This window comes from Copidosoma floridanum, unplaced genomic scaffold, assembly GCF_036245765.1.
Source record: "Copidosoma floridanum isolate Cflo_tuat_1 unplaced genomic scaffold, Cflo_Japanese_pri ptg000010l, whole genome shotgun sequence".
In the NCBI taxonomy this organism is placed as follows: domain Eukaryota; kingdom Metazoa; phylum Arthropoda; class Insecta; order Hymenoptera; family Encyrtidae; genus Copidosoma; species Copidosoma floridanum.
Window position 1 is genome coordinate 56867 of NW_028321887.1, and position 446990 is coordinate 503856.

Below are 446990 nucleotides of genomic sequence, written 5' to 3' on the forward strand. Positions count from 1 at the left end.
TAGTACACAGTCATCTACGGTATGTTCGCTTGATTGACATAGGTTGCAATGGAGAGTATACCGTTTTTTTTTCTATACGTGGCTCCTGTTTTACTCCTTGATTGCGTAAAGCTCGTTGTACTTCAAGTATTTTCTCAGCTCGGATGGCTCTTGTTAGTACGTCATTTATTTCCTCGTTGGCAATAGTGCTTAGCTTAGTTTCAATTTCGGGTTTAAGTCCATTTCTAAAGCACTCTACAGTACTTTGCTGAAGAGCTGCAGTAAATGCTGCAGGTGGGGCAGCTCCGTCCTTTAACCTTTTAGCCTCTAAAATTCGTTTTTGTATATCTCTGATTCTATTAGCGTAGGTTATCACAGACTCATCATCCCTTTGGAATTCATTGCCCATTTCTCCTTGTAATTGGTGTATGGTTTTTGCTGACGCATAAATAGTTTTTACGTGATTTTTGAGGGCGTCGATATTTTCGAAGACTACTCCATGTATAGCTGAACGTGCTTCTCCAACTAGCTTACTTCTCAATAGCTTTGTCAAATTGGCTTCATCTGCGGCGCTTACTATCTCCTTTGCTTCGTCGCAGCCTTCGAGAAATACACTCAATGGTATATTTTCTCCGTCGAATTCGGGTACCACCTTTAAGGCGTCCTTCAATGTGACAGTTTGAGCTGCCATATTTTTTACTAATGGGTTTACAGGTCTAGGTACAGGGGGCTCGACCGGTGGGGGTGAGACACTTTCTTCCTTTACTTCGATAGCAGTATTATTGAAAGTGTCTTCACTGTCTTCTCTTGCAGTAGAGTGAAAAATATTCACTTCTCGTATTGTTTCGTCTAACTCACTGTTATCAATATCCAATGATTGGATGCTTGAACTTCGATCAAAGAGTAAGTTCGAATCATCTAACGATTCGCTTTCATTGGTATTTAAATTCAAGTAACGAGGCTGAAATTGTGCGAATTTATCGACTTCGCCTTGAAGTGTTTTACTTTGCAAAGCTTGTTGCCGTGTAATGCGTTTACCGCTCATTACTATACATGATAGTAAGAGTGCGTTAAATGTGACGTATTTCTAGCCTTAATTTTTCTTCCCAAGATGTTATAAGTCTTACCATACGAATGTCGACTTCCTTAAATGTAGGAGCTTCATCGATAGCGAACGTATGGCAATCCCAAAGTAGTCTGGCGTATTCTTGCAACGAATTGTTGTTCAAAAAGTAAAAGGGGTTCCTATATAGCGTTTCCGGTCTACTTGCTACAAAATCTAAAATGACCCAAGTGGAAATGAAATAGCCAGAACATACATCGAGCCAAAGATAATCATTATCGCATAATAGTGATGCAGCAGTTTTCAAGTTATATTCGATATTTATGGGCAAATCGCAGAAAGTGACCGGAATAATACCGGTCGCGTCAATTTCGTAATACTTTATAATGCGTCCCTTGTATGGAATGGTTTTCAAAATTCCAAATCTACATCCGTTCTTGTGATAAAAATATACTCTTACTTCGCGCCTTGAGATGTAGAACGCTTCCGTTAAATTGATAGCTGCTGAATAGTGCAAATTGAAAACGGCCTTCTCAAATGCCGTGAGGCTCGTGTTTACACGTGACATAATCCAAACGCTGAGTGTTATTTACTCTATATGCATTTGTGCGAATAAATCACTCAGTTTGTCGAAATCCGTATCCCTTTTATCACTTAGATTTTTTTCCAAGACTCGGTGTAAGGTTTTGATGTACGTTTGCAGGGCTTTTACTTGATCGCACAGGTAGGCGACAGTAGCCCAGCGGTCTTTGTCAAAAGTGTCTAAAATATCTAATTTTTCCTCGAATTCGACAAGTTTGTCAGCGTGCATAAAAATTAACGATGAATTTTTGCGAGTTTTTCGCTCTACCCTTTCAATTTCGATCTCTAATTCGATGATATCGTCAATTTCGAGCATAACTATGTGAGAATTTTCCGCGGTCAACGTATTTGTACGTATAGAGGCCTATTGTCAAGACGAGAGCTCTCGTATGTTTCCTCGCTCTTATTTCCTTTAAAAGCCCTTGACTTCTTGTCTGGCCGTAACGGTCCCTGACCTTGAGATAATATTTTAGAATCTCTGTTCGGTCGTTGCTGACAGTTATTTCTCTTTTTCTTCTCTCTAGCTCTTATACAAGGCTTGCCTTTATCTCTTTACTACTTTAGTTATACAGGTGCGAGCTTAGTGGCCCTTTATCCTTACAAGAGTTAGTATGCTTAAAATACCGAATGTTTTATGCTTCTAATTTATTAGTAATATTTATACTATTTTAATAATTCCTAGTTGAAATCTTTTATTCGAGTTCGATAATACCTAGAACATGTATGGGCATGCGTTGTATCGCGCGTAATTGAGCAACTTGGTCGAGCGGTGGTAGATTCGGGTTAGGCAATGGTGCTACTACGGCTACGGGTATGGGCCCTTGGTGGCGAGGCTGCAATATTTTGTAGTCGCCTTTATTAATTGATATGTTTTTATCAGTTTGAGTTGAGGCGGTGCTCTGGACCGTCCTCTGATTTGAAACTGACCCGTTTATTAGCCGTGCCTTTTCTAAAAATCGCCTCCTGTGTTTTCCTGCCCTTCGACTCTTCATTAAACAGAATTGAAAAAAAAAAGAAAAAAAAGGAAAAGAAAAAAAAAACAATAATTACTTATAAAAAAAAAAAAAAAAAAATATAGTATTCAGTGTATTATAGAGATGAGGTGTTATTTGGAGCGTACAAGCTTCCAATTTGAACTCCTAAGGGAGGCGTTGCGTAGAGACGGCCAGCCCGTGCAATTGAATGCACAGGGACTTAGCTTACTCGATACGCCTCTGCGCAAATGAATGCACTAGAGTCGCGTCACTTCAAAGTCAAATCTAGTAGCCCGCCTGCACCACAAATAAAAAGAACAACCAAAGCTGTATTTTTGTATCTTTGTAAAACTCGTTATTATTTAAAGCAAATTAATCTAGGGTTTTTTTTTTTTTTTTTTTTTTTTCTTTTTTTTTTTAACACAAGAAATGCGCTTATTTACTGTATTTATTTCTAAATGTTTCCCTTTTTTAAGGACATTTCACTTATTATTATTTTAAAACTACACTCAAATCACTTTAGTTTTTCTGTGTGTGTTCCCCCCTTTTTTTTTTTTTTTTTTTTTTTCTTATTGTTGCACACTCTCACTCGCACTCGCACCTGCACTTGTATTCCCGCTCACATACCATTTGCCCGGCGTCACTGGGCGTTCCGGTTGTTTACGAGCAGGTTCCGGATCGTATATCAGCTGCTGCAGACGGTCGGGCAAGGGCGTTTGCTGTTGTGAGATCGCTTCTATTTTGCGATCAGCAACTGTGACTATCTCCGGATAGTCAGGATCATAAGCGTTTGGATCGTGTGACGTCCTTCTTAGTGCTGGTGGATATATTGCCTTTATGTGCGATGTCGTAGGTAAAATAACGTCGCTGATAATTTTAGGCCGGGAAGATCGCTTTCTGCGATGACTTGATTTCACCGCAACACTCTCTTCTTTTGGCCACAGCGGTACTGGTAAGTCCGGATTTCTCTTGGATGGTTCCCGGGACTCTCCTCTCTTTTGATAGGCCCCAAGTAATTTTCTGTTTCGTTTGTTCAGGGTCCACCTCTGTTGTTTCTTTATATATCGTATAATTTTTCTCTTATCTGCTTCTGACGGCGCCTGTTCTATCCGTCTTTTAGCAGCTTCGGTGAGTTGAAGGCTCACTTAATTAAGAAAAAAAAAAAAAACTTGAATTCACACACATACAAATAAAAATAAAAGGGGGTCAACTAATTGATTTTCTTCGCCCTAATCCTTTTATAGAAAAAAAAAAAAAAATTCCTTTTGGAAATTTTAACTTCCTCTGTTGCACAAGTGCTCTACGTCGTCGCTACGGCGACCCTAACACTATCTATCCCTCCGGAGCCTCCAAAAATTATTCTCTGTTACGTCGAAGACGGCGTAATAGTAAATTCTGTATTTAGGCCTAAGCTTTCGCTCAATAGCCTGGGGACACGACAGCAAGGGTTGAAGACGAGGCACTAGGGTAGGAACAGGGTAGATGATTAGAGAAGGGTTAGCTAGCTACTTGGCCATCGGTATTTGTACCCACGGCACGTAACTTAGCGTTGCTTGATTTTTAATTGGAGGCTAGTTGTTTGGCCATCGGCATTTGCACCAACCGGCACACAACTTAGCGTTGCTTGATTGATTTTTTTTTTTAAATGGAGGCTAGTTGTTTGGCCATCGGCATTTGCACCAACCGGCACACAACTTAGCGTTGCTTGATTTTTAATTGGAGGCTAGTTGTTTGGCCATCGGCATTTGCACCAACCGGCACACAACTTAGCGTTGCTTGATTTTTTAAATTAAAATTTTTTTTGAATTAAAAATTTTTCCACCACCTGCTTGGCCATTAATATCCGGATTGAACGGCACGCAAAGTGGGTTTTACGAAGAGAAAAAAAAAACTATTAGGGGATATATGAGAATTAAGTTTAAATAGTATTGTTACTTACTTTTATTAAAAAGAAACAAAGGGGGAATGTAAGTGGCTCTCGAGGCAAGATCCGGGTGGCCGGATATAATTTAAATTGAAATTGTGGACCGGATTCTCCAGGTCACGAATAGGCTTCGACCGGATTCTCCAGGTCGTGTATTCCTGTCTGGCTACTACTCTCGGTGGCTTACCAAGCTGGCCTGACCATTGAATGCATCGACCGGGTTCTCCAGGTCGTATGCATTTAGTCTGGCTACTGCTCTAGGTATACACCCAGGCTGGCCTGACCATTGAACGAATTTTTTTGAGACTGAGCTGCTCGTGCAGGAGGCCATGGGCTTATATAGCCGAAGATCTTGCCTCCTTATCACTGCCACTACGGCCAGAGACGACGAGACGCACATAGGTTCTCAGAATTAGTTTGCATAATCTCATGGCAGGGAGAGGGAAAGATTTCCTATATGCTTTCCGTCTTCCTTTACATATGTTGTTTTGGTTTTGGGGTGACGCTTACTTGCTAAAGAATATAATATAGTAACGATACTGGTCCCAGTGCTTGCTTATCGGGATTAGGTCGTATTATAGTTCGCGTTATTTTTCGGCTTGGCGTCTCTGGATATGTGAGTGTTAGAGAAAGAAGGTGGTCGGAGTATAGCATGCTGTTGTCAAGTCGCGTTGCATGAACGCTGGCCGATGTGTAGATCAACATCCCGGCTCGCGCGTCGGGTTATTTACGAATGGTTAGGACACAGAAGAGGGAAAGGATAGAAAATTATTAAATTTCATCAGGCGATGTCGACGTATAAGGAGGGAGGGAGATGTAGACTAGTTTTTCTTTGTCTTGCTCGGTTTCTCCTTATTTGTGTGTCACGAAGCCTTAGTTTCGGTACTTGGTGTATGTATGCGTGTATGTCATTTAGCTTGCTACGAAAACGCGGCTTTACGAGGAGGATAAGGAGAGGAGGAGGATAGAAAAAAAAAGGTACGTCGAGCGCAGCCTCGATGTAACAGTACAAAGGCAAATTGCTGAAGGATTTGTCGAAACAAGAATGGGAATCCTTCGTGCAAGAGTTCGTCAAAGAAAAAAATGAACTGAAAGATGAAAAAGCCATGATGGAACAAGAAAAACTACGATTACTAGAGAAGCAAAAGAAGTTGGCGGATGCATCGCTGTTAATGGAAGTAGGACAGCAAATTCAAGACGGTGAAAATCAACAGGCAATATCGGGTCAAACAATCGTTAGAGGAACGTACGGCAGTTTGAGTGAGTTTTCGCTTGAAGATGAGTGGAGTGAGTGGCATGAACGTTTTGACCAATATGTCGTAGTGAATGAAGTGCCTGAGAAAAAAATTGTGCCGCTATTTCTAACAATGTTAGGTAAGGAGGCGTACAGTCTCTTGAAAAATTTGTGCACGCCACTGACTCCTGCAACCTTGCCGATGACGGATTTAGTCAAGCATTTGAAAAAACATCTGAAACCGACTCCTTGTGTGATCGCGGAGCGATATAAGTTCAAAGAATGCAAACAGCAAGACATTGAAGAAGTAAAACAATTTTTAGCCAAGCTAAAAAAGTTAACAGTGCATTGCGAGTTCGGGCAAAATCTCGAAACGAGTCTCAGAGATCAATTGGTGTGGGGTCTCGCAGATGACAACATCAGGAAAAGGCTGCTGGGAGAAAGAGACCTAACCTATGACAAGGCGGTGTCAACAGCGATGTTGCTGGAAGCGGCGAGAAGAGATGCAGCTGGCATGAATTCCGGGAACGGTGAGGCAGTCAACTTGGTCAAGAAAATCAAAAAGGTAACGACGAAAAATAGCGCAGCGAGCGGAAAAATTAAATGTTTTTGTTGCGGAAAAATTGGACATAAATCGATAGAGTGTAAATTTAAAAAGTGCGATTGTAATTCATGTGGAAAAAAAGGACATCTAAAGGCGGTATGTAAAAGTTCGAAAAAAGAATGTGCCGAAAAGAAAAACAAAAATAGTAGTTACAATTTCGTGGAAGAGGAGAGCGATTCCGGGGAGGAATTCGAGCGGTTGTGTATCGTGAGGCCGGTACGGAAAATAACGTCCGAAAAACCGTTGAAGGTTAATTTGAAATTAGAAAGCGTGTCGTGGGATTTTGAGGTTGATACAGGATCACCGATTTCCGCGATATCGTATAAATTGTTTGCGAACGCTAAGGAACTTAAAAATGTGAAAATGTACAGAACGTCGAGACAATTCAAGGCTTACGTGGGCAAAATAATTATTCTGGAGGGATATGTGAAAGTAAATGTTGAGTATAAAGAAAAAAAAGCGTGCCTTGAATTATTCGTTTTTCCGGGCTCTAGTCCACCGATTATTGGAAGAAATTGGATGATCGCGTTAGATATGATCAAAGTAAATAATAACAATGCTTTGTTAATTGGCTCAATTTCACGTGTTTCAAGTAATACTCCTAGTGTGAAGGAATTTTATGGAGTTTTTTCAAGTAAATTAGGGTGCTATAGTAAACGGAAAGTAGGGTTAAAGTTACTGGAAGGAGTAACACCGGTGTTTGTAAAACCAAGGCCCGTGCCTTACGCGATGCGCGAAAAGATTGAAGCAGAAATTGAGAGATTAGTAAAAGAGAAAATATTAGAACCGGTAAAAAGTAGTCCGTGTGCGACACCGGTAGTCCCAGTATTAAAATCAAACGGAGAGATTCGCTTGTGTGGTGATTTTAAGGTTACCATAAATCCGTGTTTAGTAGTTGACAAGCACCCGATTCCGAGAATCACAGATTTGAGTACGAAACTGGCGGGAGGAAAAATGTTTAGTAAATTAGACATGACGCAAGCGTACCAACAGATGTTGTTGGATGACGAATCGAAACAGTTGCTGACGTTATCGACTCATAAAGGTTTGTTCGCGTGTAATCGCTTAATGTATGGAGTGGCGTCAGCACCGGGAATATTTCAAAGAGAAATGGAAGAGTTATTTGCAGATTTAAAAGGAGTTGTCTCCTATTTTGATGATATTTTTATATCAGGTAAAACAAAAGAAGAGCACGATAAAAGATTACGCGAAGTGCTAACAAGATTAGAAATGGCCAATTTGACACTTAAAAAAGAAAAATGTAAATTTGAAAAAAATAAAGTAAGTTTCTTAGGGTTAGAATTAGATGCAAACGGGATTCGTACTTGTAAAAAAAAAAACGGAAGCGATAGCACAAATGAAAAAGCCAGGGAATGAAAACGAACTAAAATCATTTTTAGGTATGTTGAATTTTTATTCTAAATTTATTAAGAATTTTGCAAATATAGTTGCACCCTTGTACGAATTATTGCGAAAAGATGTTGAGTGGGTATGGACGAGCGAAAGAAAAAAAGCGTTCGAATTGGCGAAAGCGGCGATAGCATCGCCTGAAGTCCTTACGCACTACAGCACTGAAATCCCAATAAATGTTACGTGCGACGCGTCTCCGAGAGGAGTGGGAGCAGTGCTGACGCATGTGTTTGACAATGGGGAGGAGAGACCCGTAGCGTTTGTATCAAAAGTATTGTCTAAAGCGGAAGCGAATTATTCGCAGCTGGATCGAGAGGCGCTGGCGTTGGTGTTTGGTGTCAAGGCTTTTCATCAATTTATCTATGGACGTAAATTTATTCTTGAGACAGATCACAAGCCGTTGACTTTTATTTTTGGTTAAAAAAAAGGTCTGCCACAAATGGCAGCATCGCGAGTTCAAAGATGGGCCGTATTTTTATCGGGTTACGATTTTAAAATTAATCACATAAAAGGTGCAAATAATGGCCCAGCGGACAGCCTCTCTCGAGTCCAAGTAGAAAATGCTATTAAGAATGAACATACAAATACTATAAATAAGAACAAGGCTGATGATTATACTTATCTAAACGATGTTATTGATAACAGTAATGATTTAATTAGTGCCGAAATTATTCGCGTAGAAACGGCCAAAGATAAAACTTTAAATCAAGTTCGCGAATATGTAAAAATCGGTTGGCCAGCAGAGGTTAGTGACAACTTGAAAACGTTCAAAACGAGGCAGCTCGAATTATTGGTGGAGGAAGATTGTATCCTCTGGGGTCATCGCGTAATTATTCCCTTGAGTCTTCGCGAAAACTTGTTGCAACAACTGCATGAGAGTCACTGGGGCGTAGTAAAAATGAAAGCGCTAGCTCGCTCATATTTTTTGTGGCCGGGGATCGATGCGGACATTGAAAAATTAGCAAAATCATGCATGCTGTGTGCGCGAAATGCCGATAATCCGAGACGAGCTGAGTTACACGTATATGAGTGGCCATCGGGGCCGAACGAGCGTGTTCACATTGACTTCTGTGGACCAATAGATGGTCGAATGTATCTCATTATAACCGATGCGTACTCTAAATGGGTAGATGTAATCGAGATGTTGAGTATCACGGCGTCAAAAACGATTCCTGTTTTTAGAGCGTACTTTGCGACTTGGGGTATTCCGTTGACGGTGGTGTCGGATAATGGCCCCACGTTTACCTCCGAGGAATTCAGGACTTTCCTCGAGAAAAACCATGTCAATCATGTGCGCATGGCACCTTACCATCCTGCGTCCAACGGAGCGGCCGAAAACGCGGTCCGTAGCTTCAAGAAAAAGTTTAAAACCTTGCTCGAGTCAAAAATGTCGTGACAGGATGCGTTATGTAAGTATCTTATGTATTACCGCTCCACACCTCATTGTACCACGGGCATAACGCCAGCCGAATTGCAATTAAACCGAAAAATGCGTACGCGCTTGGACGCGATTAAACCAACCATCCGAACGAGAGTCGAACGGAGCCAAGCTCGCCAAAAATATAATTTTAAAGGAGACCGCAAAGAATTCTTCAAAGAAAACGATGTTGTTATGACGAAAACCTTTAGTAAAAATTCGTGGGAACCTGCTACAGTTCAAGCTAGACTTGGCCCCGTTACTTACTCCATCCGGACAAGCGCGAATAACAATGCGAAGCGACACCTTGATTAGCTACGTCCAATTATAATAAAACAAACTGATCCACGTGACACGGAACAGTTCGTGGCAACCAACTGTGTTAATGTGCCAATTGAAAATAGCGAGCCTAGGAACGCGAAACGTCGAGATATAAGCTTCCACGAATCTATTGAAAGCGCACCCGATATTGCAGCGCCCAGGCCGAGCCTCACGCCTAGCAAAAAATATGCGCCCCTATAGACGAGTCCAGCACTCGCCCTGCGTCGTTCGAATCGTGTGCGAAAAGCTCCTGAAAAGCTTAATTTGTAATTTGAAGCACAACACTAAGGGGGAGGACTGTGATGTCTGCGTGAGCATGCGTGTATGCTGTGACAGTATGTGTGTCCGCCACGCCGCGACGCGTGTGTGCCTCGATGTCGAGCAAGCCAGAGTCAAGCCGTCGGGTTGACTAGACATGTATCCGCTACTATTGAATATAAATGAGTTATAATTACGTGTGCATAGTTATTGGCTTCACCTCCTTATTCCTTTCCTACTAATATTCATAGGGGATAATTAGTCAAAGACATAATAACCAGTAAGCGCCCTGGGTTGTGTTGTGATTGGTGCTTGCATTATTATTTTTTGCTGTATTGAGAAATAAAGTGACCAGTAAGTTCCTCCAGATGTGTGGTGATGGGCGCTTGCGTTAATACTTAATTCATTATAAATACTTAAAGCACCCTGGGTTGTGTGGGTATTGGTGTTTGCGTTACCATTTTATTAATCATAAATAAATAAAGCAACCAGTAAGCGCCCCTGGTTACGTGGGGATTGGCGCTTGCATTGTTATTTTATTTATCATAAATAAGTAAATTAGCTAGTTAACGCTGAAGGTTTGCACTTGCGTTATCATTTTATGCTGTATTAAAAAACGAAGTGTACAGTTAGTCCCCTGGGTTGTGTTTTAATTGGTGCTTGTTTTTTTATTTTTTTATTAAAATTTAGTTAGTGGCTAGAAAGCTCCCCAGGTTGTACGGTGATTGGCGCTTGCACTATTATTTAATTTATTTTTAATGATGAAAGCGACCAATCAGCGCCCTGGGTTGTGTTGTGATTGATGCTTGCAATATTATTTTATGCTGTTTTGAGAAATAAAGTGACCAGATAGCGCCCTGGTTTGTGTGGTGATGGACGCTTGCATTATTACTTTATTTATGATAAATACTTAAAGCAACCAGTAAGTGCTGCAAGGGGGTTGTGTTGTGATTGGCATTTCTGTTATTATATTATTTAATATAAGTATTCAAAGCAACCAGGAAGGGTTCCGGGCTGTGTGGTGATTGGTGCTTGCGGTATTATTCTATGCGGTATTCAGAAATCAAGGGACCAGTAGGCTCCTTGGGTTGGGTGGTGGTTGGCGCTTGTGTTTTCATTTTATTTATTAAAATTAAGTAAGTGGCTAAGAATTGCCTCGGGTTGTCTGTGATTACACTTGCGTCATTATTTTATTTATTGTAAATAATTAAAGTAACTAGCAAGTATTTCATGTTTGTATAGTGATTGGTGCTTGCGTTATTATATTATCTTTAATAAATATTTAAAGTGACTGGAAAGCGCCTCAGATGGTGTCGTGATTGGGGCTAGCGTTATTATTTTATATTTAAATATTAAACAAAGCGACCAGTGAGCGTCCGGGCTATTGTCGTGATTGGCGCTCGTGTTATTATTTTATTTATTATGAATAATTAATGTGACCAGTAATTGACACACTGATTCCTGTTTCCTACACCATATACTATGCCTAAAGTAAGGACCTTTGTATCTTAAAAATTAAGACAAGCCATCCTATAGTACTGCTATCTTCAATAGCATAGTAGTACATGCCATTGAATGTTTCTTCAGGACGTTGGTAGCACATAGAGTTTTTTTACAAATATTATTCAAAGATCAAACATATATACGAAATAGCATAAAAAAAATTAAAAAAAAATTGCAGATCGTTTAACTGTACCCTTCTTTACATGTTTAGTTTAGAAAATTTGCAATTTAACATCAAATCTTATGGAAAAATCACTTAAAATTGCATTTGTAAGATCTGCATACACCTTTCAATTTTCGTTTGTTAGAAAGATTACTTTTAGATAAACCTGTTTTATTTCCAAATAGATCTACTTTTTTTTTCTCATAACACACGAAAGAAGGGGTCAAGTACGCGTTAAAGCGTGTATGGAAGTACATCTATATGAGAAAAATAATTTCCAGCGTTGTTGCAGGTTTTTTCGCTCCTCCCACCTCTCTGAATTTTGACCTAAACTTTTCCCTTACTAACTATGTGATAAACGGCTTTAAGTCAAAAAATCACCTCCAGCTCCAATTTTAAAATCATAAAAAGCTTTTAAATAAGCTTGAGATTTTTTGTGCTCGCTTAAGCGATTATGGACGTTTTTCTAATCAGAGAAGCCTTCTTGCTTAAATTGCGGTTTTAATGAACTGAAAACTTTACATCAAAAATAGTAAAATTTTCCGGTGATTGGAGAAAAACTCACCCACAATCACTTGACAGACTCACCGTTTTTAATTGTTCGTTCAAACAATAACAAATTGAATTTTCGAATTTTTTTGTTGTCTCGTTGAATAAATGACTTTGAATCTATTACCTTGGGATTACAGTTTTAAATTCCTAAGCTTTCTTTTTTTAACCCAATAATCAATACTTTCTTTGTTTTTTAATAATTAAGAGATATATTAGATAATTATTTCAATGTCATTTGTATGAATAGTCATATTTTCAGTGTTTTGAATACTTATCTCATCATTTGGCCCATCATCAACGATAAGATCGATGGGATTTTCCTTGTCTTGTGACTGCAGTGCGTCAGTGTCATCAATGATATTATTTTCTACATTGTTTGTCATTATCATATTATTACTCTTCTGAATTGCTTTCAGCCATTGATGCATCAACCTTAAAATTGTGATAAAAGGTTGTTGAGGGAAAAAGAAATTTATTGCATTCTACAGTTGAGATTTTATTTTTGTAAAACAGCGTTGAAGATAACTTATTACCCTGGTAGCACAATCTTACGCACTGGCAGTGTGTAAGTCTGCACCTGGTCTGCTTTCGGGATCTTGAGTAATTCTGATGCAAAGCGAGTGCATAAGATGCTTTGCGGCAGATTTGCATGCAGGCGAGTGCGCAAGACTCTTGCGTAAGAAGTGCATAAATCTGACGGCCAATCGAGTGCATGATTATTTTTATTCGATGCACTCCTCCTTGTTGCAGAATTTTTCAGAATTCTTGGAAGACATTAATTAACACAAGCTGTTTTGATCATGGTATTAACTTATTTTTCTTGTAATGACATATTTCTTACCATTTTGCTGGTGTAGAAATTGTAAAGAAATTTTTCAAGTGAGATTTTAACATCAGAAATTTCTTGAGATTTCTTAATATGGTTGTAAGAGACATTTCTGTTTGTGCATTGACATTTTTTTATGTACAATCGGCACCTCAAGATTACAAATTACCTTTACATAAAAAAATTTTAGGAAAATATTATAAATACACTTGTTCGGGTTAAAGAAGGAAGAGCAGGCAACAAAGCGAATAGGTAGGAGGGGCTAGGTAGGACTAAAAAGAGAGAGGGAGGAGAGAGAGAGAGAGAGAGAAGGGAGAATGCGTGAGGGACGGGCAGTAGCGACTCGAAGTTCGAGCAAGAAGGAGCTGTAGCCGTGTAACAGAGCACCTCAAGATCGACGCGAACGAAACGTTTCACGCGCGATCGAACTTTCCTGCCATTTTGTGCCCTCGGATACAAAGAGCTGAACTCTTTACCGTTGATCGGGAGCTGTCCTTCCAAAGAGCTGCTTACGGGGGCTGTCCCTCCTCGCAGGCCACGGAAGCTGTCCTTTCGTGTGACACTACATGTGCTGCATAGACGACGCCTGAGACGCTGTTCTTATTGTGTCTAAAGTTTCCAGGCCACGCGGTGGCCATCCGCCATATTACCACACTCTCGAGCCCGAGTGGATTGACGAGCAACGTCCATCTGTCTCTTGGCCAAGCAGAGCTCTCAAGCCAACCCTAGCAGTGGTCGTCATCATCATCCACGCACAAGACCTTCGTATACAAGGTACAGGCCGACGCCATATTTCCCGCCGCATCGCCACAGCGCGTGCCTAGGTATGCGTTCCCTTGTCTCGCGCGATTCGCCGCCATTTGGCCAACGTACAAGATACGCGCAGCGATAGCTACGTCCCAAGCGTTTGCGTGGTACAGACTATATACATGCACATATTGCACCTTTTAATTTATTATTGTATTTCGCCTTGCGCTCCGTGGGTGTGCTTTGTGACTGGTGCTTATTTTACTACTTGATTGATTTTGTTTGTGTGCAGCTGGTATGTTGCGTTTGAATGCGCTGCGTTACTTTTTCAATTTAATTGTGCCTAATTTTGTTTGCCCGCTATATAGTGTTTTTTACGTCAGCGCTAATAATAACTGTTGTCACTATTAACCCGATAAGCGTGCGATCATCTTACTTCACGATGAAATATCAGTAAAATAAATGTTATGAATTTGATGTAAATTTAAGTATGCTTAACTCATTCGACCTATCTGCTCTGACCAGTCCTTTCCTTCTTTCCTTTAAACGAACATTATAAACAACAGTCAAGTACCGCACTAGCGTATCCTAACGCACTTAATGGTTGCTCCAATGTTTCTGCTCGTCAACCGCACTATTTACAGTTCAGTTTCTTTTTTTTGCCTTGTTTATGACCATTACATAGAACGGCAGCTAGCCCAGGCGGTTTTAGGGTGTAATTCGCAATCATCACCAGCAGTTACATATGTGAGACGTGTTAACGTTGTGTAACTGCTGGTGGTGATTGCGGATTACACCCTCTTATGTTTACGCAGCCCACCTGAAAAAAAATGTCGGAATTCTATGTAGAATTACTTCTGTAAAACTTTCAGGAAAGCCATATGGCATTACACATGGTCTTACATATGGCATTACTTAAAGGATTTTAGCTTGGTGATGCCATATGTAATTCCATGCGGAAAAAACTGCAAATAACTTATTATGGTATTTTGCAGTTATTTCTAGATGATAGAAATTTTGTCTTTTTCCAATTAGTAATTCCATGTGTTTTTCCATATCTAGAAATAACTGCAAAATACCATAATAAGTTATTTGCAGTTAAAAATTTATCTTACCATCAGGATGATAACTCCAAAACAAGGGGGTTCAGCTGATTTTACTTCTATAGAAAAAAATTTTATTTTTTTTATCTTTTTTTTTATTCCTGAAATGTAACTTGAATCCTCTTGTTTTCGAGTTATCATCCAGATGGTAACACTTACTGCTCACAGTAAATGACACATTACAGTATTCTGCAGTTATTTCTAGATGACAAAATTTTTCTCCTTTTTCCAATTTGTCATTATATGTGTTTTTTTAAATGGAATTACATATGTCATTACCAAGCTAAAACCCTTTATGTAATGCCATACGCAAAACCATATATAATGCCACATGGCTTTCTTGAAGGTATTACAGAAGTAATCACACATGGAATTCCGTTTTTCTTTTTCAGGTGGGAGCACATTACAGTAAATCGGATAGTTACATATAATTGGTAGTTAGCGATCCAGGCAACAACAAGATAAAAAATACATACTTAAAATCAGTAATAATACAATTTTTTAAAGGAAAAAATCACTCGCGTGGCTCGATCTCTTACAGTTACGGTTTGCTACGTTTTCTTACATTAATTTTTTCCGTTGGAGACTTTATAAACAATTATGATGAGAAAAAAGAATAAATTAATGGTTATAGCTGAACGGGCATCCTTAAAAAAATAGCTGAATAGTTTCTCAAAATAATACTGGATTTCAAAATAAGTATTAAAGTACGGGAAAAAAAATATTTTTAAATCAAAAGTCTACACATAATATAATAATAAGCATTTAGTTTTACAATTTAATCAAATAAGATTGATAGATAACATGGAAACAAGAGTGAAAACAGAGAATATAGAAACACGTCCCTTCATGTATAGAAGGATTAGAAGGTCAGGCTATAGGCCTTGACGTGTTTTTACTTTTAACGTTAGTACTGCACTCATGAGGAAGATGGCGTTAGGGTTGACTGTCTTGAAAAAAATTTATTAATTTTTATTGGCAAATGTTGTGGGGACATTTTTTGCCACGACACAAAGTACATAGTGGCCTTTTTTATATACAAGTACGTATACTATAGCTAAAGTATTACATAGGACATTTGTTATGTAGAGCACATATTATTTTATCATACGGATCATATAATGTTTGTATTCTCAAAGTCTTTTTTGGTACGCATAAAACGCATTTTTTGCAAGCATAGATTCTTTTTCCGACGAGAACTTACAGAAAAAAATCCGAGTGTCCTCACTAGGAACCGAACCTGTGAACCTTATTTATACCGTGTTGTTTTCAAAGCTACCTCGCTAACACGGTGTAAGATAAGACAGGTGGTACGAAGTACCACCTCTATGCTTTGTGCTGTCTGTTGCAATTTTGTAGCAGTACCAAAGTTGACTACAAAGAGGATCGGTGTCGAAAAGGCAGTAGCAGGCGATAAAACAATTGTAACGTAAAAGGTGCACCAAAGTGTAAATACAAACTCTAACATTTCTCACAACATTTTTCACGATAAGTTGTATTACTTATTACGTCACTGGCTTTATTTGTCGAAAACTACGAAAAAAATTTGAAAAAAGCACCACATGTCAAATTACTTTAAATAGTAATCCCGGAAACTCTGTTAAACCAGAAGCATTATTCATTAACTTAAAAAATAGGGGAGGACTCATCCATGCAAATACTCTTTTTTACAAACTCCTTGATAAAACAGAAAAATATTTTAGGGAAGCCATAAATAATCAGCTTATCAATGTTAACGAATATGTTGTTGAAAATCTTTTGCGCAATAAGTTTCAGTTCCAATGTAAACTACATAAAGAGGATGCAATATCCAAATCTATCTATTATTATACACTAGCATGAGAATGAGACAGTACGTTAACATACAAAATAAGGATGTTTTAAAAGAAAGAAGAGAGAAAAAAAAATTATTTAAGTTGGTTTTAACCTAATTTTTAATTCATTAATTCATTGCCTCCATTGTATCTTATTATACGTATTAGTAGTAGATTGTAAAATTTGTAAATAAATAGAGTTACGATAATATCATATAGTTTTTATATCTATAATCTGTGCCTTTGTAGGGACGTGATGTCTTGAGGATAGGCGGATTATGACCTGGGGCAAAAGAAATAGCGGTTAATTAAGTGTGGACCTTTTATTGCTCATATATTTTTTTGCTCATAGTCTGACCGGCTTGGTCAGAGACTACAATAGTACTGACTGTATGGAGCTTAAGCTCGGCGTCTACTCTCTCTCCGCCCACGGCTATCTATATATACATAAAGGGGGAAAATCCCTACATTACTCCCCCCAAGTTTTGACGCAGTTAGAACTTACAACGATTAATCATCCGCGGTCTTTGTAATTACATATTTCCATTTAAATATTTACAGATATGTACATCATATCAATATTTACAACGTTTTAAACGCTCATCTTTAAATTAAAATAATTGCTAGAGAGAGAGAGTGCGCGCACAATATGTTTTGGTAAACCGATGAGTGTTCTTAAAAGTCTTAACTGACTTTTTTACTGTTGACGTTTAACGTCTGATCACATTTAGATAACAATTGTTTACAAATGTTCACAAGATTTCGAGATTGTTGACTCACTTGCCTGTTTACAACATGAACAACGGTAGCTCTCTGTCAAGTCTCCAAGAATTAATAGTCAGCTTTGAAATTCACTGGCACAGTTTATGATAAGATTCAAGCAATTTTGATCTTTGACAGAAGGCTTTTACATCAAAGGTTACAATGAATTTGTCTTTGTATAAAACGCACGCAGTAAAAAAAAAAACATAAGGCGTATACTAGAATCATTGCTCTTTAAAAATTACTTTTTTGGCGCCTGCTGCAGGTTTCGTTGCCGTGTGCGTCTTGAGTATAGGGCGCACCACGGGTGGCAAGTTTGGCACGTTAATTTCGTCTGGCAAAGGCGGCCACTGCAAATTTCTGGGTGTAAAATGAGCTGGTTTGAGCAACTCTGTACTTACGACCTTTGGTGCGCCGTATACTTCAATCTTAAAGTTCGTGTCAGAAATACGCTCTAACACTTTATGCGGACCCGAGTAGGGCCTTTCTAACGCTTTTTTGTTCGGACTTGATCGCATAAACACATAGTCACAAACGTGCAAATCCTTATGATAAAATGCCCGATTTTTGTACTTCTGTGCTACCGGGATTGGTCTCACCTCGCGCATTTGTTCGCGGAACTCTTCCAAAAAGTATTTTGGATTGGGGGCAAAATCGTCGTGCAGGCAAAATTCGCTGGGCATGCGCAACACCGTTCCGTAAAGGTACTCCGCCGGTGAGCCTCTCGTGTCTCGTCTAACAGCCGTGCGAAGCCCCAACAATACTATGGGCAATTTACGCAACCAATTTTTGTCATTATGGCACATTAACGCTTTTTTCAAATCCCTATGCCATCTTTCTATCATCCCGTTCGCGGCTGGATGATAAGCTGCGGTCCTAATTTGCTGCATACCCAACGTGTCCAACAAGGCTCTAAACAATTGCGACTCAAACTGTGATCCCTGATCGCTCGTTAATATTTGAGGGGTGCCGAAACGCGAAACCCAGTTTTTCATGAACGCACGAGAAAACGCCGCGGCCGATATTTTCTTCAACGCAATGGCTTCGGGCCAAAACGAGAACCTATCAATCATGGTCAAAAGGTACGAGAAACCGTCGCAGCTCGGCAGGGGTCCAACGATGTCTATGTGGACATGCGCAAAGCGCGAATTAGGTGCGACGATCCTTCGCGGCATGTTTTTAACATGTCACGCCATTTTCGATGCTTGACAGTCCTCACAGCCTCTGCACCAGTTTTTAATATCAGTGTGCATGCTGGGACACACGTATCTTTGTTGAATAATCGTGTCGGTGACGCGTGCCGAAGGATGAGCAGGTGAATGAAAGAGCTCAAAAACGCGTCTACGTAGTAAATCAGGGATGTAGGGGCGTAATACATTCCCGGTGAAATCGCAATGAACCTTCAGGTGCTCCTGACCCCACTCGATGCCTTTCAACGTTAAAGAGTGCCCCTCCGGTTCCGCTAGCAACTTCGCTAGTTCGGGGTCGTTTCTCTGTAACTTTGCTAACTCTAAAAGGTTGAATTCGACCGGCAATCGGATGAGGTCAATGCGCGAAAGAGCATCCGCGACATGATTGTCGGCCCCTGCTATGTGTCTGAATGTTGTTGTAAATTGGGAAATGAAGGACAATTGTCTGCTCTGCCTGGGTGAGGCTTTGTCAAGTTTTTGCTTAAACGCGTAGATCAAAGGTTTTTGATCAGTCAATACATAAAAATCTCTACCCTCGAGCACATGCCTAAAATATTTAATTGACTCGTGAATGGCCGTTAGTTCGCGATCGTATGTGCTATAGCGCAATTGCGATGGGGAAAATTTACGCGAAAAAAAACCTAGAGGTTTCCATTCCCCGTCAAAAAACTGCTCTATGACCGCGCCCATCACGAAGTCAGAAGCGTCGGTTAGGAGTCGCATTTCGGCATCGCCGGAGGGATGTGCCAGTGCCACCAAATTCGCAAGGTCATTCTTGGTTTTCTCAAAAGCTAAGTTTGCTTCTTCGTTCCAGTCAATTTCCTGTTTTTCATTTTTTATTGATTTTTCACAAATGAACCTGTTCAAGGGTGCACAAGTCTTGGCAACGAGTGGAATACTACGTCTGTACGTGTTCAATAGTCCTAGATACCGGCGCATCTGGGTCACTGTTTTAGGTTTAGGGAAGTTAAGTACTGCCGATACGCTATCAGCTGATGGTTCGGCTCCCTGATTATTAATCGTGTACCCAAAAAAGACCACCTCCGCCCTGGAGAACTTGCACTTATCAATGTTCAACTTCAGACCGGAAAGCCTCAGACGCTCCAGGACTGTTTCTATGTGCTTTAGGTGTTCCTTAATATTTTTTGAAAAAATTAAAATGTCATCCAAGTAAAAATAAACAAAGTCCAGTCCCGCTAAAGCCCGGTTAATGTACCTCTGGAACGTCTGGCAAGCGTTTCTTAGTCCGAAGGGGGTGCCAACAAATTCAAAAAGCCCAAAAGGCGTGGTTATGGCCGTTTTGGAAATGACCTCCGGTGCGACCAGAATCTGATGGTACGCTCGACACAAATCTAGTGTGGTAAATACTCTACAATCATGCAATGCCATAGAGAAATCGTGAAGGTGAGGTAACGGGTACTCGTCCGGCTCTGTAACACTGTTTAATTTTTCGGTAATCACCGCACAAACACCATGACCCGTTCTTCTTTTTTCTGAGAAGCAACGGGCTGGCCCAGGGACTGCTCGAATGGCGACAATACCCGTCCCTAACCAATTTCTCGACCTCTGTTTTGGCTGCTTTGTATTTTTCAGTGTTAAGACGGCGCGGGCGCGTGCGTTCGGAGATCGGCGGCCCGTTTGTAACGATATGGTGAAAAACCAATTGATTCTCGAACAGCTGACTTCTCTAGCGAAACCGTACAGGCACTTCTGCGTGGTGGATTAAATGATTTTACGGTTTTTGATGTCTATCACAAGTTCAAAATGGTTCAAAAAATCTGCTCCTGTAATGGGGTAGGGCACGTCAGCCACGCAGAATTTCCATTTACATTTTTTTTAAAACCGAAATCTACGACCAACTCGGCCTCTCCGTGTGATTTTATTGGTGTGTTATTCGCAGCGATTAGGTTAATTTCCGAATGGCTTGATGTCTTTACTATATTTTTTGGTAAGAGAGAGATCTCAGCACCCATGTCGATCAAGAACACGAGACTGGATGCGCGATCCTTCACATGGAGCCTTCGCGACATTCGGACCTCCCCTACGGCTCCTTCGAGGGTGAGACTTTCGAGTTTTCCGACGTCGAAATCCAGGCGCAAGGTTCGACGCAGCCGTGCGAGCGTGGCTTGAATTTACGGTGGTAATAACAAATCGACTGATCGCCGCGATCGCGTGATGATCTGCTTCCGCTGTTCGATCGGCTTCTGATACTGTAATAGTCGAGAGAATCCCTGCGTGATAGATGTTTTGATTTGTTTTGGCCGGTTCTGCTTCTATCCCTACTGCGATCACGCATGCGGGACAAGCTTGCTTGAAGATCGGCAACCCGTTTCGTTAATGTCTCAGCTTGGTGGACCAGGTTTTCCAGCAGGTTCGCGCTCGCGGAGACAAAATTCACTGAGCACACAGCGGGGTCTTATGCCTCCATATATTTATCCGCCATGAGAGCTAACGTGTCGATGTTTTGCTCGTTAGCAATAGAGAGCACCGCGCGGCAGCTCGGCGTCAATTGTTCAAAAAATATGGCTTTTCGGAATTTCGGTGCTACAGTTAACGCCTAGTGCCCGAAGCGAGGCAAGGATGACGGACGGCTTGCCCCCGGTGTGTACTGGACGATGTATAAATCTGCGCAGGCTTTCTTCGGTCGAAATGCCGTACATAGCAATTAGTCTTTTATTAACGCGTTCATATATATCAGGGGTGGGGGATCTATTAGAAAAATGTCGTGCACGGCCTGTAACGCTTCCATATCAAGCTTTTCGGCGAAAAAATCGGCCTTAGTAGCTTGATTGACTATGCCCGCGTTTCTAAGTGTGACTTCCACCTAGAAAAACCATGTTTGAGGGCTTTCGCGCGACAACCCCGGTATTTTAGATTGTTTGTACACAGTGGCGACATTTTGTGCGCCTCTAGCGTCACCATTTGTATTGCCTGTTTGCAATTGTTCCGCAATTTGTTTGATTTGTTCTTCCAGTTGGTTCAATTTTTCTGTGTTACTCATCGTTACGAAAGAATTATTAACAGTAAAACGAAAACTAACAGAGCAAGTGAGCGTAAAAATAATAAAGAACTTTTTTTTTTTTTTTTTCTTTTTTGCTCATAGTCTGACCGGCTTGGTCAGAGACTACAATAGTACTGACTGTATTCGCTCCAAGCATGACACGCAGCGCCGCCCTCGGTGTCAGAATCGCGCAATACCGTACCCCCGTATGATTAAATCGTAACACTGTCGCTTATAGGAGAAAGTATTATTTATTGAATAAGACGTATATTAGGCTCGACCTTAGAGAATATATACCTAAGGGCTCGACGTCTACTCTCTCTCCGCCCACGGCTATCTACATACATAGAGGAGGAAAATCCCTACATTTTTCTTACTCATACGCCATCTGACGAGTGTGATCGGTACTGCTACAAAACTGCAACCTGTTGGAGGTGGTACTTCGTACCACCTGTCTTATATTACACCGTGCTCGCCAGCGTTGGGTTAGGCGAATTTAATATTGGAACTTTTTTACTGGATTGTATATACGATCTATGGAGAATTTTCCACCGAGCAGATAGCAGTGAAGGGGCATTGCCAAAGACGGTACCCCCAACGCGCAAAAATTAAAATTTCAAATATTAATAACACAAGTGCCTATTACCCAATAACCCGGGGCGCTTACTGGCCTATCCATTGAATAATCGAATATTAATTAATAGCACAAGCGCCTATCACCCGATAACCTGGGGCGCTCACTGGCCTTTCTATTAAATAATAAAATGTTAAATAATAACATAAGGGCCTATTACCCGATGATCCGGGACGCTAACTGGCCTCTCTATGAAATACTAAAATGTTAAATAATAACACAAGGGCCTATCACCCGATGACCTGGAGCGCTTACTGGCCACCCTATTGAGTAAAAAAAAGCTGAATAATAACGCAAATGCCAATTGCCTGATAACCCAGGGTGCTGCTTGTGTTTGATTTGCATTTTATTATTTAATAGAGCGGCCAGTAAGCGCCCCGGGTCATCAGGTGATGGGCGCTTGTTCTATTAATTATTATTTTATTATTTAATAGAGTGGCCAGTAAGCACCTCGGGTCATCGGGTAATAGGCGCTTGTGCTATTAATTAATATTTTATTATTTAATAGAGAGGCCAGTAAGCGCCCTGGGTCAGTAGCTGATAGGTGATTGTGCTATTAATTAATATTGTATTACTTAATAGATAGGCCAGTAAGCGCCCCGGGTCTCTAGGTGATAGGCGCTTGTGTCAATAACTAATATTTTATCATTTAATAGAGTGGCTCTTAAGCGTCCAGGTCATTGGGTGATAGGCACTTGTGTTATTAATATTTTAATTTTTAATTATCGCGCGTTGTGGGTACCATCTTTGGCAATGCTCCTTAACTATACTGTCTGCTCGGCGGAACATTCTTCCTAGATCGTATAGCTACATTTACGATCTAGGGAAAAAGTTCCGATATTGAATCCGCCTAACCCAACGCTGGTGCTCGCTAACTACTGAGCCAACGCCGCTTTTTGACTGTTTTAAGTATACGTACGGCCCTAATGCCACCTCCCTCATGGATACAGTACTGTGACGTCTAGTAACGTCTAGTTATGTCTACCCACTGCCGGTAACAAATACCATACCCCGATTGGAAATTTTATTGGGCTGCCCAAGTTAGACGTGTGGCCTAACACAGGCAGCATAGCTTGGGCTCAGGTTGGCTTGTAATGGGGCCCAGACTTGGGCACATGCTACTCCCCAGCCACCACCTGATTTCGTCTGCACAGCTATGTACGATGGTATACATGTATGTAAGACTTGCACGAGCGTTGTGTGCGTGTATGCGTATAATTGGTGTGAGCACACACACCATCTAATGTTTCATGCTATATATAAAATTGTAATAGGGAAAACTCGGTGAATTATCAAATCAGAGAGTTCTATATGCATCAATACGAGATGAATTCCTTAGAGTACTATAAAATGATAATTAATCATTTTTTTATTCGTTGAATAACCTTTCTTCTTGTCAAGATTCTACCAAAAATATTTAAAAATGACTAATTATGCAGGACATGTGCTTTAATTTTTTCCAAAGCTGTTCTTAAGGCTTAGTAAATAAATAAAGAAGTTGCTTAAAATATATTTTAATATATTTGTCATTAAGATTCCCTGAGGTTTACAAGAGACCTAGACATCGCACACGATAGCCCAGATGTAAAAAAAGCTTTACTTCCTGGGCAGTACCTCCCTCCTAGACACCGTCTGTGGTGTGTCCACATACGTAGACATCGCACTCGATAGCCCAGATCATCTGATGTGAAAAAAACGCTGACTTTGTCGGGCATGCTTTTTAGATGCAGCCGTGCCATCTGCAGTTCGTGCGCGCAGGTTGAAATTACCTATTTTTAATACGATTCAAGTTTTGCCAGCTTTAGTTGGCAATATTGGGTACGCTTTTTTTGTTCGGCACAATGTCCGAGTTTCTGCCGTTTCCGGCTGAACGACGAGTGAACGTTCGATTCGGCTCATTGTCCTAGGTTCCGAGTGCACATGCAGCGATGTCTGAGCGAAAATACTCAATTCAGCGAGTGCTCATAAAAAGCTATATGGATCGTAACGATTTCTTACCAACTTTGATCGACATCCGACAATCCACCCTCGTGCTGATGAATCACCTCTTATCAAAAAAATGCTGTCTTCCCCCTTCAATCCTCCTCTGCCCGTCCAGTGCCACCCTTCGATTCAGCCACCTGATTCCTACTGCCCTCGCTTGTTTTCCCACCAACCACCTCGTCTTTTACTTACGTATGCACACACTCCTCATGTACGCACCTACCTTGACCCGAGTTCGTCCGCTTTTCTTATTTGCGACGCAACACCCCCTCTATTTATAATATCTTTATGGGCTGTGGGCTCAGCTGTATAGCTATAGTCATAGACATAAGAAATATAGCACATTTTTTTGCACATTACCAAAGGTGGGAATGTGCCAGAGAGACAGATACCCACGTGTTCCAACGTTCGATGTTGTATCTCCGTCTACTTGTGCTTCAACGCCATAGACATGTAAGAAATAGACTGCTCGTTCTCGTGTACAGCGCTGAAGCACAAGTAGAAAGAGACACAGCATTGAACGTGTGGATATGTCTCTCTTGCTTGTTGCCAAAGGTGGAGGTCAGTACGTCAGTTAACTAAGTATAGGCATTATGCCTCTATCACATGACCTCAGTATATATATGACTAATGTAGAGGGAAAATAACACAGGTCTTATCGGAGGAATCTTGTTTTTATTTTTTTTCGCACTTAAAAAGATATTGAGCTTAAAAAGGTTGTTAATTCCATGTTACTGACATAATGAGAGTTACGTAGTTAATTTTTTTCTTTGGTGAATTCGTTTATGAAGGTTGAAATAGCGTTTTGAACGTATACGGAGTGCCGTTTAACCCTACTGCTGCTGATGCTCATAGATAAACAAACAGCTCAAAGTAGGGTTCACGGCACTCCGTATACGTTCAAAACGCTGTTTCAACCTTCATATACGAATTCACCAAAGGAAAAAAATAACTACGTAACTCTCATTATGTCAGTAACATGGAATTAACAACCTTTTTAAGCTCAATATCTTTTTAAAAGTGTAAAAAAATAAAAATAAGATTCCTTTCATCAGACCTGTGTTATTTTCCCTCTACATGAGTCATATATATACTGAGGTCACGTGGTAGAGGCATAATGCCAATAGCTGATGCAACCTCCCCACCGGGGCCGTACCATATAACTTCTTTTTGCTTCACAGGCCTATGTTATAACATAGGCTGATGTACAGAAAAATAGTTATTTGGTACGGACCCCGTTGGCAACGTGCAAGAGAGACAAATATCCACGTTCTATGTTGTGTCTCCTTCTATTTGTGCTTTAGCGCCGTACATAAGAACGAGCAGTCTATATTTCTAATATGTCTATGGTGTTGCTGATTCCGTACTTTCTATGTGACCGCACCCTTAGTCGGCTTAGCTGCTCGGCTTATCGGCTGATTCGGTATTTGGGTTTTGCTGGCATGGCATCGTTGTTTTATAAAACTCATACGATAGTTCCCGCATTTTAAAAGAAGCAATATATTTTTCTTTGCACCTGCTTACAATCGGTAAGCAGTTAATTTCACAGCGAAGGTAAGTCATGTTTTTCCTGAAATTAATGATTTCAGTGTATGACAAGCTTATTAGTTTAATTGAAGTTCTAATTAGTGAATTTGCATATTTGCTCTTTGCAGTGGCATAAGAGCTTAAAAATACACAGACACGCCATCGGTGTAGCGAAGGTTTACAAGTTGTGAGTAAATAAATTAGTAGGGTGTTTTTCAACGATCATCGTGCCATGGCTGAAGAGGAACCTCTAGATTACGAAGAGGACAATTACCTAGAGGAAGATGAGAAAATTGGTAAATCTGCTGCAGTAGCACAGCAACCTTTTAAAGGAACCTACGTTTCCATTCACAGCAGTGGATTCCGAGACTTCTTGTTAAAACCTGAATTGGCTCGCGCTATCACGGACTGTGGCTTTGAGCATCCCTCAGAAGTTCAGCACGAGTGTCTGCCGCAAGCTATTTTGGGGATGGATGTTCTCTGCCAAGCTAAGTCTGGTATGGGTAAAACAGCGGTGTTTGTTCTAGCTACCTTGCAACTTCTGGATTTATCAAGAAACGTGGTCCGTGTGCTAGTAATGTGTCACACAAGAGAATTAGCCTTTCAAATAAGCAGAGAATATGCTCGCTTTTCTAAATATATGCCTCAAGTTAAAGTGGCAGTGTTTTTTGGAGGTCTTCCCATAAAGAATGATATTGAAGTATTGGAAAGCACATGTCCTCACATCGTTGTTGGAACCCCAGGGCGTACTGTAGCTCTTGTCAGAAACAGGAAATTGGACTTGAAATATTTAAAGCACTTTATTGTTGATGAGTGTGATAAAATGCTTGCTGAATTGGATATGCGTAGAGATGTACAAGAAGTATTTAAGAATACTAACATTGATAAGCAGGTAATGATGTTTAGTGCAACTTTGCCAAAGGAAATACGACCAATGTGTAAGAAATTCATGAATGATCCAATGGAAGTTTATGTAGATGATGAAGCTAAGCTGACACTCCATGGGTTACAGCAGTATTACTTAAAAGTTGAAGAACGTGAGAAAAATAAAAAACTATTCGACCTTATGGATAAACTTGAATTCAACCAAATTGTTATATTTGTTAAATCAATTCAAAGATGTATGGCCTTGACACGTCTATTGTTGGAACAAAGCTTTCCTGTTATATGCATTCATGGAGGAATGGCCCAAGAGGATAGGTTGAATCGCTATCAAGCATTTAAAGAGTTTCGAAAACGAATTTTGGTTGCCACAAATTTGTTTGGTCGTGGAATCGACATTGAAAGGGTTAATATAGTTTTAAACTACGATATGCCAGAAGATTCCAACACCTATCTACATCGTGTTGCAAGAGCTGGACGTTTTGGAACAAAAGGACTTGGAATCTCTTTTGTAAGCAACGAGACTGATGCGCAAATCCTCAACGAAGTTCAGGAACGTTTCATAGTTAATATAACAGAACTTCCTGATGAAATTGACGAGGAGTCTTATATTGAAGGACGGTAATAAACTACGAAATTAAAAATGTTAAATCAAAGTTACGTGAAAGTTGTTAACTTACAGTTCTAATGGTCCACTTCATAAAGTTTTAAATAATAATTTGTTGTTTGAGGATCAAAATTAAAAAACTCTTTAGTAGTTCAAGAATTGATAAAAAAAAAAAAATTAACCAATTTCAGTGACAACGGCAATTAGTCATTGAAGACTATACCTTTTGTTCCTTGTACTAGTGAATGTATAGTAATTCTCAATTTTTAGATGACTAATGTAATATTTGGGCAGTTTTATTTTTTGTATGACACTTTGTGTATCACATTTTTTGACTTCTTATTTACTAGTTTTTTAAAATAACTTTCATGCTGTTTATGGTATAAAAGATACACTAGTGGTGAGTGTAGAATTGTAAGATTTTAATGTCTAAAAAAATTTTGTAATTTCAATTATTTCAAAAAATCGAATACATGTATAGTAAATAAAATTGACACACCTTACTCAAATTTTGTTTTTTACTGAGTACTTCAATATTAAAAAAGCGGATATTAGGGTGGCTTGGGTAATTTTTATCGGTTTGATCAAAACCTCTGAAATTCTGGAATTATGTAAAGTATACCAAATTTATTTGCGATATTAAAATACTGAGGTCAACAACTTCATTTTTTCGCAAATTCACCAATTCAACACCTATAACTCTTATGGACAGTGGTTACAAAATCGACTATATCTTTCAAAATCTATGATTAACCTAAAAAATTTTAAATGGTTCTTGTGTATTTTTTTTACAGAGTATCTATTAAATTCTTATAAATATAAAGTTAACTACTTAACTTAAGAGAGAAAATCAGAAGAAAAGTATGAAATATTAATCTGGCTTGCCTCGCAACATACATGTCTCCCAATTTTTACAATTATAATTTCACGGTTTAAGGTAAAAGCACCAGTACGTGAACACTTTTTCCAGAAAGTCTTTGTTTTCTCATTTTTATTGAATTTCTGATTTGCATAACAACAAAACAGTCATTGCGCCAGTAAGTTTATATTTTTTCCTTTAAAAAAAAAACAAAAAAGTTTTTCTAGGTCATGTGTACAATTAATAAATTAATTTTAAAGTTTTTTTACCAATGACCCAGTAGATGAACAGCGTGTTCAGGTATTGGTACCGATACGTATTTTTGACCGAGTACTTGAACATCCCATGTTAATTAAATGGGAGAGAGGTTATGTTAGCTGCCTTCTACTGATTTCTATTTTTATTATGTATTGCAAATAACCAAATCGAAAAATTTCTTTCTAATTTCATTGGTGACATATTATGAAAACTATAACGACTGGCTTGACATACTATTATTATTGATTAACAGTGATTTCAATCATTTTTATGTGTTCGAGTACTGGGTATAGGTACCTAATGGTACCAGTACCTGAACAGTCTGTCAAGCCACCTCATACAAGTTGCACAAATAAATAATTTTTTTCTCGTTGAGTATAAAGACTTACTGAAATATAAATTTTGTTTTATCTAAAGAACGATCAAAGGATATCAGAAACATTTTTTTTTTTTATCCACTTAAATTGAAAATAGTTTATTCAAGCTGTTCAATCTACTGGTGCAATTTTAGGAAGTGTTCACGTACTGGTGCTTTTACCTTATTGGTTAGATGCATGTAACTAAAGTGTTATAAAAATTGTAGATGGTGCATGACAATCCCTCATTGAGTTACTTTTTGTCTTAAACCTTAAACTATCTTTCGTAGAAATATTTTTACATTTCATCACAAAAAGAATTGGGAAAATAATTGTAGGTGAACAAGCACCAGCAATGTGTAGCCCAACAGTTTATTTTTATTTTGTATAATAATTAAATTAATTCTTAAGCAAGCAAACGCCGGTGATGACTAACCGAACTATTTTACTAATTTACATGATAAATAAATTAATTTTAATCCAAGTAAGTAAAAAGCTATATTGATCACAAATGTTTGAGTTTTGTACAATGATTGCAACATTGCATTATATAACTCTTGTTGGGCAAAGAAGTGCTTGTAATAAGTAGCATGGCTGTTTTTTTCTATCATAATGAAATTAATTTTTAGGTGACTAAGCGTGAAGGAGTACTTGCATGAGTAGCCCAACTGCTCCTCCGTACTTTTGTATGATGATTGAATTAATTTTTTGGCCAATAAGTACTAAAGATAAGTAGCCCAACCTTTTTTTACTCTTATACGATCGATGATTTTAAATTAATTCGTAGGTTGGCAAGCGTTGGTGGTGAGAATTCAGACTGTTTTTTTTTTTTTGTACATTAATAAATTAAAATAGTTTGTGAGCGTGCAAGTACTTGCGATGAGGAATCAAATAAACGGTTGATTTAATTTTTCATGGTAATGAAATCAATCCATAGGTAAGTAATCGCCAGTGGTAATTAGTCTTACTGTTACTCGTATCTAAAGAATAATAATCAAATCAATATTTAGGTGAGTAAATAAGCGTTAGCGATGAGTATTCCAACTGTTTTTTTAATCATGTGTGTTATAATTGATTTAATTTTTGGGTGAGTAACTGGAAAAGATGAGTAGCTTAAGTGTTTTTTATTTTTATATCAGTTAAATTAATTTTTGGGTAAGTAAGCGTTGTCAATATTTAGCCTTACTTTTTTTTTAAATTAAATAATCATTCAATTAATACTCGAGGCAGCTATTGTACCAGCGATAAGAAAGTGTACAGGTTTTTTAATTATAAACGATAAATCAATCAATCCATATATAAACAAGTGAGCACTGGCCATAAATAGCTCAAGTGTTTTTCATGTTTGCATGTTAAATAATTAAATTTGTTTTTAGGCAAGTGAGTGCCAAATATAAGTTTCCCTGGTAGCAAAGTTAATGCAATTCTTATGCAATTCTTACGCAAAGTTTCGTTTAGTAAATAAATTATATAAGACGATGGTCGGTCTGCTTCCGCTGATTTACGTCAATCTGCTGCAAGATTCGGGCGCAAGATGCTTGTTCAAGAAGTACTTACACAAGACTTGCATAAAGTAACTTGCATTAATTTTGTCACTTTAACGCACTCGCAAGTGCATCAGACGTGCACAAGAAGTGCACAGAGGCACGTTGGCACAACGCTTGCGCAAGAAGTGCGTCAGACTTGCATAAAGTTGCTTGCATTAATTTTTTTATTTTAGTGCACAATAATATACAAACGTCAACTATTAGGCTTTAAAATTTTTGGTTAGTATTTTTTGGCAAATAATCTTAACCGAGTATGCATGAAATGAATTAAATCTTGGAATTGTAACAATTTAAAGGTTATTTTGTATTTTGACTATATGCTAAGTAAACTATTCGGTTATAAAAATAATCATTTACAGGACTAACAAATTTTTATTTTTTTGGGTTTGATAGAGTTTTGGAAATCTGTTCTTTGAAAAGGTTATCTTCAGCCTACAAAATATATTTCTTGTATTTGGCACGCAAAGCCACAATTATCGCAGATATAAGTAGAATATTATTTTCCTGTCTACAAAAAGTTCTATTCGTTTAAAAAAAAGTAAAAATATTTCATTTGAACAGCAGGTTTGACTTTTAAGTGCACCAAAATGGAAAAATTAATGCAAGTAACTTTTTGCAAGTCTGACACACTTCTTGCATAAGTGTCGTGCGTACGCACCCCTTTGCACTTCTTGTGCACGTTTGATGCACTTGTGAGTGCGTTCAAGTAAAAAAATTATTGTAAGTAACTTTATGCACGTCTTGTGCACTTCTTGTGCAAGCATCATGCACATGCGTCTGTGTGCACTTCTTGTGCACGTCTGATGCACTTGCGAGTGTATTTAAGTAACGTAAATTAATGCAAGTAACTTAATGCAAACCTTGTGCACTTCTTGGGCAAGTGTCTTGCACCTGTAAGTACCTCGCAGCAGATTCATGTAATTTTGCGGAAGCAGACCGAGCATCATGCACTTTATTTACTAAACGCAACTTTGCGTAAGAGTTGCATAAGAATTGCATTAACTGTACTATCAGGGTGAATATCGTTCATTGCAAGTACTTACTTGAGCAAACAATATATACACATATATATTTATATATGATGAAAATAATTGCTAAACATAATATTATACGAATATAGATGTGTAATTTTTGAGAATAAATATATGCACTACTGTAGAAACGTATTATGAGCTCAATAGCTTATGATACAGCTGCAACTTATAAACCATCGTCGAGAAAAAGTCTTTTACTATTCTAGCTTAAAAAAATTATTTAATACTATGGTTGACAACAAATATTTAATAATTACTTTGTTGTTCATAAAAAATTCTACGTAAGAATATATAGATGTCAAACTTTCCAGTTGATAATTACTTAACATAGCTAATTATTACGAGTACCAACATAAGTATTTGTTTAGTGTGCTTCATGTTACGCTAGAACGTTTATTAAGTATCTTTAATAAGTAACTTAAAACTTAACTGCACTTAATACTTAAAAAAAAAGAACTATTGAATATGTTAACAAACCAATATATATTGATAAATAAATTACTAGACTACAATTGAGTTTTCCATTGTTTGATTAATTCAATTTTTACCTACACATGACTGAATTATACAACATAAGTTGATCGCTATTCAGTTCTAATTAATGTTATCTTAATTGTGAAGTTTACACATTATTCTTTGTTTTTTACGTTAAAAAAAATAATTAAAAATGTTACTATGCCAAACACCAAAAGAAAACAACCTAATTTGCTCGCGTGGATTTGTATATCTGCATATCCATTAATAGCTAATAAAATACACTGGAAAAAAACACCTAATAAAATTCGTCAATGTAATAGCCAATTACATAACTATTCAAAGCAGCTAAAAAAGTAGTATCTTCACCTGTAGCAATATCTATTAATACAGCTATAAAAACAGCTGTTCCGTTACCTGTAAATAACAGCTAACGTAATTGCTAATATAAGTACCTATTTTGATACCAATCATAGACATCTTGCGTAATAGCTATGAATATAATAAAAAAAATAGCTAAAAAAATCATACAAAAATAGCTAATAAAACACATGAGATATCTATTATTTTAGCTATTTTATTTGCTATTATTTTTAGTTGTATTATTACCTGAAAATTTTTTACTGGGTAGAGTTGTTCTGCGCTTGCACGGCTAGCTGGGAGCACCCAAGAAAAGTCTTGGGTCCCTAGCATCACTGATTGTAACCCATATAATTTTAAATTTTTTCTGCTTAAAAGCTGTTAGAAACGCTAATATAAGTAGTAAAAAAAAATCATCTCTTTGCTCCAGTTAGGGGATTTAAATCTGGTCTGGAGAACTCGTAGTCGAGTGTTCTACCCACTTGGCTAGAGTGGATTTGACACTCGCAAAAGAATTTACGTCCTTATGAGGTCCCTATAAAAAATATCAGCGCTGAAATCAGTCGTTAACTACATCGTTGATTCTGGGTTTATTCCATGTTGAATAAATGCTGATTCAGCATTGAATCAGCGTTTGTTGAAAACAATAATATAATTAACTTCAAAACAGTGCATGTTTCATGTTAACATTGCAGTTTGCAATTAAAATAAATTATTTTGAAGCTTACAACCTGTTACAACAACATGTTCTCCAGTTTATAATAAGTCAACGTTCATTCAACGCTGAATCAGCATTGCATGATTCAACATAGAATAAACGCAGAAACATCCGAAACTTATGTTTATTATTTCATCATTTCGTGAATAATATTTACCACCTTGGTTACCTAATTGATAATTAACATCTTATAAATGTATATTTTATATTGCTTCATGTCTCTTAACACGTTCGTCAACAATAAATCTAGTATATGATTTTACAACTACTTTTCGTTCTCGGATTTTACTTATACTTTACATATACTTTTCATTCCAAGGGAAAATTAGTCGATATTTAAAAGTGGATGTAATAAATTTATTGTAATTGTCACAACAAAGTTGTAGATTACCTTTTCCTCTTTAATACTATAATCTGGGTATCGAATACTAGCAGGAAAAACAATTTTTCATTTATTTATACAGTACTCAGATAAATTATATCAATTCTTACAACATAAGATTACACGTGAGACCTTCTCCCCGTCCTTCAACTTAAGCCCCGCCCACTTCCTACAACTTAAATACATTCTTCGATTCCCCTGTAACATAGCTGACGATGGTTGAGTGGACTATGTCTTTTGCTCTCACTTCGAATCTGTTCAAAGACAATTCGATTCCGAACCAATGTATTTTTGTTTTGTTTTTTTAATTGTAAAATTAATTGATACTGTTTCCACACTACCTAGTGATAAGTATCCCGGCGCTTTTTTTTTAAAGAAAAAATTGAGGAATAATATAATTTTTCTACGAGTTAAAAATAAGCCAGAATGAAATTACTTCGAAGTTTTGAAAGAGAAGAAAAAATTTAGGAAATTAGAGAATTAAAAAAGTATATAAATTATTCCTGCAATTTTTTCCTCTAGTGGTATCCCCAGTAGGCCTATTCCACTAATAAAATGTTGGAATCAATTTTTAAAAAAGTAAACAAAGCGAACAGAAGAATTCTTATTAGAACGAAGTTTTATTGTACGTATGTAGGAGATTTTTTTCAATTGATGTATTTTAATTGATGAAGATATGTCAATGCTCAGTTTGAATTAGTCGAAATATAGGTCTGCCTAATCATAAAAGTTTATCATCCGATTGAAGTTGAGACCATACAACAAAAAGTTGAAGTGAAACTCACACGATTTGGAAAATAATTTACGTACGGTATAATAATAATTTTATTTTCGCGCTCAAAAAATAAGCACATGCTGAAACGACGGTGGCGCAGAAGCAACAAACTCACGCGCCCGAAAATAAGACACGTGTTGCTGGTGTTTGTTTTGATTCTACAGCTAGCTATGGTATTAATTATACCTATACTGTACTTTTGCGAAGACGCAGACGACAGTGTCAAACTGTCAACTGTTTTTCTGTGCGTGCCTTCGGAGGAAACAGGTCGGTGTAAAGTAAGTTAGCGTACTTTTATCGTAGATATGACAGTTAAATAATAAAATTAGTGCAGTTTTAAGTTTACTTTTGATGTTGCAAGTGTACTTATAATTTGTCGCATGCTTAGGACGCAGGTAATTAACTGCTCACTTCAAACATAGTATAAGCACTTGCGTATGTTCGTACGGAAGTTGGCTTAACTATTGATACAAATCAGTATTGTTTATGTTCGAGCTTCTTTTTTAAATATTATAGCCATACAACTTTTATCATGTCGTCTAATACCGCTTCCGAACGGAAATCAAAAATGAGCAATGATATCAGCCCACCGAAAAAAGCAAGTAGAGTTTGTATTTTTGTTTTGGCTTGGTTGCTGGATCCATTATTTCAAGATTGGCTTTTGCACGATACATTGAACGATGAAAAACTAGCTCGTTGTTTTTTTTTCTGCGTTAATATCACGTGCTACAACAGGCAAGACTTGGTAAAGCATGGTGTGTCTGTAAAACATTAAAGTAACGTAAATGCCGCAAAAGAAAATAACTTTCTGCCTGTTCTTCCACCAGTGGAAGATATTGATACTCAAGTTAAAGAGTTTGAATTAAAAACTTGACTTTTTGTAGCAGAACATAACTTGCCTATCCAATTCGTGAATCACTTGATCCCTTTTATACAAGAGCTCTGTAAAAAACCAAAGGTTGTTGAGAGAATGGGCATGAAAAGGGAAAAGTGCGCCTGTTTAATTAAAAATGTTTTGAGCGTTTGCGAGTTTCAAAAAGTTCTCACCATTTTTAAAAATCAACGCTTCTCAATTTTACTAGATGAGTCGACGGATATATCTCTAAGAAAATACTGTGCATTGCCGTTGAATATTTAAATCCGTTAACCGGTAAAGTCGTAGCTCACCTATTAAGTTTATTAGAATCAAACGCAAAACAGTGTGGCGCTAAAGAACTTTTTGAAGCTTTCGAAAATTTTTTTACTAAAAATGGAATTCCTTTCGACAACATTACAAGTTTGGCATGCGATAATGCTAGCATTATGACTGGCTCAAAAAATTCTTTTTTTACTTATTTACAAAAAAAAGTTCCTCATGTTATTTTACTTTCATGCATTTGTCACTCATCGGCTTTGGTAGCGAAAAAAAGTTGCGCGAATATACCTTCAGAGTGCCAAACTTTACTGCAGTCGATTGCGAAATATTTTTGTTATAGTTCCAAGAGATCCGAGAATTTTAAAGATTTTTAAATTTTTTACGACGTTTCGACAAAAAAAATTCTAAAGTAAGCTAATACAAGGTGGCTTCACTTTTTAACTGTATTGATCGCGTTTTAGATGCCTTCTCGCTTTAATTTAAATGACTTTAACATTTCTGACTTAGAATTAGATGTTTTTTGGAAAAAAATTATTGATTCGCGCTTAAAAAACGGAGATTTAGAGTTCCCAAATTAAAAAAATTTAAATTGAAGCTGTACTATCATTGACATACTCTAATACAGAACCGCAAAGAGTTTTTTCAATTGTCACGGATACAAAACCAAAAAAGCGGAACAAAATGGAGATAGGTTTGCTAAACGCGATTTATTTTATTCGCAGTTGTTTTCCAGTTTGCAACATTAATGCGTTAAATTTTAAAATTTCTGACGAACATCTTCAACTATTTAACTCTAAGATGTACAAATCTGATGCTGCCATAAGTTCAAAAATCAAAATGTAAGGCAAATTATTCAAAATCACAGTTGATTCAAATTTTCATTGTTTAAGTAAAACTATAATTTAAAAAATTTTTTTTATTAAATTAAAGTCAAAATAAGATTTGTGATATCAAGAAGACTGCTTACATTTGTATTTAAATAGTTGATAATAAAGTGTAGAAGTAAAAAAGCTTTAAATTATAATAACAACTCTAACGTACAAATTAGACTAATTGAACTGTGTGTACTAAATATTTGAATTAATAATTAACGTTGCTTTAATAAAAATTTTAATGTAAATATCATAGTTTTACTATATTAAGTATTAAAAAAAAGATATTTCGTTATTTGTTTCAATGTTTTATTACTGTTGTATTAAATATTACTTCGGATAGTTTTTGTTAAAATATCTAATAAAATAATTTTCCATAAGATAATTTGACTCTAATTTATAAATTGAAATTATGTTTATATTTTTGATATAAACATATAAATGTTGAATTTTAAAAATTACACTGACACAAAAAATGTAAATGTTTAATTTTAAAAATTACACTGAAACTGCATGGAATAAAATGACTGAATCAACAATTCTCGCTTTATAAATTAAAACACGTCAATTGAAAAAAATCTCCTACATGCGTACAATAAAACTTCGTTCTAATAAAAAATCTTCTGTTCGCTAAGTTGACTTTTTTAAAAATTAATTCCAACATTTTATTAGTGGAATAAGCCTACTGGGAATACCACTAGAGGAAAAAATTGCAGGAATAATTTACATACTTTTTTAATTCTTTAATTTCGTAAATTTTTTCTTCTCTTTCAAAACTTCGAAGTAATTTCATTCTGGCTTATTTTTAACTCGTAGAAAAATTATATTATTCCTCAATTTTTTCTTTAAAAAAAAAAGCGCTGAGATACTTACCGCTAGGTGGTGTGAAAACAGTATCAATTAATTTTACAATTAAAAAAAACAAAACAAAAATACATTGGCTCGGAATCGAATTGTCTTTGAACAGATTCGAAGCGAGAGCAAAAGACAGTCCACTAAACCATCGTCAGCTATGTTACAGGGGAATCGAAGAATGTATTTAAGTTGTAGGAAGTGGGCGGGGCTTAAGTTGAAGGACGGGGAGAAGGTCTCCCTTACCCCTGCCTACCTGCTTGGAGAGAGAGTAGACTCAAGTAGAGTAGAGTTGTTCTGCGCTTGCGCGGCTAGCTGGGAGCACCCAAGAAAAGTCTTGGGTCTCTGGCATCACTGGTTACAATTTATACTTTTTTATTTTTAAGGTGGCTCCAGTGGCCTCAATGTTAAAATTATAAATAATCCAACCGAGGTTAACAAAATTGAATTATATTCTTTGAATTCCCATCTTTCTATTCGTATAAAAAAAAATTAAGGTTGACGATGAAAATTGTAAGAAATCATGCTTACAAAATCATAGTTTTAAGACGGGTGAAATAGGAAATGCAAGCTTACACGATATAAAACCTACTTCTGCACCTATATAAATAACCTGTAAGGTGTAAAAAATATACTACCTTGTATATATTATTACGCAGTTTTCGATGATATGAGAAAAGTGTCTTGTTATCGAAAAAAATCTTTAAATAATCGGAGACTAAGTATACAGTTGCGAGTGCAAGTCAGCTCTCAGCTGTCTGCATTCTGCAGAGTACATATATATAGGTATAACTACTCTTGAACTTAGGAGCGTACCGTAACAGTTCATCAATTAGGGCACCATAAAACTTTTTTGTTTTTTTATATTAACTCACTAAAGTAACAGATAAAATGTAGAATATGGCTTACAACAGTCTCTACGATAATTTTATACCATATTTTTAAAGAAAATAATGATTAATTCTTAGTCTCCCCATGTTAATATGGCACTAGGCGTTGGAGCCACCTTAAGTTGCCGAAAATCTTGCTTAATATCGTGTAGAATATCATGTAGACTATAGTGCAAGAAGTCTTACACGATATCCTACTTGTAAGATTTTGTGTAGGATATCTTGTAAAATATGGTGTGGGATATCTTGCACGATGTCGCACAGAAATTTCGTTATGGGCTTACGTTACTCCCGCTTTTATCCATTATTCAGACAGACCGACAGACGGTATAAGGTAAATAAAAGCGCAACAATATTTTTTACAATAAAAATTGCATGGATTCATACACTTTTTTCGAATTCTCAAAATTGTCAAAATAGTGTTTTTCCAAATTTAAAAGGTTTTCCACTCGAAAACTAAAAAGATTTAAAAGAGGGAAACGTTATTTAACATTTTCTTTATATTTTAAGATGTTTTATGCGAAAAAAAATTTTTTGAAGCGTTTGGGTCAATTTCTTCAATTTGTTTATAAAAAATTAGTTTAAACAATTTCTGACCTGAATACCAACCTGCAACCAACACTTGTACATTTAGGAGTGTATTGAATGTGGGATGCTAGAAAAAAACGAATCGAGAATTTTTTCCACTCAATGACGGATCAACATATATCATAATATATCTATATATTAAGAGCTATAAGAGGACAGTCTTATAAAATGAGATATCCGTTAATCTTGACTATTGCTCAAAAATAATGATTGGTAAAATTGAAATATACTTAAAAAGCGTAGACGTTCAAAAGTTACATCAAAATGTGTACGATTAGTTTGGTTAACATTAAAAGGTAAGATTGAAATTGTAACATGGCATTTTTTAAAAAGATTATACCTTTCGACCCAAAAGTACGAGTTCTTAATTTTTCCTACCTCGAGCATTTTTGAAAGGCTGGTGTGCCCTCGGTACGAAAAATAGGATTCGCCACATAAGCGCCATCGTTCCGCGGCTACCTTACGTCCCTCGGGCCCTGCTTCGCAGGCCCCTCGTAACGCAAAATAGCCCTGGAGACGACAGCACTTATCCGACAAAATAGTTGTTTTCTCAGGAGCTGAGATAATTTTTTTTTTTTAGTTTCAATGTATCCCTTTAAAAATAAATATTTTTCTTTGAAATATTTACAGTGTACACATCGATTGCTTATCTTCCGCTCTACAAAGGCCCGCAGATATCTTTTAGTCCGCTTCAAAAACGAACCAGCCGTAAAAAATAGCATTATCTCGGGAACCATAGGTCGTAGAGCGACATTTTTTTTAAATTTCGGGTAGCTCGTAAAAATAATGACATTCACCACAATTTCAACTTTCGAAAAATTAGTGCAAAATATTTATTTAGCAATTAATGTTTTTGAATGAACGCAGACATCGTGTTTCTCGCTTGAAACTGATCTAACTATTACAATTATTTAAAAAATTACATTTTTTGTTACATATAATACCATACATTATCATTACAATACGGAGCATAAAAAATTTAGTGTACTGTAAAAGTAATTTTTATAAAATGTTACGTAGGGCATACAAAATATGTACATGTATATAATTTTATTCTCATTAAGTGATATATACATTCTTTGGTAGCACAGTCTTTACAATCCTTACTATACTTCTTGCACAAGATTCAAATTGACAGCAAAATTGTGTAAGTCTGCACCTAGTCTGCTTCCAAGATCTTACGTAATTCTGATGCACGACGGGTGAGCAAGACTTTTGCGTAAGAAGTGCACAAATCTGACGATCAGTCGAGTGCATTATTTGTCTTGACTCGACGCACTCCTGATTGCGGCAGATTTGCGTGCAGGGGAGTGGGCAAGATCCTTACGTAAAAAGTGCACAAATAGTGGGTTTGTACTTGTTTCCTATAAAAAATATGTAACAGTATTTTTCGAATTCCCGTTCTTTTTTAGCACTTTGTAGCTTAACATTTATTTGCACTGTCATTATAAAAAATATAATCTACAGGTATAACTTTTATTGATAACAATTTTTCTTATATAAATCATAAAAAATTGTTAGCGAAAAACATACTGTTAGTGTTTCGTTAAAAATGTACTGTTTGTGTTGGTACATTATTTAAAATCCTTAAGCTCTGGTAACTGTCGTTGTGTACACGTATATCTGTTTCTCTATTTAATGGTACAGTTTTCTTGGCTGGTTATTTCAACCCCCCTTTGTCACGATATTTTGGCCTTTCTAACCACACTGCCGAGTTAGGAACAGTTCGCTTGTTTTTTCCAATATGTTTATAGGGTGTATTTGTTGTGAGAAGCACTTACACCCCCATCCCAAATATTAATATTTGCACCTCACACTCCTGCCATGATACCCACTGAATATTTTATTTTGCAATACATTTGGATCAATTTTTTAACTAGTGACTCCAATCTTGCATATATTTTATTTATGTTTACAATCTAATACATCTATTTTTTTGCGCCACTTTATTATTTCAATCCTTTTGATCCAAATTTTATCAGAGGAAAGTGTAAATAGGGTTTTTTGTTATCTATAGTTGCTTTCCTGTCACATCAACAAATCTTGAAATTTTAGTATTGCACACATTCAAAGTAATAAAAAAACTTTTCGAAGAGATTGAAAATACAAAAAAGTGTTGATTCTATACTCAGTAAATCAAAATAATTTTAAAATAAAAAAAAAAAATGTTCTTAAAAACCGTGTTAAAAATCGAAAATGAACTGCATCAACCTTAATAAGGTACAAAACTAAAATTTCTTCTTCGAGCCGGTATAAGTATGCAAAAACGACAAGTTTCAACCCGAAATTATTAAAATCGGACCACAGGGCTCTGAGACATGAACGATCACATACATACACACATACACATATACGCACACATGTACATACATTTTTTAATAATGAACTATTTTTATTTCTAATACTATAAAATACCTTGGTAACTGATTTCCAGAAAAAAATTTTTTTGTCGATACAATAAAAATTCCTTAATGAGTTAGCTAAACTAGTGTTGTTTATAATGTTCGTTTAAAGGGAAGAAGGAAAGGACAGGTCGAATGAGTTAAGCATAATTAAGTTTACATCAAATTCATAACATTTATTTTACTGATATTTCATCGTAAAGTAAGATGATCGCACGCTTATCGGGTTAATAGTGACAACAGTTATTATTAGCGCTGACGTAAAAAACACTATATAGCGGGCAAACAAAATTAGGCACAATTAAATTGAAAAAGTAACGCAGCGCATTCAAACGCAACATACCAGCTGCACACAAACAAAATCAATCAAATAGTAAAATAATCACCAGTCACAAAGCACACCCACGGAGCGCAAGGCGAAATACAATAATAAATTAAAAGGTGCAATATATGCATATACATAGTCTGTACCACGCAAACGCTTGGGACGTAGCTATCGCTGCGCGTATCTTGTACGTTGGCCAAATGGCGGCGAATCGCGCGAGACAAGGGAACGCATACCTAGGCACGCGCAGTGGCGATGCGGCGGGAAATATGGCGTCGGCCTGTACCTTGTATACGAAGGTCTTGTGCGTGGATGATGATGACGACCACTGCTCGGGTTGGCTTTTAAGAGCTCTGCTTGGCCAAGAGACAGATGGATGTTGCTCGTCAATTCACTCGGGCTCAAGAATGTGGTAATATGGCGGATGGCCACCGCGTGGCCTGGAAACTTTAGACACAAGAAGAACAGCGTCTCAGGCGTCGTCTATGCAGCACATGTAGTGTCACACGAAAGGACAGCTTCCGTGGCCTGCGAGGAGGGACAGCCCCCGTAAGCAGCTCTTTGGAAGGACAGCTCCCGATCAACGGTAAAGAGTTCAGCTCTTTGTTTCCGAGGGCACAAATGGCAGGAAAGTTCGATCGCGCGTGAAAACGTTTCGTTCGCGTCAACCTCAAGGTGCTCTGTTACACGGCAACAGCTCCTGCTTGCTCGAACTTTGAGTCCCTACTGCCCGTCCCCCACGCATTCTCCCTTCTCTCTCTCTCTCTCTCTCCTCCCTCTCTCTTTTTAGTCCTACCTAGCCCCTCCTACCTATTCGCTTTGTTGCCTGCTCTCCTTTCTCTTACCCGAACAACTGTTGTGATTGGATCCGTCGGGGTGATCGAGGCATAAGAAATCGTGGCATTCAGGCCAAAAATTGTCATTATGGACCTCGAAGGGCGCAGTATCCCGTTGTTATAAAGGTCACACAGCATGCACAGGTAAAATATCCTGGGGCCGTTCAGGCTACAATCATCTCGACGATGTTAGCTTTGTTTGAATTCTCCCAGTTTGCGAGATGACTGACTTGCTTAGCGAACAGACGCTCCACTCTTCCTTCCGACTATTGAAAGTCGACAGGTTGCGAGGCTGCTCAAAGTGCGTTGTGTATGTGCACATGTTTGTGCGAGACGGTGAGGGAAAGGGGCAGAGAGAAGGAGAGGGAGCGAGAGGCGAACTGTGACGGGGCAGAGTGGAGAGTTAGCGTGGCAGCGAGTCAGCTAGCCAAGACAGAGATTAGTAGGGAGATTGCTGACTGCCATGCTACAGAGTGTGCCCAGTTTTTTCCAGTGGTTTGAGCGCCTCACCGCGGCCAAGTGGCCGAACTGGGTGCACATTTTTTTTTAATTTGAGAAGCACGGTAGGGGTATGAGAAGAGCGAATTCGCGTAAACATGTCCATGTAGGCGCACATCTTGGAGACGCGTGGAAGGGGTATACCGAATGTGCGCCTACGAGGAGAGGAGTAGAGATGTCGGCTATATAGTTGTATATATAGCTGAGCGCACAGCCAAAGCAAGCGACGACACGAGTTTTTCTCTTTTGAGTCTTTTGACTCTGCAACCGAGTATATGCTATGTATATTTAAATGACTTGCTCTCGCTCTGGCTTTATTGTTATTTATAAATCTTATTTAATTAAATCGTGGAACTAAATACTCATTAATTATATGCGCAGACTTTTAATTTCAATACATTATTTTTTATCCCTCCCGTACTCTTAACATTCCCAAATCCATTTATGTTTTTAAAAAGTATGAAGCTTCAACTATTTTTTAAGGTTTTTAGTACAGCTTTAACCACTAATTTATTAATTTTACACATCTTAACTGCTGTGAACTGTAGAACAAACTCTGGAGGATATCCTTAAAAATATGTGACTTCGAAAAAGGATTCACGTGTTCTTCGGATAGCTAAGATGGACAAGGCTTATGCCACTTCGTGAATTGTTTTGCACTGAAAGGTTCAAATCCTTTTCATGGTAGATTTTTTTTTTTTTATTATTATTCAATTTATCATTTTGTCTTCATTTCTTTTATTTATGTTTCTATGTTTCGTTAAAAAGAAAAAATATATATATACAATATCTATATGTCGTCAACATTTTTTTTCCGATACATCAAAATAAATATTGTTACTTTAATACTTCTTGTTAGCAAGGCAATTCCATAATTTTATAATACTAAAATAACTTTTGAGGATTTTAACATAATTTGTGCATTTTAAAACTCTTAAGAAATTATGAACATCCTATTGACGACAAAAAAAATCCAATTATACGTGAATATTTATCTACGTACATATACTATATTTTTTAGCTTATATTTACATTTCTTATCAATACTTTGTGGTTATTACGTTGACAAAATTCGTACTACATAATATATGTACAAACATGAAAGCAGATTCTTTAGTCTTTATAAATAGTGCGTATTTCAGATTAAAGAGCCTTACAGAGACTGAACAAAGCTTTTTTTATTCAAGACATATTAGTTTCAACCACTTGTAACTCGAAGTATGGATTTAAAAAAGAAAGTCGTATTGTGTATGAACAATTCATCTTTTTACCTACAATAAATTGTTATTGTAATTTTTCAGAAATAGTTACCAAAATTTTTTGACAGTGCGTAAATCATATACAGTTAACAAAAATTTTTTTATCTCTTTTTTGAAGGTGACACTATATATATATTTTATAGATTAATAACTTAACAAAATTTTAAAGTTTCACAATTTAAATTGCACTTTTAATTATCGCAATCGGTCAATTAATTTTACATTTTATGCAACACACAATGATTTGCATAAATTTATTCGATTGTTTGTAGTTGATAAGACCATCAAAAAACACCTCTAGCCATACAACGCAAGGTAGCTGATTTTTTTTTTTTTTTTTTGTAGTTATAGTAACAGTCGTATTATCGGTATCTTCAACTATGTGAGACAGGTTGCTTTTATGAAAAAGCTCGCTGAACTCTCGCGACGAGTAGCTTAACTTTAAAATCTTCAAAATGCCTTTTTTATAGTTCTACACATTAATTTTCGAGAATCATAGCTGAATTAATTTATCATAAGGAAATATGCACTTAAATACAGGAAACAATAGTTTGAATACTTCACGATTTTAAGAAAAAAATGGAAAACTAAAATAAAGAATTGGTCGATTTTTTCAGAAAACTGTAGATTTTTTAAAGATTTTGCACTACAACTGTATATGGTTTGTTAGTATACATATATATATCAGTGTCCTCCGGTGAATTTGGAAATTCAAAGTGATCAGTAATCCGTTGAGGGGCGAAATGTGAAAAAATAAATAAATACAAGTAAAGTGTATTTAAATTTTCTTGCGTTGATTTATTAATGCGCAACGTTTCGCTGACAATATGCGTCAGCCTCATCAGGCTACAAAATTAAAATTAAAAACATACAAAGAGTGATCTGGAAGGCTCAAACACAAAATACAATAAATTTTGATGTAAATTGTTACCGCAGGTACGCGAGAATTCGTAAGTTTGGTTGACTTACTCGTCACCTGTCGTGCTATCGACTGACAATAAATTACAACAACAAGCCAGCGCTTATATAGGCGGAGCCGCAAAGGTAGACGGTAAAGGGCGATGAACTCGATCGGGACATTTAAACTTTCGTAGTAAAGGAAGGTATGCTCTATTAAAGGAAAGCACATCCTCCGTTCTATTGATGTTGTGTTTGTCGAGTTTTATATAAAGCATTTCGGAAATAATTCTTTTTTTGTAATTGAATTCTTTGTCAAGGATTTTAAAGTTATCCCAATCGAATTCGTGGTCAAAATTGATTTGGTGTGCACAAACAACGGAATCAGAGTTTTTACTTTTCATATGTTCACTAATGTGGACCTCCGCCGCTCGCTTTGTTTCACCCACATATGACGCAGGACAATTTTTACAATAAAACATATACTACATTTGTCTGTTTATGTTTATTCGTTGTATCTTTTCCTAAGTGGACGATATGCTGCAGTTTATTGTTAATAAGAGGGTAAGTGTGAATATTGTAGGGTTTTAACATGGTTGAAATTTTTTCAAAATTATCGTCAATGTATGGTATGCTAATTTTGCAGAGAGGGTAGGTGTTTGTAGTGCTTCTGTTATGATTACTGTATTTGTGTCTTTTTAATCTGACCTTTATGTTTTTATTAATAAAGTTAAAAGGGTAATTGTTTTTTATCAACAGGTTTTTCACCCTAGCAATATTCACACCGTGAAAACGTGTACTGGCAAGTAAGATCGCCCTATCAACTAAATTAAAAACAAAATTTCTCTTATAGCTAACTGGATGACCAGAAAAATAATTTAAGATTCGTCCGAAAGAAGTAGGTTTTTCAAACCAGTCAAAATTAAAATAATTAGAATTTCTTATTATCGTCAAGTCTAAAAAGTTGAGTCTCTTGTTAATCTCCATTTCATATGTAAATTGTAGTTTGGGATGATATGAATTAAAAATGTTTAAAATTTGGTCAATATGGTCAACATTAATAAAAAGTAATACATCATCTACGTAACGAAAATAAAAAGATGGAATAATGTTATAGTTATTTTTTAAGATGGAGAGACAATCATTTTCCAGGTCGTCCATTACAAGGTCAGCAAACAAAGGTGAAATAGGAGAACCCATTGGCGTGCCGAAAATTTGTTGATAAAAAATGTTGTCAAAAGTAAAAAAACTATTATTGAACAAAAATTCTGTACATGGTCGAATTTCATCAACCGGGATTCAACATTTATTCATTATGGTCGCAATACGTCGATCGATGCTCCGTAGTAATAACTCTAGACTGCAGCATATCGTCCACTTAGGAAAAGATACAACGAATAAACATAAACAGACAAATGTAGTATATAAGTTTTATTGTAAAAATTGTCCTGCGTCATATGTGGGTGAAACAAAGCGAGCGGCGGAGGTCCACATTAGTGAACATATGAAAAGTAAAAACTCTGATTCCGTTGTTTGTGCACACCAAATCAATTTTGACCACGAATTCGATTGGGATAACTTTAAAATCCTTGACAAAGAATTCAATTACAAAAAAAGAATTATTTCCGAAATGCTTTATATAAAACTCGACAAACACAACATCAATAGAACGGAGGATGTGCTTTCCTTTAATAGAGCATACCTTCCTTTACTACGAAAGTTTAAATGTCCCGATCGAGTTCATCGCCCTTTACCGTCTACCTTTGCGGCTCCGCCTATATAAGCGCTGGCTTGTTGTTGTAATTTATTGTCAGTCGATAGCACGACAGGTGACGAGTAAGTCAACCAAACTTACGAATTCTCGCGTACCTGCGGTAACAATTTACATCAAAATTTATTGTATTTTGTGTTTGAGCCTTCCAGATCACTCTTTGTATGTTTTTAATTTTAATTTTGTAGCCTGATGAGGCTGACGCATATTGTCAGCGAAACGTTGCGCATTAATAAATCAACGCAAGAAAATTTAAATACACTTTACTTGTATTTATTTATTTTTTCACATTTCGCCCCTCAACGGATTACTGATCACTTTGAATTTACAACTGTATATGTTGATACTGTTTTAAGGGGGTTGTCGTGGTGCAGTCAATTTCAAAATTGAATTTTCGTATTAAAAATGTCTTTGTTGTAATTATTCTTAACAAAATAGGTAAATTATTTGAAAATTAGATGTATAAAACAGAAAAATGCCCAGGAAAGTAAACACAAACGTTAAAACAACAAATTAACCTAATTTTTGTCTCGGACTATACCACAACATAGGTATTCTAGTAAGGTTGTAACTGGACTTTAAACTGTTATATTTTAAAAACGGTGAAGCTAGGCTTCCGCAATTTTAGTATACTTATTTCAACTATAATAAACCCTAACATATTGGTTTTTTAAAAGATTCTTAAGAAAATTTCAAGAGTTATGAGTAAAAACGTGCATTTTCCGACAAGTTCTTCTGAAGAGCATGTGTATAAGTGGCCAACTTCGGGATTTTATTTCTCAAAAACGGTGAATCTAGGCTCTTTGAAATTTTAACAAGTTATTTATAATACTGAACCATACCTATACAAATTTTTTCCGAAATTTTTTAAAAGAATGAAATATCACAACATCCCCCTTAACTCTTTATCGAAGTTTTTGCTAGCAGAAATAGACCCAGACTCAGTTTTTATTAACATATAAATTAGTAGTTAGAAAATTTTTTTAGTTCTCACAATTTCTGACTCTAAATAATTTGTCAGGTTATCATAATAAAGAGTCTTTCCAGAGTATTAGGCGCAAAAGAGCTTTTTGAAACTGAATATAGGAAAGAGCCTTTAATTTTTATTTCTCCGATTTTAAGATGGTACTACATTTATGTGTGTATGTATATAATTGATCTGTAAAAATATATACATTACTACCTTAAAAGAGAAGTAAACAAATTAGTTAAAAAGGCATTTATGTCTTTTTGTTGAACTTCTGGTTTTACTCTCCAGTATAGAATAAATGTATGGATTCGTACAGAGGTACATGACCAACCGAGATCTAGGTGAGGAGAAAATAAGAACTCAAAAATTTCGAAGAATAATCTTGAGCGACGTTTCGTTGGGCTTAATTATACCAATCGACGCCGGCTTAATACACTTCAGTGCGAGTGTACCTCTGTATAAAAAGGCTTTTTCTTGTAGTTTAAGAAGACTTTCTTCAGCCCGAAAATTTAAAAAGGCTCTTTCTTGACTTTTACTCTTAAAAGACTCTTTATTGCACTCACCCGATGGTATCATTGTTAAAAGTATTACGATGCTTTTTCTGAATTTAATATGAATGATTAAACTTCCTTAATAATCTACAGCGTAAAAATATCTTTATTTTAATCATCACCCTTATCGGTAATTCATTTTTTTTTTTTTTTAACAATATAAGTACTGCGGTATTATAAAAAATATTTTGTCTCAGAATCTTGTCGAATAATTTTTATAACTTATTTATCGAACTGTTACATTCATTATTATTCTTCTGGCTGTCTAAAAATAAATAAAAGTAGCACACCTTATTAAAGATTTACAAACAATTTTAAAATTTTTACAAAACTATTTTCTATTGTGTTCATCAAATTTATTTACTGATAAAAATTTCAACATTAAGTAAATATTTAGCATTAGACGGGCAGCTTTTTTTTGTCGTAAATAGGATTTTCATAATTTCTTAGGAGTTTTAAAAATGCACAAATTATGTTAAAATCCTTAAAAGTTATTTTAGTATTATAAAATTATGGAATTGCCTTGCTAACAAGAAGTATTAAAGTAACAATATTTATTTTGATGTATCCGAAAAAAAATGTTGACGACATATAGATATAGTATATATATATTTTATCTTTTTAACGAAACATAGAAACATAAATAAAAGAAATGAAGACAAAATGATAAATTGAATAATAATAAAAAAAAAAAAATCTACCATGAAGTGGATTTGAACCTTTCAGTGCAAAACAATTCACGAAGTGGCATAAACCTTGTCCATCTTAGCTATCTGAAGAACACGTGAATCCTTTTTCGAAGTCACATATTTTTAAGGATATCCTCCAGAGCTTGTCCTTCAGTTCACAGCAGTTAAGATGTGTAAAATTATTAAATTAGTGGTTAAAACTGTACTAAAAACCTTAAAAAATAGTTGAAGCTACATATTTTTTAAAAACATAAATGGATTTAGGAATGTTAAGAGTACGGGAGAGATAAAAAATAATGTATTGAAATCAAAAGTCTGCGCATATAATTAATGAGCATTTAGTTCCACGATTTAATTAAATAAGATTTATAGATAACGTTGAAGCTAGAGCGAGAGCAAGTCATTTAAATATACATAGCATATACTCGGTTGCAGAGTCAAAAGACTCAAAAGAGAAAAACTCGTGTCATCGCTTGCTTTGGCTGTGCGCTCAGCTATATATACAACTATATAGCCGACATCTCCACTCCTCTCCTCGTAGGCGCACATTCGGTATACCCCTTCCACGCGTCTCCAAGATGTGCGCCTATATGGACATTTTCACGCGAACCCGCTCCTCTCATACCCCTACCGTGCTTCTCAAATAAAAAAAAAATGTGCGCCTGGTTCGGCCGCTTGGCCGCGGTGGGGCGCTCGAACCACTGGAAAAAAGTGGGCACACTCCGTAGCATGGTAGTCAGCAATCTCCCTACTAATCTCTGGCCCAGAGTATTGAGCGAGTAAGGTGTGTATAACCATAATAATTTGTTTTTTAATAAACTAATCTAAAAATGCGATAAATCAACTTTGTCTGGTTTTTTGTATGTCTCATGTTCTCCCTTTCACACTCCGATGTCTACAGTAACTTTCTGTGATGTAATGTAAAGTTTGGGTGGATTTCGGACCACAGTTACAGTTTGTTACGTTTTGTTATGTTTGATTATATTCTACTAAAACCCTACACATTATCTTACGACTTGTTACATTTTATTATAATTCTAAAAAGATATTTGAATCCCGTGAAAAAGCAACTGAAGTAAACTCTAATAAACTGTAAGGAAGTGTGGTCATCTGTAATATTTTATAACAGCTTACAGTTTTTTGCAGTTTATCAAACTTTTTTATATTTTGATATAATTAATAACTTTTGGACACATTTCCTTACATTTTTGAATAAAATTTGCCTTAAGGAGGCTCAACACACCTATCAAAGTAATTGTGAAATGGAAGACATTGAAATCCACGGTCAATGAGTATGTTTTTTACCTCTGTGCAAAATTTTAGCTTACGTTGCTCCAGAAAATTTTTAGTAAAACGCGTTTTAAGTTAGCGTCTTATACATAGCCTCTTATGGGGGCGGCACTTTTTTACTGAAAATCTCATCATAACTCTCAAATTACTTGCTACATGAACAAAAATCTAGAGACATATAAATTATAATTATCACAATGTTACGGGGTGCTGCCGATACGGAGTAATGAGGCGGAATTTGCAACCTCGACCAGGCCTGTGTTGCCCAGGTACCCTTAGCGACACCTCCATTAATCTTTATACGCGGGTCTCGCTCTCCGAGACCCCGCTGTGGCCAAGTATCGCGGCTTCAGGGGTCGTCACTTCTTGCGACGACTTTAACACGGCACAAAGGGGATCGGGTACACCTGGAAATAATCACTCGCGAGGAATATTTAGAATAGGAAATATATTTAAAATAAATATAAGAAAATACAAATATTACTCGCAGGTGTAGGTGTATGAGCGTGTGTATGTTCTCGCACGTCGAGCGCGAATACTGGATGAGCTCGCAGCGCAAACTCGCGAACCGGGCAGACAACGAGGGCTATTCGAGGGCCGCTGCCCTTTACAATCAGTTGCATGCTGGCAAGTACTTACGGCGATGCGGGGTCGCTCCTTAACGATGCCTCTCTCAGGCCAAGTCTACTCGCGAGCAGTGGAGCGGCTACGCTGAGGTCAGTAGGCGTCCTTACTGGCAGCGTTAGAAGGCCGAGATCAACGGTATGGGCCTTGGTGACCTTGAGTCCGGCATCGCCTGCTATCCCAACAGGATCCGGACACTCAGCACCAAGCACTGCACCGGGGACAGCTCAAGCACAGCCGCCACGACACAATCGCAGGAACAGGAAAAACCGGAGGACGCTTCTCACGTCCACCGAAACGAAATGCTTCTCGCGGGGAAATCGCCTTGGGGAAATTGCTTCTCGCAAACCCCAACAAAAACTCGTTTCACGTGCGTTCGCTGGCCCAAGCTAATCTAATCCCTTTTCGGCTTTTTTTTCCTTTTCCCTCTTCTCCTAACTGTTCTCTACGTTTTTACTCTTTTCCTTCTTTTCCTATCGGTCCTAGCCTACCGATGATGGCTCGACGGTATCTCACCCTCACACACTCTTTCAATTAAACATAAGAAATTTGAAAAAAACCATAATGGTTAACCACATAAGAAAACCATATATAAAAACGATAAAGAATCATATGGTTTTTCTTCTCCGTTTTCATGTGGTTTTTTGTCTCAAATCACCATATGATTTAATAATGAAAACCATATGGTTTTTAGATGCTTATCTTAAAATAAAAAACTATTTCTACTTAACTTTAAGTATTTTGGGATCTTAAAAACGCATCAACAATGATTATAAAAATAAAACAAAAGAAAAAAAAAATTCCTTCAAGGTGGATTGAACCTTGACTAACAAACTCTTAGACAAGTATCTTATCCATTGGCCTAGAGTAGACTTGATCCTAGCTTCTAATTTTTAGTCCTTATAGGTATGGAAGGCGTAGTATTCTATTATTTGTATTTGTGCATAACTGATTCTTTATATATAAGCTACAGTAGAATCATGTGTATTATTTAAATGCTATAAATTTAATATTGTTATTTGTATGTGTTAAGAAATTCGTCTTCGAGATAAAATTTCTACGGAAAATGAAACTTAAATTTAATCCGCTGATTATATGCCAATATGATTATGTACCAATATAATACCCTCTTCAGTCATGCATTATCTAGTTATTATATCGATATTTAATGAATAACTAATTAAAACAACAATTATTTTTTGCCATTTAATTGTAAATAAAAAAAATTACTTAAATATAATCATACTATTGCTATATTATAAATAATAATTCTTGAAATTAATAGAAGTGTGTACAAATACCAATAACATAATATTATACCTTCTGTAGCTCATAAAGACGAAAAATTCCTATGCCAGCATCAAGTCTACTCTGGTCAATTTTATCTTGGAACCAAATATCTTAACACATATTAATACCAATATTAAATTTATTGCATGTAAATAATACACACGATTCTACTGTAGCTTATATATAAAGAACCAATTATGCACAAATACGAGTAATAGAATCCCAGAAGGCAAAAACCATTCAAAAAGAATTCATTATGTCGTCAGATCAATTTTATAAGTTCTTTAAGACCTTAAAATCCGAATCATATGAGTTCATTATAAGTTCATAATTTGATCAAGAAACGTAAGTTGAGCAATTGAATGCCTTAGAGATTCCTAAAGGGTTCATGAAACTTGAAGGTTAAGTTTCCCCGATGAGGTGACAACCAGTACATAATGGCACAATAAAAAAAGAATTTATTTTGAATACAAATAGAACTTGTCAGTCCACATTATGTAGTTCCAAATGCATTCATTCTTAGCTTTTTTAATATTTGTTTTTTTATAGTTATGTAGTTCTAAATGAATTTATTTTCAACTTATTTAGTATTATTTTTGGTATGGAAAATCGTACTTTAATTTTTAACTGGTCTGGATTACTATAAATTATTAAATTAAATGAAACAGTTGGATAATTAGTATATTTTTTAAACACATTCTTTATTGAACTTTGTACATGAATTCTAAAAGCGCTACTTTGCAAATAACAAATGATATGGTCCCTTTAGTGTTTCATTGAACTTTCACATAATGCTTGACTATCGTGAGTATGAACAAAAACTTAGTAGTTTTCTTTTACTACAAGTTACTTAATGTTAGTTATCTTACATGCCTTGCTCAGTACACAGCGATTAAGTATGATACTGAGTTAACGCTGTAATGAAGCAAGTGAGTAGACCATTGCTAACGAGTTGAAAGTGGACAGTGAGGAAAATAGAAGGATTTTCCCAAAAAAATTAAACGTTCAGAATCCTTTAATTTTCGACAATGATATAAATTTAATTTCTCTGAATACCGAACGAATAAATTACAATGTGATGTAATATTTTACTTATATGCAAAAGGTGTGTTGTAACTTTTTTGCTGACATTTTTTACGTCGTTTGCAATGATCTTTACATTCGTTGCTAGCCACACTTTACAAGGCTAATACTGAACAATGTTAATCTTAATTGCTATCATTAGATTTGTGACAAGAATTTTTGTCAGTCTTTGATTACATTTTATTATATTATAATCAACAGCGTACAATAATACAACACATAAACAACGAAATTGTCTAATCAACGTCTGACAGCAAAATCTAAATATGTATACGCATGAATCTTACGGTCATTAATATTTGCATTAATCAAGGTACGAATTAACAAATCATAAAATAAAATTTGTACCATCGACATATCACAGGTATTAATTATTGCGATTGAATATTTTTTCAATGCATTTATGAAAATAATAATAAAAGTACATAAATTGTTAAAAAAAAATTTACGAACACTGTCCATTAAAGTATCTGTTATTTACTTAGCTTAATTTTTTAGTCATATACCCCCTGAGATCTTTTCATTACAATCCAAAATTAAATTTCGTACCATGAGAGTATTATTGGTATCGTAAAAAAATATTTGTTAGTGGCACATGCTAATATTAGTATTTGTAACTTTCTGGACATCTAATATACGGACGCCTTCTGCAAAAACTACAATTATAGGACTGGTGTACACTTGATTACAGTATTGTTGTTCCATATTTTTATAAGTACAAGAATACATACACTCGAAGATATACTTCTTTTTTAGTGTTATAACACTATTGAACTTAGAAAAAATGTATGAATTGTATGTACATGTATGCACACATCTGTGGATTGATTATATATCTTTAAAGCTAGTAAACATTAATGAGCATCTATTAATTTTTGTTTAGAATCACAATAGAAACAGTAAAATAATTAAACCACGTTATTTGCCTAATACGCAAGCATCCTTGAGTGTCTTGTATTAATTAATGTATGCTACTAAATTTCAAAAGTTAAAGTATGATTTAACAGGTTTTTTTTTAATGTTGTGGAGTGATATACTACAAACAAAACTAAGTTGTTTTCCATATGTATGTTTGCTTGGACTCATACAAAAATATTGCAGTAATACTGTTAACAAGTGTAAGTAAGAACTGAAGTTGATAAGGTAGGCTTCTTTACGTAACAAGTCTGTTAAGCTGGAAATACTTTTATTAGCTTTTGCCACTCGTTTGTATGTATATTTAGTAAATACCACTAATAATAGGCACGACGTTTAATAAAAAAATAGAAGTATCAAAATTTTTCAAATTTTCAATGTACACTAATCAGCAACAAACATTGTCGAAGCGTATTTACACACTCTTACTTTACATAATGTTGAGCATGCTGATGTGATTTTCAAATAGAGTGGAATAATTTTTTACGTAGTTTAAGAAAGTCAAAGAAATTGGATAATAAACTACGTTTTTCTTAGGATGCTTTACAATCCAGTAATTACACATCAACCCTGAGATAGACACTAGGTATTGATAGGTTACATCTCTTTGCAGTGATACACACATCTTCTTTGATAATTTTTTTATGTCTTGAAAGCAGATGGGGAAACTAACGAATGTCTATTCTGTGGAGCAACATGAACTGTTTAATAATGCACATGAGCTTTCTTTGAGCAATATGATGGGGACAAGCATGAAAATTTTCATTATGTGCTACCAGATTAAAAAAAAAAAAAAAACAAGTAGAAGCATATATTACAAAAAGTATACGTATTGCATACAAGCGTTAGATTATCAATTGTAATGAAAGTTATGAAATATCAGTAACACTTTTGAAAACTTCTCATTAAAAATATAACAAGACATACCTTAGAACTGAGGAAAGAGACAGCTTTTTTATAGATGTATGTCGTCGTCAAGTAACAGTAGAGATACTAGAGATGTTCCTGGAACCGCTAATGATTCGTCTATCTTTTTTGTGTTCGGACTTTTCACAATTACTTTTCCTTAACCTGTAAACATGTGCATTTTATAGTAGAAAAGATAGTTACAAAATTATAATGTAACGTATTAAAATACAGTACTAAATATACTTACCGAAGCAAGTTCTTGCTCGTACCAAAGCATAAACTACCGCTTAATAAATTATAAAATAAAATGTTCAGATTACGTAATCGACATCATAAAAGACTTATCTAAGGTAGCAAGAAATTAGAAGCAACGGCCAATGGCAACGCAACCTGAACTATATAGAGTATAGAGTTGACAAAGACATGCAAATGAGGGATGTACGGACACGGTAAAAGTTTCGCTCAGAGGGCGCCAGCGCCACTGGATCCTGATTTATATGTATGTATTTCCATAGATATGTCTATGTGCATTTCTGCATCCACCTGACAAGAAATAATAATTTTCTGTATACCCCCACCAAAAGTGCTTCATATCTGCCCTGCTCCAAAACAGATAATCAGCTCTTTCGACGAGGGTATGCAGAAAAATAGTATACGCACCACGTTCGGAGGTTAAGAAATGCCCTAGATTTCACGTTATCCACCCTCGGCTCCGCCTCCGCCTTGGGCGTATATTTACGTGAAATCAGCGACATTCTTAACCTCGCTCACTAGGTGCGTAATATACTATACCCGGCCGTTGCTTGATACTAGGATCTGGCCAGTATTGTGATAAGTTTATCAAAAAGGCATAGCCAGCTCCTGATGCTGGAAGACATATATAGATATGTAATCTTCGAGACGCGATGTATATAGGCACATACGCATGCTTCCACTAATTTTTATTTTATTTATTCTTATTTATTTGTTTCTTTGTATGAGCATTAAATGAATAATGGTCGAGAAAGTTAAACGACTGATAAGAAAAAATCCAGTCAGGGCCTGATCATAGCCAAGTGTTGAGCTCATTACACTACGTGATAACCTCTACATTGAGGCCTGCACAGAGAGTTCGTTTCCTGTAAGTATACAGTGAACGAAATTCGTACACCTACAGATGGCGTGCCGTCCTCACGAAATAGAGTGAATGTCCAGCGTACACTAAGATTTCTCGTGCATGCGCCCTACTACTGCGCGCTCGTCTGTGTTCACTGAGATTCCTCATGCATGCACCCTACTACTGCGCCCTCGTCTATGTTCACTTGGATTTTTCGTGCCAACGACTGTGTTCACTGAGATTTCTCGTAAACGCTGTGAAATACTGTTGGCACGTATCATCGTTTTTTGTAAATCTTACGTATCTCGTATTTTCAGTCGTTTGCACTATAAAATATAAAAAAATTATGGGCTATAGTTACGAATAAAATTCATAAAAATGCAATCACAAAAATTAATTTAAAAATACAAAATTATACGTTAACTTGAACATATACTTCAACAAAAACATTCATGTATAATCTTTCTGTTTTATGATCGACTAAACTCATGAATAACTATTCGGACTCACTACTTCACTGACTACGTCATTGTGTGTACGAGAAATCTCAGTGAACACAGTCGTTGGCACGAAAAATCCGAGTGAACACAGAAGAGAGCCCAGTAGTAGGGTGCATGCATGAGGAATCTCAGTGAACACAGACGAGCGCGCAGTAGTAGGGCGCATGTACGAGAAATCTCAGTGTACGCTGGACATTCACTCTATTTCGTGAGGACGGCACGCCATCTGTAGGTGTACGAATTTCGTTCACTGTATACTTACAGGAAACCAACTCTCTGTGTGCTGGCCAGGCCGTAGCATCGATGTAAGACTCGCATATAGACCGATAGAAAATCCCCTGAAATAAAAAGTTGATGCTTGAAGGGTCGTTTTTGATATTATACGTGATTCAATGCGTAGGTTACGATAAAAACACTTAGAACATTGAAAACTCTCTTGGGAGCCGTAAAAACAGCGTTTAAAACTTATTTTGCTAATATCTCGTAAACGGTAGAAGATCGAATGAAAACAAAAATACCAGCGTATAGAGCGGAAAATTTCCTACCGATTTGGTATTTTACTTTTGTACGGTCTCGCTGAAAATTTCGAGGTGAAAATTATTGAAGGTATTTTTTCCTCAATGCTATAGGAGAAAGTGAGACAGGAGATACACTATATGTCGAAGCCGATCAGCCGGAGAGTCGTGGAGAAGGGGGAGAGGATCAGAGCTATATAGCTATAGCTATATATGTATGCTTGAGGCGTTTTTAGATCGACTGACGGCCGAAATTTGATTTTTGGCTTTTCAGTCAGAAAATTTATAAGTCCTACGATTGCATTGATAACGTAAAAAAAATTGTTCCCTCCAAATTTTTTTTTTACGTTTTCAACAATTCTGTATCAAAGGAACATAATCAATTTTTTTTTTTTTTTTTTTTTTAAATTATATTTGCTTATAGCTATGAATTAATTATTTAAAAAATTACCCTGAAAATGTTGCATGCACGTGTACTATAGCTTATAAAACTGTTATAAAAGAAATAGTATGTAAAACTGTTTTATTTATTATCAAATTAATTTGTATACAAAATATATGTAACATTGATACACTATATTAATTGGACTTTATTTTATTCAAACGTTACCGTCTAACGAGATTAAAAGTATATATAACGACTCCGACTATATTCATCAGCGTATATATCTATATACATGCGAGGAGCAGCCGACGATCGTTGGATGGAGCACACAACTATTCACTTATTCCCGCGCTCTCTGTCTCACTTTCTCCAATAGCATTGAGGAAAAAATACCTTCAATAATTTTTACCTCGAAATTTTCAGCGAGACCGAACGAAAGTAAAATACCAAATCGGTAGGAAATTTTCCGCTCTACACGCTGGTATTGATATTTTGAGACAGAGAGCGCGGGAATAAGTGTATAGTTGTGTGCTCCAACGATCGTCGGCTGCTCCTCGCATGTATATAGATATATACGCTGATGAATATAGTCGGAGTCGTTATATATACTTTTAATCTCGTTAGACGGTAACGTTTAAATAAAATAAAGTCCAATTAATATAGTGTATCAATGTTACATATATTTTTGATACAAATTAATTTGTTAATAAATAAAACGGTTTTACATACTATTTCTTTTATTACAGTTTTGTAAGCTATAGTACACGTGCACGCAACATTTTCAGGGTAATTTTTTAAATAATTAATTCATAGCTATAAGCAAATATAATTAAAAAAAAAAAAAAAAAAAAAAAAATTGATTATGTTCCTTCGATACAGAATTGTTGAAAACGTAAAAAAAAAAAATTTGGGGGGAACAATTTTTTTTCCGTTATCAATGCAATCGTAGGACTTAAAAATTTTCTGACTGAAAAGCCAAAAATCAAATTTCGGCCGTCAGTCGATCTAAAAACGCCTTAAGCATACATATATAGCTAGTCGCTCCGTGCATGACACGCAGCGCCGCCCTCGGTGTCAGAATCGTGCAATACCGTACCCCCGTGTGATTAAATCGTAACACTGTCGCTTATAGAAGAAAGTATTATTTACTGAATAAGACGTACACCCAAGTTACTTTATATTTGTCAGAACGATGAAAAATTACCTGTTAAGTGACAGTATGTCTTTGTTATATTATAGGTTATAGGACATCATTAACCGTATGTAGACCAATCGTTCCGACAGATATAAAGTGCCTTGAGTGTACATACTGCTATCGTGTAAACATCAGCACCCTCAAAAATGGATATGATTATCCAAACAGGCTTTAAAAGTATAAGTTGCAACATAGTTTTTAATAATGAAACGCTGAAAAGAGCTAAAAAATTAGTAGAGAGTGGGCACGTTGCCTACGTACAGGGATATGTAAATAAAGAAGTCGGTCATCTGATCAATTGCTATGTTGTGAGACAAACATCTGTCAGCTTAAATCCATACAAAGAAGAATTATCCGTAAGTACATTATTGCCTATGCTTGACAAATGTAGTTTATGGTAACATGTACATAAATGTGTAATTTATTTATCAGATTAATGAAGACCGCTGTAGGTTAGGTACGAACTTTTGTCTCCTAACTGCCCTAATCCACAGCACCTTCTATTTTGTTTCATGGGGTCTACTTGGGGATTTATACAGCACCACCCCCTGCTTTTCTTTCTTGTTGCAATTAACAACACAGCATTGTCTCGTACGCATTTCGTTACTTTGTAAACGTAAACACTGATTCAGATTATACAGCTAGCAGCAGCCTATGTCGACTGCTTGGAGTTCTTGCTCTCACGTATACAACATTACCGATAAGTATGTGTGTTGTGTAATATATCACAGATGATATTTAATAACTCATTATTTAAAATTTCGGGCGATTTGAAGTGCCTAGCAAAATTATTTATCCGTATTATAGACCCGGTTTGGCTAAATAACATTGTTTTTCCGCCTTCGATTTCTCAACTAATTACTTTAAATGAAATAATATCTTTTCTCATATAAGACAACCCTTACTGTACAATTCATGGGGGTACGGGTTCGCCAACTTTGCTTACCTACAGCACTGCAGTCGTTTTTTTATCCCCTCCAACCTGATGCACGGAGCGAATAGCTATATAGCTCTGATCCTCTCCCCCTTCTCCACACAGAGAGTTGGTTTCCTGTAAGTATACAGTGAACGAAATTCGTACACCTACAGATGGCGTGCCGTCCTCACGAAATAGAGTGAATGTCCAGCGTACACTGAGATTTCTCGTGCATGCGCCCTACTACTGCGCGCTCGTCTGTGTTCACTGAGATTCCTCATGCATGCACCCTACTACTGGGCTCTCTTCTGTGTTCACTCGGATTTTTCGTGCCAACGACTGTGTTCACTGAGATTTCTCTTACACACAATGACGTAGTCAGTGAAGTAGTGAGTCCGAATAGTTATTCATGAGTTTAGTCGATCATAAAACAGAAAGATTATATATGAATGTTTTTGTTCAAGTATATGTTCAAGTTATTGTATAATTTTGTATTTTTAAATTAATTTTTGTGATTGCATTTTTATGAATTTTATTCGTAACTATAGCCCATAATTTTTTTATATTTTATAGTGCAAACGAATGAAAATACGAGATACGTAAGATTTACAAAAAACGATGATACGTGCCAACAGTATTTCACAGCGTTTACGAGAAATCTCAGTGAACACAGTCGTTGGCACGAAAAATCCAAGTGAACATAGACGAGCGCGCAGTAGTAGGGCGCATGCACGAGAAATCTTAGTGTACGCTGGACATTCACTCTATTTCGTGAGGACGGCACGCCATCTGTAGGTGTACAAATTTCGTTCACTGTATACTTACAGGAAACGAACTCTCTGTGCACGACTCTCCGCCCTCTCCGGCTGATCGGCTTCGACATACAGTGTATCTCCTGTCTCACTTTCTCCTATAGAATTGAGGAAAAAATACCTTCAATAATTTTTACCTCGAAATTTTCAGCGAGACCGTACAAAAGTAAAATACCAAATCGGTAGGAAATTTTCCGCTCTACACGCTGGTATTTTTATTTTCGTTCGATCTTCTACCGTTTATGAGATATTAGCAAAATAAGTTTAAAACGCTGTTTTCACGGCTCCCAAGAGAGTTTTCAATGTTCTAAGTGTTTTTATCGTAATCTACGCATTGAATTACGTATAATATCAAAAACGACCCTTCGAGCATCAACTTTTTATTTCAGGGGATTTTCTATCGGTCTACATAGCCAAGCCCTGGTCTTACAGTGTGTTCCAGTACTTCCAGTATCGTTTTCCGACAACTTACCGGCAATTTTATCTTGTCTTCTGACATCGTATGTCACCTTCAAGTTGCCGGAAAGTTATTGGAAAACGATACTGAAACACACGGCCTCAGCGCCTGAGCCAACACCTATCGAAATACAGAGGACTCCGAGACACCTATTCAACGTCCCGGTAGTCATCACGGAGACATACTCCAAGGGCCGGGGGCCTACATAAAACATACAATGCAACAAAGCGATGAAAAAAAAAAAATGAAAAAAAAATTACTTTAGAAATATTGAATAACAAATAATATTCGTATGACAATAATATTATAATGCTAATAATAACAATAGAATAAGAATAGTATTGCAATAATAATATAAACGCTACGGTAATAGTAATATTCTAAGAATAATAACAATGTAAATAGTGATAAGGATGAGAAATAAAAAAGGATGAGCACCAGGAGACGCTCGACTATATCGGAGGGCGCAGTCCGTAGGACGTAGATAAGAAAGAATTTTTTGTTCCTTTAATACTTGTAATGGGAAATTTATAAGAATTTTTTTTTTTATTTAAAATAAATGACAGTTAATACATGTAGTTAAAATTATAAAGTAAACAGTTCACGTGAAATGACAATGTACATTAAATGTAAAGTAGTTTGAAGCAAATTCCCAATTAGCGGTAACTTCATATATAATTAAAATATAAGGCAAATAAGCGCGCACACAACCAATATTGTTACACACTCGGCACACAAGAAAGGAAGACTGAATTAAAAAAAAAAAAAAAAAGAAAAGCAAAATATTAATGTAAAGAGTACAGCGGTTCTCTACAATCGAATGGAAGGATGAGTGTGGAATGCTACATACTTAAACAACACAGACAACAGAATACACAGCACAACACACACACACGCACGATGGCAATCAAGCCAACAGGCTCAACACGGCATAAACTGAAGTCAGCGTCGTCGAGGGCGACGACGTCGTGGCCTCGGACGTGTTACGTACGATATGCAGGGCATATGATACTGACCCCCCTTGACAACAGCGAGGCGATCTCAGCAAGAGACCATCGACAGGAGGAGGACGAGGCTATATAAGGCCCGGTGAGCCTCTAATCATGCAGGGCTCATCTCTAGTCGGTTCTCTAGTCGGGCTCATCTCTAGTTGGTTCTCTAGTCGGGCTCTCTACGGATTCGGCAGTCGGGCAGTCAGGCGAGTTCAAGGGGGTCAGGCGAACAAAGGAGATCGGACAGACCAAGCACACGCGCTACTTTACCTTTGATTTCGGTATCTTTAATAAAGCTCTTGATATTACAATTGTTGGTCATTCTCGCGACGCACCTCCTCACCGATAATATTCCCACGTAACAGCTCTGTGATTTTTTCACTATTGTTGAGCATAAGTAATGATCCCTTTAAAATATTATCTAATAGTAGAGTTAAATTTTTATTAATTTTTAAATTTTTATTTATTTTTGTTATTGCATTGCGGGCTGTTTATATTGTTATAACTGGATGAGAACAATCACAATCAACCAAAATTCATTCATTAATTTAAAAAAAATTATGATATACTTATTGATGATTTTTTTACCATAAATACGTACATGACTTACTTCAAATAATTTCGTTCTTAAATCCGGCAATAATTAATTTTTATTGTCTCATCACTATTCGAAATAACTGTTAAATGATGTTTTCTCGTTTTCAGCAACAATTTTTAAGCATCACTTTTAACATTTTAATGTAAGCTAAAACCTTTTTGAAACTATTGACAATCACATATTTTTGAAATACCGCTACATACGGATTGGCTCAAAAATCCCAAAATCGACGATGTGCGGATGAGGCACGCTATTGGAGAAACTCGGACTCATCGGAAAGTTGCGCCATCACACACCTTATCTACCTACTTACATCATGTTAGTAACTTACTACTCTATGATGCATAGTCATCTATCAACGAAAATCACACGTTGTTCAAGTTGGTGAACTTATTTCAATCTGTTAATTATGTAAGATTCAATTCAAACAAAAGAATAAAGGCTAGTGCTACTTCAAACGAAAACGTTCTTGTCGTCCGCAAGGACAAGCGAGCAGCATGTCGGTGCTGATGTCGCTTGCCTCGGTTGTCTTCTCGATTCTTCTGACACCCTTCATCATGTTTTTGCTGTCGATCATCTTCCTTGCTTCAATGGGCAAGTCCTTGGGCGTACGCCGACTTTACATTAAGCTTCTACTCGCGTTATTTGAGGTTGGTATGTTTTCTATTACCTATACAAATGTGAAGATCTATTCATGCACTTGTGCATTCATGTATTTATTCTCATTTACTTGGAGTTAATCATAACAAAAGATGTATCAGTGTATTTACTCACTTTTTTGTACCGCTATAGCCCAGCAGAATGCCTAGTGTTCACCACTCTCTATTTCTATCCCCATTTTTACTTATAACTTATTTCTTATTAAATACTTCAGTTAACGTTTTCAGTGATTTGATGTCATCATAGGTACATGCGACCATTATATTAGTAATCTGCACCATAAGTGACCTCAAAATTTTTGCTTACCTGCAATGAGGAAGAAGTTGATTGCGCATATTTGGTCAGTGATTCGTACCAAAGCTCATTATTGAGTTCCATTCTGATCTCATCGTTAGACCGATTCACGTGTGTGATACCTTATGTCAATGGGATAGCAAAGGCAACTAGATACAGATATTTAGTTTTGAACCGATTGGTCCAAAAAACGAACTTTTTACAGTTATCACAAATATACATAAAATAAATAAAATTACATAAACGCACAAAACATTATCAGTTTTGCTTAGGCAACTTACAAATTTCCCTAATGATATTTGAATGCAACCAATAATTTTTTATGTTAACTTCTAGATTAAATACAACACAACAGACTAACACAAGCAGAAAAAAAACTTGACCGATTATACTACTACCAGTCATATTACAGCATACTTAAATATATTTTTTCGCACCTATACCATTATCAGCACACTTTTCTGCACACTATCATTCAGAATAAGTTTATCTATAGGGACATTATTTTTGACAAATTAATTTTTTCAAGATTTTTCAAATTACTCTTTATACTGCAGATCTCAGACATTCCCTGTGCATTTCACATATTTCATGCACACTCTTTGATCACATGGTCCATAACTAACGATTTCAAATTTAGGAAAAAAATACACGTTCTCTCTTCTTTTTTTACTCATCATTTAATATAATTCTCAAAATTTTTAGATCTTGCTCTCGTCGTGATACTGATATTCAGACCTCTTTATTAAGATATTTAGCTCTTTCATCGCAAGTGTCTCTATATTGTACAATATATCCCGACTGATTAAGGTGGTTCATGCACGACTTCCGAGTCAAATGTGTAACTGAAAAGATAATTTCTATTGAAGCTGTCAATATTCATAAATATGCTATTAAAAATTCTTCATTGAATGAAATAAAGCATCCATGTCACATTATAGATCACAATATCCAACATTAATAGACCAAGAGCTGAGGCCCAAGGGTGGTAAAAATTTTAACCAGCCGCCACTCGCACTAGAATAGAGAAACCTTATGATTAGTGGAGATCCAAAATATTTCGGTCATATTTCATTCTGGTAATGAGTTATGTGGTAATTATAGTAGTGCCATATGGTCTTTTCTAGTAACCAGCCGCAACTTACACCAATAGATATAAAATAAAATAGTTGTCACTTGAAAGTGCCATTTGCGGCAAGATTAGAATGCATTGTGTACTCGAAAGTCGACCTCCAAAAACATAGAAATTGTATTCTTATCTATAATGTTGTCTACAATGTCTCATCTATTATTTTAGATAAATATTATTGATACGATCGGATAGGGAGTCTATTTTTCGAAGATTGATTTCCAGGTACAAGATGCATTTTAATCTTGCCGCAAATGGCACTTGCACAGACAACTTTTTATTTTCTATCTATTGATTTAACATGCGGCTGGTTTATAAAAAAACCATGTGGTACTCCTTAAATATCAACGAAACTCTCCACCAGAATGAAATACGACAATAATATTTCGGATCTCCACGAATGATAAGGGTCCTCAATTCTGGTGAAAGTGGCGGCTGGTTAAAATTTTGACTACCCTTCGGCCTCAGCTCTTGGTCTATAAGGTTTCTAAAATCTATTTTATGTAACTTCGATTAATCTCAAAAAATTATCAGTCGACTCTCGCCTATGCTTTTAACACAGTAAATGGCAATGCATGATTGCGTATCAATCGATATCTTTTAATTTTGTCCTACAAGGTAAAATTTTCAACGAACCATTACAAATGGGATGACTACTAGTTTATTACTCTAGCTTTTGATCATCCTGGCCCAGTTCTACAAAAAATAATCGCATGACATACGGTGACAAAATTTTGTACGTCCATAAAAGCCCGTGTTATCCCAGTGCTCAACGACGAGTTTCAAACATCTCGTTTTCGTGATTTTATGCTATAAGCCTATCTGAAATTTTGCAGAGAGGTATATGTAACCTTACTTCGTTACTCTATGTTCTGTTTGTCGATATCCTGATTACTTAAACGATGGGTCCAGTATTTTTTCTCTATCCTATCTCGAGTTCTGACGTCATTTGTGACATCGCAAAATATATCATTCATGACGTCATAAATCACATCACATTGACGTCAAAATGACGTCATTAACGACGTCTCTAAAGACGTCATTTACATAGGTTGTTGTTAACCAAAGGGCTGTTAGAAAGCATTTAATGGCCTCATGGGTGCTACCATCAGGATGGTAACACCAAAACAGGAAAATTCGAAAAGTTTTTGAATTTAGAAATTTTTTTCCCTGTTTGACAAAAAAAACAACTTTTTTTCATGACAATAAAAAATACTTGAACCCCCCGGTTTAGGTGTTAACATCCCGATCGTAGCACCTTCAGAGCCAACTGTAACAGAGCCTGTCTTGATAAAAATACTTTTCCATAAATATCCCAATATGTACTTAATTCTTTGTTTGTCTAAGCTTGGTAAGGGTTTTTTTGTACTAGATCCATTTAAAACTTATATTCAAATACTTAGGATGGTAAACTGTAAAGTATTCTACGATCAGGTTAGGTTATTTTAAAAGGTACGGTGTTTTTTACTTTTCAAGCATACACAGTGGTGGCAGAATCAAGTGGCTAACCGCTCATATGGCTACATATATGTATATTACTAACATTATTTTGATTTCTCATACTTTTATTTTTAAAGTGTATTTCAAAAGTGTGTTTTTTATTAACCGGAGTTGGAATGCAAAACCTATAAAGTCGGTTAGGGAAGACCTAGATAATTTTACCAAGTCTCATAATAAGCCGTAACAGTCAATAGCGCGAAGAATTTTTCAAACTTACATTTTCAAGTAGAGAAAAAAATGGTCACTCCTAAGCAGAATTTCCCCAGGAATACGAAAAAATTAGTCTTGTTCCAATCGATAGTTGGCTTCATTTATTTATTTAACAATTTACGGAAAAATGCCAATATTTTACTTAGTTTTTTTGCTTATATCTCCTAGCTTTGGTCTATAGTTCCAGCCAAAATAAGGAATTCTTTACGACCCAACCTGTCCGACGTAAGAAATCACTAGACCCGAAACTTTCCCCAAAAGTAGTACCGAACGTAAAGCGCGAAATTCAAATAAGGTCCAATAAAACAAGCGCCTATCACCCGATAATAAATTGTTAATTAATATTACAAGCGCCAATCACCCGGAAAACTAGAGCGCTTATTCGTCACTCTATTCAATAATATATTATTAATTAATAACTCAAGCAGCTATCACCCAATAACCAAAGGCGCTTATCAGCCACACTATTAAATGAAAAATTATTGATAAAAAACACATGTACTTATGACTTGATGACCCGGGATGCTTATAAACTACTTTATTAAATGATAAATAGATAAGTCTAAAGGTTCGAGCGCTCGCCCAGACCATTGTTGAAAATATAAAAACAGCTAATGAAGTACCATAAATACGTTATAAGCAGTATATAATTGCTTAAAAATCCCTAAACGATACAAAATATTTATCAAACAGTGATAAAAATAAAAAATTTAAATTTTTCTAACGATGCGATTAAATTTTCAAGGATTACCACATGTACAACATCTATTAAACTTAGCCTAGCAAAACGGTAAATAAAAACAACTATAAACGCAGCAATAAATTATTTGATAACAACAGACTACAATAATAATAATGTTATTCTACCTTTGGGCTCTAGAAACATTCTTGAACAAATTAAAAATACAGTTTTTCCACTTAAACAAGGTAATGACTATAAACTTTTTAATACAACCGCAAAAATATTTTCTGCCACAACCAAACTGTACCTACACGGAGAGGAAATTCACACGTTAAACGCATGGAGGTTAGCTGGCTTTCAGCGCATGCGGCTTCCCTTGCGTTGAAAGCACGAAGTTGTAGCACTGAAAGCATCGAGTATACCTGAGCGGTAAACGCAAGGAGCGTGATGGGTTTGACGCTCGGAATCTGTTGCGTTATATTGGTGCTAAGCTGACGGTTATGTATATATATACCAGCTGAGCACCAATCAAACGCAACAGATTCCGAGCGTCAAACCCATCACGCCCCTTGCGTTTACCGCTCAGGTATACTCGATGCTTTCAGTGCTACAACTTCGTGCTTTCAACGAAAGGAAATTCGCATGCCTGGAAGCCAGCTAACCTCCATGCGTTCAACGTGTAAATTCCCTCTCCGTGTAGCATAAAAATTTTATATAATACACACAATTACAAAGTTTCAGGATGTTCAGAGGTAAGGAATAATTTCTATAATAAAAAAACTAGTAAATATTCCGATTGTTAGATGTATATTTGGCGCTCGTAACTGAATTCTAACGCATGCGCAATAGCAAGAAGACGAGACGCCGTGACGCTGCACTTCAGCGTCTAATACCTATAGTTTACTCACTCTCGCGCGGTCAGTCAGTCAGTCGATACGCACTCCCTGCTTTTCGTATTTTCCTTTTGATTTTATCTTGCTTTATTTCAGTTCAGCTTGCGATTGTATCCTTGATTGTAAAGACTAAAGATAGCATTCACTGAAGATAGTGAGAATAAACGTGTCCGTGTTTTATAATAAAAACGACAGTGTTGTACATTTTATTGCCTGATCACATACCCACACATCCATACTTCGAACAGGTTATGAGCCTTAAAAGTGTAGTGTGGTTGTGTATTCAACACCTCCGCTAGCCGCCATTTTTTTCTTTGTGATCGAGCTCATCTCGCGTATGCTCGCACTTTTTTTGCCCTCCTCGTTTTCTTGCGTCCCTTTTCTTACAGGCCATCAACGAGGCGGCGTAGAGATTGACATCAGCCACTGGTGAGACCGAGCAGATCAGGGAGGTGACAGCTGGCGGGGTGAGAGGGATTGTGAGGGATTTACGAAAGAAAGAAAGTAAGTAGCTGATAATGATGCTTATGATGTCTTTGTCGGTCATTATGTTGACATAATGTGTTTTATTTTTCGATGGTTCGAAACCGAAATTGCATAAGAGTGGTAATAATATATGTTATAGATATGATGGGTATGACAGTGGATGGGATTTGTGAAGCGTTTTATAAAGCTAGTACTCTGTAATTCTCAAGGGTCAAGAGTCGGCACGTGTTTTTCCTCGCGTGAGGCAGGCTTGCATTGGGGTACGAGGATTTTCGTTTGGCTGCTACAGCTATAGCTACCGCTGAGGGGGACGCCTCAAAGCAGGGAGAGGAACTTTCGTTTCGGCCATGACTTGCGTTCGGTCAGACCGGGCGTATATGTTCCTTTCAGTAGGCTTGGTAGCTGATGGCGCGCGTGGAGCGGCCATCTTAGATGGACTTGTTTACTTTTCCAAGTCCCCGTACAGTGCGGCCTCGATCCTCTCCGTGGATTTTCACGCTCAGACTAGAGGTAAATGCCGACTCAAACCAAAATGCAGAAATTTAAATTTTCCTATTTTGGTGTTATACGCGTCAGCACATCGTAAAAACAGGCATACGATTGTGCTCGATCGCATTAGAATTGTGCTGCTATTGTGTATGACTATAGACATGTTACGTTTGCATGTTTAAGTCATCTGATGTATCTCGTCCCATGAGTAGTGCGCATGCATTGAGCTCGTGTGTGCGTGCTTGCTCATGTTTCCCGGTGACACAAATGGGTTTAAAATGGTCACTGGGAAGTAATATATAACTTGATCTGAGTTATTATAGGAAAAATAAGTGACGATTACGATACAGGAGATCAGTTTAACCTAATGGAAAAACGTGGAGGTATAATTTACACTATTCCTTAACACAAGCAGCACATTTCAGTTAAAGGTTCTTGATATTGATTAAAGATAGAAGATTTGAATACAATAAGTCACGTGCAAACAAAATTTAAGATAGACATAAACAAAAGGAACCTTTAACAAGATAGCAAACTAAAGATTTGAGAGATAGAAAAATAAATTTGATTGATGCCTCATCTAAAGACAAGAATAAAGATTTGAGAGATAGAAAAATAAATTTGATTAATACCTCATCTAAAGACAAGAATAAAGATTTGAGCGATAGAAGAATAAATTTGATTGATACCTGATCTAAAGACAAGAATAAAGATTTGAGAGATAGAGAAATAAATTTGATTGATACCTCATCTAAAGACAAGAATGAAGATTTGAGGGATAGAAAAATAAATTTGATCCATACCTTATCAAGATAGCAAATTAATAATATAAAAATGGAAAGATAGTTTTGATGATACCTCAACTAAAAATAGCAAAGATTTGAAAATAGAAAGATAGACTTGATTGATACAAGATTATTTTAACAGGAAAGCAAATTGAAGCTTTGAAAAATAGAAAGATAGACTTGATTGATACAAGATAATTTCATCAAGAAAGCATATTAAAGCTTTGCAAAATAGAAAGATAGATTTAATTAATACAAGATTATTCTAACAAGATAGCACATAAAATATTTGAAAAAAAAAAAAAAAAAAGATAGATTTGATTTTAATTAATAAGCCTGAATAAGTGATAGAAAATAATAAAAAAATTGAAAAAAAAAAATTGATTAATACATAAACTATAGATAGCATGTTAAAGATCTGAACTATAGAAAAGATAATTTAAAGAAACAGATAGATAATTTGCACTAAAAAATGGCAGGCAGAAATAATGATCTTAAGATAGAATTGACTAAAGGAGCCAGGAGCCCACAAGAAAGATATTTAGGGGATTCAAAAGTTGACTAAAGATAGAGAGCATACTTTAAATTTAGCACTAGATAGATTATCCTTAGATTATTAAAACAGAGTATTTTTTTTAATTATCCTATAGTAATAGTGCAAAAATTAATGATATGAAAAGAAGTGATATACAGATGAAGGCGTATCAAATATACGAGTACAACAAAATTTACACTGTTAGATTTGATCCCGCAAAGCAAAGTGATATTAAATTTTGCGAATTCCTCGATAGATTAAGATAGATTTTGAATGGATTTTGATAGATTTCAAACTTGTTAGTGAAACTCAGAGTTTTCTTGAAGATGAGAAAAGAGATGACTTTTACCATAAGATTGTCAATAAAGTACCAGATGTGAAAATTGCAGATTCTAATAGACTGTTTAAAAGCGAGAATGGCTTGTCCTATAAATATTTAAGTGAAGTGTAAAGAAGGTTAAAGTAATATAGAATTGCTTAGATCTAATGCATCGAGTAGTATGTTTGTTGTTGGACCCGAAACTTTGCTCTCGACGCGCACGGAGGAAACCAAAAATTTATGAAAGAAAATTGGTTAAATGCGCGAATAAAAATTCCTCCGTGAACTTGAGAGCGGAGGGAGAAAGGTGGGTTTCGGGTAGTTATAACAAAAACAAAATGGTCCTAGATATAGTGATATGCGCCAATATGCTCGCTGGAAACTTGCTGTCGCTTCGTCAGCTTGTTAATAGGTGCATATGTATCTATTTAGATGACCTTAAGATAGATATATTTGACCCACGCTCTAACGAGACGTTAATTTCCGATGCCTACAGAGTCTTCATTGGATAGTGAAACTAGTGCAAGATGGTCAGAGTACAAGCAACAACAAGAAGTGTAAAGAAATTATAGATTGCTTAATGATAGAATGTGCCTCTGCGGCAATGGCTGAGAAGATTCAGGAAGTCAGTACCAATTATAGTGAGAGCTGACCTTTAATCCCAAACAATGGATCTGAAAACGATTGTTTGGATACCGCTCAACAAAATGAGTCTGAGAAAACCATTAAAGAAAAAAAAATTAATGATAGTAAAGAACTAATGATCGGTGAGATTTCAGAGGCTTAAAGTCCCTTTATATAAAGGTATAAAATACTTAAAAGAAATAGCAGAGCCATGCTCTAAAACGCAAGATTCAGGCATTTATTGTTGAAATATCTTAAGGATTGCAGAGAAAGTTTTTGGACAATAAAGATTTGAATAAGTCTGTGTTCGATCACTTCATTGCATTATGCAAGGTGTGTCATATTGCTAAAATTTAAAGAATGCCTTTGAACACTAGAAGAGAGAGGGCATCAAAACAACTCATCCTAAAAGATACAGACGACTACTTAATATTGACAATGGCATACCCTGTGAAATTGAAAAGTAAAGCAAGAAATTGTATGGACAAATTTGCGACCAGTGCACGAAATCTACTGGACTTTAATGCAAAGATGTGCTATCACAGAACTGACCAAGGCACAGAGTTTGCAAGAGGTCGAACGGTGGAAATTCTCTAGAGATTGGGAGCTGAGTCTCAACTGGTTTCTCCAGACAACCTTCAATACAATGGCGTTTCAGAACGAATCAATCGCACACCACACCTGTCCAACAAAATAACAGCTCTCTTAGGAAATTTTATCCCCAATCTAAAGATAAAAATAGATCAAATAAGATTTGGTCGTGTGGCCTTTATTAAGATACACAGGAACACTGGAACCAAATACAGCCTACAAGGTATACGAGTAGTACTGGTTGGCTATACTACTACCGGCTACATTTTTCTTATACCAGAGGATGCAAATTTTATGAGGTTCCGGTTGTAAGATTTCATGAAAGACTTGTATTTAGAAATGTCTGGAGAAGTGATAAAATAGCAAACTGAAATAATCATAAGACAGACATTAAATAAGATGAATGGTTCATTAAGTTTGGTAAATATAGTCTTGAAGTATTATTAGAAACGGAAGGAGAACAATGAGGACAACCGAAGAAGAATAAAGAGCTTGTTCAAGAAAACTTCAAAGCAATTTACGAAGAATTGGAGTCGATGCATAAAATCAAGTATGGAAAATTGTAGATAGACCAACTATGAATGTTAAAGGAAGCAAGCCAAACATCATAGATTCCAGACGAGTCCTAAAGAATAAGATAGACGAAGATTGGAACCACGACATTTAAAGTAAGGTTGGTGATTCGTGGGTTTTAAGATAGGAATAAGTACGACTTTCAAGAGACTTATGCCCCTGTATCTGGGTTGGCTCTTGTGAGATCGGTAATATCAACTTCTGATAAATTTAATCTAGAAACTTGTCTGCTAGATGTCAAGACAGCATTCATGAATGCTTCAATCAAGAAAGAAATAAATATAGTGTTTCTTGAAGGTCTGCTTGACGAAGATTAACTTAAGAAAAACAAAGTATGTAATCTAGAAAAAGCCCTTTATAGACTCAAGATCAGCTTGAAGAAATGGATCGAGTGTTTTCGTGTAGCTGCACTGAAACTAGTATCACAAACGCACACCAGTGAAACTTGCCTTCACGCATGGAAGGAAAAAGTTAGCCTTTTAATCTTGATTCCATATGAAGATGATATCATGATAGCAAGAAATTGGTAAGTAAACCAAAAGAAATTAAGATTGGTCTGCAGTCTGACTTTAAGATATCAGATCTTGGCGAGGTTGGCACTTTCCTAATTATCACAGTAACAAGAGATAGAAAACATAATTCAATTTCACTTACGCAAACACCATACTTCGACAAAGGTTTGGATTTACCGACTCAAAACCACAAAGAACACCAATGGTGACAAATGAAGCCCTGAATCGGCAAAGAAAAGACAGATAAGAATCGAAAGAAACTGGAGAACTGAACAAAACTAAAACTGAAGAAAATGTACCTCACAGAAAAGCAGTTGGAAGCCTGCTGTATCTGGCTAACACAGTCAGACCAGACATCTCGCACTCTGTGAATGCATTAAGCAGACACCAAATCTGCCCAACTGATGACTAGAGAATGGTAAAACGAGTCCTTCGATATCTTTAACACACCAGAACTCTGGGATTAACCTACAGAGGCCGGAAAAATAAGCTGGAAGTCTTTTCAGATGCGAGTTTGGCAGACTGTAAAGGCTCAATTACGACAGGTGGATACCTCACAAGATTGTATTGCGATACAGTTGCTTGGAAGACGAGAAAACCGAGTTACGTTGCAATCTCAACCTGCGAGGCAGAATACGTGGCGATGTGTGATGCAAGGCAGGAGCTGATAGGATTGGAACACTCAATCAGCTTAATACTATCATACATTCTGTGGACCTTTGGTGTGACAACAAAGCCGCCGGAGCAAGTGCTAATATAGATGGTGGCAAAAGACTGAGACACATGACCGAGATCAAGGCTCACTACGTTAAGGAATGTGTATCCAGAGGAAAAATAATCGTTAAATGGATTCTATTCAAGGAACAACTAGCAGACGTTTTTACAAAACCCCTGCCGTTTGAACTGTATGAAAGACTAATAAAAGAAATTTTGAATTTTAATCAGTGTAAATTGCATGATAATTAAACTTGAACTTGAGATAGTAAAATTAATAAATTGATAATAGATAGATAATGATAGTAGACATGCCGATTAATGTATCTCTCTGTGTATGTTTTAGCTCGTTACAACCAACCCCAATGAGTGATCAAGAAGCCGACGTGTTCCACATCTTCAGCTGATTACTTATTCATTTAAATATGATTACTCAGTGTTAATATTCCAATATGTCTTTCCTTTTTTCATTTTATATTGTTTTGTTAAATTCAGATACGAACGGGAGGGAGTGTTAGATGTATATTTGGCGCTCGTAACTGAATTCTAACGCATGCGCAATAGCAAGAAGACAAGACGCCGTGACGCTGCACTTCAGCGTCTAATACCTATAGTTTACTCACTCTCGCGTGGTCAGTCAGTCAGTCGATACGCACTCCCTTCTTTTCGTATTTTCCTTTTGATTTTATCTTGCTTTATTTCAGTTCAGCTTACGATTGTATCCTTGATTGTAAAGACTAAAGATAGCATTTACTGAAGATAGTGAGAATAAACGTATCCGTGTTTTATAATATAAACGACAGTGTTGTACATTTTATTGCCCGATCACATACCCACACATCCATACTGATAACACCGATTAATGCAGTATTTGTCATAAACTCTTTACTAAATTAGTAAAAAAATAGAATCTACCCCAGCCATAATGCATATCCCTACTAAAAATATTCAGGTGACTTGTCATGTTACTTGTCAGGGTGACATGTCAGGTCAAAAGCCGCGCCAATTTACCATAGAGAAGTGTCATGTACAATTGTCATGTGAAAGTGTCATGTGAATTTTTATAAGCTAGATTTTCGGCGATTCAAAAATGAGAAAGTGAAACTTGTACTTCTAACTGCTTAAAAGCTGTGAGAATAGCTTATATAAATAGTAGAAAAAAAAGCATCCAGTAAAGGGATTTGAACCTGGTCCGGATCATTGGTAGCCGAGTGTCTTTACCACTTGGCCAGAATGGATTAGACACTTGGGACAGAATTTACGTCCTTATCAGGTACATCTAAGACTAACGTTTATTTTATGATTTCGTGAATAACATTTACTGCCTAAGTTATCTAATTGATGATTAACTTATTGTAAATGTACATTTTAAATTGTTTCGTGTCTCTTAATACGTTCATCAACAGTAAATTTAGTAATTGATCTTACAACTACTTTCCGTTTACGGATTTTACTTAAACTTTACATATACTTTTGATTCTAAAGGAAAATAGTCTATTTATAAAAGTGTAATAAATTTGTTGTAATTGCTACAACAAAAATGTGGATTATCTATTCCTTTTTAATACTTTAATGTGCGTATCGAATACAAGCAAAAAAATAATTTTTCACTCATTTGTACAGTACTTAGATAAATTATACAAATTCCTGCAACGTAAGCGTATACATAAAAAAAAGTTTTTTCGAAAACTATTAGATTCAAACAAAAATTTGGAAATTGTTATCTTAACTAGAATTGGAAATTGTAAAAAGCATTATCTTAAATACATTTCTGTTGGTATTCGATACGCACATTAAAGTATTAAAGAGGAAAATGTAATGCACAACTTTGTTGTAGCAGTTATAAAAAATTTATAACATTTTTAAAAATAGACTTTTTCCCTTAGAAAGTGAAGTATCTGGAAAGTTTAAGTAAAATCTGTGAACAAAAAGAAGTTGTTAAATCAATTACTAGATTACTGTTTGACAAACGTATTAAGAGACACGAAACTATGTAAAATGTACATTTACAAAAAGTCAATTATCAAATAGGTAACTAAGGCGGTAAATGTTATTCACGGAATCATAAAATAAACATTAGTTTTAGATGTACCTCATAAGGACGTAGATTCTGTCCCAAGTGTCTAATCCATTCTGTCCCAGTGGTAAAGACATTCGACTACCAATGATCCAGATCAAGTTCAAATCCCTTTACTGGATGCTTTTTTTTTTTTTACTATTAATATGAACTATTGTCACAGCTTTTAAGCAGTTAAAAGTACAAGTTTTACTTTTTCACTTTTGAATCGCCGAAAATCTAGCTTATAAAAATCCACATGACAATTCTACATGACACTTCTATATGGTAAATTGCCACGGCTTTTGACTTGATATGTCACCTGAAAAATAACATGACAAGTCACCTAAATATTTTCAGTAGGGATGTCCTTAGAAGTCAGCGTAAAGAACATAGTTACAAAGTTCAAAATAATTCCGACTTAGGGAAAAATTTTCCAAACAATAAAACTAAGGTTTTTCCAAAAATACAGTCGATTCTCGAAATGAATTGATCCTGAATTGCCAACAGTAGCTTCTAACCTGCTTTGATTTGAATGACAGTTCGGTTATCAATAGATACACCTCATTAAAACAGTTTAAGAACGTTATAAAATAAAATAAAATTTTGGTAATGATAAAAAGTTGTTTTTCATTTAAAATTCATCATTTTTCGAAAACTCCATGTAATGTCTGAAGCAACATGATCTACTTTAACTACATTGCACTTGTCATTATAAATTTGTGTGAGAAATATAGAAAAAAAATTTTAAACTGATTAAAGAAGAACTAAAATTACTGGGATTTAGAAAATATAAAATTTTTCTGATTAATCCGAGAATTTATGGTAAATTTTTCACTTAATCGGTTAAAATATATCTTACCCCACTCATATTGTACGTGTTGTAAACATCAAATATATTAAATGTAATTAATAAGTTTCAAGACATTTAGAAATAAGGAAAATTTTTTAGTAATAAACAAACGTACCATTTTTTCGGATGAATCGAAAATTTACAGTGAATTCCTAACTAAATCAGTAAAAACATTTTCTACCTCCGCCATACTGAATGTGTCTTTGAAACTCGATGCAATATACAAAATGCTTAAGTTTCAAGGACTTACAGCTTACGGAAAAATTTTTCAAACCAACAACTCAAGGTTTTTTCGAAAATTCGGTTAATTCTCGAAAATAATTGATCTTGAAACGCAAACAGTAGCTTCTCCCCTACTTAATTTTAAATTACTGTTCATTTATCGAAAGGCAAATCTTATCTAAAAGTGTGAAAATGTTTAAAGGTAAGGAGAATTTTGGTTAATTATAAAACCAGTTATTTTTCTGGAAATATATACTACTATCTAAAAAGTTCTATTTCACGTCTACAGCAACATGATCTTTTCTACCTACATTATACTTGTTGTTATGAGTTTGTACAAAAAAAAGTAACAACAAAAGTTTTAACTGATTAAAAATGAACGAAAATTATTGGGAATCAGAAAATATGAAATTTTTCTGATTAATCCGAGAATTTATGGTAAATTTGTCACTTAACAGTAGAAATATATCTCGCCCCACTTATATTGTATCTGTCGTTATTATAACATATAACAAATGTAATAAATAAGTTTCGAGACATTCAGAGATAAGGAAAATTTTTTAGTTACTAACTAACTTACTATTATTTTGGATGAGTCGAATGTTTACAGTGAATTTCTAACTAAATCAGCAAAAACTTATTTTACCGTTGCCATACCGTACATGTTCCTAAAACTCGATATAATATACGTAATGTTAAAGTTTTTAGGACTCAAAGGTTACGGAAAAATTTCCTTAACATACAATCTCAAGCGTTTTCCGAAAATTTGGTTCATTCTCGAAAATAATTGATCCTTAATTGTCAACATAAGCTTTTACCCTGTTTTCATTTGAGTAACAGCTCATTCGTTCAAAGATACACTTTATTAAAAAAGTTTAAGTATGTTAAAAATAAGGAAAATATTTGGTAATCGTAAAAATTTTTTATTTATATAAAATTTATCATTTTTCGAAAACTCCAATTAATGTTTAAAGCAACAAGATCCACTCTACCTACATTGCACTTGTTATAAATTTGTATAAGAAATATGAAATCAAAATTTTTAAACTGATTAAAGAAGAACAAAAATTATTTGTAGTTAGAAAATATGAAATTGTTCCGATTTATTCGAGAATTTAAGGTAAATTTAACACTTAATCATTAACAATATATTTTACCCTATTTATATTGTGCCCGTTGTTAGTATTACTCGTAATAAATATTATTCTGTTTTAAGACGTTCAAAGACAAGGAAAATGTTTAGTTAAGAACGATTGTTTGTTTTTGAAGGAAGAATCGAAGATTGATAGTGGATTTCTATCTGAATCTGAAAAAATATATTCTACTCTAGTCATGTTGTACATTTTTTTACTGTGCAACATAATACACCTAAAATTTAAGTTGTTAAGACTTGAGACTTGAGAAAAAATTTTTTTAACATTTGAACTGAAGGTTTTTTAGAAAATACTGTCGATTTCTGAAAATAATTTATTTTGATACGCCAACGGTGGCTTTTATCCCACCTATTTTTTAATTATTGTCCGAAAACCTCATGAGTAAATTAAATAAACAAGTTTAAGATCGTTCTTGGGTAAGAGCAGGTAGTGAGAAGCGAGCACAGTGAATTACTGGGAATAAGCTGCTTGGATTTAAGCGATGATAGGACGTTATTTAAATACCGTTAACTTTATTCGGTAAATTCAGATTATTTTCCTGGGATTATTTACAACTTCTATTTTATACTAAACAGCATTAAAAAAACGTAAGCGCACTGGGTTATCGAGGATTAGGTATCGGGATTTGATATGCTTTTGGGCTCTGTGCTCTGTGTCTTTGAGCTTCGAACATTCAAACGAGCTGGCTGAGCACAAGCATGCGCGAGTTCTTAGCACGATCTCGGGACACTGCACTACCAACTACTGACGTGTATATGCTCGAGAGTACACGATGCAACAGCGCATTGTGTATTAAAACCGTTGGCAGCGCCCTTTTATTTGACTTATTGGCACCTCCGTCCACGCTCGTCCTCGTCTAGTAAACAAGTAAAGACTAGCGCTCGCACGCACTTTGTTTTCTTCTACGCAAGCCAAAAGAGACTGCGTGGTCGAAGGAGAATGACTATGCTCTCACTTGCGCTTGCGCGGATGATGAATTGCCCATGGAGAGGTAAACTGCACTGTTGGAGGGGAAATTTAGCTTGACTGCTTATCATTATTTACTCGTTCATTTTTCTGGTTATACTAAGTAATTGTCTTGCGTTGCAATATGTTTGATTTTGCCAAAAAACCGTCTTCAAATGATAATGAAGATTATGTGTATTTTTTGTTGATAAGTGTTCGTTTTAACAAATTTTTTTAACACAATGAAGTCGATAAAAAAAGCATCCCGTAAAAAGCGACTGACAGATGCTGCAAAGCGAAAGCGCTTGGGAAAAAAATACGCAACGATAGCTGCTCAATTCGTAGATACACTAGAAAATACTGATGTGACAAAATATTCTACAGGATCTTTCATCAAAAAGGTAAATATTATTTGTAATTGAAAAGGAGCACCAATAATGCACGGCGTGATGTATTAATGCAAGGTGTAGTTTTTAGGTAGTGAATATGATTACCCATAGACCCCCATAGCATATTGTTAAGTTGCAGTATTCAAGTATAGAATATTCATATTTCATATATTCTACTTTGGTGCTGAAAGCAAGGATACAATACATCATATACTTCTTACTTTCGTTAGACCGCAATGTAATTCGCAATTTATGGTTTGTTTATGATATAAACGCTGTAGATTAAGAGTTACACAGAGTCTGTAATACTGAACTGCCATTTACGGAGTTTAAAGATGCGTTTGATTCACATAACACTTTCGTGTACTATGTGATCCTTCGGTTTTCTTTTTTTTTTTTTTTTTACGTATGGCCACAGTATAGCCTTAGAGCAGTTATAGGCGTTACATCCTTCTCAATGAGTAAATAAGAGTGATTCTACCGTCAGATGGCGATAGCGTGCCCATGTTAGAAATCCACAGAACATTACCTAAATATTGAATCCATATATAGTTACAGTTCTGTGGAAATCTTACATGGGCACACTATCACCATCTGACGGTAGAATCACCCTCATTCCACATTTGTATTTTTTAAAAATAATTAATGACTTAATCAAAAGTTAGTTGAAAGACAACCCAAAGATTGGAAGTTACATAAAATGCTCAAGTAATGTTAAAAATTACAAAATTTATAATGTTGAAAAGAATGAAATGACATTATTAAATGTATTTTAATGTTTTTTGAATATTTGCAACAAAATATTAATTTTTGCCTGAACACCTAACCTAACTAAATTAAAGATCCCTCTAAACCCTATTACTTTAATTATTAACAAATTAAAAATACCTTTACCAACTATATAGTTGAAAAATGACCGTCATTTTACGGTCCGTCAGAATGTCGTGACCGTTTAAAATACGACCGTCATTTTAGAAAAATTGAAAAAAGATTTTCCGACGGACATTTTTGGTCATTTTCCGTCATTTTTTTGTGACCTGGCCAAAAAATTAAAATGAACATTTTGCATCACTAGGCCCACGATATTTTGACAAGCGCAGACATCATTTTCGGGTGAGCGCGGGTCGTACCAACGAGTACGCACGTTTGTAGTTGATGTTTATGCACAGTATTACAATTTGCATTCCAAGAATCCTTACCATTAATCGTTATAAGTGACAGATCGCAAATTTAAACTCTATACATGGCAGAGTCGTTTCATGGGCTGTGTATGGGTTGTACGTATCTGCAATCGGACTTAGACAATTTAACGTCATGTGCGTAGGGTACCTCATTTAAATAAGATAAGACGATATTTTACAACGATATCGAGGTGCATCTAGATTTACCAGACTTACAAACTAATTTTTACAAATTTTTCAAATCGATTCTTCAATTAAAGAGTATTTCTCTGCCATCGAGGAAATATGTAATTATAGTGAACGCAAGCGCTGTAAATAATAATAAGATGTACGATATTGAAAAAAATTTATTTTCGAAAAATTGCATATGATTATGATTTCTTAAGAGTGCAAAATTAAGAAATCACTGGTTTATCAGTATTGATTTATAATTTATTTTTATGTCAAACTTTCGTGCTACCACAAAAAGCGCAAGTCGGTATACGAAATAGAAAACAAGGGGAAGGAGCTTTGTTAAGTCTCTTTATCATTGTGTTCAGGAAAGTTTTAAAGATTTCAGCGAAAAAAATTGTGAGAATTGGTAGCTTATCAGTATTGTTGGTTTTTTCTTTGTTTTTTATTATTATTACTGACATAGTAATAATAGTGGCTTCGATGCTTAACAAAATATTTTACCTGCATCACTTGCTTATAGCAACAAGTATTAGCGTAGTTCTTACATAATTATTATTGACAGAAAATTTTTTAATGACTCTAGCATGTAGTATGTTGGCTGGGTCTGTTAATTACCTTCAGCTATCAGTGTAAGACACGTAACCTGGATCCTACATTGTTTCTATCACGGTGAAAACTCGGTATCGTGTGTTTTTGGGGTCACTGATCACGAAAAAAAATAGTAAAAAAGTTTTCCAACTCCGGCTTGAAAGCTACAATCGTGTTTTTTTTGCTAAGTTTTTATAAAAACGCTTACATATCGGATTGACAAACGGCTTACGCCATTCGAAAGAGGAGTCAAAAATACGTTAAAAACAATTGTTAACTCGATTTTGACCAACATAAAATCTAGAGTAAAACGGCCGTGAATAAGTTAATGCAAAATTGCAAGCGATGAAGGATGTATATACATATAGTAAAAATATTACAGGTCCAACAATATTTTTATAACGGGAAAAAAAATGTCTGTGGGAACAGTAATTTATCGCGTTATCGATGATTCTCTGTCGATTGCACATGGTTCCAAATGAGACTTTTTTCGAATAAAAAAAATTGTTTTCGAGAAATACTGATACAATTCATAAATTTCATTAATGTTAATTGACTACGTTGTATTTCAAACCAGCTTATTTAAAAATTTCTTTTTCTTTATTGCCATATTAGAGAAATTAGACTTATTTCTTTACTTATTTATTTAATTGTTAATAACAAAATGAAACAAAGTAATACGGGTGAAAAGGGACTTATATTATTTCTAATATTACTTGCTACAAATTGAGAAGTGAGAATTTGAGAATTCGAGTAATGCCATACCTCTGCAGTCGTTCGTATTGACACAGTAGACTGTCTAGAAAATGATTTAAGTTAATAAAATAATTTTTCAGGCGTTGGCTAGGGCCCAGTATACGCAAATAAAGAAAAAAAAATTCACATTTTTCAATGATTTAAAATAGTAGTTGATTTCGCGATATGTACATTATTTACGGAGATACAATCGTTTAAATATAATCATTCAATTATAAGTGTCGAAACTTTCGAATTTTGAGTTATGCCATTGCTTTTCAGTTGTTCGTAGTGACACAGTCGGCTGCCTAGAGAGTAATGTAAGTTAATAAAATAATTTTTGAATTGTTGACTAGAGTCTAGCATACAAGATTGAAAAAATAATTGTTATACATTTTTATAATTCTGAATTGTAGCTTATTGTGTGATATCTCCAATTCTCTATTATTCATTAAGGTACGAGCATCGAAAGTGTGGGCTATTTTGACTGCCACAATTTGAGATTGGGCCTAGTTTACGCGACTAAAAAAAATGTCACTACCAATTTCGAAGATCTACAATTATGGATTATTTCGCGATATCTTGATAATCCACGGAGATTGAGTTTCGATAAGAAATAATTGTTATGGATGTTTACTCGTTCGTAGTGTAACGGTGCCCCACCGTTAGGCCACATTAGTAGGCTAGGGCAGGTAGGGAAGCAGGGAAAGGGGGAAAGAGTGTTAAAGGGCCTAAGTGGGAAAGCGGGAAGACAGTAGGGGAACGGGAGAAAGGGCCGAGAGAGCGACAGATTAGCTTGGGCGAGCGAACGCGCGTGAGGTATTTTTCTGCCGTCTCCCCTTGTTTCCGTTTGTTTTGGTACGTCAAGTTTGTGTTGGAGTGATTGGGTGATCCGGCGATAACGTTGGGGATCATTCGACGGCGCGGTACAGTGTTGGTGCCGTGACCCGGCTCCTGAACCCGTTGACAAGGTCGAACCAAGGCCAGGCCTGACGACCTTGACCTCCGCACGCAGCCAGTAGGGACGCCTCCTGGCCTCTGCGTAATCACTCCAACAACGGCTAGTTTCCGCCTATTCAAGGCACCTACGAGGAGCGACCCCTCGCATCGCTGTAAGTACCTGCCAACAGGCAGTCTATTGTAAAAGGCAGCGGCCCTAGATTAGCCCGCGTAGGTCTGCCCGGTTTGCGTTTTCGCGCCGCGAGCACGTCGAGCAATCGCGCTCGACGTGCGAGGAGACACACCTACAACCGCTAGTACTGTTTGTATTTATATATTTTTTGTTCTTGAACATATTTTATTACCTCACATTCCTCGCGAGTGATTATTCTGTGCGTACCCGATCCCCTTGTATCGTGCTAAAGCCGTCGCGAGAGGCGACGACGCCCAAGGTCGCCGCGATACTTGTCACCTGCGGTGTCTCGGAGAGCGAGACCCGCGTATAAAGTTTTATTTGAGGTGTAGCCGAGGGTACCCGGGCAACACAGGCCCGGTCGAGGTTGCGAATTCCGCCTCGCTACTCCACATCGGCTGCACCCCGTAACAGTAGTAATATAGTGAACTGTCTAGAAAGTTATTTGAGTTGGTAAAATAATTTTTTAGTGTTGGATAGGGCCATATATACACAAATCAAAAGCAAATTTTTTTTTTTTTATAAACATTAATGATTCAAAATTACAGCTTCTTTTGCGGTATCCTCATTATTCAAGGAAATAGGGATGTTTTTAAATGCGGCGAATTTATCAGTCAAAAATTTTGAATTTTGATGAATGCTATAAATTTTTAATCGTGCGTAGTGATATGCTAAGCGGTCTGAAAAATTATTTTAGTTGCTAAAATGGTTTTTTAAGTTGTGGCTCGTATTAGTGAATAAAATATTTTGCACGTTTGACCAGCGACCTCAAAAATATAATTTAATAAGTTTTCACCGTGATAGAAATAATATAGGCTCCAGGCTACGTCTCAGGACTATTTATATCCTGATAGTGCACTTAAAGCCCTTGGATAGAAAAATGTCTACTATACGCACTTACCGTATAAATAATCATTTTGTTTATAATTTCAATAGTAATAAATTCAACTAAATTTTTCACAGCTTGCAGATTCCTGTAAGAAGAAATGTGACAGAAGTTTAAGAAATTAAGTACTGTATATTTGGAAAGAAAAAGATTCGTATATGAAAAAGGAACTTCAAATATTATTTAAGGCTAAATGTAGTGAAAAGAAACAAAATAATAAGGCATGTAGTAATCAAAGCAATTTAAATAACGAGAAAATTTCTTCAGAGGAAAAAAATGATTTGATATTATTAAATAAAACAACAGTATCAAGAACTGATTCAAATGAACACCATATCTCTGAAGCTATTAAATTACAACAAAAAAATATTTTTGAAAATGAACCAAACAGTACACAACCTCATTTGAAGGAAAAACCTACCCTCGAATACATTGATAAAAAAAATGTAAAATACATCGAAGTAGATGAAAAGTATTTTCTGATAGTGGATATTGAAAAAGATGGAATTTGGCTTTTTAGATGTCTGTCACATTACTTACATGGTAATCAAAATTATTATTCTGAGATTCGAAATTTCGAAATGATATTGTAAGCTATGCAGTAAAAAATTGGGATGAACTATTAGATACACGTCGTTCAACGACCAGTAGAGATATATACAACAATAAAGTTACAAACAAAAATATAATGAGTCGTAATAAAGAATAATAAACAACATTTGAACTAACAATTTTCATTATATTGCATAAAACATCTGTAAATATATATAGAAAAGTAAGTGGTAAGTGGTCCAGATATCCGATTAAAAGTAATAAGTCAACCGCAATACTTAATTTATTATTTACTGGCAACGAGGTCAGTGGTCATTGGGAATTCTTGAGGATAATTACCAAGACTACAAACAAAGATAATAATAACTGCTTAGATAAGCATAATTTTGATGATACAAGTGTTGATTTTGATCATTTTAATGCAATTAATAAATTTAGTCCTTTTGACAGTGTTGATGATGATGCAGAATCTGAAAGAATAGGTAATTTTAACCATCAAAATATTTGTGGTGGAGGTGATAAAAATGATTACTCTAGTGATAATGGAGATAAAAACTGTGATGATAATTTTGACGCTAGTAGTTTGATCGGTAGTAGTGTAAATATAAAAGATAATGATATTGAGGAAAAAAGGTCTGACAATGAATTTATTCATGAAGGTATAAAAAGTAATGTGGCACAGTTCTCAGAAGAGGAACCTACGAAAAAAAATATCAAATATAAATTTGATATTGCTCGAATTAAATGTCTATCATCGTATTTCAAATTTCTGGAGAGAGATTGCGCACCGTACACAGTTAAATTTGCCGTAAAGAAAATAATGTGTTTATCGTTGATGTGCACTTGCACTTTGGCATTTAGAGGCAAAGTTCGTTACAACGAAGAAGATATTGTGTGCTATGCTGAATGTAGGTCCGCCGAACAAAGTCAGTGGTTTCGATTTCAGATTTATGATCTCACTGCTAACACTGCCACGATGCTAATTGCAAGTGATACAGAAGGTTTAAAGTACGTTCATGATACGACTGATGTTAATCTAGTCTATGAGCAAGTCCGTCAACATCGAAGAGAAACTTTGGCCGAAAAATTAAGATATGGCACTACTGCATCTGTTTGAGCCGATATTGAAAAAGACGTTGTCGAGCTTGTTCAATATGGTCATTTACAAGAGCTTGTTAGATAAGATACATTCCACAAAATTAAATGTGAGGACGCGAAAAAAAATTGTTTGACATTGAAATCAATTGATTTGGCTGATTTGGTTCATTTGTACTCGAATCAACAATCAATGGCTGACCCATTCCTCAGATATATAAGTTCACCTATGTGTGTGCTCATGTACATACAAGAAGATCTTCAGCTTATCAGTCAGGAAAGCAGAGTTATTCTCTACATGGGCGCAACTGGTTCTGTTGTTCGAATGTTCCAAGGATTACAAGATAAACAATTATTTTATTACACAATTCTCTGTAAGTATAAGTATGAGATATTAGAACTCGTTCGATGGTTTACGTGTGACTATACAGTGTGTAGTGTAAAAATGGTATTGAACATGTACAAAGCTTTTGTTGTAAAAACAATAAGTAAGTGGCCAATAGTATCAGCTGTAACGATCGATTGGTCGTGGCCGTCAATACATGGTATACTAAGCGAGTGGAATGATGTAGATATCAATCAATATTTACAGATATTATACGATTATTGTGAAGATCCGATCCGGAAACCACCAAAAAACCTTATATTTCTCAAACTTTGTTACTCACATTTAATGCATATTGTCGCAAGAGCCATTGACAGCACGTTTCCAGAACTCAAAGGAGTAAAATCATTTTTGTTAGAGTGCACTTCGATAATTTGTTTCAATCGCAACTTCAATTCACTACGAGAGATATTTAAGCACTTGTGTGCAGTATTATTAACTACAGATGCTGAAGCGGCTAATGACAGTATATCTGTGATTACAAATAATATTGTAAAAAGTCGTCAACACATGTCTGACTATTTCATGAAGAAGAGAGTAGTGCTATTTATAAAAAATCTTTTTATAAAATCTGTAATAAAATCGCTGTATGTATTCAGGCTAAAATTGACGATACAAACAAACAAAATAAAAGTAGTCAGATAAATACGACAAATAAATTTTACTCACGAGAATTTTTGAAACATTTATTGACTTACTGGATGCCTTACGTACCTTTGTGGAGTGGTGTAGATCTGGATTTAGTTGATTCAAATATTAGCTGAGTAAGCAATGCTTTTGTAGAAGCTAAGCATAGAGTTAATAAAGAGCAAGTCTTTGTTGGCAACATAAATTATTCCCTAGCTGACAGAGTCCGACAACTGGAAAATAATCGAAAAGAAACAATTTCTAAATTAGAATTAAAAATGAATTTAAATGGCAGTAAAAAACAAGAAACATCTTATCCCGAGGCAGATCCCAATTCTTATACCGAAGATAAATGGAGTAAAGGTAGACGAAGTTACAAAAAAAGTAAAGAGCATGACATATTGACACAAATTTTAAAGATAATTAGTGAAATTGATAAGGATCAGGATATCAACTCTACGTGCGAGGAGGAGGAGGAAATACATAGAACAAATGCTGCTGTAAATGAAATAGTTACCAGTGAAAATATCGAAGTAAATGAAACTGTTGCCAACAAATATAAAAAACGAGCTCCTACAAGTGGACTGAACGTTAATGCTAATAGTAAAAAAAAATGTAAGAACTGTCAGACAAAGGCGAATACAAATGTACCAGAAGATGAAAATTCCCGCAATAAAATCGATCAGTATTTTAATGGAGTAATTAAAAACCATGAGTATTATTGGCTATCAAAGTCGAAATCGCTTGCTGTAGGGTTTTATGTTTTCGAAAAGTCCTTGGGTAACGAAAAATTTTGTTTAACAGCACGTGAATTTATCAGTTTAAAAAATCCAAGATGGATCGACGGGCAAATTATTGATGCTTTTATAAGCTCTTGTATTGAAGAGTAGGACGAGTTAACGTTTATACCTACTGACGATACGTGAACCTTATTTGGTGGTTTTTCCGTAAAGCGAGTGAGAATTACAGAAATTATATCAGTTTTAGGTATGCAGAAAAATGTAAAAAAAAAAAAGTTTTAATACCGTATTTATACCTCTCTCATTGGTATCTTTTACTAGCAAACTTCGAAAATATGACGTTGTCATTACTTGATCCTTACGGGCATAACAATGATAAAAACATAGTAAAAAATGCTTTTAAAACTTTTCCAAAAAAAACTAAAGAAACATCTAGTTTAAATAAATACCGTAAACATCCTTGGAAAATAGAGCATACATATCGTAAAAGACCCTGTCAAGCTGTAGGCAACACCCACAATTGCGGAGTGTATGTTATGTATTATGCACGTTGCCTAGGCTCAAATGTTCTTTTTGATAAGGACTTCGATCCAGCTGAATTTCGTCATAATATCGCTAAAAATTTATTGTTAAGATCTTTAAATCTAGAAGATAACTGTTTTTATTGTTTTCGATCCGTGAAAGACGCTGAAGTAAAGTGCATGTATTGCAACAGAATCAGTCATGAATTTTCTACGCGAAAAAGTGACGAAGATAGTAAAGTTGAATTTTGTGAAGATGGTAACGACAAAGACGAAAAAATTGATCGGTTTATTTGTAAATTACGTAAAAAAAATTAGGTGTAACTTATTCGTAATTAATAATGTTATATTAAAAATTTTATACGTTGTTGCATGACAGTTATAAATGTACGTTAAAAAAAAAATTTTTTTTAATGTTACAGTTAAGTAACAGAAAGTTTTTAAAGATATTTTATTACTTTTAAACTTTATTTTGATATGTATTGTTAGGATTGATTTATCACAATTTCTGTGATAATGATGAATGCACAATAATACAGGTATGATAAAATAAGCTACAGATACAAAATTAATAATTGTCACTATAAGTGTTCATGATGTGTAACTTAAGTTTTTTATTAAAAGCCTTTATGCCAAATTACCCACTTTTTTAAAATTGCAAGTATATCAGAGATTGAAACAACTTGAGAGTTATATTTAATTTACATAAAATGTAATGAAACTTGAGTACGTTTTAAAGTAACACATACATTTACGGCAGTATTTATGTATACTAAGAAAAAATTGTTTATAATAAAACTTATCATATTGTATCAGAATGCTGAATATCCAATTGTTTAAAACTCATTAATAATCTTAAGGTAAGTTTCTTACAAAAAAACTGAAAAATTTAATGAAATAAGCAGTATTATAGAATACTTGCCGATTTTGTAGCAACCATTTGCTAAATTATAATTTTCAATTTGACAAACAGCTAGTTCTGTAGTATAAAACATTTTTTTTTTAAATTTAGATCATTACAATTTTCGTACGTATGCTTGTCAAGTTAGAAACTAAGTTATTGTAATGAAAATTGCCAAAATAAAAAAAATAAAAAATAGATACGAAATCTAAACCATAGGATGGAAGTTGAACTTTTGTTTGGATTTTCGAAAATTCTTAAAAATTACGAAGCATCTGTTTTATTCACATAACTTAATAATTTATGTTATTTCGTTAAACTACGGTCTTTTAAATCATATAGTTATGATTATTAGCTAAAATATTAAAACAAAATGCAATATGATTTAGGAAAAAAATAGTTTAACTTATTATATAGTTGGAAATTTACGATGAAGACTAGTAAATGAGGACTATTCTGCCACCAGAGGCGTTCGCCATCACATGGGGTACATTAACATAGCTTTTCATACACCAGCAATTTTTTCGTGCGAGCGCATGCGAAAACCCTACATATACTGCTGGTATACGAAAAGCAGTGTAATGTACCCCATGTGATAGCGAGCAACTCTGGTGGCAGAATAGCCTTCAGTATGTTTTGTACTGACTAAAAATTTCCCTTACCTCTTCAAGTTTCTTAAAACTTAGTATTCATATTAACTAAAACCAATTCTAACAACGGGTAACATATAACTTGAGTAGGATATACTTTTCCAGAATAAGTATTAAATATACCATCAATTATAAATGTTTAAAGAAGTATTGCCAATTTTCTGAGTACCCAAAATTCGCTTGACCTATATGGGACGTTCTTTTACATACCGAACAGATTTGGACAAAAATTGACCGACACATTTTAGATTTAACTGAAACTTTTTTTACGGGTTCTATATCGAAAAAAAAAGAGATACGTGTAAGAAAATTTTTTTGAATTTTCGATATTTTGAAAAATAAACAAGATGGAAAATTTTTGAATTTGATGATTTATCGATAATAGCCTATTTTTCAAAAATTCATAACTCCGGTTCTATTTAAGCTAAAAAATTCATAATTTTTTTATTTTGAAGGTTAAAAGACAATCTTTAAGAAAAAAGTACTTACAAAACAAATTGTCAAAAAATTCAAATTGTTATTAACAATTTAAATGTTTAAATTGGATTTTAGCAGTGGCGCCACCCATTAATCAACTTTTTACTATTTTTATCGTATTCTTTGTCAAATTTTCTATCGAAAACGCTTTTAAAAACGATAGAGAAGTTATTTTTACTGTGAGAAAAAAATTAATTAATTTAGCTCGGTACGTCACATCGACACGTGGGTCACATTTTATGGCTCATATTCTTGTTGTACACCGTTTATCTCTTGGATACAAATAACTGTATCATTTTTTAAATTACAAAAAACATATCTTATTAGCTAAGAAAATGAAAAAAAAATAGAAAAAATACATAAATAAAAATAAATAAATGAATAACGACCAAATATTTTGAATCAAATAGTATAAAATTTTAATGTTGAATATTAATTCGAGCAATGAAAATGTTATCTTATATTCCTTAAAGATTTTGAATTTCCCACGCGTTTGGTAAATACTGTTGGTAGCTATGGCAGCACTGACAGGGATTCAATTTTAAGGAGTAGGGACAGTAGGAGGGAGAAGCAGTAGACTATTATTATGTGAATCAGCTGTGCAGTGACCGTTTGCCGCTTACGCATTCAGTGCTCCACGTGCTTTTTAATAGCTTCTTTCTAACATTTTGAATTTTACTGCTTTCAACAGTTTGCACCATCTTGTTCTTTCTCCATTAGTGAAAGTGGCCTTTCGCTGTTTGAGTACAGCAAGAAATTAAAGGGAAATTGTAGATGAAAACACACAACAATGCCTAAAACAGTGTTAAATAAATCATCATCTATAAATGTTCGTACTGATGTATGTTTTAATCCATTTAAAGAAATTAGTCATCCAAAAAATAGTGTGTCGATATTGCGAAAAGTAAACGGAGGCCAGCTTCGAACCTTAAATTTATCAATTATTGTTGAGACACTGCAACAAAGGATTTGCGATTCGTGCCGTCTACGTATCAAAAGTATCAAAGAAAAAAAAATGACGACATTAGAAATTATCAAGTAGAAATGGTATGTATCTGTGTATTAATGTTGAATGTATATGTATTATAATATTAAAAATTGTTACTGGAATCTAATTTTTACTTACAGCATTCAACAGTGTAGTATGCCCTTAATTTTTTTAGGCCATTAACTTCTTCAAGTCGATCAAATCAATTTCTTGGAAAATTATTATGTTTTAAATTAAATATTAAAATTAAATTACTAAAATTCATTTTATTGTATTTTAATTTAATGGAAATTATCATACTTCCGCTATTTTAAATAATATAAATAATAAGTTTTTACATTATTTATAGCAGGAAAACAAGGAAGCATTAAGCAGTCAAGAATCTGACAATACAAGTGGAAGTGGTTCTACCTCTGGGGTGACTGGAAAAAATACAGCGTTACTTAACGATCGTATTCAATACTTAAATAAAGGATTAACTGCCATAGGATCCTCACCGATTTAAAAAAAAAATTGACGCAAAAAAGGTACTCCGAAGAAAAAATTTTAAAAATTACAGAAGTAGTTAAGAAAAAGTGTTTAACGTGACAGACGATGCACTATGGGTCAAATGGTTTTTTTATTGTTTAAAACCTAATAACTTGAGAAGGAAAAAAGATTAATCAAAAATTTTTTTTGGAGCTTCAAGCTGAGATAATAGAGAATAGAGGAAAACTATAGAGAATGTCTCGTCGTTGAAACCTAACCTCAAAATTAATGAGAAAACTCGAAAAAACAGTATTTTTAGCCGAAAAATCACTCAAATCACTTTATAACAACACTGTCACTTTTATTCTTCAAACAATTCTAACTTTTATCACTAGAGTTTGAGTTTTATACTTCCAACATAACCTTAAAATTCGAGATTGCAGGTAACAGTGTCAGAAACCTGATATTATGTTAAGAATAAGGAATACTTCGAAAATTCTATTTAGAGCTTTTAAATAAAGTAATAGAGAATAGAGAAGTAGTATGAAAAAATATCATATTGTTAAACCCTAACCTCTTATTTGATTAAAATACAAGAAAAAAATATTCTGAGCCAAAAAATCTTAAAAATGACTTAATTTTAACTTTATAACATTATTATTTTGAATGATCGTAACAACTATCATGAGATTTTAATTTTTGTACTTTTAATATAACTTTAATATTGCAGATTACAGGCTTGTAGTGTCAGAAATCTGACGTTATGAGGAGGAAAAAGAATAATTGGAGAATTATTTTTTGAGCTCCGAGATGAGACGATAAAGAATAGAGAAGAAATATTGAGAATCTCAGATCGTCAAGTACTAACCTTAAAAAAAAATCTAAATAACGTTCTTACACGGAGAGAACTCTGACACTACGATAGTATAGAACTCTGTGTACTACGTGAGTATGCAGCAGCGCGCACTGTAGTAGACTCGTACTGTACTACTGTAGCATCTTGCCGTGCTGCGTTTGCTCGGGAGTCATACCAATTTGGTATGACTCCCGAGCAAACATAGCACGGCAAGATGCAACATGAGTACAGTATGAGCCTACTACAGTATGCGCTGCTGTATACAAACGCGGTACGCAGAGTCCTATACTAACGTAGTGTCAGAGTTCTCTCCGTGTACTAAAAAATTTTCAGAATGACTTGATCAACTCTTTTTTTTGTTTTTCAAACATTAATAGCTATTTCCACGGAATGTTCAATGGAATTCCCCTAACATTATCTTATATTATAAGATTTTGGGTTTGATGTTTCAGAAACCTAATATCTTAAGAAGGAAAAGAAATAATTCCAAAATACGTAAAAAGTATTAAGCTAAGATGATGGAAAATAGAGGAAAACTGTGTCGAAAATACAATTTGGAAATCTTACTCTCAGACTGAATGAAGAAGGTTGAAAGAAAACAAAAATTAATAAATAAACATTGTTATTATTATTTAAACAAGGCATTGACCCGGGGGGGATAAAATAAGGAACACAAATAATATTTAAAAAAAAAATCGTATAAAATTTCACTGAAAACTAAGAATGAATCAAATAAGCTTTTTTAATAGTCTATGGTTCAACTTCGTTTGTTTTACTTCTGTTAAACAACAAATAAATACTTAGCAAACCACGTCATGATTGCCTATGGCTTTGTTGTGCAATAAATTATGAGCTTATATAGATATATTTACATTTACATAATGTTTATTACAAGTAACTGATGTCTCTGAATTTACGTTATTGAAATAACTTATAGTGAGTGTGTTTAATACTAAAACTTAATGAAAATGTTTGAAAAGCAGGATAAACATTTTATAGGTACACCAACGTAATCACAGATGACTCTTGTTCGATAATTTAATGAAAAATGGTTGAATTTTTCTGAACATTTATTTTGCCACTATTCTTCATCACTACCATCAATTTCAGTTTTTGTTAACTCTCTGAAAGTATATACCATAATTTTAATTGTTGAATCACACATAAATTGAAAAAACTAATGCCCTTTTCTAACCTGGACTTTAAAAAGTGTTTAATTTCTGGAGCAATTTCTCTTTTTTTGTGCATCGCCATTCTTCTATCGAAATAAACAGTTGACAGTACTGGATCTGACAGATAGACCGCTCTATTGAAAGTATCTAGAATAGTGTTTTCACGACTGTTCCTCCTTGAATGCTCTCTAACAGTCTCTCTGTGAATTTTGTGCATGCTTTCTAGAGCATCTTCAGCATAGTAAGCGTTAGGAAGGGGGAATTGTCGTACAATAGCAGGACCGTGCTTCAAAAGCTTGTGCATTGAAGGATTCATACGTACCCATGGGTACTTTTGATAACGAAGCTTGTACGTTTTTTCACTAAACTGCTCAAGTTCGTCTAATTGAAGCTGTAATCCGGATCTGTAAACTTTCAAAATAGTTGCGAGACTGATAACTAAATTTTCATCAATTCCTAAGGCCCTCGCAAACGTCTCAGGTTCCTGAAGACATTTCCGAGCAAGATTACCAGTATTAGATGTTCCTTTTTTCTGAATAACTTAATCTGGTCTTACTTTAAACGTTTCATATATTCGATTTTGTACGTGCTTGGTGTGTAAATCAACTGATTCTGAAATTTGTAATACGGATATTAGTACTTAAGGTACATAGTTTTATACCTCCATAACCTGAAACCTCAGTAAACAAAGGACTAAATAACCTTCTAGCTGAATAAGTTAACACTTCAAACAGTAGCCAAACAGTCCAAATAAATAGTAGCCAAATATGTTCATTTTATAATAAATATACGAAATAAGAGAAAAAAAGTAATGAATATAGAGAGATACCTTTTATATCTTTAGTTACATCCCATCTTCTTTCATCAATTTTGTAACCTATATGTAGTAAATGATCAAATGTTTTTATCTCGCAGTGTAAGAGACCCACTCCATGAGATAACGAGCCTTCGATAGGAGTGAAGCTTAAGTTTTTGTTGTTAAAATTGTGGGCTGTTACTAAACATACAGGGCACCTTTGGGTTGCTCTGTTGCCTAAAATAGCATTAACACTTTTTCCGTCAAAAAGAGTTTTTGCAACTGAAAATTTGGCGCTGACCTCATTTCCATTGTGCATGGTGAAGTTAAACGACTTGAGATTATTTATCTCGGCACTCAAGCGGTTGTATTCTCTAAGAGAAACTTCTTCATCCTCTTTTTCATGTGAAATCCTCAGAGGTCTAAAATATCTATAACTCTGAGGCAATGGATTATTCCAAAAATATCTAGGATCAGACTGACTCAAAAGTTGTATAATTAGGGCACCAGATACAAAGAGTGATTGTTGTGGTCTTCGATCATCATTATCATCGTTGTCAAATTTTTGTTGAGGGTTAGCGTAACCAGAGGCACCATCAAATCCAGTGGTAACGGACAACAAAACTTTACTTAAAGCATTTTTAGGCCAATCAGAAGCAACTGCTTCGCATAACCGTTCAGCAGTTTTTTCTAACATCTGTTGCAGTGGAACGGATACATCAACCTGATGATAAAATCATGAATATGTGAAATTGAACGAAAAGTTTGTATGACAGTCACAAAAATAAAAATTTATCAAATGTGCTGAAGCTGCATTCGAAGTCAAAATCGTTGTTCTCTCTCAGATTTTTTTAAAATTAAGGAAGAAAAAAACTTATTCCTAGCATTTTATTTTATTTATGTTGAATGCTATTGATCATATAACATTTAATATAAATAAATAAAATAACAGTGTTATTATATAAATCAATATGTGTTTACCTCAGAGACGTTGTACTTCTTCGGTCTGCATTCTTCTTTTGCTTTTCCAACAGAATTCCAAGAAACAAAAATTGGACAACCTCGATTTTTCATATCTTTCACTAATTCAATGTAGGAGTTTTTTGATAATTTAAGTTCCAAGATCAGAGCTAAAGCCGATTCATTACTATGCTTTTTAAGTGGCTCTGAACTATGATCTTCAGTGACCTGCACACTGAATTCGTCAACATCCTTAGATTCATTTTCATAAGTGCCGGTCTTCAGTTTGTTCTTCAGAATTTTCATAGCGATCTCCAAAACTTTTATATTATCGTAGCGTTCATTATTTAATAATTCTATAGCTCGCTTTCTTATAGTAGAAATAGATGCTTCGCTAATCGGGGCAGGTTTTCTACCAGAATTGATTCTGATTCTCGGTACTTTTCGGGGGTGCCCATTTTTGTTTTTCTTTTGGTTTTGTGTTTTGCCCATTATTAGCTCATGTAGCTCATACAATTAAATATTCAATGGACTTAGTTCATTAGTTTATTCTCTCTGGTCCAGCTTCAGTAAATAAAAATATTTATATTTTACGTAAAAAAAAATTAGTCATACGAAAGAGTTGAAATACATGAATAAAGTAAATTAATGGCTCATGAATAAATGACGCGGTCTTAAAAAATAATTTTTTTAAAGTTTTCTTTGATTGCTAGTGATGTATCATTTTCATTTTAATTAAATGCAGTTTAGGAAAGACAAGAGCAAAATGGATATCTGAAGGAAAAGTTAGCAAAATATTGCATACTATATTACACGATGTACCAGAAAAATGTAATATTTATAGCTATAGTTTATATTTAAAATATAGTCACCAGTTTTATCCAGAATGTCCGTCTTACCTGGGTAGAGGTCTCCTTGTGACTAATACTCAAATGTTACAATACGTACTTTTATTTCACGATTTTTATACCACAGAAAGAATATTAGTAAGCTTTAACATTACTAAATAAATTAAATTGAATAACAATAACTCTTGTTGACAGTTGCTTAAATTTTTATGAAGTGGAAGGCTTTCTCAACTGAAAGATCAGCTCGAGCTATGTATGCAACATCATTATATGGATTGGTGATTTAATACTATACTACTAGCGTGGTGTCAGTTTTTGTACATGGTTGAAAAGTTTATTCTAACTTTTCTTTTTATGAACTTGTCTTATTTATTTACTGAATACATTTAATATTGTATTTGTGAGTATTGACAAAAAAAATTTTCCTTTTTCCAATATTTATTACATTTGCAGTTACACTTAAACACTAGCCAGCAAATTTTCAAATTCTCTTCAAGGTTGAGCATAGATGTAGGTCTTTAAACGAATATAATCATTAAACTTCAAAATCTACATTAGTGCTCGGATAAATATGTAATAAGACATTTATAAATTGATCAAACTCAAAAATTGACTGGAAAACTGTGGAATTGTGTATTTTTTTAGGTTAGATATTGAACAAAATGTAGTCGAAAAAAGAAAAATAAATAATCTTGACCTGTCCTTCTTACGAAAGTTAGATACATGCGTCTAAATTGGTTAAATTTTTGTCAGACTGAAAAATGGCTATTTTTGTTGTTTTTTTGAGGTTAAGAATGCAAACTTATAATAAAACCATACAATATTGGGACGAGAACTTACAAAACTATAGGAAATCTGACACGATAATCGACATTATTTACGTTTACAGGACAGTGTATTTCACATCCATTAATTTATACTTATTTTTTGGGTTAGAAAAAAAATGTGACATGATGGAGCAATTTGGACATCAGATTTATGTTCAGCGACCCCAAAAACACATGGTACATGATATGGCGTCTTTGTGTGTCAAAACTTTTTTTTGTGGTCCTGTGCATGAAACGTAATTATGCATGAAACGTAATCCAATAAAAATAATAGATGGATGTTATTAATCGAGGACAGATTGTATGACATACTAACATAATTGACATCGTTTATTCGTGAAAAACATATTTTTATTGCTCTCTTTAAATTTATCACAACTGCGACATACGTAATGCATCAAATATTATTCTTCAACTTTTACGGCGTAGTTTTTATAAAGTAAACTGTTATATTTAAATGACAAACCGTAATCTCTATCATTTGAGATTACATATACCAAGCGGACACTTTTGAGAAAAACAACTACAATAATTACTCTGTCTTATGCATGTAATATACAGAGATATGGTATTTATATAATACATTCGTTATGTACATTTTTTGCCGTTAAGGTAGGTATATATGCTATTGTATCAAAACTAACAAGCCATGTCGAGCTGCACAGTACTATGTATATGTATATACTACTGTTGAATGTTAAGTGCAGTAGAATAGTCTCGTGTAGTTGAATCCTTTTTTATGAGCAATAACAGTTTACTTCAACAAGAGGAAAAATTTCTTGAAAACTAACAATATTAAACTTCATTTTAGTAATAGTTACACGATATAATGTTCAGTATGAGTGTAATGTTTCATTACAGCAAGGTAGTTAAACATACAAGTTAATTATTGTTGACTTCAAAGATGCACAACATTAATCTATATCAACCCTAAATCTTATAAGATAAGGTTAGGAAAATTTAATTAAAGATTCCGTGGATATAGTTATTACCTTTTGACAAAAAAAAAAAAGTTGATCAAGTCATTTTACAAATTTTTTAGTGAGAACGCTATTTTGATTTTTTTTTAAGTAAGTGCTTAACGATCAAAGATTCTTAATATTTTTTCTCTTTTCTTTATCATCTCATCTTTGAGCTCAAAAAATAATTCTCCCATTACTCCTTTTCCTTCTCATTACATCAGATTTCTGACACTACACGCCTATAATCTCCAATTTTAAAGTTACGTTAGAAGTACAAAAATTGAATTCTAGTGATAGTAGTTAGGATCACGTGATATAGAAATGTTATAGAGTGAAAATGAAGTCATTTCAATGTTTTTTGGCTCAGAAAATTTTTTTTATGTTTTCTAATGAATTCAGTGGTTAGGGTTTAACAATTTGATATTTTTTATACTATCCCTCTATTCTCTATTACTTTAGTTTGAAGCTCTAAATGGGGTTCTCGAATTATTCCTAATTCTTATTATAATATTAAGTTTCTTACACTGTAAACTGTAATCTCGACTTTTGAGGTTATGTTAGGAGTACAAAAATATAATTCTAGTAATAGTATTTACTATCCAAGAAAGTAATAATGTTATGAAGTAAAAATTAAGTCATTTTTAAGATTTTTTGGCTCAGAATATTTTTTTCTTGTATATTAATCAAATAAGAGGTTAGGGTTTAACAATATGATATTTTTTCATACTACTTCTCTATTCTCTATTACTTTATTTAAAAGCTCTAAATAGAATTTTCGAAGTATTCCTTATTCTTAACATAATATCAGGTTTCTGACACTGTTACCTGCAATCTCGAATTTTAAGGTTATGTTGGAAGTATAAAACTCAAACTCTAGTGATGAAAGTTAGAATTGTTTGAAGAATAAAAGTGACAGTGTTGTTATAAAGTGATTTGAGTGATTTTTCGGCTAAAAATACTGTTTTTTCGAGTTTTCTCATTAATTTTGAGGTTAGGTTTCAACGACGAGACATTCTCTATAGTTTTCCTCTATTCTCTATTATCTCAGCTTGAAGCTCCAAAAAAAAGTTTTGATTGATCTTTTTTCCTTCTTAAGTTATTAGGTTTTAAACAAAAAAAAAACCCATTTGACCAATAGTGCGATGGTGTTACGTCGAAGACGGCGTGAGAGTAAATTTTGTATTTAGGCCTAAGCTTTCGCTCAATAGCCTGGAGACACGACAGCAAGGGTTGAGGACGGAGCACTAGGGTAAGAACAGGGTAGATGATTAAAGAAGAGTTAGCTAGCTACTTGGCCATCGGTATTTGTACCCACGGCACGTAACTGGCCATTTACTTGGAGTTGGTAAGTTGGTTCCTTTTTAGGGGTCTATAGTCGTTGGTTGCCAGTATTTTACTAGCGACGCACGACGTATAGTTTAAAAATTGGGTTGGCTAACCAAGGGGTGGCTGTTTAGCCATCGGCATTTACACCAACTGGCACACAACTTAGCAGAACTTGATTTTTTTTTAAACGGAGGCTAGTTGCTTGGCCATCGGCATTTTCACTAACCGGCACACAACTTAGCAGTACTCGATTTTTATTATTTATTAATTAAAAATTTTCTTTCACCACCTGCTTGACCATTAATATCTGGATTGAACGGCACGCAATAGTGGGTTTTACGCGAAGAGAAAAACTATTGGGGGGTATACAATAATTAAGTTTTAAGGAAATATTATTACTTACTTTCATTAAAAGAAAAAAAAGGGGGTACAAGTGGCTCTCGAAGCAAGATCCGGGTGGCCGGATATAATTTAAATCGAAATTGCGGACCGGATTCTCCAGGTCACGAATAGACTTCGACCGGGTTCTCCAGGTCGTATGCCTTTAGTCTGGCTACTGCTCTAGGTATACACCCAAGCTGGCCTGACCATTGAACGAATTTTTTTGAGACTGAGCTGCTCGTGCAGGAGGCCATGGGCTTATATAGCTGAAGATCTTGCCTTCTTATCACTGCCACTACGGCCAGAGACGACGAGACGCACATAGGTTCTTAGAATTAGTCTGCATCATCTCATGGCAGGGAGAGGGAAAGATTTCCTATATGCTTTCCGTCTTCCTTTACATATGTTGTTTTGGTTTTGGGGTGACGCTTACTTGCTAAAGAATATAGTATAGTAACGATACTGGTCCCAGTGCTTGCTTATCAAGATTAGGTCAAATTATAGTTCGCGTTATTTTATAATCATCAGCTAAGGGTTAACAACCCTATCCGAACATTAAAAGAGTTATTTGACTGGGCAACAGAGCATTGCCGAATATAATGTGTTGTTATTCGACAGTTAATAAATACAAATTAAAAAAAAAACAATTTACCAAACGTTTCCAAAAAGCTTTAACAATTAAAGGAACTTTAAAATATCATTGTATTAATCCGATTTCTTTACAGCAATTGAAAGCAAAACGGTTTTCATCTTGCGAAAAAAAGGATATTGTAAAAATTTTTAAACAGAAAATGTAAACATTGTCTTACTTTTAAATATTTTACTTACAATTATATTCCGAATATTGTTCTTATTAACTTATGCACTATCGAAATCTTAATAAAAAAATTCCATTTTTAAAAACGTTTTTTATTTATTTTTATTTATGTATTTTTTCTATTTTTTTCCATTTTCTTGGCTAATAAAATATGTTTTTTAATTTAGAAAATAATACAATTATTTGTATTTAAGAGATAAACGGTGTAAAACAAGAATATGAGCCGTAAAATGTGACCCACGTGTCGATGTGACGTACCGCGCTAAATAAATTAATTTTTTTCTCACAGTAAAAATAACTTCTCTATTGTTTTTAAAAGCGTTTTCGATAGAAAATTTGACAAAGAATACGATAAAAATAGTAAAAAGTTGATTAATGGGTGGCGCCACTGCTAAAATCCAATTTAAACATTTGAATTGTTAATAACAATTTGAATTTTTTGACAATTTGTTTTGTAAGTACTTTTTTCTTAAAGCTTGTCTTTTAACCTTCAAAATAAAAAAATTATGAATTTTTTAGCTTAAATAGAACATGAGTTATGAATTTTTGAAAAATAGGCTATTATCGATAAATCATCAAATTCAAAAATTTTCGATCTTGTTTATTTTTTAAAATATCGAAAATTCAAAAAAATTCTCTTACACGTATCTCTTTTTTTTTCGATATAGAACCCGTAAAAAAAGTTTCAGTTAAATCTAAAATGTGTCGGTCAGAAAGGTGTTCGGTTTGTAAAAGAACGTCCCATATACTTTCAAAAACTGTATTTATATTATATTTAATCTAACGTCAAGTCTAATACAGGTAAGATATAATACGTTGTAATTAATTGGGATCAACGCAAATTCACTGTGTAGTCGTGAAAATTGCTGATTTACAGACTACCGAAAATTTTCCTTACCTCTACACTCTTTCAAACTATTGTGACGTCAATTATATGATATTTTAATGACAATTACATGATAGGTAGGGTAAATAGTGTGTTAACTGATGCACTACGTAAAACACAATTATAACACTATTGAATCAAAAAAATGATTTGTTTTTCGTAAGAAAATACAATATTTAAACAATAATTAAATGATAAAGGTTGAAGTAGCAACAATCAACACTTTAAAATCACTTATTTCCGAACAATTTGTAAAAAAACCTTCAGTATTTATGTTTCGAAAATTTTTCCGTAAACCTCATGTGCTTAAAACTTCGAAATTATGTAAAACACATTACGTTTCAAGGACATGTTTAATATGGCAGGAGTAAACAATGATTTTACTGATTTAGTTTGGAATTCACCGTAAATGTTCGATTCATCCGAAAAAGTGGTACGTTTGTTCATTACTAAATAATTTTCCTTATTTCTAAATGTCTTGAAACTTATTAATTACATTTAATGTATTTGATAATTACAACACGTACAATATGAGTGGGGTAAGATGTATTTTAACCGATTAAGTGACAAATTTACCATAAATTCTCGGATTAATCAGAAAAATTTTAAATTTTCTAAATCCTAGTAATTTTAGTTCTTCTTTAATCAGTTTAAAATTTTGTTTTTATATTTCTCACACAAATTTATAATGCCAAGTGCAATGTAGTTAAAGTAGATCATGTTGCTTCAGACATTACATGGAGTTTTCGAAAAATGATGAATTTTAAATAAAAAACAACTTTTTATCATTACCAAAATTTTATTTTATTTTATAACGTTCTTAAACTGTTTTAATGAGGTGTATCTACTGATAACCGAACTGTTATTCAAATCAAAGCAGGTTAGAAGCTACTGTTGGCAATTCAGGATCAATTTATTTCGAGAATCGACTGTATTTTTGGAAAAACCTTAGTTTTATTGTTTGGAAAATTTTTCCCCAAGTCGGAATTATTTTGAACTTTGTAACTATGTTCTTTACGCTGACTTCTAAGGACATATGCATTATGGCTGGGGTGGATTCTATTTTTTTACTAATTTAGTGAAGAGCTTATGACAAATACTTCATGTAATTGGAAAATTTACCAGTTTTCTGATTATAGAAATTTTTCCTTACCTCTGAACATCCTGAAACCTTCTTATTGTATCTATTATATTAAATTTTTATGCTAGGTACAGTTTAGTTGGGGCAGAAAATATTTTTGCTGTCGTATTAAGAAGTTTATAGTCATTACCTTGTTTAAGTGGAAAAACTGTATTTTAAATTTATTACAAGAATTTTTTTAGAGCCCTAAGGTAGAATAACATTATTATTATTATAGTCTGTTGTTATCAAACGATTTATTGCTGTGTTCATAGTTGTTTTCATTTACCGTTTTGCTAGGCTAAGTTTAATAGATGTTGTACATGTGGTAATCCTCGAAAATTTAATTGCATCGTTAGAAAAATTTAAATTTTCCATTTTTATCACTGTTTGATAAATATTTTGTATCGTTTAAGGGTTTCTAAACCATTATATACTTTTCATTACGTATTTATGCCACTTTATTAGCTGTTCTTATATTTTTAACAATGGTCTGGGCGAGCGCTCCAAACTTCAGACTCATACAAATAGTAACTAAATAACACAAGCAGCTATTACCCGATGAACCGGGGCGCTTACGCCGCTTACCGGTAACACTTTAAAATATTAAGTATTGATTCAACAACACAAGCGCCGATCACCCGTTACCTGGAGTGCGTATTGGCCACGCTATTAAATGTGCATAGTGAACTAATAACATAAGTGTCTATCATCTGATGACCACGGGCGCTTATAGGCTACTCTATAAATAAATTATCAACTAATAACGGCTATCGCCTGATATTCTGGAGCACTTACGGGCCACGATATTAATTAAAAAATTATTAATTAATAACACAAGCACCTACTACTTTATGACCTATGGTGCTTATAGCCCTCTTTATTAAAACATGAATTATTAACTCAATAACACAAGCGCCCATTACCCGTAACCCGAGGTGCATATTGGCTACTTTATTAAATAAAAAACAGTTAATTAAAAAAATTCGTGGCTATTACCCGATTTCCTGGGTGCTAACTGGCCACACTATTAAAAATAAATTAATAATTAATAACACAAGGGTCTATCACCTGAAATCTGGGGCGCTTATTGGCCACTACATTAAATAATAAATTATTAATTAATAACTCATGCACCTATAACTTTAAGACCTACGGTACTTATTAGCTACCATATAAAATAATAAATCATTAATTAATAACGCAAGGGCCTATCGTTAAATGACCAAGGGCGCTTATTGGCCGCTTGATTAAATAATACATTATTAGTTAATAACACCTCCGGCTATGACCTTTTGCCTAAAGGCGCTTACTAGTCACACTTTTAAATATGAAATATTTAATCATAACGCAAGTGCCTATAATGCGATGACCCAGGGTGCTTATTTGTCACTATTTAAATACTAAAGTGTTAAATAATAACACAAGCAGCTATCACTCGATGACCCGTGGCGCTTATTGGCCACTACATTGAATAATATATTATTAATTTTTAACACGAGCGTCTATGACTTGAAAACCTGAAGTGCTTATTAGCCACTTCAAAAAATAATAAATTATCAATCAATAACTGAAGTACCTATGACTTTATAACCCAGAGCGCTTATTAGATTTTATATTAAATCATTAGTTATTAATTGACTAGTGGCCCCCCCGTCTGGGCTTCGCCTAAGACTCACTAAATGAAACACTGTAGTATGTTGACATGTAAAGTGAAACGTTTTCACTTAAAAATTTTACATCTATTTCTGACACTTCTCAGAACAAAAATTTATTTATTAACAACATATTTGTTCGGAATACATATAGTTTATTTGGTCAAATAATAAGGTGTAAAAATTCAAAAAAATAATTATGCTGAAAAGTACCGTGCGTTCTTTATGCCAAAAAATAATCGATGGCTATAAGAAGTTGTTGATTTACAGTTTCTTCTGTGTAATTCACAAAAAGGGCTATTTTTTAAAGCTGTTAAGATTTTAAACCCCCAAAAAATTTATATTAAAAAAAAATTGTTTTTTCTCATATCTCACAATTTTATTACCAGAGCAACAAAGTCCTGGACCTTGAACCCTACATTTTTTATTGCCACAAAAATACAAATATATTTTCTTCTTATTTAAAAATCTGAATTTAGATCTTTAAAGATTTAAGAGATTACTGTGAGGGTAACATGAAAAGCTGATCACTCACGTAATGCATTCTTTATTTATCGATTTTGAGGCTGCTGTTCCAATCTCGATAAATTTTCTGCGTCAGTTTCTTGACGCCTCAAATTGTATTTATTAGATACATTTAAAGTTTTCTTTCCAATATACCCTTTTGCGACTACTGGCATGCTTACGACTTTTATGACCTCTAAAGGCTATTTTCAGTCAACTTTGTTAATTTTCATATATTTGTTGGCTAGGTAGTTCGACGTCCGATGACCCTGAAAAGGACCGGTAAGTTTCTTAAGTAAACTCTTTCTCGACTGAAGTTAACAGCAATTGTGACTGCCTGGATACCTCAGAGTGATCTTCTTTGGCCTGCTGTTAAAGCCCCAGACTAATCGGGAAAAAAATTACAAAGTCCGAAGCTTTGGAGCTAGTTGTAAAGATCTTTCCCAATGTCTCCTGGTATAACGTCGAAGACGTTGGTGTCTAAAGCACCTTTTTCATTTGCAGATTCAGTTGTTTTGGTGATCTAAGATAGGGAGATTGGTTCGTGATACTTGTCGCTTGGAGATTGTCCCGTTGGCTCACGTTTATTATTTTTTCTTTATAGCTGTTACGTTCTCCCAGCGCAGACCTTGGAGAGGATCGATGATTCTTAGTTAAATGCTTAAAATCGAGAGGATAGCATAGGGTCGTTGGTCACCGGGGTTTCCAGCCTTGCGACGAATAACTCTGCTCGTGACGTCTGCCAGTAAATGACTGACTTGGTTTAATGGTGGCCGACTTTACATAGTCTTTTAGTTGACGAATCCTCTCCGAAAATTGTAGTAAAAATGTACATGTTGGCAAGGTAATTTAAACTTAGGTGGTCCTTAAAAGAACCGATGAGACATATGGTTCAGTAAGGAACGTAAATACTTATAATGGCCCTGAAAAGGGCCAGTGGCGATCCTTGCAGATATTCCTTATTATTATTCTTGATGATGGAGAGCTAGCTGTGGCTAGTTTGACTCTTATTCTTTGAGTCTCTGTGTACGGAGACCGTACAGGAGAGCGGTACGACGCTCACCACAGAATATCTCGTCTTCAGCTCGTTCCCCCGTTGTAGTTAGGAAAGTGGGCCTGGAGAATAACTTCTCTGTAGGTATGTCATTGGGACGACCACTAAGAAGGATGCCGATGTGGCTGCCGGTACTCTGCAGGGCTGTCTTCCCTGACTTGCATTTGAAGTAGAAAATTCTCTGACAGCACCAGGTCAAATGGTTGAACGGCCTCAAAACGGCCAAAGTGTTGGAGCAGGTTGTGCTCTGGCTACATACGTCTTCTGGTATTCCACCAGAGACGATGACGTTCCAATCGCCCATTTTACCGTGGCAGTCGATTATTTTGGTGATCCGAGGTTAAACCCGATTTATTTCGCTTGCCCATGAAAGAAGAGTGTCATCAGTAGCCGGAATGCTCAGCTGCACGACGGACTACTCTGTTCTTGGTGTAGTGCCGATGATCGACTACGATAATCGTTGACTCGATGGGGCATATTATAACCACTCTTTACTTTCTTTGATTGCGGGTGGCTTAAATTTTACCTTGACGACCTAGCAGATCCTACTGAACTAAAGCACAAAGCTAGCTTATTTTAGCAAAACTTTGAGCCTAATTATCGCTATTGTCATTAACTTTTTTAAGAAAAAAACTATACGAAAACCATCTCGGAATTATCAAGAATCATTATGCAAAATTTCAGCAAAATCGGTTCAGTAGTTTTTGCGGTTAGCGATTACAACGGTTTTAGCGACTTTGCTTTATACGAGGTGTGTTCAAAAAATAACAAGAATTTTCGTTTTATGAAAAAAAATATTTATTTATTTATTAATATCTATTTAGTCCCCTTCAAATTAATCTCCCTCGGATATAATACACTTGTGCCAACGCTTTTTCCAATCCTCAAAACACTTTTGAAACTCGATCTTTGTTATAGCTTTTAGTTCTTTCAGTGGTTCGCTTTTAATGTCATCTATGCTTGTAAAACGACGGCCTTTTAATGTTCTCTTTATTTTTGGAACTAGAAAAGAGTCACAAGGAGCCATATCTGGCGAATATGGAGGCTGAGGCATCGTTACAGTTTTGTTGTTGGCAAAAAATTCACGAACAAGCAATGAAGTGTGAGCAGGTGCATTATCATGGTGCAAAAGCCATGAATTATTTTGCCACAAATCCGGGCGTTTTTTTCGGATTGCTTCACGCAAACGGCGTTGAACTTGTAGGTAGTACTACTTATTGATTGTTTGACCTTGTGGGAAGAATTCACGATGCACTGTGACACTTTTTTCACGTTTTCATCGGTTGTTGATGTGCTTGGGCCTCTGGGTGGTTCGTCATCTTCAACGTTTTCCCGGCCATCTTGGAAACGCTTATACCACTCGTAAATCCTTGCTTTACTCATAGCAGACTTATCATGTGCCTTTTTTAACATTTTACAAACTTCACTACACTTTATTTCATTTTTTACGCAAAATTGAATACAAATTCTTTGATCCATTTTTTTTTACAAACAAAAATCGCCAAGCTCGAAAAACACGTCTAACGTTAGCGGCTGCCACTTAAAAAGTAAGCAATGAATATTGCTAAAAATTTTATCGTACTTCAGGGGCATGTGTACCAACATAATGAAAAAAAATTTCATACAGACGTACTCTCCAAACCCGCATAATTTAAAAATTCTCGTTACTTTTTGAACACACCTCGTATATTAGTAAGATTACACAAGCGGCATTTACCAGATATCCTGGGGCGCTTACTAGCCGCACTGTTAAATATGAATGATTAATTTAATAACACAAGCACCCACCACCTGTAACCCAGGGTTCGTATTGGCCTAACTATTAAGTGATGGATAGTACATAAATAACACAAGCAGCTTTCACCAGTTGACCAAGAGCTCTTAGAGTGCACTCTATTAAATAAGAAATTATTTCCTCTTAACACAGTGGCTGTCACATAAAAACCCGGGGCGCTTACTGTCCACTACATCAAATAACAAATTATTATTCAATAACTCGAGCGCCTATCACCCGATGTCCCGGGGGGCTTAGTAGCCCCGCTATTTTATACAAATATCTGATTAATAACAAAAGTGCCTATCACCTGTAATCTGGGGGGCTTATAAGCCACTGTATTGAACAAAAAATTATTAATCAAAAACACAAGCACCTATGACTTGATGACTCAAGGCGCTTATTAGCTACGTTATTATATGATGAATAGTGAATTAATAATACAAGCGGCTGTCACTTGATGACCCAGGGCGCTTAATAGCCACTATCAGATAATAAATTGTTAATTAATAACACAATCGATAATTACCCGATAAACCAGAGCGATTATTTGTCACTCTATTAAATATTATGATATTAATTAATAACTCAAGCAGCTATTACTCGATAACCAATGGCGCTTACCAGCCACACTATTAAATGAAAAATTATTAATAAACAACACATGTACTTATGACTTGATGAACAGGAGCGCTTATCGGCCAGACTATGGAGTATAAAGTATTGATTCAACAACACAAGCGCCCATCACCCATTAACTAGGGTCATACTGGCCATGCTATTGCATGTAAATGGTGAATTAGTAACATAAGTGCGTATCATCTGATGACCATGGGCGCTTATAGGCAACTCTATCAAGAATAAATTGTTATCTAATTACACAAGCGGCTAACAGCTGATATTCTAGGGCACTTACAGGCCACTCTATTAATGAAAAAATTGTTAGTTGATAACACAAGCACTCATAACTTCATGACCTAGGGCGCTTTTAGCCCTCTTTATTAAAACATAAATTATTGACGCATAACACAAGCACCTACAACTTGACGACCCAGGGAGCTTATTTGCCATTCTATTAAATAATAAGTTATTAATTAATAACACAAGCGGCTATCACCCAATGTTTTGAGGCGCTTACTGGCCACTCTATTTAATAATAAATAGTTAATCAAAAACACAAGCGGCTATCACCCGATGTCTCGTGGTACTTAACGGTCACTCAATTTATTAAAAAATTATTAATTGATAACACAAGCACCTATGACTTCATGATCTAGGGCGCTTACAGCCCTCTTTATTAAAATATGAATTAATAATCCAATAACAAAGATATAACATCCAATAAAAAACAGTTAATTGAAAAAATTCGCGGCTATCACCCGATTTCTCGGGTGCTAACTGCCCACACTGTAAAATATAAATTAATAATTAATACTGCAAGTGTCTATCATCTGAAACCTCGGGCGATTATGTGTAACTCTATTAAATCAGAAATTATTAACTAATAATACAAGCACTTATCACCCGATGATACGTGGCACTTATTGGCGACTTCATAAAATAAAAAATTATCAATCAATAACTCTAGATCCTATCACCAGTGACCTGAGGTGATTATTAGCTATTATTTAATAATAAATTATCAATTAGTAACACACGCACCTGTCACCCGATGACCCAGAGTACTTACTGACCACTCCAATAAATATAAATTACTGATTTAATAACACAAGCGCCCATCATCCGTTACCTTGGGCGCGTATTGGCTACGCTATTAAATGATGAATTGTGAATTAATAGCACAAGCCCCTATCATCTTACGACCAAAGGCACTTACAGGCCACTCTATCAAATGATAAATTATTAACTCATAACGCAAGTGGCTGTCACCCAATGTTCCGGGCCACTTACAGGCTACTCTATTAATTAATTATTAAATAATAACACAAGCACGCACCACCTGATGACCCAGGGCACTTACTTGCTACTATTGAATAATACATTGTTAATTAATAAGACAAGTTTCTATCCCTAATGACCTGAGGCGCTTACTGGTCACTATTTAATAACAAATTAGTAATAAATAAGACATGCGCCTATCACTCTATACCTAGGGTGCTCATCGGCTGCTCTATTTAATAATAAATAGTAAATCAAAAATACAAGTGGCTATCACATGATGTCTCAGGGCACTTACAGGCCACTCTATTATTGAAAAAATTATTAATTAATAACACAAGCACCTATCACTTCATGATCTAGGGCGCTTACAGCCCTGTTTATTAAATTATGAATTACTAATCCAATTACACAAGCGCCCATTACCTGTAACTCAAGGCGTATATTGGCTATTTAATTAAATAAAAAACAGTTAATTAAAAAAATTTGCGGCTATCACCCGATGTCCTGGGTGCTAACTGGCCACACTATTAAATATAAATTAATAATTAATAACACAAGGGTCTATCACCTGAAATCTGGGGCGATTATGGGTTACTCTATTTAATTCTAAAATTATTAACTAATAACACAATTACTTATCACCCGACGATACGAGGCATTTATTGGCCACTACTTAAAATAAAAAATTATTATTCAATAACTCTAGATTCTATCACCCAATGTCCCAAAGCAATTAGTAGCTATTATTGAATAATAAATTATTAATTAATAACGCACGCGCTTGTCACCCGATTACACAGGGAGCTTATATTTCACTCTATTAAATAATAAATTATACATTCATTACAAAAGCACCTTAGACATGGTGTACTGGAGCGCTTATTAGCCACTTTAATAATTAATAAATGATTAATAAATAACACTTGCGCCTATCATCCAATGACCTAGAGCGCTTATTGGCCACTAGATTAAATAATAAATTATTAATCAATAACTCAAGCACTCATAACTTGAAGATTTGGGACGCTCATTAGTTATCCTATAAAATAATTTATTATTAATTTATAACGCAAGTGCCTTTCATTAGATGACCAGGGGCGCGTATTGGTCGCGCGATGAAATAATACATTGTTATTTAATATTATCTGTGGCTATTACCTGATGTCCTGGGGAGCATATTGTCCACTATATGTAATCATAAATTATTAATTAATAATTTAAGTTTCTATGCCCTCATGTTTCAAGGCGCTTACTAGCCACACTATTAAATACAAATTATTTAATAATAACGCAAGTGCCTATAATTTGATTGCCGGGGGCGTTTATTAGAAACTGTTTCAAACAATATATCATTATTTAACAATACAAAAGGCTTTTACCCTATGACCTGGAGTGCCTACTCGTCGCACTAGTAAATAAAAAATAAATAAATAATAACACTATCGCCTATCTGCCGATAACTCAGGGCGCTTATTGGCCACTACAATATATAATAAATCATTAATCAATAACTCAAACATCTATGAGTTAACGATTGGGGCGTGTATTAGCCACTTTATTAAATGATGAATTATTAATTAATAACACATATGCATATTATTTGATGACCAGGAGTGCTTACTAGCCACTCTAACAAATAAATAACTATTATTTAATAAAACATGCGGCTATCACCTGATGTCCTGTGGCACTCACTGGCAACGCTATTAAATAAAAAATTATTTATTAAGAACTTAAGCGCCTACCACCTGACGTCCCAGGTGCTAACTGGCTACATTATCAAGTATAAATTATTTATAAATAACACACGTGCCTATCACCTGATGACCTTAGGCAATTATTGACCACTATCAAAAATAAATTATAATTAATAACACAAGCAGCTATCACCTGATGACCTCAGGTGGTTATTGCTTCTATTAAATAATAAATTGTTAATTAATAACACCAGCAGCCATCTCGTAATAAGCGGGGGTGTTCAATAATTACTCTATTAAATTATGAAAAGTTAATTCATATCAGAAGCAGCTATCACTTGATGACCTGGGGCACTTATTGGCCACTATTAAATAATAAATTATTAATTAATAACACAAGCACCTTTGATTGATGACTCGGGGCGCTTAATAGCCACACTATTAAAAAATAAATTGTGGATTAATAACACAATCGACTATTACCCGATGGCCCAGGGCGCTTATTGGCCACTACATTATTTATTAATTATTAATTAATATTTCAAGCACCTATGACTTGATGACCTCGGGCGCTTATTGGCCACTACATGAAATAACAATTTATTAATCAATATCTCTAGTGCCTAACACCCGATTACCCGGGGCGATTATTACCAACTATTGAATAATAATTTATTAATCAATAACACAAGTGCTTTTTACCTGATGATCTAAAGTGCTTCTTGGCCACTATTAATTAATATATAATTAATTTATCATATCAGTGGCTATCACCAGATATCCTGTGGCGCTTACTTGCCACACTATTAAATATAAATTATTATTTCAATAACACAAGCCCCCATCACCTGTAACCCGAGGTGCTTATTAATAAAAAATTATTAATTAATAACTTAAGCACCTATCACTCTATGTCCTAGGGCGTTTATCGGCCTCACTATATACATAAATTCTTAATTTATAACACTAGTGCCTATTACCCATAACTTAGGGCGCTTTATGGTAACTTTATTGAATCATAAATTATTAATGAATAACACAAGCACCTATAACCCGATCACCCAAGGCGATTATTGGCCACTAATAAATAATAAATTTGTAATTAATAGCACAAGTGCCTATTATCCGATGACCTGGGCCGCTTATTGGCTTCTCAATTAAATAACAAATAGTTAATTAATAACATAATTAGCTATCACCTGATGACCCAAGGCGCTTACTGGCCACAATATTAAATGAAAAATTTTTAATCAATAACACAAGCACCTATCACTTAATCACTCAGGTCACTAATTGGCCTCTTAATTTAATAATAAATTATTAATTACTAACACAATCAGCTATCACTTGATTTTCTGGGGCGCTTACTGGCCACACTATTAATCAAAAAGTTATACATTAATAACGCAAGCTTCCATCACTTAATGACTCTGGGCGCTTATTGGCCACTTCATAAAATAATAAATTATTAATGAATAACACAAGCACCTTTTACCTGATGACCCGGGGCGCTTATTGGCCACAATATTAAATAATAAATTATCAATCAATAACTCATGTGCCTATGACCCTACGTTTCAGGGTGCCTACTGGCCACACTGTTCAAAATAAATGATTTAATAATAATGCTAGCGCCTATAATTCAATGACCAACGGTGCTGATTGGCCACTGTTTCATATAATATATTATTAATTTATAACACAAGCGGCTTTTACTCGATGACCTATAGTGCTTACTGGCTACACTATTAAATAAAAAATTATTAATTAATAACACAAGCGCCTATCTGCCGATGACTCAAGGTGCTTTCTGGCCACACTATCGAATATGAATTATTGATTACTTACACAATCGCCTATTACTCGTTGTTCGGGGTGCTTGTTGGCCACTCTAATAATTAATAAATAGTCCATTGATAACACAAGAGTCTATCTGCTGATAACCCGAGGCACTTACTTGCCACACTATTAAATAATATTGTTCAGTTTTGTACCTGAATATTTGCCGACAAACCTTTTCTAAATTCACATTGCGTCACGTTCGTTATTTTTATATTAAAGTTGAAGTAATTTTCCGATCATACGCCTTTATCATCGCGTACATTTGCAATGCCCAAGAGACCGTTTTACCTTTACTCTTGTACCTTTATTTATCAATGTACTAGAATTTCTACTTTAACTTTTGTCTCTATAAATATTGCTCTGCGAGCATAGTATGTTAGTTAGCGCGCCGCGGCGGCAGAGAAAGCTTCTCTCCGCTTGCCTTCACTTGAGCACATTTTCCTAATTTAAGCACTGTAAATATATTGTATAAATTTTTATTGCACATTTGCGTTACATTTATTTTGCCGTAAACCACTTCCACCTCCACACGACTGAACTGGATTGGGAGCAGCATAAAACCCCTTCCCTCGTGAACAAATATAATAGTAATTTATAACACATGTCAGTAATTTAATAACTTGAATCATTGTCTAATACGACAAAGATCTGCTCTAATTGGTGCTCTTGTAATTGATGAGTATTTTATTATTCAATAAAGCGGACAATAAGCGCTCTGGGTCATCGAGAAATAGGCGCTTATGTTATGATTAATTTATTATTTAATAGAGTGGCCAGTGAGCTATCAAGGTTATCGGGTGATAGCTGCTTGTGTTATTGATTAACAATTTATCATTTAATAGTGGCTAGTAAGCGCCCCGGGTCGTTAGAGGATAGTCGCTTGTGTTATTAATAAATAATTTATTATTTAATATAGTTACCAATAAGCGCCTAGGGTTATTGGGTGGTAGCCCCTTGTGTTATTGAATAATAATTTATTATTTATTAGTAGCCCGTAAGCGCCCTGGATCATCAGGTGATAGGCGCTTGTGTTATTGATTATTATTTTATTATTCATTAAGGGTCTGTTAACGCCCTGGGTCATCGGGTAATAGGTGCTTGTCTTATTAGACCTTGATTGAATTTCGCGCTTTACGTTCGGTACTACTTTTGGGAAAAGTTTCGAGTCTGGTGATTTCTTACATCAGACAGGATGGGTCCTAGAGACTTCTCAAGTCTGTCTGGACCTATGTTACATTGCTGATATCTCCGCTTCTATCGCTCTTAGAGTCATTTTACGATCGTCAATCTTTTTGTTATAAAATTCTCTATAAAATTGATACTTTTCTAAATCCATTATGCATTATTTATAACACATCGATTGCGAGAAAGTGCGAAAAAAAAAATTTCTCTACCGAAACACTTTTAATCAATGTAGAAAAATCATGTTTATTTGATTGTAACCGTAAAAAAACATAGATATTAAGTTGCAAAATAAATAGCTACTCGTAAAATTTTAAAGTAATTATTAGTTTGTCTGTTAATTAATATTTTAAAGTGAATCTTTGAAATGGTACCACAGTTTTTACGCTCGGTTTATCGACATTTTGCTTTTGTTAGAACATTGTATTTAATGTTAGTAATAATAACAAATGAAAAAAATTGATTTTTTTTAGTTCTGTCGTGATGCCTCCAAAAATTTTATTTTGCAACTTGAACAATTGCGAATATCTCAGTCAATTTTTCATACTTTTTTACCCAACAAACGTCATTACATTTGTCATAAAAAACAATTGTTTCGGAGAAAAAAAAGGAATGCTTTAACTCTCTTCGAAGCTAATCTACAAGAAATTGATGTTTTTTGCAATAACGGACTGGTATTTAAATTTTTTATTACGAAAAAATTTGTGTTTTATACTCATGTATTTCTGCATCACACTGCCAAATCACTTTATCAGTTTTATTGAAAGGAAAGCTAACAAAAAATCAAGAAATTCACATTGTAACAGCCGGGCCTGCTAAGCGCTTCTATCTGTACCTCTCTTTTGCGACTAGGTTACCAACCGGTAGCAGTGCGCATGGGTCAAAACACGGGGTACGGATGGTGTTTGAATTTAAATAAGTTGTGTATAATTATTCTGTTACAAACATAGTATTAAACATTGAGTATGCTTTATTGACAAATTAAATACAAAAAGTAATTGTAATAAGATATATATATTTATTTAAATTTTTGTGCACATTGAATTTTACTTTTTTTTAATACATTAAAATTTTGCTTTTTTTATGATCTTCTTTCGCAACAACTGTCGTCTGTTAACATGCTTTTGCATTAAATTGGTATCAGTTTCGTCGTACATTCTGTCTGGTATTTTGTCCAGGGTTAAAGGTATTTCCGATAAATCATTGTGTATACAGTCTTCTTGATCAATTGTAACTTTAACTTCTTTTATTATTTATTGACTACTTTTTTAAAGATTCGATTCAGTTTATCAATAAGATATAAAAATCAATTTTTTTCTTTTATTTACTAAATAGTAGTTATTTCTACCTATTTAAATAAAAAATAAAACAAGAAGTTAAAAAAAAATTAAAAAGAAAAAAATTATAAAGGAAATTAAAACAACTAACCAGGGGGTATTAATGGGTCATGGGACCCATGGTAAGAACGAAGTTCTTTAAACATAAGATGAGTATAGACACAATTTCTCAGGTAACAAGGGGGTCGCCAGACCCACAGGAAGAACGAAGCTCTGTAAACTTTAGTACTGTATTCATGTTGTTTACTAAAACAAAAACTTGAAAAACGAATAAAAAAAAAAAAAAAAATATTTTACTACTCACGATGGTTGAACTTCGTGAGAACATCGTGCATAAATACAGTACTCACGAAGTTCAACCATCGTAAGTAGTAAACCAATTTTTTTTTTTTATTCGTTTTTCAAGTTTTTGTTTTAGTAAACAACATGAATACAGTACTAAAGTTTACAGAGCTTCGTTCTTCCTGTGGGTCTGGCGACCCCCTTGTTACCTGAGAAATTGTGTCTATACTCATCTTATGTTTAAAGAACTTCGTTCTTACCGTGGGTCCCATGACCCATTAATACCCCCTGGTTAGTTGTTTTAATTTCTTTTATAATTTTTTCCTTTTTTATTTTTTTTTAATTTCTTGTTTTATTTTTTTCTTTGTTTCTTGTTTTGTTTATTTTTTTTTCATTTCTTGTTTTTTTTTTTTCATATTTCATTTTATTACGTTTTTTTTCATTTTTTTGTATTTCCTTTATTTAATTTCTTTTTTAATTTTTATATTTAATCTTTTTTTTTTCATTCCCTTTTTTATTTCATCTTTTTTCATTCCATTTTATTTATTCATGTCTTTTGTAATTTTTTTTCATTTTATTTTCATATTTCATTTCATTACTTTTTTTTGAAATTTTTTTTTCACTTATTTTTTTGCGATTTTATAGCTTATTAATGCAATTTTTATTTTATTTTCATATAATTACTCAATGACATTGTGTCATTATTTGTTTATCAAATTCAAAATAAGTACTCTTAAAAACCATTAAAATGATATGAAACTCGAATTATATTTATATAATGATCTTACGTAATTCATATATAATTGATTTACTTTGAATTACTTTAGTTATATAATTATGTGATAACGTAACATAATTTGTTTGTCGAATCCGAAATAAGCGCCTTTTAAAACCATTGATACATTCTTCAACTCTATTTCACATGTTTTTTTTGTTTTTTTTTTTTTGTTTGTTTGTTCTAAGTATTTAGAAAACAAATACAAATATAATTTATTATGAATCGAATGTATTATTAGTGAATGCATGTAAAAATGGAATGTTATAGTAACGAAGCACACCATAAGTACAAGAAATCGAATTTCTATAGACGACAGCGCTCGTAGCAGAGTGGCTAAGGTACTGGACTTACATGCAGGAGGTCAAGGGTTCTAAACTCTTTATTGGAAATTTTTTTTTTTTTTTTTTTTTTTTTTTTTTTTTTTTTTTTTTTTTTTTTTTTTTTTTTTTTTTTTTTTTTTAGAATTGTAAAAGAAAAAAATTCAAAGTGAAATAAAAATTATTGTGAGAAAATAAAATTAGGAGTGTGAGGGAGAATGGTGGGCATAGGTGTGCAGTAGAGTAACACGGCACGGTTGGCCGATATACATATATAGTGGGGAGAGGGGAAGTGTATAGAGAATAGTCGGTGAGGGAGAGGGGGTAAGGGGGGAAACTTGAGAGGAAAAGTAAACCACTTTTGTTTCAAAAAAAAAAAAATCTGTCGGTTTTAAAATTCCAGCCCCCCGAGTAACGCGACATAAAAAACTTCGTTCTAAAAATCTTTACAATTTTTAAATTTATTTAAATGTTATGCATTCCATGTCAGCATTAAATACATTCACTATTTTTTAGTACCAACCTTTTTTTTAAGGTTTTATAAAAATGTGGGATACAATGGAGCAGTTCAAATGCAAGGTTCAGCCTTAACAACCTTGTTTTTTTTTGTAAGAAATGCTTATCAATTATATTTGCTAATTTAGAATAACATCCTTGGTTCACCTAGTAAAAAACACCTATCAATGGCACAAAAATAATTTTAAGAAAATTACTGCAATTTGTACTATATATATCTTGATGTTAAGTAAGAACAATAAAAATATCCTCCCCGAGTGCGGATGAAACGCACAACCTCCTATTTACGAATTTACTATACAGTTGCTCTACCACTTGAGCTACCGAAGAGCCGTACATTTCCTCGCACCGTAGGTTGAATAAGTTCTTGCTCCTAATTTAAGCTGTTTTTACCTCCAGCTCGATTTTTAATGGTTGTATTGGAAAATGATTCTAATACTTCTAGATAAGTAAGAAACTTAAAATGATACATCTATCATCGTATCGGCACATGTGTAGATAGTGGCACTTTTATATGAGCACTCTTAAACCACCCATGTCCTCTTTTATCATGGATCGTTTTAAGAATGCTCATATAAAAGTGCAGCCATCTACGTAGGTGCCGATGCGATGATAGATGTATAATATTAAATTTCTTACTTATCTAGAAGTATTAGAATCATTTTCTAATACATCTATTAAAAATCAAGCTGGAAGTAAAAACAGCTCATATTAAGAGCGAGAACTTATCCAAACCTACGGTGCGAGTGAACGTACGGCTCTTCGGTAGCAGAGATGAGTAGAGAGATTGCTAACGCCAATGCTACGGTGCGAGACAACTTTCCGGCACTCATCGGGGCGATTCGCTGTGGCCAGCCGTTGAACCGGGCGCACATTTTTCAAGAGTGCGAGACTTGTATCGAACAGCGTGTGCCAACGAGAAGAGGAGTGGAGTGGAAATGAGCATACTTGGAATATGCCTGTACCACGTGACATGGCGATATATATATCACACTAAGAGGAAAAGTAGTACAGGCCTTATGGGAGACATTAAATTTTTACTTTTTTTCGTGGAAGAAACAGTGTTCAACGTATAAAGTTATTCGAACTTATATTTTTAACATTATTAGAGGTAAGTTGATATTTTTTTCATGAAAGAAAATCGTTTATTAAGATCAAAAACACCTTTTTATAGATTCGAAGTACAGTTTAACCTAATATCGAGCTGCTTTTTTACCTCTGAGCAGGCGCAACAGCAATAGCAGCAGCAGCAGAAACGAGTAGCTCAATGTAGGGTTAACTGTACTTTGTACCTTTAAAACGCTGTTTACGGCCTTAATAAACGATTTCGTCGTATGAAAAAAATAACAACTTAACTCTCATAATGTTTAAAATATGTCATGCAATAACTTTTTGTATTCAATACTTTTTCCACCACGAAAAAACAGTAAAAACTTTATGTCTCCCGTAAGGCCTGTATTACTTTTCCTCTCAGTGTGATATATACATCGACATGACAGACATATGCCCAATAGGCGCACATTTTGGAGACACGTGGAAGGGGTATACTGAGTGTGCGCCTTCGAGAAGAGGAGTAAAAATGTCGACTATAGCTATATAGCTAAGCGCACAGCCAAAGCAAGCGACCACACGAGTTTTTCTCTTTCAACTGTAACCGAGTATATGCTACATACATTTAACTGACTCTCGCTCTTGCTCTTGCTTCAATGTTATCTACCAATCTTATTTAATTAAATCGTGGGACTAAATCCTTATAACCATAAACACAGACTTTTAATTTGAAAACATTTCTTATTTATTTTTTTCGTACATTTAATACTTTTGAAATCCAGTATTATTTTGAAAAATATTCAGCTTTTTTTTGAGGATAGTAGTTAAGCTATCCACTAATTTATTATTTTTTCTCATTCATAATTGCTATGAACTGTAGAACAAGCTCTAGAGATTATCAATGAACATATGTGACTTCAAGGTCCCTCTGAACCGAAGTTTTGATGGCTAAGATGGTTCAGGTTTATGCCGCTGCTCGTAATGTTTTGCTATCTTGGGGTCGATTTCAACTGTCAGCAGATTTTTTTCTTTCAATGCAACTCATCATTCTGGTTTAATTACTTTATTTTATCTTTTATTTCAGTTTATAAAAAATTTTGCAAACATTTTTTTTCTGATACGTTGAAAGAAATATATTTATAACGCTAATTTTATTAAATAATTTAGTAAGCTGATACTTCTCGTTGGCAAGGCCATTTCGCAATTTCATAATAATAATAAAAAATTTCTTAGGATTCATTGATTACAATACAACATCTTCTTAATTGTAAGCCTTATATAGTATTTTAAAAATACGTAAAGAGCAATTTTATTTGGCTGTTTTTATTCTACGGAATTAATTCTCCATGATTTTTTAATGTGAATGTACCACCTCGTTAAATTTTTTTCATTATTGTTTGTAAAATTGTAAAATTTGTTAATAACAAAAAGTTGACCATTAGGATCGTGACTCACCATGAAAAATCGCGTTCAGCAAGTAAAAATATATTTAAAAAAAAACCTTGATGGGTCTTTCCTGATTAAAAAAGCCACAGGACCCAACCTGGCGCCTACACTATTTGTGCTAATGGTACAAAAACTACTACTTCAGTTCAGTCGCACATTTTAAACCCTTTAATTGCATTTTTTTTAGTACTTATAATATTATACTTAGTATACTCGTTATGAACAGAATGTAAGGTAAAAACACTATAAAAGGAACTTTGTTCCTACCAGTTATCCACAGATACCTTTTCGCTTAGTTTATTTTTAAGAATAATGTACGCTTACCAATAAAAAGATTTTCTTTTGCAGTATGGCCGGCAAAACATCGAACATGTAAAGAAGCGCAACGGCAACTGGACAGTAAAAGGCGAAGACAGCGAAGACGATGCCAGCACCAACCGTGTAGGAGTAGCGACAAGTTCTCAGATTAATGTAGCTGGTGAGAAGAAACTACAGAATGGCTTAATTGGCAATTCCAATCTAATTGCCCGCTCCAAGGACTTGATTCTTATACCTCAACCTGAAATGCAGAACCACACGTTGGACAATCTTAAAGCCGATGACCGGGCTAGCATAGCCACAAAACCTGATGGTTTTCTCAGCGTCAAAGAGGTTTCTAACAATTCTACTACTATTGTTCTATCATTAATATTATTGTTTCGTATCATTTTTAACGTATATCATGAGACATGAATACAGTAAAATTGGGTATTGTGATTTACGTACATTAATTTCTACAATAATAATAATGATGATAATAATAATAAACTAATAATAATAATAATAAATTAATAATAATAATCATAATCACAACCATAATCATAATAATCATAATAATAACAAAAACACAGGTCAGGAGTGGCGTTGGCTCAGTGGTAAGCGTGCTTGTTACTGATACAACGCAGTTCTAGGGGTCGTGGGTTCGATTCCTGGTGAATGCAGATTTTTTCAAAAACTGTTTTCATCGGGAAAAGTTCCTATGTAACCCTGGCTGTTTTGGGGCGGGTTTTTCCGTGGAATTTTCCTTCAGAGTAATTCCAGGGTTTTTTCCTTGCCCCACAGGTTTTCGGGCCTGGGTGAATGCGAAACAGTGTTAGGGCTATAGGTAGGGATTAGCGGACCCGATGCCAGGCGTTGGGTAGGGATCACCGATCTTGCCGGCGAGGAGTGGCCCCTGAAACATGGGGCTTCTCCGGGGATGCTAATTAGCCTGGATCCGATGCCTCGGCGGAGAGCGCTGGCTTAACCGGCGAGGAGTGGACGTCCTGGAATAATGGAGTCTTCTCCGGGGAAAGGCTACACAGTGGTGAGTGGACCCGATGCACCATCGGTGCAGAGAGTGTCAGCTTAACTGGCAAGGTGTTCCACCGAAGATACTCACACTGTGCCCATGGATTCAGGTAGGATGCGAGGAAAAAGGTTTAGAGATAGGTGTGGCAATACACCCCCACACATAGGTGGTGAGTGGGTGGCCCCCGTGACTAGGCCAAATAGGCTGTCGTGGTAACCCGGTATAAAAAAAAAAAAAAAAAAACAGGTCTACAAAAAAAGTTGTCTATGCTAAGGGTTTGACAATTTTTATCTTTCGTATTTTTTTCTGCTATACACGAATCTGATATACAAAAAAAGGTTTTTAAGTTAATTTAAAAAATACTCAGGAAATTCCTTAAAATTCTCATTTTAACCAGATGCTCTGCCGAAGAACCTTATTTTCGCTTGCGCTAGAGTCTGACTATACTTATCTTTCGTATTTTCTTCTGCTAAACACGAATCTGACATGAAGAGTAAAAGTTTTCCAAATGGTTTATATTGAAATAAAGTTGCCTAAAAGGGATCCAGCTTACCTGATAACTAGTGCTTTTAATATTAACTAATGCTTCATTAGGTAAAAAAGTGTCCAGTCAGTGCCCAGAGTTACCTAGTGATTAGCGATTACATTATTTATTGTTTTTATTTAAATTTATTAAGTTTCCTGCAAGCGCTCTTTAATGATTAGCGCTTATATTACGAAGTAATAACTTATTAACTATTAAAGTGTCCAGTAAGCGCTTAGAGTTACCTGGTGATTTGCACTTGTGTTGTCTAATCGTATTTTATCAATTAATAAAGTGTCCAGTAGGCGCCCTGGGTTATATGGTGACTAGCAGCCCCCCCGTCTCGGCTTCGCCCGAGACTTACTAAATAAAACACCGTAGTGTGTTGACATGTGATGTGAAACATTTTTAGTTAGAAAATTTTACACATACTCCCGATACATCTCAGAACAAAAATCTTCTTATTAAAAACATATTTTTTCGGAATCCATATAGTTTATTTGGTCAAATAATGAGGTGTGAAAATTCAAAAAAATAATTATGCTGAAAATTTATGCCATAAAATAATCGATGGCTATAAGAAGTTGTTGATTTAGTTTCTTCTGTGTAATTCACGAAAAGGGCTATTTTTTAAAGCTGTTAAGATTTTAAACCCCCAAAAAATTTATATTAAAAAAAAATTGTTTTTTCTCATATCTCACTATTTTATTACCAGAGCAACAAAGTCCTGGACCTTAAACCCAACATTTTTATTGCCATAAAAACAGAAATACATTTTCTACTCATTAAAAAATCTGAAGTAGGATCTTTAAAGATTTCAGAGATTGCTGTGAGGGTACAATGAAAAGCTGATCTCTCACGTAATGGACTCTTTAGTTGACGATTTTGACGCTGCTGTTTCAATCTCGAAAAATTTTCTGCGTCAGTTTCTTGACGCCTCAAATTGTATTCATTAGATACATTTGAGGTTTTCTTTCCAATATACCCTTTTGCGACTATTGGTATGCTTACGACTTTTATGACCCCTAAAGGCTATTTTCAGTCAACTTTGTTAATTTTAATACATTTGTTGGCAAGGTAGTTCGACGTCCGATGGCCCTAAAAAAGACCGGTGAGCTTCTTAAGTTAACTCTTTCTTGACTGCAGTTAACAGAAATTGTGACCTGGATACCTCAGGGTGATCTTCTCTGGCTTACTGTTGAAGACCCAGACTGATTGGGAGAAAAATTACAAAGTCCGAAGCTTTGGGGCTAGTTGTAGTGCTCTTTCCCAACGTCTCCCGGTATAACGTCGAAGACGTTGGTGTCTAAAGCACCTTTTTTATTTTCAGATTCAGTTGTTTTGGTGATCTTAGATGGGGAGATTGGTTAGTGATACTTGTCCAGTGGAGGCTGTCCCGTTGGCTCAAGTTTTTTTTCCTTTATAGCTGTTATAGGTTTGCCCAGCGCAGACCTTGGAGAGGATCAGTGATTCCTGGTTGAATGCTTAGAGTCGAGAGGGTAATATAGAGTCGTCGGTCACCGGGTTTTCCAGCCTTGCGAAGAACAACTCCGCAGGTGACGTCTGCCAGTGAATAGCTGACTTGGTTTAATAGTGCCCGTCTTTAGTTAATATAGTCTTTTAGTCGACGAATCGCTTCCGGAAATGGTAATAAAAATGTATTTGTTGGCAAGGTAGTTTACACTTAGGTGGCCCCTAAAAAGAACCGATGAAATTGATGGTTAAGTAGGGAACGTAAATACTTATAATGGCCCTAAAAAGCGCCAGTGGTGAAACTTCCAGGCTATTCTTCATTATTATTCCTGATGATGAAGAGCTGGCTACGGGTTGCTTGATTCTTACCCTGGGAGTCTCGATGTACAGAGACTGTGATGGAGGGAGATACGCCGCTGACCAAAGAATATCTCGTCTTGGGTCGTTCCCCGGATAACCAACTGCTCAATTGCTCATCTTTAGACGGGAACATATGGGTAAGCGCGTTGGGGACGCGACGACCAAGAAGAAAGCCGTTGTGGTTCCCGTGACCCTCAGAGCTGTTTTTCCTTGCTTACATTTGTAGCCACAAATTCTCTAACTACAACAGGTGGGATGGTGGGACTGCCACACAACTCTGAAGAGTTGGTGCAGATTGTGCTCTGGCTAAATATGTCTCCTGGTATTCTGGCAGAGACGGCATCGGTTGGAAGTAATTTATTATTCTTTGATCACACTCGTCGAGATTCAGGGTGAAGGAACACTTAGGTCCCTTCCCCCTTGGAGAAGAGTGTCGTCCGTAACCGGGATACCCAGCTGCAGGACTATCACCAGCATCCTCTAAACAGCTTGATGAGCTGCCGAAGCTCGACTGTACAGCTATCGATACGCTCCGGCCTATTATAACCACACTTATTTAATTATGTTGCAGGTAGCTTCGATTTTATGTCGACGCCACCTAGCGGATTTTACTGAACTAAAGTGAAAAGCTGGCGTATTTTTGCAAAACTTTGAGCTCATTTATTGCTATTGTTATTAAATTTTTTAAGATAAAAACTATACTAAAACCATCTAGGAAGTATCATGAATCAGTGTGCAAAATTTCAGCAAAATCGGTTCAGTAGTTTTCGCGGTTAGCGATTACAACGGTTTTAGCGACTTTGCTTTATATATTAGTAAGATTGGTGCTTGCGTTAAAAAATAATAATTTTCTAACTCATAAAGTGGACAGTAAGTGCTCAGAATTATCTGGTGATTTGTGCTCGTAATAATAATTTTTGATTAATGCATGTATGATTATTTATGGCACCACGTAATGGGGTTGAATTATTCATGATAAATTGGGTTATGTGGTTATAGGCTTTGAGATTTCTAGGCTAAGGGGTTAAAGACTTCAGGGTGACCCGTTTATTGGATTAAAGAGCTTGGGTTAAGGTTTTTTAATTTTTCCGGTATTCTGGAATCACTTTTTGAATTTTATCCTTATCGTACTTAACTGTGCTGTTTACTATGGATAGCGCCAAATCAGTTCGATTGGGACATCAAGAATAATTTGCTATGCAGCTCTGGCGGGGGGGGGGGCTGTGGGATCGGTGGAGGGTTTGAACTAAAATCGTGATCTATTGATAATAAAATTGATTATATTTGCTTAGCTTGTGATATTGGGATAGCAATATTTTGATCATTAGCTGTGTACTCCAGTACAGCTATACTTAAGTTCCAAGCACCTTCAAACATGACCTCAATTATTTGCAAGGCATTTTACATCTAAAAGATATTTAACTTAACATTTTCCGAGATAGTTTTTCATTAGCTGGTGCTAAAATTATTTAAAAAAAACATCATACCTTTCGACCACAGAAATAACTATATTATAAGTATTAATGTCCGCAATCATAACCTCTATCAGCTATAGACACTTAGATTCCCAGAACATTGAAAAAATAGTACTTTTTCGGCAATAGTTTTCTATTCACTGGTGATAAAATTAAAAAAAAAATTTATTATACTTTTCGAATACTAATACAACTAAACTGTTAGTATAAATTCTCGCAATCATAACCTCTATTAGTTTTGTACTCTTAGATTCCCAGGAAGTTGAACAAATAGCCCTTTTTCGGCAATAGTTTTCTATTCGCCGGTGCTAAAATAAGAAAAAAAAATTGTTATACTTTTCGAACACAAATACAACTAAACTGTGAGTGTAAATGCCGGCAATCATACCCTAAATTAGTTAACAGGCATTTTACGCCTTAAAAATGTTTCAAATCAAGAATTTTCCCCAATAACAAAGCATTAGCTAGTTATTAAATGTAAAATGACATGCGTTATCGAGTTACGGTACAATTATGATACCAAAAGAAGTTTCGACTCCCGCAAACCTAACCTCACCTCGCCGCACATGATAAAAATACCAAAATAGGCAAAAATTTGACTATTATAGGCTATATTTCTTTATTAGCAGAAAGTAAAAATATAAAAAAAAACAATGGACAGTGGGTGCTTGGATACCCAAGTATGAAGTTATACTTCTATAAAATTATATGGCAAACAATACAATTTTGAGTATAACAATACCTTCTATGAAACAATATTGTGTACAAAGGTGGTGCAATTATCGTGGGAATGAGTATACCTACGTTGATTAGGTGTGGTTTGAACTAATATGTAATGAGTTAATGATTATAAACGATATATTATGGCACAATACAATAAAAATAACATATAGGCTGACCAGTCCAAGACTGTGCACTTTCATCGAATCTGCCGGTGATTTATGAACAATATTCTACTGCCTACGCTGATTACATCTGTACCGTCACGCTCACATCTATCACGTACGATCCTACACTTATTTCTCGTCCATATTTAATACCCAAAATATAATTGTACATAGAAAATTGAAAAAAATCATCCTACAATATAGTTTTCTTCAATAGGGTAGTATTACATGCCAGTGCATGTCTCTTCAAGACGTTCATCAGACATAGGTTTTTTGGACAGATATTATTCAAACTTTAAACGTATATTGAAATAGCATAAAAAATACCCACGAACATTGCAGCTCGTTTGACTGTACTTGTATATGATTTGTAGGAATCTACTAATTTTTTGGGCACAAAAGATTACTTTTAGAAAAACCTATCGAATTTTTAAATAGACCCACAAATTGAATTTTAAATAAATTTAGAAAGAGGGGATAAGGTGTGCGTAAAAGCATGTATATGAGTAAATCCATGTCAGAAAAAGAATTGCTAGCTTTACTCTACACATTAGCGTTCCTGTCATTTCTCTGAACTTTCCCCCACAAACTATGTGAAGAACGTCCTTAAATCAAAAAACCACTTGAAGCACGAATGAAAATTTTTTAAAAGAATAAAATATAATAAAAATTAATCATTGTATTCGTACAGTGCAAAAAATTTTTTTATAATTTTTTATAATTTTGAAAAAATATGAATGAATTGTATAAAAAACTCTTTATTTATTCTAAAAGTAACACATTGAATACGTGGGAATAAATATTTATTAATGAATTGGAAGGGTGCTCTGCTAAAATATACTAATTGCCTAGTTTTTAAAAAAACATGAAAAAAAAATTATTTTATTAAGTAAATTGTTTATTTATTCAATTTATACTTAAAACAAATCAATTAATCTACATTAGATAAAAATTTCTGTGAAGAATAAGTTACAAACTGTAAAATAAGATGAAGTAATTGATTTACCTATATTGGGCCTGTAGCCAGAAAGTAAGAGATGGGGGGCTCAAATCTCTTTGGAAACTTTTTTTTTTTTTTTTTTGAATTGGTTAAAAGAAAAAGTAATAAAATTCATAAAATTTAAAATGTGTGGCATGGTGATGCGGTGTGGCATCATGTAGTGTAGAGGAAACCGGAAGTACGTCATGAGGGGTGGGGCCAAGGGGGAGAATCAAGCAAAATCCACTTCCGTCACACTTTTTCTCAAGGTCAAAATCTGAAATCGTTGATTTACCCCCGTGCATAACGCGCCTACATAAGTATAACTTCAAAAATTTATGTTTCTTGTAAACTAAAACAACTACTCGATTAGTTAAGATTCATTTTACGCCTTAAAAACGTTTTTAATCCAAAATCCTTGTGAATAATAAAGAATCAGCAAGTAGTTGTAATATTAAATGACACACGTTACCGAGTAGCGGTATAGTTACATTTCCAGAATAAGTTTCGATTCCTGCAAACCTAAGCTCACCTCACTGCACACGATAAAAATACCAAAATGTGCAAACAATTGATTTTTTTAGGCTATACTCCTTTATTAGCAGAATTTAAATATACAAAATACATATCTTTATAGTACTTGTACACTATAGCATAGCTTATCTTAATGTATTAGCACCCTCAGTCAGTGCTCCCAAAGACGATACCGGCAACGTGCGAAAATTTAAATCTCTTAAATTCATAAGTGCCTATCACCTAATAGCCCAGGGTGCCTAATGGTCACTCTCGTAAATAATAAAATCTTAAATAATAACGCAAGCGCCTATCACCCGATGACACGGGGCGCTTACTGGCCACTCTAGTAAATAATAAACTCTTGAATAATAACACGAGTGCATATCACCTGATAACCTAGAGCGCTTACTGGCCACTCTAATTAACAACAAAATGTTTATTAACAGCACAAGCACTCCCAAAGACGGTACCTACTATGCATGAAAATTCAAATTTGGTCATGACCAGTACAATAAAAAAGTGATTAAAAAATGTCATATCACGCTTTATACTATTATACAATATTCTAAAATATATTATTTATGATCATACTATCATTATTTATGGTCTTTAAGCATTATTATTATAGTTTAAATTAATTATATGATTTTTTTTTCTTTGCATACAGATAAAAAAAGGTAAGTAAACAAAATATAGTTTGACATTTATTTAGTACATGAATATAATACTAATAGGTGCAGAACAATATGTTTGGTGCAAAATAATACGTCTCATCATGGCGATAGTAATGGAATTTAAGTGGGGCACTTTGGTCACGGGGCAATTTAGTCTTGGGGAAGCTTTGTGTCCGTCGATTCATTTATTGCTAATCACGATTAATGAGCTGCTTACTGCATTTTAAACTAGCTTTTGTACAGCACCTCATTCTTCTTTCATATGTTAACCCATTCCAATGAAAAATTGTAAATGAACGTGCAAGTAGGATTACACATTCAAGCATTATTTACAACTTAGATATATTAATGTATTCTCTAATACTTTACGTAAATTACTGTCAATAATCAAATGTGGTCATAAACGAAGTACGTTTGTTACTTTGCAGTGCTACTGTAGTATATGTGATGGGTAAGGTTAGAAATTTGCTTTTTAAATTAATTTTTTACCATTCTTATCTTTTAATATATATTTGTAAATAATTCGTAATACCAAACTATAGTTATTTAAATAAGAGCTCTGTAAACTACACAAATCTGTTGTCAAAAACTGTACGATGTAATTTACGCCTTGGATTATCAATACTTTATAATCTTGGAATTGTTAAAACAAACAAAAAGTTGTTTAAACAAAACAGTTGTTTATCTCACTTTGTATCTCTACTCCTAGGTAAATAATATTATATTTATCATAAATTTCATAATCAATAAATAAAAGCTTATAAAAAGATTAAGACTAAATTTTTAAACAAATTATTATGTAACATTTTAATTATTTACCGGAGTGCCCAGTAAGTGCCCCAGCTCATAGGGTAATAGGCGTTTGCATTATTATTTTAGATTTTATTATTTATTAGAGTGGCCAGTAAGCGCCTGGTTGTGATTGCAGTAATATATACTTACAGTTTAGTTGTTTCAGCGTCCAAAAAGTGTAATAAATTTTTTTTCGTAATTTTAGCACTGGTGAATGAAAAACTATAGCCGAAAGAGTGCTATTTTTTAATTTTCTGGGAATGTAAGTGTCCATAACTAATAGAGGTTATGATCGCGGAAATTCATACTTACAGTTCAGTTGTGTTAGTGTTTAGAAATTATAATAAATTTTTTTTTGTAATTTTATCACCAGCGAATGGAAAACTATCCCCGGAAAATGTCGATTTATAATATCTTTTAGATGTAAAATTCCTTGCAAATAATTGATGTTATGTTTCACAGTTGTTTTTTTGTTGTAAAGCTTTTTTTGGCAGTTTTTATCATTATTTATTATATTATATGTGCGTATAATGTTTTTTTGTAAGTTATTTTAGTTATATAAGTTTATTTCGTTGATCTTCTGGGGCAAATGGAAACACGTAGTTTAAGCGACGTTTCGTCGACTGTTGTGTCGACCTCTTCAGGCTTTATTAACAATAATAAATTATTACAATGACTAATATAGACAACAGATACATATAATGTAGAACTGACAAATAAATTACCTTAATTTAAACCATGAAAGACAATTTATTTAACGTATCGAGCAAATGGCTCACACGCAAATCAAACTGGCAAAGGCCCCAACACCGCAATGTACCTCGCTTTTACAATACAAAATTGACAAAAGACTATTACATCAATTTTTCATAAGTGTCGACAAAAAATGTTTTAAAATAAAAAATCATGTCAAATTTTCACTTAAAAATAAGTTTGCGCGTTTGTATTCAAAAATAGAAACCCACACGCCAATATTTGAAAACAGGCAAAATAAATTTATTAATTTAACACAAACTATTATACCTGAAGATGTTGCCCAAATAGTATCACTTGGACCAGGTTTCAATAAAACAACATCAATTTGAAAAAGGGAGACGCTATTGATATATTAATAAATTTAGAATATGGTTTAAAAAAGATGAAAATAAATGTAAGCTTAAAAGAAACAGTAAGACAAACTGTTTGTTCAATAGTTAACTTTAGCATAAAAAATAAAACACATCAAAATCATAAATATTTAGTCTATAATGAAAAAATCAATCAAACACAATTTTTAAAAGAGAATCAACATTTAATTTTTCTAAAATCCGATAAGGGCAATACCTCGGTATGCATGAATAGACACGATTACATCGACAAGATGACGATGCTTCTGGCTGACACTGACACATACGAAGAAATAAAGAATAATCCAACAAAAGTTTTACAAAAAAAGGTACAAGAACAATTGAAATATCTTAATGACAATGAATTTTCAAAATGTAAGTTTCATAATACACAAATTACACAAACGGATACACAGTTAGCCAAGGCATATGGACTTCCGAAAATACATAAAAAAGATATTCCTCTTAGACCAATTATTTTATTAACTAATAGTCCAACTTACTTACTTTCAAAGATATTATATAACGACTTGAAAGTATGTATGCCAAAATCAAAATTCCATATCGACAATAGTCAAGATCTTATACACGAAATTAAATCTTTCAAGATACCAGACGATTATGTATTGGTGTCCCTAGACGTTACTTCATTGTTCACTAATGTATCGTGTGATTTGGTTTTGAAAAGCCTTGAGAGACGTGTAGATTATATTCGTCGTGCGTCAAGAATCCCGTTTATTGATATTATATATTTAACGAAGTTTCTATTTGAAAATACATATTTTACCTTCAATAAAAAGTTTTATCGACAGATATTTGGTACCCCGATGGGGTCACCAATTTCTTTTTTTTTTGCGGACTTAGTTCTTGAAGACTGTGTAAATGAATGTTGGAATATTTTTTAAAAATAAACATAGTGTTGAGCCGCTCTTCTATTTTTCATACGTTGACGATTCAATCACTTGTATAAAAGAAAATCATATTGACCTTGTTACTAAAATCTTTAATAGTTGTAACAAAAATTTAAAATTTACATATGAGATTGAAAAAAAGAACCAAATTAATTTCTTAGATGTGACTTTAATAAAGCGATGCAACAAAATTATCACAAATTGGTACCAAAAAGAATCATCTACAAATAGACTCTTACATTTTGAATCTTATCATAGTGGGCAACAAAAGAAGAATATAATTTATAATTTAATAGACAGGGCCATAAGACTCTCTGACAGTTCATTCCATAATGAAAACGTGAAAATTGTAAGACAGATGCTGCTTGAGAATGGCTATTCTAAGCATTTTATTAATAAACATATTAAGAAAAGACTTTGTAAGATCAATAATGATGTTACAGAGAAAATTCCAGAGCAATTACCTTTAAATACAACCATTATAAGCTTACCATTTTTTCCAAATAATTTTGATAAGATACAACGTTTTTAAAAAAAATTCAATATACAAGTAATTCCTAGAATAAACAAAAAATTGAATCATATAGTACAGTTGGGAAAAGATACTACTTATACTTTGGGTAATACTAATGTCGTATATGAGATCTCATGCAGTGACTGTTCAGCAAAATATACAGGTGAAACGAAGAGAGCTTTAAAAGAGAGAAAACGAGAACACCAAAACAACTACAAACCGGAATCGGTAGTTACTTTACACCAAATTTCTAATAACCATAATTTTGAGTGGGACAATATAAAAATATTAGACAAAAAGCCGAATTATGGTAAACGTTTGATCTCTGAAATGTTACACATTACCTCCAACATTCATAATATAAATAAGAAAGAAGATGTTTATAATTTAAGTCGCACTTATCGAAGTTTCATTAATTCTGTACGTTTTTAAGGACTATGTACGTTCTTAGAATTGTATACTGATAATGTGATGTGTGAACTGAGGGCTTGGGTCATCGCACTGCGAAACTTGTATATGTTTGGGTGTGTGTGTGTGTTTGTTATAAAAGCGGGGTACATTGCGGTGTGGGGGCCTTTGCCAGTTTGACTTGCGTGTGAGCCATTTGATCGATACGTTAAATAAATTGTCTTTCACGGTTTAAATTAAGGTAATTTATTTGTCAGTTCTACATTATATGTATCTTTTGTCTATATTAGTCATTGTAATAATTTGTTATTGTTAATAAAGCCTGAAGAGGTCGACACACCAGTCGACGAAACGTCGCTTAAACTAAGTGTTTTCATTTGCCCCAGAAGATCAACGAAATAAACTTATATATATATATATATATATATATATATATATATGGAGGGCGAGAAAGACTCAAATATTAGTTATTTTAGTTGCTAAAACCAAATAAAATCATTTCGGATTTTTGTTTCATTCTAACGTTTGAAACTTCAGATATATTAATATGTATAAAAATAATAAGAAACTTAATTTAGTTTTACCATCATTTTTCATACATCTTTGATTTATAACACTTGTACGTCGAAGGATCAGGTAACATATAAAACATTTGTGGCGAGTTTTTGAATAAGCTATTGAATTATATAGAAAAAACAGTTAATTAAGTAAACAATTTATCAATTGATATAATGTATAATCGAACTTTATTAATTTATAAACAGTAAATTAATATTAAAATTAGGGATAAGTTATAAACCACACTAGAACAAGGAGAAAGAGGTTAATGTATAATAGGGGACGCTCGTAGCAGAGTGAATAGGCTACTCAACTAGAGCGCTGATGATCGCTGGTTAGATTTTCAAGGAAACTATTTAGAATTAGGTGCAAAATAGAGATCAAAATTACAAAATATTCTTTCTTCGTATAAGTATGCGCTTTGATAGTGTCCTATAGCACGGTGGAGTCAGCGAAATAAAATAAAAAATTCACTTCAGTTACACATTTTCTTCAAGTCATTAATCTAAAACCGTCAGTTTTGAGCATCTTAAATTCCAATTTTATATACATTTCCATTTCATGTATTAAATGAAAAGACTTTTTGTTCAAGTTGGAGTAGTGGCGGGTTGACACGCGCAGTGGGGGTGGGGCCCCACTGGCGTATGCGTGCGCGTGTGTGTGTGTGCTCGCGTGCATTAGCTTTGAGGAGCATCTTTTACGTGCACATTCGCTCATGTATCCATGACTTATATATGTCATAGTCGTATATATAAGTATAACAACGTGTCTACTGGAAGTATAAAGTTGTGTCATATTATACTGACTTATAATTCGGTCAGGCTCATTGTTAGAATGCATGTGTGTATTGAAATCGTATGTTTGAAATTGTGTTATTTGTATGAATTAATAGATTATTTCCGCGTTGATCGTTGAATTCTAATAATTTTTACCACTTTTAAAATAGTAACAAATTGTTTTATCATATGAAAAATTGATAGTGAAAATTTTGATATTATTAATTACGAAATTTTTAAACTTATAAGTCACATTTGAACTTGTATTTGGTATTTTTTTATTACTGATGCAAGATTGCATCATAACTGATTAAAAAACTTCAATTTCACTTATCAGAAAGATGCGATTTATACTGTTGTATTGTTATTTCCTAATGCATAAAATCGCAACATAAAGCATCATTGTTTCAACCTTCTGTTTTTCTGTCAACGCAGTTTTGCAAGAACATCGCTCATTGGTTGACCTCATTTAACCAAAATCCTCTTTTACTCGCTCGGACACTATAAAAACGCTACATTAAAAAGAAAAATTTGTCTTTTTACGTGTATCATCTGTACACTCAAGTTTCAGTCAACTTTTGACTCCCGCTTCCTGCGAGTACATTATATACGTAAGACATAACATGAAGCTGAAACTAGCAGACAAATTCTGCTCAAATTATAATGTAGTAGCTGAGGCAACTCGAGTATACTTTAAAGACATCAGTAGTGTTGGACTACGCTAAGGAGCGAGGAATAGTGAAAGAGGCCCACTGGAAGTGGTTCCGGCGATAGCAGAGAAGTAGAAACCATAACATGTTCTTTTCTGGTTACGAACTCATCCGTGTAGTTTTAGAGACCGCTAAAAAATACTGCAGGAAGCACTAGGAAACTCTAAAGCAGCAGTATCGATCGACAGTGCTAGATCTAAGTTAGCTATTAGTAATATAATTAATAGTAAACCTTGTTGGTGTGATCTGATAAATTGTGTTTTAAAGAATAAATTAATTTGAATGGTTTAAATAAAAGAACATAATAATTAACTTCATCCGTATCTTTTAAATTAAGACTTTCCATCCAAATAAAAAGAGAAAAAATAAAGCCCACGTATAAATACTAGGAGACCCACAAATGACACTAAAATACAACGGTTAAGACCATACTCTAAACAAGTCCAGACATAACGTTTACACACCCTTTAGCTCTTTATTCTTTTATTATTTTAATCCTACATGGAACCCAAGGCAGCATATCTGTAGTGTTTGATGAAAGATAGCATTCATCTCGTAAACTAAAAGCAATTTTATTGTACCTTTTAGTGTCGAGCTCATGACAACGTGATCTACCTTAATTTGTTCTTGATTAATGTTTATAATTTGGTCACATAAGCACTCAATGTAGTCGTTGAAACTGATAGCTTCTTTTACAACATTACCAACATTACTTTCAACACCCTTTGCTTCCTAATTACATTTTTATTTTTACTGAGAATACTATACCTCTTACTTCTGAACTCAAAAAATTTGAACGTCATATTTCTATTGCACTAATATTTTATGAGCTCAATGATTTTCTTATTCTTTAATGGTATCAGAAAGGACCCCGCACAAACCCTTAGGATATTCTCTCTCGGTTAAATTGGCTGAAAATTTTATTTATTACAGATTAAGTTATCCTGAATAAGATGCAACTATTTTTTCCCAAACAAATGGCTAGTTTTTTAGAAAAAAATTGTTGAGGATGGCGATTTGTCATGAGGTTAGTTTGACAGGCGCCATGAACCATTACAACCTTATAATGTATTAATCACACATATATATGTATATTTATTGTTTTTGACTCTTGATCGCCGTTTGCACCTGCTGGAGAAGAGCGCGTGATAAATTCTTAATGAAGCAAGAGTCGACAGAGGGGTTAGGCTAAGAGAGGAGTGAATAATCCCATAGCCTTAACGAAGTGGTTTAAACGGTCGGATAGGCATAATTAACTGTGCAATAGACGTTTGTTATGTATGTGCTCATCTTCAATTGAAAATGCTTGTTAAAACCATTTATAATATGTTACAATTTCTCACTGTCTTATTCATCATGAAAACTCTATTATTATTTTTTTTTAAATTTAACTTTGATATGTAATTCAATTATTCTTACATGTGATATTTTTCCTATTTCATTTAAGGCACTAATAAAGTTCCTTTCTGTTTCTGCTCTTTTACTGTAGTCTAAAGGTCTAATACAAGCCCAGAACATATTTTTTATTTAATAAGAGTCTCCGAGTACTAAGTGCCCATTTTATTGTTCTCAATTGATTTAAAAATGTATTATTAATAATCCCCTTCTCTGATGAATTTCTATATATTACTCTTAAATAATTATCATAGTAAGTACACTATACTTTTACTTTGTATTATTAGATGAACCAGCACCCCCTCCCACTCCCAACCTCGTAGCTGTCTCTGATGAGAAGCCGTCACCACTGATCCGACCTATTTATTAACAACTGCAGTGTCATGAGCGGTCGTGCTCTTCCTTTTACCTGGGTGGCCGTTACTACAATACCGCCGCTCTAATGCTATTCACCGTTGGTCCGATCCAAGCCCTAAACTTAGAAGCGGTTGATGTCCTTGAGTTGCAATCCTTCCTATTAACACTCAGATAAGTTCAATAAATTATTAATGTATAAATAATCGTAATAGTAACGCGTTACTTTGTTTCAATATTTTTATTAGATACACCAGTACCAACTCCTATTCCTTGCCTTGCAGCTGGCTTTGATGAGAAGCCGTCACCTCTAATCCAACCTATTTGCTAACAACTGCAGGGCTGTTAACGATCGTGCTCTGCCTCTTGTTTAAGTGAAGAACTAGAATAATACTTTCTTTGATACCCTAATACTTTCTTCTAAACAATTACTTTTGTGACGAATATTAGGATCCAATTAGCATTGAGAACTGTTTGGACTCTAGTTTTTCGAAACAAGTTGAAAGACGAGTATTGAGATCTATTCAAATATCTGTTGCTTCACTGATCTTAGTACCTTCATAATTACCAGATTTAATGCATACCTTGTAATATATGTGACCAATTTGAGACGTACGTTAAGTTAAACCTTGAGATTTATTAAAAAATACGTTATAGGGCGTAATATAAGACCAGATTTGAGATAAAGTGTTTGACTCTCTTTGAAACCGTTTACATGACCAGTTCCAAAAAAATTTTTGAGACGTATCATGAAACCAACTTGAAGGCAAACCATAAGAAAAACATTAAAATCCATTTTCAGATCAATATTTTTATGATATTTAAAAATTATCTAACTACCAGATTTAAGACAAGATATAAGACCTAATATCCGACCAGTTTTTAAAGTAACTAAAATAATTTTTCAAGAACTATTTGAATACTGCTGTCACAAAATGTTTAATACATATAACTTGTTTCAATACATTGTAATATCAATAATAAGAATGTTTTCTAGATGTATTTGTAACCAGCTCAGAGACATGAATCAAGATCTTTTTGAAAACGCTATTTGTTTTGGGTCCCAATGAAATTATGAGCTTTTTTGTAGATTCGTAGTTTGTAATTACTGAACAAATGTTGACATATGTTCAAGTCTTTTTAATAGAATTTTAAATATTTATCCAGACATAAGACAAAAATCAAAGCCACACTTTTAGCCAGACTTCAAGCCATACTTTCTGCCAGACATTCAACAAGACTTGGAGCCAGACTTCCAACCAAACATTCAGCCAGACTTTCTGACAGACTTTAAGCCAGACTTCCAGCCAGACTTTCTGCCAGACTTTTAGCCAGACTTCCAGCCAGACATCCAGCCAGATTTTCTGCCAGACTTTCAGCCGGACATACAGCCAGACTTACAGTCAGACATTAAGCCAGACTTCCAGACATACATTCAGTCATTCTATCTGCCAGACTTTCTGCCAGACTTTTAGCCAGACTTCCAGCCAGACATTCAGCCACATTTTCTTCCAGACTTTCAGCCAGACATACAGCCAGACTTTCAGCCAGACATACAGCCAGACTTTCTGCCATACTTTCAGCCAGATATACAGCTAGACTTTGACCCAGACTTTCAGCCAGACATACAGCCAGACATTAGGCCAGTTTTTGAGCCAGACTTCCAGCCAGACTTACAGCTAGACTTCCTGCCAGACATTAAACCAGACTTTAAGCCAGACTCACTGTTAGACATTTAGCCAGTTTTTCTGCCAGACTTCCAGCTGGACTTTCTGTCAGACTTCCAGCCAGACATTGAGCCAGACTTGCAGCCAGACATACAGCTAGACCTTTAGCCAGACTTCCAGCCAGACATACAGCTAGACTTTCAGTCAGATATTTAGCAAGTTTTTCTGCCAGGCATTGAGCCAAACTTCCAGCCAGACTTAGAGCCAGACTTCCAGCCAGACTTTCGGCCAGACATACAGCCAAACTTTCAGCTAGACATACAGCCAAACTTTTAGCCAGACTTCCAGCCAGACATTCAGCCCCATTTTCTGCCAGACATTAAGCCAGATATATTTGGTCATTCTATCTGCCAGACATTGATCAAAACATCAAGTCAGGTATCCAGCCATACTTACTGCCAGATATTAGGCCAAACTTCCAGTCACACATTCAGCATGTTTTTAGCCAGACTTCCAGCCAGACTTCCAGCCAGAGATTGAGCCAGTTTTTCTGCCAGACTTTCATAATTTTTTACATATCCCCATTTGATTTTTTCAAGAGATATTTTTTTTTAAATAGCAAAGATACAGCATGCAGTTATCACTAGTAGTACACTATTTATTCACGTCACTGACAAATTATAACTTTAAAAAATAATTTACGTGTTCTTAATAATGAAAACGGTAACAATGTTGGATACGAGAATTTTTTGTATACTGTAGAAAAAAGGTTAGCGTCGTTGTGAAAATGGTATGACTGTGACGTGTTATCCGGACTTCGGACTTCACACTTTGTCAATTGTTTTTTTTCCATTTTCACGTCTACTTGATCGTTGGTTCACCGGCAAACTTTGTAACTTGATGCAGTACTGTAAGATTTCAATCGCACAACTAAAACTTACAAAATAATAAGTATCAAACTATTGTTATAAAAACAATATGAAGATAATGACTGTAAACATTTTTTGGTTAGTTTTTTTTCGACTTAAATGAGGGAGAAAATGTATTTTCAAATTTACAAAAGATATCACTGAAGAATTGAGCAGAATAATAAAAAACAATTTTAGCAATACAACATAGCAAAAATAAAGCATTAGACATTATTTTCAATTTTATTTCGATAAACGGCAGTGAAAAATTTCAATCATACGAAATGAATTATTTTCTATAAGTTTAGAAGGATTTTGATTTTGTAAAACTATACAATAAATAATTTCAGCATCATTTTAAATGCTTACATCAAATTCACATGTTTATTAATTCTGCTATTTACAAAATTCAACCACAAAAACTTAAAATAATAGAGAAAGTGAAATAGTAGCTTACATCAAAAAATATGCATGTCTCCGAGTTGGTCCATGAACCCGTGGGCTCTTACCTTCGGTGGGAGAGGGGGTACTGTGTGGCCGACCACGTTTGAGCTGCAGGGCGTGCCATTGCTCACGCTCGACATCACCTATGCCTACAACCATTTGGGTATATACCCACAGGGTACCAGGTCCGACAAACTCCGGTGTCAACAAGATCGGCAACTCTTTGCTCGCCCCTTGGCTGAAGTTTGATGCGGTGGGCACGTTCCTGCTGCCACGCCTTGACTTCGTCATGCAGGGGGCGAGCATCGAGAAGGAATGCTTTACAGCGGCGGACAAGGAGGTCCAAGGGTTCGCCAAGAGCTGGTTGAGCCTCCCTCAGCAGGTGAGCACGGAGTTGGTACACGTACCACCGAAACAGGGCTTCAGTGGGCTGCTCTAGCTCACAGATTTATAGGACTTGCTCACGGTGGTTCATAGTTACATAATCCTGTACGCCAGAAATTCCGCCGTGAGCAAGTTGGTCATGGAACTGTTAAAGTGTGGATGGAAGTCTGGCTCAAAGTCTGGCAGATAGAATGACCGAATGTATGTCTGGAAGTCTGGCTTAATGTCTGGCTGTATGTCTGGCTGAAAGTCTGGCAGATAAAATGACCAAATGTATGTCTGGAAGTCTGGCTTAATGCCTGGCAGAAAGTCTGGCTGGAAGTCTGGTTCAAAGTCTGTCAGAAAGTCTGGCTGGAAGTCTGGCTCTAAGTCTTGTTCAATGTCTGGCAGAAAGTATGGCTTGAAGTCTGGCTAAATGTCTTTTACGAAGTCTGACTAAAAGTGTGGCTTTGATTTTTGTCTTATGTCTGGATGAAACTCTAAAATTTTATTAAAAAGACTTGAACATAATGTCAACATTTGTTTAGTAAATAGAAACTACAAATCTACAAAAAAGACCATGATTTCATTGGGGTTATTCACTCCTCTCTTAGCCTAACCCCTCTGTCGACTCTTGCTTCATTAAGAATTTATCACGCGCTCTTCTCCAGCAGGTGCAAACGGCGATCAAGAGTCAAAAACAATAAATATACATATATATGTGTGAATTAATACATTACAAGGTTGTAATGGTTCATGGCGCCTGTCAAACTAACCTCATGACAAATCGCCATCCTTAACAATTTTTTTCTTAAAAACTAGCCATTTGTTTGGAAAAAAAATAGTTGCATCTTATTCAGGATAACTTAATCTGTAACAAATAAAATTTTCAGCCAATTTAACCTAGAGAGAATATCCTAAGGGTTTGTGCGGGGTCCTTTTATGTTTAAATAAATATTTCTGAATGACCTGATGTGTCAAATTCTTTAATATTCAATTTCATTATTTTTGGAATATAATGATTCATTATCTCTTACATCAGACTGTCTGTATCCGTGCATAAGAGCTTACAATCATTTTTGAGTTTAGAGAGCACATAATCGTAGTGAAAACGATACGCAATTGTCTTAAATAATTCTAAGACACTAAGCTTCATGTATATTGGCTTTTTGCTGCACCATAGTGTTCGTTTCAACGATTAAGACGTTCAAAATATTTTATAGATGGTTTATAGGATTTATAGATTCATAAGAAATGATTAGGAGGAATTTAAAATAGAAAGGGAGCTTTCTTAGTGTTCGCAGTACGAGTGCTCTCTGTGTCGATGTTATCTACATATACTGTAGGAGACAGCCGTATTCTGCTTAGGGGAGAATCAGTAGATAGAAGTATGGACTGAGAGACCTAGTTTAGGGTACAAACCTAAAATCTTTCCTTGCAACATGTATTCCATTATGAAAAGATAACAAACAATTAATGCGCTCTGTAATTAGAAATCAAGTTTACACTCATTTTATTTATTTAATTACTAAGTTGTACTGGAGTTTCCTTAGACAAAATAGTTAAAGTTTTCATTATGTATTACGAAGTATTTCATCGATTTTGGCAGAGTCATAGAAAAAGAACGGTAAGAGTTGAGATAAGAGCCTAACTACTCACTATCAGCTGTCTGCTGAGATTGCTGTGCGCTGCCGACCCTTGCTTACTTTTTTACTTTGGTCTTTTGAGCCGCGTAATCTGTTCAAATAACTTGATATCAAATAACGCGTGTGACTAATTATATGTATCTACAATAATTGTTCGTGTATATGTTTAGTGAAATGTTCTAGTATAATACAAACAAAAATTCTGCCACAATATATTTCTGCTTGTAGTTTAATGTTATCAATAATTGAAGATGCTTTGATCCTGGAGCTCAAATGTGTTCAGAACTCAGATGGAAAATCTTCATGAGAATCATGGAGCGTCTCCGAGTACTCACAATCTACTTCTAAAATATATCCGTAAGCACTTTTGTTGTCAATAATATTAAAATCATGAAGTTGCTGCTCAACATTTTCGATACACTGAAATCCGACGTAATGAAGTTTTTGAGTTATTGTCCAGCCACACAGATTATTTACATTAAAATATGCCACATATCTTTCAGTTTCATCTTTTTTATAATTTTCCATATAGTGGTTATTAAAATCTGCATATCTGTTACACGACTGGCTTATTCCACTTCAAATGCCTTTTTCAATGAACATAAACATATTAATATCAGTTATGAGTTCGAGTAGAATCTAAAAAAAATTCTCGATTAATAACTAAAGCACACTTAACGTTATATTCTTACTCATGAAACTTACTTTCGGTTTTTTCTAACATGGCATCCCAAAGGCTTCAGCGTTCTCGGTGTTCACTTTCTGGAACGCCGGTCACATCCTCTCGGAGACCGCGCGTTGATGCAAAACCTTTCACTGGCAGTTAAGCACCGTAGGTTACGTTACTTTCCCTGATTATGGCTTATGCACGAACCACCCGTACTTGGGCTTACTCTTTTACCTCACCTTCTACAATTACCTTGACACTTAGCCAAACTGCTTCGTGGTGCATTGGTGTGAACGGCTTACTGTCACTGGACAATACACCGGTATGCTTGGGGTGATTCTTCTCTACCTCAAGATTGTGACCTTGTCTCCGGGCTCTGTTGCGGCTTCTTCTCCTCGACTTGGTGGCCTTGGCTTCTCTCTCTATCTTTCTCTTATTTTTGTGTACTCGATGAGTCTTGTAGATACCTTCGGCTAGCGGAGGCGATGTGAATACCTTTTATCTTAGGACGGCGACTCAGGCGTAACTACTGCTATAATTGTACGGTGACTTACGCACTTATAAAATAAACATTTTTTCCCCAGACTTGACCACTACCCTACAAAGGAGCTAGGAGATAATGCACAACCCCCATAATTTACGTACTCAACGGGTAAAGCAAGAATGGTTAAAGCTCAGTTGGTTGGAAGCCAATCTGAGATGCAGTTGCTCTAGTAGGAACGAGGGTTCAATTCCCGGTCAATTCAATTTTTCAAAATTAATCTGTCTGGGATATATTCTCGAGTCTCGTGGTTGTCTCTAAGCTCAGGGTGACTAGGGGTGAATTCTGTGGGCGCTCGTGGTGTGAGAAAGGAGTTGGATGGTCTAATCGTTCCAGCGGTTTCCTCGCTAGTAGAAAACTGTGCCGGTTCCAGGTCAGCCCCCAAGCTCCCTCCTAGGGTAGTGAGAGGGAGATAAGTCGATCGGGTAATGGGAAAGAAAGAGGTGGTAGATTGTGGTAAGGGGAAAGGCTCAAGCTATAACACAATCGAGTGGTGGGTTGGGGAGAGGCGGTGATGGGAGGATTGGGCCACTCAGCGGTAGGGGAGGTCTTACGGTGAGTGGAGAGGCTGGAACAGTGTGTAATGAGGGCTACTTGGGCGGTAAAGTCAGGGGGCCTTGGGTTTCGAATGCTACGACGTCGGATGGTACCGAGAGACGGCTTCCTTACTTTTCCACTGCGAATCGTCAGATCTGACGTCAGGATGGCCCGAAAGTTGTAAGCTACTAACTAGCTACAGAGATAAGTAGGGAGATTTCCAGTGCCTATGTTCAAGAGTGTGCCGATGTTCCGGCGCTGATTAGAGCGCCAATCCATCGTGGCCAGCAGAGGAACCATGCACACGTTTTCTATTGGCTGGCGGCTTGTAGGCTCGGCTCGCGGGGAGAGGTAAGGGAAGATGAGTGAGGAAGACATGAGAATCCAAATGTGTGCATCGGTGATAGAGAGAGGAGAAGCTAAACCTATATATATATATGCATACAACGGGCTGTATATCTATAGCCATAGTTGTACACTGCTCATACGAAAAAGAACGTCGTCCCTGAAAGAAAGATAAGCTTTTTAAATGCAGTTGATCATTCGTTCAACTATAACAAACAAAAACATAACTGTTAGGTTATTAGCAATTTTTTTTTTCATTTTTCAAAAAATGACAAGCTCAACGCAATTAAAATATTATTTTGCTTTATTAATAAACGAGCGCCTTGATCCCAATAATCCAGTGCGCTTAATTGTTCTTTACTTTAGTAATAAGTGAAATTATTAAATGATGAATGAAGGCATTTACCACAACGACTCAGTACGCTCCAATATTTTTTTGTACTTAGTAATATTATTTATTAACGTACTGAATGCCTTCACCCAAACGCCCCATTGCGCTGATATCTTTATTATTTAATTTATTTATTCTTTTTCACCATTAGTACATAGCTTAACGGCAGTAATGCGATAAAGCTTAAATTAAATCTTAAGATTCGAAACTTTACGATAAACATATGTAACTTTTAGTCTTCTCCTGCCATATGCTTTGATAGCTCAGATGGCTAGAACATGAGCGAAGACTTTAGTTTTGAGGCTCTGGGTTCTTATCTCACGTGGAAAAATTTTCTTTTTTTTATCATTATTACATCACTATAAATGTTTAACACTTCTTTTTTATGATTACTTACGTATTTTGTTTTACCAGTGACCAGAAACATTTTTCTAAATTACTTTTCACGAAAAAGTAGTTATAAAAAAAGAAAGTCATTACAGCTTTGTTTGCGGTAATACCTGTCATATATTATTATGAAAAAATGCACGCTCTCTCTATAGTTTTTCCGGGCTTGAGACCGGCACACTAAATGTGGCCACATTACGCGCGCGTTATTTTTTTTTTTTTTTTATTGTTTGTTGAGTGCTCGACGAATTTATTGAAAATACTACTCTAAGACAAATTGAATAAGGAAAACTACTGATTAAGTGATACAACGAATTAATAAAAGCTGCGAATTTTTGTAACTCTTATAATTTGAGGTACTGATTTGTAAGTTAAATTGTTTTTCGAAAGCACTATAATTATTTTATTAAGTGATTATTTTACGACTTGAATTGAAAAATATAATACAATTTTCAGTGACGCAAACATTATGTACATAATTATAAAAATAATTATAAATATCGTGTAGTGAACAAAATTTTTACAGAAATTTAAATTCATGACTCCTATCACACACAGCAGTGCATCCTATCTCGTTTGTCTCCTATTTAGAGCGAGAAATTATTTACATTTATTACAGCTAATGATAATTATAGTAATAATACTGTCTACTATATGTTATGTACAACACAAAAACAGTCTACATTCTTTGGCACTAAAACAAGAAACTTTTTCTACATGACTTTCTAAGACACACTAATCAATGATTTTTAATGTACAAAAGATAAAAAAAGAAGTATTTTGTTTATAATTTTTATAAAAAGTTTAAAATTTTTTTTTGAAATACTTTCGAGCAATTCAAGAATTCGTTAATGTCATTAAGTGTAATGCAAACTAAAATATGAAATTTTGCTGTACGATTCTTCTACGATAAAATACAGTACGCTTACTTTATTTAGCACTAGTAATAGAATTTAACATATGTAACTTAACAAAATTATTTAATATTATAACCATATCTACTAAAAACGTCACCCAAAGGTTACCTTGCAGCATTGAACGAATAACCAAATTATCAATGTTTTTAAACTTAAAACCGACATTGAACCTCAAATATTTTGTTATAAATTATTTAAAAAATAAGATGCCAGAATGATCACTTGTCTTCCGATAAATTTTGACTAATAACAGCTTTTCTAACGCAAACAATCTGTGGTTGTAACATTTGTTGGTTTTATCAAACTATTCAGAAAATTTCTCATTCGTGTATTTTACGACAATTTCTTTTAAAGTTAAAAGCAATTTTCTTTGATACCAAACACTCACGTGGTGATCGTTAAAAGCATGCAACTGGCAACTTATTATTTTAACAAAGTAATCACTCGCTCTAGTTAAATAAGTGATGCTGGGCAAATTTGGATCTGAATGAGGATGTTCCCTTTTTTCTAAATATATTTTGCTGTCATCTGATTGCTCTGTCAAAGGCTTACACATAATTTTTTCACAATCAGAACACCTATTTTTTATTAGCAACGCTTTACATACATAGCCACTGAGAAATGTAATCGAGTTTTGTTCGAACAAGTGTTCTTCTTCGAAATCTGGCACTGTACTAGAATCGATGGGTGCAAATGATTGCATTATTTCAGCAACATTTAAAAGTTCATGAATTTCGTCAACTTTAGCAGAGTTATATTCAGGTAACATAACACTTTCTTCTATATGTGGATTAAAATTTAGATCAAAATTTGATTGTTCACTGTTTTCAGTTGTACCCAAAGATGTTGTTTCATTAGTAATTTACAGGTTTTGCACTCAGTGAAACCGATGAGTGAGTTTTATTTAAAATAACATTACCTTGCTTACTGGTACCAATATCATCAGTTGATAAGACGCGTCTAAAACGTAAACAATACATTCTGCAGGTAGGATTAAAATTAAAACCGCATCTTCCTCGAAATTTAGAATGAGCATGTTCAACGCTATCTTGGTTGCAAAGACCTGTCGCGAGTGCAAAGTTGGGAAAATCTGAATTTAAATCTTGATAAAGTAAAGTTAAAGCTCTTACTGTTTGTGATAAACCAGTAAAACAAGGTGGTCTCGAGCGTCTTATACAAGTTTTACCTGTAGAACTTTTAGTTACAACCACAGTATACCATTTTTCAGACCAATCAATAAATGAATTTAAGCGTTACAGGATCTCTGGATTGTCATTGGATAAAGAGCGTTTCTGTTCATCAACTGTGCCCAAAGAATAACTATTGCAAGCATCTATTACTGCATCTAACGTCTCGATAAATTGTACAGATTTTGCCGCAGTATCAGATGCCAACCCATGAAGATCCTGAGAAGCAGTATAAACAGCAGCAGCCATTCGACGGCTCAACAGTTGCATAGCTTATTTAACATTCATAACTTCAAAATTGTTTGGTGTGAAATAGCTGTGATTTAAATATCCTAATACGTTTGATGTACAATTATTTGAGTCAAGCTTCCACGTCTCAAGTATATCTCTAAAGTTTATGACAATTTCATCATTTACATATATATACCTATGAGATCTCAATTGAACAAGTAATCTTTTAATAAGGTGAGGCCAATCAAAAATTACATAAATTTTACGATCATCAAGATGAAAAAAAGGTTCTTTAACAGATGAATTTAGCAATTTCCAGGCAAGTTTTTGATTATTAGAACCCTGATCGCAAACAATGACCTTAACATTCGCTGCTATCTTAAATAAAGCCCTTAATGTTTCCAACAAAATATCGTATAATTCTTCGCACAATACGCCATGTTCATTAAATCCATAAGACAATAATTGGCGCCAAGGATTTTTCGCATTTATACTATCCAAACAGAATAATAACGCGTGATTTGCTAATTTCGATCCCCTTCGATTCTCACCCATATCAACAAACCCTTCAATTAAATCTTGAGCTTTCGAATACTCTTCACCGGATTTTAGAGACATTTCATCGAATTTCAAAGCGCACACACGTTCTTCAGGAGGTAACGACGTAAGCATATTATCAAGCATTTGCAATACTACATTGTTTGATCCCGGGAAAACATAGTATTCAGTGACCCACCCTCTAACCGTTGATTCTCCGGCCAATCGCACTTTAAGGTCCCGCAACCGACTGTAACACTCTGCTGAATGATAATAAATAATTTTACAAAGGTTTCTTTCTTCTTCATTATACTCGGTTTTGTCTCGTTTTAATTGCATTTTAATTAAAGTAGTTGCAGCTTCAGAAAGACCTTTGCCTTCTAAAATGTCGTCGATGGTACGAATTTCTGTGTTCATTAAATTTTGGATGGAGTGTTCCTTACGTTTACCTTGGTGTTTTAAATTTTTAATTAATCTTTGGTACTTGGCTTTGTCGTCTTCTAAATCTGCAACTCTTTTTCGGAGTCTAAGAATCATCTGCCGATCTTTGAGTAAAGTAGATTTTGATTTGATCTTTGAAGAAGTTGTATCAGTTATATTTGAAGAAGAATTAGTTGTATCAGACACTTTAAAATCTGTCGTTGGAAAATTACAAACGTTAGAAACATTGTTGATGCGACTATCAAATTTTTCAGTCTTATTCTCTTGACTGTCCCTCTCATAACTTAAGTATTTTTCATTACTCTCAACATCTTCAAAATCAAAAAATAATCTTTTTCGGATGGATACGTAACATCCCTTGGTCTTTTTCTGAGAACCGAAATTTCCTCTACTACGTCATTTACGTCCAAAGTTTGTTCACTATTTACAGCAAAACTTTGTTCGATATGGAAATCAACTGATAATTCTTCTATATGATTAATTTGAACGCCTTGACATATATTTAGCGATTCTGATGCCCCATCAGTATAATCTTACGAGACATCAGCATTACTAAATGATGCTGAAGACGCATTGTCAACTGAAGCCGTTGTTTCTGTAAGTACCGTATTCTTTACTTTGGATCGCTGCTGTGTGTGTGCTACGTGATATTTTTGCACATAATTTTCATAAACATTTTTTGCTTCAGGAGCCTGCCAATGAATAGGAGTACTGTTCCGTTTTAAACCTTTTATTTTACCGGTATTGTCTTTCACTAAATCAGCATCATTAAAATGTTCGTCACAAATTCTCGCAGATCGCTTGGAAGACGGTGCCCAGAATTTCATTGTAGTGTTACCTGTTAGAAAAAATATTTCTGGCTGGTACAATTAGTTTCGATATCAAAATTATTCTTGATTGATTGAATGGCGTCTACCATTGACTTAAATGATAGCCAAAAATGTAAAAGTATTATCTGAATATTTCAAGTATTTTTTATTCTAAACGGAAAAATCCTACACTTGAAATTATTGTGGAGTATATATCTACCCCATCCATGCCGTTCTTAAGCACAAGTCTGCTTTTGAAAATTTATGATGTACTATTAGGATTGTTACGTTCAACTAACATTCAAATTTTTCTGGGAAAGATATTCATTAGTTTTAAGAAATTCCGTTTTTGAAGTTATACTTCTGTATGCGCGTTATGCGTGAGAGTAAATCAACGATTTCAGATTGGCGACCTTGAGAAAATATGTAACGGAAGTGGATTTTGCATGTTACTCCCCCTTCACCCCACCCCCTTTGACGTACTTCCGGTTCCATTCGCACCATACAGCACCTTAGCAAATAGTTTCCAAAAAGATTTGAATCTCTGACCTCCTGCACACTAGCCGAGGCCCTCGCCCATTCTGCTATGAGCGCTCCCGATATTGCAAATTCAATTACTTATACTTATGGTGTGGTTCGTAACTTATTCTTAGTGTATTTTTGATTTTGTTAAAGTTTTGATTACTGTTTAGTAATTATTATTGTTTGTTTATAAATTTTTTTAATAAATAATTAATTTATTTAATGAACTAAATTTTTTGTAAAATGTTTTCGAAAACTTAAAAATTAGTATATTTTAGCAGAGTAGCTTTCTTGTATGTAAAAAAATTATTATTAATTTATTATTAATTTATGACTTGCAATACATATAATTGCTTATACGATTTTTACATATTTTTTCAACATTTTTAAGAATTTAAAAAAAAATTTTTGTATACTATAAATACAACAATTGATTTTTATTGCGTTTTATTCTTTCACAATTTTTACTTTGAGATTGAGGTGATTTTGTGACTTAAGGACGTACATCACATAGTTAGCGGGAGAAAAGTTCTGAAAGATGAGAGGAGCGCAAATATATGCAGCAACACTGGCAGTAATTTTTCTCATATGGAACACGAATTAAGCCGTGGCGAGTGTACATAACAACTAATAACGTACAGAAATACCGTACCACCAAACTACTTGATATTAATTTATACAAGCACACATTTACATCTGTAATTAAGAAATACATGAATTCGTAATCTAAATAGTTTGTCTGCAGGGAATCGACGCAACGTATGTCCATTGTGAGGGCCGTTGTGTCAGAGACAATTTTGGCACCTTGCATAAACGCTGTTGTTCTCCATTTTTCTGTTTTACTCACTTCAACTATAACAACAAGTATATACAACGGCAGAAAAATGCTACATAGTAGTAAAGCACAGCAAGAAAATAGCAGGTATACTGAAAAATAGCATGCATTGTGAAAAAAAAAAAAAAAATAAATGTCAGAAAGTAAACGTAATTAACACTCTTCCTGCTAAGATAAATCTCCCATGATAAAGTATAAATGTCTTGAGGTGATCGTTGCCAAAAACTGCACAACACTGAATACTAATTACTAACAATTAGTGTCACGGTAATATATGATTAATGCTAGAAAACTCTCTAAGCAAGACTGATTCGCGCCATCGACAGCTCCGTCAATCAGTATGATAAAAACAAAACAGACGCGGTTGAGAACAAAACAACAGCGCTGCGGGTAGTAACGCGCTAATATAGTTATATATATATATATATATATATATATATATATATATATATATATATATGGATGGGCGTACTGTATTATAATGCGCGCATCACGGTGCGCACCGAGTAGATATGAAATGTTTTTTGTATGCTTTTTTATAATTGGCAAGAAATAACTGATAATGTTAATTTATTTTCTAGAAACTTAAATTATATACAGAATTAAAAAGTGTTGAATAGTACAATATAATTTTAAATGTTACTAATTTTAATAACTTGTCAATTATGTTTTTATTTTCATAGTTGAGTGAAGGATCAACTGCACTTAGAAAGCTTTTACTAGATGCGTCAAATGATTTTTTTAGCCGTGAATGAAAAAAAAATTTTATTGGATCGTACACCCATAATGAAAAAAATAAAAAAATAATTTTAGTCACTGGTAAAACAAAATACGTAAGTGATCATAAAAAAGAAGTGTTAAACATTTAAAGTAATGTTGTAATAATAAAAAAAAAAATTGCTCCGCGTGAGATTAGAACCTGGAGCCTCAAAACTAAAGTCTTCGCTCATGCTCTAGCCATCTGAGCTATCAAAGCATATGGCAGGAGAAGACTAAAAGTTACATATGTTTATCGTAAAGTTTCGAAGCTTAAGATTTAATTTAAGCTTTATCGCATTACTGCCGTTAAGCTATGTATTTATTAATGGTGAAAAAGAATAAATAAATTTAATAAAAAAGATATCAGCGCAATGGGGCGGTTGGGTGAATGCGTTCAGTACATTAATAAATAATATTACTTAGTAAAAAAAAATATTGGAGCGTACTGTGTCGTTGTGGTGAACGCCTTCATTTATTATTCAATAATTTCACTTATCATTAAAGTAAAGAACAATTAAGCGTACTGGATTATTGGGATAAAGGCGCTCGTTTATTAATAAAGCAAAATAATATACTTATTGCGTTGAGCTTGTCATTTTTTGAAAAATGAAAAAAAAAATTGCTAATAACCTGACAATTATGTTTTTGTTTATTATAGTTGAACGAATGATTAACTGCATTTAAAAAGCTTTCTTTCAGGAAGGAAAAGCGAGAAAAGTAATACGCGCAGCTCTTTTCCGTATGAGCAGTGTACAACTATAGCTATAGATATATAGCCCGTTGTATGCATATACATATAGGTTTAGCTTTTCCTCTCTCTATCACCGATGCACACATTTGGATTCTCATGTCTCCCTCACTTATCTCCCCTTACCTCTTCCCGCGAGCCGAGCCTACAAGCCGCCAGCCAATAGAAAACGTGTGCATGGTTCCTCTGCTGGCCACGATGGATTGGCGCTCAAATCAGCGCCGAAAGATCGTCACACTTTTTAACATAGGCACTGGCAATCTTCCTACTTATCTCTGCTAGCTCATTGTATAGTGAGAGGAAGCTGATCACCCATGATGAAGAGTTTCTTATTAGTGGATGTTTTTTTCTTCCGCTTATCAGTTGGCCTTGCGCCGTAATTTTTTTTTTCTTTTCGAGTGCAGACGTATCGAGTTGTTGGAGAGAAAACTTATGCTATTCCAGTACGAAAATCGGATCGTACATCCCCTTCAACTGACCAATGCTGGCTTACTCAGCGCAGTACCTTGCCAAGGAATACAGTCAGATAATAAGTGCAAGTATGAGATCGTTAGGATAGTACCTATGGAAATATGTTGTAATAATAACAAAAGATTGAAATTAATACTTTTATTTGTTGTAGTATAAAAAAAATACAAAGAATTTTCATGGTCCTGAGAGGGACTGATTCACAGGACCACAAAAAAAAATAAGTGGAAGGGTCCCTTTCAGCAACAATGCATCTCTTATGTATTTTGAGGCGCTGACTTCATTCCCAGTGTCGAAATTGCTCTATCACATCACAATTTTTCACACTTGTTAACATGGGGACTACTTTAATTACTGAAATAAAAGCACTGCCTCTTATGGACACGTTTTTCGTTAATATAAAGAATTGTGATGTGATACAGCAATTTAGACATTTCAAGAAATGCATTGTTGCTGAAAGGGACCCTTCCACTCATTTTTATTGTGGTCCTGTGATTTAATTGTTTTTTAATATATCATATCCATCTTTCTTTGGATGAAAGCAAATATTCTCAGAATATTAATTTCTCTTTAGTTTTGGTTGAGATGCCTCAACAGGCTTTTCTACAAGAGGTTTTCGGCTATTTTCGTCCTTCTCCTTACTGGGGCTCGAGTATTTTAGTTTGCTCTAGTACGGACCCATGTTTTTAATGTTGACTGATCAATTGTGTCAGAATAAATATAGCTATACGCAAATTTTCATCAGCTTACATACTCTTTTTTCCACTAATTATCGTCGTTTCTACCCACATCCATAGGTAAGTCAGAAAAGTTTCAAGGGAGCCACACAATCCAATGACTAATCGCTGGTATTATAAGAGACGCAACAGCCACTTTTAGTAAAAACTGTTGAGAAGAGTCGAAAAAACCTTCAATAGCTATAATATAATCTGTGTGTACATCCATTTCTTATTTTGAAGCTCGTAAATGTCGTACTAACTATGACATACACGCGAATCCGTCACGTTTGATGCTGTGTCACAAACTAAATCTCACTCTGTGATGAAATTTTTTAATATACGTCCTACACTGTGCAAGTATATGTGTGTTTTATCATAACTAACCATTGGTTCTTACTGTTTCAATCTTAAGCTAGCTTTAAGGAAAAGGCTACATAAATAATAACAATCACATAACCCAATACATTTATTGATGACATAATTTCAAAAAACACAGTTTCAAGAAGTTTTTTCATCATACAGAATCTTTTTCAAAATCAGTGACATCGTCCCATTCCACATAAAAATAAAATTTTTTCACTTGTTTGACATTGTGGGTGGTACACATAGATATATACGCACCGTTATGGCGTGGACATGTGGTAGCTAATGTTGGGAGTTCAAACTCTGGATAATCAACCATATCATTAACTTGAAAATTAAACCTTTTAAGACAACTTTTTCTCAATGCTCCAATTACGAAAATCTTCTTAGCATCTTTGAGATTTTCCCAAAGAAAATTATCAATTCTGTGCAGATAATATCACCTGATTGACAATCTAATCCATGATAGGATAGCTCAAGCCATAAGTTTTTACATTTGTATTTATTATTTTGTTTGTGGCAAGGAAATGGTGGATTGGAAAGAAATACTTGAAGCTCATTATCTTTACAGAATGAAAAAATCGACAACTCTTTGAGCACATAATCGTTACCAGGCTTCTTTAAGCCCTGCATATCCACCATGTACTCAATCATGATATAAACTGTCTTCACAGCTGATATTTTTTTTTTTAATTTCATATATGCACTTAAACAAGTTTTCTCAAGTCACCACTGATAGGATTGTACTCTACGATGCGATCATGTAGAATGAAACATTAAGCAGATACACATTCTGAAAAATTCTCTCGTGCTTTGAAATCCAAGCGTACACTTGACGGACATTGATTCGTTACGCGCGAAATTTAAAATCAACCAGTCGGGGGAGGTTATGTTATGGAACCAGCCAATAGTAATTACATTTTTAAATTCCGCGCGTAACGAATCAATGTCCGGTGAGTGTACATTGACTAGCGCGCTTTTTAAAGCTTTATTTTGCTTAGAGCAGCTACTTATCAGTGAGAGGCATGTGTGTGATAAAATTTGTTTTGTCCAACATGGGTTCTGGTTTTTTCCCGTCATAGGCTGCTTAAAAATTCTTGTACATATCGTTTAATACTGAAAACTGATTTTTATTAGTTAAAGATTTCCATAAAGATAGTACTGTGAGTTTAAGAAAAGCTTAACATTGTTGATATTACAATGATTGAAGAGACTGGCATTAGAAGCAGATTTATTTATTCGCTTTTCTGGAAGCCCAAAATAACAAAATGAGGCATTTCTAACTGTTTGGAAGTTTTGACTGTCCACACATGCCTAGAAGTTTTTGGCGGTAAAGGATACTCATACAACTCCCAATTGCAGAAACTCTAAAAAATAGGTTTGTCTTTAGCAATAAGATCGAGCTTTTGAAAATTTTGATTGTTAGCCACTTGTAAAACGGCGTTAACATCATCTTTTGATCTTGTAAGAATCAATTTATGTTTTGCATTAACCACAACTTTGCGATAGTCCTCAGTGAAACCAAATATCATACTTAAGTATCCATTCAATACTTTAAAGGTATTGAAACTTCAAAATCAGAATAATCATTGATAATAGATTTTTTTTTTTCAGTGTCTATCCAACCAGCATTTTCAAGCATTAAACTCTCACTAGAAAAGCAAGATATTTATCCTTTTATTAAAGTTGTTAACCTCATATTTTTACACTTGTCAATTCCCATACCATTTAGTTCATATCGTATTACTTCAAACAGATGGCAGATGGCGTAGTGAGCTAGTTTTGTTCTCTCAAGTGAACCATCATCTTCAGTTGTTATACGTCCAGAAATACGTAGGAAACTTAAAGAAGGTAAGAGACACAAATCTTGATAGTAAATTAAGATGCCATCACTGCTATTAAATGCCGATTGTCCCGTCGAAGCTTGGAACACAGCCTCAGTAGTAAAGATAGAGAGAGGGAAAGAGAGAGAGCGAGCGAGAGAGAGAGAGTGTAAAGTAGAGTGTAGAGTAGCTTAATTGCACATGTAACAACATACAGAATAATATATAATTTCAATACTTAAGTCTAAAATCTTCACTAATGACATATTTAAATAATCTGTTTTTAAACAATGCTGGAGTTTAGATGGATCGTAGGTTAGCGAGCAATGCATTCCATTCAATAGCAGCTCCAATGGTGAACGAATGTCTATAAGCATCTAGATTAACACGCGTTACTAGTAACTCTACAGAGAGAGAGAATACATCGAGTTTGATTGGTTAGTTTCGGTCTTTTCATCAATTCCTTTCACTATGACTTTTTCTTTCTCTCTCCCTCTCCCTCTCTTTCCATTTATTGAACGCGTGGTAGGATTTTTTTTAAATCGGAATACGCAACTCGGTAGCAGCAGATTATTAACGCGCTCTTATTGGCTTTCTCATCTCATAGAATCGACAGCAAGGATGAAGGAGCGGAGGCGCATCTTGTAAGGGTCAATGGTGGTATTCGTCAGTACAGCCATTCATCTCGTCGCATTAGCTTCGTGATTAGTTAGCCAGTATATTATCTCTTGCATACGAATTTTTCTCTCGCTCCTCTTGTCTCCGCTTTATCTTGTGGCCGAGATTCTGCAGCCACGAATTTCACAATTTCCATAGCTTCTAACCCAGCACCGATAGAATGTTGCTCCGGTATCTATCCACCTACTCTGGCTAGCTCGGCTCATCTTTACACGTGCGGACTGCAGCCGCACGCGCTGACGCCAGCATCGTTCAATTCCCGAGACGTTTTTTCTACACACAGTCACTCGCACACTTATATACGCGTTCCCTTTTTTATATTGTTATTTCGCGATTATTGTTTTTTTTTTTTTTTTTTTTTTTTTACTGGGTTACCGTAACAGCCTACTGGCCTAGTCGTCAGAGCCACCCACTAACCACCTATGTATGGGGGTGTACTACCGCACCCATTTCTAATCCTTTTACTGATGTTATACCTAATCCATAGGCAGAGTACGAGTATCTCCGGTGAAACACCTTGCCGTGCCAGTTAAGCTGACACTCTCTGCACCGGTGGTGCATCGGGTCCACTCGCCACTGTGTAGCTTTTCCCCGGAGAGGACTTTGTATTTCAGGACGTCCACGCTGGTTAAGCCGGTGCTCTCTGCCGAAGCATCAGATCCAGGCTAATTAGCATTCCCGTAGAAGCCCCATGTTTCAGGGACCAATCCTCGCTGGAAAGGCTGGCGATCCCTGCCTGGCGCATCGGATTCGCTGACCCCTACCTATAGCCCTAACACTGTTTCGCATTCACCCAAGGCCGAAGACCTGTGGGGTAAGGAAAAAACCCTGGAATTACTCTAAAGGAAAATTTCACGGAAAAACCCGCCCTGAAACAGCCGGGGTTACATACGAACTTTTGCCGATGAAAACAGTTTTTGAAAAAATCTGCATTTACCGGTATTCGAACCCACGACCCCTAGTACAACGTTGTATCAGTAACAAGCATGCTCAACATTGAGCCAACACTGCTCTTTGATTATTGTATTTAATTCAAATATCAAATATCTTTTTTATATTCGTCTTTTTTGTTTGTAATTAATTAATGAAACGGGTTTTTATGCCACGGTTATTGGTTATTGAGTTATTCGTGGTGGTCTCAGTATCCAGTAAGATGGGTCACCGAATCGTCTGAAGGCTCTCATGAAAGACTCGTATACTTGGGGAAATAGAATAGTCAACACAAGCTCTGGGATACCGTCAGTCATTCTCTGGCAGACGTCACGAGCGGAGTGCTCCGCTGCGAGGCTGGATACTCCGACTACTGACAACCCTGAATTACTCTGTCTACTTTAAGTATTTAACTGAGAATCCTCCCGATTAGTCTGGTGTGTTATAACAGGCCAGAGAAGATCACACTGGGATATAGAGGCTGCCACGTTTGCTGGAAACCTGCGTCAAAAAAGAGTTTACTCAAGAAGCTCACCGGTCTTGTTTAGGGCCATTAGACGTCGAACTACCTTGTCAACAAATATATTAAAACTTAGCAAAGTTGACAAAAAAGCAGCCTATAGGGCTCACAAAAGTTTTAACCAAGCCAATAGTCGCAACATGGTGGATAAGAAGGAGAATTTCAAATACTTCTGATGTATACTATCTTAAGCGTCAAGAAACTGACGCAAAACATTTATTAAGATTGAAACATCAGCGTCATAATTGACGAATAAAAAATTTATCGAATAAGAGATCAGCTTTCCATTGTAACCTTAACAGTAGTCATTTTAATCTCCTAGATTTTCAAATAGGTATAATAGTATGTATTTGTGTTCATTGTGGAGTAAAAATTAAAAGATTAAGCTTCAAGACCTAGTAAAGTTTTGTAACTAAAATACAAAATTTTTAAATGTATAATTTTTATCAGATTTGAATCCTTATAACTTTACAAATAGCTTTCTTCATATGTAATAACGAGAGAAAGTGCAAATCAACAGCTATTTTTAGGGCCAAAAATTATTTTATGGCGTAAGAAAGGCACGGTCCTTTCATTATCATATTTTTTTTACTTCTTTCAGATTATTCTTTGACTAAATAAACTATATAGTTTCAAAACTAAAATTGTTTTATTTAGTAGTTTTTTTATTCCGAGAAGTGTCGAGAACAGACGCAAAATTCTTACCTGAAAACATTTTACACTTCTTTTTAACACATAAGATGTTTCATTCAGTGAGACACGTTTAAGTGTTCCATTCAGTGAATCTTGGGCGAAGCCCTGACGGGGGGGGGGGGCTGCTAGTTTAATATTTTGAGCTTCAATATTAATTTTACTTCAGTATCGAAATGAGCATCAACGTATTCGGACGTGGATCAGATAAGTTGGAAGGTAGTAGTCGAGATCCTTGAGAAATCAAAAGTTTCTATTGAGCAATTTAAGTAGTGTATTCTCAGGAACAATACTTAATTTGCAGCGTGAAGTAAATAGAGTTAAGAAGATTGTAGTACAAATATCTAATATAACTCCAGAAGACAGTTAGGAGAGATAAAAGCAGTAATGGAAAAGCTTTAGAAGCCTGCGAAATGCAACTACCTCTACCGAAAATTTGATGTTCAGGGCTTAGATGAAACATGGCAAGTTGATCTTGTGGAGATGATACCTTATGCTTCTAAAAATAAAGGTTATAGATATTTACTTACAGACGTAGATGTATTATCTCAGTATGCAAATGGGCTGTGCTCGTAAAAAATAAAACTAGTATAGATCTGACTAGCTATGAAGTTGATATCAACAGAGTGAAAAGTTCCAACTAATTTGCTAACAGATCGTGGTAAAGAATTTTATAATGAAAATTTTCAAAGTCTCATGCAAAAGAACAAAACTGATTTGTACTCCACGTACATTAACCTTAAATCGTATATATATCAGCGATTCAATCGCACACTAAAGCATGATATGTGACAAAAGTTAGCTTACGTGGTAGCTATAACTTATATGTAGCTTGTATGACATCTTACGTGAGTTACTGATGGCCTGTAATAATCGAAAACATTGGACGACAGCTATAAAACCAAATGATGTATCAGTTGCTAATGAAAATAAAATTTTATTAAAATTCTCATCCAGAAAACTAAGGATAAGAAACAACTGAAATTTGAAGTAGAAGATAAAGTGCGAATAAGTAATGCTAAGCAAGTATTTAAAAAGGGATACACACCTAACTGGTCGGCTGACGTATTCACTACAGTAAGAGTGGCTCTAACCTATCTATCAACTTACCATTTGAAAGATTACCAAAATCAGCCAATTTCTGGAGGCTTCTACGAGCAGGAACTGAAGAAAACCAAGTATCCTGATGCTTATGTTGTTGAGATAATTGTTCGTCGACGAAGAAATCAAATATTCAAGTGGTTAGGCTTTAATAATACCCATAAAAGTTGGATTGATAATAACAAAGAAACAAAATATTGTGTACTTCAAAAATTGTTATAATTCAAAAGATGTAAAAATTGTTATAAAAAAACTTAGTATTTTCTTTTAATGTTAATAACCATGCGTGCAAATGAAATTTTTTCCCTAAACGTGTAAGTGTTGTATCTTACATAAGATTAATTGAAATAAATAAAACTCTAAATATGTAATGGATTGTATCATTTATTTTCCTCACACAAAACTAGTTTCAGAAAAATAACTTATTCTTGTATTGGTATTCTTAAACATTCATGGGTTAAAAAATTCATTACTATCAACATTATAGCAAGCTGATAGCTTCTTTTTATCGATGGATTCCAACGAACTATTCAATAATAGTTCATCACACACAAGATACTCAGATACTTAAGTAAGTAAAAATATCCGATAGTGGTAGTCTAGTTCAGCGATAGCTTTCGTGCCGAATTTAGTGTTAGTTTTTATCAGCTCCGTCACCACAGAACTTTGCTCCTTGACCATTTCATTAATTTTCTTCGTTGAAAAGAAACTTCCACAGTCCAGTGGATTAAGTGCTTCTAAATCAGCCGTCTAATACATGAGAAAATTATGAGTTTTAAAAATTGTAAAAATATGTATGAACAAGAAAACACATTTCAAAATTTTATATCTGAGCTATGTTGTTCCAAACAGATCTGATTATTTCTGTAAAAATTTTCCAACTCCAAACGTATTCTTTTAAGAGCTTGCTATTGATCTGAGCTGCTTCAGTTGGATGATAAAGTATTCGATACTTTCAGCTGCTCACTACAGCTCTGACTAAGGTCTGCTGGTTGAGGCTACTGATGATATAGAAACTCTTCCACTACTGGAGAACTTTCCGACTCTATATTGGCTGCTGGTCTGCTATGATTTTCTACACTCTCTTTAGCTCTTTATTCTTCTATTCTTTCAATCGTATAATGCTCCCCAGGCAGCGTATCTGTAGTGTTTGATAAAATATAACGTTTATCATTTTGAGAACTAAGAGCAATTTTATTTTGCTTCTCAGTATAAAACTTATGACAAGGTGATTTTATACTAATTTGCTCTCTATTCATACTTATAGTTTGGTCACGTAGGCACTCAGTATAGTCATTGAAATCGATAGTTGCTTCTACGACGTTACTCTTAACACCCTTTGCTTTTTAAATCACTTTTCCATTTTCAAGAAGAATACTATACATCTTACTTCTGAGCCCAACAAATTTCAATACAATATTTCCATTGCACTCATCTTTCATGAGCCCAACGATTTTCTTATTCTTTAATGGTATCAGAAATTTTATGTTTAAATACATTTCTGAATGACCTGATGTGTCAAATTCTTAAATATTCAATTTCATCATTATATGAATATAATGATTCGTTATCTCTTATATCAGACTGTCTGTATCCGTGCATAAGAGTTTACAATCATTTTTGAGTTTAGAGAGCATAATATAATCATAGTGAAAATGATACGCAAGTGTCTTAGATAATTCTAAGACACTAAGCCCAATGTATATTGGCTTTTTCATCATCATTTCTGTACATTGTAGCTGTATGGTTACAAAATTCTCATCAAAATTATTACAGCTGGGAAAGTTTGGCTTTGCAATGTACGCTACTGCACCATAGCGTCTATCCCAATGATTAAGAAGTTTTACATCGATACGCTGTCTCTTCTTTTCCATTGTTAGAAAAAAAAAAAAAAAAAAAACTATAGGTCGCGGGACCCATAGAAGAAGCGAAGCCTAATGGAGGTTTTTTTATAAACAAACTCGTTCTATTACATAACTTTTTGGTAATTGCTTATTAACATTATTTTACTTAAACAATAAAAAATTTATTAATGCTCATTCATGATTACATTCTGTTATTGACACTGAAAATTCATTTTGGCCTTCAACAGTTGTAACTATGGGCTTGTGGTCCGAAAAATACGGTCTTTGCACAAGGCATTTACATTGACAAATTTCTCCTATTAAACTTGTTTACTTAACTGAATATTGTGAGAAAAGGCTGTCGTGATCGGCGTAACGCGCCTTTTAATATTGGCGTGGAGAGATGGGAGTCTGGGGTAGCAGGGACACGCACACTTGGCAGTTGACTCGAATAATTCGAAATATACTTACTCCAGCAAGTGTGGATGCTCCCTCTCCTACTATCCATCTTCAAGCGCTGAGTCTCATTGCTGGCGAGCTCGTACGCTCGTTTCGGCTCTTTCTTCTTGCTCGCGGGCTTTTAAAGTTAAAGGATGCTCCCGCGTAGTCTCTCCTGATTTTCAAAGTCGATCCAACCAAATCTCGTGTTAAAGTTGCAACTTATTACGTCATGTTCAGGACAGTCTCATCATCGCCACTGAATTTTCATCAGTAACTTTTAGCGAGGCTCGCTTCGAGTCGAGGCGATTTTAGTTACTAAAGAAATTTTACTTGGTTTGCTTTATTTTTCAAGGTCAGCTCGAACGACTCGCTTCGTCGTCGTCTCGAGCTTAGTCCTTTTACCTTTAATTCTGGGAGTCGTGTTTTCTCGTAGCAAATTCTTGGTCTAATATCCTTGTTACACTTATCTTGTTGAATATAATTTATTTATTATTAAAATTCAAGTCTTGTTTCAATCTTCTGTCACTACCATGCTAGTAAACCTAAGAAATTTCTCGGAACTAGAGCACGATGATCGAGCGACAAAATTATAAATTTTTCTTCAAATTTTCGAGCATTAAGACATTTCTACTCATTTCGTGACCCTCGCAATTTCAGCCCACGAGAGCAAGAACGGTTTAAAAACAAAAACACATAACTCTTATTAACATTAGCTCTTATTACATTTGAAACGCGTCAATTTTCTAGCTGTTCAAATTTTCGGAACGTTTGGTAACGCGTCACACGGTTACATATATTTTTTTGATATTTTATCTTGAAAACTTCTACTTGACCAGTTTTATTTTTAAGTTTCTTGAGTCTTATTTCACTTTTAAATTTTCTTGCCCGTTCAGTAACGTCACTCGATTTATAATAATTTCCCGATTGGAAATTAAAATCAGGGAGTGGTCAAGCCCAAGCTTGGCTGCCAAGATCTCAATATTAGTCCAAGCTTGGCAGTGAATTGGCGCGCTGTTCATGGTATGTTGGCTTGACGTGGTTTGACTGCTCCCAAATCACTGCCGGAAGTCGTTTGCATATGTATATGATATGTATAGGTACATACAAATTTTCGACATTCTCGTACTGCATACCTATACATATTATAAACATGCATGGATGAAAATTGACAGTGGCTTGGGAGCAGTCAAGCCAAGTCAGGCCAAGTCGTGTCCTAACCAACGTGCCGTATCACAGCCAAGCTTGGACCAATATTGGGCCCAGCGATTAAGCTTGGCAGCTTGATTTATGTTTTATGTCAATCACGTATTATTTTTATCTACTAATAACTAAGAAACGATGATATTGGTTACCCCAAGAAAAAAAGTTTGGTATATCATCCGGGATTCAAATCTTGGACCTCCACGTGTCAATGAGATGCCTTGTCCACTGTGCCACAGCGCTACTCCGTTTTTGTTGCATAAATACAGTACATACATCAACTGACCCTTCACATATGTATAGTTGACTGAAAGAGAGAAAACGTGCGTGCACCACTGTATGCATGTATTATACGCTGTACTATACTACTCGCTGTCGAGAGAGCATGTGGTGGTGAGGAAACGAACAGGAACAAAGAGAGAAAAAAAACTGTGACCCTTTCCTTTACTTTCGTCTAACGAGGACCCTACATAAGAAGTTTCGCTTCAAAAAATAGCTAATTGAATAGTTTAAAAAGTATTTTCTCAAACTCATTCTTAGCTTTTTTTCTCATTGCTATTGAGCTCAATATATTCTTTAAGCCGTAAACTTTGCCAGAATTTTAAGGCTCGATAAATTTCTGTTAGCTGTCATCCATGATGTATGGCTTGCTTGAGGGTTTCATAATGAAGTTCATCTTTATGCTTGCCATTTAATGTTTGCATTAATTTAGGCTGCTTCGAACCTGGAGCTGGAATGTGTTCAGAAAAAAATGGCAAATCTTGATAAAAATCGTGGAGCTCCTCTGGATACTCCAAATCCACTCCTAAAATATAGCACTTCCGATGCCGATTTATAAAAATCACAAAACTGTTTAACATTTCCTACCCACTAAAATCACCATCAGGAAGTTTTTGAGTCATTGCCCAGCCATATAAATCATTTACGTTAAAATATATCCTTCAATTTCATCTTTTTTATAATTTTTAATATAGTGGTTATTAGCTTCTGCATATCTGTTACAGTACTGGTTTATTCCACCTCGTACGTCTTTTTCAATCAACATAAGCATATCTATTTCAGTAATGAGTTCTAGTGAAATCTGAAAAAAAATTCTCGATTGATAAATAAAGTACACTCGATATTATATTCTTATTCAAAAACCTTACTTTCGTTTTTTTAACATGGCATCCCAAGTGAAGCCAAAAGTAGTAAAATAGTGAGCAGGATCTAATTTATAAATCTTGAGACAATTATTACTAAAGTTTTCAAATACTTCTGTAGACGGAAGCTCGTCAGTTTTGAGGAAAGATCTTCATACAGTCCAAGAGTTATAATATGAAAAGTTTTCCATACTGTTTTAGCATGAGTATAATCATTTACTACTTCTATGTATACCACGTAATTTACTGTAAAAATCATCTTTAGATGGAAGCGTGGTTCTACAAGTTTTTTGAGCGTTGCTACATAATTGTGTGAAAATAAACCCTTCCTCTTTAGCATATTGATTTGCTCAAAAGAGTATCGTCTTGACTAAAAACCTTTTCTAGAGTATCATACTGCTCTGAGTAAGATCCCACCTTATCAGACGACAGTGGCATAAATCTACGAGTCAATAAAGCACAAGTTTATACTTGTCCCTTTAACATATTTAGTGAAAGGAAAATATTTTTTTAAATCTTTTTTTAGAACGAAGTTCTTTATGTCGCGTTACTCGGGGGGCTGGAATTTTAAAACCGACAGTTTTTTTTTTTTTTGGAAACGAAAGTGGTTTCACCCAAAGTCTCTTCCTTTCAAGTTTCCCCCCTTACCCCGTTCCCCTCACCTACTGTTCTCCATACACTTCCCCTCTCCCCACTATATATGTATATCTGCCAACCGTGCCGTGTTACTCTTCTGCACACCTTTACCCACCATTCCCTTTTCACACTCCCAAGCAATTAATTTTCAAACCAATTACAATTTTATTTTCCCACAATAACTTTTATTTCACTTTGAATTTTTTTCTTTTACAATTCTAAAAAAAAAAAAAAAAAAAAAAAAAAAAAAAAAAAAAAAAAAAAAACATTTTCCAATAAAGAGATTTGAACCCTCGATCCGTTGCATGTGAGTCCAGTACCTTACCCACTCTGCTACGAGCGCTGCCGACTATGGAAAACAACCACTTGAAAAACGAATAAAAAAAAAAGAAAAAAAATTTTACTACTCACGATGGTTGAACTTCGTGAGACCGTCGTGCATAAATACAGTACTCACGAAGTTCAACCATCGTGAGTAGTAAAATATTTTTTATTTTTTTTTTTTATTCGTTTTTTAAGTTTTTGTTTTAGTAAACAACATGAATGCAGTACTAACGTTTACAGAGCTTCGTTCTTCCTGTGGGTCGGGCGACCCCCTTGTTACCTAAGAAATTGTGTCCATACTCATCTCATGTTTAAAGAACTTCGTTCTTACCGTGGGTCCTATGACCCATTTATCCCCCCTGGTTTGTTTTTTTTTTTTTCTTTTTTTTTTTTTTTTTTCTTTCTTTCTTAATTAATTTTTTTATATTTCTTGTTTTTTTTTCATATTTTATTTTATTACATTTTTTTTCATTTTTTTCTTTATTTCTTGTTTTATTTTTTTTCATATTTCATTTAATTACATTTTTTTTCATTTTTTTGTATCTCCGTTTGAGGTATAACTTTTACTCTTACGGGAAAGCAAGTCACAATTTCTTGTATAAATAAGTGGGTGTCATAATTGCTGAGATTATGAGAAACTATTGGTACTCCTCTTGATATTTAAGATTTCATTCATTGTGAGTTTGGCCTCGATATCTGAGGAAAAAAAGCGAACTTCAGTGTACAGAGAAACATTTTTTTCATTAGAACTAATAAATGTTTTACTTACTTTCCAGTAAAATGGCAGGGATCGTGAACTTTTTCATCATTTTTAATAGACTTCTGACATAATCGACGTGTGCGTAGAAGACTATCACAGGGTGAAGTCACACCATGTTATTTTAAATGAAGTGACGTCACGATGTGATAGTCTTCCACGCACACGTCGATATATGACATACATCACTATCAAAAAAATCAAAGTCCTCTTCTTCAGTTACTGATCTCATTGGCACTAGATTGTTGTACATATAAGGTTTTGTTAATCTAAAACGAGATCTTGCATTTCTTTCACAAACCAGGTAGCTGGATTCCCACTGCTTTAAGCTTCCTTTCTGTAGCTAACGTATCATGATTTTGCGTTATTAAAACTGCTTTTTGCGTAATATCCAACACTTCATGGTGTTCTATGGCTCGCTCGTTATTACTTACAGATTATATACGAAGTCTGCGTCTATTATAAATAGTACACGATGTTTGTTTATGTGATTTTTAAATTTTTTAATTTTATTATCATGCTCTGGCAAGCTTGTTTCACACTTATTCACTTAAGCACACTCCACTGTCTGTGTTTTTAACAATTTATTAGTTGTAAAGTAATGAAGACCCCATAAAAATAGCTATTAACAAAACTAAAAGTTTAGGTAAACTTGATGTGTTGAATTAATATTTTGTAAGGAATTTCTGAAGCCTTTATGCACTCACAATAAATAGTATTCTTGATGAATCTGTAGTTTTGAAAAGTTCTAAAATCAAAGTATAAAAACGGTAAAGTTTTGTTCAACATACATTTTATATGACACTCGTATTATAATACTGCTTAGTACTCGTACTTAAACAAAATCAAACTGAGTAATATTGACTTTTGATTGGTACTTCATGCAAACCTCACATCAAATACATTCATCCCTTGCTATTTTGAAAGTTTTTAAAAATGATGGGGCAGAAGTTAATATTATTTAGTTTGATTTTGTTAAAGTACGAGTTCTAAGCAATATTATAATACGAGTGTCATACAAAATATATGTTGCGCAAAAAAAGTACCGTTTTCATATTTTGATTTCAGAACTTTTCAAGGCTACAGATTCATTAAAAAGAATACTGTTCACTGTCAGTGTATAAAGGCTGCAGAAATTCCTTACAAAATATTAATTCAACACATCAAATTTACCTAAAAATTTTGTTTTGTTAAAAGCTATTTTTATAGGGATATTATAACTTTTCAGGAAAATACCATTTATGAACGTTTATTTAAAAAAACTTAATAACATTAGATATCATAGATATTGATGTTATTAATCGATGGGTAAGTATTATGTCACATTATTATATATTGACCTCCTCCATCTAAATTGCGCTATCTATATTTTTTTGCTTTATAGAAATGTCGTGCATATATTTATGTATGGTTATTTAATAACGCAATAAAAAATAAGTTATACTTATAGTGAAAATCGCTGGAGTGCGAAAAACTTTGTCAATTAAAATTACAAAGTACGACATTTCTATGAAGTAAAAAAATTTAGATAGCGCAATTTAGATGGAGGAGGTCAATATATAATAATTTGACAACATTAGATATCGCTCATATTAGAAAGTACTGAATAGAAACGAAGTCCTTATAACATAGCTACGGTGATCTACAATGGTCCCATTAAATTTGGACTTAAAGTTGTTCATATAAAGATGTTTTGAATATATGAATGTATGCAGAGGTTAATTTGTATGATAGTTCATAAATTTATGCAACAAAAAAATTTTCTTAAAAATACAGTGTCAGGATTTTTATCTTTGATAATTTTATTTTTTTCTTTAAGCTAATTAGATAAATTACATTACTCTTTTTAACATGGAAAAATTTTTGTGGGGTTGATCCATCATGCTGACAGCTCGCGTTAACGTACTAAAACGAATGGTACGCTGCTTAAACTTTTCTTTTATGCTGATTTTCCTCTGCGAAAGCAATACTTATGATAACTAGCTTTGACTAGCAGTCTTACTCTTACTAACATATAAATCAAAGTCGCTAAAACCGTTTTAATCACTAACTGTGAAAACTACTCAACCAATCTTGCTGAAATTTTGCATACTGATTCTTTTGACACTTGCTAGATGATTTTAGTATGGTTTCTGTCTTGAAAAAATTAATAACAATAGGACTCAATAAGCTCAAAGTTTTGTAACAATACACTAGCTTTTCAGTTTGGTAGGATCCGCTAGGTGGCGTAGAAGTAAAATCAAAGCTACCGGCAATATAATAAAGTAAGTCTGGTTATTATATCCCCGAGCAAAGTACCGAATCCCACTGTCGATCATCGGCAAAGTATGAAGCATAGAGCTGAGAGTCGTGCAACTGGTTATCCCGGCTACCAACAATACTGTTCTCTACTGGACAAGCGACTCACGTCGAACTCCTTCCCAAACCACCAAGATTGATTAGTGCCATCAATAAAGAGGTGTTCTAAATGCTAACGTCTCCGGTGAAATACCAGGACACGTGTCTAGGTAGAGTACAACATGTTATAGCATTTTGGGGTTTCATGGCCATTCTTCCAACCAACCTAATGCTGCCACCAGAGCAGATTATATTACAATAGCCAACCAGGGAGAACAAAATTAAGTTTGGGCAGTCACAACAGCCTTCTCAGTCGATTGTAGCAACGGTATGTCCACAGAGAAGGTATTCTCCAGGCCCACTTTCCATGCTAATTATGAGCGGTTGGTTATCCGAGGAACTAAAGACGAGATATTCTTTGGGTCAGTAGCGTACTTTCCTCCAGCACAGTCTCCGTACTCAGAGATTCCGAGAGTAAGAGTCATAGCTGAAAGTTTCAACACCGATCCTTTTCAGGGCCGTTATACGTATTTATGTTCCATACTTAACCATCAATCTCATCGATTTTTTTTAAGGGCTACCTGAGGTTAAACTAACTTGCCAACAAATACATTTTACTACCATTTTCGGAAACAATTTGTCGACTAAAAGACTACATAAAACCGATTAATATTAAACCAAGTCAGTCATTTACTGGTAGACGTCACGAGCGGAGTTGTTCCTCGCAAAGCTAGGAACCCCAGTGACTGACAATCCTATATTACCCCCTCAACTCTAAGCATTCAACCAGGAATCACCGATTCTCTCCGAGGTCCGCGCTGGGCGAATTTAACAGCTATGAAGGAAAAACAAACTTTAGCAAACGGGCAAGTATCACGAACCAATCTCCTCACCTTGGATCAATAAAACGACTTAGCTTTACAAAAAAAAGTCAGTGCTTTAGATACAAACGTCTACGGCGTAATACCAGGAGATACTGAAAAAAATCTCTACAACTAGCTACAACGCTTCAGACGTTGTAGTTTTCCTCACGATCAGTCTGGTGCTACAACAGCAGGCTAGAGAAGATCACCCTGAGAAATCCAGGCAGTCACGTTTGCTGGAAACTTCAGTCAAGAAAGAGTTTAGCTACCGGTCCTTTTTAGAACCATCAGACGTCGAACTAACTTGCCAACAAATATATTACAACCTAACAAAGTTGACAAAAACAGCTTTTAGGGTTCACAAAAGTCTTTACCAAGCCAAAAGTCGCAAGAAAGCAAATTGGAAGGAAAACTTTAAATGCATTTAATGTATACAATTTTAGTCATTAAGAAACTGACGCAGAACATTTATCGAGATTAAAGCAGCAGCATCAAAATCGACAAGTTGAGAATTTATTAAGTGAGAGATGAGCTTTTTATCATAACCTTCACAGTAATTTCTTAAATCTTCCAGATTTTTAAATAAGTAGAATATGTATTTGTATTTTTAAGGCAATAAAAAATGTATAGATTAAGCTCTAGGACTTTGTTGTTCTGTTAATAAAGTTGTGAGATAAGAGAAAAAAAATTTTTTATCATGTATTTTTGGTGGTTTGAATCTTAGCAGCTTTAAAAAATAGCCCTTTTTCGTAGATTGTAGGGAAAAAACTACAAATCCTCTGATGGTATTTCTGATGTTATACTTTTCAGCCTAAATATATTTTTTTTATTTTTTACAGCTTATTATTTGACCAAATAAACTGTATAAATTTCGAATAAAAATGTTTTTTATAAGAAGATTTTTGTCCTGATATGTGTCAGAAATAGATGTAATTTTTTTAAATGAAAACGTTTCGCATTGCATGTCAACCTACTACAGTATTTTATTTAGTGCTTATCGAGCGAAGTTGTGATGGGGGGAGGGGTGCTAGTTGTATATAAAGAGATCAAGAATCGATAGAGGAGCTAGTTAACTAAAAATTGTCTCAACGTTAAAATGATGAAGTTCGTGGTTGATTTTTAGGGCTTCAAGACCATGCATGACGAATTTATTTAAGAAAATGCCACATTTCTGACGTCAGAGTTGACGATTCGCAGTTAGAAAGGAAGGGAGCCGTCTCTCGGTACCATCCGATGTCGCAGTATCTGGAACACAAGGCCCCTCCTGGTGTTACCGCCCAAGTAGTCCTTATCATCCACTGTCCCAGCCTTTCCACCCATCGGACAAGCACTCCTACCGCTGAGTGGCGCAATACCCCTTCATGGCCTCACTCCCACCCACCGCCCGATTGTGCTATAGCTTGAATTTTTCCCACACTACCCCCACGGCCTTTCCCTCACCCACCACCTGATAAGCCTCTCCCTCATCACTACCCTAGGGGAAACTGAGGGGATAACCCAGAAGCGACACAGTTTATCTACTCTCGCTAATTGCAGAAAAAAACATATTTTAATTATTTTTAAAAAAATTTATAACTCATGATCTAATTTATATTAAAAGCTAAGAATTTTTTATAGTTTAGGTTTTTGAAGCGAAGCTTTTTAAGGGGCGTTCGGTATCTTTGCTTGCGGAGGGACTCTCTAAAAACTGACAGAATAAGGTGGCCTCTATAATATATATATATATCTATCTATATATATATATATATATATATATATATATATATATATATATATATATATGTATATATATATTACACTTACATACATAATTCATCCGATGTGTGCATACGTGTATACGTATGCATGCAGCAACAGCTACTTCAGCTCTTGCTTACTCTTACTGGTAACAAGCCCATACCTACACGGAGATAAATCCGTAGCAGAAATACTGAAATAAAATATTCTGATGTGTCGTTTAATGCGTGCATCCACGGACAATCTCATGTAAATTTATCCATATCATAGTACCATAATAGTACTATGTCTTGTCGTACAGCGTCTGCTTGGCTGCGCGTAAGCTGACAGAGCTTGGCTCAGCTATACCACTATATATACACACAGCGGTTGCTCCTTACTTCACATAAGGTAAATGTCTCTATTCGTGAAATGTGTCCCTATCTATGGAACATGAAAATTCATGTTATTGTTGTGCAAGATATTGGATAAAAAGAATGTGGTAGTTGTATATTGTATTTATCTTTATGAATTCACGAGAAAAGTTTCACTATTCATACGATAAATGCCCAATTCTAAAGATCATTCCATAAAAAGGAACAAAGTCGAACATAACCTATCTTTATAAATGTATATTATGATATCTAACTTCAACGAGTATTTAATACAATTCTAATAAATAAATAAACGTTAAAATTATTTCTGTTAAATATAATAGTGTTATACAAGTAAACAAACTTTCATTATCTTGAGTTGGTAATACATTTGATATAGATATGCAAACCGCCTTTAACGTATTATGTATATTATTGACTCAATGTGATTCTCGATTGATGAACTTAGAGGTGAAATGTATAGGTAGTTGAAAAAAAAACCTATGTCAACACAACAGTGTCAACTGCAATAAATAACTATATACATTGTCATAGACTTTTTTTATTAAAATCCTTTTTAACAATACTTGGTATGACAGATAAAATTATACAGCCAAGCAGCAGTAGCCTATATCACATATTTGTCCTGAAAAGACACTATTAATTTTTCATGTATAATACTAAACAATTAGTTTTGTTAAATATTTAAAATGTTATTATAAAAATGAAGGTATTAATCTGGGATTAATCTTTTTTGTATAAGATTATTAAGATCTTTTTTTTTTATCATCGTCTAAGGGTAATTTATTTTCGTAACATGCAGATAAAATACCACTACTTAAATCTATGTTCGCTTCCATCTTGTTTTCTTTTTGATTGCTATAAATATATTAAATAGTTTTGTTGGGATAAAATTGAATGTCACTTATACTGGATATTTTTATTTTTCTCCAAGAACTTTTTTTTAACAACTTTTCAAAATCAAGAATATCTTTTGCATTTATTTGGTTGACTATATATTTGGGTGTTTGGCGTTTAGCTTCCATCATTATTTGACACCATTGGTCCTGCGTAAAAAGAGATTGATGTCTAGCAGATATTTCTATTGTAGAGTGCATGAAGTCGCCTTCTGTTTGGGTATGACCCTTGACTTAGTAACTGGAATAAAATATATCATTAAGATAAAGTCATCGTTTTTAAATGAAAGTCAACAAAAAATTTTTTTTTGATTCAGTAGATTAAATTTTAATCAGATGTTGGTTATGAATAATAATAAAAAGGGAACTTCTCAAAAAAATATTTAATAAATTCTATAATAAACTTAGTATATTATATCTCACCGATGTTTAATTGTCACTTTAAAGTCGACTGCTACTTTGGAAAACATACTAAAAATAAAATTATTCTTATTTTAGCCTGCACAGTTGTCAGAATAAAAATGAAAACGGCGCACCCCAGATTCTACTTCAGCTCTTATGAACTGCCAAATTATAGTGCTGATTTCATTTGCTCCTTGTTTACCATCAGTTTTATTCCACACATGGCAAAAACCATGATTTTTAACCATGTCAAAAATTATTAGATTGTATATAGCTATTTTTCTACTATAGTACATTACAGATATGTCCAAATGGGGAACACTTAGAACCTTATGCAAATCTAAAGAAGCCACGCAAGTTGAATCATTTTTGTATTTTTCTGTGTCCTCATTCATGTGGTGACGAGCATAATTTTTGTTGTCGATGTGGATATCATACTCTTCTTTTAATGTTACTTTTTGATCGTAAAGCAGGTAATTATACGACGCGCATGTATCGCACTGATCTTTTTTTGGCTTGTGGAAATGAAGATTGTGTTGAGTTGTAAATATGTGTCTGTACGTGTGTTCAGTCGCATCAGCTGAATATTGCTTGGAATCGATACTTTTTTTGTAATCATCATACATTTTTTATGTTTTAAGTATGATCTAAGTACTCTCTTTGAGAGCTCTTCCTACAATAGTGGGATTCAATGCGTTCCAACAACATAATGTGTTCATTCACAGTTTGAGTTTAAGATTTATTAGTCCGAGGCACTTTAGTAATTAATACTAAGTTTATCAATCAAGAAGCACATTGATATCAAATGTATTACCAACTTAAAATCAAGTTGAAAAAGTTTTTTTTTGTAAAGGTTCTTTCTTGCCCCAAAAATTTAAAAGGCTTTCACTTGCTCAAAAATTTGAAAAGGCTCTTTCTTGCCAATAAGTTTGAAAAGGCTCTCTCTTGCCTTTGCCTCGGAAAAGGCTCTTTCTTGCGCTGACCCGACGAGATACTTTCGGAGGAGGTTATATTGTACGTCAACATTGAGTTGGTGGTGAAATCTCCGTAAAAAATGTCTGAACGTTTTCGTTTACCAAATAGGAGACTTGTCAAAAAAAGTGTCAAAGAGAAAAAAATGAAGGCTATCGCAGCTATGATTGATGGTCGAAAAATTAAGCAGCAATGAGAAAGACGTTACTTCAAGAGCCATACAGTACAAATATACAATACATAGATTTTCGACTTGTAAATGTCATTGATTTGGCAAGGAATTTAATGTGCAAAAAATTAAAAGTCATCATGTACTGGATTTTGAAAAATTATAGTCTGAAAGAAGAGAAGGTTTTTATTCAAGTTTTCAAATTCCTTCTGGCTCTTGTGTTTCAATCAATGACTTAGAAACAAGCAGGAAGAGAGAAGGGCCTACCTAGTCTGTTGCGGTATCCTTTTATAAATACTCACCTTTATTTCTAGTCAATTTTAGTACTTATTTCTACCTCGAAAAGCTTCTCTTTACGAAGATAGAAGCCGTACTAGGCCGTGTCACGACCGGTCGATTAAGGGCCATACCGGGGACACCTATTCCCTCTCACCGGGCGCATGTAAGGCGCTCGATAAAAGAGGGGGACCACGGGGTGGGAAAGCAAGCGGTTTTTTTCACGGACGTTTGGCCGATAGGCAGTTTTTTGAGGAGAAAATATCATCGTCTTAGCAACGATAGTTAATATTGATTTTCTATTTTGTCCAAATATGTTACTATGGGTGAGCGTACTTTGTTTTTGTTTGTTTGGTTACGAGCCAAAGGGGAATCAGATAAATGTCTCCACTTCCTGAACTAGCAGCAGCTTGCGCTCAAGAGCCACATCGATCAGCAACAGTGACACTTCGTAATAGAACAACACGTCGTCATCCTAACCTCGTAGCAGAGGACGCCGAGATGGAAGTCCAACACCTAGTGGTAGCAGCAGCTTGCAATCGAATCCGTCAACGACATCATCTCGCAATGGAGATAGCAGAACAAGATTTTTTTGAAACGAATTTTAATTCGCCTTTAAGTGAAAATAACGTGGATAATTTTGAAAACGAATATTCAGAAATCTCGGATTATGATGAAACTGATACGCGCGAATGTTTCAATGAGCGTCAATTGAACAATCAATGGCACAGTACAGACAACCCCTCTCAGTCAAGCGGTGAAATGGAAGAAAGATTGGCCAGAGCTATAAAAAATACACTTATGACAATTAAAGATGCTAGTTTACTTTCAAATAACCCTACTATGGTTAACAGAATGACAGTAAAGCCGTTACCAGTCTTCTCCGGAGATCCGCTTGATTGGGTGAAATTCAAACAAGCGTATAACCTCAAGGGTGCAAAACGATTTTTCCGATGCAGAGAATGTACTCAGGCTTTCCGAGGCTTTAAAGGGTGAAGCTAGACATGCAACTAAATCACTTTTTGTGGCAGGAGGAAAAGCAGAAGAAATTTTAAAAACTTTGGAAATGAGATTCGGTAATTCGAGATTAATTTTAGAAAAAATAAAAAACGATCTAAAAGAACTACCAAAAATTGATTCACGCAAGCAAAATTTGATTGAGGTCGCAAATCATATGAGAAATTTCGTATCAGCGATAAAATCTTTGGGAAAGATGGGATTTTTGCATAGTTCTGAATTATCAAACGAAATAATAAAGAAATTGCGGACTCAATGATAAGTGGATATATTCGTTATACCGCCTTCAAAGACCAAGAAAAGCCTGAGCTAGAAAGACTATCAAACTATATTTTTAAAGAAACTGAGATTGTTTTAGCAGCAGGAGTTTTTATGTCTTGCGAATCAAACGCAAAAGCATCGAAATGCACACATCGAAATAGTTGTTATGAAAAAAGTATTTTTTTAATTTCTGAGAACGAATTAAAGTTAAAAGATAACAAAGAAAAAAAAGTATGCTCATACTGTAAAAGGACATACCATACATTAGACAATTGTAAAGAATTTAAAAAAGTTTCTTTAATTGAAGGTTGGAAATTGGTCAAAACAAAAAGTTTACGTTTTAACTGTTTTAAACGAGACCACACTCGTCGAGAATGTAAAGAAAAAAATTGTAAGAAGTGTAGCAGAAATCGTTATGAACTTTTACATCGAGATCATGATAAAACGGGTAAAGAAGTTCCACAAAAGTTTACAAGCTCAAACCTGCAGTCTTCGTCAAGTACTGAAAAAGTTATTTGACAAAGTTTGGGCAATTCAACGAATAAATCAAAATCACAATAAAATTCGAAAATTTTCGCCAGAATAGTCACTTTAATAGTAAAAGGAAAAAAAGTTTCCGAAAAAATTAGTGTTTACTTTGACGAAGGCTCCACAGCAACAATAATACGAGCCGATGTAATAAAACAAATTGGAGCAAAAAGCTCAACTTTCAATATAGCTTTAAAAAGTTTAGGGGGACTAACTGTAGCAAATAAAATAACAAAAATTACCTTTATAAATGATAAGAATGAATTTTTGTTAAAAAATGTTTTAGTTGTTAAAGAACTTTCGCTCGCATCTCAAGATATTAATGAAGAAATTTCTCATCTATGCTTAACAAAGTCGGGAATTTACATACGCCAATATAATTCGATTCCAGAAATGTTGATAGGACAAGATAACATAAATTTAATAATTCCACATGAAATACGTGGAATAGGAGTACATGAAAATCGTTTTGATTGTAGCGATAATAAACAAGCTGAATTAATTTTAGAACAAACAAGTCGGTTCGTGGGAAATTGTTGGGAAATAGGACTCCTTTGGAAAACAAGTAACGAACTTTTTTCGGGTGGTCGATCAACTGCACTCCGTAAGTTATCTTTGCTTGAAAAGAAATTAGACAGAGATCCCCAATACGCACGATTATACTGTAATGAGATGGCGCGGTTATTTAACAACGGATTTGCAATAAAAGCCGATAAAAATTCTTTGAACCAAAAAATTCGGTACTTACCGCATTTCGGGGTTCACAATATAAATAAACCAGGAAAATTAAGACTAGTTTTTGACGCCACGGCAAAGTCTGATTCTAAAAGCTTTAACAACCTATTACTTTCCGAACCTGATTTGTTAAAATCCCTTCCGGGAATTACAATGCATTTTTGACAATTTGCTTTCGCAATAAAATCAGACATGCAGGACATGTTTTTGAAGATAAAAATGAGGAAAGAGGATCGCGATGCGCAGCGTTTTCTTTGGAGGGGAGAAGATAAGCAAAATCCACCACAAGAATTTTTAATGAGTTGAATGTTGTTCGGGGCTAAATCCTCTCCTTGCTCCGCGCTTTTCATAAAAAATATAAATGCTGAGCTATATACACACATATATCCCGCAAGCGCGAAAAGCGTAATTAAAAATGTTTGTATGGACGACTTCCTTGCGAGTTGCGAGTCACAAAGCGAAGTTTATACTCGCATTCGTAAAGTTATAAAAATTAATTCGCACGCTGATTGGGAGATGCATAGTTGGTCCAGCAATGACGCGTCAATTTTGATCGGTGTTAAAGAAAAAAATGATTCCGCTTCATTAATACATTCAAATTCTTATGAGTACGAAGGTGAAAAGGTATTAAGACTAAGATGAAATAACGATTCAGACAAACTCGGTTTTAATGTTAATTTACAAAAAATAAACAGTAATTTACTTGAGGCATGGGAAAAACCGACAAAAAGAGAATTTCTTGCAATAATCATGTTGATTTTTGATTCACTCGGTTTTTTGACCCCTCTCACGATACATTCTCGAGTTTTAATGCAGGATGTGCGGGTGAGCAAAATTGACTGGGATGATATAATTCAGGATAAAGATTTTGCAAAATGGCAAAAATGGCTAGATGATTTAGATTCCGCGAAAAATTGTCATATCGATCGGTGTTATCAAATAAAAAACTTACAAAAACGGGAAGCAGAATTACATTTGTTTCGGGGAAGACACTTTTCACACTTCGATTACTGCAGCTAAAAGTTGGGTAGCCCCGATAAAAGGTTCAACAATTCTTAGATTAGAACTACAGGCTGCGCTTTTAGCTACTCGTTTGGCAAAACTAGTTGAAAGCAAGCATGATTTTAAAATTACGAAACGCTGTTTTTGGTCAGACTCGGCTACTGTTTTATGTTGGATTAATCGTGATCCGAAAGATTTTAAAATGTTTGTCGCAAATCGATTGAGTGAAATCTGAGAAAATTTTAAAGAGAACGAGTGGCGGTGGGTACCCTCGAGAGAGAATCCAGCAGAGGACGGTACACGATTCACGTCGGGAAGTTTAAGTTCGGGAAGTCGATAGTTAAGGGGCCCAAATTTTCTAATGGAAACTGAAACAGGTTAGCCAGAGCAAAGAATTTTGAATTTCAAAAATAATAAAGAAGGAACTGGTGAAGAAAAAATAGTATTTTTTAACATTCAAGTTGAAAAACCTTTAATCGATTTTTCTCGTTTTTCTTCGTGGGTACGGCTTATTTTAACAACACGTCGGATTCTTTATTACGTCATAAAGTTAAAAAATATATATAATACAAAGAAAAGATTAGTAGTAATAGAAATTTCGTTGACAGACTTACAAATGAAAGCAATCGATTTATGTGTTAAAATTTCGCCAAAAACATCCGTCTCAGAAGAATTAAGCACGCTAACAAAAAATGATAAAATTTCGAAAACTAGTAAGTTATACAATTTAGACCCATTTTTTGACGGTAGAGGAATTTTGAGAGTAAGTGGAAGATTGACAAATTTTGAAATATCAAATGAAAAATTAGTGTACAAACCGATCGTTTTAAATACGAACTCGCAAAACTGTTGATTGTATATTACCATGAGAAATATTTTCATGGAAGTCATGACACAGTCGTAAACGAAATTAAGCAAAAATTTTGGATTCTCGGTCTTCGTCAAGCCCTTCGAAGCGTCATTTTTAAATGTTTGATATGTAAAAAGCTGCGTGGAAAACCAGCGGATCCAAAAATGGCTGCGTTGCCATACGCAAGATTAGCATATAAAGAGAGACCGTTTTCTCATTGTGGGTTAGATTTTTTTGGTCCTTTGTTTGTTAAGGTTGGTCGAAAGCGCGAAAAAAGATGGGGGGCTCTGTTCACTTGCATGACAACACGAGCCATTCATTTGGAACTATTACACAGTTCAAACTCTGACTCGGCCATTTTGGCTTTTAAAAGATTTATTGTACGTCGAGGAGTTCCCATTGTTATTTATTCAGATAATGGAACGAATTTCAAGGGCATGTGTAATGAATTAAAAGATTCAATTATAGTATTACATAAGTCAAAGAAAAATTTTGAAGAATTTTCAGCACGTCAGGGATTTTACAGGAAAGTTAATCCTCCCTCGCTCTTCATATGGGGAGAGCATGGGAGAGATTAATTAGGGCTGTAAAGATTGGTATTCACGCGTCATTAAGAGAGCAATCTCGAAAGGAGGAAACGATTCTCGCAATTTTTTCTGAAGTCGAACATACAGTAAATTCCCGTCCATTAACTCATGTATCATTAGATCCGCGAGACAAAAAGGTTCTAACGCTGAATCATTTTTTGTTGGGTTGCTCATACGGAAAAATACAATTTTGTAAAAACGATAGCCAGACACTTTTTTCAGGAAAGCAATGGAAGATTTGCGAGTTCGTGACCGATCTTTTCTGGAAAAGATGGCTCCATGAATATCTGCCTTCCTTGTTACCGAGAATTAAGAAAGATGATCACATAAAAGAGGGAAACGTCGTCTTAATTGCCGATAAAAACATCGAAAAGAATCAGTGGGAAAAGGGTCTGATTATGCAGGTTTTTCCTAACTCTGACAAACAAGTTGGAGTAGTGGAGATTAAAACTGCTACAGGAATTTTTAAGCGACCAAGAAGAAAGTTAATTCGTTTTGTTAATGTACAAAATTAAATTTTTACGAGAAGAGAATATTGCGGTATCCTTTTATAAACACCTGCCTATATTGCTAGTCAATTTTAGTATTTATTTCTACCTCGAAAAGCTTCTCTTTATGGAGATAGAAACCGTACTAGGCCGTGTCGCGACCGGTCGATTAAGGGCCGAACCGGGGACACCTATTCCCTCTCATCGGGCGCATTTCAGGCGCTCGATAAAAGAGGGGGACCATAGGGTGGGAAAGCAAGCGGTTCTCTCACGGACGTTTGTCTGATAGGCAGTTTTTTGAGGAGAAAATATCATCGTCTTAGCAACGATAGTCAATATTGATTTTCTATTTTATCCAAATATGTTACTATGGGCGAGCGTACTTTGTTTTTTGTTTGTTTGGTTACGAGCCAAAGGGGAATCAGATAAATGTCAGATCGCTGCGTATTTGAAGAGCGAGAACATCGTCTTGTAAAAGAAATAGTGAAATAAATATATTTAATTCTGAGAAGTGATATCTTTTTATTTTAATATTCGTACAGAATACAGTCAATCTCTGCTGCAGTCGTCTTACATGACAAAATGTATGTGGTGAAGAAAAATTTAGTATTGATGTAAATCCTAGTCAAAGAAATTCCCTTCATGCAACAAAAGCCAATGGTTTGTCTGAATTAGGCGGAGAATTGTACTTTTTGGGGAACATAGTAGTAACGTCAACTTTATATGAAGCTTTATTGGCTTTATCTTTTTTTTTACGTAGAAATTCTAATTCATGCATATAAGTAGCTCATAACGCTCGTTTCGATGTACCGATATTGATAAGGGTGATAGAAAATACGGAATTGAATGATAACTTTAAAATGATACAGGAATTTTCAGACAGTTTAGCGATGTTTAGACAGATTTATCCAGAAAAAAAGGAGCTGGAGTATTTAAACTAACAAATTTAGCGAATGATTTATTAGGAACTCAAAATGCTGATCTTTTCCACAAGGATTTTTTTGACATTACAGTCTTGCAAAGCATGGTTCATAAAGCAGATAGAAAAGAATTTTTGTTTTCTTTATCAATAAAATATTAAGAAGCAGTATCACGTTACAGAAACAACAATAAAATCAATAGTGGTATCACTAAATTAGGCAATGTGAACGTTATTGTTTCTAAAAGTATTTTACAAAAACTTCCGTTTGCAGACATTGATTTAGAACAGTTAAGAGATATTTATGAAAAAGATAAGGCAGAAGGAATAATAAATATCCTCTCCTCCAAGTCATTTAACAGTAAGAAACCTCTAGTGACGAAAAATAAAAAAGTATTAACAAAGATGATAAAGTTTAGTCAAGACAACTATTTAATGTAATTTAGAATATTTTTATAGTGGTCTGAATGTAAAAATTTAAATAAATATTTATTTATTTTATGAATATTACATATTTATTCGATTTATGTTTTTAAAAAAGTTTCACTGATAAGAACATAATTTTGAAACAGTAGGTTCAATGTTTCATAATTATGTACATTTTGGTCTAATAATCTTTCTATTAACAAAGTAATTCAACAATTGGGAACCATAGTTAAAAATTGGAATAAAAACGGTAAATTTATGGTGCACCAATAAAAATTAAAATTTTTACCACTAAAGCTTACAATTACGAACAAAAATTAAATAAACAAGTGTGATACAATTTGCAGTTATAATAGGGACATTTACCATACTGAACGTCTGCTATACACGTTTTTCTCCGTGTACCTCCTATCAGCTGTAAATGTTTTTTTTATATTATCATTATTTTTAGTTTTTTTTATCAAATAATTTATACTTACATATTTTTCAGCAAATTGTTGAATTTTTTTTTTTTCCAAATAAATATCTACTAACATAGTGCATTTATTTTTAGGCTTTATTGCTAACGAGTACATATAGCCTTGTTTCAGTAAGGACCATTGTTACATTATAAGCTACGTATTATATTATTGGTTACATTTTAACATTATTGGATATAGTTTGTAAGTCGTTGGTGCGGTGATGATGTCACATTCGTATGGTAGATTTAGTTTTTTGGCCCAGAAAATTCTGACTAGCTCGAAAAAAAATTGGGTAGTAGTTTTAATCTATTCTTACAGAATTTATCAATTAGAAATGTCAGCAATAGCCCCAAAAACTACTACTCTTTTTTTTCGAGCTAGTCACAATTTTCGGGATATTGTTATGATTTTTAGCTAATTCTACCACACTATATTGACCACCTCGAGATCGACGGATCTAAGTGATAGGCCACTTCGCTGCGAGAAGGTTGCCCATCTCCTTCATGAGAAGCATTGCGTGGTGAAAAAACACATGTGAAAATTCAGAGAGAGGTACTTGCTCGAAACAGTCGCACTGGCCGGGAATCAAACCGTGATCTCCCGCATGCCCCGACCCGTAACCTAGCTGACCGAGCCGCTGTGCGTTCAATATAGTGTAGGTATTATAGTCCTCAAAATACTTACCAAATTTCAGCAAGATCGATTCTCAACTTTTTTGAAACTTCTAAGAAAAGTAAAAAAGGGACCTGCCAAAAATGGCCATCAAGAAAGTGTTGCTAAATGTAGTCTAAATATTTAAAAGCTCTTTCTTTCATAACGAGTTAATCCATCACATACGAAAATGCTGTTCTATTTATCTACAGACAAGTATGTTAAACATTATTTTTTTTAAATGCTGACTCTTACAGTCTGTATGGTTGCCATTCGTGTACTTAAACTTGTAGACTATATTGTAGCGATATAGGTGTCAGATAATGTAGGACGTTATATAAATCAATGTTTTTTGTATTTCTAAAAAGTTAACAGTAGATGTTAAAGCTTTCAGACGTTAATGTAATGTATAATTTAGAATACCTTGTGCTAAATCGTTTGACTGTAAAATGATCCATTGATTTTCATTCAGTAAATGATCTATGTTCAGGTATACAACGACAATGATCAATTGCAGTTATAAAATTAATTAGGTGTGAAATTTTACATAAAGACAAATTAAATATTTTTCAGACTGACATATCCAGAAAAAAATCATTTGAAACGTTAAAAAGAGAATTCGAGCCTGCGATATGCTTGGATTACATTCGAGCTGGGATAGAAGCAATAATTGAGGATGACGTGACTTCTAGATTTGAAGCTGAGGAACTTAAGGTTTATACAAAAAAATAGTCTGAAATAGATTTAAATAATGTTATTACCTGTATAATCATTACAAAAATTAATTATGGCAAAATATCGTTTATAGAACTGGAACCTTCTAACGCGGACAAATAGACGGTACGAGTTCATTTCATGGAAGTTAACGGTCATTTGGATGTGTGGCTTCTTCACAAGATATTGTTTTCTTCTTCCATTGCGGATTCTTATTTGCTTCATTGGTGTAAGTATCTCCGAATTTTACTTATCTATTTAACAATTTTTCATTAGGCAGATAAAAATGAAGCAAGAAGATGATATTTTTTAAGTGTACAAAGCTCATTAAATGTCGATGTTGATAAAAACTTCTATTATTTATTCAAGTAATAAGTTAACAAAAATTATTTATTTTAGTAATCAGTAGGATCAGCAGCTCAGTAGATAAATGACGACCAGTATATGAATGATTCATTGATAAAATTAATAACTAATATTTAAAATCTCTTTAAAACCAGGTGTGGATCTCGGGACCCCCGGCAGAAGTGACACTTTCAACTTGAATGTTATTAAACTTGGTATAATAGAAACTGAGAAAATTAGAGTACACCTAATTTCAATAGATCTATAAGAATACGATAGTAAAATAGTGAAAATTTTAATATTACGTATTCAAGCACGCACGTGCATAGAATACGTACAATCTAATATACTACTTATGTTACACGTGATTCGCGCATTTTAAGTACTTCCATGTTTGCTATGATATATGCATCAATACATGTACGAATTTTCAGTTATGTAATGCAGAACCAAACAAAAATTTTCACCATACAGCCCCAAAAAGTCTTTTGATCCGTTAAGCGTGACAAAAATTTCTTTTATTTAAAATTACTATTCGTGCATTTGATATGGATTCATATATGTACAATCAATTCTTGTTGGAATCGTTGTATCCGACAAGTTAAAATTTTTTTTAATTTTGGCTACCATAAAAGTAAAATAATTCACTCTATCTGATTGAGGAAAACAATAGACATAGCCGTATTAAAAAACCCATTTTCTATTGTAAATTTGTAATTTTTAATTTAATTTTTTTTTTTATAATTATTTATAATTATATATCAAATTTAACCCATGCTATATTAGTTTCAACTAATCTCAAAATTAATAATAAGATTATAGGTTTTGGTTCCGTGACAATTATTCTTATATTACGTGATAGAAAATAGAAAAGAAATCAATTTATAGACAGGATATGTAGGATGTAGCTTTGCCTTTGAAATATGACTTTTTAGAACTATTACGATTGTTTGTATGAATCCGTGCAACATACATTTTTGTACCTCAATACTTTTTTTATATACGTGGAATTATTTTTGGCCTATCTGGATTCCCTTTTGAGATACTACTGTTTTTCTAATTTTGAGAGGTTATTTTGTAACAAAAATTTTTCGAAGATTTTGTCAACATTTGTATTAATGTTCCAAACATGCCATACTAAACAAATTTTTTTGACTTGTTCTTTTCTAGATGCAGTCAAAAAACGAGAAAATTGAGGTAATGTTTAAGCATAGTCCAACCCCTTTCTATTTGTGTGCCGGTTATGAAGTTCCCCTTAAGAAAACCCTTAAAAATTGTTATTTTGTGTCTATCTAGCTTTCTTTTCGATATATGACTGTTTTCCGCATTTTGAGAGGTTATGTTGTGACAAAGATTTTTCGAAGATTTTGTAAATATCCATATTAATTTTTCAAACACGTCGTAGGAAAGAAAATTTTTTTTATTTGTTCTTTTTAAGACACAGTCAAGAAAAAAAAAGTTGAGGTTGTGTTTAAACATTGTCCAACCCCTCTATATTTGTGCACCTTGATCATGTAGTTCCCCTGTAGGGAACCCGCAAAAATTGTTATTTTTAGCCAATTTTACTTTCCTATTGACGTCTTTTTATGTACGTGCATACATATAAAAGGATAAATAGCAAAGGAGAACGATTTTTACTATGTTTTTTTTGAAGATTTTAAAGAAATCAAGCAACGTTTTGTGTCAGACATTATTTACCTGATAGTTGTAAACGAGGGTATGATTGCGGTTGCTCCAATTATTGCGGTACTCTCAAATAATGCGTATATTTTAATTGAACTGATGAGTTATGGTGAGTAAACACTTTAAATTATTAAATCAAGTTATAAAGTATCTACTTCATTAAACTCCAGTTCTAAAAAAGCCTCAAAAACTTAATATTTGCATAATAAAAAATCACGTCCACAATAACTGGTACACACGTAACCTCTTTCACCATGATGGTATTATTGCGGATACCTCGTTGAATGAGCATTGAAATTGATCACAAGAATACGTGCACAATAATATAGACAAGCCCGCAATAATACCATCACTGGCAACTGAACTTAAAAGCCTCTTTTGAAATCTACATTCATGAGTTTATACATTTATAAAAAAAGAATTTAGTAGTTTTTGAGCCCAACATTATGAAAAAAAAAATTATAACGATTTGACAATCTAAATTTCTTAGACAAACGTTTAAAGCTAACCACAAAAAAAACCCCTCAATAATACCCTCGTTTCCCCCTAGTACCTTAGCTGTATCAGAGGCCTAGCTTAACCCGTATTACAGCTATGTTACGATTTTCATTATGCAGCAGTAGGTACAGAGTACTACAGGGATGAAAGGCTATAATATATATCTTCCTATATTACATAGTTATCTCGGTAGGGCATTCCACACAGCCCCCATTCACCCCCACCGCCCCCCCACAAAATAAGGTAAAAACCCGTCATTTTTTCCCTTATTTTGACATATCGAAGTTTTTTCCGAAACCCCCCACAGCCCCCTTCCCCGCGCATTTTTCGTGACCCCCCCACCGTCTGCCACACTTCTTTTGGAGACCGTGGATCACATCGTATTTATCGTATTTCTTGAACCTTGATGTGTATACAGACGTGTACGTGTCGTATATGGATTAGTCTATTATTTTTAATCTGCTTCAATGGTAAATTACTTCATGACAAAACTGTCTTATTGCCACGATTTATTTCATCGTCATAATTGAGTTATAGGGGTCATTGCGCAAAGCATCATTATTATTATATATTGAATTATAAAGTTAACTGTTATATTATATAGTTAACTGTGTGGGGAATTGCAAGCAACGTTCCACCATATGAAACCATTTATATTGGGAGTTTTAAGATTATTTAGTCATTCATGTTTTACTCAGAGTCTTTTAAAAAAAAATGTAATTTAATATATCATAAAATAATATGTCATATATATTTTTGTACCGTAAAAATGTTTATTTGTGAAGAATGTTAACTAATAAGAACATGTTTTATTTCTTACAATATATTTTGTTTTCATCTATTTGTCCACACCACCCAGGAGGTAAATAGATGGACTTTATACATACGAATAATTCATAACCATTTCATTTATGAAACTCAATACGACCAAAAATCAATTTATATCAATTGTATTTCCATTTATTTGTAAGTATAAAGTTCTTGGTGCGTTAAGCTTTTTTTTGTTAGCATTTATGATAAACTATATGTAAAATTTTTATGTGTATGTATTATATTATTTTATATACGAATGATTAATACCAATACATACAAAAATTTAAATAACATTTAGTTTATCATTAATACAAACCGTGGAAGTTTCGCATTAAGATGACTTATTTTATGTGTCAACTTATAAAGCCCTATCAAACCACGAAGACTTAGGTCTATTCCTATTCTATTTTAAATCAATGTTAAAATTGGTACAATTGGTACAATTGGTACAACATAATATGGATTTATGGGATGTATTATTAAGTAATAAATTTTGTCCATACGTATAGGAATATCAAAATCATGTTGTTATTATTAGATACATTATTACTTATAATCAAAAACTTCTTTACAAACTATATTTTCAATATCTAAAATGTTTTCTCTATGGATTTGAATGAAAATTCCATTTTTATTTTTGCATCTCGATAAAGCCACGTATAATTGACCATGAGAAAATAGAGGTTTTTTCAAGTATAATCCTACATTATCAAAACTTTGACCTTGAGACTTGTTTATAGTCATAGCAAATGCTACAACTAATGGAAATTGTTTTCTATATAAAATAAAGGGTAACCATAAAGTATTTCCAGTATTTAATGTAATTTTACGAATAAAAACTTTATTACCAATTTTTTTTCCCGTAACTATTTCGCCTTCTAGGTTATACTTCAACAATTTACTGATTCGCAATCGTGTACCGTTACATAATCCGTCTGATATACTCAAATTTCGAATTAACATTACCGTTGTACCTATTTTTAATTTAAGTTCATGAGGTGGCAAGCCTTCACGAATATTGTTTAACATTTCTACGGGAAAATATATTTCTATACAGGAATCACAAATTAAGGCTAAAACAAAATTTGACGTGATGATGTAATTTTCCAACAATTATTTACTGTATAACGGAAAAAGTTAAAAATAAATAACAATAAAATTGTAAATACAAAAATTACAATACATCAAGTTGGTTTAAGCTTTGTATCATAAAACAACTATGTTTTTAAACTATAATCGTGCAATACAAAAATAACATTGAATTATTATCGTTTACATTATAAACTTTACTATTGTAATATCACAACATCCCACTATAATAGTAATTATATTTTATTAGTAATGTTCACTCTACAAAGAAACTAAATAATATTATAAGACTAAGACTGATGTATTGAATACAGTAATACTTCCATCTATGGCTCCAAAACGTTTTGATAATCGGGTTCCAAGACAAAGCTGTTAGTGGAAAATTTTTTTTTTTCCAAACCTTAAAGTTAAAGAAATTTGAGGTACAGATTTTAATTATAAGTTTATACATAATAAAGTTTTTGTTGACAATGTTTACTTACCTTTAGTCTTAGGTAGATCTCTATACACCTCTCAAGTCTAATATCAATTGCAGCTTGATGATATAAAAATATTTACATTATAATAATGTTTATAAGAGTACCCTGTAAACTGTGAATTTTAGGCTACGGTTATATACATCGGAAGTAGCCAGAACCACAGGAGAAAAAGAAAAAAATCCCTTCACCTTGATTTTAATAAAATACAAGTTCATGCTGACGACCGTTACCAAGTGGAAAAGTAGTGTTGAGTAGTGTTGAGGTGTAATCTACAACACTGGTTGTGTAAGTGATAGATGTCACAATAAAATCTGACGAGGTTTTTTACTATGCCAATGACAATAGCATATACCTTCATAGTAACACAGCAATGCAGAGCCGTTATACGTACCGTTCGTCAGAATGGTTGTAAGATAAAAAAAAATTTCTTTATTTTCATTTTGTTTTCACCAAGTTAGATAGCTTTAGCCATCCTTAGCCACTTTCCGCTAGTCCTAAGCTCCACGATATGATTTATTTATAAAAGGAAATTATTTAACCGATTTAAAAGTTGGGGGGAGGGGGTGGCGCGCGGAGCGCGCAGGAGGGCGTCAGCCCCACTAGTATATATATAAAGTAACTGTGGTGCACCATTGTGCGAATCTGAGAAGGAGAGAAAACCAGAAAGACAGACAACCTGATCCTCTGCGCTGCAGTCATGGCTGGCAGTCAGGGCTCTAGATATAAAACGTCTGAATGCTGCGATGAAGGTTGGAGAGGAATAATCAGAGACCAATTCTAAGTGGATAGATTTAACTGTGAGACACACGAAGACACAGATATAACATTGCTGAGATCGAACGCCACGACCGCCCGCCGTTCGTACTTAAAGGGGTCCAGCATAGTCAAGGCCACAAGATGAAATTGCACGGAAAGATGGAGTTACCCTGAACTTTGGTGGATCAGCTATTAACTTAGATGACAATTTGGCGCGTATTTGTGTAAACGGAAGACACTTAAATATGACAGACTTAATTTGTGATCTAGGATTAATCAACCAAATAGTTTGCCGAAGAGTACTGAGGATAAGTTTCATGCCGCCATGTAGGCACCGCCTGTGAATATAACGAACAATGGATGAAACCAAGAGATGAGCGTGAAGAATGACAGGATGCCTCACTTTATAAGGTAGTGCAGAACGGTCCAAACGTCTACCAGCACACAAAACTACTGTGGCCTGGTCTATGAATGGATTCAGCTACGACAGCTTACTGTGGGAGGAAACACTCAAACCCTTTTGTAATGCTTACAATTTGGTAGGAAACATTTGTCTTTGCAAAAATACATACAGTAAACTTTGTGCTTCATCCAGTTTCTGCGGTGAGAGAGTGCAAAACCGGACAAAGACTTTAGCAGCGATTGCAGATTTGATGTGACAAGATTTTGCCTTCAAGATGTTTCATAACGGAGTAGATATGCAGTGACTCGGACGACCTTTATCCAAGACGAAAACGTATTCACTATTATGTACAATGGATCATTAGAATCATCAACTGCATGAAGTACTTTGACCTTCATTTCCATGGTATTTTCTGGTGGAGAATCAAAAAACATACTTGGCCATTGTGATGGTTGCATTAACCAGTTCGGCTCAGCCCACCAAAAAAATTGCTTGCCAAGTCATTTGGAGTGCATCCTCTAGACGCTAGATCAGCAAGGTTAGACACAGTTGGTACGTGTCTTCATTGATGATCTGGGAGCAAATCATGTATGGCTGCCACGCTATTAGAAACAAATAGTTTCCATGTGGAGACATGCCTCTTCAACCAGGCTAATGTTATGCTGGAGTCAGTCCAACGTTGGAGCGGAACATGTGAAAATGCCCGTGCCCCACGCACTTCTGTACAAAGTTGATCAAATAATAATGTAGCCTGAAGTTCCAGTCGATAGATTGACACTTGTTCAATTGGAGCAACTTTGATTTTACTGATTAGAAGAGACACACTCACTTCTCTTGACTCATTAATGGTTCTAAGATATAGAACTGCACCATGCGCCTTTTTTGATGCGTCACAAAATCCATGAATAATGAACCACAGTCGAGAAACTGAATAACTCATTACCTTATCCCAAGGTATTTGCAGTAACCAGAGTTGTTGCATGAGGATTTTGCCATTCACAATAACTGGTGAAACCCAACCAAGAGGATCCAACAACTGTGACAAAATTGAGAGAGCTTGTCTTTTAGACAAGGTGGAAGGCAGATCTAAGTCGAGAGAGAATGTAAATGTGTTAGTGGAGGGATGCCACCGCAATCCAAGCACCTTTACCGTTCTGTTGTCATGAGAGAAAGAGAGAGTTCCATTCTAATCTATGTAGGGTGAATGTCCGAAACCAAACGTGAATCATTGCTTGTCCATTTATGTAATTCCAGTTTAACCTTTCCAAGCAACGCAATGATTTGATCGCGAACCTTAAAGGCATCTTCATGATTATACGCTTCAAAAAGAATATCATCAACAAAGGTATGGTGATTCAAAACTAAAGTGGCAAGTGGGTATTGGAGTCCTTCATCCACAACTAATTGTTTAAGTACACGAAGAGCAAGATATAGAGCTGACCTTGTCCCGTATGTGACTGTATTTAATTAATAATCTACAGGAGGGCTCTCAGGGATTGGACGACACAGTATGCGCTGGTAATCATGATCAAGAGGGTGAATTAAAATTTGGCTATACATCTATGTTATGTCAGCCACGAGAACCAACGGATACGAGCGCCACTACATTAATATAAGAAAGAGTTCAGATTGCAGTTTGGGACCGGTGAGCAGACAGTCATTGAGCGATGTACGATTGAATGTTTTGCATGATGCATTGAACACTACTTTTAGCTTTGTTGTTGGATTTTGCTCACGAATAATGGGGTGATGGGGTATATAGATTACCGAAGATTTATTCGACGGACAACTGTCCGTGCGAGTCATGTGACCAAGAAACTCATAATCATTCATAAACTCAGAATAAAGTGACTGATGTGCCGGATTAGAACTTAGACATGATTCAACTTTCTTGAGTAAACGTTCTGAAATTGATCGTGGTTATCTTACTGGTGGAACCGTATTCGATTTGAATGGCATACGAACTACATAGCATCCGTCATTGGTTTGCGAATGGGTTTTGAGAAAGTGGATTTCACACTCTTTATCTTCGGGAGAGATGATGGGTTATTGAGGAAAACTTTCAACTTCCTAAAATCTCTGAAGCAACTGATCAATACCGTTCACTGCTACTAAATGATGCTCTGGGACAGCTACTTCTATTGTGGGATTCACATTTGAGCAGGGACCAAATAACACCCATCCGAACACTGTTAGTTGTGCAACCGGTTCGTTGATCCTTTCTTTGCGTATTTGATTAAGGAAAATAGAACCGTATAGGTCACCCCGATAAGTAGTTGGATTTCATCAGTGGTTGACAGATCATCAGCAAAATTTCAAACTTTGAGGTGAGTCCAATTGATCAATGGACCAGGTGTATGAGCAGAATAGGAGGTGATTGTGGGAAGGACTAAGGCCTGAGTTTGACACACAAGCTGGTGAGTTTGATTAAGCAATTTACTGTTGATAGCATGTGATGTATGATAGCTGGTGTGCCATCTAGTCCTGTCATTGATGCAGCTATACTGATCAAAGGAGATCCCAATGCAACCGCTACGTTATGAGATAAGAATGACCAAGTCAACCCTTGATTAAGTAATGCGCGAACTTGAATTTTTCAACCAGTATGAGATGAAATCCAAACCATGGCGGTGGCTAACAGTACCTTTTGAGATTGAAGGGGTCTTTGAATAGAAATATGAGTTTGGATGGGATTGTCAGCAATCGCATGCGTTTGACCCTTGGCAGGTGGATTTTGATTACTCGAGTTATTTTGGTTTGATATTTCTCTATGAAGCATAGTATGATGCTTTTTTTTTACATTACCGACAGCTTCCTGAGCTCTGACAGTCTATGGATTTATGACCTTTACCTAAACAGTTTATACATAAATTCAACCAACGCACTTGATCAAAGCTGTCAGTCACAGACATGCCGGCAAACTTTAAACAACTATGGATTTTATGATCACTGTCACAGACTGGGCACGACCCAGGTTGAGTTACAATATACGAAGTTACTTCCAAATATTTAGATTTATCATAACGGTTCTGTGACTGATTGCATACTTGTCTTTGAGTTAAATGATCATTTCGTTTCTGAGACTCAACCTGACCGAGAGATTCTAAAACCCGAATTCGTTCAAGTAAAAATTGATCAAAGGTGTCATTTTGAGGCAAAGTAGTAGCAGAAGCAATACTAACCTCCCAGTCACGCTGAGTTTGCTTATCAAGTTTTTCCGTAAGAATATGAATAACAATTGTGCCATAATGTTGAGTGAGACACCCATGATTCTGTAAAGCCGCGAGGTTACGTTGAACAGTATTGTGTAAATTCAACAATCTGGACGACGATTCTTTTTTAATGGGTTCTATTTTTAAAATTTTCGAGAAGTCTGCACTTGTGGCAATTTGCTTATTTTCATACCGAGCTTCGAGTAAAGCCCGTACCGTATTAAAATTTCCGTGAGCAAGTTGCACATTACAAATTACTTCACTCGCTTCACCTTTCACATAATGCGATTTTTCGATATCACTTAATGACGCGTTAGATCTCACAAGCGCTGTGAATGAGTCACAGAACGGCATCCATTCCGTCAGTTGACCGGAAAAAGAGGGTATGCTTAACCTGGGTAGATTGACGTTGACTTCCGCACCAACAAGTCGATCCGTTATTTGCCGAGTTGGTGGATTGGCTGCATGATTCCAGATGGCCAATTGGTCCTTGGCACTGATGCACTTTACCTCGTCATTTTGAAATTGTTTTTTCGTGAAGTAACTTCCTTGAATCGTGCCGGCTTGAGTAGCATGTGAGCAGATGCTTCGGTGTAGTTCATCGCATCGAGTCCAACATTGCTCGAGGTGATCCGATCGACTTTTCAGAATTGGCAAAATTCGATGCTCAGCCTGAAGTGTTTTTACGTAGTCGGTTGCACGTTTGAGCGTCTCTATTGCCGTTGCCTAATCAAGGTACAACTGATCAAGCATTTCAAATACTTCTGTCATTTCTTCGTTAGGCATGATGCCGCCTTGTTTGGTTGGTTAGTCTTGCTGAATTTCGTGGAAAGGCTGTCTTTTCTACCACGCACACCGAACGACGCACGTAACACAAGAGTCGCAAGACTTAAAATGACCGTCGTTGATGCTTCACGATGCTATCGATGGATGCTTCATGCTTGATCATACGCCTCTTAGTGCAGGGCGTGCTTACTTTATTCGTGGCGTAGTGTTGCTTGTTGATTTTCTCTTGATTGTACGCCTCTTGGTACAGGGCGCACTTGCATTTTGTTGTGTGGTAACTGCATGGCTCTTGGTACAGAGCGAGCAGGCTTATTCTTTTTCCCTCGATACCACTATCCTGGCAAGATCGCCATTTGTTGCGTAAGGACCGTGAAGAGAAGCGTAGGTTAGTCGCCGAAACTTCAGCGGATGGTATAAAGGATAGTGGTAATGAATGTACACATAGTTGGTACATAGCACAATCACAGTTTATTTAACTTCACAACAATTCAAGCACACAGTTACAATACCACAGATTCGCCACAAGGTAACGACGCGCTCACGCATCTCCGACTGCCAGAACATCCGAGCAATATCTGCCTCACTCAAGCAGAAGTTTGCACGCGCACTTATTTCTCCTCTTTACACGATATATACGCATATACCTATATGTACGTGCAGCACAGTAATAGGCAGCGCTTGCCTTACGCACGCATACAAATGCTGTCTGCTGTGTACTAGTAATATACAAGGTTATGGAGAGTAGCAAAATTATACAACACACACCCACTAACTAACAAAACTAACAGCTTAATTTTTTTGAAACATTGTTCAGTAAATTCGTACAGTGGAAAAAATTGTTTTTTTTTGAAATAGCATTAAAAATATATACCGTACGCAAAATTGCTCCACATGTAAAATGTAGCTCTTTAAAAGATTACTAGAAGGAGGGGGAGAAAGATGTGGCATGCAGCACAGAAATAACATACTACAGAGATATATAAATATCTAATGAATGTGTGTATATATATGTGTATATATATACATATATATTCATTAGATATTTTTTACTCATTGATAAAAATTTTATATAAAGTTCAATGTTAATAAATGAGGTAAATGCAAAAGAAGCTCATAAAAAGACGACAACCTATAAGCTTACTTGTAAAAATTAGCTGAATATAAATGTTAATTACTCGGCTCCTAGGAGCCCTCATGCCTTTAAATTTTGACAGATCCATTTTCATGACTTTATTCATTTGTAGATAATTTTCAATTTTCCATTGTTGATTTTGTAATCGATAGAACCCTCTTCGAAATGTAATAATATTCTATATTGATATAATGTGTATAGATTTCACTATTTTGCAGTTATGGTAATTGGTATTAAAAGTTCTTGTAAGTTCCAAAATGAATAACTTTATATAAATTAGTTGTAAATAATGTCGACATAAAAATGAAAAAAAGTAGTCGAACAAGTGAATTTAATTTTGTTATGATTAGTATATATATTTTCCTACATTATATAGTTGTATTGACGAAAGTGAGTCTTAGCCCCCCCGCTCCCCCTCAGCTCCCCTCGATTTACGTAGTTATTTGCTTGTTTTAACGTCATTTTTGATCAAATTATATTTGAGTGAGCTCCCTCCCGTTCCTTCTCAACTCCCCCTTCACCTCCTCCCCAAAAAATACTTATTTATAGAATGTTTTACGATCATAAATGTTAAAAAATATACGTAATTCAGTACCCAAGTCATAACCTCGTTTTTAAGGTTTTTTAAGTCACTGATCATAGGTCTCCCTCTGTCTATTTGCTGCACCTTACTCACTGTATGTCTCTGAAGTAACATTATTTGTTTAACTTGATTGAACTTTTACATTTCAAATCTCTTTCTGGTCCATGTTTACTTTACCCAAATATAAAATTCTTAATTACCTGAGGACTTTATTAACAAAAAGACAGAATTTAGGAGAAAGTATAATTAAATAGACAAACACAATTGCTGTTGAAACAATAATTCATTCTGCTAGCTTAATGTTGTGACATTTCATGTGTCGTTTTAACCTATCTGTTCTTTTAAAACCCTTTCCACATTTTTCACATATTTGTTTTTCATGGTTTTTATGAAGTAGCGTACGTCTGTTAAATGTGACGATCTTCAAAGTTACTTATTTTTGAATTACTGAAAAATTTATTGCTTAACAATATTTTCAGTTTCTGATTTATTCTCAGATTGAATTTGAATAAAAATTCTTTTTGGATTCTTACACCTTAATAAATCAACGTATAATTGTCCGTAAGAGAATAAAGGTTTTTCAATATACAATCCTACTATTACGATACTACTATCTAGGAATATAAACTTTGCTTTTTTTCTCCCGTTATTATTTCTGCTTCTATATTATACTTGAATAATTTTGTTATTTTTAATCTTGTGCCGTCTGTCTCATACCTATTCCTTCGACGTATGCGTGTGATATATAAATAATTAGTGTTGTATGTTAATTTTGTACATCAATAAATCAAAATTTAATTTTATAACTGCAATTTAAAATATAAATAATAATAAAATTAACCAAATTTTTTTAAAATAGCTATAACAATTTTTTATGACACGTATACTAAGCTGTTATATTATAATAAATTTTGTTGAAAATATTAAAGATTTTTATATTCTAAAAAATTCAAAATTAAATGTTTTTAACAAAAAAGTATCATTACAAAAAAAAAAAAATACATCATATTAGGTATACTTGTTAAATGGTGAGATTTTCATAAATATAACAACTTTTAACCGATTGCCATAAATATTTCCGATTTATCCATTGAAATGATTAAGTAAAGGCAATTATTTATGTAACTATCTTCTTTCAAATAATATTCTCTATTTCTGTGTAAAAAATAATCATAAAATTTCCTCTTTTTACTTGAATAAATGAATTATTCTTATTTTTGCATCTTGATAAAGCCACATATAATTGACCATGAGAAAATAAGGGTCTTCTTAAATACAAACCTACATTATCGAATCTTTGACCTTGAGGTTTGTTTATTGTCACAGCAAATGCCACAACGATTAAAAATTGTTTACGATACAAAATAAAAGATAATGTTAAGGTATTTTCTGTGACTAAAGTTATTCTTGGAATGATAACTCTATTTCCAAATTTTTCTCCAGTTATTATTTCTCCTTCTATATTATACTGTAATAATTTCGTGATTTGTAAGCGCGTTTTGGTGCACAGTCCATCTGATATACTTGAATTTTTAAGTAACATCTTAATTGTACTCCTTGACGAATATTGCTCAATATTTCCACCGTAAAATTTAAACAAATATTATTGTCACGTGGAAATCGTGAAGCTTGGGGGTGTAAGCGGATAGAATACACGTGAAAGAAAGTTATATATCCGTTTATTCGTGGATCAAAGCGAGAGCAGTCGCGTGCGAGGTGTTAGGTTCGGAGGCTGATCGGAGAGAGCGGGCGGAAGAGCTGATAACGCTCAGGCCCGCCGCTGAAAGGTGTTCATCATATTCTGTGTCCACTGCTCATGCGCCGCGAGAGGTGAGTCTTGGGCGCGAATTTATAAAGGCTCTAGATACTGTACGTCATACGTCTGAGGCCACGCGGTCATCGTCCTCGATGGCCATACAAGTTTGTGTGTGCGAGTATATTTGTGTTATGTTGTCTGTGAATTCTAAGTTATTTGTGTATACATAATTGTTTTTTTTGCACTGCTCTCTTTACATTATTATTGTATGACTATATTCTTTGTATAGTTATTATTTATTCATTTATTCTTTTTATTTTCATTTTTATTTATTTTTTTTTTTTATTTTATCTTTTTTTTTCTAAATCTGTACACATCTCATGTATGACCCTTTTTATTACATCGTCGACCTAATGATCATCGTGGATTAGTTTTTAACTGAGACGGTTGTCTTCTGCCTTCTGATCCTACCCACTCACCTAGTAGCACTTGTACCTCTCGTGCGTTAACCATGGCCCTCTGGGTTGACAAGTCTTGTAGTACCGAGTTGGTGTTTCCGCGGTTCCTCTCCCGTCCGCCTGTAATCATTCTCAAACCTTTAAGTATTACTGGACCCCCCCATTTTTAAAATCCAAAAGATCCGGCTGCCACTCCTAGTGCTATTTCCGTTGCCATCAATGCGTATTCCGTCCAATTTCAGAATTCCTCCTTTGTTTGTACTAACTCGTGTGCCCGTTGGAGTACATCCGCTAGCTTTTTACCTGTTTTTATCCTATCGTCAAGTCCGTGCTCCTGGTTATTGAGCTCCTGTAGTCCGTCTCTTTTTATCACTGCTTCTATTGATTCTAATAACATACCTCCATCAGTCCCTTTCACCTTTTGTATTATATCCTTTAAGTTTAGGTTTGCGCTTTCAAGCTTCATTATGCGATTTTCACCTTCCTCTTGTCCTGGATCCAGTCTTGTATCCGATGCTTGCGCTATACAGTCTCTTGCTAAGCTGACTTCCCCAGAATCCACCACCTTCAGTGTCTTATGTTCGGTGTGTTCACACTGTATGTAGACTTTGTCCTTTCTCGTGGTGATAAGGACGTGTAGGTTTTTAGCATGGAGACGTGTCCAAAATGTGCCCTCTAACTTGGCTAATATTATCGGACATTCATCTGGTGTCCTTCCTTGTCTTTTGCATAGTTTTATCACCTCTTGCGATGTTGGCGTAAATCTTCTCTCACTAACACTGCTCGCTATGTATTCGTATGTTGGCTGCAAGTATGCCACTAAATCCGTAGTATTTAAACCTTTTTGTTCCACTGGCAATGATGATATTCTAAGAAGGTCCAAATTTTCTTTCGTAACCAGTAGTATCCGAATGTAATATATTATTCTGCCGTTGAATGCCATGGTCACTATTTCTGAGATTTCTCCAATTTTCTCTTCTGTGGTTGTATTTTCCCTAACTAGGAACTATAGATCTGGTCTTAGCTGCTCTACAAAAATTTTTGCTTCCAAAATCGCTGTCAATGCCGCATCTGGTATATGTGTCGTTCCCCGACTCGCCAAGTATATTATGTCCACCGTTGTTCCAAATTTTGTTATAAGTTTCTCGGCTAAGTGTTCAAATTCGCCCACCGTTTCTGTAACTCTGTCATAATCGCTGAAGTATTCAGCAAACACTTTTAAACCTTGCTCCGTTATTATCCCAGCTTTATCTTTAAACGTTTTTATATCCTGAAGGTATCGTTCACGGTTTCCATATGTTATGACTCTAATTTGTTCCGTTAAGTACTTAGTTGTTTCCATTGTGTTAGTCGGGATCGCCTCTACTAGCTTCTGTATTTTCTCTTTTTTCGCGTTAGTCACACCCTCCTGCAGCGCTTGCACCGCCTTGATTTGATCACCGATCTTTTGGCCTACAACTGTTCTATATACCTCTTCTACCCTATCCAAGGCTCTTAGAACTTTTTCTGTTGTGTACTCTACTTGTTCTATACATTCGTGTTCCTTTTTCATCGTCACCCTGCATTTCCATTTTGCTTGCCTTTTCGCGTCTAAAAACGAATTAACCTCCTCGACAACGTCATTCCAATATACATACCATATCATTTTCCAAGTTGATGCGACTGCTTGGACTGGGCCCAAGCTCTCCACCAATATTCCAGAGTTTCTTTCAATTTCCTCTATATCTCCAAGTTGCTGTGTCATCGGCGTAGTTCCAGCCCTGAAACACAAGATTTGTATTCTTTTTTTTGTTTATACAGTTGAATGGCTGCTGATCTTGGAAGTCGTCCGAAGGCCACACTTACGAGAGAAGTACACTATTTTGGTCTTGTTGCCTCTGATATCTCGCTTATTATTTGCTACTTACTCTTACGCGATTTGTTTTTGTTATCCTGCTTTGTTCCTCGAGTTTCCTATTATCTAACAATTGGATTTTTATAACGCATGCTTTCTTGATTTTATCCGCGTGTGTAATTCTTGTTTCATTGCCACGTTTCAGTTTTATATTGTGGTTCTTGTAATTTATTCCTACGATTTCGTATGGTCCTTCGTAGTGATCCTCGTATTTCTTTCTCGGCTCTTTAAGAACATAGACCATTTTCCCTTCCATGAAAAATCTTGTGTTCAATTTTTTGTCGTAATAGTATTTGGACCTGTACTTCGCCTGAACTTGATTCATGGCTGCTATTGTCCTTAGCCGCGTCAGTGTTTTTATTACGTCCTCTACATGTTCATCATACGTTTGTTCATTCATGGTTTTCTTGAAGCTAGATGGGATTCTGGCTGGATAGCCCAGCAATACTTCTTAAGGCGCTATCCCTGTTACTGAGTGTTTTGTCGAATTGTAAGTGCACATGCACATGCCCAAATGATCGTCCCAAAAGTCGTCTTCATTTACGTATGCCTTAAAATATTCCATTAATGTATGATCCATTCGTTTTATTGCGCCGTTACTCTGTGGATAGAAGGCTGTTGTTCCCATTTCGTTTATTTTAAATACTCTTGCGAACTCTTCTAACAGTTTGTTTTGGAGATGTGCACCTCTGTCTGACAGCATTTTTTCTGGCGCACCAAAGTATGCAATTACTCTGTTCAAAAGTGCTTTTGCTGTCTTTAAAGCCGTCGCTCTTTTTACTGGTACAAGAATTATATATTTCATGAGCCAGTCCTGAATTGACAATATGTGACTATTGCCATGTGCCGATGGTTTGTTTATCGGGCCATAAAAATCAATTCATATTTTTTCAAGTGGCCTACCTAGTGTATCTGTTACAACAAGAGCCTGTTTTGTTTTGACTCTAACAAGTTTCTTAAATTGTCATGATTCACAACCTAACACGAACTGACGTACGTCCGGTCGCATATTTTGACAGTAACAATCTTTCGCAATTTTGTTGTAAGTCTGGTTCATACCTGTGTGGCCTCCTACCGATGACTCGTAATATTCTTTGGGTAAATCGTTGAACCACTGGTGGTACTACTAAATTGTTCAAGTACAACACCGCCGATATTTTTGTGTTTTCGAAGGTGTTTTCAAATTGCTCTCCGAAGTAGTCCCACTGTGGTGTGCTTAGTATTGCTAGATCTTGTATAATACCTACTGACGTCAACTTGTTAAACAACATAAGCTGTTTTAAAGACGATATGCATTTCTTAATATTCGATTTTAATCCCACACTGTCAAAGTGCTCTTTCACGTATGATTGCGTTATTGATACTTTCCTTGCTCTCGATAGAAAGACCTCTCCAACCCTTCTATTTTCTTTATTCATGGCTGTTGGATTTATATAACCTCTCTCGTGAAGCGCGTCTATGGCTTCTGTGTCCGGTATGTTTTATGTTATTGTACAGAAGGCTAAGTTGTCAATGTATCTAAATGGGTGTTCGTTTATTTTCTTAAACCTTTGGAATGGTGGTATATCATTATCTTCTTCTGGTTCCCAGGGTGGTTTTTTTACTGGTAGTCGTGTCCTGCAAGCTCTATACCCATCTAAACCTAGTATACTTATATTGATTTTGCCATCATCCGTGCTTTCGGCATTACCATCTGCCCCCATATTCTCATTAAGTAACTCTTTTCCATTTTCATTCTCACTACTTTCTTTTTCGCGGCTTTCATTGTTTACGTCGTCATCTGATATTTTTTGTGTTTCTTGTTCCGCTATTGGACTTGGCTCATCCGGTGGTTCCGGTGAGGGTGGTGGTGGATCGCGCTTCTTTGGTATTCGTTTTTCTTTTGATTCAAAATCTGACTCATCACTCGTCTCGTGATCTGTTTTGTTGTCTTCCTTTGTCTTCTTTTTAACTCTACCCTTGATTTTCTATCTCGTATATGGGAACTTGTTTTCTTTCCTTTTCCTCAATGTTGCTTGTCTCGCCCCTCTTACTATCTTACTGTCTTTATCACTTGAATTTTTGTATAATTCATCAATCGATTTATAGCGTTTTTGTCCTTTTTCGCAGAGCGCCTGATAGTTTTCCGGCTCTTACCGCATGGGCTCGTATTTATCTTCTTTTATTCCTGTGTAGTGATGACATTTTTGAGGTCCATCTCCATTTACGTAGTGCACACATATGTTCTTTTCGAACTCCTGAGAAAAGACAAAAATGCACTCTCCGTCCCCAAACTCGTAATCTTTCCTCAAAATTCTCTAAGTGTTTTCCGGGTTGACGCAGTTTTTAATATGTTCAAAATGCAGTAAGATTTTTCTTAGCTGCTTTGCTGTCAAGTCCAGATCGAACAGTACAATAAGACAATAAAACTGGCAATTACCATCGCCTTTTACATCTACTAAATCCCACTCTTTCCATGGCTCTGCACAATTTCCGTCTGATTCGTGTTTTTGCTCATTAAGTGCATCGTTTGAAATCAATTGGTTCTTTTTGCTTGATTCTTCATCATTTAAATTATCGAACGCCCCAGACGTTTCACCATGATTTAAGGATAGCCTTTCTCCCTGATTATCCCACGAAAGATTTGCTGGTCTTGCCTTCAATTTTCTCTTCCTCCATTTCATCTTCCGTTCTTGTTGTTCCCTCTTTTTCTTTGTTTCGATCACCTTTTTTTCTTAAATTACTACTACTATCTTCTATTTTCCATACATCTATTCTGACTCCTGGTTTTCCCTCTACCTCTCTTTTTCCTATGTCGACAAAAACTTTTTTTTTTAGTCTATCTGTCTTTTCTTGTAACATGCTAGTAAGGTCGTTAAGCTTTTTTGGATCCTTTTCTGCAAAATAGTTGGACTCTTTTTGCCTTTCTTGTCGTGGATTTTCTGATTTGGTCTCTTCCTCGGACATTCGATCTTCCGAACTACTACGACTTTTTGAGCTTCTCTCTCTTTCCCATGCTCTGATCCGTTTAAGCATATTTTAATTTCCTCCGAATTATTGTGTTTAACTTCTGGTCTTTTTTTCCAATTCACTATTATATTTTCTTCAGTCTGTGTGTTTTTTACAGGAGTGACAGAAAAATTCTGTATAATTCTGTTTAGAGTGTCGAGCTGCCTTTGTCTTTTCTTTCTTTGCTTTTGCCTTGTTTGGTGGTCTATGATGACATATGGTGTGCTCGTTTTTTGTACCCCTTTTATCCAGCCCTTTTCTTTCTTCATGTGCTCCAATTTATTCTTTAGTGGCCTCTGTGATAAGATTTTCTCTTCAGTTTGTTGTTTTTCCTCAGCTACTTCTTCCGAACACAATTCCACTTCGGTCTTTTTCTTCCTGGGTTCTTATGTGATGAATCTGAATCTGATTTCACTACTACCTTCTTTAGCTTACCGTCGATCCGTATTTTTGATTTTGCCCTAATTTTGAATATACGCGCTGGTGGGCCATCACTTACAACACTCTCCTCCTTCTCTTGTTCATCTGCCATTTGATATAGTTTTACTCCCGGTAGTTCTGGGTTCTTTTCGCCCTCTTTTACGACTGGGTTTCTTGAAAGAGCATGTGGTGCGTTGTTTAAAAAACCTGGGCGATAAATTATGTCGAAATCATAACCACGCAACTGTGCCTTTAATCCGTTAAACCGAATGTCGGGTTTTTGGAACGTGTTAAAATGTTTCAACGGCTCGTGATCCGTAACTACCGTGAACTTCCTGCCATACAGATAAGGTCCAAACTGTTCCTTTGCAAAAACTACTGCTAGCAACTCTTTATCATACGTTGGATATCTAAGTTCACTACCCTTGAAGCACCGTGTCGCATATTCACACGGTCTATCCTTACCTATCTCTCCCTGACTAAGGATTGCCCCGATGGCAGAATCCGACGCGTCTGTTGTTACAATGAAAGGTTTACTTAAATCCGGTGCTGTTAATACAGGTTCCGAACATAGCACATTCACTAATTATTTGAAGACCTCTGCCTATTTTTCGCCCCATTTAAACGCCGTATTCTTCTTTGTCATTGTAGAGAGTAGTCGCGCCATCTTTGCATAATTTTTTTATGAATTTTCTGTAATATTCTGCGAATCCAAGAAACTGCTTAATTTTCCTTGTATTGGTCGGTCTTGGATATTCTTTTGCGGCTTCGATCTTCTTCGGGTCCGTCTTTATCTTACCATTTCCAACCACGTGACCAAGGACTTTTGCTTCTTTCTCCAAAAATTGACATTTTTTTGGCTCTATGGTCATGTTTGCTTTTGCCAGTCTTTCTATCAATTATTGAAGCGTTTCTCGGGTTCTTCGAGAGTTGCTGCGAACACCATGATGTCGTCCATGTATACTTCAATTTTTCGCCCTTGCAGGTCGGCTAGAGCTAACGTTATCGCCCTCAAAAATGTATTTGGTGACTCTGAGCACCCCATTGGCATACGTTTATATTGATAATGCCCGTTGGGTCCCGAGAATGCAGTTTTATGCGCTTCCCCTTCTTGAATTTTAATCTGGTGAAATAAACTCTTCAAATCAACTACTGTGATGTACTTAGCGGCTGCTAAGTGCTCCAATATGTCACTTTGAAAGGGTAGTGGGTAACAGCTTCCAACTGTTATTTTGTTCAGCTGTTTGAAATCCGTGACTAGTCGCCACCTCTTCTCGCCGTTTTGTCCTGTTTTGTCCATATATTTGAGTTATATGGGGACGTTGACGGTTCTAGTATGTCCAAATCCATCAATTTTTGAATTTCTCTCCTGATGTTTTCTTTTACCGCGGGTGGGTATCTATATCTTCTGACCACGACTGGCTTATTTGTTGTAGTCTTGATTTTGTGTTAAATTAAATGAGTTGTTTTTAACGGTTCCCCGTCCAACCCAAACACAAACGGATTCATCGATAATAATTTTCTTACGTGCTGTAACTCTTCTTCATTACAGCCCTCAGTGTCGATCAGTGTCATAATTTTTTCAATTATTTCTTCAACACTTTTTATATCGCAGTCTTTTTCCGCGTACGTGTCTATTTCTTTATCTCCATCTACGCTCTTATATCTCAGCCTGTATTTTTTTTCTACTTTTTTTTCTTCCAATTTGTCTTCCTCGAGCAAGCCCACAAATGCAGTTTTTTATTCTCTGTTGCCGTTCCCCACGTTACCAGTTATTTCCCTTTTCTTCACTTCTTCGCACTCTATTAGATCCACTTCCGGTACTGTAATTCTCTTTTTTTTTGTTTGAAAAATTCACACATTCCGCATATATTTTACCCTTATTATTAGTGCCGTAAAAGTCTCCAAAATGCACATGTTATCCCACATCTTGAAGTGGCACAAATCCAACTTGAATCTTTCTGAATTCTTCCTTGACTCTTGCATATATAACCTGTCTGGATCTCGCTGCTATCTCGAAATATTCTGCCGTCTTCAGTGGGATTTCCACACCACCTAGGCTAAGTGTATTTGTTCTTACGCTCACCTCGCCATTGTATTTTTTAAACATATCCCATCCAAGGATTCCGAATTTTCTTTTATACAATCTTCTTTTAGTATCGAGATCTCAGCACCCGTGTTGGCATATAAATCTGATCTTTTATTTCGGAAATCCTCACCCTCCAGCGTTACTGTAGGTGGTCTGCGTCCTCCTGCTGCATAATTAATAAGTACCGTCGTGACTTCTTTCTTTTCCTTCTTTCCCATCGATATATTTTTATCTTTTAGATTTTTTTTTTACATTTGGCTCGATTTGTTGACGAGTATTAATTTTGTTTTTGTTTATCTTCTTTCCCCACATCTCCGAATGTATAGGTTTTTCTTCTTTCTCTTCAATTTTTCCATCATTTACTTTTCGTCCTTTACAATATGTAGCCACTTTTTCCCGATGCTGGATGTTGGGGGAGTACTCCGAGCATCGTTCTAAAAATTCGACTTCTGTTTACTAGAGATATCACCCCATCTGGGTTCAGCCTCCCTCGCGTCCTGCGTCCCGTTTGTATGTCTAGGCTCATAACGCTCGTTATTTTTCCAGCCATAATTATTTCGGCTATCATCCCTACCACTGTCTCTTCGGCCGTAATTTCTGCCATTTAGCTCATAATATTTATTATTACTATTATTATTATTATTATTATTTTCGCGATAAGCATACCCTTTTTCGAAATCTCTTCCATATCTGCCGTAGTTAGTATTTATTTTCTGCCTGAGCCATATTATTATATCTGTAATCTCTGGGTCTTTTTCCACTATCATTATACGATCTTCCACCTCTTCTTTCTTTACTCCTATCCTGGTACCTTGTATAGTACAGTGCTTTGGTCTCCCCACCGCGACCTTTCTTCACTAGCAGCCCCTTTTCTATGTCGTGCCACAATGAATGATACTCTTCTGCTGTGTGCCCAATTCGACCACAATAGTTACACTTATTTACTTCGTTTCCCTTTTTGTTAAATTCTTTTTCCCATCTCTCATTTTTATTGCTGCCCACTCGAGGTCACTTCATAGCCATCATATCCTCGACTTTCAATGCCAATGTAATGGCCTTTGTTAGCGTTATGGGCCTATGCATTGAAACTTCGTGGTTGTGTGGGGGATTAAGGCCCAATATGTATTGGGTCACTACCTCTCTTTAAATATTTTTCTTAAATTCCTGTCTTAACATTTCAGAAACTTAAAGGTTTGCTTCTTGAAGTCCCATGGCCCTGTTGAACAATTTTTGCATACGATCTGAGTATTCTTCCACAGATTCCCTATCCCTTTGCCGTTCCGACCTAATTTGCGCCATAACTGTCTCTGTGCTACTAATGGCTCCGTACCTTTCGATAACCTCCTCGAGAAATTCTTCTATGGACTCAAACTGCGTAATTTTATTGTTAAAATGTGCCGCCGCTCGACCTTTTAGCCTGCTGGACAGCGTTGCCAAAAAATATAGGACGTCTCTGTCGTCCACCTGCCGGCCTATTGCTCTTACTACCCTTGTGAATGCTTTTAGATTTATTAGGTCCCCTGTAAATATTGGTATTGTGGGGATTATTGTACTCAATTCTTTAATTGAGTAATTTATATTCCTCTCATACTCCCGGTGATGAGGCGATCTGTGTGTAGGTCCATCTGTCGTTCGCTCCCACCTTTCCTGGTTATTTTTAAAATTTTCGAACACCAGCATCGGTCTAGCTTTCCTTCTATCTCTGTTGTGAAATTCTCTTTCATTTTCTCCCCCCTCCCTTTCTGACCATTTCCGGAGCAACTCTGTCTTCTTTCTCCAATTGCCAAGCTGATTCCTAGCGGGCCCCCTATCTGACTCATTTCCTTCCTCTCCACTATCATCACTACGCAGGGGCTCTATATATGATTCTGAGGCTTCGTTTCCTCCAATTATTTGCTTAGGGCCCTCTTTTTTCTTATCTTTTAGCACGACCGTTTTCATGCCCTTAAAAATTTTTCCAATTAAGTTTTTTGTTTTTTTGTTCGACTTTTATGATTCTTTGACCGCCTCGGGATCGTGGCAAAATTGCAACCATAAACTGTCATCTGTTACGACCTCCGCGTCTGCTAAGCAGTCTACCACCCCACCTACAACGTTATCAATTTTTCCCGACTGCATTTTGTTTTTTTTATTTGTTTGTTTTTTTTTTTTGCTTGTTTGCTTGTATTTGTTTGTTATGGGCCTATCTGATAAAACTTATCACCCAGCAGTAATATTATTTACCGTTTATATAAATTTTATCTACCTGGACAGTATTGTAAGTAGTACGATCCAAAGCATTTCTGTGTCCGTATACAAAATGTCCAAAGAAAAATAATGCTACCAGAACGTGCGTGGTGTTGTGTAGTTTCGTGTTTTGGCTCTCCCTTGTCTTATTTTCTGACGGTGCGGGCCTCCTGGATGGCTGCTGTGCGCCCACGCTGGTATTTGACACCCGCTCGTTTCCCACGTGTCTCGCCACTTGTGTCTTCTTAACACTGTATTTTTCTTTTCTTGTTATTATTCACTGTTTTTTTTTTTTTTTTTTTTTTTTTTTAAATTTCACTTTTCTTTTCACGATAATTCTTTTTATTTCTACTTACACTGCACTATGGGTGCTTTCCCACGACGAAAGAAAACAAAAAAAAAATTTCCTATCACTTTGTGGTACACAACTCGCCACACGTCGAGCGCCAAAAATTGGGGGTTGGGTTATCTACAACCTCCTGTTACGAGGGAATCGTGGAGCTTGGGGGTGTAAGAGGATAGAATACACGTGAAAGAAAGTTATATATCCGTTTATTCGTGGATCAAAGCGAGAGCAGTCGCGTGCGAGGTGTTAGGTTCGGAGGCTGATCGGAGAGAGCGGGTGGGAGAGCTGATAACGCTCGAGCCCGCCGTCGAAAGGTGTTTATCACACTCTGTGTCTACTGCTCATGCGTTGCGAGAGGTGAGTCTTGGGCGCTAACTTATAAAGGCTCTAGATACTGTACGTCACATTATCATCCGATTTATCAACTCCTTTATAAGTTGCGTTATCTATACTATAGTAAGTTTTAATTTCTCCTGTTAGTTTTTTGAGAATTCTATTATTTAAATAATGGGTGTACTCGTTACGTAATGTTAGTACAACACTATTTATCAAACAATTATAGATATTAGAAAATTTTTGAAGACGTACATTATTTGATATCCAATTTTTAGGAATGTTAAAAGTTTTCATTTTCCCTCCCCCAATTTTCAATCAAAATTTTAAAAATTCTTTACCGTTAAAACGAATATTGTTATTCGTACTCCCAAATAAGCTCTTACTGATCGTGAGCTTAGGCACTGACCCTCAAGTCATCATGAAAACGAATATTGATTTCTAGTTATAAAATTTAAAATGAGTTCCATTAAAACGAAGATTCAATAGTTTGTTCAATTATAATTGTTCTATTACCATTTTTTGTTACTTAGAGAATCTGACTAAAATTACCTTCTAAAATAATTTACTTATTTCCAAAATATTTTTCAGTATTACATGATTCTTTTAACGTTTTGTCAACTCTTTCCAACAACTTTTCAACTAATACTTTTTTGGAAATCATTGAAGCTTCATCCCAAATAATTGAATCAAATTCTTTTAATTTTTTTCATCTGACTTAAATTTTCGAAAAGCACTCTCTATATTATTAAGATTTATAGGAAGTCTTAAAGTTCTGTGATTTGTCATCCTCTTCATAGCAAAATTGATGCTATGCCAGTCCATGCATTTGAAATAATTTTTTATTTTGAGAAATAAAAAAATTAATTAACGTTTTGTATAAATAAGGTTTTTCCAACCCTCCGGGATCATCCATAAGGAAAACATTTTTTTTTCGCAAATAGTATAATAGTAGTTTTCTTACCTGGTGGCGCATGTCTCCAGGGCAAGCATCAGGCCCGAGGGACTCCTTATGCTTGCCCTGGTTGGATGCGCACCTGGTGCGAACCCTACTTTTCCTACTAAGGGCACACTACACCCTCAAAAACGCCCGAAGTAGGAAAAATATTTTTTTCTGGTTATTATTTAAACTTTTATACATCGAGTTAAACATTTATTTACTGAAACGTATTTCCTTGTCTATATCTTCTTTTTTGTTTTCAAATTTTTTTTGGTGTAGATAAATTAAAGCATTTACATGATTTATCTTCTGATTTTAAAATTTGTTGAATATGTAAAAGAGCTAAATTATCTTTTTTACCAGGCAAATCTTCCGTAAAAAATTCTATGTATTTATTCCATATTTTATCACCTTGAACGCTTTCTGAGATTAAAAACCAAGCAAAAAATTGTCTTAATTGATATGGAAACATAATAGCAAAGACTTATTTAAAAATGTCATCTGCTTTTTCATCATTGTCTATTAAACCCATTGCAATTGCAGTATCTTTAAAAGTTTCATATGTTCTAATATCTTTGAACGATGTTGAACCAGTTACTTTATTTCATACAAGTTACAAAAAAATCTTTCATGATCTTTTGGAGATACAATGTTAAATCTACCTATTGCAGTATTTTTTATTACATTTTTTCTTTGCCAAATTTTTAATGTATTATTAAAATTATAGTATTCTGGAATGTTCACATACTTTATAGATTTTGCAAAATCATCACGTTTATCTAATTTGAACCAAGCTGTTCACTGTGTTTCGTAGTTTTCTATACCAGTTTCAATATTATTTTCTTTGAATACAAGTTTTTATTTGTTTTCAAGGTGAACAGCTAAAGTTACAACTGTGTGACTTCTACCACAAATTGGAAATTTTCGCAACCTCCAAGCTGCTTCCATTGGACCTACATGTCTAGCATAAACGTAACTATTAATTTCATAAAATATTTTTTCGTCTCGGTCTTTCAATTTTTTAATTTTTAAGAATGCTCTGTCACTACCTTTATTTATATGCTCATAAATATATTTTATGCTTTAAATAGATGCACAGAATTGGACGTTGATTTGACATTTATATTTCATTAACAAAAATGTATTATACAGTAATACCATTGAATTATCTACTAAAATTACATCTTTTCTCTAAAGTTCACTAACATGTTGTTCGAAAGTATTATTTTTTCTTCTATATTCAGGGTAACCATTCGTTTGTACTTAAGTTACGTTTGTAAAAGATTTTGAAAAATTTTTTGTACATTTTTTATTAATCATACGAAGACTTTGTTCTGGATGAGGTCCATAAAGCATGTATTTAATCACTGATTTTGTAAGTTTTGTATTACCAAAAGGAATTTCATTGGATTTCAAGGATTTGTTCAGGTGTAATAATTTTTTTATCAGGATGCAAAGTTATTAAAATTTGTGCATGATGAGGACCACATTTTTAGAATTTGATGGTATAAGCGCATGCTAATACTTTACCGAATGTATTGTTTTTAATGATGTCATTTAAAACTGACATAAATTTCATGTGAAATAATCTTACAGTTATGTTTGGAATATTATTTGGTGTCGTATTTTTAGGAAATTTAGATAAAATTAACTTCAATTCTTTTCATTTAGGGTTACGTGTTACTGTTCTAATCTGGTCTACCACATTTTCTCTTCAGGGACATTGCTTCTTGATAAATTTTCTGCATACATCTGGACTTCCAATGTATGTAGATGGAAGTATAAAAAGATTTCCAATTTTTTCCTTTGTCTCGAAATTTTTAGTAATGTTAGATACACTATTAACAAATGCGCCTAATAAACCTTGACAACATGCAATTCTTAATTTTTTTTATTGTATCTCAAATAATTCAAACGGTTATATTCAATCATGATGTAAGAATTAATGAAAAATTGTTGTGTCAGCCGTCCCCAATATAATAATGGATTAAAATGTATTTCGTTTGGTCTGTAAGACAGTTTGTAGGAATAATATATTAGTTAGTTTTTCACTCTTACCAAAGTAATTTTTAAAATAACCAGTACTCTATCCTATATCTCCTAAAAGAAAAAATTATAGGTATTAAATATACGTATTTATGTATTAATAAGAACGTATATTAAGTAAAGAGTTTAAAAAGTTGCTATAATTTATTATCATACGAACTTGAAGCAAATAAAAATATTCTTCCACGTTTACAACAATTGAATTTTGCCTTTCAAAAATCTTTGCTAAAATTTTGCATAACCAAATTTGCTATGTTAATATTCTAGAGTACTACTGTTTCAATGAAAACTATTATTAAATATTGGAGATGAAAAAATTGAATCATTGCAAGTCTCAAATAAATAAAAGATAACTGATGTTAGTTCCGATATTCTTAGTACATATATTAACTTTTCAATAAATAATGTTATACTTACTTCTCATGACAAATGTACTTACTTTTCAAATAATAAAATTCTAAATCGTGTAAAAGGAGAAATGGTAATATATTACAGCAGAGATCATGCTACTTACAAAGGTAATAATAAATCTGATAGTGATATTTATATAAATTTCCAATTAAATTTTTAAACAGTATATGTGAAGGCTTAACTCTGCATGACCTTCATTAAAAAATTGGAACAATTGTTATGTTGATATGAAGCATTACAATTAACAAACTTATTAAGAGTTAAAGATAAAACAAACCAGCGTGCCATAGCACTAGATCAAAGGTGTGTGGAAATGTGTTAAAAAATTATGCAGATAAAATAATTTCTAAGGGAGTGGTTGAAAATGTCTAAAGAGGGCTAGAACAAATATTAGAGCGTCGTTTAGTTGAAGTGTTTAGAAATTGTAAACAGGCTGACGTAGGATTCTTGAAAAGTGTAAAAAAAAATTGAGATAGGGGTGCAAAAAGTTGTTTAACTGAAAATAACAAGATCAGTTAGATAATTTAACCTCAATTAGAGATGTTGCTGAAAGGTGGCTGCAAGGACTTCTTTAAAACAGTGCGGGAAGCTTATCGGGTTCTCCGGTTATAGGGTCATCTAATAGTGAGGGGGGTGGAGAGGGGACCAAACAAAAATTTAACTCAATAACGATAAGGTAATATTTGATAGAAATTTACCTTATTTAGAGGGGAGCTGAGGGAGCCGGAGAGAGGTGGCAGGGTGGTCAAAATGTAAATGACCCTCCAAAATCACTATATAATATAGGAAGACATATATTATAAATACGTTATGTGGACCTCATGTGTTTAGATATAAATGTAGATATAATTAGATAACACAATCTATGTTAATTAAAATTTATATGTTCATGTATAGGTATATTATCTAGTATATAATGTATAGTATTATATTAACTTTAAATATACGTATATAAATACCAATATCGGGACGTGTATATGAATATATAAATTTCTGTCTTTCCGTTTATTTTGAAACACACATACGTATGTCTATTTTTTATTATAGTTAACTGACTCTAAGGTAGGTTCACCTAATACACACAGTCATAAATAAAAGTAAATATATTTATTTGTCAAAGTATGTACCAATATGCATATATTAAATAAATGTGTGTGTTTGTGCGCACGCGTTTACATACGTATATATGTTGTGTGTGTGGGCACGCATGTGTGTTTAATTATCACATATGTCAACGTACAAATTTATGTATATGTATGATATATTACTTCTTTTTTTATTCATCTGCCTGTGCTTGGCCAAAAATTCGTTTTTTTTTTTTTTTTTTTTTTTTGATTTAACATTTTTATCATGGCAAAGAAGCATAGCTTCTATTGACAGCTCCGCTAGTAGTCATCTGGTTTATCTTATTTTATTTTGACAAATTATTTTTTTTGGTATTTAAGAAGTGCCATGTGGTCGATATTATATACCAGCCACAACCTAAACTAATGGATGGAAAAAAAGTTGTCTTCAGACAGTGCTGTTTTGTGGCAAGACACGAATTTATTCAGTACCCTAAAATGGACCTACAAAAAAATGGATACTCCCACATTAAAATAATACCTGCCGCAACTTTGCCAATCATTTTGTACAACAACTTGTATCAGAAACTGAAGTTGCAGTAGTTATCAGATTCAATGAGGAGGGGGGGGGGACTTTTTTCTGTCAGAATCTAAAAACCGCATTGGTTATCTAACGCTTATATTATTTATAAATTAGTAAGTATCTTTGTGAATTCTTACACATGCTTTTTTACTGCATGCAGTACTTCTTGTTAAGGGTGTTACGTCGAAGACGGCGTAATAGTAAATTTTGTATTTAGGCCTAAGCTTTCGATCAATAGCCTGGGGACACGACAGCAAGGCTTGAGGACGAGGCACTAGGATAGAAACAGGGTAGATGATTAAAGAAGGGTTAGCTAGCCACTTGGCCATCGGTATTTGTACCCACGGCACGTAACTTAGCGTTGCTTGAATTTTTTAAATGAAGGCTAGTTGTTTGGCTATCGGCATTTGCACCAACCGGCACACAACTTAGCGTTGCTTGATTTTTTTTTAATGGAGGCTAGTTGTTTGGCCATCGGCATTTGCACCAACCGGCACACAACTTAGCGTTGCTTGATTTTTTTTAAATTGAAGGCTAGTTGTTTGGCCATCGGCATTTGCACCAACTGGCACACAACTTAGCGTTGCTTGATTTTTTTTAAATTGGAGGCTAGTTGTTTGGCCATCGGCATTTGCACCAACTGGCACACAACTTAGCGTTGCTTGATTTTTAAATAGAGGCTAGTTGTTTGGCCATCGGCATTTGCACCAACTGGCACAAAACTTAGCGTTGCTTGATTTTTAAATAGAGGCTAGTTGTTTAGCCATCGGCATTTGCACCAACTGGCACACAACTTAGCGTTGCTTCCTTTAAATTATTTTTTTTTTTATTTACGATTTTTTCCCACCATCTGCTTGGCCATTGATATCCGGATTGAACGACACGCAAAAGTGGGTTTTACGAAGAAAAGAAAACTATTAGGGGATATATAAGAATTGAGTTTAAAAAGTATTGTTACTTACTTTTATTAAAAAGAAAAAAAAGGGGCAATATAAGTGGCTCTCGTGGCAAGATCCGGGTGGCCGGATATAATTTAAATCGAAATTGTGGATCAGATTCTCCAGGTCACGAATAGACTTCCACCGGATTCTCCAGGTCGTGTATTCCAGTCTGGCTACTGCTCTCGGTAGTTTACCAAGCTGGCCTGACCATTGAATGCATCGACCGGGTTCTCCAGGTCGTATGCCTTTAGTCTGGCTACTGCTCGAGGTATACACCCAAGCTGGCCTGACCATTGAACGAATTTTTTTTGAGACTGAGCTGCTCGTGCAGGAGGCCATGGGCTTATATAGCTGAAGATCTTGCCTCCTTATCACTGCCACTACGGCCGGAGACGACGAGACGCACATAGGTTCCTAGAATTAGTCTGAATAATCTCATGGCAGGGAGAGGGAAAGATTTCCTATATGCTTTCCGTCTTCCTTTACATATGTTGTTTTGGTTTTGGGGTGACGCTTACTTGCTAAAGAATATAGTATCGTAACGATACTCGTCCCAATGCTTACTTATCGGGATTAGGTCGTATTATAGTTCGCGTTATTTTTCGGCTTGGCGTCTCTGGGTATATAAGTGTTAGAGAAAGAAGGTGGTAGGAGTATAGCATGCTGTTGTCAAGTCGCGTTGCATGAACGCTGGCCGATGTGTAGATCAACATCCCGGCTCGCGCGTCGGCTTATTTACGAATGGTTAAGACACAGAAGAGGGAAAGGATAGAAAATTATTAAATTTCATCAGGCGATGTCGACGTATAAGGAGGGAGGGAGATGTAGACTAGTTCTTCTTTGTCTTACTCGGTTTCTCTTTATATGTGTGTCACAAAGCCTTAGTTTCGGTACTTGGTGTATGTGTGCGTGTATGTCATTTAGCTTGCTACGAAAACGCGGCTTTACGAGGAGGATAAAGAGAGGAGGAGGAAAAAAAAAGGTACGTCGAGTGCAGCCTCGTTGTAACACCCCCCTCCTAAGACTGTTGCTAAGACTTCGAGCGAAGAACTGGGATTAGTTCGCTGTGTGAAAATATATATTCATTAAATCTTATCGCACTAGGTCTTACTAACTATTACATAATAGTTTTTGCAAAAACTTATTACTACTTTTATACGGTAAGGTTAGTTGTTTAATTCTAATGTTAATTTTATTGGTTATATGGTTGTGATATTTTAATGGTAACTAGCAAGAATTTACATCCAAAAAAAAATGGTATTTTTTAATAATTTTTAGTTGAATTCTCTCCTATAACCCCCCTTCTAAAACTGGTACTAGGGCTTCCAATGATGACCTGGGAACAGTCCGCTGAGTACATTTCTTTAGGAGAAGGACGGTACATAATGGTATATAATTTATAATGTAGTGTTGGTAAAGATTATAATTTTCTTTACAAACTAAGTGTCAGTTAGGTTATTGATGAATAATAGGTTTAAAATATTTTTTTTAAAACACGTATAACCTATGGTAATGCGCAGACATGTGCTTATAATTTCGTAGAGTACAACTTATTGTTTACTCAATCATTTATTAAATTTTAGAAGCCTCTTCGAACAAGAATAGTTACAAAAAATTTTAAGGAGTAAAGTCTAACGTTGTACATGTAAATTGGTGAGGTATTTTAATTACTGAACAGCGGAGAATTGGTTCTTGTTTTGTTTGTTAATAATTGGAATAGCTTGGACGGTTGGGGCACTTGGAATCGTAGCTTGTGTAATGGTTGAAGAAGGTGGGGTATTTACTTGGTTTGATAACATGGGAGTGAATATAATTTGTGGGTAGTATGGGATCTTTTCTTGCATTGTTGACCTTTCTTGTTGAATTGATGTTGGATTCTGATGAGGAATTTGCGGAGGTTGGGGTTCTACATCTAGTTGATGAAATTGAGTTTCATTTCTAGGCCTGTGATGATTATTATTATTTCTTTCGCCAAGAAAAAGTAGCAAATTTGCTAGACTGTTCCATAAAGCTCCAAGCATTCGTACAGACCATCCATAAGTTTGATGTAGTAGTTAACTATTTATCATTGCTTCTGCTAGCGTTTTTATAAATTGAAATAGGATATATAATGCTACGAAACCGGCACTTGCAGTTCCGTAATTGGTTAGTCCGTCCCAGATTCTCTTCCACGTTGAATTGGCTAGCTTTTTAAGAGATTCTTCGTTCAGTAGTTTAAATATAGAGCTTTTTTCGTGGCCGGATGATTGGCCATGCATATCACGGGCTAGATCGTTGAGGAGTGAATTTTGCTCAATCGGGAACATTATGCGATCTCTTAATTTTTCCAAGTCACTAGCTGTATAAATGCCGCTGGTTGCTAAATTAGATGGCTTGATATAATGCCATGTGGCCTGTGTCATGGGTTTTAAGGCCTTGGGCGGTTTGACTTCTACCGGAGTACCTGATACTTGATACCATTTATCGTTTATCTTATATAGTTGTGGAAAAATATGGTCACAGGTAATTTTCGTACCATATCTTTTTAGTATGCGTGTTTTAGGTGTTACGAACATTGTAGTTCCGTTGTTGTTTACTGGAAGTTCGGCGTAGCATTCTTCAGTCCTTGTTAACGCTACTTCTATTGAAATACACTTGATCATACGTATGGCTTCGCCAGTAATTGTGGCCATACATCCGGGTCCCTTCATAACATTGTAAGCAAATTGATCTGGAGATATCAGCTAGTTCAAAAGCGTTTTGCAGCGCAATGCGCTCTACTTTGCAACGCTGAGTCAAGATGTCCTTGTATAAGGATTTGACTTGTGATCGAAGATTTTTTTCTACGTAGATGAACATGGAGTTTATGTATGCAAATAAATCCATATTATCGGGGTTTTTTACACTATTAGTGGCGAAAGATTGACCTCTTTCTGTTTTGAAGATTAGAAGTTTTGGGTGTTCTGTTCTGACTATGTTGTACCCGCAAATATTATCTCTTTCTTTTACTGTCAAAGCGAACAATACGTCGTCCGACTTGAACGGATATATAATTTCCCCTGTAGGTTTTTATATATCTACTAGTCAGTCAGCAATACCTTCAAATAAAACATTATATAATTTGAAGTTGCAAGAAGATCTAGGTAGTACATCCCAATAGGTGTTGCTACTGTTCAGGTCTATACAGTGGCCAGCGTTAAAACGGCACCTAACTCCAGAAGGTAGTATTATTTTATCTTCAAGCAAATTTATACGAGCGTAAAACTCTTGTAATTTTACTTGGAGGGTACCAACTACGGTGACGTCACCCCATGACCCATAGCGATCTGCGTAGTATGCCCCGCTGCATTTTCCTTCAGAGTTTACCGAACCTACAAAGGTCACAGCGGCACTAGTTAATCTGTTTACCACAACACTATTAATGGTCAGTAGGTCACGCTGATATATGCCAGTATTGTATATTTTCATACATTCATCACGATTAATATTATCTATGAAATTGGCTACATCTTTATGCACTATAGAGCTGTGTGAGTGCATGACACAATAATTGATGGTTCTTTGGATCGTTATTTTGCATTGCACAACGTGTGTTATAGCGAAATTATGTAGTTGTAACAATTGTATGTAGCGTTTGGTTATATTAATGGTATCGAAAGGAATATCGCAAGGCTCGACTTCTAGTAGCTGCAGGGTTGTTACGTTCACGCTTTAAGCTCTGCAATCGAATCCCACTATAGCGTAAGCTATATGGGCTGTTATCAGGAGTGATAAGCCAAGGATCATCATTTTGAAGGTCTGAAATCATACGTATTGGATAAGTGAGAAATGAGAAGAAAGAAGGACAGAGAAAAGAAAGGTATCGGTGGGAGGGTGGGTAGTATTTGTATGTACAAAATTAGCCCTTACTCGGTGATTTATTCATTGCTTGACTCGCTAGAGTCCGTATTAATTTTCTTTCTGTTGGGAGGAAGCATCTTAGATACTCTTAACCTATTTGCATGAACTATTTTGTGTTCATTTCCTATCTGTATTTTAACATTATATTTATTTTACACTTCTATAATTTTATGAGGTTCAGTGAAATAATCTCCGAATTTACCCTTTTTAACCCCTTTTAATAAGTAAACGTATTCGCCTACTCTGAAGAATTTTTCGTTTATATTCTTATCATAATATTCTTTAGACTTAATTTTTGTTTTAACTAAGTTATCATACGCTAATTTTCTAATATTATTAAGCTTAGATACTAAATTAATAATATAATCTTGATACGTAGGCAGATGATCCTCGTTTGTTGATGGTGCAGATGATGGTAACCTCGCAAGTTTTCCAAACACAACTTCGTAGGGCGTATGTTTGGTGCTTTCTTGTATGCAAGTATTATAGTTGAGGATAGCCAGCTCCACCCATTCGTCCCAGTCGTTTTCACTATCAGCTTATTGCTTGAGATATTCGCCCAATGCATGGTGCGATCTCTCTAGTGATCCGTTTGATTGGGGGTGGAAAGCTGTTCTTTTTACTTTCTTAATCTTGAAGCGTTTCGCAACATTTTCCATTAGGTTGCTTAGAAAATTTCTCCCTTGATCTGTCAAAATCACCTTAGCTGCTCCAAAAATGCAGATGAAACGTCGTATAAATGCATCGGCTATCGTGGAAGATGTTGCATCCTTTAATGGTACTGCAATGCAAAATTTCGACAGCTGATCTTGCATCGTTAAAATATACTCATTTCCTTCTCTAGTTTTAGGTAGGCGTCCGACAATATCTAGTGCAACCTTCTCAAATGCGGTGCCAGGCGTGTCTGTTATTAGCATTGGCTGCTTAGTTTTTAATCTTACTAATTTTTTTAATTGACATTATAGACATTGCTGAATACGTCGTTGTATATCATCTTTTAGTCCTTCCCAGTAGTACTCTTGGCGTGTGCGACCGAAAGTTTTGGAGACACCTCTGTGTCCTCCAACGAGTGATTTATGGAGTTCGTAAAAAATTTTATCTCTATCCTTATCTTCTACATATTTAATGGAATTTTTACATACTATGACCTTGATATTACTGTCATTAAATGTACCTTTAAGCATACTATATATTTCTGCCCAATCTAAATTACATATGTTTATAATTTTAGATATGCTTATGGTAGTTAAATTTTTCTCTGTCAAAACAAGTCGCAATTTTTTGAAAGAATCTTGCATCTGGGTTTTTATGATAATTTTGCGATACTTGCTCTTTATCTGTGATGCAGAGAGCTAATTGATATCTTTTATTCATTAACTTCTTAGTTTTAATGCTTCCTAACTCTAATTTTTGGTTAGCTGGTATTTTATTAGCCTTAAATAATCTACGCGCACCCTCGTCGAGCGGGGTGCCCGTCGTTTTGACAAAATATATTACGTTATCTAATCTATGCTCCAATAAGTCCTTTGTTTCGATGATATTGCTAACACCATGTTGAGTGTTGCTGATTTCATCACCAGTTGTAATAGAGTCCTTCCTAGGTAGTGGTTCATCATTGTTAAGGTTAAGATCTTCAGCTTCGCTTTCTTGATCGATGTTATCGTCTGATGATTCCGGGTCTATGGGATTGTTTAATTTTTTCTTGACCTTTCCTTGCTCTAAGCGTTGTTGATCAGTGATTTCTTCCTTATTTTTATCACTGGTTTTTGTTTTTCTTGTTCGGTCTTGTTTTTTCTTTTTGATTCTTACTTGTAAAATTTTTTGTTTAGTATTATCTGGTAAATTTGGTGTGACACTCGTCAAGCCCTTTTTGAGATGTTTTTGCTGCCTCATAGCGCATGGCTTAGGTTCTAGCACGTCCTTAGTACCTTCGCTTTCCTCTAAGGGTTTTTCTTCGAGATTTTGTAGAGCTTTTTGTCTTCTGGGTAACACATTTACCTGTTCTGTTACTATCGGATTACGTAATAGTGCATCTGCAGGCAAATTCAGTCTACCTTGGCGGTAGATTATTTCATAATCATATTCGGATTATTTGAATCGCCATTTCTGTATTCGTGTATTGAGGTCTGCAGTTTAAAACCATATAAGTGGTTGATGATCCGTGACTATGGTAAACCTTCGGCAGTAAATGTACGGGCGAAAAGTTTGCACAGAGTGTAAAATCGCTAGAGCTTCCTTCTCATACGTGTCATATCTCATTTCGGGTCCTCTCAATACGCGAGAAGTATTTGCGATAGGTAAATCATTTCCGATTTTTCCTTGTGACAGAATACCCCCTATAGCGTAGCCTGCGGCATCTGTTGTTATAATAAACGGCTGACTCATGTCGGGAAATTGTAAGAGCGGTGCCGTATACAATGCTTCTTTTAGCTCCTGAAAGGCCGTTTCTTGATCGTTTGTCCAATGAAAATTTTCATTGTTCTAGAGCAATTTGCTTAAGGGCTTGGCCTTTTTAGCAAATTCTTTAATGAAACGCCGGTAATATCCTGCGAATCCTAAAAATTGCCTAACAGTTTTTATGTTTTTAGGACGAGGGTATAACTTTACTGCTTCAATTTTTTTAGGATCAGGATTTAACCCTTTTTCGGTTATTATATGCCCCAAGTAATGTACTTCTCGTTGCATTAGTTTCCCTTTCACCAAGGCTACAAAATTCGTTGATTATAGCTCCGTTACTGAAAAGGTCTTCAATATCATCGTCTTCTAATTCTGAGAGCGATTCTGCTTGTGATTCGCACGCATCAATCTCATCACCCGTTGACTCATTCGAATCGCTATATCTAAGTTCGGATTCTTTTTGGTTTTCTAATTCTACATGTGCGTCTCTTACTGAAAGGGGAATTTTTTCTTTATTTACAACCATGATTTTATTTGAAAAATTGAGTCTAGTCTTAAATTTAGTGAGAAAATCTGAGCCGAGAATCCCTTCGAATGGTAGGTTAGAGTCGTCATTGATTACTTGAAAGTCTACATTAATACCTCCTAGATTAATAGTAGTTAAACCGAGAGTTTTCTTGTGAATTTGTCCGATTCCCATTATAAGTCTAGTGTTACTTTTGTCTATTTTGCAATTTTTTGAAACTAGTCATTTTTTTATTATTCTGATTTCCGATCCAGTGTCTACTAATAGTTGTTTTTTCGGTCTATATATGTTAAAGTATAAAAATTCTCCACGAGTCTCATTAATATTCAAGTGACATGTAGGTGTTGGATTACACCCAAAAATTTGTTTAAACCCTATAACTCGTCCTGGGAGTTTCAAGAGCTTGTGCTCAAAATTCAGTTTACACTTAGTATCTTGTAAAAATTTTATCCCCAAAATTCCATCATGATGTATGGCAAATGACTGTTCAACTACATAAAATGATACCCCCATCCCAAATGATTTCAAGATAATTTTTCTAATGGAAGGAATAGTTTCATTTATTATTCCATGAAATTCTACTGCGTCGTGATAGTTTATGTCAATCCCATTAGGATAACTTCCAAATTTGATTATATTTTCATGAGATCCAGAATCTATCATGAGGCTTATCGGATTCCCGCCTAAGTGAAAATTTACGTAAGGTATGCATTCATTTTTATATATTATACCAAGGGTATTAACTCGTCGAGTAAGTGGTTCAGATCTGCTGAGCGCGTCGGGTTGTTCGGCGTCCCTAAAGTTGCGCTCATAACCTGAGGGGCCAAATCGTTTCCCTGGTTTTCTTGTCTTTTATGCTCATTACATTGTTTTTTCCTATATTCTTGTGTCGTGTGACCTGTGTTTTTGCAGTACGCGCACACCTTACAGGTAGCGGCAGTATGACCATTTTTAATGCACAGTTGACACTGCAGCGAATTCTTGGCTTGCGTTTGAAGTTGTGTGCAATTTCTAGCAGTGTGGCCTGACGTGTCACATATTTGACAAACTATTTTAGCAAGATAGCAGTTGTCTCTGTTATGCCCTTGCTTATTGCAACTATTGCAAAATAATGGCGTTCTAGCTACATTGGTGCAATTTGTGGCAGTGTGATTTACGGCATTACATAATTGGCATACAATTTGAGTATTCTGATTGTTGGCTCTGAAACAATCTCTTGCCGTATGGCCTACCTTTCTGCATATTTGACAACTTAATTGTTTGAATCTACACTGTTCTTCAGTGTGGTTATTTCGTCGACAAATTCTGCATTTTTCAGTGGTATCTTGGTTTATCGATTTACATTTGTCTGAAGTATGGCCTCTCTTTTTACACAGTTGGCAAATTGTTTTTAGTACACAGTCATCTACGGTATGTTCGCTTGATTGACATAGGTTGCAATGGAGAGTATATTGTTTTTTTTCTATACGCGGCTCCTGTTTTACTCCTTGATTGCGTATAGCTCGTTGTACTTCAAGTATTTTCTCAGCTCGGATGGCTCTTGTTAGTACGTTATTTATTTCCTCGTTGGCAATAGTGCTTAGCTTAGTTTCAATTTAGGGTTTAAGTCCATTTCTAAAGCACTCTACAGTACTTTGCTAAAGAGCTGCAGTAAATGCTGCAGGTGGGGCAGCTCCGTCCTTTAACCTTTTAGCCTCTAAAATTCGTTTTTGTATATCTCTGATTCTATCAGCGTAGGTTATTACAGACTCATCATCCCTTTGGAATTCATTGCCCATTTCTCCTTGTAATTGGTGAATGGTTTTTTCTGACGCATAAATAGTTTTTACGTGATTTTTGAGGGCGTCGATATTTTCGAAGACTACTCCATTTATAGCTGAACGTGCTTTTCCAACTAGCTTGCTTCTCAATAGCTTAGTCAGATTGGCTTCGTCTGCGGCGCTTACTTTCTCCTTTGCTTCGTCGCAGCCTTCGAGAAATACACTCAATGGTATATTTTCTCCGTCGAATTGGGGTACCACCTTTAAGGCGTCCTTCAATGTGACAGTTTGAGCTGCCATATTTTTTACTAATGGGTTTACAGGTCTAGGTACAGGGGGCTCGACCGGTGGGGGTGAGACACTTTCTTCCTTTACTTCGATAGCAGTATTATTGAAAGTGTTTTCACTGTCTTCTCTTGCGGTAGAGTGAAAAATATTAACTTCTCGTATTGTTTCGTCTAATTCGCTGTTATCAATATCCAATGATTAGATGCTTGAACTTCGATCAAAGAGTAAGTTCGAATCATCTAACGATTCGCTTTCACTGGTATTTAAATTCGGGTAACGAGGCTGAAATTGTGCGAATTTATCGACTTCGCCTTGAAGTGTTTTACTTTGCAAAAGTTTGTTGCCGTGTAATGCGTTTACCGCTCATTACTATACATGATAGTAAGAGTGCGTTAAGTGTGACGTATTTCTAGCCTTAATTTTTCTTCCCAAGATGTTACAAGTCTTTCCATACGAATGTCGACTTCCTTAAGTGTAGGAGCTTCATTGATAGCGAACGTATGGCAATCCTAAAGTAGTCTGGTGTATTCTTGCAACGAATTGTTGTTCAAAAAGTAAAAGGGGTTCCTATATAGCGTTTCCGGTCTACTTGCTACAAAATCTTAAATGACCCAAGTGGAAATGAAATAGCCAGAACATGCATCGAGCCAAAGATAATCATTATCGCATAATAGTGATGCAGCAGTTTTCAAATTATATTCGATATTTATGGGAAAATCGCAGAAAGTGACCGGAATCATACCGGTCGCGTCAATTTCGTAATACTTTATAATGCGTCCCTTGTATGGAATGGTATTCAAAATTTCTGATCTACATCCGTTCTTGTGATAAAAATATACTCTTACTTCGCACTTTGAGATGTAGAACGCTTCCGTTAAATTGATGGCTGCTAAATAGTGCAAATTGAAAGTGGCCTCCTCAAATGCCGTAAGGCTCGTGTTTACTCGTGACATAATTCAAACGCTGAGTGTTATTTACTCTATATGCAGTTGTACGAATAAATCACTCAGTTCGTCGAAATCCGTATCCCTTTTATCACTTAGATTTTTTTCCAAGACTCGGTGTAAGGTTTTGATGTACGTTTGCAGGGCTTTTACTTGATCGCACAAGGAGGCGACAGTAGCCCAGCGGTCTTTGTCAAAAGTGTCCAAAATATCTAATTTTTCCTTGAATTCGACAAGTTTGTCAGCGTGCACATAAATTAACGATGAATTTTTGCCAGTTTTTTGCTCTACCTTTTCAATTTCGATCTCTAATTTGATGATATCGTCAATTTCGAGCATAACTATGTGACCGAGAATTTTCCGCGGTCAACGTATTTGTACGTATAGAGGCCTATTGTCAAGTCAAGAGCTCTCGTATGTTTTCTCGCTCTTATTTCTTTTAAAAGCCCTTGACTTCTTGTCTGGCCGTAACGGTCCTTGACCTTGAGATAATACTTTAGAATCTCTGTTCGGTCGTTGCTGACAGTTATTTCTCTTTTTCTTCTCTTAAGCTCTAATACAAGGCTTGCCTTTATCCCTTTACTACTTTAGTTATACAGGTGCGGGCTTAGTTGCCCTTTATCCTTACAAGAGTTAGTATGCCTAAAATACCCAATGTTTCATGCTTCTAATTTATTAGTAATATTTATACTATTTTAATAATTCCTAGTTGAAATCGCCTATTCGAGTTTGATAGTATCTAGAACATGTATGGGCATGCGATGTATCGCGCATAATTGAGCAACTTGGTCGGGCGCTGGTAGATTCGGGTTAGACAATGGTGCTACTACGGCTACGGGTATGGGCCCTTGGTGGCGAGGCTGCAATATTTCGTAGTCGCTTTTATTAATTGATATGTTTTTATCAGTTTGAGTTGAGGTGGTGCTCTGGACCGTCCTCTGATTTGAAACTGACCCGTTTATTAGCCGTACCTTTTCTAAAAATCGCCTCCTGTGTTTTCCTGCCCTTCGACTCTTCATTAAACAAAATTGAAAAAAAAGAAAAAAAACAATAATTACTGATAAAAAAAAAATATAGTATTCAGTGTATTATAGAGATGAGGTGTTATTTGGAGCGTACAAGCTTCCAATTTGAACTCCTAAGGAAGGCGTTGCGTAGAGACGGCCAGCCCGTGCAATTAAATGCACAGGGACTTAGCTTACTCGATACGCCTCTGCGCAAATAAATGCACTAGAGTCGCGTCACTTCAGAGTCAAATCTAGTAGCCCGCCTGCACCACAAATAAAAAGAACAACCGAAGCTGTATTTTTGTATTTTTGTCAAACTCGTTATTATTAGAAGCAAATTATTCTAGGGGTTTTTTTTTTTTTTAATACAAGAAATGCGCTTATTAACTGTATTTATTTCTAAATGTTCCCTTTTTTAAGGACCTTTCGATTATTATTATTTCAAAACTACACTCAAATCACTTTAGTTTTTGTGTGTGTGTGTTCCCTTTTTTTTTTATTGAACACTCACTCGCACTCGCACTTGCACTTGTATTCCCGCTCACATACCATTTGCCCGGCGTCACTGGGCGTTCTGGTTGTTTACGAGCACGTTCCGGATCGTATATCAGCTGCTGCAGACGGTCGGGTAAGGGCGTTTGCTGCTGTGAGATCGCTTCTATTTCGCGATCAGCAGCTGTGACTATCTCCGGATAGTCAGGATCATAAGCGTTTGGATCGTGTGACGTCCTTCTTAGCGCTGGCGGATGTATTGCCTTTATATGCGATGTTGTAGGTAAAATAATGTCGCTGATATTTTTGGGCCGGGAAGATCGTTTTCTGTGATGACTTGATTTTATCGCAACACTCTCTTCTTTTGGCCACAGCGGGACTGGTTAGTACGGATTACTCTTGGATGGTTCCCGGGACTCTCCTTTCTTTTGGTAGGCCTCAAGTAATTTTCTGTTTCGTTTGTTCAGGGTCCACCTCTGTTGTTTCTTTATACATCGTGTTATTTTTCTCTTATCTGCTTCTGACGGCGCTTGTTCGATCCGTCTTTTAGCAGCTTCGGTAAGTTGAAGGCTCACTTAATTAAGAAAAGAAAGGAAAACTTGAATTCACACACATACAAATAAAAATAAAAGGGGGTCAACTAACTGATTTTCTTCACCCTATTCCTTTTATAGATGAATAAAAAAAAAAAAAATTCCTTTTTAAAATTTCAACTTCCTCTGTTGCACAAGTGCTCTACATCGTCGCTACCGTGACCCTAACACTATCTATCCCTCCGGAGCCTCCAAAAATTATTCTCTGTTACGTCGAAGACGGCGTAATAGTGAATTTTGTATTTAGGCCTAAGCTTTCGCTCAATAGCCTGGGGACACGACAGCAAGGGTTGAGGACGAGGCACTAGGAAAGGAACAGGGTAGATGATTAAAGAAGGGTTAGCAAGCTACTTGGCCATCGGTATTTGTACCCACGGCACGTAACTTAGCGTTGCTTGAATTTTTTAAATTGGAGGCTAGTTGTTTGGCCATCGGCATTTGCACCAACTGGCACACAACTTAGCGTTGCTTGATTTTTAAATAGAGGCTAGTTGTTTGGCCATCGGCATTTGCACCAACTGGCAGACAACTTAGCGTTGCTTGATTTTTAATTCGAGGCTAGTTGTTTGGCCATCGGCATTTGCACCAACTGGCACACAACTTAGCGTTGCTTCCTTTAAATTATTTTTTTTTTCTTAATTACAATTTTTTCCCACCACCTGCTTGGCCATTAATATCCGGATTGAACGGCACGCAAAAGTGGGTTTTACGAAGAAAAGAAAACTATTAGGGGATATATAAGAATTAAGTTAAAAAAGTATTGTTACTTACTTTTATTAAAAAGAAAAAAAAGGGGGAATATAAGTGGCTCCCGAGGCAAGATCCGGGTGGCCGGATATAATTTAAATCGAAATTGTGGATCGGATTCTCCAGGTCACGATTAGACTTCCACCGGATTCTCCAGGTCGTGTATTCCAGTCTGGCTACTGCTCTCGGTGGTTTACCAAGCTGGCCTGACCATTGAATGCATCGACCGGGTTCTCCAGGTCGTATGCCTTTAGTCTGGCTACTGCTCGAGGTATACACCCAAGCTGGCCTGACCATTGAACGAAATTTTTTTGAGACTGAGCTGCTCGTGCAGGAGGCCATGGGCTTATATAGCCGAAGATCTTGCCTCCTTATCACTGCCACTACCGCCAGAGACGACGAGACGCACATAGGTTCCTAGAATTAGTCTGCATAATCTCATGGCAGGGAGAGGGAAAGATTTCCTATATGCTTTCCGTCTTCCTTTACATATGTTGTTTTGATTTTGGGGTGACGCTTACTTGCTAAAGAATATAGTATCGTAACGATACTGGTCCCAATGCTTACTTATCGGGATTAGGTCGTATTATAGTTCGCGTTATTTTTCGGCTTGGCCTCTCTGGGTATATAAGTGTTAGAGAAAGAAGGTGGTAGGAGTATAGCATGCTGTTGTCAAGTCGCGTTGCATGAACGCTGGCCGATGTGTAGATCAACATCCCGGCTCGCGCGTTGGCTTATTTACAAATGGTTAAGACACAGAAGAGGGAAAGGATAGAAAATTATTAAATTTTATCAGGCGATGTCGACGTATAAGGAGGGAGGGAGATGTAGACTAGTTCTTCTTTGTCTTTCTCGGTTTTTCTTTATATGTGTGTCACAAAGCCTTAGTTTCGGTACTTGGTGTATGTGTGCGTGTATGTCATTTGGCTTGCTTCGAAAACGCGGCTTTACAAAGAGGATAAAGAGAGGAGGAGGAAAAAAAAAAGGTACGTCGAGTGCAGCCTCGATGTAACAAGGGGAAAAGCGATCGTCTAGCAACGAAATTGCCCATTTTTCCCCTATCCCTTATATGTAATAGAAAGCCACCCATCTCTTTTCCTTGTTCCTTTCCAAAGTGTTGAGTGTCCTGAGCAGTGGACCTTGTGTGCCTGGACGTATGGCACTATTACATTTTAAAAAATCTATCAATGCCTTATCTATAACCAAAGATAAGAAATTATTCATAAGATTAGTGTTGAATGCTGACGGAAGAAAGGTCATTATCCCCCTTAATTGAATCTGAAAATTGCTGCAACTTTGGTTTCATTTACTAATAAAGCCCTTTACCAGAACAAAATATGACAAAAAAACTTCAGATCTGAACAAATTATGAGATTTTTAAGTTCTTGTGAGAATTGCGGGTGGTATTATTTTTTGACTACCCTCGGGCCTCAGCTCATGGTCTACATTAATTCTTTCTCTTCTAACAGCTTTATCACAAAATATAGCTACAAAGTGAGGATCACTAGTAAAAAGTATATAATATCTCAATAGCTAAATCTCGATAAAATCAAAAAATGTATCTAAAAAGTTTATCTAGTTAGTTTTCTTGTGACCAAAATTAAGTACGAGGTTAATAATCTACTCAAAAATGTAAGCTGAGAATGAATCTGATATCGTAGCTAAGATTTGATGAGATTAAAAATCATTGAAAAAAACATTTACTAACGGGTGTTTTTTGATGTATTTTGTATTGTATATTTTATTTGGCTGTCAATTTCAATTTTTAACAGGTTATTTTCATTCATTACTTGACTTAGGTATTTTAGGTCTGTATGTTAACAACTCAAGTAAAATAAAAATTTTAACCAAAAAGTTGTGTTCTCATAAAAAACTACCTTTTAATAAAAGTAAAAAGTGCTAGTTCAAGGTTATGTCACGTACAATAGCATATCGCTATGCATCCGTGCGCCCCTCCTAGTTGATGCCCTAAAGTATATAAGAACAGAAAAGATATTAGGAAAGGGCTGAGACTTAGGGGCAGTCGGGGAGTACCAAACGAGACAGTCAGCTGATAGCAAGTAGAAAGGCCTTGGCTTCAAACGGGTAAGCACAACGCTCCTATTCTTTCGTTTTTGACATTATAGTCCGTGAGCCAGATAGTATTTTTTGTCAGTTATTTCCTCTCAAGCGATAACTCGTGAAATGCTTCAGAGAGCTATGTTAGACAGCATGGTGAACGTCAGCTGCCACTCCGTAGGTGGGTGGACCAGTGGCAGACTCTCAATGATGTGAAAAAAGTGGTTTTCAATCATTTTTTCCCAACTCAAAACTCGTGGAATGATTGTTAACATAATTATTTGAAGGTTAAAGAAAGTCAGCTGGCCGTACCATGGTGGATTGTACGTCAGCTGGCCACACAAACATGCGGAAAAAAATTTCGCGTTCAGTGATATCCTCTCACTTGAAAATGTGTCAGATGATACTTTACATGCTATTTTTAAGAAATAAAAACGTCAGCTGGCTCTATCTTGGTGGAAAGGTCGTCAGCTGATGCAGTCAAAGATGGAGTACGAAAGCGGACGTGCGTACCGATCGCTTTTTTATGTACGTCAGCTGACGGGTTTTCCACCAACATATAGTCAGCTGACGTAATTATTTTTTTGAAATGGCATGTTAACTATCATGTGACACATTTTTAAGTTAAAGGAAATGACATAACTACAGTAATTCAACATTAAACTGTATGCACTTACAGAAATAGGTAATTTTTAACGTTGTATTGTAATTAAAATAATGAAAATAATATTCTTTATATATTTTTAACTATTGTAACATACGGATATATTTCTATACAATTAATATTCAAATTAATTGTATCATTGAAAAAATATATCTAACGCGTGTGTATTTGCGTATGTATTATATTATATTACATCCAACGCAGTTTATGAAAACTAGCCCTGCTTGTACATTCTCCCTATATCTATACTAACATAATGTAATGAACCCCACCTTTCAATTTTGGAACAGGTAGAAAGCAGTTGAGCCCCAACCTTTACTGTACGTTAGACTTCTTTGCAAAGAGTACGTGAGCCATTCGATTCGTTTGAAAAGTAGCACAGTGTCGGATGAATTTTCATACGCAGAAACGTCCAACGTAACTCTTTTTTGCGTTTTTTGTCGAAAAAAAACCTCAAAATTAAAAGAATTCTCAGAAGAAAGTTTAAATAAATGTATCGAAGTGTTTGATATTCGGAAAAAGAATAGTTTAGTGGGCAAAAAATATAAAGACACAGTGCTTCCTACGCAGCATAATAAATTTCAGCTGTACCATAGCGAATGCTACCGGCGGTTTACAGCTTTGCCGCCGAAGTACAGAAAATCAAAATGTACATCATCAACAGAAGCAGCGCCATAGTAAAAGTGAAGCTAATAAATCATTCATTAGTATTGCAAAAAAAAAGAATAAATATAACGATTTTCAAATAAAAACTATTATATACATTTCACTTTAAAAAAATTAAATAATTGCATTGATTAATTAAAAAACTTCATGTATTTATTGATATACTTACTAATTTTTATAAATTAAACACCGTTATGTCATTTCCTCTCACTTAAAAATGTGTCACATGATAGATTACATGCCATTTCAAAAAAATAATCACGTCAGCTGACTTTATGATAGTGGAAAATCCGTCAGCTGACGTATATAAAAAAGCGATCGGTACTCACGTCCGCTCCCGTACTCCACCTTTGACTGCATCAGCTGACAATCTTTCCACCAACTTAGAGCCAGCTGACGTTTTTATTTCTTAAAAATATCATGTAAAGTATCATCTGACACATTTTCAAGTGAGAGGATATCACTGAACGCGAAATTTTTTTCCGCATGTTCGTGTGGCCAGCTGACGTACAATCCACCATGGTACGGCCAGCTGACTTTCTTTAACCTTCAAATAATTATGTTAACAATCATTCCACGAGTTTTGAGTTGGGAGAAAATGATTGAAAACCACTTTTTTCACATCATTGAGAGTCTGCCACTGGTCCACCCACCTACGGAGTGGCAGCTGACGTTCACCATGCTGTCTAACACAGCTCTCTGAAGCATTTCACGAGTTATTGCTTGAGAGGAAATTGGTCAAGAAAATCTGTTGGTGGCTCACGGACTATTATGAACTGTTTGATCTAAGCTTCTTGTAGTTATTTTGTGAGCACCCCAAGGCCATACAATTTTACGTAACAGTTATATACGCAACAAATATTTTCTTGTACAATCATGCTTCCATAACTATTTCTTACAACTGGATGAATCTGTCTAAAATCTCCTTCTAAAATAATTAGGTTCTAATCTTAATCTTTTTTTTTTTAGATTCAATTTCTAAAAATAAACTTTCTGTATTGCTTAAGTCTAATTAGTCCAGGTACTATAGATTTTTATGTGGTTTTGGCGTGATGTAACGGATTTTGTTGGTGGAATCGGTGGGGAACGGCACCCTCAACAATATCTAGGGGGTGTGCAAGCATGAAATCAACAGGAAAATTTACGGGAGCTCGGAAACTGCAAAATTCGGTAAAAATGACCTGTTTTTTGCCTTTTCTTGATAAATATCTCCTAATGAGAGCTTCTAGGCGAAAAGTTTGCTGCACATGATTTGTTCGTTATTTAATTTGCTAAAAGATGACACGATTTTAATTTTTTTAATTTGCATTTTTGCATTGCAAAATGGCCAAAAACTGCGAAAAAACGTATAGTCACTTTAATCCTTCGCCAAGATAAGAAAATACCCATATTTTTTTATGAAATTCGGGAATTTAGTAGTTTGAGGTATGTATAACTTATATTCAAAACCTCATCACTGTCGGTCAAATAGTTTTTGCATAATGTATTTTGCAATTAAGCGAATTCAAAAAATTAAATTTGTTGCAGCGCCCAAAAAAAAAATCTCATGTTGCTCCTGATTTTAGTACATAGGCTCTGAGACGCACTTTACAATATGTGATCATAAAATTGTTTGTTTAAAAATTTTTTATATGGTTTTTGATTTTTTTAAAAAAACGCCTTACATGCAAAATAGCATAACTCCGCGATTTTTCAAAATAAATTTATAAAACTTGGTGAGCTTATAGGAGGCATCTTACTGAACAATTAGAGCTTTGGAAATCTTTGCTAGCTGCATTAGAACTAAAGTTATAAACGTTCAAAGTTAATAAACTTTTATCACACATACGACAATGTTATAGCGGAATAAAAAATATGTTAGTATTTGTTGATACCCACTGTAGCCAAGAACGTTAAGTGTTGCGTTGCATGGTCAGGAAACAGTTTTTTAAAAAATTAAGAACGTACCGAATAATCGTGCGAAATCGGTCGAAAGGTCGGAGTGGGGATGAGAGAACACCGGCGCCAGAAATGCCTCGGCGCGTTTCAAATTCGCTCGAGCCGAAAAAATTGCATTTTCTCAGCTTCTGTTGCACCAATTCAGCTGTTTTTTTTTTTAAATTGGGGAAGCAAATCGAGAAAAGCTTAACTATCACAGAGAGAAATGTGGTAAAACATTGTTAATAACAATTTTTTAAACAAATTTAAATAATTACTCATTTTCGTTGGAAAAAAATTTGTATTTTTTTTTTTTGCCTTTTTTATAATACAACTGTCTTCTTCACTGTTACAAAATAAGTTAAAATGGATAGTACATTATTTATTTTAAAAAAATTTAAATTTAAATTTCATCAACACGCCTACGCTTAAGGTTAATCATATTATTAACTTCATTTTCGTTTGTCTCCTCACTTTCTTCTTCCTCCTCCTTATCCTCCTCCTGTTCTATCTCTTCTTCATAATTTTCAATAAAGTTAATATCATCTTGTTCAACCATTATATCTTGATCATCATTATCATCATCATCAATTATTTTTTCTACGACTTCTTCCGTTTCTATTTTTTTATACTCAAAGTTGTTGCAAGTTTGTCCAGCACAATTTGTACAATATTCTGAGCAACGCAAACCGTGTTTGACACAGGTACAAGATTTCAAACAGTTCTTCTGGCATCTGCATTTGATGTCTTTTAATATCTCATCGGGTACAAGAGGTCCATTAACGAATATCGGTAATAATTTACTTTCTTTAAGTTCCCAGCCCCAGTCTAATGGATTAAGTTTATTTCCTAGCCATTCTTGGACTTAATGGTACGTTCGTAGAGCGTGAAGATCAGTAGCAGATTCTGTCGGTGGTAATGCTTCTAATTTGAATGTACTTTTACGAGAGTTCTTTTTAAACAATAAGTAGCGTTACTCGTTTAAAAAGGTGCTGGATTTTTTGTCATTATATAGAGCATTCATAATTTGTAGCCCAACTTCTAGAATTTTTTCGCGGTCTGCTGATGAACAGTTAAATATAGCAGCGTCTCGTCTCAAATCATCATTGGATGCTAATACCTTTAGTATTTTGCCTTTACCTTGATTGTATATCGCTGATGTCGTGTCACACCCTGTGTATGCGTGCATTATAGATATTAAATGTTTTATGGTCTCGTATGTGAATGACCTGGTACTATACAGTTTTTGTACTGTTTTGTCCTTTGCTGGTTTTAGAAAATATATATTTTCATTGTCTGAAACCAGCTGAGTGAAAATAACCAGTACATCTATATCTTCGGCAACTATGACCACAGGCCGGTTGCAGTTTACGGCATTTTTAGCAGTTTGTACAATCAACGTATCTGCGTCACTCGTAGCTACTTCAGTCCGATAACCAGCGTCCTCTAATTTTGTGCGCAAAAATGTTATGAAACGCATTTTATTTTTCTCATTCGATAAAAAAATTTCTTGCTTTGTTGTAGCTCGCATAGATAAATCAAAAAAGATCTCTTGTGATATTTGTGCGGCATATCTACGCTGGCGCTCAGCAGATTTAGTGCATAACACACTACTATCGTATCCATCGAATACAATTATGCTATTTTTAGAAAAATGTTTATTCGAGTAATTTACATATTTTTGTAAAATATCGTTAAAACATTCTTTTGTATGCCACACAACTTTATGCAACAACATGCCACCGTCAACGATATGAAGAATATTTGTTAAAGTTTTATCTTCCTCTTTAAAAAATGTATACAAAGATGATTTAGTGTTTTTTCTCATGCAAGAATTATTAAATAGAGATAAAGGAAAAGGAGCCAATTCATATGAAAAAAAACTTTGTAATTCGCTTTTGCCTTCCATTGCTATTGCTATACGTTGGAAAACTAGCATAGGATTTATGGCAACTTTTTGATTTTTGATTTTGACTGTGTTCAGGGCTTCTAGAGGCTTTACTCTGTTTTTTCTTTGAAATTTCACCGTAGCAAAGTCACTTCCTTCTATATTTTGCATGCTTTTAATACCAACATCGTATGCATTGTGACAATTGATTGTTTCGTCACCTTTAACACCAGAACTGATAGAAATCACTGCTTCGGAAGAAATAAATGGCTCATGCTCGGAAGAAAAAGATAAAATTTTCTTTAAATCACTAACATCTCTGTTAATTCTGGATGGCCTAGAATCTACGTGTTGCTCCGACGAGGAGACAAAAACATGACAAAAATTATGAATGGCCTCTATTATCTCGATAAGGGCGGGTGTAGATAATACCCACTTCGTTAGTGTGCTATCAGTGATACTTCGTCCTCGAGTGAGGCCTCCCCTAGTCTTCATTAAGCGCATAAGAACTTGCTCAATAGTCATATCTGACCAAATACCAGCCCAAAAACGATCAGATCGGCGAATGGTAAAATATCCTTTAGAGCAAAATTTTTCATATTCCGACGGATCCATTATTTTTTCAAACTCATACATATCTTGGAGGTATAAGTGTGCAGACTTGGCATACAGAAAATGACCTGTTGCATGAAAGAATGGTATCATTTGTTGCACACACTGTAAATGTAATTTCCAATTTCCCGACCTCTCAGCTTCTATAAATTGTCGAACAAGTATTACCATTTTGAAGTATTGCAACCATAATTTTGCCGTAGGCCCGCGACATTCAATTTTTTTCACGTGCGCCGAAAATTTTTTTACAATAGCTTGATATTCTTCGTTTTGTATGCGATCGATTGTTTCCTCCCCAATGTCGTTTAACAATTCCTCAAGGAGTGTATTTTGATCATCTGTCAGATCGAAAGAGGATATTAAAATGTCTCCCAGAGCCAAATGAACCAAAATATGGCCTCGTACAGCCCGTGAATAAGCGTGCCCACTCAAAATTTTTTCGACAGAATTTTCCGCGAAAATTTCACAAAAAACTTCCTTTAAACCGGAACCGGCCATCGTAAAACCGATTGCTCCCAAAAATGACATTAATAGATGAAATCCGCCGAGTCGTACGTGTACCGAAGATAAATCATCTTTGCAGCATTCCAATATCTCTCTTGCCTTTAGATATAGCGGTTGATCAAATGTAACCATACAATCTTTTTGCCCGGTAGCTTTACATCGTCGATCTGCCTCCAATAGAACACTGTAAATTGTACTCCATGCACTCGGAGGACTATTTAGAAATGGTAAAATAATTACTTTACTTTTTGCGAAGGGCTTATGATTTGTTATATCTTGCATGAAACCGTTCCAGCCATCGAAATAATTATTTTTGTTCTTCCCAAACAGCCACAGAAAATCGGTAGACGACATAGTTATATCTGATGAAACAGGGCACAAATCATTCAATTTTTTTACAGTTACTTCTCGTAAACCAAAGGACCTCTTTTCAAATTTTTCAAAATTTATCTTTCCAAACTCGCCAATCACATCGGCGTTTGGAAGTGTTTTTAAACGCGGAATACTGTCAGAACCAGATACAGAATTATGTGGGGTAACAACCTCGATGCCGCCCATCGCATGGAAGGTGTCGCGACCGTCTATAGTATTTGTGTTATGATCAGCATTATCAAATATGTATTGCACGTACGAGTTATCATAAGTGATATTTTGAGGGCTCATTAACAGAGATGCTTCAAATAGCAAGGTCTCCTTGTACGATGCACTAAAACCTAATGAATTTATTATTTGTAAGAGTTCTTTCGAACCGTACATCTTATTTAAAGCGGTAGCCAATCCAACTTGAAGCGAAGATAAAAACGATCGTGGACGAGTGGCCGAAATAATTGCATGCGCAATACTAATTATTTTTACCTCAAATTTATCGCAGGAGCGTTTATCTTTTGATATGATTTCATCGAGTAATATCTTTAAAGTATCTGGAACGACATCTTTAATACTATTAAGAAAATCGTCTGGAGCAGTATAATAATCTGTGTCATATAATTGTGCCCGAATATCCTCCTGGATGATTTTTGCAGCACTGCGAACTATTCGTCTACGCTCCTCTTTCGCATCTGATTTTCGACTTTTATACCAGAGATCCGACAATACTTTTTTTCCAGTACTAAGTAACGAAAGAACAGGTCCATCTCTTGTATTGTGTATTATAATTGCATTGCCAAAAATTTTATTCAACTCGGCTTTTAAATAACGTATATGAGGCACCGCATCACACGGAAATTGGGAAAGAATTGAACTTATTAAAAACTGGCACTCATCTTTGTTGGAGATGACGTACTTGGCAATGAATTTTGCAGCAGAATAACTCAAGCTATCAGACGGTTCAGACATATTTCTAAACTTATTGTACAACAATTTTTGACAATAATCGTGGTACCGTCCTCCGGCACGGACTAAATCCGGAACACTCAGAAGCCTTTGATAAATTACTATGCCAGTTGCTTCACTAGAATTTTGTAATTTTTGTATTAATGTGTATCTAGTATTATTATTTGTTACTAAGCGTATCTCTTTTTTTTTTTTTCACTCGCATTCATGTGCAATACCTTCTGCATGGACTCATCTGAGGCTTCTTCTCCGCAGATAAAACATAACGACGCAAAATCAAAATCAAGAACATTACCTTGTGCCCTCGTTGAAACGTCCGTTACAGTAGGTTGTAACTTATTCAACGCGCTTCGAATGTGTGCAGCTGAAGTGTATGATTTTGCGCAGGAAGTATGAATGTTCATGTTCTCATATTTCCTGAATTCCAAGTGTTTATTGTCCTGTCGCTGAATACTAGCCTTTATAAAAGTTTGTATAGCGTCCGAGGTCACCTTTCGAATTTCACCTGTATATAGACTCTTATTACAAATCAAACAGAGCTCCTCTGGATCATCCATTTTTAAGATGCTGAATGTATGTCCCTAGAAAAATTGAATACGATGATCGTTAATATTTTGGTATATTAATAACATTACATTAACATGTTTACGCAAAATTTTTTAGTTCTTTTTTTCAAAACATGTATTGTCATATTAATAGAATAGTTAATAATGTCACTGAAATTATGGTATGGATAAAAATAACTGTTTTATAGTGAAATGGGCCATATACACACGTGTACATTACATACGCACCAAGATAAGATGTTTTTGAAGAATCATAATAGTATATTCAGACGTCTATAAATAGATGAGATAGACGAGCGGTCGTAAACACTTATTTTGAAATGTATAAAGCGCGTATATATAATGGAACTTTCAACAGTGCGGCACGGTACATTACCGTTGGTTTGTAATGGAATGGACCATGTATACAGGCACACATATACACGCACCATATAGGTGTACTTCTACAGAATTATAATAAGTATACTCATATTTACAAATAAGATAAACGAGCGATCGTTAATGCTCATTTTAAAACACATAAAGTGCGTATGATAATATAACTTTTTCAATAAAAGTACACGATTAATTGGTAAGAAGTAGAAAAATTACAATAAAATTAGTCGTACCTTGATATTATTTAGAGTTGTAAAATTATATCTCAGCTACAAATACGTTCCAACGGTAGATTCATAAAAACAAAACCATGAAGATGTTTATGGAAATTCTATACGCTCCCACGCGACTCGTAAACCACTGCAAAAAGAAATTAAATACGTCTGAGCTTAGTTTATGTCCCCCTTATATTTGCAGACGTATGCAATAATTTAGTACTTACTACAGTGAATTACAAATATTTTTTTTAGATCTAAAGTAAAGACTTTCTTCAAAAACAGTTTATGACTACTGTACGAATACCGCGCTCTAAGCAACTGCTCGTCCTCGACTGGTTTATATCCCGCCAAAAAGTATCCAACGTTCGGTGTAAGAAACGACTGTAAGGATCAAGTTAGGTCACATACATCTGGGCTAGTTTAGCATACAAAACTTGTCCATGTCCAGTTGTTCATGAAAATAAAGCTTTCAAATTTTAAATTGTGGTAAGTTCGGCATAATATATTATACTGTAAATTGAAAGTAAATCTACGTATGCGTAAGATAAAAAAATATATCAATAAAGTATTAGTACATGAAACACCTTCAAAAGCTACGACTATAGATACATTTTATCATTTTATCATTTTATGTATTCTGTAGATAGTGTAAAAATGTAATTGTTTTATAAAACAAAAAAACAAAAAAAATTACAAATTTTTTTCCAACGAAAATGAGTAATTTTTTAAATTTGTTTAAAAAATTGTTATTAACAATGTTTTACCACATTTCTCTCTGTGATAGTTGAGTTTTTCTCCATTTGCTACCCCAACTTGAAAAAAAAAACAGCTGAATTGGTGCAACAGAAGCTGAGAAAATGCAATTTTTTCGGCTCGAGCGAATTTGAAACGCGCCGAGGCATTTCTGGCGCCGGTGTTCTCTCATCCCCACTCCGACCTTTCGACCGATTTCACACGATTATTCGGTACGTTCTTAATTTTTCAAAAAACTGTTTCCTGACCATGCAACGCAACACTTAACGTTCTTGGCTATAGTGGGTATCAACAAATACTAACAAATTTTTTATTCCGCTATAACATTGTCGTATGTGTGATAAAAGTTTATTAACTTTGAACGTTTATAACTTTAGTTCTAATGCAGCTAGCAAAGATTTCCAAAGCTCTAATTGTTCAGTAAGATGCCTCCTATAAGCTCACCAAGTTTTATAAATTTATTTTGAAAAATCGCGGAGTTATGCTATTTTGCATGTAAGGCGTTTTTTTAAAAAAATCAAAAACCATATAAAAAATTTTTAAACAAACAATTTTATGATCACATATTGTAAAGTGCGTCTCAGAGCCTATGTACTAAAATCAGGAGCAACATGAGATTTTTTTTTTGGGCGCTGCAACAAATTTAATTTTTTGAATTCGCTTAATTGCAAAATACATTATGCAAAAACTATTTGACCGACAGTGATGAGGTTTTGAATATAAGTTATACATACCTCAAACTACTAAATTCCCGAATTTCATAAAAAAATATGGGTATTTTCTTATCTTGGCGAAGGATTAAAGTGACTATACGTTTTTTCGCAGTTTTTGGCCATTTTGCAATGCAAAAATGCAAATTAAAAAAATTAAAATCGTGTCATCTTTTAGCAAATTAAATAACGAACAAATCATATGCAGCAAACTTTTCGCCTAGAAGCTCTTATTAGGAGATATTTATCAAGAAAAGGCAAAAAACAGGTCATTTTTACCGAATTTTGCAGTTTCCGAGCTCCCGTAAATTTTCCTGTTGATTTCATGCTTGCGCACCCCCTAGATATTGTTGAGGGTGCCGTTCCCCACCGATTCCACCAACAAAATCCGTTACATCACACCAAAACCGAAATCTGTATGTCTAACTGCTCCAGTAACTGGTCTAAGGGGTTAGGATGCTCGTTCGCGTATTGAAGGGAAAAGCAGTTTGTGGGATTTTGTTCTTAAACACACATCACAAATCTTAATCACATCATCAAATACGGCTTCTTTCAGACATTTCACTTCCGGATAGTTTTTCTGCAGTTCCCTTAGATACCCCAAAGAAGCATGGCCCAGTCTGACATGCCACAGCATAGCCCCGTTGTTATCTTTAAATTTTTTTACAATTTTCGCTAAACGGACTTTGAATATCTTATTTTTTCGGTCAGGACTTTTCCGACTTCGTGAAGTTTTCTGTCATTTATTAAAAATATATCTTCAAAACTGTCATTATTTAACTTACCGACCAAGCTCTCTGAATTTTCCGACTTATTATTTAATTTTATATCTGCAGTTGAATTTTCAGGAATAGTGTGTGCTTTTGACTCAGCCGTCAAGACTTTCATTCTTTTGTTGTCCGACTTAACAAATTCAACCATCCTATAGGATTTTTTATATATTCCCGATATTCATACATTTTCAATTTTAGGATCGAAAATACTAATCTCCTTGTCATCTAAATAGATCGACAAGCCCATATCAGAAAATTTCCGTAGCAACCATAAATTTCCGATCAAGTCGCGAGCACACACCACTGCCTTCAACTCAACGTCGTTAATGAATTATTTATCCAACCTACAGAGTTTGAAAACAGAGTATTGGGGGGCTCGATCAACGTCAGAGACTCACCTTTATTTGACCCTGAAGCATTTTGTTTTTTCTTCGTCTCCCGGCCCAGGTCGAAAACTTTCTGCCTTTTGGGATCTTTTTCGTCCCTAACGTTGCTAGAGTTCCTTCTCTGCCCAAAGTTTCGGGAATTGGAGCGGTTTCGGCTACTGCCACGGCCACCGCCACGGCCACATCGATTCCCTCGACTTCCACGGCCCTGCCTTTTAAAATCCCATGAATCAGACTTATTTTGCTCACCACATCTCGGGCTGCATCTCTTGTAAGCTGGGATGTCATGCACGAACGTGCCACACGTGTAGCACTTCCTGAGTCTGGTGACTGCCTTCAGACACTTGTCAGCCATATGGTCTCACTCATAAAAGTTGAAGCAGCGGAGGCGGTCCTGGGGCCAAAATGCAGTCAAAGCTGCTCTCGTGGGGCAACCTCCAGTGGCTTCTGCTAGGCCTTCTGACTCATCCTTTAACATGTACGACATAAGGTTTTCATATGTCATACCCTTTCCATCTCTGCTTTGCATTTTAAGCGTGAAGTCTGTCACCTGCACGCTAGGTACCGCTCCGATTACGGCAGTATAAAAGGCATCTCGCTTTTCTTCTTCAGAAAAGGGACCAGACGTACTTACAGTCTCATAATTTCTTACCAGTTCCTCTAATTTTTCTATGAATTTGGCAACCGATTCTTTCCCTTTGTAAAATTAAATTTTATGCAATTTTTTACGAATTGCAGCCGTTGTAAGGGGCGTCTTTTCCTTCTTAAGTTTTTTCAGACTTTCCAATATTGCAACTGGATCTTGCAAACAAAAAGTTCTTAAATGATATTTTTCCGTTACTCTACTTAACAAAATATCTCTGACTTTTAATTTGTCTTCTTTGATCATGTCTTCGTTAATAAATTCCGTATTTTTAATCGAAGGATCAATGACATATCGTAATCCATTAGACCAGAGTTCAGACTTAAATTTATCGAGGAAAACTTCGAACTTTATATCTTTAGGCAGATGATAATTGTATTTGTGTTAAGTATCACGGCCGAATTTATGTATTTGATTGATGGTTGTCGCGAGAAGTTCCGCGCTGCCTTTAGATAAATTCTCATTTTTTGTGTCATTCATGAACGTTTTCAATTTGTCTTGTAGACTCACCCGTGTTCTGTTGTTGCGAGGAGTTGATGACTGCAGGGGTGCCCCGGTTGACGATTGGGCCTCGGAAGACTCGACCCTGTTCACCCGCTCGCCCAACCGGGACAACCTCTGGTCAAAATTGCGCATGACCAGAATTATCTCCTCCCTTGTTCTCTCAACCTCCTGCCTTTCTTTCTCTGCCTTCCTTGCCTCCTCGTTTGCTTTCTCCTGCCTTTCGATCATCTGACTAATCGCGGCCATCATCGAGTCGAACCTAGCCAGCATGATGTTTTCTGAAAAATTTTCATTTTTCTGTTTATCTGCCATATGCAACTTCGTTTTGCTGACGTTTATCTATTTAAATTGTTTTCAATGGTTTGCACTTTCTTGACTTTAAGTTGGGTATTTTCCGGTGTGCGTGACGGGGAAGAGGGGGCTGCTTCGTGTACAGACTCATTTTCGCCTAATTTTTGCCAAAGATTTTCACTGTCTACATTTATCTTATCAAAGTTTCGGACTTCTGACAATTTGGACTTTTTCTCATCTGACATTTTAAACACATCGACCGACTTTTCAAATAACCCGGGTTTATCACGAGCAGGTTCCTCGCTTTACCCGTCTTCCCTGAATAGATTTTCTGGCAACGTCACTTTGCCTCCCTTTTTACAAAGAAATTTAACGATGTATTTGTAATCGTCACCGATCAGGTAATCTAAAACAAAAGACGAACATTGTTTTCAGGGAGTCAACTAGAAATCGATCGAACGCAAGCCGAATCTAGTCAACGTGGTCCAAAGCGTGTTCTTGTGCTCGAACACAAAGCATGATTGCACGCTGGGCACTCACACAGCCGCGCGCGACTGAACACAAGTCTAACGTGACTGTGCGAGTCACACGGAAAATAATTTCGTCTACACACCTTTGGCAGGAATATCCCTTTGCCCGACACATGCCAATATTCCCCATTTATCCACCAACAGGATGGCATCTTGTTGTCGCCCCTCTGACTTGACTTGGGATGAAATTCCCCGACATATTCTTGACAGAGCATCGATAGTTTGCTCGTCCAAAAGAAAAAGTAAATATTTCAAAATATCAGCCTTTTCTGACTAAATCTGAAAACCGCCTTGATTATTTATTGCCTAGAGTTCAATTAATTAAAAGCACCGGGAAAGGACATATATAATTTTCTGCTGACACACGTTCGAACTTTCCCAGTTCAGACATTTATATTGTATTGCGCACGCAACAGTCGAGGCGACAAGAACAAGAGACGCGAGAAAACACGAAAACAAAACATAAACGGCCTCGTAATAAATTTTCAGTCAAAAAGCCTCGCGTCAACACGAGAGGGAGAGAGAGAGACCGAATTCTTTCCTCAGCCGCAATTTGTTGTCCCCCTCTCGATCCGCCCCACTCTTGCATGTGCGTGTCGCGCTACCGACGCCACGTGTTTCTTAGAATCCCGCGCATTTCTTGAAATGCACAAGAATTCCCCTTTGTTACCTGACGTCGTAGCGTCCAACCTAAGCATTACTCGAAAGGACAAAGTGTTGACCTACCGCTGATCTCGGTTCTGGCGTCCAGAGTTGCTCCCCTATCCTCGACCGGCGTCGACAACGCCTGGTCGACAACGGACTCGGCTTGGTCACCAGGGGTCACGCTCTCAGACGCTTCCTCGATCGGACTCTCTTGTCCATCCTTTGCTGTCTCAGCCCTTTCCGCCATCCTCCCTTTTGTCATACTCACCCACACAAAAAAATAAAGAAGAGATCACGCGCAGTAATGCGAGTCTGGGGCCCGTAACCTAAAGAGGTGTGATTAAAGGGGCCGCGCGAAATAAAAACGAGTATTTTATAGAAAGACAAACCGTTTATTTAATTTAACTGCCGACCAACGTAAAATACAACTGACTTGATACAGTTTACAGACTTACTACTGACAAAACTGACAAAGATAATAAAGAAAGCTGACGAGAGGTGTAGAAGGCACGGTAACTTACACTGTACTGACTCTAGGGCCCGAAAGTATCACCTTGCCTGTGGCGCTGTCTTACACACTATATATACTGCCTATCGAAAAGTCGTTTATGTCAACAGTAATAATAGAGACATTTAAAAAAATTTACATTTTATTTTTAAATACGTATGCTGAAATATATCTTTCGACAACTTTGAAACATCTTTTATCACTTTAAAAATTTTTTTTATTGTTGTTAAAAAATTAATTAGTACTTATGCCATATATTTTTATTATTGATACTTGTAAAATTATAAAATTTGTAGCTGTAATAATCTAAAGATTTTTAAGAATTATATTCATAGAATGCTGAAACAATGATTTTATGACACAATTTATTTAACAAAAGAATGTTTTAAAATCAGCAGTACAGGGAATGAACTACTATATGAAATAACACCATGGACATTGCAGACTAGTGATGTACCCCTGGGTGGATGTAAATCTTTCCAGGCACTCATCCTGAATGACGAAACAGGCATATAGCATTTCCTCTTAGTTGACCAGAAATGGCGTTAAGGTTAATAAGCCTGATTATCCTACAGATCTTATATCATCTTTTGTCTACCAAGAGGAAATACTGTGCTTTGTTTTCATTCAGGGTAAGTATACTTGGAAAAAATCATAAAAACTCATATCCTAAGTGAACTTCACTCTGAAAACCATATTTAAATTTTTTTAAGATTATACACACATCAGTTGTACACTGAAAACACTGATAGACTGGTACTATTCATAAAAGCATAGAAATGGGTATGAAAAGTGTATCTTGTTCCTTCACTCAACTAGCTATAAAATGAACTTTCTTTAAAAGAAAGATAAAAGATTTTAAGATATAGTGTAGTTATACAATTTCAAACTTGGAGCCTTTTATCAAAACGAATAAACTGATGTTTAAAGTGGAAAACTAGACCAGTATCTTTGTCCATATTTGGTGACACACTTAAAACACTGATTAAGTGACTGCTATATAAAACAGAAAGTAAAGATATGCAAAGTTTCACAGGTTAGCAGAGCAAATATTCACTTAAGATGACACACAGCGTTTAGAGAGTATAAACATTATATGCCTCAAATAAAGACAAAGAAAAGGATACTACAAATCTCTGTAAGTTTCAATCTTGAATTTTAAGCATTTCATTATGGAATATAAATTGGTGAATAAAAGTTTTAAAAGAACCTTCTGGTGCACTATGCAATTCACTGACGACTTCAGCATAATTGTTTGTATTGTTACTTTCCTCATTTGAGTTCAAAAATAATGTTGAGGTTGAGCTACTTTTTACGTTCCCATCACTTGCATTATTTGATATAGGCTCTAAATAAGACTTTTCAGAATCTGAATGCATAATGACGCTCTCATTACTACTTACTAGCATCATACCTTTTTCAAAATTGAACTTAGCAAGAAAATCAATTTTGCTCATCAGCTCAAAATCTTTAAAATAATTTAACATATTTAATAAAGTTTCAGTATCAAGTAAATAAAATGCATTGTCATCAACTTCTTTTCCTGTATAGTTGAAAAACAAGATGAAAGAAATAAAAAAATAGTACATGTCGACAAATTAAGTTAACCTACAAACAGTATAAAGAAGATATTGTGAGAAAGCATACAGAATATCCTCAGTATACACACAGTTAGATGAAAATAATGAAAACTTACCTCGTAACTGCAAGTAAAAACTTCCAAAACCTGGATATTTAGTGAAAAATTGATCCATCGGGTTACTTCTATATGGCTTATATAAAACTTGAATTTATATACTGCAGTACATTATGTGAGTATCACACCTAAAAGTGGTGGAGCGGCACGACTAGTCATTTGGAGCCACTATAGCTTGGTTTCGGTGGCTTGGCACTCCCATCTGGTAGCAAATAGCCCCCAGCCCAGCGAGGATTTTGCCCTATGCTACAGACCAGCAGCGCTACTGATTTTCACAGTGCGGCATTCCCGATCAGGAGAGTTTTACCACCAATTCCCTCTCAGTGTAAAAGAATGTTCATTTTCACGTCTCCTGGTGCTGCGACACCCGTCTAAGGTTTTCTCTTCTACGCTTGATCTTACTTTCACTCTTTACTCTATATCTACTCTACTCCACCACTTCTCTGTCCAATATCTAATCTACCCTACTCCTACTTCCACGCCCCTTAATCTCTCGGCTCCGTAATTTCATCTGTACCCTCTCTCTTTCCATCTCCCATACTTTTGACCTGACATGTTAGCGTGGCCTGCCCTAATGTCAGGTTTATCGTGTCGCGCACTCACTTTTCTCCTCTTTTATTCTCCAGCGTCCTCTCGCTCTTGTCGTCGCTGTCCTTTATAAGCCCTCGGAACCTGTACCCGCACACGTGGCAGAACAACCCCTGACAGCACATATGTTTCCCCTTACACTAATTCTCTCCACGATTTACTACTCTAGATGAGCTCAGTATTTCGTTTTTCTGTACAGGATGTTGTCACCAGAGAGACATCGGGCCAGGTAACGGGTGTCTTGCCTCTTGTCCAAGTATCCAGAGTCCCACGTTCTCAAAAAAGCGTTGTAAACTGTGTAGCTTGTCCGCCCGTCAACTGGCTGCTGGTCCTGCTCTGTCAAGATCTCGAATTCTCTCTCTCTCTCTCTGTCTCTCTCTCTGTCACGCTGGAGCAGTACTCCCGAAAATGGCATCCAAAGTAGCGCAAAATTCAAATTAGCTATATGAAGCAACACGTAAAAACCCACATAACTCAACAGAATTTCTAACACAATAAATAAAAAAATTCCAAGCTCTTAAACCCAACAATCCAACGCTATTTAACCCAGCAACGAGTAACGCCTACTGGCCACTTTCAAATTTAATGCTTTAAATAATAACAAAAGTGCCAATCACCACACAACCCAGGGCGCTTACTGGTCGATTCGTTAATGAATATAACACATGAAATAACACAAGCGCCAATCGCCATTTAACCCAGGGCGCTTACTGGTCGCTTTGTTAATTAATATAATAAATAAAATAACACATGTGCCAATCACCATTTACCCAAAGCGCTTACTAGCCGCTTCATTAATTATTGTAGTAAATAACATAACACAAGCGCTAATCACCACACAACCGAAGGTGCTTACTAGCTGCTTTGTTAATTCATTCAATAAATAAAATAACGCAAGCGCCAATCACCATTTAACTCGAAATGCTTACTAACTGCTTAATTAATAAATATAATAAATAAAATGACACAACTGCCAATCACAACAAAACCCGGGGTGCTTACAGGCCGCTTTGTTTATTAATTAACTAAATAAAATAACACAAGCGCCAATCACCACCAGCCCAGAGCGCTTACTGGCCGCTTTGTTGATTAATATAATAAATTTACAGTTAGTAAGCGCTCCGCGTTGTGTGGTGATTAACGCTTGTGTCTTTGAATTTGTTTTACTGATTAACAAAGCAACCAGTAAGCGCTCCAGGTTAAATGGTGATTGGCGCTTGTGTTATATTATTTATTTAATTAATAAACAAAGCGTACAGTAAGCGCCGCAGATTATGTAGTGATTGGCACATGTATTATTATATTTATTTAAATAATAAACCAAACGGCCAGTTAGCGCTCCGGCTTGTGTGGTGATTGGCACATGTGTTATCTTATTTATTTGATTAATAAACCAAATAGCCAATAAGTGCTCTGGGTTGTCTAGTGATTAGCGCTTGTGTTATTTTATTTATTTAATTAATAAATAAAACGGCCAGTAACCGCTCCGCGTTGTGCGGTGATTGAGGCTTGTGTCTTTGAATTTGTGTTATGAATTAACAGAGCAGCCAGTAAGCTCTCCAGGTTAAATGTTGATTGGCGCTTGTGTTATTTCATTTATTTAATTATTAAACAAAGCGGCCAGTAAGCGCCGTGGGTTGTGTAGTGATTGGCACATGTATTATTTTATTTATTTGATTAATAGACTAAACAGCTAGTAAGCGATCCGACTTGTGTAGTAATTGGCACATGTGTTATCTTATTTATTTTATTAATAGACCAAACGGCTAGTATGTGCTCCGGGGTAATGGTGATTGGCACGTGTGTTATTTTATTTACTCAATTAATAAACTAAATGGCCAGTAAGCGCTCCGACCCTATGGCCAGTAAGCGCTCCGCATTGTGTGGTGATTAGCGCTAATGTTATTTTGTTTATTTTATTGAAAAACAAAGCAGCCATTAAGCGCACTGGATAGTGTGGTGATTGCTGTTAGTGTCTTTGAATTTATTTTATTAATGAACAAAGTAGCCAGCAAGCGCTACAGATTTAATGGTGATTAGTGCTTGTGTTATTTTATTTATTATTTTACTTAACAAAGCGACCAGTAAGCGCCCCAGGTTCTGTGGTAATTGGGGCTTGTGTTATTTTTATTATTCAATTATGAAACCAAATCGCCAGTAAGCGTTCCAAGGTAATGGTGATTGGCACATGTGTTACTTTATTTACTCAATTAATAAACCAAACGGCCAGTAAGCGCTCCAGGTTGTGTAGTGATTGGTGCTTGTTATTTTATTGATGTAATTAATAAAGCAAAAGGTGAGTTATAGCTCGGGTTGTGTAGTGATTGGCGCTTGTGTTATTCTATTAATAAAATTAAGTAACAAAGTGACCAGTAAGCGCCCTGGGTTGTTTAGTAAATAGTGCTTGTGTAATTTTATTTATTTATTTGATAAACCAAACGGCTTGTAAGCTTTCTGGGTTGTGTTTTGATTAGCACATGTGTTATTTTACTTATTTAATTAATGACTTAAGCAGCCAGTAAGCGCACCGGTTGGTTTGGTGATTGGCGCTTTTGTCTTTGAATTTGTTTTACTGATTAACAAAGCAACCAGTAAGCGCTCCAGGTTAAATGGTGATTGGCGCTTGTGTTATATTATTTATTTAATTAATAAACAAAGCGTCCAGTAAGCGCCGCAGATTATGTAGTGATTGGCACATGTATTATTATATTTATTTAAATAATAAACCAAACGGCCAGTTAGCGCTCCGGCTTGTGTGGTGATTGACGCTTGTGTTATTTTATTTATCATAATAATTAAACAAAGCCACCAGTAAGCGCCCCGGTTTGTGTAGTGATTAGTGCTTGTGTAATTTTATTTATTCAATTAATAAACAAAGTAACCAGTAAGCGCCCCGGGTTGTGTGGTGATTGACGCTTGTGTTATTTTATTTATTATATTAATAAAAGAAGTGATCAGTAAGCGCCCCGGGTTGTGTAGTGATTGGGGCTTGTGTGATTTTATTTATTTGTTTAATGAACCAAACAGCCAGTAAGCGACGAGAGTTGTGTAGTGATTGGCACATGTGTTATTTTACTTATTTAATTAGGAAACTGAATGGCCAGTGAGCGCTCTGCGTTGTGTAGTAATTAAGGCTTAGGTAATTTTAATTATTAAGTTATGAAACCAAACGGCCAGTAAGCGCTCCGGGTTAAATGGTGATTGGCACATGTGTTATTTTATTTACCTAATTAATAAACCAAACGGCCAGTAGGCGCACCGGGTTGTGTAGTGATGAGCGCTTGCGTTATTTTATTTATTTTATTAATAAACAAAGTGGCCAGTGAGCGCTCCGCGTTGTGTGGTGAGTGGAGCTTGTGTCTACGGATTTATTTGATTAATTAACAAAGCAGCCAGTAAGCGCTCCAGGTTACATGGTTATCAACGCTTGTGTTATTTTATTTATTTAATTAATTAAGAAGGCGGCCAGTAAAACCCTGCGGGTTGTGTAGTAATTTGCACATGTGATATTTTATTTATTTAATTAATAAACCAAACGGCCAGTAAGCGCTCTGGGTTGTGTAGTAATTAGCACATGTGTTACTTTATTTATTTAATTAATAAACCAAATGGCTAGTAAGTGCTCCAGGTTGTGTAGTGATTGGCGCTAGTGTTATTTCATTTATGTAATTAATAAGTTAAACACCTAGTTAACGCTCTAGGTTGTGTAGTGATTGGCGTTTGTGTTATTTAATTTATTTAAATAATAAACAAAGCGGGAGTTCCGTTGTACATGCGAGAGAGTGCGGACGTGTCGAGAGAGCGCTCCGTAGGAAAGAGTAATTAAAAAGTAATTAAAGTGAAAATTAAAAGAAATAAAAGTACGAGGAAGTGTAAAAAGTGAAGAAGCAGCAGAGAAAAAAGTGTAAAGTGAATAATTATGAAAGTTTGAAAGGATGAAGTGAGATTAGTGTGGTAGTGTCTGGGTAAAAAGAACACGTGTAAGGCAAGTGAGGAGTGGGTAGTAAAAATAGGGGATAACAAAGAAAGGTATTAGTGAGCGGAAAAACGAGAGACAAGAGGACAGGAAAACAGTGTTAAAGTGGTGATAGTAAAAGAAAAAGTGCAGTGAAGTTCGAAAGAAAGTGAGATTAGAAAAGATATTACAGGAAGAAAGAAGCGGCAATTGGAGAAAGAGGTCGATAAAAGGGGTAATCTGAGAGGTAGATAAGGAAGGTCCCTGAAAAAAACAATAGTGAGGTCGGTAAGGAAGATCACTACTTTGTCGAGTAAGGCCGGTAAATAGAATTTCTGACATATATAAGTTGTTGTCGGTAAAGCAGAAAACTGCGTTATCGGCAAAATTTAAAATGGCAGGAAAGCCGCCTGCAGCAAGTATGAATACAAGAAATAATACAAGTACAAAATTAAAGGAACAGACTCTATTGAATTTTACAAAAGAAAATCAGGAGAATAAAGAATTAAACGAGAAGATGAGCAGGTTGAAAAGGAAGTTAAACAGCATGATTAGTAGTGTAGAAAGAAGAGAAGAAGATTGGAAAGAGGAAAAACAGATGTGGATAAAAGAAAGGCAACAGTGGATAGAAGAAAAGAAGGCGTTAGAAGAAAGAATAAGCAAGTTGGAATGGGAAACAGAAAAAGCTGAGAGAGAGAAAAGGAGACCGAACATTGTTATAAAAGGAGCAAATATTGAAGGAGAGAATCTGGAGAAGGAGGTCGAAGAGTATATTGAACAAAAGATAAAAATAAAAGTCAAGGTAGAGAAGGCTAAAGTGATAAGTGTAAACGCTGGGCAAAATGTGAGGAAGTTGGTGGTAGTAAGGCTGGTAAGTAAAGAAATGAAAGAAGAAGTAATGAGAAATAAAAAACATCTGGAGAGAGGAGTTTACATAGAAAGCGATTTAACAGAGAGAGAAAGAGAGATCCAAAGATTTATGTTAAACAAGTCAAAAGAGCAGAGGAACAAAGGAAAAAATACAAAAGTTGGATATATGAAGATTTTGATCGATGGTAATTGGCTTAGATTTGATGAAAGGAAAGGAGATTTTACAGAGGAAAGAAGAAGGAGCCAAGAATAAAGAGAACAAAAAGATGTAGAGGAGGAGGGAGTGAGAAGAAGAAATGTTAGTGTTTGTGCGTGGAACATTGCGGGAGTGCTAAATAAGGACAGTGAAGTGTGGAAGTATTTAAGTGAGTTTGATGTGATAATGTTAGTAGAGACATGGTTGGAAAAGGACAAGTGGACTAATGTAGAAAGTGAGTTGCCAAAAAGCTATGAGTGGAAGTGTATAGCAGCGACCAGAGATCATAAAAAAGGTAGAGCGAAAGAAGGAGTAATATTAGGAATAAGCAAAAAATTGGAGAGTAGAAATCATGAAGTATGTTGCGATAATATAGTAATGCAGGAGATTAAACACGGAAATCAGAACTGGAAGATCATAGGAGTATATAGTCAAAATGTGGCAGAGACGATGGGAATTATAAAGGAAAAAGTAAAAATAAAGGAAAGTGGATGCGTACTTATACTAGGAGACTGGAATGCAAGAACTGGGAGAGAAGGAGGTTGGATTAATGAAAGTGATAGTGAGAGTGATAGTGACGACAAGGACGTAAGGTTAAGAAAGTCGAAAGACGAAAAGATCAATGAGGAAGGTAGAAGACTAATAAAAGAAATAACAGAAGAAGGATGGTGTATAGTAAATGGGCAAAAAGGAGAAGAAGGAGAATTCACATGCGTTGGTAGCAGAGGAGAGTCGGTAATAGATTACGCAATAGGATGTCAAGAAGCGTTAGATCAGATTAAGGAAATGAAGATAGGACAAAGAACGGAATCAAATCATATGCCGCTAGAAGTATACCTAGAAAAGAAAGTAGAGGTAGGAATTGTAGAGAAAGAATAGAGAACAAAGGCAAGGAGGGATTGGACTCAAGAATTGATTGATCAGTATGGAGAACGGTGTAAAGACTGGGAGAGAAAGGGAAAAGAGATTGAAGAAAGATTAAGTGAATTAAAAGAAAAAATAGATAGTGCAGTACCTAAGGTGGAAAAACAGTGTAGAGTGTGGAAGATGGGGGATAAAAAATGGCACGATAAAGAATGGAAGGAGAAGAAGAAGTATTTAAGAAGAATAATGAAAAGGTGGAGGAAAAAGAAAATAGAAAGAAGTTATTACATAGATAAAAAAAGAGAGTATAGGAACTGGTGTGAGGCAAAAAGGAAAAGGTTTGAAAGATTAGAAGAAGAAGAGATAAAAAAGGCAACATTGGAAGGCGAAGTGTGGAAATATATAAACAAGTACAGGAAAAAACGAAGGAGAGAAATATCCAAAAAGTTCACAGTAGAAGAGTGGAGAAGGTATTTTATGGAAAAGTTAGATGGGAAGAATGAAGAAGGAATTGTGAGGGAAGAGACAAGAAAGGATGAGGCAAGAACAAATGCAGAGGATCAGGAAGAAATGAGCAAGGAAGAGTTCGAGAGGCAGATAGCCAGATTAAAAGCAGGAAAAGCACCAGGAGAAGATAAGCTGGAAAATGAAGTATGGAAGTACATGCCCGGAGAAGTGGATGCAGCTCTGTGGGAATTGCTGAAAAAAGTATGGGAAAAAGGAGAATTACCAGATCAGTGGAGACAAGGTACGATTTGTTTGATTCACAAAAAAGGTGATAAAGATATGTTAGAAAATTATAGAGGAGTTACATTGACATGTACAGCATATAAGATTTATGCGAGTATGTTAAATGAGATGTTAAAAAAGGAAATCGAAGGTAAATTATCAGAAAGTCAGTTTGGTTTTAGAGAAAAGAGAGGAGTAATAGAAGCTATATATACATTGAAACTCATTGTTGAGGAAAAATTAAGCAAAAAAAAAGGAAAATTATTTACATGTTTTATTGACTTAAAGGAAGCATTTGATCGAGTGGATAGGAAAGTTTTAAAAGAAAGATTAATAGAAATGGAAGTGAGTGAAAAGCTAAGAAATAGGATTATGAATATTTATAAAGAAACGAGAAATGTAGTTAAAGTTAGAGAAGAGGAATCCAAGGAATTTCGGACAGAGAAAGGTGTGAGACAAGGCTGCCCACTGAGCCCGACGCTGTTTAACGTGTACTTAGCGGATCTGGAGCAGGAATTAAAGAAAGGGCAGGTGGGAGGATGCAGAGTTGGTAATGAAAAAGTATGGAGTCTATCTTACGCGGATGATATAGTATTAATAGCAGATAGAGAGAAGAATTGAAAGAGATGTTAAAAAGATTCAAAAAGTACACAAATTAAAAGAAAATGATTTTAAGTGAGGAAAAAACGAAAATTTTAGTGTTCGAAAAAAGAAAGAGGAAGGATAGAAGATGGAAGTGGGGGAGTAAGGAATCAGAAGAAGTAAATGAAATAAGATATTTAGGATATATACTACAGAAAAATGGGAGAAACGATAGGCATATAGAAGAAAGGAAAAGAAAAGCAGTGATAGCTATGAAAAATGCATGGAGCATAGGAGAAAGAATATTTAAGAATAGCTACAAAAGAAGAAGAAAATTATTTACAGCCCTAGTAGAAAGTATAGCGCTATTTGGTGCGGAAGTGTGGGGCTGGGAAGAAGAAGAAAGACTAGAAAGTATACAGAGAAGATATATGAAATGGATATTAGGATTAGACAGCTATACACCAAATTATATAGTGGAGGAGGAGTGTAGATTAGAAAGGATGAGTATAAAAGCGTTAAGGAGAGCGTTAAAGTTTGAAGAGAAAATTAGGGAGTCAGACATAAAATTAGTAAAAGAATGCATAAGAGAAAAGGACAAGGAAAGAGAGAGAATAGGAAAGGATTCAAAAAAGAGAGCTGCATTACTACGGGAAGAGAAAGTAAAAGAAACAAGATTTATAAAAGGAGTAGAATTTAGGGAGGAAGAAAGAGAAAAAATATTAATGAACAAGGAAAGAAAAGAAAAAGAGAAGAGAATGGAAAAGATAGAGAATTCACGGTACAACAGAACATATAAAGGTATAAGACCAGAAGATGAACCAGAATACTTGAAAAAGGATATGCCATTAAAGGATAGAAAGTTAGTAGCAAGGTTTAGATGCGGAAATGAATGCAGAAGTAGAGAATACTGGAAAGGAGAGGAGGATAAGAAATGTAGATTATGCAAGGAGGAGGAAGAAGATCTTAGACACATACTAAAGATTTGCGGAGATACGAGAAATGAAGAAGAAATGGAAAAAATACTAAGCCACGATGCAAAAGAGATAGAAGTGCTAAGAAAAGTAATCAGTAAAAGGAAGGAGTCAGAAAAGATCTAAAAGATAAAAGAAAGTGTGCAGAAAGTTAAGGGAGTAAAGAGAGAAGAAGGATTAGTAGGACAAGAAAGAAGAGAGAAAAGAAATGCAAGGAAGAATGAAGAATACAAAAAATATATGGACAATTTAAAGAAAAGAGTTGTTAATTTTCAAAATTTTTGATAGTTAAGTAGTATTAGAAAATTTGTTTACTGAATTAAATATAGGACATTTTTATAATTTTGATAATGTAAGTTGTAAATTTTTGAATTTTTGATAGGCATGTGTTTAATTTTGAAGTTTGAGAATTGAGTTTTGTAGAATTGGAATTGTAGTGATATTAAATTTGTTTTATTTCAATATGATTATAAAAAAAAAAAAGACAAAGTAGAATATTAAGAACAGATAAAGTAAAAATTAATATATTATATAGCGTAGATTAAGTATATATTAAATGTACAAAATGTTACGGAACCCCTCCAAACCCGTAAGGGACGGAGTATGAAATAAATAAATAAAATAAAAAATAAACAAAGCGACCAGTAAGTGCCCCAGGTTATGTGGTGATCGACGCTTGTGTTATTTTATTTATTAATTAAATCAATAAGCGACCAGTAAGCGCCCTTGGTTGTGTAGTACTTGGGGCTTGTGTTATTTCATTTATTTATTTAATAAATTAAACGGCCAGTAAGAGCTCCGGGTTGTGTAGAGATTGGCCCATGTCACTTTTTATTTATTCAATTAATAAACCAAATGGCCAGTAAGCGTAGTGGTTTGTGTAGAGATTGGCCAATGTATTATTTTATATATTTAATTAATAAACTATACGTCCAGTAAGCGCTCTGGCTTGTGTAGTGATTGGCACATGTGTTAGCTTCTTTATTTAATTAATAGACCAAACGGCTAGTATGTGCTCCGGGTTGTGAGATGACTGGTTTTTTTCTTTATATTTATAATATTAATTAACAAAGCGACCAAAAAGCCCTTTGGGTTGTATGGTGATCGGGGCTTGTGTTATTTTAATTATTGAATTAATAAACTAAACGGCCATTAAGTGCTCCGGGTTGTGTAAAGATTAGCACATGTAGTATTATATTTATGTAATTAATAAACCAACCGGCCAGTAAGCGCTCCGGGTTATGTAGTGATTGGCACATGTATTATTTCATTTATTTGATTAATAAACCAAACGACCAGTAAGCGCTCCGGGTAGAGTAGTGATTGGCACATTTGTTATTTTATTATTTAATTAATCAACCCTATGGCCAGTAAGCGCTCCGCATTGTGTGGTGATTAGCGCTAATGTTCTTTTGTTCATTTAATTAAAAAACAGAGCAGCTATTAAGCGCACTGGTTAGTGTGGTGATTGGTGTTTGTGTCTTTGAATTTATTTTATTTATTAACAAAGTGGCCAGTAAGCGCTACGGATTAAATAGTGATTAGCGCTTCTGTTATTTCATTTAATATATTAATAAACAAAGCAAACAGTAAGCCCCCTAGGTTGTGTGGTTAGAGGGGCTTGTGTTATTTTAATTATTAAATTATGAAACTGGTTAGAGGGGCTTGTGTTATTTTAATTATTAAATTATGAAACCAAACAGCCAGTAAGCGCTCCGGGGTAATGATGATTGGCACATGTGTTATTTTATTTACTCAATTAATAGACCAGAAGGCCAGTAAGCGCTCCGGGTTGTGTAGTGATTGGGGCTTGTGTGATTTTATTTATTTGTTTAATAAACCAAACAGCCAGTAACCGACGCGAGTTGTGTAGTGATTGGCACATGTGATATTTCATTTATTTAATAAGGAAACTAAACGGTCAGTAAGCGCTCCGAGTTAAGTAGTTATTAAGGCTTGGGTTATTTTAATTATCTAGTTATGAAACCAAACGGCCAGTAAGCGCTCTAGGTTGTGTAGTGATTTGCGCTAGTGTTATTTTATCTATTTAATTACTAAATTAAACACCCAGTGAGCGCTCCAGGTTGTACAGTGATTAGCTGTTGTGTTATTTTATTTATTTAAATAATAAACTAAGCGACCTGTTAGCGCCCCAGGTTATGTGGTGATTGACGCTTGTGTTATTTTTTTATCATATTAAATAAAGAAGCGACCAGTAAGCTTCCGGGGTTGTGTAGTACTTTGGGCTTGTGTTATTTGATATATTTATTCAATATACCAAACGGCCAGTAAGAGCTATAAGTTGTGTAGAGATTGGCCCATGTGTAATTTTGTTTATTTAATTAATAAACTAAATGGCCAGTAAGTGCTCCGGGTTGAGTAGTAATGGGCACATAGGTTGTTTTATTTTTTGAATTAATAAACCAAACGACCAAAAGCGCTTTGGGTAGTGTAGTGATATGCACATTTGTTATTTTATTTACTTAATTAAGAAAGCAAACAACCGAAAAGCGGATCGTATTTTTTGGTGATTGGCACGTGTGTTATTTTATTCATTTAATTAATAAACTAAACGTTTGGTAAGCGCTCCAGGTTGTGTAGTGATTGGCTCTTATGTTATTTTATTTATCAAAATAATTAACAAAGCGACTTATAAGTGCCCCGGGATGTGTGGTAATTGAGGCTTGAGTTTTTTTATTTATTTGATTATTTCCCTAAATGGCCAGTAAGCGCTTCGGGTTAAATGGTGATTGGCACATGAGTTATTTTACTTACTTAATTATTAAACCAAACGGCCAGTAAGGTCACCGTGTTTTGTGGTTATTGGCACATGTGTTATTTTATTTATTATATAAATTAACAAAAGGGCCAGTAAGTGCTCTGGGTTAAATGGTAATTGGCTCTTGTGTTATTTTATTTATTATTTTAACAAACAAAGTGACTGGTGAGCGCCCCTGGTTCTTTGGTGATTGGGGCTTGCGTTATTTCATTTATTCAATTATCAAACCAAACGGCTAGTAAGCGCTCTGCGTTATGTAGTGATTGGTACATGTGTTATTTTATTTATTTAATTATTTAAGAAAGTGACTAATAAGCGCCCCGAGATGTGTGGTCATTGGGGCTTGGCAGGTTTAATTTATTTAATTATTAAACGAAATGGCCAGTAAACGCTTCGGGTTAAATGGTGATTGTTGCATGTGTTATTTTATTTATTATATTAATTAACGAAGCAGCCAGTAAGCGCCTCGGGTTGTGTGGTGATGTGCGCTCGTTTTATTTTATTCATTAAATTAATAAACCAAACGGCCAGTAAGTGCACCGTGTTGTGTGGTGATCGGCACATTTGTTATTTTATTTATTATATTTATTAACGAAGCAGCCAGTAAGCGCCTTGGGTTTTGTCGTGATGTGCGCTTGTGTTATTTTATTCATTTAATTAATTAACCAAACGGCCAGTAAGCGCACCGTGTTGTGTGGTGATTTGCATATGTGTTAATTTAATTATTATATGAATTAACAAAGTGGCCAGTAAGCGCGCTGGGTTAAATGGTGATTGGCGCATGTGCTATTCCATTTATTATATTAATTAACGAAGCAGCCACTAAGCGCCCCGGGTTGTGTGGTGATTTGCGCTTGTGTTATTTTATTCATAAGATTAATGAACCAAACGGCCAGTAAGTGCACCGTGTTGTGTGGTGATCGGCACATTTGTTATTTTATTTATTATATTAATTAACGAAGCAGCCAGTAAGCGCCTTGGGTTTTGTTGTGATGTGCGCTTGTGTTATTTTATTCATTTAATTAATTAACCAAACGGCCAGTAAGCGCACCGTGTTGTGTGGTGATTGGCACATTTGTTATTGTATTTATTATATTAATTAACGAAGCAGCCAGTAAGCGCTCCGGGTTGTGTGGTGATGTGCGCTTGTGTTATTTTATTTATTAAATTAATGAAATCAAACGGCCAGTACGCGCACCGTGTTGTGTGGTGATCGGCACATTTGTTATTTTATTTATTATATTAATTAACGAAGCAGCCAGTAAGCGCCTTGGGTTTTGTTGTGATGTGCGCTTGTGTTATTTTATTCATTTAATTAATTAACCAAACGGCCAGTAAGCGCACCGTGTTGTGTGGTGATTGGCACATTTGTTATTGTATTTATTATATTAATTAACGAAGCAGCCAGTAAGCGCTCCGGGTTGTGTGGTGATGTGCGCTTGTGTTATTTTATTTATTAAATTAATGAAATCAAACGGCCAGTACGCGCACCGTGTTGTGTTGTGATTGGCACATTTGTTATTTTATTCGTTATATTAATTAACAAAGTGGCCAGTAAGCGCTCCGGGTTAAATGGTGATTGGTTCATGTGTTATTTTATTTATTTAATTAATTAACAAAGTGACCAGTAAGCACTTTGGGTTGTGTGGTGATTGGCGCTTGTGTTATTTTACTTATTATATTGATTAACAAAGCGACTAGTAAGCGTTCCGGTTTGTGTGGTGATTGGTGCTTGTGTTATTTTATTTATTTAATTAGTGAACCAAACGGCCAGTCATTTCTCTGTGTTGTGTGGATATTAGTGGTTTTGTTATTTTATTTATTTAATTAATAAACTATTCGGCCAGTAAGTGCTTCGTGTTGTGTGGTGATTAGCGCTTTCGTTATTATTTAAATCAATTAATTTTTAAGTGGCCAGTAGGCGTTTAGCGTTTCTTGGTTAAATAGCGGTGGTTTATTGGGCTAAATAGCTTGGGGTTTATTTATACATTATGTTAGAAATTCTGTTGAGTTATGTGGGTTTTTGCGTGTTGCTTCATACAGCCAATTCGAATTTCGCGCTACTTGGATGCCACTTTTGGGAGCACTGTGCTGGAGTCGTGGTTGAAGTAATTAAAGAGTCACTGATTGAAATAATTAAAGATCTAACTGTCACAAACTCAAGTTATATAACATGAAATGTTCACGTGTGTGTCATTTGCTTTTGGGTCCATGTTGTATGGTAGGGGCTAAAAATAAAGGCTGCCTCTTATCTAGCAGATTAGAAGTGAAACTAGTATATTGCCTAGTTACGCTACTGTTTGACTATGCCTATCTCGTCCACGTAAGCCTTTACGGGTATCTTGCATTGAAGTTAGATCGACTCTGTAACACGGTTGTACGTTACATCTTTGGCCTCTGGCGCAATGTGGCCATGATGCTATATTATGCTAAGTTGGGTTGGCTGTGCCCCCAGTGAAAAACTCGAATATTTTTTGAGAGTGTTGAGTTGATGAAGTTTTTAGGCTGGACAGAAGTTATACTACAGATTATACTGCAAATTATTTGTTTTACGTTACGATTTATTGTATATCTTATCTTCTTTGTTCAACGTAAATCACAAATGATTATTACTTTTGATAATTTATGAATATTAATGTTTTAAATTATGTTTGCCATACGGGCTACATGTACTCGACATAATTAACTGTGTTTCAAGTCAAGTCTCACTTGTATCTTTAACTTATCCTCACTTTTTTTTCTTATCTGCTACACCTTTTGCTCGGTAGCCTCTTTTACACGCACTGCCTAAATTAAAGAAGATCGCGTATCCCTTTGTTCTTTTTCCTCCCATCGTTTCTGCAGGTCTCTTTTTTGCCGCTGCGTAGGCCAACTTGATAGGTCCCTACCTTATATGCTGATTTCTCTTATTTGTATTTTCTGACGTAGCATTTACAACATTTCTGATTCACTCTTTAGATTCATTCGACCCTTTGGTACGTTGAGTATCATCTTATTTTCTCTCTAGGGGTTGCTACTACAAAAGAGTACAGAAAAAAGGTTACATATTTTCATTAGTATAATCATCTAGCTTCAGAGCAGGAGCATTAACTGTAGCCTGTGGCATGGCAACAAATTTAAGAAGCAAATGTTTTCACGCTACATGATAAAGTAAAAGACGTATTACTGTTATCATACAATTATAAATAAATATTGTAATGATAGATGTTTACTTCAAAGAAAGAAACTAAACATAACTAAGTTGATGTTATGACCTGTTCTCAAAAAAAAAGATAGTAACGAGCAGGGCAAATTTAATAAAAGAAGCATAAATAGATGCAAATATAGAAGATAGATAGAACTTTTTTTTTTTTAGTTCTTATTAATGTTAATTGTTTCATACTATTTATAAAATACTATTCATAAGATTTATAAGTGTATATATTAATAATAGTTATGGCTCAGTATACACAGTGTTATATTAGTGTCAGTTGACCAGTTGACCAGTGAATTTTACTAATTGTAAATTAATTAATGCATGTGCAATAAAGTATCGACGACGGAAAAGTTTTTATGTTGTCAGCAGCTCTAATTACGCCTTTATTACCGAGATAATGATCTCCAATTCTGTATCAGGGGCATATTTTGCATAATGACTTTTTTCCCATGATAATATGTGCAGTAATCTTTGGCATAAACAAGTGAAATTTGAAATTAAAGACACCTAATCCAGTATTTTTTTAATAATTATTGTGATTTTAATTTGCCATTAAACAAACTAGTATCTTTCTATATAATTAGACAGTAACTTTACAAAAAAAAAAAAAATAAAATAAAGAAATCTGATGAAACAAACTCGAAACTTTTGAACTTTAATCACCACAGCAGGGGTCTGATTCAGTACTCCGATGTACGCAATTGAGTTCGAATATTATCGTTACTTAACGTGCGAGATGTAGCGGAGTTATAAATTTTGGTGTACATTGTTTGTAACATGATGAGCAATCTTGAACGGTATTTAGTATATGGAAGCTCTGAATCAGACCCAAGGTGTTCAATCATAATATGCGATGCATCAATATATTGAAGTAACATGGTGTCCACCTAATCTCGACATGGGGGTTTGGCCACCTTTTCAGCTTCCTTTTCAGACACCTGGCCTCGACACTTGTTACTCTGATGCCAAATCGTAAGTCCATTAATTATCCAATAAGACGTAAAACAGTTAAAGAATATGTATGCAATCATCATAAAAAATTAAGTGAATTGCAAAAGATTGAAGCAATAAAGGATTCCATTACATGGGATATATCCTTGGATAAAATTAATATTGAATGTTACACGAAAAGGATTGGTAAATCTGATACTACTTAAATACATTTCTTATTTTTTTTTTTATTTTTTTTTTTTTTTTTTTTTTTTTTTTTTTTCAGGTAATGTGGCTGACTTTTTGCACGGCCATAGTTGGTTACGTGCCCGAGGGCGCGTTCAAGCGCTGGCTAAATCAACGCGTTCTGATAATGTGCTTCGCCTTGCTGTCCAGTGCACTGTCGAGCGTCATTATTTATCACAACTCCGAGAACAGGCCGAAGAGTGGCATCTGTGTGGCCAATCACACCTCGCCTATCGACGTTCTTGTCCTTATGTGTGACAATTGCTATTCACTGGTACGGTTTTAGAGAAAGAGGGAGGGAAAGAGCCATTAAAGTAAACGGCCAAGTTGAACGAACACTTTGATGAAAAACGCATTGAAAAGACGTTTATCGCTGTATTTGTCAGAAAAAAAATAATTAGGGTTTCTATACGTATCAACTATCGAAACTTATTAAAATCATACTCAAATTATAATTTAACCAGTGAGAAAAAATTATTTATACAGTTCATTCCATTTTTCTAAAAACGTCAGCTCTGCTTTGGAAACGACGAGCGTGTGACTTACCAACTTTATGTTTGTAAATAATGTAATGTGATGGATCAAATAGCTAAAAAAAGTATCAAACGAATTATTAGATCATAGAGTATCAATATTCATTCATAAATTAATGAATGTATGAATTATAATTATTAAATCAGTGTGTTTATTAAATTGGTTCATAATTTTCACTTACGTCCCAGTATACAGAACAGTATGTTTTGATGTCCCTTAGCAATCTCAGTCTGGCCCAGTTTAGTGAACGCGTTTGACCAGTACTCGCACAGACGATTTTCGTGTCTTAAATTCAATAGTAATAGTATCACTGCACTTTAATATCGAGTTTTTTGGTAAAAATTGTATACATTTTGGGTACGTTTGCAAATGAAGTGTTATAAGAAATCCTTACCTATAACTTTGCCTGTTTACTCAACAGTCGTAAGCTTGAAACATGAAAGCGCGCGGAAAAAGTGCGAAAAGTATGCATACTTTTACGCATAAATTTGATATTCATGCATAAAGGTATGCATATATTTCCTATATTTTCCGTGATTATTAAAAGAAAAACAACAGCGCCTCAGAAAAAGATTTTAAGTGTCAAAACTAACAACAATCAAAAGAAAAAAATACGGTCATATAATTTAACATCAAATAAAGTTAAATCTGCTGTTGAAGCTTTTAAACAATGGAGACTCTTTTAGACAAGTTTCAAAAACATTTTGTATGAACGTCTGATGCTTAGATGAAAAAGGCTCTGGATGAAAGAGAAAAGAAAAAAACAGCAGCAGAAAATTCTAAAAGGAAAAAACAGCTTATGAATCAAAAGAAGAATCTTGATGCTAAGCAACAACGACTTTTGAAAGAGCATAAGCAATTTTTATCTGCTAAGAAAAAAGAAATTGATGGTGCCATACGTATCTTATCAACTGAAAAAATTATGAGTTTAATAAGTTTTACGATGTTTATGACTCCAACAACAGCGAGCAAGACAAAATTCATCAAATAATAAAACCAATGGCTATTGCTGTTGTATATAATTTTTTATTGACTGTGTGCCCTCGTTGGGTACTGACGTTTTTTGAATCTTCGAACAAAATAATCTTTTTGACTTGAAAAGGCTCCTACCCAAAGAGGAGAGAAACGTCGTCAGGGGATATAATAAAAAATTATATACAACAGCAATAGCCATTGGTTTTATTATTTGATGAATTTAATAAGTTTTGAAAATAAATGATAACAGTTGCCTTTGTATTGTTTTTTCGTGAAACTTTTCACTTATTCTGTGATTTTGTACTTACGATGAATGTATATAAACTTTTTAAAATTATAATTGCATTATTATAATCTGTAATATAATTATAAGTATGTAATTACGTAAAAAACTACTCATAAAAAGGCGTTCGTTAAACTGAGACGTGAGATTGGAACACCTCAAAATCCCAAGTTACTGTTCGTTCAATCGGAACATTCTAACCTTGCCCTCTTTTAAGACAATATTAAAAGTTCTCGGTAATATTTTGACAGTATAAAATTTTATTTTTATCATGGATACATATGAAGAACTAATAAATTTTTTTTTTTTGAATAGTATGCTTTTACTCCTCGTGATAAATTTTAATGTGAAATTTACTCAAAACAGTGTTCGTTAAATTGGGCCGTTTACCTTACCGCTACTTGTACATATTTGTTGTCTTTAAGATTTGTTTGATTAGGAGCATTTGAGAGTCTCAAAAAGATCATCATTTCATGCGTATTGATGTGACTAATTTTTGTAGCTAAAAATTTTTTAGATTGTATGCTCTCCACTTTCAATTTCTTCTTAAAAACTGGATGGTCTAGAGTCTTATTTCAGGGAATAAAATGGCAAAAATTTTAACATTATCATCAATTTATACGTAAAATTTTATTTAAGTCCTTGTGAATAATTAATTTTCCTTAAATACATATTTAAAGTTATGTTCTATGTTATTTTGCATAAAAAAGGAATTTCTAATGAAAACGGTACATTGACAACGTTATCGTCAAGAACACTAAGTTATAAAAGTAAAGTTTTTCTTCTAATCTCTCATAATGTTATCTTCTAAGAACGTTATTGTTGGCTCAGTGCAAAGAACAGTCAAATCCGGAATACTAGCAACAAAGAGCCAAGTTAAATTTTTTTTTCTTCCAATTCTAAGTTAGCTACGGTACTATGCCTAGTACGTGTACTATGCACGACTACTGCAAACTTCGAGGGCAATGCTTCGGTTACTTTCTGTTAGTTGAATTGTCCGAAAATTTGTTAGGATTACTAAAAAAACTACAAGATCGTATTGATTTTGCGATTAATAATACTGTTAGTTAGTGAGCAAACGTCTTTAACTCCATAACGCAAGGTGTTTTAGATTTCCGGTTTTTCAAAAATAAACAATATTAGTTATTTATTATAATACAACCACTTAACGCAGTAAGCTTAATTCTTTTCGTTTTTTACTGATAACATTTTTAATTATTATTTAGTAAGTCTTTGACACATAACGTAAGAAGCTACAAAATTTAATTGTTTGTAAATGGAACTGTTAACTACTTAGCAAATATCATTTCAATTATTAGTTATTCAAGTGAATATTACCTACTAACGCAAAGGGGTTCATAGATTGTTTTGATAAACATTTGTAATTACTTTTATAATTGAAAGCTTCATTTATTAAAAAAACAAAAGGTCTGAACTATCCTGCGTCATAAAGTAAGAAGTGCTTATTTGATAATCGCTAGTATTATTTATAAAAAAACACTTATAAGTGACTCACATCGTACGGTTAAAATGGCTTGCAGTATGAGTGGTATGATTCTTTATACAATTTTGTTACAAGTGAAAGCGACATGACATTGTCGCCTCTCTTGCACTCTTTATAAATCGTCAAGCGATTTCATTAAGTGATTAAGCATCCAGCAAATACTAATCTTAAAGCTTGTAGATGAAACGTAAATAAGTATTCACAGTACGCGGAAACAAGTTTTGAAGGTATCAAATTTCGTGTCGCGAACTTAAAATCAAAAGAAAAACAAGCAGCTAAATTCATACAAAACATTACGTCTTGCATATGTAAGGCACGACAAACTCGTGCATTACCAGAGCAAAATGTATCATTTATATTATACAGTAATTATACAATTAATTTCAAATAAAATTAAAACGTTACTATCTTCATAACAGTTACTCAAACATTGTAAGACGGTTTTCGTTATTTCCTGTGTTAAAACAGCTTTGTAGACAAAAGTAACAAACACAATGAAGTATATTCTACACGACTCGTATTAAGCATTTTATCCACAAGATAAATGCAAAATAGTTATTTGCTATAAAACGACTTTTTGCTATTTAAAATCAATTTTTGTTGTCAATCAATTAATCAAAGTGTTACGTTAACAACATGGATGAAAGTGGTCAACACAAAAAATTGATTTTCGAACAATTTAAAATTTTTGTATGTAATATTTTGTCTACAAATGTTATAAAAAAAAAGTCCTAAATTTTAACTTGGCTCTTTCTTGCTCCTTGGAGTGGTATTGCGTAAAACTATACTCTCTTTTATATATATATAATTTAATTGCCTACATAACTAACTATAGTTTTTTAATTATTTTAATAAAAATTTCAAATAACTCATGCACAACCATTTTCCGTGATTACTGGGACCTTTTTTTGATACGGTACCAATCGCATGAATCGCCTTAATCAAACAAATATTGTATTGTGATGTTTTCTCTTTTTTCTTTCTGTACGTCCTTTTTGAGCTTTATATCTTATCCCTTCCTAAGCTGTAGACGCTAACTACAGTCCTTGTAATGACTTACTAATTTATTCATCCCCTTTTTTGACCAACATATCTCATTTATCAGCTACGTTCATGTTTATATTTTTTCGTTGTAATATATTTTATAATCATTATGTTCACATTAAAGCATAATATATGTATACACCTACACTTGTCAAAACAGTTGAATAATTTGAATTAAAAATTTAACAGATTGGGCAGAGACATGGCGGCTTCTTGGGTATTTTGCAAAGGGCCCTCGCTCGGGCGTCTCCGCATATTTGGTTCGAGCGCTCAGAAGTAAAAGACCGAGAAGCAGTAACAAAAAGGTGATATTTTACTTCATTTAATATTCCCCGTACATAAGTAAAGCTACAGCACATATATAATCTACGTTCACTTACGATGCCAGAAGACTCATATCTGGACGGTCCGTTCAAAGTATGTATTCTGGTGGCTATTCAGTCCATCTAAAGCACTTGTACTAGTCCTAGAAGTGGCTGGAAAAAATACAAAGTATCCATTACAAGGACAAAATCCATCTTGGATGATTATATTTGCACTGCAGCAGAGGTACTGAGAGCCCAATTAGTTTATTACTAATACATATTTCAACCATAAACATGGGTCATTTATTCTTTATTTTACCCTTAAAATTTAGATATATTAATAGATAAAGACCTGTGAAGAGGATACAAAAGCTCATAAAAAAAAATTCATATGGTATATTAATACCTAACATATAAATGAAAACAGTGGACAAACCGTTCTTTTATGATTAAAACATGATTATGTTAACTATCGTCAAATCGGTCTCTCAGAGTAATGATTTGTTACAAGCTCCAAATATACATCAATTTGTAGAGTGTGCCACAATCAATAGTGCAGTGTTAATGGCGTTAAAATATGCCAGGACATTTAATGCTAACACTAAAACCCCATTTTATTACGTATTTACACATGTTATGTAAAAAAACGCTATACAGCCATACTGTTCAGTTCGGGTGCGGAAAAATTTTTAAATAAAACACATAATTGCTCTCAGTTATACCAAGTTTAACCTAGCAAAATATTTTTTACCTTTAATAACACTTAACACTCTACAATTTGCCGTATAGTTGACGTTGGTTTGGTCTGCATAACATATACTTTCTGCTATTATGAGAAATTTACAATAGAAATTTTCTTTCACCCACTTGGCCAAATTAAATCTCGGCGACTATAGCACACGTTGCTCACTAGTTTTAATACCATCACCCAAGACGGGTTTTATCCCACAGATACTCTGCATATTTTGCAGCTACTTATAGAAACATATCTTTCGGCAGTCATTTACTGTACATGCATTGTCCATAAACTACGCGTACAAAAATTTGTATTAGAGGTAGATACTAAAAAAACGAGTAACGTATCCCTCTTTATATTGGACAGAGGGAGAGAGAGAGAAAAAGAGAAAATGTGTGTGTGTGTGTGTTTGTAGCTAATAAAATTTCTTTATATATTAATATTGTTGTAGTGGTTTTCGTAATAGACTCCCTCCTCACCCCCACAGCTACCCCCATCCCTTTCTACGCCTTCCACAGTACCTACACCCTTTTGAATGTCCCATCCCTGTGGTATCTCCTTTATCTCTAACAAAATAAAGCAAAATTAATATAAATAATTATTAAATTAAATAAAATGGGATATTATGTTATTTGAAGCATTACCGAGAAAATCTGCTTTATTAAAATACCGCAGAAACAGTTGAAAACTTTTAAGAATAGCCCAAGATAACTCATTAATTATTACGTCATTTATTAGTGTTAATTTGATGAAATGAGAAAATTTCAGTAGCAATATAATAGTTAAATAGTTCAATGAAACTATTCAATATTAAATCTAAAATGTTTCGAGAAGCAATACTTACAACTAAACAAAGGAAATCTCTTGTGCAACCTCACTGAAGTAAAGAATCGGAATCGATTGTGTAAAGTTCACAACTATATTAATAAAATAAACTGTGTAATGAAAGTTCTGAAAATATAAGCAATCTGTTAAATTCTAAATTAATTTATGTGTCATCCTCTTTTTGACATGAGATCTTTAAGTATCGGAAATAGTTTATGCTCTGTATCAAAGGGTTCAGCCATAAATTTTGGCTAAATTTCTTATCTTTTAATAGTATGATAATTATACTTGTCACAAAAAGGGATTGCAGAGCATTTTTTTTATTTTTTTATTAGTATTATCTACATCTTTTCATCTTCGATATGGATTCAAGTGACCAGAAGAACTATCGAATCCTACACTTACTAGTAACTCTAAGTAACGTTAATTCCTATTTTCGTTACCAAAAACTATAGATTCGCCAAGCCGCTAAGTAGTTTTCTGCAGCTTTGACTGTAACGGTAGCTAGAAGGTAGACACAATTTAATTTTATTCTCAATATCAAAATATGATAGGGTTATTGGGCAGTTTCAGGATTGAAAATCATTAACTAATACAATCCATAAACTCTTACTATAATTATTATTTAAGAAAAAAATCTGGAACTGTTTTTCTGTTATATGGTACGATTTCACAATACGTTATTTCACCTAATTAAATGTTCTCAAAAGTTGCTTTATTTAATTTGGTGGCTAATGTAATAACATTATTATACTTATTTTTCATAATCTCGAGAGATCGACAATAGGTACTTGTTCTTTCTAAATTTAGAAAGATTTTCTTCCGTCCGGCATTGATACTCATCTTTTTTTTTTTTCTGAAGTCGGCCAACATTTTATTTGTTTGATTAGTACGTTTCGACCATCTTTTTTTCATTCTAAATAAATAAACAACCATCTTTCATATCAAAAATATCCTTAAGGTATTAAGTGTAACTTAAAAAACTTTTTCATTTATTAGTTTACAAATTTTTTTCAAATAATTAAGAACATTTTGAGTTTTTTTTAATTTAATTAAATTAATTTAGTTGAATCTTCTACACACACATACATACGCGTGCGTGCGCGTACACACAGACGCGTACACACATATGTATGTATGAATGTATGTATGCATGAAATGTGATGTAAAAAACACCAAATCAAAATTTACCACTGGACTGGAACTTAACATTGTCACAAAAACAAATTAAACAAAATTATAGATGTTAAATTTAAAAAGAGAGTGGATGAGAACAAAGACTACTACTTAACTACTATAAAACTATTTATTATTCTTTTATCCAAACAATTTAATTTCATCAACGACACAGACATGCGCACACAAATTTACACAATTGCACACAATTTTTATAATTTTGATTTAAGAAATGAATTTCTACAAATTTTGAGCATTATAATGTGCGATAAAAATAATAAAAAGTGTTGAACGTTCATCTACTTGAATTTTTTATTTTAGCTCAGTACAGTCGTTAAAAACATTGACCTATTAAAAAATTTTATTTAACAACAACATTGTTTCATTTATGCCTATTTTGACTGAACTATTTATAGTATTTACTTAAACCATTTTTATAAACAAATTTAAGATTGTATACTATAAACATGACAACTACAAACTTATGATTGTTAAAAAAAAGTTAAAAGCTTAAATGTACAACCTGAAAAGCAGTTCCAAATCTATGTATAATATTTGACTTCAAAAAATATTTTTAAAATTTGTACGATGAATACTGCATTCAACCTTATTTATTTTAATTTTAAGGGAAACGTCAATAAATATGCGCAGTTTAAAAACCAACGATTGTAAAATTCAACTAGAATTATTGCAATGTACGTCAACGATGGCGCTTATGTGGCGAATCCTATTTTTTCTACTGAGGGCACACCAGCCTCTCAAAAACGCCCGAGGTAGGAAAATAAAATTTTTTTATAATAACCAAGTAGATGACCACAGTTGAGATTACAAGATACGTAGATGTAATAGTACATTACATCATTTTATATAAATTTTACATCTGTTTCTGAAAACAATGCCGAATAGGCTCTGCATTGCTGTATTACTCTGCATGTATATGCTATCGTCATTGGCATATTAAAATCCGCTCAGATTATATTATGATATCAATACTTCCACAGCAACGGAAACCTAATTCAACGTGGCTTCCAAACCATCGGACCACTGTTTAAAATATACATATGAGCCAGTACATAGTTTTTACACCATATAAGTTTTATGAACTAAAACACTGCTAGGGTAGTATCAGTTTTGGTATGTGGTTAATAATTTAGTTTTAATTTTTTTAAATAGCTCTTTTTATATTTTATTACAGTGAAAACCTTTAATGTTATTTAAATCACATAAACATTTGAGTAATAAATCTTTTAACAACTATATCTTTATTGGGTAGTAACAATTTTTATGCTTAAGTACGCTTATTTTACCTTGATTTCGTATGTTATGTACATTTTCAGTTCCTTTTTGTACTAACAAAGATGTTTGCTTATTATTTTTTTAAAGATTTTCGCTGATGTCATACGTTGCATACAAAATCAAGCTAAGAGGAAGAAGGAAACATATGTGAAAGTACATATATTTAGTATGCAATCTATTAAGTTCAATAACTATTTATGGTTTTATATAGCTTTTTAAAACATCAACGTTACACAAAGTAAATATGCTGCAATATCATATTTCTTACATCCTTGAAAATTTTTCATTTAAAACTCATGTTTTTTAATTATTTAGAAAAAAAATTTCAAGAATTTTTTATAATTAGACATCCACATAAAGCAAATATTAAGGTAGTCGTTTCCCAATATATAGGTCAATCTTATATTACTTTTTTTTTTTTTTTTGTGGAGATAGGGAAAATGCATTGAGGCACACCGCAGGGGCAGCGGTAGTGTGGGACTCAGTGGATTTTTTTTATTAGACCACCCATACCCGAAAGGGTTAAAACCAGGGCAGCAGCCCTCTCTGTTACCAGAGAGAACTGCTACTTGCTCGGAACGGCCGGAAGTCGCCACTCTCCCTCAGTCCCACCCGCGGAGACTGCCCTGACATTGAGTGACAAGTCTAAAAATGGTGTTCATGAGTAATGTATGTATATTTTGGTACACTACAGTCATCTCAGCGAGACGAGCAGCAATGTATAGTCCCACGGCCGCGCAGACAACCCAACAAAACGAGCTGGCGTAAGGCACTTAGGTGCCGCCATATACCCTCCTCAGTGGTAGTAAGCCTAGATTAGTCGGCCCACCACGTCTTTTTTGTTTATGAGGCGTACAGCCATATCAGATGTGGTTACCCAGACTTACCTGGGCCTCATCGTCCGGCTTCACCCGCCGCCAGGCGCCCGGGAAAGGACGCACCACTCGCAACTCGGAACAATCCGTCAGTATCCCTGTGTTTGTTTAGTGAGAGTGTGATGCATGTATCTGAGAAGAATGTTATAACTGCCGCTTACTTCTATACATGACGAGTGCTAGTTTTTGTTGGCCCGCATCAAGCATCGGAGCGCCACCCACGGCGGCAGCAGAAAGCGAAAAACAAGGAGCGCCTGGTATGGAGAAACCAGCAAAAACCCCACTTAGAAGTAGTAGTAGTAGTAGCAGTGGCAGCAGCAGCAGCAGCAGCAGCACCACCACCACCGCCACCACCACCACCACCACCACCCAGTGTTAGCCGATTGACCGGACCTGGTTAAGAATCCGGCCTCCCGTCTTGCAGTCAGCAGGAGCCAAAGACAGCTCGGGTCACTTCGGCACGCAGCCTAGGTATCGCCTTACTGCCCAGGATCTCCCTTTGACCGCTCACGGGTCGCACCGCACGGCAAACACGGCGAGCCTTCTACCCTCGGCTAGGGACTATTTTTTAGGAGTTCCCAGAAATAGCAAACTAGGTGACAAGGTATTGTGAGAGTGTAGGGTGTGGTTCTCCTGCTTCATGCCAGCTCTGGCCCACGATTCGAGGCGAATGCAACCACCACATCGTTTACACCGGCCGAGCGAAAGAGTACCAGCTGGTATGCACTAATAGTGCCCTCCATATAGTCCGTCAATGGCCAGATTCCTTAGTTAAAAAGATCGCCACATCTTTTTTGTTTTCGGACGTCCGACTTTATCAGCGGTAGAGATACCCGGGCCTCCCCAGTCACCGCATCGAGTCTCACCACCCACTCCCGCCCGACACAGTGCCACAGGCGGCAGCAAGCCTCCGCACGCAAACCAAAGCGTCCATGCTGCAAGAGTATGTCAGTGTCGATAAATGTTAGTGTTTAAAGGATTTTGTGAGAGGATGGAGGAGTTAAGATGTGTGTAAGAGAGGAGGTATGCCGTTAGTTTAAAGCCCCCTCACCCGACCAAGGCTGCAAGAAGCACGGTCTTCGACAAGGTAACGCATACCATAGTAGTAGTAGTAGTAGTAGTAGTAGTAGTTTTTTTTTTTTTTTTTTTTGTGGAGGGAGGGGAAATGCATTGAGGCACACCGCAGAGACAGCGGTAGTGTGGGACTCGGTGGATTTTTTTTATTAGACCACCCATACCCACTAAAACCCCCCCCCATGCCGCGTGGCTTTTGATCCACCCTGGAACCGCGTTAGAATTACTTCAGGGTGGAGCCACCAAGGAGACCATCACGTCTCGCAGCATTAGCGAGCAAGCTCGCCACCGGTTGCTAGAGGTGCCAATCCTCTCGAGTCCTGAAAAGGACTCGGGGTCCCTGAAGACCGGCACCCGTTTTCTAGCGCTTACTTAATGCTTTCCCTCGCCGATCAGTATAGATACACAGCTTGGGTCCACATTTACCTACTCAGGGGGCCCCCGCTTCCTGCACGGCGGCCCTCTCCTCTTCTTTTTTCTGCCGGAGGACAGACCCAACGAAGCCATCCACCGCCGACCACCCCTCTTCGCTGCTGAGCATCTTGGAGATGATGTTTTCGGGGGCGGGTGCCACGCCGATCTTGTCCACCAGCCGCTGGCGTTCACGGTGCCATCTCTCACACACGAAAAACGTATGTTCGACGGTATCATCCAACGCAGGGCAGTAAGAACATCTAGGAGATGCCTTCACCGCCATGCGGTGGAGATAGGCATCGAACTGACCATGCCCGGAGAGGAACTGGGTGAGGTGGTAGTTTACCTCTCCATGCCCTCTCTCCACCCATGGCCGCAGGTCCGGAATCAGGCGGTGCGTCCATCTACCCACCACAGCCCGATCCCACTCCTGTTGCCACGTCGTCAACGTTTCCTCCCGCCTGTCGCTATCGCTTTCGTCGCCGGAGCCCAGGAATTTCCTTCGCCGCTCCCGCGCAAGCAACACGACGGGTATCGTTCGTGCTATCACCATAGCGGCAGCGGAGGAGACCGTGCGGTAGGCACACGCGATTCTTAAGGATCCGATGCGCTGCACCGAAGTTAGGCGCTCTCGGAGATCCTTCCTCGCGAGTGCGTCCGCCCACACCTCCGCACCGTACAGCAGGATCGAGTTGGAGACCGACGCAAGGAGCCGTCTTTTGGCTTCCCGCGGGCCCCCAACGTTCGGCATTAACCGCGAAAGCGCCCCAGAGACCCCAGCGGCTTTATCGGCTGCTCTTCTGATGTGCTCCCCGAAGGTGAGTCGTGAATCGATCCACACTCCGAGGTAGCGCACCACCGGGCTCGCGCAGATTACCTCACCCGCAACGCTCAGGCGAAAGTCACCCCCGAACCACCTCTGCCTGGTGAGGACGATCATCTCTGTTTTTCCTACAGCTAGTTCAAAACCGTGATCCCGGAGCCACTCCGACACTATCGCGACCGCCCACCGTATTTTGCGCTCGGCCTCCTCTCGCGATCTCGCTGTGACGTGCAATGCTATGTCGTCAGCAAAGCCCGTCAGCTTGATCCCCGGAGGCATTTCAAGGCGCAAAAGTTCGTCGTAGACCAGGTTCCAGAGATCAGGGCCAAGGGCAGACCCCTGAGCGACTCCCGACGTCAGACGCCTCTCTTTTGGTCCATCCTTCGTGTCGTACCGGAGTACTCGATCCTGGAGGTAACTGTCCAGGATCTTTCTCAGGTAGTCCGGTACATTCTGGCGCTTCAGGGCCCTCATTATGTCGGACCATTTCGCTGAGTTAAAGGCATTCTTCACGTCAAGAGTCGCCAGGACACAGACGCTCCTCGTCTTATGAGAGGGTTTCCATGCCTCCTCGACCGACCCGAGGACCTCGGCCACAGCCATAACCGTCGATCGCCCCTTACGGAACCCATACTGATTTTTTGAGAGGTTGACTTCTCCTCTCAGGCGAGTTCTGATCAGCCTCTCTAGCATTTTTCCAGCATTGTTTAACATACCTAAGGGTCGGAATGACGACGGGACCAGGGGAGGTGGTTTTCCCTTGTCCAGAAGAACGAGCCTTTGGATCTTCCAACGCCTGCTGAACAGTCCAACGCGCAGGCACGCATTGAACATGTCCAACAAAACGTGTGGCTTTTCCGCAGCTATTATCTTGAGGACTCCGGACGGCTACCCGTCCTTTCGCCCCGGCGTCTCCGATGCCACCGACCTCAATTCCTCGAGAGTAAAGAGAGGTACCTGTCCTACACTTATGTCCTCCCCCCTCCTAGCGGGATGCTCCGAAAAGAGGCAAGAGACCACTCTCTCCAAGAAGGAAGGTTTCATCGGCGGCGCCGAGTCCGAACCGCGAAGTCTTTTTAACGCGATCCGGTAGCCCAGGCCCCACGTGTCCTTATCCACCTCGGCGATGAGCTCGCGCCAGCATCGGTTCTTGCTCACCTTGATCGCCCTCACCAGCGCTTTTTTTGCTTCCGTTTACGCGGCAGCAGCTGCCCCGGCGCCTTCGCGAGTTCTGTGTCGCTGTGCAAGACGCCGTAGATGCTGCGCCTCTCTGCGCAAGTCAGCAATGTCCTCTGTTCACCAGTAGCACGAACGTCGACCCCTCCCGGCAGACCTTTTGGGCATACACGCGTCGCACCATTCTTTGACCCGTCTCGTAGTGCCACTCACGAGTGCCTCAGCCTCCGCTTGATTATTGATCTTGTTTAAATCGGCTGGGGGTGGCGCGCCAACCATGGCTTTCAGTAGCAGATCTCGGTTGAGTTTTGCAACGTTCCACCCGTTAACGCGCCTTCGGCTTACATCTCGCGAAGTTGCACCACGATCCTCGTGTATCACGAAGCTGACGTACTGGTGATAACTGGCCGTGTAGTCCTCCAGGACTTCCCAGTCGGAGACCCGTGCCGCCATTTCTGACGACACCAGCGTGAGATCGATGATCGTTCCCCGGTTGCCAGGTCGCCTGAACGTTGCTGAACCACCAGAGTTCATGACGATGAGATCCAGCCTTGCAGCCATCTCTAACACCACCCGTCCTCTGGGGTCGGTTCTCGGCTCCCCCCAAGCGATGGCCTTGGAGTTAAAGTCGCTGGCCAGGACTACATCACCACTTTCCCTGCACACTCGAACGGTATCCTCGAGTTCGGCAAGCCGATCTCTAAAGACACCAATCAAAATGTTAGGGGATATGTAGCAACTCACATAGAAAGCACTCCCACACCTGATCCACACGAACCCGTCTCCACCTCCAGTGTCGGATACGGAGAACTTCTTGCTGCGAATCAGGATGGCTGCGCATTTTGTCCTGTCGCAGTACCAGCCCCGGCCCGGTAGCGTGCGGGATGGCTCACTTATGAAGAGCATATCCACACCCCGGGCACGGGAAAACTGGTCCAGCAAATCGTGCGCGAGCACGGTCCTATCAAGATTCACCTGCAGGATCAGCGCCATTTCCTCGAAGCTATTCCTACAGCCGCCCGTAGGGCTCCACACCTGGCAGACCCAGCGACATGTCTGGTATCCGGCCTCGGGTTCACGTTCTCGCACAGGTAGCAGCTCGCTTCTTTTTGCGAGCAGCTCCTTGCCACGTGGCCCTTTTTGCCACACCTAGAGCATGCCCCGGCTCTGTCAGGCCCGCCACAATGGTGAGAGATGTGGCCGAACCCAAGGCACCTGTAGCAACGCTCGGCCCTAGTGCTGGGCCGAATCCTGCAGTTGACCCAGCCAAGCCGCAGGTGGTCCATTTTGTCGAGGACCGCTGCTGCAGACGCAGGGGCCTCAATATAGGCGACCCTGTTTCCTCTGGTCGTTCTCGACGAAAGCCGCACGACCATCTCTGGTAGAGCAGCCCCGTAGAGACGACCCTTCATCGCCGCCGTAACCTCCTCTTCGGTCACCGTCGGGTCCACATCTCGGATTTCCCAGATGAGACGCGGGACGAGGGTGCGAACGCCGCCAGCATCCGCCACAGCGCTTTTTAACGCTGCCGCGAACGCATCGCGACGCTCAGCGTTGGCCTTTCGCAGTTCGACGAGGACTCCACCCGTCCTCGTCTCTCTGACCGATGCCACCCTCACCCCGAGCTCGTCCAGGCTCACCTTTTTCATCTGGGCCAGGACCTCGGCGTACTTTTTACCCTCAGCTGGCTTGATGAGAATTGCCTCTGGCCTGGCCCTCCGATGCGGCTTCCCAGCGTTGCCAGGAGGCAGGCACCCCTCCGAAATTTTTTTCGGATTAGCGCCCTCCTCTTTCTCCATCTCCTTCTTTTTTTTCTTTCTTTTTTTGGAGACGGTCTTCCACTCCTTTTGATCAGAAGGATCACCGTCTCCATTTCCTTCCTTTGCAGGCGGGGTCCGTTCCTTCTCATCTGGACTGGACTCCAACCGCCGCGTCTTTTTTTTTGGCGGTCGCGCCGGAAAAGTGAGACTCGGAGAGCTCCCCACATCCTTCCTCTTTTTCTCCCCTGAAGGAGTCGAAAAGAGAGATGGGGACCCCGACCCCCCCCCTCCCCAGCCGCTACATTAGCCAAATTTCTTTGGAGGCTCTGAGCCGCGAACAGGGCATCCTCTACTCCAATTCTTATGTCCTTCTGGGTGGTCCCGTATTTTTTAACAAGACCACCCAGCTTGACCAAAACCTGCAGCAAGTTGTTGAAGATAGCCTCTTCCTGGTACTCCTCTCCCACTGCGTTGCCGTGGCCTTCACCACCCTCACGTATCGAACCCTTCCCCAAAACCCTTAAAATATTCACCTTTATTTTGTTCTCACGAGTAGCTAGGGAAATAAAAGTCCGTCGACACAGAGCCCCGCGTGTGCCGGTAAGGCTAAGTACTCGTGGAGGTCGCCAGGTATCCACGAGGCACCGTTTGAGACCGCCAGTACCCCGGCGGCCAACTAACCTTTCGGCACGGTACGCATGACACCTTCGGCTTAGGGATAGTAGTAGTCTGAGAATGGTGTTTGTGTGTAATGTATGTATTTGTTGGTACACAACGGTCATCCCAGCGAGACGAGCGGCAGGTGTACAGTCCCGAGACCGCGCAGACAACCCAACAAACAAAACGGGCTGGCGTAAGGCACTTAGGTGCCGCCATATAGCCTCCTCAGTAGTAGTAAGCCTAGATTAGTCGGCCCACCACGTCTTTTTTGTTCATGAGGCGAACAGCCATATCAGATGTGGTTACCCAGACTTACCCGAGCCTCATCATCCGGCTTCACCCGTGGCCAGGCCCCCAACGCAAGCCCGGAAAAGGACCCGCCACACGCAACCCAGAACAATCCGTAAGTGTCCCTGTGTTTGTTTAGTAAAAGTGTGTGATGCATGTATCTGAGAAGAATGTTTTAACCGCCGCTTACTTCTATACACGACGGGTGCTAGTTTTTGTTGGCCCGCATCAAGCAATAGAGTGCCACCCACGGAAGCAGCAAAAAGCGAAGAACAAGGAGCACAAGCAGAGCCGGCCCATACATCCACACCGATGGAGGCATGGGGCACTGGTCCCCCGTCCACATCGCCGCAGATACACACGCCAGCGCCACACACGCCCCCCGATCCACGCCCCCGACCACCACCATAGAGAGCCACCTCAGCTGCCCATCGTCACCTCTTATTTCAAGAGGATGCCCCTATCCGCCACCCGGGGAAGCGCCCGGTATGGAGAAACTAGCGAAAACCCCACCCGGGAGTAGTAGTAGTAGTAGTAGTAGTAGTAGTAGTAGTAGTAGTAGTAGTAGTAGTAGTAGTAGTAGTAGTAGTAGTAGCAGTAGCAGTAGCAGTAGCAGTAGCAGTAGCAGTAGCAGTAGCAGTAGCAGTAGCAGTAGCAGTAGCAGTAGCAGTAGCAGTAGCAGTAGCAGTAGCAGTAGCAGTAGCAGTAGCAGTAGCAGTAGCAGTAGCAGTAGCAGTAGCAGTAGCAGTAGCAGTAGCAGTAGCAGTAGCAGTAGCAGTAGCAGTAGCAGTAGCAGTAGCAGTAGCAGTAGCAGTAGCAGTAGCAGTAGCAGTAGCAGTAGCAGTAGCAGTAGCAGTAGCAGTAGCAGTAGCAGTAGCAGTAGTAGTAGTAGTAGGATTGCAACGTATACCTATTTCAGGGTTTCTACGTATCTTATGTCCCAGTACCTTCCTAGTTTTCTAAAAGGAAGAAATCCACTAATTGTTTTTAAACCGATCTATCTGTCAATTTCCGTTCCCGAGTTCTACGACTTTAAAATGAAAAAACCTGTTTTTGCTCACTATGCGCCGGGTGCGACTCATTTGCACGCCGAATTTATGTGTAGACTTGTACTCGTACAGCCCCAGACACAGTATTGCTATTTGTACTGTGAGGTAATGGAGGGGTACACCGCTAGTGATTGTGTACCGTAATATCCTCTATGTAAGGGGGTAAAAGCCCTACTAGTGTGTATCTGTATACTTATTGTTTAAATATAGCTTTCTTTTATGTTGATAGGTGAATTTTATTTTATAAGAAAGTCTTATTAACATTACAAAAAAAAGTAGGTATCTTGATATTATTTAGAATTGGTCTGATCTATTTAAATAATAATTACGAATTATATCATTTATACTTTGTGAATTAATAGTATATAGATCATTTATCCCTTCTACTTCAGCGTTTTCTTTAGTCTTCTACATACTTTGATTTATCCTTTATGCCAACTACATGTTATACCTGATAATAACACCCAATGCTTTTTTTACTACCTTATTATCTTTAGCATTAATTTTCTCACCATAAAATACGTTGTCATGTTTGTTCCTAAAAAATCAACATTTATTAATACACATACTATTAGTCAGTAACTTAACTACTTAGATTTTATTAAACAATAGACCCTGTGATAATAAATTATTTGCAATACTATTGTTCTAAGAAGTATTAATGAGAAACTATAATTATAACCACAATAGTTACGCATTCGATTCCAAATAGTGTAATATCTATTCATAAATTTAATGTAAATAAAATATAACTTTAATAGAACTTTTTTGTTTTTAAGCTTTGAGTTTTGGAAGTTTTTAGATTATAAAATATTTATCTTTAATTGGAAATTAAGATTTTTGTACTTGAATACAATGTTTAAAAATAACATTACCCCATAAGTATGTAGCTATGTGAGCATCTATTACAGCTAATATAGGACGTATAGCTTGCCTGCTGCCTACCTTCAAAATCCCCGGCCAGTTTATGGACAATGAATAAATAGTGCATGACTATCTATAGATACACAGATGAACCACAGTGTGTGAACTACAGTAGATATTAGTAGAGAGATTACTGACTGCAATGCTACGAAATGTACCCATTTTTTTTTTAATGGTTCGAGCGTCCTGTTTCGGCCAAGTGGTCGAACCAAACACACATTTTTTTTTTAATTTAAGAAGTATGGTAGAGGTATGCGCCTCTGAGGAGAGGAGTAATTTCGCGTGGAAATGTGCATATAGGAGCACATTTTGGAGCCGCATAAAAGAGGTATTCGCTATGCGCCTGTGTCAGGTGGCGTCGTCGAGTGAGAGAAATTGTCCCTTGCTAAGATCGCCAGAATGCATGGAGCTTTATAGAAAATTTTTTAAATAAATTTAAAAAAAGGTTATTAAGAGTGGATTGACCAAATAAATCAGTGATTTAAGTGCGTATTATGTCAGTATACAGTAATAAATTTAGTTTGGTGTCGTCATGTGTACTACAAAATTGGAAACAATAAAAACATGAATTGCGACTGTGATAACACAGTATGTATGAGTGCATATATATGCTTGCACTTGTGTGGAGCTTGATAAACACAAGTACTGCTTACGTGCCTACATTTATCTATTTCTTACAACACAGTGTTCAATAAAAGTAAGTACTAATGACAGGTTAGGTTATGTAGATAAGAATGTAGATGCATTCAAATATGCTGTGTTATCACAGTCGCAATCTATGTTTTTATTGTTTCCAATCTTGTAGTACACGTAACAACACCTAACAAAATTTATTACTGTACACTAACATAACACACACTCAAATCACTAATTCATTTGGTCAATTCACTCTTAATAACCTTTTTTTAAATTCATTAAAACATTTTTCTGTAAGGCTCCATGCATTCTGGCGATCTTAGCGAGGGACAATTTCTCTCACTCGACAGCGCCACCTGACAGGCGCATAGCGAATACCGAATGTGCAGTTTGAGGAGAGGAGTGGAAATGTTGGCTATAGTTATAATGCTGAGCGTATAGTGAAAGCCAGCGATGACTACGACAAATCTTTTTCGCTATACTTCAACTATAGAAGTAAAAGTATATTTTGCTTTTCAACTGACTTGCTTTTATCTTATAATTCAACATTTTAAAAGTTAAAGGGCACAAATAGTGAATAAAAAGTTTCGGCAGTTATTCATAAAAAATCATATTCTTTAAGGTGGTTCTTTCATGAAATGATTATGAACAGAATGGCATGAAATCTTAAGGAATCATTTATTAAGTTACAATACACTACCCCTCAAAATTTCAGAGTAGGCTGACGAATATAAACGCAAGAAAATGATAAATGAAAATTAAATTCTAAGCATGTGCTCTTATGTCAACTAAGCATTTTTTACTGAAAGTTGTAGCCTAGTTATTTATTTACTGAACGTAATTAAGTAAAAAACTGATACAATTTAGCTTGTGCAATTCCAAATATACTGCTATCTCGAAATATATGTGTTCACGGATTTAATAAAAAGATATTAAAAGAAACACAGGCATACATTTTTGTTTCCTATGTTGAAAGCATAGGTAAGCATCCACTGCTAGTATTTTAAGGTTAAACGCGAATTTTAGACAATCATTCCTACGAACTTCTATATCGTATATTACGATCTAAAATTTTGAATCAGTACTTGATTTGCCTCAATAAACAATTTTAACAAATGATCGTTTAAAATTTAAGCGGCATTAATAAAGATCAACTTGACAGTCGCACCTTTGACTTAAGAATCATAAAAGAACCGCCTTAACTTCAAAATTGTTAAGAATACTGAAAATTTAAGAGAGGCTAATCACACGATTTTCTAAAAATTAAATCTTGAAACTAAATGCTTATAATTATATACAAAGGCTTTTGGTACCAAGACATTCCTTTTTCATATTTTCCGTACTTTTCAGATTCTAAAATCCAGTTATATTTTGAAAAAATATTAAGTTTTAACTATTTTTTAAAGTTGACAGTACAGCTATAACCACCAATTTATTACTTTTACCCATCGTAACTGCTAGGAGTAAATTGCGCACTGAAATTTTTGACTGTGCTACATTTCTCATTTCTCGACTTTTTTTAATGTAAATTTAACCAGTTTAACTTTATCTTTATCTGCAGCATCTTATGCGGTTAAAACGACAAACGTTTTTCTGTTATGTTACTTACTATTTTTTTAAATAATTGTTATAGTGCTGATACCACTTGCTGGTATTACTGCGCACGGTTATAAAACCAGCACCATCCGCTGCACCCCAATTACTGCGCGGTTACCTCTCATAAGGTTTTCATACTGAAGCCCCAAATCCTATTGCTGCGCACCAATTACTACGTACGACTACCAAGTTTTGTAGGTTAGATTCGTTTAGTCACTCAGTTAAACAATTCTAAATGACATGATGTAAAGTATGATTCTGGATTGAGCGTTATTAATGTCTGTACGTCTAACAATATCCAAGCACCCGAATTTTCTAGTCTGTTTTTCTTATTTTCTATTACCGTCGAGTACGCAGTAATTGGGTTTCTTGCCCCTGTAAACTGCAGGACAAGCCGCGGAGGTTGTCAATGAACATAAAGGACTTCGAATTGTATACTGTGAGTTGTTTCGATAGCTCAGACGGCTAAGGCTTATGCCGGTGATCAATTAGTATTAAAATCTTAGGTTTGATTCCAATCGCCATCAGAATTTTTTTTTGGTACAATTTATTATTATGTTTTAATTTTTTATCATAACTTTCATTTAAATTTATATATATTGTCAACATTTATTTTTCAGATACGTCAAAATAAATATTAACTACCCATTCTATGAAATAGCTTGTTACTTTGATACTTCTTGTTAGTAAGGCTATTTTCTAATTTTATAATTCCAAAATAATGTTTAAGTGTATAAATATAATTCATACTGTTAAAAACTCCCAAGAAATTATGAACATCTAGTTAACGAGAGAAAAAGCTGGAGGCACAAGAAACACTTGATAAATTGATAAATTAATAAAACATAATATCTAAGCTAACCATTAATTTGTTAAAGAGGTTCGGTAGTGATAATTTTTTATGATGAAAATTTTTGAAATTTCGATATGTTGTTTGGGATAATAGTTTCAAATTACAGCTAAATTTTTGAAGGGTTTAACCACACCGTTTTCAAGATATATTGACCTGAAAAAACAATATTTTAACATGTAGGCTTATGGAGAAATCACTTAAATTTCACATTACAAAAAAACGGCTAAATGAACTTGCTTTTTTTTTTTTTTTTAAATGAAAGAATATTGTCAAAATAATATTTTGTCAAAGTTTGAGAGAGCCCTACCACAAATTTCTATTAAAAAACAGCAAAAAATGTGCTCGCAGCAGACGACTTGGCAACGCTGCTTTTGTCGCGCGCTTTGAAATGTAATGAATAGTAAAAACTCCTTTTATAATTGAAAATTTAATGATAAAAAATTCAACCGAATAAATAAGTACACTGTCATCAGTAGACGACGACAACAGCAGTAGACGACAACAACAGTAGACGACGTGCCAGCAGCCGAAAAAATTCACAACGTTGCCAGACGCTCTCCCTCCCCTTGCCTCTCTAAGATTTCTCCCCGCTAACACTACCGAACCTCCTTAAACATATTTCCTCTGCATACAATATACATGCTGTAAAAAGATTTTGGTCACCATGTCTATAAAATTACATTGACAATATATTGTAAATTACAAGGTTCGCTGTTTACGTAACAATTTTTTTTTTTTTTTAATTTATGCTCCGAGTTATAAGAAGTTAAAACTACTGTGTGTCGAATAAAAAAAAACTTATTTTTTCTCTGTAAGAATCTTTATCCTAGAATATCCACTGTTCATAAAAACTACAGAAGCTGCAATAATTTTTGTATAAGTATGTAGTATGTTGTCAATGTAATAACCACAAAGTATCAGTTAGAAATGTAGATACAAGCCAAAAAATATAATACATGTATTTTATATATATATATATATATATATATATATATATATAAATGTAATATATACAAATATTCATGAATAGTTAGATGTACGTTGTACTTTGCTGGTAATAATCATACTGGAAATTATTGTAATAAAGGTAGGTTTTCCTGTGCCTTTGACTTTTATCTTTCGTCTATTGGATACTTATGATTTCTTGGTAGTTTTAAAACGTGTGAATTGTATTTATACACTTAATAATTATTTTAGTACTATAAAATTAGGGCATAGCCTTACTAACAAAAAGTATCAAAGTAACAAGTTATTTCATAGAATCAGTAGTTAACATTTATTTGGACGTATCTAAAAAATAAATGTTGACAACATGTATAAATTTAAATGAAAGTTATAATAAAAAATTGAAACATAGTAATAAATTGTACCAAAAAAAATTCTGATGGCGATTCGAATCAAACCCAAGATTTTAATACTATCCGATCACTGGCGTAAACCTTAGCCGTCTGAGCTATCGAAGCAACTAATAGTATACAATTCGAAGTCCTTTATGTTTATTGATAATCTCCACGGCTTGTTCTGCAGTTTATAGCAGTTACGATGGGTAAAAGTAATAAATTGGTGGTTATACCCGTACTATCAACCTTAAAAAAATAGTTAAAGCTGTATATTTTTTCAAAATATTACTAGATTTTAGAATGTAAAAAGTACGAAAAATATAAAAAACAAATGTTTTAATATTAAAAACCTATGCATACAATTATAAGCATTTAGTTTCGAAATTTGATTTTTTTTAAATCGTGTGGCTAGTCCCTCTTAAATTTTAATATGTTATATGTTCTAAACAATTTTGAAAGTCAAAATATGATTTTTTTTTATGTGAAACATTTTATGGTGGGCAGTAAACAGCAGCGTGAAGGGAAATGCACAACGAAAAGTCTAGTCCGCTCGTCCATTGCGGTTCAACTCACCCCAGAGCTCTCCTTTTTTCTATATAATTATAAACACGTGGTATATACACGTGATGGAACTTGTGTATGTATATATCTTCTTATATTATATAGTCGTAAGAGTAAGAGCGAGGTTTTGCTCTCTCCACCTCTCCCCACTCCCCCGCCGCGCCGCTCCCTCCCAAATAAGGTAGTTTTTCTTTCATTTTCTTGCATTTTTTGAGTAATCCTACTTTTTTGCTAGCTTCCCCCACCTCCCCTCCGCTACCCTCCAGCTCCCCCCCAGCTCCCCCATGCACAATGTGAATAAATTTGTAAAGCCTTATATATTAACTGTTACAAATGGTCTAATTTCCACATTTAATTTTATTTGACCATAATAAAAAATTTTGTTACAATTAACTTACTTACGATGTTAATTTTGATTACATACTTTGAAATGTCTCTTACACACCCTTTTCCACAATTTTGACAAACATTTTTTTTGACGTTTTTTTCATGACTTTTCAAATTTCTCTGTAAGTGATTATTTCATTTGGAACATTTCCCGCATTCCATACACTTAAAATTTTTCTCAATGTTTTGGCATTCCTTTGTGTGACGCAAATAGTTTTTCTTCTCTAATATTATAATGCTACATAGATCAGTTACAAAAAAATTTTTTTTTTTGTGAATTTTTTCGTGCGATGATAGACACTCTTAATTTGAAAATTTTGAGTTACATTTGTCACACTGATAAAATTTTGCATCCATGATGGTGTATCTGAAAACATATTACATGAAATGAATTGTTTATGATTTAATAAATCTGGGTACTAGACGGTACTGAAATTTGCTTTTTTGATGAAAGAAAAAATTTGCAAGAAAGTATAAAAATAGTAATGAATTATGGAATAGTTTTTTGTTACTCTAAAGTTTTAATCCAAACAATATTTTCAATTTCAAATTTGTTTTCTGATTCAATTTAGATAAAAATTTTTTTTGGGTTTCTACATCTAGACAATTCAACATATGATTGCCCATGAGAAAATAATGTTTTTCTAAGGTATGATCCTAAGGCATCAAAACTTTGAACTTGAGATTTATTGATAGTCATAGAAAAAGCTAAGGTAAATGGAAATAGTCTTCTATACAATGTAAATGGTAGCGAAGAAGAAATGTTTGTATTTAGTGTTATTTTTGGAATAAAGACTTTATTTCCTTTTTTTTCACCTGTGATTATTTCAGCTTCGGTGTTGTATTTTAATAATTTTGTAATTCGTAATCTTGTACGATTGCAAAGTCCTTCAGATATGTTTAAGTTTCGTATTAACATAACAATAGCGTCAATTTTCAAATTTAATTCGTGTGGAAGAAGACCTTCTTTAATACTATTTAAATATTCTGTAGGGAAATTAATATAAATATGATCATCTGAATTATCTACTCCTTTGTGAGTTGCTTTATCAGTACTATAATACGTTACTAACGTTCCTACCATATTATTTTAAATTTTTTTGTTCAAAAAATGTGTGTATTCATTGTGAGATGTTAATATAGCTTTACTTATAAAAGAATCTTCATCATTATTAAAAAATTTTAGAACATATATCATTTGTTTTCCATATCTGAGGAATTCTAAAAGTTTTAATTTTTCCTTCTCCTATATCCAGTAGCAATGAAGAAAATTTTTTATCAATCGAACGTATATTATTTTTTAAATAAAAATTATTAAACAGAGGCCAAAAATTGGAAAATTTTATGGTTTCTTGAACAATAGTAATTTTGTTTCCGTTTTTACTACTCAGAGAATTTGACGAAAGTCTCCACCTAAAATTATTATTTCATTTCTAAAAGGTTTATTACTACTAGATAAATCTTTTAAAGTCCTATCAACGATTTCTAACGCTTTTTTCGGTATCATAGAAGCTTCATCCCAAATAATTACTTCTACATTACGTTATTTTTGTTTATTTGGCTCAAACTGGAAGAACGCACTTTCTATAGTACTTAAGTCTAAAGGAAGTCTGAAAGTTCTGTGAGTGGACATTCCCTTTGGAAGCAGAATAGGAGCAATACCTGTCCAAGCCATTGTAAGAAAGTTTTCTGTAGATGTATATGGAAGAACTTTTTTTTCGTTGCAATTTTGAAGTCTAATTCACTGTCATATTTTTGTTTAGACATTTTGTAACTTTTTGAAACGAATTTAACGAAGTAAAAGTAAACGAAAAAATAAGTACAAATCGGCCAAAATTTTAGTAATAAAAAATTTAAAGAAAAAAACCAATCAACTAACGATACTGTTAAAACGAAATCAATTTGTAATTCTGACAATATCGTAATTTTTTAATTTTTGACGATATTTAAAATCTTTCAATACGTTGTCGTTTTAAATATATAAAAATCAGGCATTAGTCAGGGAAAATAAAAAATGATTGTTAAAAATTCATGTAATTAATTATGATCAATATACATTTATCACATATATCAATTTTAAGTAACAATTAATATAATTCGTGTTTTTTCCCATACTTCGTAAATCTATATTTGCAGTTACGGGGGTTGGTGCGCAGAGCGTGCAGGGGGCAGATATAGTTATAATAGTTTAGAACAAGGTTTTAGAAATATCTATTGACACATACAGGATAGACAGCTCATTTAAAAAAGGGGACCACTAGAAAGAATAATAAAGCCCACCAAAAAAAGTCAAGGGCACATCTCTCTTTCTGTATAAACTTAACCACTTTTATTTAAAATTAGCAGCTTGTTCTTCATATTTCCTTAAAAGCAGCCTAGTAATCATTCCCCAGCGTAGAACATGTATTCCCGAGTATTTTCGAAAAATGCCGTAGTCTTTCGAATTCTGTCAAATATACTTTAAGATATTTTGTTTCATACAAACAATGAATTTTATCATTTTTCAAGGCTTCATAAGATATTAATGCAAAGCTTATTTAAAAAAAAATTAGACTTTTAACACAGCAAGGGGGGGTTGGCGTGCGGAGCAAGCAGGGGGGCGGAGTATGTATATATATGTATTTATATACATACGCTTACATGGCATACTATACTATTATGAATATATAGATTTTGTTTGCACTAATAAAGTTTATAGACGTGTATATATATATATATATATATATATATATATATATATATATATATGTAGCAATATATGTACATTCAATTAAATAACATACATTTTATATGTGGCATATATACAAGAATATAAGTGAACATATATTATATAAATACATATACCAACTGAGAAATTTCTAAATTGGAAAATCGATCGATAATTAGGCATTTTTTTATATTATATGTAATTCAGCTCGCTGATTGTGAATAAAATAGTTATATTTATTTTTAAGTGGTCGAGTAATATAAAAATCGTGTCTTAAAGATTGTTTTGTTTATATCTTACAACGATTTCGACAAGCGCAAAATCTTGAGAAAAAAATGAAAAAGGTATTTTGGCAGTACCTGTTAGAGCAAAAGAGATAGAGAGAGCCGTTGATTGTCTGCTGTCTGTCACGTTCGCTCTCTCTATTGCACACATATAGGTAGGCCTTTTTCATTACTTTTTCCGATATTTTGCGCTTGTAGGAAATGATGAATTAATATCAGAATCAGTATTATTTTTTTTATCATTTTTTAAAAATTCTTTCCTTGTGAACATGATTATTTTAAAATATAAAAATTTGACCATAATTCAAAACTTTCCCAGGTTCTTCTTATTATGTTTACTCAAATTCTATATTAACCTGCTTTTACTGAAGAGCCCACGAAGCTCGCGTACGTGCGCAACTACGTACAGATATCTGAAAAAAGACAGATCTGACAGAAAGACAGAGAAAGTATACACTCGAACGTACTGTTAAACATAAGTATGTACCTATGTGTAGAGAGGTAGTATATAGATACTCTTTACCGTGTATTGTCCTTTCTCGTTCTCGTTGTTTACATATTAATGAGAAAAAAAAATACAAAAATAATTTAATATTTGCTAATTTGTAACATATCATATTCACTGACAAAAATACATATTTGTAAATAAGTTGTCTTTTTAATATAAAAATATGAAATGAAGATTATTTAGGGTGAAAAAAATTATACTTTTTTTATCATAGACGATCAAATACCACCGAGTTAAATAACGTATTCCTTAATGTTTCACATCTGTCGGGGGTTCCGAGACCCACACCTGGTTTTTTCTTTTAAAAATCTACTGAAAGTTTTCATCCGCTATTTGTCCTCCTTAATTTCTAAAATGTTGACTTATAAGAATAAAGCAAATCAGTTAAATAAAATAATATAATTTAACTTATATAGTTAAAGTATAGCGAAGAAGACTCTCACATATTTATAGTCATTACAGACTAAAATTTTACAAAAGCATCTTATGAATAATACATCGCGCTTTTCCAATAAGCTTAGTCGCCCAACACTTACATTAAACTCCCTCTTATACTAATATCTAAAGCTTTGGTAGCTCTTACATTGCTTGTCGTCAAGATACTCGCATGACTTTACATCCTTATCATTCATGCTAACTTATTTCTAAATTGCTTACATTACAATTATACGGCATATATAATACATTTTTGTTCGCCGCTTCAGACTATTTACATAGTTTTCTTTATTTTTTTCTTTCCTTTCCTTTTTCCTCTCCACCCGTTTTTTCTAAATTAATTGCTCTATCTATTGTTTTTAAAATTTTGTACGCCACGTTATTTACATTTTCATTTTATAGCCATGCAGTTTTCCCTTGTAGATTCAGTCTATTGGGTACCTCGTCTAAATTTAAATTTTAGCATTTTTTAAACAAGTGTTCCATATTTTTCTCACCTTATTGTAATTGGAAGCATAAATTTTACAATTAATATTTTGTATTTCTATGTCCTTTTGTCTTTGTAACAGGAGCCTGTTAACATTCTCCCCATTATTTCTTAGTATTTCTAACTCTAATCCACTATATCCCCGACTGTTCAAAAACTACTCTCTTTCGACACTGATTTTTAAGTTTGAACCCTCTTTTAGCCACTCTACCAGGCTCCACTTTGTGAGTCTGTCCTCCTTTTGGTTGAGAATCTTTTCTTCGTATCTTAAAGCTCACATGCTCCACTTTATACCTAATTAATTAAGGCCAGATTCCCTCATTATTATCTACCTTGGAGTGCAGAAATCTCATTTCAGAAACCATCTGAAATAATCCATCTGTACTTTTTCTAACTCTTTTGCCCCTTTCCACCCAAAAATTTTTGCCCCGTAACCCATAGTGCTCTTTACTAAGTATTCATAAAGCATTACCTTTCTCCTGAAATTCTCCTTGCACTTTCTTTCCCCCAGATTCCATATTTTCTTTGCAGCCACCATTTCTTTTCTTTTCAGCTCACTTATATGATCTTTGTAGCTTCCTTCTCTATTACAGGTAAAACCCAGGTATTTAAACTTTTTTAATTATTCCAGCTCCCCCTTGTCCCATTTCCATTCTTCTTTTTTACTGTTATTAGCTTTATTAAAAACCGAAAGTTTTTATTTTTCTTCGCTTACAATCAGTTTCCTTTTTTTTTACAAACCTTTTTAATGTACCCATCATATCAATCATAGCTTCTCTATTTGTTGCAAGTGGTACCTTGTCATCTGCATAAGCCAATGACCATATTATACTCCTACCAATCGCAACCATCCCACGTTCCTGTCCCTCAAATTATCTTCCAGATCCGCTATGTATGTACAAAATAAAATAGGGCTCAGTAAACACCCTTGTCTTAACCCTTTCGTTACCCAAAATTCGACTGCTTTACAATCCACGAACAAAGCATATACTTGTTCTTAACCCTCTTTTGATTTTTTTAACACATAATTTAAAATGAATATATTGTCTGTAGTCGATCTCCTTTTTCTAAGCCCTACCTGTCCTTCAGGTAAAATCCCTTTTTCATTTATTTCCACCTCCAACCTTCTCCTCAGCACCTCAATGTATGTTATATATGCAGTCGGCAAAAGCGCAATTCTTCTGTAATTTCCCGGTTTGTTTTTATCTCCTTTCTTAAACAAGGGTATATTTATTGCTGCCTTCCAATCTTTCGGGATTTCGTCCCTCTCCCATACTTAAACTAAAACTTTACAAAAAGCATCCCTCACATTTTTACCCGCGTATATACCCAAGCTTCATTTGGAATTTTGTCTATTCCCGCAGTCTTCTTTTTTTTAAGCTTCCCTATTGCTTTACTTATTTCCATTTCATTAATACTCACTACCTCATTGTCTTCGTCCATTAAATTGTCTTTAACCCCCACTATTTTTTTTTCTTCTTCCTCCAACAGGTCTCTAAAGTGACTTTTCCATGCTTCCAAACCTATGTTATTTTCTACGACTTCCCTTTTATTTCTGAATTTATTTAGGTACTTCCATACTTCACTTTCATTTTTAATGGTCCTCAGAGCTACTTCTTCCTGTTTTCTCTTTGCTTTTTCTTTTTCTATACAAACATTTCTCCATTCCCTTCTTTTATTTAAATAATTTACTTTATTATTTTTCCCCCTCTTCCACGCAATCAGGGCCTTTTAACCACTCTTTTCCTTTTTCCACATTCTCTATCCCACCAATGTTTCTCTTCTAATCTCTTAGTTTTTATCTTAATTTATGTTTCAATCATAGCGTCGCACACCTTGGCTTTCATTACTTCCCAAATTTCTTTAGCCTTTAAATCTGACCCTATAACATTTCCTAGCTTTTTCGTATTCTCTTTATATTCCGATATACTTTCTTTATTCCACAAATAAATGTTTTTCCTTACTTCTCCTCGTCTGTGTATCTTCATTGACTCTGTACCCTTAACCCCGAGATTCAACCTAAGAGGCAGGTGATCAGACTCTACTCTGTTATCTGTCCAGAATTTTTCTGTTTCCTCAACCCAACAACACCCAACAAACACGTAGTTAATGACAGAGCTGCCTCTTGCTCCTACGTATGTATACTCTCCCTCTTCGTCCCCCTCCCTTTTCCCGTTCAACATGTACCATCCCTTATTATTTATTAATTATATTAACTTATGCCCTTCACTGCATATTACTTTATCCTTGCTTTTCCTGCCTATGTCGGTTATTTCTTCCTCCCCCCCTGCCTCCGCATCTTAGTTGCCTATTCTTATGTTACAATCACCCCCAATTATTAAGTTTTCATCTAAAAAAATCCATGCTTTCAAGTGCCTCGATGAGCTCAGTCAAATTACTTGAATTTTAAACTGAGTAGATATTTATATTTTTACTCCCATTTATTATTTCAGATTTCACTAGCCCTTTTTTTACCCTCTCCACAATTTTGTTTCCAAGACCTAAACACCTCTTTCTGACCCCAATTATAAAACCACCTCTAGCCCTTCCCTTTTTTATCTCTCTGATAGCATGAACAGCTTTTCACGTAAAATCTGTGGAGAGCCTGTGTTTTACCGTTTCTCAATTTCTTTTTCTCCTGCCAGGTTTAGGATAGACTCACAAAATCAGCGCTTTCTATGTAATCCCAAAAGTCTCTATCTTTATCATGGAAAACTGCCATATTCCATAAAACCACCGTTTTTAAATCATTACAGTCTCTTCCCCTTCACGATTCCAATCTCTACTTCCCCCTTTCTGCCTTACTCTAAAAAATTTACATTTGGATTTACATTTACATTTTTATTGCAAGAATTAGAGACTCGTTGTTCACTATCATTAAATCTATTACTATCCCAACTTGTTTTACTACTGCTTTTGTCACTTTGACCTGTGGGTCCCTTATTTACCGAGGTGTAAGTACCGTCTTTCTCTTTGTCTTCTGAACGTACATCTTCCTATTTTTTCCACACTCCTTCTATCTGTACCCTTCCCTGACTTATTTTTACTTCCCAACCTTTTTCTTTTCTATCTTTAGCCCATTTCACAATTAATTCTTGTTTTTTTCCGTCTTTATAAGACATATCATTTTCACTATAAACATTTCAACCTCTTAATCTCGTTTTATTTTTTGATGATGCTCATTTTCTCTTCGACGCTAACTAATTTAACAATAATTACTTGACCACTCATACGTACACTCATGACCTTACACACAATATCTCCTGTGACTGTCTTTAATAAGCATTTCACTCAGCCTTTTAAATCATCACCCACACCGACAGCGCCCTTAATTACAATATTACATTTCCTATCTACTCTTTCACTTTCACTTAATAATCTATTCATTTTCAATACCTCTCTCCGTCAAGCTTGTCTTGCTTACGCCCGTTGCCAGACTCCATATCGAGCACCCTGTGCTACTACCCCTTGATGCAGGCACGCCGCCTCTTCCCTCCTCTCCCAGGTTTCTATCTTCTTCTCGAATTATTCCAGCCGCTTATTTATCTTCATTTCCTGCTCCTTTAAATCAAGCATTGCTCTCTCTATCTTAATCCATTCCTATTAGATTCTGCTTAACTCTTCCTTGCAGCTATCTCTTACTTTTTCCCATTCCATTCTTACGGCTTGGCATTATTTTATTTCCTCTTTTCATTCTTACTTGAATTCAACACTTTCCGATTTTTTATCCCTCACTTTGACTTGGTCGTTAAGGGTGGACTGTTTCAGCACTCCTTTTATTTCTTTTCTTACCATGAGCCCAAAGTGCAACTGCCGCTTTGTGCCCTTGTAATTACTTTGGGCCCGGAGGGCAAAGTGATTTACTGAGCGCAAAATTGTACCTTGCGCCCTCGGTGAGAAAAACATTATACGTGACTCGGGCACCAACATACAACAATCGCGCCCTTCGGGCGCTTATGTTTGTACTTTGTGCCCTACTGACGTAATGTACCATTTTTACCATCCGCGAAGTCCTTCAACACACCTTTTGCGTCTTTTTTTTCCTGTTGATTGGGGAGCACCTCTTTACTTCTTGTATACTGGGTGTCCCTTGGGTCGTCTTTTTTTTGACCACTCATTATGCACTGTTGTGTACCTACGCCTCGTGTCCCAATCTAACCTCAAAAGCCATTGCAACCTGTTCACTACTTTTCCCACGATTTAACAGCTTCTCACACACAAAGCACAACTCAAATTGCTTCAAAACAGATGCTTTTTCACTTACAATCTTTTGATTATGCCTTATAAAATGCCTCCGCCGCCCACCTTAGCACGGACACTATTGACAGGACGTCCGTACGCTAAGGCGTCTACCATGCAAGTCCGTATACCGAAAAAGACTCGTTGCAGTCATCGCTTGTTTTCACTATACGATCAGCTATATAGCTATAGCCGACATTTCTACTCCTCTCTTCAAAGGCACACATTCAGAATATGCCTTTTACGTGTCTTCAAAATTTGCGCCGATATGCCAAATTCCACGCGAATCTACTCTTCTTCTTGTAGGTTCCTACCTCTACTGTTCTTCTTAAATAAAAAAAAAAAAAAAAAAAGCGCGCCTGGTTTGGCAATCCCTGACTATATTATAGGTGCTTATGATCGCCATAGTCACCTGAGCACACACGTACCAGGAACGGACTTTATGTTAGTCTCTGATACTCCATTGAAAATTTCTCTTCTGGTAATATCACTCTATCTCGGATGTTTTAGCATGTTATAATAATTTACAATTTTTCAAAATCTGAAAGAAGCATCATTACTATTTTAATATGTTTTAGATTAAAGATGCACATCTCAGATCCTGCAAACCCTCCTATACTGATTTTTCCGGAAGGCACGTGTATCAACAATACTTCAGTTATGCAATTTAAAAAGGGCAGCTTTGAAGTTGGTGGGGTGATTTATCCTGTTGCTATTAAGGTAAGATAGATTTACATTGTCTCTCGTATGAGAAAGGAAACGATTAAAATTTTTTGAAAATGACATTTTTTGTGTGATTCTCTTACAAGTGCTTGTACATCCACTATATTTTTTACGTGCGTAATGTATATTACCTTTACATAGTGGAAAAATCGTGAAATACGATATCCTCCGTTTGGTAACAATTCTTAGTAACTGTGCACAAAATTAAAAAAGAACATCAAATCTATATAATTTTATCTCTTAGAATACTATTCATAAACCAAGTTGAAGGTTCATAACTTTTGACATAAAGACTCAGTAAAATGAGCGATCCCTCCTCCTTTAGTTTCCTTTCTGTCGAATCCAATACAATCAGAAATATTTTCAGATTTTAACCATAGTTTGATAAATACTATTTTATCATAGTCTTTAAAAGTTTGTTTATTTCATATTTATTATTAATTGAAGTACTTACATAAGCTATGATGGCCCAAACATAGTTGTGCTAAAACCATCAGATGATTTATGCACCTCATCGCTCAAATGTCAAAATTACCGTATCACATCATCATTTCTCAGCTAAAATAGGCCCCATACCTACTAATCACACTTGAATATTATTTAAATTAACTAACGAAGTTCCAAACCATGTTGCTAGGCAATTTTTTCGAAACAAATCACTTGAAAATTTATGCTTAGCGTGGTCTCCCCGTTCAATCTTGATAATATTCGATACAATATCTTCAAAACTGTACTTGAAATCTTATTGTGAAACTAGGTACTGAAGAAATAAATCATGAGCTTTTCAGTAATATCAAGAAAATGTAGGTTCACCATGCAATATTGTATAATATTTTATCAATTAGGTGATAGTTTATGAAAAGGTGTAGGTTACTTAAACTGTGGTAACTTCATCACTTGATGTTTGTAGGAGTAATAAGTTTAATGTCACGTAAATATGTAGTACAGGTGTAATAAGCCATCTTAATAGCTCTCTATAGTCCACCAATCGAGTTGTTTCATCCACATGATACATCAAAAAATGTGTTATCTAACTGTATACAATACTTATTTTTATAATCAAAAACTAAAGAAAAAAAAAGTCGTTAATGACATATTACTCGATATACCAGCTGATTAATTAGTTATTACGTCATCATAAATTTATTTATCGCACAGTTATTATGAATTTACCACTATTTAGCTTTGATAGTTATGATTTTCGAGGTATTGTACAGACGGTAAAATTGGTTATTTAGGACTCTATGTAAAGTGCTAAAAACTAAAAAATTAAAATTTTTTTATCAATGTCAACGTTTCGTGGTAAGTTATACACGAAATATTGGCATGACACATCAGCTGAAATCTTTGCACAGGAAGTTTTCAAAATTGAATTACTCAGTATTACTATCCACTAGAGAGTAATTTTCGTAAATAAATGATAACTAATAATAAAAATTTATTACTATTAAGACTTATAATAAATTTTAATAAGTATTAATACTTGTTATTATAAGTTATTTCTTTTTTTATCATGTATAATTACGATAGTAGACATAAATTTATAAGTAATGATAAATATTAAAAATTTTTTCTATTTAAAACTTCGTGTTAATAACACTTTTAATGGGTTATTAAATGCCGAATAGTTATGAAATTATTGCATACTCATAAATTTGTGAGTTAAAACTGATTGTTACTAAAAATTATTGGCTTTTACTTTATAATAAAACAAAACCATATATTTCGCAAAAGAAAAGAATGTCACTAATATATGAAGCAAAGCCCCAAAAACTGTTGTAATCGCTAAACAAGAAAACTACTTAACCGATTTTAACGAAATTTTGCATACTGATTCTTAATACTTTCTAAATGGCTTTTGCATGGTTTTTTTTCTCGAAAAAATTAATAATAATGAATACCAATGAGCTCAAAGTTTTACAATAAAAACGGTAGCTTTGCGCTTTAGTTCAGTAGGATCCGCTATAGGTAGCGTCAAAGTAAACTTCAAGCCACCTGCAGTTGAAGCCAGTGAGTCTGGTTATAATAATCCCAAACAATATGACAAATAGCATTGTCCTTCTTTGGCAGTACGTAAGTCAAGATCATTTCTTTTAGTCGTGCAGCTGGGTATCCCGGCTACCGGTGACGGAAATCAGTATAGGGAGAGTACCAGTGCCTCTGCGGTAAAAAGTGTGTTGCTTTTTTCCACTGTTTTAAGCGCCCCGTTACGGCAAATTAACCGAACCATCCGCAAGTTTTCAGCAGTGAAGAGAAAGATCAAAATGTGCTCACGATAGATATCTAGTAGAGGGGGAAGAAATGTGTGCGTATTCATGGGTGTATCTATATATGTTTTGTAGATAAACTGACTGCCTCCTTCTTGAGCTTTTGGCTTTTGGCTCTCACACCTCGCAGCTCTTGTATGAATGTATACATATATCTGTTCCTGATGAGATGCTCCCTCAAAAACGGTTTTAAACGTTGGACAGTTATTGTATGCCTGGTCATGTATTACTCAATAAATGAGTAGTAAATATTTGGACAGCTAAAGACTGAGTTTTCCTCTTATAAAATGAAAAACTGAGTAATAAACACGTAAAGCCACCATATTTAATGTAAATTCTTAGAATTTGATCCCTGTGAAATAATCATTTTTACAACAATAATAACTTATGTTCTTACAGCTATGCAAAAAAATTAACGTGATTAATTAATATGTACTGGTACGTTTAAAAATATGGATCAATTCATAAATATCTTACGCATTAAAAATATCCTAATAACATTCTCACACTTCATTTTTATTCTAACGTTTATTCAATGGAGTGACTTTTCTAGAATTTAAATATTATTCTTCAACACATGTAAATTTTCTAAAAAAAAAAAGTGATTGCAAAAATATTTAAAGAAAATAATAACTCTACTTGTCAGTCAGTTGAACTTTCACACAACTACCAGTATAAAAAAAAAGAACTAATACTTCACTATAAACATGTCACTTTGAGTACTGTAGGAGACAGTACGTCAGTAGTCGAGGTCACCAAGTATCGCATCGTTCACTTTTTCTTTGAGGAATCCCGGGTTAAAATCTCGCCCGTGAAACAATTTTTTTTTTTGTATACGTTTGATATCTTTTTTTTTATCTAATAGTAGTGCAAAATTTTTTAGTAATAGTATTTAATTTTTATGTATACGTTGCGTAACGACTACTCATTGTAAATTTATTTGTTATGTGATGTTAAAAATGAATATTTTTTTATACCAATATAATATTGATAGTAGAGAAAATGTTTATTAACATTTTATTTCTGTTAAGAAGGCTATAAAACAATTATCAATACAGTTAAAAATTATTCATAAATGTTTTAATAGGTTTTAATAAATTTTTAAAACATTTTTTACAAAATCTTTTTATTAACAAAATATTGATAAAGTCGGGTATCAGATGTTACGTCGGCGCGACGTATTATTCGAGTCTAAGCTTGTGCTTAATAACTCGGGTTTCGCACTGGGCGCGTAGGTGGGACGTGGGGTTAAAAGGTAGCTAAATTCCTTGACCAGGCGTTCAGAAGGGGGGGAGCCCGACTGTTCTGATCGAATTGAAGCGGTTGTCGAGCAGTAGTGCAAGGCACTCGTTCGCGGCGGACTTCTGATTTGTCAAAAGTACCTGGCACGATGTGTCAAAATAGTATCCCGTCCGCGATCTAGAGGTTACCGATACCGTAACGAAAAAATGTAGTTACGCTCTAGAGGTTACGCAAAGGGCAAATGGTTAAAATTCGCGACCGATCTAGGAGCCACCAATACCACCCCGAGTAAATGTGATTGTTCTAGAGCTTACATAAAACACAACTTGACTATTTATTTCCTTTGCCTAGAGTTTAGCAAATACCGTATTTAGTAAATGATGTTAACTCTAAGAGAACGTTTGCGACGGAAAGAGGAGAAAAGAAAAGACAAAGTTAAACACTTGGTTACTTTTGTATAACTTACTTTTTATTTTTAAACACTTTACTTTTACTTTTAACAGAATTTTACACGCAAGGAACCAGCGCGAGGTGTTTGATGTAGAAAGTTAAACCGCACTCGTGGAGGACCGTATGGTAGCAGATGCGGACTATAACTACCCAGTCGACCGTTTGAGGGCAAAATTTGAACTGTACTGTGCCTCGCTTCGCAGTAGACTGGGTTGTAGCAGAGGCAGACTCTTACTACTCAGTCTACCTTGAAGGGTTATCGTCGAGTGTTTTTTCTCTGGGTTTCTGGGCCTTTTTATAAGGAGTAGCGGACCTCTGCGACGCGCTGGTTCGAGACGACGCAGGAAAATTTTCCGGAAAAATCTTGAAGGCGAAGGACAATAGCCAAAGATCTAATTGGCTAGAGATGCTCTAGTTTAGCCACTCAAAAATTGGCATATCCCACATCCGGCTCATTCTCCTCCGTGCGTCAAGAGAAGGGAAGGTGATTCACTTACTCATGCCCTTCCTTTCTCTTTACATCCAAATTTTACAAAAACTTTAATTTAACTTAATATTACTGTTAAGATAGAATATCGTTAATATTGACCAATGTTGGACACTGTTTGTTTATTCAACTAAACTTGTTGCAGAAAGAACGGAGAGAATCGCTTAATATTTAAATTAATGCTTGGGTGAATAAACGACCGGTGTGCTACGGTACATCAACTAATACTTAAACAGAAATAACGTTGGCCGTTGTTATAACAATTTATAATAATATCATTAGTTTAATAGTATGATAATAATAATAGTAATTATAGTAATAGTAGTTATAATTATGAAAGTAAGGGTAATGGTACCAATAGAAGTACCTTGCCTTTCGCGAGTTCACATGATTAAACTTACGGGTAGTTTTGACTGATTACAATATTGCAAAGATAATTCCGAATTTCGGTAAAATTTTAGTTAATATGTTTTTCGCTTCTAGTCATTGGAGAGGAAGTCGGCGCGTGGTGCTCTGGGGATTTAAAATTCCGTTACTTATATTGGAGCAGCCGCATGGACTCATTCCCGACACATATGAGTCAAGGAAAGGGGAAAGGGCTATTGTTAATGATCAGCTCGGTTTTCCCGTTTTCTCTTACATTTTAAACAAGTTCAAAAATTTAGGCTGTTGCCGATGGTATATGAAAAAAATTCGGAAATGTAATAGAAAATAGGGTAGCTCGTGAGTTATGCATTTATAAAAACCAAATGAAAAGTTGATGTTGTTTTGGTAAGAGTGTAGTATGTATTATGATTTGTCCATACGTATTAACTCTACGTTATTCTAATTTTTAACATCGTATCAAGTTGTGCCAACATTTAGTATTGCACCCCAGTTCAGCTATTCCCAGTTGGACTTTTTGCCTCTATTAGTTTCTAAAGTTGTTTTGTTTCTCTGCATTGAAAAGTATTTTATTATCTTATTTGCTTTTCGTTTCCAGTCAGCATAGGCCAACGTGCGTTGGCATGAATCATAGTTGGTCGATGTGCTGCAGCTACGAATAGAGTTTGCAGGTGATTCATCTCTTTTCAGGTGCACGTTGGTTCCTGCTCGAAAGTACTTTCAAGTCAACACGGAAAATTCCGAAGAAACGAGCGGGGAAAAAAATTATTAGTAATTTTAGTTTACCGACGTTACACAGAACACAAGCTCTCATGAAGAGCAGCGGTGTTTTTCTATGTTTTATTTTGAGGAACAATACTTTAATAAGACTATCATGTAAACGAAGAAAAATATTTGCGACATTTGTTTTTGTTTTTAGCAGATTTGCATTACAAAAATTGTTAACTCCCGTGAGGAACGACAAATCCTATTGAATCGTATTATAAATTTTTAGTTATATTGTTAATGTTTCTTTGTTGCATAGGTTGATGGTAGGCAAATAAATTTTATCGAACTGACTTTTTGTTTAAATCTTTATTCATGTTATCGTTAAGACAAAATAAAAGTTGACGGGAACGTACAACAGAGCAGATGCGCGTGTCAGTACAGACAAGCTTGGAGTGAGTCTATATCCTACTTTCGAGCAGTGAGAGTACCCGATCAAGGCGCGCATAGGTATAGTCTCGCCATACGAACCTAACTATGTATGTTAGACCGGGCCAACGTGCTTCGACGCACTCTCGAATGTATCTATATATACGCATACGTTAACACTCCCTCTCGTTGAAGCACGGTACAATTGATGGACTGAGTAGCAGACGAAATCGTTAATAATGTTTATCAGAGAATCAAATGTAAAAGAAGTGGACAGCTTTATGAGCCTCTTGAACTTCAGCCTCGGACTTTCTCGAACTCGATCCCACGTCTGGAAGGAACTGGTCGATCAGTTTCCTAAACAAAAGGAATAGAAATGTTAGTTTTTATTATGGATTACTTCAGTGATTATTCATAATGGAGTTCGCCAATGATTTATGGAGTTCGAACGACAAGAGTTTTGTAAAGATGTTTGCAAGCTGCAGCCTCGACTTAACCCAATCAATATTAACTAACGAACGATCTATGCACTCTTTAACATAGTGCTCTCGAACCTCAGTCATGTGGCGTAATTTGTTTCCCCCTCCATTCTTAGTGGCTGATATAGCTGCTTGATTGTCACACCAGAGAGCCATAGAAGCCAGCGATCTGTTCAAAATTAAACTGATTAAATTATTTAATCCAAGAAGCTCCTGACAAGCCTCGCTCATAGCTACGTACTCAGTCTGACAGGTCGAAAGGGCAACGTAAGTTTGTTTGTGTGTTCGCCACGCAATTGGGTTTCCAAACAAACGAACAACATAACCACTGGTGGTCAACAATCCTTTGAAGTCGGCAAAGCTAGAGTCAGAGAAAGCTTTGAGCACGTCTGAGTTTAGTTTGAATGTGAGTGACACGTTTTTAGTGCCCTTCAAGTAGTGAAAGATTCTTTTGACCGTGCGCCAATCATCACTAGTAGGATTAATTTGATGTTGGCTCAAGACATTCACTGCCTAGGTGATGTCCAGACTAACAGTATTAGCGATATATAACAAACTTCCTATGGCTTCTTTGTACGAGGCGTCTAGCTTAGATACAGGCCAACTTATTTTTGAATCATCAGCTGATTCCTTACGATCCTTTAAAGGACCCCGCACCAACGCAATGGGATTTGGGGTCCCAATGAAACTTGAAGAAATTTTGATATGTTGTAGCTTATGATTTTCTGAATCAAAGTTTCCACAGGCGCAAGTCTTTTTAATGGACAGATTTTGAGTAAATAATGATTTAAGTCGTCTATTTCGGTAAGGTTTAGTTTGACATGCGACGCTGTTCAGTCAACACACGCGCCGCATTCGATATACAGTCAGATGAGAAGTAAGGGTTAAGTCACACACGTGCACTGCACACGGTACGATGTAGATTACAATAAGAAGGCATTAATAATTTCAGTAATAATATAAGTATAATATATACATCGTTAGATATATCCGTAGCTATAGGTAACTTCGTTTTGTTCACATATTGTATTTTCAGATTGTTTAGAATCTGTAAAGAGTTATTCTGTTGCAAAAGAATTTTACTCATTACAGACGATGTTTTATGAACGGCTTCCCAGCTGATTTATCCAATAAGCTCGACCTGATCAAAAGTACAAGTTATTCGCGCGGGAATCTTCGATAAAGTGTTTCTTTGCGATAAACACGGCCAATGACTGTTCTTGTGGCTTTTTTACCGGCGCCTGCGTTGACACTGCCGACAAGCTCGACTTACGGTCAAAAGTCAAAGTTTCCCGCGTAGGAATCTTCGATAAAGTGTTTCTTTGCAATAAACACGATCAATGACTGTTCTTGCAGTTTTTTTATCGGCACCCGAGCTGACACCGCCGCCAAGCTCGACATCTTGATTTATATATATATCTGTAGCTATTGGTTACTTCGTTTTTTTTGCGTATTGTATTTTAAGATTATTTAGAATCTGTAAAGAGTTACTCTGTCGCAAGACTAACTTTGAAATGACCATTGAAATGATTTTTAAATATTTATCACTTCTATTAACTTTTTTTTTGTAATGTGTTTTTCCCACAGTATGATTGAGCATCCTCTTCAATTGCAGGTACACAAATGCTCCTCGATGTCTTATTTATGTGCCTGCCGTTCCAAATCCGAGTCCTTTTATCATGTTCATTCCTAAATTATTCGATACACACAGCAAGATATTTTCAGATAAGTGTAAAACAATTTTTTCTCTTTCAATAAATCATACAGATAATCATCATTGCGAGGTACTTTGTGATTATATTTTGCATTAGGAGATGCTGGTCGGCGGAGAAGTATGAGTCAGATCACTGAAAAATCAAGAGTATGGGCAATTGATGACGAATCTTCATAACTCAATAACATCGTAACTTGGAAAAGTTCTTCTCAATGACAAAGAGCAGCTCCCAAGAGAATAGTATTTCTAATCATAATTCTAATCCTGATAAAGTAAGTGACAGTAATTAACTCTGTATCGCTATGTCCCTCAGAAAATCAATGATAAACAGTCGGAGGCTCTGTATCGTGCTTCCCTTTAAGACTTTTTTAGATTTGTTTTGAGACTTATTGAGATTTGTTTTGAGACTTTTTGAGACCTGCTTTGAGACTTTTTGAGATTTGCTTTGAGACTTAATGGGATTTGCTTTGAGACTTATTGAGATTTGTTTTGAGACTTTTTGAGATTTGTTTTGAGACTTTTTGAGATTTGCTTTGAGACTTTTTAAGACCTGTTTTCAGACTTTTTGAGATTTGTTTAATGAGACTTTTTGGGTTTTTTTTTGAGACTTTTTAAGACTTGTTTTCATACTTTTTGAGACCTGTTTTAAGACTTTTTGAGATTTGTTTTGAGACTTTTTGAGATCTACTTGGAGACTTATTGAGATTTGTTTTGGGACTTAATGGGATTTATTTTGAGACTTTTTGAGATTTGCTTTGAGACTTATTGAGATTTTTTTAAAGACTTTTTGAGATTTGTTTTAAGACTTTTTGAGATTCGTTTTGAGACTTTTTGAGATTTGTTTCAAGACCTATTGAGATTTGTTTTGAGACTTTTTGAGACTTTTTGAGATTTGCTTTGAGACTTAATGGGATTTGCTTTGAGACACTTGATTTGTCATCATAGGCGATCTTTGTGGGCTCAGGTTCGCAAAGCCAAACCTATCGAAAATTCTATCAATGTATTCGGTTTGTGAGACAATCATGGTTCCTTTTGTTCTATTTCTTTTAATGTTAATACCCAAAAAACTTCTCTAAAGTCTGTCATTTCGAACTCGTTTGTCAGTTTAGTTTTAACTTCTTTGAGCTTCAAACGATCGTTACTAGCTATTATCGTGTCATCAACATAAAGCAAAAGAACTAAGAATCTCTCATTGATACGCCAGGTAAACAAGCAAAGTTCCGACAAGTGTGATGTCTGTCCGATCTTCAGAGCTGCTTCTGTAAATCGCTCATTCCATTTCTTTGGACTGATTTTCAAACCGTAATGCGATCTGATTAATTTGCAAACATTACCTTTCTTGAATTCATTTGAATAATCAGTACCGTCCGGTATTTCCATGTATATATCATCAGTAATGTTTCCGTTCAAAAACGCAGTCTTCACATCGAGCTGACATGTTTCTAAATCGTACTGATTTATTATTACAAGTACCGCACGAACTAAAGCCAATCGCGACACTGGTGCATAAGTTTCGATCAGGTCATACACGTTTCTGTCCTTGAATCCCCTTATTACTAACCGAGCTTTAAATTTAATTTTCCCCTTCTTGATTAACCTTACGTTTAAGAATCCACCGCAAATCAATGACGTTCGGTCTTTGACCTTTTTCCGAGCTTAGTGGTCTTTTGACTATGGTCCAAACATTATTTTTGTCCATAGAATTCAGTTCCTGCCGAACGGCCTCATACCATCGATCTTAATCTCCAGAAGTCATAAATTCTTTGTATGATGTGGGCTCACAGCTTATTTGTGCCAAGAGAGCATAATAATTTTCACAATTTGATTCAAGTTCGATATTTACAAAATTCGAGTCACCCACTTCTGCTACAGGATTTTTCTCGGTCTACCTCGTATCGGGTTTACTCCCTCCGTTTTGAACAATTCTGTTTTATCCGGAGTTTATTTTTCAAATTCGATCAACCATTTATTTTTGTTTACGGGATTAAAAGAATCATCCCAGTTAGCGATCCCCGACTTTGTGTATACATCTCGATAAACCAAACGATATTAAAGCGAATATCGCGACTCTCGTAATATTTCCCTTCTTTTGGTTTTAGAAAAATATAACCCGTTCTTGTATATCCTATCAAAACTACTCTTCTCCCAATACATCCGAACTTAGGTCCTGTTTTCCTTTGAACTTGAATGTATGCGATCGAACCGAATCTCTTAATTTGATTCATATCGAAACTATAACCCGGAGCAAAAATTTCTAGAGGAGCGATCATATTGTTTGATGCATGGGAGGTTCTACTGTATGCATATACAGCTGTGCTCAGTGCAAGATCCCACATATTTTCTGGTAAACCAGAATCAAACATGAATGATCGAGTTTTGTCTTGGACAGTTTGATTAAATCGCTCTGATCCCCCATTAAGCTCAGGGGTATCAGGAGCTGCCAACTGTAATTCGGCTCCCAAGATATCTAAGACTTCTTACGTATGTTCACCGTTAAATTCTGTACCTTGGTCCGAACGTAGATACTAAACCTTGGCATCATAACCTAAAATATTACGAGCGGATTTCACAAACATTTCTAGATACTTGCCGGTTTCACTTTTAGATTTCATCGGGTATGCCATAGCTAGTCGCGAGAAGTTGTCGATAAAAACTGAGATAAATCTGTATCCTTTAGGATACGATTTTGGATTTATTACTCCCATTAAGTCCGAATGCATAATCTGTAATGGATTTGTGGCACGAGTTCGGACCGATCTAAAAGGTAGCGTAGTCATTTTCGAGATGTCACAAATTTCACAATCAAGTATCGAACTATCGACCATAGCATTCGCCAGACTTTTATTTTCAGGAAAACGTTTTTGAAAAGCTATCAAGTAAGAGAAAGAGGCCTGACATAATCTATAGTGCCAGAGCGGAGCTGCATTTGGTTTGGGGCTATTTTCCTACAGGAGTTCAGGACGAAAGAGGGTGCCTGAAATTTCTAATTCCTCATTTTGACTGATTTTGCGATCACATACAGTAGACTCACAATTTGGAATATCAGATTTCTCGCGATCACAGCTAACTGCAACGTTTGGACTATTTGAGCTTTCATTTAAAGTTTCGGGACTTATCTGTGTATTCAGATCCAGGCTTGCTGCGACCCGACGGGTCAAGTATCTCTGGTTCGAACCTTAGGCAGTCGATGTCAGACAACATAGTACTTCTTTCGTTAAAATCGGACTTATATCTCGCGATCTTGTATTTTTATTCATTTCTAAGTCGATTAACTAAAATGGCCGTTTGTATACCCCGGGTGATAATTGACTCGTTCGAGCCGGGTTCTAAAATATCTATTTTTTTATGATCCAAATAAACAGCAAAGCATTCATCAACAAATTTCCGAACGGATAATAAATTTTCAGCCAAATCTTTCGAACATATAACGTTTTGAAATCCTAACATTTTTTCGTTATTTGTGCCAACGATGTTCCCAACGCCAACGGTTGTCAAATTTGCGGTGGAGTCATTATTTGCACAATGGATCTCACCAAAGCAGTTATCATCGAACGTTTTGAACAGAATTTTCGATCTTGTTAGGTGCTCAGTGGCTCCTGTGTCGGCAATAAAACGAGCTACAGATCCATTAGATTTATAATTTTACGAACTTGTATTTACATAATCAGAGGATAAATAGGCAGACAAAGAGGATATGTCAGAATTTTTCTCACCTGAATTTTTTATGTTGTTTGATTGATTTGATTTCGACTGATCATTCTGTTTTTGTATTTTAGTGGGCTGATTTGATTTGTCGTTCGAACTCTCATTTTTACGTTTACGCGAACCCGCGAACGCGAACGCGGGCTTATTAAGGTTATTACTGTAGTTTTGACCTGAGCCTCGCCCTCGGCCAAAACCGCGACCTCTGCCTCGTCCATCTCTCGAACTGTTCTCCTCCGGTGTTTTCGGGTTGGACAATTTCGACCAATATAGGTAACGAACTTCTTACAGCCGAAGCAGAACTTGATTTTAGTGCCCTTGTAAGGGCAGGCCGTGATGTCACGGAAATGGCCGCCACATCCAGAGCAGCTATCGAAGCGTTGGTGTAAGCTTGCAATATTGGCTTGTGCCATGGGATTTGACGATCTTTTTTGAGCTTCCTGTTCAATGATAGATTCCTTGAGATTATCACAAGATAGACCCTTTCCGTGGGTGCTTCTGCATAAAAAATCTAGGAATTAAACTTGAGGAACCGCGAGCATAATTGATTCATAAAACATGTCTCTTTTTTCGTTCTTACCGAAAGGTTAACGATTTTCAATACAATCATACTGTCAAACCAGCTCTTCGAACCGATCCCAATAATTCGATGCAGTTTCAAAAATCCAACAATAGCCAATAACCCAGTAATACGAGGCATGTTACGCTCTACACGGTTTGAGTAAGTTTTATCAACCTCCGAGCGAAAAAGACTCTTATCGATCAACGAACGTTTTTTTTTTCTACAATCTGCCCGGGCGAGGCTTGATTTACCGAACCGGACATGTTAATCTCATCAACCGCTTTGTTGAAAACAACAGGTAATTTTCGGTTTGCATTTTCAATGATGCCGGAAACTACTCAAAATTCATCCGCTGTCATTCCTGATTCTAATCCTGAAAATGGAAAGTAATTCATAAGGAAGAAAGCAGAAAAAGAAAAAAGTTTTGGTTGGCCAAGGATATATCTGTATAGGTTTTTTTTTTTTTTTTTCTTATCTTTCCGAGAAACCGACGCGTGCGGACAGGCACGAACGCAATGCATGCCCACACACACAGGCAGCACGCGTCTCCTCAATGCATGAACACAATACAGACAGAATACGCTTGTGTTATCTACAAATTTTACATTGAAATTTCGAAGTGGTTGACCACAAAATAAAATTTACGGAAACACAAACAATACAACGAACCTAGTTTGTTAATCGCTCCGCACTGTGTCTGCAGAACGATTTTATCATTCTCTTCGGAAATGTTTACGACTTCGTCCTTATTTACTTCACTCATGTTGAACGTTGTGTCGACGTATTTGATGAATATGTCGAATGTACAATTGTCTGAAGGAGAGAAAAGTATGTCAACAACGTTCAACAGGTAATTCACAGGCGCCTGCACCAGAGATGAGTAGAGAGATTGCTAACGCCAATGCTACGATGCGAGACGACTTTTTGACACTGATCGGAGCGCCCCGCCGCGGCCAGCCGTCGAACCGGGCGCACATCTCAGTACTCTTATCGGACAGCGTGCGCCTACGAGAAGAGGAGTGGATTCGCGTGGAAATGGTCATATAGGCGCACATTTTGGAGAGACGTGGAAGGGGTATATCGAATGTGTGTCTACGAGAAGAGGAGTGGAAATGTTGACTATAGCTACACATCTGAACGCACAGCCAAAGCAAGCGATGACACGAGTTTTTCTCTTTTGACTGCAACCGAGTAGATCGTATATATATATATATTAAACTGATTTTTGCTCTCGCTCTTTTTTCTTTTTCCCCTACTTTTAATACTTATTTTGAAATTCAGTATTATTTTGAAAAAATGTTCAGCTATTTTTCTAAGGATGGCAGTTCAGTTATAATCCCTAATTTATTATTTTTCCTAATAATTGTTATGAACTGTAGGACAAGCTCCGAAGGTTATTAATGAATATAAGTGGCTTTTAGATTTTGAAGGACCGAAGTTTCGGTAGCTAAGTTGCTTGATGCTTATACCACCGCTCGAATTATTTTGCTATCACGGGATCGATTCCAACTTTCTGTAGATTTTTTTTTTTTAAATGCAGTTCATCGTTCAGGTTAAATTTCTTTTATTTACGTTTTAATTAAATTTATAAAAAATGTTGTCAAATGTTTTTTTTTTTTTTTTTTTTGATACGTTGAAATAAATATATTTTTTATACTAAATCTATTCAATAATTAAATAAGTTGATACTTCTCGTTGTCAAGGCCATTTCGCAATTTCATAATAATACAATAAATTTTTTAAGTTGTAAGTATAATTTATACATCTTAAAACTCACAAGAAATTATAAACATCTGATATATTAAGAGAGAGAAAATCCGAAGGCACAAGAAAACTTATACAAAACTGCCTAAACATTTTGATTTGCGTCTTTTGTTGTAAAATGTAAAAAATCACATCAGCGCCCATCTACTGCAATTACTGCAGGTTGAAATTTTAATCGGTAAAAACATGCAATTAACAAATAAGAAAACAAATCCGACGGCACAAGAAAACTTCCTTTTATTACAATGGCATCAAATTTGATTATTACCAGCGAAATTCTTACGTTCCTCACAATTTATACGTTATGGTAACAACTACTTGTTATTTAATTAAATAATTTATAGTGAGTGTGTGTGTGTTTTTTTTAAGGAAATATAGAAGCTGCTCTGATCAACAATTTTTTATACGATGATTAATTATCCATGAAAATCATTTAAAATACGTAATAACCAAAAAACACCGCTCTTAACGCTTTAATTTAAAAAATAAAATCTTTATTATTCTGCATCACCCTGATAAGTTACAGTTTCTTTTTTTATTAACAACTTAATAATATATTTTGAGAAATTCGTTATGCCTTAGAAACATGCCAAATTTTTTTTTTAAATTATTGTTTATTAACTCTTACATTAGATGTTAATAATTTCTTGTGAGTTTTAAGATGTAAAAATTATACTTACATCTTAAGAAATTTATTTTATTATTATGAAATTACGAAATGGCCTTGCCAACGAGAAGTATCAACTTATTTAATTATTGAATAGATTTAGTATAAAAAATATATTTATTTCAACGTATCAAAAAAAAAAAAAAAAAAAACATTTGACAACATTTTTTATAAATTTAATTAAAACGTAAATAAAAGAAATTTAACCTGAACGATGAACTGCATTTAAAAAAAAAAAATCTACAGAAAGTTGGAATCGATCCCGTGATAGCAAAATAATTCGAGCGGTGGTATAAGCATCAAGCAACTTAGCTACCGAAACTTCGGTCCTTCAAAATCTAAAAGCCACTTATATTCATTAATAACCTTCGGAGCTTGTCCTACAGTTCATAACAATTATTAGGAAAAATAATAAATTAGGGATTATAACTGAACTGCCATCCTTAGAAAAATAGCTGAACATTTTTTCAAAATAATACTGAATTTCAAAATAAGTATTAAAAGTAGGGGAAAAAGAAAAAAGAGCGAGAGCAAAAATCAGTTTAATATATATATATACGATCTACTCGGTTGCAGTCAAAAGAGAAAAACTCGTGTCATCGCTTGCTTTGGCTGTGCGTTCAGATGTGTAGCTATAGTCAACATTTCCACTCCTCTTCTCGTAGACACACATTCGATATACCCCTTCCACGTCTCTCCAAAATGTGCGCCTATATGACCATTTCCACGCGAATCCACTCCTCTTCTCGTAGGCGCACGCTGTCCGATAAGAGTACTGAGATGTGCGCCCGGTTCGACGGCTGGCCGCGGCGGGGCGCTCCGATCAGTGTCAAAAAGTCGTCTCGCATCGTAGCATTGGCGTTAGCAATCTCTCTACTCATCTCTGCCTGCACATGCTCACACACGTGCGTATGTATCTGTTACTCGAAAAAATTTCGAAGTAGTATTTTGTGTGATACACGCACGCAGGAGTGCACGAGAGGGGAAAAAAATGCGTCACCGTACTCAAGCACACGCGGAAAAATTCTTGTTCGCCGCACTCATGCATGTTCAACTTGGGCGCGAGCTCCCATTTGCAGTAAAAAAAAGTGAAAACCACGTCACCGTACTCAAGCGCACGCGGAAAACTCCCATTAGACTTATACACTCTGTGTAACGAGAGAGAGAGACATGCCTCGGACGAATGCTGCGTCGTGCACGTGTGTGGCGCGAGCGCCCGGCGAAATTTCTGAGAAGAGGCCTGGACGAAAATAAGTAAGTAGGCAAATGAACAACGAACGAAGCCTTGTAATCTTGCCGGAAATGAATCGCAGCAGACTTACCTCGATCATTTGTGGCCCTTTCGGCCAGTTCTGCTGTCTGTGCCTCCTGGTGCTTGCGGATAGGCCCGTCATTGACCTCTTCCTCGGTCGGCTGGTTGGCAGTAGCCGACGCCTCCTCATTCTCGTTTAGAAACTTTATCTTGATGGTCGCTTCCTGCTGCTGCTCCTCAGTCATTTTTGTTCACATTCACGGACAAGAAAACAATGAACAACCGAACGAGCAAGCACACACGAGATAATAAAAAAAACAACCAAAAGTCCTGCCACCGAAGAAAAACGCGCAGCGGAAGCGTTACTGCAGGCACACAACCTGTTAATGTTTCTTTGTTGCATAGGTTGATGGTAGGCAAATAAATTTTATCGAACTGACTTTTTGTTTTAATGTTTATTCACGTTATAGTTAAGACAAAATAAAAGTTGACGGGAACTTACAACAGAGTAGATGCGCGTGTTTGTATAGACAAGCTTGGAGTGAGTGTATATCGTACTTTAGAGCAGCGAGAGTACCAGATCAAGGTACACATAGGTATAGTCTCGCCATACGAACCTAACTACATATGTCAGACCGGGCCAATGTGCTTCGACGCACTCTCGAATGTGTCTATGTATACGCCTACGTTAACGTATATAAATTCATTTTAAGGTTTATTCACGCTATTTTGGGTTAGAAACAAGTTATTTATGTTAGGAAATGAGAATTTTTTGTACTGCAGGATTTTGATTGTTTGAAGTATCCATTCCAGACTCAAAGTACTTTCTGAAAGTACGAAATTATGAATGCATACGCAAAGCAGCATTTTGCGCTCTCGGCATAAAAAGCGTTGTATGCAACGTAGTACATATGTACAACAAACGTGAACTTTCAACATCCATATCATAAAAACTTATATTTTGATTCCTGGGAATAATAATAAAAAAAAAAAATTCAAGTGGTATTACTGTAAAATTATTTTCAAAAATTAATCTATTTCTGAAATTAATCGTAGTAGGTAGTTCTTAAAAAAAAAAATCTCCACCAATTAGTTGACTTAGTTGTTCACTCATACTTTTAATTTCTTTTTCTTTTTTTTTTCATGTAGTATTATAATAATTATACAAATATTTATTGAATTCAATTATAATCATTGTCACTATAAAAATATGCTCTAGTCCTGAAAAAGACATCGAAAAAGTTCAGCAATTTGAGGTACCTGATGAGAAACAACTAAGTTATTTATGTTGGGGAACGAGAATTAGTTTTATTGCAAAATTTGATTGTATTTAACTACTGTTAGGGTTACAAATTTTTCTTTAGGTAAACAGTATTTTTTTTTTTTTTTAATTTTCGACAAACAAAACATTTTGAAAGTCAACCTCAGTTTTTTATTAAAATTTTACAAGTAGTTTTTAGTGCCATTTTAAATTAAATACGAGTTCATTGATTAAAAGCTTAGTCAAATGGAGAGTGAAGTATGGCCTCGCTTAACAGAAAGGAAACTGTTCCCAACTAAATCAATGAACTGTAAAATAAATGAAAACTTGCGTAGAGTAGATTGTTCGAGCTCGGTGATTAGTAAAGAAGGTATTGTTTTAGGCCGATTGTCTCCCGTCCATGCAAAAATTGAGGAGAACTTACGGGGTGAGAGGTGAGTGATTTTCTCTCTAACAGATGGAAATCGTGAGACGCTCAGATGTTTTTTGGATTAAAATGCTTTGCCATGCCACTATTTACTTTTTATTACAGTTTTCTTTCAATAAAACCAGATAAAGAAAAAGCAAGCTCAATTTCGCTATTGTACTTCGAAGCTACAATTTCTTTTATCTAGTTTATTTACGTTTAATAGTGCAATTATTTTAATTTAATAAATCTTCAAATTCAATCTTAAATTTTTGAAGTTTCTTTTTGTGCGTTTTAACAGAAACCATGAAAAAATTAGGGAAACAAAAGACAAGGTATTAGATATTAAGGGCTTCAGAAATTTTTACTTAATTAAGAAGTAAATTTTTCCTATCATATAGATAAAACTGTTTTTTTTTGTTTCAGTTTGTCAGAAATTTTTTTTGTAGTCTTTAAGCTGAACATACATTATTCAGAAATATGTCTCTAGAGTGGCTGTACTTGTGCGTGAGTGATCACTCATATTATACAAATTCTTAGACTTATTTTAATAATTTAGATCAAAAAATTGTTTTTAAATCCATACGGCAGTTAACAACAAAATTTTATACTTGATGAAAGTTTGCCAAGGAGTGCTTAATAATTTTTTCAGAGCCATAATTGTGACCATTTATAAATCGTCTATATTTTACGTAAAACATTTTAAACCTATAATAAGAGGGTAGTCTGAGTATTTCCCATGGTGTATGCGTGTCATTTAATGTATGTAAAAAAAATTATCCCAAAAAATCCGGATTTTTATTGACTCAGAGCATTGCACTAAAAATGCTGTCAAAATTTTACGCTTTGATCAAACTTGTCTAAATTTAAACCATCAGCCGAGACATCCGACCCAAAGCTATTAACACAATTTTAGCTCAATTGGATCATAACTACTTAAGTTAGTCCGCGATCACAGATAGAGTTGTATATCACGACAGAATACAATTTTGTACTGTATGTTTTTCTACAGATCGCAATTAATGCAGACGCTCTATAATGCGAAATAGATATAAAAGAGTTAAAAAAAAGTTTTTCATCTGTTACGGAAATAAATTCAAATTCTACAACAAAGTATTAAATACAAATTTTGTAGAACTTATATAAATGAAACTTTTTGAAGTAATTTTGATTTTTAAATGCCTTCCGAACGATTCAATCGACAAAAATCGTTTTTAAATGGTTAAAAAATTGTTTTACACTATGTAGTTTTTGTGAATCACATTTGTAGACAGAACGTTTAATACAAAAATGATATGTATTGAAATATACTTTTTTATACTGATCAATTTCATTCATACTGTTTTTATAATAAAACAAGTAACCAAAAATGTCTTAAAACAGCTTAAAATTTTTGTAGCATGTAACATACAAAGATATTTGTTTTTAATATTACGGGTTCTTATGCATACTAATCCAATCTCCTTAAAAAGTGACCCTTTAAAAGCTTAAAATCTCATTAATTTTTTTTTTTTTTTTTTCCAAGTATACTTTTATGTTCGTATTGGTTTTGAAAACAATTTATGAAAAAAAAATCACATTTTTTGTGTAAAAAAGTTGTGTATTTTAGCCTAAATCCTACTTTCTAGAGAATAAAAATACTTTTTTTTCTTTATTTAAAATATTCGATTGCGTTATTTCATTATTTTTATAAATCAAAGAAAATTTTTTCTCAATTATTCGTAAATATCTTAGGGTTTCGTTGTCTGATAAGATTTTAGTGATCCAGGGCTAACAATGTTCATTTTTTACATGATTATTTATTACAGCTACGTTTTATTAATGTAGTTTAAAATATTTTCAATTCAAAAAGCATGAATACTATTTAATTTTTTATTCTCAATTTTTCCAACATATTATTTTTGCTTTTTGCTTTCTTGTACAATAAGCTTTATAGTGGACTAAAAAATTGTTTGTCGAAGAAAACTGTCGTAAACACTATTTTTTAATTTAATACTTGATTTACCTTTATCTCACAAATATGCCCACCAATGGGTGGATATAATAAGTATATGTTTGTGTATGTGCATACATTAATATGTTATCAGTCACTATTTATAATTTTTTAAACCAATTTTAATAAGCTTTGAATTTTTTATCTATAAACACCTACTAGTATCGAGGAACAAAATTTTAATTTTGTAAATACATTTTTTTTTTTTTTAATTTCAATGTAAGTGTGTAAGTACGTGCCTTTATAATTTGTTGTACCTATAATAACAATTCTCATAACTAGTTCTGATAAACCTTAGCTTATAATTTTTGGTTTTGGTATACATTAAAAAACTAAAAAAAACCACTCTGATCAATCAATTAGTTTTTTTATCAAAACATATGGACCTCTTTAAAGTATTAATGTAAAAATTAAAAAAAAACATTCTTCTTTTTGTTTTAATTATTTTTTTAGCGATATATTTTATGATGAAAATTATAAAGGAATATTGAGTTTTTCATTAATAGTATGAAAAAAAAAAAATTTAATATAGGTGAATGCAGGCGTACGTGTGCATCAATACTGATTTCTCTACGTTCCTTTGAGAATATTCAGTAAGCCAAGTTGTTTATAATCCGGTACCTCAAATTACTGAACTTTTTTCAATGTTTTTGATGGAAAAGTTATTTAGGCAGGGTGACAATAAAAGTTGTAGAGCGAGGTTTTATTTAGGTTATACAGTATTTTATTCGTGCGTTCAATACAAAGGACGGTTAGACGCTAGTTGCCTCAGCCACGAAGCTGATGCAACAGTAGAAAACCAAGTAACGCCACCTACAACGACGAACGGGGCGAGCGTGTAATTCAAATAACTATTACTCCAACATTCCCTCCCGCGCTCGAAACGTTGTACACGTATTTAGTTAAGAACAAATTAGTTATGTATGTATATATGTAAGAAGTGGTCGCGGTGGCGCAACGGTAGAGTTGCAGTTTCGTCGATCTTCGAGGTTAAGCTGCATTTGGCACGGTTAGTACTTGGATGGGTGATCGTCTAGTCACTATTCAGGTCTCGCCCTTTCGCCTGTGCTCTTGATTCTCGAAGGTCGATGAACTGTTTCTCTGACACGTCGTCTATGTGATCATAGGTGTGACTGAGTTGGTCCAGATGTTTATATATGTATATAAGCATCTGATTATAACTTAGGTGCACCGATGGCTAATTAACACTATGCTTGTGTAAAAGAATGCCATGTCTGAGCCTACGGGCGATGATGAATAAAAAAAAAAAAAAAGTATTTATGTAAGAAAATTTTCATTCACAGCTGTTTCGATAAAAACAGGTAGCTTTAATTGTCGCGTTTTCCTGTAACATACAAAATAAATAAAATGAAAAATTAGATAAACAATTTATTTATCATTGTTCAATATCAGTCTTGTCAGTCTCTCGTGAAGTTCAATCGAAAAAGGTTTGGTGAAAATGTCAGCAAGTTGATCTTTGGATGGAACCCATTTGATTTTTACCATCTTCATAAGGACCTTTTCTTTGACGTAATCCTGCTTCACTATAGGCATGTGTCTCAATTTTTCACCTCCTGAGGTATTCGCGTTTACTTCAGCTGCGACATTGTCACACCACAGCGTCATTGGAGAGAAGCTTATGTCCACAATCAAACTACGTGAATTACTCAATGCTATCATGTCCTGACAAGCTTCACTTAGAGCTACGTATTCGGCCTCACTTATCGACAAGGCAACATATGTTTGTTTATGTGTACACCAAGCCACAGGGTCTCCATACAGTCTCACCAAGTAACCGGATGTCGTCAAAGAACCCTTGCAATCAGCAAAGCTCGCGTCTGAAAAGGCTTCCAGGTCGTTCTGTTTTCCACTGAAAGTCAGTCCCTTGTTTCTGGTCCCGGATAAATATCGAAAAATTCTTTTGATTCTCAGCCAGTCTTCCTCGGTTGGCTTAATCTGATGTCTGCTAGTAATGTTCACTGCGTAGGATATATCTGATATATCTGGTCTCACCGTGTTGGCTAAGTAGAGTAAACTACCCACGGCTTCTCGGTATGGTACGTTCTTAAGATTTGAGATCTCAGTTAAAATTTTGTTGTTATCAGTCTCCTCCCTGTCTCTTCTAGATTTATTTGAAACATGATTTGTGACTATCGGTGTTTTACAAGGCTTAGATTCATCAAATTCAAACCGCTTCAAGATCTTTTCAGTGTATATTTTCTGTGTCAACGTGATTACTTTATTCTTACTGTCCCTATTTATTTCAGTACCCAAAAAAATTTCGATCTCGCCCAGATCTGTCATTTCAAAATCCTTTTGGAGTCCCCTTTTTATTTCTTCAATTTTTAGCCGATTATTGGTTGCCATTAGTATGTCGTCTACATATAAGACAAGAAGTAGGAATTTATTTGCACTTCTCGAGGTGAATAGACAAGGTTCACTTGGGTGAGCAGTTAAGCCAATTTTTGTAGCAATCTCAGTGAACCGCTCATTCCAAAGTTTAGTACTAACTTTTAACCCACAAAGGGCTCGTGTTAATTTGCACACTTTCATTTTTCTATCTGTCTCTGAACATTTTACTCCCTCCAGAATTTCCATGAATATTTCATCTTGTATGATTCCGTTTAGGAAAGCTGTTTTGACGTCTAGTTGACATATATCCAGGTTGTACTTGTTTAATACGGCTAAAACTACTCTAATTAGGGCTAGTCTCGATACAGGTGCGTACGTTTCTTGTAAATCGTAAGAGTTTTTGTCTTTATATCCTCTGATTACCAGTCTCGCTTTGTATTTTACGGTCCCTTTACCGTTACATTTTCTTTTAAATACTCAACGGGAGCCGATTGTATTAGGTTTTTGTCCTTTTCTGTCTCGATTGGGTCTATTTACTAGTTCCCATACGTTGTTTTTGTACATAGATCCAAGTTCCTCTTCAATAGCCAATTTCCATTTAGCCTTGTCATCCGTGTTCATGGCTTCGCTGAAGTTAGATGGGTCCATGTGGATCTTTGCCAGCAGAGCATGGAGTAGTTTATCCTGAACTCTGATGGTTTCGCAACAGTGTGCCGTCACACTTTTCTCAAGATCCTCATGACTGAAAGCAATCTGCTTATTTAGTTCTGTTACAATTTGCATTCCAGAAAAGCTTGAATCAAGTATCGGTAAATCAATTTTTGCACTTTCTTTGTTTGAAGCGGTCTCAGTTGTTCCTTTATTCTTCTGGGGTCTTCCTCTTCCTCTTTTTATTTGCTTTTCTTCCTCCGTTTTCTTGGACTCTTCTGTCTCAGCTTCAGTAAATTCTATCAGCCATTTATCATGGTCAATAGATTTAGAAACTTCTTGCCAGTCTTTAATGCTGTTTACCTTTACACGTCTTTGTATACCAGTCTTTCGTTAAATCTTATGTCTCTGCCTTCATAGAATTTACCGGTCTCAGGTTTTAGAACTATATACCCTGTGAGCGTGTATCCCACGAGTATGGCTGTCGTCCTATGAATCCGAATTTCGGTCCCATCCTTCTCTGCACTGTTACATAGGCCAAGTAGCCAAATCTTTTTAATTGTTGCATGTGAAATTTTTGATTTAGAGCGAACTTTAAACGTGGGATTGCCATGTAAATTGATTTATGTGGTGTTCTGTTGTATGCATGAACTGCAGCTGCTAAGGCAAGGTCCTACATGTTTTCTGGTAAGCCAGAGTCATACATAAAAGTTATTATCTTCTTTTAGATGGTTTGATTCAGTCGCTCAGATTTCCCATTCAGCTTACTTCTTGACTTTTATTAATTTTAGAATTGTCATTAACATAAATGTTTTTCTATGCTGTTGCACTGCGTGTCTGATATTTTAATCTTTTATTATTATTATTATTATCCGTTGCCAAGTATGCCAGTCTCCTTTTGTTACTGTCATTATGATTTTTAGTCTCAATATTGTTCACATTAAGTTTTAACTCTGTAGTCCAATAAGGTTTTTTGTATACTTTGCTCAAAAATATTTCATTGGATTTGGGGTCGTATACATCGATTTTTTCATTATCTTAATATATGGTTAAGCCAGCCTCAACATATTTTCTTAGGGATAAGAGATTTTCAGCAAGCACTTCAACACAGATAACATTGTTCAGTCTCTCAACATTGTTATCATTTATATCTACAATCAAACCTTCATCAATTGTTTTTAAGTCTGCCGCTGGGTCTCCATTTGCACATTTAATAGTAGTAAAATCAGTCTCTTTGAATTTATTTAAATGTAGTTTGGAATTGACTAAGTGATCAGTTGCTCTAGAATCAGCAATAAAATTTACCAAAATTTTTGAATCAGAGGTTGAAACTCGATCACCATTGGATGTACTAGAAAACAAGGATGAAACGGTCACATCTTCAGATTTCAACTCACCTTTATTATTGCCGGATTTTTTATTGGGGGATTTATTCTTAGAATTATCACTGCCCTTATTATCAGTTTTTAGTTTCTTGGGCTCATTGCAATAACTAGAGTCATTTTTACGCTTGTTATTTGGATTTCTGAAGTTGTGAGTGTATCTTTTATCTTTTCCATTACTTCGTTTAAAATCCCAGCTTTTTTTGTTATTGTTTCTTTTGTCGTTTGAATTACCTCTGCATCCAGCTTTATGCTCCATCACTTTCAGGAAGAAGAGCTTGCACCTGTGACATTGTTTCCTACCATCCGTCCTATAGCAGTCCCAAGATATGTGGCCGTGGGCATCACACTTGTAGCATCGGTCCCCATCCTGATTGCGATCGGTCTCAGCTCTGTTTGCAGTCACCGGTCTCTGGAGTGGTCTCTAGGTTGCTCGGCGGTTTTTAGCCTTTAGAAAATACTTTTTAAGATCGTAATAATTTAGTAGTCCTTGATTGTTACTTTCTTTTAAAAAATTAAGTATTTGCAGGTCTCGAACGAAGCCAACAACGCCATTAAAGAAAGCGTCACACTTCTCGTCCTCAGGCAATGTTTTGTACTGTGCATTGTTATTAAACTGTCTCACCAAGTCTTCAAAACGGTTATAAAACTGGGATGCAGTCTCTTTTGTGGGGTTATATTGAATTGTGTATAATTAGACTCGCTACGTTTGATTTCTTTGATTCTCGTTTAGAGTTGTATCGGGTCCTGAATATTAATAGTTTTAACATGATAGCCTTCGCTAATTCTATTTATTAGGATGTTGCGCATGAGAATTTTATGTTTTTCTGTCACTTCTTCTGTTACATAGGGTGGTGATTTTATTGATTTGTCAATGATGTAAGCTATGTCTTTAGCTAGTAACTCAAACATGAGTTTGTCGAGGAATAATTCTAGTCGAGTGTTTTCGTCCAATTTATAGTCGTATTTAATAGATGTATCTTTTATAGTATTCTTAAGTTGCAGTCTCTCACGAGCTGAGTCACTAAGAAAATCAGTCGCATTTATACTATGTCTTTTGTTTCGTTCAGTATTTATTGAATACAATTATAATTATATTCACTCTAAAAATGTGCGTTAGACCTGTATTTTTTGTTGGACAATATTTGATATTTGTCAAATAAAACATTTACACAACATCATGTGATTCTTAATTTGAAAATAATAAAAACTGTTGGAGTAATAGTTACTTGAATTACGCGCTCGCCCCGTTCGTACTTATTGTAGGTGGCGTTACTTGATTGTCTAATGTTGCATCAGCTAAGTGGCTGTGGCAACTAGTGTCTAACCGTCCTTTCTATTGAACGCATGAATAAAATACTGTTTAACCTAAATAAAACCACGCTCTACGACTTTCATTGTCACCCTGCCTAAATAACTTTTTCATCAGGTTACGGGCCTAGCTAAGCATCCACTGCGCGAACAATAATTTGTAGTGTTTTTTTTTTATTTTGTGCCTGTGACGGTGCTGGTGCGTTATTGCTGAGACTGCTCGTAAAGAGAAAAGACTAAGATCATGAGTGAGAAAGCCGGTGACAAGGAGAAGCTGAGGGACCTGGTGGTCGATGTCATGACTTTCCAGGCTGGAGGTGTACAGAATGGCGAGGACGTCGAGGGGGACGTGGCGCCATTGAACCTATCGTCTGAGGGACAGGTGCCAGAAGTAGAGACTGGTGAAAAAGCCAAAGGTGAGTCTTCATTATTTTTGCTTTCCTCTCTATCTTGAAAACACGTGTTGTGTTCGAGGAATTTGCCGAAACTTGGCAGAAACAATTGATGGCACGGTCGTGAGGGGAGAGGGCAGGGGGAGGGATCTTGCTCGTGTTTGGCGCGCTGGCTGCGGATGTTGCGGGGCAGGTATGTGTGGGATGGGAGACGTCCTGCTTTATCGCATGCACTCGGCCGGCACGGCTCGTGGCTCGGATTTTCATCGCGTGCCAGGACTGTTTCCTTCTCTCTCTCTCTCTCTCTTCCGGTCTCTATCTGTCTGTCTCCAAGACTCCACCGTGCATGTGTGTGCGCTGCTTGATATCTGTGTTCGGCTAGATACGCGCGGGCACGTGCATGGCGTTGTTTTCTGAGACATGTGGATGTATGCGTGAAATGGTGTGATTTTATTACATTGTGACTGTATACCAAAATTTTAGGTGACAAACACCTAGACGAACAAGACTTCGATATCATGTCGAAATTGTATGCGAAAGCGATCGAAGTGGGCAGTAAGCATGCAAAAGGCGAAGTCACGGCCAAACTTCAATGCGAGTTCGTTCTGTTCGAGAATTAACCCGACATCCTCGCGATATTGGGTGGGTTATTCACTACATGTGTGGCCGTCGCGTCGTGTCTGATCAACACTATAGGTGGGGCAGGAGTTTCGTGAAACTTGTGTACGGTTTCGCAGGCTTTTTCCTCACTCTGCTTCTTTTGACTTGTGTTTGGTTGAACCGATCAGAGGCTGACTATATATACTATAAAATTTGTAATTCCTTTCAAAGAAAAATACATTCGAGATTCAGGAATTCAGTAAGGTGGTGAAAATCTTTTCGAGACTGAGCAGAATCAAGTTCACCTCTAAAGTTCTTAAGGTTGACAATAAAAGCTTGATCGAGACCGGATCTCTGAAATCTTATGTATTTTCAGGAAATTTCATGAAATCTACTAAAGATAATGGAAATGTTGAAGCAACTGCTGAGACGATTGCTGGGACCGTTAGCGCGACTGTTAAAAAAACGATTTTTGGATCCGTCGGTGAGTCTGTTGGAGAGACCGCTAATGAGATGTTTGCTGAGACCGTCGGAGCGACTGCTGCTGTGTGAGCACGGTGGAGTCTTAGAGACGGACAGATAGAGACCGGAAGAGAGAGAGAGAGAGAGAAGGAAACAGTCCTGGCACGAGATGAAAATCCGAGCCACGAGCCGTGCCGGCCGAGTGCATGCGATAAAGCAGGACGTCTCCCATCCCACACATACCTGCCCCGCAACATCCGCAGCCAGCGCGCCAAACACGAGCAAGATCCCTCCCCCTGCCCTCTCCCCTCACGACCGTGCCATCAATTGTTTCTGCCAAGTTTCGGCAAATTCCTCGAACACAACACGTGTTTTCAAGATAGAGAGGAAAGCAAAAATAATGAAGACTCACCTTTGGCTTTTTCACCAGTCTCTACTTCTGGCACCTGTCCCTCAGACGATAGGTTCAATGGCGCCACGTCCCCCTCGACGTCCTCACCATTCTGTACACCTCCAGCCTGGAAAGTCATGACATCGACCACCAGGTCCCTCAGCTTCTCCTTGTCACCGGCTTTCTCACTCATGATCTTAGTCTTTTCTCTTTATGAGCAGTCTCAGCAATAACGCACCAGCACCGTCACAGGCACAAAATAAAAAAAAAACACTACAAATTATTGTTCGCGCAGTGGATGCTTAGCTAGGCCCGTAACCTGATGAAAAAGTTATTTAGGCAGGGTGACAATGAAAGTCGTAGAGCGTGGTTTTATTTAGGTTAAACAGTATTTTATTCATGCGTTCAATAGAAAGGACGGTTAGACACTAGTTGCCACAGCCACTTAGCTGATGCAACATTAGACAATCAAGTAACGCCACCTACAATAAGTACGAACGGGGCGAGCGCGTAATTCAAGTAACTATTACTCCAACAGTTTTTATTATTTTCAAATTAAGAATCACATGATGTTGTGTAAATGTTTTATTTGACAAATATCAAATATTGTCCAACAAAAAATACAGGTCTAACGCACATTTTTAGAGTGAATATAATTATAATTGTATTCAATAAATATTAGTTGTAACGGGGTTCATGGGGAAAAATGATGCTGAGAACAGGACGTGTCCTTACGTCCCGTCTAACAGTCTTTCGACCGGGCGTTTTGAGCCTGGGAACCCTTGACGACACTCCTCATCATATACACAGGCCAGCCTACCTGCGATTTTGGCTCCGTCGTTGTAGTTAATACTATGTGCCTCGGGATGCAAGATTTTATCCCGCCAGGGCGCGTATACACTAGACGTAAGGAATATCTAAAGATTTAACAACATGTATAGGATTGAGGCCACGGAATTTTCGGATTAGGCAACACACGTATAAATGGGCATCGAAAACTGAGGATTCTAATACTTGTAGTTAAACTAAACAAGTATATATTGTAATGAAAGAAAATACGTAATTGTGTACGCAGATGTTTGTTAATACCGGAATAAATGCAAGCGCAGAGATAATTGCTAGTCGAGACCGCTATTTCTATCACGCCTTTGTACCCTACGTGACGAGCAGACCTCGCGTTATAAAACGATAATTAAGACTAAAGATGATCTCGCCAATTAACTTGTTCGAGAGCAAATACGAGGCGTGATGACAGACTCGATAGAGACCTCGGATCGGTGAAGGAACTGGTCGGCGTCCCCACTAGCCAAACTTCTCGGTCAAGATCTAGAGTACAAGCCCTAAATCCTCTGGATACTTATTCAGCGTCAATCTTGACCAATTCTCATGCTTCTCCATGATTCGCTGGTGCTCCGCACCTTTTCACGTCTCTACCTACTCTACAAATCTCTCGCTACCTAACCATCTCGCAGGGACTCCCAAGCTCGTCTAACTCGGACCGCTCCGCTTTTCTCCTCCTTTCCAGTCTCCACTTCCCAGCCCCGCAAACTTATAGCGGCTGCACCGTGACACAGTATAATTAATATAATGCAACATAAAAATAAGTAAGAAATTGAAAGTATGAGTGAAAAGATAAGACTTAATTAATTGGTAGAGATTATTTTTTTAAAGAAACACCTACTACAATTTATTTGATAAATCGATAGTTTTCTTTTTCTTATTATTTTTTAAAATTATCTTTCCCAGGAATCAAAATAGTAGCTTTTATAATATGGATATTTGAAGTTCACGTTTGTTGTACATTTGTGCTACGTTGCATACAACGCTTTTTATGCCGAGAGCGCAAAATGCTGCTTTGCGTATGCATTCATAATTTCGTACTTTCAGAAAGTACTTTGAGTCTGGAATGGATACTTCAAACAATCAAATTCGGCAGTACAACAAATTCTCATTTCCTAACATTAATAACTTGTTTCTAACCCAAAAATGCGTGAATAAACCTTTACATGAATTTATACAACTAAAAATTTATAATACGATTTAATAGGATTTGTCATTCCTCACGGGAGTTAATAATTTTTATAATGCAAACCTCCTAAAAACAGATACAAATGTCGCAAATATTTTTCTTTATTTATGTGGTAGTCTTATTAACTTAATGTTTCTCAAAAATAAACACAGAAAAACACCACTGCTCTTCATGAGAGCTTGTGTTCTGATACCCGACTTTATATAAATTTGTTGTTAATCAAAATATTTTGTAAAAAATGTTTTAAAAAACTATCTTAACACTTATGAATAATTTTCAACTGTATAAATAACTGTAAAAAAATTCTTCCACGGCCGACATTTGAACCCGGGATTGCTCAAAGAAAAAGTGAATGATGCGATACGTGGTTACCTCGACTACTGACGTACTGTCTCCTACAGTACTCAAAGTGACATATTTATGGTGAAGCTCCATAAGTATTAGTTCTTTTTTTTTATACTGGTAGTTGTGTGAAAGTTCAACTGACTGACAAGTAGAGTTATTATTTTTTTTAATATTTTCGCAATCACTTTTTCATATTAAAAAATTTACATGTGTTAAAGAGTGACATTTTGTTGAAATAAGAGCAATTTTTTAGGCATTTTTTTTTTTTTTTGTTGAAATAATATGGTGTAACGTACGATAGTATAGGTGAGACTCTACGCTCCCTCTCCTTAAACCTCATAACGAGGGGCCCTAGGGCCAAGGGAAAGAAAGTGCGAGCAAGGAGAGGGTCTATTCGGGGAGTACATGACGAGCTTTTGAAGGGAACACACGCGCTATCTTGCCTATGATTACAGTATCTTGAATAAAGGTCCTTGAAGTAATAAGTGTTGATCATTCTCGCGAAGCACCTCCTTACCAATATCTTCCCTACGTGATAGTTTTAGTGCTAAGTGTGGGGTCTGGTGAGAGAAAAAAATTTTGCGAGAGATAAAGATGAGCTAGGGAAACTGAAATGGGTGGATAGAATAATGCAACTCGTAGACACAGCCGGTTGCAACGATAAAGAAATAGAGCATGTGAGGGGACTGATCGAGTTGAACCCTTACGTATTCGGCTTTGACGGAGAACCTCTGAAAGCAACGCATCTTGTCAAACACCGAATAAAAACGACAACAGATAAACCAATAGTTGCGAAGAGGTATAGATACCCACCGTCGATCAGAGACCTAATGAAGACAGAACTAGAGAAAATGCTAGAGCAGGGGATAGTGGAATCATCTACCTCCCTGTACAGCTCAAACACTTGGATAGTAGCAAAACAACTGGGGCCAAACAACGAAAAAAGAGTAAGGATCGTCACAGATTTTCGTCTGCTTAACGGAGTCACGGTGGGATCGTACTACCCCTTACCATTAAGTGATATTTTAGAAAACCTAGCATCTGCGCGCTACATTACAGTAGTCGATCTCAAGTCAGGATTTTTTTAAATTGAAGTGCACGAAGATGACGCGCACAAAACAGCATTTTCGGGGCTGGCTTACCAATACAAAAGAATGCCCATGGGGTGTAAAGATTCGCCGAACACATTTTTAAGGGCAATTGCGCTAGCACTCGCAGTCTTGCAAGTTCATGAGGTTGAAGTGTATCTTGATGACATAATAGTTTTTGCAACCAATCTTGAAGAGCATGCGGAGCGATTTACTAAATTATTGAAACAATTAGCAGACGCAAACCTGACAATCGAACCCAAGAAATGCCAATTTTTGAAGAGGGAAGCAAAGGTGTTGGGCCATATCGTAGGTAATGGACAAATAAAGACCGATCCTAAGAAGATCGAAGCAGACAAAAAATACCCACGTCCGACAAACGCAAAAAAGGTAAAACAATTTTTGGGATCTTCCGTATATTATAAGCGATTCATAAAAGGCTATGCGAAGATCGCCCGACCCCTATCTATGCTATTAAAGAAGGGCACAAAATTTACGTGGAGTGACAACGAAGAAAACGCATTCAAAACTCTTATCGAAATACTGTGTAGCGGACCAGTGCTCGTTGCCCCAAACTTGGAAAAACTCTTTATTGTCACGACAGACGCGTCAGATTACGCGATTGGAGCGATCCTTAGTCAGGGAGAGATCGGAAAAGATAGACCGTGTGAGTACGCGTCTCGCTGCCTTAAAGGGAGTGAATTTCGCTACCCGCTATACGACAAAGAGTTATTGGCGATCGTATTTGCAAAATAGCAATTCAGACCATATTTATACGGGCGCAAATTTATGGTGATTACAGACCACGAGCCGCTGAAGCACTTTCACTCATCTAAAAAACCAGACATTCGTTTTAACAGGCCTAAAGCGGAACTGAGAGGATATTATTTCAAAGTTATATACCGCCCGGGCGTAAACAACGAACCACCAGACGCATTATCGCGAAAACCAATACTAAAAGAGAGGGAAGTGAATCCCGAACGGTCACACCAAGAGCTATACCAGCTAGCAGACGAACAAGAGAATAAAGAACCAGCTGATAGCGACGGACCACCGGCGCGCATATTTAAAGTATGGGCAACTCGTAAGAAAAGAATTCAAGACAACCCGAAGAAAATAAAAATCCATGGCACTGACTCAGAAAACTTGAACGGTATAACACGAAAAAAAAACACCATATCATGGCGAGAATAGCGAGAAAGGTTCAGATATGAGTACAGAAGGTCAAGAAAACGGCGATGTGGATTCTGAATCAGAGGAGCCTAACGAAAACAATTCGCCGCTGCAGCAAGCACTAAGGAATCAAAACGAGGGAGAAGTACGAGAGGTTGCAGAAAAAGGAGAATTAATTTTGCAGGGGACAGCAGACGGAAAATTGGGCAACATCAAGAAAGAGCCAAGCTTTCGAGAGGAAATAACTGCTACAAGTACGCCAGCAATACTAGCACGAAGAGAAAAATTACGAAAGGCACGCAAACGACAACTTGACACTTTGCATAGACAGAAACCGCGCTTTTCAACTACACAACTGACGACGAATCCGTCGAGAGAAATAATAATAGCTAATTGTGATACACCTTTACATAACGTTACTAGCAAAGATTAGGAAGTAAGTACAGAGGAACAGGAAACTACTACAGAAGTAAACGAAGAAATCATAAAACAAGCGAAGGAACTTTCAACAAATGAACAAGAAGAGCCGAACATACACGATTTATTAGAGGGAAGGTCCGACAAACTACGGGCTCTAGTAATGATAGACATTAAAAAGCGAGACATAGAAGGCAGACCGGGAATGAGGATAGATATGTGGGAACCTAGTGAGATAATAACAACAGAGAAAGTAGCGTTACACACGTCAGCAGACGAAAACAGAAACACCCATAACGGGGTAAACATGGTCCAGTCGGAGGAAAGTGAGAACGCGGTATGAGACGAACGCAATGACCACTCAGAAGTCGCACCCCCAGATAAATGGCTAGATTATTTGAAGGACAAAACGTGAAGAGAAACCTGTGAATGCGCACAACCTGGTAGCACCCTCACAAAAATATCGGAAATACCATACGACCCACCCGGAAACTGCTTATTCCACAGCCTTATATGGTTATACAAACTTGACATCTCAACTGCCGAGTAACGAACAATTTTGTGCAACTCTAATTTGTTACAAAAATGCAGAGAACCTGAAGAAACAAAAAAAATTTTGGAGTCACAAACAATGTACGGGAACAGCGATTGTACTTACTTGTTCTCCCAAGAATTCAAGAGAAATATCTGTGTGCGTTTCGCGTTAACCAATGGAAGCTATATTTACACTCATTACATTGCTACGACAGACGGCGAATTTGGCCATTTACATCTAAAAGGTGTAGGTGAGAATGCACATTACACGCATCTCATACAGGCCTCCAGCGCGATAAATGCGGAACATGAGTCAGGGACAGAGCTACAAAAAGACCGTAGCAGTAGTGAAAGAAGCGAGGAGCGTAAGCATGGGTCCGAACTAGACAAGAGAGTAGACAGAGGCAAGCGAGGGAAGGAGGACAAAAGTCATCTAGAAAAGGAGCAAGACACTTCCGAAAGTGTAGCGGATACAAGTAAGCACACGGAAAAACGGAGACAGAACAAACAGCAAACAAGCAGCGGCGATGACAGCAATGAAAGTACAGCAGAGGAAGAAAGAGAGCAAGTCAACGAGTTAAATGACGCGCTATGCGAAACAGAGGGCGAGAACGAAGCCGACACAGTCATACACTCACCATTGATAGAAAAATTTAGAGTGTACAGAACACGCCTACCAACGGCAAGGCTACCATGGGCACCAAAAGAGTGAGAAGATCCCCCCCTATTACAAAACCTCAACAGGATCGAGGGCCACCCATTTAAGAACTTAGACAATCTAGCGTTTATGACGATAACAGAGGCAGTACCCAACTCAGAGGTTATGGATGCGCTGCACGACAGGGGATACATTAATCCAACACGCATGAATAACGGTGAAAAAAGCGTAGGAGAAACTAAAATAACAAATACAAGGAGAATAAAAATTATGCATATGTATGTGAAGCAACATTTTAAAGAAACGGCGCTTAAATCAAACATTAAAAAGTGTATTAAGGCCCTTAAAGAGGTTGTAGTAGCAAACGAAATAAAAACGATTGGTATCGTTAGAGATCTAGCAATTCTCAATTTAACCCAGTGGGGACACTTTGTCGATACCTTTGAGGAAATATCCAAAGATATTAGACTAGCAGCAGTACTCTACACGAACACTCTGATAATCCCACCAGCAGATCAAAGATTTAAAATCATTAGAGAATACCACGAAGCAGCAATAGGTGGACATAGGGGAATTAATAAGACGTATAACAGGATCGCCAAAGACTACTACTGGAGAAACATGCGCCCAGACGTAAGACAAGTCATCCTGGGATGTACATCATGCCAGACGAAAAAACTCGTCCGAATTAAAACGAAGCAAGCCATGCTCATCACCGACACACCGAGTAGACCGTTCGAAAAAATCTCTATAGACTTCTACGGGCCCATCAGCAAACCATCAGCAAATCAGTACACACACATACTATCGATGCAAGACTGGCTGACGAAATTTATCGTCCTCGCACGCGTGAAAAGAGCGACAGCCGAAGAAACGGTATGAGCGATAACAAATAAGTTTATAGCGTATTTTGGGCCGCCAGAACATTTATTATCAGATCGAGACACGCATTTTATGAACAAGAGCATGGACGAACTCGCAAGGTTGTTTAAAATAGACAAAATGGGCAGCACAGCATTTCACCCTCAAACAAACGGCGCTATCTAACGCATTCATCATACTCTCATAGAGTACATCAAGGCCTACGTGGAACAAAATGACCACTAGGACGAACATTTACCGATGTGCATGCATTCATAGAACACAACTGACCATCAAAGTACGGGATACTCACCGCACGAACTCGTTTTCGGACAAAGAGCAAGAACACCATCCAGCATCAAACTGCCATCTAAGGGCCAAACTTCGAGTGAGTATTTCAAAGAGCTAGTTGAAACTCTGACGCAAATGAGAACAATCGCAGCAATGAACCAAGTTCAAGCTAAGAACCGATTGAAATACTACTATGATCGCAAACTAAATACAAGGTATTACCTGGAGGCAGATATGGTCTACGTGCTGAAAGAGCCATCGAAGAATAAATATGACTCACAATACGAGGGCCCGTACGAAATAACAGGCATTGGCTATATGAACAACAACGTCAAATTGCAGAGGGGCGACGAAATAAGAGTGTCGCACGTAGATAAGATCAAAAAAACATGTATGGTAAAGGCACCACCAGAGAATGCTTACAGGGTGAAGCACACGAAAGAACCTCCTCAAACATCTGATTGTACGAAAAATTTTCGCGGCCCCCGGACGTAGCGCGAAAATATGACAAGAAGAGAGGGATTAATTAGGTTTATGATATAACCTTTTTTCGCGGCCCTCAGACGCGCCACGAACTAGATATTCACATACGTTAGACTTAAATTTGCAAGCAAAAAAAAAACAACTATAATAGGGAGGTACGTATGAACAAAGTATTAATAAAATTAATCAATTGCATTTTGATATAACGTGAATGGAGAAAAAGCAAAGCGAATGAGGGGCGCGTGTGGCACTCTCTAGTGAGTAGCCGCATCGATAGGTGTAGAATTAACTTACAGGCCAAATGTACAAATTATGGATGGTAAAGACAAATCAAAAGGAAAAAACATATGTATAGGCTGACATATACTTGTAAATTAAAATAATTTTATTCTTGAATACCCGATTGACTTTATCATTGTAAAAAAAAAAAAATTTAGCAATCATTGTTAAGTAGAGAGAAGCATGGAGGAATGATGAAAAATAAATAAAGCAATTTCAGGAAAAATAAAATTATTTTTTAAAAAGGCCCACAAGCCCACGTCGAGTATGAGAGATTAAACCTTTTCTTCCTTCTTCCTTCTGTCGTTCTCTATCAGAACAATCCCACTCCTACTATCATGATATGCTGATAACCACAACACCTGAAACGTCACACATAATTGTTACGAGATATAGAATGGACTGCCATGCGTAAAATAACGAACAGCCCATTTGTCAGACCATCCACCTCAAAAGGAATAATCAACCCCACCCAGTATGTGGCAGTGTTTTCTCAGGACTTGGCCGTCGAAGGACAGCTGGAAAGCCCTCGTGAAATCCTGGAACACCTCCTGGACAACATTACCACGTTACCAGCTCACCCTTGTTTAAACAGTGGCGTCGATACTGGAAAGAAGGCATAGAGATCTACAGCAACCAAAAGAAAAAAGGCAAGAATGCTTGTAATCATTAAAGCCACTACCTACACAACGACATTGTGCATTAGTGCACATGGGCTGCTCCTGCAGAATTGCGTCCATGAGGACAGCACACAGAGATTCTCGTGGTGCGAAAAATCATGTTGTCACATAATCAGTGTCAAAGCTTAGCTTCGGAAACTCAGACAATGGCGCGAACACCTTAAAAAGCGTACTTTCTCCAGAGACCAGAAGATTAAAAAAAATAGAAGTGTTGTTTTTGAAGGGAATAACAGCGAAAGAGCAATGAACGAAATCAGCAAATGCGTCTACGGCGGCGGCGTGGCGTTAAGAGTAAAAGCAAACGAGAAATGTTCACACAATCCCTATCCTAAACCTCACCACGTTAGAAATAAGAGAGGGGAAGTAGCAGAAAAACTAAGCATCAGAAAATGTAAGGATAAAAAACACTAGAAAAATGTACGACACAGGTCTAAACATAAATGCGGAAGGCACGGTCGTAAATTAATTCATTTAATTCATACCTCCAAGCTCGTCGCTACCAAAATACAAGTCAAATGTAAGATAACCGATCGTCAAATTATCTGACTATACAGTCTTCTCGAATATGTTATATGACTCCGTAGGCAAGATGGGGCGCACAATATTATAACCGACTACTCACATACTCAGTAACCGACTCATACGCACACGTAGAGCCGATGTGAATTAAGTAATGACAAAAAAAACATATTTGCGATAGAAAAGTTTGAAACGTACAAAAAGTACTTATATAAATAAAAGTAATAAATAGGCAATAATATTTGTACAAGAAGGAAAGAAAGATAATTAAATGATACGTTCATTGTTATATACTTTATATGTGAGGAGAGAGCCACATTCGCAGCTCAACGCTAACCGAATAAAGGGGAGATACAAGAGAAAGGGTAAGGTACATACGGTAATACATTTAAATAAATAGCTATCGATGGGATATGAATTGTGTTAGGACAAGTATTTACCACAGGTCTAAAGCGCAGGCCTGTAGTCAGGAACCAGGGTTGGCAACTAATAGCTAACAGCTTTATATATTTCAGGGTTAATAAATTCGGCATAGGGCTTCTTTTTCTTATGTATAAATGCCTTCTCCATCGGGGGGCCCCATTACTTATATGTTATAGAATGTTCACAGGTATACAAAGAGCTCAAGAGGAAGCACAAGAATTATTAGTGATCCAAACCGCGCCGACAGTAGAATTTGGAGCAGAAAGGTGACTGCAACCCTGTATACGAATACTAGAATTGCCGGTGACTGTGATACAAAATTAAAATTCGTGAGCCTTGAGGATGAGCGCCAGGAGTCGCTCGACTGTATCGGGGGGTGTAGTCCGAAGGACGAAACTAAGAAAGAATTTTTTTTTTTTTTTTCAAAATATGTAGTATCGAAAAAGTCATTTTAAGTCTAAGTAAAAAAAAAAAAAAAAAAAAAAAAAAAAAAAAAAAAAAAAAAAAAATTGGTAGTTGTAGCTGTAATAATAATAATAATAATAATTATAAGAATGATAGTAATAATAAGCGAACGGGAATGAGCGCCGGGAGTCGCTCGAGTATATCGGAGGGCGCAGTCCGTAGGACGACACTAAGAAAGAATTTTTCTTTTTTCAAAATATGTGACATCGGGAAATTAGTTTTAAGTCTATAAAAGAAAAAGAAAACACATATATGATGATTGTAGCTATAACTATAATAATAATAAGGATGGTAATAACAATTATGATGGTAATAAGGAAAAGAGGATGAGCGCCGGAAGTCGCTCGACTGTTTCGGGGGGCGCAGTCCGTAGCACGATACTTAGAAAGAATTTTTATTCTCTTCCCAAAATATGTAACAGCGAGCGAGTTATGCTAAGGTCTATTAAAAAAAAAAAAATTAAATAAAATAAAGTGAAACAAAAAAAAGGGTATTGTAGCTATAAAATTGATAATAATAATGATTAGAATGTGGACGAAAGTGAGCGCCGGGAGTCGCTCGACTGTATTGGGGGGGCGCAGTCCGTCGGACGAGATCCAAAAAGATTTTTTTTTGTTTACTTAAATACTATCATAAGAAGTTTGTACGGAATTTTTTTTTGTAATCAAACACATGCGGAAGTTAAAATGGAAACTATATTGTAAAACAAGATTTAATGTAAAGTAGTATTAAGCAAATGCCCACCTCCCGGCAATTTTGTACATGATTGTAATACAAGGCAAAGCGCATACACAAACAATATTGTCTTACACTCGACACACGATGAGAAGAAATTGAATAATTGAAAGAGCAAAAATATTAATATAAAAAGAACAGCGGTTCGTTACAGTTGAATGGAAGGATGAGTGCGAAAGACTAAGCTACATAAACAACACAGACAACAAAATACAACACACACACATACAGTCACAAACAGGTATCTCAACACTATATAAATTAAAAAGTCAGCGTCGTTGAGGACAACGATGTCACGGCCTCGGACGTGTAACATACGATAATATAGGTGAGACTCTACGCTTCCTCTCCTCAAATCTCATAACGAGGGGCCCTAGGGCCAAGGGAAGGGAAGTACGAGCAACGAGAGAGTCTATTCGCGGAGTACACGACGAGCCTTTGAAGGGAACACACGTGCTATCTTGCCTATGATTACTGTACCTTGAATAAAGGTCCTTGAAGTAATAAGCGTTGATCATTCTCGCCAAGCACCACCTTACCAATATCTTCCCTACGTAACAATGGTTTATTGGCTCCACAAACAAATGTACATGGCCATACGGCAAGATTTATAGGGACTTTTTACAAAATTGTATGGTTCTATGTGATTGACTTCGCATTTTTATATCATTTTACAGCCTCCATAACCGTTTATATATATATAGTACTATTAATCTTGTGTGAAAGGTCAGATTGTCATCTTAGCTTATTTATCTTGTTTGAGATCAATTGTGCGTATACATACTATTTTATATTTTTATTTCTGACGTACCAATGAATTCGCAAACCACTTTAACCACATTAATATTTAAATTAGTGAGAAACTACTTCACGTTAAACGGATAGGAGATGTTCGTCTCTCTTAATTTTTCCAGTGAGAAAATTTGTATGAGATGCATAAATAGTGACATCTGTTATGCGGCATGGGCACTGTGAGTGCGAGATGATGTGTGTGTGTGTGTGTGTGTGTGTGTGCGTGTGCTTTGTAGTTCATACAGTGATGTAGTTGGGAGAGACAGAACATGGCCGTTGCCGCGCTCGCACGCTCTCGTAGAGTCTCTCGGTATTATGAGAGGAGAACTTGTAATCTTGTTTAATCTGTATTTCTATTGTAAAACAAATTGATTTAAGTGTTAACAAGTGTTATATTATTGATCCACTACCTCATATTATATTTACTTATCATGGCAACCGAGTCCGTGGCAAGTATTTCTTTTTTTTAATTTTAACGTTTCGCTTCGACGGCTCGTGATAACCAACTACTAAGGGTTCAAGTGAAAGTGTCAATCCAACACTTACGAAATTAGAAGATAGTGTCAATCCAACACTAATTAAGAATTTAAGAGAAAGTTTTGTGAAAATAACAAAAAAAAAACTTCTAGAAGATTCGGACACAGAAGAAGAAACTAAAATGGTGGATGAAGGAAAAATTCCAGTGTTTGATGGAAAAGATTATAATTGTTGGAAAAAGAGAATGACGATAATTCTAAAACTAAAAAAATATGACGTATGGATAAAGAAGAAGAGTGTATCGAAAAGGCCTTGAAAGCGATCAACTTAATATATAACTACTTCTGAAAAATGAAATAAGAAAGTCGTAAAAATTTTTCTCGTCCAAATCCAGCAAGGCATAAAAAACTTGAGCTCATTTTGATCATGGACAATACAAAAAAAATGTTTTAACAATTAAAAATCCATTTTAATTGTTTGTCTATTGCGGCCCTTAAAATAGGCCGGTTTTCGTAGAATGACCCACATACCTGCTATAACAGCTATATTCATTCAGATGTATTAACGAGAACATACTGTTTGAAGATGAAGTACAAAAAAAGGGTTTTAGTATGTAGATTTCCGTATTCCCCGGTCTATGGGCGCTGTTTTCACAAGTGCGTATAACTTAACCCATTATCATTATATTCTTGTTTATCTAATTATAATCATAGATGGAACCAAATCAATATGTGAACATTAGTTTTATAGATTTTCCACAGATACTGAAGCTCGGGATAAGTGGCTAACAATTCTGCAGTTGCCGTCATCTCTTAAGGGGGTTATCGTGATATTTCATTTTCTATAGAATTAAAAAAAAAAATTATGAGACACTTTTTTTATCACTACACATAACATTTAAATTTTAGAGAAACTAGCTTTGTAGTTTTTGAGAAAAAAGATCTCAAGTTTTGCTGTTATACACGGGCTCTTATAGAGAGGTCATCTCGAGCTCGCTGCCAAAGATACGTATTCTAATAGAACTCGTTTGATTTCCTATAGATTTTCGTAAAAAACTAATAAGTTGAAGCTGACTATATTAAGAAGCATTGTCTCGAATTTCAGAAGGCCTAGCTTTACAGATTAGGAGATGTTGTAATGTTAAACAGCACATTTTGCTAAAAATTTGATGAAAACGAAGTAAACAGATGGCTAGACTCGAACTTCGCATGCACAAGTACATTTACTCATAAAAATTCATCGTTACGGAAAGAGAAGGGTGTACAAATAGCTTGGATCTTGATACACTAAATTTTTAACGCGTATTGTACCACGATAACCCCCTTAATTTCAACGCCAGTTATATTTGCAGTTATCATTCCAAAAGTACCAGCTTTTATGATTATGGTGATTGAAGGAAAAATCCAAAACTACTTCCTGATGCTTTACTTTTGATTATATCTAAATAATTGTAATTCAGATAGTATCAAACAATCAGAAAGTGAGTGCAAAGATACTGGACAGTGCAGCAACCAAATCTTGTCATTAAAAACTTCAAAAGTCCCGTTATTTGATTCATTCTTTTAACGGCCTTAAAAAATCTATGTTTTGCGAAGACTTACTGCTATACTTGTATGAGAACTATATTCAAGTTGTCAATGTAACGTTTGATGGAGGTAATGCTCACAAAAAAGCATGCGAGTATTTAGGAGCAAATTTCAAATTCGTAGGGCGTTCCAATTTCAAGCCATACATTAATCATTCTACTACTTTTGAAGCTGTTTATATTTTTTATAATCTGTGTCATTACTTCAATTTTTGCCAGAATTACTCTGCTCAAAAAAGACCCATATTTCATAATACAACTGATACTATTGGTTGGAAGTACATTGTACAATTAAATGAAAAAAAAAATAAAAGAGAAATCGTATTGAGCGAATAAATTAAAAACGGGCACTTCTACTTTCTCAATGAGAAAATAAAATTATTTTAGATGCATAGGTTTTAAGTCGTAGCACCATGATTTCACTCAAAGTTTAATGTTGAAGCTATGCATGAAACTGATAATGCAATCGAGCCAGTACTAGTAAGCAAAGAAGTTAGAGTAGGGTTTACTGGTTTATTGTATGTTTAAATAATGTATATAACTTAGCAGTTCATTAGTTTGAAAAACAGTATTTCGATTATCTACTAATGTATTAACTAAGTCAAGATCATGTTGAGCTTTTTTTTACTCATCAAAAGTTTAACAGAAGTTTAAACAGTCACAATAATAATCCGACAACAACATAATACATATCAGCATATAAAAAGCTTGTTCCATATAAAATGACCCGCATCACATGGGTCTCTGCTAATTGTACACTACTTGATAAAACTTTTTTGTTTCATAAAGATACTACAATCGACGAAATACGATAAATCAATGAGATTTCGTTGTCCACTCAAGAAAGGAAACCGGTTAAATCTTTAACAGTTACACAAAAATTCCGAAAAATACCACTTATTTAAGTGCAGGAAAAGTTACTTTTGGATAATCATGACTATTGTACATTGTTTGATTCGTTGAATCGCAGTGAGTTTACAAATGAAATCATTTAATATATAGCTAGCTCAATAGTGCACAGTTTAAAAAATAAAATTGCTAGCACATTTTTCGTCAAATCATTGCACGGATCATCCGAAAAATCTAACAGTTTAATTAATTTAAGAAACGGAGGTAGATCATACGTTGCGCCCGATAGCGTTGTCATTGTTTGCAAGTATGTTGAAAACGTAAGTAAGCGAAACCAAAATTTTTTTGTTAAAAATGTTTATGCAAAAATTTTATGTGAAAATGTGTCAATGATACCAAGACACGTTTTTAAGGAGGGTTCAAAATGTAGAATCGTGCCAAAAAAAATGTATGCTATATTTGAGCATATCAGGAGTGAACATAAATTTTTCAGTTTTTCACTAGGGAAATTGTCGAAAAAAAAATTATTAAATATGGACAGTTTAACACTGTCTCTTATGAAAAAACTAGGTTAGGTTGCCTTTTAATTAAAAATGAGGGTACATTATAAATCTGTTAGATTAAAAAAAAACGTTTTTATAGATACCTTAGTACAAAAAAAAGATGATCAACAACAAAAATTTTGACTCGCCCGGCATTTTTCAAAAATACAATCATTTATAGTCGTACAGATTTAAGTTTATCGAGTGCAAGAGAAGGTGTGCGATAAACGGAGTACATATTTTTATATTATAGTGCTTTACGTCCGGCTCCTGTAAAGAACACTACGCTAGGCACTTAGCACTTGCGTGGGAGGGGGTAGTGGAAAATTAGGCAATTTTTCTGCGAGAAGATCGTCTACTAACCCTCCTCGAGGAGCATTGCGTGGTGAAAAAGCACATATGAAATTCACAGAAGTACTTTTGCCCGAAAAAAGTCGCACTGGCCAGGAATTGAACCGCGGTCTCCCGCGTGCCGACCCACGACCTAGCCGACTGAGCCACCGCGCGCTTACAAGATATGCGCGCGCGTGTGTGTGTGTGTTTGCATAAAGCCTCACAATGGCTCTGTTGGTAGCGTACCTGCCTACAGATCTTGATGGCCGGGGTTCAGATCCCACTCTGGACAAAAATTTTCATAAAAAAATGTTTTTTTCTGGATGGGACTTAATCTTCAAAAAATCTACTGATTTATCTTCTACTGTTTGACCTATTGATATCTAACCAATATACGGCTAAATACACGATATGCTGTCAAAATAGCTATGTCTGAGGGGTGGTGATGAATAATACATATATATAGTTGTAAGATCGAATTCAGTCACCAACACCCTCTCGTCCCCCCTCAAATTAAAAAAATTTTTGCTTAAGCCCCTCTCAAAATGAGGAAATAAACCCAAAACTACAAGTCAAGTAATTTAAAGTTAAAACTTTTTTCCTAGTAATAATGACAGCGGGTATTATGACTCATAGCATCATAATAATGTCAGAATTAAGAAAAAACTACAGAAAACTACTTATAATTTTAAAAAAGTTGCAAGATATAAACATTACAATCTCTAAAAAAAACCAACAATTTTTTGTGTCACACATAGTAAAACGAGATCAAAAAATAGTAGTTCTGAAAAAAAACGTGTTAAAAAACGAAACAGATACAAATAAATATGATAGACACAAAGAATAAAAACTTACATAAACAAGCTACTCTGGCGAAATGAATATTGAATGCGAATTTTGTTCAGAAAAATTTTGGCAAACTGAAAGACAAAAATTTAATTGTCGTAAGCGTGGAAGAATATTTTTACTTGCTTGAAGTCTGCATGATAATAAATGAATGCAGTTGTTGCTAACGGTGATGATTTTATAAATTTTATTCGATATTGCGATAATCTTTTCTCTTTTGTATTATTTAGTGCAAATCTTATGAGTGAAAAAAAAGCTATTAATGATTTAAAAAGTCAAGGTCAAGTTTGTCACATGACACCTAAATTCATTGTAAACAATTCTGATAATTATTCTTACAGTCTACTATAAATATAATGATGACTTCAATTCTGTAGACAAACGTTAAAAATTAAACCAAATGTTATCCAAGCAACATATTAAAATATTAACACAAGTAATGAAACAAAATCTATATGCAAAACAATAGAAACATTTAAATCAAGTTGCAAATATAGAACGTCTTGAAAACTAGAAAATTAACTTCTTAAGAAAACATAACAATAAAAATCATCAGTACAATAAACCTGTGACATGAGAATGTGGAGCTATAATCTTTTCAAAATCAGAAAATATCGGAGATTATGACTTATAAGTGTATCCAAATCATTTATTTAATGGTGTACTAAGTCACTCATATATTTAGATTAATCATCACAGGATATTGATCCAATGGTTTTTTCTTTACTTTTCTCATCAGGAGATGTCGAATAAAGCACTTGCTATAGGCAAAAAAATAGTATAGAAGCACAAAATCTCACGTTGTTTGCATATTATTTGTACAGAACTTTTTATCGATTAAACAGTAAGATTTTCAGTCCTATACTTTATGCTGAAAGATTAACGCAACATTTTTTTTGCATGCATGCATTATGATGGAAAGCAAAAGAATAATCTTTTTTCATAATAACAGAAAAATGTTAAGGATTAAGTGCAGCCAAGGTCCAATAGATCATATAATGCGTAGTGCAATAAATCATTTAAAACTTTTGAAAATAATAAAGTTGGAAACATTTTCATTTTACCTTCAACATTCATTGGTGATGCAAGGTACATGCAAAAACGTTACTCAGATGCAATGGCAATAATGCGAGCATTCAGAAAACCTGATTTATTCATTACTGTTACTGATAACCCAAAATAAAAAGAAAGGAAGACAGTTTAAAAAAATTTTCGTAAAGGTACCACTCCTGATGATACACCGAATGTTACTTTCAGATTAAGTCATACAAAACGAAAATTCAAATAAGATGATACAAGCAAGCAAAATATTTTCGGAAAAGTCATTTCGTACGTTAACACAATTAAATTTAAACAAAGAGGCCTACCAGGCTCACATTATTATTACCTGACATCCTAAAGACATAATATTCACTACTGCAGAAATTGACAACTATATTTCAGCAGAAATTTCACTTGATTCATATATGAACATTTATACAAGAGTATCCATCACAAATAATACTTTTGTATGGAATATGTCATTATTTATAAAAATAGTAAATAAATTATTAAAACCAACGTAAATTTCTAGAAATAACACAAATGTATCATGTTAGTAAAATAATCACCAAAATGATAATTTTATTGTGTATCGTTGGATATTTTTAGCATGTAGTCAAAAATTATCATTAATAATTTCATTTTAACAAGTACCATGGAAAGTATTGGAGGGGGAGACCGCTTAAAATATTAGGAGGTGGCGAGGGGGGGGCGGTTTATTACATTTTTCTTAGATTTAAGAATAGTTAGACGTAAATAGACATAATTTATTTTCCATATGGTGATATGATGATTTAAGACAAAAAATCACAAAAAAATAGAGTAGTAAAAGCACATGTTTTTATTTGGTTTTACTCAGTGATTTTTCGATATGGTTTTTTTTTTAAACAAAAGGGATAGAGAGACAAATAGGAAAGAGCCTTCTTACAACGTTCTTTGCACCGTGACACGCGCAGAAAACAAAATTGTAGTACATCATTAGAGCACCTATGCGGTAAGCCCATACGACCTGCGCATGCGTTAGTTCTATAACTTTATGCATTTAGGACATCGCTGCTCATGTGTTTGTAGCATCATGAGTCTATGTACTGAAAAAGCATACGAAATATGGATTAAGTACATATCTTACTAATAGATAAAGCAAAGTCGCTAAAACTGTAATCGCCAGGCGCGAAAACTACTGAATCAATTTTGCCTACTGATTTTCGATGATTCCGAAATGGTTTTCGCATGATTTTTTTCTTGAAAAATTTAATAACAATAGCGATAAATAAGCTCAAAATTTTGCTAAAATTAGCTAGCTCTGCGCTTTAATTCAGTAGGATCCGCTAGGTGGCATCAAGGTAAAATTGAAGCCACCTGCGACCAAAGATAGTAAAAAGTGGTTATAAGACGCCCTATTGCGTTGTCGATTATCGTAGTCATTTATTGGCAGTACACCAAGAACAAAGTTCTTGGTCGTGCAGCGGGGCATCCTGGCTACCGATGACACTCTTCTTTCATGGAAAAGCGAAATAAATTGGTTTTTACCGCGGATCGCCCAGATAACCGAGTGCCACGGAAAAATAGGCGTTCGGAAAGGCAACGTCTCCGGTGAAATACAAGGAGACGTGTCCAGCCAGAGCTCAACCTCCTCAAAGACTTGAAAGTTTTGTGGCTCTTCAAACAGTCGCCCTGGTACCATCAGAGAATTTTCTACTTCAAATACAAGCCAAGGAAGACAGCCCTGAAGAGTACGAGCAGCCTCAACGGCCTCTTTCTTAGTGATCGTCCCAATGACGTACCTACAGAGAAGGTATTCTCCAGGCCCACTTTCCTGACTACAACGGGGGAACGAGCTAAAGACGAGATATTCTGTGGTGAGCGTCGTACTGCTCTCCTGTACGGTCTCCGTACACAGAGACTCAAAGAATAAGAGTCAAGCTACCCGCAGCTGGCTCTCCATCATCAAGAATAATAATAAGGAATATCTGCAAGGATCGCCACTGGCCCTTTTCAGGGCCATTATAAGTATTTACGTTCCCTACTGAACCATATGTCTCATCGGTTCTTTTAAGGACCACCTAAGTTTAAATTACCTTGCCAACAAATACATTTTTACTACCATTTCTGGACATGTTATGCTAAAAGACTATGTAACGCCGGCCACTATTAAACTAAGTCAGTCATTCACTGGCAGATGTCACGAGCGGAGTTGTTCATTGGAAGGCTGGGAGCCCTGGTGACCGTCGACCCTACATTACCCTCTCGACTCTGAGCATTTAACTAGGAATCACTGATCCTCACCAAGGTCTGCGCTGGAAGAATCTAACAGCTATAGAGGAAAGATGAACTTGAACCAACGGGACAGTCTTCAACGGGCAAGCGTCACGAACCAATCTTTCCACCTTAGATCACCAAAACAACTGAGTCTGCATAAAAAGAAGGTCCTTTAGACACCAACGTCTTCGACGTTATATCAGAAGACGTTGGGAAAGAGCTCTACAACTATCTCCAAAGCTTCAAACGTTGTAGTTTTCCTCCTGATCAGTGTGGTGCTACAATAATAGGCCAGAAAAGATCACCCTTAGGTACAGAGGCAATTACGTTTTGCTGGAAACTTCAGTCAAGAAAGAGTTTACTTAAGAAGCTCACCGGTCCTTTTTAGGGCTATCGGTCGTCCAACTACCTTTTTAACAAATATATATTACAACCTAATAAAGTTTAAAAAAATAGCTTTTAGGGCTCACTGAAGTCTTAACTATGCCAAAAGTCGCAAGAAGTCAAATTGGAAGAAAAACTTCAAATGAAAATAATGAATACAATTTTAGGCGTCAAGAAACTGATGCTGAATATTCATCAAGATTAAAACAGCATCAAAATCGATAAATAAAGAATTTATTAAGTGAGAGATAAGCTTTTCACTATAACCCTCATAGTAATCTCTTGAATCTTCCAGATTTTTAAATATGTAGAATATGTATTTGTATTTTTGTGGCGATAAAAAAATGTAGAGATTAAGCTCCAGAACTTTGTTGCTGTGGTAATAAAGTTGTGAGATAAGAAAAAAAAATTTTTTCAGTGACATACTTTTTGTGAGTTTTGAATTTTTACCGCTTTAAAAAATAGCCCTATTCATAGATTATACGGGAGGATCTGCAAATCAACAGCCTTGTAGGGCCAATAATTATTTTATGGCATGAGGAATGCAGGGTACTTTTCAGCATAATTATATTTTTTTTACTTATTACAGCTTTTTACTTAATCAAATAAATTGTATGGATTCCGAACAAATATATTTTTAACAAGAAGATTTTTGTTCTGAGAAATGTCAGAAATGGATGTAAAACTTTTAACTAAAAACGTGGGGGGGAGGCGCTAGTATTATATACTCGCAGCGCAGTGACTCGATGCCTCGATCGCATTGGCTATCTACGTGGGACAATCGTACAGCGCTGATGGAGTTTTCTTCGGTGCTGCCTTGCATTTACAAGAGCGTTGCGCGCGCGCGTGTGTTATCTACACTTCTGTGTATCATACCTGCTGTATCCTGTATGCACTATATACGTATATATAGGTATATGTATAATATACAGGTATTGTATATGTTTATTAATAAGTAATTTTAAAACAAATAAAATTTTCTCTATTAACGTTCTCCACTTAAGGTAATAAGCAGTCTTCAAAATCAGCTTTTAAATATTTTGTATCTATAATAGTTTTATTATTTGTAATGTGTTTTGAGGGGTATTCAGGCGATAAAAATTTTTTTTCACTTGATAAAACGCAGAACAAAATTTTTGTTGAATCTATTTTTTTACTTAATCATAATGCACTTAGATTAGTTAGTACAATCATTTGTAATCGATGTAAAAAAAATTTGTAAGATTATTATCAAAATATATTTTGACTTGAATCTGTAAACATTATCTTTATCATGTTCAATATAATTGTACCCTTTAACATCACTATACTAATACATTCTTCTGATATTAGTATTTTTTTTAATGTTTAAAAAGCTTAAAGTATCACAAGACTTTTTTAGTAATTATTTACGTTTGAGATGTATCGAACAAGATCATTTAATGAAACAATATTGTCCTAAACATCATTCATAAAATAGTATTTTCGTCATAAATGTTTGTTTGTAAATTTTTAATACACTAATTGACAAACTTAGGGCAGACGCCGTCAGTCACGATGCCCAAAAGCGGAATCCCAGTACCTATATATACATATATGCTGTATACAGGATACAGCAGGTATGATACACATAAGTGTAAATAACACACGCGCACGCGCGCGACGCTCGTGTAAACGCAAGGCAGCACCGAAGAAGACACCATTAGCGCTATGCGTTTGTCCCATGTATATAGTCGATGCGATCAAGGTATCGAGTCGCTGCGTTGCGAGTATAGAATATATGTAGTCAATTCATAGTTCGTTTGCTTCTCCAGCACATAGACTCGTGATGCTATAAAAACATGAAAATAGCTAACGCATGCGCAGGTCGTATGGGCTCACCGTATAGGTGCTTCAATGCTATAATACCTTTTTTTCTCTGCGTGCACACAAAAGGTGGGTGTCTGCCTCTCTATCCTTATATCTCTATAGTCAGTTCATCAGATAAGCCATGTGTATATGTACATGTAGATACAGCTCATGTGTGCTGTTTACCTGATGAGCTCCGTTACTCTTGTTTTTTTCGTTCTTCTGCCCATTTGTTTACTCTCAAATAATTTGTTTTCATAAATAAATCTTGCGCTAGGGTTCTTTCCATCGGCAAAAAAAAAATAACTAGCTAAAAAGAAGGATAAAGTCTTATATGTGGTTTTGCTAAAAATGAGGAGTTCCTCGGAAATGTGCACACGCACAGGAGAAAAAGTAAAGTAAAAAAATAGTTTAAAGCAAGAGAACTAAAAGCGAAGTAAAATTATTAAGAAGATAAGTAACTTGAAGAAAAATAACTAATACTTAGAGTGCATCATACGAATAGAAAAATTGTAAAAAATATGCAGTTTGAGGTTAGAGTGTAGAAGACAGTACAAGACAGCTATATGAGCATGAGAAGCAAAATGAACATGACACTTGAAAGCTATGGCCCTAAGTCTAAAAAGGTAAGACTTATCTATAAAAGCAAATTGCAAAGCTAAAATACGAAGTAAGAAAAGAGATAAAAAAACAAAAACCAAAAAGCAAAAAAAAGAGCTACGAAAAGTATGGGGAAGGGAGCAAGAAAAGGAGATGGATTGCCGAGTGAACTAAGGAAAAGAATAGATGCAGGAAAGTTTCAGATTAAATAAGAGAAAAGAAAAACTGGATAACGAGTTCGAAAAAAGAAAGAAAGAGCAAATCTTAAGAAAGCATAATACAGTTAATAAAGGTAAAAAGTTTAGTGAGAAAAATTTAGTAAATAAAGTGCAGCAGTTTTTAACCGAGCGGTTGAAAAAGTCAGTTACGATTAAGAAAGCATATGTGGTCTAGGAAAAGGAGGGACAAACATTGCAACATTACGGTAAAAACGCTACAAAGTAATACAAAAAGGGAAATCATGAAAAAAAAGTGTGCCACCGCATGGTGTTTTTATAGACAACGATATGACTATAAAAGAGAAAAATGCAAAGAGGATCAGTAAGAATAATGAAGAAAGAGAAAAACAAGGATAAACTGACTCGAATAGAGTACGAAAAGTTTCAGGTAGATGAGGTATAGTGAAAGTAGAACAAAAAACGGGGGAAATTTGAAGAGCAAAAGCAACGCTCAATGGCAGAAAGAGGTAGCAAGACAGAGTAAAAACAGAGATATGATAAATATAAAGACAATTTATTATGGCTAAGGACTCATGGTATATTATAGCCAATAACTTAACATAGCCTACGTAAGAGGCGAGACAAGTGACAAAGAATATACACTAACAAAAAGCTTTACCTGATCACGGTTGCATAGGGTACAATACTATGTAATAATACAAATAATAATATACTATAAAGTGAGTAAAATAAAGTAAATGAAAGAAAAGAAGAAAAAAAATAAAAGTATGAACACCAGCACAAATGCAGATCACTTGAGAATTATAAAACACAGTATAAAAGTCAGTAAACAAAAAAAGTCATTCAAGACGAGAATCCTTGGATTCAAGATGCAGTAGAAGGCAGCTCCTGAAGCTCGGTGACTCAAAAGTAGCCCAAAGGCTCAGTGGCAAACCATTCCAAAACCAGGTAGCTCTGGCCGCGAAGCTGAACCTAAAGAGTTCGGTTCTAGCACTTGGGACAAGATCACTCGACTTGGAAGCACAACCAAAACCGGCAGGTTTAAATGTTACCGACTCACTTAGATATAAAGACTTTGAAGTATACAAAACTGACACCAGCAGACAGATGGTTGCATAACAGAGTCGACTGTCAAAGCCAAGGTTTAGATGTTTCCTGTAGGCTGGCGTTTTGTGCTCGCACTTACGAGTGCCCTCAACGAAACGCAGGGTGATATTCGTTCTAGCTTTGTTCTCGGAGAGGAGATATTGAACCACTGGAAAGGATGGAAAGACTCAAAACGGAATTGAAGAACATTAAAAACAAGCTGGACGAGATGGAAGAGAGAGACAATAGTAGGAGATAAAATACAATAGGCCAACCAAAAAACTTCTAAATTAGAAATTTATTAGAGAAGAAAGAGTTTTTGATATTTTATGTAATTTTATCCGGTTAAAGAACCTTGAAAGGGGCCGATGCATTTGCGCTCGGTTACCCCTTCTATCGTGCAGATGCACTTACACAAAAACTTCCTCCCTTCACCTAAGCCGGAGCCAAGTAGATATAAGGGGACGCCTTTGCGCACAGGCGGCACGTTCATCATCGTTTCGTGAACGAGCTACCCTGCGTCCATCAATCACGCAAGTAGCGCTAGACACCAATCGACCCTTCTAGGGCCTCGTTTCCTCTTCAAACAATCCGGACAAACCAGGAAAAGTGCTGGATCCGAAGAACTCGTCCCCCAACACCGCGTCCTGTCCGAGCCGCTCTTCCTTGTTAGCAGCCGTGAAAGCTCCTAATGTCGACGGCTCCAAAGCCAGAAAAATCAACAATTTGAGATTATTACCTTGCGTCAGCTCAGGTATGAGCAAAAACGTTGGGTAGAAGCCCTGATAGTGACCATAAACGTAAACAACTTCGAATCTTTCATGGACGAAAGCTCATCGCAATCGTCTAGACTTTTACCAAGACAGCACAACAGCCTCCACTCACTAAAGCAGTCAGCCAAGCTCATAACATCTTAAACCGCCGTAAACAAGGACCAAGCTACGCCCAAGCAACCAAGGGTACAGGCGCTCATCGCTCTTTGGTCCAGTTCCTAACAGCACGCTACACACGGCCATCTAATCACGCAGTGTGCGCAACAAATCCCTTGAACTGGAACAACTCCTCGACACTCAAGAAGTAGACATCGCCTGCGTTACGGAGACGCACTTCAAACCAAAGTACACGCAAAAAGGTTCACACTGTGTAGGATAGTGCAGTCAATACCTTAATACCTCGTGCGTATTTGCCTCGTAAGATGGCGTGTAATGCACGGTATTTTTACGTGTAGGCACGTCTACCTTTCGTGTATACCACACATCTGTAGAGCTGCACTCACACGCTCTTTTGACCTACGTGCACGGCATATTCGGGTGTAAAGAGAAGTAGTCGTCCTTGCGTTGAGCATATATACGTATAATAAATACGATGACTTTCAAATCAGTGTATGGTAATTAAGTAACTCAGTACTGTTATTGATGATTGTTTTATTAAATACAAATGAAAAGTAAAAAATATTATTGATAATAAATATACAATCAGTAGGAAAATCACAATACGTGTCTACTTATAACATATAAACCATCATCTTAAAGACTGTTAGGATTCGAATGCAACTTAGTTTAAAGTTGCAGCCTTTTGAAAAGTATAATACAATGCGTGTATTCGAAGGCTCAGCTGTAACTGGTTCTGAAGTAAATATTTCGTTTCCTTTAGCGAGTAACAGGACTAAATTAAGTAAAATTACTAATAATAAATGTGATAATATAAAAAGTACGTGCAAAGTTGCAAAAATTGTCGAAAATGATGGTATACAATACAACAAGAGTAGATTACGACACTAGGCCGGAAAGTTGGCTGAGGTGAAGCCGAGGCCGTCATAAGTCGCATGCCATCGACTCAAACTGTCCGGCCGAGTATCGTATCGTACTTTTCTTGCTCCCCTAGCTGAAAGTACGTTTTTAATTAATAATACCTGTACATACAGCATACGCTGATGGGTATGTATAGGTATTAAGGATGTATGCGCAACCAGTGTGAGCTTACGAGCTGACAGCTTGTTGCTCGATTATGCTTGCTACTGTGCTGCCGTGCATGTGTGTGTTGACGCCCGCCGACCCTGCGACGGCTGAGCCGAAGGCGAGGCCTTGAAGGTCGGGGGCGGGCGTCAAAAAGCACATGCACAAGTTAACAAAATGAAAAATGAAGTCATAGGAATAGACACAAAGTCACAAAGAAAATAAAATATAACCATTTAAATTTTATTAAACTACGAAGACAAGTTTTTATTTTTTTATTATGTAACATAAATAATGATTTATTATTTATTAATTACGGAGGATCGCTGTTGTATTTTTTTGTTCCTTTTTTTGATTTTGTCACTGTACGGTATCCTCAACTATCTCGTAATTCGTAAACACACAACTCTATAAAATACTGCTGCGACTTTAAACTTAGGTTAATTTATTGGTCTCGGCTCGAAACGAAAAAAGTCGACTGTAAACAAAAGAGACTCTTTCTTGACAAGCAGACCGACCAGGAGATACGTACTTTCAGCTAGGAGAGGGAGAAAAAAAATAAATACATATGTGGTGGACAAGAAAATTATTGTTAGGTACATTCCAATAAAACAAATTGGATTTAATTAGCATTTTTTAGCATATTCTGTTTATGTCGAAAAAGAAAAGTGCGAGTACACACATTACGATTCTTTAATTACTCTTACTCCATCCCTTATTTTTTCAAAAAATGATGGTTCAAATGTTATAAGTAGACACGTATTGTGATTTTTTTACTGATTGTATATTTATTATCAATAATGTTTTTTACTTTTCATTTGCATATCTTAAGGGTATTATTTAAATTATTGTTTTCTAAAAGATTACAATCTTTTAATAATCTAAAGAATTAATTTTATTCAATTGAAACTGGTATGTAAAAGATGTCGAGTGATGGTAGTTAGTAACACAGTCAAAAGCTATATAGAAAACCTTTAAAAAAAATTTTAGAAAAAAATAAAGTCATCATGTATATCTAAAGCAGCGGGGGAAGGAGAGAAGCAGACAAATCGAATATTATACATACACACATACACACACTAGATAGTTGTGTGATTTGAAGGTTTAACTAGCTCTCCCTAGGAGAATAATTTTTCTTCTTTCTACCCGTGAAATTTAACGCGATAAAAATTGGGTTCATTAACCCCTGCATGAATAAGTGATAATACAGCACCTCTAACTAACTCTAACTAAGCAACTCACTGCTGGTGCTATATTGAAATGCAATAATTCACTGTGTAGTATACACAGAAGGTAGACGTGCCTACATGTAAAAATATCGTTCAGTACACGCCATCTTACGAGGCAAATGCGCACGAGATATTAAGGTGTCAACTGCACTGTCTTACACAGTGCGAACCTTTTTGTGTGTACTCCTTCTTCCTACCGAACAACATCATCTATAGACAAGACAGGCCAAACGAAAAGTCCGGCGGCAGTGCATCTATCCTTGTGCACGACGGCATCTGGCATATGGCTGTAACTAGCGGCCCCCCCCCCCGTCTCAGCTTCGCCCGAGACTCAATGTGAAACGTTTTCAGTTAAAAATTTAACATCTATTCCTGACATTTCTCAGAACAAAAACCTTCTTGAAAACAAATTAGTTTCAAAACCATACAGTTCATTTAATGAAATAATAAGCTGTTAAAAGTGAAAAAAAATATAACTATGCTGAAAAGTACTATGCGTTGAAAAGTATTATGGCACGTTCTTTGTGCCATAATAGTTGGCCCTGAAGGGCCGTTGATTTGCAGTTTCTCTCGTATAATCAAAATTATTGGTCGATTTTCATGCTGCTGCTTCAATCTCGATGAATGTTCTGCGTCAGTTTCTTGACGCCGAAAATTTTAAATATTTGAAGCATTTGTAGATTTCTTTCCAATTCGCTCTGTTGTGACTATAGGCATCGTTAAAACTTTTGTGAGCTCTAAAGGCTGTTTTTGGTCAACTTTGCTAGGTTGTAATGTATTTGTTGGCAAGGTAGTTCGACGTCCGATAGCCCTAAAAAGGACCGGTGAGTTAAACTTTTTCTTGACTGAAATTTCTAGCAAACGTGACTGCCTGGATTCCTCAGGGTAATCTTCTCTGGCCTGCTGTTGTAGCACCAGACTGATCGTGAGGAAAACTTTAACGTCTGAAGCGTTGTAGCTAGTTGTAAAGTGCTTGAGATCTTTACCAACGTCTCCTGGTGTTACGCCGGAGATGTTGGTGTCTAAAGTACCTTCTTTATTTGCAAAGAGCAGTCGTTTTGGCGATCTAAGGTGGGGAGATTGGTTCGTGATGCTTGCTCGTTGGAGACTGTCCCATTTGCTAAAGCTTGTTTTTCTTTCATAGCTGTTAAGTTCGCCCAGCGTAGATTTCGGACAGCATTGGTGATTTACGGTTGAATGCTAATAGAGTCGCTCAGTCGCCAGGGTTTCCAGCCTTGCGACGAACAACTTTGCTCGTGACGGTTGCCAGTGAATAAGTTACTCGGTGTAATAGTGACCGCCTTTACATAGTTTTTTAGTTAACGAATCGTTGCTGGGAATGGTAGTAAACATGTATTTGTTGGCAAGGTAGTTTAACGTTAGGTGGCCCTAAAAAGAACCGATGAGATTGATGGTTAATTAGGAAACGTTAATACTTATAATGGCCCTGAAAAAGGGCAGGGGTGATACTTCTAGCCCTTTCTTAATATTATTCTTGATGATGGAGAGCAGACTTCGGGTAGCTTGACTCTTACCCTCAGAGTCTCTGCGTACGCAGATCATGCTGGAGGGAGGTACGCCACTGGCCAAAGAATATCTCGTCTTCGGGTGGTTCCCTACATAACCAACCGCTAATTGGTAGTCAGGAAAGTGGAACTGGAGAATACCTTCTCTGTGGACATGCCGTTCCTACGAACCACTGAAGAGGCTGTTGTTGCCGCCCGAACTCCTCAGGGTTATTTTGCCTGGCTTGCTGTTATAGTATAATCTGCTGTAGTAGCCCCAGGGCAGTTAAAAGAATGGCCTCGAACCCCCACAATGCTAAAGCAAGTTGTGCTCTGCCTAGACACATCTTCTGGTATTTTGCCGGCGATGTTTGTATTTAAACCACTTTTTTGTCGTTGGCATTCGTCAATCTTAGTGTTTCTGGATGGAGTTCGACGTAAGTCGCTATAAGCACTGACAGTGAACGACTATATAATTGTTACGTTGCTTGGGCCTATTATAACCACTCTTATTTAACTCAGTTGTAGGTTGTTTTGATTTTACTTCGATGTTACTTAGCGAATTCAACTGAACTAAAGCGCAAAGCTAGCGTATTTGTGCAAAACTTGAAGCTTATTTATTGCTGTTGTTATTAATTTTTTAAGATAAAAACCATACTAAAACCATCTAAGAAGTGTTAAGAATCGGTATGCAAAATTTTATCAAGATCGGTTGAGTAGTTTTCGCGGTTAGCGATTACAGTGGTTTTATCGACTTTACTTTTTACATTAGTAATAAGAAAACAGACTTTGCATCAAGTGTGAATTTTAGAGTAGAAGTCCTCGCATCGCCTTCCCCACTAGGGTGTTTTCTTAGTACTTACCACCACAGGACACAAATCTCACTTACCTACCAGGCTTTTGATGTGAAACATCTATTGGCGCGCTTGGGGGTTCCACCGACGCGATGAAACGGCCGTGCGATGGCACGATATCCGGTTTAACTCGGCTCGGCTTGGCTCTATGTCTCCTTCTCCATGCACATACTGCCGCCCCTCTCTCGTTTGTAAAGTGTACCATCCATATTCATGTATAGCTATATAGAAAAGTATATAATAATTAAATATCATGTACGTATTGTACGTATAGCATGTACTTACGTACCCATATATAATATATGTTAAAAGTTATATATGTGTAAAAAATATTTTCAAATTTGACTGACTCCGAGAATCGAATCCTATCTTTTGAATGGGTAGTCGAGGACCTAATCGATTGTACTGCAGCAAGCCGATGCAATCTTTGTTCTTATTATTTATAGATACCAACCGAGAAACTTCTGAATTAAAAAATTGATATATAATTGGGCGTTTTTTGTATAGTATATAATGGAGCGCGCTGATTTCAAAAGAAATAGTTATGATTATTTTTGAGTGGTATAATAATGTCAAAATTGTGTAAAATTGTGTTTTAAAGTTCGTTTTACTTGTGTCTTACAACGGTTTAATAAACAGAAAAGAAAAAAAAAAAAAACCAGCGTGCAGAACAAAAAATTTTCTATCAATAAGCACTTTTAGTTTTGTTTTGACTAACGCGAAATGTTAAGAAAAAAATGAAAAAGGCATTTTGGCCGTACCTGTAAAAGTAACTGAGATAAAGAGAGCCATTCATCGTCTGCTGTTGCGCTCTCTCTCTCTCTCCCTCTCTCTCTAGGTGAGTTACTGTGCAGTCGTGTACTTTTCTTGCTCTTGAGTTATTAACATTTAGTGACGGTAATACTACTCGTGGTGCACTTTTTTTGCTGCAGGAGAGTGGGGTTCCTGCTGGCTCAGGCGTAAGAGTGTTAGCAGCGGGCTTGACGTATTATTCGAGCCAGGGAATTCCATTTCCTCCTGCTGTCCTGGATGGTTGGCTAACTTCCATCGTAGCGGCCATCTTGTTAAACTTCAACAGCTTCTTCCTGAATTACCACGCCTCCTCGCTGCGCATGATGGCATGAGCGCATGAGCACAAAATCTTCTGCTACAGCTGTACTTGCTTTCGGCCACGACACACTCCTATTTACGCAGCCTACAGTACCCGTCTGCTGGAGTGTTTAAAAACCGCCAACTGTGGGTTCCACGGGAGAAAACACATGCTTGCTTTGCTGTTACTGCTTTACACTAATTTCTTGTTGGCTTTCTTTATTTATTTGCTTACATATTACTACACTGTACACACTGGTGAGGTCTTTTAGTATTTTGCATCAACTAAGTTAATTGTCTTATGGTTCACTGCTATTGCTTGCTTTCTTTTTTCTTTTTTTTAGGCTGTGCAGCTGCCCACCTGGTAACACATCTAGATATTAATGTCCAAGTTTAACGCCTCCTTGAATACATTCGAATCCTTCTTTGTCCAAGCCTCACAAACTACTCCTCCACCATCGTCCAACAAAAGGCAGATCTCCCCCTCGACTCCTGACTCGCCCTCACAGACGCAGCCCAGTAAAAAGGATCGGTTTTCCCCAGGTCGCGATTCTTCTTTTCTTGACGAAATGGTAGGCACTTCAAAAAGTGACGTAGCTCCCGCTTGGTTTTCAGCATATGAGGCCAGAGTCCTGGCTAGGGAAGAAGCTTTTAGGGCTGAGCTCTTAAAGAATTTGACTGGACATGATGATAGGATTGCAGCTTTAGAAACCACTGTTCATAGGCTCAACATCGCTTCGAGTGATTTGCATGAGGTCTTACTGTTGGGCATACCCACTCAAGTCGAGCTAACAGACCTTGAGGCTGCCGATAAAGTTTTTACAGCCATGGGTCTCGTAAATTACAGTAGATTTGTTCTTCGTACACGCCCATGGACCACATCTGATCGTACCGGGTCCTCTCGGCCTGCGGCTGCTGTCGCATCAAAAGGCATGGTTGTTGAGCTGAGTTCAGCTTCAGCTCGTGATGTGGCCGTGCAGCATTCAATGAAGTTGAAAGACCTTTCTGCTCAGAGTATCTTCGGTGTGGGTGGGCTCACCAAATTGTACTGCCGTGCTCTCTGGCCTAAAGAAATTCATCAACTGCTTTCACGTGCAAGAGCTGAGCAACACGCCCTCAAACTGCGGCCACCATATGTTAAGAACTACACAGTTTATCTTAGACCAACTCAGGGTGCTGCGCCGGTACCTGTCCGCTCTCTTCAAGAGCTGGCAGCTTTGAACCGGGACACTGCGCCTCTATAGGAAATCTCACCCCATTTGGCGTGCTATCGGGCTTGCCCCTCCTCCTCTATTGCCCCCCCTGTCTCCGCTGGCACTTCCAACCTTGTTATTCTTCATTCCAACGTCGAACGCCTCAAAACTCACTTTCATCTGGTAGAAGCCCTCGCAATGGATGAAGATGTTGATGTGCTTGCGGTGACTGAGACATTCCTTCTACCTACCGATGCTGACTCCATTATCGCAATACAAGGCTATAAATTCATCAGGTTGGACCGCATCAAAGAGGGTGGCGGTGGGGGTGGGGTCGGTGCTTATATTAAAAAACAATACATGTTTACATTGGTTGCACAGTCCGATCCTCTCTTTGATAATACTCCGGAATTCATTTTGCTCTCGCTTCAGATACAGAATTACTCAATACTTCTTGCTCTGGTCTACCGGAGACCCGCGGCCTCCTTTCCGCTGCTTTTTTTTGACACCCTCGCTGAGCATGCCCCTTCTTTTGACCAAGTGATCATAACCGGGGACTTCAATATTGATTTCTGTACTGTTACCGACGCGTCCAAATTCTTTCGTGACAGATTATCCGAGCTTGCATTGTGCCTGGTACCTTCGGAGCCTACTCATCATGTACTATGGAGAGACCCACCGTCCCACACATGGCTTGACGTATTCGTGGTTGCTGATTCTTCGCACATAGTCTCCTATAACAAGTCAGTTTCGCCATTTATTACGGGACACGACTGGATAAAATTGGTGCTCAAGGTTGGCGGTAGGCGGGCTACGAAGACCATTAGAATTAGGGACCTGCGGCGTATCAATCCAACCGTGCTGTGTAGCGCTCTTGAACGTTCGCTTAGCGTCCTTTGTCCCGTGGATGGCAGTGCTTGTCAGGCAGACGATATTGACACTTTTGCGTCGCGGCTCTCCTCGCAAATACTCTGTGCCTTCGATGAGATCTCACCGCTCACTGAGTTACATCTCTCCACTAAAAGGAAACCTTGGATGACGAGTGAAATAAGACGCTTGTTCCGTGATCGTGACCGGGCTTATAGAAGGGCCCGCCGGATGGGACGCCCTGAGGATGTGGCGGAATTTAGGAGGTTGCGGGCACGTGCTTCCAATGCAATCTGCACAGCCAAGAATAGGCACATTGCGCTGATGATTGATCGTGCACCGGACGCGAGTGCAAAGTGGCGTGCATTTAGAGGACTTGGTCTTTCATCTCAGCAGTTGCCGTCCCCGCTCGACCTTTTCAACCCCGATGAGCTCAATGATGCCTACGCTGCCCGCACCAGAGCGATCATCACCCCCGCGTCTGATAGGCCCATCACACCGGTACCTTTTCTTCCGCTGCCCCAACCTCCAGGGAGTAGATTCTCATTTAGTCACACGACGGCTTTTGAGGTGCGTACTGCACTCTTACGCTCTTCTTCTTCTGCTCTTGATCTCTATGGTTTGTCGCCCAGGATGGTTAAACTTGCTGCTCCCGTGCTTTCTGTTACCCTTGCTAGGTTCTTCAATGCATGTATCGATGCTTGCCATTTTCCGTTGCCTTGGAGACGTGCTCTACTTTCTCCGTTGGCCAAGATTAGAGCTCCTCTTTCGCCGGCGGACACCAGACCGATTGCCCTTCTTCCAGCGCTGTCAAAGGTTTTCGAACGGATCCTCCACCAGCAGATTGTCGGGCACTTGCACAGACATGGTCTTTTGGACCCACGACAAGCTGGGTTTAGAAGCGGACACAGTACACAGACTGCTTTGCTTAGGGTCACGGACGATATAAGGATAGCCATTGATCAACGTAAAGTGACCCTGTTAGTCCTGTTTGACTTCTCGAGGGCCTTCGAACTTGTGCCTCATGACAAATTGCTGCAAAAACTTCACAGATTGGGCTTTGATGATCTTGCAATTGCGCTTATTAGGTCCTATCTGTCAGGCCGGGTTCAGGCGGTCGGTGCCGAGGGTCGTGCTTTATCTGAATTTAGACCGGTTGAGGCTGGTGCTCCGCAAGGGAGTGTGTTGGGACCTTTGTTGTTTGCGCTTTTTATTAATGATCTGCCACGTGTGCTCAAACACTGCTCCCACATGATCTACGCGGACGACATCCAAATCTATCTACACTGTTTTCCGGCTGACCTGGAGGGGGGTGTTGCACTGTCGTCGGAGGATGGGTCTGCGGTTGTTAACTGGTCGAAGGAGAATGGCCTTGTCCTTAATACTAGGAAGACCAAAGTGATGCTGCTGGGTAGCCAGATATATACGTCGCGGTTTGATCTGGCTGACCTTCCACGGGTTAGAATTGGCCCTGCACTTGTCCCGTTTTCTGAAAGTGTCAAAAACCTTGGGATACTTATCTCTCCCACTTTGAACTGGACAGCACATGTTAATGGAGTTGTACAGCGCGTTCACTTTGCCCTTAGGTCCCTCAAATTCTATAGGCATGCATTGACCCCTCCCGTTCGTAAGCTGTTGGTTGAAAGCCTGGTGTTTCCTCACCTTGATTATGCCTGCGCGGTGTATACAGTTCTAGACGCAACAAGGAACTTAAAGCTCCAGAGAGCGCTCAATGCCTGTGTGCGCTTTGTTGTTGGTGGTCTCCCTAGAAGAGCGCACGTTACCCCGCATAGGCTCAAACTTCAATGGCTATCGGTGGCTAGAAGGCGACAACTTTTTATGGGCCTACTTGCGTTCAAAACCATCAAACATCAATGCCCTGACTACCTGTTCTCGCTTTTTTCGCTAACTGAGTATCGTCCGTTAACCCGAGTGCCTACCCGTCGAGCTTTGCCCCCCTTGCAAATACCGAACCAGCGCACACAGGCACTCAGAGATTCATTTCATGTACAGGCATCATACCTGCTGAATTCGCTTGCGCCCTTTTCCTTTGATTTGTCGCTCACTGCTTTCAGGACTTTGCTTTTTGATGGGCTGTTGGAGTTTGATATACACGACTGGGAGGTCCGAGTCGTAGAGGAGGGTCTGCCTACTGCTTAATAGTTATTATGTTTTTCTCTTCCCTCACAATATACCCTTTCCCGTGGCAAACTTGATATGATTATGATAATATTTACCCGCCTCTCAAACCTGACTTAGCCTTAGCACCGCTGTTACCGTGTGGGTACCTGTAAGCTGCTTATACGATATCTTGTGAACTTAGTATTACTTTATTTCTTGTTTATTTTTACAGTTTAGTCTATATTACCCGCTTTTTTGACCTTACCTTTGTTTGATTTGCTGAACTTGTATTTATATATTTGTTAATTTTCACCTATAGTGACTGCATCATATGTTACGAGAGCGATTTTTTACTGCATCATGCTTTTCGTTAACTTTTGTACAATCCTGATAGGCCAGATGGGGTTTTACCCTAAGGTCATAAATAAAAACCTTCAACCTTCAACCTTCTCTCTCTCTCTTTCTCTTATATCTCTGACCGCTCAATCGCTGTACTGGGGCTCGACCGTGAACTCACTGAGGCATGCCCTGTTGCCGCGGGGGTTCCCCAGGGATCATCTCAGGGTCCTATTCTATTTCTGATATTCATCAATTCTATTCTTTCTGTCCTGAACCACAGTAAAGCAATGCTGTTTGCGGACGACTTGCAACTGTACATTCAATGTAAGCCGTCGGACCTGGGGGACACTATACATCTTTTTTTTTTTTTTTATATTATAGTGCTCTACGTCCGGCTCCTTTATAATAAGGGCACTACTATGGGTACTTAGCACTTTGGAGAAGGAAGGGAAGAGGGATGGGAGGCCTCCCATTGCTGGGAGGGGGTAGGGGGAAATTAGGCAATTATGCTGCGAGGAGGTCGCCTAAACCCTCCTCGAGGAGCATTGCGTGGTGAAAAAGCACATGTGAAAAATCACAGAGGTACTTGCCCGACAATGTCGCACTGGCCGGGAATCGAACCACGGTCTCCCGCATGCCAATCCACGACCTAGCCGACCGAGCCACTGCGCGCTCACACTATACATCTATTCAATGCTGATATTGAGGCGGTGGTCGGGTGGACGGGCGACTGGGGACTTACGCTTAATGACAGGAAAATTTACGCGTTGCTATATGCCTCAGTGTAGCATCATATGCGCATCGACAAAGCCGGTCTGCCACCAATATTGCTGAGAGGCCATCCTGTTGCCTTGACCGACTCAGTAGTAAATCTGGGGGTTGTCCTTAGTGAGGACTTGTCTTGGAACCAACATGTGTCGAGGGTGTGCTCTAGGTTTCATGGCGTGCTCCACCGTCTTCGCCGCGGTGGTGAGGCCCTTTCGGTGAGGTTCCGGGGGATGCTGGCGGGCGCGTTGGTTATCCCTCACCTTGATTATTGCTGCCTTGTTTTTGCTGATTTGTCTGGTTACCTTGAACTGAAGCTCCAGCGATTGCAGAACACTGTCGTGCGTTACGTGTTCCGGCTGAGACGTGATGCTGAATTGAGGCCTTATTTTTAACGTTTAGGCTGGCTTACACTGACCCTGCGTCGACGATATTTCCTTGGGGTGGTAATGCATCGCACGCTAACGACCGGCCGCCCGGATTACATTAGGGATATTTTTCCTGAGGTGGTCGACGTGCGGAGATCCGAGAGAATCGGGGCATCCGCGTTACTTAGGCCAGTGGCTCGTACGGTCACTTACCAGCGTTCCTTTGCGCTCATGGCGTTACAGGTATAGGAGGAGCTGCCTATTGGCATCAAAACGATTGAGTTACCGTCCTTATTTAAGGAGGCATTATACAGATATTTGCTTGACTTAGTGTAGCCCTACCCTGCAAACCATCCAGCGGCTTTTGTAATACTATTGTAAATATTGTAATGATTTAGGGTAACTAGCTATTTATTTATATATTACTGGTTCTGTTTAGTGACGCCTTGCTTGCGTGGCCTTATGATTCGCCGTATGTAAAGCTAATGCTGATATGTATACATTTATTTTTTATATTGTAAATTTTTATTATTGTATGATATGTATACCCTTGCCATTCGGGTCTCGAATCCTTGGCATAATAAACTTTGTTATCAATCAATCAATCTCTCTCTCTCTCTCTCTCTCTCTCTCTCTCTCTCTCTCTATTGTTACTATACAGGACTACAGGTAGACCTTTTTTTATTGTTTTTCTAAATATTTTGTGCTTATAGAATATGACTAACAAATATTAGAATCAGTATCTTTTTTTCATAATTAAAAAAAAATTTTTTCTCGGTAAACAAGATTATTTTAAAATTCAATATTTGAGCATAATGCAAAATATTCCTGGGTTTTTCCAATTGTGTTTATTCAAACTTCATCTTAACCCGTCTTTAGTTAAGAGCGAACCCAACGAAATTCACGCACGTCTGTAACTACGCACAGTAAACAGGTATCCGAATCCAAAAAGAGACAGAGAAAGTAATACACACGAACATTTGTTCAACTAATGTATGTATCTATGTGTAGGTAGGTAGTATAGATACTTTTTGCCGTGTATTTTTGTTCTTTCTCATTCTTGTTGTTTATATGTTAATAAACAAAAATAATATAATAATAATAAGCTTTTTCCTAATCTATAGTATTCACTGATAAATAATATTCGTAAATAAACTGTCTTTTGAATATAAAAATATAAAATGAAAATTATTGAGAGTCAAAAAAATAAATACTTTTCTTACCTCACGCGTTTTTGAGAGGCTGGTTTGCGCTTGGTAGAAAAAATAGGATTCGCCACCCAAGCGACATTGTTCCGTGGCTGCCTTACGTCCCTCGGGCCGCAAAATAGCCCTGGAGACAATGGCATTTAGCTGACGAAAACTACTATTTTCATCATAGACAATCAAATACTATCGAGTTCAATATCATGTTCTTTAATGTTTCACATCTGTCGTGGGTCCCGAGACCCACACCTAGTTTTTTTCAAGACAATACTATCACATTAGTGGCAGGCGACCTCAACGCCTAACACATCTCTTGGAGCTGCACAAAAACGAACGCCCAAGATCATAACCCTAAAAGTACTTATCAGGCACCAACTAACCTCAGAAGTGCCTTTGGAACCTACGCACTATCCCGACAACTCGGACAATGAGCTGGGCATACTTGACATCGGAATATCTGACAGAATCACTCTGATTAAGGATCCTAGCGTTCTAAGCAAACTCTTCTCGAATCACCTTCCGGTTCTGTTTGAAGTTCTTTTCACCCTTCATGTCTTACCAGCTGAAACACCCAGGTTAGTCTGGCTGCACTTGAGGTACTGCCTAGAAAACACTTCATTCAAATGTAGGAAATTTACCAATATCGCTGAGCTAGGCTCAGCAGTAGACACCTTAACCACGGATATCCAAACTGCCGTGAAAAACGCCACCTCGATACGTCCACAAGAAATGACCTGCCTCAAACTACCAGCTGAGATTTAAGACCTTATCTCAAAAAAAAAAGTCGGAAGACTCTAGTGTGTCTCCGTACAACTCTCAAGTCTCTCTTCAACTACTTCAACGCGAAGTGCAATCGCAGCTAACCGAGTATCGAAGCCAGAAATTCAACCTTTTCATTGAAGAGGCTGAATCTTACCCTAACAGCGCCTGGAAGTTGATAAAAAAGCTCGGAAACAGAAAAAACAGCAATACCCTGTATTAAATCAGGAAAAACTACTCTAACGGTTGATTCCAAAAATGCTGAAGCCTTTGCTAAATCTCTCCAAAAACAGTGATCTCCATTCCTTAGCCTAGAAGACCTGGCCAAGACACACCAAGATATATCTAACGAGGCTAATGACTTCACCCTACTTCGGCCGAATTTCATCACTGCACACCGGCTGAAGTCAGCTCGGTCATCCGCAACCTCAAGAACGAAGAAGCCCGAGGCAACGAAGGCATCCAAAACAAAACGCTAAAAATTCTTCCTAGGAAACACCTAGTTGCCCTCACAAATATCATCAATGCCACCATGTGACTCCAGCACTTTCCACAAGCTTGAAAAGAAGCCATAGTTATCTTCCTCCCGAAGCAAGGCAAATCACTAACAGTTACTGAAAGCTACCTGCCAATCAGCCTTTTTCCAGTTCCTGGCAGTCGCCGAAACTATCCTGCAGACTCCAAAACTTTACATTCTCGAACATTATACCTGACATTCAGTTTGGCTTCAGGAGAAACCATGGAACAGGCCATTAACTACTAAGAGTAACTGAGTTTGTCACTGACAAACTCAACAAACGACGCCACACTGACATGGAATTTCTGAACATCCGCCAGGCTTTCGATCACGTCTGGCACGACGCCGACGCTGATCAGCGACGGCTTAATCTACAAGCTGATCCGGCTCGAGTACCCACACTACCTAATTGGCGTCATTCGCTCTTACCTCTCGAAAGATCCTTCCAATCTAGGATCAGCAGCTTTCTCTCTCTCTCTCTCTCTCTCTTTTTGAGGTGTGTATCTGCTAAGACGTGTGTTTTGGAGCTCTAGCATTTTCTCTACCTGGCTTTTTACTTATACCTCCGCTGGAGTTTTCTTTTATCAGGTTCATCCCTTCTCGGATCCAGGGTGGGCCTTTACCTTGCTTTTGGTGTCCAAGGTCTCCTGGTGCTTGAAGAAGTATTCTTTTTGCCCTGCTGTGGTGCCATAACCTCAATCTGCTATCTGCTGTTGGTGTGCTCTCTGGGTGACCTGGTGTACTGCTGGAGCTCTGGTGGGGGTGGCTGAGGCTGCGGTGCGGCTAGGTGAGTGTGATTGCGTCGTTTTGTGATTCTATTGGTGGCCTTGAGTCCTGGACGCTACATCATCTCCTTGAAGATCAGCTTCACTTGCTGGTAGCGCCATCCGGTGGCTGTTGCTTTTACGATCTTCTTACTATTGCTGTCATCAGTTTGGTGCTCCCTGTTTTGCCTGCTGCTGCTTGTTGGGACTCCTTGACTTGGCTGTGTTGAGCGTATTAGTGTTGGTGTGTTTATTTACTGTGATGGTGTTATGCTAAGGTATGTCTATCATTAGCGAGACTAGCGAGGGAGATTTCTCTGATTGTGAGTCTACTGCGAGTGACCAACAAGATATTCCCTTTGCGCTAACGAGTGATGATGTCAATAAGCTTTTGGTAGATGTTAATGAATACCGTGCTACCTTAATTGCTGCTTATGGTAATGAGAAGGTTTCTCCCAGGAGACAAGCCATTTCCGATGCTGCTGTTGCCTTCTCCAAGGCTATTACGCGGATATCTAATGCATACATTTCGAGACTTGCGGCAGACGACGCTTCAACGTCATGTAAGTCTGCTCTCAATCGTGCATACCGATCGGTTTCCCGTGCCACAAAGGCGATTGTGAAGCCGTCATGTAGCATTACTAATGTATCACCTGCCCGCACTTATGCGAGTGCAGTATCGCGTGGTACTGCACTCGGTTCGTCAAATGTACCATTTAACAGCGTATTACTTCCGCGTACTAAGCCAATAAAAATTTTACCAAGGCAGCGTATTGTAGTTGGTCCGACGGATGATGCGAAGGACAGGTTTAAGCGTCCTGAAGATGCTAGAGGGGCAGTAATGGGTGTGGTTGACCCGGTTCAACTCGGTCTCAATGCGCGTGTCTATTCGGGCCCTGCGGGTACTGTTATTCTTGAGGGTTCTGCGATGAAGTCTTCTTTTATTGACAAATGCCCTGCGCTCGTTGAAGCAGGTTTTGAGTTAAAGCCGGATGTTAAGCTTGCGCCTCGTCTGATTATTCACGATATTCCCGTGGAGCTCGAAAAAGACGAAATTGTAAAATGTGTTCGTGAGCAGAACTTGCAGGGTGAATCTGATGCTGCAGTTAAAGCAATTTTTCTATACCCCAGGGGTACTAAAAAGCATTGATCTTGCGTTGTGGAGGTCACTCCTGTCAGTCGTGTTTGTCTACTTGAACTTGGTCGTGTGACGATTAGGTGGAGCCGCTGTCGTGTTCAGGATCCGTATGGATTCCTCAATGCTTTAAATGTTGGGGATTGGGGCACATTGCCGTAAATTGCACGGGTCGGTTATCTTGTGAGCGTTGTAGTGGGCAGCATCCTGGTCGTAAATGCACGGTCGCTGGTAAACAGAAATATCGTTGCGTAAATTGTGTGACTTCGAAGCTGAAATCTGTCGTTCATGCTGCTTCGGATATGGCAGCCTGCCCGCTGTTATTGAGATTGATCGATCGTAAAATTTCTTCGACAAACTATGTCACGTAATTTCAATTTACTAAAAGTGGCACATTGTAACGCGCAATTTATTGAACCGCATTTTCAGGAAATTAGATCAATCATTCTTGACAATGGTTTGCATGTTCTTGCTATCAGTGAATCGTGACTAAAGCCGACTAAATATTTTGGCCAATTTGATATTCCGGGTTATACCCTCGTTCGTCATGATAGGCTCTGTAAGGGTGGTGGTGGCGTTGCAGCTTACATTCATGATTCTATTAAATTTCGTGATGTTTCTCGTTCGGCTCGTACTGATGCCTACTCTCTTTGACCTGAGTTTTTATTACTCGAATTATCAATATTGCAACTCAAGTTTCTCTGCACTATTGTGTATAATCCACCTAAGTGTGGTTATTGGTCGGACGTTGAGGACGCTGTCATGAATTGTTTTACTGCTTTCGATTGTTCATTGCTTTTGGGTGATCTCAATATTTATTGGACAGTCAACACTACTCCTTGCAGAATACTTCGTGAGTCATTTGCAGTTTTGGGCCTCTCGGCTACGGTATTTGATCCGACATATCACACTACCACCTCGGATAGTACCATAGATTACATCTGCATTAGTGACCCGAGCTTGGTTGAGAGGAGTGTCCAATTCAGCGCTCCTGGTATCTCGATGCATGATGTTGTATTATTAGAGATCCGTTGTCCTCTTCCGGCCTTTGAATCTCAGCCCATTGTATCCCATTCATTCAGGGGCTTTGTTCTGGATGATTTTAAGCGTGACCTTACATCGGTTGACTGGCATTCTATTGTTCGTATGTGTCATGTTGACGAGAAAGTTGAATTTTTTACGACTGCTCTTACAAACCTCTTTAACATCCATGCTCCTTTCCGTGCTTTCATTCCTCGGAGCCGCCCTTGCCCATGGATGACGGATGAGATTCATTCTCTCATTTGAGAGCGTAATAGGGAGTGGAGGTTGTATAAGAGAACCAGGCGTGATATACATGGGGTAGCTTTTCGCCGTCTGCGTAACAGGGTGCAAGTGCTTTCCAGAAATGCGCTTTACGCTTATAATAGAGATAGGCTTTTGTCCTGTAGGCGTCCTGCGGATATGTGGAAATGTCTTCGTGATATTGGAGCATCGTCGAGTGCAAGTGCATCACTTGCTATCGCATTCGATGGTGACGCCCTTAATCGACATTTTATGGGTGCTCCGTTGGTGACTGGCTCCTTTGCTGGCCGATCATGTGATATGCCATTTAAGGATGGATTTTTTTTCGGCCATATTAATGAGTTGAGTTTGCTTGAGGCTTTTAGTGGATCAAAGACCAATGCCTGTGGAGTAGATGGGATCACGTTGCAGATGTTTAAGCTCGCCATGCCTTTCATTACGCCCATCCTTTTAAACATATTTGATTGTTCCCTTCAGTCGGGTATATTCCCGACTGTTTGGAAGAAAGCACTTGCGACCCCTCTACCTAAGGTGAAGCAACCCTCTGAGTTGAATCATTTTCGACCCATTAGCGTGACATGCGCGCCATCGAAGCTTCTCGAGGCGGTGGCACTCAGGCAGATGTAAACTTTCGTGGAGTCTAACAGACTGCTGTGCCCTCAATATTGATGTGCTAGTAATAAAGCTCCTTTTTCTTGGTTTTTCCGATTTTGCTTGCGGCTGGATCAAGTCTTTTATTTCTGGGCGTTCACAGGTGGTTAAGATGCGGGGTGGTTTGACCTCTGGTTAGCTTGATCGTTGTTCGGGTGTTCCTCAGGGTACTCTATGTGGACCGCTATTATTTTCTTTATATATTAATGATTTGCCCTTAGCTCTTACGTCTTGCTCGTGCCATCTCTACGCTGACGACTTCGTCCTAAAATTCTCTGGCCCAGTTGGCCAGATTCGCCGTATTGTTGCGGTCGTAAATGATGATCTGGATCATGTTTTGGGTTGGGGTAATGACAATTGTCTTTTTCCTAACTGGCGCAAATCTTTTGCCATATGGTTTGCTCCTAGAAGAAATTTGTCCACCATTCTCAGTGAGGCTAACCATGCCCCTACCCTTGACGGCCAACTGCTCCAGATCAGCGATACAATTAGGCTGCTTGGTGTCACTCTTGACTCTACCCTTTCTTGGAGCCCTTTTGCTACTGAAACCTCTCGAAAGAGTTATGCTGCGCTCGCTCGTCTTCGGAGATGCCGTGATGCCTTGCCTCGTTCAATTCGCCTGAATATAGTTAGTGCCCTCGTATTTCCCTATTTTGATTTCTGTTCCGGCATTGCGTTGGACCTATTAGGTGTTTTGGTCACTAAGTTGTCTCGTTGCAGAAATGCTGCTTTAAGATTTGTCACCGATGTTGGTCGTTCCGAACACATCACCCCTGTTTACAGAGCACTTTGTATACTGCCTTTTACTGAGCGACGAGTGTACCTCTCGTTATGCCTCTTGGTCTCAGTCTTGCGGAATGGTCTACCTTAGTACCTTGCTAATCAACTCCAGTTTAGGCCTCTTGGAGATGGTGGCTCTCTTCGTCGCTCCCAATTTGATTTGGTGATCCCATGTGCTAGCACCTCTTACTATCAAAATTCGTTACGCGTAGCTCGTCCGCGACTATGGAATACTCTTCCGCATGATCTACGCCGATGCTATGATCGGCCCTGTTTCAGGGTGCTCCTTTACAGTTACTTTATTGATAAGACGTTTGGTCGCCTATAGTTTGCAAGTGTTCTGCTCAAACGCGTTACTATATACTAAATTGTTATGTTTTCATATTTGATTTTTTTTGCTTCCTTTTCTTATATATACATAAATTTTTTTTTCTTTTTGGATATATATATATATATATATATATATATATATATATATATATATATATATATATATATATATATATATATATATATGTGTGTGTGTGTGTGTGTGCATATGTATGTATGTGCGTACGTATATATATATATATATATATATATATATATATATATATATATATATATATATCTATATATATATATATATATATATATATATATATATATATATATATATATATATATATATATATATATATATATGTATATTTTCTTCCTTTCTCCATCGATTTGATCTACTTAGAGTGTTTAGACAAGCATAAAATTTTGAGAAAAAATTGTAAAATTTTGATCTAATAAGATCGAAAAGAGTCGAATTCAGTGTGAGTTTGTGTTGGTGTCAACCTAAACACCATATACATACATATATGCCAAGCATCAGAGCTTCGCAACAAACTTCGTAAGAAGAGATGGAGGAAGATAACGACGCAACAGCTGGTATACCTCTCCTTCTTTCCTTACGCGTTAATAATTTTATCCCAATACTTATCATCCAGTGAAACTAAATGGTCCTTTTCTATCGTTTTTTTTCTTGTCTAAGCTATTTTTTTCTAAAATGACATAATTAAATAAGTGGACGCGCAAGCCTGGATGTTTTTGTTCACACATTTGATCAAGGTTTGCTTAATAAAATACGACAATGGCATGTTGCATTTGTATCTTTTTTTTTAGCACTTTTACAATATTAAAGGCCGTCAAACCCAAAAATTGCAAGAACTATACCCTAGTGTCACTTATTTTTGATTACATTCATATCATAGACAAGCGAATTCTGGGGCCAATATTGCTGCCATATGATATTCCTTAGCAAGTAAGCATATGTCCCAAAGAATAACAACAACATATGTGAAGAAACTAAAGGAAGACGGGAAAAATACGGATAATTATTCCTTCTTCCTCCCACGAGATAGAACAGATACGTTCTAAGAACTTATGTACACTCGCTGTACCTTAATTCGAAAACCGCAAAATTCAAATACTAATAACTGTTTATAAGATTTAATCGCAAGTAATAGCTATACCATTAAAGTAAGAATATAGAACAGTAAAAACTACGACACAAATAATTACTGAACACAGTTATTGCCATTTGTTATGTTCATGATCCTTATTTATTATTAAATACTTAAAACTCTTATTGTCTCTAGCCATTGTGGTGACGATAAGTAAGCAAGATTTTTGGTTATATAAGCCCATGGTTTTCTTCACAAGCAATTCATTTGATGATCAGGCCAGCTTGGGTGTTAAAGATAGAACCAAGAAAAGTCACAGAATGAACGTGAGAAAAACTAAAAAGGGATTATCTAATATCATAAGGTTTTATTCAGTATTAAATTATAAAAGGAGCTGATTCCAACACCTACCTATCTATACTGCTGTCAGTAAGCAACTGCCCGTTTCGCTCGTACACCACACCGGCGCGGCGGCGTGACACTATACTCTCTGTCTCTTCCCTTTCTTTCCTCCTACCTCACTCATACATACTCTACTATCTGTCAGCGCCAGCATACTTAAGCATATATGTAGATGTACATTTTACATTATTATACGAAAAATTGACTGGGGCCGCGTACCTGTGTACATTACGTTATGCTGAAGCAGAGTACCTGTCACCTGAACGGCATAGGTTGTCCATGACATTTCTATCCTTCGTGGCTTGACAGCAAGCAGAGACTTTACTCTCCCCTGATAGTCGACACACCGCCTCAGTGCTTAACTGAATTTTCTCTCTTCTACTTTATTCCGGTATCTAGTCAACCACTCGCGAACCGCTTAAATTCTATAGAAGTAATAATAATCAAACAGACTTTCTTCCACGGACCGTCGGGTATAGCTACGTCCTCACACATCCCATCCCTAGCTATTGTGACGTGACAAATCAACGTCACGGTAATCATACTTGCTTATCAGACAAAAGAAGAGGTGGCACGATGCTACCTAGCCCTACCATATCCTATTCCTGTGTACACACATCCTTCCCGGTCCAAAAAAAACATTAAGTAGTTGTGGCATGAATACCATCTATACACCAACGGTATGAAAGAAGTCATGCGTAAAACGCTTCGATTCACATAGCTACTTCAGGTAAAATGGTATAAGATGTGCTAAAACGAATGTAGCATGGTCTGCTACCTTATACACTGTGACACGCAGAAGTAGCGCGTGGAGTCCATGCAAAAAGTGTTTCGTTTTTTACTCACGCTGATTTTGAGTAAAAGCTATGCATGGTATGCACAGGCAACTCAGGTAATATATATACATTCCTTTCACTAAGTTGGTGGTTTTCACTGTACTTATTGTAAGATATACATTATCTACTAATCTTACTAATATATAAAGCAAAGTCGCTAAAACCGTTGTAATCGCTAACTGCAGAAACTACTAAACCGATTTTGCTGATATTTTGCGAACTGATTCATGATAATTCCGAGATGGTTTTCGCATAGTTTTTTTCTTGAAAAAGTTGATAACAATAGCGATATATAAGCTCAAAGTTTTGCTAAAATTATCTAGCTTTGCGCTTCATTTCAGTAGGATCTGCTAGGTGGCATCGAGGTAAAATTGAAGCCACCCGCAATCAAAGATAGTGGAAAGTGGTTATAAGATACCCCATTACATTGTCGATTATTGCAGTCGTTTATCGGCACTATACTGAAAACAGAGTTGATAGTCATGCAGCTGGGCATTCCAGCTACCGATGACACTCTTCTTTCATGGGACAGCGAAATAAATCGGTTTTTACCGCGGATCGCCCAAATAACTGAGTGCCACGGAAGAATAGGCGTTCGGAAAGGCAACGTCTCCGGTGAAATACAAGGAGACGTGTCCAGCCAGAGCTCAACCTCCTCAAAGACTTGAAAGTTTTGTGGCTCTTCAAACAGTCGCCCTGGTACCATCAGAGAATTTTCTACTTCAAATACAAGTCAAGGAAGACAGCCCTGAAGAGTACGGACAGCCACAACGGCCACCTTCTTAGTGATCGTCCCAACGGCATACCTACAGAGAAGAAATTCGCCAAGCCTACTTTCCCGACTAACGATAAGCGGTTGGTGATCCGGAAAACGACCTGAAGACGAGATATGCTTTGGTCAGCGGCGTACCTCCCTCCAGTACGATCTCCGAACACAGAGACTTCAAGGATAAGAGTCAAGCTACCCGCAGCTGGCTCTCCATCATCAAGAATAATAATAAGGAATATCTGCAAGGATCGCCACTGGCCCTTTTCAGGGCCATTATAAGTATTTACGTTCCCTACTGAACCATATGTCTCATCGGTTCTTTTAAGGACCACCTAAGTTTAAATTACCTTGCCAACAAATACATTTTTACTACCATTTCTGGACATGTTATGCTAAAAGACTATGTAACGCCGGCCACTATTAAACTAAGTCAGTCATTCACTGGCAGATGTCACGAGCGGAGTTGTTCATTGGAAGGCTGGGAGCCCTGGTGACCGTCGACCCTACATTACCCTCTCGACTCTGAGCATTTAACTAGGAATCACTGATCCTCACCAAGGTCTGCGCTGGAAGAATCTAACAGCTATAGAGGAAAGATGAACTTGAACCAACGGGACAGTCTTCAACGGGCAAGCGTCACGAACCAATCTTTCCACCTTAGATCACCAAAACAACTGAGTCTGCATAAAAAGAAGGTCCTTTAGACACCAACGTCTTCGACGTTATATCAGGAGACGTTGGGAAAGAGCTCTACAACTATCTCCAAAGCTTCAAACGTTGTAGTTTTCCTCCTGATCAGTGTGGTGCTACAATAATAGGCCAGAAAAGATCACCCTTAGGTACAGAGGCAATTACGTTTTGCTGGAAACTTCAGTCAAGAAAGAGTTTACTTAAGAAGCTCACCGGTCCTTTTTAGGGCTATCGGTCGTCCAACTACCTTTTTAACAAATATATATTACAACCTAACAAAGTTTAAAAAAATAGCTTTTAGGGCTCACTGAAGTCTTAACTATGCCAAAAGTCGCAAGAAGTCAAATTGGAAGAAAAACTTCAAATGAAAATAATGAATACAATTTTAGGCGTCAAGAAACTGATGCTGAATATTCATCAAGATTAAAACAGCATCAAAATTGATAAATAAAGAATTTATTAAGTGAGAGATAAGCTTTTCACTATAACCCTCATAGTAATCTCTTGAATCTTCCAGATTTTTAAATATGTAGAATATGTATTTGTATTTTTGTGGCGATAAAAAAATGTAGAGATTAAGCTCCAGAACTTTGTTGCTGTGGTAATAAAGTTGTGAGATAAGAAAAAAAAATTTTTTCAGTGACATACTTTTTGTGAGTTTTGAATTTTTACCGCTTTAAAAAATAGCCCTATTCATAGATTATACGGGAGGATCTGCAAATCAACAGCCTTGTAGGGCCAATAATTATTTTGTGGCATAAGGAATGCATGTTGTTTTTCAGCATAATTGTATTTTTTTTTACTTTTTACAGCTTTTTACTTGATCAAATAAGCTGTATGGATTCCGAACGAATATGTTTTTAATAAGAAGATTTTTGTTTTAAAAATTGTCACAAATAGATGTAAAATTTTCAACTAAAAACGTTTTACATTACATGTCAACGCACTACAGTGTTCGATTTAGTGAGTCTCGAGCGAAGCCGAGACGGGGGGGGGGGCGCTAGTATTACATATTCTCGTGAATTTAAAAGCTATAATAAAGTAAGCTCAAAAATAATTTGCTTACATCAACATGGCAACATAACCTTAATAATTGAAAATAATTTAGACTCATCTATAGACAATTTATTAGATATTGATGCATAGTTCTACTTCCAACTTCTATTTATCGATGTGATGATCAGCATAGTACAATATTTTTTTTATCTATCGTTTAACATATGGTGATAAAAAGTATGCTTTTTTCATTTAACTAAAGCAGTTTTCAAAAAGTCTTATAAAAATTGTCCATTACGAATATTTTCGTGGGCTTTTACAATTTTTTGTTAACTGAAGTTATAAAAATTTTTAATGTGTTAATATCATATTTTTTAATTTGTACAAATCATTCGTTAACAATTAGTCACAGAAAATAAAGACGATCACCATGATTTATCATTTTCAGGAGGAAAACACATCGAATAGAAAAAAAAATTCCGTGGACTCGAATCTTTTACAGGCTTTTATCAGCAAAACCTAACTAATCTACACATCGCATCAGCTGTAGTGCAAAATACATGTATGTCAAATGAACTTTGTACTGGGATCTGATCAACACTGACAGTACCAACAGCTCATGTAAATTTACATAAAGTGGCGGTTTTTCTAATCCTTCATACGAGGCTAGCCAGTCTATGCTTTGCCTCACTCCCACCCTGACCGTTGTTCGGTTCCCAATAGCTTTTACTCAAATTCAGCATAAGTACACATGAAACCGTGGGCTCCACGCGCTATTTCCGTGTGTGTCACAGTGTAAAAACTATAGTAGACTATATTCGTCTCAGTGCATCTTATGCAATATACACTTGAAATCCAAGCGTTGCATACGTGACTCGAGAGTCATACTAACGCAGTGTAGGTTCTTATGCTTGAACTGCTTAATTTTTTTTTCCGGGCGCTTTTGAAAGTATACTGTGTGCAGCAGCTAGTATGTGTGCATATTAACGTCAGAGCTGCGTAGCAAATTATACTCAATGTCACAACCGAACTTAATTGGCGCTATCGATAGTAAGCAGCCCAGTGAAGTACGATTCGGACAAAATTCAAAAGTGATTCCAGAATCCCGAGAAAGTCAAAAAATTCAAAAACCCAAGTTCTTTAATCCAATAACCCGGTCATCCTAAAGTCTTTAACCCCTAGCTCAGAAATCTCGAAACCTTTAACCACATAACTCAATTTATCATGAATCTGTTGCCATAAACAGTCATACATGCATGAATTAAAAATTAATACGAGCGTAAATCACCAGGTAACCAGGAGAACTTACCGTCCACTTTATGTGTTAAGAAATCGTTATTTTTTAACACAATCACCAATCACTACAAAACCCAGGGCATCTACTGGCCATTTCATTAACGCATAAAGTATGATGAACATTTTTTTTTTCAAATATTCAAAAAAATATACACTAATTATTTTTTCAGTGAAAACTAACCAATTTATTTTAAAAATTTGTTATTAACACAACAATTGACAAATATTACATTTGTAGCAAAACTCTTGTATTACCAAAAAGAGCAATGAATACAAAAATCATTTTTTAAGCGGTTGCAATTAAAGATGCCATACAACCCTTATGGATTGAAACAAAAAATGTATAGAAAACGTTTCCAACTGTGCATTGAACAATTTCTGCTGGCAAAATTAGACCACTTTGTGGTACTATCCTATAGTGTAAGGTTTGAAGGAGTTGGGAGTTCACTTAACGATGAAAACGTTAAAAAAAAAAATATGTTGTAAAGAAACATTGTATGGATGTTGTCACCAAATCTGAACACAATTGCGTCTACAGATTTCGAGAAAAAAATTCATGAAGTTTCCCTTTTTCGACGTTTTTAACATATCAAATGTAAGTTGTCAAAAAAGTTGTAGAAAAATACTTATTACGCATGACATAGCGATAAGAATGTTTTAAAAAACTGATATGTTATTTATGATAACTTTATCAATACACTTGCAAAGTTTCAACAAAATCACGTCCGCAGTAATGGATATATTTGCACAAACGTCAACAAATTTATTTCCAGCTTGTATGCTACATTCGTGCGAGAGACAAGGACGCACTGAGTACACTGTCTGCCGTCAGCTCGATTTCTTACATGGCACGATCGTGGGATCGAATTAGCTGAAATGTCGGTGATTTTTCATGAAATTCAGACTAGCTCGAAAAAATATGTTATAGAGAATTAAACAATGTCAATCGATTGTAATAAAATCAAACAAAAAATCTTTTCCGCTCAGGCTTCAAAAAAATGGCAAAAATGGTAAAACACGGTTTTTAGCGTCGGAAATGAACAATAAGCCTTAAAATAAAAAATAAAAAATGCGTATGCATGGCAAAAAGACGAACAAAATAAGCTTCGGTCGATCTCAATTGGTCCAGTGGTTTCCCCGCAAAATGCAAAAAACCTCGTTTTCTGAGCCAATATTAAAAAATTCATAACTCTCTTTCGCATGAACAGTAAGAGCTAAATTTTGGCAAAGTTGTAGCTTTAGTAGTCTTCTACAACCACACTTGGATCGATAGTTTTTGCAAATCGCAGCTAAATGCAAAAAAGACACTTTGGCAAAAGGGCCCAAAAAAAGTTGTTTACAACATTAGATGCAATTTTTTTCCGGGACCGTATTCTTTAATACTTACTCTACAACTTACCAAAGTGTCCAATTTTTTTACAGTGTGAAAGTTGGTTATTCGTTCCTAAAATATCGTTATTTTTAAGAGCACTTGCAGTTTGACCGTACTCGGTCGATAACACCGGAGTCGAGCTTTAAAAAGTGGACGTGGTTTATGCATCGGCGGTTACGGCGGCTCATTGCCCCTCACGCGCCGTACCGCCGTGCGCCAAAAATACCCAGTAGGTTTATCATTTTTTTAAGCAAGTTCTCGTAGGAACAAAATTTGATACTTTGGTAAATTGTAGATTAAGTATTTAACAATACGGTCCCGTGAAAAAATTGCATCTAACGTTGTAAACAACTTTTTTTGGGCCCTTTTGCCAAAGTATCTTTTTTTTGCATTTAGCTGCGGTTTGCAATAACCATCAATCCAATCTTACTGAAATTTGGTGTGATTGTTGAAGACTACTAAAGCTACAACTTTGCTAAATTTCAGCTCCTAATGTTTATGCGAAAGAGAGTTATTAATTTTTTAATATTGGCTCACAAAACGAGGTTTTTTCCATTTTGCTGGGAAACCACTGGATCAATTGGGATTGACTGGAGCTTATTTTGTTCGTCTTTTTGACATGCATACGCCTATATTTTTTATTTTTTATTTTAAGGCTTACTGTTCATTTACGATGCTTAAAACCGTGTTTTACCATTTTGAAGCCTTGGCGGAAAATATTTTTTATTCGATTTCATTACAATCGATTGGCATTGTTTAATTCTCTACAACATAGTTTTTTTGAGCTGGTCTGAATTTCCATTGCCGAAAACTTAATTCGATCCCTCTATGATGGCTTTTCGCAAAATCACTTCTAGAAGCTGTTCTATTAAAAGTGATGATCTAAAACTTGGTATAGGCCTTATTGAGACTTTGTACTTTAATGCTATATCATTAAAATCTTTAGTTTCGAAAATTCACAGCACACTTTTATCAAAAGATCAGATTAACTATACCGTTTACTCCTTATTTTGTATCTCCCATACAAAAAATATTTAGGCTATTTGGTTAACACCATAAAAAACTAGATACCTTGAAAAACATTCTATAATTTTGTTAAAGTAAATTATTTAAACATTAACGAGTACTGGCACGTTGAACACAAAAGCATTTTCCGTAATCGAGAGAGCGGACGTTTTTGGGCTAGGTTAGTTCAGCAGACTTTGTCACGGCGTCTTATACACATACACGTGCTCCCCTTCACCTTCCCACGGGAGCAATCCAACTTCCTCAAAGAAAACAATAATCTTTAAAAAATTAAAAAATATTGTTTTGTTTACAAGTTGTTAATATTAAAAAATGCAGTACATAAACATTTTTTCAGCCTTAAAAAATTAACAACTTTATATGCTTTTATTTTTTACACATAACACATACGAATTTTTTCTTGTTTATAGCCACATTTTACGGAAAAAATTTCTAGATCGAATGTTTCGAATATTTATTGAAATATAGAACCGTTCCCATAACACTTGATGCTTTCATGATATCTTATTTTCTATGTTAAAACTTATAGAGTAAAATAGTTGGAGCGGCCACCATCAACAAAAGTTTTTTACATCATCATTAAAATATGCGTATAAGTGGCAAGTAGCACCAAATGACAGGCGCATATCAGATACCCAAATCTGTCTAACCTTGCTCAACTTCACATAAGGTCCAAATCACCAGTTGGGCAATGTTTGTTAGAGGTAGGCAAAGTAAAATGAAGTTAGGCATGTGTTTAACAGAAGTAATTTTTTTCTCGGAGACCTTTAGATCGCCTTTCTTTCATTAAAGATTAAAGACGATTAAAGACTCATTTTTACCCTAGAGGAAATTAGTCTTATTGTCACTTTTTTTCGCTCTATCATGATTTATGAGGTAAAAACTAAGAGAAAAAAATAGTGGCACCTCCTACATACGTAAGCATCTTTGAATACGTATAAATTTCAGATTTTTAGTGGTTATGAAATAACACGCTTTTTCAGAATTAAGATAATTTTGATGTTTTTCAGAATTTTCTTCAAGTTTACTACGCTACTTTTTTACTTTTTCTCCATTTTTGGCTAATTTTATATCTTTTTCTGTAAAACTTTTTTTTAAATTTATTCTATTAATTAAATTCTTCACTTTTTTATTTTTGCTTTTATTTCTCTATTAACTTCGAAATTTTTTAATTTTACGGAACTTTTTGTATTTTTTCTCAAAACGGAGGCATTCTAAATCCTTAAATTTGTTACTTACGCGAAAAAATTTTTATGTTTGAATAATTAACAGTAAAATTTTTTTTTTTGGGTTAGGGTAACGACAAATCGTCTTAAAAATGAATTTCTATACTAATAATTATTTAAAAAGGTTTTCCTCGCATTGATAATTAGACTTATTATCTAATTCGATTTCTCATCACTTAAAATATGTACATACACCTTGACGACAAGATACAGCTGGTTACGGTAATGACCAATTTCATTATTTTTTTAAGTGCACGAAAAAAAAGATTGTCGCAAAAAAGAGTTTTTCAATTTTTCAATCGCCTTGCAGGTTCATAAACATAGTCCATATAAATAAAGGTAAACAATGTCAGTGGCGACACCACTGGAATTGAAAAAGCAATTGTACTGCAAGAATTTGTGCTCGAAGTTTGAAATTAACAAAATCGAGAGACAAAATGTACGACAGAAAATTGTTTAAGAATTGTTTTTCGCATACAGTTAAGTAGGTATTTGACTTGAAGATATTTCGATATGAAAAGTTAAAAGAATCGAAATTTTTTTTTTTAATTTAGGTAGACAATGTAAAATTCTGACCGGAGACAGGTTACGGCAATGACATTTTAACATTATATTCTTTGTTCAAGCTTGCAAATCATACCTGATTCGAGATTTTTCGTATGAATACAAAAAAACACAATTACTTTTTATAAAATTTTCGTATATAAATATTATTTTAACAATTAACTGTTTGTAAAGAGCAAGGACCTGAATAGCCCAAGTTTTTTTACAATGACCCATATGTACAATAGTTCTTGAGTGAAAATATACTTAATAATGTTTCAAATGAACACTTGCAGTACGATCCTCGTTTTGGCGATGCATTTTGGAACAGCAGTCGATTTTCTATGGTCCAGTATTTATACATGATGATGTCAAGCTGGGCAATCGTATGTGATGTTTGGTACCTTCCTCCAATGTACCGGAAAGGAGACGAGAGTGCCATAGATTTCGCAAATAGAGTGAAATCTGTTATCGCGAGGCAAGGAGGACTCGTTGATCTTCAGTGGTAATCACATGTTTTATTTTTCGATCGATTTTGAAGAATATCTTATATAATTGTAGAAAACGATAGTAATAGTATAATACGTCATGAAGCAGGGAAGTAGTACATTCCCGTCCGCGTGTAAATTGCCACCCGAGGCGAAGCCAAGGGTGGCCAATACACGGGCGGTGATGTGTTATTTCCATGCCGAATGGTTTATATGATTTTTCTTCACACCCGGCGGGACATTTGCGACCCAAAATAAGTTATTTGTTGCTTAATTTTATATAAAATCAGCACGCAGTCGTTATAACGTTCATTGTGAATGCTCATGCGTTTTTTGATTCAGGGAAATAAAGAGCAAGAGAGATAGAAAATAATATATAGCGATTTCGGTACTGTATGTATCAGCCACGCTCGTATAGAAGTCGTTCAATTATATATAAAATTCAATTACTCACAAAATTTATGTTCAAATCTTCTATACCGACATTATGGTAATTATATTAGTATATGTTATACTTCTGTGACGGTCGTTTATTTATGTATAAAATCTACTTTGAAACAAAACAGACATACAGGTATGCCACCAAATATATAAGCTTTAAGATTCATGTACCCACAGAATCGCTTCGAGTACTCAGACGTATAGAGACTGAGTACTTGATTATTTTTCATTGTTGAGTATATCACTGCAACCTGAATATCTGCACTGCATAAGTATTGAGGTTATGATCCGAGTGTTTTGGTTTCCGTCAGCTGAGTAAAGTACATTGTCGACTATATCTTATATACACATGAGTAGCTGACGACCGACATGAGAAAATAACTACGAGAGAGCTGCGCAGTACGTTATTGCGTAACAAAAAGATTCCCAGCTTGAAATCAGAAATTCCCGTCAGGATGTGATGAAAATTTTTTTCGCTCACCCTATTGAAAAAAAAACTTTTTGTATATTTTTACTAAAAAATAATTGGTTTTCGATGCAAGAGCACGAATCATAGTTAATCGCATCTTCTTTCAGGGATGGCCAACTCAAAAGAATGAAGCCAAAAAAAGAATGGCGAGAAAAGCAGCAAGAAGAGTTTAGCAAAAGATTGAAAGTTGAATGACTTAATGATAGTGTTCTCGTTGCTTATGTCATCAATAATTACTGCTGTGGTACGTTTTTTAGCCCTTTGAAATTGACTGCTTGATGAAGCAGTTTGTTTCAGTGGACGTTGGATCGAGAACTTTAAGCCTTGTAAATTATTGAAAGCAAACTTCGAAAACTGTAAGAATATTTGTACATCTACTTTGTTGAGCTGTTGAGAGACTGACTATCCAGAGCACTCTTATTTTTTGACTGATGCAATAAGTGTTTTTCAAGGATTGAGATGTGTTGACTATTTTTTTATGCCTGTTATAATAATTAATAATTATAAAAAAAAAAAAAATAGTAACATCAATAAACTATTCGTAAAATACTTTTATTTTTACAAATTGTGTATGCATGAATTTCTTTAAACATTTGGAACGATTTTTAAAGTGTTAGATATTAATATATTGTACTACTTATTGAGAAAATGAAAATCTATGCTTATTATACTTACGTATCATGAGCTTTTTAGTGTTACCACTTCAACCAAAAATTTATGTGATTTAAGGGGGCTCCAGCGAGCACTGTTACCAACCCAAAAATAATTGTGTCAGTTGGTATCTCAGCTGCAAGTATATGTGCGAGCACCACCATGTATGTATACCTATGCATAACTATAAAAACTGTATGCTCATACAAGCAGAACACAACGACTTGAATACTTAACGGATTATCTCGAATTTTTTCAGGGTTACCTATATTTTGCGATGTACCATCTGAAAGCTGAGATTTTTTTTATAAAACAGTTATTATTCTGATATGTAACTCCGACATTATGGTTAGAAAATTAAGATATTTTTATGTTGCTCCATAAGAGGTTGTGTATAATTTGTGAGCTTTGAGAGCAAGTATCTCGAAATTTTCCACGGTTAGAGAGATAAATAAAGACACCGTTGAATTCAGTGGGTTCTTATCTATCAACTAAACTACCTATGACCTCTTAACTCCTCCCGCTGGAGCACCCTTAAGTACTGCTATGTTGAATAAAGCATATAATGGACTTCGTTCGCGATGTATGGAATAAGTTTGTTTACTAAAATTATGAAATTGTAGGTGACATGTTTTAGTCAATATTTTTGATTACATTTAAGAAAAAAAAAAAAAAAAAAAAAAATTTCTCACTTGAACATAGCATTATTTATTTATTTTGTAATAATGAAATCACTGAAACATTTTTATCGTACTTACTACTAGTACTGAATAAAATACAAATTCTAAGACACTAGTTTTGGTGTTGCTACGTAGCAATTACTACGTACTTCTCCCATATACTAGTCGGTCTTTTTGATCCATGTATTCTGTTCATTATTTACCAACAAATGTTTTATTAAAAAAGAAGAAAGAAAAAAAAAAAATAAATAATACTTAAACTAATAGCTCAAACATTATTATATTAAAAAACTGTCTCAGTGAGATAAAGGTACAAAAAAAAATGTACAATTAAAGTCAGCTTTAATATCGTTTTGTACTAACAGGCAAATATAAAATAAAGAGACTGTTAATTTTAATGTATATTTTATTAAGAATCCCTAAAAATACATTTAAAACAAAGGGAAACAGTTTAATTTTGAGCTGTTTGTTTGGGTAGTTTTTTTGCTGTTTTATCATTGAGCTGCTGTTCTATAAACAATTTAACAATTTCTTCCGAAGCTGTTTCGCCTGTTTTGTTACACGTTCTAAATTCATCCTGCAAATTGAAAAAAAAAAAAATTTGATTACAAGTAAAAATTACTTTTTAAATGCAGCATAATTGAACTTACAGACGAGATTTCAGTAATATTCAATTTTGGATTCCTGAAGGTAAATGGTGTCCATGGTCCTTGGATAGATGGAAACTCTGTATGCCAGAACTTGCGCAATCTTATGTCAGAACCATTTTTCGATTGAGTCTTCACAAGTTCCATGTATTTGATTATATTTTCATGTGAAAATCCTTGGCAAGGGATCCAGTGAACATCTCCACCAACTATTGAAACATTACCCCTTCATCAAAATTATCCTTTTTAATAATACTCTGGCTATAAACTGTTTTATATTGTTTACATAGCATTTTAGGCAACATTAAAAAAAAAAATGATAAAAATAATAAGCAAATAGCTAAATTTACTACAAAGACTACGCATTTACATAAAAGCTACGACCAATACGTTTGAAGTACAATTTAGGGTTAGCAAACTAGATGAAAACTACCTCTACTTGATGAAAATCCAGACCGAGCCAAAAAAAATTACTTTCTATAGATCTCGAGCCCAACAACAAACGTAGCCACCTTTCGGACAAAAAAAATCTCAGTAATAGAGCCAAAAAAATGGTAAAAATTGCCAAAACAGGTTTTTCGATTCTACCAAAAAAGCTGTAAATCGAACATAAAAACCTTCTGCATGAAAAAGATGCGCAATTTTAAGACAAACAAAATAAGCCCTGGTGGACCTAAATCGGCCTTGCCATTGTCCCGCAAATTGCCAAAAAGTTTCAATTTCGCCCTATTTTTCAGTAGTTCGCAACTGGCGTTCTAATTACCATTTTAAAAGAACATGGATTTTGTGATTCCTAACAACCCTACAAAATTTTAAGATGATCAGATGCAAACTTTTTGCAATCCGTCAAATAAACTAAAAAAAAGGTCCTTCCGATAAATGGCTCTATGTGATCTAACAACTTTTTTAGAGCCATTTATGGTCCACCAGGGCTCATTTTGTTCGTCTTAAAATTGCGCATCTTTTTCATGCAGAAGGTTTTTATGTTCGATTTACAGCTTTTCTGGTAGAAGCGAAAAACCTGTTTTGGCCATTTTTACCATTTTTTTGGCCCTTTACTGACAGTTTTTTTGTCTAAAAGGTGGCTACGTTTGTTGTTGGGCTCGAGATCTATACAAAGTAATTTTTTTTGGCCAAGTCTGGATTTCTCTGTCGAAAATCTAGTTTGCTTACACTAACTAGAGTATTGGCAGTTTCCAGCACAGGTACCGCCGTCTCGTGAATTAAGGCATAAACTGAACTATGTATAAAACTATGATGAAAACAGTATAAAAATGTGTAAATAAGGCTTAATATAATTACTAAGCATATGTATTGCTTTTAATTTAGAAAAAAGCCAAGTTATAGTCTGAAATTAACACATAACTAAAAATCAAAAGCGGTCTTGCAACTATAACGTATGGAAGTATAGGTGAGACTCCACGCTCTTTCTCCTTAACTCTCGTAACGAGGGGCTCTAGGACCAAGAGAAGGGAAGCGCGAGCAAGGAGAGAGTCTATCGAGGGAGTACACGACTAGCCTTCGAGGGAAACACACGCGCTACTTTGACTATGATTACGCTTGAATAAAGGTCTTTGAAATAACAAGTGTTGGTCATTCTCGCGACGCACCTCTTTACCAATATCTTCCATACGTAACAGTTTTGGTGCTAAGTGTGGGGTCTGGTAAGAGTCGGAATTTTTTTTTCTTTCATTGTACTCGTTTCAAAAAAAAATTCCGCCGAGAATCACACAGTGCAGTGCCACGAGAATACGACGATTGATAAGCGGGAAGCCGAGGAGCCGATCAAAGACGACAGTTCCGGTCATATTCGACAAGCAGCGGTGACAACAGCCTGGAAGCCATCAGGACCAGGATACCAATTTCAGATAATCCCAGGATCAAGGAAACAAGCGGCGAGCGCTGAAGGGAAATGGTTGCCAAAACTTGATTCTTATTGGCGTGCATATTTAAGGTGGCTCCAGTGGCCTCAATGTTAAAATTATAAATAACCCAACCGAGGTTAATAAAATTGAATTATATTTTTTTAATTCCCATCTTTCTATTCGTATAAAAAAAAATTAGGGTTGACGATGAAAATTATAAGAAATCATGCTTACAAAATCGTAGTTTTAAGACGGGTTGGATAGGAAATGCAAGCTTACGCGATATACAACCTACTGCTGCACTTATATAAATAACCCGTAAGGTGTAAAAAATATACTATCTTGTATATATTATTACGCAGTTTTCGATGACATGATAAAAGTGTCTTGTTATCCAATAAAATCTTTAAATAATCGGAGACTAAGTATACAGTTGCGAGTACAAGTCAGCTCTCAACTGTCTGCATTCTGCAGAGTACATATATATAGGTATAACTACTCTTGAACTTAGGAGCGTACCGTAACAGTTCATCAATTAGGGCACCATAAAACTTTTTTGTTTTTTTATATTAACTCACTAAAGTAACAGATAAAATGTAGAATATGGCTTACAACAGTCTCTACGATAATTTTATACCATATTTTAAAGAAAATAATGATTAATTTTTAGTCTCCCCATTTTGATACGGCACTAGGCGCTGGAGCCACCTTAAGAGCACACAAGTACATTTATAATAAAATTAATTTACTCCCAAGGCAAAATAGGAGAGGCACTTATTAGGTGAATATAAGGTTGTTGCATTTATTTAGTTTTGACACACAGACGCGCGCGCGCGCGCACACACACATACACACAGATCTGTTATTATGTTCGCTCCCACTTATAGTGTTTTTTTTCTTTAAACGCAAATAAATCACGCGAAATAACAGACTTGGACGCATTCGACTGGTAAAATTTTCTGTTGGAAAAACGATTTACTTGGTAAAGAATTCTAGAACCCGGGGAAATATAGGTGAGTCATAACGCAAAGATTCAACGAGTCGGTCGAACACAGGAAACAGCAGAGAACAAAGGGGAGAGGGAACAGAGTTTTAAGAGACTGAATAAGTGTCATAAATCAGATCAAGCACTGAAAGCAGGGAAACTCTCTCGCCCGTTTGTTCTCTCTTAAACTCTGCAGCTAGGTGAAAGTGAAAGGGACCAAATATTAGGACCCAGGCATAACATATAACGTAGCGGGAGCTGGTAAGAGGGATCCTCAGCATTATCTTTTCCGGTATAACAAACCCACGCGTTCACACTATACTATATGTATATATACTGACTCAAGGCGAGCTGAGCTTTTCAAATAGGGCCCGAGTGTGTCGTGTGAGTAAATAGAGGCATTTAGGAAAACCCAAGCTACATATACAGCAAACATGCCACTCTCCGGAGGTACTAACTACAACGTTGTGAATAACAGGGAAGAAATAAACGACGACAGAACTGAAATAGAAAATATAGTTAACAGGAGAACAAACAAATACAAGACAACAAATGCTGGAACTAGAAATAGAAGTGGAAGGGTGTAAGATACTGGACTCCCTAGACGAAAATACTGAAGCGAAAGTAATGGGCCTGTTCTCGACGATGAAAGCTAGGCTAAAACATGCTCAGAGAGCGGACACGTCACGTAACGTTGCTACAGGAATCATTTGAGATTCGCCGCTGATAAGCACAGAGCCTAACTGCTACGAATATAAAGAGCCAGGAACCCTCAGGATAAGCGACTCACATAATTAACAGCTACTGGACAAAATAAAAGATATAAGCGATGAACTTAAAAGAATGAAGGAAGCCGCATTTATAGCAACAGTACCACCGCCAAATAATAATTATGCAAATCGAGTCGATTCTGAGGTGAGTAGAGATAGAACATGGAGCGATACAGCACCTACCAGGGCCCAACACGCAGAATACATACAGGCTACAAACAACCATAATCACCTACGCAGACCGTAGAACGCGCAACCAAATATTCTGTCCACGCTCAGTCATATGACAAGCAACATTTCGTTCTTTGATGGAGACCCAATCAACCTACCACTATTCAAAAGGATGGTAAGGATGGCTGCGGAAAGGGTGGGCCCAGAAAATGAATTATTTTTTTCTCGGTACTCTTGCGAGCAGACTAAAGGGAAAAGCGGCTGAACATTTCGCGCCCAGACTGGCTCAATTTGAGACAGTTCAGGAATATCTTCGGGACTTTCGAGGAGATATGGGAGCATAAATAATTTGGACACGCTGATGGCACAGCTAAAGATAATTAGACAACAAAACCAGGAATCAATAAATGACAACGGCGGAAGAGTACAAGGATTGTATAACAGGCTGACGATGCTGCATGATACGAATCCAAGCCTACTCCCTATTCAGGAGCAGGTTCTGAAAGAAAGCGCAGGGGCAGAGGCAGTAAAGCAATTTACATAAGGCTTGCACCCAACATACCGATGAAAAAAAAATTATGTGCTAAAGCCCGAAGACCCTCTGCGAAGCAATTATAGAAGTGCTGGAAATAGAGAGCGACCTTAGCTTACGGCATGCAATACCAGTAAGTGCAGTGCCACACAATAAAGTAACAACCGAGTGGGGGCAACTAGTAAACCTGGCAAATATAGGAAAAAGAACAACAGAAATCACCAATGTGGCACAAGGAGCAATAGCAACAAACGTAAAACGCTGTGTATACTGCGACGGCCGAACCGGGCATTTAGTCGAGGAATGGCGAAAACTGCTAGCGGTGATAAACGACAGAAAAAAGCCAAGTAATAACGAGAGGGAACCAAAGGGAAACTGCAATTATTATCAGAGACCGGGACACTATACGAGAGACTGCCGCTCACGTAAACAAGATAGGAAGAAAGAGAAAAGACAGCGAAACGAGGGGCATAACCAACCCGTAGATAACACCAATACCAACAGAAATGCCTATAATTACGGGAACGGAAATGATAATCCTCACAACTATAATGATAATAATTATAACAGAGGCTATAACAATAGCCCAAGGAATCCTTATAACAGGAATAATAACAACTACAACAGAAAAAACATTTACAATAATGGAAATAACAATTACAATAACGGAAATAACAATTTAAATAGTGGAAATAACAATTGCAATAATGAAAATAACAATTACAATAATAGAAACAACAATAACAATAACAGGTATAATAACTACAACCCCACAGGCAGTAATTATTACACCAACCGCGGCTACGATGACCCGTATAATAACAACAACGGGGAAACATTCAATCGTTATGGAAACAACTATGAAAAGCAAGACAGCAGCAACGGCTGTAATAGGGGTCTAGTTAGAAAGAGGCCACCACAGGATAGAGGCCCACAGCAGCGAGAAAACGGCGCATGCGGCCGGGCCCTGACAACAGGAGAGACGCACCCGCAGCTTTAAACTCGCAAGATGTTCGGCGTGGTCCCCAAACGTCGAACATGAACTAGAGAAGAAGGCGGAGAAAAGCGTGTCCGGCAAAGGAGAATGTGCGAGAGAGAGGCCACAGAAGGCGGAGCTAGAAATAGTGGGGATGGAAACGCACTACAACAGCCCGAGTACTGACTTAGGGCAGGGAAGAGTAAAACATAATAAAGTAGAGTGCGAAGATACTCCTACACAGCGGAAAGGAAAATGCGCAAAAAAGGTAGAAGGGCCCGCCAAAAAAGTAATCGAATAAAGGCGCCGGACATGCATAAGGAGAATGACGAACCCAAGCTTTCAGAGAGTGACGAAGTAAAAGATCAGCTTCCCAAAATAACTATAAAACTCGCGAGAACGAGGCACACGCCACCATCGGTCCAACTAGGAGGACCACAGTTAAAAAACAGAAAGGCGACTTTTTATATGGATACAGGCGCAGAGATTCCGATCATAAAGGAAAATTTCCTTAGCACAGATATGCTAATAGACAGTAGGTATTGAGTAGCTATTATCGGCGTGACTCACAGAGCACGAAAAATATTGGGCACAGTATAGGCCCGGTTGCACGGATTGTAGTGCACATTACATGTAGTCCCCCATAACTTCCCAATTGACGTGGAAGGAATCATAGGGTTGGATACTTGGGGCCAGATAAGCGCCGCCGAGAAAATGATTTAATTAAATGACGTAGAGATACCATTGTTGAAGCCGGAGTGTTTTAGAATACCTGCAAGATTGAAACTAATTATTTATGCGCGAGTAAGAAAGAGTGAAAATAATGCAGAAAATGGCTGGAAACCCCCCCCCCCTTCCCAAGGTATGGAAAAAGGAATATTATTTGGAAACTTTATAGCCAGAAATATCAACGGAAAAATAGTTGCAGAATGAAATAATAAGAGTGACGAGATAAAATGCGTGCCTGCACAGGAAAAAAGTTGATCGCCCTGCCCCACCGAATACAGTCACGCCGTGTACTCACTTTCTTGGTCGCGCCGCATGCCTGTTTTAGGCGCGCGGCGCACCCAAAGTACCTGGCGCGCGGGACAACTAAAATTTAGATGTGCAGCAGCACCAGCTACACGTTCGGCAGTACGCCCAATTTTTAGGACTGCTGTCTGCCTGTTTTATGAATATATAATGCTATTAGCTTGTGTAGTTTAGCATTGTGAAAAATCACTTACGTGATTAGTAATAATGTTAATAAAATTAATTTCTAGCATTAAGCACTTTTTCAATTCGTACAGTAAATTATTAAACAATTTTTTCATTGTTAGTCAGACGTATTTTTAATTATGTAATACGGTTTTGTATTACAATAATCATATAATGATTGCAGTTTGCTCGCTATTTAAAATGTGTTTTTAATGTTTCATTAATTACAAATGACGTAACGTATAGTTAGTTAAGTAAAATTTCTTCTCTGGACTAGGTATGGTTCGATGAAATGAGAAATTTACTTTAAATAATAAGTGTAAAGTAAGTAGAGTATTAGTAATATTCTTTAGTTATGTACATTACAATCATATAAATTGAATTATAATCTAACGTAATTACAAACAATATGGAGCGACAACTAACAAGTCTCAGTTAGATCTAGTATTTCAAGTACAAGGCGACATGTAAGGTATCTCTGACTGTTTAATTAATCGATATTTCTTTTTTTGTAAATTAAAAAAGCGCGTATACGTGAGGTACACTGGTATATTACCTGGGAGATATACACGTACACTTACAACAAAAACACTGCCACTAATTTTTACAACTACATTAAATTATAAACAAAAGTTAACTGCACAGCGTTTAAGCCACATCACCTCTTTTAAAACAAAACAGGCAGACAGCAGTCCTAAACATATATTGGGCGTACTGCCGAACGTGTAGCTGGTGCTGCCGCGCATCTAAATTTTAGTTGTCCCGCGCGCCAGGTACTTTGTGTGCGCCGCGCGCCCAAAACAGAAATGCGGCGCGACCAAGGAAGTGAGTACACGGCGTGACTGTATTCGGTGGCGCAGGGCGACCAACTTTTTTCCAGTGTGTGCTGAAAGAAGAGCTGCTAGATTACGAAGAAATTTATCGGAAGCACTCAGAAGACGTTGTAGGGGATAATGTCGAAATCTTGGGGGAAGCGGGAATAAGGTTATTTAATAAAGAACTAGGTGATGATGAAAAAAAAAAACAGAAAATTTTACAGAAGACGAAGAAGAGTTAGAGAAACAAAAACGGGTAGATAAGATAATGCAACTCGTAGACACAGCCAGTTGCAACCATGAAGAAAAGGAACATGTGAGAAATTTGATTGAGTCAAACCCTTATGTATTTGGCCTCGACGGTGAGCCTCTCAAGGCAATACACCCGATAAAGCACCGAATTATAACGTCGTCGAATAAACCCATCGTGGCGAAAAGATTCAGATATCCTCCAGCAGTAAGAGATCGAATGAAAATCGAAATAAAGAAAATGCTTAAACAAGGGATAATTGAGAACCCTCCACCTTCCCGTATAGCTCAAATACCTGGATAGTGGCAAAACAACGAAAAAAGAGTGAGAGTAGTCACAGATTTTCGACTACTAAACGAGGTGACAGTGGGTTCATGTTACCCGCTACTATTTCAGAGCGACATATTAGAGAATCTAGCGTCAGCACGGTACATCACAGTAGTGGAAATCAAATCAGGATTCTTTCAGGTAGAAAAACACGAAGATGATGCACATAAAACGGCATTTTCAGGCCCAGATGGGTGCTACCAATTTAAAAGCATGCCAATGGGGTGCAAAGACTCGCCCAACACATTTCCAAGGGCTATCGCACTAGCACTCGCGTTTGAAGTTATATACCGCCCAGTAGTACTACAAGAGGGGGAAGTGAATCCCGATCGGCCACGCCAAGAGCTATATCAGCTTGCGGACGAACAAGAGAATGAAGAACCGGCCGATAGCGACGGACCATCGGTGCGCATACTTAAAGTACGGGCAACTCGTAAGAAGAGAGTTCAAGGTAATCCGAAAAAATTAAAATCCATGGCACCGACTCAGAAAACTCGAACGGTATAATACGAAAAAAAGCATGATATTGCGGTGAGAATAGTGAAGAAAGTTCAGATATGAGTACAGAAGATCAAGGAAACGGCGATGCGGACTCTGATTCAGAGGAACCTTACGAAAAGAATTCGCTACCGCTACGAGTACTGAAAGGTCAAAACGAGTGGAAAGTACGAGAAGTTGCAGAGAAAGGAGAATTGATTTTACAGGGGACAGCAGACGGAAAATCAGGCTTCATTAAGATAGAGCCAGACTTTCAAAAGGGGATAACTATGACAAGCACGCCAGCAATAATAGAACAAAAAGAAAAAGTACGAACGGCACGCAAACGACAACTTGATACTTTGCATGAACAGAAACCACCTTTTTCAGCTACGCAACTGACAACAAATCCGTCGAAGAAAATAATAATAGCTAATTGCGACACACCATTACATAGCACTACAAGTAAAAATCAAGATTTCAACAACGAAGAAAGAAGCGTAGGAGACACTAAAATGATAAATGCAAGAAGAATAAAAATCATGCACATGTATGTTAAGCAGCATTTTGAAAAAACCGCACTCAAATAAAACATTAAAAAGTGTATTAAAGCACTTTAAGAGGTAAGCGTAGCTAATGAAATAAAAACGATTAAAATTGTTAGGGACCTAGCGATCCTCAATCTAACTCAGTGGGGATACTTTGTCGATACCTTTGAGGAAATATTGAAAGATATTAGACTAGCAGCAGTACTCTACACGAACACTCTGGTAATCTCACCGACAGACCAAAGGTTTAAAATAAGTTTATGCGAGAAGTACACAAAGAAAAGTTAATGTGAAATTAGCAAACGAAAAAGAAAATGAACAAATAACAATTTTTTTAGTACTCCATTGACTTCATTATTGAAAATTCTCTTCTTCCTCCCTTCTGTCGTCCTCCATCAGAAACTATCCCACTCCTACCATCATAATATGCTGATAATCACAACACCTGAAACGACACACATAATCGTCACGAGATATAGAATCGACTTCCATGTTTAGAACGAACAGCCCGTTCGTCGGACCATCCACCTCAAAGTAAGTATAATTTTGCAAAAACTATATAAACCAGTACTTAATCGTTATTATAAGGAAAATTAATAATAACGCACCCGGATCACCGGTTAACTATCAAGAGGAATAATTGATCCCACAAAGTGTGTGGCAGTGTTTTCTCAGGGCTGGGCCATCGAAAGACAGCCAGAAAGCCCTCGTGGGATCCTCGAACACCTCCGGGACAACAATACCACGTTACCAGCCCACCCTCGTTCAAACAGAGGCGTCGATACTGGAAAGAAGGCATAGAGATCTACATCAACTAGTAGGCTTAAAAAAAAAAGGAAGGGTGCTTGTAATCACATAAGCCACTACTTACACAACGACATTATGCAGCAGTGCACGTGGACTGCTCCTGCAGATTTGCGTACATGAGGACAGACACAGAAATTCTCCTGGAGCGAGAAATCATGTTGTCACGTGAGCAGCATCGAAGCTTAGCTTCGAAAACTCAGACAACGGCGAGAACACCTTAGAAAGCGCACTTTCTCCAGACACCAGAAGAAAAAAAAATAGAAGTTTTGTTGTTGAAGAGAAAAACAGCGAAAGAGCAGCAAACGAAATCAGCAAATGGGTCTACAACGTTGAGAGTAAAAGCAAACGAGAAATATTCATATAATCCCTATCCTCAACATAACCACGTTAGAATTGAGAGAGGGGGAGTAGCAGAAAAACTTAGTATCAGAAAATGTAAGGATGAAAAACACTAGAAAAATGCACTACACAGGTCTAAATGAAAATGAGGAATGCACCGCCGTAAAATGACTCCTTTTTACTCGTACCTCCAAGCTCGTCTCTACCAAAACACAAGTCAAATGTAAGATAACCGATCTTAAAACTATCTGACTATACAGTCTTCTCAAATATGTTTTATGACTCCACAGGCAAGATGGGCGCATAATATTATAAATAAAAAAAAAATTTGAGATAGAAAATTGTGAAACATACAAAAAGTACTTGCATAAATAAAAATTTTAATAAAGAATATACGTCAATTATTGTATACTTTATATGTAAGGAGATAGCCACACTCGCAGCTTAACGCTGATCGAATAAAGGAGAAATATAAGAGAAAGGGTATGGTACATACTGTAACATACTTAAACAGATAACTATCGATAGAGTATACATAGCGTCTGGGCAAATATTTAGTACGCGGACTACAACGCGTGCTTGTAGGCAGGGACCAGGGTTGGCAACTAATAGCTAACAGCTTTATATATTACAAAGTCAATAAATTCGGAATAGGATTTCTTTTTCTTATGTATAAGTGCCTTCTCCATCGGGGGATCCTACTACTAATATGTTATAGAATGTTCACAGGAAAACAAAGAACTCAAGAATTGGTAGTAGTTCAAACTGCGCCGACAGTAGAACTCGGAGCAGTAAGGCGACTGCAACCCTCTAGACGAGTAATAGAGTTGCCGTTGGCCGTGACACAAGATTAAGATTCGTGAGACAACGAGTAAGAGCGCCGGGAGTCGCTCGACTGTATCGGGGAGCGCAGTCCGTAGGACGAGACTTAGAAAGAAATTTCTTTTTTTTTTTGAATACTAATAACAAGAAATTTTTACTAATTTTTTTTTGGTAAAGCGAAAGTTAAAATGGAAACTACATTGTTAAGTAACCCTAAATGTAAAGTAGTCTTAAGCAGATGCCCACCTCGCGGCAATTTCGCGTATAATTGTAATACAAGGCAAACCGCATACACAAACAATATTTTTATACACTCGACACACGATGAGAGGAAACTGAATGATTGGAAGAGCAAAAATATTAATGTAAAGAGAACAGCAGTTCTCTACAATTAAATGGAAGTATAAGTGTGGAAGACACAACAACACAGACAACAGACACACACAAAATTGCAAACAGGTCAGACTCAACGCTACATAAATTGAAAATCAGCGTCGTCGAGGACGATGACGTCGCGGCCTTGGGCGTGTAACTTATGGAAGTATAGGCGAGACTCCACGCTCCCTCTCCTTAAATCTCGTAACGAGGGACCCTAGGGCCATGAGAAGGGAAGCGCGAGCAAGGAGAGAGTCTATCGGGGGAGTACATAACTAGCCTTCGAGGGAAACACACGCGCTACTTTGCCTATGATTACGCTATCTTGAATAAAGGTCTTTGAAATAATAAGTGTTGGTCATTCTCGCGATGGACCTCCTCACCAATATCTTCCCTACGTAACTCAACTCAAACACAATCATTTTATCATTTGTGAGTTATAGAATTCAATTTGGTTTCTTTAAATATTTCGAGCAAAACATGTGCTTAGTATTATTTGTTGTGCTGGAAATTGCAATTTGCAAAATAAAATTGTAATTTCTTGTACATCTTTAAATTTTGTGTAGAGAACTTTGCCCATTATTTCAACTTAACCATAATACTAGTGCTTTTAAACAGTTATTAAAATAGAAAGTAATTTTAGACCTCGTTTCATGTAAATCGGCTGCAATAATCCTAAGATGTTAATGACTATATGCACACACCTATTTGTACACCAAACCACTTCCCCAAACTTAACTATTGTTAATTTTATTTAATTGTATTTATCATGACTAGTTGCGCATGTCTTCAGAGCAAGCATCAGGCCGAAAGGACAACTCGCTCTTGCCCTGGTAGGTTGCGCACCAGGTAAGAACTCTATTTTTCCTACTGAGTGCGCACTAACTGTCCAAATCTTTAAAAAAATGCCTAAAGTAGGAAATAGTAGTTTTCATTGTCGATGAAATCTGTTGGCATATACGACTTTCAATAGGCAGCATAAATAGTGTGTAAGACAGCGCCACAGGCAAGGTGATACTTGCGGGCCCTATAGTCAGTACAGTGTAAGCTACCGTGCCTTCTACACCTTTCATCAGCTTTCTTTATTGTCTTTGTCAGTTTTGTCAGTAGTAAGTCTGTAAACTGTATCAAGTCAGTTGTATTTTACGTCGGTCGGCAGTTAAATTAAATAAACGGTTTGTCTTTCTATAAAATACTCGTTTTTATTTCGCGCGGCCCCTTTACTCACACCTTTTTAGGTTACGGGCCCCAGACTCGCATTACTGCGCGTGATCTCTTCTTTATTTTTTTGTGTGGGTGAGTATGACAAAAGGGAGGATGGCGGAAAGGGCTGAGACAGCAAAAGATGGACAAAAGAGTCCGATCGAGGAAGCGGCCGAGAGCGTGACCCCTGGTGACCAGGCCGAGTCCGTTGTCGACCAGGCGTTGTCGACGCCGGTCGAGGATAGGGGAGCAACTCTGGACGCCGGAACCGAGATCAGCGGTAGGTCAACACTTTGTCCTTTCGAGTGATGCCTAGGTTGGACGCTACGACGTCAGGTAACAAAGGGGAATTCTTGTGCATTTCGAGAAATGCGCGGGATTCTAAGAAACACGTGGCGTCGGTAGCGCGACACGCACATGCAAGAGCGGGGCGGATCGAGAGGGGGACAACAAATTGCGGCTGAGGAAAGAATTCGGTCTCTCTCTCTCCCTCTCGTGTTGACGCGAGGCTTTTTGACTGAAAATTTATTACGAGGCCGTTTATGTTTTGTTTTCGTGTTTTCTCGCGTCTCTTGTTCTTGTCGCCTCGACTGTTGCGTGCGCGTTACAATATAAATGTCTAAACTGGGAAAGTTCGAACGTGTGTCGGCAGAAAATTATATATGTCCTTTCCCGGTGCTTTTAATTAATTGAACTCTAGGCAACAAATATTCAAGGCGGTTTTTAGATTTAGTCAGAAAAGGCTGATATTTTAAAAGCTTACATTTTCTTTTAGACGAGCAAACTATCGATGTTCTGTCAAGAATATGTCAGTGAATTTCATCCCAAGTCAAGTCAGAGGAGCGACAACAAGCTGCCATCTTGTTGGTGGATAAAAGGGGAATAATGGCATGTGTCGGGCAAAAGGATATTCCCGCCAAAGGTGTGTAGACAAAATTATTTTCCATGTGACTCGCACAGTCACGTTAGACTTGTGTTCGGTCGCGCGCGGCTGTGTGAGTGCCTAGCGTGCAATCGTGCTTTGTGTTCGAGCACAAGAACACGCTTCGAGCCACGTTGACTACACGGAAGATTGTTGTTACCAGAATAAGCTATACCAAAAGTGATGAGCATAGAAAAATAATGTACAGGTCTTGAGATTTCTGCAACCAGTCTCACATTTTTAAATACTTATCTTGATTGGTACAGGATTTTTCTGTACCATGGATAGTCTATTAAATTTGTATACTGCGCATGGCTTTCTACTGTACCGTCTACCGCGCATAGTACGTGCGCTTATAATATACAGTGGAGATATGTATGTATATATATATGTGCATACTTGCATACATGTATGGGATTGTCATTGTTATTTTGGTTCAATATGTAAATTGTTCTTTGCGAGTTAAAACCAATTAGTATACGCAACAGGTAAGTGACTACAAGTGCCTACTGCACTTATCATTATATCTTGTTAGATTCGTATCAATGTATTGAACTTTATATTTTGTTGTGGTGGATATACTGAAATCCTAACCCCTTTAACTTTTACAGCTACGTATGTATATATATACTGACATTCTGAATGCTCCCACTGGCCGACTAACTTTCTGTACTGGTACAGTAAAAACCCGTACCACGTATCGGATTTTGACGTACTAAGCATAAAATTTAGCTATACTCAATAAGGTACTTTAAAGTATACTACCGTACCAAATATACCTGTACCAGTACACATTTTTCTTGTACAGAGTATCGAAAATACTTGTACTAACATGTAGTACCTGTTTTTCTGATAACAACAATCTTCCGTGTAGATTCGGCTTGCGTTCTGTCTATTTCGGGTTGACTCCCTGAAAACAATGTTCGTCTTTTGTTTTAGATTACCTGATCGGTGACGATTACAAATACATCGTTGAATTTCTTTGTAAAAAGGGAGGAAAAATGACGTTGCCAGAAAATCTATTCAGGGAAGACGGGGAAAGCAAAGAACCTGCTCGTGATAAACCCGGGTTATTTGAAAAGTCGGTCGATGTGTTTAAAATGTCAAATGAGAAAAAGTCCAAATTGTCAGTAGTCCGAAACTTTGATAAGATAAATGTAGACAGTAAAAATCTTTGGCAAAAATTAGGCGAAAATGAGTCTGTACACGAAGCAGCCCCCTCTTCCCCGTCACGCACACCGGAAAATACCCAACTTAAAGTCAAGAAAGTGCAAACCATTGAAAACAAATATAAATGGATAAACGTCAGCAAAACGAAGTTGCATATGGCAGATAAACAGAAAAATGAAAATTTTTCAGAAAACATCATGCTGGCTAGGTTCGACTCGATGATGGCCGCGATTAGTCAGATGATCGAAAGGCAGGAGAAAGCAAACGAGGAGGCAAGGAAGGCAGAGGAAGAAAGGCAGGAGGTTGAGAGAACAAGGGAGGAGATAATTCTGGTCATGCGCAATTTTGACCAGAGGTTGTCCCGGTTGGGCGAGCGGGTGAACAGGGTCGAGTCATCCGAGGCCCAATCGTCAACCGGGGCACCCCTGCAGTCATCAACTCCTCGCAACGACAGAACACGGGTGAGTCTACAAGACAGATTGAAAACGTTCTTGAATGACACAAGAAATGAAAATTTATCTAAAGGCAGCGCGGAACTTCTCGCGACAACCATCAATCAAATACATAAATTCGGCCGTGATACTTAACACAAATACAATTATCATCTGTCTAAAGATATGAAGTTCGAAGTTTTCCTCGATAAATTTAAGTCTGAACTCCGGTCTAAAGGATTACTATATGTCATTGATCCTTCGATTAAAAATACGGAATTTATTAACGAAGACATGATCAAAGAAGACAAATTAAAAGTCAGAGATATTTTGTTAAGTAGAGTAACGAAAAAATATCATTTAAGAACTTTTCGTCTGCAAGAACCGGTTGCAATTTTGGAAAGTCTGAAAGAACTTAAGAAGGGGGAGACGCCCCTTACAACGGCCGCAATTCGTAAAAAATTGCACGAAATTAAATTTTAAAAAAGGAAAGAATCGGTTGCCTAGTTCATAGAAAAATTTGAGGAACTGGTCAGAAATTATGAGACTATAAGTACGTCTGGTCCCTTTTCTGAAGAAGAAAAGCGAGATGCCTTTTATACTGCCGTAATCGGAGCGGTACCTAGCGTGCAGGTGACAGACTTCACGCTTAAAATGCAAAGCAGAGATAGAAAGGGTATGACATAATAAAGCCTCATGTCGTACATGTTAAAGGTTGAGTCAGAAGGCCTAGCAGAAGCCACTGGAGGTGGCCCCACGAAGGCAGGTTGACTGCATCTTAGCCCCAGGACCGCCTCCGCTGCTTCAACTGTGATGACTGGGACCATATGGCTGACAAGTGTCCGAAGGCAGGTACCGGACTCAGGAAGTGCTACACGTGTGGCACGTTCGTGCATGACATCTCAGCTCACAAGAGATGCAGCCTGAGATGTGGTGAGATAAATAAGTTTGATTCATGAAATTTTGAAAGGCAGGGCCGTGGAAGTCGAGGGAATCGAGGTGGCCACGGAAGTGGCCGTGGCAGTGGCCGAGGCCGCTCTAATTTCCGAAACTTTGGGCAGAAAAGGGACTCTAGCAACGTCAGGGACGGAAAAGATTCCAAAAGGCAGAAAGTTTCTGACCAGGGCCGGGAGACGAAGAAAAAACAAAATGCTTTAGGGTCAAATAAAGGTGAGTCTCTGACGTTGATCAAGCCCCCCAATACTCTGTTTTCAAACTCTGTAGGTTGGGTAAATAATTCAGAATCGGATGGAGAAAATAAGATTGAATTTGTCGCTGATTCGGGAGCGACTGATCACTTTGCAAAGTCAGAAAAATTCTTTACAAATATTGACAGAAACAAAATTGGTAAAATAAAATGTGCAAACTCAGACTTATCCGCAGACTTGAAAACGAAGGGAGTGGGAAATTTGCTGCTGAAAAATTGCAATAAAGACGTCGAGTTGAAGGGAGTGGTGTGTGCTCGCAACTTGATCGGGAATTTATTGTCGCTACGGAAATTTGCTGATATGGGCTTGTCGATCTATTTAGATGACAAGGAGATTAGTATTTTCGATCCTAATACTGAAAATGTATGGATATCGGGAATATATAAAAAATCCTATAGGATAGTTGAATTTGTTTAGTCGGACAACAAAAAAATGAAAGTCTTGACGGCTGAGTCAAAAGCACACACTATTCCTGAAAATTCAACTGCAGATATAAAATTAAATAATAAGCCGGAAAATTCAGAGAGCTCGGTCGGTAAGTTAAATAATGACTGTTTTGAAGATGTATTTTTAACAAATGACAGAAAATTTTGTGAAGTCGGAAAAGTCCTGACCGAAGAAATAAAAGACATTTAAAAACCGTTTAGCAAAAATTATAAAAAATTTAAAGATAACAACGGGGCTATGCTGTGGCATGTCAGACTGGGCCATGCTTCGTTGGGGTATTTAAGGGAACTGCAGAAAAACTATCCGAAAGTAAAAAGTCTGAAAGAAGCCGTATTTGATGATGTGATTAAGGCTTGTGATGTGTGTTTAAGAACAAAATCCCAAAAACTGCCTTTTCCTTTGGTACGCGATCGAGCATCCTAACCCCTGCAAATAATTTATTCAGATACATTGGGAATTATTATTCCGCCCTCTTACCCAAAAAGATACAGATTTATTTTGGTATTTATTGATGATTATTCCAAGTTTGCAATCGCTTACCCTATGAAAAACAAAAGTGATACGGGTGAATGTTTAGATAATTTTGTAAAAGGCTGTAGAAATCTTCTCGGGTTTGAAGCTTAAGTGTGTTATCTGAGGTTTGATCAGGGTACCGAGTACACGGGAGGCTCCGTGCGAAAAGTATTAAATGACCTTGGAGCTGAACTCCAACTAAGTTGTCCGCATACCCCTGAACATAATGGTACGTCAGAAAGGCTGAACAAAACAATTCAAATGAAAGTCTGAGCTCTGATATGTGATTCAGGACTCCCGGAAAACATGTGGGACTTGGCACTAAACGCAGCTGTATTTGCGTACAATCGTACTCCGCATCGCTCAAATAACATGGAAATCCCTTTAATGAAGCTGGCTCCGAATAAAAAAACAGACCTAAGTCAGATGAAAAGATTCGGCTGCATCGCGTATTCGAGAGTTCAGAGAAACACCGAAACTAAATTCCAAGCAAAAGGGAAACGAGCAGTTATGGTAGGATACACGCAGACAGGGTATCGTCTGCTTTGTCTGGACGAAGGAAAGTTTTATGAAAGTCGGGACGTCAAATTTAACGAGCATTTTGTGTATAGAGACGTTTTTGGTAAAAATTCAATTAAAAACTGGGAAAATGTGACTGTAGATATTTAATTAGACGAGTGGTTTTTAAAATTCGAAAAGGAAAGAGAAGAGACAGTATCATCGGAGGAAGCGCCCCTGGTGGTACAACGAAAAAGAGGAAGGCCGAAAAGACTGATAGAAACAATGGAGGCCAACTTGGTCCAAGAAAGTCGTGTAAAAGACGTCAGCTTTGCGGGCTCAGTTCTCGGGGAAGAAGTAACAAAAGACCTAATTTTTAAGAACGGTGATACTGAAACGTCAGGAGATAATACCATTTATGCGGAAGATCTAGTTTACCACTCTTTGCTAGCAGAAATAAATAAAGATCCAGCTTCATATAAAGAAGCAATGAAGGCTGTGGATAAAGAAGGCTGGAATCAAGCCATCCAAGAAGAGCTTGACTGAATGGCAAAGAATCAAGTCTGGAAGTTGGTAAACAGACCTGCAGGACTGGTAAATGGTAAACGTCCGAATATCATCGATTCCCGATGGGTTCTTAAGAAAAAGGTTGATGCTTAAGGATGTGAGAAACACAAAGCACGGCTGGTAATACGGGGTTTTAAAGATAAAAATGAGTATGATCTTACGGAGACTTACGCCCCGGTGTCAAGACTGACTTTAATAAGAACTGCTTTGGCTATAATCAATAAATTTAATTTGGATACATGTCAGCTTGACGTTAAAACGGCATTTTTAAATGGTACTCTTGACGACGAGATATATATGGAGTTACCAGAAGGTTTGGTCTGTTCGGATCTGGAAAAACAGAGCAAGGTGTGCAAGCTTCAAAGAGCCGTCTACCGCTTAAAAGTCAGTCCGAAAAAATGGCATGAAAGATTCTCGGAGGCTGCAACGAAAATAGGTCCAAGATCTCACATCTTGGAACCTTGCCTGTTTACTTGGCATGAGGCAGATAAAATTTTGATGTTGGTTCTTTATGTTGATGACATGCTTATAGCAAGTAATTATACTGGCAAATTGAAGTCTGTGAAGGAAAGACTGCAAAGTGAGTTTGAAATAACTGACCTAGAAGAGGTTAAATCGTTTTTAGGCATTGAAGTCAGAAGAGACAGAGAAAACCAAGTTCTAACTTTAACTCAGACCAATTACATAAATAAGATACTTAAAAAGTTTGGGTTTGATGATTCTAAGCCAGTGAAAACTCCTATGGTCACAGGTCACGTGTTAAATCAACAAAGAAAACAAAGAGAGCAATCAGAAAGGCAGATTGACTTGAATAAGTCCAGATTGACTGAAAGCGTTCCCTACCGGGAGGCTGTTGGGAGCTTATTATATGCTGCCAATACTGTACGTCCGGATATAAGCTATGCAGTGAATGTGCTGAGCAGGCATCAAATAAGTCCGACTAACAAAGACTGGAATATAATTAAAAGAGTGTTTCGGTATCTTGCAGGGACCAAATCTTATGGTCTAAGATATTGTGGAAGGCAGCAAGGGCTGAAAGCATTCTCCGATGCCTGTTTTGGCGACTGTAAAGGGTCTCTAACCACAAGTGGTTACGTGATTAAAATCTTTGGAGACTCAGTGGCATGGATAACTCAAAAACAAACGTATGTGTCTTCGTCAACATGTCAGGCAGAGTATGTGTCACTGAGTGAAGCATGTAGAGAACTGATGGCAGTTGATAATTCGATTAAAACCATACTGAATAATACTTTGTGTCCGGCAGATCTATGGTGCGACAATAAGGCAGCTGAGCAAAATGCTAAAATTATAGGCAGTGGTAAATTAAGACATATGACAGAAATTCATGAGCATTATGTTAAAGAATGTGTAAATTATGGTAGAGTAAACGTCAGATGGCTGAATACTAAAGAACAGATGGCCGATATATTCACAAAACCTCTACCGATCGAGCTCCATGAAAAATTAGCTAGCAGAATCGCGAACAGCTTCTGCAACTGGTAACTAATAAATTGTCTCTGTTCCAGATAAGCGATAAAGGAGCCATGGACCGACTCATGGACTACTAGGGTGCATTCCCAGAGCCGTGGAGCCGAGTCAAGAACATACATTTATTTATCTATTTTATGAAAAAAAAAAAAAAAAAAAAAAAAAAAAAACATTTGTTCTTTGTATCTATTTTGAATTATAATTTTTGTTTACTATACTTAGCTATCTTAAGTCGAGAGAAAGTGTTGGCATGTACGACTTTTCGATAGGCAGTATATATAGTGTGTAAGACAGCGCCACAGGCAAGGTGATACTTGCGGGCCCTATAGTCAGTACAGTGTAAGCTACCGTGCCTTCTACACCTTTCGTCAGCTCTCTTTATTGTCTTTGTCAGTTTTGTCAGTAGTAAGTCTGTAAACTGTATCAAGTCAGTTTTATTTTACGTCGGTCGACAGTTAAATTAAATAAACGTTTTGTCTTTCTATAAAATACTCGTTTTTATTTCGCGCATCCCCTACCCCCTTTACTTACACCTTTTCAAAATCAAAAAAAAAGTTAATTAGGTTCCACGCTTCAGGTTTTAGGTGAAAGATTTCAAAAAATAAATGAAAACAACGCAAAATAATAAATAAATAAACGCGGAATAAAATAGAAAACTTGCATGTTCTCCGATTTAATTTTTTTTCAATAGCTAAAAATGCCCTGAGTAAACTTTTCAGACAGTTTTTTAAGGCTTTTAAATGTATACGATGATTTATTGAAATTTAAATCGATGTCATGTAATCATGACGTAGGAACTTCTGAATTATGTGGGTTCGTTCGTCATGTAATGATGATCTTTGAAATCGAATAAACTAATATAGAAAGCAGATACTAGCTGTGTCGTCTGCTTGTTAATCTGGATGATTTAATACAAGATCTAAATAAGGTTATACGTACAACTGTCAACTAACAAATGATTGGAAAATGAACGAAAAAGAAGTTAATTCTAATTCCAACTGGTACAAGTACTGTTTTTTGCCAGGATGTACAAATACTACAGCGAAGAATCAATCAAAGATTTTTTTAGTCTTCTTAACCAACCCGTTAAAAAGTAAACTTTGGTGCGATGCTGTTAATTATCGAGAAAAAAAATTGAGAAAAATTAGTCACTGTTGTGAGGATCACTGCGTATGCAACCACAAGTATTTTGAAAGAATTTTTTGATAGTCTGATTATCCGTAATTACAGTAAAATTCATGATATCTTTAGTACTGATATGTCAAGTGTCAACAACTCTCTCAGTAAACAAAAACAGTCTGCTATCTTAAAGAAAAACCTGACGTCATTAATCGCAAGTCGATTTAACCTTAAAAATTCAGAAGTTCTTACGTTACTGTCACGTGATATTGATTTGAATGAGAGCTTGAATAACGTGCTCGAAAAATATTTAATTTCTTGATCAATGTACTATTTATTGGTGATATTATAACTCATACATGTTCAATTGACATAATGCTAGCATTATAAAGTATTAGTTGACTGAATCCTGCTGCATGCAAGTTCTCTATTCATCAAAATCTATCAATTTTATTCTAATTCTATTAATTTGCCTTCGATTATCCACGTACATGTACATGCCTAATTTCTATCTATTATTTATAAATACGCTTTTCTGTAGAAAATTTTGTGATTTTTATAATTTCCTACGATTATACATTCTGAAAAATTATAAAATTCTAAAAAGTTGAATTTTTGAAACAGTTGATTAAACAAAATCTATGTAATTACTATAATAATGTTCTTAATTTGGAGCCATTGCTGTGACTACTTATAAAAAGAAAATTGTGTTTCATCGAGATCTAAAACTTTTTTATAGCAGAACTTGTGTAAAACGTTGATTTGTAAAGTTACAGGGCAAAAACAATTTTATTTTAAACTTTCATAACAAATAGGTTTTAAAGTTTTTCTTTTATTAAAACTTCTAATGTCCCAAAACATAGCATTTCTTTTAGCTGAATGAATCTACTTTAACTTATTTAATTTAAGCAAAATTGGGTAGACATTTCTCAAGTTACAAAACTTGTGCACAGCAGTGAAATCACGTTTCTTATTCAAGAGTAAAAATTGTAGTAAGTTTATGATACTACTCACGATATTCAGCTTTGATAATAGGAGCTCTGTGTCTTCTCGGCTTAACATAAACTGCAACTCCTGGATTTTCTTTGGCATAGTTGATTACATCATGTTCTATAAAATCACTGTAAATGAATTTAGAATGTATGTTTATTCATTACTCTGTATAAAAAGGAAAAAGTAAATTATTAAATAAACGAATGATGAAATAACAGTAAAGGTGTAGGATATTACAAAGTTTAGGGATGGAATTAAAAAGGCAGTGACTGAGGGCCCGATACTGTGGGCCGTGTACAGTACACCGTGCACGGTACACGGTGTTAATTATACTCCTGGTACTTTGGGTGGGCGCAGTACCATGCACCGTGCACCGTGTATTCGTGTACCGTACACGGATATGTTAATATCGTCAAGTGCAATTACTGCAAGTACCGTGCACGGTACACTGTTTTCACTGTAAACCGTGTACAGTACATAATGTGCACGGCATACGGGTTTTAATCCGTGTATAGGTACTGTGCTGAAAAATGGGAACTGGTACTTAAAAATTGTGCGTAATGACGATAAAAAAACTTATAGCATGATAGCAACAAATAATAAAACACACATGTTGGCCTGTATGTACTACATGCGTTAACGTATGTACGTATGGGCACAGTATGGGTAAAGTAAGAGAAAGAAAGTACATATGTACCCTATGCGTCGTCTGCTACTTATATTGTCATGTCGCTCGTTACTTGATGTTATAAATTTACGTACACACACTTGTGTAAGATCGTAAATAAATTTTTTGGTCTAGAAATTGTCATATTAATTTTAAAGCTAGCGAATCTAATAACCGCATCCAGCATAATTAATTGGCTAATAAAGTTTCTTTTAAAATAATATTGTGATCTTTCCAATTAAATGTGGACACTCAGAGAAATTTTTTATAAATTTTGTTGTAAATGGCCATAAAAAGTACCGTGTGGAACGGTAAACGTGGGACTAAGTCGTCACTCCGAACTTTTTACCTAACCTTAACAATTTTTACCGTTACGCCCAGTAAAAATCATCGGGCGCCTAACAAAAATTCCTTTCATAACTCCCCAGATAGCATCAGAACGGCACTGTGACCGCAGCGTGGAGCACGGCGTGTAGCACGCGCGGCAGCACCGTGACGTCCAGCTGTCGTAATTTCTGAGCGCACACTGCAAGCATGGTGTGGAAAGAGCACGTCATGCTGTCAGACTGCTTGCATTGTGCGTACACCAGGGCTGCAGTGTGCGCTCACGCGAGGTGGTATGCATGCCGTGTGTAGCCGACATAACCTCTTTTTATTAGTAAATAATTACTTGGGTATTGTAAATAAAAAAAAAGTTGTTACATATAAAATAATTTATATTTTTAAGTACAGCAACGTTGCACTGTATTTTACAAGACAATCAAAACCGTATGTCTATGCGATAATTAAAATTATAATTTCACAAATTTTTGTTCACAGTATGATACATAAGTAAAGTTGAGTTAAAAAACTGAAACTTAAATTAAAGTGCACTGCCACAATGAAGTATAAAGTTAACTCCAATCTCGCTTTCAGGATTTATAGAAGTTTGAGCTTACTTAACCCCTGTAATAATTTATTTCATGAGAAAAACCATGTCACAATCATTAAAAGAAAACTTATTAAAATTGATTTTATTAATTAAACTTACTTTTTTTTTTTATGGAGAAGGTTGATCAAAAGCATCAAAAGTATTTGTGTTGTGCAAAAACTGTGGCTCTGCTTTTGTCCCTCCTCGTTTTGTTGAAATTAATCGTGACATCATTTGGTGATTGGCCCTGAAATGTTTAGATGTATATATATTTTATAAGCTACAATGCTATTATTGTAACTGATTGCTTCTATATGGATACTTACTCAACTTTTAATTCGAGACGTTCTAATCTTTGGCTCATTTCTTCACAAATAAAATTTTTAATGCAGACAAGTCCTGTGGGTGAGGAAGCCGCTCAGAAAAAATCCATGCAGAACGACCCGGTGTATTGTCTGAAGCCTAACAAAGTACATGAAAAATAGGGTTGCCTCCAGCACATCTTCCGGTCACGACGACGAGATAAAAAGAAATACTTACAGCTATCCCATTCACGAAGGTTAACAACGACAAAAAATGACTCTGCAGCCGTGACACTGTCTCGGTTTGAGTATACATTTATAAACTCTTGTCTGGCATGTTGATTAAAATTCAGCTTTTGCGAGAGAGATCATAACCTCTTCTAGCATTAAATCCGTGTAAAACTTTCATAAGCCATGTGTTGAGAATAAAAACACTTACTTTTCTTTTGCGTGTGCTTCGTTACTACGTTCCGATGACCTGCAAATGTTTGCCAATAGTCCTGACGATCAATAAATTATAATTTGCGGAAGTTTTTTCGTACTCCTCGATCGTTTCTCCTCTGCTTCTCCGCGCGATATACGGCTGAAGGGCCTGAAGGTACGATCTGCAACTTATCTGGAGCACGAAATGCTTTGGCGTGCGCGCACAGGCTACTGCACATCGTACGGAGTACCTGCTGCAGATTGACGGCACGGCATGCTTTTAACACGCTATGACGGCACCATGACCACAGACTGACAGCACAGCATGCGGTCACACAAGCGCACCCCCTGCTCTCCACGTGATGCTATCTGGGATCACAAGCCAAAGTTCACTGTAGGTAAAACAGAGATCACAATTAACGTATTTGTTGTCAGTACAAAATGCGACAAAAAATGTTTTTTTTAAACTACTTGTTAAATGTTAAATGTTTTTTTTAAACTATTAATGTAACTGGTTGGACATTGTACCATTTTAAATAAATATTTCTGTACAATAATTGAAACGTATCAACTAAATTTAACTAAACACTTGTAACCAAAGCTGATTTGACATTGCAAGCGGACTGTCCGATATACATAAGATTTTTAAAGAATGTATATACTATAATAAAGAATGTATAATACTATAATAATTTTATTGCTTCAAATACAATGCAATTCAACTACGGTCTCTGTTTAACCAACAGTGAACGTCCACTCGTGAGTCGTGAGGGGAACTTTTATTGGGCGCCCGATGATTTTTACAGGGTGTAACGGTAAAAATTGTTACGGTTAGGTAAAAAGTCCGGAGTGGCGACCTAGTCCCACGTTTACCGTTCCGCACGGTAATTTTTATGGGCTATTCCAATAAAATTTATAAAAAATTTCTTTTAGTGGATGGGGACTGATTTACTAAGTTCAGATAAGTTGAATTTATTATTTGATTGGGTTATAACACCTTTAATTTTTTTAGGGCGATTTTTTTGTGGTTTTTTTTTTTTTTTTACTATATAAGATTTTATTGACATCATTCGAATTAAGGATACATCAACAAGTGGATTGACTATACGTCAACCATTTCCAATATGTACACTAATGTACTCTGATTAGTAAAACAAGACCAAATTTTTACTGTAATCTACAACTGGCAATGTATTGTAAAAATCAGATATATTTGAAAAACAATTACTGATATGTTGACTTTTAATGGAAAATTCAAATATTTAATCCAAGTAGCAAAAATGATCAATAGTGATAAAACATTTTTTTCCTAAAATAGTGAGAAATATGAACAAATGTCAGTCCTAAAACAATGCATTGGATAAATAATTTGTTCTTTGTTATCAAAAGAACTAAAAAGCTAGCGCTGAATGACTTAGCCACTCATCGATGCCATTCAATGGAATTATATACAAGCCTCAAATTTGAAATGAGCAAGCATTCCTGGCATTAAGTCAAACAGTTTGGTGACTCAAAATATATTTTTTGCTAGTTATAATGTATTAAACACATGTACTTACACAAATTGTATGAACTGACATTAGAGTCAAAAAGGTTACTTGGACTTTACTATTTTATAATGAATAGGAGTAAAGGCACATAAACAATAGTTCAGAAAGATACATAAAAATAATAATCCTACCGACAAAATCAATATTATGCGACAGTAGTGTGAAATGCCTAGCTAGTGAACACACAATCAAGTTAATAGAAGACTCGTTGGAGAAAGGCAATACGAAGCCATCACAAGTTTGGTGAGATGGTGTTTATGTAAAAATTTACTCTTATTTAGAAACTGTTGATAGAAAATAAAAATTTACTTTTTTTTGAACTTCAAATACACTTTGATGCCTACTTTAGAATGCGATTTGTTCTAAAGAAAGATTAACCTTAACTTGCATACTAATAGTAATTTCTATTTTTACTAAAAATAAGTTTACATTTGGGACAGAATCAGTCATTGCTATTAGCATGACTGACTTTCACACATAAAAAATCATACCAAAGCATACAGCTATAGCACATTATCGAATTTCCCTTCAATCCTTTTAGGCAAGTACCGCAAAGGTATTGCTGCTTTTTAATTGGTTCATTTACCTATTTTTGTTAAGTAAATTTAGGGCATGTTTTGCATATAATTTGTTAAAATATCCAAATCAACGAAATCCTCTAAAAAATGCTGAATATTATTGTGCAAATTTTTTATATGATCAATTGTAATCAGGTATTCTCCATCCAGAGTGTTTTTTTTTGCTCCGTTTTTTTAGCATGGAATCAACCTTATCGTAAACTGAACATTTCCGAAATCCTTTTGGAATTAACTTTTTTTTTAAACCTATGACAGTTTTTTCGCTTCCTTTTGGACTTCTAACTTGTGGTACTTCTTTAAGTAGTTTTAATTTCGTTATAATTTTTCTGTCTACAGTTTCAAATTTCGTTTTTTATAACTGAATCGTTTCATTACTAATAGCTACGACCTTTACCAATGGAAGATTAGCAGACAGCAAAATTTTTCTGAAGTCATGAATCAATACATTGACTTGCTATTAACAATATGATTAAGTTTCTTAAGCATTCTAATTTGCAAATTCTTTTGATTTGAGTATGTGTATACCTGTTTGATCTTTTCGTCTTTGTTATCTTTTTTAATGGGACATTTTTTTGCTCTCCATTAAGATACTTCTGCATAATAAATTAATTTCAAAAAATATCAGAAAATAATTTTAAAAGCTTACATGCATAGTACGTCTAGTTAAAGTAAGAGCTATAGCATTAAGAATGGCATCAAGGAGGCCCACGGTCATTGTGCAGTTAATAAAAAGATACTGATCGTGAACATGAAAGACTGATATGACAAAGTGATGCATATTGATAAAAGAATATATAAATGCACACTAAGAAGCACACTTCCAATCGACATCACGTTAGGAAGAAAAATAACTAAGATGCAAAAGCTGAAGAGCTGAACCAAAGATCTTAGCGCTGAGTTGCGAAGTATGATGCAGGCAACGCTGGAGATCATATATAACTACCAATAAAAGTACAGTCTGAAAGTTTTCATGGGCATCCACCAGTTTGAGTCTTTGTCATACGATTGAGGGCTTTCATGGACGTCGAGTTGGGAAAGTTTGGCTCTGCTGCAGATAAGTGCAAAGGTGTAGTGATTGATTTCGAAGGCACCCTGAATGAAAAGAAATAGTAGCTTCAAATGTAATTCATTAGAGAAGTTTTAAACTCACCTGTTGTGCGTTTTTGTTATCTTCTTTGTCCTCCTCTGTACTTTCTTCTTTGAAATCATTAACTTCATCAGGCCTGACAGTCTCATAAATCTTATTGCTGTCCACGAAGTCTTGCAAAAATTGTTTAGACTAATAATTCGAAAAAACATTATTTATAAAAAATACTTAGTCCCTAGAGCATATGAATAATCATCTTATGCTTGTTTTTATATGTATAATATTTGTAAAGTTACTCTGATAAAATAACTGAGACAAAATGTCTGGGATTCTAATACTGTTTTTTTTATTTTAAGAATGATATTGACTTCGCCTGAAGTTGTACTTTTTGATTCAGATCTAATCCAAAGTAAATTATTTATTATAGTAAAAGTAACTTTCTTATCATCTTGCTAACAATATACATACATAATGAGCAACATGCAAACGATTAGGAGGATATTTCATGTTTTACCTGATTTGTAAAATACTGATGTATTATGTTACTAATTAAGCGACTTCACATACTGTGAGATTGTTGAAGCTCGTTTTTTACGTTGATAGTCGAAATTGGCCTCACCGAAATCCAAGTCCAAAACTAATTTGTTGAAATTCTTATGCGACCGTTGAATGCTCTTGAAACGGGATCAATCCTGTCGGCTCCTGCGTGCTCTTGGACTTATACGAAAGTAACATACGGAATAAAGGCTGATCTGTGGCAGCACTGTCCAGCGCGCCTTCGACACCTTGCGCCCAAACAGGCCGCTCGCACAGGAAGTCAGGAAGCAACAGCTAGCCCCGAGAACCATCTTCTGCATCGGCGCAAGCTAGCTGTCTCTCACTCGCGCCCACAGCTGCAGCGCCTATACTACTACTACTTTTGCAGTGTTACATATTACATCGGCTACAAGCCTTCTTCTTGTACTCTTATACAGTTAGTTCATTTTGTATAGTCTTAAACTGCAACACGTGCCTACAGCCCTGTGTGCCGTGTCTCCTTTGCAATTAATCTGTTCTACAATAAAGGCATTTCTATGCAATCTGTATTTGCTTTGAGTTTCTTTACTCGAGCCCGGAATCCTATAGACTATACCCCAAAGATCTATATCCGTAATTGAGCGCGCGGTGGCTCAGTCGGCTAGCTCGTGGATTGGCACGCGGGAGACCGTGGTTCGATTCCCGGCCAGTACGACTTTTAGGGCAAGTACCTCTGTGTATTTTCACATGTGCTTTTTCACCACGCAATGCTCCTCGAAGAGAGTTTAGGCGACCTCCTCGCAGCATAATTGCCTAATTTCCCCCTACCCCCCTCCCAGTAATGGGAGGCCTCCCATCCCTCTTCCCTTTCTTCTCCCAAGTGCTAAGTGCCCTCAGTAGTGCCCTTTATAGGAGCCGGACGTAAAGTACTATAATATAAAAAAAAAAAAAATCTATATCCGTACTAATTTATTTTTCTACCACTAGAGTTCGTTGTTTCTTTTTACTTTACATCCTTCGGAGCTCAGAGGACTCGTAACGCTTCGACTGCTCCGAGGTGGACAAATGATAGATGTACCTATTTTTCGCGGAAGACGACTATTCGGTTATCCATTGTACGATGAGAGTTTGTGTGATCCCAGATGAACCAAAAAATGTATCAAAACAAACCATCAAATTTTTAACAGCACAACATTAAAAGGTGAAAATGTAATGAAATCAAAAACTGTAATGGATGAATCTAAAAAACCAGATGAGTAAAAAACAATGACCGTCTTTCCAATCACTGTTTCGACAAAAAAGTAAAAAAAAACTAAATCAAACTGTACATGACCAGCGTCGCTTTTTAGCTCCAATCATCAATGAACTGAAAACAATTGCTAGTACAAGTTGTGGAAAAAATTTCGAAAGAAAAGTCCAAGTAATAAACAAGCTTTGTAACTACTGGAAAGACAATATCGAAGTAGATATAGCTCCCATAACAAATTATCTCAATGGAACTGTTGAAGAAATTAAAAAAAGCATTCAAAATTTGGATATAAGTAAAGAAAGGGAATTAAAAATAGTTAAAATGCCATAAAGAAATAAAGTTAAAAAAGGCCATCAGAATTTTTAAAGGCTACACCTACAAGTAAAAAAAAAAGAAGTAAAGTTTAATCTTTCATAAATAGTTTTCAAACAGGAGTGACAAAAACATTAAACTTTTTAAAAGTGTTAATAGCTTTTATATCATGTTTTGAATGCATTATATATAAATTTGAAAATAAACACCAACTCACTACACTTGTGATGGCTTTATATTGCCTTCCTCCAATGAGTCATTTATTAACTTAATTGTGTGTTCACTAGCTAGGTATTTCACAATACTGTCGCATAATATTGATTATGTTAATAAGATTATTATTTTTATGTATCTTTGTGAGCTATTGTTTATGTGCCTTTACTCCTATTCATTATAAAATAGTAAAGTCCAAGTAAACTTTTTATCTCTAATGTCGGTTTATATAACTTGTGGGAGTACATGTGTTTAATACATTATAACTAGCAAAAAATATATATTTTGAGTCACAAACCTGTTTGCCTTAATGCCAGGAATGCTTGCTCATCTCAAATTTGAGGCTTGTATATAATCCAATTGAATGGCATTGATGAAAGTAGCTAAGTCATTCAGCACTAGCTACTTAGTTCTTTTATTGATAAAGAACAAATTATTTATCCAATGCATTTAGTTGTTTATGTAATTGGAGTACATTAGTGTACATGTTGGAAATGGTTGACGTAAAGTCAATCCACTTGTTGATGTATCCTTAATTCGAATGATGTCAATAAAATCTAAAATGATAAAAAAGAAACCACTAAGTAATCGCCCTAAAAAAATTGAAGATGTTATAACCCAATCAAATAATAAATCCAACTTAGCTGAACTAAGTAAATCAGTCCTCATCCACATTTAATTGGAAAGATCACAATATTATTTCAAAAAAAATTTTATTAGCCAATTAATTATGCTGGATGCGGTTATTAGATTAGCTAGCTTTAAAATTAATATGACAATTTCTAGACCAAAAAATTTATTTACGATCTTACACAAGTGTGTGTACGTAAATTTATAACATCAAGTAACGAGCGACATGACAATATAAGTAGCAGACGACGCATAGGGTACATATGTACTTTCTTTCTCTTACTTTACCCATACTGTGCCCATACGTACATACGTTAACGCATGTAGTACATACAGGCCAACATGTGTGTTTTATTATTTGTTGCTATCATGCTATAAGTTTTTTTATCGTCATTACGCACAATTTTTAAGTACCAGTTCCCATTTTTCAGCACAGTACCTATACACGGATTAAAACCCGTATGCCGTGCACATTATGTACTGTACACGGTTTACAGTGAAAACAGTGTACCGTGCACGGTACTTGCAGTAATTGCACTTGACGATATTAACTTATCCGTGTACGGTACACGAATACACGGTGCACGGTGCATGGTACTGCGCCCACCCAAAGTACCAGGAGTATAATTAACACCGTGTACCGTGCACGGTGTACTGTACACGGCCCACAGTATCGGGCCCTCAGTCGGTGCCAATTAAAAACCTAAGAAAATCAATCTCTCGAAATTGTCTGGCAAATACGAAAAAATTATTACTTGGGACCACGTACTATGATTCAACAGTAATAAAATTTCTCCAAATAACAATAAAACAATTAATGATGAAGAGTACCAATGGTTTCCATGGTGCTACGATTTAAGTATTGATTCTTACGACCACCCGTGCAATAAATACGAAAAAAAATCTTTTAAAATTTTTACTAGTGTATTTTCTCGAAATGTTTAGTTTAAAAATCGGAAATTTTAATGTTATAATTTGATAGTTCCCTAAGGAGGATATTTGTTAGGTACATTAGTATTGAGATTGTAGCACCACAAACATGATAGAAACTAGTGTCTGTAAATGTAAATTTACATTGTCTCAAGGACACCGAAGTGGACGCGATAGTATAGGCTAAAGTGTTAAGAAAGCTGGACGTCAGAAACAATTTTTTTATCTAATTTACCGTACGCCCCGACTGGAGCCGTGATTCTTGCAGAATTTTATGGTAACCCGCTGCAGCTGACCTATGTAGCGACCAATGCCGTTACAAATATTAGCCCGGACAAAACCAGACTTCATACCCAGCTGACTATAAGACATTTTTGGGCACTTGAACTGACCTTTTAATGTTATGCTAGCTAATCTTTGTACTGAGCTGGTCTGCTAATGTTTCATTATAGAGATATCTCTATGTGTTTGACCAAACAGTAGGCAACGATGTTTAGGCCATATACATAAAAGAAACATAGACTGCTCGTTTGTAGGTACGGCATCTAAAGCACGAGTAGAAAGAGACACAGCACCAAGAGTGAAAATCTGTCTCTCTTGCGCATTGCCAACGGTGAGGGTTGGTAAACCAAGAACGTTATATAGGATAGACCGGGCCAGTGCTCCCGAAAGTGGCATCCAAAGTAGCACGAAATTCAAATTGGCTATAAAGAGTAAAACGCAAAAACCCACATAAAACAACAGAATTTTTAAAATGATAAATAAATAAACCCCAAGCTATTAAACCCAATAACCCAATACTGTTTAAACCAGCAACCCGGAACGCCTACTGGCCACTTTAAAATATAATGCTTTAAATAATAACAAAAGCACCTACCACCACACAACCCAGGGCGCTTACTGGCCGCTTTGTTTATTAATAAAAAAAAAAAAAAAATTACCACAAGCGCCAATAACCACACAACCCGGGGAGCTTACTGGCCGCTTTAATTATTTATAATAAATAGAATAATCCAAGCGCCCCAGAACGTGTGAGGATTTATGCTTGCGTTACTATTTTATTAATCATAAATAATCAAGGCGACCAGTAAGTGCCCTGGGTTGTGTAGGGATAGGTGCTTGCGTTATTATATTGGTTTTATTAATAATCTAAGCAGCCAGTAAGCGCCCCAGGTTATGTGGAGATAGGCGCTTGCGTTATTATTTTATTCATCATAAATAATTAAAGCTGCCAGTAGGCACCCCTGATTGTGTGGAGGTAGGCGCTTGCGTTATTATTCACAGGAGAAATAAGTCTTCCCCTACACTCCTGCTGTAGCTCTGCTCTGATTGGCTTCGGAACTTTTCCAACGGAAAGAGTCGTACACATAGCTATATCAGAAAAATAGACTGCTCGTTCTTATGAACGGCGCTGAAGCACAAGTAGAAGACAGAACATCGAACGTGAGTATCTCTCTCTTTCTCTCTCGCTCACTCCCACATTTGGCAATGTGAGGGAGAGACAGATATCCACGTTCGATGTTATGTCTCCGTCTACTTGTGCTTCAGCGCCGTACATAAGAACGAGCAATCTATTTTTCTTATATGTCTATGCGTAGACTGTTCACTAACAATTGCATGATTAACCAGGCTTGTATTGATCAAAGTGACTGATGTCTCTTTACGGAATGTGTAGGCTGAGTGCCTTAGTTGCGTAGACTGTTGTCCACTAACAACTGCGTAATTGGCCCTGATGGGCTTGAAATAAAGTAAGGGAGTGTTGTCCTTTCACCAGTTATTTCTAATTACAAAAAAAATGTATTAGCTTGATGCATAATCGAATATTGAACAAGTGTATTAGTTCATGCCTGGATAAATTATCTCGTGTTTAAAAAGAAAGTCAACGAAGGTGATCGCACGACAACGCATTCCGATGCACGCGCACTTGTTTTAACAAAAGCGTTCGTGGAATTATTTGTGCTTCTGCGTTCGGTAAACAAGAAGGACTCGTGTGTTCTAATCTACAGTTATATATAACGCCGTTGCAGCACACACCACGTTGACGAATAAAACGTTTTTCGATGAATCTGATTAAATTAAATCTAACGTTATTGCACGATTCAATTTCCAATCGCGGACCGTAGAGCACATTGCACTATAGTTAATTGCTGCGCAAAATTAACATTATTCATACGTTTACAATCACAAACGGCTCTTGCACTTGAAATGAAGTTTTAACGCACTAATGATAATAGCTTTAGTTTCGCACGATTTACTTATGAAATGTGTCTTGATCAAGAACTTCAAAGAGACACCGAAATTCTTGTAATTGCATACAATGAATGTTCTTCAAACTTACTGAATCGAGTGTAACACGCGATGCACTAATATTTGAACACAAACATATAATGCTCACAAATCAGTACTTACAATGAAATTAACGCACAAATCCGAAGATAAGCTAGTGAATTCCAGTATACAGTTGAACAAAAATGTACACGGCACACTAAACAAATGAAAATCAACAAGGATCAGATTGGCATACTCGCTCACTTCTTTTGCGTGTTAGCTGGTCGCGGCGTCGCGCTCGCTTGCCAGAATAAATAAAAAACGTGGCGTCCCTACAGCTCTATTCTCTCTTTCTGTATACCCTACCTATACGTGATAGCACCTGCACCGACTTCCCGATCGGAAATATCCCGAGTAGAAATTGAAAGTGGGCGAAAACTGGGCCCAAGCTTATATATATTTATACATGTGTGTCTGCGCGCGCGCATATTATACTATATTTATATACTTATATATAGTCGTCTCTGTATTATACTGATCTGCAGACATTAGTGGGCGAAAGTCAGGCCAAGCTGCGCCTTATTACGAGCCCATCCTGTGGCCAGGCTTGGTTTCTTGATTTCGACCATGCGTTTAACCAGATCGGTAAGCTTATAGCGGGGGCATAGCTTGTGCCTACCTAGGCAGCCTAGCTTGCCTCGCTAGGTCCTAGCGAGGCAAAAGTATAGAGGCAGATGGCGTGATGTAACGCGGCTTAGCTTGGCCCTATCTACACTGAAAAAAAAAGAACTGCTAGTACTAGTACGACCGCGGACGAATGCTAAAACAGCAGTGGCGCCACATGCAGGTAGGTGCACAGCTATTATCACTGTAGTCCACAGCTAGGCAGCTAGCACAACTGCAGACGACCCATGCTGTTTCTGCATTGCTCGCCAACAGTCATTTGTACTGTTGTGCCCGGTAGAGCTAGTATATTAATTGTGTAACAATGACTAGTCCAAAATAAACGAAGCAAAATCATTGAAATTTTTATTTTTATTATTTCTATTATATAAACCAAAAGAGTGTAAAAGTGGAGAGACAATACATTAAAATAGATGTAATAGTACAATGATTATGCATACATTTTTTTTTATATTTGAGGTTCTTACCTCATCAGAGGTAAATATGCATACATTTGAAAAAATTTCAAATTACATTGCAATATGTATCTTGGAACAACAAAAAATGATCCTTTTTTTTCAAATAATGTACATTCGTGCATTAGCGGAATATCACTGCCGTTTTTTAATTCAATTGAATCTATCTTTTTCACTTCATAAGCAAAGTAGTGCTCGTAAAAAGGCGTATTCAGTAACAGTTTGAGTGCTAAAAATACATTATTGTCGTAAACATAGATCTTATCAACATTTCCAAAAATAATTTTTTCGTTACCATTATTTTCAACTAAAAGTACCATATCTACCTTATAATTTAATCCATTATATTGCAATTCATTAACATAATACACTTTTTCCGCCTTCTAACCTCAAAATAGCACCTTCGCCGCTTGATTTTGGGTTCTCAGGCGGAAAAATAGTATACGAAACTCGTTCGAAAAGGCTTCTTTACGAACCTCGTTACGGCCCTCACTTTAGGCTCGTGCTGTAAACCTCTCAGTTCGTAAGCTTTTGCAAACTCGTACGTAATATACTATTTTGTCTTGTATGTTAGAAAACAATTTTTTTGTTTCATAAATGTCGATTTCCACTGCTTTCTCGAAAAATAGACCATCACATCAGGAGAAATGGTTTTTATTCCGTCCAGAGACGGAATCACAGCGGAACTTCATCTTAACTTCTAAAACGAACACACTTCTTTTTCTCTGGAGCCTTTCGCGCGCTCGCACCCGCCGCTGATTGGCTCTCAGCTTGTCAGCGCGGCAGTGGGAGGGGTGGGGCTTAAGGACTCGATTTTTTTCCTTGCACGCTCACTCTCTCTTGCCTGATACGCTGAATTGGAAGCATCGTAATTACCTCTCGCGTAGTGCTTGCAGTTTTGCCGCTTACAGGTTGTGTCATCTGCAGGAGATCTTCGCCGCCGTCTTCGAGCCCAGGACTTAGGACATCGTCATCGAGACGCTAAGTCTTTTATATTTAATCGTATCTCACCTTCATACGTATTCATATTTCGTCAATCTTCATCATCGTAGCTCTATATAATCATTTTACTAATTAATCTTTACATTCCCACATCTCTCATTAGTTGCATCTCGCATTCGTGTTGTGTTCCTGCATCTCTAATTCTCATTCTTTAATTCATCACTCATCCAGCAATCTCTTGCTCGTCCTCACCGTCATCCTAACCCTTTCACCTCTCGTTCGTGCTACTCTTCCTTTCTCTACCCAACCCTTCTATACTCGAAATCACCTTTACAATCGTTCTCGGCTTATCTTTTTCACCTTCTGCACGTCAACGCTTATCACATCTGCATCATCTGCGCCCTACACAATATACGTCTCGCTAATTTTTTCACCTCACGTCAACGAACAGCTTATCATCCATACGTCACTCATCCTACAACCTCTATCATCATCCGCCCAGTATCTCTGTCTATATACATCAACCATCATTTTAGGTTGAATTTTATCCACGCATCCGCATTCAACCACGTCACTACATATCATACATATCATACGTCTATTACACCTACTTGGTGCATCTCGTCATCCCGTCGTCTTCAATACAGTTCGCCCGCTCCATTTCATCTCTCGTTCCGGAATCAGGGTCCTCACCCGAATACGCCACTCACAACAACTATCATTACTGAGCTGCCGCAGGCCGCAGGTAGTAGCTAATTTCGACTTTCGGGCGTCGGCCCGCTTTCACCAGCCTTGCGCTGACTCGTGCACGGCTGAGGGACTCATTGTCGTAGTTCCGCCTCTCTCTGTGTCACCTCTGCGTTGTCTACCTGCGAACATTCTAGAAAGTTTTAGAATTAAGGGGCCCCCCATTTTAAGAACCCGAACGACCCTGTTGCCATGCCCAGCGTTATCTCTGCTGCTACCTATGCATATTCTTTTCAATCGGACAATTCCCCTTATGTTTACAAGAGTTCGCGCACGCGTTGGACTATATCCATTAGCTTTGTGCCTGTCTCTGAGTTTCCTTCAGTCCCGTGCTCATCATTGCCGCGTTCCTGTAATCCGTCTCTTTTTATTATTATACCCATAAGCTCCCGTAACTTGTCCCCTTTTATTCCTTTTATGCTCTGTATTATCTTTTCTAAATTCAAGTTGGAGTCCTTAAGTTTGGCTATTTTGCTCTTGCCCTCCTCTGATCCCGGACTCAATCTGGTCTCTGCCACTTGAGCCGTGCAATCCTCTGAAAAATTTATTACTCCTGCGTCTGCCACTTAAAATGTTTTATGCTCTGTGTGCCCACACTGCACGTATATTTTCTCCTCCCCCGTAGTGCTGAAAGCATGCTGGTTTCTTGCATGTAGGTGCGTCCAGTAAGTGCCTTTTAGTTTGGCTAGTATTATCTGGCATTCCTCTGGATTTTTTATTGTGTAGCCTAGGATTAATTTTATTCCACAAGGATGGTCTTCCTCTACTTCCTGTGCTGATTCCATCAGTGTGCAAATGCGCTTTCGTCCCATTCTTTTGCATCCTTTAACCGTTTCTTGCGATATTGGTGCAAAACTCTTCGCACTAGTGCTTATTGCCACATATTCGTATGTTGGCTGTAGGTAGGCCACAATGTCTGTATCGTTGAACTCTTTTTGTTCCATCGGTAGCGGCGATATTCTTAGAAGATCGAAATCGTCCTTTGTTACCAAGGGTATCTCTACATAATATATGATGTTACCATTAAATGCTACAGTCGTTATCTCTGAAGTTTCCCCGATTTCTTCTTCTGTTGTACTTTCCTCTCCTGCGAATTTGAGGTCCGATCTTAGTTGTCCTGCTAAGATTTTGGCTTCCGATACAGCTGTTAATGCTTCCTCTGGTAGGTGAGTCACGCCTCGACTGGCTAAATATATTATATCGGTTGCTTTTCTAAATTTTGTTGCGAGCTCTTTGGCTAATTGCTCGAATTCTCTTATCATGCCTGACACCTCGTCCTTCCCTGTTATTAAGTCGACGAATATTTTTAACCCTTCTTCTGTTATTTTTCCTGCTTTTGCTTCAAAATTTTTTCATATTTTGTATTTCTTTTTCTTGATTCCCGAACGTTGTGATTGTTACTTGTTCCGTTAAATCTTTGTTTGTGTCGATTGTGGTAGTCGGCTTTAAAACTATTAATTCCTGTTCTTCCCTTTTCTGCCGCCGTTAATTGTCCTTGGATCACTTGCACGGCTGCGGTTTGGCTATGAATTCCCTGTCCCACTACTGCTCTATATGCCTCTTGCACATTTCCTTCTGCTTGTAAAACTTCGATTGTGGCCTGATCTGTTTGTTCCATACATTCCTGCTTTTTCCTCAGTGTTACTGAGCATTTCCAGCTAGCCTGCCTCTGTGCCTGTAAAAACTGCGTTGACTCTTGCATTAGTTGATTCCAATCTATATACCATATAACTCTCCACGTTGATGTGGCTGACTGGATCGGGTCCAAGTCCTCTACCATTATCCCCGGATTTTACTCAATTAACTCTATCTCCCCTATTTGCTTTTTCCCTTGTGCGGCTTCCACCTTAAAACGAAAAAAAATGGGTACCTTTTTTTATTCTTTTTGTGTTTGCCCTCTTTGCAAATTACTACTTTTTCCCCTTTTCTTATCTCGTACGGAGGGAAAAAAAAAAAAAAAAATTTTACTGTGAGCATAACCCGTGCGCGGTTTCAGTTACCCCCCTGAATCGTGACATTTCGTACGGGCAATGACAAACGTCGAAACAATAATTTTACAATGCGAGAAGGCTGTACACTGCAAATCAAGCTGGGAGTATGGCTCTACCCTTACATAACGTGGTGCTTGTGCGCTGCTTAAAACTATATACGATATGCTGAGATGTTTATCGCATTATTATATGTTTGAAACCAGAGGACACCTAAGCACTTGTGATTTCAAGTCCTACGACGCTGTTTACATTTACCATTTTTACGACAATTTTCACGAACGAAAAAAAAATTCCCCCTCTTTTTCCCCTTTTTTTTTGGCACAACTGCTTCTTTCTGTTAAATGGGTACAGTTCGTTGTAAATACATATGTAAGGAACGGGATTCAGGGTGATTAACTCAGCGAGATGCTCAAGGGGTATTTTAATTAAAAGTATTTATTAAATATTAGATGACAATGAGTTGTGGGCACAGACAACGTCTCGCACTTACACGCGCTCTCATACGCTCGCTCGCAGGCCACACGGCACGTCTTGCCACCTTCGCGTCTCGAGGTATTTCTCCTCTTATCCCGCTTCTCCACGCGAACACATCAGTAACGCGGAGCTGCAAGCGCCCGTGCGCCTTTCTCTTCCCTAGAATCCCTAGACCACGCATCACACAACACACACACACGCATACACACGCTGACTATTGCCGCCCTTTTTTGGATTATAATTCTTTGATTTTAAATGCGTATAACACATAAAAAACTAGACTCGTTGTTTCTTTGTGTGAACGGTACAACGTCAGTATAAGAAATGTTCGAAGGATGTGTCTGCGTGTCCTGCCTTTTATGGTTATCATGAACAGATTGCTGTGTTCCCTTTCCTCTAGACATGTGTTCGACGCTGTGTGTTGTTTATAACAGGAAGGCGCATATAGTGTCGCGAATTTTGTGGCTGACCTGCCCTTTTTCCCTCTCCCTTTTTTTTGGTCACCTTATTGCTTCCTACACTAGCCCTCTCTTTTACATTTTTCAAGGGAGGTGGAATGTAAGGATCGTTGGATATTTTGATTTTTACTTTTCTTCGTCACTGCTTACCCTAACTTTGTTGTGCTCAGTTCGTCTCAGTGCTCCCTGCATTCCTTTGCCAGTGTTTGTTAGTTTTCGGTGTCTGCTCTGCTTTTATTTAGTGCGTTAACCGTACTCTCTTCTTTTGACAGTCAACCATTTCTTTTATTTCTTCTTTCGTTTTATTCATTTTTTGATTCCTCTTTTTTTTTTGTTCCTTTTTTTTGTTATTATGGCAACGTTCGCGAGTGCGTCTGAGTTTGTACGCCTGCTGCGGAGTTTCGTGAGCTTGTCTCACGATGGTACCCGCAGCCCGGGATTTACTGCTGTTGATGGCAGCATTTGTGCCCTGCTAGACGGGGCCTTCGTGGAGAAGGCGTTGGTGTGCCGGGAGTGTGCCCACGTAAATATTTTTTTCCTTGTCTTCTCTCTATCTTCATCCCTTAATTCCCGTACATAGTGATATGTATATATATATATATATATATATATATATATATATATATATATATATATGTATAAATATATATATCTTCCTATATTATGTAGTTAACTCAGTGGGGAATTCCACACAAACCCCCCACCGCCCCCCATTTTCCCCCCACCAACTCCCCACAAAATAAGGTAAAAATCCGTTATTTTCTTGCTTATTTTGACATATCGTAGTTTTTCTCAAAACCCCCCACAGCCCCCCACCGACCTCCCGCACAATTTTTCATGGCCCCGCACCGACCCCCACAAAATATTATATGAATAGTATAAAAGTATGGTATAAGTCTTTATTCAAGCCAGGGGGCTCAACCACGTATGGCTCGATGGGATAATAACAATGTATGTTTGAATATTTAATTAAATAGTTACAGATTACTACACAATACTATAGTCAGCTAAACTAAAATACAATCAATTGTATTTCGATTTACTAGATCCCTTGGTTTCTTTGTAAGCATAAAGTTTTTGGTGGGCTGCCTTTTTTTATTAGCATTTTGTAACGTTGCATTGTGCCAGCCCTGTCAATGTGTTAAAGTCTATTACCACATTCCTACCAAATCACATAGAAATATTGTATAGTATTTTTTCTCAAAACATCCCACGTTCCCCCACCTACCCCCTATGGCCCTCCCACTGACCCCCACAAATTTTTTCATGGCCCCTACCGCCTCCCTACACCACTTTTTTGGAACCTGACCGTGATCATACCGTCTTTACCTATCTTTAGACAAAACTGTCTTATTGCCATGATTAATTTAATCCTCAAGAAGAAATTAAAAGTCATAAATTGATTCATAGGAAGTTGTTGCGCAAAACATCATTATTTATACAACTAAGTACGTTTAAAAACCAATTTATATGGAGTTAACACTATTTTGAAACCAAATCATATATACACATACATTGGTGCGCATAATTATTATATCATCATCACTTATATAGTCCTTTATTACACAAGTCTTCTTTTTACGTACATAAACTTAAGTTAAATTTAGACTATCATTAATATAAACAATGAAAGTTTCGCATCACTTTATGAGTCATTTCATAAAGCCTAATGAAACCACGAAGACTTACGTTCATTTCTATTTGGTTTTAAATTAATGCTGAAATTGGTACAATAGATGAACACGATATACATTTATTATATGTATTATTAATTAATAAATTTTATCTATACATAAAAAAATTATAATTAAATCATGTTATATATATTAGATACAATATTATATTCAAAAATTTCTTTCCAAACTATATTTTCAATCTCTAAACTGTTTTCTCTATCGACTTGAACAAAAATTCCATTTTTATTTTTGCATCTTGATAAAGCCACGTATAATTGACCATAAGAAAATAAAGGTTTTTTTAAGTATAATCCCGAATTATCGAAACTTTGACCTTGAGACTTATTTATAGTCATAGCAAATGCTACAACTAATGGGAATTGTTTTCTACATAAAATAAAAGGTAATGATAAAGTATTTCCAGTATTTAATGTAATTCTTGGAATGAAAACTTTATTACCAATTTTTTCTCCCGTTACTATTTCGCCTTCTACGATATACTTCAGTAATTTAGTAATTCGCAATCGTGTACCGTTACACAATCCGTCTTATATACTCAAATTTCGAATTAACATTACTATTGTACCTATTTTTAATTTAAGTTCATGAGGTGGCAAGCCTTCACGAATGTTGTTTAACATTTCTACGGGAAAATTTATATAAATATTATCATCTGATTTATTAACACCTTTATATGTTGCAGTATCGATGTTGTAATAAGTTTTAGTTTCCCCATGTAATTTACTTAAAATCCTATTGTTTAAAAAAAAAGTATATTCATTATGTGAAGTTATAGTCACGTTATTGTCTAAACAGTTGCTGTAATCACCAAATATTTTGGTACAGACATCATCTGTTATCCAAGATTTAGGAATGTTACTCTATTGAAAATAACCACGTGGTTTTGCTACGTGGTAAACCACATAGTTTTACCACGTGGTTTACCACGTAGTTTTTGTCTCAAAATGCCACATGGTTTTTAAAACCAGGTGGTTTTGTAATACCACGTGGTTTTTTCACCAAGAAGTTCAATAGTTTTCACAAATATTACCTTCTTCTTCCTAGTTCTATTGATAAATTTTTTTCTTGTCTTGTTATATACTATCGTAATAAATACTTTCACAAACAATTTTCTAAGCGATTTCTGTTCCTCTATTAAAAAAAATCACATGGTTTCACCACGTGGAAAAACTATGTGGTAAGCCACGTGGTCTTAAATCATAAATCACGTGGTTTTGTTTCAAATTAACACAGGGTTCTGAAAACCACGTGGTTTTACTAAACCTATGGGGTTTTTTAAAAACCATGTGGTGTTTTTAGACAAAACCACCTGGTTTATGATATAAAACTACGTGGTTTACCACATGGTTTTTCTACGTGGTATAACCACGTGTTTTTTTCTATAGAATCCTTAACTTAAGATTCCACTCAAAAGGCATCAAGGAATGCTATTAGTTTAGATAATGACCTTTATATTTTTTCTGTACATTAATTGACTAAACTAAACTAAACGTACTAGAAAGCTATATATACTTCCTTATTATAGACTCCGATTATTGCGCAAGGATACGTTTTTTTAATCTACGTAATAGAAATATCAAGCGATTCCCTGTTAAATGGTTCCGGTACAACATGATAAAACCTGACATAAATTTCTTTTAGTATACCGGACATAACATTGCGAGGTATAATATTTTATCAGTAAATTTTTTGTCTTCCCAATGTATCGGTGTATATGATGTAAAAATATTTACCATGATTCAGAACGAAATATACCTATATGTGGATAACAAGTACATATGATAATTTAAAAAATAGTTGTACATATTATTTTAAATAGGTTATTTTCTTATGGTTGCGTATGGCGAACCTTGATGTTTATTTACAATTTTTCGACTTGTTTCAACTATTACCCGTCCAGAATTAAATATCCCTATTTAATGACGCAAACTTTATGACATATGTTTTTCTCGATACACTTCTGATAAGTTTGTATAAGAAAATTCTTTATACATTTGTATCGTGTCTTACAAGCAAATAACTATGCATAAACTATATAGGATCATATACATTTAACTTCATGTATATAATTTTTTTCTTAGTATTTTGATGTATTCTCGGTGTATAAGGTCTTATAAAATATGTCAGGTGTAAATACACACATATATTCTTATAATTTTAGTCTTGATTTTAGTCTTATAATTTCTTATGATTTTCGTCTAATTTCTACTGGCTTGGTATCCAATGTGGATATGACTGACAATGTCAACATGAAACTTCTTGTCTTAGGGCCCACGGAGCTGAGCTTGCCAAAATATTGTGTAAATATTAAACGAACAACTACAATTGTAATATACACGTTCTGACGTGTGCTTCAATGTAACGGATTCACAAGATATCGATGGATTCCCGCGTGACGTAGGTACATTTATATCAGTTAAACGATTTATATCAGTTTTTCATAATTCAAATCCAAAGTTGCCATAGCTCAGCGGTAACACATCGGATTCAAATACCTGTGGACTCCGGTTCGATTCAAACTTATGGTAAAATTTTTCAAATTCAATTTTTAGGGTAGTAATTAATATAAAGTTATGTAAGTACGTGATAAATAATAATAATTGTCAGACTAACATTTATAAACTATATTACATTAAATAAATACTTAGTAATTGAGATATGATCTATACTGAGGCTCCTAAGTACGTAAAAACACATAAGATATGTAAAGATAGTCTCGTCAAAGGCAAGCCGCGAAAAAAGGCCCGTTTAATACGTTTTTTATTTTTACAAATGATTATTTTAAATTTCAATGAAGTATTTTTATTTGACTGAAAATATGTTTGAGTTTTAAAATAGTGTATTAACCGAATTTCCCAAAAGATTTGAGTTTTAGTCAGACATCTAAACTCATTTTTTTTTAAAATATTAAATTTTCAGTCACGTATATTAATTAGCTGACCGTATAATTACAGGTAAAATATTTGAGTATGATCATGTGTGAAACATAATAAGCACGTTATAACATCGTATCACACGTATCGTAAAATAATTTAGTGGATCCTGATAAATAATTTGGTAATGTAATTAATCTTATATGACATGATACAATTTTGTGTCAGCTCTTTACTCTCCCTAAAAAAACCTATAAACAATTGTAAGTCGTTTGTTTGAATCGGAAAAAATTTATACATTTTACAATACTGTTTAAAACTTGTATGATCCTATAAAGTTGATATAAAATTATCCTGGGATATTCATACGAAAACACTGATCAATATATCATGTTTTGGTGCAAAGACACACATCTATCCTGATATAATTTTTTTTTATCGTGTTTTATCGGAACCATTCAACAGGGTTGTTTACGAAATGTTTGAGTACCAACTCTTCACATTTTTTAATATCCGTCATTGTATGATCCACTAGAGGGTCTCTTTAGTTATACAACTTGATTTTATGGATCCTGTTCTCGCAATTTTATAATAGATGGTAAGGCATAAGAGTCTACACGACTGTTGAGACATACTATTTATGTATGATTTATACTTTAATACGTATGTATAATAAAGGATAGAAAGAATAGTATACAGTAAAAAATTCTGGATGGCAAAAAACATCAAAAGTATTATTTATTACATAAAACATAATTATGTCTTATCAATTACATTTTACAACCACTATACCTTGGAGATCATGATAATTATTATTTTAACAGTAATAATAAACACTAATAAATAATAATAATGTCTTAAGTGAGAGAGTAAGCTTTTCAACTAACGTATGCCCAGGAAAAAATAATTTATAAGAACTTATATAAGATCTTAAGTAAGATCTTATGTCAATTCTTAGATACAAACTTATATGAGCTTTTCTTTGTTATTAATAAAATGAAAAACAAATAAACACTTGGAAGAAATTAATGCCTTTTTACCAAAATCTTTAAAAGCAGAAGAAAAAGCCAGTTTATTAAAAGAATAACTGACTTAGACTGCCAAAAAAAACAATATAATTTAGTACATTTAATTAGTTAAAGCACCCTCCACTGTCATATGATATAGGAGTAGAGATAAGTGATCCGTTGGGGGTGAGGCGGGAAAATGACATATACGAAAGTATTTAAAATTTTCCATGATAAAACTCTATATGTAGAGCTCCTTTTGATGCATACGTCCAATAGGGGTAAGTGTACCTATCTCCGTGGCACGTACTGAAAATTCCAACTTAAATGCACCATAAAAAATGGTATACTAAAATTTTTTGGAATATTTTTTTTTTAAATCTTACATAATCTCTTACGGAATATTTAAAAAAATTTTATGAATCTAAAAACTGCAGTAGAATATTTTTAAAACGAATAAAAACGGTATGCTGGTATTACCGTGGTTATGTACCTATTACCGTGTACGTATTACCGCGGATGTCCCAATCACCGTGTCCGTATTACCGTGGGTGAAGAAAGTTGTATTTGCGGAATATAAAAAAAAAATGCAAATTTCACCTACACTTTCTACATGACTTATTTATTGTTTTAAAAATACATTACTTTTTTTTGTACTTGCTCATTCATTTAGTAGGAATCTTATAGATTTTTGAGCACTCAGCAATAGATTTTCCAGAATAGATACTTTTCAAAGCTAATTTTAATGTCTCTGGAGAGTAACACTTTTTGTTTTTCTTTATTTCGATCGATTTCTTGCCTTTCTTCCCTTTTTTAGTTTTCTTCATCTTGGTTACGTTAGATCGACGTGCTTACCTACTAATTGATTACGCGTTAACTGTCGTGCGTTCTGTAAGTATAGGGTTATGTTTACGTACGCTCACCGCGGAAATGCGTACACAATCAGTTAATGAGCGTGTTGTACCGAATACCGTGGAAAATAATTATTTACTCAAAATATACACAAATATTTCTGTTTGAATTGCATCTACATTAACGTCATTATAGATTATTAAAATTGAAAAATTATTTTATATGAAACATTTCTTATTTTAAGCAAGTAATCATCAGTTTTTCAAAATCCACGGTAATAGGGCAGAGCACGCAGATAGGTACACTTACCCCTAGTTGCATTAGCCCAGTACACTGAGAAAGAACTCGCGCGTCTGCTGCTCCACAAGTACAGCCGTTGTGCGAATTAACCAAGCAGCCCTTGACTACATCAGTGGCGCATCAACTGCACCACTTGGGCCGACTGAGCGTCCAGTGTGGATCGTCATTGCGTACTGTACATAGCGCAGCTACCAAATGTATCTATAGTCCGTCAGCCAGTCAAACATACGGTACAGCACTTGGTATATGGTACAGCAACCCGTATATAAATACTTACTCTTTTTATAACTATTTCATGTAACGTATAGTGCTTCAGTATTTACTGCGGATGTACGTTAAATGAAAGATGGACCACTTCTTTTAAAGGTATACAGCATATTCCGATGACTTTATGAAGTGGTGTCATGATAAATGACCTTTTTTTTAACTCACATAACCTTATTTTTATTAGACAGTACATTTATATTAATATAATGTAAGTGATAATCTTCTCTTGCCTTTATTTAAATGAAATAACGGAAATAAGTTTAATTTAAAAAAATTAACAACTTTTACCTATATTAACTATATTCATAAATCGTTTAGTATGTATTGCCGGGTTGACAGGGGATTTAAGATATAATGAAGTTTGTTTGAACAGTATACTGGCTACAATAATAAGGAAAACATTTTATTTTTGTTATCAGTCACCTAATGCTGGAATATTTGTTTTTTCATGATAAAAGTGGTAGTATTTGTAAAAAATATTTTATTTCAAATTTTTGATGAAAATGAACAAGTTTTTCATAACGGAAAATGAAACAAAGTGGCTTTCTGAGTCATAATGCGTTCAAACTTATCGCATTTTGATCGACGAATAAATACAGATACGATTTTATTCTCATGCTTAACGTATGGTACACTGTATGATGCAGTACTTGCGCTAGCCTAACAGCTCAACGCTCAAGCCAGTCTAGTGGTGCAGCTGACGCGCTAGTCTGGTGTCCCGTGCGTTCCAAACAAGCGGCAGCTCAACCGCGCCACCTTAAGGACGGATCACGCGCTAGGTTTCTCTCAGTGTATACACAGCAAGGTTGGGTATAAGAGGAAAAAAGGAAAGGATTTGAACACGTTTCGTCCTATGCATCAAAAGGAGCTCTGCATATAGAGTTTTATTATGGAAAATGTTAAATACTTTCGTATACGTCATTTTCCCGCCTCACCCCCAACAGATCACTTATCTCTACTCCTATATCATATGACAGTGGAGGGTGCTTTAACTAATTGAATATAGTAATATTTGAGTCTTGGATCAGAGTTAGACTCGCGACGTATAATAATGTTGCACAACATCCTGCACTGTTTGTCCAGCACTTCTGCTCCATCATACATACGCCCGTGGTATGTGAATGCATATCATACGCAAAAATTCCATCCTGCGACACCAGCGTCTATGGTTAAGATCGTTGGCACAGCCACACTGATGAGTCCCGCCAACGATCTAGGACGAAACGTGTTCAAATCCTTTTCTTTTTTCCTCTTATACCCAACCTTGCTGTGTATACTGGGCCAATGCAACTATTGGACGTATGCATCAAAAAGAGCTCTGCCTATAGAGTTTTATCATGGAAAATGTTAAATACTTTCGTATAGTCATTTTCCCGCTTCACTCCCAACAGATCACTTATCTATACTCTTATATAATATATAATTTAGTGATTGTAATAGTAATTGATTGCTACAATTTGTTCAATCATTCTTAATCTGTTCATATCTGTATATTTATCTTTTACAGCTTGAAGAACAAGAAGTGTTTTGTATAAATGATCATAATTTTGGAGATTATTATATTCAATACTAATCATTTATCAAAGATTAAAATAATATTGTCTTATATAATATATTGTAAACAAAATGTAGCTATTTGGCACGATTTCCGTACATTTCTTTGCTGTTTATGCTCGAAATTTATAGTATTATGATTATTTTTTAAAAAGTATTATTATATTTTTCTTGATGTGTACACCGTTGAAAATTTTTCGGCAAAACTTTATAAAATGTCATTAATTTGTATTATTGTATCATTAAACTTTTTATTAATTCTGTAGATTAAGTATACCTATACATCGTAAGAGTTTATAAAATTTAATAAAATTCTTATTAAATTTAATAACTTTTTCAACAGCGTACCTTTAATTCGTATAGCAGTATAAGTATTTATATCAATAATATACGTTTCATTTGGTGCATCCTAATATTTTTGTTCTCCTGTAAGCACCACGTTTACAATACCTTTTCTAGATTATTTATTCATTTAATTATATACTTAAGGGACCGTAGGTGGACCTAATTACAGATCAAATAACAAAAGTTTGTTGCCAAGCGCAGCACGTACAACAGTGTCTACAATAAAGATGCATGCTTCAGTTAATTATAGATAAACTATGTATATATAATATGTATAGTATAAATAAAGATGTATATATAATAGTCTGTAACAATCATAACGTAAGTAAATGTTTGGAAGTGTATAAATAATTTATAGTTAAAAGCTCTGTGAAAATAATAAAATCAGTTGACTATCAATTATATAATGTAGCTTTAGTCCTATTTTTTAATTTATTTTGCTTTCCCTTCAAGATACGACGTGATTATTTTTAAACTAAGTTTTGAAAAGTGTAAAAATTTTAAGCGATTCGTACATGAATGTTTCAAACATCTTTGACTAAAATTTTTCATTGTTTTACTATTGCATCTTATGACTTCAGCGTCTTAGTCCACACATCTCCAATAGTTAATAATTAAGCATTAGCGTTGTTCGCATACGAGGCAAACTTTTTTTCAAAGTATAATATCCTACTTACAAAAATCACGTGAATTGTCACGTAAGAAATCACGTGATTTATACTGTGATTAATCACACAATGCATCACATGATATTTTCGAGCAAAATGTTACGCTACACATCATGAAAAAGTCACGTGATAAAACACGTTATTTTCGTTAAATTTACGCAATAAAAAATATCATATTGTAATAAGTATTACAATTATCAAAATTATGATAATAATGAAGATAGAGATGATTACACTGGTGGTTATAGTTTTTATAAGGATTGTTATGATAATAATGAAAATTGGGTGATGTTTATGGTCGTGACGATTACATAACGAGTATGATAATTGAGATGACTGTAATAACAATTAAGATGGTAGTGATTACGATCAGGATGAATTATTTAGGCTATTGATGTGATTATGATAATAATTAAGAAAACAAATGCAATGACTGTCATATTAATAGCGATAATGATTGTTGTGATAAAGATGATGTTAACTATGACGATAATTACGCCCAATAAAGAAAACTGTATGGATTGATATGGATTTTTAGTATCGGGCGATGATTATCATGGCGATTAGAACAATAATACTATTGATAATTTCTATAATTATAATTACAATCATCGCAATCATAAACATTATCATAGTCATTGTACGCCCGCGCGTGTATGTGTGTGCATTTCAGTCTTAATAAATATTGTAATAGACATAACATTTATTTCAATCATAAACACAATCATCATTATCATTGTGATTCGTTCAATTGCATTCATCTCATTCATTAGAATAACTATTATTACTATAAAAAAATCATAGTAATTAGTATCTTCATAATTTTATAATTATCATAATCGTTGTTATCATTATCATACTCATTTTAATCATAAAAAGAATAAGCATGTTCATCATCATCATAACTTTTGTTACCACCGTCGTAACTGTAGAAATTATTATAATTATTATTATTATTACTATTATTATTTTGTTTTTATTATAAATATTACTATCATCACAATAATTAAAAAATCAGAATAATCATAATTATCACATAATTATTTTAATAATGATTATAGTCTCAATTACGTACATGTATCTTAATAATCCTGGTTTTGAACGATAATAATTGTAATTACAAGTAAAATCGTACTTATCTTAGTCATGATAATCATTATCATAATTTTGATAATTGTAATACTTATTACAATATAATATTTTTCTTACGTTAATTTAAATAAAATATCATGCTATGCATCGTGTGATTGATCACAGTTTAAATCACGAGATTTTTACGTGACAATTCACGTGATTCTCGTACCATATTAATTAATTATATAATTATGCATAAAATAATGTAAGACGCTGTAATATATTATTTTTAAATATTATATATGAAATTTAATTAACTTAAACTAATTATAACTTAAACTGAAGTGTATGATTATTTTGTACTTTTACATTTGTTATGACACAAAAAACCCAAAAAAGACACTCTGAAATATAGAAACATCATTCTTTAACATGTGTTAACTAGATTTTTAAACTACACACAACATGTAATTCATAGTACATTATATTACAAGGGACAACTTCTCCGCTCCGGCGGTGAAGTTGCCCCTCGAGGCGAAGCCGAGGGGTAAACCGCCGGAACGCATTATTAAATGACGTTCCGTGTAATGTATACTGTTTTTCCTGCAGCTTCGGCTAAAAATTTGTGGTTCATTAACAATCAGAAAATAATTAGCTTCAGTAGTGGTAGGTTATGTTTAGGGCAAAAGTAAAGAGCCTGTATCATCCAATAACATTTACGACCCAAGTGAAGTGAGGGTTGTTGGTTAGTGGATGTTAACAGGCCCGAAATGCGAAAAAGTCGGTCAAAACAATTTAATTTTATTAAAAATCCTTTAAATTTTATGAGGTACTAAATGATGTCGTATAAATATTATTTTTGCTTATCAACAGCATTCAATCATTTATACGCTAATATGATTATTTCTTCGACTCTCGGCATTGGTTGCTGCAAAAGTCAAGAGTTAGATTTTGATGAGATTTTTTAACAATCATCTTACGATTGTTTCTATATTCAGATTTAGGTTAGAAATTAACTACGTTACACATTACCAAAAGAGATAACATGTATTGCACGACAAATTTATGATCACACTCTAGTTCGACACGTGCTCCAAATTTTCTCACAGCTTGAAAAAAAATTAATAAACGCTGCGTAGGTAAATACTTAATACTAATGAACATTTGCACTGCTGCTCACTCTCTCTACCTCTCTCTCACGCAAAGAAAAGTAAGGAGCAGGGAGCTTTTCTCCCGTCCCCTCTATGCGATATAAATGTCGCATCGATAGAGAAGGAATATCGGCTTTCGTCCCTATTTACAGCCACCAAAACTCGAACTTTCGGGGGAGGTAGTAAGAAAAATATTTATTGTGATTGATGAACTGATTGCAGCTTCTAAATATAAAATAAAGATTACCTTATTTGCTATGTTTGTTTGTCTTATCCAATATTCTCAAAAATAGAAAAAAACCACGTGGTTTTACCACGTAGAAAAACCTTGTGGTAAACCACGTAGTTTTATATCATAAACCACGTGGTTTTGTCTAAAAATACCACATGGTTTTAAAAAAACCACATAGTCGTAATAAAACCACGTGATTTTTAGAACCCTGTGTTAATTTGAAACAAAACCACGTGATTTATGATATAAAACCACGTGGCTTACCACATGGTTTTTCCACGTGGTGAAACCACGTGATTTTTTTCAATAGAGGAACAGAAATCGCTCAGAAAACTGTTTGTACAAGTATTTATTACGATAGTATATAACAAGACAAGAAAAAAATTTATCAATAGAACTAGAAAGAAGAAGGTTATATTTGTGAAAACTATTGAACTTCTTGGTGAAAAAACCACGTGGTACTACAAAACCACCTGGTTTTAAAAACCATGTGGCATTTTGAGACAAAAACTACGTGGTAAAACTATGTGGTTTACCACGTGGTAAAACCACGTGGTTATTTTCAATAGAGTAACTGTTTCTATGTCCCCTTCTCCAATTCTTAACAATAATTTTGAAAATTCGTTATTACTAGAACGGATATTATTTTGTAATCTTAAAATTTTGAAGAAGTTCCATAAAAATGATGATTAAATAGTTTCTTCTATTGTTATAGTTCTATTACCGATTTTTATAACTGGAAAGTTGTGTCGAAAATCTCCTCCTAATACTATTAATTTATCACAAAGCAAAGTTTTGTATTACACAAGTCTCTCAACGTTTTATCAACGATTTCTAGAGCTTTTTTCGAAATCACAGAAGCCTCGTCCCATACTATTAAATCAACTTCCCTTAATTTTTTTTTTCAGTTTCAAATTCTAAAAATACACTTTCAATATTATCTAAGTCTAGAGGTAAACGAAAAGTTCTATGACTGGTCATATCTTTTGGTAGTAATACAGACGAAATTCCTGTCCAAGCCATTGATAAAATATTTTTACCTCTAGAAATAAAGTAACAAATGAGTGTCTTATATAAGTAGGTTTCTCCGGATCCACCAGGACCATCTATGAAGTATACTCTTTCATCTTGTTCACAAATAGCTTCAAAAATTTTTCTTTGATCTTCATTTAAATTTGTGTACATTACATCGAACATTTTTTTACTGAAAGATATTTCCTCAATATTGCAATCATTTATATGGTTGCTAATGGTTGGTGTCGGTAAACTAAATGACTTACATGATTTACCTCCCGATACCAAAATTTGATTAATATGTAGAAGAGCATAATTATTATTATCATTATCGAAGTCTTCCGTAAAATATTTTTTATATGTATTCCTTATTTTATCTCCTTGAATGTTTTCTGGAATCAAAAACCAAGCAAAAAATTGTCTTAACTGGTATGGAAACATAATTGTAATGGCTTCTTTAAAACTATTGTTGATTTTAGAATCATGTTCTATTAAACCCATTGCAATTGCAGTACCCCTGAAAGTTTTATATGTTATTCCATTATGTTTTTTAATGTTTTCAAACGATGTAGCCCCATGTAATTTATTTAAAATAAATTTTAAAAAAAAGCCTCCATGATCTTTTGGAGATACCATAGAGATATTAGAATAGAGTGCGCTAATGCCCGAAAACTGCGTCAGACGGTGCGAGAGAGACAGATGCGAGAATTTCCCTCCGTCTTTCTCTGTTTTCCAGCCATTCAGCGCTTGGAGAGGGAGTAGAGCCAATCACAGCGATCGGCTAGAGAGAGACGGAGAGAGATTCTCGCATCTGTCTCTCTCGCACCGTCTGACGGGCTAACTTACTGGCAGCAGTATATCTTGCGCACTCTATTCTAATATCTCTATGGGAGATACTATGTTTAATCTACCTAGAGCAATATTTTTCAGTGTAACTTTCCTTTTTTTCCAAATTTTAAGTTTATTGTCAAAAATGTAATGTTCTGGAATGTTAACATATTTTAGTGATTTTGCAAAATCATCTACTTTATTTAATTTAATTAAAGCTGTAAGGGGTGTTTGATAATTTTTTATTACCTTTTTGATATTATTTTCTTCAAATGTGAGTTTTCGTTTATTTTCAAGATGAACAGCTAGATTTACAACTGTATGACTTCTACCACAAATTAGATATTCTTGAAGTCTCCCAGCTGCTTCCATTGGACTTACATATCTAGCACCTACATAACTACTAATTTCATCTACTATTTCTTCATTTAATTCGTTTGAGTTTTCTATTTTAATGTATGTTTAATATCATTAATTAACATGAATAGAATATTGGATTTTATTAAAAATTAACGTGTTTTTTTATTTCAGATAATAACTTAAATGTATCAAGATAACTTGAGGTATTAGGAATCACAAATTCTCACTAAAAATTTGACGTGGTGACTTCAAATTTATCGTATTCCAACATAAATCATTTGCCAACAATTACTTTACTGTTTTACTGAAAAAGTTAAGAATAAATAAGAATAAATACACACAAATTGTAAAAATGTATTTCTTATAAAATATTCGGAAGTTGGGGGGTTGGCGCGCAGTGCGCGCAGGGGGGCGTAAGCCCCACTAGTATATATATACATATATTCATGTTCCTTGATTGTTTCCCTTAGCCCATTCCTTTGTACATCTGCCAGCGGGTGCCATCGGTGGGCCGTACCGGGGGGGTGCAGGTTGTGGTCCTCGAAGGGCCGACCACGCGGGCCCTGATCGTCTGCCCGACTCACGGACCGGAAGTATCTTGCTCGCTTGTATACATATATATATTTTTTCTATTTATTTGTTTCTTTTTTAATATATATATATATCTGCTGGTATAATTTCCTTGATTTCTTCCTGTGCTGTAGTTAGGGACACGGTTGATCGTAGATCCGTACGACTATTTTGCCCTGTCCCCTCCTCTGCGACAGCCCGGGTGGCCGTCTGATGTGGTGCCTCTGCCGGTGCAGAGGTATAAGTACCGCGGAGGTGTGGTCCAGTGCGACGTGTACTGTCTGTCCGGGCAGTTGTTTGTGGCCCTCTTCCAGGACTGTCCCCGAGGGTCATCCTTCCATTCCCCAGGTCGGGTGGTACGAACCCGCTGTGATGTCCTGGAGTCGGGGACGTCGTACACCATCGTCCTGGAGTGCACGTGCCACGGCTTCTTCCTCGCCCTGGTGGTCGATGTGGCGGCCGAAGATCCGGCAGGCTTCCCGTTAGAAAGGCAGCCTTGCGTAAGAGTGAGTACCGTGCACTATCACTATCTGTAGGATCGCGTTTATTTCCTTTGTTGATTATTTTTGTTTTCTTTTCCGTAGGTTCAGCCGGTTGGAGGCGGACACTGCCGTTGTCGACGAGGCGGCGGTAACTGCGTCCTGCTTACACTGTCACGGTGTCGTTGCACCTCAGACCTCAGCTAGCGGTGTCTGATCCTGGCCCCGCTCCGCCAATGGAAGGGGTGCAGGGTGCCCCTGCTGTGCTTCGGGCTCATGAGTGGGGATGGGGGCGAGAGCGGGATCAGGAGCGGGAACGAAAGCCCGTGATTAAGGTTTGGGATCTGTAAAATCCCCTTCATGTAAAAGAGAGAAGAGCAATAGTAATTGCTTCCGTTTGTTAATCAGTTAATAAATAAAGGAAAAATTCTAGAACTAATGGCTTCCGAGTTTAATTGTGCTGTCCCTCCGTTTTTTTTTTTTTTTTTTTTTTTTTCACGCCGTTCTGTTAGATACTTTTTTTTTGTTTCAGATAACTTATATATTGATTTTAACAGGACACGCACTTTAGTCTATTATCTTTTTCCTTCGTTTACATTGTACATGTTTTTTGTTCCTATATTTATATATATTTAACGTATACCTTTGTTCAGCAGTCATTGGTTCGCTATGATATGCGTATTTGTTGTGTATAAAAAAAAATTCTTTTCGTCTGCGCAATTAAAAAAAAATTTCTCCCTTCACTCATCATTCTTAGCACCTTCTGTCGTTAACAAATTTACTAATTGAGGTAGCGCCATACGCCCCACTTTTTTTTACTCGCGTAATTTGACATATTCATGCCCCGTGTTTTTATTATTGTAATTATTTGCTGACCTAATCCCTGCATCTCCTTCCCTATCTTTTCACTTGTATTTTCGCTCGCGTCCGGAAGCCGCGAAAATTTTTCGTAAATATAATTGATCCCTCCTTTCTGTTATATTTTTGCGCTGCGTCCGGGGGCTGCGAAAATTTTAAGCGAAGTCAAATGTTCAAGTCAATCTCTTTGTGTCCCTGTTTCTGTTCGTATCTGTTCGCATTCTCTGGCGGTGCCTTTACCATACATGCTTTTTTGATTTTGTCTACGTGGGATACTCTTATTTCGTCACCTCTCTGTAGTTTTACATTTTTATTAATGTAATCAATGCCTGTTATTTCATATGGGCACTCATATTGCGAATCATATTTATCCTTTGATGGCTCTTTCAGCACATAAACCATTTCTCCCTCTAAGAAATATCTTGTATTCAGTTGGCGGTCATAGTAATACTTTGATCAGTATTTCACCTGAACTTGGTTCATTGCTGCGATAGTTCTCATTTTTGTCAGGGTCTCAACTAACTCTTTGAAATATTCATCCGAAGTTTGGCCCTCAGGTGGCAGTTTGATACTAGATGGTGTTCTAGCTCTTTGTCCGAAAACTAATTCGTGCGATGAGTATCCCGTATTCTGATGGTCCGTAGTATTATTTGAGTGCATACTGCATGCACATTAGGTAAATATTCGTCCCAGTCAGCGATCTCAGAAGTGATAGAATAACTTGGCGGGAAATTCGAATGGGCTATATGGGGCATGACGCAGAAACCCAGATAACGCTTTTATGCATAATAAATTAATAAAATAAATCCTAGCTATTCAACCCAATAACCCAGGGCGACTACTAACAAATATCTCAAATAACAAATTGTTAAATTTAATAACAAAACCGCCTTTCACCCAATGACACGGGGCGCTTACTGGCAAATGTATTAACTAATTAATTGCTAAATTTAATAACAAAAGCGCCTTTCACCCAATGACCCGGGGCGCTTACTGGCAAATGTAATAAATAATAAATTATTAATCAATAATACAAGTTTTTGAATTTTACAATTTATTAATTAACAAAGTGTCCAGTAAGCGCCTAAGGTCATCGGGTAATAAGCACTTGTGTTTTAAAATTTATCATTTAATACATTTGCCAGTAAGCGCCCCGGGTCATTGGGTGAGAGGCGCTTTTGTTATTAAATTTGACAATTTACTATTTGAGATATTTGCTAGTAGTCACTCTGGGTCATTGGGTTGAATAGCTTGGGTTTATTTTATTAATTGATTATGCATAAAAGTGTTATCTGGGTTTTTGCGTCATGCCCCATATAGCCCATTTGAATTTCCCGCAAGTTATTCTATCAATTCTGAGATCGCTGGTCCCAATGATCATTTTGTTCCACATATGCCTTGATGTATTCCGTAAGAGTATGATGCATTCTTTCGATAGCGCCGTTTGTTTGTGGATGGAATGCTGTGCTGCCCATTTTGTCTATTTTAAACAACTTTGCAAATTCGTCCATGCTCTTATTCATAAAATGTGTGCCTTAATCCCATAATAAGTGTTCCGGCGGCCCAAAGAACACTATAAACTTATTTAATATCGCTCTTACCGTTTCTTCAGCTGTTGCTCTCTTCACAGGTGCGAGAACTATAAATTTTGTTAACCAGTCCTGTACAGATAAAATATGTGTATACTGATTTGCTGAGGGTTTACTGATGAGCCCGTAGAAGTCTACATAAATTTTTTCGAACGGTCTACTCGGTGCGTCGGTGATAAGCATTGCTTGTTTTGTTTTAATTCGGACGAGTTTTTTTGTCTGTCATGATGTACATCCCAGGATGACTTGTCTTACATCTGGGCGCATGTTTCTCCAATAGTAGTATTCGGCGACTCTGTTGTACGTCTTGTTCATTCCCCTATGTCCACCTATTGCTGCTTCGTGGTATTCTCTAATGATTTTAAATCTTTCATCTGCTGGTGGGATTACCAGAGTGTTCGTGTAAAGTACTGCTGCTAATCTAATATCTTTGAATATTTCCTCAAAGGTATCGACAAAGTATCCCCGCTGGGTTAGATTAAGAGTCCCTAACAATTCCAATCGTTTTTATTTCGTTTGCTTCTACTGCCTCTTTAAGGGCCTTAATACATTTTTTAATATATGATTTACACGCCGTTTCTTCAAAGTGCTCCTTTACATACATGTGTATAATTTTTATTCTTATTAAATTTGTCACTTTGGCTTCTCCTAAGCCTCTTTCTTCATTATTCATACGTGTCGGATTAATATATCCTCTCTCGTGCAGCGCATCTATGACCTCTGAGTTGGGTACCGCCTCTGTTGTTGTCATAAAAGCTAGATCGTCTAAGTACTTAAATGGGTGACCCTCAATCCTATTCAGCTTTTGTAATAGGGGTGGATCTTTCCCCTCTTTTAGTGCCCATGGTGGCCTTGCCGTTGGTAGGCGTGTTCTGCACACTCTATATTTTTCCATCGATGGTGAGTGTATGACTGTGTTGGCTTCATCCTCGCTCTTTGTTTCGCCTGGCGCGTCATTCAACTCGTTGGCTTGCTCTCCTTCTCCCTCTACTGTACCTTCATTGCTGTTATCGTCGCTGCTTGTTTGCTCTCCCCGTTTTTCCGTATGCTTACTTGTATTTGCTGCACTTTCGGAAGAGTCTTGCTCCTTTTCTGAATGACTTTTGTCCTTCCCTCGCTTGCCTCTGTCCACTTTCTTGTCTAGTTTGGACCTATGCTTACGCTTCTTACTTTCGTCGGTACTACTACGGTCTCTTTGTGAGGTCTCTACCCCTACCTCAAGTTCTGTATTTATCGCGCTAGAAACTTGTATAAGAGGCATATAATGTGCACTTTCACCTACGCCTTCTAGATGTAATTAGCCAAATTCACCGTCTGTCGTAAAAACGTAATGAGTGTAAATATAATTTCTATTGGTTAGTGCAAAATGTACACAAATATTTTTCTTGATTTCTTGAGAGAACAGATAAGTACAATCGCTGTTCCCAAACATTGTTTGTGACTCCAAAATTTCCTATGTTTCTTCCGGCTCTCTGCATTTTTGTAATAAATTATAATTGCGCAAAATCGTTCGTAACTCAGTAGTTGAGATATCGAGTTCGTCCAACCATATAAGGCTGTGGAACAAACAGTTTCCGGGTGGGTTGGATGGTATTTCTGATATTTTTGTCAGAGTACTAACAGGTTGTGTGCATTCACAAGTTTCCCTTCGCGTTTCGTCTTTTAAATATTCGAGCCATTTATCTGGGGTGCAACTTTTTCTCGCTGCTCATCGCGTTCGTTTTGTACCGTGTTCTCATTTTTCTCTGACTAAGCCATACTCCCCCGTTATGTGTGTTTTCGTTTACTTCGTCTCTTGTGCGTAGCGCTGCTTTGTCTGTCGTTACTATCTCGCTAGGCTCCCACATATCTATCCTCATTCCTGGTCTGCCTTCTATATCTTGCTTTTTAATGTCGATCATTACTAGAGCCCACAATTCATCAGACCTTCCCTCGAATAAGTCATGTATATTCGGCTCCTCTTGTTTGTCTGTTGGAAATTCCTTCGCTTGTTTCGTGCTTCCTTCTTTTTCTCTTTTATAAGTTCTTTGCTCTTCTGTAATTAACTCTTGATTTCTAGTTGCAACGCTAGGTATATGTGTGTCACAATTCGCTATTATTATTTCTTTTGACTGGTTCGTCGTCAGTTGCGTGGTTAAAAAACATGGTTCGTGTCTGCGCAAAGTGTCAAGTTGTCGTTTACGTGCTTTCCGTAATTTTTCTTTTTGTTTCAATATTGCTGGCGTGCTTGTAGTAGTTATCCCCTTTCGAAAGCCTGGCTCTTTTTTAATGTACCCTAATTTTCCGTCTGCTGGCCCCTGTGATAATAATCCTCCTTTCTCTGCAAATTTTCGCACTTTCTATTCGTTTCGATCCTTTATTGCTTGTGGCAGCGGCGAATTTTTTTCGTTAGGCTCCTCTGATTAAGAGTCCGCATCGCCGTTTTCTTGACCTTCTGTACTCATATCTGAATCTTTCTCACTATTCTTACTGTGATATCGTATCTTTTTTCGTGTTATAACGTTCGAGTTTTCTGAGTCGGTGCCATGGATTTTTATTTTCTTCGAATTACCTTGAATTCTTTTCCTAAGAGTTGCCCGTATTTTAAATATGCGCGCCGGAGGTCCGTTGCTATCGGCCGGTTCTTCATTCTCCTGTTCGTCTGATAGCTGGTATAGCTCTTGGCGAAGCCGTTCGGGATTCACTTTCCCCTCATGTAGTACCGGGTTTCGTGATAAAGCGTCTGATGGTCCGTTGTTTACGCCCGGGCGGTATATAACTTTGAAATAATATCCTCTCAGTTCCGCTTTAGGCCTGTTAAAACGAATGTCTGGTTTTTTAGATGAGTGAAAGTGCTTCAGCAGCTCGTGGTCTGTAATCACCTGAAATTTGCGCCCGTATAAATATGGTCTGAATTGCTCTTTTGCAAATACGATCGCCAATAACTCTTTGTCGTATGTCGGGGAGCGAAATTCACTCCCTTTAAGGCAGCGAGACGCGTACTCACACGGTCTATCTTTTCCGATCTCTCCCTGACTAAAGATCGCTTCAATTGATTAATCTGACGCGTCTGTCATGATGATAAAGGGTTTTTCCAAGTTTGGGGCAACGAGCACTGGTTCGCTACACAGTATTTCGATAAGAGTTCTGAATGCGTTTTCGTCGTTGTCACTCCACGTAAATTCTGTGCCCTTCTTTAGTAGCATAGATAGGGGTCGAGCGATCTTCGCATAGCCTTTTATGAATCGTCTATAACATCCGGAAAATCCCAAAAATTGTTTTACCTTTTTTGCATTTGTAGGACGTGGGTATTTTTTAGCTGCTTCGATCTTCTTAGGATCGGTCTTTATTTGTCCATTACCAACGATATGGCCCAACACCTTTGCTTCCCTCTTCAAAAATTGACACTTCTTTGGTTCGTTTGTCAAGTTTGCGTCTGCCAATCGTTTCACTAATTTTGTAAATCGCTCCCCATGCTCTTCAAGATTGGTTGCAAAAACCATTATGTTATCAAGATAAACTTTGATTTCATGACCTTGCAAGCCTGCGAGTGCTAGTGCAATTGCCCTTAAAAATGTGTTCGGCGAATCTTTACACCCCATGGGCATTCTTTTGTATTGGTAATGCCCGTCCGGTCCCGAAAATGCCGTTTTGTGCGCGTCATCTTCGTACACTTCAATTTGAAAAAATCCTGACTTGAGATCGACTACCGTAATGTAGCGCGCAGATGCCAGGTTTTCTAAAATATCTCTTTGCAATGGTAATGGATAGCAAGATCCCACCCTGATTTCGTTAAGCAGACGAAAATCTGTGACGACCCTTACTCTTTTTTTGTTGTTTGGCCCCGGTTGTTCTGCTACTAACCAAGTGTTTGAGCTGTACGGGGAGGTAGATGGTTATACTATCCCCTGCTTTAGCATTTTCTTTAGTTCTGTCTTCATTTGGTCTCTGATCGACGGTGGATATCTGTACCTCTTTGCAACTATTGGTTTATTAGTTGTCGTCTTTATTCGGTGTTTGAAAAGATGAGTTGCTTTCAGAGGTTCTCCGTCAAGGCCAAATACGTAAGGGTTTGACTCGATCAGTCCTCTTACATGCTCTATTTCTTTATCGTTGCAACCGGCTGTGTCTACGAGTTGAATTATTCTGTCCACCCGTTTTTGTTTCCTCAGCTCCTTTTCATCTCTCGCAAAAATATTTGTTTTTTCTTTTTCATCGCTTATTTCTTTATTAAATAACATCATTAATGCTTCCCTTAAATTTTCAACATTGTCCCCTCCAAAGTCTGAGTCTTTCCGGTAAATTTCTTCGTAATTTAGTAGCTCCAATTCCAGAACAGGCACATGTCTTATCTCATTACTCATATTAATACATTCTGCAACTATCTTTCCGTTGATATTTCTCGCTATAAAGTTCCCAAATAATATTCCCTCCTCCATCTCTTGGAGGGGTATCCAGCTATTCTCTGCTTTATTTCCACCATTTTTTACTCATGCATAAACCATTTGTTTCGATCTTGCAGGAATTTGAAAACACTCGGTCTTTAACAGTGGTATCTCTATATCTTCTAATTTTATCATATTCTCGGTGGCGCTTATCTGGCCCCGACATCGCTTAAAAGTATTCTACCCTATGATTCCTTCCGCATCAATAGGAAATTCATGGGGGATAACATGTAATGTGCACTCCAGCACTTGTAGCTGAGCCTGTACTGTGCCTAATGTTTTGCGTGCTCCGTGAGGTACGCCAATAAGAGCCACTCGATACCTACTATCTATTAGCATGTCTGTGCTAAGAAAATTTTTGTTCATAATCGAAATCTCTGCGCCTGTATCCGCACAAAAAGTCGCCTTTCCAATCTTCAACTGTGGTCCCCGAAACTGGAGCGATGGTGGCATATGCCCTGTTCTCGCGAGTTTTATAGTTTTTCTGGGAAGCTGCTCTATTTTTTCATTTACCAAAAGCTTGGGTTCGTCATTCTCTATATATGTGTCCGGCGCCTTTATCCGATTACTCTTTTTGCGGGCCCTCCTGCCTTTTCTCGTGCGTCTGCCCCCCTGTAGTGTAGGAGTGTTTTCGCACTCTGAAGTGTTGCATTCTATACTTTGCCGCACTGCGTAAGTACTCAGACTGTTGATGCACGATTCTGCCTCCACTAATCTTTGCTTCGCCCCTTGTGGTCTCTCTCTCGCCAGACACGCTTCTCTTCGTTTCTTTTTCTAATTCATGTTTGACGTTTGGGGGCCACGCCGAACATCTTGCGAGTTTAAAACTGCCGGTGGATTTTTTCTGCTGTCAGGGGCGTACACGCTGTTTTCCTGCTGCTGTGGGCCCCTGTCCTGTGGCGGCCCGTTCCTAACTAAATCCCTATTGTAGTCGTCCCTGATACCCTCATTTTTATAGCCGTTTCCATAGCTGTTAAATGTATCCCTGCTGTCATTATTATACGAATCACCATAGCCACAGTTGCCATAATAATTATTACTTCTGGGATTGTAGTTATTGTACCTGTTATTGTCATTATTCCTATCATTATAATAACTATTTGTACTGTTGTATTTGTTATTTCTGTTATTTCCATTATTGTAATTATTGTTTCTGTAATTATAGTTATTATTCCTGTTATGAGGCTCTGTTGGGCCATTGTTATAACCCCTGTTATAATTATTATCACTATAACTGTAAGCATGGTCATTTCCGTTCCCGTAATTATAGGCGTTTCTGTTGGTATTGGTATTATCCACGGGTTGGTTATACCCCTCGTTCCGCTGTCTCTCCTCCTCCTCCCTGTCTTGCTTACGCGAGCAGCAGTCTCTCGCATAGTGTCTCGGTCTCTGACAATAGTTGCAGTTTTCTTTTGGTTCTCTCCCGTTATCTCTTAGTCTTTTTCTGTCATTTATCACCGCTAACAGTTTTCGGCATTTTTCGACTGAATGCCCGGTTTGGCAGTCGCAGTATATACAGCGTTTTACATTTGCTGCTGCTGCTGCTCCTTGAGCCCCATTGGTGGTCTCTGTTGTTCTTTCTCCTATATTTGCCAGATTTACTACTGGCCCCCACTCGGTTATTGCTTTATTATGTGCGGGCAGTGTACTGGTATCGCATACCGTAAGCTAAGATCGCTCTTTATTTTCAGCGCCTTTATAATTGCTCCACAGAGGGTCCTCGGGTTTAAACATGTAATCTTACATTTGTATGTTGGTTGCAGCCCATATGTGAATTGTTTTACTGCCTCTGCCTCTGCGCTTTCTTTCAGAACCTGCTTTTGAATAGGGAGTAGGCTTGGGTTAGAGTCATGCAGCATCGTCAGCCTATTATACAGTCCGTGTACTCTACCGCCGTAATCCTCTATCGATTCCCGGTTTTGCTGTTTAATTATCTTTAGCTATGCCATCAGCGTGTCTGAATTATTTATGCTACCATATCTCCTCGAAAGTTCTTGAAGGAATTCCTGAACTGTTGCGAATTGAGCCAGTCTGGGCGCAAAATGTTAAGCCGCTTTTCTTTTTAGTGTGCCGAGAAAAAATAATTCATTTTCTGGGCCCACCCTTTCCGCAGTCATCCTTACTATTCTTTCGAATATTGGCAGGTTGATTGGGTCTCCATCAAAGAATGGGATATTACTTGCCATATGACTGAGCGTAGGCAGAATGTTCAGTTGCGCGTTCTGCGGTCTTTGTGGGTGGTCATGATTGTGTGTAGCGTGTATGTGTTCTGTGCGTTGGGCACTAGGGGAACGTGGGGCGGAGGTGGGCATAGCCGATAAAATGGGCATGCAAATATTTAAAAACAAAAACATATTTTTAGCTGAATCCTCTGTAATATACATATACAACATCAATAGTTTCTCTATCCAAACAAATTTACCGGACTAAAAGCTTTTTTTTTTACTACGAGCTGATTCAACTCTTAGTCGAAGATAACCTACAAAAAAAAAATTTTTAATCACTTGGCAAATTTATTATATATGACCTACATAATTATCCATGATATTATTCGAAAGCTTAGATCTTTAACTTTGACAGGCTATTTTTTTTATTTTTTTTTTACTTGTAATAAAAGAGTTATTAATAAATAAAAAATATGTGTTGCGAGGGTGGGAATGGGCACCAAGGTGGGGCGCAAATGGGCCCGAGCAAGAAAGCAGTTCCGCATCGAGCGTCTGCTATTTGTAGGTATAGGTATACCAGTTGTATGTGGTTAGCTGTCAGCTGTCATACTTTATAGGTTAGGCTATTTATTTTTATTTTTGTTGATTTTTTATGTAGTTTTTCAAATAGTTTATAAAAGTATCGAAGCCAAAAGTAATATAGAAAATGAAGGTGACGAAGCCTATAAAAATTAATAAAAAAAAAGTTAAAATTACAATCCAACCAAGTCGATATACCTACAACACATGATACGATTATAACGACAATTGATAGTGTACTTAACTCAAATATTTGCATCGAGGAAGATTGCATCTCGATTAAAAATATACCAATTATTTTTCAAAACGATATCTAATTCTTTATTTTAATTATTTTTCAAAATATATTACTTTTGAGTGTTGTATTAGCATGAATCAATCCAAAGAAATGCGATAATATTATGATTAAAATGTGATTTAAAATTACAAGAGATTAATACTTAAAAATTATGTATATTATATTATTTGTTACAATATTTTTAATACGAATACTGTAAGTACTGCAAAATAAACTTAGATTTAAGATCAGTTTCAAAACCTACACACTTTCATACTGGGTGCATGCATTATTTATCCGTGCCCATCCGCGCCCCACCCCCTGCTCACCCGTACCCTATGGTGAGGCACGAGTGAGCAGTTTTGGATGTTCTCGTTCTTCAGCATAAAAAAAATATATATTTATAGATTAAAGTTTAGCAAAGTATGGCACGGTAAAGTTAAGGTTCTTACCGTGTCAATAACGCTTGGACAATAATAAAATACTTAAAATTGTTGTCACAGTGAAATAATGAAAAAAAGGTGCCCACCTCCGCACCACGTTCCCCTAGTAGGTGCTAAATCACCCCATGTTCTATCTCTATTTACTTGAAAATCGACTCGATTTGCATAATTATCATTTGGCGTTGGTACTGTTGCTATAGATGCGGCTTCCTTCATTCTTTCGAGTTCCTTGCTCATATTTTTTATTCTGTCCCACAGCTGTTGATAGTATAAGTCCCTTCACTGGAAAAAAGTTGGAAGCGACGCTCACTCAAAACCCCTCTAGCGGCTCACCCAAGTTATTGGTTCGACTGTTTTCCCGGTTTGGGTGAGCAGTTTACCCAAAACAGGGATGCAGCAGCACTAAAACCTTGGGTGAACAGACCAGGCAGACGCCACAGCTTTGGATGGAACCGTCAGATCAACACATTACGCTATAGCTTATTGTTTGTTTAAGTTTGATTATTTTATTATGGATTATGCAATGGAAGCGCTAGATATTCCTGTCAGCACTGCGGAATTCAGTGATATCTACTTGTTAACAGTTTGGGTATATGTGTATTGTGTAAGGTGAATCTTAATAGCTGTATTTGAAGGTTAGCTTTCTGTGGCTGTTATCACTTGTTCAAAGTCCGAGTTTTGTTTTATTGTATATCATTACTTGTAACTCAAGATCTTGGTGCTGCTGCTTTTCTATCTTGGGTGAACTGCTCACCCAAACCAGGAAAACAGTCGAACCAATAACTTGGGTGAGCCGCTAGAGGGATTTTGAGTGAGCGTCACTTCTAACCATGCGACGTCTGCTCACCCAAGGTCTTGGTGCTGCGGCTTTTCTGTCTTGGGTGAACTGCTCACCCAAACCGGGAGAACAGTCGAACCAATAACTTGGGTGAGCCGCTAGAGGGATTTTGGGTGAGCGTCGCTTCCAACTTTTTTCCAGTGTTATCGCGGCATTACTTGATCCTTTATATTCGCAACCAGATGCAACCAAAACCGGCCGCTCTGATTTTCCCGGTATGCCTTCTTGTGTCGATAATATTCTGATTTTGTTAGTTTGAGCTCCACGTATTTCTTCAGCTCTTCTCGTATTCCGCTCGCTGACTAATCCACTCGAAAAAAGACCCGCTTCTTTGTTCATACATCCTGCGTTTATGTCTGTGTCACAAGATAGATTTCTGTAATCCCCATGTGTTGGTGACAAATTTCGGATGGTTTCTGTGACCACCTTGTGCGGAACCTCCACCTCCTCTGCCTTCTTTAGCTTCGCTCTAATTCTTGAAAATAACCCCATTACTATAGCCTTATTCGTCTAGGGCGTCAAGTTTTTCACACCCTTCTGGTTCGAGTTCCAGTTCTAGCATTTGTTCCGTCATATTTTCTTTTTGCTGTCTTCTACTGGTCCCTGGCCTGCCCATGTCAGCTATAATATCATTACCCGGGCCTTCGTTATCGCTTTCCAGCTCGTTAATAAAGTCATCGAACTGAGTCATTTTTCTTTTTACTTTTTATATCTATATATGTGTCGTGCGTCGTATTACTTTTCTTGATTGTAATAAATCTTGTTTACTTTCCTAGCTGCAGGGCTGTATTTCACTACCTACGTGGCGGCTCAATAATAATTTGACGAATAGAAATGTAAGTGGCGAGATAAGACGGTGAAAGAGCGGTGTTTGTCTTTCACTTGACTTTTCCTTTTCATCGTTATATTTTTGTTTGGTGGTAATTGGGGGAAACTATTCTTTTGGGGCTGTCTGTCGTTTATTTTTCGTTACAAAGATAATAATAATAAAGATAGTTATAAATTTCTCAGCCGAGATGGGTGTAAGTAATTAGTTACGGACGTTCCCTGTGTCTGTACCAGGCGTACTAATAAAATCTCTTTGTTTCCCGTTTGTTATTCAAAAATATGTGTAGTCAACTGTATATTTAAGTTTGTTATCCCGCGTGTTTTTTGTTTCGAGTCTCGACAGAATAACCACTAAAAAAGGGTAGCCGACGAAATAATAAATATATTCTGAAATTAAAAATCTTCCCCAACTCTATCTTTTCCTAATAAGTGCCTCGGGAGTAAAAGAGGAAAAAAAAAATTTTACCATAAAATTACTTACGTGCACGTCGCTATGTACACCAACAGAAATAAGGTTGTGGAGATCATTTCCCTCGCCTTTTGTCTGCTTGATCCCGTGATTATCAGCAATGAGTACCCTGGTCCTACTGGGTTCCGGGCTGCTGTCACCGCTACTCGTGAATTGGTCCTGTCGCTTCTGGTTGAACCCTTGGCTTCTTGATTTCAAATCGTCGTATTCTCACGGCACTGCACAACGTGTGCTTCTCGGCGGAATTTTTTGAAATGCGTAAAATAAAAAAATCGGTCGTGGGACCCACGATAGAAGTGAAACTTCAAGTATCAAATATTGAACTCATTTTATACAGAAAATTATATGAGAAGCAATCATATGTCTTATTGCTACGAGTTAAATAAGTAATTTTCTTTCAATAACATTAAACAAGTAAAAAAAATTTCGTCTTTGAAATGGCTGAAAATCATGTTTTCATCTAACCGAATTGTACGCTTCGATTGTTTTTTCCCCTTTTGTAAACCCATGAAAATTGGTATTTTCGACTTATGTTGCTTCTCCTGCGAGATATGGTGTTTTTCCAATTTTTTGAGGTTATGTTGTCATAAAAAAAATTTAAATTTCTTCGCGCACATCTGCATTAATGTTTAAAGTATACTGCAATTTTTTCGTAATTTATAACTCCAACTTCATAAGGATAGAGCGAAAATACGAATTTGAGATTATGTAATCACAACAAATGACACCTCTATTTGTGCGTCTCGATATTTTATTTCTCCTTTAGGATACCCGTAAAAAATCGGTATTTTTGGCCTATTTTGGTTCTCCGTCAAAATATGACGATTTTTCTTATTTTATGAGGTTATGTTGTTATAAAAACACTTTAATTAATTTGTGGAAATCTCTATTAATTTTCAAGGTATACTATAATTTTTTCGCAATTTATAACTCACATATCAGAAAAGTACAACTAAAATACGAATTTGAGATTATTTAACAACAAATAATACCTCATTACACACACATACACACACACACACATATATATATACGTAAAAATTTGAGCATGTAGTAGTAAGGGGAGCGAGGCAGAGAGAAAGGCCGTCCCACGTCCCACTCTACGCGTATATGCACTGCTCTGGTGGCAAGGGGGACGAGGCAGAGAGAGAGAGAGAGAGAGAGAGCGGCTGGAGTTGGAGTAGTAGGGATGCCTGTTAGTATAGCATGTGGTGGCAAGGGGGACGCGGAGGGAGAGAGAGAGCGGCTGGAGTCGTGGGGGGATCAGAAATTTCGTGTCGCTCGAAAAAATTTACAACGTGCCATAAGAAGTTTCACTTTAAAAAAAAATTTCCGATTCTCACCAAACCCCATGCACACTTAGCACCAAACTGTTACGTGGGAACATTATCGGTGAGGAGGTGCGTCGCGAGAATGACCAACAGCTTCATTAAAGATACCGAAATTAAAGGCAAAGTAGCGCATGTGCTTGGTTTGTCCGATCTCCTTTGTTCGCCTGACCCCCTTGAACTCGCCAGACTGCCCGACTGCCGAATCCAGCGAGAGCCGCGATGAGAGTCCCGACTAGAGAGCCCGACTAGAGAGCCCTGATTAGAGGCTCACCGGGCCTTATATAGCCTCGTCCTCCTCCTGTCGATGGTCTCTTGCTGAGATCGCCTCGCTGTTGTCAAGGGGGGTCAGTATGATATGCCCTGCATATCGTACGTAACAGAGCTTTCAATATTTTGAAGGCTGCTGTATTCAGTGAGGCTTCAAGCTGTACTTTTCTTTTAGTTGCACATCTGAGATTACTACATGAGATTAAATTATTTCTTGGATAAAAAAAATCCTGTAAAAAAATACAGTATCTCCTGTACGTATATGGAGTCTAATTTTATTATTGGAACAGCTGATTTGGATAAAACAAATATATTTGTATCACCAGGGACGATTAAGTGTTCTGGCTTTTTCTCGTTGTTTTGAGTGAAATGTACAGAACATACCCTACCTACGATAGAAAAATGTTTGACTGTTTGTTCATTCGTGTAAAAATATTTATATATAATTGAACACGATGGCATATTGTAAATGTTAATTTATTACACCACTCGAGTTCTCAAGTAAGTGTCATGAGTGCATGTACATCTTAAAGTAAACAAGGCAGACTACACAATTCCAATATGGCGGAATTACGGATGTGCGCAGGAACAGTCTTAATTTAAATCGGTTGGGTCACACACCTTATTTACTTACATTATGGTTACTAGTAGAGTAGGGGAGTGAGTACCTAACGAATAAGTGTAAATGTAAATGTCTTGTTGAAAGAGAAAGACAGAGAATGAAGGCGGGGCGCTTTTACTGGTCACTCTGTTCAACAAATAATTATTAACAACACAAACACCTATCACCTGGTAACCCGGGGCGCTTAATGCGAATCTAGCAAATAAATAATTATTAATAAATAAGTAAAGCACCTATTTTCTGATGACCCAGGACACTTATTTACCACACTATTGAATAATAAAAAGTTAATTGATAATATATGTAAACAATTTAAAATTTGGATTGATTGTCTGTAGTACGACAAAGATCTCTTTAATTGATGCTCTTGTAAGTGATTGATAATTTGTTATTTAATAGTTGCCAGTAAGCGCCCTGGGTCTTTGGTTGATAGGCGCTTGTGTTAATTATTAATTTTTATTTATTCAACAGAGTGGCCATCAGTAAGCGCCCCGTATCATTGGGTGATAGGCGCTTGTGTTATCAATATTACAATTTTTGATTTTTGCGGTTAGTGGGTACTATCTTTGGCAATGCCTCTTCACTGCTGTCTGCTTGGCGGAACATTCTCCATAGATGGTATAGCTATGTATACAATCTAGGGAAAAATTTCCGATATTGAATTCGTCCAACCCAACGCTGTTTACTAAAACTAGTAGTATATATAACTTAATATGGCGGTCAGGTGGTGTTCGCTAACAGTAGTTGTTAAAAGATGTATGGTATTTGAGTTTGGATCGTTCCAAAAGCTAAAAATCGCAGGCACGCGTCTTAAGTGCAGATTTGTTATCGGCTGAGTGGATTTTAGGTGACGTGTGTAATGAGTCTGTTATTATTAATGTGAAGGATCCTTTATTAACAAAAAATTTTTATTTAATTTAAATAACCTATGTATGTACAACACCTAATAAATATACAATATACACAATATTTGTATGCATATTGGTTTTATAAAGCTTCCTTAACAATTTGTATCCTCTTTTATAAGTTAGAGCAGTTTAGACGCACGAAATTTTAGATTTTAGCTTTTAATTGGAACGCTCTAAAAGTGTGCACCTGCCTGCGCCCTGTCTTTTGGATTACCCTTATTACTAATAGAGTGGGGAGTTGACTTAAAACGCGTCTAGTTGGTAGAAAGAAAGGGCAAATAAGGTGATCCTCTATGTATAGATATACTTCCAAAGTTTTTATTCTTGTAGGTGGGGTGATGAAAGGTCTTTTCATTCTCTGTCTTTCTCTTCCAACAAGACATTTAAGGCCTACGCAGTAAAAAAACACAAGCATATGCACAGGCACAGTGTACAAGAATAACATTGGTTGGTAACATAGAGGTATAAGAATAGAGGGGAAAAGCGCTATACTAGCCCATTAGCGGCAGCGACAGCATAACTAAGTGTAACGGGGCATCTGTCCTTGTTGCCAAAGCCACGTTATTGGCTACTTCTTCGTCCTGAATCCTACAGTTGATTCAATCTCATGTATGACTCGACCAATAACATAACTGCCAGACAAAGACAGATGCCTCGTTACGTAGCGAATTCTGCTGTCGCATATCACGCCCCCTTTTCTCCTCTATTCTTATACCTCTATGGTTGGTAAAGATATAGGGTACAGATATAGTACAGATATTGGTTGGTTTACAGATATAGATATACATCTATATCTGTAAAAACGTAAAGCACAACGTGTTGCGCATTATGTATATAGGTATATATCAACCAATGTTATTCTTGTGCACTGTGCACTGTGCACCTTACGTCAATTTGACTGTGTAGGCCTTTACACTTATGCGTTAGGTACTCACTTCCCTATTCTATTAGGGCTCGGGCACATGGAACCGCGTAAAGCGTAAAGCGTATCGCATATCGCGTAAAATTATAGGATCATTAAAAGTTAGGTAAGGTACGCTATACGCAAAAAAATTTGTCATCGCGCAAATGGGAGTCAAAAATACGCGCGTATGTGTTTTGAAACCAATCACAGCAAGTATTTCGTTGGCTTTGCGCATGCTCTCTCGCTTGCACTCCTGGCAAAAATAAAGTTGCACCCGTATGAGGGATATTCTGCCGTGTGGCAGCGCTCATGAGGGCATGGGGGTAAAAAGCGCCAAAGTCAAACTAAATTCAATTTCTAAATTTTTACATATAAGAGACAGATACAGAGTATGAAAAAAGACTGCAATATACAAAAATAATTTTAAAAAAATAGTTATAATCGTTATATTCACATATGTAGCAAGAGTTGGCACATGTAAATATAACCTACTCATTATATGAAGTACCAGTAATTTGTTAAATATTCAATACAAGTTATGTGAGCTCTTTGATGCTTCTTTTACCGTCCCCCATTTTTCATAATTTTTATCATTACACAATGGATAACTGTAGTAGTAAAAACTACGGAAAATGGACCAACAAACAATTAATTCTGGAGCTGAAAAAAAGAAGTGCACAGACAACTGGGAAGAAGGCTGATTTAGTGCAAAGGTTTGCCGCGTATTTAATGTTTATGAAAGATGATGGTTCATCATTATAAATTTTTTATAGGCTCATTGATTACGACAAAATATGTATTAAGGCTACACCTGAAATTGAAGAAGAATATACATTAATTACCCCTGATCCTAAAAACTACAGAGACTTGAATGCGTCGCATCCTTTATCACTACCAAATAACTTTTATGTAGAATATTTCTATTCAATACAAGTTAAGATTCATAACGAAAAACGAGAAAAAATGTATAATGATAATTACTTGCTGTGTCTCAGAAGCGCTGTAAATCAAGAGAATGAAACATTTTTGCTGGCACGAATTGCTTCTGAGTTTAGAAAAGCTATTGTTTACAATGTAAATATTAAAATTACACCTCTAAATATTATTTCTGATACTCAGTGTGAGTGTGCTGCTGGTAAGGGACCAACAGCTCATTGCAAACATGTATTTGTGGTTTTTGAAGCTATCAAAGACTTTTTGATAAATAAAAGTATAAAAACAAAGGAAACATGTACAGAAATATTACAGACATTTTACCAAGCTAAAGAACACCTAGGCTCACCACTCAAAAAAAAAAAAAAAAAAAAAAAAACCATACGAACCAATGTGATTTCACATAAAAAAAGCAGGTTATATTTACATGTGCCAACTCTTGCTATATATGTGAATAGAACGATTATAACTATTTTTTTAAAATTATTTTTGTATATTGCAGTCTTTTTTCATACTCTGTATCTGTCTCTTATATGTAAAAATTTAGAAATTTAATTTAGTTTGACTTTGGCGCTTTTTACCCCCATGCCCTCACGAGCGCCGCCACATGGCAGAATATCCCTCATTGTTGTACCCATGTACGCGATGACAAATTTTTTCGCGTAAAGTGTAAATAAAGTACGCAACCTGTAAATACAGTCAGCAGCTAATGTCAACAACAACAATTACAGCATCAATTGTATAATTAATCGAATTTCTGACATGGATGAAAAATAAATCGTAAGAACTTTGGGAAAATTGTGGAAAGTCCATTCGACCTATGCAATGACCCAATATCGCAAAGAAAAAGTGAGAAGTGTAACGATTTAAGCTGTATGAAATGTATGAACGGCTCTTAAATAAAAAGAAAAAAAGAAGTATACACTTGAAAACTTTTTTTTGGACATGTTTGTAGGTGAGGATTCACTTGCGTTATTGAGAGCTTCGAAAGCTTTTTTTGTTAACAAGACAGCAGATTGGTTAACTCTTCTCTACTTCACACACTTACGCGATACGCGAGGCTTCTACGCCTTTCCTATGTGACCACAAAGTGGCGTATACCTAACCTTCCTTACTTTTACGCGATACGCTTTACGCTTTACGCGGTTCCATGTGCCCGAGCCCTTAGTAATATCTTTATGCAAATACTTCACAAAAATCATGCCTACATGGGATGGGACCAATGGGCATCACCTGCCCGTATCCTGTGTATCTTACACTGTG

General features: G+C 36.2%; 2 protein-coding genes and 1 pseudogene across 8 annotated transcripts; 2 read left to right on the top strand and 1 right to left on the bottom strand.

The window, feature by feature from the left end:
- The first annotated feature begins 25449 nt into the window (after positions 1–25449).
- On the top strand, positions 25450–27228 carry LOC106644165 (spliceosome RNA helicase DDX39B pseudogene; annotated as a pseudogene). Its single transcript, XR_016292885.1, has 2 exons — positions 25450–25598; positions 25700–27228. The product of XR_016292885.1 is annotated as a spliceosome RNA helicase DDX39B pseudogene (transcript).
- A 35045-nt stretch (positions 27229–62273) lies between these two features.
- On the top strand, positions 62274–372391 carry Gpat4 (Glycerol-3-phosphate acyltransferase 4). 5 transcript variants are annotated; one of them, XM_089589925.1, is made up of 13 exons: positions 62274–62585; positions 119286–119515; positions 121019–121030; positions 160747–160768; positions 166377–166403; positions 173537–173545; positions 179721–179861; positions 179956–180090; positions 256957–257190; positions 261446–261561; positions 289249–289390; positions 370741–370949; positions 371950–372391. In XM_089589925.1, the coding sequence occupies exons 1-13, from the start codon at positions 62433–62435 to the stop codon at positions 372035–372037; spliced, it is 1518 nt and encodes a 505-aa protein (XP_089446051.1). In that variant the 5' UTR covers positions 62274–62432; the 3' UTR covers positions 372038–372391. The 5 variants fall into 5 exon arrangements, with proteins under 5 accessions (XP_089446051.1, XP_089446050.1, XP_089446049.1 ...); XM_089589924.1 differs by lacking the exons at positions 121019–121030; positions 160747–160768; positions 166377–166403; positions 173537–173545 and adding an exon at positions 176231–176276; XM_089589923.1 differs by lacking the exons at positions 121019–121030; positions 160747–160768; positions 166377–166403; positions 173537–173545 and having other exon boundaries at positions 119286–119588.
- A 1184-nt stretch (positions 372392–373575) lies between these two features.
- Positions 373576–405455, bottom strand: mRpL43 (mitochondrial ribosomal protein L43). Of its 2 annotated transcripts, none has more exons than XM_089589922.1 (4): positions 401216–401377; positions 395657–395763; positions 373824–374029; positions 373576–373750 (listed from the first exon to the last, which is right to left on the bottom strand). In XM_089589922.1, the coding sequence occupies exons 1-4, from the start codon at positions 401362–401364 to the stop codon at positions 373625–373627; spliced, it is 588 nt and encodes a 195-aa protein (XP_089446048.1). In that variant the 5' UTR covers positions 401365–401377; the 3' UTR covers positions 373576–373624. The 2 variants fall into 2 exon arrangements, with proteins under 2 accessions (XP_089446048.1, XP_014210064.1); XM_014354578.2 differs by lacking the exon at positions 401216–401377 and adding an exon at positions 405238–405455 and having other exon boundaries at positions 373577–373750.
- Positions 405456–446990: the final 41535 nt, after the last annotated feature.

Bases quoted from the DNA above. Each gene is read 5' to 3' on its own strand.
- Gpat4 (XM_089589923.1), top strand. From the start codon at position 62,433: ATGTCGGTGCTGATGTCGCTTGCCTCGGTTGTCTTCTCGATTCTTCTG. The intron at 180,091-256,956 runs GTAAGTATCTCC...TTTTTTTTTCAG, and splicing joins TTCTTATTTGCTTCATTGGT to GTAATGTGGCTGACTTTTTG. The intron at 370,950-371,949 runs GTAATCACATGT...ATCTTCTTTCAG, and splicing joins GGACTCGTTGATCTTCAGTG to GGATGGCCAACTCAAAAGAA.
- mRpL43 (XM_089589922.1), bottom strand. From the start codon at position 401,364: ATGTTTTTTCGAATTATTAGTCTAAACAATTTTTGCAAGACTTCGTGG. The intron at 374,030-395,656 runs GTGAGTAGTATC...ATGTTTCAATAG, and splicing joins TATTATCAAAGCTGAATATC to TTGGTGGAGATGTTCACTGG. The intron at 373,751-373,823 runs GTAAGTTCAATT...TTCAATTTGCAG, and splicing joins ATATTACTGAAATCTCGTCT to GATGAATTTAGAACGTGTAA.